This window comes from Microtus pennsylvanicus, chromosome 3 (genome assembly GCF_037038515.1).
Source record: "Microtus pennsylvanicus isolate mMicPen1 chromosome 3, mMicPen1.hap1, whole genome shotgun sequence".
In the NCBI taxonomy this organism is placed as follows: Eukaryota; Metazoa; Chordata; class Mammalia; order Rodentia; family Cricetidae; genus Microtus; species Microtus pennsylvanicus.
Genome location: NC_134581.1, coordinates 117,216,718 through 117,793,433, shown reverse-complemented (window position 1 = coordinate 117,793,433; position 576,716 = coordinate 117,216,718). Strand labels below are relative to the sequence as shown.

General features: G+C 41.4%; 6 protein-coding genes across 6 annotated transcripts; 3 read left to right on the top strand and 3 right to left on the bottom strand.

Moving 5' to 3' along the window:
• Positions 1-21,406: 21,406 nt before the first annotated feature.
• Positions 21,407-93,945, bottom strand: Lrrc69 (leucine rich repeat containing 69). The gene is made up of 8 exons (XM_075968030.1): positions 93,740-93,945; positions 83,916-84,042; positions 82,636-82,708; positions 69,554-69,749; positions 66,829-66,900; positions 47,633-47,734; positions 42,000-42,179; positions 21,407-21,517 (listed from the first exon to the last, which is right to left on the bottom strand). The coding sequence occupies exons 1-8, from the start codon at positions 93,920-93,922 to the stop codon at positions 21,407-21,409; spliced, it is 1,044 nt and encodes a 347-aa protein (XP_075824145.1). The 5' UTR covers positions 93,923-93,945.
• A 9,074-nt stretch (positions 93,946-103,019) lies between these two features.
• Positions 103,020-119,245, bottom strand: Otud6b (OTU deubiquitinase 6B). Its single transcript, XM_075966932.1, has 7 exons — positions 119,057-119,245; positions 118,347-118,498; positions 115,841-115,921; positions 110,573-110,885; positions 108,791-108,852; positions 105,922-106,028; positions 103,020-105,257 (listed from the first exon to the last, which is right to left on the bottom strand). Exons 1-7 carry the CDS (start codon positions 119,136-119,138, stop codon positions 105,173-105,175), a joined length of 882 nt encoding a protein of 293 aa, XP_075823047.1. The 5' UTR covers positions 119,139-119,245; the 3' UTR covers positions 103,020-105,172.
• A 19,388-nt stretch (positions 119,246-138,633) lies between these two features.
• Pip4p2 (phosphatidylinositol-4,5-bisphosphate 4-phosphatase 2) lies at positions 138,634-184,452 on the top strand. The gene is made up of 7 exons (XM_075966931.1): positions 138,634-139,051; positions 158,570-158,718; positions 164,615-164,721; positions 165,730-165,853; positions 176,739-176,791; positions 182,672-182,762; positions 184,079-184,452. The coding sequence occupies exons 1-7, from the start codon at positions 138,727-138,729 to the stop codon at positions 184,220-184,222; spliced, it is 993 nt and encodes a 330-aa protein (XP_075823046.1). The 5' UTR covers positions 138,634-138,726; the 3' UTR covers positions 184,223-184,452.
• A 10,003-nt stretch (positions 184,453-194,455) lies between these two features.
• C3H8orf88 (chromosome 3 C8orf88 homolog) lies at positions 194,456-221,300 on the top strand. The gene is made up of 6 exons (XM_075966929.1): positions 194,456-194,568; positions 200,091-200,189; positions 204,253-204,326; positions 207,706-207,781; positions 217,171-217,277; positions 221,213-221,300. The coding sequence occupies exons 2-6, from the start codon at positions 200,111-200,113 to the stop codon at positions 221,234-221,236; spliced, it is 360 nt and encodes a 119-aa protein (XP_075823044.1). The 5' UTR covers positions 194,456-194,568; positions 200,091-200,110; the 3' UTR covers positions 221,237-221,300.
• On the bottom strand, positions 220,873-371,215 carry Necab1 (N-terminal EF-hand calcium binding protein 1). Its single transcript, XM_075966928.1, has 13 exons — positions 370,745-371,215; positions 362,936-362,960; positions 343,658-343,766; positions 301,775-301,800; positions 297,143-297,240; positions 258,188-258,324; positions 247,010-247,131; positions 244,181-244,257; positions 238,749-238,802; positions 234,590-234,702; positions 228,361-228,438; positions 226,642-226,733; positions 220,873-223,310 (listed from the first exon to the last, which is right to left on the bottom strand). The coding sequence occupies exons 1-13, from the start codon at positions 370,841-370,843 to the stop codon at positions 223,282-223,284; spliced, it is 1,059 nt and encodes a 352-aa protein (XP_075823043.1). The 5' UTR covers positions 370,844-371,215; the 3' UTR covers positions 220,873-223,281.
• Positions 371,216-448,560: 77,345 nt separating this feature from the next.
• Tmem64 (transmembrane protein 64) lies at positions 448,561-468,438 on the top strand. Its single transcript, XM_075966927.1, has 3 exons — positions 448,561-449,562; positions 464,172-464,327; positions 466,315-468,438. Exons 1-3 carry the CDS (start codon positions 448,747-448,749, stop codon positions 466,504-466,506), a joined length of 1,164 nt encoding a protein of 387 aa, XP_075823042.1. The 5' UTR covers positions 448,561-448,746; the 3' UTR covers positions 466,507-468,438.
• Positions 468,439-576,716: the final 108,278 nt, after the last annotated feature.

Below are 576,716 nucleotides of genomic sequence, written 5' to 3'. Positions count from 1 at the left end.
CTGCTATCAGTCTTATTTGTAATCAGCAATGCCGAACAAAGAAAGCTTTATGCGGAATTTCTTCACACGCATGAAACCCTCAAAGTGATTTGGCCAGCCCCTAACGTTCGGTTAGACTAGTAACATTTATTTGAAAGTTCAGTGCCTAGGGTAATTAAGGTTCTGTCGTGTATACCACCTATAGGGCCATCTCTTCCCCGAATGTCCAGTGAGCACTGACAAACATTGAAAGATTCTCTGATTGTCTTCCTCTTCAGATATGGACCCAGGGGAAGCTTCTTCTTCCTGAAATATCATTTTGATCACATCACTGACATGTTGAAATTTCTGTCCTATCCAACATTAAACTCAAACTTATTAATGAAAGCAGCGTGAGTCTTCTGTTCCCCACTGCCCCCAACTACCTTAGCATAGACTCTAACTCAACAAGTTATGTCTGACACAATCACTGCAGAGGAGGAGAGGGGTGGAGAGAGGAGCTATTGTCTATACTTCAGGACTTAAAGAGATATTTAATGTAGGGGATAGGAAAAGGTATAACTAACATTCTCCCAGCCAAAAAAAAATATAGATAAATTAATAATGAAGTCACACAGGATGAGCTGTATGCTCAGGAATGGGGGGGTTCATTATCACTGGGGATAAATTCCTCCCATTCCATCCAGACCCTATTTTCCAGCAAGTAACAGTTCTCAGGCTACAACACACCGACTCCCTAGTCACGTGATCTTCTCCTTCACATCTTCAAACTATTTAATAAAAGCTACATCTTCCATGAACACTTTCCTGGACCCCTAGCAATCTGGTCATGCACTATGTTTAGTATTCGGGTAGCCTTCAGGTATAGACCTCGAGTCTTTCTCATGATATGTTTTTTTCTTCCCTCACATCTTTTCTACGTGATTTTCTTCTCTCTCACTCACATTAAATTCCTTATGAGTAGGGCTGATTCCTTTTCTCGCGATTTTGTAGGACACACTGTAGACATAGTGTCCACTAGATAAATACGCACACAGTCACTCTGTGGCTCAAGGATCACGCAGCCTGCTGCAGCATAACTGCCACTCTGTGCTCTAAGAGTGGGGACAGCATACGGAGAGAAAACAAGCAGAGGTAGTAGAGAGAAAATAGAGAGAGCATTTGTCTTCTCTTGCTCAGCTTCTCCATGCCCTTTCCAAACCTAAGAACTGTCCTTGTTTTTTAACAGAAGTCCTTTTCTTTATATGATAGGATCTGAACTATGGAGTGAGGAAACCCCAGATAGGATATGCAGAAAAGAGTGAGATACCGCAAGAGAGGTAGCCACCCTCCTGCTGGAGACTTCACAGAAGCACAGTGTTGGCCTTGAGCGTACTCAAGGTGATCATGAAGCACATGGGAACCAGGCCAGGCTTGAGTGAACTCGGAGTCTTTGGGAAGTCTGAAGCTGGTTATAGACAGGTTCGCATTTACCGGGTTTTGAGAGAGGCAAGTAAAAACTGGCATATGACTTTTGGTTTGGATGTGAGGCCTCACATGTGCAGGGACCAGGCACCTAAAGCATTGAAATGTATCCAAGTTGTACTGGAAATACAGACTCACAAGCCATGGGTAGCATCCTTTTCTAACTCATATCTACTACACAAAGTTGGTCTACAGCATTTCTAATGAAAAGACACTGCAGAAAAGCTCCATCTGAAGGGCAGAGGGGAAGCCAGGATGCAAGTTTTTCTCTGCTCACCAAACCACACAACAGGTATTGAGATGCATCCACAAAGAGGGGTCAGCCTTTCTTAAGTCATCTAAACATGGTACCATCTTCTAATCAAGGCAAATTTGTAGATAGACCAGCAGAGCCCTTAATCCAAATTCAGTTTTAGTTTTTCTAATGACTGAAGTTAACAAGCTTAGGAAAACAGCCCCTTCCAATTTCTGGACCTGATTATTAGAACATTCTTTCCTAATTGGTAAGCCAAGACCCACTATTTAATATTTCTACTCTGGTCTTCGCCCTAGCCTCTGTACTATATTACAGACTCTCAGCTTCCAGCCTAACTCATTCAGAGCTACAATTTCTGAAAATAGTTCTTTGTTTTCCCCGGAGCTGTTCATTTCCTAAATACCATTACACATGGAAGTCAATTGCAGTACTGAATTCCACAAGGTTGTCTCATAACAAGCCAGTCAGCCCAATGGTGAGCTCACCAACAGTGAGCGAGGTTGATATCAATAATGTGCTTAACTCCCTGCCTTTGATTAAACAGAGCTCTCCAGGCTCTTGCTTCGCCCTCGTTCTGTGATTTTTATACTATGAGATAATATGAACTGACAGCCCCAGCGCCGTAGTAAGGAATATACAGGAAGAACACTGGGGTTTTCTGACCACCGGCCTACTTTTAAGCCCGGGGGGAGACCCTGTAACACAGGACATGTGACATTCTCCTCCAGCCACTGCATGCGAAAAAAGACCATGCGGCGTATTCACTAGTACCAATACTATAGAATAAAATTTCCTTAGAAAGAATTGGGAATGGTCAAATATGATAGATTTTTTTATTGTGTCTAAAATGAATTTTAAGAATTCATATTAAGTCAAGGATACTGTCTTCATCAGTCATGAAATTTTGATTCAGAAAAAAGAAAAGAGAGTGAAATTGGTTCCCCAGTTTCATTGGTTCTACCTCTGGATATGTAGCCACCATTTTAGTGAATAACAATCATAAAAAATGAGAGATTATTTGGAACTTAATATTACTCAGAAAGGGAATCTCTAAAATACTCCATAAGCTTTGTGTTTTCACATAACGATCAGTCCCCAACAAAAAATTCCATCATATAAGAGTGTTTGACTTACTTTTAAGGAAAATTCAAAATCAATATGAACCTTGCCTCATTAGTACATGAACTTGAAATAGCACCTTGTGGCCACCCCTAATTAAAAGATTCAAACAGTGCAGAGTCATAGTTACAGCATTCTGGAAGGTGATCATTTAGGTTTTAATACAAAAGGTATAAAGCACTACTAACACCCAGGACTTGAAATTCTTTTAAAAGCCTTCCTTCCGATATGAGGTTTCATCAGAAGACAGAGAAGTACACAGAAAGGTGGCTTACAAAGTCTACACTGACCAAATCGTTCTCATATATGTCTAACACTAGGTCCCAGTATCAAAGGCAAAGCTCAAGGTGGGCCTGGTGGTATAGGCTTCTAACCAAAATCATGAAGACACTGAAACAGGAGGAATACTCCAAGTTCATATCCAGTCTGGACAACTTCTGGAGGCAGCCCCTCTCTGACAACAGAAAAGGGAAGAGAGCCAAGGATACAGCTGAGCAGTGGACTGTCGTTAGGATGTGAGGACCTGAATTGAGCCCCAGTACTGCAATCAATCAATCAATAAAAATGAAAATGGAAAGCTAACTTTCCTTTTTTGACTTTAAGTCTTCAAGCCTGTGTACTCTTTGGGTCAAGATAAATGGAAAAGCACAGAGGGCTGGTGTTTGGATAAGAATTTTGATAATTTTGCCAATATTTTTCATTTTTCCAGTAAGTCATCAAATTACTATTCTAAAATAGATTTTTGAAAGCACAGAAAAGTGTTTAATAAGCAAATATGTATACTCATACTGCTAGTTTCAATTTTTGCATTGATATCCCTATTTTTCTATGACATGTTTTACTTTGCACAGTTTAGGCATGATGGTCTATTGTGTGCATCTGCAGGAATATATGAGATTAACAACCCCCTCCTCAAAGGTGCAGCAAAGTGAGCAGGCTACACAAGCTTCGCTATCAAGGAATGGACGTGCTGGGTACCTCCAAGATTTTCATTACTACAAATAACACTGAGGAAACATCTTGGTGAGAGCTTTAAACCCATATTTCCAATTACTTCCTTATAAGTAAATAGAGTCCCAGTGCCGAAGAGCCATTCTTAATTGTGCCATTTTATTGGCAGCTATTTTTCCCATGATCCAAAGAGGGTTTTTTCTGGATCAAGTTTTACACAAGCCCAGGTCTACAATAAATCCATCTTGCAGTGCTGTCTGTTGACTTAACATTTCATGATGTCTAGCTTTCTGATCATTTAGCAAATAGCTCAAGTATTCATAGACTTTCCTGAGACCTTTAAGTCACAAACTATATTTTCGCTTTTGAGCTTATTTTTACTTGGCGGTATCTATTCCATGACTGACAACATAAATCAGACATGAGCTATAAGTAGTGCCCAATTCCCAAAACAATACTTAAAACAATAACCAGAAGTTCTCAGCACTCATACTTGTCTACGAAAGCCAAATTCGCTGTCAGTGAGATAAAAGTAATATAAAAAGAGAACATGAATGATTATAGTGGTTATTTAAATATGGACAAACAAAGAGAGAGACAGAGAGAGAGACAGACAGAGACAGACAGAGACAGAGAGAGACAGAGACAGAGACAGAGAGAGGCTGGAAAGATGGCTTCGCAGTTAAAAGAATATGCTGATCTTTTATTCCCTAGCACACACATGGAGCCTTTCATAATTGCCCTAACCCCACCCCCAAAGGACTCAATGCCCTTTCCTGACGTCCACAGGCAGCACCATGCATGTGGTGCAAACACCTTATATAAGCACATACACAGCTACATAAAATAAGAATGAGTGGATGAATAAATAATAAATAAATACACTTTAAAATATAGAAAAGTCCTCAAGCCATTTTAATTCAATAAAAATTCAGGACATTAAGGGACTTTTTTGGATCTTGAACAAAGAATTTCATTCAGTTCTGGAAACAGCAAACAGGCAAAGCACAGATATTTTATTTCCCTCACTAATTAGTGGCACAACCGAAATTTACCCTAGAAATTTCAACGTTTACACTGCATATGGACTGCAATATTCATTGCAATATCCTATATATTACTGGTAGTAAAAAAAATTCATCTGCTCAAGCAATAAATCAACCTGCAGGGAATATTGCTGTTTATTCATGTCAAAAGAAACATCTGAAGTGGTGCGCTGTGGAGCCAGACAACCAACGAGCACAACTTCGCCAAGCAAAGCTGAAACTAAATGCCAGCTTCTCAAGGTCTTTGAAAGGAACATTTAGATAAGTGGGCACCAAGGACAATGCTTGGCACACGGGAGAGGCACTGATAAATTCTAATTGTTAGCTCTCACAAATTTCCTTGACCATTTGCTAAGATAATTTGAACCATGTTTGAGACTTTCGACAGTTTTGAGCTGAGGTTTTGATATGCCTTTAAACATTAATATGTAAAGGTACAAAACCTTAAATGTCTCATTTCCCATTATTATTCAATTTGAATGAATTATTTTCTTCTCCTGAGGTGAACAATTGGACCGAGATTGTAATTTTCTGTAAATCTATCTACTTAGTCCCTGAGCTAATGACAACACAGATCTATTTCCATCTGAGTCAATGCAGATGAATTTGTTCTCAAACTGGAAAGCTGAAATATATGATGTCAAGATGAATACTAAAGCAATCAATCATTTCAGTAAAAAATTTGCATAAACCTATTAAAGGTGTGTGGCATAGGTATTAGTGGGAGTGCCCATGAGCGCGGTGTGAATTTATGGTGATTATTCTGGGAGTTTTAATTTAAACAAAGGCCTTAGCAGAAATATTTTCCCTCATTTGATCTATAAATCACGCCTAACAAATTGTGATTCTCTGTACAATCTGTGAAAATGACACTTTAGTATACTTTGAGACTAGTGTCAAAGTGAGAAAAAATTAATGTGTTCAGGAGCCTATTGTTCACAAACCTGTCAATCCTAGATACCAAAAAAAATTATTGAGTATGTACTAACATGTGCTCAAATGAATATTATTCTTAATATTTCCTATTCCATGATCATTCTTACTACCTTAACCCACTGCTCTGATAGGCTGCTTTATCAGTTTCCTGGATGATCAGAATGTTTTATAACACATCAGCTCTCCATGAACTTCTACAGACTAGACAAACCTACAAAAGCCCCAAGAATGAGGAGACGTTATAACTAGTAAATCTAACACAATTGAGATTTTAAGAGTCCTAAAACCAAGAGCTCAAAACATAAACCAACCCTCAAAGAATTGATGTCTGCATAATGCTTACTAGATTCTAGTCAGTACATTGAACAGAAAATGCTCCAAAATGAGAAAGAGAAAGAGCGACTATACCCCAATCCTCACTAACGCCCTCTGTCGACTATACCCCAATCCTCACTAACGCCCTCTGTGAACATGTGGACCCACTCTGCATATAAGGTAAGGAAAGCATTTCTTTCACGCATTCTCCATTCTCACAGGCACACCCCTGTTGGGAGCAATGAGACCCCAGATCCTGAATTTCTTGTAATCCCCTGATCTGAGTGCCTACAGCTGCTCTGAGCACGAGACCTTCAGGAGTTCCTGATGGCAGGAGAGTGGTTTCTGGTGGGTTTGGCTGGGGCGTGGCTATCTCTATATAATCTGCCCCTGAACACAATAAAGGGGGAATTCTTGGGGAATTCAAGGATGACCCGTGTCGCTGTCTGTCTGTGTGTGTCTGTATTTTAACCTCCAGCTCCCTTGCCTGAAGCTCGTGAACTGGGTGCCAGCGCACTGAGCGCAGACACGGGGGCGCGGTGCACGGCACAGCCCAATACCAATATGGTGATCAAAGTTTAGCAGATGAGTTGTAAATCCAAGAAGGAATGGCTAACCCCACAATGAAGATATACCTTTTTTTCTAGTCCCATGATGATCAATTCAAGAAACCGAGATAAGAAAATGGAATACAGTTCTTTTTCTATTTATCTCCAGGTCTCTGAAGAAATGTATTCCTTCGATTGATCAAACAATCAGATTGAAAACCAAAAGTAGAGAGATTGACAAACAGAGCAGAGACTGAATCACAGGACGAAACATTCGCAATCAAAGAATGTTAATGAGGACTGTTGCCCTGCGATTGGTTTTGATGATACTGTTATGAGAGAAATCAGAAATCGTGCAGTCACTACAAGAAGGGGATGACAATTCACGATAAACATCATCAAGAGAAACAATATGAGTAAGGGCTTTGATATGGAACACTTTTAAAAGGGAAGGATTAGGGAAGAGGAGATGTGTGATTGAAGCAGCATGGAATTTAACAGCTGAGAAGTTGCTAGGTGACCTTGGGGAAACCAGTTTTACTGTAGTAATGGGGAAAGAAAACAGACTGGTTTGGCTGGAGAGAAATGGGTGCTAAGAAACATAGTGACTATTTTTTCCGTAAGTGTAATGAAGCTGGAAGATCTTCAAGACAGAAATCTGGAATTGTTATTTCAGATGTGAGAGAGTTGACGGAGAAAAGAGTGAAAATGCTGAAGTGTGTGGGGGATGGGCAGAGCCAGCTGCAGAGCCAGAAAGAAGTGTAAAAGACAGAGCTACCGCAGCATCCTTTTGGACGCCAGGCAGTATGCCGACATGGGAAAGGAAGAGGGACTCTCTGGGACAGAAAAGAGAGAGAGGGAACTTTGTTAAACCTCCCAGATGACTTAGAAAACTGTTAAGGTGGTACTGTCAGATAATGTGAGATACATGCCTGGTAAAATTTGAAGAACATAAGGAACACGCTTGTGTCAGGAATGTCTAATAAAAGGTGGAGATGTATTTACACAAAAACCAAATGCACTCATTGCTTATCTGAAATTCAAATATTTGTACTGAACATGCGATTTTGAAGTCATTTATCTGAGACACAAATTTAAATGTGTATCCCCAGTATCATCATACAGTGAACTGAATCTGAGATACATTTACAAAGTACAGGTTTTTCTCCTGGCCACTAGTATGCTTTGTAACCAGATACCACTTCTCCCAGTGATGAGGCATAGTATCAATGATGGTTTGAATTCCAATTCTGCCACTTCTCGGCTCTGTGATCTTCAGCAAATGTGTCTGGAAGAACAAAATGAAACCTTTGAAAGGGTACTGGTGCTTCCAACACTAACTCTTGAAGCAACAGTGCCACCTAGTGGTCGTGAAGCCAATGAGGAGCAACCACGATCACCTGTGAAGGATGCTAGGCTTTATCCACAAAGAACTTGTTGAGTGTAGGTCAGTAGCGATCTCAACAGTGAGCAATCGCTCCCAACGCCTGTGGCATCCACTCATTTCATTGTCTCATCGAGGTAACTCATACCTTAGCAACACAGGGACACAACGCCTCCTGCATTACCTACTTCCCCCTTTCTGTCTAGCTTACTCTTGAATAAAACTACTTCTGCTACCTGGGAGATTTTAACTATGAAACTAGCCGCACGGACTTCAAATTTTTTTCCATTTTTACTAACTGTATTATTCTCTAAAAACTGGCAGAAAGGACGAGAGGCACGGGCAGAGCTGGAGACATGAAGCTTGAGGATTTTCTCAATTACTAACTTCAATTTTTCCCTTGTGTTTAGGTTAGCAGTTTCTATTTTCTTTCTCACACTGTCAAGAGAAGACTATGTGATTTGGAAGTGGGTGGAACCCAGAACCTAAATTAATATATAAATATTCCAGTAAAAATTTTGCTTCTGTGTTAATTTAAGACCAATGTCTACTCTCAGCATTATATTGTGACTTCTGTCCTGAAGGCATCTCAATGAAAACAGAAATTTTGTGTTTTCAGAAAGGAATGAATCGGGCAGAGTTTTTGCACTTCTAGAAATATAAATAGTGGTTAACGATGCCAAGGAGCCTCTGGGGAAAGTTGTGCTTAGGCTCAACTTAGATGGATTCCTTCCGTGAGAATATTCTAGTTGAGAATCCCGTGGGCTAGTAAACTTTGCATTGAAACTGGTAATATGTCAACTCTGATATGGCTTGGCTTGAGACTGATTAATCAATGACTGGCATAAGTATTTCCTGAGTTTTCTTTTGAGAAATATAAATATATCAAAAACGGGCAAGAAACATTCCTTTTAAAGGGCCAGTCTTTTTTTTTTAAGTAAGTTTCTAAATTCTCAGTGATTTTCAATTGCCACATATTTCTGTGTCTGACAGCCCTTGTGTGTTTTTATTTTCCATCACAGTCTTTCCTTCACCCAAACCTTTCATAAGTTTCCCACAGGTGACATTGTTTTTTAATGTCCCTAGGCTGCTGGGAATCCCAAGGTCCCTCCTGACAGGAAAGAATGAATAGCTGAACATGATAGCTTACTAGAAAAGGCACGTGAGCATTTAAATCAGACTTCCATATGAGCAAGGATATTCCTCCAAGAACACTTCTTTCCATCTCTTGAAGGCCTCTTTCCTCTGTGTCCATGTTTAAGGCTTGAGGAACTCCTGCAAGACTAGAGACAGGAAACATTGACACAGTCCCTCCATATGGAAGCCCCAGGCCCCTTGAATGAGCCAGTGTTCTTAGCGCCCATAGGAGCGGTGAGAAAGCAGGTCATGGGCGCATGCCGTGCCTACGTGCAAGGCATCAGTGAACACCATGAGAAGAACTCAGGCTTAAGAAGATGCAACACGAGGCAGCGCCTCTTGACCTTGTCCATGAATTAGCTGCTGAAAATAATGGCTCCATTAGAGTGAGCTTCAGGATGAATATATCTGGGGAAAGAATTGAGAAGCGACACGATGCTGCTTAGCAATGTCAGCAGGTCTAGTCACTGAGTGGAAGACTGCTTTCAAACATGATCATTTCCCAGCTGAGAAAGAAAAAACACACTTCTCATTCAGGTTTGGCTGTTTCCTTGAAGAGCATTCAACGTTTCAAAACTTAATTTCTCTGTTTCCTCGTGAGGCTTGAGAATGAGTGAGGTGTTTAACGAATCTGAAAAGGAGGTAGCGTGGGTGCCCATCACTGACAGATCTGTGCAGAACTTGCACAGAACACGACGGCAGGGTTACAGAATGTATGGACACACAAGGACACATGGACACAGAGAGGTCCCTAGCACAGAAGCCCATCAATCAGTGAAGCTTTTAAAAGTCCATCCTAAAAATAACAGGCTTGACACTTTGAGAAACCATTTCAGAGGAAAGATTGCCTCATAAGCAGCAGGTCTCGTTAACGCATATGAAGTCATGGAGTTCATGAGCTCCAAAGGAAAAGTCTGTGTGAGTTAGACGTCATTTTTTGGAAAGAACAATTATGAGAACTTTTGGAGAACTGCAGATTGCATTGAAGAACACAAAATTCAAGTAGGTTAAACAACCATGAAAGAAAATCCAAAATTTTTAGCAAATCGCCATTAAATCCATTCTCATTGTATGGTTTCTCATGTATTTAAATAAGAAGTTGTTTGTAAAAATGTGTTCTTGACTGATGGAAAAGGGAAGAGTTAGGATACAGGAGGGCAAGCTCTTTGGAAAGATTGGTGCTGTAACAGTACTTCTGAGACGACAATAATGGCTCAAAGAGCTGTAGTGCCCCGGGAACTAACTCATTACATCCCAGAACGCCAAATGGGAGGCTTCTGCTTTGCTACCAGCATGTGCTGCGATTCGGGGAAAGTGCTTTGCCTTTGAAATTCCAGGAACACATTAGCAGAAAGGGGAAAGACCAAGGGTTTCAGGGTGCTCAACCCCATGCCCCAAGGGGGAGCTGCCTACTATCCTTTCACACTCGCTCATCAACCGCCATTTCCCCTGGACGATCCCTGTTCTCCCTTCTGGGCTCATCCCGTGTTGAGTTATTGCAAGAAGCATTTGATGAATCCTAACGAGGCTGAAATGAATTAGCCTCTGTTTGATGGTTTCTTCTTCATTAGAGTCCCTCCAGGATAGCAAAAGAAGCATTTTTAATTAAATAAAACCAGGCCAGACTGAGGAAATAGCTTGCAAACCCCAGGTCCTCTCCACCAACTTGGACTCATTCACAATATACTTCAGTTCCTCCCTGAGAACACGAAGCAGCATTCTTGGCCTAGAACTGCCAAGCTGTAATTTGCTGGTAATGGCCGGTTTTCTTGGAATCACACAACTAAAGAGTCCCAGGAGATCACCTCGCTCAATTATCAGTATTCTCTAAATGATTTTTTTTTCCTTAAAAAAAACATGAGCATTTCATTCAGAATGAAGCTTCTCTGGGAGTCTTCTGGCACAGGAGTGCCTGCCTCTCTCATGTACTTCTTGGAGACACGTGCATGTCTCGTCAGCAGATGCATGCTTCTCAGGACAGGCCAAGGAAGCACAGCTGGCGGCGTCTTCACCAGCTCTTCCAGGTGCTTGCTTCCTCGAGCATGCCAGCTCTCTGTGCTCCTCCATTTCTCTTCTTTCCTTTCTTTCCTTCTTTCTTTCTTTTTATTTTATTTTTTGTTGTTTTTTTGGAGGGTGTTGTTTTGTTTTTTTTGTTCATTTGTTTTTGAGACAGGGTTCTTCAAGCATTTTGGTACCTGGAACTCGCTCTGTAGACCAGGCTGGCCCTGAACTCACTGAGATCTGCCGGCCTCTGCCTCCCAAGAGCTGGGATAAAAGGCGTGCGCCACCACCAGTGGCTCAGCTTATCTTGGTTTCTTGAATGATGCTCAGGATTAGTAAAATATGTTCAACCAAAATTAATGATCGCACGGCATTTGCCTAGAAAATTCAACACAGAAAGGATGGCATGACATCATGAAAAGGAACATTTGAAACAATGAATACCCCCTTTTATGAAAAAGTAGTTTTCAACCAATGTAAAGTACCTGTTGTCTATTTCATAACAAACTGAGTTGACATAAATAACTATGCCAAGAGTCAATGAACCATAATTCTTGCTCCTAATACAAACTGTCATATTCAAGAAACTAAAAAAGAACACGTTCTTTTGATTAGAATAATCAGCCCCTAAAATGCACATATTCAAAGCATTTGGTTCTATAAATATTTTCAACAGATAGGTGTCCGTCTGTTCATTGTCCAGCTTTTAAAATGCATTCAGAGAAACCAAATTAACTCGAGATCAGTTTATTTCTCCTAATGAGTAATTCTAGTCTGAAAATAATTTCTCAGCTTGGAAATCTTAGATAATTTTGTTATACTCTGTAACAAAATTATGCAACATAGTTGATGATGATTAAATATGCCTAATTTTGTAAAAGATGATACAAAGCCCCAATACTATATGACTAAGAAATTTTAATGAGATTTGAAAAGTCCGTGGTGCTGGGGATACCAGATGCTTTTCTGGTCTCCAGGTCCTGCCTAGCAGTGAAAAGGAAAGAATTAGGGTGCACTAGTGGATGTTTCCAACAATATCCTACTAGCATCCTTAATTTTTCATATCTAAAACTAACTCTACATGTCCCACCAAAGCCAATCTATTTCTGAACCCTGTACCAAACTATGTGGCACCCATGGTCAGTGATATGTTTTATTTCTCTTAGATAACCATTCATGCCCTTGCTTCTAAAATATGGCCCCTTGAATTTATCCCCCTGCTCATTTCCTACCAGTATCACCTCAACTCATGGAAATATTGCTAGGCTCTTTTCCTCTTTCCTTACATTCTCCCCTCTATTATCTCTCCCTGTGTTGCTGTTAAGATCAGTTTTCCTCTTCTTAGTATTCATTATAAATCAACTAGTATAAGCTTCTAGAAATCCAAGACACTCCCAGAGACAGGATCGTGTATCTATTACCTTAATCTTTACAATAACTATCTCAGAAAAGTTATACTGTGCCACAGATGTAGAGGTGACAGAGACAAGCCCAGAGAGGTTAGGGAAATGTTTATGGCCCATTACAGTAAGCAGAGAAAAGTATGTCAGAAATGAGCAGGAAGAAACAATGCTCCACTGAGCTCAAAGAACTCCAGTGAGCATTGTGTGGAAATTTCAGGACCCAAAAGGGATGGTGTGATTTGAATGGGAAATGTCCCATACAGGCTTATATGTCTTCCAACCCTTTGTTCCCCAAAAATGGTGGGTGCTCTTTGGTAGCTTGGAGCGTACTTAGGAGGTGAAGCCTTACTGAAGAAGTGGGGCAGACCTTCAAATGTCACAGCCCAGCTCCACTTCCTGTCCACTTTCTGCTTCCTGACCTCAGATGCTCATGGCTCTGCGCACTCCCTACTATGATGAACAGAATCTCTCCGAACTGTAAGCCAAGCTAACCAGTTCTCCCCTCGTACACTTCTTTTCATGGACTTAGCACAGAAATGCGACTGATGCAGAATGTGACTCCATAAATGGGGCCATGACGAAAGAGTGGCAGGAGGCAGACCAGAGATCTGCAAGGAAAGGCATATTAAGAAATTTAGACTTCAGATCAACCAAAATTTTGTTAGAATAATAAAAATCTATGCATCTGTACTTGTGGAAGGCATAAAGGGCGGTGAGAGACAATTCCAAGGTAGTGAAAATACTGCCCACCCAAATGAGAGCTTCAGACTTCGTCTGTGAAGGCCATGGAGGCTTAGGAGTGCAAGCACACAAATGTAAGGACAATGGAGAAAATCACTGAACTCTAGTTAGTGACACACTTGCTGAACTATGGAAAGGGAGTAAGGTAAAGCCTCAAAGTTACTTCCACAGGCATCAAAATAAGATTTATTGGAAAACCAATGATCAGTGGCAACCGTGCATAGAGAGCTGGAATCTCTGCAAATGGACTAGTTCAGGATCAGCTCTCCTGTGAAGTGGAGATGAGGGAAAACATTTCAGTGGCAAATTCAAATAGCAACCTAGCAGACTTCACAAGAAAGATTCTTAGAACTGATAAATAATTTAATCAAAGAAGCAAGATACAAAATCGACATTTACAACTCAATAGCTTTTCTAGATATCATTAGTCATATGTTAAATCAAGAAAACAATGCCATTCACAGCACCTTTTTAATTACCTTGGTATAATCTGTGTCAATGAAATCAAGGAATTCGATAATAAAAAAATCTTTAAAACTGTAAAAAAGAAACAAAAGAAGATACTAAGAATAATATTAATTTTGCAGATCCCACACTCATGAATATGCAGAATTAATAATATGGAAATGGTTTCATAACCAAAAGCAACTTTGAGAGGCAATGAAACTGCCATCAAACATGATCTTCTTCACAAAAAAAGCTTAAAATTTACATGCATACACACATATATACATGTACACAAATACACATACAAACACACATATATGCACATGCACACAAATACACATACAAACATGAGAACACATGCACACATACACACATATGTGCACACATGTACATAAATACATACACATATGCAAAAGCACACGCACACACAATACACCTTAAAGCTTGCTGCAGCGATGAACTCACAGTAGCTACAGTCCCCCGCAGAAGACATACACAGCCAGCAAAGGAGTGCGTGAGGAGCTCCTGAGGCTCCACACCTAGCCGAGCAGATACTGGAATGTAATGGCTACTGGGGAAAAGTGCAATCATCTTTCTTCATAGATGCAGGCTCACACAAACACTTAGACTCAGTGGGTGATAAAGGAAAACGTAGAAGGTGACATGAAGATATAGAGGACACTTGCTGAAAAAATCCTGTGTTGGGGTAAATAAGAAAAGGGGGTTGTGGGATAGATATGACCAAGCTTGGTCATTTTTTAAAATGTTAGAATCATTAACAGTGTATGAAAACGTCATAAGGAATTATTTTAAATTTACCAAAATTTCATATAAATATATGATGCTAAATATATAAATAGTTTCAATCAAGTTATGTTGCTTGGACTGACAAATTCCAGAGTGATGTAGATGAAGAAAAGGAATAGGGGAACAGAAGGGAAGGACTTCTGTGTTTGCAGGTGGGACCTATGGTTTTAACACGGAGGCTGGGAGGGCTTGCTGAACAATGTGGGGAAGCTGACTCAGCTGACATCAGTCCAGGCAGGGCATACCGCATTCCGAAACACGTACACCTGACAGGTGCGAGCCAAGGGAGACAGAGTGGGAGTCTTGGTTTTGAACAGAGAAAAGTTGTTCTGACTTAGTGCGAAGCACCTGCCAAGCAGGCAGCAGACCCCACCCACATCCTCGTTAGGGTAACATCTTCCCTATGGAGGTATCAATATATATTTCTTGGAGGTAGAATTGTTGGCACAAACTAGAAATACTTCAGAAGAGGATGTCCTTTAAATTCCTAAACCCAGTATTGCTTAATAAATATGTTGATCAAACAATTTTAATGTCTTGTAACACATTTTGTCTTCAATATACAGTGATAAAGTGAGCTAATTTCCTTGGTTATGCCCAAAGAAATGACAGCCTTTATTATAAGTACAGTGAGCAGAAGAAAGCTTTGCCCAACTTTACTAGAAGGTGGCTACAATTCGCTTTCACCACTCCCAAGTGCACTTCCTTTCTTCCTTTCCCTAAACATTTACCAGCCCACAGAAATAAAAGGGAACATCCCTTAAGATGTCCTTGTGAGCAGGTCTGTGCCTGCTCTGGCTGGAAACCCACAATTTGTCCTCTGCCCTTCACCTTGAGTCTACAGTGATGCTCAGAAGCCCTCTCTCCGTGTGCAACTCAAAGCGCTGCCTCTCCATGTGTTCTGATCCCTCAGCAGCCCTCCACCCATCCCTCTGTGGCAGGACCCTCAAGGTTTTTTTTTTATTTATTTCTTTGGGTGCATGTATGCACATGGGTATTTTGCCTACATTTAAGTCTGGGTGAGGGTGCTGGATCCCCTGTAACTACAATGAGTGTTGTGAGCTGCCATGGGTCTTTCACACTGAGAGTCCTGTGGCCTGAGAAGGCCCCCAGTGTTCCAGTGGTGGGTTTGAAGGGTAAACTACCCTGGGACTTTCTCTGAGCCAAGAAACGAAAGTTATTTAGCAAGACCAAATAACTTCTGGTCATCTATTTTTCTCACAGAAATATACCCTAGACAAGGTCCATCCAAAGAGGTATTTTAGCAAGACATACCAAGAATATTTGCAATTATTATTTTATAGCTTTTATAAGCTTTATCAAGAGGCAAAAAAATCTATCTTCATTAATGCTTCTTAGCTTAAAATGAAAACTCCAGCTTAATAAATATATTAGTACAAGACAGTGTTTATACATAAAAATTTCCATCTAATGTTGTAATATGAGCGGTGGGGCTGCGTCCCCAGCACCCTGGCCGCCTCACTAGCTTATGCCCGAAATAACAACACACAAACTGTATTCATTTAAACACTGCTTGGCCCATTTCTATCTAGCCTCTTCTAGGTTAATTCTCACATATTAATGTAGCCCATTTCTAATCATCTGTGTAACACACCAAGGTGCGCTTACTGGGAAGATTCTAACCTACGTCCATCCTGGGTGGGAGCTGAATCGCGTCTGCCCAGGAGAGGCGAGCATGGCATCTCTGAGCTCACTTCCTCTTCCTCCCAGCATTCTGTTCTGTTTACTCCTCCCACCTATGTTTTAACCTATCAGGGCCAAGCAGTTTCTTTATTGCTTAACCAATGAAATCAACAGATTGATATATGACACTCCCACATCAAGCTAATACCCTGAAAGGGTTATTGCTTTGATTATAGAAAAATAATACTTTCATCAAATTAATTGGGTCTTTGATCTCTGAATCATCGTATACTATTTTGTAAACATGTAGACATGCTGAACATAACCAGTAATTTGGGTCACCACACCTAAGGATGCTGAGGCAGGAGAGTCTTGAGTTAGGTTTGTTTGTTTCTGTGCACACAGGCTACCGAGAGCACATAAAGGTCACACTCACAGGATGGGGCTTGGCTGTAGGCATCAGCACACACTAAGCTGTCTCACTGGTCTGGGATCTTGAATGTGAAGTCATTCTAGACCACATAGTGAGACCCTGTCTCAAAGGAAGGAAAGATGAAAGGAAGGAGGAAGGGGAGAAGACAGAGGGCTAGTACAAAGAAGCAAAAAGACAGAAAGGACAGGATTGACCAGTTAAGTAGAGAAAATTCATGTCTAGTTATATATATATGCAAAATAGGAATCAGAGGTGGTATTGAATTCCTTCTTGTCACTAGAGAAATCGACAGAATTCATTAATGACTCTACACAATAGACTTCTGTTTGAAGCTACTTTCCCAAAACACAGGTGATAGGACTTACAACAAGCAATGAGAGAGACTTCCTTCTCATTTTGATTCTCCTTCTGAGGTAAATTCAAGTGAAAATGGAAATCCTAGAGATTATCCGTGAGAGATTTTATGGGACTGGATGTTTGTGTTCCTGCTTGGGATCGGAAGGAGAGTGCTCTCAGCGCTCCCCGCCTGCACCTGGGCAGCCGGCAGAATCAGGCTTAGGCAGGCGGAAGAGCACGGCTGAAGAGACGTGTTTTCAGACTGCGCAGTGCTCTGCGTGTCAGATTTGGTTGTAACTTGGATAAAAAGAGTTTCTGTGCTGCACGCTCAGTCTCAAAATTAAACTGCTGAGTGTGGCTCCAATGTGGACTTGCTGTGTGCCTGGAACTGTGTGCAGCACAGGGGCACCAAATGGATCTGAGGCAGGAGCGGCTGCTCCAAGCTGAACTGTGCTGACCTCAGGCAGGAACTGCCGTAATTACCATAACAGCGCAGTTAAGGTTTAGACTTGGCAGTAAACAGGCAGTACCGTATTACCCCTACATGGTGTAACTTAAGTTTTTAAGAACTGCTTAACATTTTAAGAAATGCTCCTGGATAGTAAAAAAAATGTTACAGATTCACAATAAAACAGATTCAGACATAAAAGACCACAGTGTTGGATGAGTGTATGTAGGCTTGAGAGAGAGAAGAAAAGAATGCAGAGAATAAAGTTAATGGTTTAAAAAAAAGGTAAAGTCTTTAAAGAGAGTACAGATAGTTGATTAAAAGAAATAAAGAAAAATAAGCCACGTAAAAAATGGAAAATTCACAGAGAGTCTGGATTATGTACATTGTGTTTTCTTTAAAATTTTTGACTGTGGAGGAGCTAAGTACAGAGAGACATTTCATTACATGGGCTGCCAAGCTAAACAAGAATGGATATAAGGATATTATGATTTCAAAATTTGGGTCTAAGAATATGATGCTTTGGAGAGGGTCTTCTTTTGTTTTCACAGAGGACCAGACCCTGTGGATTTCTTCTATCCCAATTTGGTATGATAGACCACGACCTCCCGAAAAGTTGCTGTGAACATCTTCAAAAAATAACTTCACTCAACTGCCAACTGAGATAAACCTGGCACACAGGTTACACCCTAAATGATCTGATTAACAGCGCTCCCATTCAGCAGGAAGCAGTTTGGAAAGAAAAAACTGCGCACATGTTCCCAAAATATTGTTTATAAATGTTCTTTTACATTTAAAGAGGGAAATGATATAGGTATAAATAATTTGCATTGGTATGGATTTTAAGGTCAATTTTGTTATATATATGTATGTATGTATGTATTTCTGATCTTGAATAAGGTGTTGTGATTGTGTAGTTCATTTTTAAAATGTAATGTATAATTAGGAAATATAGGTTGTTGATGGATAATCATAAATAATAATAATCAAGTTTGTAGTCATGTTACTTAGATTTTCTAGATATATAAAGATGAATTTCAGTTAAATAGGCATTCTTCATATCTTTCAAAGACTGCAGAATATGGCATTTTAAATGTTTTAATAACTTAGGGCTTTTCGTGACAATGAGACACGTCTGCTCCTGGCAGCACCAATCTACTTCGAGAGGAAGAAGGGCATCAAAGAGGATCCTTATGGGGCTTGATAACCATTTGGGCAAGAAACTGCTCTTGCCTGGACTGATGCATAAACTGGACACAAAGAACCCGCAGAGAGAGGACTGCCAAACTTGCCTAAAGGTGAGATGGTCTTTTGGGGTTCCTGACTCATGAAAGAGCCTGCAAGACATTCTGCAGGACACAGCAGAAAGTGACTGAACTGTCTTTGGAATTTCCTGCTTGATGAAAATGTCTGCTGGATACTATGGGCCTGAAGGCTGAAGATGGATGCCCCAACGGTACAAAAGAACTTTGGGTGACTGTCCAGATAGCGAGATGTCTCTGTCATTTCTAGAGTTTTCTTATTTCTTGTTTACTTAGGTAATATTATATCCTTCTGGAGTCTTTGATGGAGTTGAAGAATGAATAGATAGTTATAGTTTTCCTTAGTTATGATAAAAGATAAAATAGATATAAATATTGTAACTATAATTCTTGCTTGATAACTTTTTGTTATATGTAATTTTACTATGTTAAAGTTAAAGCCTTTCTTTTTTGTTTAAACAGAAAAAGGGGAAGTGATGTGGGAGTGTCATATATCAATCTGTTGATTTCATTGGTTAAGCAATAACGAAACTGCTTGGCCCTCATAGGTTAAAACATAGGTGGGTGGAATAAACAGAACAGAATGCTGGGAGAAAGAAGCTGAGTCAGGGAGTCGCCATGATTCTCCCATTCCAGGCAGACGCAGGTTAAGATCATTCCTGGTAAACCAGCTCATGGGCTACAGCAGATTATTAGAAATGGGCTAGTCCAAGTGCGAGAGCTAGCCTAGAAGAGTCTAGATAGAAATGGGCCAAGCGGTGTTTAAAAGAATACAGTTTCCATGTAATTATTTCGGGTAAAGCTAGCCGTGGGGGCGGCCGGGTGCCGGGGACGCAGCCCGCCACTCCTATTTCAACAAATATCCATTTAATCAATAAACAAATAGAAAAAGAACAGTCTGTATAGAAGAACTTCTGCTCTTCTTAGGTATGTTGGAACTAAAGGACTTGGAAATACAGGTCAAAGGTAAAGAGAAAGAGTCACTGACAGCCCTGTTGCGGTGAGCGAACGTAACTGATTGAGTAGGAGTGGGTGCTTGGAGAGAAGAGACTGAAACCTGACCAAGAGTTTCACAGAACACCTGTTTTTAATGAAAAGCACAGAAAATAATTTAATTAAATGAGTGGGGAAGAAGGATTAATTTAAGGCTGTAATTCCAGGGAGATAGGTGCTAAGTGGAGCCTAACTCTGCAGGAACAACAGCCTCTGAGAGAAGCAGGGGGACCAGAGGAAATCGGCACTGACCCAATAAGGACAGACGCTATGGAATGGTGAGGAGAGGCACGGCTGTAGTGACTTCACATATGAATTAAACACGACAGCAGGGGTAGAAAGGGTGAGCCCACGCCCTCCCGTGTGGCACCTGAACCTCAAGAAAATGCCTGAACTGTTTGTTGAATAAACAGTATAGATGGGTGGGTAGACAGAGTTTTCTATTCAGGACCAAGATGAAGAGTTATGGCTGAAGTCATAGGACTGGAATGATAAACAGACCATGTATAAACAGTCTAAACTGGGTAAAAAGTACTTCCCTAATCAAATACAGTTTGCTGAGTGATTTTTCTCTCAATAAGCATATATATTGTGTTTCTGGTGACTCGTGTTTAGTGAGCCCTGTGTTGTGCGCAGTTTATTTTTGTTTAAGGTACATTCCTATTTAATCGAGCATTTTCGATCTTACCTTGATATAACTTCATCTGTGTGGAACCTGGGACTTGTTCCTTGGATCTGAGAGCTTTTGCTGAGCTCCATGAATCTCACTTGCCAATTATACCAGAGGTGACTTGGATGCACAAAGGAAGGACAACCTCACAAGGAAGTGGCATAGGATAAGGATAAGAGCGGAAGAGGCTCCACTCTGCCCTCTGGCAGGTGAACCATCAAATAGGTACATAAAATAATGTGATTTTTAAGGGAATTTAAGCATAAAATTATGATTAGGTTTCCTATAAACTCCACTCATTTGTGGTTCTCAAAGTCAAAAACACAGACAGAAGGCGATGGCCACAGGAAAGACCTGGCCATCTTCACAGCTTCCGGTTCAGTGGTCTGAGAACAGCACCAGATAATTTGCTGGGTGGTGTTGAGTGAAAATCATACTTTAAGAACCACTGATCTAGGCAAAATGTAACATATATTTTCATAACTAGTTTTCCCTTTTTCCTCACAGGAAATGAACCAAATTCTCATTGCAGCAATTTTCCTTGCACAGATAAGTGTCTCCTGACCAAAAACTTACAAATAAAATAAAACTAAAAAAATCAAACTCTGTAGACAGTAATTGTGTTAGGAGTCACTAACCTTGACTTTCTATCCTTCTACTCATTTTTAAGGTGAACGAAGATTCTAGATCTTATCAACGATATTAGTGGCTCAAATGAAATTCTACAAATACAGTATAGCTACTTCACCGTAATGAGTACTTCTCTTTCAACCGCAAAAGGCTCATCAATGAAACAAGCTTCTCCATTAAATTCTCTCAGAATTTTCTAGAAAGGAGAAGTGGAACTCATAAAGGTATGGGAAAGGTCAACATTCAGGTGCCATGCAGATTAATTTTCCCCACTTTGAAATTTGTTCTAAGCCAATAGAAACATCTAGAAACAGAGCCATCCTAGAGGCCAACTGCAGTGTGAGTTTAACAACTCATCCTCCTTTGTTTAATGACTTGGAAGGGAGCAGAGTGAGAATGGCATTAGCAGTGGAACACGAGCTGCCCTTGAGGCTGTGAAGGAATATCTCAACTGCTCTACTCTTGAGCAATTCCAAAGAGATTAGGACCACGCTGGTCGAAGCATTGGTAGGAACAAAGCAATATCCGCAGAGGTATCAGATGTAGGTTTCTGCTTATCTTGCAGTTCTGAAAAGAAAGATGGACGGTCAAATTAAGATATTCCCAAGAAGTATGGTTAGGGGTGGGGTTATTTCGCTCAGTGTTTGAGAAAGATGAGTAATGCCCTTGCTCTCCTGGTTCTACTGCATCTACCTCCTAAATTCCAGAATTACAGGCCAGTATCAGAGAGCCTGGTTGGTCTACTATTTTTGAGTAAAATATTCATTTTATCAGAAGTTTCAAAACACTGACTTCTAAATGACATGCTGTTCTATTTACAGGAAACTGTTCTTCTATCACACATAAACAAGAGTAACCATCTGACAAAGGCATATTTAACCCTAAACAAAATCTAAATGATAAAACTTTATTTGTGCTTTTACCAAAACACTAATACATAATCTATAATCTGACCATACAGTGCTAGAGATGTCAATAAAACCTTACACCCTACATGAGAAAGAGTTTTAACCAGCAAGTATTTACTAAATAGCGTCTTGATTCTGCCTGTCTTGCATGCACTTGCTATATGAAAATTCTAAATTTATTTGTTCATTTTCTGTAATGTTCTTTAAGATAAGCATGGGCTAAGTTTTAATGAAGCTATTCAATACATGAATTAAGGGAGCTTCAAGTATTTCTCATCTTATTTCTCCATGCACAAAACAGGTAGTTAAAAACTGCCTGCCAACTTAGTGTACATATCTTAATCCCAGCCTCGACCTCTGCAAGGCCTCGTATGACCCCATCATCTTAATCCCAGCCACGACCACGGCAAGGCCTCAAATAACTCTATCATGACCAAAAAGGGAGAGAACAAATCCTCTAGACTCAACACAGCTCTCACTGAAGAAACCCAAAGCAGAGGTAAATGGCATAAGATTTAATTGGTTGATTCTACTCACTTTCATCATAAAATCCTCTGGCCAACATCATCCCAAACCACAGGAGAGATGAGATGGCTATTGTGTTCACTCTTTTACAGAATACATTGAAATCCTATTTAGATGTTTGAAAATTTACCATCCACTCTGAGAGTAACAGCCTTCTAATGCTGGCAATGTCTGGGTGGGAAACTGAACGCAAAGGTCATCCCATCGCCCAGCCTCACAGTGACTGGGAAGTGCTATCCTGCCCATATAGCATTCCGGATGCAGAAAGCTAAAGGTTTCCCACATGCTAATCAATGAGCAGGCATTCCGTGGACGCCCTGGTAAGCAGGCATTCCGTGGACGCCCTGGTAAGCATCTCTGTTTTGCCTTTCTGAGGCTTATTGCTCACATGGATAGAAAAGAACTCGTTTACTTCTTGGAACCATTTGTCCCTCCTTCTCCAACCTTGCAGCATCGACTGGGAGAGAGCCGTCCATTCCACTGGCTGGCTCAGTCACAGCTCAACCTTCTGATAATGTGATCAGTCTATAAGCACATAGCACAGAACTAGTCAGTAATACCAGAGAACGTCAACTCTGGGCTTTGGGACCACTGAAAAAATAGCACGCCCTCTTCCAAAGGGCACTGTTTAGAAAGTTCCTACATGATAACAAAGACAAGATGAAGAACAAGCAAAAGTAATAAAGGGACAGATAATAATCAATAGATGACAAATTTGGGGTCCTGATCTAGTCATAGGTAAATATTATATTCAGCCAGACCCACTCTTTGCTACTTGAATTAATATGTGAACTTTGTTTCTGTAACTTGCAACCAAGAATACAGATAAATTATAAGTAATCTAAAATTTACATGACACTAGGCACAGTGCCAGGAATATAAAAATGTGTAGGGAATAATCTCTGTCTCCAAGAATTTTCTTGGGAATTGGTTGGAAAGATAAGAAATAAAGAGACACAAAATAACTAGAAACATATGATGAAGCCAAGTAGTAAGTTCTATAAGAACATAGAGAAAGGAACAACCACAACAGGCTGCGTAATAAGCAAGAGTTTGCAGCCTAAAGGAAAGGTGATCTGGTTTCAGAAGAATTACTTAGTATGTGGTTACCTGCAGAGTAGACAAAGGACATATCTAAAACTTAAAATGTCCTTAGTGTATCTGAGAAACAAAACAAGGAAAGCAATAAATGAATCATAAAATATTGAATTATGTGCTATTGATACTAAATATACAAGATTAGAAATGAAAAGGATTCCTGTTGCGGCTTTTGTAATATTAGCTGTATAGAAGATTTTAGGTCTACTCTAGGATGAGATAATATCACTTTAGATCGTGTTAGCTAAATGATGAAATGATGGTGTGAAATCTAACGGCAAAAATCAAAACTAATGTGGCTTTCATAAACTAGATGAGCCTCTAGTCTAAAGAAAACAGTTATTTTCTGCTCCATTATGATATATTAAAAATAAACCATAACACATCTATTTTAATCAACACTTATTTGATATGCCAAAATAATTAAGAGATCCATAAACCAAGAGATTGTCGGAGAGACAACATAAATCAAGGAAGCTATACTGTGAGACTAACTAAAGTACTTTGTTCGACTTTCTCTGTGAAATAAAAAGTTTATAATAGAAACTCCTAATGGTATTTCCTATTCCACTGTGGTTTTTTGCCATGTCCCTCATGTCATTAAGAAACTGCCTGGGAAGAGTTTGGGTTGGCTTTTGCCAAAAGCAGGAATGCAAACTTTCTTTACCCCTTCTCGGGGGAATGATCATTTATTGTTTATTTATTTACAATAAAATGGATTGTTTACACATTCATGGTGAAAATGCCACTGTCAGTTATAATGTGAACTTCGCTGCTTATTATTCTTTGGTAATTTCTATTCGTGGCACAATACTTCTCAGGGATATGAACTGGTTTCTGGAAATTATATGAGAAAAATGAGTTGATATAATTTCTTGGTATTGCAATTTTTGTATAGAATCACCATCTTCTATACTGTTTTATGAAATATTGATGTGATCCACATGCTTCCAATGAATGCTCATCTAAATTCTTATCTCTATTTGCAGCATCCCAGCAGCTATTTCTACTGGTCTGACATACGCCATCTGAAGTGACCACATTACAGAAGAACAATGGCACTCCTTCCCAGAAAGCACCTCTCTTCACAAATGTAAATTAAGATACCTTGTGACTCTGTCAAAAATAATTATCACTCTGGTGGATAGCTGATAAAAATTAAAACACAAAATGTTACCATACAATGGAGATGATACTCCAACTAGATAACATATGCCACCAAGTAAAACCTCCAGTGGCAGGAATAGGTTACACATCTGTTGGGTCATCGGCTAAAGGGGTACCAGGATCCTGCAAATATCACAGGCTATTTCCAAGGATATTGTTTCCTTTCACAACCTGATGATAAGGCCCTATTACTGAAGCCAACACGTACTTATGTCATTGAAGAATTAGCTCTGGTGTCTAACTAGAAGATTCCCCTGCCCACTGCATAGCATTCATGGTGCTAGCAGTAATTCAGCATACTACCAGAGGACAAAGGTAGTCTTCCATTTTACCTTGTAAAACATGAGACCTACAACAGTGACCTGCCTAGAAGATATATTAGTATAACAGTAGAATGAATGTTTGGAGGGCAACCATACCTGACACTGCTGAAATGGTCAAGAACTTAAGACTAGATGGGCCTAGTGAAAATTCTATTATTGCACTAAACTGCTATTATTGCACTAAAGGAACATAGCAATAAAGTGATTCCTAATAACATATTGATATACCCGAATATCAGTGTTTCACTCAACCCTTTTCTGAGACACTGCAAGGAAACAATGTCTTCTAGAAACAACAGGATTTATGCACAGATGAACTCACAGAGACTATGAGAGCAAGCCTAAGACCTGTATGGGTTTAAGCTAGATGGATTACTAGAACTGACATGAGAAAAAGACACTGGTTCCTTCTGCTAACCAAGAACCTTATGTAATTGATACCCACTGGGAAAGAGAAAATCCATTTTCTCTAATGGAGTGTCACTGGGTGTATCAACCACAAACCAGGGAAGGCCCCATGCCCAAGAGTAGTTGGCCAACACAAAACAAATTCCATGGTTTCCTAGTGAAATTTTTGTTTCATTTTGTTTGTTTTGTTTTGAATTTTTTCTTAGTCGTCGTTTGGTTGTTTTGATTTTTGTTTGTTTGTTTGTATTTGAGAGAGAAAGAACATGAAGTTGAGTAGGGATGTGAAGAGGCTCCTGGAGGAGATGAAGGGAAAGATAAAACATCAAAATACATTGTATGAAAAATAATTTAAAAAATAAAACACAAAACAAAACAGTGTTTTGCCAAATCAAAATCAGAGAAAAGTTTATGATTAGACATGATTTTATTTTGAAAGGAAATCATTTTAGCAGAAGAGTGAAATGTTATAATGATATCTAGTGTTCCAGTTCTCAGTATATATAAGGGGAAGCATATTTCCTAAAGGAAATAAACACATTTATAACATCTTCCTGTTTTAGAAAAAGTTAGTTTTCCACTTAAGTTCTGTGTTCGTTAAGTGGTAGCGCTGGTTATACTTACCCTTTCAACATGGTTGGTGATAATCACTGCCACATTTAACTTTAGGAATTCCAAGCCTATTGACATATCCAATTATAAAATAAGTGCCAAGCTAAATGTGGGTTATTCAATCACAAGTGGCCAACTCTAAACACATGTACGTCTTAGTAGGTTTTGTGTGTGTTTGTGCTCACACACACATGAGCCCATGAGCTCATGTGGAAAGACAGACAATGATAGATAAATGAATAGATAGATGATAGATAGATAGATGATAGATAGATAGATAGATAGATAGATAGATAGATAGATAGATAGATAGATAGATATAGATGACAGATAAATCTAGCAATAATAATTAAGATATCATGAATTTGGGGAGTAGAGGAGATATGGGAAGAGATGGAGTTGAAGGGAGGCAAGAGAGAAGGTGCAAATGATGAAAATACAATACTACATATGAAATTCTTTAAAAAAAAATAAGTAGAAGAGGGATTCGGGAGATAAGGTCCAAATGATGTAATTTAAAATGAGAAGGTATACCAACATTGGCTTGAAGAGGAAGGAAGGGCCACGATCCAAGAAATGTGAAAATCCTCTAGAAGTTAAAAAGAGCAAAGCAGTAGACATTCTTCCTGAGTCACATAGCCTTTAGCTTTAGCTCAACAAGACCCATATTGTATTTCTAATATACTGGAATATAAAACAATCCATTTTGTTGTTAAGCTGCCAAGTTTGTGGTAAACTGATACAGAATAGAAACCAATAGTCTCATGTTCCAAATTAGCAGGACTTGCAAAATCATAAAGCCTCCCAACCCCCAGGGAATCCACATACTTTGAAGCTAGAAGATACTTTAATTGACTAGATGAGGAAAACAGACCATATAGAAGGCAAATGTTCTAAGAAAGGTTCCTTGCTTCTGACACAGGACTAGAATCCAAGATCACTAAGTCGTAGATTTGTTTTAGGCATAGTGTGTCTCCAAGCATCCTTCACTAACAAGGAATTTTGAACACCCATATAGTATAGTCTGATGGCATAAACAGTTGGAGAAATGTCCAGATGATAACTATTAAGATGCTGGTCCCAGCTTATGGGGAAGCACACTCACTCTAATCACTTGGCTCTCAACGTGTCTAAGATGAAACACATTCATTGGGATTCTGTAGGTATCACTTGAAACATGACCTATCTTTGCTCAGATTTGGGCTGTGCTTCCAGAATCGCTCCCCTCCAGATGTATCTTTCTTCTTTGTAACCCTCTCAGACATTTTCCAAGCTCAATGACTGACTTCTACCACCCTTTCTTCCCAGAATGCTGGAGACTATTATTCTCGGGTGTGTGACTTTTGTTTACCCTGCATTTCTTTAGCTCTGTGAAGCTGTGTTACTGTGCCTGTCTAAAGCACCCAATGGTCTAATAAAGAGGTGAATGGTCAATAGTGAGGCAGGAGCAAGGATAGGCAGGACTGGCAGGCAGAGTATAAATAGAAAAAGAAATGAGAGAAAGAGGAGCCAGAGAACAAGGAGAGGAAGACATCAGGGGTCAGTCATCCAGCTACAAAGCCAGTCATGGAAAAAGAAGTTAAGGAAGGCATACAGAAACAGAGAAAGGTAAAAGCCCAGAGGCAAAAGGTAGTCAGGATAATTTAAGAAGAGAAAAACTGGTGAGAAACAAGCCAAGTGAAGGCCAGGCATTCATAAGTAATAATAAGCCTCCATGTGATTTATTTCAGATCTGGGTAGCAGGCCCCTCAAAAAGTCAAAAGAGTAAAAGATCACCCCAATGTGGGGTGCCAATTGTCCTCTTTTTTAATGTTTGCTGCCTTTTAAGCAACAGCTATCCTGGTCAGCAACTGCAACTCCACCACTACCTAGGCCACAAGAGCCTGAAAAAATTCTGTTCCCTCAGGCACTGACTTTTTCAAGGCTACTAAGAGAACTTATCTAGATCTCTGTCCTGCTAAAGAACTCAAGATTCAAAGGTTGAGGTTCCCTGCACAAGATAATCAATAACTTTTTTAGCACCTCTCCTCTCCAGCTTCAACTAACCCACCACCAAAATGATCCTAAAACATACCTTATCTTTCACCACTGACTCCACCCACAGAGAGGACTACCCTTTGAGAGGTTTGTAGTATTTAGACAAATTCTTTACAATGTCTCCTCCTCCCAAATCTACAAATGAACCTTATTGCCTCACTCCTCGCTCCTCTATGCTGTTCTCTTGTCCTAACCCTGCCTTCTTGCTTCCTTAATCATGTATCTGAATTCTACCTATCTTAAGAACAAGCTTTCCGGACACTTCCTAGGACAGACAACAGGAGTGACCTTTTCACCCACATTAAAAGCTTCTACATGATTGATATCTACTCCTTGTGTAATACTTAACTTTCAGTTCTAGGACCTTATACATCTTTAGAGTTTAAGCTCAAATTTGAAACTATTTTCAATTTAGCAGTTCCCCTGCGAAGCTGCTTTACACGTACCATCAGGATCTTTAGGCTTAAAGAATGGTCTCACATATTTATGAAGTGATTAAAAATAATTTCTAAAATCCAAGATGTAGATTCAGAACAGCAAATCCTCAAAATCAGTACTGACAACACCAGCATTGTGTACTGTTCTCAAGTTAACCACCCCACCCTAGGACCATACACATACGCCAAGGACAGGTGAGCACATGCCAAGGACAGGTCAGCATAGTCAAGGACAGGTGAGCACAGTCAAGGACAGGTCAGCATAGTCAAGGACAGGTGAGCACAGTCAAGGACAGGTCAGCATAGTCAAGGAGAGGTGAGCACAGTCAAGGACAGGTCAGCATAGTCAAGGACAGGTGAGCACAGTCAAGGACAAGTCAGCATAGTCAAGGACAGGTCAGCATAGTCAAGGACAGGTGAGCACAGTCAAGGACAGGTGAGCACAGTCAAGGACAGGTCAGCATAGTCAAGGACAGGTGAGCACAGTCAAGGACAGGTGAGCATAGTCAAGGACAGGTCAGCATAGTCAAGGAGAGGTGAGCACAGTCAAGGACAGGTCAGCATAGTCAAGGACAGGTCAGCATAGTCAAGGACAGGTGAGCACAGTCAAGGACAGGTGAGCATAGTCAAGGGCAGGTGAGCATAGTCAAGGACAGGTCAGCATAGTCAAGGACAGGTGAGCACAGTCAAGGACAGGTCAGCATAGTCAAGGGCAGGTCAGCATAGTCAAGGACAGGTCAGCATAGTCAAGGACAGGTGAGCACAGTCAAGGACAGGTCAGCATAGTCAAGGACAGGTGAGCACAGTCAAGGACAGGTCAGCACAGTCAAGGACAGGTCAGCATAGTCAAGGACAGGTGAGCATAGTCAAGGAAAGGTGAGCACAGTCAAGGACAGGTCAGCATAGTCAAGGACAGGTGAGCACAGTCAAGGACAGGTCAGCACAGTCAAGGACAGGTGAGCACAGTCAAGGACAGGTCAGCATAGTCAAGGACAGGTGAGCACAGTCAAGGACAGGTCAGCATAGTCAAGGACAGGTCAGCATAGTCAAGGACAGGTCAGCATAGTCAAGGACAGGTGAGCATAGTCAAGGACAGGTGAGCACAGTCAAGGACAGGTCAGCATAGTCAAGGACAGGTGAGCACAGTCAAGGACAGGTCAGCATAGTCAAGGACAGGTGAGCACAGTCAAGGACAGGTCAGCATAGTCAAGGACAGGTCAGCACAGTCAAGGACAGGTGAGCACAGTCAAGGACAGGTGAGCACAGTCAAGGACAGGTGAGCACAGTCAAGGACAGGTGAGCACAGTCAAGGACAGGTCAGCATAGTCAAGGACAGGTCAGCATAGTCAAGGACAGGTGAGCACAGTCAAGGACAGGTGAGCACAGTCAAGGACAGGTGAGCACAGTCAAGGACAGGTGAGCATAGTCAAGGACAGGTCAGCATAGTCAAGGACAGGTGAGCACACATCAAGGACAGGTCAGCATAGTCAAGGACAGGTGAGCACAGTCAAGGACAGGTCAGCACAGTCAAGGACAGGTCAGCATAGTCAAGGACAGGTGAGCATAGTCAACGACAGGTGAGCACACACCAAGGACAGGTCAGCATAGTCAAGGACAGGTCAGCATAGTCAAGGACAGGTCAGCATAGTCAAGGACAGGTGAGCACACACCAAGGACAGGTCAGCATAGTCAAGGACAGGTGAGCACAGTCAAGGACAGGTCAGCACAGTCAAGGACAGGTGAGCATAGTCAAGGACAGGTGAGCATAGTCAAGGACAGGTCAGCATAGTCAAGGACAGGTGAGCACAGTCAAGGACAGGTAAGCACAGTCAAGGACAGGTGAGCACAGTCAAGGACAGGTGAGCACAGTCAAGGACAGGTCAGCACAGTCAAGGACAGGTCAGCATAGTCAAGGACAGGTCAGCATAGTCAAGGACAGGTGAGCATAGTCAAGGACAGGTGAGCACACACCAAGGACAGGTCAGCATAGTCAAGGACAGGTCAGCATAGTCAAGGACAGGTCAGCATAGTCAAGGACAGGTGAGCACACACCAAGGACAGGTCAGCATAGTCAAGGACAGGTGAGCACAGTCAAGGACAGGTCAGCACAGTCAAGGACAGGTGAGCATAGTCAAGGGCAGGTGAGCATAGTCAAGGACAGGTCAGCATAGTCAAGGACAGGTGAGCACAGTCAAGGACAGGTGAGCACACATCAAGGACAGGTCAGCATAGTCAAGGACAGGTCAGCATAGTCAAGGACAGGTGAGCACACACCAAGGGCAGGTGAGCATAGTCAAGGACAGGTCTGTCTTCCTGGTATTTTTCCAACTATTAACAATATTCATTTTTACTCTCAAAATAGTCTTTCTCTGAGGACATTCTTTATGCTTATACTTTAAGACATTTAGGACTGTTGTCGGGACAGAAAGTGGAAACGAAAACAAGAGTCAGCCATGTCTTCTCTTCATGACATTCTGATCCTGCCTTCCACCATTCTCCCCTGCATAAAAACAAGAGTCAGCCATGTCTTCTCTTCACGACATTCTGATCCTGCCTTCCACCACTCTCCCCTGCATAAAAACAAGAGTCAGCCTTGTCTTCTCTTCACGACATTCTGATCCTGCCTTCCACCATTCTCCCCTGCATAAAGTTTGGGGTGATGGAAAGTTTTGCATGAATAAACTAAGTTGACCACAACTTCAGACCTGTTACAAGAAACAAATCAATAATACAAATATAATTATAAGTCTGTGCTACCAGTTTAAAAGGAAAAGGGAGAAAGAAAGCTCTAGAAGGGAAAGGGGATTCGGAGTTCTCAGGAATGGGAGAGATCAAAGCACACTCTGAGGATTCACTTACACTGTGATTGTCTTTTGCTATTTGGTGACTAAAATAAAATATGCATTATCCTTTTAATTTTCCTGAGCAAAAAATATATATTACTTTCATGACCACTTAGAATTTGAAATGGATACATTCTGATCTTTTTGGTGCCTAATGAACATTAGATTTACTAACCTCTGCACAGATGTATTCGTTTCCACAGTTAACTAGTTGAAATGACCAGCTTCACAGAGGAATGTCAGTGGTATCTTAATAGTAATAACTTTTTAGAGCAGAGTAAGACTTTGCTCCATAAGTAATGAGCAAAGTTATTAAATGCAATTTTATATTATGCCTCATTACTGGTAAGTTGTCATAAAAAGGAATTAAGGTTTAAAAGTTTCATTTATTTTCGTAAAGTAGATGAACGTTTTCACTCATTTATGCTGAGAACCCCTCCTGCTAATCTCTTCTGAGGATAGTATAAATTACATTACATCATTCAATAGAGGGCTGAGAGTTCATATTCCAACCCATTCCTGCCCTAAACTGTTCAACTTTAAAAGAATCTGGGGAAACGTTAAGTCCAACTAACAAAACTGTACAAAATGAAAACCCTCATACTCATATTGTGGGCACAGGATCACTCAAGAGTTTGGGAAAACTTTACAGGAATATTTAGGTTACTTGATCAAATGTGGCCCAAATTAATAGTAACAAAAAGGCATTAAATTTTTGTTACTGGTTCAAAGATTGATGGTGTAAGAGCAATTAAGTTGAAATTTCTTTATTTCTAAGGGCTAACAATTCAGATGAATTACAACATTTTAAAAAGCATGAGATGAGTAAAGTTCAGTACTGAGGTCAAGGGACATTTTTCATCCATTATTTTCAGTTTGTCATCTCACAGTCTCACATGGCAAGCATGACGTAATTGTATGTTCACCTGAATAGAGGCCATTTCAATTTGGTATTTTGGGTTTGTCAGGGTTTCTTTTTCAGTTTTAAGAATAAAGACTCATCTTTCCATTCAATGTCCCCCTCCTTTGGACATAAACTCTGTTGGATACAGAACATTTGGTGTGCCATGACAGCTCCCAGATGCTGGCCTTAACAAATGGGCTCTCCAGTCTTCATGAAGTATTTACTGTAAAGCTCAGCACTCTCCAAGATTAGTTCCTGAGTAGTTAATTAAAGAACTGAATTTTAAACTGTGTGATAGTGGCACATTCTTTTAATTCCAGCACTCTCCAGGCAGAGGTAGACAGATTTGTTGTGAGTTCAAGGCCATCCTAGTCTACGAAGTTCCAGGACAGCCTGTCTCAAAAAAAAGCTTCTAGGCAAACTAGTTTATATAGATTATCATTTCACTAAGGTGGAAAAGCAGCATAAACCCAGAGGCTATTGCAAGCAAGTGTTCACTGTCTTAGTCGGTATTCTATTGCTGGAAAGAGACACCATGACCACGGCAACTCTTATAAAGAAAACATTTAATTGGGGCTCACTTACAGTTCAGAGGTTTAGTTCATTATCATTATGGTGGGAAACAGTGTCATCCAGGCAGACAAGGTGCTGGAAAAGCAACTGAGAGTCTACATCTAGATTGGCAGGTAGTAGGAAGAGAGACACTGGGACAACTTGTGCATTTGAAACCCTAAAGTCTCCTAAGTGACTCGCTTCCTCCAACAAGGCCACACCTCCTCATCCCTGCCAAGTGGTGCCCTAAGGACCAAGCATTCAAACACATGAGCTTATGTGGGCCATTCCTATGCAAACCACCACATTCACCAACATGGTTAATGTCATTATCACTCTGCAAACAAACATCAAGGCACTAATAATACTTGTTCTAATTGTCCAACCAGCCAGGAGCATTCAAATCCCAATTAGCTTTTTCAACTTTAATGCTAAATACCCTAAAAATTATTTATAATGATTAATTAGTTCATAATAAAGATGTTAACTTAACCCTCTATCATATACTTTTTCACTGTTATACACTTACTAAATATCATGAGTTTAATTTTTTGACATTTTATATGTCTTCTTTCTTTTGCTGTGATAGCTATTCAGATGACACACTAGGCAAGAGCTCCTTCACAAAGCTACATCATCAGCCAACTTCCTAATTTTTAATAGGATTAAAATGAATGGTTGTTTCATTGCAAAACAGTTTTCTTTTGCAATTTTTTTTTTCAAAACTTTCTGACAATCCTATGTCTTTTATTTATCAACTCATCTGGAGATCTACCTATATAACTCCAGAATTAGCTTAATGTGGGGATACGTTGAGTGGGTGAGGCAGAAGGATGGTAGGGGATTCCAGAACAGCCTGGTCCATGTGGCAAGTATAAGGTCAGCCATAGCTACACAGTGAGACCTTGTCTCAAACAAACAAAAGCCAATAGCAACAACACCATAGTTCTAGATTTTGAATTATTTTTCCATTTTGCTCTAAAAGCATCATTCCATATATGCCTTGGGATGTGTTACTGAGAAATCCTAGTTTATTGTCATTTCTTCATGATATTTTTATTTATAATAATCTCTTCTTATTTATCTCTGGTTATATATAATTTTACCAAAATATGATTATATATGGAACTGTACCCTTTTATTCTCCTAGGCACTCAGTATGAACACAATGTCTTTTTAAGTATTTGAATATTTTCTGCCATCAGCTAGAATCAGTCTCCAGTTTACTTTTTAATAATTATATGTTTGGGCTATACTATATTCCCATGCCTCTCTGTTATTACTGTTATAATATTTTATGATATCCTTAGGCATACTCAACTGGTGAAAATGAATTTGAAACATCTTTAAACTTTATTTTTCTTTTTTGGATTTTTTTCGAGACAGGGTTTCTCCATAGCTTTTTGGTTCCTGTCCTGGAACTAGCTCTTGTAGACCAGGCTGTCCTCGAACTCACAGAGATCCGCCTGCCTCTGCCTCCTGAGTGCTGGGATTAAAGGCGTACGCCACCACCGCCCAGCTAAACTTTTTAATAGAAATCTTAAAATCCTACAAAATTATCTGGTCTATTTGTCATGGATACCCATGGTCCTGTATTCTACTTCCCAAGTCCACAGAAATCCTTCTTTCAGGAGACAGGGCTGTTCCTCTGTGATAGCGATTGGGGGGGAGGGAGCAGACAGAGGCAGGCAGGCCTTCCCACTCTTTCACGTGATGCTCTTCTGTTTGTAGGAGAATCTGAGTTAAGGATTGTCTATATATGTTTGGCCAACAGGCATACCTGATTTTCTGGGTGGGAATGCTTGACATGGGAAGAGCCAATCCACTCAGGGTAACATCGAACCCTGGGCAGGTGTTCCTGGATTGTTTAAGGGAAATCTAGGTGAGCGGTCATCAAGTAAGCTATAAAATACGCATGCATTTGTTTCTCTCTGCTCTTAACTATGGACGTGATGCGCAAAGCAATTGAAATTCCTGCCCTGACTTTCCCAAGTGATGGATTATAACCTGGAATTGTAAGCCAAATAAGCCCCATCTCTCCTGTGTATTGATTTTTCCCATCTGAGCCTCTGTCACAGCAAGGGAAGCATAACTATGAGAGCATAGTAGAACAGACAGGAAAGAGCTGCTCAGTGCACACCTGTGCTTTGGAGCTGGGGACATGTGCTTCCCCAGCTAATCTGTCGCTGACTTTCCTCCCTCCCTCTTTCTAACTGCGCCCCACCTCAGCCCAGCCTATTACACGTTAAAAACAATGGCCGCGTGTCAAGCCTCCAACACATTGATCTCAGATTTTTAGCATCCAGCAATCTCAAAAAAGAAACTGCTGTTCACCAAGTCCCTAGGACTGCTGGGGAGCTTTCATTTTCTTTTATAGTAGTCATAGAAAACTAATACAATAGCTTGTGAAATTATTCGAACTTCATATGCAAGAGCCTGGTATTTCATGCTACTTCTCTACTGCATCTTCCACAGCTTCCCTTGTGAGCTCTCAGTACTCAGTGAGTTAACTCTTTGAACAATTTCACCACGGGCCGAGCAGTTGCCCACTGCTGCAATTCTAATGCCTCCTTTTCCTTCAACGCACATTTTCAAGTAGTGCACCTTAAGGTGAGTTTATCATCTTTATTATTATATTGATTCCCCATGTCCCAAACACTATGCTAGGCACCCAAATTGAAAACAATAACTCTAGTTGAGATGTCATCTTCTCGTAGGACTCTACACATTTACTAAATACAAGAATGCAACCAACCACCCTGTCTTGTCTTTCTCAGCCATTTACTATTGAATTCCATTACTATATACTTGCTATGCTAAGCAATACCTGCATAGCCCCTGAAGCCTCCTCCTCCATGGGCTGTGAGATGGGAGCTATTATTATTGCCACTTAACAAAGAGCTTTAAAGAGAAAATTAAGATGATTGATAGTAATCTTTGAGGCTCGTCATCAAATCTAGATTGTGAGTTCCTGATGTTCCTGGGAATACATGACTTCCTTCGGGACCAGGGTCCTACATTCCTGGCTGCTAATGGAAGATCTGGAATACCACAGAGAAAATTGAATTTGAGTGGATAAAGAAAGGATGAGCAAAGACACTTCAACATGAATGTCTTAAAGTCAGTTGAATAAACGAGGACTGGCTAGGTTGAACGAGCTAGTATCATGTCAGGTTGAACAATGGTTGACACACATGGTTTCCTCCCCCGGTCTCCAGTTGCAAGCTTTGAGAACTTGGCAAAGTTACCTAACTTTTGTAAGTTTAGGATTTCTCATCAGTGTCCTGGGGTGTTTTAGACATTAACTGTGGGATTCCAGGTGACAGCAAAGAGTTGGTTGTGGGTTTTTTTATTAGTTGGCAGTTTCTCCAAAAAGACCTGAAATGAAACTAGCAGTTCATCGGATGATTTTGCAAAGGAATCTGTCCAAGTGAAAAATGAACACGGCAAGTTGTCCCAGGTGTTCTGGATGTGGCCAAAGGAAAGCAGGCTTTTTTGGCAACTTTTGCTGAGGAATTTGGCAAGTTTTTCTCTTTATAGTTCTTTTGACAGCAGTTATCCATTCCAGACGATGCTGTGAACTCGTCCAAATAGGTCACAGACATGCTCAGGATTTTATTCCCATCTCAAGCAACAGGACACATTTCTATCCTTATTTTCCCAATTAGGATATCTTTTTTCCTCTCGGTGTCTGAAATGTTAGGCTACTTTGAGCTTCTATTTTTTTTCCTAGTAATTATTTCATTCAGTGTTCTTTTCTTGCCTATCTAAATTAGTACCAGGGTTACGATATTTTCAAAATCTTAAGCATATCCCTCATTGGCAGCAACTCAGGTATATTTCTCTCATGATACATTGGATGTAAATTCATTGATAACCAATCAAAAAGAATAAGAAGGATCAATATTCAAACCCAGACTTTGATTCAGTAAAAATAAAATAGGTAGACAGCACTGCGCTATACACTTTCTCCATAATAGTCAATAGAGAAAGCAGTTTGAATCCGTTGTGCTTACGTTTGGTCGTAGAAAGAGACAGCAAACATCAAGTAAATAAATAACTGCAAATTTTTTAAATGCCATGAAAACTCTAAAACTTTCTCGTACAAATGCTGACTTAACTGGACAAACTACAATGGTTGTTACCAATCACAGACTTGTGTGAACATGGATATTTTACAGGCATATTAGAGCACACTAGAAATGCAGATTGACTGAGAATCCATCTCTGAGTAAACATTTCCTTTTGTTTGTTTTTCTTAAGCACAAGTGGATGTATCTAGTACAAGTGGAATTTGTTCACAGATGGACCATAAAGGAAAATATTATCCAGTTTGCTTCAAATTACTCCTGAAAAGGCCTTTTAAACACTTTCTCGAAAACTTCATGATGGCAGTAGTATTTCTTAGAGACAATTTATGCAAGGAAAAAGATCGTCCTGAATTATGTGTCTTCGCACCTTTGTAGTATGATAAATGTTATCTGTGAAGAAACAAGTGACCATGTGTAACAATATCAAATATTTTCTGTCCAATACTGGCCAAAGATATGTGTGGTGGTTTGCACAAGAATGGGTCCTCATAGGTTCATATACCAGGGATTGGCACTATCTGAAAGGATTAGAAATACGAGGAGATGGGTGTGGTCTTGTTGGAGGAAGTGTGTCACTGGGGTGAGCTTTGAGGTCTCAAAAGCCCATGCATACTCCAGTGCTCACTGTCCCCCTCTACCTGTGGATCGGGATGCAGCTCTCGGCTACTGCTCCAGCACTTTCTTGCATGCTGCCATGCTGCCCACCATGATGATAATGGACTAAACATCTGAAACTATAAGCAAGCTACCTTAGTTAGGGTTTCTGTTGCTGTGAAGAGACATCATGACCACGGCTACTCTTATAACGGAAAACGTTTGATTGAGATGTCAGTTCAGTTCAGATGTTCATTCCAGTATCACCATGGCAACAGCATGGAGGAATTAAGGTAGACATGCTGCTGGCTACAACTTGACCAGAAGGCAAAAGGAAGCAGACTGTCTCACTGGGAGTAGCTTGAGCATTGGAGACCTCAAAGCCCACCCCAACAGTGACACACTTCCTCCAACAAGGCCACACCACCTAACAGTGCCACTCCCTTTGGGGGCCATTTTCTTTCAAACCACTATACAAGCCCCCGATTAAATGTTTTTTTCCTTAAGAGTTGCCTGGGTCATGGTATGTCTTTGAAGCAATAGAACAGTGACTAATTGACAACATGAGAAAATTTTAAGACATTCTACACCACAAGTATAGCTGGTTTATAGCACTGACTCATTGCTCTGTTGACGTTGGTAGCCTTCTCGATCAACACGTAGGCATGTCAGTATTGTGCAATTGCCAGTAACCATGCTCTGACTTCAGGTTACAGGGCTAAAAGAAACCAACTTAAAGGGACCAGGTGAAAGGCTGTGCTGGAGCATGAATAATAAAAACCCAAAGATGGAAATTGGGATTCAACCTGAAGGTCAGAAAAGCAAAACAGCCAGCCATGGACTCTTACTTCTACCTCAGACTGAAGTGGAGATCCTGCCTCCAGGAATCTCAGAGTGAGATTGAGAGCTGTCTCCTCCCACCTTATCTTCCTCTCCAGTGCTCAGATAAAGTGCCTGCACCACCACCGCCTGGTTTCTACGGCAAACTAATGTGGTTACTGGGATTAAAGGTGTGTGCCACCACAGCCTGGTCTGATCTGTAAGGCTGATCATGTGGCTGTTTTACTCTCTGAACTTCAGGCAAGCTTATTTATTAAAATACAAATGAAATATCACTACACTGCCTCCAAACATAAACAGAGAAATATCAGGAACTTCTTCAAGGTAAGTATATTTTAAATAACTATATTTTCTGAACAAGAAGTACTTTGCCATCTGTGGTTATCATAGATAAAAGCTGTTGCTGATTTAAAAAAAATGCAACAAACTGCATTTGTTGTTTTTTTTCCAGTTACTCAAATACTCACAATCACATGCCACCAAGCTAAATTCTAGGTTCTAGACTCCTCAGAATTCCTAACAAGCCAGGAGAGCATTCAGGAGCTTTGTGTTCCTGCTTCCCTACAGGAACAGCACAGTTACCCTGGCCGAACAGAACTCTATCTGCCCCCACAGAATGGTTTCTCCTGCAATCATCCCAATTGTAGAAAACAAAAAGCACCGTGTCATGATTTAAGTCAGAAAACTGGAAGTCTTTCTTCTTCCTCCAAACACATCTCAAATGCGTCAGTTTTCTCTGCAGTCACTGACATGAGCTTTCACCACCATTGTTCCTCACCTGATTCTGACAGAACAGCCACCTGGCTCGTTGCCTTACTTTTGTGACTCTCTCTAATCCAGTCCCCATTCAGAAGTGACCTTTTAAAATACAAACCAGGACATTTCTTTCCCTTAAAAGTCCAAATGGTGCCTCATCGTTCACTACCTAGAAACCAAACCCATTTACTAGGACTGTGTCATACATTGCAATCCAATTCCTGACGGCATCGGCCTTGCCTAGCAATGCGTACTGAAAACTGACCTGTTTTCCGTCCCTCAAATCATACGGGAATTCCCATTGGCCAAGTCTTAGCACGCTCTTCTTTAACCCTTCACCTGACCAGCTCCTTCTTGTCCTTAACCATTGGTCAGACACCCTTTTCTCAGGGAGGACCTCCGACACCTCAGATTTCTAAACAAGAGCTGTTGTGGGATATTATTGTTTTAACTATGTAAGGATGAGGATGTGTTACATTTGTTTACACTCTGGAATATTGTTTTAACTGTGTAAGGATGTGTTACATTTGTTTACGCTCTGGAATATTGTTTTAACTGTGTAAGGATGTGTTACATTTGTTTATGCTCTGGAATATTGTTTTAACTGTGTAAGGATGTGTTACATTTGTTTACGTTCTGGAATATTACTTTAACTATGTAAAGATGTGTTAAATTTGTTTATGCTCTGGAATATTTAACTGTGTAAAGGTGTGTTACATGTAGGTACGCTGTATTTGTATATGGGTGTAAAGATGTGTTACATTTGTTTGTGCGGTATTTGTTTAATTGTAAATGATGTGTTGCTATCAAGATTTGGGATGCTGGGTGGCGTATTAAAAATAAAAGCCTAGTACAATGATCTTTCCTGTTACTTTGTGGATTGAACTGCATCTCATCCAGATTCACATGAGAAAAGCTTCAGTACCTCCAAAAGAGGTCCTCTTTGGATAAAAGTGTTTGGTCAGTGATCAACTGAATATGAAGTCATTACTTTGGACCTTAACCTGGTTTGATGGTTCTGCTCAAAGGGGAGATTTGATTATAGATCCATAAGAAAGGAAGGCAACATGAAAGGATACAGCAAGATGGCTGTTGCCTTGGTTATCTTTATGATTGCTACAATAAAATTCCCAACAAAACCAGTTTAGGAGAGAATGGGTTTACTTTGACAGTCCATCACGGTGTGTGCTGGGGGTCACATCACATAGCACTCAGAGTCAGCCAGCAGAGAATGGTAATGCCTGTGCTCATCTAGATTCTTTTTTTTTTTGTATACGATATTTTATGACACCAGCCAAGGAAATGAGGGCACCCATTTCTAGAGTGTCTTCCAATCTCAATTAATCCAGTCAACATGACCCCCACAGGCATGGCCAGAGGCTAAAAAAAATTCCTCAAGGGTGTGTCAGAAAGTTTATCTTCTGGGTAATCCCAGCTCCAAACCAGTAATTAAAACTAAAAGGGCAACAGGACTGGAGTGGAACAGAATACACCACAATTCAGAAAAAGCCTGGTCCTGCCAGTAACTTGACATTGGAGCCCCAAGCTTCCCAAGCCACAAAAACAACAACAAAAAATCTGTTGTTTAAATTACTCAATAGTCACATAAGTCCCAACACACTAATGCGTCACCCTTTTACATCATAATATGCCATGATTTACAGTTACATGCGTGTTCATTGGGTTTGGGTTTTGCTTTGCTGCTTTAACCAGATGATCATCCGTAGACCAGCAGGGAATGCATCTGCCCTCTGCTTAACATGGTCAAGTATGATACTCTTTTTCCCAGGAACAGCCCACTGCTTACCAACCCTAGATAAGAAACGAGTGTGTCAAGAAGGAATTCTGGGTGGGCTAGAACAGATGTTCTTGCAAACTAAGGTTCCCCAGGCACTGCCTGTCCCACATCCTGTTCTCATAATATATGAGTTACAGATGCTTTAATATTTTTAAGTGGTTGAACAAAAGAAATACATCTCACAATCTGAGAACATTATGTGTTATTTAAACATAAGGTTCACACTCATTTACATGTTGCCTACAGAGGTCTTCCGGCTACACAACAGTTACACATGTGAGAGACAACAGCGAGTGCCTAACGCATTTGCTGTGTGGTCATCTGGAGTGAAAGAAGTCTTCGAAACCCTGTATAAAACTTGCTTCGTGAGCTATGTGAACTGCCCATTGACAACGGCCCCAGGTGACATGGTCCAAGAAAGGAATCATTCGAGGACAATTCTGAGTGCTTGTGAGAACACCCAACAAGACAAGAGTCCTGTGACCTCAGTTTCTTCAAAACAGACTTGTTCTTGGAACATGTTTTCGTGCTCCTACAAGGTGTAGCAGATGGTTGTTGGTTAAATTCAGATTACTCATTCTGCTTGCTGCTTTTAATCAATTAAATGTCTAAGCCATCCTTTCTAAGCCTCTATGGAAAAACATGTTTTTGCCATGTGCAGTTTGTCCTTGTGAATGTATATGGCTTGAACTCATGAGAACTTTATTCATGGGACCTTTCTTAACCCTCGGTATAAACAGTCTGAGGCAATGAATGAAGCCAGCTAAGGTCTGTAGCTTTAGTCTACCTTACTTATCGCCTTCATTACCCCTGGTCCCACTGCCTCTACAGTGGTGACCTTTAAGAATGGTAAGATTTCTAAAATCTCCATTGAAACGTAAACTTGAACATGTGGATTTTCAACCTATGATTCCCATGTGCTGAAGAAAAAGTATGTGTGACCATGCCCAGTATTCGTGGAATTTGGATGGAATGTATGTAACATGATAAAGACTTTAAATTCAAATGGAATAAGAAATGATTATTATAAGACAGTTATCTGAATTTGTTTATCATCAACACTATCAAAGAAGTCTATCTTTAGTACAAATATCATTAGTAAGGACAAAAATAGGTACTTTTATGCTCATATTCGTACAAAAAAAAAAACACTGTTTACCTTTGATGGGGAAACAAACTGGACACATTCCAGCCATTCGGATAAAAAGGGTTTTCTGCACAGTGCACACCGCCTTGCCTTGGAGAGTTTGTCTTCGGTCTCTGGATAACGCTCTATGGCATTCATAATCAAATCATTCTTTTCGTCTAACTGACTGAGGACAAATCTTGCTGCTATTTCCTGAATTGAAAAAAAAATTGTTCTTCAAATTAATTCAAAATTTATATATTAAAGTAATTCCTATTTAATTCAAAAATCATGTCTAATTCCTTATTGTTTATTAATCTAAGATTCGAAAACACATATACATTGCATGAGGCTGCCATTGTAAAAAAAATTTATCTTTCACAAATGTAGGATAAGTGGGTACCTTCCACCATATTTATATCCCTTACAAATAGGGCTCCAAGTCATAATAAATTTACATGATCTGTTTAATAAAATTAGCTGTCATTTTGCTCAGGTTTTGTACCTTTAATTATGCTAAACAGGGACTACACACATACGCAAACTGGACTCAGAAAGATTCAGTCATATTCACTAAGATATAAGTTCACAGCCCAGTCAACTCTGCATCCCTTAAGGAGCATTGGCATCTGTGAGCCAAGCCCTACTTTCAATCTGCATTAAACTTAGTCATGTTGATTCAGACTTTGTTCAACAAAATAATAAATAATACAAAAGCAAAGAAGGAAAAGAAGTTGCCTTTCACCAGTATCTTCAGCTTCATCATCTTAATATAAAACACAGAATATGATGATACAATTTAATCTTCAATGACCCAGCAAAGAAAACAAACATTTGCCTAATTCCCCCAAAGCACCAACATCCAGTATTGCCAGCATGGCATAAACAATGCTTATGATTATGAAGCAACATATGTTTATATAGCATGAAGTCCCTCCTACACAAACACTGATTGAAATTTAAATCATGGATGGGGACAGTTGACATGGGACTTATTTTCCTGCCCAAAATGAAGGTTTTCTAATAGTCCATATCAGGTTCTGATCGTCATTTAAATACATATGATTATGTATATAAAAATCTCTCCCTGGGGCTGGAGAGATGGCTCAGTGGTTAAGAGCTTTTCCAAAGGTCCTGAGTTCAATTCCCAGCAACCACATGGTGGCTGACAACCATCTGTAAAGAGGTCTGGCGCCCTCTTCTGGCCTCAGGCATACAGACAGAATATTGTATACATAATAAATAAATATTTTTAAAAAATCTCTCCCTAATTCATGCTACTTTAAGTCTTTAAAATTTTCAAGGAATTCCCATGAATTGGTGCGGGCCTGCTCCTTGCTGTGCCCATGCTTCTCAGTCAACGACCATCATTGCACAGCGAAGCACCTTGGGCGCACGCTCCTTGTGTGACTCATCCTTCACCAGACAGCCTTCTGAGTGAGGGGAAATATACCTGCTCAGCGCATGTTCACTGTGAGACTCATCCTTCACCAGACAGCCTTCTGAGTGAGGGGAAATATACCTGCTCAGCGCATGTTCACTGTGAGACTCATCCTTCACCAGACAGCCTTCTGAGTGAGGGGAAATATACCTGCTCAGCGCATGTTCACTGTGAGACTCATCCTTCATCAGACAGCCTTCTGAGTGAGGGGAAATATACCTGCTCAGCGCATGTTCACTGTGAGACTCATCCTTCACCAGACAGCCTTCTGAGTGGGAAAATATACCTGCTCAGCGCATGATCCTTGTGACACTCATCCTTCACCAGACAGCCTTCTGAGCGGGGAATGGCCCTGCTCAGCGCATGCTCCTTGTGAGACTCATCCTTCACCAGACAGCCTTCTGAGCGGGGAAATATACCTGCTCAGCGCATGCTCCTTGCGACACTCATCCTTCACCAGACAGCCTTCTGAGCGGGGAAATATACCTGCTCAGCGCATGCTCCTTGCGACACTCATCCTTCACCAGACAGCCTTCTGAGCGGGAAAATATACCTGCTCAGCGCATGATCCTTGTGACACTCATCCTTCACCAGACAGCCTTCTGAGCGGGGAAATATACCTGCTCAGCGCATGCTCCTTGTGACACTCATCCTTCACCAGACAGCCTTCTGAGCGGGGAATGGCCCTGCTCAGCGCATGCTCCTTGCGACACTCATCCTTCACCAGACAGCCTTCTGAGCGGGGCATGGCCCTGCTCAGCAGAAGGAAGAAGTCTGGAAGCACTATTGTGACTCCAACCATCAGATACTTAGTGTCACCTTTTCTCTGTTTTCACAGAACATGGTTTGTGATTCAAAACAAAATGCTTATTTTAGAGGTATATATTAGCTAATTAAACAAATTGGGAGGATAGTCTTAGTATGCTGAAAATACACAGACAAGGGTTCACTTTCCAAGCAGAAATGGAAGAATTTTCCTAAACATACAGACGTATAATTCATACAGACTACTTTTAACATTTATGATTTCTGGACCCATGAGTGTTGATTTCAATATATCACTTGACAGCTAATATATTAGTGATTATTTGTATTCTTTTTGAAGCAAAAATATTACTTTAGAAGAATAATATACGTTATTAAAACTTAAATTTTTTCTTGGAATGTAAATATTCACAAAGCAAGATAACTGTTGATGTAACCAATACTATCTTTTTTTTCTTTTTTAGTTTTCTTTTCTTCTGAGACAGAGTTTCTCTGTGTAGCCCTGGACATCCTGGAATTTGTTCTGTAGATCAGACTGGACTCAAACTCAGAGATCCACCTGCCTCTGCCTCTCAAGTAGTAAGATTAAAAGCACATGCCACCACCACCTGGTTAACAGTATCTTTTAGGACACCTCTTACAGAAAAATTGTGTGAATTTTCTGAAACTATACCAACTAAATATGAGATCATCCCAGTGTTATTTTAAATCTAAGAAATCTTTTACAAATAAGTAAGTTGTTTATTTTCAATCAGTTGTATGCTATTTTGTTAGAATATTTTATATAGGTCATGTGATATTCCTATTTCTAATCCACTATAAATTGAAAGCATATTCATGTGTATAAATTTTCTTACATACAGTCATTTGAACTATAATATTATATAACCACAAATTATAAACTATAAAAAGAAGTACAAATCCTTAGGAGGAAGGGTAGATTGGAAATAACGTGGAATGAGCTGCTATCGTGAGCACAGGAGGCAGGACACACAGCATCCAAAGCAAGGGCTCTGGCTCTGTTATTTGCAGAGTTTCACACACTGGCTCAATAAGGCATTTGCTACTTGGCCTTATTTGGACAAATTCTTAATTCACTTGGTCCCAAATATCTCATGTGCAAAATGAGAGCTTTTCCAGCACTGTGACAGATATGATAGAGCTATAATAGCAAAGCATTGAGCCTGCATCTGCTGATGCACTAAATTATCAGGATTGGGTTCTAGTTAGTGAATTTCTGAGGTGAGGAAGGTTCTCAAACCTTTTGTTGGTACTGCCAGCTAAAGTGCATGCCTAACCTTCACTTTACTTTTAATTCTAACATAGTCTCACTAAGTTATTCAAGCTTGCTTAGAAATCACTTGGTACCTCAGGCCTTGAACTTGGGATGCTTCTGCCCTTAGCCTTCCATGTAGCTAGGATTTCAGACCTAAACATCAATGTATCTTTTAGAAATTCTCTACTAAGGCAGATACAGTTTCAAAGCCCTATGAACCACTGAAACCCAAAGGAATTTAATTGCTAATAGTAACCAAATGTCTACTAGAAATGCCTTTGAGTCCAAATATATTGTCAGCTTGAGCCACCATTCTGAGAAAAAAAATCATAGCAGTACTTTCAAAACTGCCTAAATCATTTATATGAGCAAAACTAATAATTTCTACTGTGTAATCTATTATATATATATATATATATATATATACACACATATACATGCATATACTCATTATGAATATAGCATTAAATTAACTCTAAACTCTTGGACCTTACAGTTTAAAAATTAAAAGGAAATGTTCTAATCTTCTTATGATACCACATCAGATTAAATATTCTTGCAGCCTCCTCCACAACCAAGAATCTCTTGTGCTCCAGCCCAGGACAATAAGCTTACCTTTCTGCACCCCAGCTGTTAGCAACACTGTAAGGTGGGGTCTGGAGGCCAACTGAAGAAGTTGGCATCAAGCCCAGCATGAACTCTGCCACTATGAACAAGTTACCCTCTCCGGGTCTTCGTTTCTCTATCTATAAAAGGAGGTGCAATAAAGACACCTGCCTCTTGATGGTAATCAAACAGCTTGTGTTCATAAGCACAGTACCTGCCCATAGAAACCTTAAAATAAGTAGTAGCTAAAATTATTACTCTGATATGCTTGATGCAGGAGAAAAAAAAAACAAGTTATTGGGGCTTAAATGAGATACGGCAGTTTTAAATGTTTGATCAATTTAAGTTTCCCACACATGAGCAGGAAATAATGCCGCTTATGGAACAATCTCCAGTAGAAAATTTGAAAAGAGCTGACTTTCAAAGAAAGCAGTTCTTACACCCTACAATTTTATTCATTGAGATACCATGGACATGAGAGCAATTCTCTGTGACTACAATCGGTTTAGCCTCATTTGTAAAGACAAAATTGGGTGAGTATTAATGATCTAAACATCTAACAATGAGAAAACAGTTAAAACATTATGATGCAACAAAATGACATATATTACCTAAAAAGATATCTTAATGTTTTTAATCTGATTAAAAAGACATTCACAATAATTGGAGTAAAAACCCGAATCTCTAAGTAGCATATAAAGTATTAATTCATCTTAAATTTAAAATATATTCTAAATGTACAAGATAGTCAGAGTGGAGAGTAGTTTTTTGTTTTTGTTTTTGTTTTTTTTTTTTTTTTGGTCTTTTCGAGACAGGGTTTCTCTGTAGCTTTTGGAGCCTGTCCTGGAACTAGCTCTTGTAGACCAGGCTGGCCTCGAACTCTCAGAGATCCGCCTGCCTCTGCCTCCTGAGTGCTGGGATTAAAGGCGTGCGCCACCACCGCCCGGCTAGAGTGGAGAGTAGTGACACCTAATTAGATTTCTGTATTCTTTTCACCATCATTGGCTTCTTTCTATTCATGCATCTATATTGCTTTCATGATAAGAAAACGATTTTTAAAGCATTATAACTAAATCTATCTATGTTCTTGTATGTTCAGCCTTAGAGTCAAATGAGTCTGGTAAATCAAAATTTGTGATAGAGAATCATATTCAACTCTAGAGAACCTGTGGGTTTTATCTTGTCTGGCAGTAAAGGCATCTTTCAACATGTTTCCCTAGTACTTCTTTTGATATCATTAACTAGTTTCACCAAACTGAACTCTGTGAGTTCCGGATCACAACCATGCACAAGTAGAAATGAAACAGAAGCAGAAAAGAGCCCACTAGCAGCAAAAAGATGCTTAGAAGGCTAAAGTAAAAGTAAATTCCTCTTTTCTTTTCCTCCAATAAAAAACGTTCACTTCTCTGTGTCAAGTCAGTCTGAAAATCAGATTGCACTGAGTTCTGTGATCCAGTCAAAAAGGACATGAAGAATCCACATTCTTAATGGGCCAGTGCTACATATCCGCTGAAGTGTCAGGAATGCTTTCCGTCTTAAACCATGGGTTTAGTGTGACAGTTCACGCGTGTGAGTCACCCGTAGAGTCCAGACGTCTTTAGGTTGTGTGGCGTTGATTGGCCGCTTCAGGAAGAGTGGGTTTCCCTCACAGTAGAACTCCCTCAGTTTTAGATTCTGAAACTGCAAACAAAACAACAGACTTTACTTCTAAAGGCTGATTATAGTTTAGGATGTGCATCCTACGCTAGTATTTTAACAATAGTAGATATTCTACTTGTTCGGAGCATTACGAGGTTTACCGATGGCGTGAATAGCCATGATCTAAGAAGACACTGCTCATGACTCCCATACTGAATAGCTAAGGAAGCCTGTTTAGGGTCACAGAAAGAGTCAGCAGAAGAAGAAGCTTTACTAAGTCAAATTCAGGAAACATTTGTAAATCTGTGTTAGGAAAAACCAAGCATGATGAAAACATTCTAAAACATGCCATATTGAACATATCAATGACTTTCTGAAAGTCAATTCATGTTTAACAAAGATAAGAGAAGCACAGAAACCTCAACATCTCATTTTAAACTATTATAAACATGAAAAATGAAAATAAATGGCTGTGGCTATGTGTCAGTAGGACAGGATTGCATAGTACATGCAAAATCCTGAGACTAAGCAAAATAAAAGAAAACAGCATGAAGCAGTGGGAAAATGGACAGTTCGCAGTGATATTTAATCCATGATGAAAATCCAAATCCTACTAGAATCTGCCAGTTAAACAGCAAACAAGGAATACCACTGTCTTCATATTCTGCTTAGCATGCCTCTGCGGGACCTATAAAACTGCTGATACAGCTGAAATCACGTGAGGGGCTACTTCTCTGAGACTAAATTCTTGGTGGAAAAAAAGCAAGAAAACAAGAGCATAGCTTTCAGAGGTCTGCTAGAAAATATAAAGTCAACGAAGAGAGAGAAGGGAAGAGGGGCAGTGCTGAGCTTGGGGGAGAGTGGGGGGAACTGAGGGGAGAGAGCGATGATAATCATGTGTGTTAATTCTAAATATGGCTGATTCAATTCACTGACTGTGGAGTAATACAGATATGAAAAACCAGCTCTTGTGAGCCACAATAAGCTGACCTAGCCACACCACAGCATCTCACAGAAGTTATGCAGAACTAGAGATTTGCCATTTCAGCCAAGGATTTGAAAGAGCAATGATTAGTCTAAAAATAATTGACTTAAGACATACTTTGGGGCATTATGATATTAGATTTACAAATTTACAGTAAAGCTTATATAACATATATACAATTTTTAAATGAAGAACTCAAGGCTACTTTGAATTGTCCTCTTCCCTGACCCAGATACTCCCCACCTCAGCCTTGAAGATTATTAGAATAGTAATCTGGAATTAGTGCAAGTTTTTGTTCCTAAGCAAGTTTTTAAAATTAATATATGATTATAATGCAACCCTGGTTGAGATGTTAATGATTCCCTTTTATTCAGAATATATTCAAAAGTCCTAACATGTAATATTTGACTCCCTTCAGCCTTCTTCCCCAAGGTAACCTGGTGAGCACTCCTCACACCGAGGCTTTTAGACATTTCACACCAGCTCTGTCTTACTTGTTGTGACTCTCCAGTTGTGTGTTCCACCCGCCTAAGACTAAAACATCACCTATCTGTGTCCCCAGCCTTCACTCCATGTCCTTGCCCTGTGCATAAGTCAGCCCTATAAAGAGCAGGGACAGCCACTATAGAAAACTCCCCAGGCTTTGTTGCCTTTAAGAATGATGTCTTAAATAACAGCCTACTGCAGGCTCTAAAGGCGGTGTCAAATACACAGTAATTATTGATTACGTGGTAATTGATTACTGATACTCAGTAAACAACTGATATATAAATGAATAGCAAAGAAATACAGCTTTATCCAGGCTTTCAAGATTTGCAGTCCTTCCTCAGAGTTGGTAAATGAAGACAGGGACTCCCGCAAGCGACAAGCTGCAGCAGCACTGTCCATGTCCGCCAAGTCCTGCTGTCACTTCAGACTGGCCTGACGTTACTGGGGGCTCAGCAGGGACAGAGTGCAGAAACAGTTTTAACAAAAATGGGAGAAAAGAAGGCTGAGGCTTCACATGGACTCAAAGACAGAATTGATAAGCAATCTTAAATCACTATGAGCTCTTCAGACCATCTCAGCACTCCTGGGGCTACGTTGTAATAAGATCTAGGATTTCTTAATAGACTCAGGTTAGAGAGGGATAAAATTTTAAATACAGGAACTATGACATCCAAAAATTAGACCCAAGGAACAATTCTTTTTTAAAGAATGAGTAAGATTTAGCAGCTAATGGAAAATTAAACACAGAATAATATGCCTGATTTATATTATATATTATATATATTTGATTATATATATAATCAAAAGTGTAGGGTGATGTGGCTGATGACATCATTTATGCATAAGGAATCCCAGAAAAGTCTATACTGAAACCTCTCTCTCACACCTTCCATAAGTAGTAGAAGGAAAAACAGGCAGAGGGTAATGTAAAGTCTTAATTTTTCATATCTGCCAAATATATGCCCCAAGAGAGGATCCTGAGAGAGAGTAAAGGGAGGAGGCTAAGAGCCAAGGCTGGCAGAAAGGAAACATCTGCATTTTCACATAGGGAGGGCAGGGAGGAGACTTTCTTCAGACCACAGAGATGCTGCTCAAAGTGCCTAAGCCCAGTTTCTCCCTGGGCTTCAATATTGTGGGCCTTGAAGAGTACACAGTAATTTAATACAGTTTATCAGTTTTGTCTTTGAGACACCCCCATAGTGTTTTCAGCAATCTCTCTCAACATCACTGAAGCAGTAATTGCTACTGAAGGCCTTGCTTGCATCACTGCACAGGCCCCAATCACAGGCCTTCTTCAGACCCCACTTTAGCCCTTGAACTACCCGAGAACTAAGAGCTACTCCCTCTCTGCGCTATCAATGCGCTCACAAAGGTATTTAGATCACCATTCCTTCCTCAGAACTGTCTGGCAGCAACCCACGTCACTAGAAATCACTCATGGCCTTCTGGCTGTCACTATGTGTACCCTCAGCCCTTATGTACTGGGCTTTGCTTTTACTCTTTCTGTATTTCTTCTCCCTCCACTGTGCTAAGATTGGTTTTTTTCCTAAGCATTTCCCCCTTTTTGCGACACTTTGGCCCCAAAGTTATCCACTCCTTCAAGATAAGAATATATGGAATAAGGTCTTAATGCTTTGAAAGAGGAAACCTCTTTTTGTTCTCAAATGGAAAAACCAAACAAGTTCTCATTAATCTGGCAAAGAACAAGAGTGTCTTCTCCTATGGGCCTTAACCAAGGAAAATTATTCAAGAGATAGAGCAGCTGAAAGAGTTTGCATCGTAAGAACTGAATGTGTGCATTCTCTTTCCTGTCAAAATGCAAAGAACAAAGTTTAGAGCATCTACTGCCACAGTGAAAAAAAAAAAGATTAGGGAAACATCTTTGAAAAAATTAAGTGTCAGGGAAAAGCCTGAAAGTTCTTCCTGTGAGAGAATAGATCTTCCGGGAGCTCATCCAAAAGCAACACTGGGAATGAGAACAGATGTTTATGAGTAAAATGTACATCCCGGATTGAAAAGAGCATCTTCTACATGAACAATAGTATGGTCGCTTACATTGTGTGTCCAAATCCTCCTGTTCTCTTTCACTTCATCTGCCTCGAAAACTTAAGCCTGGGTCATCCAGGCTGCATCCTCGCCTGTCCCTGCACGCAACTGAGCAGGTGTCCTTTGCAGGGCTGCTCCTCAGAGCTCGCAGATTGTCCATAAATTCATCACCACCACCTTCCAGGTACACTTAGTGGTCTCTGGAAAGCTTGCAGCAGCCAACACTGACTTTCATTACTCAGGGTTCTTTTCCCAACTATGACCTAGTTCTCCTCAGAGTCACATCCTCTTTCCACTTGATCTTCACCCAGGGTAATTTCATCCACACCTAGGACTGTCTTGTAGAAATAACTATAGCTCCGCATCTTACAACCAACCGTACACTCAAACATCCACTAGGTTGAAGCACAATTAATAAAAACTCAGAGATAAAAATTTGGGCTCAACCTGAAGACCAGAAAAGCAAAGCAGCCAAACACTGGCTTTTACCTCCACCTCAATTCAAAAATGGCGATCCTGCCTCCAGGAATCTCAGAATGAAACCAAAGACTGAGAGCTGTCTCCTCCAGTTCTATAATCCTCTCTAATGCTGGGATTAAGGCTGGGCACCACTACTGCCTGGTTTCTATAGCAAAGTAGTATGGCTACTAGCATTAAAGGTGTGTGCCATTGCTGCCTGATCAGTAAGGCTGGTCTGTGTGGCTGTTTTACTTTTCTGGTCCTCCAGCAAGCTTTATTTATTAAAACACAAATAAAATGCCACTACATTAGTATGCATCAACTCCCCCGTTCCAGAGAGAAAATAGGGCCTTGTTGGTGTTGATCTTATGTTGCTTTCTATCTCAACTCAGGAATCTCACATCATGAGTTATATCGCTGTAGTTGTTTTAATGAGATGCCCTATAAGTCTCTGGCATCTGAATATTTGATAACCAGTTGGTAGAGGTTTGAGGAAGAAGGAAGAAATTTTATGAAGTACAAATCTATTACATCTCCTCTTATTTGAAACCCTTGAGAGTCCTGTTCTCCTTGAAGTAAAGATAAAAATACCCAGGATACCCTGAAGACTTTCCCACAGCTTCATCCCATCTGGGCATAACAAGATATGGAGCTCCATTTAGTGCCAGAAGATACCCGGTCCTCCCACCCAAAGGCCTTGCTAGTGTTTCCCCTCCTCAGAACAAATCTCAGCTTGTCTCACCACTTCTAGGAAGCCTTACCCAACCTGTCTAGACTGTACCTGACAGACCGGTGTCATCCACTGTGAATACACTGGTTTCAGGATATAAATCCACGGCACTAATTGTCTGGTATCTGTTTCATTACCACACTATAGCTCAGAGGGAGCAGAGACCCTGGCAGGCTTCTTTATCACTTTTCTTCTTTCCCAGTGCATGGCTTGGCATACAATGTTAGACGTGTGAAATAAAGAAGGTAGACTTGGGGGTCGGTTGCCTTGTGTAAATTCCAGTTCCATACTTAGTACCTAGGAGACCTTGTGCTGTTTCTCAATGGATAAATAAAAGAGCAATAATAATAGGCTATTTGTATGGTAAGCGTGGTTACTAGGTAATATAATCTATGTAAAGTGCTCAGAACAATTTCTGTGATCGAATAAATAAGCATAGAAAGCAGTGAGCAAACACTGTAACTATTAAAAATTTCAGCATGTATTATCCATTTTACAGTGTATTATACTAAAAGGTAGTAGATAGTTATGGTATATATCAATACTCTTTAGAATTCATTCAAAATTCAAGCTAATCAAATTAATGATGCTCACAAAAGATCACAAGAAAATCATGCTAAAATATTCAATAAGGGGAGCAATATGCAAAGTTATTTTTAAAGGGTCTATTTTAAAGGTATCTCATAAATATTAAAGCATAAATATGTTAAAATGTCAATTGTGACAGTGTGGTTTTCTAGTTGTTTGGTGTTTGTGTTAACTGGGGACTGAACTCGGGGCCACACACATGATAGGCAAGCATCATTAACTCTGGGTGGTGGCAGCAGCCCCATCGTTCCTCATACAATGTTACATTTTCCGAATTTTTAAATGTATAATTTTTATAACCTAAAGAAAGACTCCCTTCTTCATTTTCATGTTGGAAAGTAGACCAAAATTTGGCCTGCTGGTATGAGAAAATAAATAAGTAGAACTTCTCCTGTAGCCAGGTGACAGTGGCGCACGCCTTTAATCCCAGCACCCGGGAGGCAGAAGCATGCGGATCTCTGTGAGTTTGTGGCCAGCCTGGTCTACAAGAGCTAGTTCCAGGACAGGCTCCAAAGCTACAGAGAGATCCCGACTCGAAAAACAAAACAACAACAAAAACTTCCCCGTAAACTTCAACTTTCATTGTTTTGTTTTGTTTGCTTTTGGTTTTGGTTTTGGGGGCTAGAGGGCTGTTCGATTGCTTTGTACTTTCTGAAAAGCCGTCAGCATTCTCTACCTCTAAGTTAAAACTGGATCATTTTATAAATTAAAAAAAAAAGTAAAAAAAAAAATAAGAATTTGAGGATTGTAGTAATTATGAGTGAAGACCCATGCTATATGTGTATATAGATGACTTAGGAAGATCTTTTATGTTGAACAATTTAAAAGATACAGAAAAATAAGTATTTTCAAAATTAAAAAAAATAAGCACATGAAAAAAAAACTGGAGAGTAAAGCAAGACTCCCACTCAGGGCCTCCACAAACTCTCGTTAATGTCTGTATTCGGCCTTTCACACACTATCTGCATATTTTAATTTCCCTTCGTGATTACCCCAGCTAATTTTACATGAGGCTCCACTCACTGGCTTGATGAAATGTCTCTATGTGTTTATTCTAGAAGAGGGACTTCAGTAGTAAGAGAGGGAGAGAAATACCATTTCAGAGCTGTCTTCTTTGGTATTGAACATTCATATTCTACTTTTTAAAGGCTTCTTCTGTACATAACTTGATCAGTAATGACTTTTTAGTGATATACTTTATCCCTACAAACTATTTTTTCTGAATAGTTCATGTTAAAAACCTAGCAATTGTTTTTCTCTGGCTGTTTAGTCATGAATTACTCAGTCTGTAATCTTAACTCATTCTATTCCACACTTGAGCCCCTATTTAAAAAGGCCTCATAATAATCATATTCCCATATTATACTACTGAGAGTTTGAAAATGCTTCCTTTTCCCACTTCCTAATGAATTCACTGCATTCATAATTTGGCAGCCAATTGACTGGTTTCAAGGGTGGTCCTCAGGGGTATTTTCCTTTCTTTCCTTTTCTTGTCCTCCTGCTTTTTACACAAAGATCTTTAAAATATCATTTAATTTTTCTCTTTTCCTCTTTTTCCCTTCATTATTTTTCCGATATCACCCTCCAATATGAAACTCTTTGGTCTCTCCGATTACTAAGAACATCAGCACAAAACATCTGCAGGCTGTGGATGCTCTTACCTTACCCCAAACTCCGGCTTCTAAACTTCACACATCCCCCAATTCATACTGTTACCCTTTTCCTTACTTCCCATGCCTTTTTTGAAGTTGCTCTGTCAGTCTAGAAAGCTCACACAGCATGACGGAACACACTCTGTGCTGTCAGTGCATGGTGGAGAATGTATACGATATATCAATTCTTTTCGTTCCTACTTTAATGGATTCTAATCTAAGAGGGTCTAATTGTTCTCCCTTGATGACATGCTGGGCACCACGACTTGCTTCTAATGAATACAATATAGCACCAGCAATGTGTACAACTTCAGAGATTAAACCATTGCAATTCCTCCTCGTCTTCTCATTCTTAGATCACCTACTCTGAAGGAAGCTAGCTGCCATGAATCGAGGACACTTAGGCAGTACACATAGTAACAAACCTAGGTTTTGTGCCAAAAGCCTTTTGAAGGCACCATCTTGGAAACAGATTTTCCAGCCCCAGGCTGCAGTCCCAGATGACTTGATTCCAGCTCATGAGCAACAGAACACACAGCTGACTCCTTTCAACTCTGCAATCAGCAGACCTCATGTAAAATCGTCCACACGTGCTGACTTAAGCGACTGCATCTTCTGGGGCATCGTCATAATGATGCATGAATAATCAAAACTCAGAGGGAGAAGCTGGGGTTCAACCTGGAGATCTGGGGAAAGGAGGGGCCGTGTTTCAGCTTGCAGACAGAAATAACATAGGTCTCTAGTCCTGAGCTCTTTTCAACACATTTACTCCTCCATCCACTGTATTTCAACACTGTTTTGTTCTATCACAGAAATATCATGAATTCATGGAATGATAAAGGGGGATGAGAAGCAAAAAAATCTTTCATTCTAGAAGATGGCAAAGCCAACAATGTTTGCAAACAGGTGGGAATTCACAGAGAAAGCAACAGAGAATTTTAACCTGTGATTCTTCTGCTAGAAACTACACACCAATTCATTCTCACTTTAATTTCTCCCCATTCCTTCATTCTCTGATTTTATGAAGAAAACTTAAATACCACAGCCGGGTTGTTGATAAATTACATTATCAGACCAAGCAATGTTTCATAAACATGACTAATATGTCTGTGAACGACTCTAATGGCATTGACATCAAGAGCTATGCTTGCTTATTAAATTAAAATGGATTTAACAAGGTAAGTTTAAAAAACTTCAGTAATTGTCTGGAGATGACTTTTACTAACTGTATCTAGTTAACTACCTAGTTAACTCTAGCTTATGTCGATTTGACAAAAGAAAACTTATTCAGTATGCTTATTTTTAATCTAATAATAAAGAAATCATCCAGCCTCACAAACATAAAGTTTTTTGGTAATCCTGAGGCAATGAAACTTACAACTAACATTCCATTTGAATTAATAAGATGCCACATAGCTCTGCATAGGAAAAGTAAATGGAAATAAAGCTAAAACTTTACCTCATCTGAGACTTCTAGGCATGTTCAAAAATAATTATTCAAGCATAATTTTCAGTAAATAATCAAAGCTAATGAACCTTATAAGAAATGGTATGCTGAGTTGAATATCACTTTTGTAGCTAGCCATGACTAACAGGGGTGAATGAACCTGTACTAACAACAGAGAAGCCAAGTGTAACCAATATGTACCCCAAATATTCTCCTCCATTATTGCATTTATTAGGCTTAGACGTTAAAGTCTGCAATTGCCATGTTTAACAAGTAAAGCCCATTTAAAATGTAAATAGCAGCACAGTAGATTTGAAAAAGAACCAACAAGAAATTGCCTACTGAATAAAGTTGAGGGGGAACAAATAAACATTTAAAAATTTTAAATATAACTAAAAGTAAATTATACAATTATAAAAATGAGGATAATATAGAACAAAACACGAAGAGGAAAAGAATGAAACAGAAGGGGGCTAAGATCCAAAGTAGAGACAAGGAAAAGTTGTAAAATAGATGAAATTAAATTATAGTCAGAGAAAAGAGAAAAGTCTATGCTAGAAGGAAGAGGACTCCAAACTTATCTGAATAATGAAAAACATCATTTCCTAGTTGGGTTTCTATTGTTTTGGTACATGCCATGACCAAAAGGAACTGGGGTAGGAAAGGGCGCATTTGGCTGGCAGGTTATAGTCCGTCATCGAGAGAAGCCACAATAGGAGCCGTAAGACCTGGAGATGGTACGCTGCCTACTGGCTCCCTCTCCATGCCGCCCAGAGCCACCTGTCCAGGAATGGCGCTGCCTACAGTGTTTGGGGCCTCCTGTATCAATCAAGAAAAGGCCCCCACAGACTTGCCAATGGATCAATACGATGGAGGCAATTCCTCAACTGATTTTTGTATCAAGCTGATAAAATCTCACCAGCACAAAATTCATCCATGCGTTTAAGCAGCCTAATAAATTCCAGGCAGGGAGAACAAAATGAAATAAACATATAGAAACATCATAATTGAAATTAATAATAAAACTATGAGAAAAATCTTAGAAGTTGCCAGGAAAAGAAAAACAGATGTGTTTTTCTCCTGAGGAGAATCTTCGTGCCTGTGCTTTGAGCCTGGACCAGGCAAGCAGCCTCTGGGCCTTGCAGTGAAAGCTAGGAAACCCCAGAGAGACGTGAAACGCTGACATGGTGCAAGCCAGCATGCTAATTTGGATCCTACACACAGTAAAGGTTATTCCTCAAGAATAAATCTAGGATTGACGTTAAAGCTGAGACAATGTAAACTCGTTGCCAAGGAAAGACATGGAGGTGTTTGGAGCTGGAGGTAAACAGGATTCCTCTCTAAGACCAGAGATGGGGAGAAATAGTTGCAATGAAAAGGTTCAGTCCGAAGGCATCCCACCTTCGTGTAGAACAAAGGCGGAAAGCCTGGGAGGTACAGACGCAGTTAGGATTCCCAACAGAACATTCTGAAACAAGGGTGGGAAAACAAACTTGCGGACCTTACACTCCCCAGAAGTGTAAATTAATAATCCCCATAAAGCAAGGGAATTTTTAATGTGTAGTCAGTTATAACAGTAAAATTTTATAAAACTTTATTATTAAAATGGCCAAATGGAATTATAAAAATCTCCGTATTTTAAAAAGGAAAGAAAGAAAAGTGGGAAAGGAGCACAGAAGAAATAGAAATCCAGAATAAGATGCTGATTAAGCCCAGATTAATTCAGCAATACATCAAGATGAACTAAATGCTTGCTACTGCTTGAAGACAGAGCCTTTTACAATGGCTGCTTTAAAGTGAATCTCTATGCCTGTAGGGCTTCAGAAAGATGGGAAGGAATGAAAACCAGCATATCATGCAAACATGAACCCAGGGGAAACTGGTGTAGTGGTAGGAACAGCAGAAAAATTAAGCTTTATGTCTATATCTCAGAATATGTGAGCATGAGCCTGAGACATGAAAATTTAGCATCATCACTGATTATACCTCTGCACTCTGGAATCGATTTGACAATTATACAGTTTGTAATAAATAGATTTATTAATTTCTAGGATGAAAGTTTGGAAAACAGAAATGAAAATTAAATAACAAATCCCTTCAACCAGGACTTCTTAACCTCAACATGAACAGTCTAGTCAGATGACATTTTGGAGGACTGTCCCACATCCTACAAATGTTTGACAGTATCTCTGGCCTCCAGCCCAGGATACCAATGGTACCCATCCCTGTGTTCGTGCAAATAAAATTGTCTCCAGCCAGGTTTTATTGTCTACTGCGTGCCAGGGACTGAGTTCTAGGTGTTGGAAATACATCATTGAAAAGACAAAAAATGCTTGTAATCATTGAGTTTTCTTGAGGAGGTGCAGGCAGATGGGTAGAAAGGGTTCACCACCTAAGAAAGGGTAATAAGGTTTCGGGAGAGCCACTTACTGGATCTGACCAGAGCCTTTCTTTGCGGGATTTTGTTTCCTTATTTTACGCTGTCCTGGGGATCACACCCTGAGACATACAAATGTGAGGAAAGTGCTCTACATGTGAGCTAAACGCAGGCACGCTGGCCAGCTCGGGCATGGTGAGCACGGCTCTGGCAGGCCTTGCCCTTCTCCCTGCTTTTCTCCGCCTAGTTCACAACCATGACGACACATTCCTAGAGCTGGCCAGCAAGGTCTGCTCCCTTTAGCCAATAAATCCCTTCTCCTGAGGCTGATTACCAAAGTACAGCAATCAAAAGCCCCCTTTGACTCAACTAATTAACATGCCCAGTTAAAATTGAACACCTCATCCTAACACAGGGTTTTCCCAGTACCATCGTAAACTGCCCACTGTGCCGTTGTAAACCAACATTTTCCTACGTGCCACCTCTGCCTCCTCTCTATCCAGAGGCAGCCCTTTGTCCCTCCAGGATAAATACCCCTCCCTTGCTGTCTTCCCCTTCTCCCGCATCCTCTGTCTCCTGTCTTTGTCTTATTCCTCTGGGGCAAGTAAATCTCCCATGTGCTGAGCACCTGTTCTTGCAGGTTCTGAGCCTGTTCCTTTCATTTCACTACACCGGGTCCCAGAGCCTCTCTTTAAAAAGCTTTTTATTTATGATCAGGGTTGGTCTCCAAAGCATACTGACCCTGAATTTCAGTCACCAAACTTCACTTTTATGGCAAGGAGATAAGCGAGACATCATTTTACTCTTCTGAGTCAGATCATTACATCCTAGTGAGAAAACTCAAATTCTCAAGAGTTTAACTGATGGATAAACATGGCTTGTCAACCACCAGGTCCCACGAGGCAGGGTCGTTTCAGAGATTTCTATCTTACCGGCATCCAGTATCAGCCTGTCTTTAATGCCAATAAAATCGCATAGATATAAAAGGTCAGAATCCAGACTATTAAGTTCAGCCGAGCAGAGAAAAGTCAGCCACAGCACCAAACTTAATTGGGCACTCCGTGTTTCAACTTGAGTTCTCACAAAATGATCACTGCCTCCGGAGTGAGGTTTTATGAATTTTCTCTAATGCTTTCATCTCAGAAAGGCTATCTCATGAAACTTCAGAACTAGAGTAGTAAAAGCAGCAACAGCAAGTAACCGAGCGCACTTCTCGTCGCCGCCCCCACACCCACCCCCACACGAGGAGCAGCGGGGCATGAGCTCAGGCTCGTAAAAGCGGTGACAGGAAAAGTGTCCAGTCAGGCTTTGGAACTCACGAGTCCTACATCACTTAGCTAAGCTTACATCACTCGCATAAAGCCTGATCCCACGAGGGCTTTGCGTCAGTAAAGCGCTGGCTCATGTCCCGCTTCTTTAAAGGTCACAGATTTTAAATGTATATCTCCTAATAAATCCGGCCGTGGGAGATAGCGTTGGCAACTCGAGAAAAACACAATCACTTTCAAATCAAAGTCAAATTTTGGAAATGCGCTTAAAGAGATTCAAGGACAGGATACAGCTTTCTTTAGTATTCAAAAGGCAAAAATAAATAAGCAAATACTCTCAGCATGGAGGCCAAATACCAAATATATCCCTAGAGTCGCTGTTGCAGAGGCAGAACAGCTAAGGGACAAGGTACATGACGGGAGCCCCTCACAGCCCAGGACAAACTGGAGGCTCAGGCAAGCTACCACCTTATGGACATATCTGACTGTTCTTGATCACAGCTCTATGAATATATCCTTGTGTGTAGATTTTTATTTACCATGGCTATTTTTTATACTTTAAAAAAGTTTTTAAGCTTCAGATAGGAGTTTGGATATGAAGTAAACACTTCAATTTCATTCTCTGAATGAGTTTCTTTCCCATAACTCAGTTATACTTTCTTTCTTTCTTTTTTTTTGGATTTTTCAAGGCAGGGTTTCTCCATAGTTTTTGGTTCCTGTCCTGGAACTAGCTCTTGTAGACCAGGGTGGCCTCAAACTCACAGAGATCCGCCTGCCTCTGCCTCCCAAGTGCTGGGATTAAAGGCGTGTGCCACTACCGCCCAGCTTCAGTTATACTTTCTAGACTACTTTATGAGATGTTCGATCAAAGACATGGAAATATTTGTAATATAACAGCCATTCTCTGAGCACTTCAGTTCACAGTTCCTTATAGACTTATAAACTAAAACTAAATGGTCTTCCTAAGAATAAATGCGTGTACATATGTCTTTATAACTGGTCATATAAACTAAATTGCTCTATTGAAGGCACATGAGCTCATTTTGAAATGATAAGAGTTATTCAAAAATAAAATGGGGATGCGGTGTTGCAGATGGCTCAGCAGGTAAACAGCTTGTAAAACAAGGGTGAGAAGGATCCCCAGCACCACCTCTATGCCTCCCTGTAATGCCAGCATGGAGAAGGCAGAGACAGGGGCTCCTCAGAGCATGCTGGCTGGCTAGACTAGCCAAACTTGTGTGAGTTCCTGATGCAGATGACATACCTTGACTCAACACATAAGGTTGGAATCATAGACGAAGACATCTGACTTCAAGCTCTGGCCTCCACACACACGCATGCACAGATGTATAAACGCACATGTGTACACATACATACACAAATGCATTAGTTAAGAAGTCGGATTTCTTGACTTTGTATAAGCACAAAAGTATAAAGTGACTAAAGGTACAAATCGCAATCCCAGAGAACCTAGACAACAATGAGGACTCCAAGAGAGACATGCATGGATCTAATCTACATGGAAAATAGAAAAAGGCAAGATCTCCTGAGTAAATTGGGAGCATGGGGTCCTTGGGAGAGGGTTGAATGGGAGGGAAGAGGCAGGGAGGGGAGCAGAGAAAAATGTAGAGCTAGATAAAAATCAATTTAGAAAAAACAAAAAAGGAACGTGTTTAAGAAGACAGAGTCAGAGCTAACACACTTTCCCACAGCTGCAGCTGCGGCTTGTTTTCAGTTTCTAAGTCTTGACTTAGTGCTCAGCCAGATCTGGAGCTTCCAGAAGCAGTTTGTGTCAGAGTTAACAATTTTCAGAGTTAGTGCTTTCCTAAGGTTTTCAGGCACATGTTTTATTGTATGTGGGCAGGGGACGGGGAGGAAGGAAGGGAGGGAGGGAGGGAGGGAGGGAGGGAGGGAGGGAAGGAGGGAGGGAGGGAGGGAGGGAAATGCTGTAGGCTCTAGCACTGACATGAGAAAAATAATACTTGGACTATTTGTGGTTATGTATTGGTGGAGGAAGGTCATTGGTTAATTAATAAACTGCTTGGCCCTGAAAGGTTAGAACATAGGTGGGTGGAGTAAACAGAACAGAATGCTGGAAGGAAGAGGAAGTGAGGTAAGATGCCTCAGACAGACGCCATTTCCTCTCCTCTCTGGGGCAGACGTGATAAAGCTCCGACCCTTAATGGACGTAGGCTAGAATCTTCCTGGTAAGCACACCTCGTGGTGCTACACACATTAATAGAAATCGGCCAAGCAATGTTTATATAAATACAGTTTGTGTGTTGTTATTTCAGAGCATAAGCTAGCCAGGCGGCCGGGAGCTGGGTGGCAGGAAGTGGCCGGCAACTCCTTCAACAGTGTATTCTGCTGTATGTGTGCAGAGATGAACACACACAAGTACAGAAGCTCTCAGAGACCAGCAACATCAGACTTGTCTAATATGGGCCTGGGAACCTTCTGATGGTAGGAATTTCTTTAATAATCAAGAGCAACACTTGGGAGGAAGTGGCCAGAGAAGACATTCAACAAAGTTTAGCTGGACTGAACTCTCTTCACACAGGACAGTTAGATCTGTTACAGAACAATACTAAGTTTTACACTCTATAAAAGTATCCTGGGTTGAGAAGTAGCACCCACCTCAAAAAGTGTGTCTCAGAGTTGTGAAGATACAGTGAGCTAGGATGAAGTCACATTGAATCAGAGTGGATAAAAGTCCAAGGACTGTGCCCTTCTAAGAGGAAACAGCAGCAACATGTGACCTTTAGTTCACGCCATGGCGTGCACAGGGAACCACTATACCAACCATTACTGTGATTGCCAGTGTTCCACAGGTTGTCCATTGTGCATCACGGGTCACATTTTGGAGTCTCACTCCCTCAAAGAAAGATTAGCATAAAAGACACCCAGTTTCAGATAATCTTTAACCAGAGGCTTACTCATTCCGATCTATTCCAATAAATGAAAGTATATAAAAAAAAGACCCAATGATTAAAATCAAATATCTTAAATATAGTATTTGAAGGGACATATTCAAAATAACACATTCAATATTAAGTAAAAAGATACATCCTTTCATAAAGTATAATTTCAATTTTATTCATAAGTGAATATGTCAAAATTAGATACTGAAAGAAAACAACATATTGTCTCTGGAAGATAAAATTAAAGGCACCTTATACTTTGTAATTTACAATCTTATATACCTTTTTTAAATTATTTCTATTTTTGAGATTATAATATGATTACAACATTTTCCCCTTCTCCTGTCCTTCCTCCAAAGTCTCCCTTATTCCCTTGTTGCTCTCTTTCAAATGCACAGCCTCTGTTTTCATACAGATACGGATATACCTTTTATATGAGAAATGCTTCCATTATGTTTTACTTCTTGTTTTGTGTTTGTTTGACAATATCTCTTGCGTTCTAGGCTGGCCTAAGCTTGCTATGCAGCCAAGGATGATCTCAAATGTTTGATTGTCCTTGCCCCACTAGCATGATAGGTATGTGCCACTACACAAGCTTGGAAGTGCTGGGGATCAAACCGAGGCTTCGAGCCTGCTAGATGAGTACTCTACCAAGTGTACAACCTCCTCGGTCCTGAATTACTTCTATAACCGGAAAAATGCTAAGCAGATTATGACGACACACACTTGTCATAAGGTTTTCAGTTAACATTCTTATTTATATAATTCTTGATTTAGAATAAAAGCTTTGGGGTGTGAGGAACTAAAAGACAGATAAAAGCACTTGTTGTTAGAGGACACAGGATCGATTCCCAGCACCCACACGGTTGCTCACAGATGTTCATATCTCCAGTTCCAGGAGACCTGATGCCCTCTTCTGTCCTCCGCAGGCACCAGGTATGCACACAGGCCACACAGACAGACAAGCAGGTCAAACACTCACATACACAAATAGATAAATCTAACAAAGTCAGCTTCCAGGATTTAAAAGCTACCTCAATAAAGATCACACCCTACTGAAAACTAAGTATATTCTAAGTTGTGCCCCAAATTTTAGAACATGAAACAGCATAAAGCTCAAATAAAGACCATCTCTAAAAGAACAGCAGTAAAATAAACCGAGTCTATTCTACAGGATGCAGTTACAGTGTTGTGGGAGTTCACGGTGTGCTTAAAAATAACATGTATACAATTCTCACTTTTCTCTTCCATTGTTCATACTTTTCAACATCTTATAGTAAAATCCTGTTGTAAAACACACCCTTTAGAAACCGCTTCCTATTACTACCTGGAGATTGTGAATGATCACTATAATTGAGGTGACTCGCATTGCCAATCATTTCAATATTACCACGTATTTCACATATAATTCATTGTCAAAGTAATTTCTAGTCTTTTGACACTCCCTATAAAACAGTTGATAAACATTTACCAGCTTCGTACGCTCATGAGATTAGTGGTTTTAAACATCAACTCCAGAAACTTGTCTGAAATCATAGTTTTGTAAATAAGAATTTGGGGATTACGCTAATGTATAATGACTCCAAACAAGGTCTATATCCTTCATCCTTACACTGCTCAGTCTTCATTGTGGGTAATGTTCACGTGCCTTACTTTGAAACTGAACTCTATGACACTTAGGACCGTACTCCAGCCAGCAATTTATCTCTGCGTTTGTCATGTGTTCCATCAGTTTGCCCCATCTCTCAATCGTGGAAAACCAATCACACACCAATAATTTGTAGAAAATTATTACTGTCTTTGAAAATTCTGAAGCAAATAATTGGGAACAAAGATCAGATGGGTTTGTATATTATCTTATTTCAGAGGCTAATGGGAATGTCTGAAGCTGGATCTAGCATGTCAAAGGCATGCTAAAATCATTGGAAGCAACGGTGTTTAAACACAACAGCAGATACAGAATCTCTTTTTAGAAGAAACTGTGAATTAACAGCAATACCAAGGTGGATGTTGAGTGCTGTTGAAGAACATTATAGGTTTGTTCACTTAGTAAATATATTAAGTTGAAATTCAAGGTATGTCTGATGGGAAAGTTCACATTCTAGCATCAACACAGACTTGAAAGGGTTATTCCTTTACATAGTCTATGTTATAGTAGTAGAAGTGACATTGGAAGGGGTTTTGGGAGTTAGGGTTGTACCACACTGTGCACAGAGTTAAATCAATACCCACAATATGAATAAAATTATGGAGTCTTTGCTGAAAACATTTATTCTTTCCTATAATTTGAAACCATAAATTTTTAACAACACAGTAAATCTTTAAAAAATACAATGTGAGCTATGGTGGTTAATATTTATTGCTAATTTATTAGGCTGTAGAATCATCCAGAAGGCAAGCTTTAGATGTCTGTGTAGGGTCACTTAGACAAGGCTACTTTGTGGACATGTTGGGAGGGGTTACTTAGTCGAGAGAGGCGGAAAGTGCCACTCTGAAGACGGGCAGCCCCATTCCATGGGCTGGGTCCCAGAATGCATAAAAGAATGAGCACGAGAATTCAATTACGGACACATAAAATCAGACACTTCGCCCTCCTGATGCCATGACTTAGCCACCATGATGGACTATACCCTTGGCCTGTGAACCAACAATCCCTTCCTTCCGTAAGATGCTGTGTCACGGCAACAAGATAACATAGGAAAGGATGATCTAATTCAGTGATTCCATTTCTGAGTATGCATTCAGAGAAACTGAAGGTAAAAACTAAAACTTAGTGAACAAATCTTCTACAATAGTGGCAGCAGTCCTGCTCACAGCAAGCAAGAGACAGAAACATGCTCATGTGTTCATCCACGGAGAAACGGAGAAACGAACTGCATGCACACATGTGGTCTGAGAGGCTATGATTCAGCCTGGAATGAACAAGGAAAAACCAACTCTTTATAGAAGGGACAAACTTGAGTGACATTGTGCAAAATAAGCCAGTTACAAAAGGACAAGTGTGAGCTAATTCTATCTCTGTGGACTACACGAAGCAATCAAATTCATAGAGACAGAAAGTAGAAAGAAGGAGAAATGCCTCATTTTAAAATGCTGTGGTAGATGTCAATAAGAGATAAGAAATTATCTGATTGGGAATTTGTCTAAAGACATCATTTCAGTTGGTAAGGTAACTAAATAAGTTCTAGAGGTAGGTGGTGGTGATGGACCATATCAAAGTACTGTGTCAAGACTGCCCTATTAGAAGATAAGGCTTTCTGCCCTTTTCTGAAGAGAAAGAAGGAGGAGTGGATGGTGGAGACAGAGGAGGTTGTGGGGAGAGACTGGAAGGAGGGGAGGGATTGATAGAAAACTGTGATCAAGCTGGAAAATAATTAGCTAATTAAGTAATTAATTAATACTTAAAAGATAAGCCTTTATAATATATATTTTACCACAATCAGAGTATTGCACATAGTTTTCTAAGGCATATTTTAACTCCTTTCATATATTTTTCCTTTTCAACATAAAACACTGTTTTTCCTAGATTAAAATGTCTGAAAACTACATTTTGAATAAATCAGTAAGAAAAAAGTAATGGATCCACAGGTATTTGCTGGATTTTTCTGAATTAATGACTTGTAATTATTTATCTAAATGTTCCAGCATGTTCACTTGGATATAAAAATGCAATATAAAAACAGCTATTTCCTTTCCCAAAGTTAGAAACTGCCAAAATGAACTATCTCTATTGTTTGAAATAAAGTCAAAACTCACTTCCAAATTAAAAGAAAAGTACATTTTCACAGCTGATGACTTTAAAACAATTAACAAAAGGGTCACCTCTAGATTAATTATATGGAATAAAATCTTTTGTCCAGGAAAGTAGTCTCTTCAAAAAATCAGAGGTGACCAAAAGCAGTATGCAATAACCAAGGAATCTAATGCTAACTGATAGATTAAATACTTTGATAATCATCATAATTCATTTAGTTCATGCAAGTTCAGCAGACACAGAACACAAGAGAAAGGATGAGAAAGAATGGGTTTTGAAATTCTAGAGCAAAGATAAAAGTTGAGTCATTGTACAAGTCAAGGCTCGAATTACTACACTTTTTACTGGCTGCTACATTTCCTATTCCCAACAGTATAAACAGAATATTTTTTAATTAGAGTAAAAATTAACTATACTTACACCTGCTGGAAATATCTGAATAATGTTTCCAGCTATGTCCAGGATTCTTAGTTTTTTAAGACCACAAAGTCCCTGTGTCAGAAGACAAAAGAGAGTTTTGAATATAAAGCTGTAAGTGTTAGCTTTTACTTCAGGGTTGATAGAGGTGTCCCTCCATCAAGACAGACTTCCCCAGGGAAATCCCAATGGACTGTGAAATAACTGTGACCTCTTGTCCCCTGGGCGCTCCAGAGCGGCATATTCTGAGTTACCGTCTCCAGCTCTAAACCTGCTTCTCACTCTTACTAAGTGTAGTCATAAGCCAGTTCCGAAGCGTCTGTCTGTCTTTTAATTTCTCCACTTCTTCAGACAGAAATGATACGTGCATGGCATTGTTAAGTGGATTCACTGAGTTACCAAACTCACACAGCCTAATAGTCAATGAGAACTCTTAGACACTCTGTTATTAAAGTAGAACGCCTGTGAAGGAGAAAGCAGCTATAATCCTGAAATAGTCTCTGCAATGATAATTTCACCAGAACTTACAGTAAATCTAGCTTTTTATTAGTGCTTTGATGACCTTTCTTCATAAAAGAAATAAAACCCATGATTATATCTACGTGGTCAACACACTGTGCATCACCACAGTGACCACACAGTTGCCATGGTGCATCACCGCAGTGACCACACGGTTGCCATGGTGCATCACCGCAGTGACCACATGGTTGCCATGCTGCATCTTCTTTCTAGTATTTCTGTTAACCAGCACATGAAAACTAGGGCTTTAAAACCAACGTTTTAAATTGAAAATTGAGGGTATAATTTATTAAATGACATCAACTATGGTAAAAATGTATCTGCCACACTATCATTTTGGTGGCAGCTTCTCCCTAGGGAAATGGTATGTATGTAGCCATATCCATTAGTCTTCATCTTTTATTGTTTGCTAGCACAAGTTGCATTCTCTGGGAGAAGATGATGGGTCTGCAGTACTGAGTGTACTTTAGATTTCCATCTTTGTAAATGCCAGGTCAGGAAACAGACTTGGACAAAAACTCTTCCATGAAGGGAACACTGTGCCTGGGATAGAACTATAGAAGGAAAAGAGTTAAAACAACAGAAAATAACCAAAAAAAGACTGACAGAGGAGATGCCAGGTTACGAAAATTCTTTTAGATATATATGTGTGTATGTAAGTATATATATATATATATATATATATATATATATGTGTGTGTGTGTGTGTGTGTGTGTGTGTGTGAGAGAGAGAGAGAGAGAGAGAGAGAGAGAGAGAGAGAGAGTTTTGCTTGCAGGCATATAAACCATATGTGCATTCAGTGTCCACAGAGAGCATAAGAAGACATCAGGTCCCCTGTAACTGGAGTTATAGATAGTTGTGAACTACAATGCGTGTGCTGGGAATTGAACCCTGGTCCTCTGCAAGAACAGCAACCGCTCTGAACCCCTGAGCCATCTCTCCAGTCCCTAGATGTGCATCTTCACTTCCTGTTTTGCAGACAGAAAGACTATATCTATTCCCATATATCCATCAAACTTATCACAGGTACCTAGTTTAAAAGCCTTATGTTGATCCCTGGGCAAATGACTACATCCGGTGTGAAGGACTATTCTGATGCTCGATGAGCTGAGTAGTGGGACACGACAACACGAGGCAAACCTCAAGGACACACAGGGGAGGGAACTTACAAGGCTGTAACACAACCTCAGGAGGAAAACAAAAAGAAATAGGTTCTAGACACAGAAAAGCAAACACAGTCCAAACTACACAGAAGGAACAAAGCTAAAGACTGGCATTCCTTATGACTAAGGAGAGAACATGAATGACATTGAAATTTTAAACTGTATTTGTCCACTGTGACCAGGCAAATGTCAAGATATTGCGTCAGGAAATTCTAATTTTACAAAGTTAAGAAGCTTGACTTCAGGACCTGTCAGTACTTTTAATATGTGAATATATTTTGTAAAGTTCCAGAAGACATAAATTGGTCTTCTGTGATGGAAAACTACAAATTGTAGCTGGGTCGTGGTAGCACATGCCTTTAATCCCTGCACTCATGGAGGCAGAGACAGGCAGGCAGATCTCTGTGAGTTCGAGGCCAACCTGGTCTACAAGAGCTAATTCTAGGATAGCTAGGGCTTCACAGAGAACCCCTGTCTCAAAGAAAAGCAAAACAAAACAAAAACTCTAGACTGAAAATCTTACAAACAATAGAACGTAGAAGAATAAGGTCAGGATGCCAGCACGGTAGGGATATGATGGACTCTCTTCTCTGTAAACTCGAAGCTGTCTCATACTGTTTGTGTCCATTTGTCTGCTTATCCGTACACACACTCAGATCCAAAGAGACTATTTTTTGTCTTCAACTATCACAAAGGCAGTTAAAGTTTTATGCTACAACTATATTTCAAAAGTCCTAGGTCCATCTTTTACTCAAACGGCTCTTTTCATATACCCCAGACCTCTTCAGAGGAATTAAAATAGAGCCTAAGAGGAACATAACACAAATATAAACAGAAAATATACATTCATATGCATGTGTACATATACACGTAATTCAAATGTATTAGATAAGGATTCACACTTTTTCTTTAAATGAACTTTGAAGTGCTTTATCATTTATAACACAGGCTAAAAAGAACGATGATATGGTTTAGCTTATAACCGCTTCCCGTCATGTTAAACGAGTTCTTCTCCAACAAAAATGAGTGGAGCTTTTTTCTTTACCTCTGGCAAAGCTTCAATGTTGTTCCTGGCCAGAAAAAGCTGCTGAAGATTCCGCAAGAGCTTAATCTCTTCAGGGATGCCCATGAGCTGATTGTAGTTGAGGTGCAGTTCAGAAAGACTCTGAATGGAGCAAAGCTCTGTCGGGATCTCAGTGAGCTGGTTATGATTGATGCTTAGGTAGGTAAGATTCCTTAGCCTAAGACAGCAAACAAACAAGGCGTGTGACTGCAGCTCACCGGCCAGGAAAGCCCGCTGTGAAAATGTCACTCATGATTTTCATTTTCCATGGCGCCCCGCTGAATCTCATTAAGTCAAGTGTTTGCAACTACTGTAAAGGTCTTTAGTATGACTTAATTTTTAAAAATGATTTGGAGCTGGAGAGATGGCTCAGCGGTTAAGAGCATCGCCTGCTCTTCAAAGGTCCTGAGTTCAATTTCCAGCAACCACATGGTGGCTCACAACCATCTGTAATGAGGTCTGGTGCCCTCTTCTGGCCTGCAGGCATACATACAGACAGAATATTGTAAACATAGGCTGGAACACCGGGCGGCGGAACGCGGCCGGAACACCGGGCAGCGGAACGCGCCTGAGGACGCCCAGCGCAGCCGGCGGGGACCCACTGGGACCAGAGAGGCAGCAGAGGACACAGGCTGCTGGTGGCGGGAACCTTCCCAGCAGCAGAAGCAGGCTGCAGGGACCGTGCGCAACACCAAGAACAGATCGCCCCACTACAATTAAACCAAAGAGGTAGGCCTTCGGTTGGGGAGGTCCCTGGCAAAGGAGGAGCCGGGTCCTATTCCTGAAGACCTTTCTGAGGGGTGAGAGGGATCTTGGCCCCCGGCAGGAACCAGGAAACAGAGCAAGGGCATTTTGTAAGAGGAGCCCCTGGCCAGCAGGGGAACCTGAACCAGTTTTAAAAGACCCCTTAGATAGCATCGATAGGAGGAGATGGGCAGGCGCCAAGGAAAGAATTCACCCAATAATCTGAAAAACAACATGAAAACACCAGAACCCAACGATCTTACAACAGAAGGTCTCCAACACCATAACACAGAAGAAGTGGAAATAATTGACTTTATGAAAGCTGTAGAGTCCCTTAAACAACATGTGAAAAATGCCCTTATAGAAATGGATGAGAAGTATAACCAAAAATTTGAAGAAATGAGTAAATACGTACATAATACCCTGGGAAACCAAGAAAGAACGATCAAACAGGTAATGGAAACAGTTCAAGAATTGAAAACTGAAATGGAAGCAAGGAAGAAAACACAAACTGAGGACCAGCTGGATATGGAAAATCTAGGTCAACGAGCAGAGCCTACAGAAACAAGCATAATCAATAGAATACAAGAAATAGAAGAAAGAATCTCAGATGCTGAGGACACCATAGAGAAAATAAACGCTCTGATCAAAGAAAACTGCAAAGCCAACAAATTCTCATCACAAAACATTCAGGAAATATGGGACACAATAAAAAGACCAAACCTAAGAATAATAGGAATAGAAGAAGGAGAAGAGTGACAGCTCAAAGGCCCAGAAAAATATTTTGAACAAAATTATGGAAGAAAACTTTCCCAACATAAAGAAAGATATTCCTTTGAATATTCAAGAAGCATACAGAACACCAAACAGACTGGATCAAAGGAAAACATCCCCTTGCCATATAATAATCAAAACACAAAATATACAGGTTAAAGAAAGAATACTAAGAGCTGCAAAGGAAAAAGGCCAAGTAACTTATAAAGGTAAACCGATCAGACTTACACCTGATTTCTCTATGGAAACAATGAAAGCCAGAAGGTCCTGGATAGAAGTACTGCAGAAGCTAAGAGACCATGGATGCAAGCCCAGACTACTATACCCAGCCAAGCTTTCATTCACTATAAATGGAGAAATCAAGACATTCCAGGATAAAAACAAATTTAAACAATACGTAGCCACGAATCCAGCCCTACAGAAAGCAATAGAAGGAAAACCGCAACCCAAGGAATCCAACATTGCCAACACTGCTTACAATAACTCAGGCATCTAGCGACCTTTCACTAGCACAACTCAAAGAAGGGAGACACACAAATTCTACTTCCAAAAACAATAAGAATATCTGGCGTAAACAACCACTGGTCATTAATATCACTTAATATTAATGGTCTCAATTCACCTATAAAAAGGCACAGGCTAAGAGATTGGATACGAAAACAGGATCCAACATTCTGCTGTTTGCAAGAAACACATCTCAACCACAATGACAGGCATCTATTCAGAGTAAAAGGCTGGGAAAAGATCTTTCAAGCAAATGGTCCTAAGAAAAAAGCAGGTGTGGCCATATTAATTTCTAACAAAACTGACTTCAAACTAAAATCAATCAGAAGAGATCGAGATGGACACTTTATACTCATAACAGGAACAATTTGTCAGGATGAAGTCTCAATCCTGAATATTTACGCCCCTAATATAAAAGCACCCACGTATGTAAAAGAAATATTACTAAAACTCAAGGCAGACATCAAACCACACACACTAGTAGTAGGAGACTTCAATACACCTCTCTCAGCAATGGACAGGTCAATCAGACAGAAACCTAATAGAGAAGTAAGAGAACTACTGGAGGTAATGAAGCAAATGGACTTAACAGACATCTATAGAACATTCCACCCAAATAGGAAAGAATATACCTTCTTCTCTGCAGCCCATGGAACCTTCTCGAAAATTGACCACATACTCGGAAACAAAGGAAACCTCCACAGATGCAAAAAAATATCAGTGTCCACCTGTGTCTTATCAGATCACCACGGATTAAAGTTAGAATTCAACAACAATCCTACCTCCAGAAAGCCGACAAACTCATGGAAACTGAACAGTCAACTACTGAACCACACCTGGGTCAAGGAAGAAATCAAGAAAGAAATTAAAGTCTTCCTTGAATTTAATGAAAATAAAGGGACAACATACTCAAACCTATGGGACACTATGAAAGCAGTGCTAAGAGGAAAGTTCATAGCACTAAGTGCCCACTTAAAGAAAACAGAGAAAGCATACATCGGAGACTTAACAGCACACCTGAAAGCTTTAGAAAAAAAAGAAGCAGATGCGCCCAGGAGGAGTAGAAGACTGGAAATAATCAAACTGAGGGCAGAAATCAACAAAATAGAAACGCAGAAAACAGTCCAATGAAACAAAAAGTTGGTTATTGGAGAAAATCAACAAGATCAACAAACCCCTATCCAAACTAATTAAACAACAGAGAGAGAACACGCAAATAAATAAGATCAGAAATGAAAAGGGGGACATAACCACAGACACAGAGGAAATTCAGAGACTCATTAGATCTTACTACAAAAGCCTGTATGCCACAAAACTAGAAAATGCAAAAGAAATGGACATTTTTTTTTAGATAAGTACCACATACCAAAGCTAAACCAAGACCAGGTGAACGATCTAAATAGACCTGTTAGTCGCGAAGAGCTAGAAACCGTTATCAAAAATCTACCTTCCAAAAAAAGCCCAGGACCAGATGGTTTCAATGCAGAATTCTACCAGAACTTCCAAGAAGAGCTAATACCTATATTCCTTAATGTATTTCACAATATAGAAACAAAAGAGTCATTGCCAAATTCCTTTTATGAAGCTACAAGTTACCCTGATACCAAAACCACACAAAGACCCAACCAAGAAAGAAAATTACAGGCCGATCTAACTCATGAATATCGATGCAAAAATTCTCAATAAAATACTGGCAAACCGAATCCAAGAACACATTAGAAAAATTATCCATTATGATCAAGTAGGCTTCATCCCAGAGATGCAGGGCTGGTTCAACATATGCAAATCTATCAATGTAATCCACCATATAAATAAACTGAAAGAAAAAAACCATATGATCATTTCATTAGATGCTGAAAAAGCATTTGACAAAATTCAACATCCCTTTATGATAAAAGTCTTGGAGAGATTAGGGATACAAGGGTCATACCTAAATATAATAAAAGCTATTTACAGCAAGCCGTCAGCTAACATTAAATTAAATGGAGAAAAACTCAAAGCCATCCCACTAAAATCAGGAACACGACAAGGCTGTCCACTCTCTCCATACCTCTTCAATATAGTGCTTGAAGTTCTAGCAATAGCAATAAGACAACATAAAGGGATCAAGGGGATTCGTATTGGAAAAGAAGAAGTTAAGCTCTCGTTATTTGCAGATGATATGATAGTATACATAAGCGACCCCAAAAACTCTACCAAAGAACTCCTACAGCTGATAAACACCTTTAGTAATGTGGCAGGATACAAGATCAACTCCAAAAAATCAGTGGCCTTCCTATACACTAAGGATAAGGAAACAGAGAGGGAAATTAGAGAAGCATCACCTTTCACGATAGCCACAAATAGCATAAAATATCTTGGGGTAACTCTGACCAAGGATGTGAAAGATCTATTTGACAAGAACTTTAAGTCTTTGAAGAAAGAAATTGAAGAGGACACCAGAAAATGGAAAGATCTTCCTTGCTCCTGGATTGGGAGGATCAACATAGTAAAAATGGCAATTCTACCAAGAGCAATCTATAGATTCAACGCAATCCCCATCAAAATCCCATCAAAATTCTTCACAGATCTGGAGAAGACAATAATCAACTTTATATGGAAAAACAAAAAACCCAGGATAGCCAAAACAATCTTATACAACAAAGGAGCGTCTGGAGGCATTACCATCCCTGACTTCAAACTCTACTACAGAGCTACAGTATTGAAAACAGCTTGGTATTGGCATAAAAACAGAAAAGTCGACCAATGGAATCGAATAGAAGACCCTGACATTAACCCACAAACCTATGAACACCTGATTTTCGATAAAGGAGCTAAAAGTATACAATGGAAAAAAGAGAGCATCTTCAACAAATTGTGCTGGCAAAACTGGATGTCAACCTGTAGAAGAATGAAAATAGATCCATATCTATCACCGTGCACAAAACTCAAGTCCAAATGGATTAAAGACCTCAATATCAGTCTGAACACAGTGAACCTGATAGAAGAGAAAGTGGGAAGTACTCTACAACACATGGGCACAGGAGACCACTTCTTACGTATAACCCCAGCAGCACAGACATTAAAGACCTCATTGAATAAATGGGACCTCCTGAGACTGAGAAGCTTCTGTAAAGCAAAGGACACTGTCGCTAAGACACAAAGGCAACCCACCAACTGGGAGAAGATCTTCACCAACCCCGCAACTGACAAAGGTCTGATCTCCAAAATATATAAAGAACTCAAGAAACTAGACCGTAAAAGGCTAATCAACCCAATTATAAAATGGGGCATTGAGCTGAACAGAGAATTCTCAACAGAAGAACTTCAAATGGCCAAAAGACACTTAAGGTCATGCTCATCTTCCTTAGCGATCAGTGAAATGCAAATCAAGACAACTTTAAGATACCATCTTACACCGGTCAGAATGGCTAAAATCAAAAACACCAAGGATAGCCTTTGTTGGAGAGGTTGTGGAGAAAGGGGTACACTCATCCATTGCTGGTGAGAATGCAAACTTGTGCAACCACTTTGGAAGGCAGTATGGCGGTTTCTCAGGAAATTCGGGATCAACTTACCCCTGGACCCAGCAATACCACTCTTGGGAATATACCCAAGAGAGTCCTTATCATACAACAAAAGTATATGCTCTACAATGTTCATAGCAGCATTGTTTGTGATAGCCAGAACCTGGAAACAACCTAGATGCCCTTCAATGGAAGAATGGATGAAGAAAGTATGGAATTTATACATATTAGAGTACTACTCAGCAATAAAAAACAAGGTCTTCTTGAATTTTGCATACAAATGGATGGAAATAGAAAACACTATCCTGAGTGAGGTAAGCCAGACCCAAAAAGAGGAACATGGGATGTACTCACTCATATTTGGTTTCTAGCCATAAACCAAGGACATTGAGCTTATAATTAGTGATCCTAGAGAAGCTAAATAAGGAGAACCCAAAGAAAAACATATAGGCATCCTCCTGAATATTAACCTTCAGCAAGCGATGAAAGGAGACAGAGACAGAGACCCAAATTGGAGCACAGGACTGAAATCTCAAGGTCCAAATCAGGAGCAGAAGGAGAGAGAGCACGAGCATGGAACTCAGGACCGCGAGGGGTGCACCCACACACTGAGACAATGGGGATGTTCTATTGGGAACTCACCAAGGCCAGCTGGCCTGGGTCTGGAAAAGCCTGGGATAAAACCGGACTCTCTGAACATAGCGGACAATGAGGACTACTGAGAACTCAAGAACAATGGCAATGGGTTTCTGATCCTACTGCACGCACTGGCTTTGTGGGAGCCTAGGCAGTTTGGATGCTCAACTTACTAGACCTGGATGGAGGTGGGGGTTCCTTGGACTTCCCACAGGACAGGGAACCCTGATTGCTTTTCGGGCTGGGGGAGACTTAATTGGGGGAGGGGGAGGGAAATGGGAGGCGGTGGCGGGGAAGAGACAGAAATCTTTAATAAATAAATAAAAAAAACAGTAAGAACAAGCATGTATCTCTGCTTCATTTCTGACTGTGGATACCATGGAAGCATTTATCTAATTATTCTTTATCAATAAAAAAAAGAATATTGTAAACATAGTAAATAAATAAATTTAAAAAAATGATTTATAATCAGAAAGCTACGTAATATATAGTTTTAACCAAAAGAGAATTCAACCAGATGTGGTAGTGCAAGTCTGTATTCCCAACAACTCAGGAGGCAGAGGCACGTGGACTCTTCTTAGTTTGAGGCTAGCCTGGTCTACATGGTGAATTCCTGGCCAGCCAAGGCTACATTGTCAGCTCAACAACAACTACAAAGTAAAAGAAAAAAGAGAGAAAAAACAGCAACGGGCTTAATGCTTAATTGCTGCAGAAGATGAAAAGATGGGTGGACCACAGATTTGCACTCTTTGTAGGAGACCCTAGGTAGAGACCAAAAGTAAAGGCAAAGACTGTCCCTCGGGTGTAAAGGCATCTAGGAGGAGGGAGATATAGAAAACGTTGGGGGGAAAACAACAAAACTAAATTTTACTTGAAAAATTTCCATAATGAAATGTAATTCACTGTAAGATAATAACCATTAGGTTGTTTTCTATAAAAACATTAGCCACTTCAAGAATAAAACTACATTTTAAAACTTTTCAAGTAATAAATTAGTGAGAGAACATACAAAATCAGCATTTTTTAAATCTATTGTATTTCTATATGTAGCAATAAATAATTGGATGAAAAAGGCTTAATAAATGTCATTTATGATGACATAATAATAAAAAATATATAAAATAAGACATTTAACAAAAGACATGAGAGACCTAACTGCGAACATGTAAAAGGCTGTATTGAAAATAATTATACCATGCTCATGTGAAGAAAAAATATTTATAGTACCAATAGACAGGAGGATTCAAGAAGAAAACTTAATTTTTGTACAGGAGAAATCAATTTTAAAATGTACACAGATAGTTAAAGAATCAAACAGCCAAAAATTCTTACTAAAAAGAATAATATACTAAAAAAAAAGAAACTCACACTACTTGATTCAAATCTGACACAGGGACAATGGCTTGAGTTTGGAAAACTGGCAGTGCTAAGACTTGAAAGCCTGTGTCTGCCTGTCCATAAATGTATAAATGTATTAGATAGATTCTAACGACCAGTGTCTAAGCTATGAAACTGGGGCTGTAGGAGGTCATGTGGGTGGCATCTTCTTAAATGAGATCATCACCTTGATCAAAGAAGCCCCTTCATAACTATTCAATATAGTACTTGAGGTTCTAGAGAGAGCAATAAGACAACAAAAGGAGATCAGGGGGATACAAATTGGAAAAGAAGAAATCAAACTCACTATTTGCTGGTGATATGATAGTTTATGTAAGTGACCCCAAAAAATCTACCAAGGAACTCCTACAACTCATAAACACCTTCAGTAATGTAGCAGGATGCAAGTTTAACTTAGAAGCCAGCACCTTCATGTAGGAGCAGGCCGCAGTTAGAGAATATGTGCACGTGTTTGCAACAACAATGAATGGAAAAGAGGCCAGGAATTTGAGAGAGAATAAGAAGGGGTGTATGGGAAGACTTGAGAGGAAGAAAGGGAAGGGGGGAATGATGTAATTATACTTTAATCACAAAAATAAAACAAAACCAAAAATAGGGAGGAAATTAAGTTGCTGAAGAGTACAGTCAAAGGGGAATAACTAGACATTGAAAAGGAATGAAGAAGAGAGGAGTGGTCTGGATGGGGGCTGGAGAAGGTGGAACCAGGTTGAGGGAGGATGGCAGAAGAGAGTACTGCAAGAGACGACTGGTGTCTGGAGGCATCTCTGGGATGAGTTAAAAGCCTAGTGAAGGGGAAACTCCCAGGAATCGATGAGGGTGATCCTCGCTAACACTCCTGGCAATGCTACAGAGCCTGAGCCAGCCACCTCCTGTAACCAAGCAAGACTTTCAGTGGAGGCTTTGGGACCCCCAACCAAATCATAAGCCCTTTAACCTACAATTTGTCCTGCCTACAAGCTAAGCTGGGGTAAAGATGGCACAGAAATTGTGGAAGTGACCAACTAATGGCTGTCTCAGCTTGAGACCCATATCATGAGAGGGAGCTCACCTCTGTGGGCCAGGACACAGAGGCAAGATACCCCAGAGACCTACGATAGAAACAAACACAACTGGCAAAAGGTAAGTCAATGAAATGATTCCTAATGCTAATCTTCTACTCATAGATTGATTGGTGTCTAGCCCAACTGTCATTAAAAGGCTACACCCAGAAACTGGTAGAAATTGATGCAGAGACCCACAGCCAAACATTAGGTAGAGCTCAGGAATCCTGCTGAAGAGGGAAGACGGATTGGAAGAGCCAGAAGGGTCAAGGACATCACAAGAAAACCCACAGAACCAACTAACCTAAGCTCATAGGGGCTCATAAACACTGAACTAACAGCCAGGGAGCCTGCATGGGACTGACCTAGGCCCTCTGCATTTATGTTACAGTTGTGTAACTTAGTATTTTTGTGAGATGCCTAACAGTGAGAGCAGGGACTGTCTCTGACTCTGTGGCCTGCTTTTGCGACCCTTTCCTTCTGCTGGATTGTCTCATCCAGCCTTAATAGGGGAGGAGGTGCCTTGTCTCACTGCAACTTGATACCATGGCTGGTTGATGTCCATGGGAGGCTTGCCCATTTCTGAAGAGAAAAGAGGAGGAGTAGACGGTGGTGGGAAGGAGAGATGGAGAAAGGACTGGAAGGAGAGGAGGGAGAGGAAACTTTGTTTGGGATATAAAAACAAAAAAAAAAACAAATAAGGAATGAAAATGTATAGATACATCCTACAGCGAAAGACATGGAGCACCTTCCTCATTGTTCAGTTTCGGTCGCTGTTTCAGCTGAGCGCTTTGGCTTTCCTCTGCTATTGTTTTCCCCCAGTAACGTGCTCCGGACTTATTGCAAATGTGTCTGTTGTATGTTTAGGTGATCCAGGAGTCTAACACCCTTCTCCTTTCATGACAGCAAAAAGAGCACTTGGCAAAGTGAACCAGGAGAAGGGCTGCCCTTGCAGCTCCTCCTTGCTCTCCTCCTCCACAGAGTTGACAAAAAAACTTCACGAAGTAGCTTTGATGGGTGAAGCAGGGTGCTGCGCCATGCCCAGAAAGTCTAGTGTGTGGGATGCTGGAGCACAACTGAGCCGCCTGCAGCACAAGCTGCGTCACAAATAAAATTACTGAGGGGCGGGCTGCAGATGGAAGGATCCAAAAATTCTGGGCTGATCAAGTGGGATAAAGTGCACGTTTGCTGGAAAGGTGAGCACAATGAGAACCACAACCAACAAAAACCTTTATGGAATATTTCAGAAAAACTGAGTTCTGACTGGATATTTCAAGATGCTAAGGATGCTAAGATTCTGTTCTTTTCTGAGAAGGAAATGGAGGAGTAGATGTGGGGAAGAAAGGAGGTGGGGGGGACCTAGGAGGATTGGACGGAGGGGAATATATGGTTGTAATACATTGTATTAGAGAAGAATCTATTTCAATAAAAAAATTAAAAAGGAAAAAGTGGCTTTGCTGGGGGGCAAGTGAGAAGGGGGTCTTTGATCCCTTCCCCTCTCCCTCTATCCGTTTCAGAGAGTCTGTGTGCAGGAGGCTTCTGCGGTCTTCTTTGCAGCTGTGCAGTTGTGCAGCCATGCAGCTATGCAGCTGTGCATTGCCACTCACAACAGTAATCTGAACTCTAAGCCCATGGTCTGTGAAGTTGAAGATATCTTAACAAACAAACTCTTCTCTGCCCTCCTGGGTCAATGAACAGAAGCCAGGCATCAGCAGAGTTGACACACCCACTCCCTACCTCCCCTTCACTTAACTAAGCTTATTAACTCATAGCCTTTATTGATGAAGCAGGTGCTTAATTTCCAGACGGGCAAGAAGAGGATGCCACACTACACGGGCCTAATGCTCTTCCAAAATTCATAGAAAAGATAGTCAATCTTTCACCTCTGGGAAGAGTGGGAAAAACATACAATAAAAAGCAACTCATAATAATAATAGCAAAAATCTTATTGAGAAATTAATTTTTTAAACTTTTTCTCATTTTTCTTCTTTAAGATTGTTTTTATTTTTATTTGAGTAGTGTGTGTGTGTGTTTGTGTGTGTGTATGTTGCATGCAAGGGCGCACACATGCATACACTTGGCTGTATGCTTCTGTATCACATGCATTTGGCTACCCATAGAGGCCAGAAGAAGGCAAATCACCTGCTCTGAAGATACAGATTGCTGTGAGCTGCTGCATGTGGGTGCTGGGATAGGAACCCACATCTCTCTAGCTCCCAAGAACTTACTGAATCATACAAAGCCTTTGTAGATACTGTTCAACCACCAAACCTTATAAAGTATATACTATTATCACCTTCCTTGTGAAAATGGAGAGCTCTGAGGTATGGAAAGGCAAAGAGATTCTCCCACGGGATCCAGACAGATAGCTTGGCCGTTAAGACTCACAAACTGCTCTTGCAGGTGATCCAGATTGTGTACCCAGTCAGCATCATCAGGTGGCTCACAGATGCCTGTAACTCCAGCTCCAGAGAATCCCATACCATCTACTGGCTTCCCCAGGCAACACACGTGTCTCAATGCTGGCCTATGGTCTCTAAACATACTACTATACGCATGTGGATACACAATCTAAAAAGAAAATAAAACCTTTTAAATAAAAGGAACTTCTCCAGGATGAGCAAGTGAAATTCTACTTGAAAAGATAGCCAATTAGCTATCTTCAGCCTGCTCAAAACACAGATGGCCTAGAGCTTGCTATAAAAAACACACGGGGCCACAGGCCTGGGATCCACGTCGCTAATGCCTGCAGTGCTTTCATTTCCTTGTACATCACCTCTTGTCCACACACGTCTTTAAGGAGTGCACACCCCACGTCAAACACAGACAGCTTCTCAAACTGCGGTCATAACACCACTGCAAGGGCTCAGAAGTTCAGCTGTTAAAACTTCTCATATTACAGGGGGAGAACGTGAGATCTAGGGCAGTTAACTGACTAGTCCGAGGTCACAAGGCTAGATGTACAAAGATACATCCTGAACCTGAGTCGCCAGATCTCTTCAGCAGGTCTCATTTCTGTTCACTGTATCAACATCAGTACAAACAGCAATCGATGGGTAAGTTAGAACCTTGGAAGAGCAAGCAACTATTGGCATTTTAGTTATTGTGAAGTGTTTCACGATTGTTGATTTCTTTTCAAATCTTATTTATTTATATTTTAGGTAGGAGTGATCTGCATGTATACCTGCATGCCAGAAGAGGGAATCAGATCATATAATAGATAGTTGTGAGCCACCATGTGGGTGCTGGGAATTGAACTCAGATCCTCTGGAAGAGCAGCCAGTGTTCTTAACTCCTGAGCCATCTCTCCATTGCCCGTTCATCTTTTTTTTTTAATTCCACTTAAAGTACTGCCTCCTCTATAAAAGGATTTGGGAAGAAGTATAGACAAGTGAGTTGGAACACAGTAGACTCTGAAGACAGACAGACAGACAAGCCCTGTGCTGAGGTGAGGACTGCTCCCCTTGTCATATTCTCTGAAGCCTCTAGCTGCTCTCTGTAATGTGTATGTTTCTGTACAATATGCAATCAAGATCTCCCAAGTCAACCTGACCAGAGTTCTCTCCATCTGTCAGAGAAACAGCTCAAGAGTAGACACTGCCTCGGAAGGTCAGGGCTTCATCTGAGTCCAGAAACACTAGAATGATGGCCTGTCTGCACAGATGTGCTGGACAAGGGAAAACAACGTTTTGATTGTTGCTCATGATAATAAAATGTGCCAGGTTTTATTTAATGAAAATGACATCATAATTTTAAATCCTTTGCTTTTATACGACTTTTCCTCATCGAACTCAAAATGGTTTATGACAGCCATGAAATAAAATTTAATGTGCCCAACCTGCGTTTGAGCAAGCTCCAAGAACCGAGCTGGTTTATCAATAACATCACCTTAGGCCTCCTATTTTACACCCCAACTTTTACTCTTATGTCACCCACTATTTCTCATTTCTCTCATGTAACTTAAGAATTATTTGCTTAAACTTAGTGAGCAATGGATCTGTGGGTAAAATGCTGAGGACCTGAGTGTGGACCCCCTTCAGTCTGGCATGGTGGCACACGTCTGTAATCCCAGAGCTAGGGGTCAGAGACAGGCAGATTTCTGGTGCTTGCTGCCACACAGTTAAGCATAAAGGATGAGCTCCAAGTTCAGTGAGAAACCCTCTCTCAATAAATAAAGAGGAAAGAGACTGAGGAAGACATCCCAACGTCAGACTGTGGTCTCTACACATACGACCATAACACATGTGTACACACATGCATATGCCATACACACACAAAAGAGAAAGAAAGAGTCTGCAGTGCCTTGATTCACATTTCGGATCTCCCTGTGCTATTTGTAACCACCACCACCCCTACTCCTGACTACTGGGCGCTAGGCCTAAGACCTTCAAAGGAATGGGATGGAGTCTGGGCATGGAGGGGAATGTCATGTTTAACCAAGCTTCACTATAAATAAATTTACCTGCCAACTTCTTGAGGAAGACTCTTAAGTCGGTTGTTGTTTAGATTAAGCAGAACCAACTCTTGCAAGCCATCTGTCAGAAAACAATAGCCATTTTAGCCACTTGGCAAGAAATAAGTTTTCTACACATCTTTGAATTCCTCTTGGATTCTCGCCTTGGTTCCGGTTCTGTTGTTGCTGAAGACAGATACTCTCATAAGCTAGCTAAGGCAAAAAGAGGAAATGGGTCACATCGTTACAGACATAAGCCATGGCATCTGAGGACAAAGAATAGAACCAGGCTCACCACAAACTGGAGCTAAGAGCTAAAAGGCAGAACAATCGGGATGTAGCTCCCTTTCTTCTCAAGTCTCCCTCAGCTGTAACACACACAGCCTGTCTGTCTGTCTGTCTGTCTCTGTCTTGCCACAGCCTTTCTTTCTTTTGAACCAACTTTCTCTATATTCCACTCAAGTATAGTCACCTACACAACTCCTGCCATGTGACAGAGTCAATGGCAAATTCCTCCACTAATCATGATATCCCTAAGCTTCATCACTCAGGGCTACCACTGTGCAATCAGCTCCTAAAAAGGGTTAGCCTTTAAGGATGAAACTACATTTCACAGCCGGGCGGTGGTGGCGCACGCCTTTAATCCCAGCACTCGGGAGGCAGAGGCAGGTGGATCTCTGTGAGTTCGAGACCAGCCTGGTCTACAGAGCTAGTTCCAGGACAGGCTCCAAAGCCACAGAGAAACCCTGTCTCGAAAAACCAAAAAAAAAAAAAAAAGAAACTACATTTCACCTTAATCTCTATTTGAAACAGCAAATAACAGGGCCAGAGATCAGGACGTCTGCTTTCCAACACTCCAACTTGAGAATTATGACAGCCAACTCAAAACATTAAAAATACCAACAGAAAAAAAGCAGTTTATTCATGAACTAGATATCCTATGGGTAAAAAACAAATTAAACCATGTTAGTCTATAACAATCCTAAAAGAAGCTTACAGTTGACTTAGTTGTGGGATTGGCTGAATCTGCTCTGCTCAGTGGGGATATGGTTGTAAAACACAAGGGTTGGGGGAGAGAGCATGGAGGATGGATTTGATGAAATTATATTATATTCATGTATGGACTTTACAAAAAGTGTTGTAAAACAAAAAAGTTTTTTAAACACTGAAAAGTGTTGCTTCAGAAATTCCTTAATTTCTGCACAGTGGAATTCTTTTTTCATTTCTGTATCAAATTATTAAACTCTGGGGGTTAAATACAATGCTATAATGTTTCTTAACTAACTTACCAAAGACGCCAGTAGCAATACTACAAATCCTGTTCCCAAATAAATGAAGTTTCTTCAGGGAGGTAAGGTATTTCATCTCTTCAGGAATTTCTTCGAAAAGGTTGTTTCCCAGATTAAGTGATGTCAACTGTAAACACACAGAGATTTAAAGTATTTGCACAGTATCTCCCACCAAATTGGGAAAGCAGTAAGACTCTGCTGAGATCTATAGAACCTAAGAAAACATAAAGATATTATTTTTATCCAATTCCTTAAGTTAGCACACAAAGTAATTTCATTATGGCATTTTCATTCATGTACGTCATATTAATTAGTTCTTCCTCATCCCCCTTCCCCACATCCCTGCACCTTCCTCTCTCCTCTCACTCTCCTGCTATCTCAATGCTGGCACATCTTCCCTTCCCTTCTAGAAACATGCACTCTTCTACCTTATTCCAACCCCAGCAGCTCCTCCTTACAATTCTCTCTCTCTCTCTCTCTCTCTCTCTCTCTCTCTCTCTCTCTCACACACACACACACACACACACACACACACACACACACTGAAGCCTATATTCTGCAGGTGAAATAAAATGTGGTATGTCATTCATAGGACAACTCATTTCATTTAAATGACCTCTAGTTTCACTTACATCCCTGAAAATGTCGTGATTCCTTGTTTCTTTATGGTTAAATAAAACTGCATTGTGTATGCAACACATTTTCTTTATCCATTCATCCGTTGAGGACACCCAGGGCAGTTCCACTTTTTAAACTATGTTTACTAATGCAGCAGTCTCCGCGCATGTGCAGTTCCTCTGTGCAGTTCCTTCACAGGCCTGGCAGGTGGAGAGCACGCAGTGACAGAGCCGAGACATATGCTACTTATCTTTGCACTTCCTGGAAAACCCTCCATACTCATTTACATCAACGGCTACATTGTTTTATACTCCACCAACACTGAGTCGGTGCTCCTTACTCCCACACCTTTGCCAGCAGTTAGTCTTGTTCTCTTAGTGACAGCCATTCAGGGTGAGATAAGCTGAACTCAAAAAGCAGCCTTCATTTCCATACTTTTTGAAGACTTTCCAAATATCTATATTGATTGGTCATTTGGGCTTGTTCTTTTGAGAGGTGTCTGCTCAGTTCATTAGTCACTCACTGGTTAGATTAGCTGCTTCTGTGCTTCGTTTTACAGTTCTTTATACACGTTAGATGTCATCCTATGTTCGATGGAAGTAGTGAAGGGTTCTTCACAGTAGCTGTCTCTTCACTGATGAGTGATGAATTCCTTAACCGTAATTATCAGCTCCTACGAGGCTTCTGGAGGAGTCAGTTATGTCGTGAAAATAAGAAAACTTTGACTTCTTCCTTTGCTTCTGTTTCTATCTCATTGATTTCTTTCTCTTGTTTCACTGCTCTGTTAATATTCCAAGCACTGGGCCGAGAATGGTGGCCCTTTAATCCCAGCACTTGGGAAGCTGAGGCGTGGATCACTGTGAGTTTGAGGCCAGCCTAGTCTACATAGTGAGTTCCAGGCCAGTGAAATCCTGTGTCAATAATTCATTCCTGAATTTAGAAGAAATTCCATTTCTCTTTTCATAATATCAGGTATAATTTTTTGCCTATAACTCTTTGTTTTTGTTTTTTGTTTTGTTTTTTTTTTTTTTTTTTTTGTTTTTCGAGTCAGGGTTTCTCTGTGGTTTTGGAGCCTGTCCTGGAACTAGCTCTTGTAGACCAGGCTGGTCTCGAACTCACAGAGATCCGCCTGCCTCTGCCTCCCGAGTGCTGGGATTAAAGGTGTGCACCACCACCGCCCGGCTTGCCTATAACTCTTAATATGTTAAGATACGTTCCTTGTAGTCCTGAATTTTTCAGAGCATTTAACATGAAGGATGTTGAATTTTGTCAAAGGCCTTCCCTGCATCTACTGACATGGTCATGTGATTTCTGTGTTTATGTGTTGTGCTGTATTTACTGATTTGAATAATTTTTGAACCAATATTGCATTCCTAGGATAAAACCAACTTGGCCATGGTATATAATCTTTTGAATGTGTTCATGAATACAATGTGCAAAAGTATTATGGAAAATATTATTGCCATATTAGCAAACTTATTTTGAAGGTAGGGTTAAAATATAATAGCAATTTGAGGGAAATGATGTAATACAATTAATCCTATAGAGTGTTAGTTTTATATTACTAATGTAACTCATTGTCACCACATATCTTTGCCTGGACTCTTCCCTGCCTTAGCACCACATTCTCTCCATGTCTCTCTGTGTGTGTGAATTGTGTGTGTGCACGTATGTGCATGTATCTATAGGTGTGTGTGTGTGTGTGTGTATACACGGCTTTGGAAAGTGTGGGTGTATATCTGTACATATATACACATATACACACATATACACATCTATACACACACACACACACAATGCTTTCAAAAATACAGTGTCCCAGAATTCAGGAGGAAGGAAAATAAAAATTCTTCTAAAATGGAAGGTGTGAGTTAAACCGCAGGAGAAGGTTAAATGAAATCCAAGCACAAGAAATAACCCCTGGATTTAGCAACACAAACGTCATTAGTGACTGTGATAGTAGGGGGAGAATTGAGGAAGAAAGTCTGTAGGAGTGGCCTGTGGAGAAAGCAAAAGAGCAAAGACAATGACTAATCAACTTTTGAGACACTTTTGCGATTGCAAGAAACTAGCGCCAATAAGATGGTTCTGGAAAGGCACTTGCTGGAAAGCATGCCAAGCTGAGCTCAGCTTCCAAGACCACAGGGTGGTAGGGGAGAGGACTCCCGCAAGTTGCCTTCTACAATACATGGTGTACTCTGTGTGTGTGTGTGTGTGTGTGTGTGTGTGTGTGTGTGTGTGTGTGTGTGTGTAATAACAAAGAAAAAGAGGACAGGAAGCTAAGAGAGAGCAAGGGGGTAGTTGGTGGGGTTGAAGGGAGGAAAGAGAAAAAATAATTATGACCTCAAAAGTAGATTATTGTTTAAAAAGAAAGGTTTTTTTGTTTTGTTTTTGGAGACATTTCAATTCTGTAGCCCAGAGTGACCTATAAAAATGTAGACTAGGCTGGTCTCAAATTCATTGCAGCTGCTTCAGATGCCCACATCTAGAATTTCATGTGTGCGCCACCATGCCTGCCCAAAAGGATGACAGTAGTTGTTTTTAAATATGTAACCATCTCCTGAATGCCAGGTAGCAACAAACTCTGTCTCCATGAAAATATGCCAAGGTTTGGCATAAATTAGTAAAATTATGTATCAAATTCCAAAGACGAAGTCAAGGGTTGAATTATAGTTGAAAATTAACTCCTTGCCTAGATGTTTCATTAGTTCACTTGTATTTATTTTAGATTTTTACCTACTTGTCACTCTCTTAGAGGCTAGCAGTGACGTCATGAATAAGATAGCCAAGAACGTTGGAAAGCAGGACAGACAACAAGTTAAGAACTGATGTGGGAGTCCCCTCTGCGTGCTGTGATTACCATTAGTGAATAAAGAAACTGCTTTGGACCTATAGCAGGGCGGATCTTAGGTAGGCAAGGAAAGCTAGGCTGAATGCTGGGAGAAAGAAGGGCGGAGTCAGGGAGACACCATGGAGCCACTGCCAGAGATAGATGGAAACTTTGCTGGTAGGCCTCAACCTCGTGGTGAGGCACAGATTAATGGAGATGGGTTAAATTAATATGTAAGAGTTAGCCAATAAGAAGGTAGAGCTGATGGGCCAAGCAGTGATTTAAATAATATGGTTTCTGTGTGATTATTTGAGGTCTAAGCTAGCAGGGTGGCCGTGAAGAACAAGCGGCCTCCTTTCAAAAAAAACTAACTCATCTCTTTTGGTATAAGAAGAACACGGTAATGTAAAGGTGAATCTCTGGGAGTTGGATTAGAATCATTGTGGAGGTCTCTTTGTAAGGGAGTTGTCTGAGGTAAAAAATTGGGGGTTCCTTTTCAAAGCTGATCCTAGCAAGGGTTTCAGTAACACACCAGTTACACATGGTTCCTAAAGAAGCATTTTAGGCAAACAATTTTAAGTTCTTTGGCTTGCATTCCTTCAATAATTCTCTCCAGAAGGAAGTTCTGATCTGGGTCCAAACCCCAAGGGACAGCACTGCCAATTTCATATTTCTTGTTAGGACATTATGAAGAAATGAGTGCATCCAAGAATTAGAACTGTGTAAGCCACCTAGTCTCCCATACACGCAGGTGAGCATCATATACCTTCCTGATGAACACAACATGCAGCAGCGATCCCTGTCATTCATATCTCTCTTCCATCCATCGTTTGTAATTGTGTATTATATTTAATTAATCGGGGGAGGGTGCATACGCCACAGAGTCACTGTGGAAGTCATAGGGGAACTAGCTGGAGCTATTTCTCTCCTTCTACTACATGAATCCCTGAGGCCAAACTTAGGCCATCGACTTCCACAAGTTCCAATTCGTAGATGCACTAACTCCTATATGATGTGCTAACAAGAAATATGAAATTGGCAGTGCTGTCACTTGGGGCTTGGACCCAGGTGGGACTGCAGAGAGGATACCAGCGGAACTTCCTTCTGGAGAGAACTACTGAAGTAAGGCAAGCCGATGCAGCAGGCTTGGTGGCAGGCACCTTCACTCTCTGAACCATCACTGGCCCATCTGTTTTTGTTTTATGATTAAACTCTAGCTCTCTGCACCTCTCACCCAGTTCTGCCCACAGCAACCATAAACAATCGTCTTGTTCCCACTCCTCTTACATAATATTTAAATTTCTGGAGGAATTGTTATTGTTATTCTCTAAATTTGATCCATCTTTCCCTTAACCATTTATTTTCCTTGGGACATAGTTTTCAGACCCTTTGACCACAATGGCCACTTTCTAATCACAGAGAATGCTCCTCTCAGGAAACACAGTGCCTAGGTGACAAAGACAATTAATTCATAACACGAATGATGGGAATGGTAGAACCTCTGGGCAGATGAGTACACTTTCAATAATGTTGTCTAACACGTCACATATTCTCAGCAATGAGGCACATTACTTGTGCATAAACCACCCCCCATAGCCAAGAATAGCAACGGCAAGCCTATGTTAACTCTCAAGCACATAACCCACATCCTGGGCTTGTGCAATGAATTCTTTTCTTAACCCAAATGTAGGAATTTACATTTATCCATGTAAAAGCTCTATCTTTTTCGTTTGGGCTCCTAAGACATCTCCAGTGGATGTCTTAGATCAGATTTTAAAACTTGGTGATACCCATGTCCATCAAAAGCTATGTTTCCGAACACAGAGACCCAGAGGCAGGCATTATGCACAGAGTGACCTTGGAACACTCAGCCTGAAATGGGATGTCTCCATCAAATTTCTCCCCTCAGAGCTCAAGGAACCCCATGAAAGAGGAGATAGAAAGAGTAAGAGACAGAGGACATACCATAAAAAAAAAAAACACCAAAAACCTCTGAACCAGTATGAGCAAGGCTCATATGCACTCACAGAGATTGAGGTAGCGTGTAAAGGGATTGCACAGGTCTGCACCAGGTCCTCTGAGCTTATAGCATGCCTCCCATTCAGTGTTCTATGGGATTCCTGAGTCTGAGAACAAATGTGTCTCTGCTTCTTGACCCTTCTCTTGGACTCTTTGTAATCTAGGGCAAGTCACTCAAATTCCCAAGCCTCTCTTTCTTCTAAAATTGGAGATGATTATGTCCATTATTCATCTTGTGTTGTGTTCAAGGATTACAGATAGTACAGTGAGAGGCTTGGCAAACCAGAGCAATTATTTAACATTAACTATAATTTGTCAGGCTCAGAAAACAATGCATGGTATTAGAAAAGCAGCAGGCGATTAGTAAATATATACATACACGGTGACAGCTCAGTGACTCAGTTTTTAATCTTATTTATTGTCAACAATTTGTAACTCTAACTCATCTTTTCATGAATTTTTGCAGCCACAGTCACTCTTTTATAAGACATTGTGACACTGAGTTTAATTAGGTTAGAAGTATGATTAGATTACAAACATGTGTTCGTTGTCAGTGAAGGTGAGCATCAGGAGTCCTACGTATGAGGGCTCAGCCAGCAGCAGAACTCTCATGTCCAGCTCAACCACGCGCTCCAGGACACAGGCAGTCTTGAGGGTATTTGCACTCCACCATCAGCTTACTTGTGCCAACCCTAACCACAGAGACAGTAACTGGGACACGGTTAATAATAAAGCTGCTCTAGTTTCTCCTAAGGTTTGGCAAACTCACAAGTCACACTGTTCTATAAGTTTTAAAAAGGAAAATATCTGGTTGACACTAAGAGATACTTAAATTATTTTTGAAATGGACTACTTTAGAGCAGTGGTTCTCAACCTTCCTAGTGCTCCAATCCTTTAAAATAATTCTTCCTGTGTGGTGACCCCCAATCATAAAGCTATTTCAATGCTACTACACAACTGTAATTTTGCTACTGTTATGAGTCATAATGTAAATATCTGATATGCAACCCCCAAAGGGCCACTGCTTTAGAGGAACATTCTTGCATGCTTTAATCCTTATAAAGAAGTGGATTCCATCTACTGAATTATACCTAAAATTAAAGAATAAAAGTTGGATTTGGCTAACAGATACAATTTGTTTTTAACAGTGTCACTTGTGCCAGGCAGTGGTGGTGCACACCTTTAATCCCAGCACTTGGGAAGCAGGGGCAGGCGGATCTCTGTGAGTTCAAGGCTAGTCTGGTCTACCAGAGCTAGTTCCAGGACAGATTCTAAAGCTACAGAAAGCTTAAAAACAAACAAAAGAAAAATTGTCAGTTGTAACACTTTAAATACATAATTTTCATGGAACAACCATCCATTAGAGCCAGGTACTGTCTCGACTGACTCGATGGTCTCTATCAAGGATGTATAAACATATTCTCTCTCTCTCTCTCTCTCTCTCTCTCTCTCTCTCTCTCTCTCTCCCCCCCCCCTTTCTCTCTCCCCCCCTTTCTCTCTCGTCTCTCTGCTCTAAGAATGGCATTAGATCTGCTCGTAGGTTTCAAGTCTCTCCTCTCCCCCTCAATCTCTGCCCCGCTGCTTCCTTCCTGCCCTGCCTTCCCTTCCTTTCCCTCCACTCTCCTGTCCCTTCCTTGCTTCTCTCTTCTCTCCTCTCCCTCACTTTCATCTGCCCCTTCTATTAACAACTGTGAGATTGAGCAGTATTTTAAGAGAGCCATATATATATATATATATATATATATATATATATATATATATATATCCATTCCTTGGAAGTTTCCTGCACACTTTGCCTGCTTCTATCACTCCTCTTACAAAGGAGATATAGACTTTTGATAATTTCCTAACCTTGCACCTTTATATAAGAAACATTGCTACTTTATGAACAGGAAAATTACATAAAGCCATTAACCTAAAATACATAGAAAGCACTTAAAGACAGATCATAAGAACCTAGGATCAAGTCAGTTGACTTTAGAACAGTATGGTTTCTTCTTAAATAATACGCACTAAGCTAAGCTGGTTCCCGAGTGAAAGAAATTGAAGAAAGTAACAAAAGTCAAAACATAGTCTCTCCTAAAGAATAAGGCAAATATAAGAGCACTTCAAATGTAGTGACATCTTGTCATGGTCTCTGCTCTGGAGGTTTCTTTCCTGAGGAAGTATGTTTTGTAACATGTGACTTTCTATCAATGTTTTTGTTTTTATTGCGCTATACATTTTTCTCTGCTCCCCTTCCTTCCTCCCCCCTCCCATTCTAACATCTTCAGTGACCCCCATACTCCCAATTTACTCAAGAGAACTAGTGTTTTCATCCTTCCTATTAACATGTGACATTTCAGCTATACAATTACCACTCAAATATGAAGACATAATACAGATATTTGCAGAAATGCGAGGGACCTAAGTATTAATATAATATACTCAGACTAGGATGGCATAGGTGGAGAAGAATGATAACCTGCTGGTGATGCAGGCACATGGCTGTAATTCTAGCAGCCAGGGGTAGCAGCAGAGGCGGAGATAAAAAGGGAGAAAGAATGGTGAAGCGGGGGGGGGGGAGTGAACAGGAAAATATGGGTTACAGAAAACAGTGACTTCACTTCAGGATGACAATAAACGATGTCCTGGACTGACAGCACCCAGCGAAACCAGAGGACAGTCAGCTTTCCTGAAGGAAAATGCCACAGAGAACAGGAAAGGTGAAAATTATATAGCACCACTTTGAAATAAAATGAAGCCATGTTAGCGCAGACGCAAGAATTAAGGGATTAGATATGGAAGCATAAAAATAAAGGGGTCTGATTTTTTAAGTATAAAGAAAAAACCATGTGAAGGACCAAGTGGACAAAAACATACTAACCGATTCTCTCTCAATGACACTCATTAAGGGTGGACATTGTAGAATTCCCTGAGAGGTCGGGGCAATAACTAAACAAGTTGTAAATGCCATAAAGCTTATAAAGGTGGTGAGGCCACCAAAGCCAGGCCAGAGCGGACTGCACATGTCGGCTTACGCAGTGGGGAGCAAGGTGAGGCTGTGTAATCACACAAGTTAACAGGATAACTGCAGAGACTAAGCTTCTCATATACAAGCAATTGGTAGCTGAAGACTAGTAGTCAAAATGGACAACCCAAGAAAAAGAGCAAATTGAAAATAATTATATATGGAAATGAGGACTAGGACTAAAATTGTCACAAAAGATAGTTCAGTATAAGCTTCTAAACAATTGTTTTTTTTTAACAACATAAAACGTTATTTCAGTACAAAGAAGTTCAAGCAGGAAAACAAATCGGTTCATGATTTTTAGTGAAAGCTTGCATTCTTTTGAGCAGAAACTCATGTGTGCCATTAGAAGAGTGTGAGTCCTTGTCTTAGAGCCAAAACTACACCTTCTGAAGCAACTATTAACTAGTACTGCTACTAAATACTACTCCATTTCTCCACAGGGTATTGTTAAGTACTAAATACTCGTCCATTTCTCCACAGGGTATTATTAAGTACTAAATACTCGTCCATTTTTCCACAGGGTATTGTTAAGATCACAAGTGTAATTTATAAAGCGTAGAGGAGGCATGGAGATGATAATTTATACTAACTTTTAATAAGCTGCAATGGTAAGTTGTTGATAGGTTTTTCCAATGTTTATGGCTGTGAAGCCAACAGAAAGAAAACTGCATGGCTTGCCTTCTCTTAACCTCAAGATTTTTAGCAGCTGAAATCAGACATTACCAGGCAGAAATGTTTACAGTAAGCATCTGGGACCCATCCATGTCAGCTGCCTCTCTTTTAGATGGGTATTCTTTATTTTAAATATTAACCAACTTCTAAAGGCTGCTCTGTGGGGAGAGAGATTCCTTTCCTTCCTATTCCTATCAGTCCTGCACTTGAAGTTCCAGCCAGTTCTAGGAAATGAAAGAGTAATTCCCCCCCCCCCCAACATGCTAAATGTGTCCTAATTCCATATGTAAAGACTTCAGGATAGCGTGCCCAGGGGGGTGGGCACAGTCTTGCCTGGAACCTGAAAGCCTTCTTCCAGATGTGAGCCCCAAGGTAGACAGACTACCAGACCCAGCTTCCAACCTCTTTCCAGATGACAGCCTGAAGGAGGATGAGCATAGCAAAGATCTCATTCTGATTCCAGATGTGGGCCAAAGGGCACAGGAGTAAATTGCAACATCTTTCCTAGCACGTGTAATGCCCTAAGCAAGCCCGGCTACCCATGCTCCTCCAACAGCACTCCATACTGCCTCCAGAGAGCTAAGTCTCCGGAGATCAAAGTGCCATGGCTCCGACACTCACGGCTCTCATCTATTTTCCATCATCAACCCCAGCAAGAGCTGAGGTCCTCACCTTGGTCAAGGTTCTTAGCTCTGGGCACACTTTGTGGATGAGATTATTTTGAAGGTTCAGAATCCTCAGACCGGGCAGCTTTTCTAGTGCTGAGGGCATCCTTGTCATCCTCTTCCCGTTCAAAGTGATGATCTTCGTGTTACTGCCGCCCTTCAGTGCTGTTAACAACAACCTCTCAGACATGATTTTTTTGAAGAGGTGACCATGATGGAGGAGAGTTACTTATTATATATCTTTTGAACATCTAATTGCAGAATTGTTGTGTCATAAAAGCAAAACCTCTCCCCATTATGATGAAGGTAGGAGGTAGAAGATGACTTCCTAGGTAGAGAGGAAAACAGACGCAATACTGCAGGCTGGGCCAGAGAGCATACAAGACAGGGCTTGCGTATCTTACATCAGACACATGGAAATTAGCAAATACTGAAACCAGTCAGGAAGCAGGGCCAGCTTAAGGGGTCGTCTTCCACTAGTTTGAGTGACAAACGCCAAACATCCAGAGAGGAAAAAGTATCTTGAGTGAACTGAAACGTTTCCTTTGTAATAGCATTTTTAAAAAGAAAACGAAAACTCCTTAATCATACTTGGAGAGGGTGAGACATCGGCTCAGTCTGAAAACTAATAAAGGGGAAATGAGTCAAACATTAATTACATCATCCTAGTACAAACTGCATGTCAGCATATTCAAATAGCATCGTTTTCATTCATACAAAAATTGAAGCTAATAAATTATGAAAAAAATTAGAAAAGTCATCATTTCTCCAAGTTCTAATGAAATAAGAACCTATGCAAAAATTATATTTGGCTGCTAGGTGGATAGGAATGAGGTGGAGAACCCCATTAACCAGTTGTCCATTTACAACTGAAAACGCCATGTGGGATGAAAGCAGCTAAGGGGAGGCAGCGAAGAATCCTGATGACATACAACAAACCTGCATCTAACCATGGCTTTGTGGTGTAGCCAACACCTACAGACAAGTGAGGAAGGCAGAGCAAGCAGAAGGTACCCTCGGGGACTCATTTTGTCACACCAACAACATGGCAAGTCCTGAGTTTGCATTTGCATTAATTAACCAAAATTAACCTTGGGTCAGTAGGCTGAGTCAGCAACTAGTGACAGCAACTAGTTGACAGAAAGTAATCACGGAGCCACAGAGAGCATTTGGGAGAGATGGAAAGACGTAGCAAGTTATAGTATGGGGTTTGGAGTGGCACAGCTTTCTCTGGTTTGGGGAAGCAGAAGCAGGTGTCCTCCATGGACGCCAGCGAGGAGAAAGGTTAGGTAGTAGTTACTCAGCCTCTCTGAGCTCACTGTTTCCCCCAGTCTATCACTTGATGGCAAGTGAGAAAAATAAGAGTTGTCATATGTAGAAAATCAACCATAACCCAGCATAATCTATTTTTTCAATAAAGATTTGCTTGCTTTGAATACTATATACAGATAAGATCATATGACCAGCTTCAGAGGATAACATCAGCATAGCTCATCCATGTAAAAGCACACACCAATACTTAGCTGCTTTAGAATATTCTTTATTCTTAGAATATATAAAGAATATTCTTTAGAATATTCCATCCACCTACATATCACTTTTTACTCATCTGTGCATCGGCTTGAAGGGCATTTGGGCTGTTTGAGCTTTTTGGATCTTCTAGGTAGCTCGGATAGAAGCATTGACAATGCAGATGTTCCTTCTGCGAGGGTCTGTGCACTAGGAGTGGAATCAGCAGCTGCCACGCTGTAGTCCTCAGTAGCTGCACCAGTTTGACAACCCTGCCAACGGGACAGTAAGGCTTATCTTTTGCATTGTTTCATTTCTATCCAAACTGACACAAATACTTTTAAAAAAAACTTCAGAAGGCCTTTCAAAAGTTTACAATATACTCTGTCCAGCAAGAGCTACATCACACTTGCCTCTGGCACGGGCACTCTCTAGTTTTGACTTTCTGTAAAAAAAATTTTTTCAATTACATTTAGTAGGGGGATGAGGAGTGCCACAGCATACACGTGAGTGTCGGAGTCAACTCGTAGGAGCCAGTTCTCTCCCACTACGTGAGATGCAAGGACAACCCAGGCGACCGGATGGTGGCAACACCTTTACTTGCTGAGCCTCGCAGTCCTCTACCTTGGGTTTCCATGTGAAACTGCCATGGAACTCTACCTTGAAGATTCCCTATTTTGTTGGGATTGTTAATCGTCCTGCTGACACCAGATTCATCCTCACACGTCCTCTTGAGTTTCCCGTATATGCTCTCTCTGGAAGGCGGCTCGCACTTGGAGCATCCTGTACGATCTGGAACTAGTTGTATCAGAGTTCTCTACAGAAACAGAACAGACGGAATGACACATGGGATGTATTTGGGTGGCTCACACGCTGTCGCCTGACTATTCCAACAACGGCTGTCTCCAAAAAGGAAGGCCAAGAATCCAACAGTTGTTTGGTCGCTCCAGCATGAGGCTGGACGTCTTAGCTGCTCTCCCGTGTATGTGGGAATCCTTCGGAAGCAGACTCTACCACAAGTGAAGGAACATCCTTGACAGAAAGAGCTCAGGCGAGCAGGGGAAGAGCAAACACTTCTTCCCTACCTTTCATACAGGCTGCCACCGGGAGGTGAGGCACAGATTTAAGGTGGGGCTTCCTACCTCAAATGATCCTATCAAGAAATCCCTTACGGGTGTGCCCAGCAGCCTGGGCTTTAATTATCCCCAGATGGAGTCCATGTGACAACCAACCACAGCCGTCACACTAGGAGTGAAATGTTTTATTGTTCAACCTCTCAAAGTCAAGCTTCCGGGTATTTAGCATTTCTTCCTGCTCATCTCTCATCTTTTGCTATCATCCTGAAGGCATTTCTGACAGAATACTTAGAAAGGCCCTTAGCTAGAGCATCCAGGAGGTGACAGAGGTTCATTTCTCACTGTCAATGCAAGTAGCCTTACTAAACCCTCTGCGGCACAACAGACGTTACCTTTGTCTGAGCTTGACGTCTTCCTCACCTCTTTAACCCTCACCAATAGCCTCCTGGAATGACATGAGTCCTGCACACATGGCCTATTCTAGACTTCCTAACATACACCAAGGTCCACTTCGAAAACTCACTCAGGCGTTTTTGTTAAAGCAGCAAAAGAATTTAAATCAGAAAATGAGACAATATAGAGACAATAAGCATCATACAGAAAATGGGATTTGTTGTGTACACCTGAACTCATGTAATTTAGGAGCCATTGGGGGCTATTACTTGATGTCCAGTGCTGTATCTGTCCTGAGAGGCTGAAGGAGATCTGGGGGAAGTTACAGAGAATGCAAGCTCAGATGAACAGACTGCAGTGGGTAAGCCGGCCAAACTGCAAGTGATGCCCTGCCTTACCAGACAGGCTTCTCTAAAGACTCAAAACCAAGCAACTAGATATGAGTGTTACCAACAAGGATTTAATGGATTGGCTTACACATTAGGGACAAGGATTGTCTTCAAGATGAAGAGGCGGAGGCCAGGAGGCCACTCAGTTTATGGAAGAGGATGCCTCAGCTGTCCCAGGCTGGTAATGAAAGCCTGGAAGCTCCCAGGAGAGTTGCTGGTATCGAGTTCACACAGGAAGGTAAAACAGCTGGGATCTGACGGCTGCAGTGGTGGCAGTGACAGCAGCAATAGGCTCACCAAAGCAGGCAAGAGCTGCAAAGAAGACAGGCGCAGCTTTTCCCTGTGTCTTCACTCTCAGAAGATGCCACCCTCTTAGAGGACAAGGCCAGAAGCATGCATCTAAGGTAGTTCTGCAGCTAGTCAAGCTAACACTACAGATAAACCATAACACCCCTGCGAGAACTGTGCTGTTTCCTGAGCTGTAACTTTAGACTTCTAAATTTTGTGTGGAATGTCTTGTAGCCATAACTAGCCTAAAACTACACAGGATTCTGTGCTAATATCTTAGCCTTGCAGAGGTAATTCAGCACCTTATCAAGCCCTACCTGTCTACTTCTCCTCCTAGTGCTAACAACAGCAGGCCACATAACTTCTCTCCTGGGCTGCTTTATATTTGTGCTGCACGCTCTCTCTCACCCGTCTTCTTCCATTCTTTCTCTGGCTTCACACAGACTAGGCAAACACTCTACCATGAGTCTACATCCCCAGCAACAGCTACCTTTCTGTTATAAAACCGGCAGGTCTGCTGTAAAACCTCCCCACTAGCGTACGAAAGATGGCTCACTGTGACACCATGCGCATCACGGGGAAGGCAGGCCATTCCTTTCGCAGCCCTTTGGAAGCCACCAGCAAGGGCACACCTCCCCTACTCATGCTGTTCATTTTGCTTAGGAAGCCTCTGTACTAAGCAGAAGCATTTCCATAAAGCAGACTTAAAATTTCACCTAGCAGGTTATACCTTCTATTTTTTGTTCTCTTCCTATTTCCCCCTTGCCATTAAAAACTAAGCCACATTTGAATGACAGTCTCTAACAGCATACATAATGGACAGAGAACACACTCAACAGATGCTCATTAAGCTTAGGTGAACAGGCAGAGAGTGGCAGTGGGGGGGGGGGGGGGCACACGCCTTTTTAACCCCAGCTCTCAGAAGGCAGAGGCAGGGGAATCTCTGAGTTTGAAGCCAGCCTGATCCACAAAGGGAAGTTCCAGGACACAGAGAAACCCTATCTTGAAAACAAACAAACAAAAAAAAGTTTACATGAACAAAGAGAAATGAGGGTCCAGGGTCCACACATTTAAAGCATCCTGAGACCACCCAGGCATTGTTCAAAGCACAGAGCGCAATCTCCCGCTGTTGCTCCCAGCCCTCCGTGGGGGCTTCTGCACCATTCAGGAGACAAAAGGAGATGGAGATGAGAAGTTATGAATGTGGGTAAGACTGACCGCAACTGGTCTTTGGCAGGTACATCAGAAAACAAGGAGGGTATGAGGGAGAGTTCCGTAGCTGACAAGGTGGGACAGGTGTGGGAGTCCAGGTTTACAGACATGAGAAACCTAGGAAATGGAGGGGGAAGTGAGAGATGGAACAGATCATTATGGCAGTACCATATTTAAACCAGTAAACCCCTCAAAAAATCAATTAAGACTTCTAAAAGTCCATGAAAATTTGAGGTATCAGCTAAGAAAACAGAACAGCTGTAATTTTTACCTTGTATTACTCATCCTGACCACCTTCATTCCCCTGGCCTCTCAAAGTTACGATTTGTAAACTATCTTGAGTTTAGTTTTCCAAGAGATTACAGTTGTGCCTCCCTTCCCAATGATCAAAACACAAAAGTCGTTTTCATAAATATAAATCTCACAAAATATGCTAAAATGCTAGGTATATTACCTTCATCTTTTCTTTCCAGAAACGATAGTTTCCCAGGAAACCTTGAGGCTCTATGATCACTTATTTTAAAATTATGCAAATGTATGCACACCCATGTGAAAACATGAGGACAGCTGCTCTTTGAGGCCAGAAGAGGACCAAGACCCTTGAGCTGAGTTACAGGCAGTTAGGAGCTGGGAAGGAAACTTGGTCCTCTCCAAGAAGAGTGAGTTTGATTTTTTGTTGTTAATTTATTAGATTTTTTTTTTAAAAAAAATACCAATCTAAATCCCCACTCCCTCCCTTCCTCCTATCCCTCCACACATCCTCCCACCCCACCACCATCTAATCCTGAGAGAGGGTAAGGTCCATTGCTTAGTGGAAGGTCCAAGGCCCTCCCTACTATATCTAGGCTGAATAAGGTATCCATCCAAAGAGAATAGGATCCCAAAAAGCCAGTACGTGCAGTAGGGATAAATTTTGGTGCTACTGCCAGTGGCCCCTCAGTCTGCCCCAGCCATGCAACTGTCAACCACATTCAGAGGGACTAGTTGTGTCCTATGCTTGTTCCTTCCCAGTCCAACTGGAGTTGGTGAGCTCCCATTAGCTCAGGTAGACTGTTTCAGTGGGTGAACCCATCATGGTCATGACCTCTTTGTTCATATTTTCATTCCATCTTCAACTGGACTTTGGCAGCTCAGTCCAGTGCTCTGATGTGGGTCTCTGCCTCTGTTTCTATCAGTTGCTGGATGAAAGTTCTATGGTGATATTTAAGATATTCATCAGTCTGACTACAGGGCAAGTCAAGATGGGGCCCCCTCTCCTCTATTGCTTAGGGTCTTAGCTTTTTTTTAAAGATTTATTTATTATGTGTTGACTGTGGTTTTTGTCCTGCCTGGTTCCCACAGTTAAGTCCCAAAGAGGTCTACATTAGTTATAAACTGATTGGCCCATTAGCTCAGACTTATTAACCCTAACAACTTATATTAACCCATTATACTTTTCTATGTTAGCCCTGTGGCTCGGTACCTTTTTTGGCAAGGCAGTCACATCTTGCTTCTTCTGTGGCAGGGTCACGACTGCAGACTGTGTCCTCGTCCCAGAATTCTCCTGTTCTCATTGCCCTGATTTTACTTACAGCCTGGTTGCCCCGCCTATACTTCCTGCCTGGCTATTTATTGGCCAGTCAGTGTTTATTTAAAATATAATTGACAGGATACAGACCATTGTCCCACAGAAAGTAGGTATAGAACATTCTGCCTCCATATATTTCTGCATGCCAGAAGAGGGCACTAGATCTCATTATAGATAGTTGTGAGCCATCATGTGGTTGCTGGGAATTGAACTCAAAACCTCTGGAAGAGCAGCCAGTGCTCTTAACCTTTGAGCCATCTCTCTACCCACACTTAAGTTTTTACAGTTCTTGTGATAATGTCAACTTGACAAAATCCAGGATTACCCAGGAGACAAATCTTTGAGCACGCTTCTAGGGAAACTTCTAGAGTAACTGAGGTGGGGAAGCTACCTTAAGCAGGGGTGGCGCCATTCCACAGGTTAGGGGCTTCGAATCATAAACCAAGCTGGTCACAAGCCATCATCCTCTTCCTTACTGTAGAGCAATGTTACCCACTGCCCCATGCTCCAGTCACCCCAGTATCTTGCAGTTGCCAACGTCATGAAGAGCAAAAAAGTGGCTAAGTGCTCAACTTTTGTTCCAGATTCCCTTAGGTTTTACAATATCAATGGCAGCATTTGTGACAGAGTGTGTGACTCTGGGCAGGCAGAGATTTTGTTCCCAGTGAGAACGTTTTGGTTCTTACAACTCAAGAGAAGGTTCAATTAGTATTTGATGCCTAGAGGCCAGGCATGCTCATAAACACCCTAGTGCACAAGGGAACCCCTATAACAAAGAATTGGCCAGTTCAAACACCAAGAGGTCACTGCCAAGTATATAAATGCTTCCTAGTTTCTAGCAATGATCGAGGGGTACGGAATAAAGAACACAAATTGAAAAGCAACTAACCTCTTAACACGGTTGTTGTATTTCTTACAAACTCACACTCTGGAGTTCCTATTTATCCCCACAGTGGTATTGTGTTTGCGGGAACTACAAACAAGGGTGACACAGAAAAATCACAAGAGACCGACTGGTAAATGACCCTAATTTAGCACATTAGTAATCGGCCTTCCAGAAAGGCAATGATGTTCTTCAGCTGAAATAATTATTTTAAACTCGTGTGGCACACATGAAGCCAGAGGACAACCTGTGGAAATCCGTTTCTTCTTTCTACCATGTGAGATCAAACTCAACTCTTCAGACTTGTGGCAAGCACTGTGACCAATGAGCCAACTCACTGGCCTCTAATCTTTTCTATGTACAATCAAAAAAGCTTTAATAACTTAATATATTTGATCTGGACACTTTAAACTGTGAAGATTCATTAAAATCAGGCACTGTCTTCATTAGTAGAGTAATAGGTACGTGTTTCAGGTTGAGGCTTCTTTTGAAATTCTGGATATCAGGCTCTTCAGAACTATGCACTGTTGGCCTATACATAGTCGGCTTGAGAATGAGTCCTGTGTGCACGTATGAATTCACCTATGCTTCATATCTATCATACAGACCTTCTGTAGTCTTCAAGTTTGTGTGCATGAAACCTAAAGTGTAATGGGTAGCTTGTTCTACCTACGGCATCAATGCTCAAAGCTTTAAATTTTGGATTTTCAGGGTAGGGATACCTGAAAAAGGCAAATAGAAATTAAGTTGTTCCTTTTTCCCTTCCAAATGACCAAAAGACCAAAGAAAAATAAGGCAGAAAGCACTCTTTGTGAGCGAGCACAATTACACATTATCTCTACTCACAGCTAGTTCTCAGTGTGCAGGCACTAGGAGGAGTCAACATCAGACAACCTAGTAACTAGTTCTCAAGTGTGCAGGCACTAGAAAGTCAACATCAGTCAACCTAGTAAGTGGTTGTCAGTGTGCAGGCACTAGAAAGTCAACATCAGACAACCTAGCAACTAGTTCTCAGTGTGCAGGTACTAGGAGGAGTCAACATCAGTCAACCTAGTAACTAGTTCTCAGTGTGCAGGCACTAGGAGGAGTCAACATCAGACAACCTAGTAACTAGTTCTCAGTGTGCAGGCACTAGAAAGAGTCCACATCAGTCAACCTAGTAACTAGTTCTGTGTGCCCTCACTAGAGTCAACATCAGTCAACCTAGTCCTGGTGTGAGGTCTAGGAACATGGCCAAAGGAGGGTCCATGTAACTTAGGAAAGCAGGTGAAGCAGGTAGAGCATTCAGGGAAGTGAGAACAAGGTTATTGTTCAGTCAGGAGAAAACATGAGTGGATTCAAGGGAAAGAAACAATGCTACCGGAGTTTAAAGATGAAGAAAGAGGATTTTTAAATAAGATTTAAATCAGGACAGAATAAATGCATTAAACAAATAGAAAAAAACCACATTTGCTCAACTAATGGTAAAAACTCAAGTTAAAGTTATGAAACCATGAGTTACATTCCCAACAGTCAGCTGATCTGCCCTTGACTGGTTCATGCCAATCAGATCAATGTACTAGCAATTATGTGCAGGAACCAGTTTGCACAGACACCAGCCAGCACACAAGTGCCTCTTGCTGATTCCCATTCTTAGGAATTTTCTTATTAATTTGTTATGAATGAAAATCCCTTTTTAAAAAACACTCATGAATCTTCCAGTGTTCTTAGAAGCTACGACCCAAAGTACCCTCCATTGACCAGCGTGTCCTAAGCCCCCACACCTCTAACAGTTGCTCAGCTGGCCGTCACTCTCTTTACTTTAGGTAAAGTAATATGCTCATATATTTATAAAGCCCCTTAAATACAAAAATCTGATTGTATTACTCTCAGTATATAAAAATAAAGGCTGGGTAAAGATCTAAAACAGAATGAGTTTCATTCTAAATTTCAAAACTATTTAAAAAAATGACAATTTGAACATAGACAAGTTGATTCAACTCCTTTATCATTTATTCTTTTGGCAAATACCAGATAACATGAGCAAAGCTACCTTGCTCATAATAGTTACACATTCTTTGTTTTACTTTTCATAGGCTGTAAACATATGTAAGTGGACAAAACTCTTGGCTGAAGACAAATTCCAGAATTCTGACATACACGTTTCCAATGAGGACTACAGAAAGCTCGTGGGATTCCCGTTAGACCACCAGCAGCAGCAGACGTAATTCTCACATTGCTTTTACATTGGCATCTGCCATTCTTAAACGACTTTTTTTTTATTTAAAGCTACAATGGTAGAAGGTGGCCATACACTTTATTCATAAATACAATGGCCATTTTAAAATAAAACATATACACAAAAACCAGAAATACATAATTAAGTACATTTAAATTCTTGTCAAAACAACAAAACATTAATGAGTTATTTTAGACTATCTTTGTTGAAAATGGAATTTGCAATAACTAAGTTTCACAATATTTTGCTTTGTTAATTGTCAATGCTGATATTTTAGCATGAAGATAATATTATTTCAGATAAACTCAAAGCATCAATTTACAACTTCATTCTTTTGTAAATTTCAAAGGAAAAAAAACAGATCAGCAGTTACAAAGCAGGCACTGTGCAGGAGGCAGGCGATGTCTTGTCTGCTGGAGTGAACTCAAGAGTCCTGACTTGCCTGCTGCCCAGCCTGCTAGTGTTTCCTGCTTTTAACATCATAAGCCCATTTTATTTACTCAGACAGTATACACTGATTGATCAAATGCCCAAATATTATAAACGTGATGCTCAATCTTCTTATAGTTCTAACTGGGAAAAAAAAACAGATGAAACCAAAAAGTTTCATTTTCATAAATTTGTTTGTTGGTGCAAGAAATTGAGCCTTGAGCCTCATGCACTCTAAGCAAGGGCTCTACTGGAGCTATGCCCCAGGCCGTGGCGCTGGGCTACAGCACAGCAGACACACGTGTGTGGATACAACTCTCGCACAGAGAACTCTGTTAGAAGAGAGCTGCAATCCTAGTTACCTAAGTCAGTCCACAGAGAACTGCGCTGCACTGGTTTTCAGCTCGGCTCCTCAAGAGTGGCCTCAGCTTTACCTACACACACAATATAATAATCACACATTTGAGTGAAAAAAAGTGACACAACCTGGAGCAAGAAAACCTTCAGCCAAGGCTTTCTCTGAATCCTAGAGAGCGAGCACAGCGGAGATCTTGTTAGGACAACGGGAGGAGAATGTGACTGTGACCCTTCTGCACAGTGAGGAAGAGAGGCCACTGGGTACTTCCCAGTGGAAAAGGGCTCTAGGAAAAGCAGAGCCACTGAGAAGGAGAAAATGTAAAAATTACCAGTTGTGAAGAGAATAAAGATATGAATAACTCCAGCCTCAAGCTGGAAAAACAGCAATGTAGAAGTCATTGTTTTTAAAGCTATACACATAGCAAAGGAAAATCTCCTATTTGTTAAAAAGAAGTTCCAGAACAGGCTCCAAAGCTACAGAGAAACCCTGTCTCAAGAAAAAAAAAAAAAGATTGAAAATGGACACAGTGAACACCTATTTACAACTAATTTTCTTTAATCCCTTTGAACTCAACTGATTCTCATGTAAGGATTCAAAAATCCCTAAGTCGTTTCTCCTTAGCTGCAGAGATATGCTACGTAACAAGCTTCACCTTGCTGATCTAGGATACCAAAATTACTATGATCACGCTCATTCACAAGCATTAATAAACTTGCTGACATCACAATACAGTCCTACCATGACAGAAAAGGCATCTCCATACTTTAAGAAAAGTTATATCAAATACTCACTTTGGAAATATAAATATGTAGGGCCAAAATTTAAAAAAAATTTATTCAAAATCAGAATGTCCTGGATAACTAATACTCACTAGTGAGAAGGTTAACACCTTGTTCTATGATGTTCTCCACAATTTACTTTAAGTTCTAGGAATGCCACTAAGAGGGCACTGGTTAAAATCAATCCAACGGATTTCTAAAAAGCCTGTTAGCAAGCTTATTCACTCATAAAACTGACTTAAGGTAGCTGTGTTTTTCAGAGGCATTGCAACAATCTAGCACTTGATAGGAATATGCAGATTGGCACACTCTATAAAACATAATGTTACATTTTGTAAACTAGTTGCAATTTTCAGTAGCCGAGTTCACCAACCGTGTGACAGAATTATAATGTTCTCCTAAGCCATATGCATGTCTCATGTACCTAAAATGGGGAAAAAAAATGAGTCATTTTCAGGAGGTATTTACTACGTGCAAATGTATACAGCATACAGACATCCATAACTAAGCACCCTGAATGTCCCAATCCAAAGGTATCATTAGCTGATATATGAGCATAATCACTGAGCTCAACATCCTGTCCCAAGTGCTGCCAGTTAGCAAGTTGTCCAATCACCGAGCTGGCAGCTTGATGAGCTTAAAGTTTCACTGAAGTTGAAACCATTACTGCTAAGAATAGCAAATACACACACACACACACACGAAACTGGAGAAATAAACCCTCCATATTGAATGTGAGGAGCCAATTCTCGATCATACAAATACATTCACAACATGATCCCACACTTTGTGCTAATTAAAACGTAGTTGACATCAATCTGGGCAAACACACAAAACTAGTGCTGAAATTTTATAGCCTTTTGAAAGGACTTTATTTTTAGTGCATACAAAAATAGATAAATAGTATAAGCGATTATGTAAATTATACATTCTGATGCTTTCTAGTTCTGACTGCCTTTAACATAAGCAGATTTAATTTAGCTAATTATAGCATTTTGATTAGTCAGTATAGACAACCTAAAATCTTTTCACATCCCTTTTTGTCTTAGTTATGAAAAATACAGTAGTAAACTTTCCTAGGTACTTACACTAGTACTAAAGGATTCCTCGAATATTCTTCACCAACTACAATAGGAGGAGCGTCTGCTTGTAGTACCTCGATTGGCGTTTGTAGAATGTGAGACAGAGCTCTTAACTATAGGGGAAACAATGGATTAGTAAGGGAAACAGAACTGGAAGTACAAACAACACAGCAGACAGAGCGAGGGTGAGCTGCTCTGTTCACAACAGTACCAGGGCCTCGGGTGAGCGGGCACTTAGCATTTGCTGAAGTGATGAAAATCTAAAAGTAAATACATACATAAGTAAGAAAAAGATTATATCAAAGGCAGAAGTTTCTCAAGCCTGAGATACACAACAGTTCTGTAAAAACACCAATGTCAAACGTGGTGAAGCAGGTGAAGGGTGGACTGATTATTACACCATCTCTGGGTTTGAAAACATTCCATTTTCATCATGATACAATTTTTAAGTACTAGTGGCTAAGCATCAGACCAAACCATTACCAGCCAAAGGACAGGGAATAGGATCTGGAAAAACACAAGGTTCACTTTTCAAAGCTTCTCGGACGAGGCTGATGCGGTCAGCATCAAGAACAGCTGCTCTGGAACCTCAGCAGGAACAGGTGTGCATGAGAATGACGGTGGTGAGATCTCCTCTGGTCAGCATGCTGTACTGTCTTAATTTATAACCCACAATATAACCTTGAATTTAAAGTCTAATGAATAATAGCCACTAATAAAAATGCTAATGGCCATTGACACATTACGACTAAACACTACAATCATGCATATACTTTATGTGAATTAATTAATCTGGTCTTCATAGTAACTTCATGAAGCTGATACTAGTGAGTTGGTTTTGGTTTTGTTGCCGGGAGGGTGGGGGATGTTGTCTCTTGATGTTGCTCTGACAGGTCTCACCATGCAGCCCAGCTGGTTGATAATTTGCTATGTAAACCAGGCTGGCCTCTGCCGCTGGAGAACTAGTGTTACAGGTGTGAGCGGTCACACCCACAGCCCTTACTGTTACTTAACACCTGGAATCTGAAGTGAAAGGATTCTGAAAGACTTCTCTGGGCCGAACAGAACTCGTGGAGCTGAGGAAGCTGATTCCATCACTGCCAGCCTTCCAACGTGGACTCCTAATGTATGCATCTGCCCAATTACAAAGGCTACACCAAGAACACAGACCCTTTAGAAGGTTTCTAGCCAATGTTAAAAATCACTTCAGGAACATGAAAAGGATTCTGTTACATAAAAAAATAAAACAAAATCCCATATTCTTTTGAAAATATTCCTTTGAAAGACATTATCTTTAATTTTTTTAAACTAGCACAGAATAGTGCACAAAGCAATGTCTTCATAAAGCCATGCAACAGGGACAGCAAGAAGGCACCAGCCCGACAGCCTGAGTCTTCCTCTGACTGAAAAGCGGGGAGGTGGCATCATGTGCACACACTACAGTATTTTCTCTAGGCTTCGGTCAACAATATATATTTATCCCACTGTGAGAACAACGTGTACTTCAAAGGAATTCACAGGCAATGAATGAGAAAAGAGCCTTCCAAAGACATTTTTAAAAACTGTCAATTGAATTATCTCAATTTAACAAGTCTCCAATACCATCAAATTACTTCGTGAACCTTTTAAAGTAGTTCAAGTCTCTTTATTCCTGTCATCACAGAGTTGGTGCAACATTTGCAGAATGCCTAATCAGAAGAAGCGAATGGGGACAGTTCCCTCTGGTGGAGAGGTCCAACTACAGCACCATGTCTGTGTCTCGCCCTCAAATAGCAGCCGAGGGGTGACAACCAGTCACCTTCACACAACACTAACACTGCTGGCGTCACTCATCCGGCACCTTAGCTCACAAACTCTCGTGAATCATGTACTCCCTACCTTAATGTCACAGCATTCGACTAAGTACGAGGGCTCTTACTGAGTCGTTTAAAACCAGAGGTCAAGAAGCTGGGTGGCCCACCCAAGGCGCAAAGGAAAAGTGTGGCCATAAGCCCAGGACTGGCCTCCTCACCCTTTCTCTCCACCTCGGACTGGCGTCTCTACCAGGCCTAATTGCATGCTTTGTTGTAAAGCAAGGTTAATAGTAACTTCAAACATCAGATCTTAAGGAAGTCATATTAAGCTTCTATGTGTGTCTGAATATTTGTTTCCTTATACAACAATGTTAAAACATCAATTTACTGCCTTCAAGTAATATACTAACAAACAGAATTCAACAGATAATTTTAACAAATGTGTTACACTAAGTTTTATACAAAATAAAACTTTTACTTTGCATATCCCAGGCTGGTCTTAACTCTTCATCCTCTGGCCTCAGCCTCCCTAGTGATGGGATTCCAGGCACTTAATAAGCCTGACCCCCTGGTTCATTTCTATTTCTGTTGTAAAGAAGCTATTTTTCCAACATGATCTACTAGATTAAAATTCACTTTTATGGAATAAAATGTACAATTTTTGTTTTTGGTGAAACAGGATCTCTCTGCCCATGTAACTCAGGCTAGCATCTCAAGTGCTTGTATTACAGGTGTGTACCACCACATCAAGTAAGTCTGCATTTTAGTGTTTTCTTTTTTTTAAGATACAGGAAAATCAAACACGTTGGCTGTAGAAACATTTGAATAAAAACACTCAATGCAACATCAGCCTCCATAAGTCACACATCCCACACTGGGCTATGTAAGATGAAACAGAGCTTCACTTACTCAAAGTGCATGGTCTAATCTCACACACAAGAATGTCAGTAGAGAAATAGCAAATGTAGAAAGGAAAAGGCATCTTCAAATAGAAACTGGCTTTATTTGAAAGCCTGTGAAACCTACCGGTGGGGTTCACAAACAATTTAGCACCCACAAGCACTGTGACCATACGCACTTACCTCAAGCTGACCTCCCCACGCCGCTGTGTTCACAATGTCATCACAGTACTTTCCAAATTCCTCTGTAGAGAAGACATCAGAATATCACTATCATCTCCCTTCTGTATCCCCTCCTTTCAAAGTGAAATCTACTCCCCAGTAGTACATGAAATATACCACCCCAACTTCCCACCATCTTTCTATCCAAGAGTGAAACAGTTCTACTTCTCACCTCAACCTGGGACCCAGAGAAACACGTTCTTAACTGACTTCTCTCATCATCTAAAGCAAGGACTCCTCAGAGTCAGCCAATTCACTATTCTGACAAGCGTTCTAAAGCCAAAGTTGCATGCAAAATGCCATACAAGATTAAAACAAGAAGCCTTTCTATAACTAGGCTACCATAAGAGCCTACAGAGCGTGTAAGTCCAATCGAGTCCGACCTCCCGGGGTTTCTCAGCTTGTCGTCTTACATGTCTCTACATGATTTCTATCAGTGTCACTTTCAGCACAGGGAAGAGAGTTTTCTCAGTCTCTGAAAGAAGTAGAAGACCCAATCTCTGAGTTTACAAGAGGCACACTAGTGTGCACACCCACTTTTAAATGCAGCACAGTAAAACGGCTACATGAGGTGGAAAGACGGCTCAGGTGGCTCTCTTCCAGAGAACCTGAGGTTAAATTCCCAGCACCCATGAGAGAGCTCAATCTGCCTGTAATTCTAGTTACAAATGATCTGATACCTTATCTTCTGGTCTTAACTATGCCAAGGACATAAGGCTCACACAAGGGGCACAGACATACATGTAGGCAAAACATACATACACACAAAATTGGGCCAAGCATCCTTCCTGTCCAAGGAAGGGAACAAAAGCTTTGAGAACTAAAGGAAAAATATGCCCCATGTGATAATCTCTTGTTATTAAGTCTGCATTTTTAAAAAAACAAAAACCTAAATACCATGCCTTTCAGTAAAAATGTAATGAACATGAAGTCACCCTGGGGACCTAACTCCGGTCTCAGTCACCACAGACGGCCAGCTCCCCTGCCCATGCTCACCCGTCCATTCTGTCCGTTCTACTTTCCTCCGTGGAAGACAGACTCCCTTTAAAGGGAAGTCAGCCTGCACCACCCTCCTGGCCACAGCCACAGACAGAGCCACAACTATGATCTTCCTTACACTTCCGTATTAACAGCCCTGAGTCCCTTTCAGATTCTGACTTGTTCTCACCCTTGTTTGTAAACTGTGCTTTTTTTTTTTTTGGCAAGCTGTGAATTTTATTTACTTTATCTTAAAAAATTGTTTCTTAATTATCAATTTATTTTTTAAAAAGGAAATATTGTTCAAGCAGGGTTGTGAAATCAAATTTTCCTTAAGCAGTAACCTTCCTAGCTACAGCTTATTGAAAGCAACACGCTACTTCCCTGAGCATGACTGGGTTTTCCAGTCACTGTTTACTCATGGCCTTGAAGCCCTGAACCTGCGCTCACAAACACTGATCAAAACTCACCTCCCTCTAACTCTGTTAAACATGAATTAACACACCTTTCAGTAATGACTAATTCTACTCCTATTTTATTTTTTTAATGACTTACATATAGCAATTAACATATTTTAACTACAAAATTAAGTACTTAGGAGATAAAGTAAGATATAATTGCATCTACTCAAATTATAGAAAATAATTTTGCCTACATTTAAATGATCTTTATTCTTCACAAGAAAGGTCTTACATGCCACACCCAAGAAGCACTTGATTTGAAAACCAGAACCACAAGAAAATGTAAGGCAGAAAACTGAACTACCTGGAGTATACACGTTCCCGGTATTGGGGTTTGTTAAGAAGGGCAGGAAGTCTTCTGAATGGCTCTGCATGTACTCAGCAGTGCGCTTCCGGAGGGCAGCCACAGTCAGGGCACAGTCCTGCTCTCTCAGCTGATCCTCCAGCGCTCCGTACATGCAATGGCCGTCAGATGGAATATGCTTGATTTCCAATTCTCTGGCAGCCAGTATCTGAGCGAGTTTTTCACTCTCTACGTGCCTGGCTCCAGCTAGGTTCTCAATTTCAGCCTCAGCTATCCTTTCCTCCCGCTCCTTTTCCAGTGCAGCCTTTTTCTCCTAGGACAAGAATATAGGACAGTTAATTGATAATTATCAGGAATTCACATTTTGAAACATTTTGCCATTTTCTTTCTCCTACAGCATTGCCATTTTAATCATCTATTTGCAGAACTTTTTGACTACAACCATTAGAGGAAAAATCACCTCGTTCATTTGGCCCGTGTTTCCAGCACCTCATTCTATACCAGCACATAAAACAGCCCGTCTTAAGCCAGCTACAGTGGCACGGGTCTACAATTCCAACTAGAGAAGCTGATCAGAAGGATCACATGTTTGAGGACAGCTTGGACTGGCCTGCATGTGACAGACAGCCTGTCCCTCAAAACGAAAAAAAACGGGAGGGGGGAGCAAGGACCAGAGAAGCGACGAGGGGAAGGGAGAGAAAAGGAAAAAGCAAAAGGAGACCCTCTTATGGACTCTGCTTATCTTCTGTTCACTTATTTGAGGCACTGTCTTGCTATGGTAGCTGAGGCTAGGCTATACTCTCCATCATCCTATCTCAGTCTTCCAAGTGTTAGGATTACTGGCATTTGCATAAAGTCTATTTAAAAACATGTCAACATGAAAAAAAAAAAAAAACATGTCAACATGGGCTGAAGGGATGGCGCAGAGGTTAACAGCACTGCCTGCTTTTCCAGAGGATCTGGGTTCAATTCCCAGCACCCACATGGCGGCTCACAGCTGTCTGTAACTCCAGTTCCAGGACTTCTAACACCCTTGCACAGATATAAATGCACATTAAAAAAATAAAATAAAACATGTCAACAACTTGACTAGTTGATTTCAAATTACTATCTTAGGATTTAGTTATCCATTGAGTGTAACGGTGCATGTCCATGAGTTCAAGGCCTGCCTGGTCTACAGAGTGAGTTCTAGGACAGCCAGGGTTACCGAATAAAATCCTATCTCAAAAACATAAAAAGGTCCAACTGTTCTCAGCCTTAAAGTACAGAATCATATTTAAACCCAGAATAACCCAAGGTTGTATGACTCTGCCAACACTACTTTGATCTGTTTTCTTAAAGTAGATATAACACCCATACATAGAATTAATAAGCTCAAAGATCTTTTAAAAGTTTGCTTACATATAATTCAAGTACTACAGGTAGACTAAAATCCTCTAAATCCTAGCGCTCTTTAAAGTTCTGGGTACATATCATCCCAGATTATTCTTCTATGCACTGTAATAAACATAATACAATTACAGAAAATATGGCGTATCCTCTATAACAGAAATGACATTATCTTTTATACAGTATAATTTGCTTTCTTAAACAAAGAAATAGGAATTCTTGAGGTTTTCCCATGACTGAATATCTTGGCATGTTGTAGGGTTCAGCGACATCAACAAGATGTCTTAGAGAGTGCAATGGGAAATTGGGGGGAAGGAAAACACCCCAATAGTTGAACTAGTAAGAATCACAAGACAGAGAGCACCCATGTTTCACGGCGAAGAACAATTCACAGAACTAGGATATGAGAGAAAAGCATCAAGAGGTGAGACTGCTGGCTAGAGACAGGTCTGTCATTAACAAATACTGTGGGTGCTAAAACAGCACTAAAACTGAGATGCAATCACAGCATCTGTGCTTCCTTCTGCATGGGAGGACAGGGTGTCTGGAGGCTATCACTGTGCTTTTACTACGTCCTAATCTCAACCACGGGTGGATTTATGCACTTGGAGGAAAACTGTCCTTCAAGAGAAAAAAAAACTCACTAAATTTTTGCAATGTTTTTTTAATTTGCCTTATTGTATTGTATAGTTGTATAGTATCATACTTGTGCCCATGTATGTCTACACACCAAATGCATGTAGTTCCCAGAAACCAGAAGGGTTGGGGTGGTGTGTGTGTGTGTGTGTGTGTGTGTGTGTGAGAGAGAGAGAGAGAGAGAGAGAGAGAGAGAGAGAGAGAGAGAGAGAGAGAAAGAGAGAGAAAGAGAGAGAGAGAGAGAGAGAGAGAGAGAGAGAGAGAGAGAGAGAGAGATCCCTAGAACTAAAGTTACAGATGATTGATCCCTGGATTGGGAATCAAACCCAGGTCCTCAGGAAGAGCAGCTAGTGCTCTTGACCACTAAATCATCTTTCAAAACCCTAAAAAAAAATCTTAATTTGGTAAATTACAGAGGGGAAAAAAAATGGTAAAGCAATCTTAACAAAAGGTATGGACTTGCATGCTGTCTTCGATCCCCTGAGGCAGAACAGGAGCACAACTCCATAAACTGAATGACTGCCATGGTGTGCCAGCTAGTTCAAATAAAACAAGAGCAGTAACAGCTCACTAACAAAACATAAAGCAGCACGGTTTAAATATAACAAGAACAGCATGCTTACTGCAGCGTGCACCTGGGTATAAAAACTTAAACACAAGGGGGCACTGTCACTTTATAAAAGACTAAAACCAGTGTGGGGAGAGGAAGAACAAGCACCTTAGACATCATCTAATCCGAACCCCCCATTTTCCTCTTCTGAGGAAACAGCACACAGAAAGATTTCCAAAGGCCATACAGCTGCTCAGAGCACAGTGGGGGCGGGGGACAACACCTGCTACGCAGGCCCCTGAACCAGAATCAAGGTGGGAGCAGATGGCACCTGAGTCATTCACTTTTATTTACTGACAGAATGAAACTTCAACCTATCTTCCAAGTCTTAAGTCTCTGCAATACTAATTTCTATCATTATCTTCTCTTGCATAATGATCTGCTTCATAACTAAAAAGCAAATGGAAATCCATTGAATTCTTGTCTCTGTGGGAGTTTCCAACATTAGGTACTTTTCTACAAAGGCAGTACTTGAGACAGAATGGAAATAAAGTCTTAATTTAAAAAAAAAGAGAGATGGAAGACAAGAGCATGAAACTCAAGCACGCTGAGAAAAACTAGAGCCACGCTGATTTGGGCTCTAGCCCACCTTTGTATCATATTTCCCCTCTCACTGAGATAACCGAGGTCTGATCTTATTTGTAAAATAAAGAAACTAGATTTCATCCTACCTCTCAAACTATTTTGGAAACCAATTATTTTATTTCTACCTTTATTTTGGTTTTTTTTGGTGGCGGGGGGGTGATTTGGTGGGGGGGCAGTGATTTGGTGGGGGGGCAGTGATTTGGTGGGTGTGGAGGAGGCGGTGATTTGGTGTGGGGGAAGGCAGTGATCTGAAGCAGCTTCTCTACTTCCACCATGTGGGTTCCAGGGACTGAACTCACGTCCTCAGGGTAGTCAGCAAGCAACACTATCCGTCAGCCACAAATTCCTGAGTTTAATAAAATGCCCGTATGTTTCCCCAAATTAAAAGAGAGTACAAGAGTCTTAGGATAATCACCATAAAATTGCCGTGCTTTTCTTCCAGAATAGTCTCTCTACCAAAAAGGACCACCAGTGGTTAACTGGCACCTTTACCCTTGGTGCTTTGGCATAAGAACAATTCTAAATAACCCGATGTAAAGTTTGCCCATTCTGAACTCAGGGTCCTTTCCATTAAGCACTGTGAATGTGTAGAGCTCTCTGCTCCAAACGTCCACTGGATTAACAACGTAATAAACTGGGACAATTTTCTCTGCCAAGTGATAAAGCAGTAAACGATCAGTATTACTAAACTGCTCAGAGTATAACTGGAAAATGTACTAAGTTCAGACAGGAGAGACATAACCAATTTTTAAGGACAATAAATCTAGGTAGGGATAAACAGGTATTGACAAACAGAGGAGTTACAGCTTTGGCTTTTACAATTAAACAGGCTAATAAATGAAGCAATTAATAAATACAAATAATTTTTTAAAATTGTTCCTGGCACACAGAACACCTGTGTTGACATACAGCAGGAAAGTGCAGAAAGAACGGCTATCAGAAAGGAAGCTGACCTAGAGCAACCCTTCGAGACAGCACGTGCACTAAGACATTCCTCAAAAATCCACAACGGAAACATCAATCAAGAGTAAATTCCATACAAATATGATATGTTTGACTATTTGCAACATAGCTTTCATGATCGGGCCTAACTTTTTAAGACTATGATATACTTAAAATGGTAAACACACACACACACACACACAAAAGGTGAACACGCTACCATTTGCTAACATGAGTTCTCCAGGCCTTGTATTAATGGCCCTGGCCCCAAACTATTCCTTAACACCTATAACAGTTCCATAATGTAGGTACTATTTTCCCCTATGTACTATTGAAACTGAATGCAAAGTCATGAGAATAGGAGAAGTTTCCCTTCTCTGAATTTTTAGTATAATTAACCATTACATAAATAACAACATAATTCTCTGAGAACTCTGGGTATCTGCGTGTTTTATTGTATTTCTAAGTTCAAATTTTCACTTCACCCCGAGCACTAACTTTTTAAATATTTTTTAAGTTTATTTTTTAATTATGCGTATGTTGGGGTATGTGCATGTGAGTGCAAGTTCACATGGAGACCAGAGGCAGCAGTTCTCCCTGGAGCTGGAGTTAGAGATGGTTGTGGGCAGCCTCACAAAGAAGCTGGGAATGGAACTCAGGTTGCCTAAGAGTGGTCTGAGGCTTATCCATTGAGCCATCTGTCCAGCCCTCTGAGCACTAATTTTTAAAAAGGGTTGTGCATCAGTCATATGACCTCAGTCTCTTAAACATCTAAATTAAGCTCACAATAATGTATTTGTCTAAGAAAAAAAACAATCAATCCTCCCCTTCTAGAAGAACTACAAACTAGACATTCTTATTTTCACTGTCTTATACCTGTCTTCTTTAGAAGGCAAGGAAATGAAATCCGACCTCACAGGATTGTTGTCAGGACTAAATGAGATGTCAATATAAATAGCTTAGAAGCTGCTATATGACAAGCACTTATTAGACACTAGTTCAGGTCCCTAGACAAGGAACTCCCATGTTTTTCTAATCTTTTCTCATACACCATAGAAGAAAGTATTGATCACTAGCTTATGTACTTGGTGATACGACTTTCATACCCGTCTCTTTTGTGCTTTGGAAATCCGAGGTGGCTGGTTCTCAAGTACCAAGTCTGAAATGTTAACAGCGACAGAATCTATCTGAAGGAAAAAACATTGGAAAAAAAAAAAAGAAGAAAGATTAATAAAGAAAAGTTTAACTTATTTCAAGTGTTAGGCTATAAATTATTACTGAAAATTTAAAGTGGTCCCAATCCCTTACTTCCAGTTTGAGCAGCAACACTAGACACAGTATTAGATAGCATGGTTTTGTCATGTTTCTCCATTTCCACAGATGAATTTGTAAAATGGCCGAGATTCTTCATAGCTCTCCAAAGACAAAGCTATTCCTACATACCTCTGTCCTTCGTGAACCTACTCCCTTACTCTAAATACCTTACTCTCACTTCAGAGCACCTGTTATGAATGCTGACATATAAAATATAATTTGAGCTCATCACTACCCTTATGTTCTTAAAGGTGACTATAGAGTCACGTCCCCATGTCAGTTAGACAAAACATAATGAGCGCTAAATCTTGAGACTACACCTGGACAATTTCTAGCTATTTCTGGCTACAGACCGACAACATCATAAACAATTATACTCAACCCTAAAATTCAAATGCTAACATTGCTAAAGAAAAGGTCTTCTACTTGAATAACCACGAGTACTTCACTACTGGAAGTCAAGCTAGCTTCTAGTATGATAAATATCTAAAACTCAAAGCATCGGAAACAGATGCACAAGTCTCCAAAGACTATGCCCAAGTGATAAAATTATCAACATCTGATAAACTTCAAGTAGCTGAACAACTTCACTGACTCTATCCTTTCTTCACTAGTTTATTTTTGATTTGTTGATTCTGCCAAAATTCACACCATATTAACAAAAAACAGAATTTGGATTTGAGGAGACGAAACAAGTTTAAGTTAATGAAAAGGAGGGCAGTTAAGGCAGACTGAAGAATTTGTATCTTGGCAGGTAGTGATAATCAAGAATCAAACTTTTCTGTCTCTTTGGAAATCCTGGAATTGAAGGCCTAAGAGAGCACACAAAACACCCTGCTACTAGAAAGCACAGGGAGACAATCAGGAACAGCACAATGCTCCCGTGACTGAGCACTTAAAATAGCACGCTTGTTTTTAACACTTACTTGTGTGCGTATGTGCACCTAAGCCAAAACGGCATGTGGCTGTCAGAGGACAACCTATAGGAGTCGGTTTTCTTTCTTCCGTGTAGGGTGGGTTCTAGGAACAGAACTCAGATGATCCGGCCTAACAGCAAGCACCCCAACGCCCAACCTGGTGAGCTATACTGGCAGCCCCGACAAAAGTTTTCTTGTCATGTTCTGTTGCTGTTGATGGTTTTTGAGATAGGGGCCTTGCTGTGAGGCTGGCCTCAAACTCACAACCTCCTTGTTTCTGTGTACTGAGTGCTGGGACTATAGAAATGTATCACCATGCCAGGCTGGAGATAAAAGTATTTTAACAGTAAGGAATGCCAGGAACATGACTGGGTAACGCATTTAAAGACTTTGACACTGTACTTAATACCCTGTGTAAATGGACATACAGAAACTCCTCTCTATCAACGCAACAAAAATGAATGAAAACTTACACAAGATGAGATCGTACATAGAGCTGAGAAATTCCTGTAGAGCCTGCAGAATATATGACTCTTCATATTCAGAACCCACACAACAGATTACTATTATCACATAAAGTCTAAAAAGGGCCTGGTTTTGTTTGTATTCTCGAGAAAGGGTTTCCCTGTGTAGCCCTGGCTGTCCTGGTAACAATTAACAGTATACTGACATATACTGGGCGTAGGATGACAGGCACTGAAGAGATGCATGTTAGCATGCTCCCATTTACACAAGAAGCATCTGTAAAACTCCATTCCTTACAACTGGTTCATAAAGCACTTCTTATAACTTAAATATGACTTCCCATCTGTTGGCCCGTTTGGTTTCTATAGGAACCTGTAACCATATACAAAAGCATTTGTGTCACTGTGCCGTATGTGGAGAAATCTATTCTCAGGTTGAGTAAGTAACTTTTCAGAGGTTACAATCTTATCCAGCAGTGATCCTGGGCAGACAGTCTAGTCCTCCAGCTTTGACTCAAGAGAAACCGTCTCTAGCACACTTTATACATCACTGGGTTCAGTAAGTAGGTGCTTCTTTGCTGCTCTCCCTTAAAAAAATAAATAAACCAATCTGGTCACAAAATACTAAGAAAACAGAGCCAGCTGTGGTGGTGCATGCCTGTAATCCCAGGGCTTGTGAGGCCCAGCCAGTAGGAGCTGAAGTTCAAGGTTATCCTCCTCCTCTGCTGCAAAGCCAGATGGTCGGCAGCCTGAACTACACAACATTTTGTCTCAAAAACTAATAATGATGAACTGTGATGGGTGGGTGTGGCTGCATGTCTGGATTCCACCATCAGTCTTGTGGATGCACACAGTAAGCTGTTCGCCAAGTTCAGGCAGCTTTCCCAAGGCTCAGAGACAAGTGGCGTTCCCCATACCTTACTGTCCGCGAAAGCCAGTTTCAACTGCTCCAGCTCTTCCCTGTGTCTCTGCTCCATTTCTCTCTCCAACTTAGCTACATCTTCAACGAGCTGCTTGCGCCTCTTTTTGTCGTTTTTGGGAACAGCGTTCTTCATTCCCTGAATCTTGGCTAAAAAGTTACCAAAACCATAGTGTCAGAGTCCCGGGAAGGTAAAGAGGTGTCATTATAGAACGCAATGTAATTACAGAAGCAATCAGTCATGACACAACAATCAACCATAGAGAAAGGCCCGGATGCTGCTTGAGACCCAACACACACCTCATAAACACAACTCTGAATCGATTTCGTTTGACAGGACAAAATGAAGTTAAAAAAAAGATATTATTCATATTCAGCTGTAGATTATAAAATCTCCGCCTCTCTACTGTCTCTTCTGTGGCCGTCGGGACAAAGTGAAGCGATTCAGATCACATCACTGAGGCTAAGTGTCAGGAGTGGGAAGGGGACAGAGGAGGTCCAAGACCTCGGTCTCCGGGCGCATCACACAGCAGCACGAGCCCGGCACCGGCTCGGGGTCCGCTGCAGGCCGCCCAGGGGGCGCCTCCGAGGACCGCACACGGGGGCCCGAGCGAGGCGGGGAGAAGTCCGGGCTCCGTGCCGGCGGCCTCTCCGGGCGCACGAGGACCGACGCCAAGCTCCCTTTAGCTCCCGGCCCTCTCCCGTCACCTTGCAGCTCCTTCTTCTCCTTGCGATGCCGTCGCAGCAGCTGCTCCTCATCGTCCAGCTCCTCCGCAGAGATCTCCTCCATGACGACCGGGCGGCAGGGCACACGCGCAGCACCCAGCCGCGTACGGCAGGCGGCCCGGCACCTCCCACGCCTCCACCCTCACTCGGGGCGCCATTGGCCGCCGCCGAGGCCCAGCCCCGCCTCGGGGCGGCTCCGGATCCCGGGCTAAACCACTGAAACCAGGGAGAAGCCGGCTCGGCTCAGGGCGCCTGCGCGCGCTGAGCGCGCCGGAAGCCGCGCTGCCGCGACTAAGCCTGCGCCGAGCTCCGGGGTCGCGTTAGCGTCGAGCAGCGCGCCCGGTGATTGGCCCCGAGGAGAGGCGCGCGGAGATGGCGTCACGGGGTTTCGCCTCAGTTTTCAATTTGTGCTTTGAAACAAATGTTTGTACTCTTTGCGAAGACATTCTGAATTTTTTTTTTAAGTTTTTAATAAAAGCCTGAGGTGAGCTACGCCGTGGTGGCGCAGGCTTTTAATCCCAGCACTCGGGAGGCAGCGGCAGGGGGATCTCTGTGAGTTCCAGGTCTGCAGAGCGAGTTCCAGGACAGCCAGGGTTGTTACTCACAGAAACCCTGCCTCGAAAAAGCAAAATAAATAAAAGCGTGGATTGTTTTCAATAAGGGCTATTACGTTGCATCGATCGTACTGTAGAGAATTGAGGTTTTTGTTCGTTTGCAACGTCATAAAAAAGGGAAAAGCCGAGGAATTTAAGAAATGCCTACTGTTGAAACGGACAAATTGGTGGCCGAGAGATATAAAAATGATTAAGTGTTGTAAAATGCAGGGGCCACGTTTAATGATAAGACTTTAATTCATTGATTAAGGTCAGATGATGTGCAGATAAGCAGACACATTGCCAATGGAGTACAACTGTAGTAAGACAGTCAGGTTAATATGTTAATATTCTCTGGTGGTCTCTCCTGAAGATGATGCTACCTTTTATTAGCATGCACTCAATTGGGAAATAGGGCAGTGGTGGAGCACCCGTTAGTCCCAGCACTTAGGAGGCAGTAGCAGTGGATTAAAGCCAGCCTGGTCTACAGAGCAAGTTACAGGCCACCCAGGGCTACATATAGAAACCCTGTCTCAAAAAACCAAAAGAGGAATTTCTGTTGAAAGTCAACACCAACACCGTTTTTTGTGGTAGTAATTACTTCTTTTCTACAGCTTGTACAATAGTAAGGACGAGGCACTAACTAATATAATTTTATGTTGCGCTTTTATTACCTGTGTAGAGTGTCATGTGACACTCTAATTTCATTTTGCTGAAAAATAATTCAACTGAAATTGTAAAAATAATGTGATTGTTATACTGAGTTTTTGAAGCCTTAAGGGCCCTAATTAAGATACTTCACTCATAGCTTTTCACCCAGACTGAAACTGGGTCATTAGTGGTGTTTAGAGTAACATGGCAAATGGAGTAAAGAATGAAAGCTCTGGAGAAAGGGGGGGGGGGGCGGGGATGAAAACAACTTCAATTTTATTAAATTTATTTTATTTTACAAAAACAAGCAACAAATTTCCATATTTAATTGTAAAGATGATTTACAAATTACTGAACAGAAGAGTAAAGATTAAGTCACTTTAAACTATTAGTTTTATTTATAATCACTTGTCTAGTTAGTATTGTTCTTATTCGCTTTTTTCTTTAGACCATTTCTGTATTTTATCCTTGTATAGTAGCTATTCTAACTCTTTAATATTAAGATGTTTATCAAATACTACTTTGAGATTCCCTGGGAACCCACCAGCCACACTAGCCAGAGAAGGTGATAATTAGATAGAACTAGAAAAAAAATCATCTTGAGTGAGTTAACACAGACCCAGAAAGAGAAGTATGGTAAGTACTCAGTTACATGTGTGTGTTAGCTTTTAGGTCAATGATAACTAAGTTACAATGCATAGAATCATAGAGTAGTTATAGAATAAGGGACTAAGAGTGAACAGATAGATCCCCGAGGAAAGGGAAATAAATAGATAGTTACGGATGGGTGATTGGGGAGGGACTGGAATTGAAGGACCAGATAGGAAGAGGAAGGGAACAGAGGTTGAGGAGGAAAATACAAAGAATGACGATAAAATAAAGGACCATTTGAGAGGTTGTACGAAAAGCCAATATAGTAGAAACTTCTTAAAATATATACATATATGAAGGGAATCTAAATGAAATCTCCAAATAGCAAAGCCCCAACTGACATCTCGTCACCAAGTAAAGCTTCCAGTACTGGAATCAGGTTACATCTAATTGAGTTATTGGGCAAAAGGGTCCAATGGAAAGCCCCAAACAGCCCAGGCTGTTTTCAAGACCATATGTTGCTCTCCACAAACTGACAGCAAGTTCCCTATAGCTAATGGCAATACCTACACAATGAATTGACCATGGAGAAGTTGAGCTGGTGCCTCCCTAGAACCTTCATTCCTACAGGGCTCATGTTCTCGGTACCTGAAGGTACTCTGTGTACTACCAGAGGAGAAATGTAAAGACCAACAGCTACAAACCCTTCCATCTACAATGGTGACCTCCTTGCAAGATAAGCTAGTGCAATAGTGGTACAAAGCTTTGGGTGCAGCCAACCAATATCTGAGTCAGCTTAAGGTCCACTCCATGAAACACATATGCTGCTTTGTTTACCAAGAACCTGAGACCAGATAGTCGGGGGATGTAAAATAAAATCAAATAAGTCTGTTCTCCTACAGGAATGCAGGAAAAAGATGACCCCTAATGACATTCTTCTGTACTTACTGATTACCCAGTCATCATCAGAGAAGATGGGAACACAGAGAGACGTCCACAGACAATCAATAATCTGAAAATAGGAGACTCCTGAATACTCCACCCTAAATGGGATGTCTCCATCAAAGTCGTCTCCTCAAGGCTCAGACACCCTGAAGAAGAGGCAGGAAGAGTGTAAGAGCCGGAGTGGATAATGACACCGAGGAAACAGGCCTTCTAACACAACAGGACTAACACACGTGAACACACAGAGACAACACACACATGAACACACAGCCTTCACAGGGCCTGCATGGGTCTGGATGAGGTCGGGGTCCTGGAACTGAAAGGAGAAATGGACCCACATGCTCTCATCTGTAACTCAGAAGGTATCTCCAATTGACAAAACTTGCAAATGAAAATTAGGTTTCTCCAGGGAAGTCTCACTGGGGAAGTAAACGACTCTCAGGGGTAAGACTCATGCCCAGCCTTAGACAGCCAATGGAAAATGAACTCAACAGCATCTTCAGAGGCTCCTTGCCTCATGAAGTCATGTTAGGAATTTTTCCTTTTCTAATTTTTTAACTTTTAATTAATTCTCATTCATATTCTCTCTCTCTCTCTTTCTCTCTCTCCCTCCCTCTCTCCCTCCTTTTCTTCCTCTCTCCTTCCCCTACAGGTCCTTTGCATATATACTATGACTTCTAGTTTTGTGTTTCTATGGGATTCCTGGATATGAGAAAGAATGGGTCTCTGCATGTATAGCTCTTTCTTGTGCCTTTTCTTAAGCTGTTTTCCTTCTTGCTTTGGTAGTTTTGTCCTTTTCCAGTGTGTGTGTTTTTGTTTTTGCTGACTTCATTTTATTAGTACCCTTGGAAGCCAGTTTGTTTTCTACCGAGAGACAGAAAGGGAGTGAATCCATATGGGAGGAGAGTTGGGGAGAAACTTGGTGGAATCGAGGGAGGGGAACCCATAATTGGGATATATTATATGAAAAATAATCAATTTCTAACAAAGAAAAAATACTACATTGAAACTTCCATTGAATAGTACTTTTTAAAATAAGATCATTTGTAAATAAAGTTTGTATAGGTGGTTCACACTCTTTTTTTCTAATTTTAGTTCCAGACTGATCAGTACAAAACCACTTATAATTAATGTGTAGTAGAAATAGTAGCATTTTGATCTCACCAGCTCTATTTTTATATATTGGTTTGGCCTGCAAAAATAGAATGCTGAAAACTGGATGGTTTAAATGTAAAAAAAAGAAATGTATTATCTCATGATTATGAAGACCAAAGTCCAAAATCAAGGTTTTAGGAATACTGTGCTCCCTCTGAAAACACTAGGACTGAAATTTATTATTTACTTTCAGATTTTTTTTATTCCTTTATATCTAGTCTCTTAAAGTAGAAGCTGTGGGTATTGACTTAGGACATTTTTTTCTAATATATAATGTTTCGTGGGAATTTTTTCCCTAGAGTTGCTTAAACTATTCCAGAAATGATTCTATGTGTTTCATTTTGGGGCAAGGGAGTATGGTGCTTTATTTAGGATGAAGGTACTGTGAGGTCAGGGGGGAGGAAGGGAGAGATACAGAGAGACAGGGACAAATAGAGACAGAGAGGAGAGAGAAAGAGAGAAGGGGGCAGAGAGACAAGAGAGCTGCCTCTTCAGAAGAACAGTAAGGGGAGAGAGAGAAGAGAGGAGGCCGAGTCGAGCTTGCCTCAGCGGGATGTGTTTCATTTTAATTTCTATTCTACTTTTTCTTAAGGCCAAACAGATAAGCCCTAAGCACCCGAAAAAGGAAGGCTTGCAGATTCGGTCCAAGATGGCAGTGTGGCCACAGCTGAGAGCTTCCAGTACTCTGAATGGTAAGCCCAGCATTCCCTGGAAATCTTGTAAAGTGGGTTTCTGTGTCCAGGGAAAGCCATTACTTTCTTATACACTCCTATACTGCCACCCTCTGGAAAGGGCGTCTAGTTCTCTATTAACTCAGACAAACTTCCCGCAGACCACTGCCTGGTGCTGGTTCACAGGCTGCTGCAGCCGGTTTACCTTCCAGCCTCTACAACATAACTGGCAAAGCGCTCCCCTGCCCCACGTGTGCCATCATTCTCTCTGACCCCACGAGAGAGCCGCGAATTTCCCTAAATAAACCTGCCTTCTCACCCATGGAGTGGTCCAGTTCGATGGTCTCACTGAGCCCTCGCTTACATCTGGTGCTGAAACCTGAAAACAGGCAATGTTTGTTTAAAATTGGGTCTACTTAATAGATTAGATGATGGCCCTCAAACCCCTCAGAGAGCTGCTGGATATGGTATTTAAGGTGTTTAGAGAGAGAGGATGCCTTGATAGACATAAATATCAACTTCTGGCCACAGCCATCTCCAAAGAAGCTGTCCTGTGGCTATCTCCCAAGAAGGTGTGGCACCTGTGGACACCACCCAGAGATTGCTTCAGGTGTGGTAACACTGACTACTGGACAAAATCTTGCTTGCTGCCAGGGTTTTGCTCCAACTGTAGACGCTATTGGTTTGATTGCCCCATTTGCCACATCACGGGGTCAGTGTTAAGAATAAGAGCAGCTCCGCCGGCGCAAGATATCCAATTAGGTCAAATCAAAATGTTATGGATTTGCAGCTGGCTGGGGCAGCGGGTCCCAAGAGATTCTGACACCTCAAAGTCCACCCCCTAGTGGCACACCTCCTCCAACAGAGCCACAACTATTCCAACAAGGACATATTCCCTAATGGTGCCACTCCCTCTAGCCAAGCATTTAAACACATGAGACCATGGGGGGCATTCCTATTTAAACCACAAGTACTTTCATAGTTGTTAATCTATGCACCACTCACTGAAGAAAAGAGTTTTCTTGACCAAGGATGACAGCAAGAATAGTCTGTGAGCATAAGCAAGATTGCTAGAAGGTAAAGACAAACACGTCACACACGTGTAGCAAACAACCACAATGCTTACCCATTGGGACCTATGAGTTCCTATCCTCTTTATGCTGTGAATACCATTGGTTAATAAACTGTCCTGGCCTGTGATAGGGCAAAAGAGTAGAGCTAGAAGGAGAAAACTAAATTGAATGCTGGGAGAAGGAAGGCAGAGTTTGCAGAAGCCATGGAGCTGCTACCAGAGACAGATGTGCCAAAACTTTGCCAGTAAGGCACAGCCACATGGTGATACACACATTGTTAGTTAGGATATAAGAATGGTTAGTTTAGGATATAAGAGGTAGCCAGAAATACACTTACGCTACTGGCCAAACAGTGTTGCAAATAATATAGCTTCTGTGTGCTTATTTCGGGTCTGAGCAGTCGGGAACACACAAGCGTCCTTCCCACTACAGTCCAGTGTCATATCTATGAGATGAAACCATTCTGGGTGACAGTGAGGTGGTTTAGCAGACAAAAGCGTTTACCACACACGCCTGGTGACCTGTATTCAATCCCTAGAACACACTAAAAAGCCGGATGTGGTGATTTATGTCTGAAAGCCCAGGCCTCCATTGATTACCTGCCCTCTCAGAGGACCCTGGGCTAGGCAAACAATTTCCACATGCAGCCCACTTTCCTGCTAGAGAGAAATGTACACAGTTTCCTGTGTGGGGGAGGGGAAGAGGAGGGGAGGAGCTGAGCATCTCTGCCCGGCCCTGGAAGGCGCTTACTCTTTCCCATGCTCCGTGCTCTATGTTAGCACTTGCACCTTCGATAAAACTGGCTCAGGACTGAAGCCTTCCAGAGGCTGACATACTGAATTTGCTTTCTGCCAGCTTTTCCCTGAGAAAGTTGGAAGTGGTTCTGCCTTTGCTATCACGTGACCTACACAGGACATTTTATCTGCACTTTCTCATGCTTGCCACCTCCTGATGATGTTAGCACTTTATAAACTTGATTACATGCCAGTCTAATTGATTCAGCTCTATCAGAATCTCTCCTACCTCGTTAGGATCTTGTCACAGGCTGGGGCTCAGCTGTACCCCTTCTGAACTCAGAGCTAAAGCAATCTCTTTCCTAAGTCGCCTGTGGACGATTCTGTCTGGTGTAGGGAACTGGCCATCAGATGCCACCTCTTGCATGTCTGATTCTCTGTTCTTCCTCTAATATCAGCATTTTATATTCGTGGAGACTTTAGCCAGCAGTGACTGAGTGTCCCTTACAGCTTTTATGAGGCGGTCCATAAGGCACTCATTTCTCTCATATTGTTTCAGATTACTTGTCTTGGATTTAACAAGGGCTGGGAAGATCCTTCTGTTGAATTAGCTATGGGATCTGCTTTTGTTATTTAAAAATTTGTTCTATTTTCCATATTGTTATATTTAGAAAAAATAACTTTAATAGCTGTACCTGTTACATTTTAAAGAGTGCTCTGTGATTTATTGACCTAATTTCATAATGTTAGAAACTAGGACTATTTCAAATATTCTGCTATTAAGAGGTTGCAAGGATTATGTTGCAGTAATTATATAAAATGTAATTTGGGGTATATAATTTCTATTAAGAAAGTAAAATGTTGGGGCTGGAGAGATGACTCAGCAGTTAAGAGCAGTAGCTGCTATTCCAGAGCTCTGGGGTTCAATTCCCAGCACCCACATGGCAGCTTGCAACTGTCTGCAACTCCAGTTCCAGGGGATCTAACACAGTCACACAGACATGCATACAGGCAAAACACCAATGCACAGGAGCTGGAGAGATGACTCAGAGGTTAAGCACATTGACTGCTCTTCCAGAGGACCTGAGTTCAATTCTCAGCAACCACATGGGGGCACATCCATAATGAGATCGGATGCCCTTTTCTGCTATGCAGGCAAATATGCAGACAAAACACTACATATGTTATAAATAAATAAATCTTAAAAGAAAAATGCACATAAAATAAATAATTTTTTAAAAAAGTGCAATTTCTGGATCTAACTCTTATGTTTGTGGTACTCAGAAAATAAAACTCTTTAAAAGCTCTTCAAGAAATTATTTGTTTACTGTAGTCTGTGTCAAACAAATCAATAAGGTTTGTGTATATTTAATTTTACGTAAATTGGATGATTCTATCACGTTTTTCTGTATCATGTTTTTCCTAATTATTATGGAGGTTTTCAATATCGGCATATGATGGTCAGTGTCATTCTCTTTGGATCTGTCTCACATTCTATAAATATATTTAATATGTATGCCTCCAGTGTTGATACGTCAAGTCTTTTCATTGTCCAAATATTGAAATACAAAAATACAGAATTGTGTAATAATAGTGTAATAAAATGTTAATGGATTTGTGTGTGATTATATATGCCATATATATGCATATATATATATATGTCTCAAGGAGTTAAGGGAATTTTATTTTTAAAATCATATTGGGGCTAGGGATGGAGGTTATTGTTAGAATTGCCTAGAATACATAAGGTTTTGGGTTTGATCCCCAGGACGTGGAAAAAAATATTTGTAATGTTAATCTTACCTTTGAGTATTTGTTGTTTATTTTGAGCTGCCATAAAAAAAAATACGACACAATTCAGAGTGTAGAAAGTTCCAAGATAAAAGGCAGCAGGTTTGTGGGTAGGTAAAAGCTCTCCTCCTGACTTGAACGTGATCCCAGTTACATTACCTTGTCTTTAAGAGGCATTCCCCTGGCGCACTTGATGAGAGAGTAAGCTAATTAGTGTCCCCCGTGCCTCTTCTTAAAGATCGCTAATTCAAGGCCCAGCAGTTAAGACAGGAGGCTTGGAGGCTGAGGACCCGAGTTTGGTTCCTAAACCTCTCATGGTGGACAGAGAGAATTGATTCCTGAACAGTGCCCTCTTGTGTACCCACAAATAGGTAGATGTAACTAACTCTTCACCACACACACGCACACACACATACAAATACACACACACACACACACAAATTTTGTTCAATTAGGGCTCCAACTTATCAACTCATCAGCCTCACCACATCCTAAAGGTCCTTTTTTCTGAATATATGCACCATGGGGTTGAGGCAATTTGGAGGAGAAAGCATTATTCAGTCATAGCTACAGTAGCTCATTCTTTTTTTATACAAAATAAAACCTGTTTTTAATGGTGTCCAATGAAGTTTTAAAAAGCTTTCTTTGTTAGGTTTTCAACATCAGTCAACTCCATATGACAAGTGAAAATTCAAATCAAATTCTGCATTAACGTGAAGCGTATTATTACAGTCACTCGGATGGTATGCATGATGCAGTCAAGGTAAAGTACCAGTTTTCTGGGCTTTGTTGTTTCTGGCATTGGATTTTTGGTTGTTGACAGGGTCTCATATAACTCAACTGGCATTGGATTCTCTATGGGGCTAAGGATGACCTTAAACTCCTCATCTACCTCCCTCTGCCTCTCCAGTGCTGAGATTATAGGTACAGGACAGTATATGTTTTGTTTAATGTCAAAATAGTACAGGTTTTTAGTACTGTATTTGGGTGGGTTAAAAGTAAAGAAATGTATTTCTATCTCCTTGACTAGCATTGCACTTTTTCTTAGCTTAATTCCCAAGTATTTCTAAAGATTTTGAGAACACAATAAAGTAAACTAATACTCAACAAGAATGCTATTCAAATTGAAAGCATTTATTTGGTGACACTAACAAGAGGCCAAGTGGTTAACAAATAAACATCAAAAGCAATTTGAGAATAAGAAAAATCTACTGTTCAGAAAGTTAAATACTTCCATAAGTAAAAACATTTCTTCCTACCGATTCTTTTAAGATAGGTATGGTGGTTCATGTCTACAATCCTAGCATTTAACTATCAGAAACAGACACAGATATACCATGTACTAATTGGGATTCTCTAAAGAAACAGAAGCAATAGAAATAAAAAAGCAGTGAAATAAACCTCAAACAACAAACAACTTGAAACCTCAAACAAAAATCTCTTATAATTATAAAGCATAAACACAAATTTCTCAGAGAAACATATTTGAGAGGGAAATTGATAAAAATCCATGAAGCCAGAAAGAAAGAAAGAGAAAAAGAAAAAAAATACTTCAAGCCCAGAGTTATAGTCATAATACTTAATTACATATGAAACCGGTAGTTTAATTGCTTTTTGGTTTTGGTTTTTGACACAACATCCTATGATGCAGCCCAGGCTGGCCTTCAACTTACTGTACATCCACGGTAGACCTTGACCTCCTTAATTTTCTGTCTTCACCTCCCAAGCCCTGGAATTAGAAATGTATGCCACCATCCTGGACTAGCCCCTCGGGTTCTTGAAATGAGGTCCTTTTCTCTGAATTGTGGCTGCCTTTTAAGCCGTGGCTATCAGATCAGCAACTGCAGCTCTGCTGCTACCAGCATTGGTTATGCCACAAGGAATTCTGTTCCCTCAGGCACTGACTCTTTCAGAGCTACAAAGAGAACTTATCTCATTCTCTCTTCTAAAACACTAAAGATCCAAAGGTGAGGTGGAATCCTGCTCCTCAGAAGGGCTGAATAGCAAGTAGATCACCTGTCTCTCCAGAAACAATGCTTCTCCTCGACTCTCCTTGAAAAACCCTTCCCCAACTATTCCCCCCCCCCCCCCCCCCCCGTCAGCTAGCTGGTGACCTTCTGACTGCAGTTGAATGTTATTTAATCAAACACATCTTTGCATCATTAAACAAATGTTCCAGAGTGTAAACAAAAGTAATACACCTTAAAACAATATTCTACAACATTGAAACATCACTGTCAAGACACCATGGTGCTATTGTGTTGAAGATTTGTTCCTCATAAGAAAGCAAATAATTTTGTAACCTTAGCTCCTTATGGCTGTTGATCTTCTTGGAGTGACAAATATCTGGCAGAAGCAACCTAAGGGGAAAATGGTTTATTCCGACTCAAAGTTGGGGAGGCAGTCTCCCCAGCCTCTATTGCGACTATAGTGATCTCCATGATGAGAAGTGATTTGGTTTCAGTGTTGGCCTATGAATAGAAAGGTGAATATTGAGAAAGTGGTTTGACAGTGTCTCCTCTTTTAGCAAGATAATATAGTGTTAGGGCCTATGATCCCTCCCCTATCCACAGGATCTTAGTCAAGTTTTTACAGTATCAGGCATCCATTCCCTCTTGGGGTGTGAGCCTAGCAATCGACCAGAAAGCTTTGTTCATCCCATAATAATCAGGCCTCTACTAAGCCAATGGGCATATCTTGCCAAGCCAGTCACAGTAGCTCACAGGATTAACACTGCTCATGCCATTTCTCCCCCAGCTCTCTGCAAAACACCTTCTGCCACGGCGAGAGCTCATCACAGCCACCTCTTGAAGAAAACTGTATATAGCTTGGTGTCAAAAGTCCTCACAGTTTTCACAGTCCCAACACTATTTAAAATTCTATTCTCTTCTGAAATGCAAGACAATTTCTTAACTCTGATCCCCTTTAAGAAATTTACACATTTTCAACACACAATGAAACAGAACATACCTTATTGTTCCTAGAGGGAAGAACGGGCACAACAGTTAATCTGGATCATAACAAGACCAAAATCTAGCAGTGGAAAGACCAAATCCTGCACATTCTTGTCTGACATCTGGTGCTCATAAGACAATCATTTCAGTTTCAAAAGGCTTGGGTGGGTGGTCCTGCCTTTCCAACTCTGCTTCCAGAGGACACAAAGCTCCTCTTCTTGGGTTGCTTCCACGGCATGTTTAGAGCTCTCTTTAGGAGATAGACCATAATTCTAGTATCTTGAACATCTGTAGTCTCCAGTAAAGATTAAGAGTTCACTCCCAAGCCGGGCGGTGGTGGCGCACGCCTTTAATCCCAGCACTCGGGAGGCAGAGGCAGGCGGATCTCTGTGAGTTCGAGACCAGCCTGGTCTACAGAGCTAGTTCCAGGACAGGCTCCAAAACCACAGAGAAACCCTGTCTCGAAAAACCAAAAAAAAAAAAAAAAAAAGAAAAAGAAAAGAGTTCACTCCCAGTGTCACAAGGTGGCCTCTTCTGGCCTCAACCCCTTCAATATTGTATCATTGTATCTTTTATTCCTGCAGAACCTGAACCACACACACACAAAATCACCAAGTTCTTCTGCTACCTTAAGATGGAATCTGGTTCCATTGGGCCACGGTTTCATCAGCTTCTGTATGCTGATCCTGGGGAAACAATCCTCTAGGCAATTGCTTTCCAGAATCAGGAAACCTCACCTGCATTCTGAGTTTAGGGTCAAATAAATCTGCACATTTTAAATTTCTTTTTGTTGCCCATTTCCTGGATCTATAGCATTGAGCAATAACTATTCCACAGTTTGAAAGATGTCCTGCTTTGAGATTTCCTCTGCCATGCAACTCAGTCCAGTCCCTTCCTCCTGAACATCAGCCTCACTCCTGCTCTCGTGACACTGAAGAGGGATGGTCTATGTGACTTCCTGATCGAGTCTGTTCCTGCTCTACATTCATCCCTTGTGGCCTTCAGGTATAAACAGAAGGGGCACTTTCTCTTCCCAGCCACCCAATCCCGAAATAATCACACAGAAGCTTAATATGAATTATAAACTGTTTGACTGTTAGCTCAAGCCTATTACTAACTAGCTCTTACAACTTAAATTAACACATTTTTCTACTTATACTTTGTGGTGTGGCTCGTGGCTTGTTAGTTTACTTTTTACACATCTTGCTTGCTTGGCTGCTGGCTTGTGTCTCCTCAGACTCCATCCATCTCCTTACCACCATCCTTAGTCTGGTTGCCCCACCTATAATTCCTGCCTGGCTGCTGGCAGGAAATTGGTTTTATTAAACCAATTCGAGTGACAAATCTTTACAGTGTACAAGAGGATTATTCAACAGCATTCAGACCTTTCAAATTCCAATGATGACATCCCATTAAACTTAGCTGACAGCATTTTTCTTTTTTAGCAATAAGTTCAAAACTCTTCTACATTTCTCTCCAAAACTGGTTCTAAAACCCGAAGACCAGATATTTAGGTCTATGATCTAAATATCACAACAATGATCCAACTCTTGGTAACACTTTCTGTACTCGGCTACTTTTCTCATTAGTCTGACAAAAATGTCTGACAAGAAGCAGCTTAAGAGAGGGAGGGGTTACTTAGAGTGACAGTTCAAAGGGATGCAGTCTATCCGAACAGAGAAAGCATGCCAGCAGAGGCAGGAGGCTTCTAGTCATAAGGCATGGAAGTCAAAGGATGTGAACTTTGGGAGTCTGATGCCAGGCAGTTTATTGGCAGCATATTTAAATACAGTAAAATTTGGAGAAAAATTTCCTTACGTAATAGAATCCCTGGTGCTCAAGAAGATATAATTAAATTGAAACTCCACTCAGGGTATATTTTATGTCTTCCAAGAAGATGGGTTCTAAAGATAGAGTGCCTCTATTAGCTTAAGGTCCTAAGGAAGGATCTGGTGTGGTCTCAGTGATAAGATAGCACAGAGGTCATTTGGGCGATTAGTCCTGGTTGTGGGAGCTTGAGGACGTCACTGGCTATCCAGATAATGTAAGGTCATTTGGCTACTAGCCACCTCTGGTCCTGGTTGTGGGAGCTTGATATGGCCTGGCCCTACAGATAAAGCAGATTTCCAGGCAATTAATCACCCCCAATTCCCAGCCTTCTGGATGAAAAAAACCAGTTATACCTCTTTTTCTTTGAAAGGACAATCCTGCATACCTAACATTCCTGGTTTCCTTGGTGATCTGTGGGCCCAAGGACCTTCATGCACCCAACAGCAGGATGAACAGGAAGTAGGATAAGTTTATGAAATATCACGTTCTACCCCAAGTAACCCCCTTCCTTCAAGACAGCACCACCCCATAAATGTTCAGCAGCATTCTCCAAAAGCACCACCAGCTGGGGACCATGTTTGAACACATGAGCTTATAGAGGGTATTTCACATTCAACAGGGAATTATTTAAAGAGACAGTATCAAATAAAAACAGTCCTTTTTGAGTCCAATTCTCTTTTGGCAGTAGGCAGGCTGAAAAGTCCACTCAGTTGTCCACAGGGCATATCTTAAAGAAAAGAATGGATTCAGTGAGAGGCCAAGAGAGATGACGAGCAGTAGACAGAAAACAGAACAGCAGAGGTAGCAGAGTTGTGTGCTAATGAAGGTGATCCTGTTCTGATCCACACAAGTGACCAGGAACACGCTCCCCAGTACATTTCAGAATTCTGCTCTATCCCAAGGGGCTGAACATGCGGAATCATATCAAAGAGCTTTGTGCGAACCTAGACTTGACACAGGAGGCAAGATACATGAAGTTGATTTGGGTTATTTTCTTAGTTTATTTTCTGTTTCTATAACAGAATACCAAAGAATGAAACATTGGCAACAAACAAATAAACAAAAATAAATACCAAAACAAAACAAAACAAAGTTTATTTTGGCTCATGTTTCCGAGGCTGTAAAGTCCAAAGTTGAGGTTCGGTAAAGATAACCTTGCCTGTGGGAACTTACAGAGGCCTAAGCTAAACTGCTTCTATACTAGATCAAATCTGGGATGGCACTAACCTTTAATTCATAAGTGGATTCCTGCATAGGCTCATAAATATTGAACTCCTTATACCTCTCTACCTCACAATGGGGACTGATTAAATCGCCACATTAATTTCTGTAATGTCTTGCAAAACATAGTAGGGGTACAACAAAATTTTATAAGTTGGAATCTAGTTGCCTTTTCCTGAAGAGGATGTAAACCTTTGGAAAAGAGAACAAACTGCACAATGGCTTCAAACAATCCTGTTGTCTTATACTCCACACCCCTTTGCCATGTGGTTGCGGGTCCTCCCACGAAGAAACAGTGTCAATTCCTCCACAGGCCTTGTAGCTTCGAAGGCGAGGACAGACCTCCTGGTGTCCAACGGTAAGCCCAAGGCAAGCTGAGAAAGCAACCAATGGTGGAGGCATGTTACAGAAGCGACATTGTCTTGATTTTCCTTGCTCTTTGGCTTCCTCTTGGAATACCAGCAGGCACATGAGAAAGTCTGGGACAAGAGTTAAGTGGAGATTCCCAACAGCCTCAGAGAGCCCAGTGAAACCAGCCACCAGCAAACTGGCAGGCTTCACTCAGCTGTCTCGGTTCAAGCAAGTCTGACCAGATAACCACCAATGACACTACAGAAAGTCATGAAAACAAGTCCTGTTGTCTAAAGCCACCAGCTTTTGATACAGTTATTATGTAACAAATAATTAGGGTAGTAGCCTCACTCCATAACATCTCACATGTGGACAAAACCTTTTATCCTGACAGATAGATTAACTTTTCTTATGAACAAAGATAACACAAGTCATAAAAATGAAATACCATGAATTTGTGAGTTATTTAACCTTTGTTGAGTAACCATAAACCACAGTGTTATCTTGAAACCAGAATGAAGTGACACACATCTAAGAAATCTTTTGGTGTCTGATTTGGCATTACCGTAAATCCAACCTCTATGTATCTACTAACTTTTACAGTGTAAGAGTAACTGCCATTAGCTTCAAATGAGTTTAATGGGGAAACTGTATGACAAAATAAAGAAAGATAACCATTTCTATTGATTTATGATGAAGTAAAAGGGGAAACATTCTTCAGACATCACTCTTCTAGGTACAACTGTAGTTGTAGAGGCATATTGTAACAATAGAAAATATTTAATCAAATGGCAACACTGTCATCTTCATTAAAAAGCCATGAAGGATCTGCAAAGATAGCTCAGCACTTTAAGAGCCCATACTACTCTTGCAAAGGACCCAAGCTCCATTCCCTGACAGGCATATTGATAATATTGATAACTCCCACTCCAGGGGATCCGACGCTTCGGGACTTTTCCGGCACTTGCCTGCATGCACATATGCCCATGTAGATACAGAATTTTTTAAGTCATAAAATGAGCTGGGCACAGTGGTACACACATGTAGTTTCAGAACTTCAAAAGTTGAGTCAGGATATAGAAGGATTGCTGGATCCTAAGATCTCTCAACCACTTTTGCACAGGGGATGCCTCAACCCTTACCCTGAGACAGGATCTCATCACATAGTTCAGGTTGGCCTGCAACTTGTTACGTACTTGAGGCTGGCCTTGAACCTCCTAAGTGCTGGGATTACAGCCCTGTACAAATGCACCCAGTTTATGTGGTGCTGTGGATTGAACCCAGAGCTTTGCATACGGTGAGCGAGAACTCCACCAACTAAGCTACGTCCCCAGGTCTCTCTGTTCTTGACTCTTTCATGTTCAAGAATTCTATTAAGATTCTGGGATTATACAGTATTTGTTTATTCAATCATTTTCATATTTATTTGGTAAGAAACATATGCTAGTTTATGTGCAAGTCATTGTGTTGGTCATTGGAGATATATTGTGAATAAAAGATACATGGCTCGCTGAACATAGCGGACAATGAGGAATACTGAGAACTCAAAAACAATGGTAGTGGGTTTCTGATCCTACTGCACGTACTGGCTTTGTGGTAGCCTAGGCAGTTTGGATGCTCACCTTACTAGACCTGGATGGAGGTGGGTGGTCCTTCGACTTCCCATAGGGCAGGGAACCCTGATTGCTCCTTGAGCTGATAAGGGAGGGGAACTTGATTGGGGGAGGGAGAGGGAAATGGGAGGCGGTGGCGGGGAAGAGACAGAAATCTTTAATAAATAAATTAATTAAAAAAGATACACGGCTTCTTCCTCCTCAAGGACTAGCTTTCGTAGTACTAGGAGGTGCTCGCTATGCAAGCTGCCAAGTGGGGGAACAATCAATAGCAATCCCCAGAGAAGACATCTCGGACCTACAACAATGACCAGCATGGTTAGAAGTTTCAAGACTACAGTTGTAGTGCTCATATCTTGGTGGTAAGCAGTAGAAGTCTGACTGGACTTAAGGTACATTCAACAAGAGGGAAATAAGGCTTGGTACTGGAAACTACCCTACTACCTGAGGCTAGTGAGTTTCATGGACCTTAGTGGAAACCGTACATCTCCACTTTATTAGACCAGTATGATTTCACGCTTTGTTCTAAATAATAATCCTTATATACACATATGAAAGGGATTCTCAGTCCTCATCAAAGAAGCTTCCCTTGCAGCCTACAGAGACCAACCACCACAACAAACCACCAACGGTCACAATACAGAGAACTGATGGTGGGTGCCCAGCCCTGAGGGATACAACTACATAACTCCTGTACCCTGGGCTCAGGGAACATCTCAGAAGAGGAGGTAAGCAGACTGCAAGACCCAGAGGACCAGTGAGATTATATATCTTAGAAATGACAGAGAACCTACACCCATGATGCTTCAGCAATATGTCTGTCTAAACAAGATCCAATCAATGACACTAATAGATATATTAACATGGAAGGGTAAAACCCAGGGGGCCCTATTCCTAGACAAAGATCCACAGTCAATTCTGAGAGGGAGAATTAGTCTTCCCCAGGGATGAGCCACTAACTGACTATATAATACCAATTGGTTGGCCCCCAAATCATGTACATACAAATAGTAAACAGACTCAGCTAGTTGTATTTATAAGTTATGCATATATGCAGTAATAATAATAAAAGAAAAAAGGGCCATGGATTTGAGATGAAGAGACAGAGGGTATGGGAGGGACTTGAAGGAAGAAAGGAAAGAGAGAATGATGTCATTAGCATTTTAAAAAGATACATGTCTTCTGACTGCATTTGTCAGCTGGGGACAGAGGAGGAGGATAATACAAATGCGAATATACGATTAAAATGGAGTTTGAGGTGGGTGGAAGTGGTGCACGCCTTTATTCCCAGCTCTCAGGAGGCAGAGGCAAGGGGATCTCTGTGAGTTTGAGGCCAACCTGGTCTACAGAGTGAGTTCCAGGACAGCCAGAGCTGTTACAGAGAGAAACCCTGTTTCAAAAATCAAAACAAAACAAAAATGGTGTTTGTGGAACGACATGACAGAACATTAGACTTTTTGGTCATCTTTGTTTCACTGCAACCGAATTTCTGCGACAATTAACTTACAAAATACACTTAAGTGTATTTCGCTCATTCTGGAAATTCAAATACAAGGCATTAGTCGTCCTCTGGTGAAGGCTGCGGACGGTAGTAGAAAAACCCAGGTTGGGAGTAACTGTCTATCATCACACAGGAAGCAGAGTGTGGAGACCAGTAATTTATAACTCAGCAAGGCAATTTCTTTAAAGGGTACATGTAAAACTCCACCTCCCAATACTGCTACTGTGGAGAACCTGTCATTTACAAAGGAGCCTTAGTAGGACAATCCAAAGTAGGGTAAAGGTAGGGTCCTGTGGATTAGTTTTGTGATTTTCTTCAACTCAGTAGTCTTCAGACTCCAACTATGAAGTACTACCACTCATTGCATGGGATTTTTCTTTCAGGGAGTGCTACATCTTGAGTGTTCACATCCTAGGCTACTAGAGACCCATAGGGATCTTACCGTATGGGGATCCTTATATCGTATTGTATCTTCTTGTTATTGGCCATCCAAAGATGCTGCATGAAGAAAGCATCATTCTTTATCTTCCCTTCAGGTTTCCAGCAGGTACTCAATAGACTAAGCTAGAAAGAGTGCGTCTTCAGAGAGCAATCTGAGGATTGTGTGATTTGAGTAGTTTCAAGTGTCTGATAGCTGCTGCTTATACCCGCTCAGCTACCAGCCCTTTGCAGAGCTGTTTGACTGAGGAGCCTTTCAGCCACTTTGAACACAGAGACCACTGAGTAAGTGACTCTTCCCCAGTGACTCAGAACCATAGCAGGAAAGTTATCATCCCAGGATACAATTTTTTATTCCTCTTGAACTTTTATTTGGATGTGTTCTAAATATTGATTCGCTTTTTTGTATCCTAAATTTTGATGATTTGCCTTTTTTTTTTTTTGTAAAAGTAAACCACACTGGAATCATACGGCAAACCATCAAAAGAAGAAAAGAAGGTAACAAAAATGCAAATAGAAAATAGGACAATAAATTCACTGAGTATTTTTAAAAGATTATGATTCGGGTAGGTGAATCATACCAGGTCCCAGCACTTAGGAGGCAGAGGCAGGTGGATCTCTGGGAGTTTGAAGCCAGCCGGGTCTACAAAGTGAGTTTCAGGACAGCCAGAGCTGCTACACTGAGAAACACTGTCTCAACAGCCCTCCCCTCAGCGCCCAATTATGTGTGTTTGTGTGTGTGTGTGTGTGTGTTTGTGTGTGTGTGTGTGTGTGTGTGTAGGACATTGCATTCCGTGCGCTGGAGTTACAGGTGTTTGTGAGCCACTTCATGTGGGTGCTGAGAACTGGATTTTTGTTCTAAGCAAGACCAGTGGGCACCTTAACCATCGAGCCATGTCTTCGGCCCAATGGCTTTAAAAAAATTATCTTTCTTGAGAAAAAGATCGACTTGTCTTACATTATACATAAGCCTCATTATTGTAAAAACTAAAATCACAATCTATTTTGTAAAAGGAAGTTGCGAAAGTCAACACCGATGCTTAAAGTGCCAAAATCAAATGCCAGCACTCACACTGCTAAAAACTCATCAAGGAAAAGAGGAAATCCCAACGTGTGCGCACAAATCGTCCTTAGCCAACTGGACAGTTATTCATAACAAAGAAGAAACGTCCAAGGAGGAATTGGTACCCAAGAATAAACTTTCTTTACCCAACTGCAAAGTTTATCTGCAAAGTTAGGCCCTCCTCCTTCCCGGAGGAGCAGAACTTGATAGCTCTAATTTCCCTGTAATCAAGTACAGGCCTTTTCTTTTGAGGCCTTTCAAAGCTGCTCTTTATCCTTTCTCTTAGTTTAAAAGATTCCTCACTCTCTCTTGCCATTGGCCCCTCCTCGTGCTCACTTGACCTCTTCCCCTCCCCCATTTCCTAAACAGTCCTAATCTATTCCCCCTTTTCTCAGACTGGCTGGGTGCCCCTCCACCCCTTCCCTTCCTCCTCCTCCTCCTGGGCTCTTTCTCTCCTCTCCCCTCCCCTCCCCCAGCATGCTTCCCGGCGTGCTGCCCTTCCCCCCCCCCCCCCCACCCCGCCTCTCGGTCCCGCACCCTCCCCTCCCCCGCCTCCTGCCTTGTGACACATCCTGGGCCCTCCCGGAGGCCGTAGCCGCGGCTCGGCGGCGGCAGCGCCGGCCACCACCTCCTCCCGAGCCGCAGCCCAGCTCAACCTGCGGCGGCCCTGCTCTTGCTGCTGCAGCTGCTGCAGTCATGGCTGCTGACGGGGTGGACGAGCGTTCGCCTCTGCTGTCAGCATCCCACTCGGGAAATGTCACTCCCACAGCCCCGCCGTACTTGCAAGAAAGCAGCCCAAGAGGTAAGGCCCGCATTGAGCTTTCTGCTTCTCACGAAAATGTCTGGAAGGAGGAATGCCGGAGAGCCCTAGCGCCGAGGCGGAGGAGAGCCTCTCACTTGGGCCGGGGGGAGAAGGATGCTGCCTGCTGCCTTCCTAGGCGGTGCCTGCGTGCCCGAGAGCCCCTCTGCAGGGCTTCGCTACTGCTGCTGCTGCTGTGGAGAGTGTGTGTTTGAGCACTTCTTACCCGGGTTTAGGATCTGACGTGAATTTCCCAAGCTCTGTGCTGCTCTTTCCAAAGCAGCCCCTAAGTGTAGCTGGGCGGTGGTGCAGATCTTCAGTCATTCACAACTGCTTTGGGTGGCTGAAAAACCCGGGGTACTGCTCACCTTGGCATCCGTCCTTGAGAGGACTAGAGCACCAAACATCTTTGTCTCCTACACTCACCCCAGAGCCCAGTGCAAGCAGGGAAGTGCCTAACCAGGAGGGACAGAGTTAATCAATATTCGTAATATGTCTGAAATCCCTAAGCTTTGAGTAATAGTCCTGCCTCTAAGTGTTAGGAGTGTGTGTCGCAGCCTCAGTGCTGAATGAAGAACTTGCAGATAAAGGGGAGGTGGTATATTTTTAATGCATATGTGGCTGAGGTTGAAATTAACTTCCAAAAAGTTACCCAAGTTTATACTGTCTGTATTTTTATTTTTGTTTTCAGTGTAGAACAAACAATAATTTGGGTAAATGCTATGGTGAAGGAAAAGAAGTCTGTTTACCAAAGGGTTCGATTTTTTTTTCAAAGATCTGCCTTTGTTCAAAGCCTTTTGGGTGATTGCTACAGCAGTCTGGAAGGCAACCCTTGCAGAGGTCATCAAATATGGCACGTGCAAGCGTAGCTTACTTCCTCTTCCTCTTTTGGCTGAATGTGAATGAAGTCTAAAAACACAAGGAGGCAGAAGTTAACGCTTTTGAAAGCGTCAGCAGGTCATAGGTCTTGCCACACAACTTTCCCTAAGTTCACATCTGAAACTGGAGAGACACTGAGTAGTTTGGAGTTGTCTGGCGTTTCTGTTTAACACTTTATAACTAGAATATCAGCTGTGGGGGTCTCAGTCCACCGGTAAACAGAAGCAGGACAAAGGAAAACTATGGCTAGCTGGATGTGATTCATTGTGATTGACAGCTTGCTTGCAAGGAAGGTGGCGAAGTCCATCAGAACTTGTAATGACCTGTCCTGTGTTTGTGGTATGGAAATGTCTGCTTTACCACTACAGAACTCCCCACAGGAAACCTACGTGGTATACTTGTTGGTCAGAATTCACCAGACACCAATCTTGGGGGTTCCCTTAGTGGGCCAGCTCAGTATTAATATTGTACTATCCAACATTCATTCATTGGTTCCTTAATCAATGTTTTAATTTCATTAACTTAGTCGTTTAAGACAAAATATTTGACAGTTAGGGGGCTGAGTTTGGACTTAAATAACTAAGGGAGAACATGTTTTCACGCTCTTTCATGGAGTCAACTTTTCCTACTTTTAGTCAGTTCGTGGTTACAACAAACACAAGATTGATACTCATACGCACAGACCTGCATAGACCGTCATTGATTTCTATAGATTTCCTTCATTGATCAGTTTTCTAATACTTATAAATCAACCAATGAAAAGAAGTAATTTCACTCTGGAGAACTTTTTAACAACCACTTTTTAAAAAATTATTTATTTATTTTGGTTGTTCGAGACAGGGTTTCTCTGTAGCTTTGGAGCCTGTCCTAGAACTCTCTCTGTAGACCAGGCTGGCCTCTGCCTCCCGAGTGCTGGGATTAAAGGTGTGCACCACCAGCGCCTGGCCTTGACAAACACTTTTAAGGGTGTGTTTAATTAAAAAGCTCATTTGGCCTCATAGTAGAATAATGATTTTGGTGCTAATGAAGGAGACAGGTAGGATATTTAAAACACTAATTTCATATGTGTAATTCTTATGAAGCAAGGAACGTAAGTGAGAAATAAAGTCATTTTGTTTGCATCTTGACTGTATTTTTTGTTGATTAGTAACAAATAATTATTTGCACACATTCTAAATCTTGAACACCATCGGCATTCATTCATTCCACACCTTGATGGGGTACCACAGTGTGCTCCATGCTATACGGCTCTGAGTAAGGCTGACCCAGAGTGTGCCTTCATGGAGCTCATAGAGTGGGAGAAAGAATACATCAACTTCTGCCTGTGGCAGTTCAGAGTTTTAAGACTTCTGTTATCACCACATTCTGTTAAGAGTTGCAAACAGCAAAATTCTTAGTTGGAATCCAGAGAATAAAATTGAATGCACGTTTTGATGATTCACTTTATGATAGCATTTATAGTTATTCAGACTGCGCGTGTGTACGGTATGTGTTTGTGTAAGTGCCGCACGTCCACATCATGTGGTTCTGACACTCTGCTCGTCAGTTATGGAGACAGCTTTCACTGAGCCTGGAGCTCATTGGTTAAGCAAGACTAGACGGCTAACAAAGGCTGAGTCCTCTTGCCTCTGACTCCTCTTGACTGGGGTTACAGTGTGCACTCCTCCCCCCTGCTTTATGTGTGGGTCCTAGGGATCCAGTTTCAGGGCCTCATGCTTTCACAGCCAACTCTACCAGATTTACTGTCTTCCCACCCTAACTACTCAGCCGTGTAGTAGGCTAAGCAGAAGAAAAAGGAGGAGGAGGAGGAAGAAGAAAAATCTTTATAAGGATTTCTAATATTTTCTAATCCCTTGCTTTTTGTCACCTCCTTTTAAAGATTTATTTATTTTTGTTTTATGTGTACTTACGTGTATGTGTATGAGTGTATATGTACCATATCTGTGCAAGTGCTTGGCTGTAGACGGACACTGCTTGTTCATTTCCCAGCCACCCAGACCTGAATAGTAACACAGAAACTATATTAATTACAACACTGTTTGGCGAATGACTCAGGTGTATTTCTAGCTATCTCTTACATCTTAAATTCACCTTTATTCTATTAATTTGTTTATTGCCATGAGGCTATGTCCTACCAGTAAGGTTCCAGCATCCTTCTCCTTCAGCAGCTACGTGGTGTCTCCTTGACTCCACCTATTCTCTCTATATATCTTCCAGACTGGCTATATTCTGTCCTGCCATAGGCCAAAGTAGCTTTATTCATTAACCAATAAGCACATATACAGAAGGACCTCCCTCATCAGTTGACAATGCCAGAATAGAGTACTGGATGCCCTGGAACTGGAATTCCAGTTGATTGTGGGTAGAAGTAACCAAACTTGGGCCCTCTGCACGAACAGGATGTGCTCTTGGCCACTGGGCCATTTCTTCAGCTTTTCCTTTCATCACTTTCTTTCTTCCTCTTCTTCTTCCTCTTCTTTTTTTAAGATTTGTTTATTATGTATACAATGTTCTATCTGCCTGTAAGCCTGCATGACAGAAGAGAACATCAGATCTCATTACAGATGGTTGTGAGCCACCATGTGGTTGCTGGGAATTGTGCTCAGGACCTCTGGAAGAGCAGCCAGTGCTCTTGACCTTTGAGCCATCTCTCCAGCCCTTCCTCACTTTCTAAGGAACATATATTTTAGTTCCTATCTCAAAAAGTAGTGCATTTGGGATTGAAAATTTTGGTGTGTTTGTTTCTAGGTAGGCTATTGATAATGCAGAGGAAGGCATTTATCATTAGGTTAAATTAGGTTTTGCCCAAGAAGAAAAATCACATATAGTTCTTGAAACTATGCACCTGGGTTTCTGAGCAGAAAGCTGGTGGCCTCCACGGTCAGTACTGGATAGTCACAGAGTGTGACTCCTCTTCGGTCTACAATATTCCTTGTATATCAGCCAGCTTTTGTCCATGCATAGAAACTCAAGTCAAAGGCAACCTTAGTCTCGTTTGAAAGGACAGAAGGAAAAAAATACCACAAACTTGAATAGTTTGGATAGATTAATTGATTCTCCAGATCTAATATTTCAGACAGATAGATGGGGGAATGGAATAACGTTTACATTTGCATCCTAGTTTGCCTCTCTGTCGATGGAATAAAATACCACGACCGAAAGAAATTTGGGAGGAAAGGGTTATTTCTAGTTTACAAGGTACAGCTTGAGGTAGGAATCAGGAGGCAGAGTCTGAAGCAGAGGCCATGGAGGAATGTTGCTCATTGACTTATTTTTCATGGCTTGCTCAGCTTGCTTCCTTTTACAACCCAGAACCACCTGTCCAAAGGCGGCAATGCCTGCAGTGGGCTGGAGGCGGAGGCTGCTCGTTCGTTTCTCGGCTGCCCAGACCCGAAATAATTACACAGAAATTGAACTAATTACAACACTGTTTGGCCAATAGCTTAGGCTTCTTATGAACTAACCCATTTCAATTATTCTGTGTATCACCACAAGGCTTGTGGTTTACAGGATCTGTCTCCTTCTGTAGCTACATGGCATCTCTCTGACTGCCTTCTTTTCTCCTCTATCTCTGTTTGGAATTCCTGCCATTCTCTGTTCTGCGCTGCCATAGACCGAAGCAGCTTTTTTATTACCCAAAGGTAATAAAACATATTCACAGCAAAGGGAAATTCCACATTATTGGGCTGCTACTTCCCATATCAGTTATTAATTAGGAAAATGCCCAACAAACCTGGCCATAGGCCAGTCTTGGGGAGGCCTCAGCTGAGGTTCCCTCTGCCAGGTCAAGCTGGCAGAAATGAATCAGTTCACTTTGCAAAATCTGTGAAAATGTTTTGAATTCCAGGTTGTCGAGTTGTGCATGGTATGGACAATGGGAAGGTGACTTATGGCTTGAGGGTGGTTCAGAAAGGGAGGCGATTGTTGGTTCTGTACAGAGGGACAGGTTTAGTAGGTCTACTTCTTTCCTTTATTCCTGAACAAATCCTGCCATGTTAGCCAAGCTGTGGTAGGAAAGGGAAAATGGACTAGTTTCCTTTTCTCTTATGATGTGACGGAGGATAAATCGCACAATCGTTCACAGAAACACAAAATGCAACGGGGACATAGACCGTGTTAGAAACATGTCTAGGTCCTTGACCACATGTGTTGTGCTTTAGCCTGGTTAAGGGAGACTTGGAAAGGCTTTCCTGAACCTTGCTTAAGATCTAAAGGTGGAACAGAGGTAATCTAGATGAAAAGCAGAACTGGGAAGGGCAAATCCAAGTGGGGAAGGAAGTTCAGTGTTGGAAGTGGAGATAGATGAAGGGTACAAGCTGTAAAATGAGCTTAGAGAGGAAGGTGTGGTTGACATTTTTCATAGACTCTCTCTCCTCCCTTTAACTTTGTTTTCAAATATCCAAGCCCTGTGGAGTCTCTCTGCTTCACTGTGGACTGACCCTCTGACTTGTTTTTGACCTCCAGAATAAGGTAGAAGATTTGCTGAATGAGTTTAGATGTTAAATGAGAAGAGATTATACAGTTTTTGCTTTGGATATTACAGAAATATACCATGGGGAAAAGTAACTTGTCATGTAAGAAATGGGATGTCTAGAGACAGTCATGAGTAGAGAGAGCCGAAACCATGTAGAAAGGCTACATATGTCTGACCAGCCCTTAGACATGCCAGCGAGAATCTTGAATACGCCAAAGAGATGGGTCTTCAAATGACACCAACGCAAGCCAAACTATTGTTATATCTACCTAAGAGACAGTAAGAAACAACAAACCAGCTGATGCTGACCAAGTCACAGAATTGCTGGCACTAATCTTTTTTTGTTGTTATTTAAGATACTATAATTTTGAGTGATCTGTTTTTCTGCACCAAGGGACCTTACAAAGGATATGAGTTAATTTTAGGGCAATACAGGTCATGGGAAAGAAATTTTGTTTAAACCAAAAGCTACTGTGTCAATCATTATTATAAATCACTCTACAGAAGAAATGAACTAAATGATTGACCAGAGCACATAAGGATAACTGTCTTACTGAACTGCAGCAGTAATTCAGACAAATTTGATTTAGGTTATTATAGAGATAGAAAGCCCGGGGATGAGGTTTAGGAGGGAAGCTAGAGCCAAGCATTGGGGCACAGACTTGTTATCCCAGCCACTCAGGAGAATTGCAACATTGGGGCTACCCAAATCAGTTTAATCAAATTAGACTGATTTGTCTCAAAATATGTTGTCTCAAAAATATATTGTCTCAAAATAATTAAAAAAAATAGCAACAGTGAAAAAAGAGATGGAAATCAAGCCCAGTGGCAGAGCATTTGAGTAGGAGACAAAAGTCCATAGGTTTAATTCCCAGCCCTGTCAAAGGCCAAAGCAAATCAAAGACGATATTGAATTGAACTTGTTGATGGATTGCTCGTGGGGTGATGGCAAAGATTTCTAAGAATTCTGCTTCTACAACTCTATGTTTATTGCTTGCACTAAAACAGAGAACACCAGAGACCATGTTTTGGAGAAGACAGATCCCAAACTTGGCTTTAGATGTGAGGTATTTTGGATGCTTCCAATTATCTAAAAAGAGATGAGATGACTTTATCTATAGGATCTATGAACCTGGAACTAAGAGGCCTGATCTGGAAACCAAAGTGTGCCATTTGTGTATCGGTCAGAGCTAAATGGTTGAACCTCGATTCGGAGCTCCGCAGGGCTCTATGAGTGTGCCAGGGCATATGTGTGTATCCACGAAGATGTGCCATGTGAAAAAATTTCCCATTGCTTGAGTGTTTACAGCTCTAGTTGGTGGCATGTGGGGACCTAAATGAGGCATACAGAAGTCTCCAGCAATAGTCAGCTTTATCCAGAGAATCCAGCAGTACTCTGGGATGAAGGGCACTGGTGATGCTCGCCTTGATCTCTGCAATGGGGAGGCAAAGGCAGGAGGATCTCAGAGCCTGAGGCTAGCACGGTCTCCAGATTGAGTCCAGGACAGCAGGGCTCTTACAAAGAGAAACCCTGTATCAAAGAACAAACAAACAGAAAACAACAACAACAACAAAAATCACACAAGTAAAGCATTCAATGGCAAGGATAGCCCACACATGGCAAAATGTGCTTTTCTGTAGAGGCATATGAATAACAACAGCTGCAGTCAGCTCACTCCTATCTGATACCCTGGGAGGGGCCCAAAAGCACATTCCAAGAACTGAAGAAACTGAAATCACAAGACTCTTTTTTTTTTTCTCTTGGAGCTTCCTCACAAGCGCTCAGAAGTTCCCTCACAGGCGCCATTCCTGAGCTGAGGTCTGACAGTTGAGGCCACGGTTTCAGTGATACAATGGAAAGTTTATTAATCTCTCTAGCGAGAGTAAGACCACGACCACCATCTTGAGCCCAGTTTGAAGCGAGTTTTCATTAAACACTGACCAGGATGGTGGACTCTGGCCACATCCACTCCAGGGTTCCCAGAAAATGGCAAAAAGTCACTTTTCAGAGGCTCAGAAAGACAAGCACGTAAGGCATATATCTCCCACCAGATCCAATCGGCAAGCATATGCCTGTTATACTTCCTGCTGAATACCTCCTGTCCACATGTGATCAAGCACGCCCGGTGTAGTTGGGTCAAACAGGCTTGTTTAGGGGATTGAAAACATGTGATTGGTTATCTTGTGTAAAACAGCTTCCATCATCTCAGGAAGTCCCATCCTTGGGCAAGCTCACTGGTTAGAGACATTTTTGGTTTATGAGTCTTTAGCTCTCACAAGTTGTCATTTTTTATGTATTACTGTGATCTTTTGGAAATACCGCTTGGTTAGGAACTATGTCTTTAGTAACCCTCTTATGGCTTATCCTCAGAGACATCTGAATTTGGAGATTGTGCCTTAGTTAAAACTGGATGTGTAATCTTGGTCCTTTCTGCACTACATTTTTCTGTATTTCAGTAGACTGAGTGATCGTCTTTAGATGCTTTTGTCAGTCTTAGATTTCTGAATCTCCTTACATACTTGAAGAGCTGGGACTGGTTATGTGTTGGTAAGAAGAAATGATTTTGACACAAGGATCTTTTCTTCACACAACCCTGGTAAAGTTTATTTAAATGTCCATGTTATTAGCCAACGATTCTGAGACCCACCGGAAGTCACATTGTCATGGTGAGCAGGAGAGCTGCCAGGATGCTTCTTCAGTGTTCCGGCAGGGCACATACCTTCTGTGGTGCTGAACAGATAGAGTCTGGATGAACACGAAAACTTGATTTTAGTGTTAATATGATCGACTTACTCCATTTAAGGAATGTCTTCCATATTGTCCCTTAAGTCATACTTTGCTTCACTGAGGTCAAATCTTCTTTAAGGATGAAGTGTCTCTGCTTCTGTCACTCCAGTGGAATGCCAAGCCCACTTCCTGTTAGATTCCTTTCCCCTTGTTCTCTAAGCACTGGCCTTCAAGGTTCTTTTATTCTGTTTTTTATAATTCTCGCATTTCACTCAGGTTCTTTCCAGTATCTTTAAAATGTTAAATCATGGCCCCCTCCTGCTCCCGTCCATTCCGCCTTCCTTTCAAATATTTAAGTGCCTATTTTGCTATTCATATGCCGAAGAACTTCCATTCATTTGAGCTATGTACTGCAAGCCCTGTAATTTTAGAATAATAAGGAAGGAACAAAAGACGGAAAGTATTTCAGATGGGCGATCAGGAAAGACATTTCAGAGGTGACAATCAGAGTCCTGAAAAATGAGTCAGAATCAGCCCTTGAAATTTTAGGGTCGAGAAGAGTTTTCTATCCAGTGGGACAGCAAATGTAATAGCTGCAGTTTTGCAGAGCTGGGGATCCTATAGGTTAGAGTGTGGAGATTGGGGAAGAACAGTAGAAGAGATTACAGGTATAGGCTGAGAGAGACCAGGAGGCAGGAAACTGTGTGGGTTACCATCCAGAGAAGAATTACACAATGAAGCTAATGAGAGTAAAGGAGAGACCTAAAACTTTCACTTTTTAAGACTGTCCTGATTTGCATATGAAAAATGAGTACTTAGAGAAGATGAGAAGAAACTAATAAGATGTGTTTCTTGTGGAGTGGTGTTCTGAACTGCGGCGGGAGTGAGGAAAATTGAAAATACTGAAATGAGGTTGAATTCAGTATCCATCATTCACTCGTGTTTCGTTGGAGACAGGGTCTCACTAGATAGTGCAGGCTATCTTGGAGCTCGTGCTTTTCCTGCCTCAGCCTCCACACCTGTCTCAGGAGCTATGGGCACCAGGCGCTGGCACTTGGTGATGGTGCCGGGGGATGGAGCGGATAGAGAGCGGTGGTTCGGAAGAGAGCTAGCACAGTAGAAGGTCTTAACTGTCTTCCAGGGTAGTCGGTCCTGGGAAACGATCAGGAACTTCTCCAAATGAAAACTGTGATCCTACTCTGGGGGGTATATGCAATTCTGGAGAAGACTTGGGCTCAGCTCTTTTGCACTGTATTTTCATAATATAGACACTTTGCTAAGCTCAGCATAAATTGGATTTGCGACCAATCTCTAATGAGGACAAATGTCATAAAATCTCTAAGACATGCTTCAATATAGGATGCTCCAAGTGGAAGCCAGATAGTTTGTATGATTGAGTCCAAAAGTCAAATGATCGTCCTATCTGCCAACTTATTGTTGAAGCAATTATAAATCACCTGGATTCAAAGTGGAGGAGCTTCATCTTTTCATGCTAAGAGTGAAGGGTAACTCATAGCCTTGTTACCAAACCCCCATGACATACATGCAGAACGGTATGCTATGCAGCTGGAAAATGAAGAAGTTTTTGTTTTGTTTTTCAAGACAGGATTTCTCTGTCTAACAGCCCTCGCTGTCTTGGACCATGTTTTGTAGACCAGGCTGGCCTCAAACTCGGAGATCTGCCTGCCTCTGCCTTCTGTGCTGGGATCACCACACCTGGCTTGCAGCTGGACGTGTAAATGAGGCATGTGTATATACCATTAGAATACTAGTGGGGAAAGATTGCCAGAATATACTGTATGTCTTGTGTGTAAAAATATAGGGCAAATAAGAATATGCAGATGTGCATATTATATACAATAGCCTAGAGAAACAAGGGAAGGATTTAAGAGGTGTGGCCCCTGTGATCTCCATGAGAAGCTTCTCATATTAGTATAATAAATGACATTGATATGATTTCATACAGTACAGTTTTCTTTTTCTCAAAATAAAAGTTATGGCAATATAAAAATCATAAAAATATAAAAATTTTCATGGCAAGGAAAACCCGCCGTTACTTATAAGCACATAATAATACATGATAATACTGACTCTCAGCATCAGAGGGATACTTCATCACTGCAACTTAACAGACATTAATTTTAAGGTATTTGCACTATCCCCCCATAATTATGAATTATAACAAGTTCAGAAGTTCGTGAAGTTTTCCCTTCTCATCTTCTCCAGGTTGAGATTTACATTTTCCTTCCTGCAGATAGACAAATGGGAAGGCAACTTTGGAACTGTTAAAACTAAACCTGCAGCTGCCCAGGTTTCTGTTTTGTAAATACATGTTCAGAGGATACGTGTCCCCTCAGCAGTGTGCGTCCAGTTTGTATCATAACACGTGTGTGTGTGTGTGTGATCCTACAGAGACAAGGCGGGATGTAGGAGTCCTGTGTCTGCCATCTGCTGCATGTGACCTACATCTTCCCATCGAGACACTCAGCCACCAGTCTCCATCCCTAACGTGTATCGTCGTGTGAATAAATGGATGCTAGACTGAGGTGTTGTGTTGACACTGGCTTCTTTAGGGAAGTGAAGCTGCAGGGAGTGAGAGGAGTGTGAGAGCAAAAGACAGTGTACCCAGTGGAACCTGTGGTCACATTGGTTGCTTCCCCAGAAACGTCCACAGGGCCGAGGAAGGCACTCCGAGGCTGTCACTACTACCGTCAGTAGTGAAGAATTGCCACTTTAATTGCTTCATTTCTTTGGCAATTTTTATATTTGGAAATGAAATTTAGTTAATCCATTAGCTAAACATGGGATTTGCTCACTGATATGTTTTGGCAATTACCGTATGCCTAAACAATAAATATTGATCCTGAGGGTCTTATCAGCTCTCATGTGTCCATCTGATTTTTCTAAGATGCAGAGTCAATGTCTCAAATTCTAAAGTTATCTAATTATTGATTTTTTTTAAATCTAAAACTGGTTAACCATTGATTCACTTAAAATTCATGAAAGGTAATAATTCGTAATTAGAAAAATGCAGAGTAATATATTAATTTATATATTCATACTTTCTAATACCATGAGATCCTAATAGAATGCCATCTTTAAGCAAACAAAACCAGTTTGGCTGTTTCCTTTTCCTACATACTTACTTTATATCTCCCCTTCCCCATATCCTCTCTTGGTCTAACACGTCTGTAAACAAACCTAGGATAAGTAGACTTTACTAGTAGTGACTTATGAACACCTGTGGTTAGTTAATATATATATATATATGTATATATATATTTATTTATTTATACCTAATGTCGTAGGGTTTCTACTGCTGTGAAGAGACCATTCCCATGTTAGCTCTTATAAAGGAAAACATTTAATTGTGATGTCTTATAGTTTAGGCTTAGTCCATTATCATCATGGCAGGACACGATAGCTTGCAGGCAGACATGGTGCTGGAGAAGGAGCCGAGAGTTCTACATCTTGATCTGCAGGCAACAGGAAGTGGTCTGTCCACACTGGGTGTAGTTTGAGCCAAGGAGACCTTTGAGGTCTCCCACCCACACAGTGACAAATTCCCTACTCCAACAAGGCCACACCTTCTCAGAGTGCCACTCCCTTTGGGACCTGTTCTCTTTAGAACCACCTCATCCAGTTATATACAAAGGGCTGTCATAGTTTCTCTTGGAAAACGCAGTTTGTGATCTTCAGTGAAATGCAGTCGGTGAGAACAACAGCAGAGGAACCCTTCACCTGATTAGGCTGTAAGAGAAATTTCTTTTTGGTCACGGAAGCAATTATTTGTTCTGTACGATAAAGGAGCACCTTTGGATTTTTTTTGAGACCTGTATTCTGAAAGCAATATTACAAATGTCAAACTGAGAACAGAGCCATACAAATAATCAGTGTGATTTCGCATTAATCAATGCCAGAAAATTTTGTATCTGGAAATAGCAGCAAAGGAAATTATTGAAAAGTAAGATAAAAATAAACCATAAGCCATTACGCCCTTGGAGCAGTAGCAATGCCCAGGTGAAAGGCCTTACTCAGGGCAGGCCTTGCTGGCCTTACAAGGGAAGGAGAGGTCAGAGCAGAAGCCATTGTCCTCTAGGAGTTGGTCATTGCAGGTCATTAATGTTTCTTGCCAGGGTCTCCAATTATGTGGCCGTTCTTTGACATAGTCTGTATATCGGTCTGAGGCTCTATGTGAGACAGATGATGAGGGTTGATAGAGAAATTTCATATTCATTGTTGACTGATGGAAATACCTGGCTTGTTGGTGCCTCGTGGTCTACCCTGGCATCGTGTGAGCGCCTGTACGGAGGATTAAGCCCTGGGATGTAAACTGATGTTGGTCTCAAGATGATATTGCAGTCGCACATAAGATGTGGCTGTTTTTCTAGAGATGTTGATTGGAGGAAGACGTTGATGGTAAAATTATATGGAAGTGTTGCAGCAGTTAAAGAAATAAGTTTTGCTCAAAGATTGGACCCACATCCTTTTCCCCTTCATTATAACCCTGGCACACACTCTGTTTTCATCAGAGTTTTCTTTGTTAAAAATAATTATATTTCTGTTATCATACAAAGTAATGGTTGCCATTGTGGCGTTGTTAAACATATATAATCATGCTTTTCTCTTGTTTGTTCTCTTACTGCCTTCAGGCAGCCTTCCTTTCCCAAGTGCTTTAATGACACATATGTTCTATTAGCTTCTCTTGATCTCTTACCTTCTCCATTTAGATCTTCTCTACCTCTTCCATAGGCCTGTTTCTGTCCCCAGCTCATCTGTGTGTGTGTACATGTATGTGCATAGATACACATATATTTAAAAGCTAAATTCTGTAAATGAGAGAACATGACATTTGTCTTTCTGAATCTGCTTTATGTCACTCAACATAATGATCTCTAATACAACCCATCATTCTGCAAATGCCAGAATTTCATTTGCTTTATGGCTACAAAAAATTGTTTTGTACATGTGCATTTTCTTTATTCATTCTTCTATTCAAGGACAACTAGGCCGATTCTGTATCATATCCAGAATACTGTGAACAGTATAGCCGTAAACATGGATATCCAAGTACCTCTTTGGACTAAGCTGACTTAGGATCGTTCAGGTACATACCCAGGAGCTGAATAGCTGGGCCATATGGCCATTTTAGTTTTAGTTTTTAAGAACCAACTGATTTCCACAGTGGCTGCACCAGTTAATGATATTCCCACCAACAGTGAATGAGGTTTCTCTTTCTCCAGATCCTCACCAGCCATGCTGTTGTTTGCTTGCTTGCTTGCTTGCTTCTTTCCTTTCTCCCTCCCTCCCTTTCTCCCTCTCTCCCTCCCTTCCTTCTTTCCTTTCTTTCATATTTTTATTTCATCACCACCTCTTCAACTTTCAAGCCTACTGTAATGGCTTTCATGCCTATCTTACAAAAATGTGGTATTGCTTTCTGTGAAAATTCCAGAAATTTCCATTAAGCCTTCTTCATGAGCCAGAGAATAACGTTGACAATTAAGTGGTTGTCAAGATGTTTGATTAAATTTTGTTTTCAAGAATTAGTAAAATACCTTTAGAATGGGTCCCAAGATTGGAGCCCCTGTGAGCTGTGTCCAGTAAAGACTCCACTATCACTTGAAGGCCGTTCCTCTTCTCTGCACTGAGCCGTGTTGGAGAGAGTTGACACCGCAAGCAGATATCCCACAACAGCTGAGCTGACTTTAACCCACATTCTCCCAAGGACCGCGAGGAATGCTGGGGAGAATAGTGCAGGCCTTCCGGTCCGGCAGCTCCTTCTATAGTGGGATCCTAGCCCATCTCAGATTTTACTCTGATGTCATTTTTCTGTTAATGTTGCATTTTTGTCAGGGGCCTGGAGGGCTGGTTACAGCGAGCGTCTGAGTGAAGTCAGTGAGTTCGATGGACAGGCATTGAGGAGGCTTACAGAGGAGTGGTTGAGACGCCACAGGTCAGACAGCCGCAAGACAAAGCCAACCTTTAAAACGCAGAGAGATGAAGCTCTAAACAGAGAGTGCAGATTAATACACTGGGATGAATTAGCTGGCACAGAATCGATGAACGACGCTGACACCCGTGACGGGAAACTGTAATCTGATCACCCGTGGGTCTGCAGGGTGGTTCCGCTTCCTCCTGCCTGTTTCAGGAGCAGCACGATTCGTGTCTGTCCTTTGATCCCAGGAATCCCGGTTTTGCTATGAAGTTTTTATTACCATGAAATGATTGCTCCATACTGTTCGATTTTCAACAGCTCTTTCATCTTTTTCTTTATCCAGTGAAGCTCAGCTCTGATTCTTCAGAAGCCTTCACTCATAGGTTCTTGCCTGCTTCCATCATCCCCCTTGTCTTTACATCTTTTCCCCCACATACAGTCTTTGCCTATTGAACCGTGACTGTGTTCCGGGAGTGGCTGATCTCCAGATCCTGCAGTGGTCAGCATCTCTAGGCTTTGGCTTCTTTTAAGAGGAAACCTTAGACTTCATAGATTGATTTCAATTCTGATATGGCGTAGTCCTCAAGATTTGACAGGGCTGTCTAGAATTAAGGATACATACATAGCAAGAAATAATCTTTCATCTAATAGAACCCCACAGAGGAAATGCTCATTATTTAAGAGTCTACCAACACTCTTAAATACAAAGAGATTTTTTTTACTTAATAATAAGCGGCAATTCTGAGATCACTGTAGCTTTTGTCTAGAAATTTCCCTGAGCTACGAGTGGTTTCTTGGCTGTTTAAACAGTGATAATAGATGATGTGAGAAATCTAAATCATAATTATTATGGGAGTAACTGACTAAATTTCCAAAATTGCAGGTCTCTTACAGAGGAGATAGAACTGTGGGCGAAGTTTTCCTCGCTCGGGGTGGGGGTGGGGGGGTAAATTCTGAATGAGAGCCTCCAAGAGTACAAGAAGTGTTCTAAATGGCCTTAGGACATGAATGATGGGCAGACAATTGGAATGAAAGGCCGAGAAGTGGATGTAGGGTAGCTGTAGAATGAGCTAACAAGTTGGCTATAGCTTTGTGGGAGAATCTGGATACCTTTTATTGTTAAACTGACATTATAACTGCCCTAGCCATCAATACTATCAGATCCTAGAAGGATAAAGTGTATCTGAGTACAGACCAAGTAGTTTCTGAATCTATTAAAAATGAGCCCATATACAGTTAGTCATACCCAGCTCTCCATAGCATTGGAGGCAGAAATATTTAGAACAGCAGTCTTACTGTCTAAGCCAGGCCCATAAGGTGAATTTTTCATTTTCTGTGGAAGAGGGACATGGAAAAGACTGACCTTATTTTTTCTAGGAAAAAGTGGTAATAATTAAATAAATACATAAATAAATAAATAAATAAATAAATAAATAAATAAATAAATAGAAAAGTGGTACAGTCAATTCTCCAAGGTCCTGCTGCTTGTCCACAGTCTGGACCTGGTCCTGGCAGCAGGTGTTGCGCTGGGGCATCTCGCCCAGTGGTTAGCGCCTTCGTAATCCAGGTGGAGACATCATTGTGTCTCATAATCTTCTTTGGGGACCTTGGGTTACTGCTAGGATCTTGGAGTCTCTGTCTAATATAATAAGCTTTTAAATCATTATTTTAAATGCCATATTCTGCAGATCTCTGAAGTATGAGGGGTGTACAGATATGTCTGATTAGACAAACTTTGTTTCTCATTACTTGTTAAGTTTGACTTTGAAAACATATACAGGGAACTAAGTAAGGCTTATTCCTGTAACTAATTATATCAGTACTTTAAGGATGACTGACTTCTATTTCCTAACAGTCTATAATAAGTTATCAGCTTTCACAAGACTAGAACTTCATACTCTGTAATAATTTTGAATTAAAGCTAATAAAGAAACTGAATTAGTCGTTCTGAGGGTAAACATAGAACAAGTTTATATCTAGCTATGAATGCTGTCTCCTGCAAAGGCAAGGAATGGATCCCAGGGTGAAATGGGAACAGGAGGGAGTCTAAGAGCTAGCATTGCCCTAGGGCAAACTGAGACTCAGGTCTACCTTCCTGCTGATCTATAGAACCAACCCATCTTGGCAGGTGTGTACAAAGTTGCCCTGGGAAAACTGCCCTGGGCCCTACATTTTCCCCCTTCACAATTACCAATGACAGGACTCAATCAAGGGTCCTGTCTGTCCAGGGTCTCAATTGGGTGATACTGGAACCTCAACACCATCAGTCGAACAGTATTGACCCATTTTTAAACAAAAGCCATCAGTCTGTCAATAAGAAAAAAGCAAGATCATTAGGGGCCTGTTAGAGCTGAAAGTAAGGTTGTTAACCAAGGAGACCAGTTGAACAAGTTTTTATCCAGCTTTTGTTTGAGTGTTTTGTTTTCTATCTTTAGCAAGGCCACTGAATCTCTAATTACCCCAGAGTAATTGACACAGAAACAACATTCTTTCCCCAGAGGAGGAGGTCCAAAACTTAGCATCAATACAACAAGTATGACTCAGTTTATCCAAATAGCTCAAACCCAACAAAGTTATCAAAGACAAGGAGGCTAAACATACATTTTTAAGCCTGAATAGACCTTAAACAAGGAAATACACTTTTAAACAATTAGTTAACCAGGCTATTTTTGTCTCAGCTCTATGCTTGCAAGAAAACTTACATAGACTTTTCAACTTTTCAACAAAACAAGCATACTTAGTACGTGTGTGTTTAATGACATTGTTAAAAGTTTCTCAAGCCACGTACCGCGCCCCCGTATCTGCGCTCCGTGCGCTATTACCCAGTTCGTGAGCTTTGGGCAAAGGGCCTGGAGGTTAAAATACACAAACACACAGAGAGAGAGAGAAACACTGGTCATTCTTGAATTCCCCAAGAATGCTCCTTTATTGTGTTCAAGGACGGCTTACCTAGGGATAGCCACTCCCCAGCCAAACCTACCAGAAACCACTCTCCTGCCATCAGGAACTCCTGAAGGTCTCATGCTCAGAGCAGCTGTAGGCACTCAGATCAGAGAAAAACAAGTTGCTTACAAGAAATTCAGGATCTGGGGTTTCACTGCTCCCAACATCCTTAAATTTCTGTGTAGAAGGAGACCCGAGTTTATGGGAGAATTGCTTTCTGTAACTTTATAACTCAAGGGAAGGCAAAGGCAGAAATCTGCTTTTACTATTGCTTCTGTAATGCCCATTAAAACAGGCTGTGCATCTTGAATTTGTAGGGAAGTGTGTGTTCTTTTCCTCAGACCAATGTCTCCTTCCTTCAGATCTCACAAAACCACCTGTAAATTACAAGGCCTTAAGTATCTTCTACACTTACTGCCGCTTTACCCTGCTTTGTCTTCTTCAAGCTGGATGGGTTACTCGAGACCAACCTTAACATTCTTCCAAGGATTTCAAGCTATTTTTATGATTTAAGACATGTACAGTTCCCTTTCATGCTTAGTGTTGGCAATGCTCTCTTACAAGCTTCCCAGAAACGTAAGCAGTAGTGTCATTTCGAAATGGCCTCTTGTATAGAACCGTGGCTGCTTCAGGAATCCAGCTCATGAATCACTGGACTGCATGACACTTGCTGCTAAATGTCTGAAAAATTCAGAGTAATAAGGCTGTGTAATAAAGAGACCGTGTGTGGATTTTAAATGTGCCGACCGTGTTGTCCTCTTGAGACTTTGAAGAGTGTCACGTGATTCTGAATAGGAATTTCAGAACTATGTCATGATCAGCTGTCGTTGTGCATGCCAGTTCTCTTTGCTGGCACTCTGGTCATGTGTTGGGTGAATCTTTGTAGAAGTCCTAAGATAGTCCCTGACATCACAAGGGCTTTCGATCCTAGAGGAGAGTAACTCAGGGACAGAGTGCTGGCCTAGAGCAAAGCCTTGTGCAAGGCTTTGATCTCCAGCACTGTTAAAACGTAATTATGTAGTTAGAACCAATTTGATGGTATTGTAATCCCAGAATTTGAAAGGCTAAGGAAAGAGAGTCCTGAGTTCAAGGCCAACTTGGGCTAAATAATGAGTTGACTCTTGGGTCTAACAAACAGGCTAAGGCGCAACAGAAAACACACAGAATGGGGCCAGTTACTTCTTATGGAGCCCCTGTCTTAGAGTGCTGTGTCAGGACCCCTTCTGCACCTGATTTTTTAAAAGTGATGTATATTTCGATTGCTTTAAATTAAAATACAATTGTATTATTCTCCTTCCTCCCTTCAACTCCTTCCATATACACCCTCTAACTACCATCCTCTGTTCAAATTCATGACCTCTTTTCTTTTTTCTTTGTTACATATATTCATACACACACACACACACACACACACACATACATGGACTACTAAGTTCATTTAGTGTTGCTTGTATGTGTATGATTACAGGGCTGACCACTTGGAACAGGATGACCAATCAGGGCCTCCCTTTTCCTAGGGACGACTCTTTCTTATGTTCTCAGAAGCTCTCAGTTGCCGTTGTTCTTTGTCTAGGGGTGTGGTCCCGTGAGATTTATTTCTAGTATATCAGGTAATTCTAAAGTAAGCGTAACTCTTTACCCATTCAATCAAGTTGACTTTTCACAGAGCCAAACTAAACAGCAAGAATAAGCTATGTGTCTGCTTGTGTGTGTCTTTGAGGTATGTGGATCTTCAAAGCTTTTACTTTGGTGGGTACTTAGGTTTTTAAACCTGCTGCCTTCTTTCCTCTGTGTTTGGAAAGAAATTGGACAACAAAATTTGGTAAAGGGGAAGGGATGTGTTTACAGTTTGTCCATCGGTAGGTAGGGATGGCTAATTGCTTCCTTATCTCACCTTGAGCATCTTGCCATTTATAAGAAGCCTTGAGAAAATGGCAGATTTATCCATGAGATGGGCTCATCAGTTCCTGGAGGATGGGACCCAGACCCAAGACTCTCTCAGTTTTCTATTATGAGATCAGCTTTTAATTTAATCCAGGGTCAAAGAAAATAGGATCCTAAAGATGCTACATTTTGAGGAAGTAAAGAATCTAGGGCCTTTGGCGTTCATAAGATCCCTGTCTATTCCCAGAGCACCCATGTTTTTCAGCTTGGCAGAGTTCTTTGTCTTGTCCCTTCATTCCCCATGCCTCCATTCACATGGAGAAAAACAAAGAAACAAAGACAGGCGATGACTTTTGATAGCAGAAGGGAGGGGCACAGGTCTGTCTTTAGAGTGTCTTCTTCCCTGCCAAGACTTTCATGTAAGATCAAGCTTCAAAAAGTATGCATGACACATGTCATGTGCTCCTCTGTGTCATTCTGTCCATCAGCTGCCATTTGTCACCCACCCATTTCCCAACATTTCCCAACATTTACTCTCTGCAACTAGGACAAGCCAGCTAGTGTTAAATCTGAAATATGGAGCAAATGTTTTCAAAGTTTCTCCTCCATGTCTAATGCTTCTGTGCCCAGACAAAGCACAGTGATTCTGAAGACTGATTCAGTGTAAAATCTTTTCAGCTGAACTCCCGCCTCCGTACACCGCCATCGCCAGTCCAGGAGCCAGTGGTGTTCCTGTGATCAACTGTCGCGTGTGCCAATCGCTAATCAACTTGGACGGTAAACTTCACCAGCACGTGGTTAAGTGCACGGTTTGCAATGAAGCTACGGTAAGTTTCCCATTAAAAAGCAGAGCTCAGGGCTGGAGAGATGGCTCAGAGGTTAAGAGCACTGCCTGCTCTTCCAAAGGTCCTGAGTTCAATTCCCAGCAACCACATGGTGGCTCACAACCATCTGTAATGAGGTCTGGTGCCCTCTTCTGGCCTGCAGGCATACACACAGAATAATGTATACATAATAAATAAATAAATAAATAAATAAATATTTAAAAAAAAAGCAGAGCTCACTAATGGGGGTCTTGTTTCTAAAGGAAGTTCTTTAATGGTGTTATTAAGTGCCAATGTAGACTGTGTATGAATATGATGATTCTTTTCAATTTTTCTTCTGCCTATCTTTCTTTTATTATATAAGGATACCTCTACATGTCTAGAATAACCCCAATACAAATTTTTCTTGGTTAGCTTAACTATAATGTCCTTTTGTTCTTTACATATGGTAGGTATTTATATTTCTCTTTAGTATCTGTCCATTATTATTTTGCTGGACTTTACTGCAAATGTGGTCTTTATTATGTAGAAAACTATTTAATATCCATATAATGTCAGCATTCCTTTTCTTTGATTATAAATTTATTATTGCTTTCAAATAGCTTAGCATTTAATGTGCTTGTTAGATATTATACAATGAAAATTTTATTTTATTTTATACTTATTTTTATTTCAATTATTTCATGCCATATATTGTGATCATGTTCTTTCCTTTTATTTTAAGAATGATTAGACACAGGCCAGAAAAGTGTAGATAAAGCACTTGCTGTACAAAACTGAAGACCTGAGTCCAATCCCTGAATTCCCACCAATGACCCAGTTGTCCTCTGATCTCTGGAATCTATATACACACACACACAAACACACACACACACAATAATAATAACAATAATGCTTAGCCCCATATATATGAACTTGCAACTGTTGTTTAGAATGCAACTTTTAAAATGAAGAGAAAAAAATTATAACCAGGATAAATATCATAAAGTTTCAAGCTGCTTATTCTCAAATGGCTTAGCATTTAATATGCTTGTTAGATATTATGCAATGGAAATTTTAGATAGTTGAAGGGCACTTTTAATAAACTGATCTTTGGGAAGAATAACTAAATCTAAGCAAGATTTTCACAGTTTCAAATAATAGCTGTTAAGAAATGTACTGCTTAGTTGATATCTGTTCCTACTTGTATAGTTAGACTTTAAATTTTTTCAGTCCCTTTTGAAATCTACAGTTAAACATGAATCCAATATTGGTGTTTCTATTTTCTCTTGTTTTGGAAAATGGTAAAGAAATCTGATAGTGATCATTGCCTATAAGAACCACAAGTCATAGATACTGGGCTTCCTATGTCTGAGGGAGAGTTGTAAAATAAAACTCTAATTCATAAAGCAATTTTTTCCCCCACAAGGGATAGCCCATCATTTAGATAAGTCTGTCATGATGCACAGCCATAACTATGGATCTGGCTACCATGTAAGTTGATCAATGACTCATGATTTAATTAGGATCGTCTTCTATTGGGCTCTTTGTAGACAGTAAGGCATAAGTTCTGATTGTAAGAGGCAGAGCTTTGAAGCTTTCCTTGGATTTAATAATATCTTCTCCCATTCTGCTGTATCTATTCATGTATATTTGAGATGGTGTCTGCCTTAGTTTGGGTTTTTATTGTTGGGAAGAGACACCATGACCACAGCAACTCTTCAATTATTTAATTGGGGTGACTCACTTACTGTTTTGGAGATTCAGTCCATTATCATCATGATATGGAGCAAGCAGTCGTTCAGGCAGACGTGGTATTGGAGAAATAGAGTGTCCTACACTTTGCCGGCAACAGGAAGTTAATTGGTCATCATACTGAGGGAAGCTTGAGCAAAAGAGACCCCAGAGCCTGCCCCCACAGTGACGCACTTCCTCCAACCGGGCCACACCTCCTAATAGTGCCACTCCATTTGGGAGCTGTTTTCTTTCAAACCACCAGTGTCTTTGTGGGTGTGTAGTGGGGAGGGGGCACATGTACATGTGGAAGCCAGAGGGGGATTTAAGGTGTCTTCCTCTATTTCTCTTGGTCTTATTTCTTTAAGACAGTATCTCTCACTGAAGCAGAAGCTCAGCCTTTCAGCTAGGCTGACAGTCTAGAGAACCCTTTACCGCTGCTATCTGTCCCTACACCCCGCAATGCTGGGGTTACAGGTGTATGCAGTCATACCTATCTTTTGATGTAGATGTTGGGAATTTGAACTCAGGTTTGGATTCTTGCACTACAAGTACTTCCCATGAGCCATCTCCCCTGTCCCTTTAGGCACATCATCTTATTGCATACTCTAGGCTTCCCTCAAGGTCATGATTCTTCTGCCTCAGCTCCTGGGAATGCTGGGATTGCAAGATGTATCACCAAGCCTGGCTTTTGTTAATGAATAGGAACACACACACACACACATTTTTAGGCTTTGTGTTTACTCTTTGGAAGTATACAGAACAAAGTAGGTCATTTATGCTGAAACGAAGCTTCTGAAGTTCCAGCAAACAGGGTCAGTCAGTCAGTAGTTCATCTGTACAGGAAGGACCAGTGCAGTTTGCTGTAAGAAAACAACTTTGGGGCCTAAAGGAAACGATAGCTATTCTTTTCATGGTTCTTTTCCCCATAGAGTAAAGAAATGTAAATAATTATGGAGACATTAGACTAGCTGATAGCATTTACTCAGATTGCCTTGTATCCTAACTCTAACTTTACAAAGGAGGAAAGCCGTGAAAAGGAAATTTTGAGGAGTGTTGTGACATGTGACTTGATAATATCTCAGCTGTAAATTGATCACAAACTTAAGTGAATTGTTTTAAGGCACCTGGGTGACACAGCAGAGAATTCTAGGTTGAAAATGTTGGAGATAATGAATGGAATGGACTCAGTCCAACAGGGTGATTCCCTGCACCCACTGTCTCTGTCCCCTATGGTGATCCTGACATGGAGGCTCAGTGTCTGTTCTCCAGGGTAGCTGCTCCGGTAGGAACCTGGTCTGTCTGTCAATTAAATGGCCCAGAGCTGATTGTGGGCCTGAGATTCAGAGGTTGACAGACAGGGCTGTGAGTCCTTCTTTTCTCTTCAGTAACTGTATCTTGGGGGACTTCATATCTTAAACTGCGATTTCTTCGTGATAAAATAATACCAATTTATATAATTGTTATGGGAGACAGAAATAAAATACCCAGTGTAGTTATTGGCAAAGCAGCTTTTACTAATATTATTGTTGTTATTTGAGATAGAATCTCACTGTGTAGCTCTGGCTGTCCTGGAACTCATTGTGTTGACCAGGATGACCATAGAGATTCACCTGCTTCTGGCTTCTGAGTGCTAGGATTAGAGGCATGCATCACCCAGCTAGGCAACTTTGTTTTGCCAAATACTGATTTTAAAACATGTGCTTGGGCTGGAGAAATGGCTCAAAGGTTAAGAGCACTTGTTGCTTTAGCAGAGGACCTGGGCTCAGTTCCCAGCACCCGTTTGGCAGCTACTACCGCTCTATTGTAACTGCAGGTCCACGGGACCAATTGCTGTCTTCTGGCCGCAGGCACTGCCGACGTGTGGTGCACAGACAGACCCGCAGGCAAATGAGCCATATACATAAAATAAAAATGAATAGGTCTTAAAACAACACATAAAAAATAGGCTCCCGGGATCGTCTCTTCCCCTTTTCCCTTGCAGACCAAGCAGGACTTGAAGAGGGTAGCACCGAGGGGCGGTGCTCAGAATCTGGCTTAGTTGCCTGGTGTTCTGAGTGAAGGGACTGACATTTAGAAGTGAGAAAGGAATAAATGTGTGTGGAAGATCTTAGCCATTGTCAAACAGACATTTATTTCATGGTAAACTTTGAATAACATAAATCAGTAACAAATATAAATAAGGCCCAGTTCTGTTTTCCTGGGTGCTTTTTATACTATAGCTATATACCCTTGACGCTTGTGAATTTGAACATTCAGATTTAGTTACCTCCAATATAATTTGATAAATTATAGATTTTTTACTAACATTTATGTATTTCTATCAATATCTATAAATATTTAAGATATTTACTTAATATATTTGGAATTCTTTTTTGTCTTTTAAAGAATGTGTTAAAAAATTACGCATGGATGCTTCTCGATTTCCATGGGTTATGTAACGAAATGCTCTTAAGAAACATTTAGCGCACCTAGCGTACTGAGCATCCCAGGCAGCCAGCACAGTAGGCTCACTGTGCAGTGTAGCGCATTTCCCCTGCTGATCAAGGGGCTGAGAGCTGTGGCTTGCTGCTGATGCCCCAGAACTCCTTCAGAGACTTGCATACTTCATATTGCTAGCCCTGAAGAAGAAGAAAAAAACCCCAACATTCTAAGTATGCTTTCTGTTGAACACAGATGTCTTTCTTCTCATCACCCAGTAACTGAAAAACTGGAAGTGGGGCTATTGTAATTTAAAGACTCCCTGCAGATAAATATGAAGCATTCCCAAATGCCTGTCAGGCTTCCTCTACAAATGTTAATATAGATGCTTTCTTTTATAAATAAATTTTGCTAGTATAAATTTATCAAGTGCAGAAAGTTAATATCGACATCCTACTGATGTCTAATCTTTTTATTTTTTTGAATTTTATTTATTTACTTTTCTTTTTCTTTCTTCCTTATTTTTTTTAAAATGCGTGTGAGAGTTTTGCCTTCTTGGATCATATGTATAGTGCCTGTACAGGCTAAAAGCGGGAGTCAGATCCTCTAGAACTGGAGTTCTCTCCTTCTCTATTTCTCTTCTCTCTCTCTCTCTCTCCCACCCCCTGTCTGTCTGTCTGTCTGTCTCTCTCTCTTTGATTCTCTAGAACTGGAGTTCTCTCTCTTCCCCTCCCTCCTCTGAGAACTAGAGTTCTCTCTCTCTCTCTCTCTCTCTCTCTCTCTCTCTCTGGCACACACACACACACACACACTCACAGTTTTTTTGAAGAGTAGCTATTGCTCCTAAGTACTGAGCATCTCCCTCACCCCTGCGTCTAATCTTATGTCCAAATTCATGTTTCCCAACTGTCTCATTATTGTCTGTAGAAAAGAAAAACTTCAACTGCAGAAGTAAAGCCGGAATCACATGTTGCCTAAGGTTGCCAGACTGTTTTAACATTCTTTTATCTGTGATTTGCTCCTTTTTGTCTTTCTGTTGCTTTTATGTTCTGGTCAGTATATACAAGATATTTTGAAGACTGTCTCCCAGGTCAAGCTGTCTCCTGTTTCCCCATGCTTGGTCTCAAGTCACGTGTTTTAGAAGGAGTGCCACAGACGAGCTCTGTTCTTTTCAGTGTGACTATCTAGTTTGGCAGGCTTACATTCTCATATTGCAAGGAGTGTTATTTATTCTCATTTTAAATTTACTGTAAATTAAGAAATATATACTATTATTGTACGATTGCAAATGTTTAAGTTAGATATACCATTAAAATGAATCACTTCTATGTTATTGAGTAGTTGAAGGTAAAAGGAGCTCACTCTTCTCTAATGTTGCTTCTGTTGAGCTTGGGCCAGGTCTGAGAGTCCTGTGTATGCTTCTACATAAGTGGTCAGGTATATGACCTTATTTTGTGAACTTTAAGGAGAAAACAACGGGCATGCAATAACTATTCTCACCCTATGAAAGTACAAACGCACTTTGAAATGGGTTCTTTACTATCAAATCCTCACAGTCCCTGAAATTCCGAGTGCTCTCCAGTCAGCATCTTCAACCTTTGGAGCCATGTGTGTGCACTTGTGTGCACTCGTTCTCGGGCTGAACCTTGATAGCACGGTGGGGCCTTCCGGTTTCAACTCATCATTTCCTCCTTAAGCATAAACAATTTTTGACAATTTGTATTTTGGTTGACTTCCTGTGTTTGCATTTTCTTCTATTATCTAGCCAATCAAAACCCCCCCGACAGGGAAGAAATATGTTAGATGCCCTTGTAATTGTCTCCTCATATGTAAGGACACATCTCGGCGAATAGGATGCCCGAGACCCAACTGGTAAGACATGAAGATTCCTTCCTTCATTTATTTGTTCATTCAACAAGTGTTTATCAAGAATCATTGCGTGCTAGGCTTTGCTCCAGACAGTCTTTGTCCTCAGTCACTACAGAGCATAGATTTTCTTGTTATTGTTATTAAGCTTGTAGACTTAGAACTTGACAGTCAGGAGTTTTGGTAGATTTATAGAATATAATGTTTTTGAATGGACAATGGCAATTTTCTTTTTCTTATGGGGGGTATTTAATGAACTGTAATAAATCAGTGGTTAACTTACTTAAAAATAATTACTTAGGTTACCTTTGACTTAATTAATTTTAACCCAGGAGGCTTATTGTGAATCTCCTTGCGTGCTACACGAATATCTGTGTATTTATGATAATGCCTGGGGTTCTTTGCCCATACCAGATGCTATTATGCGTGTGCTGACATGCAAAGATATAAACACCTTTACTGTTTCCTTTTCCCTGCAACGTCTCCGGCTGTTTGACCATCAAATACATCATCTGATGATTGGCTGGAGAACAAAAAGGAAACATGGACCCTCCACTTTACTTTTGTTCCATTTCCGAGTGAACAATTATCAAGGAATACTAGGCTTTTAGAGAAATTCAGTTTCACCTCAGCACTTGGTACTTTCACGACAGACATATTTATTAGTGTGGAAAATATTTTGTGCATTCCAACTCCTACCAAATTCAAGTTGCCTGTATAGATTAAGAAAAGAAATGACCTTTGTGATTTGAAATTATAAAAATTTGGAAATGGCAGTTCAGTGGTTCCCAAGGTCACTGATCAGAACTGATGCCATAATATGAATTATATCTGAAAAACATACTTTTGGCTTTACCTTTGAATGATTACTGATACTTTCCGTGATTTGGGGTCCAGGGTTTGATGCTTGATTCAGTTCGTTGACCTTACTGTAGTCTGTTTCTGACCACGTGTTCCAGTTGGCTCTCAGTCTGCCTGTGGGTTCATGGGTTTGCTTGCCTTCTCTTTCCACAGTCGACGCATTATTAACCTTGGCCCAGTAATGCTCATTTGTGAGGAACAGCCGACTCAGCCTGCATTGCCAGTCCAGCCAGAAGGCACAAGGGTGGTGTGTGGGCACTGCGGAAACACATTCCTGGTAAGTAGCTCTGCTGTGGTCTTTGGACACTAATCTGTAAGTCTAGGTCATGATCTCATGGATTTGAGAACTGTTTGTAATTGTATAGTTTTAATCCAAGTGTACATTGGTTAAAATAGAGTCTTATTTGTGAAGCTTATGAGTTCAGTGTATAGCAGGGATATATAACATCCTTTGTACATTAGACAAAAGATGCACCCACTTTTAGCTCTGTGGGTATCGGTGAGCAAATAAATCTTAGCTCTCTCACCTTACTTAGTGGCAAAGTGCACATGTTCAAACCCAGTTTATGGCTTCTATATTTAAGAACAATTCATATTATGATTTATAAAAAATTTTCTGACCTTAAAAAGTATACTTGATGCCATGCAGTGATGGTGTACACCTTTAATCCCAGCAATTGGGAGGCAGAGGCAGGCAGATCTCTGTGGGTTTGAGACGAGCCTGGTCTACAGAGTGACAGCCACAGCTACACACAGAGAAACTCTATCTTGGAAAATAAAACAAAACAATATAATAACAATAAAAAGTATATTTGGAGTTAAGGAAATTAATTCTGATACCCATGATTAGGCAAACTGATAGTGAAAGTTTTCCCATCCAGCAACCTTTTTGCAAATAACCAACTCAGAGACTTAATATAAATTATGAATACTTGGCCAATAGCTCAGACTTATTACTAGCTAACTCTTACATTTCAATAAGCCCATATTTCTTGTCTATTCTCTGCCACATGGCTTGGTACCTTTTCTCAGTATAGTCTGTCCATCTTGCTTCTCCCTTCATCCCCATTCTACCTCTCTAAGTCTTCCCTTCCTCATCCCATCATCCTCAGTTTGGCTTTCCTGCCTAACCTCATCTCAATCAGCTATTGGCCTGTCAACTGGTTTGTTAAACCAATCATAGCAACATGTATTTGCACAGTATACAGAAAAAATTATTCCATAGCAACAAACCATTGGACAAAATCTAAAATAGAAGGATTCGACATGAACAAATCTATAGAAGTAGTTTTAATACTTCTGACTTCACCTCACAGTTGATTTTTAAAAAATTAATTTCATAAAGACCCACTCCATCTAGAAAAGTAAGAGAGGATTTCTATTGTTATTCAACACCTAGGAGAATACAGTTATTTTATGTCCTTAGTATTAGATACTTTCAGAGTCTTAGCAGAGTCAAGGACGTTTATGAATGCCGCCATGGCAGGAACAAGCTTTAGAAGTGTAATTGGCTCTTTGCCTTTGGTTTATTGAAGTAAAGCAATTTTATGCATATGTTCTAAATATCAAATCAGGCTTGGAACCTCCTCATCTACCTGATTACCAGCTAGTGTCCCTCAAATGCTTTAAACTCAGCCAACTACTTGACTGACTATGGATTTCTGTGTTCAAATTGTTTCATTGTTACATTATTCTGTAGTAGATGTAAGACACAACTTGAACATCTACACTCACACCTTCTTAGTATTTCCGCCCTCAATTCCTTTCCCTCTTCCTAGCGGACTTATTGTATAACTTAGTGTTTGATACTTTATAGGATTAGAGCAGTGGTGTTCATGGCTGAACTACGTGATGCAGTACATTTTCCTTACACGACTCTCAGCATTTTGTTTAATGTGTAAATATTTGCCCCTCTGCTTTGGTTTCTTTAGTTTTCTATGTATACATTCTCACTTCTTTACAGGGTGTTTTGAATCTATATGATTTCTATATCTAGTCAGTTGTGGCTAATTTCTCCTATTTGAGCTCTCTGCTCTGTAGCTGTCACCTTGGGACCTCCTTTACCACCATCCGAAAGGTGGTTTTTAGACTTCAGATTTGCATTTCAGGCTGCCTTTGAGACTGTGGACTTTGTCCTGAGAAGAGACAAGGAATAGCATTTATTTCTTAGGTGCTTTTTAATCTAACATTAAATTTGCATAATGATTTCTTAGATATTGAATTTGAAGTTTCCAATTGTTCTTTCAGAAAATTGCAGAGTTTTCCCATTGATGATGAGATGTTTACTGCTTTAATTCCAGGTCCTTCGTATTTGACCTATTCTTTTCTATTTCTCCTTGTTTTTCCTTCGTTTTTTTTATTGACTTTATTGAGCTATATATTTCTCTCCACTCCTCTTCCTCCCCCCTCTCCTTCTGCCCTCTCCCATGATCCCCATGCTCCCAATTTACTCAGGAGATCTTGTCTTTTTCTACTTCCCCTGTAGATTAGTGTTTTCCCTCCTTTTCTTTCATTTTCTTCATTGATCTGAAATTTCATGAGGACATGTCCCAGGGTATTTAATGGGCCTTTGGAGTTATTTCAGATGATCTAGGATTCTCTAACTTCAGAGCTTTTCAAATCCTGTTTCCTTTTGATTGTAATCTCTCCCCCATGACTTTGTCCAGAGAATGCTAATCACGGTTTCTATGAGGTGTTATTTTCTCAATGACTTCTTTCTGCTTCTTCTTCACTTTTCTTCGCGTTTCTTTCATCACAGAAATTTTACTCAAGTGTTTATTTAAGTCTTCTCCTCCCCCCATTAGACTCTACATATAGATAGAGGCTAGGTGATTTCTTTTCCATTTTCTCTGAAAACTTGTCCTTCATTAATACTTGTAAATCTTCTGAGGGGCCAGTTTCTCTGGAGGAAGACTCTCTGATCTCCTGCGGAAGCTGGATCTGGGCTCCACCAGTCTAGGCACTGATAGTAAGGTGTTCACCTCCTGTTCGGGCTTTAGACTGTAACTCCTTTCTTTTTAGAGCTTCATGGCTTTCCTAGGATTGACAGCTCAATGCCTTTTCAAAAGAATTCACTCAGCTCTTGCCTGTGGTGAGGGAGGAGTGCTTCTGGCTTTGTGGCATGGAGAGAGAGCTTACCAGAAACACTTGGGTATTTGGTTTTCAGCCTGTGGTATAAGTGACAAGAAAGCATATATTTAGTGTACACAATTACACACATGTGTACACTAAAATCATCACATTCAAACAAGTGAACTTGGTATATATCCCCCTGATTAGTATAAGTATCTTAAAAACAACACTTCAGCACTTCATATCTGCTTTCTTCATAATTTCAAGAAGACAGGAAAGTACCATTAGCTGTAGTTCCTTAGCAGACTGTTCCCAATTCTTGCTTGTCCCTCTTGAGCCACTGGAACAAGGCTTGTCTTCTCTACCTCCACAAGTTTCGCTGTTTTTGGTTCTGGACAGATACCATGCAGTGTTACTCTCTCTGCGTCTGGCTCGTGTTTAACATCCTACACGTTCACTTACGTTGTTATAATGTGCCGCAGTTGCCTTCCTTCTTAAGTCTGAATTATTCCATTTCATGTGTGTACCACCTTTTCTTGGTCTGTCAGTGAGTTGACGAGTGGCTTCTGCATTTTGGCTACGGTGACTTCAGCGAGCATGAAAGTGATGCTCCTTGCTTTTACCACACCCTCTAACATCTGACTTCGAAAGTAGTTCAAGTACCTGAGCTGAGAAAAGATTCTTCAGTGGGACCCCGCCTGCTTTCTCTGGCAATTCCCTCTTTCAGCATCTGGTTCACCAAGTCACTTGCTAAGACTTTGGTTTCTACTGTACACACATTGGAAGCCATTTTCCTTCTGCTTTTGTTGTTGTTATTTTCCTTTACAGTGTCTTGCATTTTTTAATACTAATTTTATTTTATGTACATTGGTGTGAGGGCTTCAGATCCCCTGGAACTGGAGTTACAGACAGTTGTGAACTGACATGTGGGTGCTGGGAATTGAACCCAGGTCCTGTAGGAGAGCAGCCAATGCTCTTAAGCGTTGAGAGAGAGACTGCTCTCCAGCCCCATGTATCTTACATCTGTAAATTTCACATACTGTTACAGAGTGATGGTTGGAGAAGAAAATAGAAATTTCTTCACTCATCTAATTATGTGTATTTCATCATAATCACTTGGATTTTTCTGATCTAGGATGAAATATAAATTTCTTTCTTTAAATTATATTTTATTAATAAGAACAATGCTTCCATAAATTATGGAATATTCTTGGCATAAGCCACAGATTTCTGTTTACAGTCACTTCATATTGACTTAGTACAGATTAGTATACTTTACAAATGTCAACAGATAAAGTAAATTGACTTGGCTAAATATATATTAAGCACATTTATTGCTCTTTGTCTCACATGAAGAAACTTGTTTGAATGTAATACATTTAAAACTGCAGAACAGACTTTGTTCCAACTTACTCAGGAATCTCCTTGCATTCTTTATATTTTATATTCCTACTCTTTCTATGAATTATCTTTGCAGCTACCCTACAAAAGAGTTAATGTGATTTTGTAACCCGAAGCCTCTCTCTGGCCCACCAGTTCCCAAATAATCACTTTCAGGCTTATATTAATTATAAATGTTTGAGCAGTGGCTCAGACTTATTAGTAACTAACTCTTACATTTATTAACCCATTTTTATTAATCTGTGTATCATCACGTGGCCCATGGCTTACTGGGTGCTCCTTCAGTGGCTGCTGGTGTCTCCTAGACTCTACCCTCCTCACTCTATATCCGTTTGACTTTTCTGCCCAGCCTTATTTTGCTTGACTATAGGCGAAATCGGCTTTATTCGTCAACTAATGAGAGCAACGCATATTCAATGTACTGAAAGACATCCCACAGTATAATTTATTTAACAATATTGAGAGCATGTGTACCAGGTACTGGGCAAATCCCCTGGAAATCTTGGCAAACAAGAAAGCCATCTCTATTTTCATAGAGTTTTCTAACATATTAGGAAGGGAAAGATAATTAAAAATCAAATGAAAAGTGGGGTGTGATGGTGTATGGCTTTAATCCCAGCACTTGGGAGGTAGAGGCAGGCAGATCTCTGTGACTTCAAGGCTACCCTTGTCCTCAAAGTGAGTACCAGGACAGCCATAGCTGTTACACAGAGAAACCCTGTCTGGGAGAAAAAGAAGAAAAAGGAAAGAAAAGAAAGAAAAAGTATCATGTGGCATAGAGCGTGGGAATGCATTGTTTGAGTGCAGAGGTGTACCTAGCCTAGAAGGCATGGCCCTACTCCAGGAGAAATGCAGAACTAGAGAATGCTTTCTGTCGGGTGACAAGGTGGCTGAGCAGGGAAGTGCATTTGCTGCTGCTAAGTCAGAAAACCCAGGTTCAATCTTAGGAAGCCACACAGTAGAAGGAAAGGATCGATTCCCACAAGTTGTCTTCTGACCTCTACAATATCATTGCACAGAAACACACGCACACACACACACACAGATACACACACACAGTGAAACAATTTTAAAAAATGTGAAATACTAATAAAACAAAGGTGCTTTACACTTTAAATCTATGGATGTCACGCATAGAGCAGGCTGTACAGGGGTGAACAGGTGTTCAACTTTCTTTATTCAGAAAGGTAACGATGTTGATTAGAAAAGTGTTAAGAATTTAAGTGTTAAGAATACATATATAGATATAGATATTTAAATTTAAATCATGATGTAATATGTTAGCTATCATTATAGCGTTTTCAAACAAAGTTTTTGTTTGAAAAACTTTGTGGTTCTTTCTGTCATCTCTCCATGTCCCTGTTACTCCTTCCCCTACCAGTGACTCCCCTCCCCCTAATCTTTATTCTTTTCCTTCTTAATGTCCTCGATTTAGCACTAAGGTGATCATCTGACAGTGAATTCTAGAGAAATGATCCAAATTGAGAATTTAAATAGATGTGTAGGAGGGGAGTTTTCATAATCTTAAAATATAATTTATGCATTTAGGTATTTGGCTATCATAGACACCATCTACGGCTAAATCTTCTCCTTAATATTTAGGCTAGGCACCTGCGTCAGATGACCAAACTAGCATATCTTGCACAATAACAATAATTAAAAACTTTAAGGTACAGAATGTAAAGATGATTTCAGAATTTCTGGAAAGTTATTTTTGGTAATATGGGAGGACATTATTGGCATTTACAGGATGGGAGTTGATTTTTATAGTTTCAGGTTAATAAGAGAAGCCAGGGGGCCGAGAGCTGAGAGACAATTTGTTATATTCCCTTACTGGGGCTTTCTGCAGTCGTGGGGCCTTGCCTGAAAGTTAGGAGCCTTGAGTTCCATCCCCAGCACGCCAGGGATTAGGGGAGGAAAGATGGCTCAACGTTCATAAGAGAACATGGACTTCCTAACTCTCCTTCCTGCTTGTGGCCTCAGCATTATTGTGCTAGACATGAATAATCTTGGCTCTTTTCTACTCATTCTTTGTCCTGAGTGGAGAAAATCAAGAGGAGAAAATGTGTCAGGCAAGTACGTGGAGTCATGTTTAGAAATAAAATTATGCAGATATTTAATCCTGAAGAGATGAAAAGCTAGGCTGAACTGTAGTTGAGTTTTCTAGAGACAAACAAAAGAAAAAGAAAAAATATTACCGTAGAAGAGAGCTATGACCTTTTAAGCCAATAGATAATAACAACATTGAAAAAAAAAAGGCTGTTTTTGGCCTCCTGAGGCCAGAGGGCCCATCCCTTTTGTGGATTAAATTTCGGTATGATGAATCTGTTAAACAGCATCCTTCTGTTTATAGTGCCATCTTTTAATAGGGTTATAATTCCTAGGTTAACTTGCTTAGGAGTTTACTGTTTGACACTGCTTCAAGACCTGCCTGAACTCATTGACACAGTTTAGGAAAATGAGAGTTGTGTTTGCAAAGTATATTTAATGCCATATTCATGTAATGGACCATCAGTTATTAGTCCATAAATACCTTTATGACTATAGGTTAGAAAAATTGGGCAGAAGTTTTTGTATTCTTTAGTGTATTCTTTAGTATGTTTCATGTGCATCGCTGTTAACATCTGAAATGGAGTTTTTATGTTGCATGTCCAAATATTGTTGGTCATCCAAACTATTTTGAGAGAATCCTGTGGTCAGAGAATAGTGATTATTTTGAGGAACATCTTCAGATAACAATTTCCTAGAAGAATAAAGTGAATAAGCAGGGTTAAACCAGTCGACCAGCCTGCTTGAATTCATTCTGAAGTCTGAAATTAGCTGTCTGTGTGAAAGACTGTCTTTGTGACTGAGAATTCTCCTATCTCAGTCTCAGTTATGAAAAGTATTCTAGTATTCATCAGAATTATACAGCAGAAGCAGAAGCTATCTTCCTGACCATCCACAGCTGTGTGTGTCCAGGAGATTGAATATATACATGTGATAAACTCACAAGCAGTAGGAAGAAACCATAAACAGCTCATAGGGAAGAAATGCAGTTCTTAGGGAAGAAATGAAGTGGCACATGGCAGAAATGACAGAGAACAAGCAGTTTCCACAGCCAGTAACTTCACGGACCTTGCCTAGTGGGCGTCCCCAGCAGAGACTTGCCCATCTGGTGGGTCGGCCTGTTGAACACTAGTTGTCACCTACTGTATACCCCCATGGCAGCTTTCAGCAGGAAATGATGGTTTCAATGTAAACCTATTTCCAGGTGCTTCTCATTGTCTATTGTATCCACTAAAATATATCCCAGCGGGGAAATAGTAAGTGATTGATTTTACACAATAAAGCCGTGTTTATGAGCTTTCTTAGAAAAACATACCATGGGGCCACTGTGTTTATCTGATCAGTAGAATGGGTTAGAAACAAATGCAATAATTAAAAGGTGTCTAAAAATGATGACGTTTTGGACTTGAATCCTGGGAAGAAATGCTATTAAATGGACTCTTCTATGCAGCACAAAAGAGAACAAATAAGCATCCCTTTATAGAGACGTTGGCTGTGTTGTTATCTTAGGATACAGTCAGGCCAGAGGAAGAAGCAAGGGCAGGGGACAGTCTGAGCATCTCTCAGGATTAACACAGAGCCTGTGGTTGCCATCACAAAGGCGATGACATCCAAAGAGGCATGGGCATGGACTGGCTAGGCTGCAAGTTTTTCTCAAGTGTTTAAGTTTGAGATTAAGGGCTGCTTAAAGTCCTTTCTTCTATTCCCTACATGTCACTTTTAGCTTCTAGATTGTGGATTGGGAGCTCCTGCTTGGGAGCCTATGCAGTTCCCTCATAATTTCATAATTCCCTCATCTTCCATCAGGCAGGGAGTGGAGCGTCTCTCTGTGCACGCCTGTGCCTACAGGATGCCAGACAGAGAGTTCTCTTGACCAGGTCCCTCGCCAGGCCGCGAACCTCGTCCACCAAATTGATGATCTCAAACTCTCACGAGAGCAGCACTTGAGAGCCCTCACAGAGTAGTATGATTGAGGTTGCAGGAGTTTGATCACAGATATAGATATGTTGCTATAGTGTTTTCTCCTTACAAATTGATTACATCAAACTTGGAGTCAAAGTCTACCACATGCCCTTTCCCATCCACCACTGGCAATGCTGGGACAGGGCACTATACAAGACACCCAGCACCATGGAGATGAGGATGATGGTAAAGGCTGTACCATGTGGACATAGGTGCCAAGCTGTAGCTTTTCTAAAGATGGAATCATGAATTCTAGCATGAGAACTGAGTGGTTGGGAATTCGAGGAACTGAGGATGAGCTTTGAGTAAGGCATTCCTTGATCCTGGTCCAGTTACCATACATCTTGTTTTAATTAATGAAGAAATAGCATCAAGCAAGCTTGTCTTCTGGCTTCTGTGCTGTGTTTTCCCAGCTCATGGATGGTACCCATGATGGTTTAGCTGCAGCAGTGCAGCATCTATAGGAAACCATGATGGTCGGCAGGCACACCAGACCTTGCTTCTTACCGTTGCACAAACACTATTCGTCATCAGGAAAGATGTGCTCTTCTCCACCTAGGAGCACTGAGGAGTCAGGTCAGAGCAGGGCTAGGTATTCATGAAGGAGGTAGACATGCTAGTTTTTAGATTCTGGGGTCTCTTGCAGGTGTCTTACCCTAACTAGGGAAGAAGTGGCCAAGATACTGGAACAAAAGTTTGCTTATTTGTTTGTTTTCTATCAGGACCTCAAGGTCTAGCCATTTGAAGAATACAGACTCAACATTTTAGATAGTGAAATTGCAGAAAGTCAAATTTTTGCAAAAAAAAAAATTAACACAAAATCAACCCCAGCTCTGAAGTCTTTTCTTGTTTGAATTTGCTGCATCTGAGAGACCGTACTCGGAGATAACACCTCTCATGTCAGGCTGTTGACCGTACAGTTTACGGTCTCAGCAAGTCTCGGGTGTTGGTTATAAATGAATTTGCCAAGGTTAATCTACACTGAAATGTACACTTTAAGATAATGATGCTGAGATAAATGATCCTCTTTGGCCCGTCACCTATAATTCATATCCTGCAATGTGTCAATCTCAAGTCGTGGGCTTGGCCTTGACGGGAGGGTTTTTAAATTGCCGTCTCAGGCCGCTGTCTTGTTTCATTTATAGAAATCACTTATGAAAAGCTGTTTATAAATAGCATCTGAAATGATATTGCAAGTTCAGCAGCTCATCTAACTTTGCTATGAAAATATAAAAGAACACTTAATTTTGTGTTCTGTTCTGGCTTCTGTGTAAATCTGTGTAAATGTCTGTTTGGCACATTAATACAGGAATCTTTTACAGATAAGAATAACGGAAATAAACTAACATGTGACAAAGTGTAAGAATTGAGGGGAAGTTGGTTGCTGCTTGAAAATGACGTGTTTGGTTGACGTTCTCAAACGTGGAAAATAATCTCTCCAAAAATCCTGAACATTCTTATGGCGTCATTCCGAGTTTATTTCCCTCGGGGCTGTGTGCCCTGTAGTAAGGGATGAGTATGTGGAGGTTCTGATAGGTTCGCAGGGCTTCATGAAGTTTGAGTTAAAATGAAGAAACACAGCACAGGAAATCCACACACCCCTTCACTCATTTCCTAAACCTAGGGATGAGAGAAAATGTAGAAAGGAAAACCCGTAAGATACTTCGTTAAAATTACCTTTTGTTCTCTGGAAAACATTGGAACATGCACAAGTTATTGAAAACACAACAATTAGAAATTGGATGCCTAGAATCCTAAACAAAAATTATTATTTTTTTATATGGGAAACTTGTTTGGGGACAAATTAGTGACATATTTATGTAAAACCATGAAAGAAATATACTGTCATCTTATTTACAGCGAGAGGAACCACTAGAAGCCTTTGTTGGGGTATCACAGAGAACCCCGGGCCCCACGCCTGTTCAGCATTCACAGAAAGCCAGAGCAACGGCCACACCCCTTGAGAAAGGCATCTGAAAAGACTTTCATGCAGCAAAGGTTTTAGCTTAAGTGTACGGGAACTTTCCTTGAAAGAGTTTGTCTTAAGATTTGTGTGCTATTTTGAATGTCTGAATGATGGTTTTATGAGAAAAGTTACACATTCTCTTACCCCATTTACCGGCGGATGGAGCAGAAAATTGTACCACTGTGTTTTTGTCACATTTCACACACAGGGAGGGAGGAGGGTAGTTTCCTTGCTGCATTTCTGTTAGGGGCTCCTCTGGTTAGGTTATTATGTATGCCATGGTCTCTCACACAATTAAAAAGAAAGGCGAAGGAAGTTATCAATCAAAATATCCAACTATTTACAAGTTGGTCCTCGGGGCTTAAAGGAAAATAAAGCTTGAAGGTACCCGATAGACTTCATCCGTGAGCCGAGAGCACAGAGGAAAAGAGCTGACGAGAGTACAAGATTGCCTTCTGTTTTCCTCGTGAGGCAGATCCAGCTGGCGTCAGAGCCTTGACAGAGTCATGGGAACCGGTTCAGATTGGGATCCCAAAATACGTTCTCAAGGGATGGGAAAACCGCTCGAGGTGAAAAACTGGAACCACGAGAAGGCAATTGATGGCTGCTGTCGTGATTCCTGCTGACATTTAGACTAAAATAAACATTCTCTCAGATTGGCTGGTTTTTAGTTGTTTTTCTTTTCAAATCCCTCTCTTTATTTATTTTACAGTGGATGGAACTGAGGTTCAACACTCTGGCAAAATGTCCACACTGCAAAAAAATGTAAGTTCTCTACTGCTGGAAATACCGTGGAGAAATCTACAGTTTGGAATCCTCACTTAAGTAGATTTGAATTTTAATATGTGCTATGAAGAGAGTGAATGCCTAATATATTTATCATTCTCAAGACAAAGCCAAGTCATCTTTAGGCTAATATAGTCGATTTCTAAACTAAAATGATTGGGCTTGATTGTCTTTAAAGGGAAGTCCATTTCTAGGAGAGTAAAGTTAATAGATTGTCAGTTACCTGGAGAGTTTTCCAGTGTTATAAAGGTTATAATCTCTTGCAGCTAATCTACAGTTTGTAAGAAATCTTGTAATCAAGGAGAAAAACCTATTGTTGGTGAGTCTGTAATTAGTTGATGGTTAGTTTTTCCACTCCCTTCCTAATGAGATTATTACTGTGACAAAGTTTATGGAACTCTCTGCTTTAACTGTAAAGTCTGTTTATTTATGTTTCTTACTGGTTTGCCTAGGGAAAGGGTAAAAAGCAATATGACCATGGGAAATCACAAAGATATTTTGATTAAAAAATATGTTCTACGGCTTACGTGTTGGGGGTTCTGAGGACCAAGATTCTGTCCCTAGGAGCATACTAGGAATCAGTGAGACTGCAGATAGGAGTGTATTCTAGCTGAGGAATATTAAATACTCAGCCAAGGGGGAAGACAAACGGGAGCAGACCTTGGAGACGTCAAGCAGAAGCTTCAAAGAGGCCTTTCCCTTGAGTCCTCGGTGAAAGAATTGTTAGTGCATCTGCAATGTGTGTCTGCCAAGGGCAGTCACTTGAGACTTGGTGGGGGATCATAGGCACCTATTGCCAGCACATACCCACATTCCAGGTGCCCAACAGGACAGTTCGTATTTGGTGTAACTGGTATCACTTACAGAGAGAATTGATACCCTTACACTCTTAGTACTTATGGAATGCTAGCAACGTTTTAAAAACCAGAGTGTCCAGACAGCAGCTGAGGACCAATCTCGTGAGAAGGGCTTTTTAATGAGAGTAGTCTTAGGTTGATGTGTTAGCCTTGCTGCACAACATTAACTTTGACAAGGAAAATTTAATTAAAAATAATCATCCACTTACATGTGTGAATTGTAATGTAAGCAAAGTCAACTGGACTGGAATGTTTTGACAACTTGATTTTTAAGACAGAAAATATGGATTCATACTTTATATGACTTTTTAGTGTGATCTAATTAACTTTGTCTGTTTTGAAAGTAGAAGAATCCCATGAATGGTTTCTCAGAGAAAATAATTAAAAAGTATCTGTAAAATTGAGACTACATAATGAAATGTCTCCATTCCTTACTGCTAAATGATTTCAATTAACTATAATCCAGGGATAATTTTCTTTATCATTCATTTTTAACTTTAAAAGAAGAGATACTTAAAATTCATGAAATAATTCACCTAAGCCCTTTGTTTTATTGAATTTGGTGGAAGTCCATGCATGGAGAAGGAAAGTAGACAACCCCAAATACATACATGGAAAAAAAGTCATGTTGGGGAGGCCACAACTCCTGAAACATGAATATGCATGCTCTCGATCCATGTCTGTGCATGTATCACAATATACACAAAATTATGTGGGACACACTTTTGCCAAGGACATCAAGTAGTATTAAAAAGCCACAGAAAACAAGAAGCAGAGGGTTAGATACTCTGAGCACAGCTAAGAGTGGTCTTGTAGACCCCAGTGCACGTTAGCCAGAGCTTTTGCAGGAACCTGAGAATGCAGAGATTGTTGGGATATTTTTACAAGTTAGAAACCGCTGCGAGGGGTAAGGGTTGTGCTTAAGGAACTTGTTTAACTACTTTAGAACATGGCTCTATTTTTCTGGTAAGAATGTCAAGTTTCTGATCATAAGGCTGTATTGATATTAGAAGGGAATGTTTGTATCAATACCTTAGGGAATAGTGTGCATAGAAGTTCACGTCGACGGAAGCAGCTTAACCATCGTTCTAAGAAGATGGTCTCTAGAACTGGAATCGTACGCTGAGTATGGGAGAGTCAGGGCGTTTGTTGCTTGTGGGCAGAAGCTGTCATCATATGGGCACCCATAGCTGCTTTCCAGATCTCTTTCGGCACATTTTTCTTCCTAGCAGCATGACGGGTCTCTTAGGAAGCTGAGACAGCATTTTATTTCATCAAACGTAACTATCCTAGAATTCCTTTTCGTTTATAGGAGTTATGACATCATTACTACAACACTTGTTTGCCGTGTGTTAATCTCACAAGCATTTGAGGACAGCTTTACCCGTGGCTCCCCAGTCAAGGAAATGTATTCCCCTATTCCGTTTCCTTGTTAATGCAGAAATGGGGGCTGTTGTAGCTGAAGATGTGTTTTCCTTTCCTTGCAGATGGTGGTTGCCACCCGGATGTTCAATTCTAGCATTCTGAAAGTACAGTTGGGGCTGTAGTCAACTGAGATGCTATGGTGGATCTATGACTAAGAGAGACATGGGCTTTTCATCTAAATTCTCATTGGATGTCAATTCGACATCACCAGGAACTCCTTGTGAATACCTTTCTACTGTTTTCAGTTATTACGGACTTTTCTTCTTGGCTGCCGCCCTTTAGATTCTCTGAGTTAGCCCTCTTACTTCAGCCAACACTCCGGTGTTACTGGGAACTTCAAAGATAAACGTCTTAACGGTGATGCCCAGTAGCTTGGTAGGCGGAAGGTGGGGAAGGAGCAAGAGAGAAAAGTACATTAAGACTTCTCAGTGCTACCATGGCAATGTGTGCTGTGCTTTGAAGGTTGGCGGGAAAGCGATCGTGAGAGGTGCCTTCAGGAGAGGGTGAATTGTGGTCGCAAAGAAGCCAGTGTGGTTCAGTGCAGAAGCAGTCACTTGTGTAGAGACCCTGGGGAGGCAAAGCATTGCCATGATGTCAGGACCCAACTGAGAGCACTGGGCATCGATGCAGGCAGGCCGGGGCCAATGATGACCGTCCTTCCTAGATGCTCTGGAGACTTTTAGGAGGAGCCTGGGATCTACACAACATGCAGCTGGAGGAGATAGTAATTCTAGCATCTAGATGACATCACATACACCTTAAACAACTTCCTGACCCCACTCCACACACCAGTATTCCTTATGGAGGATGCATATGTCAATGAGTCTTACCCCACCTCTCTCGTGCAGCCAGAATTCTGATTGTATCTTTTCTTTCTAATCCATATATGGGTGCTGATATTGTAACAATTATGTCCCTTGCCATTTTACTTTCCCTCCAAGTTCTTCCTATTTCACCTTCACTCCACCCATTCAGCATCCTGTGTTAGTGCTGTGATGGAGGCTTTCAAAATTTACCCTTTGGCCCCAGCCTTAAAGTTTTCAACTAGCTTCCTAGAAAAACAGGCCCATATGATTTTATAGTCTGACTTCAGGTCTTCTAGTGGTTCCCAGAGCATGCAAATACGAGAGTTACCTGCTGTGTGGCTCAAGAAGATGCCATGGCCCTTCTTCTCCTTTCTTCTTTTTCTTCTTCTTTTTCTTCTTCTTCTTCTTTTTCTTCTTCTTTTTCTTCTTCTTCTTCTTCTTCTTCTTCTTCTTCTTCTTCTTCTTCTTCTTCTTCTTCTTCTTCTTCTTCTTCTTCTTCTTCTTCTTCTTCTTCTTCTTCTTCTTCTTCTTCTTCTTCGAGACAGGGTTTCTCTTAACCACTAAGCTTACTAAGTTTGTAGGAAACTTTATATGGTCCCTAGATTTAAAACTCTACCTACGTTCTAGAGCTTTCATTGTTTCCTCCGGTAGCAACTCCTTTGTGCTACAACAACACATTCTTTACTTCTATAAGCACCCTGTACAGTTCCTTGATTCTTTCCTGTATCCTTGTGTGTGAGCCATGGGATGGCCTGTCTGCTTCACGTCCTCTCTCCTGGCTGCCTCAGACATACACAGTAAACCCCTCAAACTAGCTGAAATCTCTTTTGCTTCTCTTGTTTGCTTGTGCAAACTTCCTGTGGGAGAAGGGCTAGAGTATTGTTTTTCTCTCATTCTTGAGCCACACTTCTATTATAAACTAGAATGGCCCAGCCTATTTACATCTCCAATGCCTTCAAACCTCCCTGTATTGGTTCATTATATATTACAGTAATGAAATATTAAAGACTTCAGCATTTTAAAAAATTAAATAAGGCTTGTCACAGCTCCTATGATCCAGAAGCCTGTATGTGGCCTTCTTGCTGACCGGATTTTGAAGTGGTACAGAGTTTTACATAGCTAGTGACGAGGAATGTATAAACTCTCTCGTCTTTCTGCCTGCATAAGATTCACTCGTGGGGTATTGCCCTGGTGACCATATCTAGTCCGAATTACTTGGCAACAGCCACACATCTCTACACTCTTCCTGTTAAATCCCCATCCTCTTAAGACTTCACCGTGAAGATTGTACTCCAATGTGAGTTTCAGAGGGGAGAAGCAATGTTCAGACCATAGCTCTTCCATTCCCCCATTGCCTCTTCTGAAGTTATAAAGAACATTGCTTGGTTTCTCATGCATGGAAAGTCAGAAACCTCCAGATTGCTATACAGTTGGTAATGAGAAACAAGACCCAGCTGTGAGCTCTAAGCAGGACACCTATAACAGGTTATATAAGAGTTAAAACCAAGAAACAGAGGCAAAACAAAGTATTAAGGCATTGGACTACACATGTCCTAGAGACTGCCGACAGCCGTCTGCACAGTGGCACAATGCAGTGTCTATTGTTGTCCCCAACAAACCAGGATGTTTGTTAATGTTTAGTTCAGGAAAATCGATGTACCTATATTTGCAGCAAAATTCATTAACTCATGGGAAGATTTGGGCATTGAAGGAAATTATTATGCAGAATTAACCTCTTTAGGGTAGCATGCTTATAAATTATGTCTAATAAGTGGCCTGTTCCTCTCTTTCACTCATTCAGTAGACAGTCATTGAAAGAATCTACGTGCTCTCGATACTGGCCATGCTGAGGTGACACCTCTTTCTGTCATCTCACTAACGGTGCCTTGCATATGGTGTGTGTAATAAATATACACATATTAGCAAACGCTGCCTGCTGGCCTTGGGTTTCTTGTTCTCTGCTATACTTGCATCATTTAGAAAATTACCAGATTTGGAAGTGGAGAGAAGTAAATATCGGATTTTGGGTTTCACTTGAGAAACCAGTCACAGTATATGCTCTGATGAATTTCCTGCAGGCTTTCGACAGTGCTGAGAAACCTTAATACTTTAATCCCTACAGTGTCATACTTCTAATTCTAAAAAGCTTAAGACAAAGATGAGAAATAAGCACAGTGCTTTAAGTAACGCTTAGCTGCCAGTGTTTGGAATGATGAAAATCCTCAAGTGTGAATGAGGGGAGGTGGTTGAGTCTGTCGATTACGTCATCGAGCTCCATTTTGAGAATGCTTGATAACAGGGAAATATTCACGCTGCCTTTGGGTCAGGGTAAAGACTGGCAGGAGAGAGTAAGCGAGGGCCCTGGGAGACTTTCAGGGCAGGAGAATCACACGTGCTTTCTCTTTTCATTCATTTCTCCGTTTTCCAAATTTTTCACACAAAACATAAACCATAAGCAAGCCAAAGGCTGCTTTTAATCTGGTATTTCTCTTCTGGATAAGACCTGTGGATATGGACATCTGAAGGATGATCAAGGACCATAGCGATTTATTGTTGTTGTTATTATTTATTTATAAAGGTATATTGTCAGTGAGCAGGGCACCATTTACCTTTGTCATTTGTTGAAAAATGTCATTTATGCATACTGTTTGTCATCGTGAAGAAGCAAATGAAGCCAGTATGTTAGTGAAGGTGGACATAACAAGTCATGAAGATGTGATGAAAAGTCTTGACATAAATATTAATGTGTCCCTCTGCTCTGCCCCTTACAGCTCTTCGGTTGGTAGTGCACTTCCCCGGAGACGCTGCTGTGCCTATATCACCATCGGAATGATATGTATTTTCATTGGAGTTGGACTAACAGTGAGTACTGCCTTTGCTTGTTTCTTTGAAGGGTCTCACGTAGCAGAGGATGGCCTTTGAGCTTGTGATCCTCTTGTCTACTGTAATCCCAAACCCTGGGATTACAGGTGTACCCTACCACGCCAAGAGACTGAAAACTACTATTAGATGTTTTTTCTCCATCTTTAGTCTGTTGTGAGATTTGGGACAGTTATCAGAGATCCCCAAGAGGGTGACCACTCAGCATGACAGGTTCTAGAGCTTCTGAAGGACTATGGTAAATCAGATGTCCAAACCTTGGATATGTATTTTTTAAGTAGTTAATTTTTTAAATATCTTTAAAAAAACTTTTTAATTTTATTTTATGTGCACAGGTGTTTTGTCTGCATGCCTGTTTGTGCACTACTTGAATGGCTGATGCCCATGAAGGCCAGCAGGAGGTTCCAGAGAATTTGGAACTGGGGTTACAGATGGTTATGAGCCCTGGTGTGGGAGGTGGAAGTCTAATCTAGGTCCTCTGGATGAGCAGTCAGTGCTTCTAACCTCTGAGCCATTTCTTCAGCCCATTGAAAAAGATTTCATGACATTATATTAATTACATAAAATCAAGATTTCATTGTGCCTGAACTGTTTTTGATGGAGTCTGCCTACCCAGGAAAAGGCTGTGATTGTGCCACTCTGAAAGTCTTTAGCATTGAGAAATTCATTATTCGTTTTTCAAAAGCCTTTTTTACTTTTGTTGAGTGGGCAGAACCAACTTTGCATGATCATGGAGTATCTTATATCCAAATCAACACTTGCTCATTTATAGAGATTTGAAAAATCAATCTCTTTATCTATGCCAAGCAGAGATTTATGTTTGCTCTGAGGATGTGTTGATTTCAGAGAGGCTGAAGTTGAACGGTTGGCACTGGGATTAGGCCAGGAGAAGGGAGCAGGGAGTTGATCTGTTTTGCTTTCCGTGCTGTGTTCTTTGGTCAGTACACCTGGTCCCATCTTATGAGCAAAGTTTACAGTGCCATTAAGAGATAACAATGTGAATTTTCTTCTTCATTGTTACTTTTTTCCCTCTTTTGGTACTGGGCCCTAGGATGCACAGGTTCTCACCACTATGCTGGGCAGTGTACTTTTCTATTTACTTCATAAAATATGAAGTTAATGCAAGTACCATTGTTGTATGTTAATCAGTCAAGAGCCACGTGTAATCTTAGAAGGCCTAATTGGCTTCAGTTTGCGGACGTGTTTCATATAATCCCAAAGAGGGAGGGCCAACCCAAGTTTTCCCAGCAGACATTTCCTTAAAGTTTCTAATCTCTTGTTTTTGTTTTTTGTTTCAGGTTGGCACACAAGACTTTTCGAGGCGATTTCATGCAACCTACGTGTCTTGGGCAATTGCTTATCTCTTAGGTTTGATTTGCCTTATCCGAGCTTGTTACTGGGGTGCAATAAGAGTCAGTTATCCAGAACACAGTTTTGCTTAAATCTACCCCTGAATCGTTGACGCAGGTGAGAGTGTCCAGTAGCTCTTGATAAGCTCTTTTGGACGCCTTCAGATCATTTATCCTCGTGGATTCCATCCTGCTTTGTATAGTAGTTTCAAGACTTTGAGTCTTTTCTCAACAGATGCTCACTACAGTACAGTATATGCAAGTTCATTTTGCTGCTAGGTTATCAGACGTGGAAAAATAAAGTGCATCTTTGTTCTTTTAAATCATTTAGAGGTATTTTTGTGTTTGTCATCACATGTTACATCTAACACCAGTCTTTTATTATGTTTAAACCAGTAATGTCATTACTCGCTGATCTGTGGCTATTCCCAAGAAGTGTTTATAAATGTTTCTACAATAGGTTCACGTTTATACTTACATTTTCAACAGAATCGCTTGCTTTAAAATCTAAGCAATATGCATTTTTGCTTGAACTGCTTACTGTAATTTTAACCTAAGATTATAGTTACCTTATTCAGGAAAAAAAATTGAGTGTACTTTCAAAAACTTGACATTCTTGTCAGAGAAACATTTCTAGATATTATATGCTTGTTTTTTTGTTGTTTGTAGAAAGATACAATATTTTGGTAGTAAATTAAAATACTTAGGATGAACATGTTTGTCCACAGTTGGATATGTTGGATAAATGTCTTTTCTCTAAGATTACAGAACCTTTTGCCTTTTATTTTTGTCTTTTTATTTAGCATTTACAAAAATCTGGTTTATGGAACTTAGTGTTAGTCTGCTGGATGTATTCCGTTGTAGACTGGAGGAGGTATTACGGAAAACATGCTTTATAAGGCTTCATCATCTCATCACAGACACATTTACACTGGGCTGCTTTCCCTCTCCTTAGACCATGGCAAACTTTTCTTTGTGAGATCCCTGTGTGCCCGCTTCCCTGTGCAGAGAACCTATGGCATCTTGCCTTAGCTGAAACACTAAAGTTAAAGATTCTCTTACTGTCTCTCAGCTGACCAGATAAGGAATGAGTCAGCTTACTCCAGGAAATGGATCAGAGGTAACGAGCTTCACGGCTTTCTAAGATTCACCCGGGGGTCTGTGGAGTCAGCTCGTGCACTGCCCACATGTGCAGCCTCGATGTAATTATTTGAGAGTTAATGGCTTAAACTCTTTCAAATTCTTGATCAGACAATTGAGTGACCTGAGTAAATTAGTAGGTGGTTCCGAGGGACACGACTAATATTTTGAGTCATTTATGTTCCTGGTTAATATACAAATGCACTTAGCGCGAAGTTTGAAGTGAAATACATGTAAACCTCAAAGAGAAAATGATAAATGTATAAATGCAGTAGCTCAGGATTATATGTATCTTTGAAAATACACTAATAAAGATGATTATTCAAGAATGGCCTTGTTTAATTCATCTTAAAAAATAAGATTTAATTTCTAAAATTTACTTTGAGATCTTGCTCTGAAATACTCATATTAAAGAAGACATGTAACTTTTATAATGTTCTTTTATTGGTTTGTGCTATTTTTATAACTGTTTTCCAAGACTTCTTTTGCATGCCATGGTGTTGGTAGCACCCTTGACGTGCAGTATAAAATAATCTCCTTCGTCTTGCTTAGTGGCAGTTTTGTAGTAGCGCTGGTGGTGATTGTCCCCGTTGGTGGGACCTCTCACATGATGGCGCACGCCTGTAATCCCAGCACTCGGGAGGCAGAGGCGGGTGGATCTTTCTGAGTTCAAGGCCAGCCAGGTCTACGGAGAGTTCCAGGACAGCTAGGGCTGTGACACAGAGAAAATTAGTTTTGAAAATCCAAATAAATAAATAAAATTATCAAGTAAGTAAATAAAAATACAAAAGAGATGAAGCGAACTCAGTCACAAAGTAATGCCTGCATTTTGATCCCGTTTGGGGGAAAGTGTGTGTATGCACACCGACCACTAGGGGGAGCAACACAATGTTACCTGTGGACGGTGAGAGACAAAAGGTTCAAATATTTTTTAACTACATTAATAGTTGGAAATTTTGCTCTTGACAAATATGGCATGATCACACCAATATTTGTTACATTTTCACTGAGATTTTAATACATATTAATGCTTAGTCTTAAGTGAATTACCACAAGTTTACTATCAGTTTTACGTTTTGAGACTTCATGCAATACTTTTGTGTGTGCAGCAGCCAGTTCTCTGTGCCCTGCGTGTCGGTGGCTAGGTTTAGAAGTCCTCATCACAGTGACGAATCACAGCACAAAGAACTTGTCTCCTGGTGCCCAAACTGCTGAAAACTCCACTTGTGTTTCAGAGGGGAAATGAGCCTATGATTAGATACTTTCTCTTACAAAGTGTACAATGTAAGTTTCTCTTACATTGTTGTGTGTATGTTGTGTGTGTTTGTTAGTTCATGCGCCTTGATGTATATGGTGGATTCAGAGGATAACGTTTGGGAGTCGATTCTTGCCTTCATTATTCTGTGGATCGAGTCGGGTGATCTGGTTTCTGCAGCAAGCGTTTCTACCCACGGAGCCATCTCACCAGCCCTGATTGGGTATCTCTGACCATTGTTTGTGACTGTCCCTGTTATTTTGGAACAAAGGAATCTAACAACTCGGGCCAGGTGCTGTGCTAATGTCACAGAACATGTTGTGTGTTTACAGGCGCCAAGGAGGGGACCGAGCTTCTCTTTTACACAGAACAGGGGCATGCTCTTCCAGAGTCCTTCAGAGACGGATTTTGTCAGACAGTTCTGCATTCAAAAGAATCATTGCTAGGTAGTTCTGATATGTTTCCAGATTACTCTGTTTAAAATACTGTACACCAGATTGAACCTCCTCCCAATTTCCTAATAAGTAAAAACTTCTAATTGCATTTGAGTAACTAATATAATATTCTTAGTTTTGGCATGGCTGTTCTTGACTGCCTAGACCATCATGAAATGCTATGGCCATTTTCATAGTCATAATCCACATAATTGCTCCAAAAAAGTCGACATTTTCAGTTACTGTTTGTAAGCTCTGGCATGTGCATAGCTATATGTGTAAGAAGCAATAAAGGCCTAGTGCTGAGGGTTACATATGCATGTGTGTCTGTATGTGTCTGTATACACACATTAAATGCCCGCCATACCCATGACTCTGAAGGGGTTGAGTTGTTTAAGATAGCTAAGTGATAATCCCAGCTGGCTTTGGTCGGGCTGCTTTCAAAGCACACCTGTTTTCTACTGTAGATTTCTTTTTTTGTGGGGGTGGTCAGTGGGTTTCAACACATGGTTTCTCTGCAGAGCCTTAGCTGCCCTTGATCTCTCTCGTTAGACCAGGCTGGCCTCAAACTCAGACATCCGCCTGCCTCATCCCAAATGCTGGCATTAAAGGCGTGCGCTGCCATTGCCCAGTTACTGAATGTGATTTTTACTGTGCTTCTCTTTGTAGCTAAAGATGTTTGGGCTGTGTGCTTTTTATCACAATTAATAGGCATGTTTAACGGAAGTAGTTATTCCAGAATAATAATTAAAAATCTATGAATTTGAAATATACATCAATTTAAAATTATTTAATTTATAATATATTTTTATTTTAATAAATAATGGAAAGACTGAGTCGAAACCTGAGAAAACTGGTGTGGATTGAGCCTTAAATAATATAACTAAGTTTTATTCTTGTAATGCTAGCTAAAATGGTTATCGAATAGTACAAAATGCTTAAAAATGAGTCTGTAAAAGGTTTTCAATTTACATTTTATCCTTTATGTTTTGCTAAATGTGAATGACTTGAAGTGAAATACTCTTAAAAAATGTGCAAAAACAAAACCAAGTCTACTCTTGAAGGCTGCCTCTCTGTACTGTGTCGGACGCATCTGAAGACCATGAAGGTCAGGCAGCTCGCCTCCTGCAGCCAGCGGTTTCATTTCCTGGAACCTTGATTTGTCAAGGCTTACTGGGTAGCTTTCTAAACAGAATCTGCTTATGCTGAGGTTTTGAGCAATTCCTAGAGGTCTTTTGCTATTTGTGTGTTTGGATTTAAACTGTAGAAAGAAATCGAAGGAGTGCTTGGTGGTTAAGAGCGTTGTTTTGTGTTTTTGAGACAGGGTTTCTCTGTGTAACATTCTTGGCTCTCCTGGAACTCACTCTAGAGTAGGCTGGTGTTGAACTCAGATAGCCACCTGCCTCTGCCTCCCGAGTGCTGGGATTAAAGGTGCGCGCCACCACGCCTGACAATTATTAACTCTTAATGGCCTGGCATTCATTTTCCAGCACTCATGATTGCTAGCTCACCCAGGTTGAGCAACTCATAAGCACCTGTGGTTACAGCTAGAAGGAATCCAGCACCCCTTTCTGCCTTCTGAGGACACCCACATGCCTGTGTGAGCATGCATGTGCTAGTTAACACACACACACACAAATTTTAAAAAGTCTTAAAAATATTCAAAGTTTTCTAGTGTATCAATAAAATTTTCTTCATACCTTGGGATGTCTGGTATTTCCATATGTCTTTGGTATAAGGTTTTGGGCGTTTGAGCAATCCAGAGACTTTTCAGACTTAGGTCTGTAATAGTACACGTGTGGAGAACTCCTGAGGCTATGTAAGGCTTTTCTTCTGGTCTCTTCAGTCACACCCGCTTCCTCTCTGCCAACCACTTGCCATCCACAAGTCCGTTCACATCGTCATAGTTAGTAGAGAGTTCAAATGTGGCTTTCGCCCTTGTTACACGGCACCATGTCATCTGTGGGTGCTCTAGTCATCTGTGGGTGCTCTAGTCGTCTGTGGGTGCTCCAGTCATCTGTGGGTGCTCTAGTCGTCTGTGGGTGCTGTGGGTGCTCCAGTCATCTGTGGGTGCTGTGGGTGCTCCAGTCGTCTGTGGGTGCTCCAGTCGTCTGTGGGTGCTCCAGTCGTCTGTGAGTGCTCCAGTCATCTGTGGGTGCTCCAGTCGTCTGTGGGTGCTCCAGTCATCTGTGGGTGCTCCAGTCGTCTGTGGGTGCTCCAGTCGTCTGTGGGTGCTCCAATCGTCTGTGGGTGCTCCAGTCGTCTGTGGGTGCTCCAGTCTCTGTGGGTGCTCCAGTCGTCTGTGGGTGCTCCAGTCGTCTGTGGGTGCTCCAGTCGTCTGTGGGTGCTCCAATCGTCTGTGGGTGCTCCAGTCGTCTGTGGGTGCTCCAGTCGTCTGTGGGTGCTCTAGTCGTCTGTGGGTGCTCTAGTCGTGTGTGGGTGCTCTAGTCATCTGTGGGTGCTCCGGTCGTCTGTGGGTGCTCCGGTCGTCTGTGGGTGCTCCGGTCGTCTGTGGGTGCTCCGGTCGTCTGTGGGTGCTCCGGTCGTCTGTGGGTGCTCCGGTCATCTGTGGGTGCTCCGGTCGTCTGTGGGTGCTCCAGTTGTCTGTGGGTGCTCCGGTCGTCTGTGGGTGCTCCGGTGGTCTGTGGGTGCTCCAGTCGTCTGTGGGTGCTGTGGGTGCTCCAGTCGTCTGTGGGTGCTCTAGTTGTGTTGTGGTCTAGACCGGCGCCTCTCACAGTTTTCCACTCATGAATCCTTTTCTCCTGAGAGGCTTTCATGACACAATATATAGACATATAAAATAGACATACAAATAAAACAATAAAATATGAAAAGTTTGATTTTGGTGCGCATAAAAACTTACCATGTATTAATGAATAAATAAAGAAAATTTACATATGAATGAGATCGATGGGCTTATTTTTGCATAAAAAAACTTGGATATTTGTTAGTGCATGGCAGAGAACACTCAGGATTTCAGCTGATTTGACTCTATAATTGTCAATACTGATAGCAGAATGCTGCTTTCCCAAATATATGCTCCAGCATGGTGGAAGTATGTTTAGAGTCTTCTCAAATAATGTCAATTTTGTCCTAATATGAAGACAAAATGTTGATTTGTATGTGTGTGTGGTGTGCACGTATACAGGTGTGTGGACCCCTCTACACAGGAGAGAATGGTGTCCGGTGTCTTGCTCTCTCATTCCCCACCTTACCCTTTGAGAAAGGGCCTCCCACTGTATTTTTTGGTTAAGAGCCAGCTAGTGCCAGGCGTCTTCTACCCCACCACCACCCTGTGCAGAGGTTAAAGAGCCCTTGGCAACTCCTGGCTTCTATGTAACCGTAGTTTTTACCAAACATGAGCTTTTGACTACTAAGTCACCTCCCTAGTCTGTGAATAATCTATGCAACTTGACTCAGCAACTTAAAACTGAAAATCAGATATATAATGCAGTAGATTACAATATACGAATATGATACATGTTGAGGAATGGTAGTAGGAAAATATTAAAAAGTCTTTGTTTTCTGCAGTCCAACTATTGTTTACATAAGAACAGAAAACTTTAATATTACTTTTATGTGTATGTGTTTGTTTGTGTATAGACTTGTGCATATGAGTGCCAGAAGCGTCAGATACGGATCTGGAGACGCTGGCAACTGTGAATCGCTGCTGTGGGTGGTGGGTGATGGGAACTGAGCCGGGTCACCTGCAAAAGCAGAGCACATTAACTGCTGAACCGTCTCTCCAGCCCCCAAAGCCGGGAGCTTTTCCATATGTTAAAAGAATACAACTCAAAGCATACTACATGGACATGTGGCTTGAGGACATGCAGAGTGTGGCGTGCACTTGCTGTGTGTTCAGTGCTAAGGCTAACATAAAGTTACGTATTCAACATGGCCGAGTCCCAGCAGATATGCCTCAGGGTATGCTCCGTTAGAAGGGGTTTTTGGCCATGGTGCGTTAGAAAACCTTCCATTGCTGTCACTTGTTTTCAAGTCTGTGTGAGACTGTGTGGGTCCTCAGCCCATGGCTTAAGTCTCTGGCTCTAGACTCACAGGTCTTTGCTTCTGTTGGAACAGCAATCTTATTCCCTTCCATTCCCTTTATCATATGTATGCATATTTATCATTTGCAACAATATTCTGGTAACATTACTTTAATATGAACAAAATTTGATAGCCCTTGCAAACATTTTTTAAAAATTATTGAAATTTCATTTCAGTTCTACAGCTGTTTACTGTAATTTAATTTTTACTACTGCTACATTTGGTGAAACCTGTTGTGAGCTTTTTGAGCTCTGAGATTTCAGGGCAATGCAATTCTATGGTTTCTCTTGGAGACAGAATCTCACTTTGCAGCCCCAGCTGGGCTCAAACTCAGGGTCATCTTGCTTCAGCCTCTTAAATGTTCAGATTATAGGTCTGTGCCTCCGTACCTGGCTCGTTCAAACTCGGGACAAAACTGAACTTTGCTCATTTAGTTGGAGCCATCTGTTTATTGTCTAAGTTTCATGGTGGATATTTGAATGTTAGACTATAGATGTTTATCTCTCGTGCTGAAGCAATAAGGGTTTCTAAGGGTCCACAGCATTGCATGGCTCATTTTTATTAATTATAAAAAATTCAGGAGTCTCTTAGTGGAATTTAAAAATTAATCTTTCCATAAATTCCTGATCTTAGTTTTATGTGAAAATGGTTTCCCTTGTTCTCTTCTTCGTCTTGTTCCCTTGAGCCTAGATTTCTCCTACTTATTCTGACTGCCGGCCCTGCCTATCCTTTTTCTGCCTAGCCAGTGGCCATTCAGCTCTTTATTAGGCCAGTCTGGTGTCTTAGGCAAGCAAGGTAAAACAGCAATACATCTTTTCAACATCAAACAAATGCAGCATAAACAAATCTTATGCTGTTAAATAAATGCAGCATAAAAATGTAGCACATGTTTGCACAGTTAAAGTAATATTCCACAGCATAAACAAACGCAACACATCTTTACACAGTTAAATATTCCACAGCATAAACAACTGTAACACATCTTTACATAGTTAAATAGTCCACAGCATAAACTAATGTAACACATCTTTACATAGTTAAATAGTCCACAGCATAAACTAATGTAACACATCTATACATAGTTAAATAGTCCACAGCATAAACTAATGTTAACACATCTTTACATAGTTAAATTTCTAAAACAAGAGTTTTATGAGCAAAGGGGTCAAGACCATGATGGGGAACCCACAGAAACACCTGACCTGTGCTCGTGGGCGCTGACTCTGGACTGACAGCAGGAGAACCTGCATAGGTCCAAATTAGTCCCTGTAAATGTGGGTGACAGCTGTGTGGCTGGGGAGCCACTGGCAGAGGGGCCAGGATTTGTCCCTAGTATAAGCACTGTAGTTCAGATGGGAAAGTATTCTGGCAGTTGGGAGCTGGGGAATACTGAGTGTTACAGCTTGGGTGGAGTATTCTGGCAGTTGGGAGGCAGTAATCAGCACAGGTCACAGTAAGCATAGCAGCTTACAGCCCTCAAAGTCACAGCTCTGCTTGGTTCCCTACCGAAGTTGTTACAGTTCGACTCCAGGGCCCCAGGAACTCCGCTCTGCTAGGGGAAGATTTCCCCAGCCAAACTTACAGCCCCACTGGGCTCCAATCCTCTATCTCTGGCTTCCCCAACAAAGTTGTAACAACTCACATGGCTAGATTTCCCCAGAGGAAGTGTTTACAGCCCTGCACGACTCTGCTCTGTTCAGGCGAAAAAAGTTCTTCACACAAACCTCATTCGAGAGAGATTTATTGGGAGGGAAGAATCCAGGAGTGGCTGCCTCTCTCAGGGTGGAAGACAGCAGCAAACAGAACAGGCACAGGATTTATACAGGGCTTCTTAGGGGCAGAGTTTTTCCATGGAGTCTAAGAGGTTAGTTTAGTTGGTCAGGGGCAGAGATGGCTGATTTCAGGGCCAGATTGTGTTTCTTTCACTAGCCTGTTTTAGCTTTTTGGCTCTAGTTTTGGGAACAGGGCATATTCTTTTACTGTCTCGAATTCTCGAGCCAAAGTGGGTTTGGGGCTAAAATATTTCTTTCGCTGGCGGTGGTCTCAGAGCCAGGGTGGGTTTCTTTGGCAGGCCCTTTGCCCTACACCTAGTGTTTGAGCAGGCTTTTTGGAGCCCATTCCTATGAAGGGATACCTTTCTCAGCCTAGATGAAGTAGGGAGGGCCTTGGTCCTGCCTCAAAGCAATGTGCTAGACTTTATTGACTCCCCATGGGAAGCCTAATCCTCTCTGAGGAGTGGATGGGAGGTGGGGTAGGAGAAAAGTGGGGGGGGGAGAAGGGGAGGGAGAGGGAACTGGGACTGTCATGTAAAATGAGAAAAGCTTGTTTTTAAAAAGAAAGAAAGGTAGAAAAATAATATCCAAAACAGAAATGTCACAGATTTATCTTTTCAAATGGTAAGCCACGTATCACTGTAGAACTCGGGCGTCGCTCTCCTATACTCCGGACCTAACTATTCCAGGACTTAACCTGGCTCCTCTCAGGTGTTGCTTATGTCAAGTCCTGTGAGGGCGCGGACACACACACACACACACACACACACACACACACACACACACACACACACACACACACACTCACACTGTGTCCATCAGCGCAGGTCTATGGACAGCCTGAGACGACAGTGAGAAATATTTCACAAGAGAATGAAAACGAAGGTGGGAAATAATGGATTTGGAGTCAACAGTTTCCTGAACTAATCTTGATCTTTTACAGGACTGTAATCTGCTGAGGGTGATATTGTCAACTCTATTAGATCTACAATCGTCTAGGCAACAAACCTCACAGCACGCCGTGAGGGAATTTCTAGACTGGGTTGAGGTAGAAAAGGAGCTGTAAGCGCATTGGGCTTGTAGGACTTAATGGGTGGGGCGAAGAGCGCTGGGCACCGAAAGTCACCTCTGCCTTTGACAATAGATGGAATAGGAGCAGCTACCTCATGCTCCCGCCACGCTACCTCATGTCTTCACCATGACAGACTATACCCTCATGCTGGGAGTCCAAAGAGACCCGCCTTTTAGTTTTTGCCACTTTTGGGGGTCACGACAACAGAAAAGGAATACGGTGAGCATTTGTATTCCGGCTGGATGGACACGATCCTGGTGGATAGCTGGAATCCAGACCTACCAGGTCAGAAAAAAGGCTTTGGGTGCCGGCTGCAGAGCTCGGGTCACAGCCAGCTTGGCTGCAGGGGCGGCCTGGCTCCCACCCTGGGACTCCGCGCAGCGCAGACCGCGTCCCCGGGTGACCAAGCGGGCGCGCCCCGCCGGGGGCCTGCACCTGCTCGGGGTCGCCGCTCGCCCTGCGCGCATCGATCGCGCGCCGCCCCAGGGGCCTGGCCCGCCGCGTGCCGCCGGTTTAACGGTCCCGGCCCCGGGGCCCTGCCCGCCCGGACCCCGCCCCCGCCCCGCCCCGCCCCCCGCCCGCTGCGCCGCCGACTTAAGCCGCGAGGCGACGCGCGGCGGGAGCCGTTCTCCGACGGCAGCCGGGCGCTCGGCCGTGGCCGCCGTGTCTGGGCTGAGCGCCGCGACGCCGCGCCGGAAACCCTCCCGGGTCTTGAGGCGGTAGGTGAGGGGCGGCCGGCGCCGAGTGGGCGGCGGGCACTGCGGGGCGAGCGGGCAGGGCGAGCGGAGGCACCGAACCCCCTGGCGGCTCCGCGCTCGCCCGCTGGCCCGCTGGCCCGCTGGGGCTAGCTAGGGAGAAGGTCCAGACTGCTCGCCACCCACCTGTTGCCTGGGCAGCTTGTCTCAGCGAATCGTTAAACTGTGTCTTTTATCGAAAGATGTTAAAACAGATAAAACTAAAAAAAAAAACCCAACAACAACAAAAAACTCTTTCTAGGCCCCCACTCCCCGGAATTTTTAGTCAAGGTGAAAAAAATATGCTACGTGTTGATGCTGTTGGATATGTTTTTTGAGTTTTGAAAAACAGAACAGGCTAAGTAGATGTATGGAATATGAAATTCTTTTGACTACCTAGTAATAGACTATCTCCCGTTCGTATTTATTTTGTTACTTTTCGTTTATTATTCTTATCAGGACTGGTTGTCTTCTTAACAAGCAGCGTTTAATTTTAAGGAATACTTTGAAGTGTAGAATTTTGAAGCAGGAAGTTGAGTTTAAATCTTAACGAGTTTTCAAGTGGGAAATATACGGAAAGTAAATAAAAGTGATGTTGTTTTTTAAATTATACTAGAACTCCGCATCTGTATTTTGGCAGTGCTGAGAAGAGAACCGAAGACCTCACATATCCTAGGGTCGCGCTTTTCCACCGGGTTACATCCTTTGCCCCAAGAAGCCCAGAATTTAAAAGGGAGATTTTAATTTTAGTACTTAGTGTGTCTAGCCCTGGCTGACCTCTAATTCACTTAGAAGCCCAGGGTGGGCTTAAATTCCTGATCCCCAGTGCTGGGATTACAGGTGTGAGCCATCATACCAGGCTTTATGCAGGGCTGGGGACCAAACCCAGTGTTTCGTACGTGATGGGGCTACCTACCCAGCCCTATTTATCTTAAACACTGAATTATCATTACTATGAAAAAAGTATTCTAAATAATCTAAAAAAAATGTAAATTGAGGAAATGGAAAGTGTTAGCGTCTACAATCTATCCACCAAGGCATTATACATAAATGTGCCTTCTCCAGTTAAGGTTTTCATCAACACATAGAATACTTGCTTATGACAGTGGAGTCAGATGTCTGAACAAGTAAGCAAGTTTAGAGACGGATGAACTTTGTGGTCAAATTTACACTATGTAGATGGGGTTTCTGAACCCCATGTTTCCCACCTGTAAGGCGGGACTAATCATTTCAACAGTTAGTGTATAGCTCAATGTTAAATGAAGTAACATTTGTAAGGTGTTTAGGACGTCATAACATCTAAAGAAATGGTGTTCTAATTTAAACATCTATACAGATTGCATCCACATTTATCAGTTTATGTGTGTATCTATTATATTTTAGAAAATTCTAGTTAATTTGTAATTTCAGAATGAGAACAGCTTCAGCAAAACACACCGAGGATGTGTTTAGCCTCGGCACACGTGGAATAGTGGGATAGTAAGCTGCAGGTTCCTGACAGACGGCCCTGAGAGTAATTTACCCATTCATTCACCTGCCCTTGTCGTTCAGGATGATTGATACGTTTTCAAAACTTGAAACTTTGTTTAGCAAACTTTCTGAGGACTGTGTTAATAGAATGAATATTTTTAGGTATTATGCCAAATAAGATCTTGGTCATAAACTGTACATTTGCATTTTAAGAGAGAACTCTGCTATGGGCCTGCTCGGTGCTCCTCATTGATAGCAGTGAGGCCATTTCTTTGGCAGCTTCTGTCCTTTGTGAAAGTTGAGGAGTGCTCTGGGCGACACTGGCAGCGTCAGGGAAATGGTCAGGCTTTCCCATGACACAGGCATAAAAACTAACTAGTTCAGCTAACCTGTTATTTTAACTAAATGGAGATTTGGATTACAGTTTGATTAGCGTCTGTAGCTCAGGTCCTCTAGGAAATGATGGTGGTGTGAACTTTGCACCCTGATTTCTAACTCGTCCACTACCGTGTCAGGGTTTCTGTGCAAGCAGAGTTTGGTTTTAAAAGAAAACATAAAAAGTCTGTGGGTACCTGCATTGTCTAATTTCTTGACTGATGTGAATTTACAAATGGGAAGTCCTGGATACTCTCTTCCTCTGCCCACTGAAAGGGAGGTGGCCCCAAAAGAGCTTTCAGCTTCTGTTTATTGTTTTGCAAATGTAACTCCAACTCTTGGAATTGACCAGTGTGAATACTAGGGATTTGCCTTGCTCAGCAGCTGGAGGAGACCGTCCCTCAGTTTCAGCTGAGCAATGGAAAACAAGGAGCTGTGTGCCAAGGTCTTCTCTTCTTTTGTGTCCCAATTCACTAGTTTCATATGGAAACAGGGAGGACAGTTGCTGTATGGTATTGGGGTTCGCATCAAAAATTGTTAGGATAACCATTAAGTAAAGAAACATGTATTATAGTTAATTCATATTACACATTAGATGACTTTTCCTTTATTTTAAATATTCCATATGGAAAACAGTCAAATATTTGAGGGCTTTTTTTTTCTTCCTGGTATATCAGTGTTGTATCATGAACAAATGTAGCATTGGTTTGTTCAGAAAGCTCCTTGCTGTGTTAAGTCAGCACCAGTTAACATAAGGAAGCAAGGCAGGCACCGACACGGGTGCTGGTTGGCTCATCCCCACACGTCAGGAAAAATTAACTCTGAGGTGAGTTAGCATGGCTAACACAGAGGAAGTATACTTATTACTGTAATTCTGAAGTATCTCCAGACCTTTAAATAAGAGAAAGCATCTCTTAGAACAAAACGGTAATTGGTAATCATACTGAGGAAATATTACCATTTACTTATGATCACAATTAACTTTTGGTGCTTGGTATAAAGCTAAGCAAGGGCTGCACACAGGAATTTAGGAGCTGTGCACCATGAAGATGTCAGGAGACTTTAGTTACAATGAGGAAGCCTTTTTGGCTTACTTATTAAAACTAATTATGCTGTAGATAATAAGATGAGAAGATAATTGAATTCTAGTTTCTGTGGCCTCAGCCAATTAATGGTACATTCAAATTAGCATGTAATAATATATTTACATGCTATACTTTATAAAAAAGATGAAATCAGTGAGAACCAATGGAGAAGGTAAGGAAAGGAGATTGTTATGATTTTACTTCTGACGACTTAATGAAAACTGCTTTGCTTTAAGGTATGTTCTGAGACTTGAAGATATTCTGTAAGAAAATAGCAACACCTTGCCTTTGGCCCAGAAAGATGAATAACCATTTGGTTTAAGAGTAGCAGGTAGTGTGGAAAGTCTGAGACGTACTGTATTTCTCTCATGTGAAACAGTAGCGTTCATTCAGCAGCTTGGAGGATATCCACCATCACTGAGGGGCTGCTCACAGCAGAGGCGCTCCTGGAAGGAAAATTGGAACCTAGTAGTTGGTGGGGGACTAAGGAGTGGATGGGGAGTAGAGAGTTGATATGATCAAAGACCTTTAAACACTGATTAGTAGGTAGTTGCAATGTGTGTAATAAGTACTGGATTGGAAGAGATTGCAGAAGTGTTTTGTAAAAACAGTAAAAGGCTTCTTATTGATAACTGGAACAGTTTAGCCTAAGTGTCAGAAGGATACAAGGTTGTCCCCTGCATGGGTAAAGTCTAGCCATCACTTCCTGATCAGCTGAACTTTGGTGAACATTATCTTTCTATACCTGAAATATAAAATGAGAACACACATTAACTTCTACTGACTTATGTAACAGAAGTGTTCCTAGATGATTTATGTAAGTTATACAATTTGGTGTTTGCATCAAGCCTAGGAAGTAAGATGGCTGTTATCTACTGTCATGTAGGGTTCTACGAATGGTAAAGAGTTAGCTATAATAATAGTACATACATAAGCTGTTGGTTATGCCACGGGTGTAACCTGCTTCTATTATGATTAGTGCAGAAGATTTTGAACTGGTGGGCAGTATTTTTGTTTTGTTTTGATCATGTTGGGGGAATTAATCTTGATCCTTGCACATGGTAGGCAATATGTCTAACCTTGAGATATATTCCAAGGTATTTCTAACGTTTTTATTTTTCAGACAGGATCTTGTTAAGTAGCTTCGGCTGGCCTTCTGGCCTTGCAATTTTCCTGTAGTGATTATAGCCTTCAGGCCTGTACCGCTAGTCACATGTTTAAAGTTTAGGTGTATACAAAAGGAGCATGGTTCAAAAGATGACAGTATGTATCCAGTTGCTCAAGGAATGGTTTGCTTTATTCATATTTTATATTTTTCAGGAGATAGCAGTTGAATAAAGTTTTCTTCATTAAGAACCTGTTTTCCACTTTCGTCTAGTATAAAAAAAGTATAATGTCCTCTAAATGTCATAATGTAGACATATTCTTGGCATCACAGGGTCAGATGTAGGGATCATTTACATCTATTTCAAAGATGATCAGAGAGAGGAATTAAGATCTTCTGTGGATAGTGGTGGCGCACACCTTTAAGTCCCAGCACTCAGAAAGCAGAGGCAGTTTGAGGTCATTCTGGTCCACAGAGAGAGTTCAAGGATAGCCAGAGCTGTGAAGTTAAGAGAGTATTGGAGAGTAGGTGAAAATACATGAGGTATTGTTTGGCGGAAAAATAGACAGCAACCAGGGTGACTAAAGCCACCGAACTGAAGGTGTGTTTAGTAAAGGGGAGTTTTAAGAGAGTTGGTGATTAAAGAATTCGGGGGAAGAACATTTTTGATACCACAGCTCTTAACTCCATTTTTGGAGATGTTTAATTGACATCCAATGATAACGCAGAACTGGAAATAACAGTAGACAATAAGAGAAGTGGGGCTAGCACTTAGTACACAAAGGCTAAGTACACATTACATTGTATTTTCATGTGTCTGGATAGCTAGGCTAAGGTATACATTATATTTTCATGTGTCTGTGGATAGCTATGCTAACGTATACATTACATTGTATTTTCATGTGTCTGTGGATAGCTAGGCTAAGGTACACATTACATCATATTTTCATGTGTCTGGATAACTAGGCTAAGGTATACATTACATCGTATTTTCATGTGTCTGGGTAGCTAGGCTAAGGTATACATTACATTGTATTTTCATGTGTCTGGATAGCTAGGGTAACGTATACATTACATTGTATTTTCATGTGTCTGTGGATAGCTGTAGACATGAACATTGATGTGCTAGCTAAAAAGGACTAGAGCTAAAGTTAGTCATCCTGAAATTTGTAATTGAAGAACAGAAGAGGGATCAGTTAATGTAGTTAGAAGAGGCAGCCAAAGACACAGGAAACAATACACAATAATAGAGCCACATAAGCTGAAGGAGGAAAACTTCTGAAAGAAGCATTGTGTAACTGTGGTGAAGGCTATACAGAGGCCCAATCGTTGAATATTTTAAATGGGTTTCATGTGTGTCTTCACTTTAATGTTTTCAAATGAGTATTGTGGTTGTTTGCATACATAAAAAAGGTCTAAATGGTCTTTATTATTTTGTCTAAAAGATGAAAATGTGTTTTTACCCATTAAAGTATGGAACCTCAAGGTCTTTATGACAATGGAAACCAAGAAGTTGATTGGCAAACCGCTTCAACCAGCAAGACCTGTTCGTCATCTCTCTTCTCCTCCAGGTAAGTAATGGAGTTATTTAATTCTTTTAAGTAAATTTATTAATGGATAATTAGTACTTGGAAGATTTAATCATTTATAAAGTAATTACTTGAAGTGGATTTAAAAGAAGTAATAAAAATTAATGATCCCTTTTGTTGGTAGAGTTTACAAATGCTATCTAAAGGTAAAGAGACTTTCACGATCTACTGGCCCTGAGTCTTCCATATCAGTCAGGAAAAGGAGAATATGCCCTTTCCTCGAAAGTAGTTGTTATATTTTTGTTTATTTTTTGTGTTTTTTTAAAATGCCTCATTGTATAGTTAATTGATCTCTGGTCAGAAAGACACCCTCCATATAAATAATTTGTCCTTGTGATGATTGTCCGTGCAGAGTAGTCATGTTGTAGGATGTCTTTTACAAACCCATGAGAGAATGACCATTGTTGCAAACAGTGTGCATGTGATGCCAACAGGAGCTGGGGACATGCTTGAGCTATCAGGTATCTACATTTGGCAGTCAGACAACAATAAAGATGTCAAAGTAAGCCAGGCCTCATGGCTCAGGCATGTACTCCAACTATCCTAGTGGTTAAGGCAATAAGATAGCAAAGCCAAGGCTTATTTGGGCCACAGAGACATACAGGTCTGACTGGGCAGCTTAGTGATAACCTATTTCAAAATAAAAACACAGGGCTGCCAAATGGTGCAAAGGTCAAGGTGCTGCCCCCAAGCCTGAGTGCCCAGCTTTGGTCCTGGGCCCAACATGGCAGAAGGGAGAAGTGGCTCCTGCAAGTTGTTCTGACCTATACATGTGTACTGTGGCACATGCGTGTGGAAACACATGGAATAAATAAATGTATGTAATAAAAAATACAAAACTGGCTAGAGATACAACTCATTCTTAGAATGCTTGCCTGGAATATGCAAGGTCCTGGGTTTAATCCCTGGCAACCCCCCCATCTTAAATATTTTTCTTTCTGTCCATAAAAATGTTCTTTGGACACAGTTTTGAAACCTGTGCCTCCTTGCTGCTAGATTGGCTTCTGTGGTCTAAATTACGTGGCACATGTATAAACCACACCAACATTTCCTTAGTTGATTTTGTCCCACTGACTCCATGGATTGTTTAATAAAGGAAAGAATGCCCCCTTTATTTTGTATAAAAGTGAAGCAGGAGATGTAGACATGCAACAGACTGCTCCCATCCTTGGCTCCTCCAAGTCATGCTCCCTTTCAAGAGAGCTGTGCCTTAGCACAGACAGGTAACTGAGTGGATCTCCTGGAACATAGCACCAGAGTGTGGATCCCGTGTTCTCTGTTCTGGAAGCTGCTGGGTAGAGTAGATGTTCAATTCATCATAGAATGAGTGGCAGCTCTTCCTTCTGTGATCAGCTTTTTTTTTTTAATTATTTATTTTACATCCCGACTGCAGTTTTCCTTCCCTCCTCTCTCCCTCTCCCCACCCCCTCAATTCTCTTCTCCTGTGATCAGAAAGAGGCAGGCCTCCCATCGATGTTAACAAAGCATGGTATATCAAGTTGGAGTAAAACTAAGCACCTCCCCTTGTATTAAGGCTGTGTAAGGCAGCCCAGTATGAGGACTGGTTCCCACGAGCCGGCCAATGATTAGGGACAGCCCTGCTCCCATTGCCAGGGGTCCTACACAACTGTCACATATATGTAGAGGGTTTAGGTCTCTCCCTTGCAGGCTCCCTGGCTGTTGGTTCAGACTCTGAGTTCCTATGAGCCAGACTAGTTGTTGCTGTGGCTTTTTTTGTGATGTTCTTGAACCCCTCTGGCTCCTAAAATCCTTCCTCGCTCTCTTCTGCTGGATTCCCCAAGCTTGGCCTAATGCTTGTCCGTGGATCTCTCCACCTGTTTCCGTCGGTTACTGGATGAAAATTCTCTGGTGACTATTGGGGTAGTCACCAACCTAGTCACAGGAGATGGCTAGTTCAGGCTGTGTATCTACTATTGCTAGGAGTCTTAGCTGGGGTCATCTTTGTAGATTCCTGGGAGTTTCCCTTGCATGAAGTTTCTACCTGATGCCACATTGTCGCCCCCCCCACCGCTTCCATCATGACATCGCTTTTAGTATTCTTCCCCCCATCCACCCGCCAACCCAATCCTTCAAGTTCCCATTTCCACCTGTCCCCAGTGCACCCAGGAGATCTCTTCTATTTTTCTTCCCAGGGAAGTCCATGTGTTTTCCCCACCCCTACTCCTTTGAGCATCTTTATTACCTAGCCTCTCCAGGTCTGTGGATTGTAGCATGGTTATCTTTTACTTTATAGCTAATATCAGCTATATGATATAATCACATATATGTGGCAAATGTATATGATATATATGACACACAAATATGGTATATATTATTATATATATTACTTAGGATTGAGTACAGTTGTCTTTCTGGTCTGGGTTATCTCGCTCAGCATGATTTTTTCTAGTTCCACCCATTTGTCTTCAGATTTTCTGATATCATTGTTTTTAACAGCTGAGTAACGCTCCATTTTCTTTGTCAATTCTTTGATTGAGGGGCATCTAGCTTGCTTCACGTTCTGACTATTACAAATAAAGTTGCTATGAACATAGATGAACAAGTGTGCTTGTGTTATGATTGAGCATTTTTTAGGTATATGCCCAAGAGTGGTATGGCTGGGTCTTGAGTTAAATTTATTTCCTAATTTTCTAAGGAGCTGCCATATTGATTTCCAAAGTGATTGTACGAGTTTTCACTCCACCAGAAATGGAGGAGTGATCCCTTTGCTTCAAATCCTTTCCACCATGAGCTGTCATTTGTGTTTTTGATCTTAGCCATTCTGATAAGTGTAAGATGAAAACTTACAGTTGTTTTGGCTTACATTTCCCTGATGGCAAAGGATGTCAAACATTTCTTTACGTGATTATCTGTTATGAGATTCTTCTGCCATTTGAATAAGTACCCCATTTTAAATATTCTTATTTTTTTTATTTTTGATGTCTAGTTTCTTGAGTTCTTTATATATTTTGGAGATCATCCTTCTGTCAGATGTGGGGCTTTCCCCCACATCTTTTCCCATTCTGTAGGCTGCTGTTTTGTTCTATTAACTGTGTCCTTTGCCTTACATAAACTTTTCAGTTTCACGAGGTGCCGTTTATCAATTGTTGCCTTCAGTGTCTGTGCTACTCGTGTTCTGTTCAGGAAGCTGTGTCCTGTGCTCTTGCATTCAAGGCTATTCTCCACTTTCTCTATCAGATTCAGTGTAACTGGATTTATGTTGAGATCATTGACAGACTTGGTCTTGAGTTTTACGCAGGGTGATAGATATGGATCTATTTTTATTCTTCTATATGCCAACATTCAGCTATGCCAGCATCATTTGTTGAAGATGTTTTCTTTTTTCCATTATATAATTTTGGCTTCTTTGTCAACAATCGGATGTCCATAGGTGTGTGGGTTTACATCTGGGTCTTCGATTCTCATGCATTGACCTTGTCCCTGTGATTGGCTTTTGCCAGAACTCTTTCCCATCGCGATTCTGCAGGCCTTCCCTTTACGGCCGTGACATAGGTGGGTGGAAGGAATATTGGGTGATCCTGGTCTAACTGAAGTATAATACATTTAAGATACAGTGAAGTAGAGCTTGTTAGAGAGAACACCAAATTAAAATAAACATCAGTCTGGGGCTTTCTCAACACATTTCCAGTCTTGGCCAGCTCAAGGTCCTCAGAAGAATTTTCTTTTCCTTCAAATGCAGATTAAATTACTTCTTTTGTGAAGCCTTCCTGGTACCTTCAATCAACTATGGCAACCCCATGATTTCTCTCAAGCTCACAGTGAGAGAATAGTTTACTGTATATGAAATTATACGATTACTTATGAGCTTGTTTTTAGACTGTGACATCTTCTAGATGCTCGTTACCTACCCATCTCCTAACGAGCTATGGCGTCAGGGTGGAGCAAGTATTTGTTGGATAATTAACTTATCATAAATATTTTGTAACAATGCCAAAGATGTCACAGACATGCTTGCTTGTTAGACTATGGTATATCATTTATTGAACATGTGAATATTTAGAATAGTTTTTCCCTCTTCTTACAGGACCAGTGTTCCCTTTTAACTTTCAGAATGAATATCCATGTAACACTCAGTGCTTACAAAGTGGAGTTGGCAGAGTAAGTCATAATAACAGACGGGGCTGGGGAGTAGCTCAAGGCACAGCACATGCTTATCCAGGGTTTCTGTTAGCTTGTGTGTCTATGTAAGATGTATATACACATTATAGACTGTAAATGACATTGCTAAGTGGCTGTATGCTTTGTTTTTTTAAAATGTTAAGGTATATTTTATGATACATTAAAGACTGCATGCCACCTGTATTCTTCTCACTCAGCATTTTAAAATGTAAATTTTTTTCTATATTTGTTTAAAAAATTTAAAGTTAAAAGCTTGACAATTCAAAACCTTGTGTATATCTTTCTAAAATTAATTCTCTTTTCTTGCTGCCCTCCCAAGAACTAACTATCCTAGTTGTTATTTTTTCCTTGAATGTATTTTGAATTTTTGACATAATAGAATTATTTTAATTATTTTTAAATTTTTCTTTCCCATTAATGTTGATGTTAAAAAATACTTAGTGAAGGTTTTCTTCTGGCCCGAGTCCTTTCCCTGCTGGCCCCTTTCCTAGTAACATAAGTAGATATTCTGGTCAGATCTTCCGGAATCAAGCTGCGAGACACAAGCATTAACGTGACTGGAATACGAGGCAACTGATTAACAAATGGAGCAGCCCCATGGGTGCCGATGGAGACAGCACATAACAACGTAGCCGTGACTGTCCAGGGCACTTTTCACTTTTTCAAGATTGAAAGGCTTTCTGGGATAAAAACAACAAACAAACGACACCAGGATAGGAACTGCTGTGAACAACAATGTTCTTGCAGGCGGTTGGTGGTGCACATCTTTAACCCTAGCACTCGGGAGGCAGAGGCAGGTGGATCTCTGTGTTTGAGGTCAGCCTGGTGTTTCAGGACAGTCAGGGCTATGCAAAGAAACCCTATCTCAAAAAACAAAAAACAAATCAAAGCAAAGCTGAAAGCAATGTTCTCCCCCTCAGCTCTGTTGCTGCTCAGGTCACGCACTGAGGTGAGCTCTCTGAGTAGAGCGTGGGACTATGTGCCCCACCAAGGCCTTCCTTCCTTGTTATTATCAGGTGTCACATTAGTTTCTTACTAAGTAGTTGCAAATTTTTATGTTGCTTTTAGTTTTTGTTCTCTGTGGCTTGAGAATTGGTATCTTTCATGAGTTTAGTTAGATGTGGTTTTATATGTAGAGAAAGAATTGCCAATTCACACCATTGCCCATTTTCTCTTATGTTGTCCTCTTTTAAAAAAATATTCCTTTGAAATATATTTTGGGTTTTGGTTTTCTTATATACACAGCAAATATTTTAAGAATATGGTCTATGAGAGTTGCTTCTTCATATTTGGGAATTTGCAAGTTTCCAAGAAGAGATACATGTTTTTCTTTGTATTTCCAATTCAAACCACAGTACCCCTGTTTTATGGGTAACCCTGTGTTTCTTAAGTGGCCGTGTTCATTAGGGCTACTGCTAACTAACTAGTATCTTTGTTAGAATCAGAAGAAAACCAAAAATATTATTGAAAAATTACAGGTTTGTCATATTTTGTTCCTAAGCGTTAAAAGTCGACATCACTATGGCGAAGGCTCTCCGTTAGGTGCGCACTTTTCATGGCTCTTACAGCAGCAGCAAACCTCAAACCCAGCCCAGCCGGCTCTGCTCTGCACATTTGGCTTAGGCACAAAACTCTAGTCTGTACTCTGTAAACATGATGATCATGCTTACCTTTGCATGATTATGACAGTTAAGTCACAGAACATATAATCACTTTGCAAAACTTTTAGCATATTTTTTCTGTCATTATCATTTTTATTTAAAAACAATCTTTTCTCATTTTACATACCAATCCTAGTTCCCACTCCCTTCCTTCCTCCCGCTTCACCCACCTTTCCCTTAATCCCCCCGCCATTTACTCCTCAGGGTGATTTTTGCATGTATGAAATATTTTAGATAATGGTTATTTTAATATAACAAGGCATGAAAAAGTATAACTTTACCTTTGATGTTAGGCCTTGCTTTGAAGTAGCAGTTTTCGAGTTAATCATCTACTACAGTTTTAGATGTGAGAAATACACTTTTTACATGTATTTATTTGTGTAAAGTGTGTGTGTGTTTTACAACTCCGAGTGTGCTAGTGGGGTTGCTTAGTGGGTCATGAACACCGTACCAGTGTCTGCGCCTCTGAAGGAAAAGAACTCCTCTTCCAGCTCCTATTAATGCCAGCAGTCCCCATCTCTGCTTCCCATGTTAGAATGTTGAAGGGCTCAGTGGTGTGCAGGTCTTGGGCTGGTAACATTAGCCTCTGTGAGTTCAATGCCCATGCTGTATCCAGAAGAATTTCAGAGCAATCCTCCCTACCTTATATTCTTTCACCCCCACTTTGGGGCTATTCCCTGAGTTCAGAGGGGTGAGAGAGATACTGGTGTTCCATTTAGGGTTGAGAAGTCAACATTCACTTTGACCATTGTGAACCTTTGAATTAACTACCCCCCCATACTAACAGAATATGGCTAATTAACGGCATGACATACATGTCTCTGTTCCACTACTGGTCACACCTTGATTGGCAAGTTAGCACCACATAACACACGGGTTTTCATTTGTCACCAAGATAGAAGCAACACTCCTGTGACCAAGGATGGAGTGTAGGCATACATATTTAGAAAGCACGTAGACATATCCATTTAGCAAGGCAGCAGTAGTAAATCATTCTTAGAATTTATTACCTCACAATCCATGGGCTTTGGCCAGGTTTACAGCACCAGGCCTGAATTCCCTTCTGTGAAATGGGCTTGAATTCTCAGTAGAATGAGATTCCTTAGCTGTGTAGCATGCATGCCCCTGAGTCACTACTCGTCCCACCTTGAGTGGCAGGTACTATTGTGCAGCAAACAGCGTTTATCAATGGGTAAGATCATTGATGCTTTGCTCCACGGTGGCCTGTATAGCATCTTTTGGCACTATAAAAACCAGCCAGAAGGAGGAAATTTTCAGGTTAGTTCCAGTTTGATGTCTTGGTATCCTACAACCTTACCTTCTAGTCGCATTGGGTAACCAAGGGCAATGGCAATAACTATTTGGTTTTGGGGAATTCTGCCCCCAGCCCCCATGCAGCGCTCATAGGGAGTAGTGAGCTGAGATGGACTTGGAATGTTGTCTCCCTGTGTAGCCCAAGCTGACCTTGAATTCACAGCCCTCCCTACCCCTGTTGCCTGAGTGCTGGGGCAGTAATACAGCAGAATACCACTTTCTGCTGATCACTTTAAGAAGCAAACTTCTCAGGGTTTATCAGTTAGCTCCAAGTATTCCTTGATTAATATTTTAGACCTTATAAAAATACTTCTGAATGTTAAAAAAAAAGTTACATAGACATTTCAGATCCAAGTTTAAAAGTTTGTTTCCTTACTCAACAGTGCAAGACGAATGGAATGCAAGCCTTTTCTCAAGGTCTGACCGAGCAGCAGCAGCACCAGTCTCCAGTTAAGAAAGGTACTCAGTCATCACAGTAGCCCAGTACTCACAGGAGGGGGCTCCCTCTGTTGTTTGCCTCCAGGGTGATTTGTTTGTGTCAGTCATTATGCTGGTTTCTCTGCTCTCGTGGAGACACCAGAAGAACAATGATTTCAGTGAGATGGAAGGGTGAACATTTTATCAAATTTTCCATTGGGTTGTTTGATTGACTTGTACTGTACATACATACATACATCATAATACATGCATACATCATATATACTACATACTCATTCTTGTTCCCTCCCTCTGTCTCCTTCCCTGCCCTTCCCCTTCCTTTTCATTTTGGATATTTGACCCCTATCAGATACCAGATATCTGATGTTCCGTTGTTTGCCCCAATGCTGGGACACATGTGTTCTTTCAGTGCTCAGCATTTCAATTGGATGACTCTGGAATTGTGTGTTTCTCTTTTGTTGCTGTATTTTAGGGTTAGATGTAAAAAATGAGTGTCAGCTTTTATGAGTATTTGCCCTTGTTCCCTTCGGGGCTTCATACTTTTATAAAGTTTGGTCTTTTGATGCACTTTGAGTTAATTTATGGATATATTTGGAGATTTTGAGATGTACAGCTTTATTCTTTTATAATGTAGCTATTACTAAAGAAAGACACCTTTTCCTCATTGAAGGTCCTTGGAAGGTTTATTGGGAGTTGGGTGATGTGGACACTGGTATTTGTCTATGAACACTGAGTTCTAACCCTTTATGCTGACAACTGTAGCTTGTAGAAAGTATTGATATTTGGAAGCATAAACTCAAATGCTATTCACTTTCAAGATAGTTTAAGATATTTGGGGTTCATTGAAATTTCATATTTTTAGGATCAGATTTTCCATTTATGTAATAGAGGATATTAAAATTTTGATAGTTATGGCATTGAATCTATAGATTATTCGGGAGGAATATTACCATGTTAAAATATCATGTCTTGTAATCAGTGAACAGGCACATGCTTGTTGGAAATGCCTGCTCTTGTCCTGGGAGTGTTTGTCAGATTAAGCTTATATGAAATTATAGAGTTCAGAGAATGTTGATTCTTTCAGTTGTTCACCAGCTTGCCATTCTGATGGGGAAAAACTTCCAGGTCCCAACTTGGCTCTTTCCCACGACGTCACTCAGGCTCCTCCAGATGGTCACCTTGTCCTCACTCACTGCCTGTCTTTGCTCAAGCACAGTCTCCAGAAACTTAGGAAGAAGGATGTGGAATCAGTGACTTTTTCAAGTCTATCAGTTTGAAAATGGTATTCTTTCATGTTCCCACTTGACTGATAGTCTGGCCAGATAGAAAATTTCAGCTGAAGATGAGCTTTCCAAACATGCATGCTTTAAATAAGGAAGACACAAAACCTGAGCTATTTTAGGTTCTCATGTCCACGAAAGAGCTAGAAAGACAAGGCTGTAGATCAGACAGGCGACAGTGAGCTTCCTCAACACGAAGCTGTAGATCAGACAGACGACAGTGAGCTTCCTTCGGTGTGGAAAGCTTTTGTGCATTTCTTTGGTAGTTTTCTCTCCTTTATTTTTCTCTCTGTTCCTTTTCTAAAGCCCCTATTTGAGTCTGTTATTAAAAACATTGGCTCTCCCAAAGCCACAGAGAAACCCTGTCTCGAAAAACCAAAAAAAAAAAAAAAAAACATTGGCTCTCTAGTTTTTTATATTTCCATGGTCATTCTTTACCCTCTGAACAGCCTCTCACTCCTCTGTGTGCACGGGCTCATTTTGCTAATATCTTTTTTAAAAAATTTATCTATCTATCTATCTATCTATCTATCTATCTATCTATCTATCTATCCTGTTACAGCATGGTCCAATCTGAAGTTAGAAATCCTTAAGTTTTCAACCCTTCCCATCAGGGAGATTAGTCCATCTTATTAGCTGCTTCTTTCTACACAGCACTGTTTACAGCAGAAGCTGTCACTTTCTTCCTCTTTTCTCGGACAGGATAGATCTATTCCTTAGGAGTTTTATCGAGAGACACAATGTATTTATTACAGAGATCATCTTTGTGGGTCTGTGGCTTGTCTACTTGCTAAAATGCAGAATTGTGTGAGCATTGCTACATTTTCATCACAAAACACGCTCACTTCTTTCCCACTTGCCTATTCTTGCAATCAAGCAGTTAATCACTTTCTTGTGAATTACTTTTTTTTCTTGATAAGTGGTTGGTAGGAATTCCACTGTATGGTTATATACATTTTATTTATCCTTTTGCATTACAACTTTTGATTATGGTTAATATTGATTATTCATATAAGAAGTTATTGTTCGGATCTTTTTATTTCTCTGTAGTAGAAGTTGGATTGTTTTACCATAGATTAGGTAAATGTATGATTCCATCATACTGTTTTAGAGTAACCTTGTAGGTAGATGTATCTGTGAATCTACTTGTTTGATAGAACTTGGAATTCATAGTTCATCATTATTATTTAATTATAGTAATTCTATAGTATAGACTCTAATTTTCAAGTTGCCATATCAAAGAAATTCAAAATCTGTGTTCAAATATTTGTGTAGCCATTTCATCCATGTTGAATGTTGTCAAGAAGTTGCTCATTCTACCTTATTTTTATAACTAATGTCTGATAAGAACTCCACTATTCTTCCAGAGAATGGTCATTTGGGTTGTTTTGTGTTGATTAATCAATCTACTTAGATAATAGTAAATTTTGTTTTTATTCTTCAGAGAACCAGCTTTGTCTTTGTTTTGTCTTTGGTGATTGTAAATTCCTTTTTCTTACTTTGGGTTTAGTTTGCCGTCCAGCCCCAGCATTTTAGTATAGCTTATTCGGTCATTGCTTGTATATATTTATTTTATTATTCGTATGGTTCATGATAAGAGTCATATGATTTGTCTCCACAAACCTCTTGTTGATGCTTAATTCCCCCATTATAATGGCAGCAGTGGAGACTGAGTCTTTACACTAGGTTAAAGCCAGTCTCTAACGTGTTCATGCCTCCTGTGCTAAATGCGTCCTGGCATGTTAAGATGAAGTCAGGGTTCTTTACTTCCCAGATGCCGTGTTGTTTGGATTTTCCAGTCACCAGAATTATAAACTTTTCTTTCTATATTAGCTAGAATACTGTTCTAAGAACACAAACAGAACAACACATTTCCTTATATGCACATTTTATTAGTTGAGAATTTTTCACAGTGTGCTTCCATCGTGCATATCTTCCTTTCACAACTCCCTCCAGACCCCCGCTTCCCCACCAATCCAATTCTGTGTCTTTTTACTTTGTGAAATCCATCAAGACAAATTTCTGCTCCTCAGTTATTCCTAGATGTGTGGTGTTCCACTGGATTGTGGTCAATTATCAAGAGCTGTAATCTTGGAGAACACTGACCTTCCCTCTCCTAGCAGCTAACAGTTGCCAACAGCTCCTTTGCTAGTTAAGAGACTTCATGCACAAGTCCCCTCTCCATATTGCGATTTGTGTGACTGGGGCTTGTATTGGTTTTGTGTATGCTCTCATAGCCTCTGTGGGTTCATACAAGCCTCTGCCCTTCTGTGACAAGGAGACACTTTCCTAATAGCTAAACTTCTGGCTTTTACTCTTCTGTTACTTCTTCAATGATCTCTGAGCCTCTGGAGGAGGGGTGGAGTATGGCTGTTCCATTTAGGGTTGATAATTTGCAGTGCCTTATTTTCTGCACCATGGTCAGTTGTGACTCTCTTTGTTCATCATTTACTGAGAATGGAAGCTTCTTGGTTAAAAGTGAGAGATGCATTAATCTTAGTCATTAGCCGTCACTTTAATACTTTGTTTACTTAGCAGAGTAAAAGTAGTAACTTTTAGGGATGGCTACTTGGTTTCTCAGAACCAATTGAAATGTTCTTCTCTGAAAAGATGACTCCAGCTCTCAGCATGTTCTTTGTCTAGAGTCAAAGCCTTGTGTGCTTTCTTCTGCTAATGTAGCATGTCTCTGGGTATTTTCCTTCAAAACATTTTTTTTAAAAAGTAGTAACTTCTCCCCTGTAGCTCATGACTTGTGGAGCAAGTGTAGGTTTCATGTTGTGGAACTGATGGTGTCTGCTGTGTTTCTGAGGAACTGACGGTGTCTACTGTGTTTATGTGGAACTGACGGTGTCTGCTGTGTTTCTGTGGAACTGACGGTGTCTACTATGTTTATGTGGAACTGGCCTTAAATCCAAATCAAAGCAACTGACGGTATCTGCTGTGTTTATGGTACTACTGCTACAGTGGGCATGGCTTACCAGCCTAGTCATTGCTGTAACTCCCGAGGTTCGAGATTAGTGGGGTAAAAGTGATGGTTGCTTTTTTCCTCTGGTAGTGTTCTTAGCACCTACTGTAGTAAGGAGGTTGCTTGTTCATTTCCTGGTGGTTCAGACTCCCAGAATACCACACAGAAACTGTATTAATTAAATCATTGCTTGGCCAATTACTTAAGTGTATTGCTAGCTAGCTCTTACATCTAGAATTAACCCATCTCCCTTATTCTATATTTTACCATGAGGCTCAATGTGTCTGTCTCTGGCAGCCGCTCCATGGCTTCTTCCTGACTTTGCCTTCATTCTCCCAGCATTCAATTTAGTTTTTTCTGCCTAGTTCTGTTCTACCCTATCAGGCCAAACCAGTCATTTTTATTAACCAATAAAATTCACAGCATACAGAGGGGAATCCCACATCAAACTAGCCAGTGGGGAAAATCTTGCAGGTCAGCACCAGCTAGATTTCTCCATGGTCTATGACTCAAATATGTGATGTAATCAGCCATAGTGTTGCCCAAAACCTTTGATGAAATAAGAATTTGGTTGAAATGAAGCTACATTTCAGTAACATTTTACATATTTGAGAAACATTCATGTGTTTTAAATTTGTGTATGTGTATTTTGTGCCCCAAATATGTGCCTGATGCCTGTGGAGGCAAGAAGATGTGGACAGCCTTGTCTAATTCCTGATTTTAGTGGAATCGCTTTGAGTTTCTCTCCATTTAATTTGATGTTAGCTGTCGGCTTGCTGTATATTGTTTTATTATATTTAGATATAATCCTTGTATCCCTAATCTTTAAGACCTTTATCATGAAGGGGTGTTGGATTTTGTCAAATGCTTTTTCAGCATTTAATGAAATGATCATGCAGTTTTTTTCTTTCAGTTTATTTATATGATGGATTACATTAATAGATTTTCATATGTTGAACCAGCCCTCCATCTCTGCGATGAAGCCTACTTGATCATTATGGATGATTTTTTTTTTAATGTGTTCTTGGATTTGATTTGCCACTATTTTATTCAGAATTTTTACATCCATGTTCATGAGTGAGATTGGTCTGTAATTCTTTCTTGGTTGAGTCTTTGTGTGGTTTTTGTATCAGGGTAACTGTAGCCTCATAAAAGGAGTTTGTTTCTATTGTGTGGAACACTTTGAGGAGTATAGGTATTAGTTCTTGAAAGTTCTGGTAGAATTCTGCACTAAAATCATCCAGCCCTGGGCGTTTTTGTTTGGGAAGTTCTTGATGACAGCTTCTATTTCCTGGCAGTTTATAGGTCTATCTGAATTGTTCACCTAGTCTTGATTTAATTTTGGTATATGGTATCTACATAAAAAACTGTCCAATTCTTTTACATTTTCCAATTTTGTGGAGTACAGGTTTTTGTAGTAAGACCTAATGATTCTCTGAATTTCCTCAGTGTCTGTTATGTCCCCCTTTTCTGATTTTGTTAATTTGGATGTTCTCTCTCTGTATTTTGATTAGTTTGGATAAAGATTGTCAATCTTGTTGTTTTTTCTCAAAGAATCAGCTCTGTTTCATTGATTCTTTGTATTCTTTTCTGTGTTTCTATTTTGTTGATTTCAGCCCTCAATTTGATTATTTCCTCTCTTCTACTCCTCCTGGGTGAGTCTGCATCTTTTTTTTTCTAGAACTTTCAGGTGTGCTGTTAATTCGCTAATATGAGCTATCTCTGGGGGCTGGAGAAATGGCTAAGTGGTTAAGAGCATTGTCTGCTCTTCCAAAGGTCCTGAGTTCAATTCCCGGCAACCACATGGTGGCCCACAACCATCTGTAATGAGATCTGATGCCCTCTTCTGGCCTGCAGGCATACATGCAGACATAATATTGTATACATAATAAATAAATATTTTTTAAAAAGAGCTTTCTCTGATTTCTTTATGTGGGCTCTTAGTGCTATGAACTTTTTTCTTAGCACTGCTTTCATAGTGTCCCATAGGTTAGCTATGTTGTGCCTCCATTTTCATTAAATTCAAGGAAGACTTTAATTTCTTTCTTGACCCAGGTGTGGTTCAGTAGTTGACTGTTAAGTTTCCACAAGTTTGTAGGTTTTCTGGGAGTAGTATTGGTATTAAATTCTAACTACTCCATGGTGATTCGATTAGACACAGGGTTACTCCAATTTTTTTGTATCTGTTGATGTTTGCTTTGTTACTGAGTATGTGATCAATTTTAGGTTCCATGAGTGCTAAGAAAAAGGAATATTCTTTTTTTGTTTGGGTGGAATGTTCTATAGATGTCTGTTAAGTCTATTTGATTCATTCTATCTCTTAGTTCTCTTGTTTCTCTGTTAAGTTTCTGTCTTGTTGACCTGTCCATTGGCAAGAGAGGAGTGTTGAAATCTACTCTTAGTGTGTGGGGTTTGATGTGTGATTTAAGTTTTAGTAATGTTTCTTTTACATATGTGGGTGCTCTTGAATTCAGAATTGAGACTTTATCTTGATGAATTGTTCCTATCATGAGTATAAAGTGTCCTTCTCTATTTCTTCTGATTTAGTTTAAAATAAATTTTGTTAGATATTAGGATAGCCACACCCACTTGTTTCTTAGGTCCATTTGATTGGTAAACTTTTTCCCAACCTCTTACTCTGAGGGTAGTGTCTTTGAGGTTGAGGTATGTTTTTTGTAAACAGCAGGAGGTTGGATCCTGTTTTTGTATCCATTCTCCTAACCTGTGCCTTTTTATAGGTGAATTGAGTCCAGCGATATTAATGACCAGTGGTTGTTAACTGCGGTTATTTTTCTGGTGTCAGTTTGTGTGTTTTCCTTCTTTGAGTTGTGCTGGTGGAGGGTTGTCAGATGTTTGTGTTATTATGGGTGTTGTTGGCTTCCTTGGTTTGTGATTTTCCTTTTAGTATTTTCTGAAAGGTTGGGTTTGTTTAAACCCAACGTATTGTTTAAATCTGTTTTTGTCCTGGGATATCTTGTTTTCTCCATCGATGGTGAATGCAAGCTTTGCTGGGTATAGTAGTCTGGGCTTGCATTCATGATCTCTTAGTGTCTGTAGCACATCTATCCAAGACCTTCTGGCTTTCATGGTTTCCATTGAGAAGTCAGGTGTAATTCTGATAGGTTTACCTTTATGTTACTTGACCTTTTTCCTTTGCAGCTCTTAATATTCTTTCTTCTGTATGTTTTGTGTTTTATTATATGGTGAGGTTTTTTTGATCCAATCTATTTGGTATTCTGTATGCTTCTTGTACCTTCATAGGGATATACTTTAAGTTGAGAAAGTTTTCTTCTATAATTTTGTTGAATATATTTTCTGGGCCTTTGAGCTGTAATTCTTCTCCTTCTACCCCTATTATTCTCAAGTTTGATCTTTTCATGGTTTCCCAGATTTCCTGAATGTTTTAAGAATTTGTTAGATTTAATGTTTTCTTTGACCAATGAGTCTATTTCCTCTATAGTATTTTCAGTGCCTGAGATTCTTTTATCTCTTATATTCTGTGGGCTATACTTATTTCTGTAGTTCCTGTTCACTTACCCAGATTTTCCATATCTAGAATTCCCTCAGTTTGTTTTATTACCTCTATTTCAGTTTTCAAATCTTGAACCTGTTGCCTTCAACTGTTTTTTTCTTGGTTTTCTTTGAGGGATTTATTAATTTCTTCCAACTTTTTGTCTTCTCTTCCATTTCTTTAAGGGAGTTTTTTACTTCCTCTTTAAAGGTCTCCATCATTTTCATAAAGTTACATTTAAAGTCATTTTCTTTTACTTCTTCTGGGTTAGAATGATCAAGTCTTCCTTTTGTGTGTCCTCTGGGTTCTGGTGTTACCATGTTGCTTTTTAGGATGTTGGAGGAATTCTTGCATTGGCGCCTACCGAGCTCTTCCTTCAAATGAGGCCAGCAAATGTCTTGGCATCTTAGTCCAATCCTTGCTGTGGCTGTTTCTTAGGTGGTCTCAGTATTGGAGCAAGCTGTTATTCAGGGTTCCTCTGAGCTTGCAGGTGAACAGGTGGGGGTGGGGTAGGTTGGGGAATAGCTCAGCTACAGGAATACTCCCTGCTGGCTGTCTAGAAAAGCTGAGGGGGTTGTGGCAGGGCCCCTAGTTTTTGTCCCACTGGAGAGGTCCTAGAGAGTGGGGCATCCGACTGTTCAGCCCTGTGGCTGTTGACTTACCTCCCAGTTCCCCTCAGTATTGGAGCAATCTGTTTTCCTAGTATTGTACTATTTCAAGCCTATGCTGATGATACATTTCTGGGCTTATTTGCAGGCTACACTATACATCTATACCCTAGAAACATACCAGACCACATTGGAACTTTAGCTTTTAACAGTGACACACGTTTTGATACAATTTAGAAGAAAGAGCAGGAGTCTGCTATTCTTGGCCAGCTCTTTGATTTTGAAGAAGAAAGTTTTCATCTAGGGTCATTTCACTTCAACTTGAATGACCTCCTTTTAGCATTTCTTGTTCATTAGGTCTGATAGTGAGTTCTTTTAGCTTTCCTTTGAGAGAGTAGAAGTAGAATTCTTGTGGGGTTTTCTCCCCATACTGATAAGAAATTTGTCAGTTATTTTCTTTTAGTTCTTTTAGAATATTACGGCCATTGCTTTCAACATCAGCATATAGTCAGTATTGATGATAGTTTCTGGATGATTCCTGATGAGAAATTGGCAGATACCTGAATAGGTGGTTGCCTGAAGATAGGGACTCTATCTCGGAACTCCTTACAATCACCTCATGTAGTTCTTGATATACAACAGGCATATAATGTTTTTGAATTTGTTTGATTGTATTAAAATTACAGTACTGAGATTAGATAGGTCCACTGTGATTCCATTTTATTGTGATCTGAATATTACAATAGGTCTTAATATCTGTTGGCATAGTCAATATATATTGCTGCTGTTACACACTTTATAATGTTAGGTCATCTTGCTATACCCGAGTAAGCCCTGTATTACCCATTTTTTCATACAGTTCTTTTTTCCTTTCTTGTCTTCCTTTCCATGTGAAAGGAAGATTTGATGAGCTTCCCCCATCTTTTCAGCAGATAGTGCATGCCCATTCAAAATAATAGTGGGCAATTTAGAGACCTCCAAAGTAGAGTCAAAAAGCTATCTAGGATAGTATTTTTATAATTATGTTTAAATCTTACTATCTACAGAGAGAATTAAATACAGCAGAGATTTCTTGTTGAAGCTTTCAAGTGTTTCCATCTGCAGAAAAAAACCAGACTTTCTGCCTGATCATCCTATTGTACTTCAAAACCCAGTGAGTCATTTGCTGATCTTTTATTGCACAATTGTATTCAGGTGTTTTTAACATTTGATTTTTATAAATTAAGAATTTTAACATTCTGTATCATAAGGTAATGGTGGTACAAAGAGCACAAAATTCTAAATGTACTCATATAAACAATCATAAAATGATCATTATTCTACTTAAGAGTTAAAATAATTCCGATTTTCTGTATGCTAAAACCCTTCAGCCAAAAGATTATGAAAACACACTTCACCTTGCAGCCAAAAAGTCCTTAGTTTTCAACTACGTTCTATAATCTGCCTGAAATTTACTTTATAGCAATATGAAGTGGGAGTTGCTTTCATTTTTTTTCCTTGCGTGGATATCTAGTCATCCTAGCAATATCTAAAGAACGGATAATGCGCTGACACCTTGTGGTAATGTGTACCTGGCTTATTTGTAGGCTTATTCTGTTCAGTGTCTTTTATACAGACCACTCATGTTAATCTTTACTTTGCTACTTAGCCCCTTACATTTCCATACCAAACCACCAAATGTATGAAAATATACACAGTAGTGTGCGCTGCAGCCTGCTCAATGCTTACAGGAAAGGCCATGGGTTCCCTACTACACCTGTGATAGACACTTCAATTCCTGTTTCTCTCTGTATATTGCTAGTTCAAACTTGGGCACTAACTTACCTTGAAGCCCCCTTTTGCTTTGAAGATGAGGACTTCTGTGTGGGTAGGATGAGATAACATAAGAACACAAGTAACATGCCTTCCCATCAGTCACTTTGCATTCACTTTTTTCTGCTCTTTTTGGTCTCTACTTGACTTTTTTGTTTATTCTTAAACCACTATTTTATTTAGGTAAAAGTATTTCTTTTTTTAAAGTTTTTTTTTTCATATATTACATCCCAACTACAGTTTCCCTCCACCCACTCCTACCAATCCCCAGCAACTCTTCCCCTCCTCCACTTCCCTTACAAAAATAGAGCAGGCTCCCAGTAATACCAACCAAACATGGCATAACAAGTTACAATAAGTACAAACCCTCATATCAAGACTGGATGAGGGAACTAAATAGGAAGAAAAGGATCCCAAGTGCAGGCAAGAGTCAGAGACGCCCCCTTAGCTGGGCCACCAGAACACCAGGCAAGTGTCCTTGGAGGATGAAGAGTCCTTTTGGTATATGTATATCTGGGTCTTGAGGTGGATGGATTCAGTTTTCTGAGGAACCACAAAATTGATTTCCATGTAGTTTTACAAGTTTGTACTCCACCAGCAATGAGGAGTGTTCCCCATAAACCACATCTTCACCAGTATGAGCTGTCACTTGTGCTTTGGTCTTAGTATTTCTGACTGGTATAAGATGGGATCTCAGAGTTGTTTTGATTTGCATTTCCCTGATGGCTAAGGATGTTGAGCATTTTTTTTTAAAAAGCATTTATCAGCCACTTGAAATTCTTTTGTTGAGAAATCTTTAGATCTGCACCGTACCTTTTAATTGGTTTATTTGATTTATGTCTAGTTGACTTCTTTATATATTTTGGATATTAGCTGTCAGATGTGCTGGAATCCTTTCCCATTTTATAGGCTGCCATTTTGTCCAGTTGATGTTGTCCGTTGCCTTATGGGAGATTTTCAGTTTCATGATTGTTTCCTTAGTGTCTGCACGATTGGTGTTCTGTTCAGGAAGCTGTCTCCTGTGCACATTGAGGGCTATTCCCCACTTTCTCTTTTATTAGGTTCAGTGTATCTGGTTTTATGTTGAGGTCTTTGATCCACTTGGACTTCAGTTTTGTGCAGGGTGATGGATAAGGATCTACTTTCACTATTCTATGTGCTGGCAGCCAGTTAGACAGCACCATTTGCTGAAGATGTTTTCTTTTTTCCATTGTGTATTTATAGCTTCTTTATAAAAAGAATCTTAGGTGGATAGATTTGTGTGGCTTTTTTTTTATTCCACTGATGAGCCTGTTTTTATGCCGATACCGTGTGGTTTTTATTACTAAAGCTCTATAGTATAACTTTAAATAAGGGCTGGTGATACCTCTGTAAGTTCTATTTATTGTACAGGATTGTTTTAGCTATCCTGGGATTTTTTGTTTTTCCATATTGAGTATTGTCCTTCCAAGGTCTGTAAAGAATTGTTGGAATTTTAATTGGGTTTGTATTAGATCTGTAGATTGCTTTAGGTAAGATGGTCATTTTTACTATGTTAATGCTACTGATCCATGAACATGGGAGATCTAATATTTTCAATTTCTTTCATCAAAGATTTTAAGTTTTTGTCATACAAGTCTTTCACTTCTATGGGTAGAGCTACCCCAAGGTAGCTTATATTATTTGTGGCTTTTGTGAAGGGTGGTGTTTCTCTGGTTTCTTTCTTAGCCTGTTTGTTTGTATATAGGAGGGCTACTGATTGTTTTTTAAAAATTGTATCCAACCCACTCATGAAAATGTTTATCAGCTGTAGGAGTTCCCTGGTAGTTTTTGGGATCACTTATATACACTATCATGTCACCTTCAAATAGCGATATTTTGACTTTTCTAATTTGTATCCTCTTAATCCTTCAGATATCTTATAATTTTAAGATGAGACTCAGCAATCCTTCAGATATCTTATAATTTTAAGATGAGACTCAGCACTGTAAGTTTGCTGAGCAGAGCTCCACTATGATATAGAATATAATCTTCTTTTCCTTTTTTTTGGAATTTTAAGTTTTGAAAAATCTCTACAATTTCCACAGTCATGGGGCTGGAATAATGTTTCACTGGGCAGGAGCGCTGGGCACAGAGGTATAAGGACCTGAAGTTTGAATTTCCAGAACCCATATAAAAAGTTGGGTGTGGGTACTTACGGAAACAGGAGGGTCACTGGGGCTCTCTGACCGTCATCTGAGTTCCAAGTTCAACGACACACTCTATCTCAAGAGAATATGTGAAAGTCATAGAGCAAGAAATGTGACATTCCCACTTGGCCTCCATGAATGTGTTATCTGTGCTTCAGTTGGTGCACATATACATTATAAATAAAATATATTTCCTTGGTCAGATGTTAAAATTGTTTATATAAATACATTTCACAATTGAAGCTTCCTAACAACTTAGGTGCCTCCATCAGTTAGACACCTTTAGTAGGTTTTTATTTTGGCTGTTGTGTATGTATGTGTGCGTGCCTGACACTGCATATGTTCAGAAGTCACAGTAACTTTGCAGGAGTCACTATTCTCCCACCTCGGAGGTCCCAGGGATCACACCCAGGTTGTCAAGGTTAGCGGCAGGCCTTCACTAGCTCGGTAGCCATTTCTTTTTCAAATTAAATCAGGAATTTTTTTTTTTTTTTTTTTTTGGTTTTTCGAGACAGGGTTTCTCTGTGGCTTTGGAGCCTGTCCTGGAACTAGCTCTGTAGACCAGGCTGGTCTCGAACTCACGGAGATCCGCCTGCCTCCCGAGTGCTGGGATCAGGAAGTAAATTTTTAATAACACTTTTAATAAAGAAATATTTGATGAAAAAGGTATTAAATACTTGAATTTTCTCACTTGTTTGAAGAATTCTTGGTTTGTAAGAATACAAATTTTAGTTTTACATAAAACACAATCACTTTTTATTTCCAGGCTTAAATGATTCATTAACACTTTATTTTGTTAATAAAAGCCTGACAAACTTATTTTGGATAAATATACATGAAAATTGTATACTTTTGCTTTATGCATTAGCAACATTTATAAAACTAGGTACCACAGAAACGTAACAGATTTAGAATACAATTTACTATATTTAAAAATGGATTACATAGGTTTAGTGAAACAAATGTATTTGATAGTTTGTTACTTTAATAGTTTCTATAGTAACATGCATTTACATTTAAATAGGTTCATAGTATTTGGTTGATAAGCTAATTTGTGAAAACTATTTCGCTAGTCTAATTGATAAATTATCTTTCTTCTATATTACAGGAAAACAACCAAAGTTTTAAGTAGCATTTTAAGAACAGATGAATTTGAAGATAAAGAATTATTCATATTATATTTTGGACACCTGCAAATGAAGTGAACCTAGTAACAATAACTGATGGACTGTGACGATTCAATTTATTTTTACTTTTGATGGTTGGCTATTTGGCTTCTCATAAAATGAGGAAGAGATATTGTAAACTATAAAAGTGTTTCTAATCAATTTCAGCTTTGCAGGCAGTTCCTGCAGAAATCGGGAGGTGGCACTGGAAAGTGGGGATGCCATGGGTGAGGTGGGAAACGACTAATTTGCATGCTCCTTGCAGCTCTTGTTTTTCACCGCTTGTAATAATGGAATGGAAATGTAAGCTGTAAAGATTCTCAGATATAAACTATTTGCTACAATGTATTCATGGTGCATAATTTTGTTTTTCCTTAAAGTCAGTGTCACTTATTCTCTCTCCCAAAGATCTCCCACCAGCACTTGAACGGGTCACTGTGTCGTCTCCTGCAATGATTCAGGTGTTCAAAGCATTGATAGACATCTCAAACATGTGATTGATTCTACCTAGGTTGTTAATAATAACATGGTCTTAGACCCATAACTACGAGTAGAGATAAACATTTTGAAAACAGGGGTAGTAAAACCGAAGTGGAAAAGTAGCTGATACTTAATGTCGCTCATTAGACTGTATGACCCAGAGTCACAGTCGGAAAGTAAAATTGATATTGTTTCCAAAGGAGTACAAATTCAGGCATTAGCAGATAAACTGAGGTACCTTACGTTTCCGCTCTGTAATTTCTCATAATACGAATATATATGGATAAAGAACTGAGGATTAAACTTTTGATTCCTAGGAATTTAGTGCACTGAAGTGCATGTGATGTGTCAGAAAGGTGTGCACGAGCCCGCTCCAGGAGGAGCACAGCTTTGTTTCTCCTGAGCATGAGGGGCTAAACCGGCTTCTGCCACTGTAGATTTCCCAGCTTGGGCTCGGGACAAAGTACCTTTGTTTTCATTGCTTTTCACCTCAGAGTAAGGATTTTTTTTAAAAAAAAACTAGAAAGACAGAAACAAAACCCCAAACTCGTTCATTAAGCATAAATGTATTGCTTGTGTGTCACCTACGAGTTTCCTTTTTGTCATAGGATCCAGTCTGTATGTATGCATTTTCACACATTCTCTCTCACACCTAGGAAAGTCTATAAAATAGGTGTATTTAGTACTAAAGTTTTGTGCTTGTTTTAAATTTCTTTACTCTGTTGAGTTGAAATTTGATTTGAATTTGATTTAAAGTATGGATTTTTAAAATCTTTTAAATGCAAGTGTTCACTTTTCATAATAATGAGCTAATCAGCTATTTTGATTATATACCGAAGCCTTCTGCCATAAACTTTAATTTCCCCAAAGTTTGATCAGTAATGTTTAGCTTATATATAAGAATCATGATACTAACAAACAAAGGTGTCACATAAGTAAATGCCATAAGTTACTATGGAATGTTCACTCGCAAAATACCAGATTACAACATGACACATGGGCAGAGCTTCTACAGGCTACAGCCAAGTTTGTTTTCTGCATTTATGTTAATATTAAAGGGAATATTTGGAGGACCATGTGATGGACATGAACCTTACTGAGGAATGTCTCTCTCACAGAACAATGTGTTACTGAAAAAGTCATGAACCACGGATGTAGTGATTTAGAACATGTGACAGTGTACAAACCTGTCATGTTATGAAGCTCCAGTGTACAATCCTGCACATGCTACGATGCTCCGGAAGGTCTTGGCTAGATTTTACCATAGCTCTCACAGTTTCATGGCTTTATCTCTATACCATTTTTATCTATTAGGATTTTGCTATAATGACTGACAATGTAGCAAATCAATTAGCATCAATTACCAAGAGTAACAATAAACTTTGAAAATAGTTCCAGAATACACTTCAAAATAGCGTACTTACAGTAAACACATTGAACAAAAGTGAGCCAATTGTCAGCCACAGAGAACTTTCCAGTTTGCATTTTAGATTAGAACACTTGTACTTGGGACCGTAATGTGTAGAGACATCTAATTGTTGTTCAGGATCCACCATGAAGCTGAAAGAAGAAAAAACATAATGAAAATAAGTCCAAACTGTAAAGAGATCATTCCCTTCTTCAGTCTGCACAATTGCTTTTCTAGTTTTCAATTCTAGACTCTTTGGGATATTGACTTATTCCTGTGTAATTATACTGTAGGTTTTTGAACCTTGTCACTGAAGACTTTATAGATGAGTAACACTTGTCATAGGAAGGTTACCAACACCCCGATGAGCCATGTTGCTCATCATTTAGTGTTAACTGTATTAACACTAGCAGCTGTTAGGCACTGACATCAGGTACTACATACATGCCTCAGTCAGTTTCAGTCTGAATATATGTAATATAAGCAATGGTTTTAATACATTTATATTCCAGCACTAATGTGTTCCCCAATGAATATAAACCCCTAAACACAACCTATGACAAAGAAGTACGGCTGCTGGCATGCCGTGGTAAAGGTAGACGGGGTAGGCTCCGTTTAAAGCCATTATCTCGCTTGCCCTCAGACCTTACTTTCTTGTGCCGTCTTCCCTTTGTGGAAAGGATACTCTGGCTCCTGAGCTGAGTCCCCAGCTCCTGGTGTCTGCATGGTTTATGATTAGTGGGCCTGCATGGCTGTATTTCAGTATGCTTCGGTTGACTTTTGTATTTAATTTCTTATAGGGATATAACTTTGGTTTGTATACTTATGTCTAGATGTTGTTCAGCTTATTTGAGATGCATCGTCTTCTGTGTTTCTAAACATCATCGGTCCTGCTTTCAGTTTCTAGACTTAAATTTGTGCAGTGACTATGGTTTTGTTTTCATTTCTAATCTTCATTGTGGTATAAGATGCAAAATGCACAAATCTGGTCCAATGTTAAAACTCTAATGTCTAGGTTCCAGATTGCCATTCAGGGTTGTGTTCCTGCAACCACACCTGGGAAACTTTAAAATAGGTTGAGCTGTTCCAATGGACGAATGGATATTAAAATTTTATTTGAGGTAAGTTTCTCTCTGTCTGTCTCTCCTCTGTCTCTCTCTTGATAGGCTTTCTCTATGCAGTTTTGGAGCCTGTCCAGGAACTCGCTCTGTAGAGCAGGCTGGCTTCGAACTCAGATCTGAGTGCTGAGATTAAAGGAGCTCCCATTTGTGTTAGAAGCCAAGACTAACTTTTTCCTTATGTTAAGTTCTATTTATCATTGTCGAGATTAGGTGTGATATAGAAATGAAGGCAAAGCTTGACATAAATGAAACTGCACGAACTTCAGCCTCTGAGGAGGAGAGTTGATCCAGTTTTATTTGTGCCCAGTTTTCTTTGATTTAGGGACCACTGAGACAGTGGAGCGGAGTAATGCATGTATCAGTAATGGAAGAGTTCATGACATTACATCCAAAATAATGGTGATGCTGGATCAGAAAACTCATTAGGTTATTTTATGTTTACAGTGCTTACTATACCATTTCTCCTGCCCTTCTTGCTAACTCATGACCTTCCACTTACTGGGTCTATCCAGGCCAGAAAACCTATACGAACAAACAGTACTTTCACCCTTTTAAGCCAACAAGCTTAGTTTTGGGAGAATTGAAAATAGATCTGATGGCAAACACAAAAATATTAATATTAGCCCTTGGAGATCTGCATGTCTAATACCAGTGTTTGACTGTTTGTCGTATAGCACCAGTACAGCCTTAAAGAAAAGATGAGCAGATAAATGCTAGCCACGTTTTTGTGCATTCTATTGACAAAGGCTGTAGTCAGTCATATTTACATCATATTAGAACAGCAAGTTCAAGCTTGCTATAATAGTGAAGCTAGAACCTTGCTAGATAAAGAATGTGGCCTCCTCAGTCTCTTCCTCCATAGCCTGTCAAGCACACTTTTCTGGTACCTTGAGATACCAACCGAGTCAAACTGCAAATCCCATGAGCCCAGCCGTGTTCATGGCTTTTTGTTTTTTGTTTGAGGATTAAACCAGCTGTGCAGTGAGAGATTCTGAACTCGTGTCCCCAGAAGCTCTACTGGCACACCAAGCTCTGCCTTAGATTGTGGGTGTCAGTTAAACTGGAAGCTCTCTCCCCCAGCCGCCTGTCTTCTCCTCCAGCTGCAGCACCATCTCCCACCTGGTCCCCACCACTCCATTACGACTCTTCTCTTCAATGGTGGTCTTGTCAAAGTCAGTTTTCACTTCACCACGAATGAATGCCCCAAGGTGCGTGGCCTCCATGCATTCACTCTGATACTGTCTTATCCTGCCTGTCCTGGTTCTCCAGAGTAAACGAGGCTCTTGTTCCTCTCCAGATCTTTTACAGAAAGACATTTCCTCCCCGGCCTCTCACAGATGACCTGTCTTGTCTGCACATGTCCTCACTCAGAGTTGATCTCGCTGCTCTTGTGCAGCTGGAATCCCAACAGGCTCCTGGTGTAGGTCATTGTCCTGCTCGGTCAGTCTGAACTCATGCTGACTACTCTTGTCCACCCTGTCAGTTGATACTGATTGGACCATGTGGTCATCCATGTCATCAAAGTCTCTAAACTGTTGTTCATCTACCTAATTGAGATATTCTCCACCTTAACTTGAAGTAAGTCTACAAAGCCTGTGTTGTCTCCAGGGATAACTACTTGTGTGCCTTGATCTGTCTTTTGTTTTTATGTAAATGTGTGCCCTTTGTAAACAGCTTTCTGTCATACTGGGTGGACAGCACTTTACCCTTACTTAGAGACTCTTTATTTTGTACTTCAGTTAGCTCCTGGCAAAATACTTGATCGGAACAGACTCGCAGCCGGTGCAGGAAATGGCTAAAAGTATCCCAGGACTCCAGTGCCACACACACATTACTCAGTAAATATATGCACCAGTAATAACTGAGTACATGGGTAGAAAGCACCAGTAATAACTGAGTATATGGGCAGACAGCGAGTGGGTTTTCTCAGTAACATTAACCTTTCTTCAGACTTCTAATCCCAAATCTCTCTCCTCCTCCTGTTATTTCTCCAGCTATAAGAACTTTAGAAACTATTATAATGAACTTTTCTAACATTCTAACAACTATCTTGTGATCACTTATTTCACATTGCATTCAATGTACTAGTTGTAAAATAGTAAAGAACATGAATTTTTGAAAGTATATGAGTTGACTTAAATTTTCCTAAAATTGTGATAACCAAGCAACTACCAGTACTAGGTTTAATGCAGCTAGAAACAAATGTCATTAAGGACAGAAGACAATATTTATTCCACCCCCACCCCAAATTTTAAATAAGCTGTAAAGAATGCTCCATTGGTAGTGCGGGAGACCCTGCTGCCTTAAAGGAAAGTGTGGTAGAAAAGCATAGAGAAGCAAGGGCATGCACAAGAGTGCTTACCAGGAACGAGCATCGTAGAAGTGAGTTCCGGAGTTTCCAGGAAGTCCACATTGCTTCTTTGGAAGGTCTTGCTGTAATTTGTCTGGAGGTGGCTGTGAAGTGATTGTAGGTTAAAGCCATGCATCTTTGTTTCAAGCCTTCCCAAGTAGAGTACAGCAGAGACTAAATTCAACCAAGATGGCAAGATTTGGGGTGGTTTGAACTAAATGACCAGACACAGTCTGCTCTTAATGCTCATCTAACTTTAACACAACCTGAAGAGTAATAATTCTCAGAAATTTAGAAGAAAGGGCCATTTAAGATAAGCATACAAAACACACAACAACAGGAGGTATGCTGAGTTCCAGGAGAAATGACAGAATTTTAATATTTGCTTGAAGGACAGGCTAAGAACAGGAACTGTAAATCTTCTAACAGAGAATACAATTCTCATCCTTAAAACGGCCAATATGCTTGGAGCTAAGTTGCCTTCCAGACTCTGCCTGAAATAAATTTTTGCCATTGTGTCCTTATTATAGCACAAAGCACTTCAATTATTTATTACTGGACAAGCGCTCTGCCATTGGACTGCACACCAAGACTGCTTCTTGAAGCCACAAAAATAACAATTTGAGGTGAAATATGAATCAGTTCAATTTCCCAGCATTCTTTTGTTTCCATATTTAGCCCCCTAAAATACTGATTATTGGAGAGCTATATTTTCTGTGCTAACTAAAACCATCAGGAACTCTTTGTGATAGAACAAAAAGTTCCTTCATCACATATTTTATATTGTATATTTCTCCCCCAATTTTAAATAAACAGTAAAGCAGCTCCATTGATAGTGTGGTGATCATTTTGACTTTCAAAGCTGACTTGTAAGCTTTTCCAATGTCCTTCTTATATTTATAGTCTTTAAGGGCATTTTGAAAAGTGTATTGACCACTGTTTTAAATGTAAACACAATGATGTCCACAGAACTCATTTTATAAAATCTCACACCCACTCATCACTTCTTCCTGAGATACCTGTGACCCTGTCTAATTCTGCTTTACCAAGACAATCAGTAAAGTGCAAAAACTCAGAGTGGGATCATCATCCAAAGGTATGACATAAATTCCAAAGATGGCAGGATTCAGTGGAACAGGGTAGGCACAATTTAAGAGGAAGGAAATAAATACCTCAGATGTGGTGGCACAGGCCTGAATCCCAGATGCTCGAGGCTAAAGCAAAAGCATTTTAAATTCAAGGCCTACCTGGGCTACAGAGTAAGTGCAAGATCATTCTGGACAACTTTTCCACCTGATTTCACAGCATAAACTTAGAGAGAAACTGGGAGGCACCAGTGACAGAGTGCTTGCCGCGCATGCTCAGAGCCCTTGGTTCAGTCTGTAGCACCACAAAAATAAGCAAAAGCAACTGTGCCAACAGTGAAAATGTCTCCATGTGACTGCCACACCACGTTTAACAGTGAAAATGTCTCCATGTGACTGCCACACCCACGTTTAACAGTGAAAATGGACCGCCACACCCACTTTTAACAGTGAAAATGTCTCCATGTGACCGCCACACCCATGTTTAACAGTGAAAATGTCTCCATGTGACCGCCACACCCACGTTTAACAGTGAAAATGTCTCCATGTGACCGCCACACCCATGTTTAACAACAGTCTGGAAGTGTCTCCATGTGACCGCCACACCCACGTTTAATGAAACAAGTCATTTTTCCTTGCAACTTACCGGTTCCACACGCTGCTGTTCTCCCAGAACTCATAAATCATGTATCGAGATTCATTTGCAAGCTTCTGTATAGAAATACTGAAATAGAAAAGGCATGATTGGGCCCTGGAATTAAAGCAGCAAAGGAGGGGTGGGAGAAATGGCTCAGGCCAAGCAAAAATGACAAGTGTTCCAGTCCTCAGTGCTAAGTCTGCCTGCAGCTGTGTGCCTGTGCACACACATGGACACACATCCATAACCACCCTGAGTGCACACACGGACAAAAGTGAACCAAATTTTCTAATCTTTGTATGGAGCATGCAGCAATGTTACCTGTATGTATAGGAAACAAAGTAACTTAAGCCTGGCAGAATATCAAGTGCATTTATCAATAACTGAGTGGCCCACTGCATCAATTTTGTTATATAATTTTTAGGTTGATATTATTTTTGCACACTTTTATTTAAAAAGTTCTTAGCTTATTGTGTTTTGCTTGTATGTATATTTGTGTACCACTTACACGTCTTGTGCCATGGAGGCCAGAAAGAGTATCGTGGTCTCCTGAAATGGGCTGCAGTTGTGAGTCAAACCTGGGTCCTCTGGAAGACCAGCCAGTGCTCTTAACCACTGAGCCATCTCCCCAGTCCCCATTCAAAAGTTTTACTAAGCATCTTTTGTACCAAAATGTATTAAAATTGTTTTAATGTATTCTGCTCACAGCAGTGTGGAGCATAGTAAAGGACAGTTGTGTAAAACAGAGGGGAGAGTTGAACAAGTAACAGAACAGATGAGGAAGAGCCAACCCAACCCTGAGGCAGAACGGAGGGGCATGCTCGCGAAGCTCACGGGTTTATGCAAGAAAAGAAAGTGCAATACATCTAAAAATTGAATTCTTAAAGGATATCTTTTTAGTCTCATGTTTCATAATATATTTAAATTAGGAAGCAAAATGAAGGATCAAAAAATAAGGATTTATCAGTGAAATATTTGGGGTTTATCTATTGATGACCAGCAGGTGGCAGTAACTACACAAAGGAATTTTAATATATTTTTATTTTAAAAGATACTGCTTATGGCAGTGTGGAGCATGAATAAAGGACATTTTATTTTTGTAATATGGTATTTTCATAATTTTAAAAATATAATTTTTCTTCATTAGGTATGATGTACTAATATACTAGCTCAACTTAAAATTCTTCTCAGTATTAGCTGCATAATGATAATACAATCAGGGTTTTGTGTTCCTACCCCAGAAATTCCTGGGTAAGCTTTGTGACTTTCTCCACAATCCTCCAAAGTGACCTGCAAATTAATGTACAAATATACTTTTTCCTGGGAAGAGAATCTACAGCTGATTTAGTATCTTGAAGGTGTCACTAATGCTCAAATATATTGCAAATTTCAACTCTTCTTCTTAGAATAAAGATTAAACCACGCAGCCTAGCATTTCGGGCCCTCATTAATGGCTTCCTGCAGACGAGTTATTAATATTACTCAGCTATTGTACTGTGAGAACGTTACATTTTCTGGACTAGCACAGAAAGGCCTGTAAACCTATAACTCCAGCATTTGGAAGACAGATGCAGGAGGGTCTGGAGTTTGAGGCCAGCTTTAGCTGTGTGGTGGGATAGCCCTCAAGACATCAAGCATTGCAAATCAAGACAACTTTAAGATACCATCTTACACCTGTCAGGATGGCTAAAATAAAGAACACCAATGATAGCCTTTGCTGGAGAGGTTGTGGAGAAAGGGGTACACTCATCCATTGCTGGTGGGGATGCAAACTTGTGCAACCACTTTGGAAAGCAGTGTGGCGGTTTCTCAGGAAATTCGGGATCAACCTACCCCTGGACCCAGCAATACCACTCTTGGGAATATACCCAAGAGAGGCCCTATCATACAACAAAAGTATATGCTCAACTATGTTCATAGCAGCATTGTTTGTAATAGCCAGAACCTGGAAACAACCTAGATGCCCTTCAATGGAAGAATGGATGAAGAAAGTATGGAATATATACATATTAGAGTACTACTCAGCAGTAAAAAACAAGGACTTCTTGAATTTTGCATACAAATGGATGGAAATAGAAAACACTATCCTGAGTGAGGTAAGCCAGACCCAAAAAGAGGAACATGGGATGTACTCACTCATATTTGGTTTCTAGCCATAAATAAAGGACATTGAGCCTATAATTCGCGATCCTAGAGAAGCTAAATAAGAAGGTGAATCCAAAGACAAACATATACGCATCCTCCTGAATATTAACCTTTATCAGGTGATGAAAGGAGACAGAGACAGAGACCCACATTGGAGCACCGGACTGCAATCTCTAGGTCCAAATCAGGAGCAGAAGGAGAGAGAGCACAAGCAAGGAACTCAGGACCACGAGGGGTGCACCCACACACTGAGACAATGGGGATTTTCTATTGGGAACCCACTAAGGCCAGCTGGCCTGGGTCTGAAAAAGCATGGGATAAAACCAGACTTGCTGAACATAGCGGATAATGAGGAATACTGAGAACTCAAGAACAATGGCAGTGGGTTTTTGATCCAACTGCACGTACTGGCTTTGGGGGAGCCTAGGCCGTTTGGATGCTCACCTTACTAGACCTGGATGGAGGTGGGTGGTCCTTGGACTTCCCATAGGTCAGGGAACCCTGATTGCTCTTTGGGCTGATGAGGGACGGGGACTTGATCGGGGGAGGGGGAGGGAAGTGGGAGGCGGTGGCGGGGAGGAGGCAGAAATCTTTAATAAATAAATTAAAAAAAAAGACATCAAGCACTGGAGATATACTCATTGGTGGAGCACTTGTGTAGCGGGTGAGAGACCCTGCATGTGATCTCCAGCATTGCCCTCCCAATGAGACTCACCTGTCAGCACAACGCCCTAGCTCGAGAAAGACTGGTAGAGGATTAAAGAGGAAGGATGTTGTGGTGAGATGGGACAGTGGGCTAAAGGTCCTGATGGAACTGCCACTCGTTAAGGGGGCCCCTTTGGCCCATCACTCAACCTCAGTTTCCCCCTCTGTGAAATGGTTCTCTGAGGACTGTAGAGGACACCTGCTTACTCTGTTTGCTTTCTTCTCCTGAAGCCTGTTCTGCCTCGCCCACAGGGCCAAACCAATGAATAGATGAAACAGGAGGGATGTACTCCCCACGTTTCTCTTGGTTTGGCCACCATATTTTATCCATACAGATTGATGTTGATGCTCCAGTGCGCATCATTAATTCTTAAGGAAGTCTCAAGAGCGGTTTTTGCAATATAATTGAGTCACGTTTCCTGGGCCCTTGACATTGGAAATATGAACATATCAATTTCTAGAGTTTTGTAGCTGAGTAAGTAGCTTCAGAGATCACTTAGTTCTATTTAAAAACTGTAGAATTTTGGAATAAGAATATGATTGGAATTGCTTTCTACCTTTATGAGTAAGGATCCTGTTTCCAAAGTTAGATCTCAGGAAGTAGCTTCTGCCTTTGGTGATTCTGTCTGGTGTCAAGGCTGATTCTACGAGCACACTGCGTATGCCATTTACTCAACTGGTGATTCTCTCCCAGGAACTGGGGACTCACAATGGCAGAGAAAGTAATGAGCTGCATATATCATGATATATCCACTTGCATGAAAGATATATAAAGAGAGAGAAAGAGTGTGTGTGTGTGTGTGTGTGTGTGTGTGTGTGTGTGTGTGTGTGAAGTGTGTGTGAAGTGTGCACACCAGGGCGGGTATATGGAGGTCAGAGATAAGCAGTAGAAGCCAGTTCTCTCTAGCATGGAGAACTCAAAGATCAAACTGAGATCATTGGCCTTGGTGGCAAGCACCTTTACCTCCTCAGACATCTTGTCAGCCCTCCGTAAAGTCTTTAAACACCATTGACAGAATTCTATAACCAAACCTCTGTCAGTCCTCAAACTTCCAAATGTCTTAGTGAATACGCAGAGCAAAAGTTCTAATTCAGTTCTACCCCTACTTAGCCACAAAAAGTTCAGGATTAAGTCCAGACAAGGAAATTTAAAACACGGGCAAGTTTTTAACACACCGGAGCCTGCTTTTTTTCTAAGCTGGATGTAATATATGCCTGCAGCAATTCCCATGAAAACTAAATAAGAAAATGGATGAAAGTTGCTAGTCTTGTATCACTCATGGCAGCACTCTGTGTCTTGCATGGGGAGTCTAGCTAAGCATCATGGGAAACATATAAAACCTTTGCTAATTCATAGCTTCATCAGCCCAGCACTAGGCAGCTGTGGAAGGTACCCAGGAAGAGTGGCATTTGATGATTTGTCAACAAGGAGAGAGTTGGGACTGATTAACACATTAAAAACATTGAATGGAGATGGGAGATGTCTCTTGCACAGGGAGTTCCGCCTGTGTGGTCATTTTCTGATACTCCTTACATCTGGTAAGATCTACATTCTGACAGTTCCTGCCCTGGAAATGAGCTGAAGAATCAGCAGCAAGTGGATGAAGAGGCACTAAGAAACAGACCAGTGCTGCAGAGGAAAAGGCAAGACTTGGAGTTTCCCCCAGCAAATGGTCCTCTCCTCACCTCGGCTCCCATCACACATATTGCCTCTCTGACCTGCCACAGCATGCTCCTCTCCTCTCTGGGGCTATTTTGGTACCCAACATGGTTTCAGAAATTTAAAAACTTTTAACCAATATAAAACATCTAACAAATCCCCGGGAATTTGGCAGACTTTTCTTCTTTCTATCCTTGCTATTTCAAAAAGTTTACTGAGTTCAATGTTCTGCAATTGCACAGGTTCCTTTTGTGTTTTCCAAGTAGTTTTATTTTTAAATGAGTGGGTTTTTAGAAACTACATATGTCCCTGCCTCGGCAAATCTCTAATTCTTCCAAGGGTGAAAATGCTTTTATCTGTGCTCTTCTGATCCTCATATGAAGTAGAATGGCAGTCATGGAAGTGCAACATTTCCTAGGGTCTCTTACAAAGGCTGCACTGGGAGGTGAGGAGTTGCTGATACTCATACTGCAGAGATGCCAGGTCAGCCAAGGAGAAAGAATTGATGAATTTAGCTCAGATTTCATGGTCTTTGGTTCACACATAAACATTCCATAAGAGGGGCTGGAGAGATGGCTCAGTGGTTAAGAGCATTGCCTGCTCTTCCAAAGGTTCTGAGTTCAATTCCCAGCAACTACATGGTGGCTCACAACCATCTGTAATGAGGTCTGGTGCCCTCTTCTGGCCTGCAGACATACACACAGACAGAATATTCTTAATACTTTTCTGTGTTTGGGACAAGGTCCTCACTACCGTTCCCAGGCTGAACTTCAACTCATCTCTGAACTAGTTATCTTCCTACCTCATGAACGTTGAAAGAACATTAGGGATGCAGTAAAACAAGCTCACAGGTAGAGGGACATGGCTGTGGATGTTTTCTGAACATAGGTAAGTTTGTCTGTGCTGTGGACTTGTGGTATTGCGTGAGAGACTGCCTGGGTGTGTATCTATGGAAGAGCCTGGTCAGGTCTGAGGCACGGTAAGAAGGAACAGATAGTGCTCCTTGTAGATGGCTGTGCCTATGGCTTCTGTCTGAAGCCAGCAAACTCAAAGTCTAGGCAAATGCCCAGCATTCGACAGGATGCTCCTGGGAGAGGTACCACAGAGTCCTCGTGATATTTGGAACCCTACCACTGTTTGGGGACAGTTATTCTAGTACTGGCTTATTGGACGGGATGTACTGAAAAACTATGGATGAGGTGTAGCATGTTTTATGAGTCTTGACACAACAGTAGAGAGGAGGCCATGGAGTTTAGGGAGGAAAGAGATGCTGCCACTGCTTTTATGAAGCAATCAAGGTCTGAAATCTTCATTTTGGAGAGCCCCATTATTCTCATAATAGTGGAATGGTCATTAGTCCACAGGGTAATTGAGGTAAGACATCCACGAGTGGGATAGGAGTCTTGTCTACACAGATGATTTCTATTGGGTGCTGGTGGCCTTTGTGCAAATGGGGAGATTGCAATCTACTTGAAAACCTTCTTATTCGATGACTTTCCACTTTATTTCCCTTGGTATGCCTAATGTTTAAATCAACTCCGTTTCAGAGATCAAACAGAAAATACCTTGCTAAACTCTGCAAATGCCATACCCCAGAGGGCTGGACTGCTCTGCAGAATTGAACATGAGGATCTGGAGATGCCTGTGCTCTGGTACCCCCTGCGCCCTCACCTAAACTCCCACGCTCACCATCTGTGTAGATGTGGGGGCTGGTACGCAAGTACTTACCGCAGGCACCCGCTTTGGGCCGAGGCGCTCTCCACGTAGTGTTTCAGAGCAAGCTGGAACTCTTCCAGATCGTCTTCTGTCACGGACATCTGGCGCTGCACTAGCATGATGTGCTGCGGAAGAAAGGGAGCTTGCCGTCACACACACGACTGCCAGCCAGAAACCGGCCCGGAAAAGCTGTGACTATTCTATCACGCGAGAAACACAAAAGCCCAGAAATTTATAGCAGCAGAAGCTAAAGAAAGTGCCCTCTGCACTGAGACATTTCCTCTTTAAAATTAAGCAAGAGATGCAATTAGAATCATGGAGGAGCTTTCCAGAGAAAGTCTCAGTTGGCCGGAAGTGGCTGACCCAGGCACCGGCATCTTAAAAACTTCCCGAAGCGCCTCTGATGCACCACTGAGTCGTGGCCACCACCCTAGAGATACCAAGGTTTAAAGAGAAGTTCTATCGGAATCTGCATCGCTTCAGTTTCTTGGCTATTTTCTGATATCAGATACTGTGACAATCATTACAATCAAGTTTGCTTTTAAAAACGTGGGCTTACTGACGCATCTCCAATGCTGTGTCGATGACCAAAGGGCTATCATAGATGACCCATTTGCAACATGTGCTATTCAGAATGCCCTAACCCCGTGTGATGCTCCATACTGCCAACTGGGACAGATCGAGAATCATCTAAGGGACAAAGCTCTGGGTATGGTCTGTGAGGGAGGTTCTATTATCGGGCTCATTTAGCTGGTAAGATCCAGCTTAACTGGGGCGCTTCATTCCCTGAGCTGGGTGCTGGACTGAGTAAGGAAAGTGAAAGCTGGGCACCCGCCTTCATGTGTGTTTGCTTCTGGACTGTGGACATAATAGAGCCAGCTGCCTCCTGTTATTTCTCTGTCATGATGGAGTGTACCCTCAAAACATTAAGGTCAAATAAATAGTAAGACCCTCATTAAGTTGCTTTTGTACAATATTTTGCCATAAGTAACGAGAGAAAAGTTGCTACTATACCCGATTTAATGGCTCACAGTAGGTTGGCTACTGTTTTTCCTAAAAAATATTATTACAATTATAACAATTGTCATTTATACTCCCCAGAGAATTGCCTGGAGACCTGCCTGTGTAGTCTCACTATTAAGCCTATCTTTTTCTGCAAGGATTGAGGGAAAACTTTAAAAGTATGAAAATAAGCCTTATAAAAATGCAAGAGTAAATTTAAGACACACTCACAGGGATTGTATGGAACACAAACAAAACTTGCCCAGGATTGCTTGCCGGGTAGCATAGAGGCTATGGATAACCCTGAGCTTCTGTTCCCTGAGCTGTCCAGTTTCTCAGTGCTTGTTAAATAGCTGTTACTGTCAAACACGGATTGCATTGCAGGAACCACGAGAGGCACTAAACACATAAACACATACAGCTGTGGTGGTTTGAATACACATTGCCCTTGTAGGCTCATTTGGAGTCGCCAAGGGAGTGGCACCATTTGAAAGGAATAGAAGAACTAGGAAGTCTGTCATTGTTGAAGTAGGTGTGACCTTTTGGGTAGAAGTGTGTCACTGGTGGTAGGTAGGCTTTGAAGTTTCAAAGGTCCAAGCCAGACCCAGTCTGTCTCATCTTCCCTCTCTCCCGCTCTTCCTCCCCCTCTCTCTCCCCCCTGCCTCTTTCTCTGCCTGCAGATCAGGATATAGATTTCACTGCTTCAACACCATTTGTGCCACCATGCATGTGCCTGTGCTCGCTGTCATATGAAACTGTAAGCAAGCCTCCATTATCCCCATTAAATGCTTTCTTTTATAAAAGTTGGCTTGGTCATGGTGTCTATTCTTAGACAGACACCATGCCTTTTTATTTTGTCACAGTAAATACCACATGCAGGGCTCTGGGCATGCAGTGATAAAGACAGACCTCTAGGGCTGGGGATTGATTTCACTGGCAGAGCACCTGCCTAGCATACATGAGTCCTAGCTCAATTCCTAGGATTACATGCATGCACACACAAAGGTTCTTTGTTTTCAAAGGGCTTAGCAAAATCAGGCTAAAATCTGTGTCCAGGCAATGATATCAGCTCACACATGAAGCTGACTCTATGTAAGGATCAGTTTTCTGAGGAAACGGCATTGCGTTGCCACTGACATACAAAGCCCCATAACAAATTCCTCAGCCGTTCAGCCGTCAGAAGCATGTTTGTGTCCACACACGGGCACTCAGCAGGCTATGAATAGTGTATGATCTTCCCCCACTCCCCAGAAGGGGATACTCTTCAGTTGGCTTTTACAGACGATCACAGAGGTTAATGGACTAGGGAAAAAAATTTCACAAAAACAATTGGGTGGCAAGGCTCTTCCAAGAACCGAGACCCAGTGTCTAATCATTGAATTCCTAGCTGAAAATGTCTCTCAGCTTGAATTCATTGCTGTTATCAAGCACTGAGGGCTGCGTGTTTCTCGTCTACTCACCCCATTTATGCCTTACGGCCTAGCTTCATCACTGTGTTCTTTCTCGCGCGCTCTATCAGTTTATCTAAAATTCATGTTTTTCAGACCTCCAGAGACCAATTCATAACAAGTAGAATTTAGAAATATCCGTAGATCCCAGATTTTGAGCTAAAGCGGTCACTATAGAGAGTTTTGGGTGGTAGAGACCCCTTTTAGAGGGGTAGAGGGGTCTATGTGTGTTCTACAGGGGGTTCCTATGGGCATTAGATAGATGGTCAGACCCCACATTGTCATTCCTCATTTCCCAGGTACTCTTGGGACTCTCTTCCCTTGCATTTAGGCACAATCTCTTGATTTTTTTTAACAAAAATATTCAAACAGGAGCTCCAGATAACACATTTAAGCCTAATATGAAGGACACGAGCCATCGTATCTTTCTGTCTGTTTCTTTTCTGTTGGTAGGAGGAAGCCTATCTTGGGAATAAGAGAGATTCGAAAAGCGAGGACTATGTGCCCCTGAATCACTGTGTGGGCTTTTTACTGGAAAAAAAATAACATTTTAAAATAGTATTGGAAGCATTCTATAAATTTGACCCATTTATTTACATAAATAGCCACCTTGAGTTCAACAACCCAATTGACCCTTGCTTTATTTCCTCTCAGGGTCAGAGAGGAAGAATCAGATGATGCAAACCTGGGACTGGCTCCCAAGGCTGTGTGGTCTATCAGGTCTTTGTGGGATTCTCTCAGGAACTTGGTGCAGTACTGACAACCAAAGAGAACTGATTTCCTACATATATATGATATATGAGCCCTAGCCCTCTACACCTGTTTCTCTGTCACTGTCTCAGTTTGAAAGCAACACTTCCATGATTCAGGAAGATGAATACTGAAAAGGGCCAGAGGCCTTTACAACCCCACAAGAGACAGGTCCATTGGAATTTACCTTTTCTGTTCCTCCTACAAGGTCCCCATTTCTGTTTCCCTCACCTGGGACCTGGGTTAGCTTTCTAACAGGCTTCGAATCTCTGAATGCTGCAGAAGTGATCATGTGTATTTCCAATAATGGCCCAAGGGATTGTCAGTCCCCACCCTAACCCCACTTAGGTCCCCAAGATTGTCATGGGCATAAGACCTGATGGAGCAGAGTCAGCAAGGGGTTTCTGTAAACAGACAGCAGATAGGTCAGGCTTTGAGTGCTACTTGGTTCCCATAGCAACTCCTCAGCTATGTTACTGAGTGACCTCAGGTACTACATAAATGGAGGAGGGCCCAATTTCAATACAACTTTATGCAAAAAAATAGGTGGTAGAGTGTGAATTACTCCCACAAAGAGCAGTTTTGAGCTTCTAATATGTATGACAGGCTTGGCCAACACCAGCTAAGCTGATTCAGAGCTGGGCATAGACACCTTTAAACAAAGAGCAAAATAATTTGGAAAATTGATGAAATTGTGATTTTTTTTTAAATCTCTCTATATACTGTATTTCTGAGCTTATAAATTAATAACTTGTATGATGTACTTGCTTTTTTGCATGCCATGAAATTTTTATTGGTGTCGAAAGCAAGAAATACATATGATAACAAATGCCATTGTAAATCTAAATGAGTGAAATAAATTCATTCATTACTTAAATTTTTGACTTATCATTGGGGCACTAGATATTGAGGGCAGTGAGACTTGTCTTCAGAGTATGCATTTTTGAAATTTTGATATGGAAATCACTCACCGGTTTAGTACTCTCTTCAATAACTTCTTCTTCCAGGGGTTCAAGTTTCAGATCCTTCAGACAGAGGAAGTAAAGGCAGAGAAAAAGAAAAAATGCCAAGTTACATAACTAATCAACATAAACCCATACTGTAGTTTTGTTTTCATGGCTAATTTTGAATCCAAAGTACTTTATTGTACTTTATTGTTTGAAAGGAGATGAACCAATCCTCATTTTAAAAATTGATTTGTTTCAACAAAGAGATATTGTATCTTTAGTAAAAATCAATGTTAAGGCACTATTAAAGTACTGTTTACTTCACTGTAGCCCCCAGAGAGCAAAGGGGCGACTGGAAATGCAGTCACCGGGAAGCAGGCTGGGAGGACCAGACTCACAGGCAGATGCCTTTGTTCTCATGTCCTTCCTCCCGCCCTCAGCTCGTCTTAGATATCCGTCTGTTGTTACAATGTTTCTGTGCTCTAGCACCGAGTTTGCTTTACTAAAGCTAGTGAATTGAAAAAGGAAAATGACTACTAATATTTTTTTAAAACAAAACAAAGTTTTTTTTCAAATGTTTAGAACTGCTGTGTGTGTGTGTGTGTGTGTGTGTGTGTGTGTGTGTGTGTGTGTGTGTGTGTGTGTGTGTGTGTGTGTGTAGTTCAGATGAGAACCTCTGTCTGTCTTCATGAATGCAAGACTTTTATAAAGACCTTCAGGTCTTATCAGGGGTTAACACCAATGCACCCAGTAAAACCAAGTGAGTAAACCTTCAATACTTGTGAGGAAACACATATTCCAAGTGAGGAATACATGAAATATTTCCCTGAAATAACTAAGTAAAAATTAGCAGTTCTAGCTGTCCAGTTTATGCTGCACAGTGTGAAACTGGGCATGGCAGACCAGGTCTGCTCTGGCTCAGCTGCGTGTAGAACTCCAGGTAAGTTAGCTTTTTTATCATCTCTGAATGATCAAAACTTTCAGATCCCTTCTGCTGTAGATTTATTTCCCCGCAGACCTCCCTCTAGATGGCTCCTTTCTTGTCTTTCACGTCCAGTTTTAATCCAGCATCCTAACACAGTCTTCCAGCCCACTCCTCTTAAGCATGGAACCCTCCATCCACTCCCCCTGCCCAGCCCACTCCCCTTAAGCACGGAACCCTCCATCCACCCCCACTGCTGACTTTAGGAGCTCAGCTGTAGCTCATGATTTGATTTCATGTTTTTTCTTAGATTCTTTCCCATATTTTTGTCTGTCTTTGTAGAGACAAAATATTTTGCATCTTTTAAGTATGTCTACACGGCTATTACCAGAATGCTGCTAGGCACACAGACATTGCACAATCGGCGAGTGGCTGGATGAAGGTCCCACCAAACCATGGCTTTTCCATAAAGTAAAATTACGCAGTGAGTTAGAATGTGAGTGGAATATTAGCAACACAGTGCTGACTAGTGGTCTCTGTGTTTCTCTCACTCTTTGGTTCTACATTGTCTGACGGAAGGGAAGAAAAGCTTGAGGGTGACATCCTCAGTTATCCATCCTCTGGTGACCAGATAATACACCAGGGAATGGACGGTCTTTATCATTGTCTTTGTTTCATTTAACATTAAAGATTTTTCCTTTTTATTCCCATTCAATTTTTTTAAAAATGGTGTGTGTTGTGTGTGTGTACTGCAGTGTATGTGTGGAGGTCAGATGAAGGCCTTGAACATCAGGCTTCACATGTTCTATCTTCGTGAGCTGGAGTCTCTTTATTGCTTGCCACTTTACACAACAGGATAGACGGCTGTGAGCTTCTGAGAATCCTCTGCTCTCTACCTCCCATGTGTCTGCCCAGAGAAGCACAGGATTGTAGATGGGTGCTACTGCACCCAGCTTTTCTGTGACTCTGGGTATTAGAACTGAGGATCTCTTGCTTGCATGACAAACATTTCATACCTAGAGCCATCTCCCCAGCCCTGAAGGTGTTTTGTACGGACTCACTATAGCACGGTTATAACTTCAGTACACCCCTCCCTCATTACTACTCGTGGAGACTGGAAAGAACAGATCCCGAAAAACTCATAGGAATCCTGAATGTTCTTAACCACCAACCTCTTGAATGGAGTCATGTTTAGTTTACTGTCTAGGAAGGATTATCATAAATATTCAATAGACAAAAAAAACCAATCTATGTTCTGCCTCAAGTATACTTTCTTTTAATAGGGTGATCAAATCTAATAAAAACCATAGGGAACAAGAGAGTCAGCAGGGAAACGACATGCACCGAGCCACTGTTTGGCCATTGTGTCGTTTTCCTCTGGAAACCTAATTCAGCACAGCACAGTATAAGCCAGACAAGAAAACCTAGCCCACACTGTGCCTGCTCATCAGACAGCTCATGCTGAGCGCCACACTGCTGGAGCCCAGGCTGAACACCATCACCCTGTGCTTTCAGCAAGCCTCTCCGATGCTGCTCTCACAGTAAAACCGTCACACAGGAAGGGATGGAGACAAAAGTCCAGGAGAGAAAGGGATGTGACAGTACTTTAATTTAAAACAGGCTAGAGAGATGTTACTAAAGTTTAAGCCATTCCAGAAAAAAAGAACTATATGCATTTCATACACCAAGGGGAGACATTTTCCCTGGGAATGTCACAACCCCTTCACAAAGAGATATTTTGTTCTTTAAAAGAATCTAAACTTACTTATCACAGGAACCCTTATGTTTCCATTGGGTTTTCTTTTCAAAACAGGGGCTCGGATTCCCGGGGCTTTCAACATCAGAAAGCTAATTTTCATAGACACTGTTTTTCCTTTAGTCCCAGCTGAAATTCAGGTCTCAGGGAACAAAAAAGGGAAAGTTAATTTGCAACAATCTTACAGTTCTTGTGTTTGCTCCAGGAGGAGCAGACATCAATGAAGACGCCCTGGCTAAAGGGCTGGAGTTATCTAGGATTGCTTCCCTCTGACTTGACTCTGCTTGCACAGAGAGAATCTTGTCTTCAGCATCCTTGTCCATCTTCAGGCCTCAAGGTTTCACCTCAGTTGGTTTAGGTGTAAGACCCAGCCTGCCAGGCTGACCTCATTACTGACATTTAAAGGGGTACCTTTGCCCTATTGTACCCTGAAATTGATGAACCTTGAAAGCCTTCTTTTTTCATTGCACCTCAAAGTAGGCTACCACTTGTCTCCCCCACTTCTATGAGACAGTATGTACGGATTCTGATAGGCTCCTGGGTTCCCAGCATACCCATTTGGTGGTGGTGTTAGTTCTACTTCTAATCTTGGAAGCCTTTCATTTCCACTCACTTAGGATGGACCCATCTTGGGCTCTAGTATACAAACTGGAAATTGATGCCATCATTGGAGCTGGCTTCTTCAGCTTTCAGTCTAGTACTTCTATTTTATAATCTATTTTGATTTAATGCGATTTGTATATTACCACCTGATTTTCTATCAAAACATCTTATGCTTTTAATTACCTGTGTAGAAAAATAATAAATGTGTCTGATTGTTCCCAGGACCAAGTTCAAATCTCTTAATCTGTTACAAATGGCTTTATGATCAGGTAGCAATTCACCACGTAAGCCTAATCCTCAGTGCTTTCCTAAATAAAAGACAAAGCCACTCCACTTCCAGACATTCACTGTCCCCTTCAGTCAACTTTTTCTTTGTTTTCTAAAGCTTTACTTCTTCAGTGTGCTAGCTGGTCAGCATTTACTCCAACTTTCACGCCAACACGTTTTCTTTTCCATGAATTCTGCTTCTTGTTGCACTGCGGTGGTCTGAGATTTAGAATGTTCTCCTACTCTAAGAAGCCGGCATGCGGTGGTCTGAGACTGTTAGACGGTCCCCACTCTAAGAAACCAGCATGCGGTGGTCTGAGACTGTTAGATGGTCCCCCCTTTCTCTAAGAATCTAGCATGCGATGGTCTGAGACTGTTAGACGGCCCCCCACTCTAAGAAGCCAGCATGCAATGGTCTGAGACTGTTAGACGGCCCCCCACTCTAAGAAGCCAGCATGCAATGATCTGAGACTGTTAGACGGCCCCCCACTCTAAGAAGCCAGCATGCAATGGTCTGAGACTGTTAGACGGCCCCCACTCTAAGAAGCTAGCATGCAATGGTCTGAGACTGTTAGACGGCCCCCCACTCTAAGAAGCCAGCATGCGATGATCTGAGACTGTTAGACGGCCCCCCACTCTAAGAAGCCAGCATGCGATGGTCTGAGACTGTTAGACGGCCCCCCACTCTAAGAAGCCAGCATGCGATGATCTGAGACTGTTAGACGGCCCCCCACTCTAAGAAGCCAGCATGCGACCCTCACAACACCCCTCCTGGGAACAGGATGATGAATAGCACATAAACAGATCGGGAATTGTTTGAACTCATTAATTCTAGTGCACATAGCCCAAGAGACAACGGCTCTTGATAGCTAGACACCTGGAGTGACCGTATCCCCTGAGTTCCTGAATTCATGTCTTAGAAGGAATATCTGTTGATTTCATGAGCATTGCCATACCCTTCCAGAAAGTTCTCGGTTTTATTAAATCAGCAAGATGATTTCTATTGCTTGTAATCAAATTCTTAATTGACTTGGCATAAGTTTTAATAAAACTTACATACTTTCTGAATGTGAAATATTTCCAAGTATCCAGCTCATGGAGACCATTCCTCCAGGGAAATGTCTGCACAGTCCAACTTTGGGCACACGTCCAGACCTACTGATCATCAGCTATGAGTCCAGTTCTGACTACCAGTCATTTAAGCAACAAAAACCCTTCCCCTACCCCTCCCCGTTTATTTGTACAATTATACATGGGTTCTTCAAAAGTTAGGTTTTCTGTCAAGCAAAAATAGTCATTCTTTATTGTCCAGAAGTCACCAAAAACAAACTCTCTTACTGATTGACAAAGGTCACCTTTACATCCAAGCTGTATAAGCATAATGCCAGTATACCGTTAGAACACTTGAGACAAGCTCAATCACTCCTAAAAGGTATGATAATTAAGAACATATAATGTAGCTCCAAAGAAGTCTTCATCATATTCCTTCTCGTCTGCTTACTAGGCAGGTTTAACACTAAAATTATCAGTTAATATGCCAATCTCTAGAAGTTGAGCATAGAATAACCCTTTCCTCTAAATAAATTGGAAGATTCATAAGACCTTACTTGTATCTATCTCTCTGAGATGTCATTAACATCATTCAAGTAGAACCTACAAGTTCACTTAATTCTCAGCCCCCGGACCTTATTTTAAATGTAACTTTGAGCTTTTGTATTTGCTTTAACAAACAACAAACAATCAGAAAACATGCTCTTGAAACTACCAACCAGCCATTCGGAGAGCTACATGAATGTTGAGCATCATTCTGTTCACAGGGCAGCCATGGATGGACATCCAGGCAGTGAGGAAGCTGAGGCAGAAGGCCTTGCAAAGGAGGAGGGAGAGAAAAGGAAAGGGAGTACCTACCTTCTTTTCCAGTCTATCAATTAATTTCTGGAGCCTGTTTATCTGGGTCATCCACTGGTTGTCTTCTTCTAACAGTGCTTGGGAAGAAACCACAAAGACAGAATATTAGATTTTTAGCAGTGCAGAATGCTCAGATATCTCTCCTTCCACCCTGAAGGGAGAATCCAGTGTTGCTGGCTTTTAAACAGATTCCTAAAAATGTATCCATGACTGACATCTAAGTAGCCAATTCACAGAGATGTCTGCACCACTGACTTTTTTCACAAGCCTGTTTTCTTCTTCCTTTTTTTTTTTAAATAGTATTTTCTGCACTGGCCTGTGAAGCTCGAGAGAACACATCCTGCTGAGCCAGTTTTTCTTTCCTATAAGATAGTTTTCTTTTGAAACAAAAAAAGCACTGATTCTTAGCTTGCTTATGAGGCAGGGGCAGGAATGGATAAAACCAGATCCTTGGTCTGGAGCTGTGATAGGAGACAAGTGTAAGGTAAGGTAGCTGTGCTGTCTTTCCCACTGACTAGCCTGGAACTATGAACCCCTTAGCCATGGCTTAGAGGTAGAGTGTGCACACTGGAGCCTGCTGCACTGTATCCACGCATATGAAATACACTCATGTATGTATGTGGATGTAGCAGATACTACATGTTGATACATGTGTAAATGTGTGTAGCTATGCACACACATATTGAACATTTATTATTTACTGCATATCTGGTATCATGTAATATGAATGTCAATGCAAATGCCTTGCGCTGTCTTAGCTCCGTGGAAGCTGACTTTAGAAGGAGGACTGCCCTCCTTCCTCATTTCAGACCCAAGCGTGTTTGTTTTCAAGTGTCCTCCAAAGCTCCTTATCTCTCTAACTCTACAGCAGGGAGGGGTAGACCAGCAGGACAACTCAAGAGTCAACACATTATGCCACCAAGAGGAGTGAGCATGTAAACTATTTCCAACAAGTGTTACTACTGTTTTCGCATGGAATAAGACTGTCCATAGCTGGGGAGAGAAGCGGGAATTTCAGACTCAGGGAGCTTATCCATGAAGAGAAAGCTCAATTGTAAATTCCATTTGACTGCCTCAGCTTCCCAACTTGATGATGTCATCTTTAGGTGTTGCTATTTATTCATTTATTTGGAAGCCTTGGCAAAGTGGGGAAGGGTACTCTTCTGGGACTATCCATGAAGAAATGTACCAACAAATTATAAAGTCAACACAAACATTAACACTACAACAAATAAGTGCTATCAGAAATGAGTGTTCAAAGAAAATACTTTAAATGTAGAAAACAATATTCATTTTCAATGTTTAATTTACAAATTAGGCAACCTATTTCTAAGCTTGGTTGTTCCCTACAAGGATCTGAGAAAAATTGAAGTCCTTGGGAACTGTAGTTTTGGCTATGTCTTCCCATCAAAGTACGAGTCAGGCCTCCTTCTACTTCACTTCTAGGGTCAAGTCTGATGGGTATGTTCAGGGTAGCATGACTGAAACCGACTATTTTCTATATTTCCCCCCATATGTATCACATTTATATTTTATTTATTGTGTGTGCACATATATGTTTGTGCATGTGCATGTGTGCACACTCATGCATTCCAAGGCATGTGTGTAACACTCAGCTGACAACCTGTGGAAGTTGGCTCAGTCATGGAGTCTGATTTTCTACCATGTGGGTTCTGGGGGTCAAGTTTGGGTTGCCAGGTTTGGCAGCAAGTTCCTTTACTTGTGGGGATATCTCCCTGGCTCTGTGTTTTCTAAATGGTTAAACTGGAAATCTAAGCTTGGCCTTGGGAACCCGGCACTGCTGTTTTTCAGGCATGAGAGCAGTTTGTAGTTTGCTTGCCGATTCCTTGCTCTTCCTATAGTTCCATTGGAAGACCCCCTGGGTGGTGGAGGAGGACTTTATAGCCTCTTGCTACAGTGAGGGACACAATGCCTTTCTCCCAGACTGGTAGGCTTGACATGTGATTTATTTGGCAAATGAGAGTTAGGTGGCAAGAATAACATTATAGTTTCAATCTATTTTATGATTTTGGCCTGGCTGCTTATGCTTCTGACACTTAACAGGAGGCAAAAATGTTCTTTCTGGCTGTCATTTATTCTGGAGGAAGCTACCAGGAGCAGAGAACTCAGCCAATAGCTAGAGCCACATCTGGCTGACACTGTCCAAACCTCCACCAACCACAAACAATGATTTGTAGTTGTAATTGTAGAAAGTTTCGGTTTCCTTGAAATGGACCAGTAGTTCAGATGACCTTACACAATTATTTCATATTCTGAGTGAGCTAGAATATGGGGAAACACATATCCACTGTGTAAAAATCTGGGGTACGATAAGATAGCCATGGCTAACCCTCAGATTCTCCTGGATGAATTTCAGGGGACCTGGAGAGGGAGAAGGTATTGGGTGGAGGAGCAGTTTCAGAGCTAGAGTACTGGCACAGGGTCCATTTCTTGGGAACTGACTGCTGGAATGTTTTTGTTTGCATCCATCCCCCTCTGAGTTGTCCAGACACAATCCTAGGATCTGATGGGCCTGGCAGTTGGTCGATCACCTCCTCACTTCCTAACACTCTGACTGCTTCCGTTCCACTTGCATTTGGTACAAGGATAGTGTTCCAGGCGGCTGTTTGAGACAGGGTTTCTCTGTGTAACAGCCCTAACTGTCCTGGAACTAGCTCTTGGAGACCAAGCAGTCCTCGAAATCACAGAGCTCAGCCTGCCTCTGCCTCCCGAGTGCTGGGTTTAAAGGTGTGCACCACCACCGCCTGGCACAGGCCACTGTTTTTAAATCCTCCATGGGATGAAGCAGAGCATCGAAGTCTGCCTTACCTGGACTGCTGACGTTGAACTGTGGGCTGTTGGGGGAGAAGCTGTTGTGCCTCTGGACTCGGCGGCTAGATCGCTTTCCGGGCCACTGGATAGACAGAACCTCTGGTTTGGCGGGGCCTTGCCTGAAACAAGAACCAACACGGAACTTTTCTGTCAGACCTTCGGTGGGTTGCTTTTAGGATCAGATGCTAAGGGATCAGCCATCAGGGGTTTCTGGAGTATTTAGTGGAGACACTGGGGAAATACTGCGTGCAAACATGTTCTGGAGAGCCGATCTGATTGTTACTACACTGTACAGATGCAGGGGTGGGAATGTTCTGGACTTTCATTATTCTCAAAATCAAGACCAAGTAAAATTTAATTTGTAATCGAATCCTTCTTTCTATCATTGGCCAAGTCTTTAATAAAAACAAAATTCATGTGTGTGATCTGTTGTGTTTTGCTTAATTTGAGAACAACCATGGAATTTTCTTCGCTTACTGTTTTACATTTTTGTTCCAATCTACCAACATTTCATATATTTTAAAAGGCCAAGTAATCCTAAAGTTCTTACTTCAGCAAACTGAAGCTCCCCTCCCATGCCTGATGTGCCTCTGCAGTGGATCACAGGGATCTGCCCCTCGAAACGTCCTTCCCCAGACTCTTGGCTTTATCGCCTTCAGGCTCTCCCTGGGAACCCACAGGCCACTCAGGCCATCCAAACAGTTAGGCTAACTGCTAAGCTTCACCTCTCCCTCCCTTTTCCAAGTCCAGTCCCCCAGTCTCACTCCCAGTTCTATAGCAAACCACCGGAGGCAGCCTGTCCTCCCTCTCTGGCTCGTTACTAAGGCACTAAGCAGATCCTGGTGGAGAAACCTGCTTTTCTCCTTCTGTAGATACCCTCAGCCCCCCCCCCCCGCCCATCCCAACTCTGTTCCTAAGAGTCAGCTCTCAATGCTTAGAAACACATTTTACATGGAATCCTCAGGGGTCACATCTATCAGAATCCCAGATGAAGAGGATCCCGCAATACTCTTCAAAGCACCAGAGAGATCAATCAAAACCAAGGAACAAAACACTTATCCAACAAAGACCAGACCAGATATCAGGACCAAGAATTACAATCTTTCCAATCCCAGATGCAGAGACACCAGCACAAAACTCAGTAACAACCAGGACACTGTCTCTACTACAACCCAGCAATCTCACAGCAGGCTCTGAGCTTTGCAAAATCACTTAAACACAAGGAAAAGGCATTAAAATAGCCTTTATGAAAATAATAGAGGTCTGTAAAGAAGAAATGAATAAATTCCCCAAAGAAATCTATGAAAACACAAACAAACAGTGGAAGGAAATAAATAAAACAGTTGAAAACCTGAGAATGGAAACAGAATCCACAAAGAAAATTCAAATGGAAGGAAATCTGGAAGAGAAAAATTTAGGAACTCAAACAGGAACCTCAGAGACAAGTCTCTGCAGCAGAATACAAGAGAAAAAAGAGAGATTCTGACGCACTGAAGACACAATGGAAGAAATGGATGCTTCTATCAAATAAAACGTTAAATTTAAAATATTTCTGGCACAAAACATACAGAAAATCTTGGACACCATGAAGAGAAAAATCTAAGAATAATTGGAATAGAGGAAGAAGAAACCAAGGCTGTAGGCCCAGAAATTATTTTCAACAAAATCATAAAATTTTTTTCTAAACAAAGGAATGTGACACCCATCAAGGCACAAGAAGCACACAGAACACCAAATGAACTGAACCAGAAAGGACAGTCCACATGACACATGATAATCAAAACACTAAACATACAGTGCAGCGCACCACGCCTGTCTGCGCTCTATGCGCTACCATACAGTTCGCGAGCTTCGGGCAAGGGGCTGGAGGTTGAAACACACAAAGACACACAGACAGAGAGACAGAGACACGGACCTCTAGTCACTGGTAAGAAGCCCTCTATTCAATAGCACCATGGAGGCTTATATACCCAATAGTCAGGTGGGCCAACAGGTGAAAACCTTATCCTCTGATCCTCAAGGCCAAGGCAACACGTGCTCGTGAAGCAGAGCTGGTAAACAACTTTGACACAGCTTTCAGTAACTCAAATCAGAAGGAAAGTAAAGATCTCTAGCAGGGAAGAACAGCTGGAGGCCAGGACTCCAAATGGTCCCAACAATTCAGAGCAAAGGAAAAAATTAAAAACTGGAAAGGACCATGTAACATACAAAGGCAGATGTATTAGAATAACACCTGACTTTTTAATAGAGACTTTAAAAGCCAGAAGGGCCTGGAAAGATATGCTATAAACTCTAAAAGACCACATATTCTAGTCCAGACTACTATATTCAACGAAACTTTCAATAACCATAGATGGAGAAAAAAATAAAAGACATTCTATGATAAAACCAAATTTAAGCACTATCTACTACTCCAGCCCTCCAGAAGGTGCTAGAAGGTAAATTCCAACCTAAAGAGGCTAATCACACCCAAGAAAAAAAGCACAAACAATCCCAGACCACCAAATCAAAAGAAGGGACACAGACACACACAACTGCAAAATAACAGGAATCACCAAACACTGGTCACTGATATTTCTCAACATCACTAGTTTCAATTTTCCAATAAAAAGACACAGACTAACGGAATGGATGCCAAACCAGGATCCATCCTTCTGCAGCAACCAAGAAACACACCTTAAAATCAAGGATGGACACCATCTCTGGGTAAGAGAATGGGAAAAGATATTCCAAGCAAACAGACCTAAGAAGCAAGCTGGTATAAACTTTTATCTATCTATCTATCTATCTATCTATCTATCTATCTATCTATCTATCTATCTATCTATCTACCTATCTACCTATCTATCTATCTATCTATCTATCTATCTATCTAAACATTTATAGGACATTCTGTTTTATTGTTGCATTAACAATATAAGACCAATAAAATTCCAATATCGTTCTGCACAAAAATTAAAAAATACCCAAAATGTGCATGTTTAATCAAAAACCTCTAGTACTTTTTTTTTCGAGACAAGGTTTCTCTGTAGCTATGGTGTCTGTCCTGGAATTTGGTCTGTAGACCAGACTGACCTCGAACTCACAGAGATCCACCTGCCTCTGCCTCATGAGTGCTGGGATTAAGAGCGTGTGCCACCACTGGGAAAAGATATTCCAAGCAAACGGACCTAAGAAGCAAGCTGGTGTAACCATATTAATATCCAGCAAAACAGAATCCAACCAAAACCAGCTGAAAGAGATAGGAAAGGAGATTACATACCCTCCAAAGGAAAAATCCAGCAAGAGAACATTTCAAATTTTAACATCTATGCCCTAAATGCAAGGGGCACTCAAGTTAGTAAAAGAAACACTACTGCAGCTAAAATCACATACTGACCCTCACACACTGACTTGGGTAACTCCATACCTAACTCACCAACAGACAGGTCATGCAGACAAAACTAAACAGAGAGATGACAGAGTTAGCTGACTTATAAACCAAATAGACCTATCCGATATTTATAGAACATTCCACCCTAGCAAAAAGAATATACCTCCTTCTCAGCACATCATGGAACTCTCTCCAAAATTGATGACATACTTGGGCACAAAGCACATTTCAACATGCGCAGGAAATGCATTAAAACTGGGTATACACAAAACAGAAGCAACAGAAAGCTTACGAACTCATGGAAACTGAACAACTCAATATTGAATGATAAATGGGTTAGACAGATAATTAAGAAATTAAAGATTTTCTAAAATTAAATAAAAAAATATACATCAAACCCAAATTTATGAGACATAATGAAGTTTCCAAGAGGAAACTTCATGCCATGAAAAGCACACATAAAAAATTGCAGATATCTTTTATGGTAACTTAGCAGCACACCTGAAAGCTCTAGAACAAAAGGAAAAAAAATCACAACCAAAAGGAGTAGATGGCAAGGAATAATAAAACTCAGGGTTAAAATAAACTGGAAGCAAGCCACAAACAGAAAAACCCAAAGAATCAGTGAAACAGAGTTGGTTCTCTGAGAAAATCAGGAAGATTGGTATCCTGTGTTGTCCTTTTGAGGGGACCCGCCACCCAGCTCCCAAATAAATCACACATGGAGGCTTATTCTTAGATGTAAACTTGCTCCCTCAGCTCTGCTTATTTCTAGCCAGCTTTTCTTAAATTATCCCACCTACCTTTTCCCTCTGGGCTTTTGTCTTTCTTACTTCTGTATATCTTACTTCTTACTCCTTGGCTGGCTGTGTAGCTGAGTTGTTGGCCCTTGACGTCCCCCTCGTTCATTTGTTCCTCTTTCTCCTCCTCCCAGATTTCTCCTGATTATTCTCTCTGCCTGCCAGACCCACCTATCTTTGCTCCTGCCTTGCTATTGGCTATTCAGCTCATCAGGTGTTTTAGACAGGCATAGAAACACAGCTTCATAGAGTTTAACAAATACAGCATAAACAAAAGTCACACACCTGAAAATAATATTCCCCCCAAAGATTAACAAAGCCCTATCCAAATTAACTGAGAGGTAAAAAGAGACTACGCAAATTAACAAAATCAAAAATGAAAAAGGGGACATAATAGTAGTCACTAGAAAAATTCAGAGAATCATAAGGACATACTTTAAAAAACTGTACTTCACAAAATTGAAAAATCTGAAAGAAGTTGATAATTTTCTTGATAGGAATAGGAATATATTATGGCTTCCAGTTTAGTGTTTTTATGGGATTCCTGAAGGTACAAAGAAGTGATCTCTGTTTCTAGTGCCTTCTGTTAGGCTCTTCCCTTTTTTTTTTAACTTTTTTATGTGTTTTATTTTATAGGCAAGTAGTAGTATTTACATTTTTTTTAAATTTTTTTTATTGATAAAAGAAGAATAAAGGAAAAAAAAACAAATTTCCACCTCCTCCCAGCCTCCCATTTCCCTCCTCCTCCTCCCACTCTTCTCCCCCTCCTCCCACTCTTTTCCCCCTCCTCCCACCCCTCTCCCCTTTCCCCCACTCCTCTCCCCCTCCCTCTCCAGTCCAAAGAGGCTCTTCCCTTTTGTCCAATGTGCTAGTTTTTGTTTTATTTTATTTTAGTGTGTGTGTATGAGAGAGAGAGAGAGAGAGAGAGAGAGAGAGAGAGAGAGAGAAACAGACAGACACAGAGAGAGACAGAAACAGAGATGCAGAGAGAGACTGAGAAAGAGAGACAAGAGGGGGCAGAAGATTTCTTTCTTTCCAGTTCCCAGAGTCCTTTGTCCTTTCCAGATGTCCTGGCTTCTCCCATGTTATAATTGCATGCCTTAGTGTTAGATAAAAAAAAAACATTATAGTGAGTTCTTAGTCTAAGCTATCAGGCTGAGAACTCATACTCTTGTTCTGAAAGCTTTTCTTGAATTATTCTTTTGGTAGTTATTCTCCCTTGTTCTTTTTCTGGGATTTCTATTTCACAAAAGTAGATCGTTTAGGCTTGTTCTCTAGTTTTCTTCTTATGTTTTTCCTTTCTTGCTACTTTGTAGACATTTTGATGCAATTTTGTATTAAAATATTCCTCAAAGAATTTCACTTTTATAATAACATGTTTGGGCATATGAGACAAGAGCTCTCTTGTCGGCTGTGGATTCTTTTTCTTTCAGCATCATCTTTACCTTCTGATGGTTTTGGTTCTTGAGATATATTTTTCTGCTCTCTGAATCATTTTGTGATAGCTAAAGAAAACCCATTTTGTGTGAGGGATTCATCTTGGTACTAAGAGCTCTTTGTCTCTGACTCCTTGACCCCCTTACAAAAACGTAAGGTCATGATGACCTGCTTGCTATGAAATGACTAACTGCTTGGTTTGGATTCTGTAACTTAGCTTATGTGGTTGTTCCAGGACTATTTTGAGGCCCCCTTCAGCATCTAACCGTTCAGAGCAAAGCAGTTCCCGTGGTTTTGCTTTCAAACTCCTTCCTTTACATCAGGTAGTGATGACACACACCTTTAATCTCAGCACTCAGCAGGCGGCAGAGGCAGGTGGTTCTTCAAATTCCAGACCAGCCTGGCCTACAGAGTGAGTTTCAGGACAGTCAGGGCTTCACAGAGAAACCCCATCTTGAGGTCCTTCATTCTCCTGCCTCTGCTCTGCTTGTTTCTCGCTGCTTTGGATTAGAGACTGTGCGGCCCTGCTAGCCGTTTTCATAAGCCTGGCTCGTTGTAGTCTGAATTGAGTCTGATGGTCTTTCTCCGGGGCTCTCGCATCCACAACAATCCTTGTTTCTTTTGCTTTTGTATGGTGTTTGCTTTGCTCTTTCTGTCGCGCCTCCCCTCCCTTTCCATTCCAGCCGGAGGACACACAAGGCAGGTTGGCATTTTTTTGTGTGTGTGTGCTCTGTACATTAGCCAAGTCACACCTTCCCATCGGAGTCTTTAAGCCTTTCTTAGGTTTGATGAGGACTCTCTCTTAGGTTAACCAGATCTTTCACTCCAGTGTCCCGTAACTGGACCCTTCGAGCCCTGAGGTCAGTGATCTGGAAACACCGGACCCTAAAGGGGTCAGGATGAGTGCGTCAGGATGAAGGCCTCTGTCTGGCGTCTCATCTTCAGCTTTGTGCCCTGTCCCCATTGTACTTCTAAGATTCTCCAGACTGGGAAGAGTCAGACCCTGAAAGCCCATGGTGGGGATTTCCACAACGCGTCAGGCTCCCTTTGACCCCACCGTCAGTTCCACACGGCTCTGACAACTCTTTAGCACTCCAAGGTTCTTCGGGCTCTTTGCTGTGAACACATCTTCCTCTCGCACAGCCTGTGTGAGCTGCTTCCCTGGAGCATTGAAATCACTCACCATTCTTCTTTTCAGATTTCCAATTTCTAGTTTGGGGCTTGGCTTTAGGGCACGCTCTTTCTTTTTTACTGTTTCTGTGTTAATGGCTATTTTATCCAGGCATTTTTAATGTCGATTTTGAAAGTTTAGGCAAAGAACAACAAAAACAAAAATTCACATATATCTAGTCTCCAAAATTCACATATATCTAGTCTTGAATTTCCCCTACGGATCTCCACACAGCAGGAGCCCCGTGCTTTGGTGACACAGGCAATCACAAGCCACGCAAGGATTTGTAATCACTTGTCAGTGAAATTAAAGCCTTTTCTTTCTTCTATAACAGACAACTTTCAAAAGGCAAAAGAATGACTTCCAAACCCAGGAGGACTCATTTGTATCCCTGCCTATAGAAGAAATTTGGGAAACAGTTCAAACTTAGAGATTCCATTACACAAAGGAAATCCACGTCTAATTGAACTGTGTTCTGGCAATGCAGCTCGTGAAGAGGAGGGTTTATGCCTCAGAACAGGGGTCCCCTTGAGGGGAGCTTCCACATCACATAGTGATCATTCTTGCCACTGGCTATTAGGTTCTTTCAACAGGCAGGGAATTAAAGTGACTCCCACTTAGCCAGTTAGCCAGGGCAGACACAAAGATGGCATGAAATGCCATCTGAGGATCTCACCTCTGTGACATTCCAGCTGTGCATATCCCCTTCTCTGAAATTGCCGTTTTCACATGAATGGGCACAGACATTATGCCCAGCCCAGCACATCTGACTCATTATTGCAGGATGAGTGATGCTCTGTGATTCTGCCTGGGGCTGCCAGGAGGAGATGTTCTCTCTGGATTTCCTCCTTCCCAACCAGTCTGTGTCCCTTGGTTTCACGACTATTAAATCCTAAAGTAATGTTGATGCTGAAGGGGAAGAGAGTTGTTATGACCCAGGGAATGTTAATGAAAATGAAGCATACAACCCTTGACTTTGTAAAGCATCATGGAACCCTCATTTGTGATATTAAAAACTGAGGAGTTTTATAATTTTTTTGCTTCTCCTCACTCTTCTCTTCATCAAATATGTACTATACAGAGTTGCAAGATGAATTTTTCTCTGTGGTTTCTTTAGATTGCTCTTTTGTAATCACTAACAGCAAACTATTATAGAATTAACTTATAATGCACTTGCCTAGCTTTTAGGATCTTCCAGGTAGCAATGGATTGTCCTCCTTGCTGTCCCTAATGTGCTGCTCTTCTCAAAGGCTCGCTCTCATTCATTCAGTTCCCACTCACTCAACCTGTAGATGGGAGAAATGCAAAGACCCCACGCCCTGGAAATGCAAAGATGGACGGAGAGGATGAGGATGTACAAGGCTGAGTTAAGTGAGAAAACGCGGCACAACTAGAGTGCTTGATATAGGATGTGGAGATGGGAGAGCCTGTTCGGCATGAGGCTTTATGGAAAGAGAAATGTGGAGGGAGAAAGCAAACTTAGGAAAGCTAGCCGGATGACAGGTTATCCAGCTTGCGGTGGGTCAGAGCACAGGAGAGAATATCAACCTGCCTGTTGAAGTCTTTCCACTGATCCAGTTCAAGGATGCTCAACCTAGGAAGCTTTCCCAAGGCTGTTTTAATTGATAGTTTGGAACAGGACAGCCTTTGTCTTACTGTCAGTCACTGGTTTTGGTCCTGGGGGGTCTCTGTTCATGCTGGCCTTTGTAGCAACAGGTAGGAAAGGAGATGCAACCTTCCAGGTTAGGGCTAATGAATGCTTCCTTCTGAGTCACCAGAAACTTCATAATGGGTATAGCGGACACAAGCCGATAGTGGTGTAATTTTCTACTTATTTTAAAAATTAATGTGTTCAGAAACCCCTGAGAGTATGGTTTAGTCACATTCCATATCACAACAACAAAAGACCCGTGGTAGTTCCCATTATTCAAGCCGTTTTGGGCGCTGTAAATCTAGAAGTAAAAGGTTCATTAATCTTTGCTGTCTCCGATTTTTTCTTAAACTCTGAATTACTTTGTTCCTTCTCATTAAACACAGCTGCTTTGCAACTTCTGGTTGCAAGCACAAGTTGAAAGCAAGCCTAAACACCACACAATTGTTCGTTAAACATTTGCTCTGTGTGTGTGTATATTGCTATGTGTGTCCTGTGTTTGTAGGCAATAACTATAAGAGGGGATGGAAATAGAACCCAAAGAATGGAGGCGAAGAGGCTGTGCTGAGGCCTTTCTAAGTCTCTTCAGGTGGCAAATGACTGGTTCTAAGAGGAATGACTTTGAATCCACATGATCCAAACCAAAGAAACAATAAGGATCATCATTTTCTCACCAAGAACATGGGATCAGCTTTATTGTGTCTTAGTACATTCCTTTATCTTCTCGCACTGGAGGAGGTGGTGTGCTGACTTCCTGAAGTGAATTTCTATGCCTTGCTATTTGGTGTGGAATCACTCAACATAGTGAGAAGAAAGTGTGAGTGTGAAGAGAGACCCAGCAAAGGATGCATTCCAACGTTCATCTGCTGTACCCCAAGTCTTTCATCTATCGGCACAGGCTCACTGTATTCTGAAGTTATGATGTGGGAGTCCCCTCTGTGTTCTGTGATTATCATTAATAAATAAAGAAACTGCCTTGGCCTGTTAATAGGGCAGAACTTAGGTAGGTAGGGAAGACAGAACTGAATGCTGGGCAAAAGAAGGGCAGAGTCAGAGAGACACTATGGAGCTGCCAGAGTCAGACATGCCAGAACTTTGCTGGTAGGCCAAAACCTCGTGGTGATATATAGATTAATAGAAATGAGTTAAATTAAGATGTAAGAGTTAGCCAATAAGAAGCTAGAGCTAATAGGCCTAGCAGTGATTTAATTAATACAATTTCTGTGTGGTTATTTCGGGGCTAAGCTAGCTGGGCGGCCGGAAAGAACCCGCGGCCAGCCTCCTGAAACAAAGTTATAGGCTTTCTTTTGCTGGACCTTGGCAGTGCTCATTCATCCATTGATACTACGGAGATGTCTTGATAATCATACACCCATTAATTTGCTTACAGAAAAATTGGTCTTACAGAATGAGTTATTGCCACCTAGTGCTAAAACCTTACTGCATGGTCCCAAGATGTGCATGTTAGAGAAGTCGTATTGAGAGGCTTAAAGTTATGTGTTAACCAGTGTATGTCAGAAGAACGAGAGTTTGCCCTTGTACATTTTGCAAGGCACCCACAATGTTAATTCAGTAACAAACCCAATGGCTTGAATCATTCTGACACCACGTCACAGACAGGCTCCTTGTCAGCACTACTGTCTTCACCATGTTGTTACTTTTCTTATTAGTGGTGCAAACTGGTAGCGTCAGCTTTTAAGTTGTTCACTATTCTGCATCTTAAAAATAATCCAACCTGTTTAATGAATGCCCACTCATTCCAACATAACCAAGATCACGTGATCTAGTAAGGCCTTTCTTACTGGCACCCTGTTTCCAGGCTATACTGATTTTGAAGGCCAGACCATGGCTTTGAATTCCACTCTGCCATATTTAATATTTCACTGTTCAGAAACTCATTCACAAGCTATTTTCTTTCTCTGCATTTATCTTATTGTGCCTTACAGTTTAGTTTTAGTAACCATGTTTTATGTATGTAATAGGCTTTAGCCCCTTCAGGGGTAATATTTTGTTAAACATATATTAATATCATCTATATTGCCTTTTAAAATCTTCTCTAGTTACTAAATTCTAAATTCACATTTGTTGACAACACAATAAAAAGTGATTTTTTTTCTAAAGCAGGTTCACTAGAGAGGTCCCTGGCATTGCTTTAAAACCTGTTAGTTCATGTGATTAGCTTTCTCTAGAATAAGCAGAATAACCCTCAACTGCCTTACCAGAAGGATAGCATCCAAACACTAGGTGAAGCCAGACTAATCATGCAGAAGAGGGGAGGACAGAGGTTATTGTGAACATGGTTCACAGAAGTAACTCAGCAGGTCTCATAGGGGACGCACAGAGGCTGGAAAGACTAGAGGGAGCTTGCACAGGTCTGCACTAGGACCTTTGCATGTGTCATGGTTGTGTAGCTTGGTGTTCTTGTGGGACTCCTGACAATGGGTGTGGGGATGTCTCTGACTCATTTGCCTGCTCTTGGGATCCATTTCCATCTACTGGGTTGCCTTGTCCAGCTTTGATATGAGGGTTTGTTCCTATTTTTATTGTGTCTTGCTATGCTATGTTTAGCTGATATCCATGGGAGACCTGCTCTTTTTTATTCTTATTTTTGAAGAGAAAGGAGGAGTGAATTTGGGGGAGGGGGAGGAATACTGGGAGGAGTGAAGGGAGAGGAGGCTGCAGTCAAGATGTGATAGATGAGAGAATAATAATAAAGTATAACAATAAAGAAAACACTAGTTGCCTTTCTTGACGGGTTTGCTCCTCAGTCGTTTCCATGGCACATTCCAGAGAGTTCTGGAGAGACTGCAGCTGGTTTAAGGTCTCCTTCAGCAAAAACCGAGTGACAAATTGTTCCAAGTTGGAGGCTTCCTGGTAGTCCTGTGGGTTACAAAACAAACATAATTAGAAATTCAGTAGTGATAAACGCTCAGGAACAGATTTTTTTCCCAAGTACCCACTTTGAGACTAATCCTCGGAAGTGGAGCAGAGAAAGAAAAGAGGCGTTGTGTGGAAGGATTGAACTGGCCAGAGACTGAATTTGATTACGGACTCCAATATATCAGTTCTCATTGCACGCATCATTATGACATGAGAAGCTTCTGCCAGACACTCACTGTGCCGTGGACTTGCTTCTTGACTGTCTTCCCTTCTCTGTCATGAGCCAAAATAAATCCCCCCCTTTCATCATCTCTGTCGGACATTTTGATCACTGTGACATAGAAGTGACTGACTCGGTGAGAAGGGTATTGCTCAGTTCAATCAATGAAAAGATTTACTTGCTTCTATCCCTCGACAAAATGGTATTTCCATGATGGTAAATACAGAACCAGAGGAAATGTCAGTGCTGAGAAGCCATCATGAACCATGGCATTCTGGGAAATGAGAAGATGCAGCTGCAAATCAAAGCAGATGAAATAGAGCTAACCTTCGGGGACCTCACTCTTCTCACGTGCAAATCAGGCTGAGTAACCCTGGCACACACTGCAAACTAAGAAACTCTCTGCTTCTATCAGTTCTAAATTGTAAAGTATTTGCCGGTGTCCTTCTGATAGAGTTTTTTTTTTCCCTGTCCACAGAATAACATCATAGAAAATTTCATTTAGCAAAATTTTCAGACATCGGCCTTTAGAAAAGTTCATTCCTTAGAGTTGAAAACCCAGGAAATTTTCTTAGCCACAAGCCTAGCAACTTTACCTAAGAATTCAAAACTGTCCTTAAACTTTACTTAAAAATATTAACCATAAAATACAAAGTCCCATGCTTATGTTAGATATAAGAACCTTGGATTAAGTTGAACTGAGTTAAAACACACAAAATCCTTTGCTTGATCTCAGCGGTTAATAATTTCTGGCAGCCAAAGCTTCCCAGAATTATTTCTCAGTATTTTCTTTACAACCAAAGACAGCTTTTATCGAGCTTGAGTGTGTTGACAGAACAAAGGCTGCGTTTGATTCTTACCCTGCAGTTGTCCCCATTTTACCAGCACGTTTTAAAAATGAAATTTATTAAGATGAACACAAGGCACAATTGCACAGCCAGAAATTTTGCCAGCTCATCTGCATCCCAGGATAAACTATGACTAATCCCAAACAGGAGGGTAACTCCTGGGCCCGCTTGCAGACGGCATTGAACAGCGAGCAGACAATGCACTCAGTGAGCAATGACTACAGTGTTGGCTTTAGGTTTTTCCCATTTAAATGGTAAATATTTGTTACTATTATGTCAGACTAGAAAGGGGATTTTTCCATTGCTTTTTTGATGATGACTTTGCAGATACATGGAATGACACATTACATATACATATATGTAAATGTATATGACCACGTTAAATATTCATTTGATATTTAAGCGCCTTGTTTTACAGATAAATGTCTATCCTCAACATTTTATCATGTTGATATTGTGTTTCTATATGTAAAGACTTTAGCCAACTTAAATACTTTAAAAATAATTAATTTTATTTGATAATTTCATACATCTATAATGCATCTTTGTCAGTTCCAATTTTCCTCACTTATCTGCCGGGCACGCCATTTGGACCAACGAATCTGCTTTCTACTTTCGTGCCTTTAAAACACTCCATTGAGTTTAACTGAGCTGGCTTTTGTGTGCAGAGGTATGGGGTTTTTGTTGAATCATGGTCAACTTGTCAGCGGCTGTTGACTTTGAAGAAAAGTGACTCCCTCTCCTCTATCAAACATTCACTGCTAACAGATTGTCTCTTCCATTAGGGATGGGGCCTTGCATGCTCCTCCCCCACCAAGCAGAATGCAGACACACTGGGTCATGCAGGCACGCACAGTGATGATGAATCATGAACGCAATGGCCATGCTGTGCTGAGAAGATAAAGCTTCAGAGACATTCTTCCGATTCCCCAGTTCTTACAGTCTTTCTGCCCATCTTCCAGGATGTTCCCTGACCCTTGGGCAGACAGTGCAATATGGATATCCTGTCTAAAGCTGACCATGAAGTGAGACATTCAAGGAAAATTAAAATCAGCCTGGTTCTTCTGTCTTGGTTCCCCCATGGCAACACAGGCGTTATCTTATTCTCACTCCTCTAGGCATTCTGGAGGGTTTGTGATAACGTTGATGAAATGCTCTGCCCAGCTGAAAGAGAATATTGAACAGGAATATTGAGAGCTTGACATTGACAAAGATGGAAAGATGGGAAGTGAGATGAGGCTTTAGGACACTAAGAGTTTTTAATCAGTTCCTAAGGGTTGCTGTCAAGTGCTGCTCATAGGTATGAGGAGAATAAATAACTTTTCTTCTTCTTCTTTTTCTTCTTCTTCTTCTTCTTCTTCTTCTTCTTCTTCTTCTTCTTCTTCTTCTTCTTCTTCTTCTTCTTCTTCTTCTTCTTCTTCTTCTTCTTCTTCTTCTTCTTCTTCTAAATGTTTTCTTTATTATTTATTATCTATACAGTATTCTGCCTGCATGTACACCTGCCGACCAGAAGAGGGCATCAGATCTCATTATAGATGGTTGTGAGCCACCATATGGTTGCTGAGAATTGAACTCAGGACCTTTGGAAGAGCAGTCAGTGATCTTAACCTCTGAGCCATTTTTCCAGCCCATAACTTTTCTTCTTTAAAACAAAATTTAAACTATTTTTGTTAGCATACAAAGTAATGCATTTCATGATGGCATTTTCAGATTCCATCTCCCGCTGCTATCTCCCCTCAGTACCCTCCCTTCTGATTTCATGTCACATAGAATTCTATTATCCTCTCTTTTCCACCTTCTCAGTCGCTTGATATTCCACTCTCTCCTCCATGGTTCCCTTTCTAGTCTCTCTCTCTCTCTCTCTCTCTCTCTCTCTCTCTCTCACACACACACACACACACACACACACAGAGCTAAATCCCATATGCTCTGCACGGGGATAGAAATGCAGTTATTTGACTTAAAATAGGACCACCTGTGACCACTCCTGGGCTTCTACCCAAGTGATCCTGAGTCCTGACACGATGCTGCGCTATCGACAATAGTCAGAAAACAAGACGGGTTGAGGTGCTCATTGAAAGATGAATGTGTAGAGAATGCAATATACACACACACTGGGATTTCATACAGCCACGAGAAATAAATGGAATTATAGATGCAGCAGGAGATCATTACTCCACTTGAAAGAAGACTGGATTCTCACATTCCCGTTTATTCTTCCAGACTGACTTCAGGGCGCAGACTTCTCAACCCTTACTGACCTGAAACCATCTTTTATTTCCACACAGCCCCTTTCCTTCTCTGTGTTCCTGGAACATCTTTTCTCTACTTGGGGAAGAGGATTTGGCATTTTACACTGTAATCTTGGGTCACATCCGTAGGTGTCAAGATTGTATCTTTTCATCTCTGTTTCCTGAGTGTTCAGAATAGCTCCTGGCCCACACCAGCTGCCCTCAAAGTGATTAAAGAGTGTGTGAGGAACAGGACACCACATAAAGACATGGGGGCCAGGAGTCTGAGCCCTGGGTGCTCGCGATGCGTGCAGTCACCCGCTGCCCCCTGTGTGTAGCTCTTGTAGGCTGTGCATGCCGCTGCCTGCTTTGCCTGGTTGTGCGGTTCTGTTGCAAAGGGGACAGAGCTTTGCTCTCAGCAGACTGTTTGTCCTCATTTCATTTTTCTGGACCATTTGTTAGTCTTCTCTCCTTTCTTCCCACCAGATCCGTGCTCTGAGATGGCAGACCCAGGTGGCACAGATCCAGCCTCCTTCCCTGCTCCCCCCCCCCACGCAGATGTTCCTTTGGAAGGCAATGGCAGAGAAGCAGATGGAAAATTAAATAGATAGCAAGCTGGGAAATGTCAAAGCCTGGCCCTTTCATCCTCAACAAATGAATTGATGGAGAAATACAAAGAGCGATCTTGCGTTCCCGTCTCCCTGGAACGCTGCTGTGTTGGTATTTGACACATGCTCATTTGAGCAAAGCCCAGTGCTTAGGAACATGTAGGGAAGAACTTCCTAGAATCTAGAAAGCATTGGGTAGCAAATGCATGGATGGTGCTGGGTGTTTCGGTTCTTCTTATTCAGACATTGTTCAGTCTTCCTGTCTCTTAGGAAGGTGATGGAGAAACAAGAGCTGGCACTATTTCTCAGACCCAAATGATGTTTACTCAACTCATTGGTATTCGAACCATTAGGTGGAAATTATTAGCCATATGCCCTTAATATTTTCATTTTTTACTTTGGAAAGTCAAAATGTCAGCATCTCAGTCTCAACTCTAGGTATTTTTTTGTTGTTGTTTTTTTAAATTTTGTTTTATTTATTTATGTATTTATTTATTTATTATTTTGTGAATCTAAAACAGGGCTTGCATTCATTCAAGTAAAAAAGTCCCACACTTGATGCTAACTTGAAAATTGTGCTTCTCAGGGACTGCCTGTTCATCTTAATTGCATTTCTCCGCAAGTGAGCACAGCACATCTGCATGTTAGAAGAGTAGAGAACTTGGCTATTAACCCAGTATGAGTCATCTCAGTTAATCAGGACATTAGAGCATCAGGCTTGCTTGTTCGTCTTTGCCGTATGGAAGGTGTAATCAAGTCAGTGAAACCCAGTCACAACGTCTCCTTGCTGGGGACATCAGATGCTGTCACAGTTGAGTTGGCAGGGCTACTGCTTCTGTCTGCCTGAAACTTTCTCTGGTGTGAGACGTCATTCCAAATATTATTCAATCTTCCTGTCTATTAGAAAGGTAAGAAGAAATGAAACCTGACACTGTTTCTCAGATCCAAATAATGCTTACCAAAGTCATTGATAAAGGACACATACATTGAATTATGAAGCAGAAATTGCTAGCCATCCATATGCCTTTGGAGGGAGAAAAGGGAAGCGAGAGATGATGTCATTATATTATAACCTCAAAAATAAAATTAAAAATTCAGAAAAAGTCTCTGAAGGCGTCTACATGACTGTTCTTCTGTGCTTGGGCCATTTGACAGCTGTAAGAACTTGCAACATTCTCATAACTCTTAAGGAGAGTTATCACCAAGTTGCTTCAAGGGCCAAATGAAGAAAGTCATGTGAATGCATAGTACGTTTTCTAACTCAGAGATTTTGATAAATGTTTGTTATCTCTAGGAATGTCATGAGGGAGGATGTCATGAATTATAATCAGTATCTCAAAATAAAAAAGACCTAAATTTATCTGCCACAATAATACAATATACCAGAATATATTTACCCAAGATAAATGAACAGTTGGCATTTGATGGGCAGTGGGTTCCCTACATAAATTACATTTTTAGAATTATTTATGCCCGTATTTTCATTTTAAAAGTTTTATTTTCAAAAATCTTTTGAGATATAATTATTTCATTTCCTCCTCCCCTCTCCTCCCTCCCAAACCGTGCATTTATCCCTCTTGCTTTCTTTCAAATTCATGGCCTTTTTCAATTGATTGTTGTTGCACACACACATGCATGCACACACACATGCATGCACACACACGTTAAATAAAGCCTCTTCAGTTTGCATAATATTAGTTTACCGTCTCTTGCACATATGTTTTCAGGGCTGCACACATGTATTTCTTTACTGTGTGCCTGCTACCTTGCTTTCTCTAAGATACAGGCCTTTCATGTATAGTTGTGGTGCTGTATTTAAGTTATGATTCATGTAATTGTCTTGAGGCGTATGAAGCTCAAAATGCAGCACTCTGCAACAGGGCCAAAGTCTTTACACCCTCGATTTGCTTCTCACTAAGGATGGGGCACAATTCATCATTCTAGCCATTCTTCTAGTATTTACTTTTGCTCCCTCTGAACATCACCTTCCCTCCTTCCAACCAATGCCTCATCATCCAGGATCTTTCTACAAATTCCTTTCTGTCTCTGAAGTTACTGTTTTCTTCATTTCTTTCCAGATTGTTAGATGTGCAGTTAAACTTTTTTTTCCTGTCTTGTTAAGCCTGTGTGGGCCTAACTCTCAGCATCTAGGCTGTCACCTGCTCAGTATCACAGGAATGTAGACAGCAGAGCAATGACTGTGAGAACTGGGGACAAAGGCGAATCTAAGTTAGGAGAAATAAAAACAAATAACGGTATGTAATACCTGGATATGAAAGAGGGAAAGAGAAATACTTGAGCAATGAGAAGTAGCCAAGAAAAGGAACAAAGGGTTAGGAGCAGAAGAGACGAATAAGGAAGGCAGAGCATAGTCAGCCTACTGACAATGTAATTCAGAAGAAGGAAGTCTGAATCTTCCAGAAGAATGGAGCACCATGATCTAGTATTTAAGACTGCATCCCTGAAATAAAAGAGATTTCCTATTAAATACCTGCATGCTTCAAGTAAGGGCTATCAGTTTAGGACAGCACAGTATTTGACTTGAAAGGACAAAGCAAAAATCAGGTGTGGAGGTGCATACCATTGAGGCTGAGGCAGGAGGATAGTGGGCCACATAGCAAGAGCCTGTACTCTGCCCTCCAAAGAGGAGTAAAATTTCTTCCTGTACACAGAGGCAACTTAAGAGGTAAACTGAATATCAAACAAAACATCATGGCTTTGAAAAAGCCATACTTTTATGTTACAACAATAAAGCTAAAAATTTGTTTTTAAAATAAAATGATCGAAGAATTTCAGAAAAATTTGACTTCTGTGAATGAAGTCTTCCTGTGTCCCATGGCCCAACAAATTGTCAAGGTTTGAGAACTGTGGTATAAGGATATTGCTGTGACCCTTTCTCAGGAATCTACAGATCACACCTATAGACAGCCAGAATGAACAGAGATCTCTAAACAGTGCTGACTCGGGTTCCAAGTCTAGGCAAACTGGGGGTAGCTGTAAGCATAGGTTTTAGGCAGTGTGGATTTTATACTCTGGGAACAAGGAGTCATGTTTCCTGCTACTGGAATATGCAAGCATTCATAGGACCTTTTCAAATGAGAAGTCTGGCTGTGTTCATAGACCACATAAAAAGAGTAGTTGGCAGAATCTGGCCAGGCCTGGACCTTGCTCACCCTGATTCGGGCATTTGGTGTAAAGGTTGTCACTACTAAAACTCTGTCTGTGAGTGTCAATGAAAAGGTGCTTTAAAGCCCAGTCTTACCAAGTTGACGCTGAACTCAGCCGAGAATTTGAAGTAAACACTGAGCTAGTTCTGAGGACCTTGCCACCACAGGCAGGTAAACCGTGATGCCTGAGCTGCGGGCACAGTTAGCTGCTCTGCTGTAGATACATTGAAAAGTAAGTAAAGAAAGCAGACTTGGGCAACCTGCAATGTAAAAGTGAGGTAACAGAAAATTCAGCATGGTTCTGGGTTCTCGGACTGAACACCGGCGTGATAAAGCCACAGGGAAAGGCAAGGTAGAGAGGACTGTGGCAAGCCGCTTGCTGATTATGCTCAGGGAAGGCGGGACCACGGCTCCGCCAGAGCCCGCATGTCAAAAGGTGCCCGGGTCACTGGTTGCTTTTCGTTTATTGATCCGGGGAAGGGAGGGGCGATTGCTGGAGTGTTTGTGTTGAAATCACCGGGCTCTCCACTTATTAGTGCTGTTTCCCTCTTATTGCTTCATTCCACAATAAAAAGGTCAAGGCGTGCGTAAGAACCAGTCTGGTAGAGATAAGCTATCTTCATATATTTGAACAGCTGTGGGAATAGACAGATATAGGCTGTAAAACATGGAACTCCTTGGCAGGCAGTAGGGCCAGAAAAAGGGGTAAACACTTGCCAACGGGTGATTTCTATCACCCTCAATCGCTATCCCTTCAACGGCTAGCCTGCACCGCTTTGAAGTGTAAGGCAGTACCAAATGGTGCATTTTTTCAGTGCGAAGACTGCTGGCCTGCATTCATACATAAATTATGCTCAACTTACAGTTGTTGATTATAAAATATTACCATTTCTTTTCTGGTAAATACAGTGCTTTATACCTTACTGCTCACACATTTTTTTGTATCATTTTAAGCTCACAGAACAAGCTTGAGACAGTGCTGAAGCAAACACAACCCCAAGGGCGACAACCTCTTATTTGACGCCGGCTAATCGGCCCTCTGTCAGATGGATACTGCTATTTTAATCATGCTGCTACAATGTCTCCAGTTAGCATCTCCAAGTCACTGAATTCCCAGGCAGAAATGCGTTTTCAAAACACCATATTTAAGTTTTGTGCCTTCGACATAAATTGTCCTTCTCTTTGATTTGAACAAATTTTGAGACTGAACAAATAATTGAATATTAAAACGGTGTGGACATTCTCCAACACCATGGTGTATGGGGAGGAGTGGATACATTTTGATCATGTAAGCACCTGCCAAGTTTTGAAATCCATTTGCCCCTATAGCCCATCTCTGGCTACAATACTCATGTATTCCACTAAGTTTTATTCACAAAATTAACAGCCCCAAGAATGATTAGCGTCTTCAAATGAAAAAAGAATTTGGCCCAGTGGAACTTTGTAGAAAACAAAATGCTGCAATACCCTAAATACAAAGCAACCTTAGTTCTAAGGTGCAGTGTTACTTTGGTCTGTTTAGATAGTGGTAGTATACAGTCTGTTGAAATGGAAGACAAGATTTCAAATCAGAAAGTGGAAGTCTTCATATTCCACTGGTAACCAGCCCGAGAGAACTACATACAAACCCTTCATTTCCCAGGCGACGCGCACACAGATGGAAGACACTTGCTCGGGACAGGAGTGCATGGGCACGCCTTCTGTTGCCTACTTTCACAGGGCCTTTAAAACACAGCAGCTTAGTGAACGTTTCGCAGACTCCAGTCTCAGGAGTCAATGCAAGCCAAAGGGTCTTGATCACCACAGCACCAGCAAGGGCATCCCTGCAAGAAAGGCTTTTGAGGGCTGTAAGCAAGCAATTAAAATGGAAGGGAAGCATTTTCTAGACTGCAGTGGAACTTTGATTTAAGCAGAGGGGTGCGAGAAGGCAGCATCATTTTCCAAACACATTGCTCTTCTGTAGTGGGACTTAAGTCATAGCAGTCTCGGAGTTTTTTTTTTCTTAGAAATCATAGATTTAGGCAAGGGTTTATCAGAGTCTGTCCTATGATAAGTGTTTCCAGGCCTTCATGCATTTGTTGAATAATTTTACTTCCTAGTTTCGTATTTGATGCAGACTTTCTGTGTTGAAGCAAGCAACCGAAAACCTTATTGCTAAAGGCAAACCTCAGACTCTAAAAGAGGCAAATGCAATGCTTGCCACTCTTGCCTCCAAGTATGTTTTCCACCACAGAAATCAAACTTTAAAATTATTGAGAATTATTAAAGCACATTTGTACTATTGGAAAACTTCAGGAAACTGATGATACATAATTAATTCAGTTATTATATAAGCAACAAAAACCACATTTCAAGTTTGTACATTGAGGTCCAGGCTCAGAGAATAAAGGATAGGAAAGATTGTGAGACAATGAGGAAACCTCATGGGTAGCTTGACTGTTTCTCACAAAATTACTCATTTTAATGAGAGGCTTACATCTGCCTCTTTTACCATGGCAACAGGTAGAGCACCTGTACCCAGAAGGTTACAGTATAATCTTCCTTTTGCGCAGAAGAGGCCCTGATGCACCTTAGTGACTGGGCTGCAATGAACTAATTTGAGTGTTTTTTACTCAGCCCTGAATAACATTTTCTGACATTAATGGGGGATAGAATATCAAGCTGGGTGACACACTTGACCATTGGTTTCTCAAATCTATGAAATGGGAACGTCTGGCTTGGTTATTTATTTATTTATTTATTTATTTATTTATTAACCAGAATGAGTTCCCCTATATCTGAGTAGGAAAACGGGAATCATTTCTCTTTTCATCCCACACCACAATGTACTTGTCTTTGTCCAGTCTATTTTCTTTTGTTATAAGCCCTCAACAGATCAGCAAAAGGTATGTATCCCATAGGGTGTGGCACACTGCCATTTTACATGAGTCTGAATCTTATTTCCATGTTTGAGGAACTACTCATGTGCTTAATGAAATGAAGATAATAATTCTAATAATGAAAATGTAGCAATGCCAAACAAACTCCTAGAGAAAGACAGGTAAAAAGTTTAATTAAGGTGCTCAGAGAGGAAGATGGCTTCAGAACATCATGATAAACACCACCCAACATCCCTGAATCTTCAGAGTATTTTTAGCAACACTTTGTGTATGTGCTTGTATGTTCTTAAGTGTATATGTGTACATGTTTGTGTGCAGGCATACATGTATGTGTATGTATGTACATAGATACGCTTGAATGTGAAGAAGGCCAGAGGGTGATGTTGAGTGTTTTCCTCAATTGCTTTTCTATTTTTTTTAGGGTAGGGAGAGGTCTTTCACTAAGCCTATAGCTCACTGATTTGGCTAGACTGGATAGCCAGAAAGCCCTAGGGATCCTTCTGCCTCTGCTGCCCCTGAGCTGGAATTACAGGCATAGGCCTTTGCGTTCAGCTTTCTTTGTGGATGTTGGGACTCTGAACCCATGTCTTTGTGCTTCTGTGGCAATACCGACTGGCCTATACCTCCAGGGTTTAGCAATGTTTGCTGTCATACTCGGGGTGTATCTGATTTACATGTCGTCATACTCGGGGTGAATCTGACTTCCCTGCCGTCATACTCGGGGTGTATCTGATTTACATGTCGTCATACTCGGGGTGAATCTGACTTCCCTGCTGTCATACTTGGGGTGTATCTGATTTACATGCCGTCATACTCGGGGTGTATCTGACTTACATGATGTCATACTCGGGGTGTATCTGAATTACATGCTTTCCATCATTGGCTCAAGAATACTTCTAGAACTTTTTGAGGGTACTCACATTTAGCCTTAGCACAATATTGGTATTGAGCATAAAAACTGACTTGAATTGTGAGTTGACTTGATGAGGAAAGGGACTTTCTGCGTCATAGCAGGGCACAAGACAAGGGTATGTAGAAGTCAAACATCTCAATAAGATTATAAACATCAAGGATAAGACTTGAGACTCTCCGGCCACAGAGGCCCACATCTTGGTTTTGGTTTGGGTCTAACTCTGTCCCTTTCTGTGCCCCTTTCTGTCTCAGCATTTCTTACCTTCCTCCAATTCAGTTTAATCCCATGTTCCCATACTTAGCAAGCTTCCCTCCACCTCCTGTGACATGCTAGCAGTGAATTCCCCAGAGGCTCATATGTTGGGAATTTTATTTCCAGAGCCTTATGTCAGTGGACTTGGAGGTGTGGACTTTGGAAGGAACAGGATTAAAGGGATTACAGGGGTCAGACCTTCATGACGACATTAGTGACTTTGGAGGAAATGCAAGCCATGTATTTGGTTCCCTCTGCCAGGTTATGGTATAGCCAGAAGGCCCTTCCTTGTCAGGCACAGAGCATCATGCTCTTGGCTGCCCTGGTCTTCAGAAGAACATGCCAAACAATGTTCTGTTCTTAAAAGTTATTCAGATGTGGGTACGTTGTCATAAAAAAAAAAAACAAAGAATATGACAAATCATTCTATAACTAGTACTTCAGTTATTTTTCTTTTGGGGGTTATTTATTTCCTTAAGTACTTGAAGAAGAGAGTATCAGGGTCTAAAAAAATCTTTAGAGGAAATGAAATGAGTCTATAAAGGTGAGTTCCCAAAATTCTCGAGTCTTTCTTATGCTCCCTGTGATGGCTAAGCTTGGCTGTCAGTTTGATCGGATTTAGACTCCCAGGAAATTCTTTACTGGGTCAGTAAGGTTGGGAGGAACCATCCTGAACATGAGTACCACCTGTCCATGGTCCAGCACCAAATTAAAAGGAGAGAGGGAGAGAGATCCGAATTCCAGCATCTCTCACTCTCTGCCCCTCAATCGTGTATTTCATGTGAGCTGTTGCCTCAACTTCCTCCTGGCTTAGTGCTCTGTACTCTCAAGCCACTATCTAAAATAAACTTGTTCTTTTCCTTAAGTTACTTTTGTAAGGTATTTTATCACAGCAACAAGATAACTAATTCTCCTCTCAAACCACGTTCTGGTACGTCACAGGCACTGCGCAGCCGTCCACGTACTTCAAGAGACGTCAGAAGCGTTCTCAGAGCTAGCTCTTCCCAGTAGCTGAGGTGTGGTGGAGGCTTCCGCCCAGGGTCACTGCTGCCTGGCTTGGGCTCCTCTTGTGGTCTGGGCGGATTTCCCTGAGGCTCTTCCTCCCTGCACAGCCCATCCCTGTTCCACTCTCAGGTGGCAGGCTTGCACTCCAGTTTGCATCCTCTGCCCTGCCCACGGTTCCCGGTTCCTCTCCTTTTCCTTCCCAAAGGAGTTCAGGAGTTTCTTTCTGCAAATCTCACACATTCATAACTCTATCTTAGATTCACCTTCCCACAAGATTGGGGCAGACCAGGTACTCCATGCGCGTTGCTCCATGAGCTGAAGACATCACAGTTACGATGAGAGGAATGAAATGCTGTGCAGGTGACCAGAGAGAGCTGAGGAAACTAGGCTGTACCCAGTCCTTGAGGAGGAAGTGACTTGGCAGGGTTGGGTTGACGTGTGTTAAACACTCAGTTAATTACAGCTATTTTATGGAGTACATTTGATTATGTGTACTGAGGCATGAGGTATGGAAGGTCACAGCAGAGGCAAAGAATAAGGCAAGAAGAGAGATCAGGAGTTTGGGACCAGGGGGCATGGTCCACTCATCCTGCTCAGTCAGGAACTCTCTGGGAGCTGCCATTTCTTTTGAAGTTATAGGACTTCTGGGGACTTTCAGTCCTACGTGGTGTCAAATGTTGAATTTGTTTATCTTTTTAGGCTCTGTGGTTTTACAGATATTTAAGTGGTTAATATAATTTCAGTGAAATTGAAGAATATTGATAACTATCCATCTTCATCTTTAACAATAGGCTCTGCTTTTCACTTGTATATGGGGCTTAAGTGAGGGCGGATTAAGACGGGTGGCAAGAGTCATCAGGGCTGTACCTTGTGGAGTGGTACCTTGAGTTCCCTCCAATTTAAAGTTATTCTCACAGAGAAAAAAATCGGCTAGGCAGTTAGCTTTCCCATGTAGTGAGTCGTGATTATGAGAGTCCCTTCATTAGATGAGAAACTCTCTGTACAGAGCACACATTGTTTACCTGCCAAGAAGAAACAGGCTAGAACTAGGAAATTTACAGAGGATCAGGAATTTAATGATACGAGATGAAAAGCTAGGAGTGGGCTGCACGCCTCTAATTCCAGCACTTGGGAGGTAGAGGCAGGTATATCTCTGAGTTCAAGGCTAGCCTGGTCTACAGTGAGTTCCAGGACAGCCGTGGGTACACAGAGAAACCCTGTCTTGAAAAAACCAAACCAAATCAAATCAAACCAAACCAAACGAAGACCCCCCAAAATTGTAATGGGATGACAACAAACAAACCAAACAAAAGACCCCCCCCCCAAATTGCAATGGGATGCTGATATCCAACACCAAACGTAAAATAAATTATTCTTTAAACTATCTGGTTATCTGCAAAGCTGTCCGAATGACCTATCACACATTACTTCTGGGAAGCAACTACTGATTTCTCTTGGTGCACTAAGTCAGCGAATGGAAGCATTCCTAATCCATTACCTGTCAGTGTGTCAGTAAGCCTAGCAGAAACATAATTGGTTGTTTCCTAAGGGTGCCATTTTTGAAAGGTCAGTGAACCCATCCACATTTCCCCCAGAGCTGTAGGGGAATTTTATCTTGACTGTACGGACATAATGTAATTCTGATGCTCTTTGAAATGCGGTACAATTCCCAAAGAATCAATAGTTTTCTTTTATTTGTTTTACTTTTTAAACATCAGACAGTACGCCTTTCTATACCACTGAGTAACATAATCTGATAGCTAAAAATTTTATTAGAAGACCTATTACTGCACCATATATAATGAGATGGCCATTAACAAAACCCCACTGGGTCCAAGTGTATGTCAAAGTTCAGAACCTTTCATATTCTGCAGAGGCAATACCTAAAGCATATCATGTGATCTGTAATACAAGATGTGGAGACTCACCATGTAAGTACAATATAGATATTTTCCCCACCGAAATTCTCTACATTAATATAGGTTTTGTCTCCAGATGGATTTGGAGTCTATGTTTATCAAGCATCAGCCAAATTAAAGCTTTCTGTTTTTAGCAGTCCTGGACAGGGAGTGTTGGGACTGGAGTGAATGCTATTCTAAATACACTCTTGAGGAGCCCCTACTAAGATAATGAGGGGATAGAGAAGCAGACAATATAGCCTGGAATCACAGCTGGGGGCTCTCAGTGCTGCTTTCTATCTGTGTGTTACATATGTGGATGAAACCATCTACAAAGTATCTCTCAAGCTCTAGAAATGTGAAACCATCTACAAAGTATCTCTCAAGCTCTAGAAACCTGAAGCCATCTACAAAGTATCTCTCAAGCTCTAGAAACCTGAAACCATCTACAAAGTATCTCTCAAGCTCTAGAAACGTGAAACCATCTACAAAGTATCTCTCAAGCTCTAGAAACCTGAAGCCATCTACAAAGTATCTCTCAAGCTCTAGAAACGTGAAACCATCTACAAAGTATCTCTCAAGCTCTAGAAACCTGAAGCCATCTACAAAGTATCTCTCAAGCTCTAGAAACCTGAAACCATCTACAAAGTATCTCTCAAGCTCTAGAAATGTGAAACCATCTACAAAGTATCTCTCAAGCTCTAGAAATGTGAAACCATCTACAAAGTATCTCTCAAGCTCTAGAAACCTGAAGCCATCTACAAAGTATCTCTCAAGCTCTAGAAACCTGAAGTCATCTACAAAGTATCTCTCAAGCTCTAGAAACCTGAAGCCATCTACAAAGTATCTCTCAGGCTCTAAAAGCTAGAACGGAGAGAGCTTTGTTTAAAATGAGCAGTGGGGGAATCTCCCTCCCACTAGAGAGCGATTAGCTCACAGAGATCTAATTGTGTGTCTGATTTGAAGGAGCCAAATACACCTGGAGTGGAGAATATGAATCAGAGGAAGAAAACAGCTCCTTTCCATCATGCTACATTCTTATTCCTCACAGACCTGCCCTTTAAAATGGCAATATTGCATCAGCTCTTATAGGGCCGCTGAGGGCCCCCATAAGCTCCAACTCCAATTTCTTTTTATCAAATCAGTAATCGATTGTTATATCAGCTGAAACAATTCTGCTACAAATGATGAAGACAGGGGTATTTAAAGTACATTTGTTATCATAGACGCTTGATTAGAAAATAGGTTTGTTTACTGTTACATTGATGGCTAGCATCAGGCACTATCTAGAACATGAAGATTTCCCTTGTGAGCTAAACAGTTTGGGTTAAGGAAGTTCCCAGTCACCACACACAAGATACTCAGTTGTTTGATTATTGCTCTTCAGAAGTCATCTGTGCTTCCTCCAAGTTGAGTCTGGTTTGGCTGGGGTTTTTTTTTTTTTTTGAATTTGGAGGCATAGGGTTCTGCTTAAGGAGCTCTGTATAGCTTGGGTATCTGGGTCCCACCTACTGCCTCTGTGCTTCCGAGCGCTCTGTGGGAGTGCATGTTCTGTCATTCAGATGATCTGTTTTGATCCCCTTAATAAGAAAGTGGCTGCCTAGCAGTTGTGCTTTCATCAAAATTTCCCTATATTTTTGTGAATTAATTTCTGTTGAGTTTGATAATTTTGTTATTGATAGACATCTGTGCCTCCACACAATTCTTTTATCTCTGCCTGTAGATAATGGCTTGGTCCATCATTTAGGGAAAATCCTCAGTCTTTATCAGAGAGGCTTCCATTTGCATTAGATGGTGATTAATACAGAGACCCATAACTGGTCAACGTGCCTAGAATAAGGGACTGTGGGGTGCTCCTTCCAACGCTGCACCTTTTCCTCCCAAGACTGAGGGCTCGCTGCAGAAGAAGGAGTCGGAGTACCATAAGAGTCAGAGGTGTGGGTGACTATAACAACAATCTCTCCTAGACACAGCAGGATCACACATGACCTGACTGGGGTTGTGGCTGAATGCACAGACCGACACATGGTCAAGCTGGACAGAATTCTAGCATGAAAGGGTGGAAGGACAGGAAGTCTAACTCCAAGCTGAGGGGCAGGACAAATGATGGCTGAGTAGGGGAAGGCAGTTTTCTTCCTGGACGAGGTTCCTGAGCTACTCATTGTACTGTGGATGACCCTACACCATGCCCACGCTAGTGGCACCAAATGGGTTCCATGAGCTTTAAGAAAAGAGAAGACTGAAAGGGGATGGAGTAGTGGTGGTGGGGATGGAGGAAGAATGGGAAGGGAGGGAATGAGGGGCGGACTTGACTGAGGCATATTATAAACCTATATGAGATTCCCAGTTAATAAAAAAGATATACACCATCTTTATAAAACACCAACTGTTTTCAGTAGTGAAACTTGGAAGCTGGAAATTATCTTAACATTAAAAAGATAATCTGTGTTGGGTCTAATATGGGATGCATGCAGTCCTACACGTCATATATATATATATATATATATATATATATATATATATATATATAGTCTCCTTTTATTTTCCCTGTATCTCTGAGAAGGAAGTAGAATTGTCCAGATGTAGTAAAAAAAAAGAAATGGAGGATAGGAATTAAACATAGGTGTAGCTTAACAAGCATTGGACCTAGGAATCAAATCAAGTTTTTTTTTTAAATGTAGAATATTTTTAAATGTTTTTCCTGGAGGCATGACTACACGTGTGTTCTGTATACTATTTCTATAGATGGTTTGGAAATATTTTTCCATATGTTGCTGTACAGGAATAGGAAGCTATGTGGAACTCAAAGGATGAACAGAGGACTGCATAATGACACACATTTCCTCACACACGAAAAGAGCTAGGCTCTGTTTAGCATCATCATTATCAGAAACTTCATTGGGGAAAAAAGACAAAACTCTGAAGAATATATAACTAAGCACACGGCACGATTTGATGCCACACATGCTTCTGTTGTTTCGCTTTCACTCTTTGGGTGATCAGCATGAGAATGCGGAGTCTAAAAATATTGTTCACCTGCACCTACCATAATCTGCCACATTACAATCTTAGCTACAGCTCTCAAAATGTCAGAACAGAAGATCATAAACTGTCAGAGTCAAAATCTGCTCAAAGTCAAGTTCAACATAATGGACTAAGGGAAAAAAATCCAACTGTGAGAAAACTTGATCGTGACCTACAATTTTTAAAAATAGCATCCTTTAGAAAAATACTAAATTGTATGAGCACTATGATTAAAATGGCAAAGCCAAATTTGTTTCCCAGCTCCTCGAAGCTCTCTGCAAAATTCACCTCATCTCTTCCTTGCAGGTGTACTGTGGGCCCTGCCCAGTGGAATCCAGACAGATGGCAACGAACACAGTTTTTATTTCTTGAATTGTTAAATTCAGAAAGAGTAATTTGTTGCTTCAGGAGAACAATCATTCCAAAGATTTCAAGCAGTCATGGATGAAAATTCTTGACTCTGTTCCCTTTTCACCAGTTTCTTGGAATTCATACCCCTTTGGCTCCCCAGACTTCCCAGAATTGGAATATGATCACGGAACCCTTCTTTTTCCTTCCAAATTATTTATAACCAGCAGTGAGCTGCAACGCATCCTTTTTACTTGTAGGAGCCAACACATGTTTTTAAGATTACAGACCACCTTACCAGCCCTAGCAATAATTGTCAATGAGATATGACAGTTTGTATTAGTCACATAATACACACCTGAGATAATCAGCCAATAAGTAGAAAAAGTTAATTTTGCCTTATAGTTTTAGAGGCCCTGTCTGATTGGGCAGATGCTTTCAGATCTCTCTCTAGGGGAGGGGGATATCATGGCAGGAGCACCCCGAAGAACAAAGCCAGCAAATTGGTGGCTGGAGACAAAAGACAGGAAGACACAGGGGCTGGGATCCCACTGTTACCTGAAAGTCATACCCCAAAGACGTAAAGACCTTTCATAAGGTTCACTACATTCTAGTAGGCTGGGTACCAAACCTTTACTGTCTAGGCATATAGGGGGTCATTCCAAGTCTAAATTACAGTACACTTCAATTGAAAGGACAGAGATTAAGAAACAATAGTGAAAATATGAGGAACTTCAAGAATAAACACTCTTCCTTCAGAAGATAAGAAATATTCCCCAGATGTTCTGGATAGTCTTAGTTGTCGATTCGACTACAGCTGGGACCAACTAAAACCTAAGTGGCTGGATATGACTGGGAGGGATGTTTTCTTCATTAGGAGATTGGAAGTGAGAAGACCTACTTTTAGCCTGGATCTTTTGAGGTGGGAAGAGTGCCTTTAATCTGCCTACACCTTCTGGTGGTCGCCTACATAGAGAACATGGAAGAAGGAAGTTTTAGCTCCTTGCCAGCTTGTTCTGACTGTCACTGCCAAATCCATTTCTTCCCTAGCATTAGAGCCTACTTCTTTGGGATCCCTGCATATTCTGATCACCAGCTGAGACATCTAGCCTCAAGGACTGAACAACTCTTAAATTCTTGCACTTTCCTTTTGTAGACAGCCATTGTTGAACTAACTGGACCACAGCCTGTAAACCCCTGTAATGCATCAGATGCACGCGTGTGTACACACACACACACACACACACACGTATGCTTGCATGTATGTATGTATGTATACATCTTCCATTCTATCAATTCTCCTCCTTTATAGAACCTTGGATAATGTACCCGGGGAATCAATATTTATATTATTTCATAGTATTGCCAAGACTATTACAGGACCAGGTGGAAGAGAAGCAAGTGGAATCGTGAGGAAGGTTCTGAGGAAGGCAAAGGAGTGCCATCCACAAAGAAGGATCATTGAGGTACAAAGGAACTGAAGCTATTTCAGTGGAACGGATTGGCCAGAGTGGGGGCCGACGTGTAAGCCGGGGTCAGACATCAATGGAAGGGCTCACGACTGAGTGTCCCTCCTGTGCTCTAAGAAAAGAATCTCCCCGGAGAGTGCTGGAGAACCATTGCAGGCCTGAGAGAGATGAACATAAACCCTACTCTTGGAAGGATTTCTTGCTCCAATGGTATACGCACAGCACCGGAAGAAAAGTAACATACTAATGTCTGTGCAAGGAATCTAATGACAGTTGGGCTGTTCTGTGAAACACAGCCTGTGTAGCATGTCAAGAGGACAGAGGATGGAGAGGAGTGTTTTTTAAAAAGACTCACCCATTAATTCTGAATGGTTGATCCAACATCAAGAAAGAAACAAATATGACAAAGACCCGAAGTGAACGCAAGCACGGAAACAGCCCTTTTATTAGAGTGCTGTTCATGAGTTATTTCTAGAATTGAAGTAATTCTGTATTATAAAGTCATCCATAATAGATTGTGAAGAAAAATTTGGTAGGTGGGCTATTTATTGGCTGAATGTTTCTAATAAGATAGAAATTATAATCTCAAATATTTATTCTTGATAGTTATTACTGCCCATAGTTGAATCCAAAGGTGCTTAGTTAGATTTTGCATTGGTATGACCAAAATCCCCAAGACAAACAGCCAAAGAGAGAAAGAGTTTCAGTTCATCATGACAGGGAAGGTACGGCATAGTATACAGTCTATATCACAGTGGACCAGAAAGGGGTATGGGTGGAATAGAGGGAGGGAGGGAGGAGGGAGGGAGGGAGGGGAGGAGGGAGAGAGAGCGAGGGAGGAAGAGAAACAGAGAGACTATATATTCCACCCCCCACCCCCCACCCCCAGTGACTTACTTTCTCCAGCTCTGCTGTACTTCCATTTTCCAGAACCACCTTAAATAGTTTTTCCAGCTGGGAACTAAGCACTCAGAATTGAGCCTGTGGTGGACATTCATACTTAGATCGTAATAGTCTGCCCTTAGCCCCAGAGAGCCTTAACCTAGTTTACCTTCAAAAGTCCCCCAAAGTCTTATTAGTTTCAACATCATTTAAACTTCTAAATTCAAAGTTTCCTCTGAGACTCAAGGTAAACTATTTGATGGAAGCACGATGAGATTAACAGAAATAGTTACATATTTCTAAGGTACAATGGCACATACATTGCAAAAGTGAGGAATGGAGGCAAATAAAGGAGACACATAATAAAAAATAAGTTGACCTGAGAGCAGCAAACACTGAATTGTGCAGCTCCATCCTGGTGCCCAGAGCATGCAGTGGTATAGTGTGACTTCTGCATTTAAACAACCCTGTCCCCATGACTTTACTGTTGTTACGACAGCCTCTCTCTTAGGAGACAGAGAAAACAAAATATTCCATGACAAAACCAGACTTAAACAATTCTTATGCACAAATCCAGCTCTACAAAAAGTAATAGAAGTAAAACTCCAATCCAAGGAAGTTAGCTGCATCCACCAAAACACAGGCAGCAAATAACCTCACGCCAGCAAATCCCAAAGAAAGGAAACATACAGACACTATCACCACCACCAACAAAACAAAAAAATAACAGGAATTAACAACCACTGGTCATTAATATCTCTTAATATCAATAGTCTCAATTTTCCTATAAAAAGAGACAGGCTATCGCAATGGATACAAAAACAGGACCCATCCTTCTGCTGCATACAAGTAGTACACCTCAACTTCAAAGACAGAGTAAAGGGTTGGGAATAAATTTCCCAATAGAATGGACCTAAGAAACAAGTAAGGGTAGCTTTCCTAACATCTAACAAAGTAGACTTCAAATCAAAATTGATCAAAAGAGACAGAGAAAGACATTTCATATTCATCGCAGGGAAAAACCATCAAAAGGAAGTCTCAATTGTAAACATCTAGGCCCCAAACACAAGGGAAACCACATTTGTAAAAGAAACATTACTAAAGCTTAAAGTAGATATCAAACCCAACACACTAATAGTGGGAGGCTTCAACACCCCACTCTCTCCAATGGACAGGTCTGCCAGACAGAAATTTAACAGAGAAACAAGGGAATCGGCATGTTATGACTCAAATGGACGTAATAGACATCTACAGAACATTCTACCCAAACACAAAAGAATACACCTTCTTTCAGCAACTCATGCAACCCACATACTTGGTAACAAAGCAAATCTCAATAGATAAAAAAAAAAATCAGAGTAACTCCCTGTGTCTTATCAGATCACCATGGCCTAAAGTTAGAATTCAACAACAGCACTAATTGTAGAAAGCCTATGAACTCATGGAAACTGAACAATGCTCAACTGAACCTTCACTGAGACAAGGAATAAATAAAAAAAGAAATTAAAGATTACCCAGAATTCAGTGAAAATGAAAGCATAACATATCCAAACTTATGGAACACTATGAAAGCAGTACTAAGAGGAAAGTTCATAGTACTAAGTGCCTACATAAAGAACATGGAGAAATCTCACATTAGCAACTTAATGGCACAACTGAAGGGTCTAGAACAAAAAGAAGCAAACTCACTCAACAGGAGTAGATGACAGTAAATAACCAAATCAAGGGCTGAAATCAATAAAATAGAAACAAATAGAACAATATAAAGAATCAATTAAACAAAGAGTTGGTTCTTTGAGAAAAATCAACAAAATAGACAAACCATTATCCAAACTAGCCAAAAGACAGAGAGAGAATATCCAAATTAACAAAATCAGAAATGAATTTTTTGATATTTTTATACTTTTGATATTTTTGATATTTTTAATACTTTTAAATATATTTAAAGGATTTAAAAAAGTATTTAAAATGCTTTTCATCCTGAAGCCTCTAAGGGGAAGGGTCTGGACAGCCTCCTCAAAGGCAGCTTCCCTATTATTTCAGTGTAAAGTGCTAGGATTTTTTTTTACAGAGTTCATTTATAACAACCACATGCTCTTTTACCTTATTCACCCATTGCATATTTTTCATGCCCTTCTCCTCTGAACCTTGCTCCCTGCAGTGTTCACTGCAACCCTAGATAAAAGCCATCAGTAATCACCACACACAGCCTGAATGCTATGCTGCCTTGAAACACGCTGGACCTTCTGAATTAGCCCAGTGCTTTCTAATTCAACCTCATTTAAATTCTCAGGCGGTGGGCAAGAGGCAGATAGTCTGTTTGACAGAATGTAAGGTGAAGGAAGGACCCATACCTATTTTAAACACAGTATTTATTCCTATCAGAAACCTCAAACATGCGTTACTATCAGTATTCTAGTCTTTGGAGCACCCATCAAAATCATCTATTAAGCTGGGCATACAGAATTCTAAAACTTCTTTGACTTACATCTCCAAACTCCCTCAGGTTTCCTCCATAACCCAATTCTAAAGTCCTAAGAATCACATAGCCAGGTTTAGTCACAGCAATGACTTTATTTCTCTGCTGCTAATTCTGTATATTAGTTAGCTTGTGCGCCGCTCTGGTAAAAATACACGCCAGAGAACTCCAAAAAAGAAAATGGCTCATGAGTTTCCGTATATCATGGTGGGGATGGCATGGCCAAGTAGAGCAGTTCACATCACAGGATGGAAGCTTAAAGAATGTCCCAAGAAGGAATAGATACCACCCAAGACCCCCTGACCTTCTCCCTCTAGATTCTTTATCCAAAGATTCTAGAATTTGTCAACATAGCAACACCAGCTGGGCCCTTAGGAATATTTCAGAGTCAAATCACAGCAGAAGGTAGCATGTTTCTCTAAAACAACAGAGAAAACACACGTGCACTAACCCTCCCTCCCAGCTAAATTCCCTGCAGACAAAATATCAGCAGCCAAAATAATACAGAAGAGCACATGATGACATGAGAAAAAGGATAGAGAAAATATTTTAGCTGATGTTCCTGAATAAACAAAGAAAGGTCTTTCCACAAACATTCTCTAAGCATGTAATGAAATTGCGTCTGTTTGTTTACAGCAAGTGTTCTTGGGTTTTATCTATATGCTGAGCCTGGATCATGGGTTTTATCTACACGCTGAGCCTGGATCGTGTGAGAACACACTCTAAGAGGGAAACAGTCTTGCAGCCTTGGCTTCACGCTTCTTGATTTACTCAGGGTTCTAATAACTTGAAATAAATCATATTAAGAGTAATAGTTTTCATTAAAGTTTTTCTACAAACCTCTCTAGTATTCATAGTACCACCTAGACTAACACATCCATAAACATAAGGGTATGCTATATCATGCTAATAAGTCTTCCTGAGAAGAAAGGGATTACGGCTGATGTCAACACCCTCACTTTTAGATATGACAGGAAACAAATAAGGACCTGTGAGAGGAGCAGAAATGTGCCTACTTATGTACACACACACACACTGAGTAAATAAATAGTTTTCTAAAATTAATAAAGCATATCTTTCTTGTAACAATAATTGACGCCTGTCAAGTCTGAGAAATACAGCGCTGAGCAATGTTGAATCTCTCTCCGTACTTTTCCTCTTCAGGCAAAATAAACGAGTCACATTAAATGTGACTATTGTGACAGGGGAATGGTATGTTTTGTTGTGTGGTCCCATGACAGGTCTGTTCACTTTTTATTCAAAGATCAGTTCTGTAGAAAAAAGAATTCACTCCAGTAACTGTAGGTCCGAACTATAGCCTCAGGCAAAATTAGCCAGATTGTATATTAAAACCACGTCTTTGCACACATCACCTTACTGAGCAACAAATTCACTCACTGTCTATTAATAGCATGTGTTCTAGTTAGTGGTTTAGGATAGATACAGTTTTAAAAAACCCACATAAAAGAAATCATTATTCAAAAACTGTAAGTACATGATATAAAATAAAATTTTTTTTAGTTTCCTGTTACTGACTGAGGTTGAGGGAGGAAGCAAAAGGTTGGGAAATCTGGGGAGACTGTCAACAAATAGAATGCAATCACAAAACATAATTAATGGGGTCCCCTGCTTCAGTGGGGCTTCTCTCACAGTTCTAGCAATTGGTTAACCATTTGTTTCTCTTTGTCCTTTACAGGCTAGGGACTGCTCTTTGGACTGGAGAGGGAGGGGGAGAGGAGTGGGGGGAGGGGGAGAAGGGTGGGAGGAGGGGGAGAAGGGTGGGAGGAGGGGGAGGGAAATGGGAGGCTGGGAGGAGGCGGAAACTTGTTTTTTTTTTTTTTCCTTTTCTCAATAAAAAAAAAAAAGTGAATGCTAGAAAGCTCTGCCACTGAGCTGTACCGGTGAGGACTCTTGAATTATTCTAAATCATTTCAACTTAAGATGACTTGCAAGCTCACCGCTTGCCTGTTATATACTCATTGAAGAAACAGTAAATAGAACCGAACTTGGTAAATTGCACCTTTGTGTGCTTTGATTCCATCCACTCAAAGTGACAACTTTTCTGTTCACAAGAGAGTGCTTCTAGCAGAACCAGCCTTGAGAAGTGTCTCTTCAAAAGGTCAAAGAAATGTCATCACTGACTGGCTCTTCTAGCCTTTCTTGATTAAAATTCTACACCTCCTTAGGTTCTTATGCCAGACTTACTCATTCATGACCACTCGGGCGACTCTGATCTCTCCCTTTATTTAACAGCAACTATATTTATTGTTTGTGTAGATTATTACTAATTAGTTTAATTCATGTTTTTATTTTGTTCATGTTTTCTTATTTTGTATATTTTGAATTAAAGTATATAAAGGATCCACTGAAGTTTTAAACATGTGTGGATATGTAATATTTTGTAGCTTAACTTAAAACTATACCTGGCTTGTACAACATTCTAAGAGAGAGAGAGAGAGAGAGAGAGAGAGAGAGAGAGAGAGAGAGAGAAATTGATTGCCTCCTTCTGGCACTGGCACTGAAGTAGGATTGACACCTTATAGAATAACAATGATGTAAACTTGCAAGTTTCTGATTAGAAACATGGGGGAAGATGTGAGAAGAAGTGAAGACCATGATTTGTGGAAGATTTGTCAGTTTTCCTGAAAGATGCACAAGATTTATAGTGGCAACAGATGTCAGGGCTAAAGCCCACATCACTAGCTACTCCACAGAGTGGCTGGTGGAGCTAGGCACATCTGTTGCAATCAGTCACTTCCCAATATCACAGCAGTGCTAAGCTGTAAAGATGGAGAAAAACACCATTTATAACAGAGACCAAAACATAAAATCAATACAGGTCTGAACCTGTATTAAGTATTATAAAAAAACTTACTAAGAGATAAAAGGAAGATTGACTAAATAAAAAATAATGTGTGTACCTTAAAGACAAGGGGAATAAACTCTACATAGTTCTTTCAAAATTTAATAAAAATGTAACGATGTTAATGAAATGTATTTGTAGAGAGTAAAAAAACCCGGAAAATTTATATAAAAATGGCATAACAGAGGGGAAAATCTTAGGAATAGAAAATCAATGGGGGGTCCTCAGTCTACATTTCAGAATGTGCTACGTATCTGGAAATGAGAATATTGTTCTGTAATTTTAGGAGATGCAGGTTTGTCAGGGAACAATACTGTCACTTCTGACACAAAGCCAGTGGAGTACAAACATCCACTGATCCACACACATGCAGCACCACACATATGTGCCCACACCCCTACACAACAATATTCACACAAACAAACAAATGTAAAAAACGTATATTAAAAAGTAAATGAAAATTTCCTGGTTTAAATGTACCCCTTTGGGCTCAATAAACCTATTAAAAATCAAGTGACTTCTATGAGGTTCAGTGTGCTTGGTTTTATGTTGAGGTCTTTGTTCCATTTGGACTTGAGTTTTGTACATGGCAATAGATAGGGATCTGTTTTCATTCTTCTACATGTTGGTATTTAGTTATGCCAGCAACATTTGTTGAAGATGCTTTTTTTGTCATTTTATATTTTTTGCTTTTTTGTCAAAAATCAGGTGTTCGTAGGAGTGTGGATTGATGTTTGGGTTTTTGATTTGGTTCCATTGGTCCTCCTATTTGTTTTTATGACAATACCAGGCTGTTTTCAGTATTGTAGCTTTGTAGTAGAGGTTGAAGTCAGGGTTTGTGATGCCTCCAGAAGTTGCTTTATTCTATATTTATTTATAGTATTTATATGTATTTATAATACAGTATCATTTTGGATATCCTAAGTTTTTTGCCTTTCCATATGAAGCTGAGTATAGTTCTTTCAAGGTTTGTGAAGAATTTTGACAGGCAGTGCATTGAATTTGTAGATTGTTTTTGGTAAGATTGCCATTTTTACTATGTTAATTAGACCTATTCCAAAGTATGGGAGATCTTTCCATTTTCTGGTGTCTTTTTCAATTTCTTTCTTCAAAGATTTAAAGTTCTTGTTATACAGGTCTTCCACTTGTTTGGCTAGAGTTACTCCAAGACATTTTATGTTATTTGTGGCTATTTTGAGGGGTGATGTTTCATACACTTAAACACACTGGCACAGAAGACTACTTCCTAAATATAACCCCAGTAGCACAGACACTGAGAGCAATGATTAGTAAATGGGACCTCCTGAAACTAAGAAGCTTCTGTAAAACAAAGGACACAGTCAACAAGACAAAATGGCAGCCTATCCACATTGGACAGAGGGCTCATCTCCAAAATATACAAAGAACTCAAGAAATTGGTCATCAAAAGAACGAATAATCCAATAAAAAATGGGGTACAGACCTAAACAGAGAACTTTCAACAGATGGCTGAAAGGCACTTAAGGAAATGCTCAACATCCTTAGACATCAGAGAAATGCAAATCAAAACAGCTCAGATTCCATCTTACACCTGTAAGAATGGCCAAGATCAAAAATACTGATGTCAACTTATTTTGGAGAGAATGTGGGATAAAGGGAACACTCCTCCACTGCTGGTGGGAATGCAAACTCATACAATCACATTGGAAACCAGTATTGTGATTTCTCTGAAAATTAGGAAACATCTTAGCTCAAGACCCAACAATACCACATTTGGGTATATATCCAAAGGGTGCTCAATCATACCACAAGGACATTTGCTTGACTATATTCACAGAAGCATTATTTATAACAGCCAGAACCTGGAAACAGCCTAAATGCCTCTTGACCCAAAAATGAATAAAGAAAACGTGGTATATTTACACAATGGAGTACTACTCAGCAGAAAAATAATGACATCTTAAAATTTGCAGGCAAATGGATGGATCTAGAAAACACCATATTGAGTGAGGTAACTCAGACATAGAAAGATAAATATAATATGTGCTCATCCATAAATGGCTTTTAAACATAAAGCAAAGAAATACAAACCTACAGTCCACAACCCCAAACAACCTAGACGACAAAGTACCCTAAGAGAGACATACATGGATCAATCTCCATGGGAAGTAAAAAAAGATAGCATCTTCTGAGTAATTGGGAGAGGGAAGAATGGGAGGGGGAAGGCAGGAGAGTAGAAAAAAATACATAGCTCAATAAAAACAAACAACAAATACGTGCCCGTTTCTGCATTCCTGAAATGGGAATATTACCACTTGTGTAGCGTGCCTCACTAAGAGAGAACCAAGAACAACTAAAACTTGTAAGGAAGGTGGGGGAACAGAAGTTACTTCCAAGTGATAGGGTTAAAGAGAGTCAGTAAAAAAAGAAGGGCCTCATTTCCATGAGAAAGTCTCCAGAAACCCACAAAGGCAGTGAAAAGTGTTGAGAGAGGACAGGTTAGGTTACCTGATATGGGAGGTCCTTCTGTATATGCGTTGCTTTTATTGGTAAATGAATAAAGAAGCTGCTTGGGCCTATAACAGGGTAGAATAGAATTAGAAGAGAAAACTAAACTGAATGCTGGGAGAAATAAGGTGGAGTAAGAGAGTCGCCATGTATCTGCCACAGGAGACAGATATGCTTGATGGAAACTTACTGGTAGGTCACAGCCACGTGGTGATACACAGATCAATACATGTACACAGATTGTACATTAAGATGTAAGAGCTAGCTAGAAATATGCATAAACTAATAGGCCAAACGGTGTTGTAATTAGTACAATTTCTTTGTGATTATTTCAGGTCTGGGTGGTTGGGAACAAACAAGCAGCCTCTATCTACAGCGACCCACTGAAGGAAGACAACCAATCCAAACATGGCTCTAGACCCATGGTTGCCCAGTGGAAAAGATGGAGTAGGAACCGTATCCAAAGCTGCAGACGATGGAGAGAAAACAATGAACAGTGGAGAGGATCTCTCTGTGGGATTGCAGGGCAGTGGCTGCATGCTATGCTTAGAAAGAATCTGTTGTTATAAACTGTGCTCTAGAGGGGACCAGAAATGTGGAAGGATCTTGCGTTACAGAGTCTGACCTTTCCCTGCTGCAGTCCCAGGATAAGGCAGAAGTCAAGGAGACAGTTGAAAGCACCTGTGGTAGGAAGCTAGGCTGAGGCAACAAGGGGAATTCTTTCTTGAATTCAGACCTCAACAACTGAGACAAACTCTGGGTTTGATAGGCCTGAATTTGCTGTCAGTGGAGTGATAGGCTCCTGGGCCAACTGTCCCTCACTACTGCAGTCTGAAACCTTTGCAGCTCCAGTGGAGAACTGGACACTCACCGCTGCATCCCTCCGCTAGGAAGACCAACAGTTAGCAGACACAGAAGTAAAAACTAATCCTTTCACCTGTATAGTTTGTGGTGCTTGTTTTTTCCTACTTCCAATGCACCTGGAAGACACTTCCCAGTTAGAATACCAGCCACTCAATGGGGGTACAATCTGGAGTTATAGGAAGGTGGAGAAATCATAGGCTTCAAACTAAGTGAAGACAGCAAGGCCCTTGGTTTGCACAGGAGGTAATCACTGAAGTGGAGAGAGCTCAGGCAGGCAGTGGAGAGGTGTCCAATCTGGGCTCAATATCAGCATAAACCACAGGAAAAGATAAGCCACCGCCATCAGGCTGTCCTGCCCCCATCTGACCTGACAATCTCTTTCTCTGTTTCCAGCCCCATCCGCCACCCAGGCTTCCATTCTTGTTCTTTCTTTTGCTGCATTAAAGTAGCATTTTAACCTTATTATAATTTAACCACAGAAACTTTTGCTTTAATATTTCACCCCTCCTTATATATACATCTAATTTTTCTTATGCCTTTCCAACTATTGTGTAATCTTTCTTCTCTTCTATTTTTTTCATCCCATGTGTTTTCAGTTTATAAATTTTTGGTCATGTTTTTCATAGTATTGACTTTATTTGTGATTATTCATTTAACAGATGCTCTTGTTTTTATGTTTTATTCATTTTACATATATCTAATTTTATTTTTGACATTTCTTAGTACTGGAAGGTTCTAGAGAATTTTCTATCCAACAAACTCAGAATCCCCTGGAAGATTTTTAAACCATGCCATATTCTTGACCGTAGAGGAAGATTAATGTTCTACAAAAGCATTAAAACACTTGTTGTATCTTCTCAGATCACCCTGCACAAAAATCAATTCAAAATAGGTCAATGACTTTAATATAAGACCTGAGACCTTGAAACTGGAAAAATACTTCAAGACATATGTATAACCACAGTCTTTTTGGAAAGGACTGCAGTAGCTTAGGAAACAACATGAGAATTGACAAATAGGATCCTGTGACATTAGAATCTTCTGTACCACAAAAGAAACATTCGTTATAGCAAAGAAATAATCTTAAAGAATGGAAAATAATCCTTCTAACTAACTGTATATCAGACATATTACTATGTAAACTACATAAAGAATCTCAATAGTCAGTAAATGTCCAATCAAAGAATAAGGAACTACCTAGGCATCTTTTAAAAGAAGATTTGCAAATGGCCAATGAATATTTAAAAAGATATTATTATCCTTAGCCATCAGGAAAATGTAAATTAAAATGGCTTTGAGATCCTGTCTTATCCAGTTTGGAAGGCCTTACATCAAGACATTGAATGATAAGAATGCCAACAAATGTTGGCGAGGATGTGGGGGAAGAGGAACCATTTATTCATTGCTGGTGGCAATGTAAACTTGTACAGTCACCATAGAAATCCTTGTGGAGGTTTCTAAGAAACCTAAAGATAGAAATACCATATGACCAAGTCTATACCACTCTTGGTATACAAGTAAAGGTACTCTAAGTCCATATTACTTGTGGATCTCCTTTAATTATGTTACATTCTGGCACCCAAAGGAAAACAGTCATAGATTAAAGGAGTAAGATAATAGAACAAATATTAAAAAGTAATAGAGTGAAAAAATAAGTCACATAAAGATGGAATATACATGCAGCGTCTAGATTATATATACTATTGTGTTTTCTTTGAATTTTTTCACTGTGAATGAGTTATCTGCTGAAAAACACTTGATTCTGGGGGCTGCTAGGCAAAAACCAACATATTTTAAGGATATGTTGCTTTGAAAAAGAAGATCTGCTTTTGTTTCCACAGAAGATGAGAACCTGTGGATTCCTTCCAGGTTAATGTGATCTAATGGAACTTGACCTTGCAAACAGTCTCTGTGAACCCTAAAAATCTTTGCCCAATAAACAGCAGGACACAATTTAGAGAAACAATACAAAAATTCCTAAAATGACTGTTTATAAATGTTTATTTTCATTTAAACGGGGTTGATTTTAAGTGGTTGATGGTCACAGTCAATCTCTTTCTAAATAAGGGGAGAAATATGATATAGAAATGAATATTTTACATTGGTATGGATCTTGGTCTATTGATACAAATTTAAGGTCAATTTTGTTTTATGTATATTTCTATTCTTGTTTAAGGTATTATGTTTATACAGTTTATTTAGAAATGTAATGTAAAATTAAAATTAAAGATTAACAGATAAGTATTTATAATAGTCAAACTTATAGTCCTATTAGCTATTCTAGATATACAGAGATATATTTCAGTTAGAGAGATACTCTTCAATACTTCAAAGACCTACAAAATATGGCATTTAAAGAATTTTAAAAACTTAGATTTTTCTTGACAGTGAGACATGTCTGCTGCTGTCAGCACCAATTACTTCAGAAAGGTTGATGGGTACTAAAGAATCTCGTTATGCAATTTGCCTTCAATTTACAAGGCTAGCCATTTGGGCAAGAAACTGCTTTTGCCTGTACTGCTTGATGGTATACTGTATGAATTGGACATGCAGGACCCACAGAAAAATGGCTGCTAAATTTGCTTAAAGAAGATGAGACAGTCCTTCAGGGTTCCTGCTTCATCAAAGAGTCTGCCAGACATTCTGCAGGACAAAGAAGAAAGTGACTGACAAACTGCCAATATAGTTGAAATAGTCTTTCAAATTTCCTGCTTCATGAAAAAGTCTGCCAGCTACTATGGGCCTGTAGGCTGAAGAAGGATAATCCAACATTACAGAAGAACTTAGGGTGACTGTCAGGGCAGCAAGTTGTCTTTATCAATTCTAGGGTTTTGGAAGTTTCTTACAATGTATTTCCTGTTTTCTTAGGTAATATTATATCCTTCTGGGGTCTTTGATGAAGTTAAAGACAGATAGTTACAGTTTTCCATGGTTATAATAAAAGATAGATATAAAATTTAAGACTCAAAAAGATAAAATAGATGATACTTTAATTTTGCCAGACACAGATAGACTAAATATTGTAACTGTGATTTGTAGTTGTATATCATTTGTATTTTAATAAATAAAGCTTGCCTGAAGATCAGAGAGTAAAACAGCCCCACTGGTCACAGACCAGGCAGTGGTGACACACACCTTTAATCCCAGGAGTCACACTAGTTTGTCATAGAAACTGGGTGGGAGTGGTGTACAACTTTAAACACAGCCCTAGAAAGGAATATTAGGTGGGAGGAGATAGTTCTCAAGTACAGTCTCATTCTGGGATTTCTGTAGGCAGGATCACCATTTCAGACAAAGGTAGAGTTAAGAGCCAGTGGCTGGCAGTTTTGCTTTTCTGGCCTTCAAGTTGAACCCCAATATCTGTTTCTGTGTTTTTACTAATTGTGTTATAGTAATTCTTGTTTGATCCATGTTTTGTTGTATGTAATTATGCAATGTTAAAGTTAAAGCCTTCCTTTTTATTTAGACAGAAAATGGGAGATGATGTGAGATTTCCTTCTGTATGGTATGATTTTTTTATTACCCCTGGTTAATAAAGAAGCTGCTTTGACCTATGGCAGGGCAGAATATAGGTAGGCAGGAAAACTAAACTGAATGCAAGGAGAAAGAAGAAACTATGTAGCCACCAAAGAAGAAAGATACCAGAACATTACCCTTAAGTCACAGCCTCATGTCAATATATAGATTAATAGAAAGATTAATAGAAATGGGATAATTTAATATATAAGAGCTAGCTAGAAATACACCTAAGCCATTGGCCAAACAGTGTTGTAATTAATATAGTTTCTGTGTGATTATTCAGGTCTGGGTGGCAGGGAAACAAACGTGCAGTCTCCATTTACTTGTGGTGAGGATGGAGATCATCAAGACCAGGACAGGAATGATGAGGAAGGCACGGATGAATGAATGAAAGATAGAGCATAATACAATACATATATAAAAATCATTACTTTTATGCTAACAAAATATTAATTATAAAGAAGAGAAAACAAATTAATGCACATTAAAGAATACTAAAAACTCCTAATACTTATGTAAATGATAACTGGTATAGACCACTATTCCTAAACTCCGTTTTTTCTAGACTTTATTCCTTATCTTAGTTTCTAAGTATATTAAAGTGTGTGCAGGTACAACTGCTTGTTTGTGTACTGCCTCTGTAAAGATGCCTGTGGAGACCAGAAGAGGTTGCTGGGACCCCTGGTACTAGAGTGACAGGCATTTGTGAGCTGCCTCACTTGGGTGCTGTGAGCTGAACCTGGGTCCTCGGCAGGAGTTGTGAGTGCTCTTAGCCTTGGAGTCATCTCTCCAGCACCCTCATTGCCCTTTTCTCGCAGGTTCTCAAGCACTGTGCTGGCAACAAAGAAGAGCATGTGGCCTTCATCTGGTAACTTGGTGTAGGAAGTCACAGCAGCCACCAGGAGTAAGGTGGGCTTTGGCAATGGCAAGAAAGCCCCGGTGCCAGGGTTGTCAAAGGAGAAGCAATCCAAGTCCTGAGTCAGCCTAGCCTTTACAGTGAGGTCTGCTCTCGATCCCTTCAGCCAACACCTTGCTGATGATCCTTGCATGAATTAATACCCACATCACCTCATGAATAATATCAGTAAACCCAATGCTCTTCTCACCTTTACATCACCTTAAAAGTCACATTCACTGGTTGCTCCCATGGGTTCTGTCCCTCTTTGCCCAGGCAGAGGCAGTGGGGTCTTCTGCCTCGGACAGCTTAGTTTCTGAGTCAGCAGTATGTGGAGCTTTTTGCAAGGGCCTTCAAGGAGAGGACTGTGCTCTGCTTTAATTCAGTGATCTCTCGGAGCCTAGTGTTTCCCTTTGCCAAGTACTGGGCAGAAGTCTGCATAGAAGGTTCTAAAGCTAGGACCTGGGTCAGAGCTTCTCTCCTGCTGGTCTATGTCTGTGGTCTCAAGACCCTCCATGTTAACAGTGGCCTCCTCATTACACACACACACACACACACACGCACACCCCATGTCTGTGCTGTCCATAGCCTCACTATACAAACTAGCGTTTCCCATGTGTGTGCTATCTGTGGCCCCAGCACTACACACATTTCCCAGGCCTGTGCTATCTGTATCCCCTCAATGCACGCATTTCCCAAGTCTGTGCTGTCTGTATCCCCTCAATACACACATTTCCCAGGCCTGTGCCTGGCCTCCTCAATACACACACCTACTTAGAAGTGCCATGGAACAAACTGAATAGCAGATAAGCTGTTTGGAAACTATTTTATCAAAAGTGGATTTCCATCTTATTTTAGAGAACATGTAAAAGATAATTATGAAACAAGAAGGATGAAATGCCTGTCTTCTGTAAGCCTAAACGGGCGCTTCAGTATCTGACACATCACTTTACTGCTCACACTTTGAGTGAAAGAGGGATATTTTTCTTTCATGAGAAATCCTAGCACCACTGTAGTAATTATCATATATTCCTCATACTGAAAAAAGAATCATGAATATTTATTAACTTTGTATTAATAATAAAACTTAGAAACTACTGTATTATTAAAATAGTGCAAGAAATACAGGCCTCAGAAGCTTAGATGCTAAGTACTAGGAAAATGGAGATACTGAGATACAGAAAGTTTGAGACGAAGGGGTCTAGAGTTGCCAGAGAAAAAGGCAGCAGTGACCCCAAAGGCAGGTAGAACTAAGAATGACAGCTGTCCCACAGCTCTAGAAAATGACCATTTTTCATAAACACTGAAGATGTACCTAAGATGTTCTTGCTTAAAGGTATATTCTAGATTAAATACTCTAGAAGCATATTTTAAATTTGGGAATTCCCATAGAAACATTCAATATGATAACTGCCACATTCCAAATATCACTTCAAAACCACTATTCTTCATTTTAGTTTATGATAATCTACTAAGCTTTAATAATCAGCAAGCAGGAATATCACATATTTGCATAACAACAGCTAATAAGCTTTGGCTGCATAAGAATTCTACATTTTCATTTTAGAGTTACACTCATACTACAAATTGATGTTATAAGGTAGCTTATCACTTTCTCTATCAAAAGAAAAAAAATGAATTGACCAAGTTTGTCAAGATTGGATGAGGGTTCTAGTTTTCCCTACCTTGACACCTATCAATGATCGTGTAGGGTTTTACCTTATTTCTTCTGTCCCAGATAAGGAAGCACAGGGGAAGAAGAGAAAAGGGGCACTATCCACACTACACTGTAACTGTCCAGAGTCATTTCCTGGGGTCTGAGTTAAACAGGTAGAATCCACTTTATCTCGCTCTGATATGGGAAACAGATATGCTGCCAGTCAAGATATCACACATAGCCTGAATGTCAGCCCTGCCGACTGAGAAGTACTTTCCATCTGGATAAAAATACACCAAGTTTCTCAAAGAGAAATGCTGGCTGCCTGTCAGTAGGCTTCTTCCTGCCGGCGGCACACAGAGGATAACAGGTCACCAGCGGCTTAAAAGGTGTCGGGACCCTGAATTTCATCTGTCTTTAAGCTGCCATAATAAGATATAGCTTCTAAATTTATTTTCTACTGTTTCATTTTTTCTTTTATAAAAAAATGCTTTCATAGATTAAGCTGTATTACATAAATCAAACACATTCTAAGAGTCAATGCCAAGAAAAAAATGCAACTTAATAAAAATAAAAGGTTGGCCATGGTTTAAATGTCACAAAGTTTCATTGTATTGGCACAGGGGAAAAACAGGATTCTAGTGTATATTTGTATGAACATACAAAGATTATGTATCTGGTTTACCTTCCTAGTCAACGAAACTTGAAAGCTTCTAGAATTTAGAAGATTTTTTTTCTCAAAGGAATTAAATTTTTTTCATTTTTAGTGTACAAATGCTCATTTAACCAAAACATTTATTTAATACAGCAATAAAATTTAAATAATAAGGATCTGTTCAGGGCTTAAGGTAAGTGTGACAGGTAAAATAAGTAAATAAAATAAATGCATTGCTTTTATTTCCTACAGAAACATTCTGTCATCACATAGTTTCTGCTAACTACTTCACTGAGTTAGTCAATAGCAACAAACAAGTAATTTTGTAACAGTTGAGACTTTGTAGACAGAGCAGCAGGACAAGCTCTGTGTGAGGCCATTAAAGATAAGACCTAAAGAATGAAGAGGAGAGCCATGTTGTGCTAGCTGATTTTCTCTTTGCTGTTTCCACCTACATAACATGGAGCAACGTAAGAAGGGATGGATCTGTCTTGGCTCACAGTTTGAAGTGACATAGTCTGCCATGCAGGAAAAGGCACAGTGGTGCTTGATGTCATGGTGACAGAAGTGGGCTGAGGGACCCTTGGCTCTTGGCAGAACAGACATAAAGAGCAGGTAGGAAGAGGAACAGCGCTATAAAACCTCAGGGTGTTCACCTGGTGACCAACATCTCCAGGGAGGCTTTACCTCCTAAAAGTTCAACAACTTCCCAAAGCAGGGAAGCCAGCTGTGAATCACATGCTAAAACACATAACTCTGTAGGGTACATTTCACATCAAAATCAACTCACCAAGCAGATTTTTTAAAGTAATTATTTATTGATTATGTATACAATATTCTGTGTGTATGTCTGCAGGCCAGAAGATGGCACCAGACCTCATTACAGATGGTTGTGAGCCACCATGTGGTTGCCAGGAATTGAACTCAGTACCTTTGGAAGAGCAGGCAATGCTCTTAACCACTGAGCCATCTCTCCAGCCCACCAAGCAGATTTTTATTTGTTTAATGGTAATACTGGGAATTGAACTTGAATACTAAGGAAGTACTCTAGAGATATACTCTAACTATTGCCTTTTTATTCTTTCTTGTTTTAGTTTTCATGAGACAGAGTCTTGCTATGTTGCTCAAGCTGGCATAGTGTGTACCCCAGGCAAGCATCAATCTTGCCAACTGCTTGTTACTACCTTTCAAGTAGCCCACACTATGGGTTCAACATAGCTTTTTAAATGACCACTTCTGGAGAGAAATGACCGAGAGCTAAAGTTGGTTGCAGCTCTCAGTCTCTCAAGGAAGGCAAGTTAAAATGCTTTAGGTTCCACCTCTGTCCTCTTTGTGTCTTGGCCTTCTGTACCATTTGTTATAGGTAAAAACATCATTGGGTGATACTTAAAATTTCTACTTTGCTTTGCATTTGGGGAGACTTTCTAAACTTTTTCTAAAAAAATCTCCTAATATTATTTCTGCTCTCTTAATTCACTTTCTTGCTTTGGGTTGTCTGTTATTTCTTCATAAGTGTAGAATTGTCTACTCTTTTTATAAGGAGGTTAAAGATAATATTTTTGAAATTTCATTTTTATGTTTAATTTCCATGTTAACTCTTTTCTGTCTCCAAGTGCTCTTCTTTTCTTTCCCTCCTATGTGTATCTCTGCCCTCTAGATAAGAAGCCTAGTGATTCTACTTGACAGATTGCACATTTAGTATCTAGTAGGTTAGGGACATGTTGACCAGTATTAGAGAAGAGTCTTTAGTTTTGTCATTGTGTACTGTCGGGATTTTCAAAAGAAGAGTCTCCCTATCTGCCCTTGAGGGTATATTGCCAAAATTCCCCGAGTTTAGTGAGAAGAAAACTGGATGCCTTTCACTTACCATGCAAATGTTTACTTAATCCCTCACTTACGTCTAATACTGCCTCAGACCAGAGATAGCATCTGAACCTTGAAATAGCTACAGTTTTCAGTCTCTGTAGACAAGAAGTCATTGCTGCGCAGAGGCTGTGATCTGAGAACCAAGTGCTTCTTACATGAATTCCCTACAGCTGGCTGCCTCGGTCCTGCCATGAATCACCCTCCCCGCTGTGGTGGCAACTACTGCAGCAGATCCTTTAGTCTCTCTTTACCTATGTAAACCTAAGGCTCTCTTTCCCAGTGGGTCAAGTAGAGCAGTGTCTGTCCTGCCAGCACCTTGTCCTCATGTCCATCTACTGCGCTGTTTCCAAATTGTGTTGCTGTAAACGTGGCCATTTTAAAAGATCTCATTTCAGTGTTGTTCATATGACATCAGGATTCGCTATAGATTTGTTGGTATAGATTTGTTGTGGATTTGTTGTCTTTACCCAGGAATTCCATATGTGCTTCATAAACATTTTACCTGTCAAGCATCTTAAATGTTAAGGTGCCACTTGATTCACTGAATGAGAAATTTAATTCTAGCCTCTGAACTTCTACATAGCAATCAACATTGAACCACCCTCCACACCTTCAAATACTCTTTCTAACTTGTGGGTACTGTGTGCTCCTACTCAGTCCCCCATCCTGGATCATTCTCTTCCTAACACCATCAGGAGCTGTAATGTCTGACTGAACATTCTCACCTCATTTTAGTTATTCCCTTCTGTCTCGATGACATCGCTCAGGTTCTTTATTGCAACCCAAGCTCTAGATGGCATTTATGTTCAATTGTTCAGTGTTCAATTGTATCCTTCTAGACACTACTAAAGCAGTTTAGAGTCAATAAAAGCTTATGTTCTTACATCCTCACACCTGGTCCTCTTTCAACATTTTGTCTAGGTAAAGTCACTACCCAGGTATCCAAGCCAAAGATTCGATTTATCCTGAATACACCCTCATTTTATCCCCTGGATTCACACTTCTCCAAATTCCACAATCACTGTGCCAAACCCAAGTGCACTTCATTTTTTTTTCCCTCCAAAGTTCTTACCAATTGGTTCTCCTCATACCATTATCTCTCACCAGAACTGGTTAACTAGCCTCCTTATCCATCTTCCTAATTCTATTCTTACCTCAACCTCAGCCTAGTTTTCTCACATGCTCTTCCTGAAGGATTGCCTATCTCTACTTGAAATACTGTTTACTTGTATTTCGTGTGTCGGCTTATGTTCTTAGCTTTGGTGGCAATCACAAAAGATGCAGCCCTTCCCTAATTCGGCTTCATCTCATGTTGTGTGAATCCCTCCTGTTCCCGAACCTTAGTCTTACTATTCATTTCTATGTCCTCGAGTGCCCTGGGTCCTTCCTGATACAGAATTTCTGTAGTGCTGTTTCCTTTCCTTTGTCTAATGACTATTATCTTAATTGCTATATGTTCAGGTGTTACGTCCTTCAGTGAGAATTAAGTATTCCACCTTGGAGTCCTCTGTTACATAACAACGCATTTGTTTACATATCTTGTACTTCCACCATATTAAGAATTGCTGGAATAGCTAGGGTATCTTTGTATTCTCAGTACAAAATAGTCTCTGGTTCCTAATGGATGCTTGCAATTGTCCTGTGAGCTAATAATACAGTCAATATAAAAAAAATCATCACTGATAAAAAGCAATCTGTATTTTCAATTTACACTGAGAAATGCATATGATTTAAAAATATTTTTCAAGGAAGATATTGTTCTGGAGAGCAATCACTGACATGTCCTTACTTTCTTGGTTTTGCCCATTGCCTTCAGGATGGAGAGATTCAGGTCTTCAAGTGCGGCCAGTACATTCTCGTATTCTCCCAGGTGCTGAGAAAAATATTCTGTAAAGTAAAAGCATTAAAATCAATTTATGTTGGAGTCTAGATAATCATAAGACAAAAGTCTCAGTTGATAATCTACTTTATAAGTTCAGCAAGCAAAATGTTGGCTATAAATGAAAAACAGAAATCTTTCAGACGAGATTACAGTAGCAGCATACTAATTTCATTAGAAAGGTAAAACAGAAGAAGAAAAATAGCCTAGCTGGTCATAATTATCCACAAAAGTGTTCTTTCTCACATTAAAAAAAAAACCCTCAGGGAAACATGAATCTGGGCGTGATGACAAGGTTGATTCAGTAAAACGCTATTCTCAATAGTATATTATTAAAGATCACAATAGGACAGCAATTTGAGAAAAAATGTAAAAATGTTATTGCTCCTTCTAGGAAAAGTTTCTGAAGGACAGCTTTCCCTAAACGCTTGGTTCCGCCAACCACAGGGAGGTCTGCTGTGGCTCTACTCATGGATACGCTTCTGCCAGGAGGGGCTTTTGATAATTTCAGCGGAGCAATGTTTATCATATTGTTCCATTGCTAGGAATAAGTAATGCCTCAAAAACCATGATTAAACTGAAAACATGGAACAGAAAATAATTTCAAATCAGTTGAGATGTAATACAGATACGAACTACTATTTATTACTTTATTTCTGTAATGTATCATATTTAAAAATTACAGTAAAATGCTATAAACTCACATGCAGACTTAATTCTTTGCTATATTGTAATGTGTTTGATAAAAACTGATTTGTTAATCTATTTAATTCTATAGATAGAACATTTGCTGACATTGGTATTAACAAAAGTGGAGCTGGAGATGTTAATGAGTTGGCTAGTACACTTGTTCAAAATGCACAAAGCCCTGGGTTTCATTCACAGTACCACATAAGCCCTGTGTCGTGGTGCACGTCTGTAATCCCAGCACTCAGAGTTGGAAACAGTAGGATTAGAGAGTCAAGGTCATCTCCAGGTACTTAGGAAGTCCAAGTCATGCCTGGAATACTTGTGACTTTGTTCAAAAATACTGGACAGTTGACTGATATCATACCCAATGTATAAGTTTTTCTGAGAATAAAAAACAATGAACTATAATCATTCTTGATTCTTGCCAAAAGGCAGCCTATACATACAAAGATAAACAAATAAAATATTTTTCCTAAAATCAAAATACTCATTGATTCCCCTGTCTCTAACACTATAGAAATCCTTTTAGGGAAGGATCAGTGAAATAAGAAAGGAGGAAATGCTATTTTAAGTCTTGGTTATGCATTTTCCTCTTACACATTTGTTCATCTCAGCTCCCCACGTAGTTAGAGAGAGAGCAACCACTCTGTTGTTGACCAATTCTGAGAATGAAGGGAACTATAACGCCGTCCCTGAAGAACAGCTTGAGCTAAGTGAGATGGTGAAGTTCAGGGTCCTGCAACCATTGGTGAGAGAGGAGGCTGGGCAAGCCAAAAACATCCCTCCGGTAGTGTTCCGCCTTCCATTCTGAAGTTTAGGTTAGTGTACTTGACTGTGTCAGAGTCTGCTAGAGCCTCACTGGTTTTGCTTCTCAGTGGACCGGCAGCTGGAACTTGTTACAACACACCATCTCAGGCCCATGGGACTGTCAATTCACAAATATATTTTAAATAGGACACAAGATGATTTACGGGTACATTTGAGTTTGGGAAGCATCAATTTAGGGAACTTGCTACAAGTTCAGATTATTATTAAAGCCTCATCTGCTAAAACAAAATCTTGGGGTTATGGTTCAGTGTCGTGGTATTTCAGTTGTATTTAAGTAAATAAAGACTGCCTGAAGATCAGAGAGTAAAACAGTCCCACTGCTTAGCATTACAGACTGGGTTATGGAAACACACCTTTAATCCCAGTAGCCACAATGACACGCACCATGCTTCCAGGAAGCACGGTGTCTTCCTGTGCATATTTACAATACCTTCACTAATACAATGCCAACAAGGGGCTGGTTTCTCTCTTCCCCACTGCACAGAATTAGTAGTGTTGGACTTGGTATTTTATTCTGCAAGTCAATCTTCCAAATTGAACTTTCAGGTCTGGCTTACGAACACCAAGTCAGAACAAAAGAACCCCCAGCCAGGTAGGAAATAATCCCAGGAAGTGTTCTCATAAATCTAAATGACTTCCTCAGCATGTAAACAAGACAGAAAAAAAAAACCCCTAAGTGAAAGACAGAGCTTTATCCCCTGTAGTCTGAACAACATAGTCAGATAGAAATTTCTGCTGAAGATTTTTCTAAGGGGGTTGATAAGTGTGGGCGATCAGCCCAGAAAAACTTTAACAGGAAAAATACACCATGAAGAACCTTACATAATCAAAATTTCCTTGTCCATTGTGGCGGTTCTACCCACACTCTCCAATCCTGCTTCAGTTTATATCCTCAGACGATAAAACATCATTAGTTAAAATATTATTTATATGTTACTCTCATTAGTTAGATTGCAAAGGTATTTTAAAGTAATATTTTAATAAATTTTGAGTTTAGGTCCATAATTAAATTAATTGATGAATTAAGCAAAGGTTTAATGAAGCTAAGATCTAGATGCTTAGAATCTGCAATTGGTTTCTAGGAGAAAGTGCACGAAACCTCTGTTCTATGTCAATCAAACCCCACCCCCCCAACACCCACAGGGAACTTGTATGAGATGTGATTCCTCATAATTCTCTTGCTGGCACTGAAACCCTGGCTCTCATTAAAATTCAACTTAAATATTTATTTTAAATTCAAAAGGTAATGTGAAATGAAGCTGCAATCTAGAAATAAAGTGCGTATTCTACAGCAGAGAAAAGGATTCTAAGAAGATTGGGAATATAATCACTGGATTTCAAAAATAGGAAGAAATTCTGTTGAATTAAAATCCAATCAGTTTTCTTGCTGAAACTATGGGGGACGGGGAAGCGTTCAAATCCTCCAGCATATACAGAGTAGATGATTAATCATGTTTCATTATTATAGAGAAAGGCAAACAAAATTCCATGTGGGTGATTGAGTGGAGAATCACAGTTATGTTTTAACATGTAGTAGCTTTAGGAGAAGACAGATTTGCGAGATACTCCTTAAGGACAGACAGACAACAGAGCAGACAGACAATAGCCACTAAATGTTTTCACTCGTAAAGATATTAATAATTTCATTTTTCAATGAGCTCTTCTTATGCAGACAAGTTGGTTGAGTATAAAAGGAATTTTGTGAACAATTGGAGAGAATCGTAGGTTGGCCTGCCGTACCTAGACGTCTAAGAGAAACAGGTCTCCAGTGTCTCACTCCTTCCCTTTCTCATCCCTCTCTGACGGGGTTGTGTACCCATGAGAATGGACCACAACATGGATGACCTTCATGGGCTTTGCTGCTCGTCACATGTCCTGGTGTCATGGTCTTGTGAACGCTTTTGTCTGTTCAGCACAGCAATTCTCATGTGTAGCTGAAGCTACCATGACTGTGTAGGGTTTCCCCATATCTCCCGAAACCTAGCTCCCTGTGCTATGAGAATGCCTGGCTTCTGCACCACATATTGTTTCTTCAGCTGGATTCTTGTCCCTGAACTGGGAGGGAAATTGTGCAGGTGTTATGCAGGAAGCCAACGGCCACTGAAATATCTGAAAGCTCTGGCCAGTGATTATCATTTGTTTGGTTCAGTTGCTGCCTTGAAACTGCACTGTGATACATTATCCTGGTGAAGCCTCTCAGTGATGATCTGTCAGATTTCTGAACGGTTACCAATCTTTAATGACAGAAAATGTCCATTTGGATGATTGTGGTGAGTGCTAAAATTGTAAAATGTCTAGAGTATCTAGGAAATATCTGTGATTTCAATGAGAAGTTTCCAAAACCTTTCTTCTAGCTACTTAAATGTTTCAGGCTGCCTAGACAGTAAAACCATTCTTGAGCAAAAGCATTATTTGACACATTTATCTTAAAATATAAAACATTCCCACATGTAGAGACATATATATCTGTTTCAAGTCTGGTCATTTCTGTTCCATTTTCGTAACAAAGAATAATTTTCAGATTCTTTACTTTTCCCATTTTTAATCTATGACCTCAGTTCCCAGTCACAAAGACAACAGAAATAAATGAAGAAGCAGGTAGACTATGCATTTGAAAATACTTCTCTCTCCCCACTTGTATATTCTTAATAAAGGCATTTAAGTTTCTAGAATAGCTGCAGAGATATGGACCTAAGCTACTTTTATATGTCAAGGGCACAGCATTGGAGAGGCTGTGTGGTGACTAGGAGGCAAACAGAGGCTGCAGCTGGCACACACAGAATTTGTTTCCCTGAAACTGCTGTACAGCCCAGTTCTCTTGTCTCGAGCAAACGAACCAGGCCCAAGTGTTTAAGTAACATGCACACCGGGGACAAATTCCAAGACAAGAAAACCCCAGACCACTCTGCCCAATGGTTTGCTTTCCTTCCAGGCTTTTAACCCCAATGTGTGATAAGTTTATCACCTTACAGCCTCTTTCTGAATGAAAGTTACAGCAGTTTGGTTGGTCTTGAAGATACTCACCACACAGTTCTTCTGTGTCAAGATTGCTGAAAGAGAGAAAGAAAGATGTTATTTCCTTGGTAATGTTCTGTTTGTTTATTTGTTTATCTTTTATTCTTCCAGGGCTGAGGACTGGTAAATTTAAAATACTGGGATAAAATGTTAATAAATATAATACAGTACTGTCAAAGGAATAATGCCAAGGACCCTGCGGTACAGAAATTGAAAAGATACTTCAGTATTAGTCAATTAACCTCACACGTTATGCAAATGTTCTTCCACGGTTACATCCGTAGCCCTTCATTTAAGTTTCTAAACATTTAAATACAGTTACTCTCCAATCCACATAATTGTTTAATAAATGTGTGTGGTTAGGATAGTTCTTCAGCCATTCTACATTGTTGAGTGCTTGCACATCAGCAACCATTATTGCATCAGAGTCCGTCGTGAACAAATAATTCCATATTGGTGTTTTTCCTTTCAACTGTCTAGAAAAATAACACACAGTAGCAAAGGGCATGAGCTCTGGGGCCGGAATGCTGAGTCCAAATCTTAACTCCACCATTTACTGTCTCTGTGATCTTAGATACTTCGCCTCACTGGGTCTTAGCGGCTCTGTCTCAGTACTGTTTCAGTGTTAAGTGAGTGGCTGGGCACAGAGACCTTTGGGTCACTAGTGCAATGTAGTCATCTAATAAAGCATCATGACTGCTGACCTAGCAGAACTAGAGCTGACATACCTGTGAGACAAATGTGATTTGATGCTTATTTCAAGTGATCTCCAAGATGTTATTGTTACATGGCTCAAAATTCAGAGGTAAGCAATAGAAAATCATTACAATTGTGAAGATAAATTCAAAATACTGGGGTGAAATGCTAATAAGTATATGTTTTTTTTTTTCCAGAAGAATAATGCCATGGCATGGGCCCAGAAGGGTATGGTATAGGAATAAAAATAGACTTCAGTACTAGTCAACAAATCATTATAACTAATCACATTATGACGGAAAGAAGAAGCATAAAATATTAGCAAAGGTAAATAAGCATTTAACAATAATTTCAATTATAATTTCTACTTTTCAAAATTAAGATACAAGGACTAGAAACATACCTCCTAAAGATCTAAAGTATATGAGGATCTGCAAGGAACATGAGTTTGAAAAATCTTAGAATATGCACTTGTCACATGCCAGAGTTCAATGACACCTTTCTAGACGAGTCTTCCTTTAGTCACAGGAGAGACACTGCTGTAGCCTTCTATCACCAGCCCTGTCATTCTCTGTTATGCAATCAAACTCAAAATGTCATTATATAACACTGGATATTCTTTCTGGTATCTGAATATTTTGATACTTCGATGCATGGTTTTGTCACTAGACAGAATATGTAAGGTCTGTTGTATTGGTTTTGGTGTGTGTTCCTCAGTATTCATCTGTTTATTCCACATACATGTATTGCTACATATCATACATGATTCTAAAAGCCATTGATACCTGAGGCTGCAATAGATATCAAAACGAATATACTAGATTTCTAGTCTCTTGGAGCTTAGTTCAAAAGTAGACTCAGAGGTCAGACATGGTGGCACATACCTTTAACTCCAACACTCAAAAGGCACAGGCAGGCAGATCTCTGTGCATTCAAGGTCAGCCTGGTCTACATAGAGAGTTCTAGGACAGTCAGAGCTACACAGTGATACCTTGTCTCAAACATACAGAAAAAGACTCGTATAGCCAATAAATGAGAATAAACCAGTTGATGTAGGAGAACTGGTGAGCTTTTCTGAGGTGTCAAAGAGTGTATCTCAGGGTAATACAGCTAAGCTAAAGTCCAAAGGTTAAATACAAATAGAAAAAGTAAATGAACAATGGATATTCTATTAAAAATAATTTTTGCAATAAAAATTAAAAGTGTGACTAGGAATTCCTTCAATTTCAGGGAACAAGGCTATTCCTTTGATTGGAATGTGCATCATCCAACACGGCAGGAAGTTCCTCCTTGCTCTCTTGTCAGTTTGGAATCACAGAACAATCTGAAGGTAAGTAGCTTGACTCAATTAGATTGACAGTGGTGGGAGGAAAGCGAGGCACAGAGCCTCATTTCCAGGCTACTGAAGTAGCCGGGGGCTTGCGGATCTGGGTGGAGCACACAACCCAGTCGGTAGGCAGTCTGCATGGGGTGGGGAAGAGGATAGCCTTGTTTTTACATTTAATACCAACCTTTACTTTGGATATATTTGTTTAACATATAAAAATATTCTATAAATCTACATTTAGTTTATAATCTAGCAGCACAGTATTCTTTAAGATGCATTTCTCCACTCTCCAGTTTTCTGCTTTCCCTGCATAAACTAATAAGTGAGTGTGGTCAGCAGCATTCAGTCCGCTAGTGAGAGACAGAGAGGAGGAGATGGGCAGGAAGAAACTGACTTGTGAAAAGTTTTGAAGAGAAACCAACAGAATGTTTTTAAGCATATAGGATTCAGGGTTAGCTAGCTCAGGCATTTTGTTGTACCACTGTAAGATGTAAGATTTTTTTTTTCTGAGTCTTACTGATTTTATAGAACTTCAGGCTTGAAAGGGACATTAAAGGGCACAGGTTGTGTACTTATTTTCTGCAATGGTTCATAGTTCATAATGAGACTTACTTTGAATTTCCAAAAGAATAAACAGCTCCAGTCTGCTATTGAAAGTGAAATGACTTGAATATAGCATGAAATAGAACAGTTAGGAATGATGAACACAGGAGCCCTGCTTGTTGGCTACTACAAATGATGCCTGTCAAGAGCTGCAGTGTTCGTGGCTCCTGTGCTCAGTGGTTTTTGTGCCATGCTGTTGGTAGTGGGCAGGAAGCCATAGTTCTCTTTACAGAAGACTCCCCTGGATAAGTTACAGTAGGACTCATTTCATGCTGTGATCTATCACATCCTGTAGCAGTGCAAGATTTTACAGGACACATAAACCACAGAAGAGACTAAAGTGTTTCTGATAACGTAGGATTTTCCTGCTTTTTCCCATATTTATAGCAGCATATTAAAATGAGGAAAAGAAAGGGAAAGGGGAAGAGAGAGAAAGCCAAGTGAAGAGAATAAATGCTGGTAAACAGCTCACATTCCTACAAAAACAGAATGAGAGAGGTGTTAAAAAAAGAACCCCTTCTCATCTTGCTGCCAGAAAGGGGTAGAAACCAAACACAAAGCTGTTCATAGCTACCTGACTGGCAATAATGGAAATAAAGACAAAGAATACAAACGTGAAGTAGACGTGTTGCTGTGTGAACTGCGTGCTATCATGGACCACTGAATGTATCTGAAGAGTTCTCGTTATCATGGGAGAAATGCATATTCAAAAATAACACAAATGTCAAACCAGAGGTAGATTGGCTATATATATTTGTATTGGCCAAAGGTTTGGAAGCAGCGGATGAATACACACTAGTGAGCTCAAATGGCTCTTGGGTGTCAGGATGTAAGGAAGGTTTGCTTCTTCCTTTCTAAGACATCTCTGTCTATGATCATTACATTGCCCCTTGAATGGAAATAATGAATTTTGTAGTTGGACTGACAGAAATCAGTAAAAGCAAGAAATTGAGGTTAACAGGAGAGGCTCATGGTTTCTCTGGATATACTGTGCAATGTGAGATTGTTTAGTAGAGATTGCATTCAGTCTGTCCATTTGAACCTGACACTCTATTTTGCAAACTCCACCATTTGACATTCTGTGTATAAGAAAGAGTAAAGAGTGAATATTTAACAGCATTCACATCCAACCATGAAGGTACTGGAAGTTGTATTCTATGTGTTGTGTTGGGCTCCCTAAACTCTGAGGAAATCTATCTTCTGTCTTGAGAAGTATGTTTGCTATTCAGCCCAAGAGAGAACACCAGAGTTCTATGGTCTGGGAACTCAAGATCCCCAGCTGTCAGCTTAGCTTGCACCTCAGAGCAATTTTATATTCAACCTCTTATCTCTCTTAGGTTTTTTCCTACAGATTTACCTGCATTTCAGCTCAAAAATACTAACAAAGGATTGTGCCTTTCTCATTGAAAGACCACCATTCTAAACTCTTCCTTTGCTGCTTCTGTTTATATTCATTTCATCTCCTTTTCAAAACTACAACTTTCACATTCTAGGTATCTTTGTTGCAATCATTAAACCTTAGCTTCATTCAAGAATCTGAACTCTCCTAATATTGAGGCAAATTAAAATTAGATTGTTTTTCACACATAAACATGTTTCCTATAATTTGTAAATCACAATTTTCTTGAGCTACAAGTTATTGATTTACTCAGCCATGATATCCTAATTATTTCCTCTGGGCCTTGCAGTGAGCTGCTTTGTGTACTCAAAATATTGATGTCTTAGACTCTGCATGAGAAATAATGTCTTTGTAGATATAAGGAAATTAAAATGGAGGTAATGTTGCATTAGTGTGTATGCTAAATGATTTCCTCTTCAGATGAGAAAAGGAAGGAAATTTTGGGTATTGAGACACAGACGGAAGAGTAGGGAAGCATAGGCAGAAACTGGAACTCTTCTTCCACAATCCAAGAAATCCTAGAATTTGCCAGCTACCATGGGAAGCTGGAGGAAATGAAGAAAGGTTCCCCACTTAAGACTCGAGAGTGTAAGGTCTTGCTGAGCCTGTATACTGGACTTCCAGTCTCCAGAACTGTGAAAGACTAAATTCCTGTTGCTTTCAGCCACTCGGTTTATGACATTTTCCAGAGGAGTTCTAGGATATGGTTAAACCTGCTCTAACATCCTGTGTGAGGCTCAAGTAGGCATGTACACCAAATAGCATCATGGTTGGGTCTCTGTGTCACTTCACGGTCCTTTGAGCACTCTCTAAACTCAAGAGCTAGCTTCAAAATCAGGAGTTACCACACTGCATTATGATGAAAACTGTAAACAGATAGAGCTGGCTAACCACAGCTAACCTGCAGGGAGTGTTGAGCGTGAACTGGACACCCACTGAGCATCTCCTGAAGCATTCCACTCCATGTAAGGACTCTACTACTTACTTATCACTTTCTCACTGTACAAATACCCATCGTATTCATTAGTTAGGGGTGGGGCCCAGCTTCAAACCCAGGCACATCTAACTTGAGAGTCTTGTCTTCTCATGCAGGAATCTAGACTCCACGATAGAGTCAGCTGCATATAGAGTAGTCAGTTTACAGGAAGGAAAGGTGAGGATCCCAGGAGCTCTTTGAGAATATGCGCTGAGATGCTTCATGCCAATGTAGCAGTTTTCAGACTTCCCAAGGAGAGGCTGGGGAGTCCTCCACTTTTATCTTCCTTGTGGGACTCTATGCTACTCCACAGCAAGGACTAGGCACCATTCACTGAATATACAAATACTGAGCAGAGTAATTTCCACTATGCAGACTCTTATTGCTCTGTAACTCTACAGAGATCTAAACGATGGTTTCTGGGTGGAATCCATCATTTTAGAACAAATGGAGGGAGAGGGATTGCAAAGGAACAGGATGGTTGGAAGAACAGCCAGGAGGAACCAATGGTTCAGAAGACAAGGAGTGGAGAGTAACTAAACTCTGACACAAAAGAGAAAGTATAGGAAGATATGGAGAGGGCCAATTCTCAATTCACATTTAGAACTTTTGGCAATGGTCAGAACCAAAGTTTTAGTCCTTCTCTGAAATCTGGAGCCTTAGAAATAAGAGAACTACAATCCTGAGAAATGAGGCATGAGAGTGTTACCAATGAACACAGTACAGTGTCTTTGTGTCCAGAGGAGCACAGAGCCCAAACAAGCACATAGATAACACAGAAGAGTGGAGTGAGGAAAGATGGGTGCCAGGCTTCTCTCCAAACAAAGGGAACACAAGGATTTGTTTTTTAGGGCTGCTATACTCACACATGTAGTATAGTTTGCGATTGTTCAGTTTAAAGTCATCATTTTAAAGAGAGAGATAGCAGGCACAATTCGGGACACAATTAGCTCATGAATATTCATGGAATTCATCTTGCAATGATCCACATACTGGACAGGCATGTTTCCAGGTGTACTCAGCTTGCAACATAAAGTTCATCTGAAAATAAGGAGGGTACTTCGCTGTTACTCTAATAAAGTTTGCCCTGAAAGGTGCCTGCATTTGGAAGGAGACTGGGGAGGAGGGGCCATAGGAAAGACAGGAGTTATATTTGCAAAAGCCTGGAACTGTAACCTGAAAAATGAGAAAAGATGAGGCAACCGGAGGGGAGAGGCCACAGCAGAGATCAAAGAACGGGAGGAGCAGAGGCGGAGATCTGGTTTGGGAGAGTGGGAAGCATTTTTCTTTCTGACTTTGTTTTTCTTAGGGCAGATATCTAATTGGCTTATGCACCAGTCTCAATCTGACTGAACTGAGGAACTGCCTGAGGAATTTTCAGAAATACAGATTTCCAGACCAGGCCCCCAGACAATGGGCTTCAGGGACTTATGCACAGGGACGCAGCCTGTCAAAGTAATGTTTTAGCACCAGCCTTCACCTCTCAAAACTCTCCCAAGGTAAATGAAGCATTTGCCAACCTTTGAACATAATCTGCAAAGAATACTCCTTGCTGTAGAAAATCCTACAGCAAGTAGCCTTTAAGTTACCCGCCCACTTGGGTATGATCTCTTATACTATTTATGCCAATGAAAAGCCTGCACCCAGGCCCTCTTTTCTGGCTGTGGGATTCGGTTGCTCTTCCATTCTAGCAGAGGATTCTGATTTGTGGGTCTACCCCTAAATAAATAACCTTCTATTATTTTCAATTCTGAGCTAGTGTGTGATTTCTTTTAAGCATCCTTCTTCAATTCCTTGCTCTGCAAGCAGGGCTTAAGTTTATTATAATTATATACTCTGTTAATCTAAGTCCAATAATTATAGACACAGCAATACAGTCTGTCACTCTTTGTTTGGAGCCACAGAGAACTCAATTATGTCCAGCAGGGTGAGAGACCTGCTTGTTTAAAGGGTCGCCCTACATGTCAACAGGCCATTTGGCATTGCTGTCTCTTAAACAGATCTCTGTGCCTAACAGAGAAACCTGGCTTTCCTGGATATTGGAGGACTAAGGACGTTAAGGTCCCTCCCTCCACATCTTTTTTTTTTGTGTGTGTGTAGGGCTCTTATTATCTTCATTTCCTCAGGTGTCATTGCTAGTAATAACTTACTTCCTTGGCCTGGGATTCTGTTTTCTCACTCAGACTCTGGCTTTGTTTGTGTAGCCAGCCAGCCACCTTCTGGGCCTTTCCACTTGAATATTCTACTGCTACACATACCCCTGCTTCTCAAACTTCAGTGAATGCTTGTCAGTCTAAGAGCTTATCAGTTAAGAGCTCGATGCCCAGAACTTCCCTACGGGGAAGTTGATCTCAAGCTTCCCACAATTGTGCGGCTGATCCTGGAATCACAATTTAAGCAGCAGCGATCGATGTCAATAGGTGTGTTTGAGCTCAGCATCTCCTTCACTTGGTCCAAGAAGGATGCTCTAAAAAGTCAGGCACTCTGAACCACAAGTGCCACCTCTCAGACTGCATTGTCTCCGTGTCACTAACTTATTCTCAGCATGTGAGCAACTATTCTCAACTTATTCAATTATTCACAAACAGACCGACTTTAGACCCTACCTCTAAAACATCAGAAAAGAACTCAAGACTCTTTTCTTTAAGACTATGAACAGACTCCTAGGCACAATGTTAAAAGCTGCGTCTCGACTGTCATTTAAAAATTGTGGATGGGTATGGTATAATGGGCCTGGAAATTGATGATTTCTTCTGTAGTATTATCCCACAATCAGAAACCCATATAGAAAACAGTCTGAATTTACAATTGTACAATAAGTTAACAAAAAAATGGAGAGGAAGCCAAGAGAAAGAGACAAGAAAAAACTTGCCAGGCATTAGTTTTACTAAAATGTGCTGTCCAAGTGCCAAAACATACACTAACTGACAAGCTAAGGCTCACCACTGGACTCTTAAGGGCTTGAGGAGGCTTGAGCTCTAATTGGCTGATTGACAGTTATTGCCTTCCAGGCTGACAAAGCTGTCCCTGGCTGATGTCTTCAGAGCACACAGACATGCAGCTCCCCACCCACTCTCCACTTCTCTTCTGTTTTGTTTCACTGCTTTTTCGATGGCACTCACCGCCTCCCACATCCACCCTGCATCAGCTTCCAGACTCTCCGGGGACCTCAGCTCCGCTTTCTGACTTTCCATTTCCCGACTGTCTCCTTTATTATCTCTTCTACCTCCTGCCACTTCCAATACGTCATTGTTTTCAGTGGGGAAGATCCATCTGTAAGCTGCAGCAAACATCTCTTACTACTTCTACTTTCCCCCATTTATTCTGAAACACACTTTCCCTGTCTTTGTTGGGGGGAAGACTTACGCTCATCTGTATATTCCTGAAGGGGCTTCTTGTCTTAGAACCCTGACTTAGCTAACTTTTTTTGCTACTGTGACAGACAGGATGTCTGATATAAGCAACTTGCAAAAAGGGAATATCTTGACCCCTTTGCTTGTAATAATACTCCTCCCTTTCTATGGCTGGACTCCAGAAGTTCTGCCCAGTGATTAGCTGTGGATCTCTGCATCTGCTTCCATCAGATACTGGATGAAGGTTCTACAATGACAATTAAGGTAGTCATCAATCCGGTCATAGAGAGGGAGGAGTGATATTAATAGTAAAAGAGCCAAGACCATGATGGGGAAACACACAGAAACAGCTGACCCGAGCTATTGGGATTGACAGCTGAGGAACCGGCAAAAGATCAAACTAGGCCCTCTGAATGTGGGTGATAGTTGTGTGGCTTGGGCATTTTGTGGGGCCACTAGCAATGGAACCAGTATTTATCCCTAGTGCATGACCTGGCTCTTTGGATCCCAATCCCTATGGAGGGATACCTCGCTCAGCCTAGAAACAGGTGGAGGATCTTGGTCCTGCCTCAGTGATGTGACAGACTGTTTGACTCCCCATGGAGGCCTTACCCTCTTTGAGGAGTGGATGGGGTGTCGGGTGGGAAGAAGATAGAGGAAATGGAAGGATGGGAGGGAGAGGGAACTGGAAAATAAGATTCTTTTAAAAATAAAATTAAAAGAAGAAAAAAAGAGGGAAGATTTGTATTGCTCAGAGATTTCAACCCATCACTGTGGGATAGAGTGTGTCTTAGTCACTTTGCTTGTTGAAAAATAAGAAAATACCTGGCAATAAGTAACTTAAAGGATGAAAGGCTTACTTTGTCTTACAGTGCAGAAGGATACAGTCCATTACTGCATCAATACAGTGCAGAAGGATACAGTCCACCACTGCATCAATACAGTGTGGAAGGATACAGTCCATCACTGCATCAGTATAGTGTGGAAGGATACAGTCCACCACTGCATCAATACAGTGCAGAAGGATACAGTCCACCACTGCATCAATACAGTGTGGAAGGATACAGTCCATCACTGCATTAGTATAGTGTGGAAGGATACAATCCATCACTGCATCAGTACGGTGTGGAAGGATACAGTCCACCACTGCATCAGTACAGTGTGGAAGGATACAGTCCATCACTGCATCAGTATAGTGTGGAAGGATACAGTCCACCACTGCATCAATACAGTGTGGAAGGATATAGTCCATCACTGCATCAATACAGTGTGGAAGGATATAGTCCACCACTGCATCAATACAGTGTGGAAGGATATAGTCCACCACTGCATCAATACAGTGTGGAAGGATACAGTCCACCACTGCATCAATACAGTGTGGAAGGATACAGTCCATCACTGCATCAATACAGTGTGGAAGGATACAGTCCATCACTGCATTAGTACAGTGTGGAAGGATACAATCCATCACTGCATCAGTACGGTGTGGAAGGATACAGTCCACCACTGCATCAGTACGGTGTGGAAGGATACAGTCTAGCCTGTCATCAATATGGTGTGGAAGGATACAGTCCACCCCAGCACCAAGACATGGAGGTAGGTAGAAAAGCACGGGAATGAAAGTGAGGGGTTGACTGGTCATTGCTCATCTACAGCCAGGAAGCAGAGAGTGAAGAAGAGTATGGGCTGTATGTTAAAAACTCAGGATATGTTCCAGTATTTCTACTGGGTGTGATAAATGGTCCCAGACTGCACAGTACTAGCCCACTGATTACTCCTTTAGTATTTTATGTATGACTGTCAGAGGAGAATCATTAAAGTAGCTAAGGGAGGATATAACTGCACACTGAATAAAACCAATCTCCCTCTGCTCCACATGGCACAGCCCTCTTTGTGGGTGAGTAGAGCGATCCTAAGCCATGTGAGAGCTGAGATAAGGAGGGGGTCCAGTATAAATAGATACATAAGAAAGGCGACACAGTGACTCCCAGTTCATTGACTGTCTTTGATTAGCTTCACATTAAAAGCGTTGAGTCCAGGGAGTCATTTCCCACCATCCTTCACGCATACCTCTCTGTCCTATCCAAGCTATTCTGAGTTGGGCTTCTGTCTTCTGTATCTAAAAGAAGACTAAACTGAAAATTCTTAATCACTGGGGACAACAAAAAGTTAATCTTTCCTAGGAATGTGAGTTTGAGGTCTTCTGTTTGTTTAGCTTTATCTGTGGCTTGGTGTTTAAGTTCTGTCTGTCTCCCTTCTCTCTTTCTTCACCCCCCCCCCCCCACAGAGTATCTACTACTACCCTCTCACCCTGGAGTCTTCAGCAGCCGCACACAGCATCAGAGGAGAGCTGCCCATGCTCCCTGGTGAGGTGTGGGAGGCTCACGTTTCCAGTTCCTGCCAGACTGACATCTTTGTAGGAAACTATACAAATGAACGACTAGATCATGCATTTGGACATGAGAGCGACAAACTGCTACAAGACGCCGGCAGAACTCTTAGACTGTCTGCTTGCGGACAAATAACAGTCAGCGAATTGGCATCAGCCCATGGCTTCTGCCTTGGGTGGCATCCGCTCGAGGAGCTGCAGCAGTTCAGCTGGATTTGAATACTGTTCTAAATTATGTTTAAGAAAGTGGTTTGTATTAGCACACTGTGGAATAAAAATCTGTTCCTGTTTGGGGGACTGTCATGAATAAGTCGCTTCTCCCTTGCTTAATTTCCTAAACTAAATAAATACTTAAGATGTCCAATTTTGACAAAAAAAATGAAAAGCATATAACTCTAGGTCTTAAAGACCAAAGAAACAATCAGGAAAGTATTTATCGTATTAATAATATTCATTTCTTTGTACCATTCATAAATTATTGCACAGTATCATCAGTATTGATGTCATGGAATGTTGCACTAATAAGAAGGTTCAACAAAATGGGTGAGTCTAAGAATTAAATGTCAGGAAACTCATACACAGCTCTGTGAATATACACAAAGCTTGAGAAAATTGTCCTCATTTGCTGTCACTGGGAATGTTCAAAGCTTTTCAAAAATTAAAAAGAACTACATAATTCTGAGCCTGGCATACCTCATAAAATGCTTGATTATTTTTATTGTTCCTAATAGTTCAAAAATCTAATTTTCTGGGCTTATTGCAAAATGCCAGTTTCCTTTTGAGTATGTAGTCTTTGTCATCAGGCAGACACTACAAGAAAGTCAAGTAGAAATCTTCCAGGAAAAAAAACAAAAACTGTTTAGCATGATTGAGAAAGACAGGATAAGGAGTAAGAAATGAATTTCCCCTTTCAATCTTTCATAAAACTGGCAACAAGTTTGTATCAAATTTCATTCAAGATTTTGATGAAGACACAAGGGGGTTGAAATTTTATATAAACTTTGATGTTATTAATAAAGGTCAAAGTGACCAATTTGAAACACAAAGTTAAGCTAAAAAGCACAAAATGTCATTTATAAATTAATGGGAGGGAAGTTATCACAGGGAACCAAGATATGTTGCTTCTGTTTTCTCATGGGCTAATTAGCCAATTTTCAGATAACTGGGTTTTGTACATGGGATGAGAGAGAAGGGCTGAAGAAAATTCCACATTGAGACTTTATGTTTATCTTTATAATTCTAAATAGAATTTTACTTTACCAATTAATTTATCTGCTTAAGATACTTTGGATTGTAATTTTATATTAAAAGTTCTTCCTCAAAGAAAAACAGAAGTAATTATGTCTGTATACATATGCTAAACAATATGTTCCTTCAACAACCTATGCACTATTAACTTATGAGGGATCTGACTCACTGGTTTGCCCTCAGTCCTATGTTACTGAGATTTCTAAGTCTATTACTTAAAGTTTCTGCTCTCTATTGCCATTTCTGTCTCTGTTCATCATGCAGTTGGCCTGACTGTCAGAACAGATAGTAGGTGTGCAGGGCATGATATCCACGCAACAAAGTCACCTTCAGTGGAAAGAATGCTTCTCCACTTTCTCTACCCTGGGTGGAGTAGAGAAAGCTGTTTTCCAAGGGATACATAGAAAATTATACCTTAACTGTCATAGAAGGTGAGGCTTCTCAGTCAATTGTCATGTGGCAGCCTTGTCTTTACTCTTAACCCTATGGAACAGCTACCTCTCATCAGGAGGGGCTGGTATGGCAGGGCCTACGCCATTCTATTTCTAACTGGTAATTTATACATATGACAGGAAAGACGATAAAAGTATGAGCTGATTATAGTCATTATATCTTTATCCAGCCTCGCAAAAATTCTCCAAGTTTTCCCCTTTCCAGGGAGCTCAAGTAGAAGATGGAGTTGTTTGTCACTGTGTTCACAAGGTTGCTTACCTAAAGGGCCAGGGGCTGCTTCTTACAGAGCATCCCAGTAGAGCGACCTTGCCGTGCTTTCCCCCCTAGACTAGCTAAGCTATTTGTGGTGAGTGTTTCTGACTTCAGAAACAGCTCTGACAAAAACTTTATATCCCCCAAATCTAGGAAGATGATAGAAATGAAATATGACTGTTATTGTATGTTATAACTTAAACCAAACTAAAGGAATCTGGAGAAACACCTCCAGATGGACGAGTGACATATTCTAAGAATACCAAACATGCCACCTACTAGCTTATAAGAGCAATGTGTAATTATTCTGAGACTGGGAAGGAAGAAACATTTCCCTCTGATGGCCAGTGAAAGAGTGTTTTCCAAGGAAGCCAGCTCTATGGTGCCTACCTATATATATTACCTGCATTTGGGGAGGGCGCGGGACAGTTGGTCATCAAGAGTTTGAACCCATTCCGGCTACAGCATAAGTTTGAGGCCGGAGTAGGCTACGTGAGACCCTATCTTAAATTAACAAGACAACCTCCTTGAAAGCCTAAAGGGTAAACGCTTTTCCTTAATGCTAGTGGGCTTCTTTTTACCTCCCAAACTTAGCTCCTACTCTACTCTGGTCCTCTCTCCTCTTCACTGCTTCCCAGGAACTTTTCTCCCATACAGTAATTCTCCAACAGTCTGGATACACCTGGACTTCTGCAGTTTAGCTATGGCTCCATGAGACGCTAGGGTGAATCCATGAAATAAGGACACAATGCCAATGAATGTCTTTACTTCAGGTACCAATTATAAGGTGTCTGCCTTTATCCCCACGTGTTCACCAATCTGGAAGTTCTCTTTATGTGTTTTTTTGGGGGGGGTCACCTTTAAGCATGTCTTGGAGCCCACAGACCTTGACTAAAGGTCAGAGAGTTCAGGCCTATTCTTGTTCCTTCAGGGTTATTGACAGGACGTTTGACCCAGGCTGTGGCTGCTAAGAGGATGTTTTGACCTAGGGTGTGGTTACTTGGTGTCTTCCCCCTCCTCTTTGGACTCTTTAAAACTTAGAAGTAAACATGAGTGGATTCAGAATTCACTGGGTTGCCCTCCAAACTCTATCCTGTGTCTCTGTCTTTTCTTTAGGGTCTCTGTTTTTTCTGCCTACCATTTCTAACCCACATGACAGATGATGTCATTGATCACTAGTTATTAATCCAACATACAGTCCTTTCCCCTACCAGGATGAAGAGTCTCAGAGTTAAAAGTTCTAATCTCATCACAGGGTGGTTCTTTCACTATCTGGTCCCCATTTACTGAGAATTATTCTTTTGAATAATTACTAGTATGGTAGAAAGGGGCTTATTATGAATAACAGAAGACAGGAGTCTGGAGACTACCTCTCAGGACATTTAGGAGCTCTGGGACAGGAACCACAGAAATTGAACACATACAGATTTCTTGTTTTTCTACAATATCACATGAGTTCAGTGGACACACAGAGAGGAGATTTGAAACCACTAATTAGAAAGAGGCCACGTTTCCCCCCTCCTCTTCCCAGTGCAGTGTTTCCCTTCCAGCTGTCAGCAGAGCGTGTTCTCTGTGTTTTCCCTGGATGATGCCTCTCATCTCTACCAGGTTCTACAGAGATGGAAGCAGCTTCTTCGATTTGCCTGCTTCTCCCCAGGCTTTGCTATCTGTTTTAGATTGTTTGTTCCTTGGGTCTCTTTCTATTATGTGATAGCTCTTCTATGCCAAATCTTTCTGTTCACCACTAATTTTACTGTTTCTTTATACAAAATGCCAGTGAAAAAATACAGTGCCTATGACCATTTCTAAGCTGTGGAATTGGACACTAAGGGTAAGGGAAATTCCTACCAAGAAGGCAATTTTTTCCCTCCATGTAGAGCGACTTCACTGATCCTATTGAATTACTCGATATTCAAGAGATAATACATTAAAATCAAGCCATTGTCTTTTCCAGTGAACACACAGACACGAGGAGGGGGGATAAGGAAAGAGAGGGGGAGAAGGAGAGAGAGAGAGGGAGAGAGAGAGAGACAGACAGACAGACTCTACCTAATTTCATTTACCACATCTCTATCTTTATTTTCTTCCCTCTGCTTCATGAAGAGAACTAGAGGTTTAAGTGTTTTCAAAAGTTAATTGGCAACCATTCTGACAGGTAATATTTAGTTATTCTTGCCTCTGTTAATATTGGCGCATTAAGTTAATGCTGTTCCACTGTCCTTCCCTTTCTAACTTGGAGAGTCCAGGTACAAAAGCAAATTCATGTAGTATAGAAACAGAAAAGATAACTCAACATAATCATCAACCATAGTGATGTCATTGGTAATTCTGCTAAAAGTAATTCTGGAAATTTTCAAGATAAAAGTATATGTATTTTAAAATCTTCTATTATTTCAATGCTAAATTAGAGAAATAATTTAAACAGTGCTATATCTTCACTCTTGGTCTGTCATTTTCTCTACCGTCTGGCATCTTAGAGAAAAATGAGTAAAAACAGCAAAAACTAACAAAATAAATAAAAAAAATAACCCATATGACTTGTTTCTTACCCATGGTGCAGGCCTATTTCAAAAACATTTGAAGCTAACCTCCCTTTCTTGACAAAGAGTAGATTTCAAAATCTCTACTGAGGCAGTTTTCGAGGCCGGTAGAACTATTGAATTTTAATAAAACAAGAGATCAAGTTGAGTTCACAGATTGAAACTATTATGACATAAGTGCTTCACTTTCCATTTTGATGACACAGCCAAGTCTGGTACCTTTTGTCTCCTCCTGGAGGAATGAGTTTAAGGGCAGTCTCTGGGGAACGGTGGCTCCTGCCATTGCAATATTAAGAGCAGCTGTGCTGGAACATCAGGCCAGGGAAGACACTACATGTCAGCAGTCAAAACACACACAGCTACACTGAGAGCCCAGGAGTCTGAAAGATCCCCATCCGAGCGCAGGCTGACAAGTTTGGGGCAGTCTGTCATCCCAGCGCTGAGAGGTTGGCTTATGTAACCCACTTGAAAATCAAACGCCATCTCCCTGGTCCGCGGTACGGTAAAGCTGGCAGGAAAGCAATTAGGCCCCATTCTGTGGTAATTAAGGATCTGCCACTTTATTCACTTAGCCCAGCTTGCTCTATGCTTGACAAAATTTAGGATGGACCAGGTGGCATTCTGTTCTGGAAAAGCCCCGTGGTATCGCAGCAACTCAAAGAAAGATGCAAGTGTTGCTTTGCTTGCTTGCAAAAACTACTTAAAGAAAAACCCACTTCAAAATTTCAGAAAACAGATGATACTCAGGAAACAGAAACATCCAGCTGTTCACAGAATCCCACTGCTCACTTAAGAAACTTTTCACTGGATTAAGGAGCGGTTACTTTTGTACAAAGACAAAAAATTTTAAGAAAAAAAGTTTTTTAATGTTTGTAAGAACCATTAATAAAAAGAGAGGTCTTGGATTTGAGAGAGAGCTGGTGAGGTATATTTTGAGGCTTGGGGGAATGAAGAGAATAGACAAATTATGTAATTATATTATACTAATAAAAAAGGACAATTTTCAGTGGGTGGGTGCACCCCTCGCGGTCCTGACTTCTCTGCTCATGTTCTCCCTCCTTCTGCTCCTCATTGGGACCTTGGGAGCTCAGTCCAGTGCTCCAGTGTGGATCTCTGTCTCTATCTCCATCCATCACCAGATGAAGATTCTATGGTGATATGCAAGATATTCGTCAGTATTGCTATAGGATAGGGTCATTTCAGGTTCCCTATCCTCAGCTGCCCAAGGAACTAACTGGGGACCTCGGATTGGGCTCCTGGGAGCCACTCTAGGTTCAAGTCGCTTGCCAACCCCAGGGTGGCTCCCTTAACTAAGAATTGTGCTTCTGTGCTCCCCTATCCAACCTTCCTTTATCCCAATCATCCTTTTTCCCCAAGTTCCCCCCATCCTCCCCTTCTCCCTTTTCTCTCCCCTTCTCCCCTTACCCCCATCCCACCCCACCCCCAAGATCCCAATTTCCTCCCCGGCAATTTTGTCTGCTTCCCATAGCCAAGAGGATAACTATATGTTTTTCCTTGGGTTCACCTTCTTACTCAGCTTCTTTAGGTTCACCAAATTGAAGACTCCGTGACCCTTATTTATGGCTAGAAACCAATTATGAGTGAGTACATCCCATGTTCATCTTTTTGGGTCTGGGTTACCTCACTCAGGGCCGGACTCTCTGAACATGGCGAACAATGAGGGCTGCTGAGAAGCCAAGGACAATGGCACGGGGTTTTGATCCTACTTAATGTGCTGGCTTTGTGGGAGCCTAGCCAGTTTGGATGTTCACCTTCCTAGATATGGACGGAGGGGGGAGGACCTAGGACTTACCACAGGGCAGGGAACCCTGACTGCTCTTTGGACTGGGAGGGAGGGGGAGAGTAGTGGGGGGAGGGGGAGAAGGGTGGGAGGAGGGGGAGGGAAATGGGAGGCTGGGAGGAGAGGGAAACTTGTTTTTTTTTCCTTTTCTCAATTAAAAAAAAGAAAAAAAGTAGAATACTAAGAATATTAAGAATAAAAAAAAGTGGAAAAAAAAAGGACAATTTTTTGAAAATCCAGTTCTCTGAATATAGCTATGGTATGATTACTTGGTGACCAATGTCTTCTTGGCACGTGGTGTTTAGCTTTAATTGCCAACTAGAAGCAATCTAGAATCACCTATGAAGAACCACAATGAATGATTGTCTAGCTCAGATGGACCTGTGGGTTTGTCTGTTGGGGATTCTCTTGATCACATTGACTGGAGAGGGAAGACTCCCTGGGTGGCATTGTTTCCTGGGCAGAGAATCCTGACTGTATAATGCATGAATTTGTTAATTCCCTGCTCTCTGCTCTTGATGGCCATATCCTGTTCTTCCACGGTTCTGCTAAGGTGACTTTCCTGACACAATAGACTATCACCTGGAACTGTGATCTGAAAAAAAAAAAAATTTCTCCTCCGAAGTGGCTTTTCAGGGTTTTCTACTACAGAAAACAGGAAATAAAACTAAGTGTCAAATGCTCCTTTCGGGTTATATGGCTTTGACTTAGATATGTAGCGTTGCATCTTCTGGTCTAAAAATCAACCTTTTCAGTTAAAAGAATGTGTGGTCTAATTGTACAGAATAATGCAATCTGTGAAGCATGAACCAATGCCTTCTTGAGGACACACACACACAACTGCACTGTATATAGGAAGTAGTTTAAAAGTATGATTTATATACCCCAGACTTATACAAAACCCCCAAGGGAGAATGAGAGTGACCCTGAATTGACTGGTAATAAATTTGCACTCCCCGGTTAGAATGAAAGCTCAAAACAAAAACAAGCTAAATTGTAGAAGGAAAATGTTCTATTTAAACCCAAGTGCTGTGATCTGCTCTACACTCTGCTGTAAAGCAGTACAGTGTACAGAGTCAGAAGACACAGTTTCTCAACAACGCTCGGTCAATCATGATTATCAGAAATCACCTAACCCCTTCAAACTCAGCTTATTTAATATAGCGGAGAAGAGCTGGAATGAAAATCCCCTTCCCAAGCACGGCTCTTTCCTTAGTGACCTCGGTCAGTGTCCTGCTCTGCTTCTCTGATGCTGTGATGGGCATCTGGTCCTTCCTAGCTCAAAGCTGATGCCAGGGTTAAACAGACACTTGCTGAAGTGAAATGAAGCCAATTCCAGAGCTCAGTGTGGACTCTGTCCCTGTGGCTGGGCCAGCACCCCACACCCCAGCATAGTGTGGATGCACGAAGTAGCCCATTCTCTAACACATAAAACAGCCTGTGAGAACTCATCCAACAAGTTTCTATGCCACATGATAAGCAATATTGAAAATCTCTTGTTTGTGGTCTTGCTCATCAGAGTTGTTTGGGGACTTAAAGAGGACAGAAGGAGAAAGTATGAAGAGACCCCCCCCCACCTCTTTGCTAAGGAAAGTGTTTATCCACAACCCTGTTGCATATCAATAGGAAAGGGATTGATAATCCCATCTATCAAAGAAATGCTACTGGAGGGACACTGAACATCAGGGCACACTTTCCGCGAATGCTGACCCTTTCCCCACAGCCAAGGCTACTTTTCTGTATCTGCCATCTATATCAACTTTAATAAAACTCACACTGGAAACACTTGATTAAAAAAATAGATAATGTCCCAAGATCTATCAAGAAAGACAATGAAAAGTCCTCTGGCCATCTAAATGGCAGCCTTGTCTTTGCGCTGTTTGGTGTTATGGAAAATGCGCTGTGTCAGAGAAGCCTCTAGGTATGGTTAAAAAGTAGCGACAGTCCACAGAGAAGAGAAAGCCCAGAACTTAACTTGATGAACAAAAAGCTCTAAAAGACAAGCTGTTCCAGCCCCCAGAAAACCAACGGGGAACAGCCACCAATAAGCCCTCCCACACAGTCTCTTGAGGCCTGTTGAGAGTTTTCCTCTATTTTCCATGATGTTAAGGTGTAGCTAAACCAATCCACCCTTCTGTCCTACACTTGCCTCTTAGTGTAGGTTCAGGAAGGTCATCATCACATTGATTTGTTACACGTATAGATTTTGTCTTCGATACCACTTCAAGGCTCAGGACAAAGTTATCCTTTGAAGTTGGAGCTAAATAAACCTCTTCGTGGGTTGGAATCAGCTTGTAGAACTCCAAGTGTAGCTCTAGGGAAGCCACAGGCACTGCTGGCTGCACAGTCCGTCAACTGCCTGCTCAGGATGGCAGTGGATTCAGACCTCCCTGTTCCCCACTACCAACCAGGAAGTGAAGGCGTAAGTCACAAACAATGCCAATTTGGGATTATGATTAATAGGGTGATATTTATTTAAAGGGGAAAAAACTTACAGATCACTTTCAGCCCTCTGCGTAACCAGGAAGGAAGTCAAGTCACCGGCGGAGCAGGAAGTGAAGAGAGAGAGGAGAGGGAAGTGGCTGCTTTTTTAAAGGGAGAGAGACCACGCCCCAAGGGGCTGGTATCTCAGCGACGATAGGCTGGAGGAGTGGGAGGACCTCCCGCAACACCTCCCCCTTCTGTTTAAATAAGAGAGTTCTAAACCTACTATGAAATTATATACAATAAGTACAAATATGCTATTCTAACTAGCTTAGGTCTTGTATAATAAATAACTTGGCCAAGTCATGAGAGAAAGTAACTACATTTATATAGTCTTCAACCCCATCAAAGATCTGAGAAGGGAAATAATGTTACCTGGGTAATTAGGAAGTTCAGTAAAACAACTTCCAAAACATGCAACAAATCACAGAGACAACTAGCTACCTAGGCAATCACCCAAAGTCACATTAGCAGCGTTGAAGCAACCAACTTTGGCTAAGGCCTAACATAACTGACACACCATTTTCAAAGGCAAGCAACTTTCAAAACTATCTTACCCTGTCTTGGCAGGATAAGACAGCCCTGTTTTATCCATTGATGCATGCTCTGTATCTTTGTCAGTGGTTGAGGTATGGGCATTTCTTTGCCCCAAGGCCAGTTCTGCCAAAAAGAAATGCTCCAGGTGGAGTGTCTTTGGTGCTCAACATTCTCTCGGGAATAGAGTGGTGTTGCCAGGAGCAATTGTGTCTCACTACCACAAAACTCTGAGTTAGATTAAAGGCCATTTTCTACAGCTCTTTGAAGAAGTTGAAGATTATCTATCTATACTGAGTATAATCTCTATATATCTAAAGAACCTGATTAGTCTAATTATAAATGACAAACTTAGATGACTATTAGTCTATATAATTCTCAATATCTATCTAACTTAAAGACTAAGACAATAAACGACTGTGAAACAAATGAGGACAATGACCTCCAAATATAAACAATGTACAAATATACATTGCAGTGGGTAAATATATACCAATACACGAACATTATATAAGTATCTTAATCAGAGGTAGAAATGTACACTGCAATATGATAAATATATACAATATATATATGTCAATACATAAAAAATGTTTTAAACAGAGGTAGAAACATGAATGCATACAATAGTCAATACAATTTAACTTTGTATCAATATACAAGAATCTATATCAATATATTTGTCTAACAACAGTAACTCACAATTACAAATCTATTATCCCATCATCCCTCTTTTTTTTTTTTTTCAAAATGATCCCTGAGCTTATAAAATTCCTCCCCCAACCCTCAATCGTATACTAATTATAATCAACCCCTAAATGATGTCCCTAAACCCAAGGGCAAACTTTACTGGGAGAGGGGACGTCGTCCTCTAAAATTACTTCCAGCTGTCATAGGGGCGACGTTCTTTCTGGGGGATCCTGTGAAAGTAAAATGATGGTTAAATTTCAAGATCAATGTCTTTTAAAATTGCAAATAGTCTCTGAGTATTTTGTGGAGGTCTGGCCAGAATGTTGTACAAGATGTGCACCATTTCAGCTAACCAAGTTGGAACTGTCTTGTGCAGCTGGTACCCAAAGCAGGTCTTGTTGTAGCGCTATCAGTATCTGACGTCATATCAACCAGGTGGAGTTGTTGTTATGGGGCCCCATCTTCTGCCTGGAAACTTCAAATGTCACTTCAGGAAAAACTCATTGTTCATTATGAAAAACTTAAGCATTAATCATATAGACATATATAGACATATATATATTCAATGAAAGACATGATAGATATATTCAATGAAAAGTATGATAGATATGAAGAAAAGCAAAGATGTTTTCTAAACTCATATTTCTTTCTGTCCCACATCATGGCTCTTGACATGAGACAGAAACTCCAGAAACTCTGGGTTTTTCTCTTACTAACAGGCTTGGAATTGGAGAGGGACTGAGCCAGAGTCCAACTTCAAAACCAGCTTTATAAATTTAGAAATATGGTTTAATATTACTTACACAACCCATTCAGTTTTCTTGATATTTCCTATCGGGCAGGTATTTTTCCATCTGTCAGTATCCAAACATCCAGGGTCCCTTGAATTTCTCAAAGATGAGTGTTTTCCTGTGGAGATAAGAACAGAACCCTGCCCCCATTCTATATGTTTTTCTTACCACCTGTATGAATATCATCATTGTGGATAAGTTGTCATTTCTCCTTTCCAAGAGGTTTCTCCTCTTCAAATCGAAACTTTATTAATTTTGATGGTATCCACAATTTTTCTTCTCCTGTGGAAACAAGAGCAAAACCCCTTCCCCAACGTAGCACATCTCCTGGCTTCCACTGAGAGGTCAGCACATCTTTGAAATAAATCGGTTGATTTAGTTCAGCAGACTTTTCCATTATCCAATGTCTTTCTGCTGCTGTCGTTCCTTTCTCATTAGCGTTAAGAAAATTCAAGGTTAATAAAGCATTATGTAATCTATTTCTGGGGGTATTTTCGGTCCCTTTCTGTTTGTTCAGCATATCCTTTATAGTACGATTTGATCTTTCTATAACTGCCTGACCTGTAGGATTATTTGGTATACCTGTAATGTGTTTTATATTATAATAATCAAAAAAGCGTTTCATTTTCTTAGATACATATGCTGGACCATTGTCTGTCTTTATTTGTGCAGGTATACCCATGATGGCCATAACTTCCAATAAATGTGTGATTACTGAATCAGCCTTTTCTGAGCTCAGGGCAGTAGCCCATTGAAAACCTGAATACGTGTCTATGGTGTGGTGTACATATTTTAATTTACCAAATTCCATAAAGTGGAACACATCCATCTGCCAGATTTCATTTCTCTTAGTGCCCTTTGGGTTACTCCCTGCAGGCAACGGTGTTTGATTATAGAAAGAACAAGTAGGACATCTCTTTATAATGTCCTTAGCTTGTTGCCAAGTAATGGAAAATTCTTTCTTTAGGCCTTTACTATTGACATGATGCTTCTTATGAAATTCTGAGGCCTGCAACACACTTCCAATCAATAATTGATCAATCTCAGCATTGCCTTGGGCTAGAGGACCAGGCAGACCTGTATGGGAACGGATGTGTGTTATGTACATCGGACAAAGCCTGTTCCTGATTATGTCTTGTACCTGGATAAACAATGAAGTCAACTCTGTGTCATCTGGTATAAATTCAGCGGTTTCAATATGCAAGATAACTCTTTCTGCATATTGTGAATCTGTAACTATATTAAGAGGTTCTTTAAAATCCCTTAGCACCATAAGAATGGCATATAATTCTGCCTTCTGGACAGAATTATAAGGGCTTTGTTCCACCTTACTCAATTCATCTGACTTGTAACCTGCTTTCCCTGATTTATTTGCATCAGTATAGAACGTACGGGCTCCAGTTATTGGAGCATCACGTACAATTCTAGGAAGAATCCAAGAAGTTCTTTTTATGAGGTTAAGTCTACCACTTTTGGGATAGTTGCTATTAATTTCTCCCAAAAAATTAGCACAAGCTCTTTGCCACGGTTCATTGTCTTCCCATAACTTTTTTATTTCTTCAGTAGTAAAAGGCACTATAATTTCTGCTGGGTCTATACCTGCTAGTTGACGAAGTCTCAGCTTACCTTTTATAATTAATTCAGAGACTTTTTCCACATAAGTTTTTAATTTTTTACTTGGTTTATTAGGTATAAATATCCACTCTAAAATAATATCTTCCCTCTGCATTAGAATCCCTGTAGGAGAAATTCTGGAAGGCAATATGACTAGGATGCAGCTAAGATTTGGGTTCACCCTATCCACATGTGCCTCCTGTAATTTTTCCTCAATCATTGTCAGTTCCTTTTCTGCTTCAGCTGTCAGTTCTCTTGGACTATTCAAATCTTTATCACCATCTAAGGTTTTGTTTAAATGAACTATTAGATCAGGTGTTATCCCAACAGCTGGTCGTAGACTGGAAATGTCTCCTAACAATCTTTGGAAGTCATTAAGAGTCTTTAAGCGGTCTCTCCTAATTTGTGCCTTTTGCGTTTTAATTTTCTCTAACCCTATTCTGTAACCTAGGTAATTAATAGAGTTTCCTCTTTGAATCTTTTCAGGGGCAATTTGTAATCCCCACCTAGGCAAGACTTTCTTTACTTCTTCAAACATCCTTTCTAAAGTATCTTTATTTGAATCAGATAACAAGATGTCATCCATGTAATGATAAATAATGGACTTGGGGAATTGTTTACGAATTATTTCCAATGGCTTACTTACAAAATATTGGCACAGTGTAGGACTATTGAGCATACCCTGTGGGAGGACAGTCCATTGATATCTCCTATTGGGCTGAGAATTATTATAAGTAGGCACTGTAAAGGCAAATTTTTCTCTATCCTTTTCTTGTAACGGTATAGTGAAAAAACAATCTTTCAAATCAATAACTATAAGAGGCCATCCTTTTGGTAACAGAGAAGGCAAAGGAATTCCAGATTGTAGTGAGCCCATAGGTTGAATTACTTTGTTGACAGCTCTTAGATCTGTCACCATTCTCCATTTACCAGATTTCTTTTTTACAACAAACACAGGAGAATTCCAAGGGCTGGTTGATTCTTCAATGTGGTGAGCATTTAGTTGCTCCTGCACCAGCTGTTCCAATGCCTGTAGTTTATCTTCAGCTAGAGGCCACTGTTTGATCCATATTGGCTTCTCAGTTAGCCATTTTAAAGGTAGGGCTGTTGGTACCTCTAAAGGTTTGGTATTTGCTGTATGTTCTTGTACAGCCTGAATGGCTAGTGACCTTTTTCCATAATACCTCATCATATCTTTCCCAGAATTATGAGTTCCTGGAACTACAGGAATGTTAATCTGGGTATTCCATTGCTGTAGCAGGTCACGGCCCCATAAATTTATGGCAATATTGGCTATATATGGCCTTAGTCTTCCTATTTGCCCTTCGGGCCCTATGCATTCAACCCATCTTGTGCTTTGTTTTACACGAGATAGGGTTCCAATTCCCAGGAACTGAACATCTACCTCTTGAAGAGGCCAATTCGGATGCCAAGATTCTGGGGTAATGATACTTACATCCGCACCTGTGTCTAATAAGCCTTCAATAAAAGTGCCATTTATACAGACTCTTAGCTTTGGTCTTTGATCATTAATAGAAGTCTGCCAAAATATACGTTTACTCTGTCCAACTGGGTTTTTTGACTCATCCTCCACATGGATTTCATCATTTAGACCAGTATTACTTTTTGCAGCAGAAATTGGAGCTTTTAATTTTCTTGGTGAGGCACGTTCTCCACTGTGACTGGGAATGACTGGGCCACTGTTGGCTTGGGGGCCTGCGAGAGGCCCCTCAAGGAGTTTCCCGACGGTATCGGGTTGCCTTGTTTGTCTGTTGTTGACCTGCATTCATTGGACCAATGTCGGCCTTTACCGCATCTCCTACATATACCTGAAGGCCTAGGTCTCCTATCTTTGTCATTCCCAGAGGAGATAATATTCCTAGAAATTCTGTGCCTGCAATCCCTTTTCAGATGTCCTAATTTACCACAATTAAAACACCTGGCAGTTTGATGTCTCCTCATTGCTGTGGAAATCGCTTCTCCTACCCAAGATTCATCGTTATAGCTAAACGTCTCAACATTCATCGTATGCTGAATCCATTCATCCATAGGTGCTGATCTAGACTTTAAAGGCCCAATTATCTTTTTGCATTCTATGTTTGCATTCTCAAAAGCTAGAGATTCAAGAAGTATTCGTCTAGCTTCTGGGTCTGTTACCCCTATGTCCAGAGCCTTAATTAATCTTTGCAAAAAGTCAATAAAGGGTTCTCTCTGTCCCTGCCTAATTCTGGTATATGATTCAACCCTTTTTGCTGGATCTTGTATCCTATTCCAAGCATTTAAAGCTGCTTGGTGACATAGACACAGTACTTCATCATCATAAAGAGCTTGGACCTGTGGATCAGCATATTCTCCTGCACCAAGAATTTGATCTTGGGAAACCTCAATACCTTTTGCTCTTCCTTGCTGTTCCATATGTTTGGATTCTTCTCTGAAATAAATTCCAAACATCAAGGAAGGTCCATTATCTAAAACTGCAGACACTAACTGATGGAAATCATGGGGGGTAGCTCTAGCATTAGAAGCCCAAGTCCTTATCATTTCCTTTACGTATGCAGAGTGCAAGCCAAAATTAACAATAGCTTGCTTAATTTCTTTTAGATCATTCATTGCTATTGGCGTCCATCTAGCTTCTCTGACTCCCTTTGAGCCTTTAGAAGTTGACGCTTTGTCAGAATTAAGTATAGGGTATGCTGCTAAAACCTTTGGTAAGCCAGTTCTAATAGCTGGTGTTGGCATTGTATTCTGTCCTTGTGCCTTATTACTCTGTTCACCAGCTCCAATCATTTCTTCAATCATTTCAAGTCTTTTTATTATTGTCTCTTTTGAATCCTTAATCTCCTGACCTGCATGAGTTTCTAGTAAAGATTGTATGGTTCTTAGGAGTGCCATGATCTTCCTAAATGATAGAATATGCAAAAAAATACTGAAACCTAGTAACCAGTAAATTAAGTTATCCCCATAGTCATATAAACCTTGCATGATATAACCCATTGTATTGGTAACCAGAACAGTAAAATTCGCGTTGGAAACGGGAACTGCCATATTACCTATTATCCAGCAGGTGGCGCTGTTGCCAAGTCTCGACGAAAACACGGTCCTGTTTCAAAGTCCGCCTAGTATTTGTTAAAAACTGGAAAATGTAAGTTGCTCAACAAAGTAAATGTAATTAAATCAATTCCAGAGATGGAACCAGAAACCAGAATCCAGGGGTAGGGAAGAGCAACCTGGAAGCCGCTTATGCCTCCACGTGACAGAGTCACCCTGAGGGGTTGCAGCTTTCAGCAACCACGTGCTCTGGTTCGCGCCACTTAAGAGCTGTGCTTGCAAGGGAGATTTGAAAACGACTCAGAAAAGAGCAAATCACGCGGGCAGAGACTTCGCGGGCCTGTGGAGTTTAAATCCACAGGCAGCGGCTGAGGAAGCAACTGCTCCCGCCAAGCTGAACAAGCGCCCGCCAAGCCGAACTTGCGGCCGCCAAGCCGAACTTCCGGCCGCCAAGCCGAACTCGCGGCTGCGAGCCGGGAGAGGTTCTAAAACCAAACGTTGGGCGCCAAATGAAGGCGTAAGTCACAAACAATGCCAATTTGGGATTATGATTAATAGGGTGATATTTATTTAAAGGGGAAAAAACTTACAGATCACTTTCAGCCCTCTGCGTAACCAGGAAGGAAGTCAAGTCACCGGCGGAGCAGGAAGTGAAGAGAGAGAGGAGAGGGAAGTGGCTGCTTTTTTAAAGGGAGAGAGACCACGCCCCAAGGGGCTGGTATCTCAGCGACGATAGGCTGGAGGAGTGGGAGGACCTCCCGCAACAAGGAAGGATCTTTCCTTCCACGCCTGAAAGCCAGCTTGCTCAGCTCCTTTCCTTCCTTGATGTCCTTGGAAATAAGTCTCAGGCTGCTGTCACTGTTGCCCAACCAAACCCTAGGAGTGGACAGGGAATCTCAAACAGGAAAACCAGCTCTTAGCTCCCCTATCAGAGGAGTTCCGTGAGATAGTTTCAGTCTTCTCCCTCTCTACTGTGCGAATCTACGCCCTGGAAGAAAGCCCATTTTACAAGGTGTTGTTGCATCTAGAAGACATAATGGGGGGGGGGGGTAGAGTCAGTTTCTGTCAACGGCTTCTCATTTGTAAAGGTCTTTAGAAAAGAAGAGATTAATCCTGCAGGACTCTCTGCCTAAACTAGGCTATTGGTCTCTTTTTGTTGTCCTTTATAGCACCTCTTGAAACAAAACATTTCTATTGATTGGGCATAGCTGTGAACTCCAAAATATCAGTCAAGGGCTTGAGTTCACAGTCACCACACTTTCCCCTGCCGAACCCAAGAGGCAGCAGCAAGCAATTAATTAATCCTCATACCGCGTGGCTCTGTATTCACAAGTACTACCGACTCTAGTTAAACAAACTCCATCTATTTATGTGGCACCTTCTTGGCTGCTAGAACAAACTGCTTAACATTGTCTCCGAGCTTTCACAATCTCCCTTCCAGCACATATCATTAGCTCCACTTAATATTCACAGAGAGTAAAGCACCGCAAAGTCTTCTTGGCCAGAAACAGAATGAAGATTGCTCTTCCAGACAACACGGCAGTGTACAAGGCAAAATCACTGAGTACAAGGCAGTGGGGCAGGATATGATGCGACTTTGGGACAGTTCTCCACTTCATTGTGACTCAGTCTCCTCATGTGCAAAGTGGAATCTACCTGGAGTGTGCTTTCAAGAATGAATTAATTTTTTTTTTTTGATACAGGTTCTCGCCATGTTTCTCTGGCTGGCCTGAAGGTCCAAATGTGTAGAGCAGACTGGCCTTGAACTCACAGAGATCTGCCTGCCTCTGCCTCCCACGTGCTGAGATTAAAGGTATGAATGAATCACACCATACCTGACTCTCAAGATTGAACAAATTAACGACTAAAATATGCTTAGACCTGAACATAGTAAACAGTTCATAAATGCTGACCATTAGTAGTTTTACACACCCCGGGGTAATTATCAAGATCGTTCTAGATCAGAAATGTTTAAACTGACTCAGGAAGACAAGGGGTACAGACCTACAAGAGGGTGCTACAGACGGCATTTGGTCAAGAACAGCTGTAGGAACCTCGTAATTGGCACGCTACCCCTAGGCTTGTCACCTGCTGTCAATTCTCTTCAGTTTGTGTTTCTGCTCTTCACTCCAGCCAGCATCAGGTTTGAGACTCGCCTGTCTCTGCCCTGAACAAAGGGTAGAACTCTGAAAGCCACGCTGGTTCCTAAGCTTGTCCACAGCCAAGGCTCGCCTGGCAAGCATCTCCTCTTAGTTTCAGCTAGAGGGTTCAGGCATGCAGCCTGTCTGAGTCCAACATGCTGCGTTCTCTCACCTAAGGGTGTTCACAAATGCCCTTCTATCTGATTGAGCCCTCCTCTCCTCTCCTCTCCTCTCCTCTCCTCTCCTCTCCTCTCCTCTCCTCTCCTCTCCTCTCCTCTCCTCTCCTCTCCTCTCCTCTCCTCTCCTCTCCTCTCCTCTCCTTTCCCCACTCCCCTCCCCTCCCCTCCCCTTCCCTCCTCTCCTCTTCCCTTCCCTCCTCTCCTCTTTTCCTTCCCTACCATATCTATTTCTTTGCCTTTCTTTATTAATATGCCATGAAAACTCAACCATCAGCCTGAGATTTTGAGGAGCTCTTTAGACCAGGTCAGTGTGCCAACTCCCTCCAAAACACTGCATTTCCCTGTTATAAGAAACCATTTTTTGCTTTGTTTTTATAAAAATATTTTCATACAATATATTCTGGTTGTGTTCTTTGCCCTCTCCAGCTCCTCCCACACACCCCTACCTTTCTATTCACCCAAATTCAAGTTCTCCCTCCCTCTCTCTTTCTCAAACAAAAACGAAAGTAAAACCAACAAAAGCTAATAAGACAAAAATACTAAATCAAACCAAAACAAGCAATGCAGGAAAACAACAACAACAACATGGAGTCCACTTTGTGTTGGCCAACTGTTCCTTGGCACAGGGCTTTCCCTGAGGTGTGGTTGATAAACTAAAACTGATTTTTTTCTTTCCCAGCAGGAATCATTTACAAATAGTTTCTAGGTTAGCAATGGTACTTTGTGTCCACTTTCCCTTCTCCAAGCTTGGAGAAACCACACTGTGTGCCTGCTTTCTCTACTAAAGGATAAAATTCTAGTTCACGGATACACCCCCAGGACCAAACAAAATATCCAGCACTTAGTAAATGCTCAGTAACTCCTTGCTGAAAGACGTTTGGATGGGCAAGACAGAACCGAGTTCATGATTGTGTCTCATACAACAATTTAACCATTCTTTTTTCAGCTCCCGTCAAATGAAAACTGCAATATTTATTATATTTTATCTTAGATTTCAAGGATCAATGTTGCTCAGGTTAAAATTTTGTTTGTTTTATTTGTCTAAATGACGTAAAATCATAAATCGGGCAAACATTTCCTGTGTGGTCTGTTCCTGTAGAAAGGATATTCCTGTCACAAGCTTTAAAATTAAGATAGCCCTTTTCACTTCACAGGGGAAAAAATTACAATTCAATGAAGATGAATCCCAGAAAAAATAAATTAAAAGCATAACCTGATATCTGAGTCACAGCTTCTCCTGAGGCCCAGAAACCATCACGGAAGATAAAGACTGTAGTGGCACAGTGTTTCCGAGACACAGCGTGGTGTTTGCACATGTGAGTTCTCAGGGGCTGTGGCAGCACAAGACCAGGGAAAGATCAAGCCAGCCAAAACGCTAGAGGAGAGAAATGAGCTCAAAGTCCCAAAGCTACAGACAACTGATGACTCACAGGAGAGGGAGGCTCAATTTCTTTTCTGAGACTCTATCCATGCTCCAATAGACAGTCCTACATTCCTACAAGCATGGGTAATGATAAGTGGACTTGTGTTTGTTCAGGGAAGTGGGGGCAGCATACCCTAGTTCTTTCATTGGAATATATATATCTCTGGAGATATCTTTTTAAACACATTATTTCTATAATGATGAGTGGGCTTGTGTTTGTTCAGGGAAGGTGGGGGCGGCATACCCTAGTTTTTTTCATTGGAATATATATCTCTGGAGATATCTTTTTAAATACATTATTTCTATGCATTTTCATGAATCATCCAAGGTATAAATACAATTAATGGACAATAGAAAACAATGAAATTTAAAATATATTGGCCTAAAATCCAATATGGAGAATGCAGAATACAGGTAGGAAATCATAGTAATTAGATAAAATAACAAGCAACAAATTTGATTTTGGATACTGCTTTTCAGTTTTTCTCATTTAAACAAATCCAGTAGACATATAATTTCTTTCCATGAAGTTGGAAAAGGTTGGATGTGTTACAAAAGATAATTTAATATACCAGGCACAGTTTTAAGATTATTATTTATTGTTTCTGAAAAATATAAAATGATAATAAGTAGTAATTCTCTCTGTTTATTTCCTAATCCACAGAAAAGAGTTTGATAATTTTCAAGTAATGGTATTCTATTTCCCTGTCCCTAGTCTTTTCTTCAACAAATGACCTTTGGACACAGTAAGGCAGGAGACCTCCCTGAGATCAATGCATTATACAAGCATCTCTGGCTGCCTAGAAACATTCCTTAACAGTTAGCTGCCTGTAAATAACTTCCAGACATAATGTTGTTTAAAGGATAGTTTATTTGAACATAGCAATTATTTATAATAAAGTAATTCGCAGACATGATAAATTATATTTTATCATCAAAGTTAAACACTGTGAAGATTGTGGGTTACAGTCAAATACGGATGGGAATATCAAGAGGTGAGGGTCTTGCCTTACTTCTCAGTCATGGGGAGTAGAAGACATCACGTATATTGGAACAAAAGTTTGTTTCTATAAGTTATTTGGAAAACAATTTCCTATCCATGAATATGTCAGCTTTTCTTGAATATAAAGTAACTATTCATATCTAAGAGACAGCATGTGTTCCATCTGTTGCAGGTGACGAATGAGCACTTAATGGAGAAATAACCGAATATGTAGGGAATAAATGACTGATTTCATGAGATCTGCGAACTCAGCCAGAATAATCGTTATCAAAATTGACTGGATTTTCACAGTGAAAAAAAACCTCAGCAAAAAGAAATTCTTCACTGTGGTTTCAAGTGAGCCTTTATGCTTTTCAACCCCATGCAACCAGGATGGGAGGATAGAGAAAATCAGTTGTGCAAATCCTCAGCCCTATGGTCTAATAGAGGTAGGTTTCTAATCATTCTGAACCACTCTGCTTAATCTGAAGTTGATTAAAAATAGAATCCTTGAAAATCATAAAAACAAAATGAAACCCCTAAAGCCATTAGTGAATGAGACAAGAACACCAATGTTCTCTCGAGGCTGGTGCTCAGCCTCACCCTATTAGATTTTGGGATAAGTGCTAAATGCCTTTGTTATTTAGTCTATCTTCTTCTTACTGAGAAACCTTTTAAGGCTAGAGAAGAGCATAATATTCTATGTAGTTAGTTAGCACTTCTTCCTAAGCAATAGAAACCATTTTACATATAAATGAAGAACTATTAATATTGGGAAAAATAAATTACTCATTTGTACCTATCTGTGTCTGTTAAAATAGGGAATTAATTCACATTTATACTTTAAATTACATTTTAAAGGTTTTGGTTCACAAGAATAAAGTATTATTTTAAAAGAAATATCCTTTGATACTAATTTGCATTCAGTCTTAAACCAAATTAAGCATCTACTGGGTTCCAAATAAAAGAGCCAATTAAAGAATTTATATGATAGATCCTGTCAGTGGCGTTACTTCTTCTCTGCAACCTATAGGGTCTTAAGTTGTTATAAATATACCTCTGCAAAAATACCTTACATCTAATCAATATACCGTATCTATGTGTCAACCAATTAGTTAACTATTTAAAGTTTAGTACAGTGATCTCAAGTAAACAATGGTTCTTGTTTCAGAAATTATAATTAGATCTGGAGACAAGATTAACAAGATAATAAAACAACTATTTAAAATGACATTATATAATTAGATGGTGCTTTAAGAAGGCATAGATTATGATTACAACACCTAAAAGAAAGATGATCAAGAGAAGCTGGAAAGGTTAATGAATACATCTTAATCATCTTTGTTTTGTTCTTGTTTGGGGCAGCTATTTACATACTGTTGGTAAGTTTTGTAAAAATGGGCTATTCTATTGGTTTCCTTCTTTTAGCAAAGAAATGAAGATCCAATGCAGAGAATAATCTCAATGTGACTATGAAGCGATTCAAGGTCGAGGCTGCCGAATTTGTGAGTCTTACACATACATTGCGGCATTCCTGCATAGTGACTTTGATAAACTTTCATGACTGGCAACTTTACCACACATGGGAGCAAGGATATTCAAGAAAAGAGCACAGCAGGAGGTACAAAAGAGGAGGAATGTGTTTTTCTTCTCATCTCAAATATTTATTAAGCTCACGATATGGGCTGGATATAATGGTAGAAAAAAATCAATGAAAAACAAAGTAGTCAGGATGTCTGCCTGCATGGAGTTCATACTTGGGGGGGGGGAGAGCTTCAAACAATGAGTGCCATAGATCTACAACTGCGATTGATATAGTTACTGCAGAGAAAAGTTTATGTTCCCAAGAAAATGCAGAAAATGCAATCTAATAACAAAACTTAGAAATGGGTGTATGTAATAAAACACATAACACACATTGTTGAGCAATACACATGAAGCCATATTTCAGGTGGTAAAGATTGGCTACAGAGTAGAATAAGGGTAAATAGTAGAAGAAAAGAAAGACAAAAGAAAACAGTTTTCCATCATCAAACTAGAATATATAAATAGAAGCCATTTTAAGCAGACACTCCTGTGATTATGTCAAAGTGACAGGGATCCAGGTGTTCTATGCTCTGACCTGGGAATTTCTGCATTATTTCAGTTCATTTTACAACAACCATGCTATTTTTATTCTCTTATTCATGGGTGACTTAATCTCTCTCAGCGATCTAAAAGAATATTTTGGGCTGAGTAATTAATAAATGACAAAAATTTTATTATCCTAGTTCTTGAGGCTTTGATGGTCAAGATCAATAAGCCAGTGGCTTGGAAGGGGTAACAAGCTCCCAAGAATGTATTCTATAAACGTCCTCATCCCACTGAAGAGGACTCCCAACTGAACCACCTCTCCAGGCCCTCACTGCCTCAAGACATTGCCTGGGAGATTTGAACGCAGGGAGACACAGACAGCTGGGGAAACGTTTTCAGAGGAGTTGTTTTTGAAAATCCTTCACTTTAAAAATTATGATTTCAGGTTTTTGGAATAACTCCTGCCTTAATAACATTTTTTTAAAGAATAATGTGGTTTTAAAAATAGAAACTTTGTACTGAGATAGTTGTGGTGGTAATTTCCTAAGAGCAAATTTTGCTGGTGCGTTGGGTGTGCGGAAAGAAACAGTCTGAGAGGTGAGTACCGTGTGCTTTAGAGAGATGGTTGTTCCACTTTTACTGATTTATTTCATTCATTTGGTTAATAATAGTAAAGTTAGAAAGAAGACAATACTTATGGATAAATAATTTACCCTATGAAGTTTTATTTTGAGTAGCGGTTTATTGCACTACACCTTTAGCAATGCCCATGGCTTCTCATGCTTTCAGTGTTCACGTTCTTCATGGAGACGAATGGATTGCAACCCAAAGGTAGCATCATACTGAAAATGTTTGAACTGCAGCCTCTAATATAGATGATTTAAGAAAACAGTGAAGCTCGGAGGCTTCCGAAGAACAGTGAGAAAATAAAGCGAAGTGAGCGAAGGCGGCCGTGAGAGGGCTAAAAGTAGAAGCTGCCTTCCAGGTATGAAGGAGGAAAACGGGAGAAGAATGGAATTAATGTCCACAGAAAAAAAGAATAGCTTTTCTACAATGTAGCAACTCCCACTTTAAGAACCGAACACAATAGATATAAAAAGAGAGGAGATAAAGGCAGCAATTAAAATAATTGCCTCTCTACTGTACGTCCAAATATATCCTATGGCTGCGGAGCCAGCCATCTTTTCATCAGAATAAGACACTTGAATGTGACTTTTAAGAAAGGCCTTGAAATATTTTGATTTTTGGTATATAAAACAGCTAAAAATATGAAACGTTCTTGAGACAGCATGACAATGAAGGGAGTTTAGATGTTTTTTAACTAGACCTTGGGAAATCCTATACCTCTGCACAAGCTATGCGAGCAACTTCAGCACATCGGTTGACCGGCACTGATGAACTGCGGGCTGTGAATTTGTAATGCATTCTTACAAAGTCTCTGTGAAGATTACACAAAGTGATACAAATAAATGCCCAGACTGTAGCTGTCTAATCACTGAGTCTCTCTATTAGGTTATTAATTGCACATTTCCCTTAGAAATTAAATTTTTTGGAAAAATTTATGTGATACAAAATTTTTGCTTCACTGCTATCTTTATCAGAAAAAATTAGAACCAATTTATTTCTTAAATTATAACTAAGGATAAATCATTTCCCCATAAAATTATCTCTGTTGTACAATTATCTCTGTAGCTCCCAAGGTATGATAATCTTTTTGATTGTAAAGTTGAATTTGGCTTATTAATTTTCTACTCTTCCATGTGGGTTGAGGATACCTCTGTCCCTATCCACACTAGAGGTTGTGGAGCGACTTGATTTAGGAAAAAATCAAGATGCTGTTGACAAAATTCCTTCATGAGAAAGAACAGAGCTTCAAACCAATACTCAAAAATGCATATATTTATTTTTCTTCATTTCTTTGTTAGAGAAAATGATGTTCCAAGTAAGTAATTAGGCTTATCTAATTACTGAAGTGAAAACACATCTTAAAAATAGACGAATAATAAAAAAAGTTCTGTGGTCCTGGGTTAGCTCTAGGACAAATAGAACAAATAACTGGAGATTTGCTAGTAAATTAAAGTGAGTCAGGGCTTTTCAGCTTCTGTGGGCAAAACTATACCTGCAAAGGATAAAGGATGTGATGATGAAGGATTTCTTTCATGAGTTTCTTTCTTTCTTTCTTTCTTTCTTTCTTTCTTTCTTTCTTTCTTTCTTTCTTTCTCTCTCTCTCTCTCTCTCTCTCTCTCTCTCTCTCTCTCTCTCTCAACCTCCCTCCCTCTCACCCTCCCTCCCTCCCTTCCTTCCTTCTTTTCTTTCTTTTTTTGAGACAGGGTTTCTCTGTGTAGCTTTGGTGTCCTTTCTGGAACTCGCTCTGTAGACCAGGCTGGCCTCAAACTCACAGAGGTCTTCCTGCTCTGGCTTCTGAGTGCTGGGATTAAAGGCATACAACACCACCTCCCAGCTGACACAAGTCTTCCTATTCTCTAAATTCTCAAGGAGTTAAACTGGTATGAAATCAACACTTTAATATCTATAGGAGGTGGGATTGTGAAGGAGTAAGTGAATAAATACCAGATGTTACTACATCCAAATGTTGGCAATCATCCTAAATACACAAAGGACACAGGATGGACCCCAAGGCTCAAAGGAGTGGTGTGACAAGCATGGTTCTAGAAGACTGTAGAGAGGAAGGGACTGGTCAGACAAATGGATGGGTAAGTCAAGGGCAAAGGGGCTAATGGGAAGGGGAGGACCATGATACCTTAGTGAGACCAGGATGCCTGTTAGAGCGCAGAGATTTTCCTGACTTTCAGGATTTCTCACTATAAGTAACTTCAGGTTTTTCTGCTGACCCTATTATTAGAATTTTAGCTTCTCTGAGTCTTTTGTTCTTCAAAAGGGGATGGTTATATTTCTTTAAATTATGAGATGATAAAGATTTTTGAGGCAGAGTAAGAAATCCTTTAAACTGTGAGAAATTCAAGTTGTGTCTGCCCAGAATCCATACTTCTCTATTCAGATGCAGCATCCTGGTTTCAGTTCAAACTCTCCTTCTTCCCCTGGAAAAGGGATAAATTGTTCACGTGTGCTCATAATACCAAAGTAGGGCAATGATTCAAAGCCAGGCGTTTGCTTTAGTGGTGCTAAAGAACAGCAGTCTCTCTTATAGTTTTCTGGGCTGTCTTCCAGCCATCCTGACCTCTCAGTCCCTCTGAAATAAGAACTGATAGAGCTGCAGGAACAGGTAAACAAAAACAGGGAAGAGTCTGAGCACCAGCATTCCAGTGCCTGCTGTGCACACACCCTTAAAAGTCGCCTATGGGTTCATCTAGCACGTGATCAAGGTTATAATTTCTTTAAGTTGTCCTTAATTTAGGCTTATGCCACTCACAAAGAAGTCCATCTTTTTATAGTATCATTTTCCTTATTGTGACCTTTTACCAAGTTGAGCAAGGGAGAGAATTGTAGGGTTAAGCCAGCCCCTTAGGGGGCGGGCTTGCCTCAGGCGAATGTTTACTTATAAATTGGGCGCCTGCTTCCTGTTCTCTGCGGGAACCATGGTACTGTAAGTCTAATTTCCCCATTAAACTGTGTATATATTTTACAATCTGTTTTGCATTCATTTACACCGCTACATTTTTGGTGCCCAACGTGGGGGTAGATTAGGCTACCAGAGCTCAGGAAGCGCGCTTTCAATCGCGTAGCCTGCTAGCTAACACAGCACGCTCCCGGGTGCCGCTTTTTAGTTCGTGACTCATGACTCGGGCCCCAGTGCCGAGTCTAAGATACATTCCACACATGCCCAAAGAATGAGGAATATCTGTTCAAAAACTGATTCTCCCTAGCTCTACAGCATTGAGAATCATCCTTCATCCAAATCATACTAAATACCATGTCTCTTAAAAGCAGTTTCCATATGCGGCTGTCTCAAAACTGGAGCCTTTGGGTTTGGACAAAGGATCAACAAACCCTTTACCTAGTTTCTACAGGTAAACTTTAGTCATGCATCAAAACAGACTGTGTTTGATGCTGACTTCTGTTGGCCAGTTTGAGTTGCAAGTACCTTTCTGCCAGGGCTCCTCATCTTAACTATCAAAACTCAACCCTGGCTTGCCCAGGCTGACTACTCTGTTATGAACTTTTCTGGTCATTTGTTCCTTTGGCCTATAGCTCTATCACTTCCCACTTTCTGTATTCTTACTTATGTACTTTTAGCCACTCCATATTTGTAACTGACATCTGGGATTGTGGACTACTCTACTTTTCCAGGTACTAAATTTGTGGTTTTACTTCCCATATCCTCAGTGCCAGTTGAAGGAGATCTGTCTCACTCATGGTTAGAATGGCAATGAGCTTTCTAATCACAATGCCATGCACAACTATACTGCACACCCTCTCAGAGAGCCCCAGTGTTTACATCTCCCCTTAAGCAGTGTGATGAATAACTCAAGGAAGGCAGTAGCATTATCAACCAACTCATCATACTTTAGGAATTAACGGTCATGCATAAATGTAGGCTAAAACCCTTTTTCTCTTTCAGATGAAGCATATCTCTGCCATTTGAAACAAAGCCTTTGATGTAATTACTCTCTAATTATTATGGGATTCTAATCTCATCATTTGTGCATAAAAACTGCTTTCAAATGTTGGAGAGACATGAAATAAAATATTCATATTCCAGATGACCCCAAGGAGCAGACTAAGTAGAAATGAGAGAGAGAGAGAGAGAGAGACAGAGACAGAGAGAGAGAGAGAGAGAGAGAGGAGAGAGAGGGAGAGAGAGAGGGGAGAGGGGGAGGGAGGGAGAGAGAGAGAGAGAGAGAGAGAGAGGGAGGGAGGGAGGGAGAGAGAGAGAGGGAGAGAAGGAGAGAGAAAGAATCAGTTTAGTATAAGAAAGAATATTTTCAATTCCAGAACTAACTCGTTTTAGTAGTCAGTGATATTTCTGTCACTCTGGTGAGCGTCAGTGAGTCAACAAGCACAAGGTTGAAATATCAGTGCTCAGTATCCAAAAAAACCTATTTTAGTCTGGAACAAAGAATCTTCTGTTTGAACGTATGAGTCTCTAGTCATGAGCCCCTCTGTGAGAGTTTGGAATGCTTTTCTTTATGTTCACTTTCTGCATCATGAGCAAAACTTCCATCTGGTCTACCATTTGGTCTAGCCCGACAATCTGGAGCTCCTAAGTGCAGCTCACTGGCAGAATTGCTTTAGGTCTCTAGGGAGATTTTCCCCTGCTTCTGCTATGACTAATACCATAAGGATTTTTGCTAAATTTTCTTATTTTCATCTAACTGATTGCAAAATGTAGCTATGCTGGCTTTCTAGGGAGAGAAAGTACTTTCTGTGTGCTGTGACAGTTTCTCCCCGACCTAACAATTTTACCTCTATTCTTGACTTTTTCCAGGGTGCTGGCCCTCATTTATGAACATCTAGCTATAAATTTAGTTTTTTTTTCTAGTATTATTTTCCCAAAATTTAAATATTCATAGCATTGTGAGTATTCTTTTCTGAATAGGTTTTATTTTCTTTGTTGGGAAGACAAATATGTGTCTAGGAGACATACTCTGCGGCTGGGAGGATTGCAATAAAGAAGGCTAACTGAAATCGTTGGGAGGCTAACGTTTTTTCTCTTTTTAAAAAAGAAAAAATAGGCATGTTTCCCTAGAAAGAAGACAATTAATACGGATACTAAAGCTATAAAGTGTTAATAAGACGAAGGGGAAATTTTCAATTTATTTTGAAATATTAGCTTGTTCACAGTTACTAAATTTAAGTTAGTCTTTAATAATGCCATTCTTCGTGAACAATGTCTTTAATTTCACAATTTTGTCTTCATCAGACCATCTAATTCAAGTATCATATTGTTACAGAAAAACTTTCTGAGTGCTCCTGCCTAATGAATAAAGCCCCTATCAATTAAAATATTAATTTAAAAAGATGATAGAGAGTTGAACAAATGATGCCTTCAAATTTCTCTCCTTCCACTGAGGGGTCTTTTCATTTTTAAAAACTCTGCATTGAGCAAAATGTTGGGGTTAGATGTGTGGGGAATGCAAGTTCTGAGAAACCGTTCGCCACACTCAAAGAGTAACACAGCATCCAGCACAGCATCGAGCAAGAGATGCTGCGGGGATTCACCTTAGGGCGAGATTTCTCAGCACTGAGCTCGAGCTCCTGCTGCATCATGGACGGTGACTGTGAGATGCTTTTGTTAAAAACAAGGGGCAGTGTTCATAGGCTGGCTTGGAAATGAATGAAAAAGTTATCTCAACCAGGGCATCCCTTTTTGTAAGAAATAATTTGCCTAGCTTTGATACATAATGTACATGAAGTTTACTGCATTGTAGATACAAGCCATAATTAAACTTCTCTAAAAGACTGATTTTATGGCCAAGTAAATATTCCACCACCAGACATTGGGAGGGACAAGGACCAGGGAGTTGAGAAAAGTGAAGAGAGAGTTAATTGGTGTGGTTCCACCTCACCAATGTTAATTGGCTTCTGGTGGGCCAGGCTGTACTCATGGCTACATTAGAGCACTTTGGTTGTTGGGTAGCATCAGTATTTGAGAGGATAGCATATGTCCTGAGAAAGTGAGTAGAAAAAAGAGAAATAATTGGCATATAGAGCACAAACTTGGCTCATGCAAGATGAAAGTTGTTTTTTTATAAGCTTAAAATAAAGCTCTGGGATTTCTATGCTGAAGACTGAATTAATGTTTGTAAGAGATCAAAGCTTGACACTGACAACCCATTCTAAGGATGAATTTCATGAATATAATTCAGAGGTCCCCAACTAATATTTTTAATTTTAAATTGATTAAAATTATGCCAGAAAACATGGTTGTTGCTAATGCATATAAGAACAAGCAATAAAAATATACACTTCTTTAGGCTTGTATAAATCATTACTCATCTCAGTTTTTGGTACTCAGTAATCTTAAATGTATGCAAAGTAATGCAAACTATTAAAAACATAAATAAAAGTCAAAATCAAACAAGCAAAACCAAGTGAAAACTTTCTCCTTAAATTGAGTAAATATGCAATAGAAAGATATTCGTGACACCAAATTCTAAAGCCAGAAGCCTCAATAAATGCTCCAAATCCAGATACTTTTAAAACTTGACACATTAAGGAGGAAACCACCAGCATCCTGATGGAGTGTGAGCGTACCAACTTCCAACAGGATTCGGATTCCTAAGACAAAAATGGAGCCTTTGCCTCCTCTGAATCCCTTTCTCCTGATGGCTTCCTTCCATGCACGAATGTTCTATTTCCTCAGAATCCATCCAAGGTTTACCTAAGAGCTATTGTCTTCTTCCATCCCGATCATTTTAGCTGGGTCCTCACTGGAACCACAGTGACTTATAAGACGTTGCTAGACTTCTTGACTAGGTCACCTTCGCCTTGCATAAAGTTGAAGTACTTTTAAAAACTCAGAATATATTATTTCTCATCCAGCCCATCTTTACTCTGTTCCTTCCCTTCCTTTTAGATATATAAATGACACTTTAAGAATCAGAACGAACTCTTCCTCATCTCATGCACCCAGAACTTTATCCATGCCCTTTTTTTTATTTTGTGAACATCTATTTTATTTCTAACATATTATTTTTATTTGTTATTTAGAATTTCACACAATGGAATTACCTGTGGAGTTTTTTTTGTTTTTTTATTCATTATTTGGGAATTTCATCCCAAACTCAACAGCTTCCCAGTCCTCCCAGGCCCACTCCATCAACTCTTGTGTCCTCCCTTCCCTGACCAAAAAAAACCCCACATCAAGTCCATTATGGATTTCCCAGATGCTTATTGGATCATGCCTTCTCTTGACTGAAATGTTCTCTCCACTTTCCTATACTTCTATGCCTAAGTTTCTACTTTCTCTTATCTCAGTTTCTGAGCCACACTGACCTATCCCTTCCTTGGGATTCGCAAATGTCCTGCTACAACATCCTGCGAATACACCAATCGCAGCAGTTTCGATAGTACACTGAAGTTATCAGTTCCTAAATCTAATCCTATTTCTGACAATGAAAGACTTAAGGCATTGCCAATTTAAATTAAAATCTCATTGGAGTCTAGATATTTATTCTTTTAAAAATATTCAACCACTTGAATAAAGGGAATTTAATTTTTAATTTTTTAAATGATTTGCCTCAAGAAAAATGTCTGTTCATAGGTAAAGAGCTCCGGAGCATTGTCTCAGCAGACTGGCTTACTGCCTGGAACCAAGTCAGGGCTTTGCCTACAGCAAAATGAGATCGTTCAGGCAGTAGGCATCGTGGCACGTCTCCAGGCACATTTGAGTCCATGCTCTTTCCTGTTAGATTTGTTTAATTGTTACTGTGAAAAATAATATGATTTGGCTCAGTAATATTAAACAAGCAGTACATTTCTGCTGCTATATTCCTAAAGTCCTCATTATCTCAGCTTGGGGGGACACAAACAGAATCTTCCTAATCCAAAAGAGGGGTCCCCATGGCCCCCCTCATGCACCAACTCTCCAGAGCTATCCTGTGCCTGACATTGCCTGTAGCACTCAAGGAGCAGTCATTTCATCTCAGCATGCCAGTGTAATGCCCAGAAGACAATTTTCAAACAAGGAAGTTTAGATTATACCAAAGATGAACAGATGGATTTTTCTTATCTATTAATGATGGACTATATTTATCATGCCCTCTTTGTTTTGTATTCTATAAAGAGGATGCAATCTAAAATTAATACATAGGAATTATTTGAAAGGTTCTGAAGGGTTTTAGAGCATTTGCATTTTTAGGAAAGGCTATTTCAGAGTCGAACACTACAGAATGTACCCTCGACGTGTCTGAGTGACTCATTCATACCCTCTCCACCTCATTTACGGAGTCCGCCGATAGGAAATATTTCTTACTTGGTGTTGTGTGTGTCAATGGTGTGGAAGAGATCATGTAGTTCTTCTCCACTGAGAACTCCATCTGCAAAATATGCTTTAAATTCCTCAAAGGAAAGTTTCCCGTCATCTGAAATAAGAACACACAGAAAAGAAGCAAATCACTTCAACCTCATGTGCTGGTCTACTCATGGATTTCAAACTTAGTCCAAGTGTCCATTCTTGTTTATCTATGTATGGCACACATAATACACACACACACATATACATACATACATATATACACACATACATATATACACATACACATGTATGCACACCTAGAAGGAAGGAAGGAAGGAAGGAAGGAAGGAAGGAAGGAAGGAAGGAAGGAAGGAAGGAAAAAGAGCTTGAAGTATTAAAAGGAAAAAAATGAACATCCTTCACTGGACAAAGCACACCGATGAATGCATTGATGTATGTCTTTTCCTTTTTGAGTCTTCTTGGTTGGTTTATTGCTATCACAAACATTTAACCTTTAGGAGGACATTTGCCTAACCATAGATAATGATATCCACACAGCAGCATGAAGGGCCAAGCAGACATTTTACTTTCATGACACCAAGCCTACACAGACTCTAGCAGACCACAGGTTAGGTACCGAATGCTTAACAAGTAAATGATTGAACATTTACAAAAGATATGAGTTAACACAATTTTAAAAAACTCTGTTCATCGCTGTACTCATTAAACTAGTGAGTTCTTTTAAAGCCAAACACATATTTCTTATCTGGGACACAACAGCAAAACACAATCAGAATCTAATGGAAGATAAAATGTACAGACATAAGCATAAGTATTTCTGCACAGCTGGAAACAGTGAATTCAATAAGAGACAGACACACTTTAAATATATGGGAATTCGGGTGATGGGTGCCTTTCATTTCTAAGAAGGGGCAGGGTTAGTACCATTTACACCTGACTTCGAATAAAATCTCTAGACAAGCATAGATGGAAAACCCCACATTACCAACGTGCAAAATATCCGTGCAGGACACAGAAACAAATGAAGGAATGAAGAGTGCCCAAGGGAGGGGGAGCATCCTTCCTATGTGGTCATTTCTCAGATTTTTCAGAGAGGCTGCCAAACGACTCTAAGCAATGGAATAAGCCTTTGCATTTATAGCAGGAACTCAGACCAGAGAAACAAGTTGCCCAGAATCACAAAACTCCTCACTGAGACAAACCAACAATCCTGCAATGAACAAAATAGAGTCCTATCATTAAATAAAGAGTCTGATTTCACAGGACCAGACCATCAAGAGTATTTGGAGCACTTTCCCAACAGATGGCCCCAGACTGCCTGAAGTACTATCTAAATGCTGGCTCCTGAGTGCTGTTCAAGCATCAGAATCTCCCAAAGAGCTCAGAGTGTAGGTCAGCAAGATGGATAGTTTGTAACAGCCTGGACAGCCTCTCCTTGCATCACACCCAGGAAACAGCAGGCTGGAATTACTTAATTCTTCAGTAAAGACCTATCGGATGGGGTATTTTTAAGATCCTGGTTTGTGAGACACAGATCCTTGAGATATTTTAATTTCATTTTGTTTTTTCATTTAACAGGCACAACATACAAAGCTTGCTAAGAGCAGAGCAGATGTGGTCATCCCGGTGATAAGAATCTATGTCTGGATCCAGCTTACAAAGCATCCTTGACCTGAGTGACCACCTGGCCCAGTCAGCCCCATGCAGCCGCAGAGTAGCTCAGCGCACTGGCTTCCCTATTGTCCAATCCATGCTTATTTCTAAGTGAGTTATGGGAATTTAGCCCCATACAGACTAGTGTATACCTGCATGTGCATCTTTTTATTTTGACAAAGAAATAAATAAGCCAGTAGAAGGAGAAACTGTTCATAAACTAGATCTAGAGCCAGCTGCGGAAGTTCACACCTGAAATGCTAGCACTCAGGAGGTTAAGGCAGGAAAACCTAGATCCCAATGCTACAAAGTAAGGCCTTGGTATAAGCAAACACACTAATTAGTCAAGAAGATAAGGAACACTAGAGTGAACATGCCATTTTCTCTGTTGTTGCTGTGCTGTGCAGAAATATGACCTTGTAAACTGACTGTGGGATATTTCCTATGGTGACCCTTTAATAGTTCTTGGGCAGGTTGAGTCAGGTGCACCAGTTCAATTAGAACTGGGGTTTCCTGTGCTTCCCATGGGTGAGGCCGGCCTCTAAGGTATGCTTAGAACTAGGGGGAAAGATTTCAAGCAGTAATGCATGTTCTATAAAATAAAAGCTTTGGCTAGCAAGTGCCCTGATGAGAGAGAGAGAGAGAGAGAGAGAGAGAGAGAGAGAGAGAGAGAGAGAGAGAGAGAGAATCTCCTGTTGGCAAATAGGATATATAGAATAAGAGAATGTAAGCATTAAATTGCAGCCCTGGCTCGAGGAGTGGAAAGTGTGTGTTGAAAGCTGTTTTTATCACATGCAGGATTCTTGAAAGTCCTCATGACAGGCTGCCACACTGTAAAACAAGCAATTGCGAAGAATCCCTTTCGAGTAGTTCTAGACTAGTACTAAAACGTTAAACGAAAGCTTAATAGAAAGGGTGAAAAATCCCCTGTGTGATTCAGTATTAATAAGGCAATTATATTTTATTAATATATTTTATTTCAACTTCAGTATTTCTGCTGAAATCTTCTTTTGAAGTGGAGCAAAACAGTAAGAACTTGGCTCCAATTAGCTTGGCTCACGAAATAGGCATGCCTTCAGAGGCCACCTTCCTCCAGTGACAAGGCTTCACTTTTACCACCAGGGCACACAGCCTTCTCAACTTTGCTTTTAGAATTATGTTCTTTATCTCATCTTGTCCTGAACATTTTGACCTTCTCGGCTTCATTTATTTTAATTTTTAATTGAATTTGTTCTTTGGCATCTTTACACGTGCATATAGTGAATTCTGATTTTTCTCATTCCAACTGTCTCCCATCTTTTCTCTTCCCTACCAAACTCCCTCTTCCTGGGTACTTTCTTTCTGACATTTATGTCTTCTCATTTTGTTCATGTCCCCCTGGGTTTTGCCAGGGCCATCTGTGTAACTTTGGGATTGGAACTATCCAATGGAGTCTGGTGAGTACACCGTGGTCACACAATGGAAGACAGTGGCTACCAGTGGCCCACAATTCAGCAGTAAAAAGTACGGGCCCTGGAAGCTCCTCCCCATGACATGACTGACAGCTGAGAATTGCCTTGTGCAGGCCCAGAGCAGGTGATCTCAACTGCTGGGAGTTAGGACCACACTGTGAGTGCTGTGTCTAGAGGATGGGACTTTGCTTCCCTCCGGCTATCTTTTCGCCTCTTATGTTCTTTTCATCCCCTCTTCTGCCCTGTTCCAGGAGCCTTGCAAGAATTAGGATAAATGGCATGCTTGGGGCCAAGCCCTGTTTCTATTCTCAGCATCTTGGGCAGCCCGAAGTCTATGCATTCACTGCCATTCCCTGCATAGAAAAGCTTCTCTTATTAGACTTGGGAGTATAAACAGACATTTTGAAGGCACATTGACACTTTGTCTATTTAGCTAACTGTCAGTAGTACTTTCCTTCATATGATCTATGAACTTCTAAGACATGGGCTTTCCTTATTTATTAGCATGTCTCATACAATCTATTTTGATCATACTTTCTCCTCCCCCAACTCGTCTCAGATGCTCCCTACCCCTACCTACTTGCAAGACTTCGTTCTCTCACAAAAACCCAGAAAAAAGTGAAAATTAAAAACAAACAAAAATGCCAAACAATAACAAAAAGTTCACAAAAATGTAGAGGTTTTCATTGTTGTTGTTTGTTGGGTGTTGTTGTTGATGTTGTGTGTGTGTGTGTGTGTGTGTGTGTGTGTGTGTGTGTGTGTGTGTTGACCAGCTGTTGGGGACCATCTCAGCGATACTGCATTGGAAAAAACTCATTTTGCCTCTGTCAGTGGCTATCACTTGCAAATAGCTACTTGGTTAGGGGAAGGACCCTATGTCTACCTCCCCCTTGGTGCTGGGACCCCATCTGACTCGTGTCCATGTTCTTGTGTATGCTACCACAGTGCTGTGAGCTCATACGTGTAGCCTTGTTCTGGAATACACTCATTTACTGGAGCCACCCATCGGGTCTGATAGCTACAGTCTTTGCCGCCCAACATGTGCGGATCTTCCTCCCCTCCACAAGATTCTTTATATCATAGCCAGTTAATGCATTTAAAATTTCAAGGTACCAATACTATGTAGAAAGTTCCCATGTACCCAGCACCCCAACTTCTGATACTATTACTATCTTGCATTACTATGATATGTTTGTTTCAATTAATGAACCAGCATTAATACATTAATTTTAGCTAAAGGCTGTACTTCATTCTGACTTCTTTAGTTTCTTTCTAATGTTTTCTTCCTACCCCAGGGTTCCACCCAAGGTAAACTATTCCATTCTGACATCCTTAAGCTTCACTTAGCTGGAAATGTGTCATACTTTCCTTGATACTGACAATCTTTTTCATTCCATTTATTTATTACATGCCAATTCCCATTCCCCCTGTGTCCTCTCCTCCCACTCCACATTGGTAATCCTAACAGCTTAGGGAACACCAGGTCTGCTACTTTGGAGAAAACCCTCCCTTGGGGTTATTCTGATGTTCTCCCATGACTGGATGAGGAGTGTTTGTTTGGGGTAAGAGGACCACGTGGTACAATACCATCATGTCATTTCAAGATTTTATTATATGCTGTAAATTATAATACAAAGACACTCAATTTATTTCATTGCCATTTTATTTAAATTACTCTATTTTATTCATTGGCTCCTTTGTGCTGTATTTTTTGTTGTTGTTCTTTCTCACCTTTTATGCATTTTGTAGTCTTAATCAGTATTTTGTATAATTTTATAGATTTCTATTTAATATCTTCCTTTAACAAATCTATTGTGCTGTATTCTTTTTCTCACAATTTTATTGAGACTATAAATATTTTATAATATTTACTCATGTAAGTTTGCAATATGTGTTTCTGTTTATTTTTGAACTCTTGGGGCTGTGTCTGGCTCTCCAGCTCAGGCTGGCCTCCAGCTTCCTGTGTAGCTAATGTTGGCCTTGTCTTCCATTGCCTGAACCCTTTGAATCCGGCATTAGAGTTTCGCCACACCACATATAGCTTACCATTTATATTATAGTTTTTCACTGAGAGTGTTCTTTTGTTTCCTGTTTTCTTTTTTAAATCGTTCTTTGATAAGGTCATACAATGTATTGTTGTCATCTTCACCACCTCCCTCAACTTCTCCCTGATCCATCCCCCTTCCCTACTCACCCATCCACATTTGTCTAATTCTTTTCTCCTTTTAGTCCATCTTTTCTGTTTTGTACTTCCCATGTATTCTTGGACTTATGGATTAAGCCCAGCCCCTTAGGGGGCGTGTTCGCCTCGGGCGAATGTTCACTTATAAATCGGGCAAGCGGGAGCTCGCGAGCCCCTTCTGCTTTCCTGGTCTCTGCAGGAACGGTGGTTCTGTAAGTCTATTTCCCCATTGAAGCTGTATATATTTTTACAATCTGTCTGCATTCATTTACGCCATTACATGGATTTCCATGGGAGCATGGAACCACACAGGAACCATTTTTTAAAAAAAAATGGACGTTCCCTGTCCTAGCAGCTTTCGGTTGTCTGCAGCTTTTTGTCTAGGAGTGGGATTCATGCCCATCTCTCCTCACCACCTGAGATTTCTGTCTGGCTTGAACTTGTGCAGATCTTGTGGATGCTGTCACAACTGCTTTGGGTTCATCTCTGCAACTGCCCTGCTGTTTGGGGAAAGCCTGCTTTACTGCAGGCATCCACCACCTCTAGCTCTACAGTCTTTCTGCTGGTCCTGTACAACCGTCTGTGAGTGTTGGCCCGAGGGAATGTGATACAGACATCCCATTTAGAGAAAAGCATTCTGAAATCTCCTATTCTCTGCTACTTGACCAGTGTAGCTTTCTGTGACAATCTCTATCCTGGTTAGTTTTATGTCAGCTTGACACAAACTAAAGTAATGGTTCTCAACTTGTTGATAGTTCTATCAGCAGAGCTATCTCCTAGCCTCAAGAATTTTTACTACATATTTTATTGACTGTACTCATTATAATACTTCATAGAATAGTTATTCCTTTGTATTCTTTTCAGGAAGAAGAAAAAGAACCCAGAAAACATAAGGAGGTAAAATGGCTGACATGAGGTCAGGACACATCTGGGATACACTCCTGGAAGCCAGTCATTAAAGCTGAGAAGTCAGAGGGCCCATGCACCTCTGTCTACAGAACCTGCTTCTTCCCTGAATGGCCAATATACTGACTGGTTTTTATTGACCACTTGTGTGTCCTCTGAGCTGAGGGAACCTCAACCAAGAAATTGCTTCCATCAGATTAGCCTGTGGGCATGTCTGCGGGAATTGTCTTGATGGATGACTGATGTGGGAAGGACCAGTCCACTGTGGGTGGTACCATCCCTAAGCAGGTAGGCCTGGGCTATACGAGAAGGTAGCAGAGACCAAGAAAGGAAGTGAGCTAGTCAGCCGTATTCCTCCATGGTTCTTGTCTCTGTTCCTGCTTGAGTTCCTATCTGGCTTTCCTCAAAGGTAGACTATAACCTGAAAAGTGTGAGATAAAATAAACTCTTTCCTTCCCAAGTTGCTTTTGGTTTTTTATCATAGTAACAGAGAGCAAATTAGGAAAGCTACCAAATATTTAGACACTTACCAGGAAATAGATCTGTTATATAAGAATATTTTTATTATGCTAGGATTGTGCTGGGAATATTCAAGAAACACTGAGAGAATGAGTGCATATTACTGAAAAATTAAGAAGACTTTTAATGTCACTTCTGTTGAGAACTAACAATAACATTTTATGTGGGATTAGAAGTTAAAGAAACCAAATACACCCCCAGTTCCTGAGGCTTTCAGATAATGACAGATAAAGCCTTTGTTAGAGGAACATTTAATCATTCGTAGACGACATAGATTCGAAATTAACAGCATAAAGCACACTCCATTTATCTACAGATTTCACAAGTGAAAAACAAATTTCATACAACCATAAGAGAGGAGAGTTCAACCCCCAGTTGGCTTGCTTCTCTTTCCCTTCCTCCTCACAGGCATTCCTAGTTGATCGTCTCCACTTTTTCTCCAAGAGAAGTAAAGCTGTCTGTTTTCTCCTGGGAGATCAATAGTCCTTCTCTCACTAGAATGTAGCTTTATACATCCCACTCCATCCTCTGTCTCTGTCTCTGCCTCTGTCTCTGTCTCTCTGTCTGTCTCTGTCTCTCTCTCTCTCTCTCTCCAGTGCTGGTGGAGGCACATGTGGTCATGTGACTAGCTGGTCAATCAGGGAAAACTTCCAGATTTTTACCGAATCATCCCGGGGGAAAGTCCTCTCCTTTTTGTCCTACTGAGCTGGTGGCACCCGGTTCAGGAGCTAGCTTGCCACTGCTGGTAAGAAAGCCTGCCTACCAGAAGACCAGCGAGAGGAAAACCACAACTGCGAAGCAGAGATAATGATACAGAACAGTTTCTGAAGATTTGGATATGGCTGAGCCTGAGGTCATACCAGCTCCTGGGTGTTTCCATGTTAAAAACTGGCAATTTCCTAACTTCAGTTAAACTATTTTTTTTTTAAACTGAATTGGTCCTCACTGGAGATCCATTCTTGTTTTCCTAACCTCTACCCTTCTCAGAGAATTAATGCAGAACAATTATTACATAAGCCTTCTTAGGCCACTCTGTGCCTGGGGACCTTTCTTCTCTGATGGTTTCTACAGTCACAGGCTTATTAGTCACTTGGTTCTGGATGTCTTTGCATCATTGAAGACAAAGTTCTTCAGTCTTCTGCAGGCTTATGACTCACTCACCCATGAGACACTGAGTTCCCACAGGGAACATCAACCCTCAGTCAGCCCTTCTCACATCATTAAAGGTTTATTATTGATTAGCTCCATTTTCTCAAATCCATGCAGAAAATTAAAGAGGAATCCGTTGCACTGCACAGATACATAGTGTGCCCTATGAATATGAAGTTTAGCAGGAGTTCCGTGTTGGTACAATCCACCTTTCATGGTGAAACTACAGCTGAAGAATCGTATCTTTAGGACATACCTACAGGGAATTAATGAAGGAAGCTGACATATTTTGATTATTCATAATATTAAGCACCATTCATGGGGATTTATCTTTCTTATTCTTCCCAATTACTGCAAATTTTCTATCCTTACTTAAAAGCAGGGAAATAAGCTCAGGGAGATTAATTCTCCAACAATATCACAGCCTCATAAATGAATCCTAAAATATCCTTTCCTCTTTGTATCCTCAAACACTAGGATGCTCTCTGGCACACAAAGGATGAATCAAAATATCTGGTGTATATGAAAATGAAAAAAAAAATAGAAAACCCAAGGCTGGCGTTTGACCTCTGTGGTTCCAGATCTCCATCATACTGTGCATCTTCAAACATGATCATAGAATAATTCCACATTTCCTTTCTTTTGTTCTCAAACTGCTTTGACTATGTCAGTATTGTTTTTTTATTATAGAAAAACAATAGAAATAAAGATGAGTAGAATCTCTGAGCAGAGCAACACTCTGCAGAGCTGTACCAAATGAGGTGCCCTAGTTAGGTGCTGAGCCCCTTAGTTAGAAGGGACTCTAGATACACACTCTAGTTACAACCTCTGTGCTCTTGAGTTTTGTCTTAGGTTACTCGAGGATAAGTACAATGGATGGAACAAAGATGCCATCCTGTCTGTTGTTTTACAGTATTGTTGTTTACTAAGTTAGTTAGTTCTATTAGGTACAACAATACTGTGGGACAATGGTCTTGTTCCCTGTACAGATTTATCATTTGTGTTGCTTTAATAAAATGCTGACTGGCCAGCAGCCAGGCAGGAAATATAGGTGGGGGCGACCAGTCAAGAGAATTCTGGGAAGAGGAAAGACTCAGTCTGCAGTCATCACCCAGACACAGAGGACTCAAGATGAAAATGCCTTGCTGATAAAAGTACCAAGCCAAGTGGCTAGCACAGACAAGAATTATGGACTAATATAAGATGTAATAATTAGTTAATGAGAAAGCCTGAGCTAATAGGCCAACTAGTTTATAATTAATATAGACCTCTGTGTATTTCTTTGGGACTAAATGTCTGTAGAACTAGGTGGGACAGAAACCTCCGTCAACATGACAATTTCATTTCATGCATAAACTAATACCCTCAAGATTATATAAAACTTGGTAATTTGCAGATTATCATATTTCAGAGGTTTATAAAATTATTCATGTGTGATATAGAATGTCATAAGAAACATGGAAACATTACAGACGTTTGTAGCAACTTACATAAATAAAAGTGATACAAGCATTGCAAAGAATGAAGCTCTTACTATGTGGCTTTTGCTAGTTTTTTTTTTCTTTTTGCTAGGCTTTCTCAGAAGTCAGGCCACGAACTCAAGCAGGACTGGAACTTGGAGGCAAGAGCTGATGTAGAGGCCATGGAGAGGAGCTGCTTACTGGTTTGTTCCCATGGCTTGATCAGCCTGCTTTGTTATAGAACCCAGGACCACCTGCCGAGGGATGGCAACACCCACCATGGGCTGGACCCCCCCCCCCATCAACCACTAATTAAGAAAATACCCTACAGCTGGATCTTATGGAGGCATTTTCTCAATGGAGATTCCCTCCTTTCACATGACCCTAGCTTGTATCAAGTTGACATAAAACTAGCCAGCATATTCTCCCACATAGAATTCAGAGATGTCTGAATGGGAGGGACCAACTTTACTGGAAACCCATGGCTTGAAAGTTGTTTCAAGCAGACAGAGCTCTGCTTATTCATATACAGAGAGATGGGTGATCTGGAGCTGAGTGTCCTACAGACACAAATGGAGGGAGGTTAGGTAGGGAGGTAGGGAGGGAGTAGGTAGTAGGTAGGTAGGTAGATAGGTAGGTAAGCTTTGTAAAAGAGCCTGTGCTTTATCCTGAGGACAACAAGTAGCAAACACAGGTTTTTGAACAACACACAAACAGGAAGATTACTCCAGGATAGCCCCCATTGAAGACTTCTATCATGGCATTCCTTACAATGTAGAATTAATATCTAATTCAAATTTACTTCCATCTCAAAAACACGAACTTTAACTATGCAATCAGCTGTTTGTCACCCCAGACCCTTGCCTAGGGATCAAATGACTGGAGAAGTCAATTGAAGATGTTGTCTCATTGGCCACGCCTTTCCAGCAGCAGAAGCCTCTGCCCATGGGTCAGGTGTAACGTCCAACGGGAGTGAACACTATGGGCCAAGTCTGAGTAAAACCCAGAGTCTGTTTGCTGAAACCATGATAAAATATAAAGATCTAATTAACAATGTAAAGGAGAAATACATACAATCCCTCCAGATTTGTTTGTTTGTCTGTTTGTTTTTTCTAGGCTTGCCTAGCAAAGTCTCAGGGACAGCACTTGGTAAATAATTTCCCCAAACCTGTGAGTTTGACAAGTGGGTACCTCGCTGGAAAGGCGTCCTCGGAGGATGCACACTGTCATCAAATGGCCATCTTAATGTCCTGTATCTTTGTCATCTGCTAAATGTTATCACGGTCTCTTATGACCCTCCTCTGAGTTGCTCAAACTGCTACCCTTTCTCCCTCAACTCTTGGCCAGATTGACTCACTAGCAGCAGTTGGGGTGACTTCTGGGCAGCATGGGGGTGAGGAACTAGGAGTTAGATTTTCTGATAGGCAGACAGACAGGGAGAGTGGATGTAACTAGGTAATAAAGGCAGTGAATTTACAAGATGGCTGACTTCTTCCCCAACCTTCTAAGCTGAGGATTTAAAGCAAAGAGCTGTGGGCTTCATCTCCTGCCAGGACTGGCTCAGCAAGTTCAAGGCTGGATCCTGTTTCAACTGGCTTGTTTACATAACAGTTGGGAGCCATCCTTTCTTTCTCCAAAAGTAGCCAACCCTAAATTAGGGAAGAACCACCCCTCAGAAACTTTAAAAGCTCCAGACCCCAGGGAGAAGTTGAGCTCAGCTCCCCAAGTGTCTTCCCACCCAGCAGAAAGTCTTTTCTTTCCTTTCTTTCTGCTTACCTGATGTATGTGTGTGACTCCTCAGTCATTACTGGCAAAACAAACAAACACACCAAAAACAAAATAGAACAAAACAAAAATCTGCTCTGTTCCCTGATGTTTCTCTGTCTCTCTCACTCTCCTTCCCCCCATGTGTATGAGGGAGAGAGAGAGAGAGAGAGGAGAAAGAGGAGAGAGAGAGAGAGAGAGAGAGAGAGAGAGAGAGAGAGAGAGAGAAAGAGAAAGAGAGACTTTTATTTAGTGCCTTTATAGGGTGGCACACAAGATCAAGAGAAACCCTGTCTCAAAAAACAAAAAATAAAATAAAATAAAATTTGCATGACATAAATTTTTAATGAAAAGTCTTACACACATGACACATCCCATATTCCTTTAATTCTTTCAAAAGCTACAAATAAAGGTCAATTCAATTTCTTTAGTTTTCAACATGGAACAGCGACAGTAACACAAAATCCGAAAGACTGCTTTGTCATGTGTGAAGCACCAATGCCAAGCGTGCATAATGTAAACTAGGGTTGTCGTCAGGTCATCTTGGACGACCCTCTGGGTGCTGTGCTGGTAACTGCCCCCATCAGATGGAGGGGGGTAAGGTGTCGAGAGGGACAGGCTCACAACTAAGAGGGAGTAGGACAAAGAATAATAACACTTGACAATATTTCCTAAGGACTTCCCAAGGGTCAGCCACCATCCTGACCAGCTTCTGTGCGTTATCTCAGTCTCTCACGGGCACATAGCAGAGCCACAACCTTTCCTCCATTTTACGGATAAAGAAGCTAAGCAAGCTATGCAGGTCACATAAGACAATGGAACAAGGATAGGAATTCAGTTCATTTGACTGCAGGTCATGAGCTTAACACCATGCCGCCTTCCTCTGGGCTCTAGAAGGAAGAAAGCCAACAGCTAACGTGACTTTCACATGCATATAAGGTTGGGTTCAGGTTTCAGGGTAAATGCTATGCCTGGAGTACTCCAGGGTCTGATGTCATAGCCAGGACGGACTGCTGAGCAGTTAGTGGCCATTTATTGGGTTCGGAAGTTTGAATCTGGATTTCCTTCTGTGATACCCATTAAGCCCTGCTAATGTAAAAATCAGAATCTTCATGATTTTCTACTTCTGCAAGAAAAGTAACACATTTGTGAGTGTGAAACTGCTTTACATATCAGAAAGAAAGTACTAAAGAAATAGAAAATGTGTTTTCCCTTGTTTTGTTAAAAATAAGTCATTAGAGTCAGAATCTGTACTAGAGTTCTTCTCACACTCTCTGGATGGTGAGCCGCTCCTAACAGGGTCCTTCTTCGGGCACAGACTAAATGACTCATTGCTCATAGATCTGGCTTCCAGGGTGGCAGGTGTCTATCTGACTTTTCATCAAACCTAAGAAAAATCGCAGCACGGGCTACTTGAGAGTCCTTCAAACTGTCTTACTCTGCTCCATGTCCATTTGAAGAAACAAGTAAGAAATTATGAAATAAATATCAACCTTATACCAATTATATCAATTTCCGGGCGTACATCTCAATCTCTCCATTTTATTTGGGGCCACATCCTTGATTACAAGTAGGAAGGGTTTGCAGGCTCCTTAGGGTTGAAGGATAACTGTCAGGGAAGCTCACACCTCTCTGAAGACATAGACCTCTCTCAGGTTCTGAGGGCGGTATGCGAACACCTCACCTCTCTGTAAAGAAGCCCCACCTACTGAACCCTTGAACACCTTTAGTCTCTACCTAGCTTATTTTCATGAGAGGATCAAATGAACCAAGCTTTGGAGGATAAACTTGAAAGGCTATTTATTTTTTAATCAATTTTCATACAGTTAATTCCATATTACTACAACCCAATGCAGTCATCAGAATATACAAATAGTATGTGAACCGTTGCCCAGGATTTTCTTAGCCAATGCTGTTTTCTGGAGATTTGCTAGCCATACATTTATACCTTTTTCAGCTTTCCTATAAAATACTTAACACATTAAATAAATGTAACGATCATGTATTGCAACAACAGAACACGAGACTTCTGTAGATTGGTGTTACAACTACAACTAAGAGTCATGCATTTGCACACTAGGATTTATACAAACACGTGTGTATGTAGACCAGAAGAAGTCAATTTAGAGTAAGAAAAGTCTTGATTTACTATGCTGGTTCTGCTAATCACATAAGATACAACTCAAAGACAGTTGCCTAATGCTTCTAGCTTCATTTGGTCCATTAAAAATGAAACGATGGCTACAAATACACGCTATTATTACCTAGATTGAAATTAATGCGGCACTGCTGGGGGAGGATTGACATCAATAATAACAGCATACTTACTAAGCTGTGGACCTTGCATGAAACCATACTGAGATAGGCAAAATGAGCTGATTGGTCAAACAGTGGCAAGTCTATCACAGAGGTCACCTATCACTTTCTGATTGGGTTTGGATTGGGTTTCACACACGGTACGATAGATATGATCGGTAGCCCATGGCTGGGACAGGGAGTCACAGACCTTAGTAAGGAAGCTACTGCTGCTGTTTTGCTGTAGAGATGCGGTATGTCTATCAAATTACCTTCTAAATAACAATGTCAGACACACAGAAGAGTTCTGCCATCAACTGTGGTCAAGGAAGCATCTTTGTCTTTTGTCAGCAGTGACTGAATAGGTCAAAGTATGGAGAATAAATGACTTTTGCAGCCCACTCCTAAGTGAGACATCCATATTTTGCTCCTCCTCCACTTTGCTCCTTCCCAAGGCTCAGGGAACATTAGTGAGCAAGTGGAAAGAAAAAGAATGAGAAGAATTAGAGGAAGATGGGGGAGGGACAACACTGAACTCTGACTGTTGAGAGTTGCATGTCTAACTCTACTCCTGACCTCGCAGCTGGTGTGGCGATACCCATAAGGTCTGCACAAGATTGGACCTGCCAATACCTTGCTGCGGAACTGGGAAGGCAGGGCTTTGCTTTTCCTTGAGAATGTGTAGGCAGTTAATAATTGATGGAGGAAAAACATTTTCTTCATGAATGCTCCTGTGAGCAATCCTAATGAAACTCATTATGTCACCAAAGGTAAGGAAAAGGGTGCAAAAGAAGAAGAGGGGGAAACTGGGAAGAGGGAAAGAAAGGTTGAGTGAGGGAGAAGAGGTTGTGTGTGTGTGAATATGAAATTCAATATAATGAAATCCATTACTGTGTATACATAATGTGTAATGATAAAAGTAAAATGCTTCAAAAGCATAATCTCATTTAGTTCTCAAGGCAACTTGGTGACAGAATGCTATCATTCACCCATCTCACAGACGAGGAAACACAGGGAGCGTGAGTGCCTTGTTCAATATCGTGCGGCGAGAGTAGGAAACAAGGGACTGAATCTCTATTTCTCAAATTCTCGTTTTCCTACGACTTTAAACAGCCTATGGTGGACTTTCAGACTGATTTAAGACAATGTATATGAAGAACTTAGGGCTGGTCCTAGGCTGTAATAGTCAACCATACATTTTAGTCACTATTAATAATTGGTAAAAAAAAAAAAGCTATAAGCAGGGGGAATCTTGATTAAATAAATCCATATGATTCCATTTCTTATTCAGGCTTCAAGGTCAAATTGTTGATGACGCCCTTCTCACAATTCTTCATAGGTTTACTGAGCACCTATGTCACAGCAGGCACTTTGCTCAGACTCTTGGACCTCAGACAGCTCTGCCCTCACAGACTAGAATAACTAGAAGCCAGAGAACGACAGGGCTGTTCGGTGGGAGGCAGGCATCACACTGGGTCACAAATGCTGTTTATCTACCCTATTAGCTGACGGGCACAGTCGTGGATCTTGCGTTTCCCCAAAAGAGGAACTGGATGTCACCTCTCACCACTAGGAGCCTTTTTACTTTGCCTTTTACTAAGCTAAAGAAAATCTCTTGGCCCAGACACAAAGCAGTAAACACCGTATGATCTTAGTTATATGTAGAATCTGAGAAATGTCAAACCCATAGAGACAGAGAGTAGAGTGGCAATTGCCAGCTGCTGGGTGTAGGAGAAATGGGGTGATGTTCTTAGAAGGATACAAGCTTCCTGTCATAAAACCAGCAAGTTCTGGGGACCTGCTGTGTGACGAATGTGTTGATCAGTTTGTGGTAACTATTGCACAATGAATGCATACAGCCCAACATCATGTTATATACCATTAATACACACAACCAACTATTTTGTTAATTAAATATCATTAAGTAAAAATTAGATGTAAAATAATTTTTACAAGATTGAAAAATGTCAGTATACTGTTTCCATTTTCTTTCCGGCCGTGGGTGAGGAAGCTCCTCCAGAGTTCCGCATTTCCGAGTTTAATTTTGGGCTTTAGCGATCAAAGCCCTGGTGTCTCCCCTAAGCAACACTACTTTCAAGTCTATCTCTCTGCTTAGGCTCCTAGCCTGTGATTTCAAAACAACAACCAGACCAAAAACTCTCTCTCCAAGACACCATCATTACAGCTAATCCCTAATCATGTACTTTCTCCCATTTACCCAGCAACTTCTCTTTTATGTCAGAAGGCGTCCAAATGCTAATTCTGTCCTCTGGCAGCTGACTCATTCTGCTTACTGCTTCTCATTCCTTTCATTATCTCAGCACCAATTAAGCTGTCCACAAGGGTCTCCATCACAAGAGTCTGTTACCAAGAGAGTAGATACACAGAATAAATAGCTGCTGATTTCCAATGAGAGATCTTATGATACAAAAAGATGGCTATTTTTTTTCTTTTTTTTTTTATTGAGAAAAGGAAAAAAAAAAAACAAGTTTCCACCTCCTCCCAGCCTCCCATTTCCCTCCCCCTCCTCCCACCCTTCTCCTCCTCCCCCTACTCCTCTCCCCCTCCCTCTCCAGTCCAAAGAGCAGTCAGGGTTCCCTGCCCTGTGGTAAGTCCAAGGTCCTCCCCCCTCCGTCCATATCTAGGAAGGTGAACATCCAAACTGGCTAGGCTCCCACAAAGCCAGCACATTAAGTAGGATCAAAACCCCGTGCCATTGTCCTTGGCTTCTCATCAGTCCTCATTGTTCGCCATGTTCAGAGAGTCCAGTTTTATCCCATGCTTTTTCAGTCATAGTCCAGCTGGCCTTGGTGAGCTCCCAATAGATCAGCCCCACTGTCTCAGTGGGTGGGTGCACCCCTCGTGGTCCCGACTTCTTTGCTCATGTTCTCCCTCCTTCTGCTCCTCATTGGGACCAAAGATGGCTATTTTTTTATCTCCTTATTTACACCAGACCCCCCCCCTTTCTTTTCTTTTTCAATTCTGCATGACTGGTAAAGAGCCTTATGTTGCCTCCCCACCAAGTCCTGCTACAGGAGACAATACTGCAATGTCACCAGTTGCTTCATATGGCCAAAGCATCGCGACACAACAGAGCTCACAACTTGGAAACTGAGTTGCTACTGTGTATGAGGCACACCCCCAGAGGTTTGACATTGTCTCATGTGCTATTGACAGTGATTCCTGGCATCCATGGAGTCATGAGGTAGGATAACTGTGATTTAGGCCCAGAACTGCTAGACTCCAGGCATGCCCCGACTTTATACCAAGAGTCAGGGTGAAGAATAAGGTAGAGAGAAGGCAGAGAGGAGTGGACAGATCAAAGCAGTGTATCCTGGCAGAGTATCTTCACTAGTAACTTATCAAACAAATACCAACTAGTGTAAAGGTGAGTGCTAGGCATAGTGTTGATGCAGAAGACCGAGTTTTGCCCTAGAGAAGCAAGTTTGGCTAAGCAAACTGGAATCTTGATCAACTTTAGCCCTCCTCTAAAATGATCTATATATGCAGAAGCGTTAGGAACTCAGAGAGAGGGTGAGGCCCTGCAGCATAGGGAAGAGTTAGGAACTCAGAGAGAGGGTGGGGTCCTGCAGTGTAGGGAAGAGTTAGGAACTCAGAGAGAGGGTGGGGTCTGGCATCATAGGGAAGAGTAAGGAACTCAGAGAGAGGGTGGGGTCCTGCAGCATAGTGAAAAGTTAGGAACTCAGAGAGAGGGTGGGGTCCTGCAGCATAGGAAAGAGTTAGGAACTCAGAGAGAGGGTGGGGTCCTGCAGCATAGGGAAGAGTTAGGAACTCAGAGAGAGGGTGGGGTCCTGCAGCATAGGAAAGAGTTAGGAACTCAGAGAGAGGGTGGGGTCCTGCAGCATAGGGAAGAGTTAGGAACTCAGAGAGAGGGTGGGGTCCTGCAGCATAGGGAAGAGTTAGGAACTCAGAGAGAGGGTGGGGTCCTGCAGCATAGTGAAAAGTTAGGAACTCAGAGAGAGGGTGGGGTCCTGCAGCATAGGGAAGAGTTAGGAACTCAGAGAGAGGGTGGGGTCCTGCAGCATAGGGAAGAGTTAGGAACTCAGAGAGAGGGTGGGGTCCTGCAGCATAGGAAAGAGTTAGGAACTCAGAGAGAGGGTGGGGTCCTGCAGCATAGGGAAGAGTTAGGAACTCAGAGAGAGGGTGGGGTCCTGCAGTGTAGGAAAGAGTTAGATAGGAGGCCTTTTGTGCAAGACCGTGTGCAAGACGTGGACATTCTCAAGGTCCCTGGAGTGGAAAGTCGTAGTAACCATGATTACTCAGGCCTGTGTCATGGAGCTGTGAGTAAGGAGAAACACTCAGGAAACTGTATATTTCAGAGGACTGCAGGATAAACGCAGTCTTTGCCTGCGAGAGATAAGATCAGGGAGAAGAAGGTTTCATCACATGGTAAAAGCAGACATGAGAAAGGAGTAGGGAACAGAAAGGAATCATGTTAGTGGGAGGAACTTGTGGGAGTAAGGGATGGGTGGAACAGGTGACTTCTCTGTGTACCATAAAATATGGGGGCACCATCAGCCTCTAAATTCATTCATGTGAATTGATTTGTCGGATGGTTTATGTCATGAATATGAGTTGTGGTAACTGGGTTTTACCATGATTGTGGAGTATGATAGTTTTGATAGAGAGTGGGAAGATGGATACAAAGGTAAAATTACCAGGCCTTACCAGAATCTGGAGATCCAAGAAAACAAAGGCACAACCTGAGAGAGAAGGGGCTTCAGGTGAGAGGGGCCAGGTGTATCTGTCAGAACAGCAGGCCGGTGCTGAACTACACAGCAGCCGCATAGACGAGTGTGCTACCTGACCCCGGGACCCCGGCAGAGGGTTAAAGAGTCAGATAAGAAAGCCTCCTCACTTCCATGCTCAAGAGTAATGAGATCGCACAAGTGAATAAAGATGCCCTGAACTGGTGATATAACAATCGCTGTAACATCGCTTGAATAAAGTGATTTATGCTCTCAGACTTGGGGTGATTCCCCAGAGCTCCCTGGATGGACCATTAGGTGCTGAGGACTAAGGTGCACAGTGTCAGAAACGCTCTTCTGGGTCTGGATGCTTAAAGGAGATCTATATAACATGATTTAATGGTCAGGTCTGTCAGCGCTCTTTTCTTGGAGATAAGAAGTGAGATTCCCAGAAAGCGAAAGAAGCCTTTGTACTCTAAAACCATCAAGCCACTCTTACCAGTAATGTAACTCCAGTGAAGTACTTCCTTAGAACAAACTTAACAAGCTCTGCTTCTGTGGAAGGAGACTTCTAGTGAAATCAAGGAGTGAAATCTACCTATGAGCTCATAGTTGAACTTAGCAGAGCCGCCTCTAGATTTTCAGGGCAGACTTTTATATCTGGTTTGCCATCTCTTCCTTCTCTCTCTCTGTGGATGAGAGTTTCCCATGCCTCCGATACAGGAGTAAGCTGTACTGTTTCCAGGCAGCCGTCCCACAGTGCCCTTGGAACGCCTTAGGCCACAGAGAGATTAGTGCGCCTAGATGCTGGTACCAAGCAGATTTATGTTCAAGTTCTCTAGCTTAGAACTCTTAAGACACAACAGACAAAGCACACAGCTCAGTACACTCAGTCAATCAATGCGATTATTGCTTTATTTCCTCCCCAAGCATTACAGGGGAAAAATCCTAGCCCATATATGACAGGACTCCTTACTTCAAGAGCATAAATCCCATCTTGTTGTCAAATGTGAATTCACCTGCCTCTTCTCATGAGTATCTGGAGCCATAACTTGATGAAAATGATAACTATTGATGAATTATATTTTATAGGTCAATTTCAAGGACTTTCAACATCTTTGTTCTTTATAAGATAGTCTAAAATATAATGAATTAATTAAATAGAAATTGTATAAATTTGGTCTTACCATTTTTGTCTGCTCTCCTCAGTATCTGGAAAGAAAAGAAGAAAACATTTATTATCTTTTTTCCCCTATGCTGGGACTCTAACTCAGTGGTAAAGTACTTGCCTAGCATAAGTGAGGCCCTAGATTCAATCCCCAGGATTGGCAGGGGGAAGAAAGAACATCTTTAGTTCCTAAATAATGAAATGCATGCTATATTCACACACAATTAATCTATCACTAAGCAAATGAAACTCTAATGTTAATGAATATTTTCCAACTGAGATTTTCATTTTTAAATATTCCCCTACCTGAAAGCAGCTCAAATGTCCATCTGTAGGTAAACTGATGAACCAAAATATATGATCAGCACAAAAAAAGAGCTAGTGGGCAATTTAAAAAGAATCCGCTAACAAAAATATCTTGCATGTAAAAATGTGGATGAATCTCAAAGTAATTATGTTGAATAGAAAACCGAGACACAAAAAATGCCTGGGTATAAGTCCAGTTTTAAAATGAATGATATTACTTAGCGACATAAAGTAGATCGAAAGCTGTCTAACAGTAGTCAAGGCCGAGAGCTATGGATTATCAAAGTATGTGAGAAAACCATTGAGGATACAAATATTAAATTATCTCAAATGTGATTGTTTCATTGCAGAGAGCAGGAGTGCTCACACATAAGCACTAGAGAAACCAGGAATGTTAATCAGGTTGTTTCCTCAATGGAGGAAAGGTCTACCTGTTTTCCACCCAGAAGATTGGGAGTGGATGTCATTAATGACCTGGTGATCTTTGCTACCTGTGGAGCCAGACCTCACCCAAATCCCCAGACTGTTTATCACAGTCTCTCCCTCCCTAGACCTCTATATTTGGCTTAGTTTCTTAGTCAAGGGAACCCATAGTTAGAGGAGATATCACCTGTTCTTCTCAGGCTGCTCACCACTGATGCTATGTCTGTCGGAGACCACACCAGATCCTAAGCCCTTAGGCTATATATAGGTCTCCATGGGAGAGGTCACAAGTGCTTTGCAAAGATGTAGTCACGTCTTAAGCTTTATTGTATACGTGGGATTGGAATATTGTTACCAGGAAATGTTTATCCAAAATTGTGCTGCACTTAAATATCTCTAAAATAAACTGCCCTGATGAGCTCTGGAAGTTCAAACCAGCTTGGCTAAATCACGTTGAACCGAGTTTTCATTCTTGCCTCTCTGCAGAACATTTTGCTGCCAACCGTGATGCTCGCAGGGACTCACAGGGACTCACACGTTTCATTGTTAAAGCTCAACACACCTATATCTTAAATGTATACACATTAATGTCAGTTAATTGTTATCTCAATAAAATGGGACATAAAACCAGAAAAGTAACAAGTGGTTGGCAAATAGGAGCCCCACATATCTATACTGATTCTTACTTGGATATAGTGATAGTGTTATCTTATACCCTCTCTAAAGTGTTTTGATGCACTGCAATTGTTTGGCCATCTGGTATCCAATACTCAATGGTAAAGATTTCTAATTATTCCCTGAGAAACTAGTCTTTCCTCTACTCTTGGTGTCTGTGTTTAAGGGCTGGGTAGAGTGTGCAGGCCTGAATATATCTCTCTGCCAATGCCATTTGATAGGTGCGGAGCACCTTAGGGCTAAACAATAGTACATGCATGGGCAGTTAGGAGAAAGATACTCTTTAGTTGCTTTTGGATTTAAACCTGGAAAGATACAGGCAAGGTGCTGCCCTTGGACAGTGTGTCATCAAACACGCTGCGGCTTGAACTGTCTTCTCCTGAAAACAGGTGTTGAAGTTCTAGCTTCTTAGTGCCTGTGAATGTGACCTTATTTGGAATTGGGTCCTTCATGAGGCATGGGCCCTGATGGATGACCTTATAAAGAGACAGAGATTCAGAGACACAGACGTGGAAGAGGGCTCATGACAGCGAGGTCCTGGATTCTAGATGATGGGAGCCCACAGCTGCCATCAAAAGCTAACAGAGTGGCACAGAAGATCTGCACTCTGCAGCCTGGGGAGGAGCCACTTCCTGCCGCACCTTCTCTATACCCTACTGGGCCTCACAACCCTGAGGTCTTAGGAGTTCTTACGTGCGAGCCACCCCATCTGTGGGAGTTGCTATGGCCCCCTTTTGAAATGAATATAATTTATAACTTGAAATGAATCAACACTCCAGAAAGTTGTGTTGTGAGGTTCAGAAAAACCAGTGGCACTCTCTGTACCCCTGGCTAGACCCTAAGGAGATAAGCCCAGCTACATTGTAAGAGATCAACACACTAAACATTAAACATTAAAACCCGAAACAGGTGTTGTTTCCCTCTATTAGGAGCAATTAAATGAGCCCCATGTGATGTAGATACCTGCAGAAAACCAACTGGAAGACATAATTTACTTCATACACAGCTGCAGAAAATGACCATCTATGGTATTGCAAATGCAAAGTTTAATTATATGGAAAGAGCCCTTGAGGATCTTGTTTTTCCTGAGTAAGCTTAAATTATTGTTAAATGACTGGAGCTACCCTTAGTTTTAGATGGGCACTTCTTAGCGAGCAGTTTAAGAACACAAGCTCCTGTTTACCACTGCTGTGTGCACACTATTAAACTTGCCCTCATCCGATTGTAGGAAAAGCATCGTCCCTTCATTCTTCCCAGCTCACAGAAGTGAGGTATGGCTAAACCTAATCTTTACTAAGATGGTTTCTACTATAAAATGCCAACGTTACTTCTCACGAGTCTCTCTCATGAAACTTTCCCAGCAACAGATGGTCAGATGCCACTCTACCCTTCAGACAGAAACTGCTCCTCCATTTAGTAAACTTCATGACTAAAAGAAGATGACTTCATGGCAAGAAGTAAAACCGACCTAGGCATATTCTTTTTACTGCTTGGAGTAGTTGCTGGTGGAGACTTTAATGATCAACTCTTCCAGTGGACAGCGTCTTCCTGTCTTCCAAAATTGAAAAGCTACAGCCAAGCACATCCCGTCTCTTAACTATGATTGGCTCTAATGTTTGACTTTTGAATCTTATTGTGTCCACAAGAATGGGAAATGACGGGAATAGAATCAACCGCATGCCAAGGAGTTGGACTCGGGAATTCCATCATTTCATTGCATAAATAACAACCAGAGGTGGCACTTGGGTGAGATGAAATTAAGACAGTAGCTCATGGTATAAAATTCTTGTAATTAAGTATGGATAGAACCGCCTCTTCTGCAAATTTTGCCTCAGAGCTCACAAAGTAATGAGTAAAAAATGCTCTGCCGATGAGAACGGAGTTCAGTCAGCTACTCTGAGCAGCTGCCCGCACTAGAGGCATGGTAAATAAATTTAAATATGCTCAGGCTTGAATACGAGGGATAAATACAGGCTTAAATACAAGAGATACTGGACTTTGCTACTTAAGGATTATTGTACAGAGTCTTCTTTTTATTTAACCTCCAAAGATACTCTTTGGCACCTATACCTGGAATTCCTTATTTCTTACTTTAAGTTATTGGGGACAGACTTTAAACATAATGTTATCTTGCAAGCACAGAGAAGTCACCATTTACTGAACTAACAAGTGCCTCAGACCAGGATGCATGTTAAGATTCAAGATAAGATGGGCTCTCAGTCTCTGGGCAGGATCCAGGGAAACTGGGATGTTAAGCAGGAGACTAGCGCTCATACAGAGCATAGGCTGATGTATAGGGAAGAGCTAGGGGATGAGTAGCAATGCACGGGCCTGGGCACTCAGTTGTGTTCGGTACTACAGCACTGGTTGCCCTCAGGCTGCAGGGAAGTTGACCGTGGAAAACAGGTCTAAAATGTAATTATTACATCTTACTCCATTCTTCTCAGCTTTGTCAAGGTAAATCCTTTGTGGAAAAAAATATAGCTAAAGCCGGTATTGTCTAGTCTTTCACTTTCGGCATTTCCCAAATTGGACAATCTCCAAGTAATTCGGTGTGGTGTGCACAGGAGACAGGAAAAGACAGGAGATGTGTGACTATAGCAGGATTCAATCCTAGAATCGTGGTGTCAGAAAACCTTGACTGCTCTGACCGCCCCCCCCCCCCCGACACACACACACATTTCACCTCTCACACGAACAAGTACTTGCCAAGCATCAGATAAAACAGTGTTTAGAGGGGGAAGCTGGTGCTAATTTTTCACCAAGTTCTGACCTTCCAGGCCATGTCCCTTGCATGAATTTATACACCAAGATGGAGGGGAAACAATGGAGAGCCGTAACTCTTTTCTGACTTTCTAGCTTCAATCCCACTTCGCCAGTAAAATGAAGAAGGCCCTCTTACTTCTCAATTAAAAGCAAGGAAAGGCTAGAGTTGTGCTTCAGAGGTAGAACACCTGCCTAACACACACAAGGCCCAGCTCTGAACGAAAGAAGAATCAAGGGGAATCCATCTGTTTGAAGAGGACAACACCACTGGATGAGTGGAGATGCAGCTCATTTCTTTTGGAATTTCTCCCGTGTCAGGAGCAGCGCTGGAGGTTCTCCCGCTGCACAGAAGCAGAGTAGATTAACCAAAAGAGCACCTCACTGCTTCAGGGACTCACATCTTAAATAGGGCTTTATTCTCCATTATCTGGAATGAGGAAACGTGGGGACGTGCGGTACAGCAGTAGAAAAGAAAAGTAATTGTCAGCCTTCTGATTCTCCTGTGTTTCATATACTGGGGTCAGTTCTGGTCCTGTCCCACGACTGGCAGGCATGCACTGTGTCAATGTGCCCAGCCGTAGCCTGCCAGCCTGTCTGGGTGCTGGCACTTCTAATTTGCCCTCAGTAGGTATTCACAAGTAGTTACGATAAAGTGATCTGTAATTCTGCCACATTGGGGAAACAATGTGGATTATACTTATGTAGTTCCTGTATTAGTTTGTGAATTTAGCTATAACTGTTTATTAATTTAACATGAAACCTTGACATATCACAATACTTCAAATGTGTGTTGTATGTGTTCTCTTTACCCCTTTGTTTCTAGACCACACCCATAATGACAACAATCTTAAGTAGTGTCAGACTCATGGCTACTTCTGTGTATGAGATAAGAAAATTCAATGAAAGGCAATGACTTATGAAATCTGATTTTCATGTTCACGTCAACCATTTATCTCTTGGTTCTAACCAGCTGGCTGACTCTAATCATGTCATCAACAGGATTCTCAAATGACGTGAAAGTAACTTCTCGAAGAAGTCTAAAGACTGACCGTTCACTGACACTTGAGTGCAAATGCTAGGATTCGGTTCTCCCCAGATTTGCAAATTAGTCTGTGAGGCGGCTTCATGCCTTTGCTGCCCTAGCACAGGTAATGGCCACCACATTTTCCTTGTGCAGGCAGCAACCATTCCTAGCAATGCTACTAGAATATACTGAATCTAATCAAATCGAGTGATGTATTTATGTTTCACATTTTGTTTTTGCTAAAAGCAACACGATCCAGAGATGAATAATTCAGAGATCCCTAAATAACCAATCCTTTTTCATGTCACACCATTCACCAGAGTGTTAGATTTTTTCACAAAATAACTCAGAAATGTGTAAACAACATATTTTCTATCCAAGAAAAAAAAATTCAACTGCAGTGAAACTTTTTTTTTTTGAGACTACATTTCACTGAAAAACAAGCTTGTTCACACGTCTCCTGTGGAATCAGGTGGGGCTTTTTCTTTTTTTCTTCAATTCTAGAAACAGACTTAAGAAGCCAGGGGAGCTCTGTCCGAAGATGAAAGTTTCTTCAGGGCAGAGCCCTTGCACCATTTGTAGAACTGGGGAGCAGCCGTGCATATGTAATAAATGAGCTTTATTTATTCATTTATTTACTTACTTATTTTTAGAAAACTCAAGTTAACTTCAGCTGAGAATGGTCTGGTCTGTCTGCCTGCCTCTCCCCTTATGTAGTTTTGATATGTCCCTCACCAGAGCAGAGTATCACCAGGACTTGTTAGATGCATAGGATAAAAATCACAAGGTAGCACTCTGTATCCTTGGAGGGCAGAGCAGAAGTCAGGCCCAGACTGATGTGGGTCCCACTTGCCCTCAGAATGCATGCCTTACATAAGTAAGTGTCCTTCCCCCTCCTCCCGCTCTGGATGAGTAAGGCCCTGACTTCCTCCTGGTCTGGAGGTTAAGGAGGGGTGGAGTGGTGGGGGGCGGTGATTGGCTTCCCATGTCTTCTCTTTACACACTCTGTTTAGTCCCTCAAGGGCTATGTCCTGAATTGCAAAACATGAAGAAATAATACTATCTGTCTTCTCTTTACACACTCTGTTTAGTCCCTCAAGGGCTATGTCCTGAATTGCAAAACATGAAGAAATAATACTATCTAATGAAAGCATCGACTGAACCCGTGTAAAGACCGTTTTTCCCCCCTCCCAAGAAAAATAAACTATAACAATTTGGTGCTGCCAAAAGTGAAAATCAGAGATTTGTGTTTTTGAGGGAGGAAAATGTCTGGCCCCCATACCCCAAATCTTGCGTTAGAACTGCACGGTGATAAAGGGAGGTTTCCAGGAACTGGGACTGAACCTTCAATCAAGTGTCTTATACAAGATTTAATTATTGTTATGTATTGTTATGTATTTCTAGATTATTCAAGACAAAGTGAGGACTCCTTGCTTCCCTGACTCCCCCCCCCCCCCCCCCCATTATCGTCAAAATCTCTGCCTGGCCATTATGATACTAGTATTTGATTTCCCCATATTTTCATTTTTTTTTCAAAATCAAGTGCATTTGGCTTCTGGCCCACCTCCTACTTGCTTGGACTGTAATAAGAAATTATGGTTTGGAGAGGGGACGCGCAGGGACCAACAGGGCTCCTGGGCGGCGAGCTATGCCCGTTTTCCAGCATGCTCACCAGAAGCTGGATCTGCCCCCACTGAGCCTGACACTACTACCTGCTGGAACAGAGTGAATCTGACAAGTGAGCTGCCGTGGGGAGAGCCAGAGCCCAGAAGGCGTGTGACCCCCGGGGAACAGGAGAGCCAGGGAAGCTAACAAGGCGGGGGGGGGGGGGTGAGAAACACAGAGAACTGAACCAGCAAAGGACACATCGGAGCAGAATCCAGGAGCAAATAAGATCTAAAATTGCCATAGAGAGAGAAATCACAGCGCAAGGGTAGAAAAACAGCACAGAAAGAAAAGAATGGTCTTGTTAGAGACTCGGAAGACAGAAGTCAATTCCCCAGCAAGTGGGACCAAAGGGGAAACAGTCCAAAGCCAGAAGAGAGGGCATTGAGAACCATTACAATTTAGACTCTCAGGGGAAGAGAATGATGGGGAAGGGAGGGGGCATCAAAAGGAAAACAATCATCACATAAAAGAGACCTTGGCTACCGTTGTAAAACGAAAAACAAATATGTTCAATGAATTTGTTTTTGGAAGCAGCTGGGAGAGGCGGGGGGCGGGGGGGTGGTGAGTACAACACAATTTCTAAGGCTTCCATCAGCGCTCGCTAGCACAAACGGAGGTGCCTATTAGCAAACCGGAATGAGCCAGGAATCAAGTCCTATACCGACCAATGCAGATTCCTGTTCCCCCTCCATCCCTGGCAGAAGCCCAGGCTGCTGGGACATTGAACTTTTTGGTCTCCTGAAGGCTTGTAATCAAAGCCGCAAGCCTGGGACAGCTCTTTTTGCAAGTTGGGCGGCAGTCTTTTCTCTGACATTAGCCTAGGGTCCCCTGGGGGACAACGGACAGGAGATAGTTTGGGTGGAGGTCTGAGCGCACAACACCAGCAGCCAGTGGCTGCGCCCGACCCTCCCTCTCTCCCAGGGGTGATGTCCAAGGCGCCCACCTAACTGCTTCATCTATACTTACGTCGAGGAAGATGGACATGCCCTTGGACAGCTGCAGGGCAGAGCTGAGCTCTTCGGAGGAGTTGTTGGAGGACGGCGAGGTCTCCCGGGAATCCTCCATCCTCTGGAGCCCCGAAGTGGACTGGCAGAGACCAACGGGGCGGGATGCAGCGGCTCCGACCTGGCGCTGTCTCAGCTGCTGCCTCCCCGCGCTCGGACGCGAGTGGGTGTTCGCTCCGCGTGCCCCGCCTTCCGCTCAGCAGGGACTCCCCTCCCTCTCCCGCCCCTAGGCTTCAGCACACTGGCTCTCGCCGCCCCCTTCCCACGGGCTGACTGCGCCTCACTGGGGATCCGACTCATCCCTGCACTTAGCAACGATGCAGCTCCCCTTGCCTGGGAGCATTTCCTGGCTCTGGCACGCCCTTAGCCTCATGCCAAAGGGACCATGGCACCACAAGACACCTTACAGGACAGACCAGTCAAGGCTTTGTCCGCACAGGCAAGGGGCGAGGTCAGAAGCTGGGGCGGGGAGCACAAGTAGAAAGAAGGAATCTTAAGTGGTGAAAGCAGAATTCTGCTTGAACACCCCCCAATCCCCACCTGCCACCCCAGTTCCTAGATTCCTCATAGGAAGGAATTAATAGTTCAGTTTGGAATGAAAGCGCTGGGTTTGGCGATCTGCCCAAGACTGCTTAGTTGCTTTGTTATCTTGTGACCTAGTGAGTGGCTAAACCTTCAAACATTAGTTTTCCTAAGCGGTAAAATGATCCTCCTGGTGGTACTTAGCTCATAGTTCTGGTGCTTACACACGGTGGCACTATCAGATGTACGGTGAGGCAAGCCAGAAACATCCCAGACAAAATGTAGGAAGATTGCCCAGCTCCAGCCCTGCTCTGTCTCTAGTGCTTACAAAGAATGAGTTTGGTTGGTCTCAGCTCCAGCTACAGGTTGTATATGTCAGGATATGTCAACTTCAAAATGTCACCACAGGTGAACTGTCATTTTTCTTTCAGGTTTTCTTTATTCCTGGACCTCAAAGATTGTGTTTCCTTAGGCCCGGTGCAGAAAAGGTCTTACAGCGGCGCCTTTCCAAAGGTGTTTATTTGTTCAGGAGTTAGGAGCTTCTACAGAGGAAGCTTGGTGATCTTGGGCTACCATCCTCTAAGAAAGCCCATATTATACTGAAAGGGATGAGTAAAGACGTGTCTGACTGAGGTCCAATTGAGCAGGGCCCTGACATCAACCCAGTCTAATTATTAATATCAGAATGGTCAGGAAGAACTCCACCAGATGACTACAGCCCCCAGTTCCTTGAGACACCCCTAGCAGTCTCAGCTCAAACCCCAGATATCACAGATATCCAGAAGAATTCCAAGACAGTAAGTGCCATTCCTTACAGAACTTGGAAGCATGATAAACTATTTACTACAGGTTGCAAATAAGTTTTGGAATCAGTCTGGAGCAGGTAGCCCAAATAATAAAGTACCCCCCCTCCCACAAAATTAACAAATATATATAAAGGCCTATACTTCATGTTCAGATTCAAGTTCAGCTAGCATGTGGTTATAAATCTATATATAGTATATATAGTATATATATATATATATACACACACACACACATACACACCATATATATGTAAAGTGTGTGTGGGTGTATGGGTGTGGAGAGAAAAGGAGAGACAGAGAGAGAGAGAGACTGATTTAAAGCCTCTCATGCAATCCCGAAGAACCCGAAAGAGAGAGAGAGAGAGAGAGAGAGAGAGAGAGAGAGAGAGAGAGACAGACAGACAGATTTAAAGCCTCTTATGTAATTCCGATGAGCTCCAGATTAATAAGCACCTAAAGAAAGAAGAGCTGTAGAAACCAGGCAGATGCAGTGAACTCAGACCTGTGAAGTCCAGGGATTGAGTCCTGAACTTCATTAAGTCTAAGGCAAGAAGCATGAGACTTGATTAGGGGAGGTATTGATTGGAGCTGTGCTTTGCTGACTGTTAATATTGCATCTTTCTGTATTTATACCTTATGAACTGTGAATTTCCTTATCTGAACAACTGAAATAGAGTCTTTCCTTTGACAGTTGCATATCAAAAAGATATTGAAAATCATTAGAAAGTTTAGCCAACCCTTCAAAGAACTCCTGGTCTTTGAAATCTCACAGCAGCAAGCGAGGTGCTGGAGATGAATAATACTGAGTTTACAAAAAAATTGTCCTATTTGTGCTCCGTATTGACGGAGGAATATATTCTTTTGTCAGTAAGTACAGCCTAAGACTGGTCTCTCTCGTGTGGGTCTCTCTGCCCTCATATTCGGCCCTGTGAGTATAATATGCTTATGCTAATCCTATGGGAACAAGTATGGGTGATAAAGAATTTCTTTAGATTATAAATGAAAACAGGAAAGTAATCCAACACTATTGTTGGAAACTAGAACGATCTGTACCACTTGAGTAAAAGCATCCCTGCCCCTTTACTATCAAGACATGCATTTTATGTACCAGTGGCTCTCCTTATTTTGTCTAAGGGGTTATCAAAAGGGAACACAGGCAGGCTGGAGTGATGACTGAGTGGCCAAGAGCCCTGACTGCTCTTGAGAGGACCTGGGTTAAGTTCCCAGCATCCACAAGCTGACTCATAACTGCACATAACTCCAGTCCCTACATGATGCACATGCATGCGTTCAGACAGAACACTCATACACATAAAATAACAATAAATAAAAAGTATAGGGAATGTAGGGCTGATGATGTGGTTCTTCCAGTAAAGGGACCGCATGAAATCCTGGCTGAGTTTAATCAGAAAACCCATGTAAAGGTGGAGGAAAGAATGGATTCCACAACTGGCCTCTGACATCTACAGGGTGTTCACAGCACACATGCCTGAACATAAACCACACACGCACACACACACGCACACGTGGACACACACACACACACACGCACACACACTCTTGTACACACATAATTTTAAAAGATGACATGTAAATTATTAAACAAGCTGCAGGTCTGTGTTTCTTTTAATGATTTCCACATGAATTATATTATGCTATCGATGACTTATTTTCATGACAGTGTAATGTTCAAGGAAGGCTCCACTAGAAACATGACAATTAGGTACTCATTCAAAGCCAGTAAACCAAACACATTTTTAGCTTTCTTTTTATCTAGACAGCGAGCATTTTGAAAACTGTTTCCCACATTGTATTCCTGCAACACAGGCTCTGTGCCACTGTGCGTAGCGTCAGGTTGCAGACAGCTGAAGGGAGGGAGGAGATGTATTTTCCTTCCAACTTATCTGTAGTGAAGGCCAGGAAGAGAGAAAGCAAAGGGGAAAGTAATGTAATTTTAGATGCTAGCGCTCAGACTTGCTGCAAAACTGACATGAAGGTATTTGGAGCATTTCAGCAGCTGATGGCCACGTGGGAGAGTATTGAATTCCAATCCATCTCTGCCCTATGGAGGAACTATTATCTAAACCATTTTAGAATGCCAGGGATCTGTTTTATTTATACGTTAAATGCGATCCTTCAGAGCAATGACTCAAGATCCTTCCAGTCTGGTTAATGGACATTCTGTTGCTTTGGCAACCTCAGATCCAAACCCACTTTTTAATCTGGAGACCTGAGCCCAGGGTGTGGGTTCCGAAAACAGGCAGGGCTCATATCTTCTGCTTAATGGAAGATGATTCCACTGATAGAATCTAGAGAAGGGATTGAAATGTAGGCTTGGCTTTATCCTTATATAATATAGGAGGAGACATTTGTTGATTGCAATGGGTACATAGATGTGAGTGTGGAGGGATCATAATGGTGGAACAACCCTATAGACAATCAATTTAAAGAAGGAATTTCATGGATGAGATTTTCCCCCTGATTTATTTCCTGGAAATTGAGTTACCGGTAGTTAGAAAACCCACAGGTCTTACTGCGCTGATTTAGTATCCACCAACATAAAATTAAACATCTTCTGTACAAAAAAGGAAGTAGTCATGAGAGTGAAGAGGCAGCCTTCAGAATAAGTAAAAAACTTTCATAGCTGTACAACAAACAGGGGATTAATCTTCATTGTAACTACTGAAAAATTAAATACCAGAATAAACCATGCAGCCAGTGAACATACTGATGAGCTGAAGAGATGGATATCAAGAAGAGAGATGCAAAAGAGATGTGGGATTCCTCTCTGTATCCTGTGAATATGTTTTATTACCATTGATTAGTAAAGAAGCTGCTTCAGGCCTATGGCAGCACATAATAGAGCAAGGTGGGAATTCCAAGCAGAAATAGAGGAGAAAAGAAGGCAGAGTCAGGGAGATGCCATGTAGCTGCCAAAGGAGACAGACACCCCAGAACCTTATTGGTAAAGCACTAGCCTCATGGCAATACATAGAAAATAGAAATAGGTTAATGTAAGATGTAAGGGTTAGTTCATAAGAAGTCTAAGCTATTGGCCAAGCAGCATTGTAATTTATACAATTTCTGTGTGACTATTTCAAATCTGGGTGGCCAGGAAATGAACAAACAGCCTCTGTCTATACAAATGGCAAAGGAATGTTCTTTAAAAGTGTTCAACTGCCTTAACAGAGAAATAAATTAAAACTACTGTAAGATCCTACCTCACCCCAATAGAGTATGGCAAAGACAAGAGATAAGGGGTGCTTGTGGGGGTGTGGGGAATGAACCTATTCACTGCTGGAGAGAATACAAACTCATGCATCCAATGTTGAAACAGCTATGGTGGTTTCCAAAAGGCTAAACAAGAGAATTGCAATGTGAATCCAGTCTTTAGTACGTATCTGAAAAAAAATCTGAGCCAACATGCCAGGGATGTTGCACAGTCAAGCTTATTGATGCACTATTCAAATAACTAAGAAACAGGATTTTTATCAATCAATAATAGGATAAAGAAAATGTGGTGCATATAAATACGCAATGGAATTTAATTCAGCTGTGAAGAAAAATTGAATCTTGATACTTGCAGCAAGATGCATGTAACTCGAGATCATATGTGGAGCAAAATAAAGCAGACTCTGAAAGGCTAATGCTACATCCTTTCTCTCTACAAGTCTGGATTCATGTGTGTGGTGTGTGAGTGTGTGTGGTATGCATGATGTTTTTATGTGTGAATGTGTGTGGTGTGTGAGTGTGTGTATGTGGTGTGTGAATTCATGTGTGTGTGTATGATGTGTGATTGGTGTGATGTGTGAGCGTGTGTATGGGTGTTGTGTGTGTGGTATGTGTGAGTGTATGTGGTGTGTGTGTGCACACACATGAATGTGAATATTGTCAAGAATATGAGAGGGAAGGCAGAGTTCTATTAAGGGAGATGGGAAGAGGAAAACAGAGAGTAATGGACTATTTGCGGCATGGATGGAGAAAAGAGGACCACATACAGGGGAGGAGCACCCCGTACAGGGGAGGAGCACCCCGTACAGAGGAGGAGCACCATGTACAGGGAAGGAGGATCACCATGTACAGGGAAGGAGGATCATGTACAGGGGGAGGACCAAGTACAGGAGAGGAGCACCATGTACAGGGGAGACGAGGACCACGTACAGGGGAGGAGCACCACGTATGGGGGAGGATCATGTACGGGAGAGGAGCATCACATACAGGGGAGGAACACCATGTACAGGGGAGGAGGGCCAGATACAGGGGGGAGGACCATGTACAGGAGAGGAACACCATGTACAGAGAAGAAGGAACTCCAACAGAAAGGCAGAGCGGCTGGAGGACTGGAAGGAAGAGGAGTACAAATTATAACAAAGGATAATGATGCATATGCAAGAAAATGCATGGCGAAACCCAGTGCTTTATGTTCTAACTTAAAAAATAATTCAAAGAAGTTGTTCATGTAAGTTATAAGGAGAGAATAGGAAAGATGAAGTCAGCAGCCTGGTCTCTAAGCAATCCTTCCTACAGCCTTCCTGACAAAACTAAGCTCTTTTCTAAACTTTCTTTTCATTTGACTTTTGTTTCTTAGTTTTTTAAAAAAATAACGATAGCTTGAATTTTGCAGGAAAATGGATGGAGCTAGAAAACATTATTTTGAGTGAGGTAACCCAGTCACAGAAAGACAATTATCACATGTACTCACTCAGAGGTGGTTTTTAAACATAAAGCAAAGAAAGCCAGCCTACAAACCATAATCCCAGAGAACTTAAACAACAATGAGGACACTAAGAAAGGCATACATAGATATAATCTACATGGGAAGAAGAAAGTATAAAAAGACAAGATCTCCTGAGTAAATTGGGATCAGGGGAACCTTGGGAGAGAGTTGAAGGGGAGAGAAAAGGCAGGGAGGAGAGCAGAGAAAAATGTAGAGCTCAATAAATATCAATAAAAAATGTAAAAAACGAGAATTCAGTTGCATGTACGTATATGTAGGGTACACACGAGCACAGTGCCTGTGGAGACCATGGAAGGTGCTGACTCCCTGGCTCTGGAGTTACAGGTAATTGGGAGTCTCCTGATATGGATGTTGGAAATCATATTTTACTCCTCTGCAAAAAGCAGTTCATGCTCTTAAACTCCGAGGCCTCTCTCCAACCCCTCAGGTATTCTTTTTGCAACCTTTTTACCGGAGCACATTAATTCTGCAAAATGAAAGATTTCTGGGCTACAGAGATGACTCAGTAGGGGGCCTGTTACACAAGCAGGAGGACCGTGCTCAGGTCCCCAGAATTCACGTAATGAAGCTGCGCACAGCAGCATGTCTGTGATCCCAGCTTCAAGGGGGAACAGAGATAGGCGATCCCTGGAGTTCCCTGGCTGCTAACCAGCTTAGCCAAATGCATGAACTCCAGGTTCAGTGAGGGAACCTGCCTCAAACAAAACCAAGGCAGAGAGTGAATAAGGAAGACATGTAAAATTAACCTCTGGTCTTTACACATATAGACATATTTACACCCCTACGTGAACATGTACATGTACACAAAATGGATGGATGTAATTAGAAGTTTCATTGTGATATTTTCGTACATGCTTTGGGGATATTTAATTGGTCATTTAGTATTTTTTCTTTTAAACTCTAAATAATAAACTCTGTTTCAATTTTTCCTGCTAAAGTGAGCCACAGCTTACACTACAAATTGGAAAAAAAAAATGCTTTGGGAAACGAGTTCTCTCTGAATACACATTGATGCTCATTTCCTTCCAGGCAGCTGACAGCTATGGATGAAGAATGGCGGAAAAACGATCCTTATCGAAGCCCACAAGTTAGGGAGACACCTTTGAGTAGACAGTTGCAATGCACTATATAGGAATACTGCCGAAGGGCTGTGGGAAGGGCAGAGAGAGGACCAGAGAAGGCACTTCCTCCCACGGGGGTCTGTGCAGACATCCACCTGGATGCAAACAGCAGGAGCAGGACTAGGGAGCTGCAAGTGCCTGGGGCTTTTAAACCATTAACCACTGATGGCTACTATGTTATAAGCCATTTCGTGCTGGGGATACAATTTTTCTTTTTCTGCCACTTTGTGCATAAATTAAGCTCACATTTTATTGATTTATTTGGTTTGGGCTTCTACCTTAGTAAAATCATGGGACCCTAAGCATTGATTCTATGTTGCAAGTTAGAACACTCTTGTCTTCATTCAGCTCATCTATGGGTATTGCAGTTTGAGCCTGAAATGCCGCCCCCCCCCCCCCCCCCCCCCCCCCCCCCCCGTCAAATCTTGTTGCTCTGAATGGTCAGTCCCCAGCTGGCGGGGCTATTCTGATGGTCTTGGAACCTTTAGGAGGGAGTAGGTCACCAGAAGCAGACTTTGACTGTTAAACTGTCCCTGATTCTAGCCTGCTCCCCTGGTTTTCACCACCATGTGGGCATCTGCTGCCATCCACTTGGTCCAGCATGAACTGAGTTGCTCTGCCATGCCACAGAACTGCCACATGGTGAGACTTCTGAAATCAAAACAAACCTTTCCCTACCTTATGCTGGGAGGTGTTTTGTTACAGGGGTGAGGAGGCAGCGATAGAATGGGCAAGCTTCCCTGTTTGTAAAAATGGTAATGAGGTATTATGTGTACAAGGTTCAGACAAAAGGAATGTGCTCCACAAAGACCATCATTGCCAGCCCCAACGACCTTGAAAGGACCATTAATCTTCACACGAAATTAGCAGTGCAGTGTTTGCACACTGGGGTCAGGAAGCAGTGGTGGTCACCACTAGTGGACAGCGCTGTTTGTTGTTCTGGGCACTACTGGTTGCTCCCTCGTTCTTGAACTCTGAGCCAGCCTGTGTTTCTAAATTACAATGCCGTTTTTCTCAGCCTTCTTCACAGAATTCTCTAGTTATTCTCGCCTTCTAAATGCCGTTCTCTGAATGATGACCCTGGTTCACCTCTCATTATCACTCTTTCCCATATGCTAATATTATCCATATGTGGCATTATTTAATGCCACAATTTCTATGGGTCTGCAGGCTGATGACTATAGATTTTTATTTTCATCTGGCTGCTTCACATCTTCTTGTGAATATTTTTTAGATATTTTGAGTTGAGAACATTTGGAAATAGCATCATTTTCCTGTTGAAGGAGATTTATTTGTGTTGCCACTCAAAGATTGACAATGGCGTCGGGCCTTGGTGCCTAGGGCAGAGTCCACACTAAGCTAGCTGGAATGAACCGTAGAGTTGTCTGATATACTCAGAGGAAGCTAGGAGTGCACACAGGAGGAGTGAGGAGGGCCCCAAATATTGGGTAGAAAGGAGAAGGTGGATTCCAAAGAAAATGCTTGGAACTGATTATGGGTAAAAATGGGGCAGAGGAAGGGTAGAGGAAAAAGTCTAAGATGAGTCCTGGCTTTTTCCTTTGGACAAATTGGGAAGAATGACAATATTTGGGTAGGTTGGGATTAGAACAGGAGGAATCAGGCAGGGGTGATGGTAGAGGGACAAACTACTGGGAGAGAAGACTGGAACTGGGGAGCATTTGGGGATCAATGGAGAAACCTAGTGCAGGAAAACTCCCTAGAATCTTTGAGAGTGTCCCTAGCAAAGACTTCTAGTAATCAGGAATACGGAGCCTAAACTGGCCATCTTCTATAACCAGGCAAGACTTCCAGCAGTGGGGCTGGGACACCAATCCAGCCACAAAACCTTTAACCTGCAACCTGTCTTGCCTCCAAGATGTGCTGGGGTAAAGGAAGTGCAGAACTTGTGGGAGTGACCAAGCAATGATTGGTTCAACTTGAGGTCCAACATCCTGAGAGAGAGCACACTTGACACTTTCTGATTGTCAAGGAACCAGAGGCTGGACAGCCCAGAGACCCAAAATAGAACCAAACAAAACTTGGAAATAATTATATTTTGCTATACTCATAGATCTGTGCCTAGCCCAAATATCATCAGAGAAGTGTCACCAGAAACCAGCAACTGATACGGAGACCCACAGCCGAACATCAAGTGGAGTCAGGGCAACCCCATGGAAGAACAGGCACATCTGTAGGCATGCCCAACAAGCTGAGGCACATCTGTAGACATGCCTGACAAGCTGAAGCACATAAATAGGCATGCCCAACAAGCTGAGGCACATCTGTAGACATGCCCGACAAGCTGAGGCAGATCTGTAAACATGCCCAACAAGCTGAGGCACATCTGTAGACATGCCCGACAAGCTGAGGCACATCTATAGACATGCCCGACAAGCTGAAGCAGATCTGTAAACATGCCCAACAAGCTGAGGCACATCTGTAGACATGCCTGACAAGCTGAGGCACATCTGTAGGCAAGTCAAACAAGTTAGGGCACATCTGTAGACATGCCCAACAAGCTGAGGCACATCTGTAGACATGCCTGACAAGCTGAGGCACATCTGTAGGCATGTCCAACAAGCTGAGGCACATCTGTGGACAAGCTCAACAGCTGAGGAACATCTGTAGGTATGTACACAAGGTGAGGCACATCTATAGACATGCCCAACAAGCTGAAGCACAACTGTAGGCATGCCCAACAAGCTGACACATCTGTAGGCATGCCCAACAAGCTGAAGCACATCTGTAGATGCCCAGCAAGCTGAAGCACATCTGTAGGCATGCCCAACAAGCTGAGACACATCTGTAGGCATGCCCAACAAGCTGAAGCACATCTGTAGATTCCCAGCAAGCTGAGGCACATCTGTAGGCATGCCCACCATTACCCACAGAGCCAGACCTTTGACTATGTTCCAGATCAGTTAGTAGAGACCCCTCACATCATCCCTGTCCTCTCCCTCTCTGGCTTTCTCCCTGCATCCATTCACCGGTGTGTCTAATTGCTCCCTCCCTCTCTGTATCCACTCAGAGTTTGCATCACCATCATCATGTCTCCAGCTCACACATCAGTCCTCCCAGAAAGCCTTGCCAGACCTAGGAACCCACTTTGCAACTTTCTGTGTATGATTCTTAAAATTCCTTGGCCTTGTCAATATTTCAATAAAATTCATATCATTAAATATTGTCAGTAATCCTAAAGAAAATTTTATGTTCCTACACAAAACCTCAATAATTATATGTGCAGTCTGAAATCTTCAAACTTACAATTTCTGTGACAGGAATAAATCATGTTTAAAATGATACTTATTTGTAGATGAAGATAGTTATACAATAAAAGTAGACTTCGAAGCACCAGAATTAAAGAAATAGAAGGACAGAGGTTTTGAAGACAGACTCAGATGCCATTTGGGGTTACTTTCCTGTCACTGTGAGCAAATACAGAGAAAACCTGCTGGCTCACAGGTTCAGAGATCCCGTTCCCTGCTCAGTTGTTCCCGTTGCCTCTGGCTGCACAGGGCTCTGTGGCAGATCTGTGAGTGGAAGAATCGCCTCCTGACAGCCAAGAAGCACAGTGAGAGGAAGAAGAGGCCAGGGTCATTCCCTCCTCCAGAGATTCCCTCCAGGACATGCTCCCTGTGGCGGAGTCTCTCCACTAGACCTCGCCTTTGGAAAGACCCCCAGTTTGTGCAATGTATAAAAGGCTTGATCTCAGCCAGATGACCCCAGCCACGTGATTCTGTCTGTGGAGTCAGTGGAGGTTGCTGCTCTCCCCAGAGGCCTACACCATGTCAGAAGCACAATAGTTTGACCGTGAGGACTGTTGCCACAGCACTGCGTGTGCCCATTGGAAGAATTGGCAAATTCTCCTACATTCAATTTGTCAGTTTTTTCCAGACAGCACCTTAAAACTTCTGTTCAGTGCACCCACATCCCTCCTTTGCAGGCTTCTCAGTCATCCCTACAGAGATTGACTCATAAATTCTGCTGCAATATCAGCCAATCATTGACCATGGGGCCAAAGGACAGGAAATACAGTCCCGTGCTTTCCTGTGGCTTTGGTAATCCTCTGAGAGGAAAGAAAGCCAGCACCAACTCTCACTGCAGCTGGAAATGAGTAACACAGCTTGGTCAAGGGGACCTGATGTCCCAGCCAATCTCCTGCTTCCAGAACTGTGTGTAAATGGATGTGAGTCTGAGTTTAATAACCTGCCCAAGGAAATTAGGATGTTACACAACACATAACAGAGCTTGAATGCTGCTTCCTAATGAGGCGAGATGATAAAGCACTAAAGGAGACCAGACCGATCAGACTGCAGAAGATTCAGAGCAATGAATATGTCATCTATGTAACCAGCAGGACACACACACACACACACACACACACACACACACACACACAGCCACAAATTGAAAACAAGCCCAGTTCTCATACCTAATATGATTCTCACATTCATTAATTAAAAGAGAGGGTAAATCTCCTAGAATAAAGAATTCAACTATACCATAGAAAATCGTAGTTTCCAATCATTCCCCCAAGGAGACCATCAGATACTTACATCATAAAAGAGAAAGCTCAAGCTGGGCGGTGGTGGCACACGCCTTTAATCCCAGCACTTGGGAGGCAGAGGCAGGCGGATCTCTGTGAGTTCGAGGCCAGGCTGGTCTTCAAGAGCTAGTTCCTAGGACTGTTACACAGAGAAACTTTGTCTGGAAAAACAAAACAAAACAAACAAACACAGGGAGACTCTACACACACTCATGTTTCCTCCACTGACCCTGTACAAGCAATGAATGGTGGTCAGAAAATACGCAGAGAACTGTCTTGCAGTCATGGTTGAGCCAGTGGCTTTACAGACTCGCACACTGCTCATCTTTCCAACTCTGGAGAATAAAATAGGAAGAGCATATTTCGTGGCTGAAAGAATCTTCACAGATTTTCTGCTTTGCCTAGCGAAGAAGTGTTACTAGGACAGAAAAGGCTACATGGAATTCCTGACCACTTTCCTCTTAGATTCAAAACACATCACTTGGGTAATTATGCACCCCCATGCTCCAAACCATAGAGTATCTAACAAACCCCACAGTTAGACTCAGGAAACATTGTTTTGAGCCCCTGACCCATAAATTATGATTGAATACAGGCCAGAAGGAGCTGTGCATGTCTTGGAAACAGCATAAGAAGCAAGTGCATTTGCGTGGTGCAAGGGGGGCTGTAGAAGTCTTGATTCTGTCCCTAGATGCCCCTTGCCATGCCACTGTACCAGGCTCTGGGCACTGGAGTTGCTGGCTGCTGATAAACTCTGCCAATGAGAGAAACCTAAGCCCCACCCAGAGATGCCTTGTTGTGGACATGGTCTCTCATTGGAAAGTCTCTCATAAGTCAAGTCCAAGAATCGACATATGTGGACATATAATAGGTAACATCTATGCCATAGGCTGTATATAAATCTTTCCAATAAAAACTCATATGCTGCAATTTTGGTTTCTAGATAGTAAATTTAATTGCTGAGGCCTGATTGGATCACGACGGCTCTAATGCTACCAATGGATGATCTACCAATGGATGATCTACCAATGGACTCATAATTTGATGGGTTTATGGTTAGGTGATAGAAAATTGGAGGTGAAAAAAAAGATTTAGGATCAGGATTTCAGAAATACAATTTTTAAACGTAAAATACAAATTTTGTCTAGATGTGAGGTAATTTTTTATCTTTATATGTGACTGGAACGTTTTCAGATTCAGTCTGGCTTTACAGCTTCCTTCCATTCATTAATCAACAGGGAAGAGTCAGCATTAACTGGGGACCATGAACTTATGATTTAGGAGGTCTTCCCCAGTCTTAGCTTCTTGCTGTTGTTATTTAGTTTGTGGTGAGATCAATGCATTGATCAAAAATTGAGGTACTAAAATTCAGGTTTTTATATTACTGTTGGCTAAGTTACTAAATGTGAAAGAATATTATCATACTCTTTAAATTCTAAAGAAAATCAAAAGTTAGTAGTAAAAACCTCTCAGAACATCTAAAATAAGAAAGAAATTAAAGGTGGGGATTATTTGGAGCAAGTATACCACTGATGCATGCCCATTGGGCATATGTCTTGTTCCCAGACCCTTCCTGTGTCTGTTTTTGTGTGGTGGTTACCATGAAGTAATGAGATGACCCTAGACTGAAATCACCAGAGCATTCCCTTTGTAAGTCATTAGCACAAATGTCCCCTTGAAGACTCTGTGCCTAGGTAACGTCAGCAAAGATAAGGCACAATCACGGTTTTCAACAAATCATTAGGACTCTGGTACCAGAAAACTTTTCAGAGTCTGGGTGAGATGTTTCATTCTTTGCTGAGACTGGAACAGGACTGAAGGCGAATGGGAGCTTTACAATGGGCAGTGTCACAAGCTCTGAAGACCACAGGACTGCAAACACTCAGGGCTACACAACTTCAAGGCAGCCAAGTGTCTCCTTGTACTTGGAGAAACAGCATTATAAGACAAATTGTATATTTGGATAAAGGAGTCAACAAGGATTAGTAGTCCTTCCTAAAGACCTCTCTGCTTATCCACTCCACTGCCTTCAATCAGGAAGAGGCAGGCTCTTCTCCTGGGGCATCAGCTCCATGATTATAGATTTTCAGTAATGACACTAAATAAACATTTGCACAATGCATGAGTGAATTTTAATATCCCCGATGTCAGCTAGTATCTGAAGTGCCTGGAGCCTGCTTATCACCATATATAATATTCATAAAGCATTTAGAATCCCTTGACAGAAGCTCTCTGCAGAAAGGATACACTTATCTCTCTCTAAAGGATATGGTGAAGATTAATTAGCTAATTTCTTAAAAAGCTTCAGGGATGAAATTCTTTGCTCTAGCTAATTATAAATATCACAATGTGTTCGTGCTATAAAGTCATACCTCTGGAGTTGAATAGAACTTGTTTTTTATTTATATGAGAACTACTTAGATATGCCATTACTATTTTGTGCAGTAAGATTACTTTGCAGTTCAAATGTAGACTTGTGGAGGATGTTAGATCATTGAGGCGATTTGAATCTGGTTATGCAGTCAGACAATTTGCACAAACGTCTCACTTGGGGCCCATTCAACAACTCAGACATAGTCTATTATCATTTAAAACATATTGAATGTAGAAGTTAATATCCTTGCTTATATACCTGCTAGGAATCTTTGCAAAAAATATCATTTAACAAATAATAGGACCCAGCTCATGAAATTAAATCATATCCTGCACAAGTAGGCTTCGCAAAGCACCTGCCTTCCTGTTGGTACTCAGTACTTGTTTACATACCCGAGTTGAACATGAATGATCAGAAACTTGAAGCTAAAATAGGTTATATTTGTCTCCAACTATTCCACTCCACTTTATTCATTGGAGGCATGCCTTACTGTCCTGCACAAAACTCCTAACAAGTCTCCAAACTTCTCATCTCATCTGCTCTTGAGTTATTTTGATCACAATGTTGTCTCAATGCGGCAACTCAAACTGATCTGCAAGTTCCAGCAATGAACTTGGAGATAAATCATTTCTTCCACCTCAAGCATAAGTGTAGTTGCTCTTCTTGTTTCTGGACAATAGACCTGGTCTTTATATTATAAAACAAGACAACCTGGCCATCAGCTACCCTCAGGTTTGGAAAGGGATTTCCATTCATAGGAAACTGGTTTTTGAGCCATGGAATCTGACCCTGTAGGCATTAAATGAGGCCCTCCCTTACTAAACAGAAAAGCTGGCCCCGCAAATTTTGATTCTGTGAATAAAGAATTTCAACTGCCAATATGGAATACCACTCTAAAGAAATGGAACCTGGCCCACCAAACACAAAATCTGTTTTTCCAGAGATTGACTTATTCTGCAAAGGCTGCCATGATCTCATGTATATCACAAGAAAGAGAAATTATTTTTCTCATAGTTCCAGTTCAAAAGTCCAAGATAAAGGTATTAGTAAGTTCAGTATCTGGGGTGCTTTCTCCCCATCTCACAATGGGAATGGAACCTAGAGTCAGGCGTGCATTACACAATTGTTCTACCACGAGCTCCATCTTCAGAGCTTTTCTCTTTGAGACAAGGTCCCCTACCTATTCAGGCTTGTTTTGAACTTGATCTTTGCTGTCTAATAGACCATGTAAGGACTCTAAGAAGTCTCCAAGCATTTATTTAAGTCATAAAGTTGGCTTTCCCAGACATAAAAACTGATCAAGTTGGGATTCCATGGTATGTATGCCTTGAACCATGAAAACATCACACAGCATTGGATACTAAGCCAAGAATAAACATGGTCTTAAAGGTCTCTGACTTTGATAGCAAAAAAAAAAACAAATCCTAAATGTATGATGTATTAACTACATTTCTCATCACCGTGACAAAATCCCTTACCAAAAACAGCATAAGTGAGGGGTATTTATTTTGGCTTACAGTATGAGGACACCCAGTCCATTGTGGCAGGAAGGCAGGGTAGCAGGTGTCTCCATGGCTACAGGAATACAAAGAGATTTGCTCACCTCTCAGTGCACAAGACAGATTCCTCTGGTACAGGGGCTGAACTATAACCCATATGACTCACCCTCTGGTGAGCCTCCTCTTCCAGCCAGACCCCTCTTCCTGAAGACTTCCCAAGGCATCAACACAAGGTGGGGACTAAATGTTAAAACACTTGGGTTTGTGTTTACATCCAAACTCTAATGCATGAACAATTTCTTTCTGTAGAGGAACGTTCTCAGAGAGATCAATAAATCAGTAAGCATAAGTAGGCAAAATTATGTGAGAATTTTTAGAAAAATGCTCTAGTCTTGTGACTAGGAGCAAAATGTAATAGACATACATGTATGCAAATGTAATGATGAAGGCTATCATTTTCCATGATCACTTTAAAATGAATATAAGAGTTTTAAAGTAGAAACTTGAATTAAGTTAGTTTTTATCATGCCTTTGGAACGAGTCTGGTTTAGGCTAATCACTTAGAAAGGACTGGATGATGAAGCTATTATCATTGATGAATTTAGCACATGTGGTCAGGACACTAGCACACATTTGCTGTTTTATTTCACAAAATCCTCATCAACTATTCTAAACACACTTTCTAATGACCTTTAGTAAGAATTCTCTTTGCCAATTTTGTGTCTACCCATAAAGATAAGAACTGTGTAATGAACTTCTTAGCAGATTATATTTTAGAAATTGTTATCAGGGTGCTGGAGGAGGCCGCTTGTTGGTCCTCAGCTCACTAAAAGTGCTGCCCCAGAGCTCAGAACAGTCGTTAATTCAGGTAAGACCACGTTGTCATGGGAGTGAAGCCTACTCCTGACTCTCTCCTGCTTCCTGCTGGGTGGTGTGCTGTGGGCTCTCATCTGTGCTCTGGCCATCAGCCAAGAGGCCCTCATCAGGATCAAGAGACAACTGTCTCCCAAATCATGAGCTAATGAATCCACTTTCCCTTACAGAGTTAGTTTACACAGGAGTTTTATTACGCTAGTTAAAAAATGGGCTAATATCCAGGGTACAGCGAAAATTGTAAGGCTGATACGGAAGTTGAGAGGGTGGGGCCTTTGTGTACTAATGAAAGAAACTAAAGTCTTCATGGAGGGACATTTGATAATAAATCAAAGTCATTTCAAAACTCCAATTTTTAAACCCCTGTTTCTAGAATAAATCCCAGAAAATTTATATAAGGAAGATGAAAAATGTAGGTGAACAGATATATATGTTATTTTAAGAACTCTGTAGCCCAGTAAAGCATTGGACACAATTTACTTATCTATCAGGAAGAGAGTAATGAAGTAAATTATACTACATATTACAAAGGAGCTCTTCTCTGCCACTCAGTGGGTATATGAAACCATTTTAAGACAAAACGCCCATTACGCATTGCTAAAGAAGATGGGCAGCTGGCATATAGCAGTTCATGGTTGATCCTACTAGATAAAGTATGGAGCTATATGCACCATTATATTTCTTCAGTTGTGCCTATACCTCAAGATTTGAATAGATTAGCATTTTGTTTTGTACGAGGCTATTACATTTTTGGCTATCATTGTGTAATTTTAAATGAAGAAAAAAAATCTTAACTAATATTCTTCAATACATTCTTATTTTTCTCAGACTAAAAGAGAATTGTGTCTAAGAATGTAGATCCTGGTGTACAATATGATCCTTTATGGAAGTTCACAGCCATTGTGAATAATCTCCCATTACTATAACTCTTATGCCATCTTCTGGTCTAAATATAATTCACCTAGCTGCAGCTGCCGAGCATCGCCTGTGTGTGCTTTCATGCAATTTCCTCCAGCTTCCTCTTTCTCTCTATGATCCCAGTGCTTCTTTGCGTATCAAACGCAGTGTAAAACATAAACTGGAACTGTACACTTTATGATCATGTAAAAACAAATACAACTCAACAAGATAGAGCACTGGCAAATCTTCCAAAATGGAAGCTTGGAGAAAATCCTTTAATGAACAAGTCATAATTCTAGCAGATAATATTAATATAGTTTTAAATACTGATTTAGGGACCTCATAGAAAGGCAAAGGACTGGGAATCGAAGTCTCGATTTGAATGCCAGGTCAGTGACCTACTCACTCTGTGGTCTTCCCTAGGCAGTTTATCTTCTCATTCACCTTTTATTATCTCTACTCAATGAAAAGTAGGATTTCCACCTTTATTAGCTACCTCCAAACTCTCTCCTCTCCTTGGTTACTTTTAATTAAAATCCTATATCGTTATGCATCATTGGCCATGCGTGAAGGGTATAAGGAAATATTTCAGTTGAGGAAAAGATAAGCTTATATTCTTTCTAAGAAAGAAAATAAAATAGCTGTTTGGAGTCCTTTGAAAATTTAAAGTCCATATTCTGCAAATAAACAAAACATATGACTTCTCTACATACACTGTGACATACAGGATGAGAGTTGGCAGCAACAGTGTCTTATCCGGTGCACATGGAAAGGCAGCACAGGCTTGTGAAGCACAGTGCTTCGGAAGTGGCAAGACTGCGAGAGTTTAAGAAGGTAAAATTCTGAAGGTTAGATTTTCTGATAATCAGAACAAAGGATGCTGTTTCCTGGTGATAGTGGTTTTTTTTTTTATCAAAGCCTATGGGCACACAGGCAACTCCTCATCGTTTTTTCTGTGCCTCAAAACCTAGAAACCTGCTCAGTCATTCATCTCCCTTGGTACCTAGATCCTGACTCCCCAAAACGCTGAAATAGTTTACACCTGTGACTAGCTGATGAAATACTGGTCATTCTACACTGACTTTGGAATGTATTTTCCAATAAATTAATATTTTATCATCAGCTTAAACACCATCAGCTCTCCTTAGTATCAGAGCAGACTCCAAATTTTGGCTAGGACCTCAGTGCATATAACACGCTATGCCCTCAGCTAACAGTCTGAATCAGTGACGTAATGAATAAAAAGAGTGAAGTGAAACAGAGGTTATGTAGATTTGAGTGAAACAAGTGTCTAAACCCATTTTAGTTATCATATAGAATATCTAGGTGGAGTGCTTAGATAGAATAGATTTAATTAGTTCATTGTTCTGGAGACCTCAAGTCCCCAAGCAGCAGAGGTCTCTGGAAGGAGCGCTTAGGCTGTGTTCCTTCTTGGAGGACAGCATCTTGGAGTGTGATGAAGAGATTACATGGATGAAAGGAAACTGGGATGGGAGAGACCAATATTGCTATCTCACATTTCACCCTACTACAAGGCCTGGGAGCAAGCTGTGATGCTACCCCATGCATGAGCACTCAGAGGACACACTCAGATCATGGGCAAGCCATAGCAACAGCAAAGGCAATGGACCCCCCTACATTTTATCCATAGGAGCCTTGACACTACCAATGTCTTGTTGTACTCTTCTTTTGTTACAAAAAAAATAGGAGTCATTTTAAACAAAAATCCTTCATAGGGGAATATTAAGATATAAGCAGTATTTAACAAATATAACACTGTCACTCTGAAAAATAATGTTCCAAATATTTTTCCTCATCCCTACTATGTTCCATACCCATATGCTTATACAGTAATACTGTATAAGCATGCCATTCCTTTCAAGTATCATAGAAATACATAATTATTAAAATAACATGCCCAAAATTTAAGAAGAAATACTTTACATCTATAAAGCCCGTTGATAACACAGTCACCAATATTCTGCTTCAGCTCCAGCAGAGAAGAGAAGAGCCAGGACCTTCCCGTACAGTCATGGTGAGAGCACTCAATCAGAAAAGGGTTTGTGATCTCTGTTCTGCCTCCTCTGAGAAAAAAGCTATAGAGAACTTTATATAAGAAAGTATGTGAGGATGATCACACTTAACCTCCCTTATGGGAAAGGTGATCTGGGAGAGATTCTCAACTGTACCAGGTAGAAGGTGGCATGAAATACAGGTCCATGGATCATGTGGGCTCAGAAGAAAGATTGCCCATGCTCTCTTGCTTTCATTCACTACCAGCAAGATTTTTACTCTTCTCCGTAGGACCTAGTTCTTCTGAGGTTTTTTATTTTTTTTTTTTTTATTGAGAAAAGGAAAAAAAAAGTTCCCCCTCCTTCCAGCCTCCCATTTCCCTCCCCCTCCTCCCACCTTTCTCCCCCTCCCCGAACCCTCACTGATTCATCATCTTTAAAATAGTTCCAGGCACATTGTTAGCACTTAATAAATATTGTCCTTTCTAGTGGAGAAAGGCAGTGTCCTTTAGTCTTTGTGACACTACAGTCGTGAACGTCTAATCCAGGATATTGAGGAAGTAGACTTCTCCAGCTGTGGATGTCTATCGGTATTTGAGGAGAAGGCACAGAGTAAATAAAAATTTTTAAAATGTGTTATTTACCTCATTCTTGGTTGCCTAATTGAATCATTATGGATTCATTATGGCCTATTTTATACCCCTCATCTTCTGCTAGATGTTTTCTTCCTCACTCTTTTTCATTTTGTTCCTAAGTTTAAAAGCTGCTTTCTCCTGTTTATAATGTTTGGGGGACCCTCCCTGTTTCAGCTCTGTAATGCCCATCCCTCAGGGTACTACATCCATCCACCAGCTCCAATCAACTCGCAGTTTTACCTTGTTAACAGTGCACAGCTTCAGGTTGATGGTTCCAAATATGAGCCCTGTCAGCATTGAAAAAATTCAAAAGATTCACTAGATAGTAGTTGTTCTCCCAGTATTCCAGAGAAAATAATGATACTCATTAATAAGTAAACCCATAAAGCTCTGTAAATAGTTATGTTGTACTTCAGAGTCCTGGGACTTTTGGTTGGAAAAGGATGCAAACCCATTATTTATTTATCTTTATATCGTTTTTCTGTGAAAATATAATTTTTCAACTGTATCGTATTTTCATAAACTAAATACTTTGAACTACCTTAAAATTTATATTTCAAGTACAGCATTGATGCTAATTAATTATTTGCTGAACAGGGAAATAAATGACTTAATTGAACTGAGGTTTTGATATCTCTTTTAACTAATTAGGAAAAGAAATAAGACGAGTGTGCGTGTGCTCTGTGTGTGTGTGTGTGTGTGTGTGTGTGTGTGTGTACACGCGTGTGTGCAAATTCAATCACAATAATGATGTCTGAGACTTTTTCTGGGAAAATCTGAATAAATGTTTATTCATCCCAGACACAGAACCAATGACAATGTTCCAAGGAAGTACAACTTGAAGAGTCAGTCGATGAATTGGGCTTTTCTTAAAGGGTTGCAGTTTCTGACAAGGGCCTGGGCAACTCAAATGCAGGTGCATAATGAAAACTATTACCCCAGGACGAGTCACTACTCATGAAACATGAAGCTCTCCAGTCCTGAACCTTCTGCAGAATGTACAGGCAGGTCAACATGCTGGAGAGTCTCCTCCCTGAAGCTTGGCTGATTGGAATGACTTCCTATCACCTACCCACTGCTTGTTTACTTGCTGAGTCTTATGATGCTGCCTCTTCTCTCTGGTTCAGCTCTATGGATGCTGGACGCTTCTTTAGTATCGTTGCTGCTCATATCTGTCATTACTTTACTCACATCATATAGCTTAGGAGCACGCAGCAGGGAGAGGAAGCTCTCTCATCTGCATTCACACAACATGCTGTGGTTTATTCTGTGCCCTCTACTTAGCATTCCATGTTGACATTTTCTGCTAATTATACATTTCTTCACAAATGTACTATAATATGGCATATTATTCCATGCTACAAAAGGACTACAATTATTTTGTAATTGGCCTCAGATAAATACGTGGTCACTGGAGTTTTTTTTTTTAAGAAACAAAACAAGTCAAATATATTACTCTTATCTTGATTATCTGTAGTTTTTGGAGCCTTTAGCAAATAATCAAATAAATCAAGAAAAAATTTTAACTTTGTGGAACATTTTTCAATAAAAAAATCCACACAATGGATTAAAAAACAAATTTATTTCCCTAGCCATTGTCTTCCATATCTCTTCTACCACTAGCTGACTGTTTTATATTGACTAACCATAATCCATTTTTTAGCCTTCTACACTCTTTTCCAGTCCAGGTTCATCTAGTCACTAGTGAAACTCCGTGGTAATGGTTCCTAGCTCTTTGGTCCAGAATGTTAGGTCTCACACCTAGGACAAGTAGTTAACTGAGGTGTCCATTCACGTATCAAAGTGGACTTTGACCACCTAGTTCTCCAGGCATCCCTCAGTACCTGTTGGAGTCAGCCTATCTGGCACTCCCAGCTCCCTACCCTGAAGTCTCCAACCCAGGGCCTGGGCTGTCATCCTCCCAGCTTCTCTTCTTCCTATGTAACCCAGTCGTTTCGGCCACCCTGGTCCTTTTTGGTCTCTTTGCCTTTGGCTGCTGCTTTTGGCTCCTGACTATCTATCTCTTCTCCCTTCTTGCCTCTTCTCACATGGCCTGGCTCAGTTTACCCGTCATGTTTACTCTGGACTTTTCCAGATGTCTCTGCCTCTGCCTGGGCTCTCCCTTACATCTGCGATAAAAACCAAGAGAGGTCATGCCCTCCTTTTATTTCCTTTTTAAATTCATGTATCACCTTGTTGCATCCTGGCCTTTATATGCCCGCTAGGCAGTCCTGTCTTCAGATACCTTATTCACAGCAGATAAAACACGCTCAACTGCTGAAAAAATGGGTTTCCATAACCTCCAGTGTGACCAGTGAATCCTTCCTGACAGTTTTTCATAACTTTTGTATGCTTCACATTTGGTACCTAATTAATCATTAAGTTTTTACAAAGGATTCCTAAATCTTTCTAAATTTAATCTTTTTTTTTCTTCAAATACTTTAACCCAGACACCAATCATTTGTTTCCTGGGCTTCTAGATGCCCTTGTCAATGGTTTATCTACTTTGGGGGTTAACAATTTTTAATCCAACTTCCTACAGTGGTCTTTCTAAATTCCCAGTAATTTTATCACCAGCTTCCTGTCAGTCATGGAACAGCTCCCGATAGCTTATGTTGACATCTAAGTGGGACATCATTTTGTCTTGGTCATTCTCTGGAGTCTCAGCCCCGATTCCTTTCCGATCTATGTTTCCTCATCTCGTTTTTGATAGACTTCCTTTCTCTTGTGTTCAATCCTATGACATCCTGGGAAACGTCAAACGCTAAGACTGCTTAATTTTTACATTTTCTAGGGAGAAGAGCTGGGCTCTTACTGACACATGATTCCATCTGTGCAATTCTGTTAGGACGTCACACTACTATAAGATCACTTGTGCATTTCTCACCAGACCAGAAATACTTAGCTTCATGTGCTGCCTGGCACAATAAAGACCTCAAAAATAGTCAGCTGCTTGTTTGCAGGGTCCATTTTAGCAGCTATTTTCTGTACCACATGTATCTTACATCTATGTAAGTGACTTCTGAATAGGGCCCCGAACCAGGTATTTTTTTCCCCATTTTAACATCTCCTAAACCATTGATTTGTTGCTGAATGAAAAATAATTGTTTATGGTACTGTCAATTTTGAAACTGATTTTACTTTGCTCTTTGCTTCTACATTAAAGAAATTCCATGTCTAATACATGAGTGCCTCTAGAAAGCTGTCAAAAACTGACATCAAGGATTTCATATGTGAATCTGATCATTTCCTTTGTCTTTTATCAGATATTCTAATCAATTTATCATTTCTATATGATGTGTTTTAAAACATATATGAATATATTAATTAATATTTACCTCTCAAATACCTCAAAATGGTTCATGTTTTAGTATGCAAACTACCTTATCTTAGTTCTTGTGGGGGCATGTTTTGAATAATATAATCACTTTTTTCATTCCTTTGAATTATTCATAGTATATGCTTACTTTAAGTCTTGATCAGTTAATTTCTGAATATTCTTATTTGCTGTCTTCTAAAAAGATTTGTACTATACTTGGAATCACTAAATTTCTTGGGATAAATGTCGTATAACTTCTTTGTATGCAACACTAATAGCCTTCAGTTTCTGTGTGTCTACCATGGAAATTAAGAGTTCTATATTCAACTGGACAATAAAAATCATTGTTGAGAATATCAATAAAATTTTAAATAGGACATTTTTCTTAAAATTCTTTATCTTATTAATAATTGTATTGAATAGTCAATATGTAATAATTGTTGAGTCTTTATCATTGTTTTCTGTCTTTGTGATAAAACACCACAACCAAAAGCGACTTGGAAGATAAAGATTTGTTTTATCTCTTTTCCTCTTTTTTTTTTTTTTTTTGAGGCAGGATTTCTCTGTGTAACTGCCCTGGCTAATTCACTCTGTAGACCAGGTTGACCTTGAACTCATTGAGGTCCTCCTCCCGACTCCCAAGAGCTGAGATTAATGGCACTCACTGTGCCACTGTGTGAAATATTTCATCTTAATCTCCACTAAACAGTTCATCACTGAGGGAACTCAGGCAAAAATGTGGAGGCAGGAACTGAAGCAGAGACCCTAGGGACGCTGCATTCAGGTCTGCTCATGTTCAGCTACCTCGTTTATGCACCCTAGGTGTGGCACTGCCCACAGCACCTGGCCACTCTCACATCACACTTAGTCAAGAAAATACCACCACTGCCTTGCCTACAGGGCAGTATAGTAGTGGCTTTTTCTCATTTGAGATTTCTCTTCCCTGGTAACTCCAGTTGTGTCAAATTGACAAAAGACACAACAGAAAACTCATCAGGACACCATCTATGTATGACTTTTACAAATGCATCATATTTCAAAACTAAAAAAAATTAAACTAAACTCTATAAGTCTAGGTAGATATAAAATTAATTAGAAATATAACCTAGGGAGATATATAAGCCAATTTTAAATGATGAAAATACGTACTTTGCTTTGTCAGGTTATTTGAGCTAACTTTACAGCTGAGAACACCTAGGAAATCTTTGTAAACTATTGCTTTAAAAGGTGCAAGCAGAGAACTATGACAAGAAAGAATTCCCTAGACAAAGTTCCTGTCAATGAAAGTCCAAAAGAGCAAACTGAATTTTGTTTCCTTCAAGGAACATTAGCTAATCAGCAATGGTTCAGTGGCTGAGGAAGTTAAGTGAGCTGCCAGCAACAACTTAAGTTTAAGATGATAAACATTGTATACAGAGTCGTCCATGGAGAGGTGTCTCCTACCTCAGGCTTTATACTGAAGCCCCCAATGGCTGGACTTGAAAAGGTGGTTGGACAGAAAATCCTAGGCCTTAGCAGGCCTGAGGATCCTTCTTAACTCCCCTCAACCCTTGATTGGATTAAGGTTAGCTAATGGTGCTTTTGCCTCAGCTATCTGGCAGACACAAATGTAAATTTTATTTTGGAAAGAGATAACTTTGTTTTAGACCTCAAACTGCCACGGTAATTTTTCAAATGCAGCAACTGGCACTGAATTTAAAAGATTAGGTACACAGACAGACAAAACAATGCTATAAAACCCAGGAAGAAACAGCAGGCAATACAACATATAACCCCAACATGCAGCCAGTGATATTTTAGACACAGGCTATCTAAGCATAAAAAATAACGGTGCTATATACAATCTTATAACATGTAGAAGTTAAAAATACAATAATTTCACAAAATGCAGCATGTTTGGAAAATTCTCACAGTGTAAGTCAGTGCTTTAATTCTCATTTAAAACAGACACTAGGAGTTAAGGGAGCTTATAATAAAGGAACTTATAATAATAAAGCAGAATAAAAACCAAAACGAAATTCAAAGAAGGAGAAAAATTGGAGTACAAAAATATGGTAGTCAGAAAAGAGCTAGAAAAACAACAGTGGGACCTCTAAATCAAGACAAACCCGAAATAAGAAACAAGATGAGTGTCTTGAAACCAACAATGATGATCGTGATCTGAGAGGTAAATGAAACAGACTCTCCAGCAAACAAGTAGAGATTGTTGGAAAAGAATAAGAACAGTGACTAAATACATGGTTGTTGCATGGAAACAGCTTAACTATAAAAACATAGATATTAAATTCAAGAGTCTGGGGGAAATATGAAGTCTAAGAAAGACATATTAATATGATAAAACAGATAAACAGTATACTAAAGCTATCTTTCTATATTGATAAAGATTATTTTCATCCAGAAAGCCTATAAAGTTTATCAAGACCCAAATGTAAAATTTGAGTTTGCTTTTCTTTTAACAGTTCTTCTAGGGCTGTATTACATTGTATCTACCCCTCCTTCTCCCTCCTCCACTTTGTCTATGCTTTCTGATACTGTGGAATCCTTTTGCACACTGTGCCTGTGAAGAAGTGTCTGATTGGTCTAATAAAAAGGTGAACAGCCAATAGCTGGGCAGGATTTCCAGGTGCAGAGGATGCTGGGTGTAGGGATAAGCCCAGTCCATTAGGGGGCATGTTCACCTTGGGCTAATGTTTACTTATAAATCTAGCGAGCGTGAACCCGCCATGCTCTCTGCTTCCCTGTTCTCTGTGGGAACCGGTGGTTCTGTAAGTCTATTTCCCCATTAAAACTGTATATATTATTACAATCTGTCTGAATTCATTTACGCCGTTACATTTTGGCACACAACGAGGATCTCTGTGAGTTTGAGACCAGCCTGCCTCTGCCTCCCAAGTGCTGGGATTAAAGGCGTGCGCCACCATTGCCTGGCTAGCTCAGTCAGTAGAGCATGAGACTCTTAATCTCAGGGTCATGGGTTCGTGTCCCACGTTGGGTGCCACTCTGTTGTAGTAGCGGCAGAGCTGTGCCCCGCCACCCAGCTAGCTTTGCCCGAAATAATTACATGGAAATTGTATTCTTTTAAACACTGCCTGGCCCATTAGTTCAAGCCTCTTATTGGCTAGCTCTTATATATTGATCTAACCCATTTCTAATAATCTGTGTGGCCCACGAGCTGGCTTACCAGGGCAGATCTTAACCTGCATCTGTCTGGAGTGGGAGAATCATGGCGACTCACTGATTCAGCTTCTTTCTCCCAGCATTCTGTTCTGTTTACTCCGCCTACCTAAGGGTTGGCCTATCAAATGGGCCTAGGCAGTTTCTTTATTAATAAGAAATCATTCCCACATAAGCTGGGAAGATGGGTAGATCACAAAGAGATGCAGAAGAAACATGACATGTAGGAGATGAGGTAACAAGCCATGACCTCATGTAGCATATAAATTAATAGAAATGAGTTGATTTATGTTATAAGAGCTCGTTAGAAATAAGCCTAAAGTACAGGCCAAACTTTCATAACTAGTAAGAAGTCCCTGTGTCATGATTTGGGAGCTGGTTGGCAGGACAGGGAAAGGACTCCCAATAATGAGGAGCCTAACAAGCTTCACAACTGTCTGGGGACAACTCACATGAGGTGAAGAAAGAAACTTGAGGCAGTACCATCTTTGAAGGCACTGGGTCAAAAAACATTCAGAGTCTGACCTCATGGTTTATTCTTCTTACACATTCAAACACAGTAGAACTTTGGGAAAGGGTTTCCACGTGACAGTTATCCAAACACAGCTTTAGGCAAAGCTATGCAGGAACTCCCTAGTAATATCCCTGTGACCTTTGCAGTAAGACTACATTATGGATAGCTGATAAACAGAGTTCAGGGCTAGGGCCCAGAGGAAAGATGTGTAATAAGCCTAACGATAGATTCTATTGACAGGGGATACAAAGTACAGGGGATCTCTCTCAGGGATGAGGTCTATTTACTGAGAGTCAAAACTCAGGATTCGGGCCTCCACAATGTTCAGGATGTTGGGGGATTCAGGTGGGGATTGGCTCCTAATAGAACAGCAAAGGATCATGTGGTTGTTTGACCACTTTCACTGGCATTTGGGCGACCAGGCATTATTCATTTTCTTCCTTTGAAGAAAAATAAGCCTGTGACTGACATCCTGGTTCTCCAGTGTTTACTCTAAACTGTGCTTCCTACATCATGCCTCTCCCAATCCCTCTCAAATTCATAACTTTTTAAAAGTTAACTTGTATTGACTCTTTTCTGATTTCACAACACGTATCCCAACTGCACCATTCTCCCCCTCCCCTGCATCTGCTCTCCACCCTTGCAACTTCCCCTCCAAGGAAAACAAAATTTAAAAGGATAAAATGAAAATCAAAACAAACATAACAAAATGAAATAAAATAAAAAAGAAGGGGAAGGAAGAGAAGGAGAAGAAGAAGAAGAAAAAGGAAGAAGGGGAGAGGAGGAGGGGGAGGAGGAGGAGGAGGAGGAGGAGGAGGAGGAGGAGGAGGAGGAGGAGGAGGAGGAGGAGGAGGAGGAATCATGGAAGCTGTGGTGTGGCCCAGTGAGTCTCATATCTTACCCTTCACTCATTTTGTCTTTGCTTGTGAGTGTTCACTGACAGGAGTCATTGGTCTGGTGTGAGGTGTCTGTCTCTGCCACACCACTGACAATGGGCTCTCACAGCGGGTCCCCCAGAACATCCACTGTTGTCCTGTGTCTTGGGTACTTTGCAGTTTGGGATCTATAGGTTCGCCACTTTTCCAACCTCTAACAGTTCATTGATGAGATGGATGTTGGGCACCCACTCACAGTCTCAGTCCTGAGATGGGTGACAGCTGGACTGGTCAACCCACAAGCTTTCCCCCATTGTTACCACCCAGCCTCACTCTCCAGGACTGCCTCGGCCAGCCTACCCAAAGCAGCCTGCAACAAGGAGTGGGGCTAGTTCTCCCATTCCCAGGTCCTCTGGTCTGGCTCCCTCACACTCAGATCATCAGGGTCAGCTCCATGGACTTGCTCAGGTGAGGTGAGGACGTTCTCTCCCGATTGCTGGAGGGGGCATACAGGAGTGTGGTTGGGTGAGATGGAGGGTCAGCTCTCCTGTTCTCATGCCCTCAGGACTGACTTGCCTGCACCCCTGACAACAGGGTCAGTTCTAGTGTGCTGCCCAGGTGAGATTCAAGCCCATGGTGAGGGGTGGGGCCATCATTACTGTGTGTGGGGTCTAGCTCTCCTGCTGCAGTACCCAGCAACCAGCAGGGTCAGGGAGAGGTATGGCCAGCATGGCCCTTGGATTTCAATACATGTGGTTCTTATGATCCCTTTGGTAATACAGGCCATGGACACCAACACTGGCTCCAGCTGCAATAGACCGTGGACCCAGACCTTCAACAGCAACACGGGCTGGAGTCTCCATGGCCCCAGAAGACAGACAGGTTCCCCAGATTAGTATAACCTTAGCAGCAACATGGCCCTCAGACAGCAACTTGGTCTCAGGCGACTGACCACACCCTAGATTTCTGCACAAGCTTTGGTGCCAACAGGAGCCATCAACATCAACTCAGATCCTGACTGCTGACCTACAGATCCCCCATGGCCCTCAGCAACAGTCCTGACTCACATGATACCATAGCTCTCGATGACAGTGCAAGCCATTCAGATCAGGTTGGCTCTCACAATGGCATGGCCCTCAGGCACCCACATGGCCATAGGTTGGCCACATCCCTGGCATCTGTGTGGTTTTTGGGTCATGGACATCAACATAAACCCCAGTTGTGGTAGGGCCATGGACTCAGACATGGTCCTAGGAAGCAGTCTGGGGTCAGATGGGATGTCACCCAGGTGAGAGTGCTAGCCACTCGGATTGGTATGGCCCCATGGCAGTGGGTCCCTTGGATAGCAACATTGCGCCAGGTAGCGGTCCAGAGCCCCAGCATTAGCATGGCCTCGATGGCATCAGGAGCCATGGACATCAACTCAGATCCTGGCTGCAGCAGGACCATGGACTCAGACATGTCTTTTGGCAGCATCCCTGGCCCGGATGGTGCCATGGCTCCAGGTGACAGTGCTGGGCACTTAAATTGGCACAGTCCTCAGACACCAAAATGATCTCAGATTGCAGTCTAGACCCTGGGCATCCTATGGCCATTGGTGGCAACATGGGCCACTGGATATTAACAGACCCCAGCTGTGGTAGAATCACTGACCTAGATCCTTGGCGGTAGCCCGGACGTCGATATCATCATGGCCCAGCTGGCAGTGCAAGTCACTCAGAGCAGCATGGCCCCATGGCAGTGAGGCCCTTGGACGCCAACGTGGCTCCAGGTGATGGGCGGCACCACAGACCTCTACTTATCCCTCAGTGGTGATAGGGACCATAGATTTCCTCTCAGGCCCCCTTGACTGCTTCTTATCCTCGGATCAAGACTTGGCTCATGGCCCAGACATCATCTTGGCCTTGGGAGGCAGGGGGGCCATTCATGGTGGCTTATTCTTAGCATTCTCACTTCTTCAGACTCATCTCTCCCCAGTTCAGGAACTATTGCACGCCACGATCTTCCATCTCTGGACCCTGCATGTGCTCAACACAATGGATCCCGTTTAGTAAGAAATACCACACCTGGATTCCCCTGCTTCTTGGTGATAACCCTGTGACATGGACATGTGACATGTGACATACATGGAAGCTCAAAAAGTGCCTCTCTGTTAGCCAATGTCTGGAAGTCGTGATGCAGTGAGAAAAGACAAGAGCCCTGACTGCATGTCTCCCTGCTAGTCACTCCATATCCACACACTGCAGCTACAGAAGTTTAAATAAATAAAAGGTTTGGTATACAAATATGAAGAGCAAGTTTCAAGGAAGAAGAAGTCTAAGAATATGGATATAAAATTTCAGGGACTTTAACTCCAGCCCTCTGGGAAGCAGAGACAAACAGATCTCTGTGTTGGTGGCCATAATGAGGTTTTTATAATGAAGTTTTCATAATGAGATCCAGAGCAGCCAGGGCTACATAGTGAGACCTTGTCTCAACACACAAGCAAATAAACAAAAATCTGGGGCCTGGAGAGATGGATAAGCAGCTCAAAACACACAGTGCTTTTACAGAGAACCCAAAGTCCACACCAAATAGCTCTCAACTGCCAAATTTCCTCCAGCAAAGAAATGAGTCCATTACTTTCAAATGTTGTTTCAGGAAACGGGCAGTAAACAGCCAGATAGATTCTTTGCCAAAATAGCAGGAATGGTCTACAGCTCAGCTGCTGTTGAGGTCCTTGTTTTCCTCTGAAACCTCGTTTGGTGCCCTTCTACAGTCTGTTTCTCCCTCCTACCACTCAACATTACTTTCCTCCAGGTCTCTACAAGGACAGCCTACTAAGTGTGAAGGCCCAAAAAGGCCAAAGGTCAGAGAGTTGGGCTTGTTTCTAGTTCCTGCAAGGTTATGGTGCTTCTACCTCAGACAAAATTGTGGTACAGAGAGTTCTGTTCTCTCAAGGTTATTGTCAACAGGTGGGGCTAATAGCCAGGTCTTGTGCTTCAGGAATAGAGAAGTAGTTTGTTCCTACCTCAAACAAGAGTCTAAGGATCCAACTAAGCTCCAGTTCCCTTTACAGAAATAAATTGGGACTCCACCCAGGGAGAGGTTTACCAACAGTTTTGGTCTAGGGTGTAAGTGTGACTTGTTTTGTCCTAGCAACTATGAATGTGGCCCATGACCTTCAATTGGTCTGTTCATTTCCTTGTATCATGTTAATGCAGTCTTTTGTCTTACTCCTACCTTTTGGTGTCAGGGGTATTTTAGGCAGTTGAAAATTAAACAAGGGCAAATTTTCTGTACTCACTGAAAAATTCCTTCCCGATGCTATCCTATATGTTTCTCCGTTTTATTATTTTCATTCGCGTCTTCATATTCTTTACTATATTTCTAATCCCCAAGCCCTTCCCGTGGAGAGAGGTATTTTTGCAGAGGCTGGCCCCCAACAACTAAGCCGTGCACATGCATTCAATCACTGATTTTTCTAGTTCAAGCTTTGCCTTCTACATTCCTGCAAAGCAACCAACATGGTCAAGTTCCTTACAGCAACAACCTACTTTGTAGTACCTGCTTCAGTATTACTTTTCTGTTGGTGGGATTAAGCACCATGACCAGGGAACAGTTTATATAGGCTTACTGTGCCAGGAGGATGAGTGTGTCACGGCATGTAGACTTCCTGTCTCAGGAGGATGAGTGTGTCACGGCATGTAGACTTACTGTCTCAGGAGGATGAGTGTGTCATGGCATGTAGACTTCCTGTCTCAGGAGGATGAGTGTGTCACGGCCTGTAGACTTACTGTCTCAGGAGGATGAGTGTGTCACGGCATGTAGACTTACTGTGCCAGGAGGATGAGTGTGTCACGGCATGTAGACTTACTGTCTCAGGAGGATGAGTGTGTCACGGCCTGTAGACTTACTGTCTCAGGAGGATGAGTGTGTCACGGCATGTAGACTTACTGTCTCAGGAGGATGAGTGTGTCACGGCCTGTAGACTTACTGTCTCAGGAGGATGAGTGTGTCACGGCATGTAGACTTACTGTCTCAGGAGGATGAGTGTGTCACGGCCTGTAGACTTACTGTCTCAGGAGGATGAGTGTGTCACGGCATGTAGACTTACTGTCTCAGGAGGATGAGTGTGTCACGGCATGTAGACTTACTGTCCCAGGAGGATGAGTGTGTCACTGCATGTAGACTTACTGTCTCAGGAGGATGAGTGTGTCACTGCATGTAGACTTACTGTGCCAGGAGGATGAGTGTGTCACGGCATGTAGACTTCCTGTCTCAGGAGGATGAGTGTGTCACGGCATGTAGACTTACTGTCTCAGGAGGATGAGTGTGTCACTGCATGTAGACTTACTGTGCCAGGAGGATGAGTGTGTCACGGCATGTAGACTTCCTGTCTCAGGAGGATGAGTGTGTCACGGCATGTAGACTTCCTGTCTCAGGAGGATGAGTGTGTCACGGCATGTAGACTTACTGTCTCAGGAGGATGAGTGTGTCACGGCCTGTAGACTTACTGTGCCAGGAGGATGAGTGTGTCACGGCATGTAGACTTCCTGTCTCAGGAGGATGAGTGTGTCACGGCCTGTAGACTTACTGTCTCAGGAGGATGAGTGTGTCACGGCATGTAGACTTACTGTCTCAGGAGGATGAGTGTGTCACGGCATGTAGACTTCCTGTCTCAGGAGGATGAGTGTGTCACGGCCTGTAGACTTACTGTCTCAGGAGGATGTGTGCCACGGCATGTAGACTTACTGTCTCAGGAGGATGAGTGTGCCACGGCATGTAGACTTCCTGTCCCAGGAGAATGAGTGTGTCACGGCATGGCGGCAAGCACACAAAGCTAAGACTTTACACCTTCAAAAGCAAGCTTGAAGTGGGAGGGGGAATAGGAGTGGAATGAGGCCATTTAAATCGCCAAGCCTCTTTCAGTGATGTGCTTCCTCTGGCAAGACTGGACCACCCAAACCTCTCCAGACAGTTCCACCCACTGGGAACAAGAGTGCTGAACCCAAACCTACTATCGATGTTCCTCATTACACACCTATAACACCACCCCGTTTTTCACTGTCCCATTGCTTTGTGGCTCTGATGCTCTTCCAGGATTTCTTTCTTTGAAGTGCACTCTGTTACCCTGCCTCCCCAATTCACTGAATCACGCAGAGGCAACTCCCTATCCTTCATTTACCTACAGAAAGGAGCTGGCTTCTGGTGGAGAAACTGCAAGAAAGTTGTAAGCAAAAATCTGTGGTAAATTATTTAGCCTTGGATTCAGGCTAAATTCTACACTTAGGAATTTAAACTAAGAAACTAAATCCTTGAAGTTGGATGTCAATAGCCCCGTTGTATAATAATAGGGGTAAATGAATAAACAGAACATTCAATAGAGATGGATTTTTACATTAACTGCAGCATATGTAAACACTAGATATAATGTAGCAAAAATGTTATCACTTATTTGACTGATAACACCATTTATTTTAGAGATAAGGAAAAGTTGTATTAGTAAAGTATCTTAGTGAGTCTATACCTAAATGCAAATGCAGTTTATAGATATATAGATAGCCTTTGTTTCTTTTTATTTAGATGGTATTTGCCATTTTTTTTATAGTGGATATGCAGTAGTAATATAAAAGATGATCCCAATTTAAAAAAGCAAATCAGCAACGTACTTTGATTATGCCTATGCTTCAGAGCCATGGAAGACATTTGCTTCTGTGCTCAGATTTATGAGAGTAAGGCAAACTTAACAGTGATATTTAAATTAATGTGAAAATAAAAATTTCTTTAAGTGCTTGGCATAATACAAAGCTCATTTACATTTTAATGTCAGGACTTGAGATAGTAATGAAATTTTATTTAATGGATATATCTTTTCGCTATTCCTAAATTTTATGGTACTATAATAGGAACATATTAGCAACAGGCACATAATTAGAAGAGACTTGAAAGGAATATAAAATGGTTAAAATAGGAAAATAAGGAAAAGTTCATGGTTTGAGAACAGCATCCATTGAACTGTGTCAAGGAACTACAATGGACTTTGTCTCAATACTGTAAAGTTAGTGTGCTGCAAATACTTCCTCTTTTAATCTTTATGACTGACTGCTAGCATGGGGGGTGGTTTTATCTACGTCATGACAAGGACAGAATGAAGATCAAAGAGGATGGTTGTCTGGGGAAATTTTAGAGACCTACTCTACCTGACTTCAGCTTTTGCTGTTTCCTCAAATTTCTGATTTTTTCATAGACTCAATGAAAAAAATAAGAGGATTTTTTCCCTTTCTGAACAAGAGTTAAAGCTTCTATATTAATAACTAGAAACTTTTTAAATTAAATATGCACTGGTCGATAAATTGTATCATATCAGTATCCCTTATCTATTCAGGGTCCACTTGTAATTTGAGTATCATTTTATCTATAATAAAGGGAATCAATCCTAGGTCATATGTCAAATTTAGAATATTGTATCTCACCCAACCACGACTTTATTTTCACTGTACTCTAAGATTATACTAGCAAAGTTATAGCATCAAGAGTTAAGAGCACAGGAAAGAGAGTAGAATTCAGGATTAATATCTATTCTTTTGGCAAAAGTAGCTTTAATATTAAGTAAAGCCTCAGGCCCAAAATATGACTTCAGCAAATTATCATTTCCTCACTGAGGTACCACATTTCTTAGAAACAGCATTTTTGTGCGTAACATGTGTTAATAAGTGATATCCTGTTTTATACTCATAAGCTTAGATTGAATACAAGATGTAACATTTTATATACATATAATTAAAGTACATCTTTGGTCATTGAAGGATAATAAAATCTAGCAGTAAGCAAACTAGGTTGTTTGCTGCTATGGGAATTCTGGGACTGAACTTCAGCATTTGTTCTAATTTTGTCTCAGAGCTGCCTTCAGATATGGGAGGACAATCCCACTGTGCCTGCATCCCACGTCAAAGAATCAGGGGCCTCTTGTTTCTTATTACTGGATCTGAGTGACACATGTATCATAGTGATAGAACTCTTAATAACTGTGTTATGAAGGCACCACACCTACGGATAAACAAATGTTCTACAGCCTACAGTCTGCTTTACGAGAGCAGAAAGCTTCTTGGGTCATCTGTAATGTCACTCTAGGTTTAATGCCAAGATTCTAAGATTAGCATTCTTTATGAAGAATTCAAGGAGAATACCCTGATGTGATCACCATATTCAATGCTACTAAGAAGTTATCATTCAAATGTCTGTGCCTTTAGGGAATAAAAAAAAATATGTAAACCCATTTAATGTTTACTTAAAAACCAAAACATAAAGAATGTTCTAAGAACAACAAAGAATATTTCTTTTTTCACCCAAAGGGAAAAAATTAATCAAAATGTGACGAATGATTCCTTGCTGTGGTGCTTCTTTCATAGATGGACCCATAATCTCTTTCCTGACGTGCTCAGACCAACGTCCCCCCATGAGCCCAACGCACAATGAGAGCCCCATTCTCCAATGAAGTAGGGGGCTAATGAGAGCCTGTGGACTCTGCTCCTCTCCGATGAGAGCTTGGAGACACTGGCTCCTCTCTGATGAGAGCCTGGAGATACCGCTCCTCTCCTAGCCTGTGGACTCTGCTCCTCTCTGATGAGAGCCTGGAGACACTGCTCCTCTCTTCCACACTTTCTATTCTCACAGTTCAGTGCTCCAAAAAATCCTCAAACACCGTAAGTTTGCAGTTTCCCCAAATCCAAGATGTCTGACTGGGATTTGGGTTTTATGGTGCAGCATTTGCCACTAGACTTCTCCTCTCAGTAACATGGTTGCTTAAGTTAGGCTGGTCAGTTAAAAGTTCTCTAAATGAGGTATGTATGAATACCTTACCTTTAATTATACAAAAATTCTGAAATAGATCGACACATTTCAATTTTTTTCCCTACTAATCAAGAGTCATCAAAATATGATTCACAGGCTAAATCCATCCAGTCACTTGCCTGATTTGTCAAGGTTCCTTTGGACAGAGGCCCCATTATTCATTTCCTGTCGTTTACAACTGCTATTAGCGGTGCAATGATGTAGTTGAATGGTTGTGAAAGATGTGGGATGATTTACAAAGCCTCAACTATTTCTATCCGGTTCTTTACCATTGTTGTTTGATGGATATCAAAGCCCCACTTGTTTCTAAACCCGGAGCTCTCATCATTTCTTTTACAAAGAGGCTCAATTGTCCCTCACTAAGAAGGTGGTGTCTGTAACCTGCTAAGGTCATTCACACCCATCTCTGTATATCTACTTTTACAAAACGGCTTGTGAAATTCAAGGACATGGCAGCTGTCACCCAGAGGGCAAAACATGCTCTGGACTGCAGATGTTCACCTGTGTGAACTCAGTGGCCAAGAGCAGAGACCGAAATCACCTGGAGGTGATGCTCAGAGTAGCCACCCACCCGTCACTAACATGCTGGCTTTGCTTCCTCTTTTCTCAGTTTTAAGATTTCCACAGCAAGTCTAGCCAATCCACTGGCCGCTTTGTACCAGTCAGCCTTTGTCGGGTTGTTCCCAAACGGAAAGCGTCTCCCACAACATAGCGCTGCAGCAACAAAGCCTCGCTTCACATTTAGGTTCCAATCAGTCATGGAGAATTTCCAAGGGCTGCACCTAGAACCGAGCCGGAGTGCACTTCCTCCTTGGTATCTGTTGCTTTGTAAGCAAGTTAAAATGAGACGATGCTCTTAAATCTCAGTCTTTCTCTAATAACAGACACCTGTCACTGGACTCGCCCTGATAAACGTGGAAAGGGGGAGGTGTGCCCTCCCCTGGAGAAAGCCTGGCAGAAGGCGCTCATAGGGGAGAGGATTATAATCTTACAGGGAGCATGATGAAACTTTTGGGATGGTAGCACAGCTTATGGCATGAGCTTGTTTATGCTCTTTCCGCTCCTCCCTATGTCTTCTTGTGGGGGCTAGGAACTTAATTTGGCCTCCGTCACCCTTCAATCCCTGAATCTGATTTGAACACAGCCTGTACTAATAGATGTGGCCTGGGGCCTTGCACCTGTGAGGCCAGTGTTTACCCACTGTGTCTACTTCTCTATCCGTATCTCTCCCGGGAGCCAAATGAATTCTGAAGCTACGCAAAGTTAGTGTTCCCTGCCTGCCCAGGTACTGCAAGTTCCTGTTCCGAATCACAACCCCAAGTAGAAGAACATCGTTGGTTTTGCTTTTGATGATTTTCAAAGATATGTTTTTGTAAACTAGACAACTGTTCCAAGTACTGATGAAAAATTAGAAAACCCTATTCTCATCTCTATACCCACTTTGTGGAGCTTTTTGTATTATTGATGGATTTTAAGCAAATAGCTTTTCTTAAAGCATTCTGGGATTTAGAGACAGGTTTCTTGACACTGATGAAAAATAAATATCACCATTGTGTATAACTTGGGCAGTATTTCTATCTGGACATTAATTCCATAGGTGCATGTAAAGCTTAGAACTATACTCAGTCCACACATGCCGGCGTGGGTGGGAAACATGGCTGGGACATACAATGTATTGAACGTGGTGTTTAGTAGCTGAAGCCAAACATATTGAAAGGCCCGAAGGAAACAAGGAGGATGGAATATTAGAAATGGAAGGTGGCCTAACCTAACCAACCACTCGGCTGACTTCAGGCCTCACAATAAGTTTCTGCTAACACCTGGCTTCAGCCATGCGTCAGTCATCATAAGCCGTGGTCAGAACACCCGACCAGGGGAAGTTCCCAGAGAAACAGCGGACCTTATCCAATGCCTACTTCTTAGGATTTCCTGTAAAATTAACCATTCCTTGAATAACTCTCTATTTGTATATCACCAGACAACTCCTGGAATTTAGAAAAGTGGTCCAAATCCAAATGGCTATTTTCTTCAATATTTTAGAAAGTATATTTCTAGCATAAATTGAGAGAAGACCATATGATGAAAACAATTCTCTAGGATGAAATTAGGGAGCTTTGCTAGTTGGTGTTGTGTTAGATAAACATGTGTAGGACCTTATTCTCAAAGGAGCAAGAAGAAATTTCCTAGCAGCATGTTTTCCCAGGAAGACAGTGGCCTTCCCCCCTCCCACCCAGGAGATACGGAGCACAAGGTCACTTAGCCCAGCCAGCCACCTGGTGACAACAAGAAAACAAGGACAAAGCTGACTTAGCAGGATGAGAGGGAGCAAAAGTCCTTGTAGCTGTGCCAAGGCAGCTTAAAAAAGCCTCTTTGTAGTTATGCCTTTAAAAGCTTACCCCACAGAGGAGATACAACTCCTCTCTCTACCTCGCTGTGACAGGGTTTTGGAGACAGGGATTCCAAACGTGTTTGTATTATGCTGATTAAACCTTGCTTATTACAGTCTGGGCCTCTCTGGTGGTCTCTCTCTGGGGGTTGTAATCTGGGCACAACACATGGCGTACGGTATTATCTGAATGGGTAGATTTTCAGCGGTAATATCTGAATGGCTTCAGAGTTGACTATTTGTTCTAAACAAAAGTGTGTTTTTGTTTTACCCTCAAAGCAGAGTAAACAATCCTCTGAAGGCAGACAAGATGCATCATTGGGAAAGACTGAGAAATAACTCAAATGTACAGGACAAAGCGCAGCCAGGAAACTGTGAGGGGGTTTTCGTAGCTGGTAGCTGACAGCTGACAACTTACTTCCTCATTCCCAGCATCAAGTGAGTTTGGCCTCCACCTGAATGTGAAAGCTTGGTCTCTCTCTGGCATTCATCTCTCAAATGGGTAAACCCGTGGGTGCTGGGAGGAGTGGAAACTTCCCATGGCTTCTCCATTGCCTGGAAACCTACTAGATGTTCTCAAAAAATTTCCAAAACGTAAGTCTTCCCTCTACAGCAGCATCTCTTTGAGTATGATCTAAGGACGGCCTTCACCAGTCATTCTATTTTTTTCACGGACAAAGCCATGGCCTCTAACCCATATCTACTAAAAGCAGGATATTGGAGGGTGGATCCTGGGAATTTCTTAATAGGCAGGCTGAGTGGTTGTTATCCACACAAATATTTGAGCAGCACAACTGGGTAATTTAAGCAAATTACTCCCCAAGTGTGACAAGTTATAAATAGATTCATTTTTCTAGGAAAGCTTTGAACTCCTCTATCTGTTCTGCAACATGATGCCCAAGTCTCAGAAAATTGCAGAACGTCGTTACAATCTAGCAGAACTGAATGTCCTTCATTAAAGTAATTTGTGGTCTAATTTCGATTCTCCAAAGACCAGAAAATAAAAGCCAGAATCAATCTTAACAGGCAAGTTAATTAGCTGCATTGTTATCTTTTCCAGCAGAGGGAAAAGTTGTGTATGAAGTTAAAAAGAGAGGAGTCACTGAGGATAAACAACAACCAAGGTTAATGCTGAAAAACGGGTACAGAAATCCTGCTGTCAGCTACAATATATATGAGACGAAATTCGAGCTTACTTTTAAGGTACTAGAAAAAAAGAGAAAAAGTATAAGCACCATTATAAGACAAACTCCCCATTTTTTCTGTTCTCTGAGTGTTTCTCTCTAGGCTCTTTACTGTCAGCTGCTGGTGTACTGGAGTAATAAACACCTTTAATTAAATGAATACCCATGATGGGCCATCATATTGATGACAAAACTGCACCAGGTAAAACTCCCTCCTTGACTGATGGGAGGACAGGAAGCAGTTTCTGGTTGCAGTATTTTCAAGTTGAAATCAAACTGAGCCCCAAGTTTGGGCTCTCAAAGGCCCTGGTCAGTGCTCAGATTCTGGCAGGAGTAGGAGAGCTTGGCAGTTAGTCTCCACATACATGAGGCTGCACCCTCTCCTTCCATGAGGCTGCACCCTCTCCTTCCGTAGGCAGAGGGAATGTGACCCTCGTATGTGGCCTGCTCACACGGCTTCTACTTTGAGCTTCCGAGAAGATAGGCGTCTTCAGGTGGAGATCGGTGCAGAGAGGAGGAAGGAGCCAAATGCCCAGACTCTTGCTCGGTCCCCAGCGCAGCATTTCCACTTCGGTGAGAGCATCTCGGGACTCTTCCGGGGATATCGTTTACAGGATGAATCCTGCAGTGAGCTCTAGCTCAGAGTGGGAAGGAGCTGGAAAGAGAAGGGACTCATGAGTCTAGAGTGTTGCTATTTCTAATTCCTATGCGTCTCTTCTTTTTACCATCTTTTTAAAAACAATAGCTTTCTGGGGACTCATTCTACTGCTTTCTATACTCAGCACCTGCTCGCCGCTGGAGAAGCATCCAGCCATATTGTCCTTCTCTAGGCTGTAACTGCAACTGTTGTGTATCTGTGAGCAGTCCAGGAAACTCCGCACGGAGAACTGAGATTAACTCAGATCACCTGTTCAAGGTCACCTTCAGAGCCCGTGAGAGGCTGAACTGCTTGCAAAGCCACTTCAGCTCAAGGCTCTAACTTCGTGCACCTGTTGCCTGGATTCTTTTCCATGTCAAATTATTATCTGTTTGTAGATAACTTTGGACTGTAAAATCCTGACATTCCATCAAACTGACATTTCTACAAGTGTTTTCTTCAGGAAGGAAAAACTTTCAATTTTATATTTGTACTCTGGAGTGCCTCCCCCCCTTTTTTTGGTCTCCAAACTTAAGTTGAAAAGAAACAAGTCCAATACAAACGCTGCCAACTCCGATCTTGGTCTACAGCAGCGACTCTCAACCTTCCTAATGCTGTGACCCTCACGTTGTGATGACCCCTAGCCATGATGATTTCACTGCTACACCATAACTGTAGTTCTGCTTCTGTTACTGCAGGTATCTGACATGCAGGGTATCGGATATGCAACCCAAAGTGGTCAAGACCAACAGGAGGAGAAAGTACTCTAGAAGATGACTGCCTTCTGTCTCTGCGATCACTTTCATTCTGAAGCTGCTCCATGTCTGGGTTACAGTGATCCTCATCACTGTCTCCCAACCCTGACAAGCTTTCCTAGAACACAGATTCATGGATCCCACCCCTCCACAGCTGCTCTCCTCACCCAGGGCCAACCTCCCTGTATGTGTCAAAAAAGTTCATTGCTTTTCTAAACTGCAATCTTGAGAATGTGTGTGCAAGGGTAGAGATGGGAGCTGAGGACAGAAAAGTGGTTGTTAAATTTATTTGGAGAGAAGGCAAGCCAGACTGGACCTTGATATTTTGTACAAAACAGGCGTGGGTCCAGGAACTCCCATAAACAAAATAATATGAAGGAAGTCAATAAAACACAGCTGATGTTGTATTTTAAAACCCTCTGTAAATAAGTCATACAAATAGAGGTTGAATTATTTAACAAATGAAATTATTAAATTTGGGGCATTCCCTAGAATTCACTCATGGGACCCCTATAATGGAGCCTCCATAAAAACACAGTGCAAGCCACAGAGAGCTGTGAAGTTATGAACTCTGGCACAATTGTGCAGACCCTGAGTCAGAGTCTGAAGCAGGTCCCTTCTGCCTCGGGGACACAGACTCCATCTTAACACTGATAGATTCCATACCAATTATACAGAAAAACGAACTCATGTTGTTTAATTTATCCACAGAAATAAGACTAGGAAGAAGACAACCAGAATGTTCTTGGTGAGAAAAAGCTTTAATATAGAACACAAAGGAATCATTTTCAGTTAAATGCTATTTTAAGAATGTGTGGGTGTCATGGGATAATTTTAAATTTTTTAATCCAGCACTTAATCGTGTAAGGGACAGTGTCTGCCCTTTCCTAGAAGAGCACTGTCCCCTACAGCAGCAGCCACAGCATCTCCTCATTGTTTCCAAACACGAGACCTATCCCTGCCTGCCATCATGGTTCTGTCTTTCATCTCACTCTTACCGTGTTCATGTTTCAGTGCCCAGTCTTGGCTTCCTTCCCATGCAGCATCTTCCAAACTCTTTAGGACAGGACCTTTCTTCCCCCTCCAGTTTTTACACTGTGTCCAGATTATTTACTTTTATTTTACCTTCTGCTGTGCTTGAAAGAGCAAATGTTACCTATTCCTCTCAACCTAACCCAACTGTTCTCACTTCATTCTTTGTTCACAATGTTCTTATTAAATGTGCTTGTCACGAGGGAGGTAAAAAGATCAACCTTGAAGTCGCACAGGGCAGTAAAAAGATCAACCCTTGAAGTCACACTATTCTGGGCAGAGCTAAGTTTGAATTCATGGACTCCATTCTCCTCTGTTAGAATAATTATATTCTTCTTTAATAATTATATTCTCTAAGATGAGGTGAAATGTGAAATTCATGTAAGTGGTATAAATTACAGTTTTGTCTCTCATAAAAGAAGGAACTCGATAAATTGTAGCTGCTTGTCACCACCATCATCGTCATCATGAATTTACATAGTCCTTCAGATCAGGGGTCACAGCTGCCATTAGCTCTACATTACTTATTCATAAAGTACTTGTCGTAAGCCTGCTGCATGCCAGGCATGGCATGCTGTTGAACACAGAAGGTAAATTCTTGTCTTCTGTGTCTACAGTTTCCTGGGAACTGGTCTTCCTAGAATCAAATCTTAAACAATCCGGGCAAGAAAATTCTTTTCCCAAACTAACAATGTTAATTAAATCATAGTTTTCTGTTATGAAAATAATGCATTTTAACTTTTAGGTGATTCAAATTTTATTGTTTAGCTGATTTACTTATTTGCAGAGAAGTCATGAACAACTTCACATTTGTACATGGCTACTAACCTTGACTGAACTGTTTTGTATGTGACATGACCTCAAGTCATTTTTATCATACCTCTGTGCTCGTAATCTAATGATAGAATCAGTTGTGACATCAGAGAGGAAGAATGCTGGTGTGTGGGCTCTCCTTCACATTGCCCCACACTGGGCCCACGCACTGTCCACAGCATTTTAGTGGTGTTTGGTGGATCGGGTAACTGGCACCACCGTGAAACGAAATGACTTCCTTTTCTTTCATTTCCAAAACCCCTACACACCAAAGCTCATTCCAGAATAGCCCACGTGGCTGTTAACAGCTGTTGCTGAAGTGTCTCCTGACTACCAGCTGAGTAAACATTTCAATATTACAATAAAAAGTCCGTCAAACACTGGTTAAACTTGTTCTTGGGGCTATGTCCTATGAATCTAAGGTCTCTTTTTCCATAGCACCTGTTAGCCTCTTGGGTAACCAGTCAGCTCGTAGACTAATATTTTCCATACAAATCAGTGTTGTGAATAGCCTGGTATGTGACCTTCTGCGCAGCCCTGAAGGACAAGTCGTGAGAGTGAAATGAAGATGGCCAGGAAGGGAAGAGCGGTCACAGAATGGGAAAAGGACAAGGGAGAGGGATCCTTCTTCTTGTCCCTTATACCTGGGGGAAGAAAAGAACATTTTCATTGCATTTGCTTGTTGTTTGCCCATTCTAATCATGACAAATAGGACCTCTGCCATGTCTCAATCCAGGGAGAGTGAGTGGCTGTGGATTTGCCTGGGTGCCCCTTTGGTTTTGTCCAGCTCTTTGTGAGACGTTGACATATTTGAAATCTTATATAAAGAAGTTATGGGGGAGAGGGGCAGGAATTTTATTGACACAGCTGGGGGAAGTTTTCTGGAAGAGGAGAGTTATTTGATAGCTTTCATAGGAGTAGAATCTTGGAGCAAGAGAGAGACATTGAGATAGTTCTCGGGGAGTTTTGCTAAGTGTTGTGGGACTGAACTCTAGTCTCTCAGTTCTTCCCAGGGAGCTCTTCAGAGCCCTCACTGTGTGAAGGGGGAATGAGGCCTCTGCTGGCTGAGAAAGAGCAGCAGGAGAACTGCGTTGCTTAAAGGGGAATTACGACATTCTTCCACCTAAGATCTACTTCATTTTCCTTTGGCATAAAGGACTCCTAAGATGCTAACAAAAAACCTTGGAGTACCTTATCATCTCAAACCAATTTCCTAAACACACGGCTCACCTCAATGTAAGAATACACTATCGAGCAAACAGCTCACTGTTACAATATTAAATGTAATATCGATCTGTGTCATTTTCCGTATTTGTGCCTCTTTATTTTCTGAAATCAAAGTATCTAGTGGTCGTTGTACATAAAGTAAAATTCATGACAGAACTCCGAGTTTTAAAAGTTCTTTCTTATACGCATTATTGCAAGGCATCCAGTTCTTGAGTTCAGGAAACATTTTAAAGTCTCTTTTGGTTTCTCTTTACAAGCTCTGTATTTGAAAAATCACTCCTCAGCCCGTCTTGGCAACCTGCTCTGAGCTCTGTGAAAACGTGTGCGTCGCTGGGAATCTTTTCACGACGACATCACAGAGTCCTGTACACTGATGTGCACCAACACACTAAATAAAGTTTTAAAGTTTGAAAACCAAGACATTGGACTTTCTCTTATTTCCTCTGAGGCTGCATGAATATCCGAGACTCCATCATAGTCACATTTAAAATGACTTTGGCCTCATACTTATCTGAGAAGAATTAATATCTAATCCTGACTAGTAATAAAAAGAAGGAACCTAAAATGAAAGTGGAGAGTCCTAAAAGCCAGGAAGAGAAGCTAATTACCCGTCTGTTCTTTTCATATCCTCCATGGTTTCTGAATGAGAAGGCAGCCTTCCCTCCCTGGGTTTGTCTCTCTGTGAATCTCCTACTCGGTGCTGAGGTCAGTCCTTCCTCCAGACTGTGGGTTAGGAAAACCTCCTTGGTTCCCACTTCCTGCTTTTTGGTTTTCGCAACATCTTGATCAGGGCAAAAAACTGTATGTAGCTAAATAATAATAATAAAAGGTTCAACAAGCCTTTCACTGTTGCTTAAAAAAGGCTACCCCTGCCCACTGACCCCTCAGTGCTTTCGGCACCACACATACAGAACCTCCCTGAACAGGTGTGAAACCCTTTTCTTCTGCCTCTGCATTTTCTATTCAGAGCCGTCTTCAGGACCTTTCATTTCCTTGTCTCCGTCAATATATTTATATATTTTATATTTATATGTATAATCTCTTCCTCTTACAACCTTTCAATCGGTTTTTAAAGTTCCACTCCAAAACTAAAAATTTCTCTTAAAATGTATTTCTGTTTCTACAAGCGGCTTATCCTGAATACCCTAGTCAATTTCAGCACATGCAAACCCTGCCCTCTTTGACTCCCAGGAAATGTTTTGTTCATTCACAATTTGTCCATTCATCTATTCATTAAAATCTTTATTATGTAGCCAAAATTAGAAACAAACATGAATGCCAAAATGATCCAAATTATGGGCTTGGGTCTGGACCCTAGAGCTCTTCCCTTTGCCAAATGTGTGACTGGTAAATTACTAACCCTCCCATCCCTCAGTCTTCTCATGAGCCACATAGACAAGAAAATACTAACCCCCTAATTCATTATGAAGATCAAAAAAATAATCTATGCAGAGTACTGTAGCCTGTTTGTAATGATCTAAAGATAGTGTCACACTGGTCAGCATGAGCTGGACATACTTTTATTCTAATTTCTGTGCTCATACTTCAAGTTCATTCTTCGGAGTGAGGGCAACATATCTGGGCTCTCCTCTCCTTCTGAGTCTTCAGGGTAATGAACCCAAAGGGAGACATGTCAACAGTTCTTATGTAGTAGACGCATGAGCTTCTCAGAAGCAGGTCCATTCTGACGGAAGGATCCTAAGTCTGGGGATGCGATCACGAAGGGAGAAGGGGCTCTAAGGCACAAAAGGATTCTAGAGAGGTTGTGTTAACTTCTGTGAAGAAACTGCCTTGACTAGCGGTGTGCTTAGATAGAATCCCACCTTTTAGACACAAAGTGCCTACTGAACGGAACTGCTCATACTTAAGAAATCACATACAATGGCAGGCATTGTCCCTAAGCATGGTTATGGTGGCCTAAAGGACACCCACCTGTCACGATGTTCTACACTGAGCCAGAAGAATGGAAACTCGAAAGTAGGGCTGCTGGCCTTTCCCTTTCTTACCCACAATGCCTTTGCTAGGCAGATCTGTGGGTAGAGGGAGGCAGGGATTTGATTGGCTCTTTCCTCTTTGCACTAAGAAGCCCTCTAGGCTACTCAGAGTCCATTATGACCATGTCAACTTAGAAAATTAATAGTACATACACTTTGAATATGTATTACACAGAGCAAGCTGCCACAACACTTAAATAGACACTCTCAAAGAGAGGAAAGAGAAGAGATTCCTGGTAATAGTTAAAATCAGAGATTCGTTTGAGGGGGCAGAAAGACAGACAAAAACCGCAGCAGGAATCAAATTTATCTCCTTCTTTGCTTAGTTGTTGCCTGATGAGAACTTTCTTGCTGTTCAAATTGAAACGAAAGGTTGTTTACAAATGTCATTTCAGAGTTAATTAAATGTGGGAAGTGGGTGCAAAGCAACTACCTCTGACCCTTTCATTCAAAAGCAATGCAGATAAATTTTAATGAAATAATTACATAGAAGTAAAAGATTATATAATTAATTCTATTCTGACTGCCTTCTCCACCAAAGAAAGGGGAAAAAGAATTTGAATGTTTGACATTACATAGTGATTTTAATCAATTATAACATAATACAACCAAAAAATATTATGTAGGTTTTTACTCTAAAAGCATAACTGCATGAATACTGGGAACTCATAAGTACATGGAGGGTAGTGAAATAGCAAATATAGTCAACAGGCACAAACACATAAAAGAAAGTGCGTATGTAGGGTAGGAACCTTAGAAGAGAAAGACGCGTCCCTTACCTGCACACAGAACCAGCCGTCTTATAGTTTACACTTACAAAATAAGTGTGTTTTAAAAAAAGTTTGTCAAGTTAAAGAAATAAAAAGCACATGGAACCCTTCTCAGCCTAAACATGCTGGCCAGGACCAGTTCCCATACATCAGGACTCGACTCCTGCAGACCCTGGCCCCCTTTAGGCTTCCTTTTGAAAACAGAGAACAGCAATCTGAAGGTACGGAGGAGAGAGCTGTCTTTGCTTCGATATATATCTATATCTATCCTGTGTTATTTGCTCCAGAATTGCTTCTGTGTTCCATCCTATTTATTCCCTGCTGAATTAAGGTTCGCTGCTCTCAGTTAAACAGAAGCTGGTCTCCCACTTGCTCAACTGTGTTCATAGCAGCATTATTTGTCATAGCCAGAACCTGGAAACAACGTAGATGGCCCTCAACTGAAAAGGGAATAAGGAAAATGTGGTATAATTACACAATGGAGTATTACTCAGTAGTAAAAAACAAAACAATGACATCAAGAAACTAGCAGGCAAATGGATGAAACTAGGAAAAAAAAATCATCCTGAGTGAGGGAACCCAGACCCAGAAAGACAAACACAAACACAGTATGTACTTGCTTATAAGTGGATATTAGCTGTAAAGCAAAGGATAATCAGGCTGCAATTCACAGCTTCAGAGAAGCTAGGTAACAAGGAGAACCCTAAGAGAGAGAGACAGAGACAGAGAGAAACAAATCCCCCTGGGAAGGGGAAATAGATAGAATCTCCTGGGTAAACTGTGGGGGGGAGGGGGCGGGACAGGAAGGAGTACAAGAACATGAGGGAGCAGGAAGGTTGAGGTGGGGGAGGGACGGAAAGGGAGGGCTATGAGAAAGATATCTTGACAGAGGAAGCCATTATGGGGTTAGGGAGAAATCTGGGGCTAGGGAAATACCCAGAAACCCACAAGGATGACCCCAGCTAAGACTCCTAGCAATAGTGGAGAGGATGCCTAAAGTGGCCTTCTCCTGTAATCAGACTAGTGACTACCCTAAATGACATCATAGAACCTTCATCCAGTAACTGATGGAAGCAGATGCAGAGGCCCACAGCCAGCCAAACCCTGGGCTAAGACAGGGAGGAGGGATTATATGAGCATGGCGGGGCGGGGTCAAGATCATGATGGGGAAACCCACAGAGACAACTGACCCGAGCTAGTGGGAGCTCATGATCTCTGGACTGACAACTGGGGAGCCCTCTGAATGTGGGTGGCAGTTGTATGGCTTGGTCTTTCTGTGGGTGCCCTGGCGGTGTGGCAGGATCTATCCCTTCGCATTTGCTGGCTTTGTGGAGCCCTTTCCCTATGGTGGGAGGACAAGGTCAGATTTGATGCAGGGCTAGAGGCTTGGTCCTGACTCAACTTGATATACCAGGCTTAGCTGACCCCCCCCCCAACATGAAAGGCCTTACCCTCTCTGAGGAGTAGATGTGAGGGGGGAGGAGGAAGGGCAAGAGGGGAGGGAGAGGGGACTATGCTTGGTATATAAAATGAATAAAAATTTAAAGAAAAGCTTGTCTCCAATAGAGGCCGAAGCCATGCTCTCCCACGCTACCTCTTCTCTTATTGCTTTTATAAGTGGAAGTAAAAATCTAGCCACCAGCAATGTACAGAAATAAATAAAAATTTAGTTATTTTAAAATGAAACCTTTAGGAGTTTTATTATTTTCCTCTCTCACTGGTTTTACTAGAGAGCTTCCATTCTGACACATTCGTGTTCCTCATGAATAACATCGTAAAATTGTTCGTGTAGCATACTTACAGAGAGGGAGACATTCTGAATTGTAAATTCTTGTCCCTGTGCTTTGGAAACTACGATTCATAACTTATTACAGAGTTCGTTTGTGAGCTGAGTTGATTTCCTTGGTTCACTATTTCCCTTTATCTCCTTTTGGGGAAGAGCAAAGTCAAGGATGCTTATTCTTGTTTACATGTTAAACAGACATAAAAATAAAAGAACATAATGAACAAAGGTTTTAAATACTCCTTCAAAGACTGTCCTTGTCACACGGCTACTGTCCTTTCGGGTTTTGGCTGACTTTTTGTCCTTTCTAGAAAGGGGCGGATTCTGAGAACAAAGTGGTGGCTGATAGTGAATTGGCTGTTTTGATGGATGCTGTAGTTTGCAGCAGTATAATGTTTGGATTTGGTGAAGGTTGAAAAAAACTACAAGTTGAGACTCAGTATTTTATGAAAATAAAAAAAAATCAGTTTTTTTTCTTTCTGATTTTCTTGAAAGGGAGAAATAGGGTCTCACTCACTCTAAATTCAGATTTTAGGACAGAGTGACCTCAATTCTGTGATTTCTCCACTCTTACGTCTTACTCTGTTTGAAACTCCCTTTTCCTCCTCTGCACAGTGCCTGCATCAGGCCTTCCTGCTACCTCACACTCATCCGTCCCCACACAGTACTGTTTGCATAACACAGAACCTGGCATCACCTAAATCTGGCAGGTGAAGAGGACATTTAGAGTCAACCTAATAGTGATGACCCCAAACATCGGCAAGAAAGTAACCCAAGAAGTACCTCTTTTCTGTCTTCCCTTAATTATTCATGGAACAGATCCCATAACCTCACCTGGCATCCTAGTTCCCATGGGCAGGAAACACTGGGTATATAGCCTAAGATTTTTCCACTTCTCATGCATGGCTACCACCTTGTGAAGCAGGGTGTAGTCGGAATAGGTGGCTGCTCATCTCTTTCTCCTAGCGTCTTTATGACATACTAAAGCAGGCATTAATGATGCCTAAAATGCTTGGAGGTTATTATTGCCAGATGATCCAGTAACTGCATTCCTTGATGACCCAAAGGTGCTGAAGTATGTTCATACAGAAACCTGCACCCTGATGTATATAGCAACTTTGTTCACAACTGCCAAAATCTAGAGCAACAAAGATGTCCTTTGCAGGCAAATGGATAAATGGTGATGTATACAGATAGTTGTTGTAGGAGGACACTTGTTTGTTCCCCGGCTACCCAGACTCCAGAAACAACCACACAGAAACTGTATTAATTAAATCACTGCTTGGCCCATTAGCTGTAGCTTTTTATTGGTTAACTCTTACATCTTAATTTAGCCCATTTCTATTAATCTGTGTATTACCATGAGGCTGTGGCTTACCAGGTAACATTCTAGTGTCTCTCTCTGTGGGACTACATGGCTTCTCTCTGACTCTGCCTTCCTTCTCCCAGCATTCAGTTTAATTTTCCCCACCTAGCTCTGTTCTGCCCTGCTCTGCTATAGGCTCAAAACAGTTTCTTTATTAACCAATGGTGTTCATAGCATACAGAGGGGAATCCCACATCAGGTAATGGAATATTTTGAGTGCTAAAATGATATGAAGTATCAACCTCTGAAAAGAACATGAAGAGAACTTAAACATAGGTTACTAAGTGAGAAAATCCAACCTGAAGTGAAGAGACTCCATACTGCAGGAATGACTTTTGAGAGTGACATTTTAGAAAAGGCAAAACTATGGGGATGGTGAAAGATCAGGGACAGAGCAAAGGAAGGATAGAATATTTGAGGGACAGTAAAAATTACACATACTGACAGATATGTGCCATTATGTGCCTATAGAACACATATGTGCCTATAGCACACACAGCACATAGTGTAGGTCCAACCATAGACCATGAACAGTGGGTACTGTCTGCGTATGGTGGCCAGTGAACTATCACAGAGACACTCACACAGTAAGTGAGTGCTCATGGCAGGTTGTAAACATCTGGACATAGGAGGGCTCCCCGTACTGCAAATTTGTTATTAGGACAAAACTGTTCTAAAAAACAATCAAGTCTTAAATAATTTCACGGACTTACTAATGTGAAGTCTCCTGTTGGTTTCTTCTTTTTTCCAAACCTAGGACATTCCTTTGATTTTTATTTAATGTCTCTGTGACAACCAATAGACTTTGCCTTGTCCTGATTAACAACTCAAAATCTTATGTCTCACCTTAATTATAAGCACCGGTATTATAAACTTCTAATTTAGTGTTTTCCTTGCTGCGCCATTTGATAGTAGCAGTACAAATTCACAATTTATACTGTGTAGGAGTTAGGGCTGTGTGCTGACATGTTATGTGTGAGCAATAAAAGGTTGTTGGGAAGACCATCATTGTGACTCCTATCTCATTCCTATGTCCCTAAATTATCTGTTAAAGATGCTGTCTATAGTAATGAGATTTGTGTCTTAAATGTCTCCAAAGGCCATATGAAGAGGGCTTGATCACTCTGACAGCGCTGTTAGGTGGTGGCTGAACATCTAGGAGATAGGCTTCTTGGTGGTTTGATGGAGATAGGCCCCAGTAGACTCCTACATTTGAATGCTTGGTCCTCGGTTAGTGGAAGTATTTGAGAAAGATTAGCAGATATGGCCTTGTTTAGGAAGGTTTGTCCTGTGGGTGTCTTTGGAGTTTCAAAAAACCATGAAGACCATGGCAGGCCCAGTTAGTTCTCTTTGCCTGCTTCTGGATTAGATGTAAACTCTTAGCTACTGCTTCTGTGCCATGCCTGTCTTCCTGCTGCCATATTTGTCCCATGATAATCATGTACCTATTTAAAGCCCTCAATGAACTCTTCTATAAGTTTTCTTGGTCATGGTGTCTCTTTGTAGCAATAGAAAAGGAACGGAGACAGGGCCTAATAATAGAATTATTATGGAATTATTATTACATGAATAATAATGGAAATACATTAAATTATTGAAGGCTTACTGGACCCTTCCTTCCTGTACATCTTGGCACCATGGAGAAGCAGCTTTTCTTCATCACACACTTTCTGCCACTACCTTTTGCTTTACCCTAGACCAGAGTAAGAAGACTAAGTAACCGTGAACTGAAAACCTTGGAACCCTGAGCCAAAATTGATCTTTCCTCTTGATAAGTTGATGTTCTCAGCCTTTGCCACAGTGGTTGAAATTTAACACAATAATCTTTAACAACACAATTTTTGTTGGTAATATTAATATAATAATTATGTGTGGGAGAAAAGGTCTGCAGTTATAACATATATTATGGGGAGTAAGTATCCGGTGGGTCACTCAGATTATGTGTGATTCTGAGGTATGGAACATCTCGCATGCTGGGAGATCGGATGAGTTGATGCTTGTAAGAATGTCTAAGCACAGCAACTGCCAAATGGCAAGCTTTTGTCAGTTCGGAGGATCGGAGACATTTTCTGACTTATAAACAAATCAGAAGAGCCTTCAGATAGATCACATCTTGCGTCTTGACTAGAAGAGAATGCATATCCAGGCGACTGTTCCTTCCCTAATACCAGGCCCTCCTGCTCGCTCTCGCTTCACCTGTCCTTTGGAACCATGACGTCAGTGAGGAAGCCTACAGATACCTGTAATTCTCTGATCTCATCTCCCTGATGCCCAGTCTAAGCCGCTTTGTCTGTAGCTAGGAACGTACAGATACCAGTGAACTCTGTCATTGTTACCTCACAGTCTTGGAGAGCCATAATCCTTCAGTTCCTTACTCTGGGAAGGTGTGAAGGCAGGGCTGACTCCACCAGAGGCAGGGAGTGCTCATGGCAGAGAAGATAAGAGACAGAGGTGGGTATAGCATCCCAAGTCCTACCCCTACTCACCTACTGTGACCATCCAGCCTCAGTCTTTAAAATAGGGTCACTAGTAGGAACAAAGAATTCAAAACAGTCTGTGAGGAACTCTTCAGGTTGAAACCATGGCAACAAACACCTACTTTCTCTTGCCTTATTAAAGAAGACTGCAGGATGCTGTGGGAGAAAGTTAAAAAAAAACAGCATAGATCATAACAGTGTGTTCTTGTATTTGCTCTTGTCACCTGGGCGCCTGAGGCCTTTCAGTAATTCACGTTTAGTAAACTGTCTCTTCAGTTCTACACAGAATCATCTCAGCTACACACTTGTTTTCCACAACCCTGGCATTCCTTTACTGTCCTCATTTGTAACTGATAACTAACTTTGCTTCCAAGGAAGTGTGAACATGTACTCACACACACACACACAGACAGACAGACACACAAACTGCCATAGTTCTATTATATGTAGACCTTTCCATCTGAGCCTGTCAGAACACGGCGGTAAGACTGTTCCTTGGTGGTCCACCCCTGATACTGCTGCAACATCGTGCAGCAGGGAGGGGTGACATCCCTAAAGAAACCAGCCAACGTGCTCGGAAGCTACAACGGGTAAAAAGAGGAGATTAAAACTATGGGGGAAACCATTAGCTCTCAGTGTAGGGATCCTCTCTTAGGGCATCTTCCACCTGCTCCAGTGTCTCATCTACTCTTCTTTCCTTGCTGGTCACTTGTCAGTTTCTCTATCTCCTTCCTTCCAGCGCACTGGATCAACAAACAAGATGCTCTCTCATGTGTGAGCTGGCGGTATCCTCACGACCAGATGTCTTGTGAGGACCACGCAGCTGCCGACGTCTCTGTCCAAACAACTGAGAACCCTGGCTGGGGTTTGCAGCAACTTTGAAAGCGCTGATCCAAGGTTGGCGGCCGGCGTTTGATTTGACTGACTAAAACCCAGATATTCGTTTTGCTGACTGAGTTCCCACGGGCCAGCAGATGTGCTTGCGGCCCCTGTTCTGGGTGGTTGAGCTGAGAGACAAAAGGCCCACTTCCTAAGAACAAAGGTGTGCCGGACAGCCAGGGGTAGTATCAGCACTGGAGAGAGAAGTATTCTGGCTGATGCGGTCCAGATGAAAGAAAAATCTTTGATGTTTTAATGTGTTCTTTTAGTTTCAGCGAATATGTTTATTTTTGCTGCTGATTAGGGGGCCTGTTTTCGAAATCCCCAAATTGTTCAAAAGGACTGAGTCCCTCCCTGTGTGATTCGCTGCCTTTGTCAGGGATCTTACGCCACACTGCCTTCCTGTCTTTGTGCTTCCATTTTGGTGTGGGAGAGCATTGCCAAAAGGCAACATTATTTATGTCATTCATGCTTGAAGGTTGTCTGTCATCTCTGGAATAAAGTCCAAAATTCCAACTCAGATTCACCAGAATTTATCTCATCTGTTGCCCTCTCTCCAAGTTCACTTCCCACGCCACCTCCTCACCCCACAGTGCACCGGGCACAGTGTTCTCCTTAATCCAAACATTCCAATTGCACTATGACTTTAGGGCCTTTATGGTCTTTCCTCCTGAAAAGCCTGAAAAACTTGCTCAGTTAAGCTTTCCCAGTGTATTTGATAACTGCTTGGTTCACATGATCAGGATTGTGGCAAGACTTTATTTATTTAGCACTCCTGAGCCTGTCTTGCTTACCACCCTTGGAACGAACTGATACATATGCCTATGGTTGTCATATTTTATATTACAAATGGCACCATGCATTTCTCTAAGAATTTCTATAGAAATAGTGTATTACCTATACCCTATAAGTCTAGTGTTTAAGTTGAAAAGTTTTCTGTCAGGTGCAGCACTGGTAGCCCTGGGGTCCCTGACTTCTCTATCGGGACTTTCAATAATTCAAATTCCATGGGTATTTTTGCTCTAGAAACCCTGAATAGTCCTCCTTTGCATAGCCAACCTAGCCTGCAGCCTATATATATATATATATATATATATATATATATATATATATAAATCTTATACACAGGAGAAACAGAGAGAGAGCAGCTGATTCTAAGCCAGGGCACTGGAATTTTCACTCATGACTTGTGGTCATTTTCTTGGCTCAGTGAGGCTAACAAATTATCTCTGTATATTCATCAATGCCTGTGGAAATTGGGGGATGCACTGTAAATCTTCCATGTCCATGGAATCAATGCTATATTCGAACAAATAATTAATTGATAAGCAAGATGACATTTTCCTCTCTCATCCTGTATGGATCTAATGGAGAAACAAAAGAATGTCAGAATTATAGCTCAATAATACCAACTTTCAGAATAAGACAGAGATAATCAAATTCACAGCAGCATTGGACCGAAGTGACCCTTTCCATGTGGGTGGACAGAGTGTGCTCTTGGAGGGACAGAATGCTTGTTCTGTGCAGGCAGATCGTTCCCAAAAGGAGGGTAGCTGAGACTCAGCTAGCTGGGTTCAGATATTCTAATCGCATTTACAAAACATGCCATTTGCTCCCTATCTCCCGAGGTAACGTGTGTGAAGGAGGGGAGAGAGCCTGACACAGGCTCCGTCCTAAGAGCAAGGATGAGGTCATCGTCGTTGACTGGAATGGAGACAGCAGATGCCAGCGCATCTCTACACCCCAATTCTCCAGCAGCCCTTCCACTGGGTCCGATGAGGATCATTCTGTTTCTCTTCTTGTACTAATTTCAATGGCTTTCATTTTCCTCATTTCCTTACCTTTAAGGTTTTTCTCTATTGATTTCCACAGATAAACATAGCTGCATCTTTCCACCTTAGAGAGTCTCACTGCCTTTGGACTTGACTACTTTCTACAGGCCCAGTTCTTGTTTGGGAGACATAGGAATCCATGTCTTCATCCTCTATTCTTCAGCCCACTGAAACTGACTTCTGCCATCTCCATTACTGGAAAATGCTCTTATTATTCAAAAATTAAGCAAATATTTGTTAGTCCATTTCTTTCCCCACCCCTCAGCAGTGATTACTACTCATGCCTACTCTCTATATGTTTTAAATCTTCTCTCCTTGGAGTTTCTATGACAACCCTCTCTGGTTTATGTCCTTAAGAAGGGTCTTCACTCCTTAAGGAAGCATTTAAATTACCAATACATGATAATTTTGAAATTACAACTTGACAAATGTTTACCTGAGTATGATATTTGCCTAGATATATAATCTGTATATTTATATAGATGTACCCATTAAGGTCTATTGATAACTAAGTTGGCCATCTTCCACCTCTAATGAGGACATCAATATGCCCAGTTGCGATGATCTGGGCACTGGAAATCATCTTTTATTTTCTCTATCTCCTCAAACCTCTCATTCAGTTCTAAATAAAAGTTATATTCAAACCAATCCCTTTTGGAGCTTGCCCATCTGTAGCTCCGTCCACTGTCCTCACTCAGCTCTGATAGGGTCGGCGTCTCTCATGTTGCTGACAGGATGGGTGTTCTGAACTTAGCACATTGGGCCAGGTGAACCTGAACACCGGATATTAGTGAGGAGCCATTCAGTGACTGCTCTGTAAGACTTTTGTTCTGCTGTTTGCTTCGGGTTCTTCTAGGGACGTTGTTGTACCAAAAGCCAATCTTTACCAAAGTCTCTGCTCTGCTCTGTAACCACTCAGGGCTCCTGAGGAAGAATCATGCTGTGTGTGGCCTTCCGAATTCATAGCCTAACTCTGAGTCCTTCCTTGTCTTCACCTGTCACCGAGAGAATTCACCTGGAACATTTGGTACCGTGTTTCGGCACAGTGTTCTTGCAAGGAAGCAGACAGGAAATGTGAAGAAGGGGCCAGACAAAATATAACCTTCAGGGCACACACCCCACTTAGTGACCCACTTCCTTAGCCCTAACCCTACCTCCAAAAATTTGTGTTAACTTTTATTAGCCAGTTACACTATACATTCATCAATATGTCAGTCTGTGGATGAGGTTGGCATCCCAGTGGTCCAAATACCTCCCAGAGGTATCTCTAAACACTACTGTATTGGAAATGAAGACTTGAGGTGGGGCACACGTCATATACAAACTGTAAACATACTTAGACATCAGGATCCATTTCCAAGTCTCTACCAGACTGAGAATTACAAACTGTACAGAGAACAATTCTGTTCACCACAAAATCTGATTTTCTTTATATGACATAAAATATACTTTACGATTGGCTCCAGGCTCTCTTCCTCTCTCAGGGTGTTCACCTCTGATTATCTGCCAAATTGAAACCATAAGTGAGATCTCGTGGAGTGGTCTTGGCATAGACTCTTTGCTCAGCTGAAGTCCTAACTTACCTCACAGTGATACGAAGCTTTTGAAGTATCCAGAACTTTGGACCCAAAGTAGTCACCGTGTGATCATCTGCACAAGCAGAGGCACCTGCGTGGTATTTGGTGCTGCGGTTACCTTCAGCAACACTGCTCTGTTCTTCATGGGCTTCATGCACTACTCCAGGCTCCAAAATTCTCAAGGGCACATCATGGAAGTCACTACCTAACTACATTCTAAAGCCAGAACTTAAATTTCAAACTCACTGCTTCCCATCCTCCAACATTTGCTCTAACATACACGCTATAAAATGTTAACTCTGGTTGAGGTCACTCTGTCCAAACATTCAGAGTTTTCCTAAATTTGGATTTAGTATGAGTGAGACCCTTTTTCTCCCTTTCAAGAAAATCAGAAAGAACTGGATCTTTTTTTTTTTTAATCTTCACAAAATACTGAGCCTCAACTTGTAATTTTTTTTCAACCTTCACTAAATCCAAACATTACACTACTGCAAACTACAACATCCCTCGAAACAGCCATGGAACTATATGTCTGTAGTAAACTCTGTGTTCCCTGAAGGGAAGTAGTCATCTCTGCATCTCTAATACGGAAAGTTTGAGTCCCATGAATAATGAATAAATGAAAGTAATTAGCACTTCGAAAGTCATGGGCTAAGAATCTGGAAACAACCTAGGTGCTTCCCAACCAAACAATGGGTAAAGAAAATGTGGTACATTTACATAATGGAGTACTACTCAGCTGTAAATAACAACAACATCATGAAATTTACAGGCAAATGGACAGAACTAGAAAAAAAATCACCCTGACTGAGGGAACCCAGACCCAGAAAGACGAACACAGTATGTACTCATTCATAAGTGGATATTAGATGTAAAGCAAGGGATAATCAGGCTCCAATCCACAGCCTTAGAGAAGCTAGGTAACAAGGAGGACCCTAACAGGGTCATACATTGATCACCCTAGAAGGGGAAACAGCTAAGAGCGCTTAAACTGGGAGTAGGGTGGGGAGAGGATGGGAGATGAGACCATGAGGGAACAGAATGGTTGAATTGGGGGAGGGACAGAGGGATGATAGAGAAACCTGGTGATAGAGAAATTCCTAGGCATCCACAAGGATGACCCCAGCTCAAGACTCCTAGCAATAGTGGAGAGGGTACCTGAACTGGCCTTCTCCTGTATTCAGATTGGTGACTACCCTAATTGACATCATAGAACCTTCATCCAGTACCTGATGAAATCAGATGTAGAGATTCACAGTCAAGCACTGGGTTAAACTCCTATAGTCCAGCTGAAGAGAGGGAAAAATGATTATAAGAACAGGGGGGCAGGGTCGAGATCATGATGGGGAAACCCATAGAGACAACTGACCTGAGCTAGTGGGTGCTCATGGACCCTGGACTGACAGCTGGGGAGCCTGCATGGGACCCCTGAATGTGGGTAACAGTTCTGTGACTTGAGCAATCTGTGGGGCCCCTGGCAGTGGGACCAAGATCTATCCCTGGTATATGAACTGGCTTTTTGAAGTCAATTCCCTGTGGAAGAATACCCTGCTTACCCCTGACGCAGGGGGCAGGGACTTGGCCTGCCTCAACTTGATATGCCAGGCTTAGTTGACTCCCCATGGGAATGAGGCCTTACCCTTTCAGGCGTGGATGGGAGGTGGCGGAGAAGTGGCAGGAAAGCAGGAGGAGGGGGAACTATGGTTGGTGTGTAAAATGAATAAAAAATTTAAAATAAAAAAATGAAAATCAAAGAAAGAAGGAAGGAAGGAAGGGAAGGAAGGAAGGAAGGAAGGAAGGAAGGAAGGAAGGAAGGAAGGAAGAAGGAAGGAAGGAAGGATGAAAAAAAAGAAAGTCATTCATGGGTACATACTGTTGCCCAACTGACTAAAACAGTGTAGCAAGAATGTTTCACTGGTCAGGCAGTGGTGGCACATACCTTTAATCCCAGGACTCGGGAGGCAGAGGCAGGTGGATCTCTGTGAGTTCAAGGCCAGCCTGGTCTACAAGAGCTAGTTCCAGGACAGGAACCAAAAAAGCTACGGAGAAACCCTGTCTCGAAAATAAAATAAATAAATAAATAAATAAATAAATAAATAAATAAAATATTTCATTCATACCTCGGTTTTTCACCTTCCGTCTCTAATTCTTTGTAAATTGCACTAATTTGGGTCTGATGTTTCCATTTTCCCTCCACAGGTCAGCCATCCTCCATGCAAGTGAGCTATCAGGAACATAATAAACTCTGCTTAGATGCTTATGGAAAAAGTTGAAGTTTAATTCTGTATTATATTAATAAGATTTTCTCAAAACAACTTCAAGTTTGGATTGCTTTGACTTCCAAAGAACCTATTAATATGATACAGTTTATTGAACAACATGGAAAGGGGGAACTTTTTAAAAAGAGATCCTTAAGTTGAGTTTTAATGCATTTTTGTGTTCTTTCCAGTTTCCCAGGAAAAGAGAGTTCCATATCACTCAGAAGGACTAGCAAATAAAACTGAATATTTCTAGAGTTAATTCTGCCTAAAAACCACACTTTAGGAGAACTGAAAAAGCTCTGCCTAAGAAATCCCCCTTTCCCCACTGGTGTTTTTAATGAAGGTTCCAGTCCCAGGGTATGATGAAATGTCATCCAGGTAGAAAAACCTACCGAGTTAAGTCCTAAACAAGACAGGCATGCTTTGGGCTTTGCAGAGCTACCAATCTAGGAAGGAGCAGCTGCTGAAGAGTAAAAGGCTATGTGTGTCTAAGAGGAGAAACCCAGAGTGCCTAGGAAGGCCCTAGAGAAGAGACCTGGTGGGTGAGCCATTGACCTTAGCACCAGACAGTCCACAGTGCTGACTCTGGCACTGTTGAGTTGCTTCACAAGAATCTTGATTGGGCTGTACTTTGTCTCATCACGTGTCTTCTGTATTGAAATGCTCCCCATGTCCCCGACAAACTTAAGTCAAATGTCCTAAGGCCGCAACACATGTCAATTCTAAGCCTAGAAGAGGATATAGTTTTTGTTAATCCTGTCAAAATCTGATCCATCTCCATTCCAGTCTACACGAAAGCAACGAGAGCCTAAAACACAAACACCTGAAGGCCAGGCTAAGGAAGAGGAGTCAAGAGGTCTGCTTTCTTTTCATCTAGGCTTTGGGCCAAGGACAGAGAAGGAGCCTTGGAGAGCGGCATGAGTCAGCTGTTCTCACTGGGCCCTGCTTTTGAGCCAGGGGCCTGCTGAGAGGAATGTCTGTGCAGGCCAATCTTGCAGTGGTCCCAAGAAAGCAAAAGATGGACTGCTTTTCCAGGACTCAGAGGTCTCAGAAAAGCTTTCTTCTCACCGAGCTCTTAAGAAATCAGACACATAACAGAAAGAAAGCAGGCCCTGCATTTCCCTTTGGGAGATGCACTCCACTATTTGAAGTGTTTTTTACCTGCTGTTTTAGATGTGGGCGTCCACAGTCACACTTCCCATCCTTCGGACGGTGCTTGGGTTATTCTGTCAGCATCATGGGTCAAGGCCAAGCTGTACCCGATCCTGTCCTTCCACATTCCCCAGAACAGAGTTTTAGCAGCTGAGCCTTGCTTCAGGAGACTGCATTTTAAAGTCATTTTTTGCTTTCATTTTCAGAGACAAGGCTGACTGCAACTCTTGGGTTCACTATCTGCCAAGTACACGATCATTAACTGTTGAGAACTGAGACTGTAGGGCACGTCAGTATGCTCAAATCAGAGAAACCATGGCCAAGAACCTGGAAATGATGTGGCGCCCTTGCCTGGACCCCAGAAAATAATGGACACCTAATACAGCCATGACACAGCCTCCCACCAACCTATCGTCTGAAAGTTGGTTTAGACAGGGAGGGTTGAGAATCCTGGACTGAGGGTAGGTCCCCTGCTACTGATGCAGCCCATTCAACTGCCTCTCTGTCCACCTGTTTCACGTGTCTATACCTGTCCCTCGTCCAGCTCTGACTGGTTCCAGCCTTTTCACAACACAGCTGAATTCTACAGCTTTGCTCTCAAGCTCACTCCCACAGCTCCTCCGATAGCAACACCACCAAGAGTTCCCCGCCAGCCGGGGCTGGCTCAGTTCCTTATCTACACAGACGCTCTCAGGCGACTTCTGAAACCTTGCCACATACCTTTAAAGCTTGTAGTCAGCGTTCTAGGCCCAGGCGTGGATAGCTACCTGTATTTACTGTGTGCTAAGTGAAATGTGGTGTGAGAATATTTGTAAATAAGATTGGAATGAAGAACTTGTGTTTGCCTTTCCCAAGGTGCCGAGGTATGCAGATTTTAGAGCAAAGGGCTAAACTTGTAAATTTGTTGTTATTCAATAAATTCTGGACATTGTGGAAAGGCATGCTGCGTTCATGCATGTTTCTGGCATAGCATGGTCATGCCGTCACAGGGGTTAATTGGGCTACCTTTCCTAGGGTCAAAGCTGTATCTGGGTCGAAGAGTAGGTCACCACAGCCTTGCTTCCTTCCCTGCTTCCCAGCAACCAGCTGGCAGGATGGTATGGGGGTAGAGCCTGGGGCCAAAGGCTGAGCTTCCTTTTTTCCCACCCCCTTGCTGAGTTTGTAGCACAGCCTTGGAGTCTTCATCCAAACACAGGCAAACTAAAGAAGCGTCCCCTGATGGGGAAAAGGCTTTGAATTTCTTAAGGGTCTTATTGGAGTCCTAGGGGGAAATTAAATAAAGGGTGACAGAGGGACCCTAAAAGCAAGCCCTCCAGTCTGAGACTGCTCGGGCCAATAGGCTCAGCGTAAGAAGAAACCCTTTCACATGCTCAGTCATTTTAACCAGAGCTCTGGACTGTGGCCAGAAGCCTAGTCCCAGCTAATACGATTTTTACTGTCATTCTTTTATTTTCTCCCTTGCTCAGTTGCTTATGAGACTGGACCTCTCAGAGAAAATAGGAGCTTGTAGAAATTAGAGCGATATTCTTAAAACTCCTGGGAAAAAAGCATTGTTCAATGGTGTTTTAGATGAGATCTGATGTGATCTTCTGTAAACAGGCAAGGCTCCCAGTGGTAGGACTGGGACACTAACCCAACCACAAAACCTATGACCCATACCTCTCCTGCCTGCAAGCAAGACTAGACGCACTGGGGCAATGTTGGCTCAGAGCTTGTGGGAGTGGCCAAACAATGATTGGTCTAACTTGAAGCTCATAACACAAGAGCCCATACCTGACACTGCCTGGATGGCCAGGACCTGGAATCTGGATGACTCAGCATCCTAGGGAAGAACCAATCATGCCCCATAAAAGGCCAAAATGATATTCTGCTATACTCAGAGATCAGTGCCTAGACCAAGCATCAGAGAAGCTTCCTCTAGCAACTGATGGGAACAGATGCAGAGACCACAGCCAAACATTAGGCAGAGCCCAGGGAACCCCTGCAGAAGAGGGGGAGGAAAGATTTTAGGAGCTTGTAGGAGCCAAAGGATTCAAGGACGCTAGGAGAACACAGCCGGGCTTCACAGATACTGAAGCAGCAACCACAGCGCCTGCATTGGTCTGCCTCAGGCCCTCTACCTACAGGTTGTTAATGCTTTAGCTGGGGGATTTTGTGGGATCCTTACAGTAGGCAGGGTGCTGCCCCTGACCCTTTGCCTGCTTTGGGAACCCTTTTCCTCCTTCTGGGTTGCCTCATCCTTGATGTGAGAGCTACTGCCTTGTCTTATTGCATAGCATTGGGCCACAGTCAGTTGCTATCCCACAGGGGCTAGTTCTTTCTAAGGGAAAGAGAGGAATGGCAGATGGCAGGGAACTAAAAGAAGGGGGAGAGAGGGGAGACTGAGGTCAGTATGTATCATATGAGAGAAGAATAAAGACAGAGAGAAGAAATAGTATTTTAGTCTTTACAAATTTACTTAAAAATATCTGATCCTACCTGTGGTGGTGTAAAAAACAAAACAAAACAAAAACAAAAACAAAAAAAACCTCCGCCAAACAGAGGGGCGCTATTAGGAGGTGTGACCTTGTTGGAGTAGGTGTGGTCTTGTTGGAAGAAGTGTGTCACTGTGTGGTGGGCTCTGAGGTCTTTTTCTCAAGCCTCACTCACTGCGACAGTCAGCTTCCTGCTGCCTTCTGGTCAAGAAGTAGCCTACTCCATGTCTGGCTGCATGCTGCCATGTTCCCCATTATAATGAAAAAGGACTGAACCTCGAAACTATACGAAAGTCTCCTCAATTAAATGTTTGCTTTGTTACCCTGCTCATGCTGTCTCTTCAAAGCAATAGAAGCCCCAACTAAGACACTGCCGATATTCACTTGTCTCAGTGTTTAGTCTTCTGTGATTGGAAACCTAGTAGGCCAGAGGAGCAGCAGCAGGACCAGGGGGACCATTTGTTAAAGGGGTCAGTCTCTGGTTCATGGTCACGGTGTTTTTGTCCTCCACAACTCTTTTTGTAAGCACCTGGTTCTGCTGTATGCTGTACTGTATACAGTGAAGGCCAGGGTTTTCCCTGATGCCTATATTAGTATCACAGATTCTACAACAAAATAGCATTTTTGCTTTAAGCATTTTAGTATGTGTGTGCACGTGTGTGTGTGTATGTGCTCGTGTGTGCATGCGCACATGTGTGTATGTATGTGTGTGTGTGAAAGGACAGCCTTCAGTGTTGTTTCTCAGCTGCTACCTTTGTTCTTGATACTACACCCCTCACTGGCCTGCAGCTCACCAATCAGGCTAGGCTGACTAATTGGCCCTTGATATTTGACTGTCTCTGCTTCTTCAGTGCTAGGATTATGAGTGCAAGCCACCATGCCCGGCTTTTTCGCAGGTCCCGGGGCATCAGACTCAGGTCTGTGTGCTTGCAAAGCAAACACTGAACAATGGAGTCACACGTTCAACCTTTCTAATCCTTTAATACTAAACTTTCAGGCTTTTTTAAAGTAAATTTGTAAAGACTAAAATACTATTTCTTCTCTCTGTCTTTATTCTTCTCTCATATGATACATACTGACCTCAGCCTCCCCTCTCTCCCCCTTCTTTTAGTCCCTGCCATCTGCCGTTCCTCTCTTTCCCTTAGAAAGAACTAGCCCCCATGGGATAGCAACTGACTGTGGCCCAATGCTATGCAATAAGACAAGGCAGTAGCTTTCACATCAAGGATGAGGCAACCCAGAAGGAGGAAAAGGGTTCCCAAAGCAGGCAAAGGGTCAGGGGCAGCACCCTGCCGTGAATCACAGTGTAGTCAAGGCTCTCAAGCTGTGCCATGAAAGGTAACGTACCAGAAGGTAATAAGCATAAAGACTTCCCAATGCACAGGGTAACATGTATTATCTCTTCCTAGCAACAGTGTCATATAAATTCCCATTTTCTGAGTCTCAGAGATCTCCACCTAGAAAGCTTTTTCGGCAAGGTGGGTGGACCAGCGGTGGATCTTCCCTTCACAGAGTTCACACGGTCAACCGGGGCCCTTTATTCTTCTTTAGAGGTTTACATGCATGGTACTTTAAAGTGCACATGAGAGTTTCCAGCACAGCCTCATGGTGCTCAACATCTGGGCTACTCTGCAGTGTTAGATAACTCAGCCTGTCTGCAGCATAGTGTCCTTGAAGAAATCTAGATGATGTACAGGTGGTATAACACTCCATGTGACCTCTTGACAAGATCAGGAGATACAATGTAAGGAATGAGAGGATGTGTATTGTTGGCATGGGCAGAGTCGTGTCAGGAACCCCAGTGGCTCAGGCCCACAGGAAAAGCAAAGCCTTTGCCAGTTGAGGCTCCAAAGAATGTGAATTCTTGACAGTGTGTAAGGAAAATGTTCACCCTTGCTTTTGTTTTTCCCAGATGCTTACAGACTAAAGTCTGCTCCCCTAGAGAGCCTGTTCCGGATGAGATTAGCCAAGTCCTTGTTCAGTTGTATACAACAAACTGAACTGTGAACTGTATCTAATAGCCTCACCTCCATGTTCAAATGAGTGTACGACACCTGAGTTCCTGGGATGCTGCACTTCTCCATCAGAGAGCTCGGACCACGGTTAAACCTCTTCTGTGTCTGTGTGTCTGTCTGTGCTTCCTACACTTATTCACCTTGAATCAGGGTTCCTGGACCCACACTGTGCAAGGAAATGGCAATGCAGGAAATGCTCCAAACTGCTTCGCAGAAAACTCTTATTAGCAGAAGGAACAGATGATAAGACGATGATTCAATAGCACAGCACGGTAAGTATAGCAGCTGGGAACGTTGTTGTTTATTATTACCAGTTGTCATGTACTGTACATAATAGTATGTGCTCCACTTGTATAACTGGCCACGCGGTAGCTGTGTTGACACAACATCACCACAGACACGTGAATCATCAGGTGTTCAATACAGTCACCTGGGGACAAAAGTGTGTCTGCTGCACTATAATCTTGGGGAGCCACTGTTGTGTGGGTGGCCCACTATTGACAAAACCAGTATGCTGCACATGACTTTAACTTGAAAACAAAGCCATTTTTTTATTATTATTTTTAGCTTTGGATCAGGACTTCTCACATTTCTCTCATGGTGATGCGTTTTCATCTGAGAAACATTTATAGAACCTTGGGAGTAAACATATATAAACAAGGTGTATAAATCAAGTATTTACTGATAAAAACATAGAGTTTTATTTTAAAGCATTTTTGATATATACATATCAAAATTACTAATCATTTGCAATAAAAGAATATTTGCATATTAGTAAATGATGTTCTTATTAATTTTGCATAAATAATAAAACCTTGCCAGAATATTTTATATTGCAGGAAAGTAGATCTTTCCTTAACAGTTCTCAGAGTTTTTATGATGTCATCATCAGTGTAAGAATATAAGCTTGCTTTGCAAAATATCACAGTTATGTTTAGGAAAATTTCAGAAATTGACTTAATTCTAAACAACAATCATTTAATACTTTTTTATGATGCCCAATTCAGCAACTCGACCAGCAAGCTTTAAAATAAAATATTCTAGCATAATACAATCCAAAGATATAGTTATTTAATATATGCCAGGGATGGTGGTAGAAAAATATTGTCTTTTTTTCTCCCATAATTAAAGCACTATGTTTCTCAAAAACTACAAAAGCTTTGTATGTACAAGAATGTGCAATAGTCTTATACCTAAGACTGGTTCCAGCTGGTGTTCGTTGGCGTTGTAGGGACTGAGGGCTGTGCAGGGTGAAGGTATGTATTTTATGTTCAGAACCAAGGATACAAGGGTCACACAGTGTAGCACAGACAAGCACTCACAGGAATGCCTTGGGGGAGATGGAGGAGGGAGGGAGGAAAGGGAGAGACAAACACAGAGCGGGAGGGGCACAGTGAAGAGCAGATGTTAAAGTTTTCCACAGGGAGGGGAAGGTCTTGAGTTTGTTCACAGGAGGTCGCCTGTGGAGCAAAGAGCAGCAGGGATCACACCAAGGTCCTTGTGTGTGCTGGGCATTACCCCGGAGCTATAGTCCCAGCATGTGTTCTTTGCTCCCTAGCAAATCTCATCTGCTTCCATGGATTAATGAAGCATTAAATCACTCGCACCCTCAAAACTAGATCTCTAGGCTGAACTTCTCTCCCACTTTCTGAGTGATATATTGGCTTGCTTAGGAACTCCCTGAAAAATACCCCGGCTCAACTTGCCCCATGCAGCATGAATGGGGCTGCTGCTGCAATAGGGAGTTTCCTCAGCCACATCTATAGATAGACAGGCTAAAAAGAAGGCAGGCTATGCAGGGACCAAAGGCAGATGGGCATCCTCAAGTCTGAAGTGTTAAAACCACTTCCTTCTCTGCTCTAGAACACATTTTCTGTGTCTGTGGAATGTTAACACATTTCATTTTAAATAATTTCAAATAATTTTTGTTCTTCAACAACCACCCAAAGTCTGTCAAAAAAAAAAGAAAGAAAGAAAGAAAAACAAAACCACTGGTCTGATTCCAGCAGACAAGCATGAGGTACAAGTGGGTTGATCTATGATCATTCCACAGTTGCAATGTCTGTATCAGTCAAACAGAATTAGGGCTTATCTGGGAATCTGCTGCTCTGCAAATGTTTACACAATATTTGTAAGGCAGAGTTGTAAGAGCAAACATTACCTGATAATCTTACAACAGAAATAGCAATCACCCTGATTTTTACAAAAATGAGTCACAAAAAACATAAGTCGGAGGATAAGTAGAACATGGGAACAGGAATTCCCTACCAAAAGCAACCTGTAGATTCAATGCAATCCCCATCAAAATTCCAACACAGTTCTTCACAGATCTTGAAAGTACCATTTCCAGCTCACAAGGAAGGGGAAGTAGAACACAGTATCATGGGGAGATAAAGGGGAAAACTGGTATAGGAGGATAAATAGGGAGGGAGATGGGAGAAGAGGGTAAAAGAGGGAATATGGGGAGCGGCAATTAAGGCTAAAGGCCTTAAAGTTATATGGAAACTTACCACTGTAGACGCTTCCTGAGTTTTTACATGCATAAAAGGCATCTAAAAGGAGTCACCCCAAAATGGGAGAGACAATGCCTCAACTTGGCACCTTAAACCACTCCATAAAACCTCCAGTGCCAGGAACGAGTTCCATGTTGTTGAGTCATCAGCCAAAGGTGTCCTACAGAACCCCCCAAACATCACAGGCCTTTGTTAAGGCTCTCAGTTGCTCTCCACAACTTGATGATGAGGTCCTATTGATAAAGACAACACTGTTTATGCCAATGAACACAGAGAAACTTCATCCTTACTGACCAGCATCCAGGTTACTGGACGGCACCCTGCACGCCACCGTAGAAGAAAGGTCATCTCCAATATCATCACCCAGCTACACACCCTGTGAAAGACAACATCAGCCTGCTTGTAAGACACACTGATGCGATAGTGGCACGAATGGATGGGAGAAACAAACCATTTTTTTGAAATCGGACTTAAGACCTTCCTTCTGAGATGGAACCCCTATCTGTCATTGCCTAGAGGAAAAACACTACTATTATTATTTTGCTAAGGGAAATGACTCCTAATGACATGTTGCTGTCTTCCAGACACAACAGGAACTGACACACACGTGAACTTCCAGAGACTGTGTGTGGCAGCAAGCATAAAATCTGCACCAGGTCAAGCCAGACAGGTTCCTAACACTAGAAGGCGGGGGTGGGGGGTGGGAGTGAACACAATGTCTCACTCCTAACCAAGAAGCTATTTGCAATGTGTACCCACTGGCAAAACTAAAATCAGTTTTCACCAATGGAGTGTCACTGGGCTTATCTACCACACTTCAGGGTTGGCCCCATGTCTAGGAGGAGCTGACCAACACAAAATGTACCCAGAATTATTTTTGTGAAGTTTTTGTTTTCTTTTGCTTTGTTTTGGAGTTTCTTAACTTATTGGGGTTTTTTGCATATTTATTTTGGGGGGGCTGTTTTGTTTTTCTGTGAAGAAGAGCGAGAGTCAGAGACAGAGGGACAGAGAGAGAGGGGGGGGGATTGAGAGAGGACATAAAGTTGGGTGGGCAGAGATGTAAGAAGTTCCAGGAAGAGTTGGAGGGGGAGTAAAGCAAGATAAAATATAAAATAAATAAAAATAATAAAATAAAACATAAGATAAGAAGTCAACTTTATGTGAGCAATCACTAAAGATGCCCGTTTTGGTAGAAATGCAGATGTGTATAATCCCACACACTTAACATCCAACATCTTTGTATAAATTTGGCAGAAATATTTTTACAGAGGAAAGAATGTTTTCCAGGATTATTTGGGAGGGCATTTGAAGAATTAAGCTTTTCTTTAGCATTTTTTTATCTTATCTATTTATGTATATATCACACAATAGCAAACATTATTTCACTAAGGAGGAAATGTATTCACTTGTCAAAAAGTATGAATATATTTATTAAAGGGTAAGTCTTAAAACACAGTGAGTACAATACTAGCATCCTGAATGAGTTGTTCCTCTCTCATCTTACAGCCTAGTTGTGCTAGGCTGCTAGACCGGCTTTGTCAAGTCAGTATCCCAGCTTAGCGGAGAGAAAGACAGCAGAGAAGGAGATGGTTCTTTTTCAGCATGCTGGGTTGGAGTTGCACACATCACTTCTGCAGCTTCAGTTTATTGGTGAGAGCACATTTGCATAGATTCCTTAGCTATGGGTGGGGCTGGGCAGTAGCATTTCTAGCTAGGTGAATACAGCTTCAGATGCTACTAGTATGCCAGAAAAAAAAGACTGATTGGAGGACAAAGAAGAGTAAAGGGTAACTTCCTAAGGCTTGAGTTCTCCCTTAACAGCTTTGGATGATTAAACACAGTTTAGGCAAAGGCAATATCAATTATACATTTGATTACAGCACCACTTATCTTCATAGCCTACAAAAACACTCAGGGCTGCGATGGTATTCACTACCTTTAAAGGTAGCAGCTCTTTTTCTGTACTACCTTAGTCCAGCTCAACACTGCAGGGATGAAACATCTTCATGAAAAGTAAGGTTGGGAGAAAGGGGTTTATTTGGCTTACATGTCCTGACTCTCAGTCCCCTGAGCGAAGACAAGTCTAGTTTTATTTTTCCTCAAATGATGCAGATCCATCTACTTTTTCTCCTGGACTTGAGGAATAATTCACTAGGCAGTTTCCTTCTCTGAGTCTCCTCATTAGTGTCTAGTAAATTTTCTAAATTCAAACCTATTCAATTATTTCTTGAATTTCAAAATTTGCATGTAGCACCATAAGACAGCATCCAAAAACTGAGGAGTGTTTCTTAAAATGTACTTCAAAGGTCAGCTGCACCTGGCGATCTGTAAGCAATGCAAATTCATACCCACCCTCCTCAGTCACAGACCTGCAAAATCAAGGTCTCTGGGGATGAGGTCCAGTGGAGTGTGCTTTTCAAAGCTCCCCAGGGAAACATGATGCACACTCAGGTTTGAAACACTACTGCAAGGCCAGTGTCCACTGGTGCTGGTCCCGTCCTGTGCTGCAGGCTCATTTTCAGAATATCTCATCCCATCTCAACCCTGTCTTGCCCTTTGTGTATACATCACTTGGCTTGGCACTTTTTAGGACTTAAAGATTTACCCTACTCTTCTATGGCGTGGGCTGATCCCATAGGCGACCTTAAATCTTCACATAGGATATAACACAATAGAAAACGGACACCTGAGGTCTGCCCTGGGATCTTAGTATTTCATTTGTTACTTTTGCTCATTTTCACTCTTTTCCCTTTTTTTTTCCACTGAGATAAATCACCTTCCAGAGAAGATTCCTCTTCAACTAAGGGCATAATTTGACTATTAGTTATCAATCACATTAAACCTAAAGGCCAGCAGCAGCTATTAAGTCTCAAATTCATAACTAACAAACTGGCAATTTTGAAACAAACCTAGTTCAAATCCCTAAACTTCTTTTTACTCTTAGATTTATTTGTTACTTTATAAAAGAGTTTAAAATTTATGTATTTTTGAACTGTTAGAAAATGTGTAATTCCCTTTCTGTAAGTGAGGCGAACAAGTGACTGAGTGGCCTGCTGAGAGGGTTCAGTGAGGAAAGATACTCGCCCAGAGACTGACGATCTGCTTCCATCCTTGAAACCCACGTAAAAGTGGAAGGAGAACATAAATTCCAGGTAGTCTGCTGACTTCCACGCTCTGCCACAGCATGCACGTGCTGGTACACACACATCATGCACACAAAATACAGATTGAAAGTATTTATTCTGTCACTTCTGCATAAATGGCAGATCAGAAGTTGTACCCATGTGGCCTGGTAGAAGAAGAAAGTTCGAATAAAAATAGGACTCTATTTCTGTGGGAAACAAATGAATAATTAATAAGTTTATCTCAGTGAAATGTACCAATTTTCTCTATGGATCAGAATCCAGGAGAAACTGCCCATTGTCCCCCAGGACAATCATGCCTGTGCTACCGAGCTAGGTCAGGAGTGAATGTGAAGGTGATATGACTCTCTATTAATGTGAGCACTAAAGAAAGAGAGACCAGAGAAGACAGACATGGATAGACATGCCATCCCGTGGGTGGAGGCGTGGCCAGAGAAGATAGACACGGATGGACATGGCATCCCATGGGTGGAGGCGTGGCCAGAGAAGACAGACACGGATGGACATGGCATCCCGTAGGTGGAGGCGTGGCCAGAGAAGACAGACACGGATGGACATGCATTCCATGGGTGGAGGCGTGGCCAGAGAAGACAGACACGGATGGACATGGCATCCCATGGGTGGAGGCGTGGCCAGAGAAGACAGACACGGATGGACATGGCATCCCATGGGTGGAGGCGTGGCCAGAGAAGACAGACACGGATGGACATGGCATCCCGTAGGTGGAGGCGTGGCCAGAGAAGACAGACACGGATGGACATGGCATCCCATGGGTGGAGGCGTGGCCAGAGAAGCTCTGCCTTGAAGACTATAGCTGAAGTGCGGCTTGGGAACATGAAGGTGAGTATCTAGAAGTGGGTCCAGACTGAATTTTAAGAATATGCCACCTTTGACAATGCCTACGTGAGTGAAAAGAAAATCAGAAATGAGGCCAGGAAGAGAATGCAGGTATTATCGGCCCTGATACTAAACCTGGATAAAGATACACAACTAAAGAAAAGTACACTAATTTCCCTTATATAGATGCCAGGTGTAAGGAAACATCAAACAGCTGACATATTAAGATGAACTTGGCTGTATCCTAGGTATACAAGACTGATTCAACATAGGCAAATTAAAAATGTAATATAAAACATAGTTTAAAGGAAGAAACCATATGATTAGCACAATAGAGAAAATCCAACATCCTTTCATGATGAATAATCAGAAGAAACTCAAATATAAGGGGTATATTTCAGGTCAATAAAGGGTCTATACAACAAACCTATAGCCAATATGATACTAATTGGAGAAAAATTGAAGCATCTGCTCAAACTTGGAAAGAGACAAGAGTGCTCACTTTCTCCACCTTTATTTATGGTAGTGTCTGAAGTCTTAGCTGCGGCAACAAATCAAGAGAAAGAAATAAAGGGAATACAAATATGAAAGGAAGAAGTCAAATATCACAATTTGTCATTAGCATTGATCCTCTACTTAAAGATTCTATAATAAAAAAGATCTGATAAACACTTTAAGAAAGTAGAATACAAAATCAATATATAAAGGTCTGTAACCTTTCCATATGCCAATAAAAAACACTTACTAGAGAAAAATATCCTATTTGACTTAACAAAACAAAACAAGAAAATGCTAGAACTAAGCCCAAAGTGATGGTTGTTAGTATTGATTGTCAGCCTGACAGATAGTAGACAGGGGTCCATGATCATCATATCTGTGAAGGGTTATCTGGAGCACATTCATTAGGGGGAGAATACCTGTGTCCCGGCTAGGACTCTGGACTCTGTAAGAGGAGAGGAGGAGCTGAGCAGCAGCTGGCATTCATTCACTGCTCTCTGCTTTCTGGTTGTGGACGTCATGTGATTAGCTGTTTCAAGCTCCTGCGGATACACTGTGAGAAAGAATAAATCCCTTCTCCCCGAGTTACTTTTGTCAAGGGTATTTTATCTTAACGGGAAGGCAAACAGATACCTAACCAAGGATGTAAAAGATACATCCTACAAAAACTTTAAAACATTAAAAACAGCAATGGGAAAAAAATATTAGGGATAGAATCTCATTGCTTGTGGTTTGGCAGAATTAATATTTTGAAAAGGCTACAGCAAAAATGATCTATAGATTCAATGCTATTCTTAGCAAAATTCCAAAGATGTTCTTCATAGAACCAGAAAAAAATTTTAGTTCACAGGAAAGCACAAAAGGCTCTCATATAGCCAAAGCAGCCTTCAACAGAAAGAATAATAGACATATTTCCACACAAGACCTAGGAAAGCTTAAAAAAAAAACAAAAAGGTTTCAAACACACACACACACACACACAACACACACAGAACTGAAGGCAGCTTCCTAGTCTTGCAATCTCTCATGTGGGCTGCAGTACATAAGTTGTGTGGTGGTTTAAGTTTTGCTCATGGAAACAGAAAACGTTACAGATACACAGTAACGCAGGTTCAGACAGAAAAAATCTTCTAAACAGGTTACACTGTGTTTAAAAAAGAAAAGAAAATGGGTATAGACAGTCATAGAAAAAATAGTTTATAAATAATAAGATAAAGTCTTTAAAGAGAAAATAAAATAATATCAAAAGGACAAGTAGAGATGAGAACTACACAGGGAATCTGGATGCTGTGTGGTGTTGCATTGACTTTAAATGTTTTGATTGTTGATGAGTGAACAATAGCTGCTGAGGGACATTGGATTATGGAAACTACTAAATTAAACCAACACACACACACACACACACACACACACACACACACACACATATTAAAATGTCTTAATTTCAAAATAAAACTGAAAAATCATGTTGAGTTGGGGAAGAGGTTATGTTTTTGTTTCCACAGACAATGAAAGGCTGTGTATTTATTCAAGGTTGATGGAGATCAAATTTGATTGGCAGACACCCCCTGAAAATCCTGGCTATAGACATAAACAAATAAACCTAGAAAAAACACAAGACAGGTGATGCATATTTTAATTGCTCCAACATAAAACGAAAAAATCATCTTTGGCTGGTTTATATACAATATAGAGTCCAGACTTGTATTAATACATATATGTACATTACCTTTAAAACCTTGTGTGTTTTGCTCTCATTTGAGGCCAGATCTTATAAACTTATCAATCAAGGAAATAAAGCTAGGCTTACATAGGGCTAATGTGATATATAATCTTATATTCATAGAAGCAAATGATGCCTCTCATAAATCCACCTTGTTTACTGACAGTGCTTCTTTGCCCTTTAATTTTACTACAGATTATACGCTCAGGGGAAGGCTAGAAAGTGGGGTGTTTTCTCTAACAATCTTTGGGGAAGTAACTAAAGAGTCACCCAAGCCCCATATAATCTGTTGTTTTTCCATTGTCTTATCGGCTGCACCTTGACCTACGGATACTGTAACTACTGTCTGCAGCTCTGAGGACCCACATAGCACCTCACCGTTCAGACCACAGCCTGGCAGGACGTCTGGTTCTGCTAGCACCAATTCTGCCACTGTGTGCCTTCCGTTTTGGCCAGAGACCCAGCAAGAGACTGGCTCTCCAGCTGGCCCAAGTCAAAAAAGCCTGCGAAACCCCAAGACCCTCCCCATTCCTTTTCGTATGTGTCTCTGTTTTCTTAGCTCTTCTGTACTCTCTATGGCTAATTCCTGTCAACGAGTTGCTGGCTCCACCATCTGATCCAAGGCTTATTTTATTAACACAATCTTAGGTTTCACCTGGTGATCAAATATCCCATAACACATACCCATTGTATTGAAGCCCAATTGTGACTTTTTCTCAGAGAAACCCATACTTTTCCTATTTGGGTGTGCTTACTCCTTCCCTCTTGGAGAATCTTTCTATTCTTAATAATTCCAATTTTGCTTCATATTTTTGTTGCCTTGAAAATTGTTTCTTTATAGAACAACCAATCCAAGCTTTTCATGGGTAGAGGTCTTTTGAAGAGAACTTTTAAAATAGTTGCTACTGTGGTGTGGAGATGTGCTCCATTTGCCAGTGAGGGCATCACAATATCTAATGTGCCAAATTATGATGCAGACATTGTGGCAATTAGAACTCAACAGCACGGTACATGGGCACTCCTGTGCTGTGTGTGCGTGCGCACACACATACACACACACACACACACACACACACACACACACACCACATATTCAGGAAAAAAGACCAGAATGGAGGACCTATAAGCAAACACACACACAAACACAGCTATATCCACCTAGTTTTTAATAGAAGTGCCAAGAACACACATTGGAAAATGACAACCTCTTCAATAAACGGTGCCAAGAAAAACTGGATATGAAATTAAATCCATGTTTCTCACCCTGCAGAAAAATCTATTCAAAATGGATCAAAGATCTTCACATCAGATCAGAGACTTTGAAACTGTCAGGGGAAAACATCTGACTATGTGAGCATAGTCAAGAGCTCTCTGGAAAGGACCCTAGAGCACAGGAAATAACTCTAAGGCCTGACAAGTGGGACTGTGCAAAACATAAGGAGCTTCTACAGAGAGAACGAACAGAAATCCTATAGAATAGGGGGAAATATCATTGCCAACTGGGTGCCACTCAAAGCTTAATCTCTGGAGCATACCAAGGTTTAATAAACAGTCCCAAATCTTCTGATCAATAAGTGAAGTAATGATTTGAATGGACAGTTCCCTAAGGAAGAACTGTCAGTGGCCAATAAATTGCTTTGCCATTCGTGAAATGTAAATTAGAATCATTCTGAGATTCTCCCTCCAGTCAGAAAGGTGACCATGAAGAAAGGAGAGCCAGCCAGCGCTAGCGAGGACATGGGGAAGAGAAACCCCTACGGAATCCTTACTGCTGGGGTGACAGCTACTAGCGTACTGCCAGCCACTATGGAAATCAGAATGCAGGGTTCTCCAAAAATAAAAAAAAAAAAAACGAAACACAACAAAAACCAACCAAAATCAAAACAAAAGACTGAACCAAGCAAACAAAAACCTCTATACCATAAACAAAAAAACCAAAGAAACTCCTGGGTGTATATACCCGAAGGGCCCTGAGGTACTTGCGTATTCATGTTTATGGCTGCTAAGAAATGGAACCACCCTGGAAAATACCTGGATTAAAAAAAAAGTGATAACGTGTGATACGTATTCATAGGGAATTTTACTCAGATCTAACAGAATCTGAAGTTATGACATTGTAGAATAAGAAAGATGGAACACACTGTATAACGTTAAATAAGCCAGACTCAAGGACAAATTCTGCATGTGCTGACCGATGCAAAACAAGTGTGTGTGTGTGTGTGTGTGTGTGTGTGTATGTGCGCACGCGCGCGTGTGCCCGTGTAATGAAACTAGAGAGTGAGAGGCTCAGGAAAGTGGGGAGGGATGAAAGAGAGATGATTATTGGATACATGAATTGTACCATGAATGCAGAAGGGAATTATTGAGGGGTGGCAGGGAAGGAGACTGTTAAAAATGGGTCAGGGGGGCAGAGAAAGACATTAGGAGAGGTGGAAAATTAAGAACTAATTATTAAAATTCCACAATGAATTTCATTCCTTTGGCTCTTAACTATTAACGGCAATAAACTAAGTAAGTTAAAGACAAAAACCTTATCAGGTATCCTAGAAGGCTAGGTTATTGGGGTTCACAAGACAGTAAAAACGATCTTCACAGTGTCTTCACTTGAGGGACAGGCAACGAAGGGCAAACACACAAGGCAATGCCAGGTGGGGATTGTGCTACCAGGAAGGCAGGGAGCACCCCACTCTTTGGTAGGCAAAGTCATCAGGAATGCCACCTCTGAGTGAGGCCTGCAGAGCTTAACATGAGTAAAAAAAAAAAATAAATAAAAGGGGGCAGGGCTGGGCTTTCTAAGTGACAAGGGTGGCTTCTTCACCCAAAAAAGATCTGCAAGAATAGAACGTGAACAATTTTAAGTAGGAAACGTGCCCATGCAGGAGAGGAGGAGGCCAGTGGGCCAGTGGGTGAAAGGGCAAGGATGAGGTAGGAATGGCAGTGGACGGTGATGTCATAAGCACCTTTGTAGGTCAGGGAAAGATTTTTATATTTTCCTATGAGGGGTTTAGGCTGATCATTATGGGCTGCTGTGTATGGATCAAGGCATGCCTTATCTCCTCTTGTGAAGTTTTCACAATGCTATGAAAAAATTATGGCCAGGGAAGAGTGGAAACACTCCATTACTTCGGTGGCCAAAGCACTATGTTCCACGGCCACAGATAATAGCTTGGGTAGGCACGGCCCTGTGTAGATAAGGACTCATGATCCAAGACTGGCACATCCAGGTCTGCCAGCAGCCCGCGAGCTGGCTGAGAACCAAGGGCTCTGCATCTGGATTATAGTCTCCTGTAAAATGTGAACTGGAGACTAACTCAAGGCTTACTTATGGAGTTGGTGTCATGGTAGTAAACCATGGCTAGAGAACACAGTGGAAAATAATCCTGGGTTCCCAACAACAACAATAACAATAATAGTAACAATAATAATAATATAGAGGCAGTCTTTCAGATTCTTCTCACAAGAGTCTAAGCAGCACAATACTGTCTCAGTTTTCATTTCTTAGAACTATTCTCACATCGCTGAGAAGTGAAAAAGACCTGCCCTGGTAATAACACTCTCATGTCGGTTGTTTTCCTTCCCACTCACAAAGTAATTGAAATTCTTATTCCTCAGTATCTTTCTTCTGAAGATGAAGAACCGTAGGGCTCACGGTCTGGAACACTGATAGTTGACATGCCATAGAGGGAAAGTATTTTGGAAAGTCTTTGCATCCGCATCTAGAAGCTAGTCACAATTCACTGGCAAATTATGTCGTGAAGATGGACCCAGACACAAGGCCTGGACAGACAAGCCAGCCTACCACGCACTGAGAACAGGGAGTGTTTGGTGCACCTATCACCAATTACTTGCCCATAACCGTGGTTTTAACTGCTGTCTGTACCCCAATGCCAACTTTACTAGGAGTGATAGATAACTCGTGTCAATGCCTTATTCGTATTTTCAACCATCTACTGGAATGCCACATTTTGGATGGTATTTTGGGCATCTCAACTCTTATGCGTCCACCTCATTTTTTTTTGCATAGTTATATTTTCCTTTGGTCAATGGCTCCTTATCTACTACCTCAAATAAGAACTCTAAATAGAATCCTTGGCTCCTCACCCTGCTATAGCTGCGTCAGACATCAACCAGTTTACAGCCAATGAAAAGGGGTTCCCTGGTAAGAGGAGCCCTTAACAGAGGTCTTCCAAGGATCTTTTCCTCTGTCGCCAGCACAGAGCCTGACACTCAGCAAAGGACTAGGGACTGAGAAGACACATTCTCAGTCAATTCTCACAACCAGTGCCCTGGGGTCCTAAAAGGCAGAGTTGTGGAGCAACACTGGGAGGGACCTGGCTTTTTGGAAAGGCACGTCTGCCCTTTTCTCAAGTCGCCAGACAGCCTCGGGTGTGAGCGACAGCAGGAGAGTTCACTTCGGTAACCGCTAGGCAGGCGCCAGGAAAGAGGGCCAGCCGCTGTGGCCAAGGGTCTGTGACACGCAGGCACGGGCGCGCCCGGGGGAGCGGGGAGCGCGCAGCCCGGGGTCCCCCTTTCCGCTTCCCGTGGCTTCCCCTCCGCCCCATCCTCCGCCCCGGCAGCTCGCAGAGGCCTCCGTTGCCCTAGAGACCCAGGCCGGGCGTCACGGAGGCGTGGCCAGCAGCCCAGAGATGGCCCCGCCCATAAATGGCCCCGCCCCTCATCCCGCCCCGCCCCCTCGGGCCAACGGGGCGGGCTCTGCTGGCCGCCCAGTCCAGACTCGACCGACTCCCGGCGGGATCGCGTCTTCGCCACCGCGGTCCGTTCCCTCCTCGCCAGCGGACGCAGGCAGCCGAGGCCGGGCGTGCGGGGTTGCCATGGAAGGCCGCCGAGCGGCGGACGCGGCGGGAGCGGAGACCCTGGCCGGCTGAGGCCCAGGCATGCGGAGTCCCGGCGGGAGCCTGCTCCACTCGCTGCCCCGGGCCTTGCAGCACGCCGGTCGGCTGGGCGGCGCGGAGCAGCCGGGCCGCCGGGCACCGGAACGGACGGTGGGCGGGGACCGCCCTGAGGACCGCCTTCCCCGCGGGGGCGGGGCCAGCGCGGCGGCGGCAGCAGTAGCGGCGGCGGCGGCTTCGGGCGCCCTGCTCGGCGCCTATCTGGAGCGCCACGGTCCGCCCGCGGCCTCGGGCTTGCCGGCGCCTGCCGGGGCGTTGGCGGGCGGCCCCGGGAGCAGCGGCGGCAGCGGCGGCGGCGGCGTGGTGATCGGGGTGGCCGAGGTGAGAAACTGGCGGTGCTGCTGCTTCGGCAGCACCTGTTGGTGCCGGAGCCTCGTGCTGGTGTGCGTGCTGGCCGCCCTGTGCTTCGCTTCCCTGGCCCTGGTCCGCCGCTACCTGCAGCACCTCCTGCTCTGGGTGGAGAGCCTCGACTCGCTGCTCGGGGTCCTGCTCTTCGTCGTGGGTTTCATCGTGGTCTCCTTCCCCTGCGGCTGGGGCTACATCGTGCTCAATGTGGCGGCCGGCTACCTGTACGGCTTCGTGCTAGGCATGGGGCTCATGGTGGTGGGCGTCCTCATCGGCACCTTCATCGCTCATGTGGTTTGCAAGAGGCTGCTCACCGCCTGGGTGGCCGCCAGGATCCAGAGCAGCGACAAGCTGAGCGCCGTTATCCGCGTCGTGGAGGGAGGAAGCGGCCTGAAGGTGGTGGCGCTGGCCCGGTTGACTCCCATACCTTTTGGGCTTCAGAATGCAGTGTTTTCGGTAAGTGGGGACCCCCTCGCCGGCCTCTCTCCCCAGATCTGTCTTTTAGCGGCCTTGTGGCCACCCTGGGAGGCCCTCCATCAGATAGATACCCAGCAGAGGAGTCATTGACATTTTCATGGTACCCTGAGAAATGTATCCTATAAATGCATATAACACAGCCCCTCAGAAGACCTGATAAAGAACTGTTTTTCTGGGTGCGTGTGTTTGTGTATGAGTTTGATAGAAAATGAAGTATCCTTTTCACTTGGGCCAGGGGAGGCGGGCAAAGGTAAGTGTCCCGTTGCCGTTGCGTGTCTGAAGCAGCTTTGGCAGCTCTTGGGCACTTGACCGCCCAAGCTTACTCTCTGCCCTGCGTAAAGGCATCCAGGTTTTGATTCAAGTATCTGATTACATGGGGCTGAGGGCCGCTTTTGTTTTAACAGTGCAGGAGACAGCAGTAGACTCCAGTTTTTGGAGTTTCCTAGATTTGTTATTCTTAAAAGTAATTTGCTGTAACGCTATGTAAAAGCTAAGAGTTCTGTTTTGAAATCAGTCGGGCGGGTTAATAAAATGAGCTTCTACTTTTCTTACACCATCTTAAGACTCCCTCTTGCCCTGTTTACATACGTTCTGCTTATTCTGTGTAGATCTCTGTAGTAGCTAGCGTGCACCCGATTTCAGGTAGAAACACGGCTGGTGAGGTCGGGACTAATAGATGGGAAACTTTATGGCTTTAGGACAAATTATTAAACCTATCTGACCTTGTTTTGTCTTAAGACAGGGTGTAACTCTAGCCCAGGCTGTCTTAGAGAACTCACTGTGTAGCTCAGGCTGGCCTCAGACTGGCAGTGATTCTCCTGCCTCAGCTTCCTTAGTTGAGGAGAGCTGATTAAAAGCTTTGACTTCACTTTTATAGTAAAGGGACTAGATGACCGAGTTTCCAGTTTGGTGATTCTAAGCTAGAGTTCACATGCGAGATTCCCAGGTATTCAGCCCCCAACTAAAAGGGAACCGCATGAAGTATTGAGAGTCAGCAGTAATTTGGCCTCGCCTTTCAACTTTTACCTTTTTGCATTGTGAAATATGACCATAGATTTCTGTCAACCTTAGACTACTGTTTAGTTTCCTTGTGATAGTGTGCTCTGTCTCTAGCACAGCCTGCATCTCCCCTCATCCCCACAGAAAGTGCTAACTGCCCTTCTAGGCTCTTTTCAGCCAGTAGCAGTGACTGTACACATCTGAAAGTTGTTGCCTGCAGCCAGTGAGAGAGCACCGGGCTGTCTAAGTGTCTGCTGACCTCCGTTTGTGTGTAAATGAGGGAAGTATTGGACCGTGTTTGATAGAATACCAGGATTACATAAGATACATGTATGCAGCAGAGGCTGGCTTGCAGACCCAAGTTGCATTTTGTCTGCTGTGTGCTCCTGCTATTACTGTCTGTGGTCACCTGGAATAAGTGGTGGAGCCAGACTTTGAACTCTGGCCTAGATAGAGCCTCAACCTATGGCCCTCTCTGTTTCTTCATGGAATATTTTTCAATTGTTCAATAAATCCATACACATTGAGGAAGATATTTATTGATTTACAGCGTTACTTTTTTCTGTCACAGTGTTAAATTTGTAAGAAGTACTTTACTACTAGAAATAGTTTAAGATTATTCAGTATGAGTTTTGGCATTCCTGGATCAGGAGAAAAAGACGACTTTGCTATTGAAAAGGGTAAGAGGGTTTTTATTACCACAGAAAGAAAGAAAGGAAGCCGCTCTTACCCTGGAACTTGTAGAGTCACCTGCAGAGGCAGGGCTTTGGTTCAAACACGCCACCAGCTGCTGTGGTGTGTGCTGCCATAAAATTCTCACACACAAATGCGCAGGATGGCATAGGAAGCCACTAGACAAGGTCTGGTCATTAGCATCATCTAAGCTGGCTTATGGCAGGGGAGGCCTTTTGTTGTGTTTACTCAGGAGTATGAAGGATAGGGTAATGTTGCCTTTAACCTGATTTTCCCCTTTGCCTTCTAGAACTTCATTCTCAGCTTCATACCTACCCAGGCATACTTCTTTTGTTTTCTACTCTTCTCCTTATTGACTTTTGAAAGCACCCCATTCCTCCCCCAAGTTGAAGCTGTTTTCTCATTTACTCGATGGGTAAAATATTTAGCTCAAAGAGGAAGTTAGGTTTAAAGGCTGTGCAAAGCACAGGTTTTGAAAATATCTTTGCTTGGTTCCTGCTGTGTGAACTCCTTGCTTCCTCAAACACACTGTGGAGTCATGTGTGTTTATTAGGTAACGAGCTGAAGGCATTATTTACCTGACCAAGCCAGTCATAAAAGTTGAGTATACTGAACACGGAAAAGGGCTCTCTTTGCTTCTAGATCTTAACCAAATTCTCTAATTATCCTCGTGTGCTAGAAAGAGATTAGCAAGCTGACACACAACATTTGAAACTCTCAAACTAGAAAATAGCACTTTATAGAATCGGTACTTAAGCTTTAAGAAATATAATTCTCCAAGTCTGTATTTACATTTTTCTGTTCCATCATTTTTTCTTGCAAACCGCGAAGCGTCTCCCTCCTCACAGCCTCTTTGGTGAGATCTTGTATAGGCAGGTCTTGCTGCCCATCGCTGTGGATCTCTGACCTTAGAGTTTGCGTGTTGCTAAGTACGGTTCCTGCCCAGACACACACCTGAGATGACTGCTCTTCTTACTGGATTGTCGATGGCAGGCTAAACTAGGCAGCGGTGACAGCCTCCATTTCTTTGTAGGCTAAAAGCAAAGGTTCACTTATTCTGCGTTATGCAGGTATAGGTCGAACTTTGTTTTGGGGAGGGACCCACAGCTTTATGTTGTTTTGACTCTGAGGTTTGATCTGGCAGAGCCGTTACCTTGCACTTGGTGCTGTGAACATGGAACTGTGTTGTGTACTTTCAAGCGTCCCTAGTAGTGATCTCACTCCCCCCCCCCCCCCCCCGCCCTTAGCAAGTTGCCTGCTTCATTGCTTGAGTCCCCTTACCCAGCGTTGACTGCACTCTGAAAGGGACTGGATGGCTGTTCCCCACGTTTAATGATTCTAAGCTAGAATTTGCACTGAGATTTCCAGGTTCTCAGCCCTTCGACTCTTACCATTTCACAGTGTGAACTGTGAGCATAAATTCTGACCAGCCTTGGGACAGCTGTGCCAGGGCTTTGAAAGAGGACTAGATCCAAATACAAGTTACATTGCCTTGCACGTGGTTGCTGAGAACAGTGAATTAATTCTGGACTCTGACGTCTCTTGCAGTGCTTCTCCCTTTTTGCTGGGTCCAAGTTGCCTGGTTGTAACTAACCTCACAGGAGCGGTGGATATGGTGGCAGGAGAGGGGTGGAGCACCTAGTGAAGTCTCAGTACTTCTGGTACTTGGCACACCTTCCCCATGCCAGGCAGGCATTGTTGTCCCTGTCCTGTGGGGGTTTGCGTCCTCACACTTCAGTCCAGCCCATTGCCTCTGCTCTGTCCAGGAACCTCTACCTCAGACCAGCTGTCCCTGCCTTTCACACTCTCCTATCTTTGTCTAAAAAATCACTGCAGCCCAAATGTGATCTGGTTAACACCATCTCTGAATTCCCTCACCCTGAGGATGACTTCATCTACCTTTGGGTTATTTCCTCTCTTATCCTCTATAGTTAAGAGTTGCTATATCTATAGTTGCTGTGCACCTTTTGATGTCATTATTTAACCCCCAGCACCCTTAGAAGCAGACACTATTTAAATTTAGCAAATGAAATCCCTCCTCTCCTAGAAACCTGAGGTCTCACTTTCCTCAGTCTAGTTAAAAAGGACTCAGATCAATAAGGAGGGATTGTTGGTAGTAGGAATAGGAACAAAATTCTTAGAGTGAAATCAGAAGAAATGCTTGGAGAAGTCTGTTCAGACTGCCTCCCCTTCTAATAAACATTGAGCTGGCCTTGTAATAGCCACTCTGCGAGACCCCCCTTGGAGACCTGCATTTTAAAGTTACTTCCAGTAAATGGTGTTCTTGATCCCAGAAGACTCCATGATTGTGGGTTGTATGAGTAGTGAAATTCATAATAATATTTCCACACCAAGTGGCTCTGATGTAAAACTGTGCCACGGGAGTTCCTAAACATCTTTTCTGCTTTAGTCGAAGAAAAAAATAATACGATGTCAAAAACTATATATTCTGTCTTGCAAACAAGTGTACATGGGAAATTTATTTTCACTAACCTTAAATATTTGAAACATATCCATTAACCTTAAATATTATAAGAACCGTCAATGGTAGCGTACATGCCTGATGTAGTTTTCCATCACAGCAGTGGAGACACATTGGTCTTAGGAGGTGGTGTTTCCTGAAGGACAAATGTCACAGACTTGAACCAGACTTGGCCCCAGCGTCTGCTTAGTCATCCAGGGAACTTAGAGTTACTCTTTCGAGATAGACTTTGTGTTGTAAATCATGTTTAGTAATATCTACTACAAAACTGTGATATGTTATGTTTGCTTATTATTTACTATTTCTTTCTGCTCTCTGCAGCCCCGAAATAGGACAAGAAGCTTATTTGTAAACGTTTAACTCTGTCTGCACTGTCTGTAAGGAACACTGGGCACCAGTCTCTCAAGTACACATTACTTATTCAATACTCACACCTACCTTCATTTTAGAGTTGAGGCAGTTGAAGCACAGAGTGATAAAATAACTTGCCCTTAGCTAATGCCTGTTTCAGTTCCATGCAAGAAGCACTGGCTTTCTCAGAGGTTGCTGTCCTTAGCAACCCTGGGCATCAAGAAGCACTGGCTTTCTCAGAGGTTGCTGTCCTTAGCAACCCTGGGCATCAAGCATCTTCCTCCTGCTGTCAGGTGTTGTACAGGATTCTGCAGAGCTGATTACGTTGTCAGACCAAACTCCACCACAGGGTGATTTCATGCGCATGAGCGTTCTGTGAGACTGAGATTCGGGCATCTGTATGTCATGTCTGTTCTTTGCACCCCTCCCTCCCTCCCTCCCTCCCTCCCTTCGTTCCTCCCTCCGGACTCTCTCTCTCTTTCTCTCTCTTTTGTTGAGCAAAGACAACAGTTGTTGAGTCGACCCTATGCCTGCACAGTTAAATCTTTCCGACCTCACACTTGGTGGAAAGACTTTAGCCACGGCTGCTCTATATTCAGAGCAATAAAAGGCCCACCAAGCCTCAGCTACTCTGCTGCAGTGGGAGAGAGGCCTGTGAGTTTTCAAGTCCATCCCATCTTTTCAAGACAGAACTATTTAAGCAGAAGTAGTATGTCTTGTGTGTAAACAAAGTAAAACAAAGTAAAGGAAGCAAATGTAAAAACACCAAGCGTCCGCCGTCACGCAGTTTTCATCATGGAGTGTCTCCACGGGGCACCTTCAAGGGTTGACGCTGCCAACTCTTCATTACTCCAGCTGCTAGCATGGAGTCTCAGACAGTCAGAAGCAGCCACTGAGAGACTCTGCTTCTTTATTTGATTTATTCTGAGTGAGAGACCAGAGAGCCTGTACTGACGGAACACTGACGGCCAAAGATGTCATTATAACTTAAAGCAGGCATAACGACCCTTGAGTATATTCCCCCGGAATTTGATTTATCAAGATGAGTTTCTTTTAGTAATTTTATTCACAGTTGAACTTTCATTTATTACAATTAGTTTATTAAAAATATGTTGGCAAGTTTGTCTAAAGCCATAAATGTGGTCATGTCATAGCCTGGGGACTCTAGGGACTTGTAGTTCTGTGCCAGCTACTGTGTGGCCATGACGAAGTCACTGAGTACGTCTGGACTCCAGTTCTCTTGCTGGTAAATGGTTAAGAGTAGGCACGATCTCCGAGTTTGATTCTTTAAAAGCAGGTATTTTAAGCAGTGGTATAACTTTTTCTAAAGGAATTTATTGGGAGCATGATTTATAAAAAATGTGTTTTCATTTCCTTATGCATAAAGTCATAGACGAGTAAAGATTATGATACTGGTCCTGAGGTAATGTACCACATTATCGTTTATTTCCTGTGAAAATACACTGATTTGCTGCATGTGCGTTGTAGGCCAGAATAGGCGATGGTCCACTTTGGGAGAGTTGGTATCTGCTCTGAAGGGCTGGATAGGGCGAGCAGATTGACACACTGATAGTATCTTAGCCACATCCTCCCCCTTCCTGTCTCTCTGTAGACAGCAGCTGGCTGTTGATGGTTTCCTGGAAGCTCGTCTCTTTTGATGCTCAGCAGTTATCTAACCTACCCTCTGGTGTCTGTCATACACAGGCTTGAGTCCCAGGCATCTCCATCTGTAGCTCAGAGCAGTATGAGGGTTAATAACCTTCCCGGAGTGAAGACGGACGAAAGTCAAAGTAGAGAGATATGAAGGCTGTTTTCACGTGGGTTTTCCCTTTACAAAGTGTGTTTGTTACTGAGAGCCTAAAATGGACAAATCAAGAAAACAGTGCTTAGCATTTTTGTGCTTACTTTGCTTTGTAGTTACTGCTCTGTTTTTCTAACGCGAGTTAGTGTTGTAAATGGTTTTTGTGACCTTCTTTTGCTCAGTGTGCTGCGATGTGACTTTTTGACCATACAGCTGGACCTTACACATAAACGTGTTGGACCAGTTTTTGTTGAATGCATAGGAAAAGTCATCAAACTATGTAAAGAATTTTCAGCTTGTGTCCTAGAGGTTATATTTAATAAGGTTGCACCCCCCCCAAGAGCAGGTGCTATGTGTTAATCAGGCTCTCAAATGGCCATTGTTCTCCCCATCTCAGAAAGAGCCAGCGCTATGTGTTAATCAGCTCTCAAAAGCCCATTGTTCTCCAGATTGCTTGGGAGCCATTAGGAGCACTTCCCACTTTAGGTATGATTAGATTGTGATCAGAAGACCAAGCCATTTCTGTCAGTAGGATCCATTTGTCCTATCTGATAGAATGGGCTCCCCGGGAGTCCTACCTTTTTCTAGTAACAAGATTTTTCTCAGGAATATCAAGGTTGACACTTAATAGAGTATCTCAGTTTTGACGCAGAAGTTGCTGGAAATACTTTGTTTCCATTCAGTATCCATCCAGCATGCAATTAGTAGGCACCGACTATGTGCTCGCTGCTGCTCTCGATGCTGCCCATGAATGACTGTAAGTCAAAGCCTAACGACCCGAGGTGTGAACATGGAAGACACACATTCTAGTCATGTGTGTAAATTCTGCTGGTGGTGAGTTTCTAGGCAAAATGCTTTCTGTTGCTAGGGCAATGGTTTATTACAGTGATATTTCCAATAGTTTATTACAAGTAAACTTTTCTTTTTAAAAACTCCTCAGGCTGTTTGTAGATATCAACCTTTACTGTTTCGATATTTGTAAACAAACCAGTTTTGAGATTGATACAACTAGCCTCCAGTCAGTGTATGTTTGTTTATTAGATATTTACATCCTAGTCTAGGAGAATAAAGAAAACCAGATAGATGGCTTTCTTCACTCAGATTAGTCTGGGCCAGGGACACACACATTGTGATACCTCAAGTTGCTTCTGGTGTGAAGGGCGAGGACTGTCCACACCTGCTGGGAGCACTTCTTAGTCTTCCAGTGTGAGGGGCAAGGACTGTCCATCCCACCTGCTGGGAGCACTTCTTAGTGCTGTGTTTGGGTGTCAGAATTCCTTCAAGGAATCTTTGACTGTGCAGCAAATGACGGTTGCCCTTGTCAAGGGAGTGGGAAGCTCCTGAGGAAGGAGCATGGGATGTTCTAGGAGCTAAGAGCATTTAGGTATGGCTGGAGCCAGGAGACCTGAAGCAGCTGATGGCCAAAGGCTAGCCTGTCGAGATGAGATGGAGATGACACTAAGGAATCTGTCCCTTCGGAGACCACAGGCCAGAACTGACTGAGGATTAGCTTTGCCTGTAAGGACCTTTCTGCGGGATTCAGTCCTCACTGTAGAGGAAGACACTGAGTGGGGGAATTTACATTCAGAAGATGATTTAACAAGTCGTAGTAAATAGGAAAGGAGTGAAGAAGAGGGGTGACACCTAGGGTGTGTTTGCTTTCAGTGGGTTTTGTTTTGTTGTTTTGAGACAGGATCTCCTATATCAGTCTTGAATTCCTCGGTAGTGGAAGATGGCCCTGACTTCCTGAGAGCCTCAGGCCTCCACCTCTCTCTCTCTCTCTCTCTCCTCTCTCTCGCTCTCTCTCTCTCTCTCTCTCTCTCTCTCTCTCTCTCTCTCTCTCTCTCGCTCTCTCTCTCTCTCTCTCGCTCTCTCTCTTCTCTCTCTCTCTCTCTCTCTCTCTCTCTCTCTCTCTCTCACACACACACACACACACACACGCCTGCACCCCGTGGACGCCTCTGTGTGGATGATTCCAGAGCTCCATGCATACTGTGCGAGCATCTAGCTGACGGAGCTACACCCCAGTCCCTAGCCAGTTGGAATAGTTTTCTTTTTCCTGAGTGAAAACCACCTACTGCCTTTGAACTCTTTCTCCCTCTTCTCTGACCTTTCTGAAAAAGCGCCAGTGAGAATTGGGGGTTGTCTGAGGAAGAACACATGCTATGTCAGGAACTTCACGAAAAGTAGGAGCTATAGTCCTTGCACTTCTTTGGTCTTTGTAGAGATTCATGATTCCCTGTGTAGTACTGAGTATGTTGGACTTAGAATTCTTGCAATGCCTTAGTCGTAGCTGACAGTGAGCAGCAGTGCAGATGCACCATGCACTGCACCGAGCCCAGCCAGTGTTGACTACAGAGTTACGGATGAAACTTGAGGCCTCTGAGCTCATTGCTGTATGCTCTTCAGTAATTCCATGTCGAGCTATTCTATGCAAAAATGAGAGTTTGTAAAACCCTGTGTGAGAATGGTAATCTTATAAAATGTTCTTATTTCTAGAGCAGAATTCTCAGGACTTATATTCTATAAGAATTCTTCTATTCTGAGAAGAATGCAGGGTCTCAGTTGCTCTCCAGGTGAGTCACAGAAACTCTGACGATGAGAAGACAAACGGCACTTGCTGCTCTTACAAAGGTCCTGGTTCCCAGTACCCAGGTGGGACTCCAGTTTAAACCTGATAGGCTTAGCCAGGCGATGGTGGCGCATGCCTTTAATCCCAGCACTCGGGAGGCAGAGGCAGGCAGATCTCTCTGAGTTTGAGACCAGCCTGGTCTACAGAGCTAGTTCCAGGACAGTCTCCAAAGCCACAGAGAAACCCTCGAAAAACCAAAAAAAAAAAAAACCTGATAGGCTTTTCTGGCCTCTTCAGGTACCTGAGTACTTGTACGTCACAGCCATACACATACACATAAATAAAATGAATATTTTTGCAGTATGTATTTTTTTTATGTCATATGCATATATGTGTCTATCCGGTAGCACTCAGACTCTGAAAAATCTCAATAGATAGTTTCCGTCTCTGACCATAGCAACTCTCCAGCTCACACTGAGGTTGTGGGCTGACATTCCCGTGGGCTGTTTGGACTTGGAGGATCCCTTGGCAGCTGAGACCCCAGGGTACTCTAGAAGGCAATCCCAGTGGCATTGAGCTCGGTGGATTCCTATCTCTGAAAATGAGGCAAGAGGACAGACACTTAACTTCAGTGTGGAGAACGTTAGGGGAGGTCTTTGTAGGAAACCGTGTTTGTTAGAGACTGGGGAAAGTGCAGGATCTGACTAGGGTTTGTCTACATTAAATAAGGGGGAATCTTATCTTCAGTAATGTTATTAATAGCTTAGAAACGGATTGTGTTGTGTTCCCTCTGACAGAGCTGTTCGGCTGAGTGTCTGGTTCGCCATTTGCTTCTCTGAGATAACTCTATAGAAACACTACATGGAAGTGGCAGCACTTTGCCATGATGAGGGTTCATCCTGACATTTTGATAAACTTGGACTTGCTCATGGGCAGTAGTCGTGTTAGGGTTGAGGGTCCGAGTCTGTTCCAATTGCTGAAATCCGTTTAAATTCTTATTTGGATGTTTTTGATGCCCTTTGAATAGCAATTATGGCTTCTGTTCAGAGACAATCCATTCCATTGAAGACTGGTCTGAAAGTTTATATTAGAACATTTTGGAATGTAGCATCAGTATTTTTTAGATTTTTAACCTTTTAAATTATGTGAGTGTGTGTGTAAACTGGTATTTACACCTGAGTCCCCATACCTCTGGAGGACCAGAGAGGACTTTGGGTTCCTGAGCTGCCCAGTGTGGGTGATGGAAACCAAACTAGGGCCTTCTGCACCAGCAGTAATACTCTAAACCACTGGTCTCTCTCTCCACACCCCCTTGTTGGAGGGAGAGGTGCTGCTTGTTTGTTTCTCAGCTGCCCAGACTTCTGAAATAATCACAAAGAAACTGTATTAATTAAATCACTGCTTGGCCCATTAGCCCTAACTTCTTATTGGCCAACTCTTACATCTTAACTTAACCCATTTCTATTAATCTATGTATTACCATGTGGCTGTGGCTTACCAGGAAAAGTTCCTGTGTAGATGGCTATATGGCTTCTTTCTGGCTCCGTCTTCCTTTCTCCCAGCATTCAGTTTAGTTTTCCCCGCCTAGCTCTGTTCTCCTATAGCTCTGCTATAGGCCCAAAGCAGTTCCTTTATTAACCAATGGTATTCACAGCATACAGAGGGTAATCCCACATCCTCCCTCCAATTGTTATGTTTCCATGTGTGTATGTGTATATGCTAAGCATGTATGTGTATGTGTATGTCATGGGGGGGCAGAAGAGGGCATTGGATTCCCAGAAACTGGAGCTACTGGAGTCACAGGCTTCCTCTCCAGCCCCCTCATATTTATTTTAAATATAATTTTGATTAATTTTATGTAAACCATTGAATAGGATTTTTATCACTCATTTTTGTCGTGTTTTTTCATTGTACACATTTAACACATTTATTCTAAAGAAGGACCCTCTTCTATGAATAAACTCCCTGGTTCTTTTTGCGTGTGTGTCTTGGTCCTCTTTGCTAAGTCTGCTAACAGGTTTCATCTTAGTGACTCTTAGCATCCTTAGTGCTCACAATTCTCTGGCATGTGTCTAAACAATCCAGAATGTCCTGCCAACTGCATTAATGTGTCTGTACTTTGCCTCCCACGCTGTCTGTGTTCAGACTTTTCCCAGAACACCTGCCTCCCTCATGGTACCCAAGTTTGCTTCTCATCCCATGCAGATTTTTGTGTCCATCCCTACTGCTGCATTTTCCGCAGAGTTGTCCCTTGGCCTAGACTCTCATACTGATTCTGATTCCTCTGTGCACTTCAGTGTTCTGCACTTAGTCTGTCTCAAGGCTCCTGTCCTGTCTGCGTCTGAGGTAGTCGTGTGTTATGTGTGTTTCCTTTAAGGATAATTGCTGTGTCTTACTCTGTATCTTTCAGCAAGTATCAGGGCATCTTGTGTGGACAGTTACAGGCTCAGTGATAGATGAAATGAATTAACAACTTGTCGCAGTAATGTTCTGTCCAACCGTTCAACCCAGTGCTGCATCTCCTGTTCGTTTATGACCTCACAATTATTGTATGTGTTTATGATAGTCATAAAGCAACTGTCTATACGTAGCTAAACTACTAGAGCTTAAAAATAGTTTTAAAAAGCCTAATATTTAAATAGGGGTATGATGATGTTACTCTCAAAATATAGGCGATTAGAATTAGACTAATAAATACATGACACATGGATTAATTAGCCAAACTTCAATAAAACATATTAAAGATGTGAGCACTTGTTTAAAAAATTCTGGATAAGGATAGGGAATATGTAGATCTTCCATCAATATCCAGATTTATTGTAAAATTTAATTTAGTTCTTTCAATAGCAGGATGATCAGTAAGAATAAGCAGTGAGAATGGATGTAAATAAAGTGAGTAGTGTTGACAGGAACAGGACATTTGTAGAGAAGTCTTGGTGGGCCAGTGTGTAACGCTAGCAAAATTAGTCACCGGGAAGAGAAAGGAATACATCCACACATTACCTTTAATGTGAATATATTCCAAAATTACATAATGGTGAATATTAAAAAGGAAAACTAATAAGAAAACAATTAAGAATACAAGCAAAAAACTCCATAAAAGTAACAGAAATAGTGTTTTCCCACAGTGGTGTTTGGTTATACGTTTATGTTTCTCTAAGATGAACATGAACCAGGTACTGTGGTGCCAACTGCTTGGAAAAGTCTGGGACGGGAGGAAAGCTGGAGCCCAGCATTTGAGTCTGCCTGAACAACATCGTGAGACCTCGTCTCAGAATTTAGGGTCTGGGGACAGCACCGTAAGAACGTGTGACACATAGGATACATGGAAGCAGGTCCTCTCTGTGTAAAGGACACTATGAAGAAAAAAAATTCTGAGAACAAGGGGCAAGTACAAACAAATAAAACCATCAAAGAACATTAAAAATAGTCAGTATAAAAAACCCACAGTGCAGATGGTGTCAAGGTAAGATATAAGTTTTCCTTATCTCCAAGATTGTCATTTATTACAGTTAATGAGCGTGAAGGACACATTGTGACACACATTATTACTTGCAGTGAATATGTAAACCTCTGTGATTGATATGCATCGGTAGGTGCTTTCCTCGTGATCTACCCTGAGGTAGCTGAGATGCGTATTTCTTTCTGTTTAACAGATCACTTCAGAACTTAGTAGTGTTGTCAGGGGGTGAGGGCTTTGCAGATTTGCTCTCCCATAGTTCTACAGCTGGTGTGAGCCAGGCCTATAACCATCTTGAGACTGAGAGCCCACTTCGGGCTGGACCTTTGCTAGCTCTGGCTACAGATCCCCATTCCTTTTACACAGAGCTGCTTCTGCACTACAGCAGCTGGCCTGCTGAGGTGTGACAGGTGGAGACCTTCTCTTCATTTTATCTTAGAAGTGATTTCTCATTTTGTCTGCTAAAGTCTGTTTGCTAAGAAGTGAGCAGGAGGCAGCCCATATTTGAGGAAAGAATTGCCCAGGCCATAAACACTGGAAATTAGATTCTTTTTTTTTCTAAACTTTTATTCAAAAATTGTGAACATTAGGGTTAAAATTCTCAGCACCCACAACCAGGAAACTGGCCCCCTCAGACCAGAAGCCTGGAGGCTCCCACTGCAGACTTCAGGGAGGGGGGGGGTGGCACTGAAGGGTGCTCACAGGGGTAGATTCTTTTTCTTTTTTCCCCGAGACAGGGTTTCTCTGTGAAACAGTCCTTGACTGTTCTGGAACTCAAGCTGTAGACCAGGCTGGCCTCGAGCTCACAGATCTGCCTGCCTCCACCTCCCAAATCCTGACATTAAAGGTGTGCACCACCGCTGCCCAGCTGGGAATTAGATTCTTGGGAGTGTGCTGACTTCCACTTGTTAATATGCACATGCATTCACTGTGGCTTTGTGTAATAGGCTCCCAAACCAGGACATGGAGACTTTGTATTAGTTATAAAGGCTCAGCCTTATCTTAGCTCTTATTTTAATCTTTATCTACATTTTGTCACGGGGCTTTTTAGTCGGAGACTGCTTGTTCATTTCTCAGCCTCGAATAATAACACAGAAAGTATATTAATTACAATATTGCTTGGCCAATAGCTTAGGTATATTTCTAGCTAACTCTTACATTTTAAATTAACCCATTTCTATTAATCTATGAATCACCACGAGGCTGTGGTGCTTACAGGTAAGATTCTGACTGGCTGCTGGTGGCTTTGTCCTTCAGCATCTACATGATGTCTCCCTGACTCCACGTACTTTCTATATCTCTGTTCAGATTTCCTGCTTGGCCTTACTCTACTAAGCCATTGTCTAAAAAGCTTCTTTAATAACCAATGGTAATGAAACATATTCATAACATACAGAGGGGAATCCCACATCAGGGATCCTTCCTCCCTCCCTCCCCCATCCCTTTCTCCCTCCTTCCCTCCCTCCCTTCCTTCTGTCTCACTTTCCTGCTTCTTGTGCCTGGTTGACTGACAGCTGCTTGGCCTCTGGTCCCAGTGTGTCCTTTTCTCTTTTCTCTCCTTTCGCCTAGATTTCTCCTCCTACTTAACTCTCTGCCCACCAGCACCACCTGTCCGTCCTGCCTAGCTACTGGCTGATCAGCTTTTTATTCGACAATCAGGTACCTTAGGCAGGCGAGGTAAAACAAATGCACCACATCTTTACATAACTAAACAAATGTAACACCCTTACGTAGTTAAAGTAATATTCTGCAACATAAACAAATGTGACCCATCTTTGCCTAGCTAAACAAATATTCCACAACAGCTTTGTGGATTTATTTTTTAATAGCAAGAAAGCAGAAATTATCACCGACACCAAGGAATACACACTGCTGCTGTTTCTGCATTGAGAATGACGGAGACAGTAGCGACTCCTTGAGTTCTCAGCCCCGCATTAGACTGTTCCAGCGTTCCTTGGCTTCAGAATATGGTAACTCCATTGCCACTTACTAACTCCATTGATGCTTACTTACTAAGACAAGACGGACTCAGAGAAGTTTAGTGATCTGTGTGTGGATTTTATTTATAGGTAAGAAAAATGGGTTACTAAATGCTCTCTTTTAATAGTAGTAGAATAGAACAGCGAATCTTTGTTTATCGTAAGTTTGGATGCTTCATCCATGCTCAGCTCTCCCCTGATAGAGACTTGGAGAGGCCATGCTGTGACTTTGTACTTGGATCTGCTTCTAGATTGCTGATCTTTCCTTACCCAACTATCTGATGGCGTCTTCACTTGGACTGCTTCCAACCCAGCTTCTCAACTCGTACCTGGGCACCACCCTGCGCACAATGGAAGACGTCATTGCAGAACAAAGTGTTAGTGGATATTTTGTCTTTTGTTTACAGGTGAGTCTAAGGCCAGGGGTTGCCCGGCTCTCCCCTCTGCATTGATGATTTAAGCCTGGTGTTTCCTCACCACCACTGAAGGATTGTTTCATTGTAGATAGTTTGATATTTGGATAATAGTTCCAATTTGTGGACTCCTAGAAGTACATAGATTTGGACAGATGTATTGGATATTTCAAAATGAGAAAAAAATCATAAAAATAAGATTTTTTTTTACAAAGATTGTTTTTAAAATCACTGCAAGTCAAATGCTGTATCATGACTTTGTATGAAAGCTTTGCCTTCAAAAATTTTTGTAATATTTGACATTTAAGAGTTGGTTTTTATCTAAGTTTAGAAATTTTGTTTTGCTTGCTTTATTTACATGGATAAGAATGCTAATCACATAATGTTAAATTTTGTGTGTGTCATGCCTACAGTGTATTATGTGTAGTTTATTCATTTCAAAGTACAGTGAAGATTCTGGCATATAGTGCATTTTCAAGGTTCCTTAAGATAAATTAAGTATGTATCTTGTCGTCTTTCCTAGAAATTAGAAATATGTCTAAAATATTTTAAAAATTCCGTGTTAGAGTAAAATTCCTCACTAGTTTGCACACTTTCATTATTGAATTTTATATTTTTATGCTGTCTTTGTAGATTACTCAACTGCAATCATTAGTGCTTCCTAAAACTATAGAACCTCTCTTTCCCATAATTTGTTAACCCCTTTGAGTGGGCTTATTGAAGCATAAAGTACATTACAGAAAGGAAAAGGCACGCAGTTCTTAGCTCAGGCATTTATAAAGACCACAGCAATGCTGTGGCTTGGCCTTGGTCTCAGCTGCAGCTCAGGTTGTTTCAGCAAAGATTTCATGGGGAGCGGGGAGTGGTCATGGTGGTGCCATTGGCAAGGGAAAGGTGAAGCTTAGGGTACAATTAATAGAGCAAGTAAGCTTGACAGATTCTCTCCGTGCTAGAAATGAGCCACAAATAATTTGCTTTCTGGGTTTTACAGCCAACAGCCCGAGGAGAGCCAGCTCATTGCAAAACTGAAACATTCTCTATTCCTGTTCTTGTCTAGACTTCCAGCATCTCTCCCTTCTTGCTCATGTTATGTTTCTAGTCTCTCTTTCCAGAACTCCACTCCCACAGAAGTCCACGTTTGAATTGTTTTGTATGTGTTAATGTATGGTCAGAGGTACCACAAGCAGATGGCTAACACGGCTTCTCCCGTGTCCAGCCCCCTACACCTGAGCTGCTCCTTGTCAGCTTCCTCCTCTCACGTGTCCTCTCCCGACCTCTTCTCTGTCCTCAGTAGACCGCCTCTTCTTCCTGAGGGTCAGGAGCCTCCAGGAGAGCTGTTTCTCCTTAATCTTCTCCCATACCCAGCCTGCTTTCCTATCAGTGACGGAAGAGGCGCTTGTGTTTGTGCAGAAGTCTTGTTCCTCTGCCCCCTTTCATTTAAAAAGAGAAACTTCAGAGAACTTTTATATCCTGTTTGTTTCTTTCCTTTTTTCTTTTCTACTCCATGAGGCAAAGAAAGTGCATGCCTGCTGAGAAAGCCAGTGTCCCCTGCCCTGCACATTGGCCATTTCCTGTAGCTCCTGAGTCTGTTACTTAGCACAAATTCAGTGTGCCTTAAACAGATTTAGCATCTTACACAGCCTGTAACACAGATTCCGCTAACATTGTCTCCATTTCTTTACATGGCATTATAATCTACTAAAAGGTCTCAAAACTTTTAGTTTTGCAAAAATATATGATATTTTTTTAGGAGAAATAAAACAATTACAGTATTTAGAAACCTACTTTTCTAATGCCCAAATTAGCATTTTATTGAACAGTGGCTGCTCAGTGTTTGGCAAATAGCTATTTAAAACGTGGCTTGCTACCTCCCCCTCTTACTGACCGGCTCTGTGAAGCTCTGTTCATGCCACTATTTATTGAATCCATGGCCTTTACTTCTGTGCCTTGTCGGTAACGGCTGCTCTGTTTCTCCTTACAGATTGTTATAAGCATAGGCCTCATGTTTTATGTGGTCCATCGAGCTCAAGTGGAACTGAACGCAGCTATCGTAGCTTGTGAGATGGAACTGAAAACCTCTCTGGTTAAAAGCAGTCAGCCCGATGTCAGTGGCTCTTCCTTCTACAGCAAGAGGACACTCACGTTTTCTGGAGGTGGAACCAATGTTGTATGAGTCTTACAAACTGTGGTTGTCAAGAGCCAGTGTGCTGTCCAGGCCTAGCGGTCACGTCCCTAGTGCGGGCACAGTGCTGCTTGCTTATTGTGGCACAAACAAAACTGACTAGTTTTTAAATTGCACAATTTTCTAAAAGCAAGAATCATTTTCTGGGTCTGTCAATGTAGAAGCCGCTCCGGCTGCCCCTTGTTAGGCCTGTAATGCCTATAGTGTGCACTTTAGTGTTGTCGAATTGCATTATTGCTGGGACTTAGGGACAGAAATAACCAAGATAGTTCTTTCTGTTTAGTATCTTTATTTATAAAGCCCATGGATAGTTTTCTGCATCCGTCTTCAAAGGAGTAAAGTCTGCAGTCCTGCACAGATCATTGCTGGATGCTCTTGGCTTAGGTGGTCTTTCCAGAAGGAGGAAACTGATGTTTCTGTTTTTGTTTTATTTCTGTTGTTGTTTTAAGCAGGACAACTTTACTTCATTTTCTTTGCTTATGAGAAAATAAGTGTATTTCAGTTGAATGTATATTATCAAGCATTATATCATTGTGGGTCTTTACACCTTTTCATATAAGCTTAAATCCTACATTGTGGGACTGAAGTGCTCTTAAGATTCCTTTTTGTTTCCACTGTGTTATATGCAAAGCAAAAGGGAACTGATTTAGTGGGTGGTGGCTCGAAAGGAGAACCCACATGCTTATTTCTTTATGTTGTTCTCACCCGTTAGACCTCATCAAAGGGCTGTGTGATTAGCACTCTTACTAAACCATTTTCCCTTTTTATATTAATAATTAGGCTTTGAAATAAAAATTATCCCTACAAAATGATGGGCTTACCATCTCTGAAGTTGTTGTTCTGGTGGCCTTGTTTAGTCAAAACTCCTTGTTAGAAAGAAACGAGCTTTAAAATCATGTATATAGTTCCATTAAAGTTCTTATATATTTGTCCCCATAGTCTTCAGCTTTAAAACTATAAACATAATTTTATCACAATGCCCATGTTTGTGTTCTCTGCTGCATTATTGCTGTTTGATTTGGGGCTTTGGTATTCCTTTTCCCTGATACGACTCAGGAATTCTGAAATGTGAAATTCTCTGTTCTTTTTCTCGTAGCATGTGTGTTTACTGACAGCACTTAGGACTGTAGAACACAACAATCCACCATGGATTCGTATGGCGTGCATTCACTATTCAGCCTCATTTGAAAATAGTTTAATTATGAACTCAACCATTGGTTGATTTGGTTACGAATGAGATTGTAGAGATACAGGAACATTTTCTGTTAAGTATTTCATTTTTCTGACTTTTCCAGCTCTCAGAGCTCTCTCCTCTGCCTTTTCTTTGCAGTAAAACCTTTGCCCTGTTTTCTGCTGACCTACAGAGTAATCCTTTGTAAGCAGATTTTTGTAGTCTTATGCTAGAGATGAATTTGATCATGTTGATGTACAAGATTTTACCCTCTTCAAGTTGTTTTCTCCCCTTACTTATGCCTCTGAGGAGCGAGTGGCCTTGTTGGGAAGCACTGGTCTATGGCTCCCGACTGGTAGAAAAATAACTCTGTATACTTTGAGTCCCTGTTGCCCATTTTGGTTTTAAATTTTGTTTTAGTTTGACCATCCCAGTAAAGAAAATATTTAATTTATTCTTTTAGGGAAGACTTAGCAACATTGTGTTTACCATTAGTTATTTTTGTGTTAGAGGAATCTTTGTTTAAGATCGCTGTTTCCTACTGTGTTACTGTTCATGTATTTTGAAGTGCATTCTATTGACTTAGCGTCTGTGACTTGAACAACTTCACCAAATGAGTGTCCTTTGGTAATGAGTTCTTCCAGATGTTAACACTTTCCTTGGACTTTGTATTAAATATGTAAAGGTTAAAAATACTTTTCTGTATTCTGCCAATCATAACTTTATATAATAAATCATCAACTTTTATAATACTATGGACTGACGGTTTCTAAGCTACCACGCTAACTGTACTTTCCCGGGGTCCCAGTACTGCCCTGTCATTGTGACATGTGCAGCACAGCTCTGCCGTGGTCACTCTGTCCCTGACCTTTCCTGTTGGGTGCCTACCCCCCGCCGTATGTCTGTGTGCAGTGCGTGTTCACAGGAAATGGAATGCTGCAGTCTGGAGTTGCTCTCTATTCATCTGGAGTCCACCTAGTTTTCAAACTGGTGAGAGTTTTGTTCTCTTTTCCCTGAGATTGCCACTTTGACAAATTTGCATTACCTCTTTCTAAAACCAAGTTTATACTTACTGTGATTTTTATGTCATTTTTATTTGATCCTCTGATTTGTGAATTATTGAAATCTGTACTCTTGATGGAAAGTCCCACCATCAAGTCTGCCGTTAGAATGCTCATTTCGAGTTTGTGTTTGGAAGTGGCTGGATTTGCAGAGTCAGCCGTACTCACTCGGATGCTCCGCAGCCATCTGCTCACGGCCACGGTGGCATCCCCCTTGTGTGTGACTGCCAACAGTTTCCTCCTGCAAAGCTGTGAAGGTCAGTGTTTGTTTGCCCTCACTGTGAAGGAACTCAATGGTTGAGGTGCACACTCGTCCCCAGCATCGTCTGTATTTACCTGTGGTGGCGATTTGGACCCTTCCTGGGGAAGTTACTAGGACTTAAATTTGTTGTTTGCAAGACTATATTTCCGGTTCTTGAAAGCCATTTGGCGTGTGCCACGTTGGTGCAATTAAATCCTTACTGTGTGGCAGATGCCGCACACAGAGAAGGAACATTTGAGGAGAAGAGGTTTATTGTGAAGCTGGACAACTGTAACTGGTTGACGGCCTTGGTGCTGAGATTTTGTTCCAGCTGAAGGTTACTCCCAGGCTCTGAACAATACTCCATGAAATTCTGTCCAGCTTCTCAGATTAGACTTTTCTGGTTTCTCTTATAATAAGATATTTAGTTTAGATATTTTTAAAGGTCATTACTTCAAGCTGAAAAGTTGAAGTGGGGAGAGGAATTATTTTCATAGGATATTTACAACTCAGGAGTTAAATAAACTACTCACACATTGAGCAGACACTGTTGACTTTGCAACTGAATAATAACCTGGTACAAAGCCGTTCTCCAAGGTGGTCGGGATTTACAGCAGAGAGTTCTAACAGTGACGTAGTACAATGTCTTGAAAGTTGGTATCCCACATCACTTGTGTGCTTAAGAAAATAAAAGGAAATATATTTTTTCTCTCTTCTCTTTCTTTCTCATGGTCGTACAGACATATTTGTGGGAGGGAGCAATTCTGGGAGGCGGGGATCCACCCTGCACCGGCTAAACTGATGATCAGGCTCATGACCTCACGTTGGGAGTTAGGGTTGTAGGAAAGAAGCTGTGGATAAGTGATCCTGATTTCTCGTGTCGGCCTCGGCTCTTCAGCTCCTGTCATAAAATGCCATCTGTATTAGTTCCTTGATGCTTTTTCATAAAGACTTGTCCTAATTTAATTATCTGTTGATTTGTGCCAAGTTTCTCTGACAGGTCCCTGGACAGCACATTGCAGCCACCATGATGATCTTGATGGCATCCAAAGTCTTGCCTGTGTTTCCTGTTACCTGATCCAATGCTGGTTTCATGTTTTGCTGTTAAAACTGCCTGCTGAAATAGAAAATAAAAGGTCCTCAAGGGAAGCCAAGTATGATGATGTATGCCTATAAAGTCAACACTCCTAAAAAGCTGAGACAGGAGGATTGAGGCAGTGAGTTCAAGGACAACCTGGGTCACGTGCGTGATCTTGTCTCAAAATCAAACAAAAAAAAATATCAAAATACAGAAGCCACAGGGAAATAATCACATATTGCAGAGGCTCAAGACTGGGTGTCACATCAGTATCCACATCAGATAAGCACCTGGCATTGGTGGTGCTTGTCACCCAAGTCTGTGCACCTCCAGACTGGCTCCTCTCGTGGTTGATACTAGAATATGTCCTAAGCTTAGAAAAATGTGTGTTTGCAGGGTATGTACCGAACTGAGTTAAATATGAAGGCTTAGCATTGTGTCTGATATATTGATTCACCTGACAGGCTCAAACAAACATAGTTATCCAGGTTTAGTAATAACCAGATAATACTACTGCTTTAAAATGACTCAGAATTCCTCAAGGTAATATGCTTGATAGGAAACTTGAAAACTCACAAAATATGCAGGAAAATTGAATAGGGACAGTGTGCGGCATATGGATAAGACCAAAAATAAACACTGTGAAAATCTTTTTGATTTCTCTGTGTAGCTTTGGTGCCTGGCCTGGAACTTACTCTGTAGACGAGGCTGGCCTCAAACTCACAGAGATCTGCCTGCCTCCCGAGTGCTGGAATTAAAGGCCTGTGCCACCACCGCCCAGCTTGAGTTCTTATAGAATGGAACACTTTGAGCATTTCACATGCATCAAGTTGGTGGCCAACATGAATGCTTGGAGCATGGTCTGTTGTATATATCTGCAGTCTTCTCCAAAACCTTCCTTGGCAAGGGAGGTAGGGTACTAACTTGTTTTCCACTCAAATTTTCAGTTTGTTACTTTGATTTCAAATTAATTATCTGGTTCTGCAGCGTCACGTTCCTGCTGTGAGCATGCAACCGCATGGCTTAGTGTGCAGCCAGTGTCTCCGTGGGCTGCAAGAGAGTGCCCGTTTGTTAGATAGGCGCCAGCCGGGTCTAGGAACACTGACTCTCAGGCCCACCGTTTCTCTCTTCCGCCCCTGGCTGCTGGCCGAAGATGAGCCTTTCTTAGTGGACATCTCAACAGAGAAACCAGGGCAGGGCTTTCTCTGGTCCTTGCTTAGACCGTGACAGTGGGTGGAAAGACAAGAGTCAGAGGTCCTGGGAACATACTTGCTTTCAAATCTGCGAGCTTTTGCAAGGAAGTTTGATATTGCGCTGCCTTTTGGGTAGAACCATCCTCTGTCACACCCAGCTAGTGACAAAGGAGCTGCTGGGCCTGGGTGTCCCCTGCTATATAAGCAGGAGAAGATTCCGGAAGAGTAGGTGGAGAGAAGTTTCTCCCCAGGAACCCCACATCGGTCCGCTTTCCATCCCCCCACTGGCATGCCTGACAGCGTGTTAATGGGATCATTGTTCCTGTGGTATCTGGAGGTGCAGCGAGCACAGCACCCAGGGATTGATACAGCCCATAGAGGAGATTTGGCATCGCTCAGACAGGCTCAACTAGCTGTGATACAGCCAATCTAGGAGATTTAGCATCGCTCAGACAGGCTCAACTAGCCAATGCCAGCCAGCGAGAGGGAGGTCGAGAAAGTTACTTCAGAAAGACGCAAGATGACACACCTGTAAGAACAACCAACGCATCTTGCTCCGAAGTCCCGTGGGTTTGTAATCACCCGAGGGCGCAATATCCACATCAGCCCGTGGGATGAAATGTAGTCGTGAAACCGCAGAAGGGCACTTTCTAGTTAATAATTTGGGTTCCTTAACTGATAGTGGAAAGTAGGGGCTGGCATCCCAGGAGCGAATGAAGAACAGTGAAGACAAAGCTGAAAATGAAAGGGAGGAAGTCATACATGAAAAAAAAAAAATGGTCTGGCAGAAGTTATCCTGAAGTTAAAACGTGCCCATCATGGGGTTTTCTGCCCGAGCCCTTGTGGTGATGCAGAACTTTGCTCAAGAGCGAACATACTCCAGGCCCACTACCAGCTCCTGAGTGCACGTTCTCGAGAAGTTGTGAAGTCTTTCACTACCTGGTTGGTAACAGTCAACCTTCTGGTCTTTGGGAAAGTAAGAGGCCTCGTGGAGAGAGAACTAAGCTTCAGAATCAGTGCCCAGAACTGTTGCTGCCAAACCTCCCTCCTTCAGAGCTGAGAGAACCCGCCAGTGTGTGGCTGTAAAGACTAAAGATGGCCCAGCCATTTATGAGCAAGAGCAGTGGAGTTGACAAAGTTCCTACCAGGAAGTCACAGGCACGACATGGAAAACAAACCCTGCATGGTTCATACAGCACAGAAGAGCATGAACACCCATTGGCACGGCATGCGTAATTAAGGAAAGAGATGCTTAGACAAGTCACTGCGTTGGGTGATGTTGGAGCTTCTATACTGTTTTTGGCAAGACAAGGGAGCCTCTAGCTGAAAAGATAAGAAGGTGAAAGTCCTCGAGAGGGAAAAACATCTTTTTGTTGTTTTGTTTTATGGAGTGATGAGTTTCCAAGTCAGAACTTCTTTCCCAGATAACCGCTGCCTCCACCTGCAGCTTTGTAGATGAGAATTTGTTACAGCTTTTGAGTTACACACTCTTCACGAGGCTACTGAGTTCATTCATTCTTGTTTATGGTGCCAGTCTGCCTTTTGTATCATGTCATTGTAGTTCTGTGAGTGATGAAAAGAAAATTTAAATTCTCTGATTTTGCATTTCAGCCAGTCCCTTTTTTTTTCTGTAGAAAGAAAAAATTGGATAGATATTTGCTTGACCAGGGCTTACAGCGGTTAGAGTAATAAGAGCTGAACTCTATATGACCAGAGTTTATGGAGGTTAGAGTAATAGGAGCTGAACTCGCTCTATATGAGGGAGGTGGGGAGGGCAAACTGGCCTCGTAGCTGGGACAGGAGAGAGATGCGCCAGAATTAGAAGACAGACCGGAGTTCGGGATCATTGAATTGATGTCTGAAGGATGAATGCAGATTGTTAGGAAAAGCGGAGGGATCTGGCAGTCCAGAGTGTAGGAAAGTATCATAAATGTTTAAGAACAGCAAGAACATGAAGGTCAGGAAGCAAAGTTTTAAACCAGCGCTGGAGTAATGCATACGCTGTTCCTGCTGTAAATGCAGAAACGGAGGCATATGTCGTACAGGAAGCATAGGTGTTATATTTATGGACCAGGAAAGCAATGAAGGAGAAAGAGTGAACTTTCAGTCTCACACAGTAGTTCAGGGAAATAGAAGAAGCCAGAACGATTAATCCAAAGATTTATCACATGAGATGTAAAGACCAGAAAGCAGACATGACGGTAAATATAGAATTTGTCAAGTGTAGGATGCAGATCGGCATCTGGGGACGGAACTGGGATGACTCACACTTTCTGCAGTGGATGGTGGCATAAATTAAATAAGAACAGTTTAAGGCCAGATAACTAAAAGAGGAGGGTGGTGGTTGAAGTGCTTCTAGGGTATGGCGGAGATCTGAAACTTAAGGCTTGGGAATCTACACAGAACATGTAACTGTAGAGGTAGCTTTGGTACCAAGTGAGGACAACAGTGAGCAAGGAGAGAACCAGAAATGAGGAGTGTAAGCCTGGTAGTGCAGCCTCGAGAGCCACCAGCAGTGTGACAGGGAAGGTCCCAGAAAGGACTCAGTGGACTACTTCAGAAAGCACTTAAATGTGTCCATTGAGCTTAACCGTTGAGAAGATGTTGGTATCTTGGTGACAGTACATGGAGGCAGGAGACATGAAGTCTGAAGGTGTGTGTTGTGTGACCTGGAGATGAGGAAATGGGTGCTGAGTAACTATGGCAACTGAAGGAATAACAAAAACCCTAAGTTAAGGGAGACCTGCTTTTCAGAGACATGTGCATTGCCTACCGCCTTTCTCCAAGTTGTGTTTTCTTCTCCATGTGGTAGTGAGACTGACACCCTGCGCACTAGGTAAGTCCTCTCCCAGTCAGAGATACTTAGTTTCTCTCTGTGAGACCAGAGGCTAGCTAAATTGCTCAGACTGGCCTCTTACTTGAGATCACACTGCTTCAGCCTCCTAGGATTATAAGCATGTACTCTCGGGCCTGTCTTTCTTTCCTCTGACTTCATGTGTCTTTTCAATTAACTGACAGTGTAAATTTCCAAAACAGACCGAATAGGAAGAGAAAGCACAGTCAGGGAGTAGGGAAAAGCTGAGTTAGGACTAGGATTCCTCCATGTTGAAGACACCTGGGAACCCAAAGCACTTGCCACACCTGGCCCTTCTCACCTTTTAGTTCTGATATCTGTGAGCAGGACCTAGGTGTGGAAACCTTTGAAGAGCCCAGCCAATTCTGGTGCTCACTGCTGAGGAAACCACTGTTGAGATGGAAGGACTGGAGGGTGTTGAAACGGTGGGATAAATTGCTATCCATAATTTATGTTAATAGATTAACTCAGTGGATTATGCCCTTAGTTTATTTATCTCACAAGATAGCAACATAGACTGACTAGAGCACTGGCCTGGAAGCTGTGGCGTAATTTGCCTATTTCTGACTGTTGCCAATTAACTACATAATGCAGACTGTCGCCACAGCACACAGCTCTTTATCTGATGGAGTCGTTGATGTGTTTTATTCTTTCCATTTAGCTAATGTTTCCAAGATCACCTGCTGTAGTGGTTGAAAATATGCCCAACAATTGTTTGAACTAGCAAAATTGACTTAAAATTCTCTTCTTGCAAAGGAGCGTGATCTAGAATAAGTAGCCTAGTTGTTTCTGTGGTTAAATTTAATGCCAGCTTTACTTGACCTTACAATGGCTTTCAAGTATTCTTTTTCTTCCATCTCTAAAATGAGGATATCAAAAGACTCACAGAAGCAGGCAGATCCAAGATCATCCTCACTAAAATTATCCTAAAGATTTCCTCTACTCAGTGTTTATAGTCCAGTGGCGTTTATTATGTTAACATGTGTGAAATAAGGACAGAAACGGGAAAACAAATACCACGTCTTCCCACTATAGTTTGGAAACTAAAAAGTTGATCTCAGAGAATAACCCAGGTGAATTGTAGTTAGAGCTAACCACTATTAGACTAGAGGAGGGTGGAGAGATGGGTGGAAGGAAGTTAATCAAGAGCTCTAAAATATCAGGAGGAACTGATTCACTCTCTCTGTAACAGGATTCGGTTACGCCACTCCATGGTCTACTTTGGAGTAACTAGAAGACTACGTAGTTCCCAACACATAAAAAATGAGCTGTGTTTAAAGGCGTGGAAATGTTCTTAGCCTGACTTGATCACTAGACACTGTACACATGTATCTAGTTGGTATAACACACCCCATGAGAATGTGTAAACGTCATGTCACCATAAAAACGAGTTGAAAAACTTTTATTAAAAATTTGGTTAGTTTTAGGGAACTGTCTTTAAGGCAGAATGCTGTTCAGATTTCTCACGTCAGGAGGGGCGGTTGTTTTCTTAAGATTGGAAAGTGGTTGGCAGAGTATCCTCTTGCCCTGTCGAGCTTTCCACAGTACATCAGACCTGGAGCATCACTGAGAGCTTGCCCCCTGAGTTATCCACAGCAGGGATGTTACCTTCAATTAGTGACATTAATCCCCTGCACTTCACTCTAGATACTGATTCTCTGAATATATCAAGTCCTATGAACCATAGAGTAATTATAAAGACTTTTGACACATTTTTTTTTTAGTTTCAAATTTATGAGATGAAGGAAAATGATTTGGGACTGGGGAGATGGATGAGTTGGTAAAGTGGGCAAGGCTAGCTGGTCACCAGAAAACATGTGAAAAAAATCCACAGAGCTGAAGACAGAGATCCCTGGGGCTCACTGTCTCGCCATCCTAAGCCTATGGGGCGAGATCTATGCCAGCAAGAAGTTGTGTCTCCAAAAAGAGTGGGCAGCATATGTGTGGTGGCGCACATCTTTAATCCCAGCATGTGGGAGGCAAAGGCAGGCATATCTTTGTGAGTTCAAGGCCAGCCTGGTCTACATAGCAAGTTCTAGGACAGCCAACACTAAGTGAGAACCTGCCTCAAAAATATTTCAAAAAAGAAAAGAGTAGTGTAGTGATATGGAGCGGTGGGGCTGCGTCCCCAACACCCCAGCCGCCTGCTCGGCTAGCTTATGCCCGAAATAACAGCACACAAACTGTATTCATTTAATCACTGCTTGGCCCTTTAGCCCTAACCCTTACTGGCTAATTCTGATATCCCGATCAACCCATCTCTAACAATCTGTGAGCACCGGTCTTACCAGGAAGATTCTAGTTCAGAGCTTCATCGCGTGTGTCTGCCCAGGAGCTGGGAGCATGACGTCTCTCGTGAGGCGTCTGCTCCCGAGAAGAGAGCTGTCGAGTCTGAGCTCACTTCCTCTTCCTCCCAGCGTTCTGTGCTGTTTACTCCTCCCACCTATCTCCTAACCAATGAGAGCCAAGCAGTTTCTTTTTATTTAACCAATGACCTTCCTCCATCAGAGTAGAAAGGTGGATAGTACCTGAGGAACAACACCCAAGGTTGTTATTCAGTTAGCCTACACCTAGCGAGAGATGGGGGAGAGGAGGGGCTAGCCCACACCTAGAGAGAGATGGGGGAGAGGAGTGGTTAGCCCACACCTAGAGAGAAATGGGGGAGAGGAGGGGCTAGCCTACACCTAGAGAGAGATGGGGGAGGAGGAGCTAGCCCACACCTAGAGAGAGATGGGGGAGAGGAGGGGTTAGCCCACACCTAGAGAGAGATGGGAGAGAAGGGGTTAGCCCACACCTAGAGAGAGATGGGGGGAGAGGAGGGGTTAGCCCACACCTAGAGAGAGATGGGAGAGAAGGGGTTAGCCCACACCTAGAGAGAGATGGGGGAAGAGGAGGGGTTAGCCCACACCTAGAGAGAGATGGGGGAAGAGGAGGGGTTAGCCCACACCTAGAGAGAGATGGGAGAGAGAAGGGGTTAGCCCACACCTAGAGAGAGATGGGGGGAGAGGATGGGGAGAGGAGAAGTGATTTTTGTAGCACATAGTTAAGACAAAGGCAAAGTTATCTCAAAATAGGATTTTTTTCACTGCAAAAAAAGAAAAGCAAAATCTGTGCAGATGCAGGGACATTTATAAGAACTGAAATTGCGGGGATTGCTTATACGTTGTAGTTGCAAGCATTTTCTTCCCTCCCAGCCTTGTATGTGTGGCCTATGGTCAGACAGGGGCCAGACTTGAACTAAGAAGTGACAATGAATGTTCTGCTGCCCGTCATGATCCTGACATATATATGCAGGGAAGAGAAGAAGAGAGGGGAGAAGGAGGAGGGTGGGAGAGGAGAGAAGGAGGAGGGTGGGAGAGGAGAGAAGGAGGAGGGTGGGAGAGGAGAGAAAGAGGAGGGTGGGAGAGGAGAGAAGGAGGGTGGGAGAGGAGAGAAGGAGGAGGGTGGGAGGGGAAGGGGAGAAGGGAATAGGAGGGTGGGAGGGGAGAGGAGAGAAGGAGGAGGATAGAGGGAGAGGAGAGGAGGAGGGTGGGAGGGGAGAAGGAGGAGGGTGGGAGAGGAGAGAAGGAGGAGGGTGGGAGGGGAGAAGGAGGAGGGTGGGAGGGGAGAGGAGAGAAGGAGGAGGATAGGGGGAGAGGAGAGGAGAGGAGGAAGGTGGGAGGGGAGAAAAAGGAGGGTGGGAGGGGAAGGGGAGAAGGGTGGAAAGGGAGAAGGAGGAGGGTGGGAGGGGAAAGGAAGAGAGAATGTGCTTTGAATACTCAGGAGCAGATTCATAATTAGGTGTTCTCTTAGCTGGAAGACCTATTGAGCATGTTTGTTTGCTAGAGTCAGAACCAAAATGGGATTTTCTTTCCCCAAACATCCAAAGTGCCTATTTTCCTATTATACCTTATTTGTAATTCTACAGAAAGATTATGGTGTTTTAGAAACTGTCTCAGCAGTTAAGGTAGCTCTGAGCTGCAGATGGGAGGAATGCCTGGTAAGGTTTCTCATGTGTCTTTTAGTTGCGTTCTTCCCGAGAGGCTGTGCAATGGTCGTAACTTCTGCAAGGTGTAAACCATGACAGACATGTGGAGTGGGCGTTCTTCCTCACTGCCCCTCTTCATTTACCAGATTACCAGTTATCAGATTCATTACCAGTTCTGCAGAGCACAATGGAAAAGAATGAGGCTCAGTATGTTCACTCAGGCTTGGCAACAAATTATTCGCAATCATGTTCCTGTTGAGTGTTTAGTGTCGGTGACTTGTCAGTCGGTCTGTTGAGGTGTAGGTGTTGCCATATAGCAACACTGTAGCCTGTGGTGGACTGGGCTTCTCTGATGCTAACAACAAATGAGCCCCACATTAACGTTAATGTAAAGTCCCGAGGTTAACATCAGGTTTAACTGCATTACAGTTGCCTTTTCCCTTACGATTTCCTCTTTCACGTTCCTCCTCAGGATTAAACAATGTTGAAATTATTAATTTGTAATAATGAAAGTATATACTTGCTAAGGATCATGGAGGGGTTTTACTGTTTTTTTTTTTACTTTTATTCTTTTTCATTTTTTACATGTGAGTGTGTGGTGTGTATGCATGTTTGGAGGACAGGTGTGAGGGAGTCATATGTAATTTTGTGCGCATACATGTAAAGGTTTGAGGTAGATGCTGAATATCGTCTTTACTGATCTTCCATTGCATGCATTCGGTCACGGTCTCTCAATCAAACCCAGAGCTCATCAATATGGCTTGATCTTGTTCTGGGGGATCCCCTGTCTCGGTCACCTAGACTTGACGTGGTTTCTGGGGATCCAAACTGTGGTCCACATCTGTGCAGCATGTTCTTTAACCCCTGACCCACTTCTCCAGCCCCTGGTTAAGTAGTGAGAAATGCTCGCAGGGTCTTGGGCAGTGCTCTGTGTTCTTGTACTCTTCATTAGCCAAATGATAAACATTTTTTCTCATTGGTTTGTTTTATCCTGTCTAGTAATTAGTCATCCTTGTGTTTCTCTGAATATTTGTAATTGCTAGTTTCCATCGGTAATTATATAGATTCTAGTTGTAGAGTTGTTGTTCATCTTGCAGTTTGGCAGCTCTTTTCTAACGTGTATTTTCTTGAAAGTTTCATATGATATATTTTGATCATATTCTTTTCCCTCCCCCAACTCAGCTCCTCTCCCATCCTTGATCCCATTGATAGAGTTTCCCTGACAAGTCTAGACATTTTTACAAGCATATGCTTCAGCACTAAATGTTACATATGTAAAATGCTTTTGTTTAACTTGACCTACTTAACAGCTACACTGAGCATAGACATCACCAGCTACAGACTCTTACAGCAATCTTCAATTTTAAGATCCTTGTCAATTTGCTGTGGTTGTAATAAGCAATGCAGAGAGACAGCATGTTCCCCAACAGGATCATCCTCCTGCACTTCTGGACTGTAGCCCAGCCAGCATGCTGACCTTGATACAGTAGAGGACATTTGCATAACAACAAGGAAAGACCCCCTTCTAAGCTCTGTGACAGCTGTGTCCACTCCTTTCTCCCACCTCTCCTCTATCCCTGGCAGTTGGGAATGCACTCTCTAACTCTGCAATTTGTTACTTTAAAAGTATTAATGTTAGGATATAGTATGCAATCTTGGGGGAATGGTTTTTATTTACTAAATGTGGTTCTTTAGATATTCACTAAAATTGTTATATGTATCAATAGTTTATTACATTTTCCCCTAAAAGTCTATATAGTTTTATGGCCCATCCTTGACATTTAGTAATAGCCACAAAATGCTTTTTGATCTCTTATTGTGCTGTGGGGATCTCTCTCTCTCTCTCTCTCTCTCTCTCTCTGTGTGTGTGTGTGTGTGTGTGTGTGTGTGTGTTTTGAGACAAGTTCTCACTATGTATTGTAATAAGCTGCTTGTTGGTTCCTGGCTAGTCCATCTAGAAAATCTAACTAACATGACTACAAGCTTGATGATTACAGATGATTTTCTATTTACCTATATTTCTTAATTATACATACACTGAAAATCTTGTCTAGCGTCAATCTGGTTGACTGTGGAGAATGGACGGATTACCAGGACACAAGAAGAAATGTCTGGCCACCAGTTGAAAGGCTATTTTCAGTGTCTAGACAAGAGAGCAAAGGCCAGCAGTCTAAGTAAGCAAAGAGAAATCCCAAAGTGCACAGATCCCAGTGAAACAGTGCCCAGAAATCTTTAACAAGCCGGATATGGCATTTTGGGAAAGGCGATTGCAGATAATGTTTGCCTTTGTTCTTGACTTGAGCAACTGAGTGGGTGGGTGTTCACAATTTAGTGAGGGAGACCGGAATGAATTTGGGAGAATAGTGAACAGCTCTGCTTTGGATGGGTTAGAGGGGAAAAGTTTGTTAGACGTCCAAGATGAAACCGCCTGGACGGAAAGCCTGCCCATCAGACTCTGGCGACCTCCAACATTTACAGGTCACTTGGAAGTGGGACAGCAGAGACTCTGATGGGACAAATTTAAAGAATTATCATCCACCCTGGGCTTCTAACGTGCTGGGAGAGTAGAACTGCATCCTGGGAGAGGAACGGGCAGAGCTGGTTTGCTGGCTCCTCTGAGTCCTGCAGGGGCCCTCAGTGAGGGCTCCATCCTGGTCTCCATTCCCGAATTATTCTGCTGTAAGGCAGCTGGAAGAACGAAGATACACTGAGCAGGTTTTAAATGTGCACATAAATAGGCTCAGACCTTAAAGAAGCTTTGGGCATTAACTGTTTCTCAGGAGACTCATTAGAGGCTTCCTGGAGTTACAAACAGGCAACCATTTGCTTTATTACCTTCCTAAAGAGAGGCACGGTGTTCCTACACTCACCTCCTACCAACCGTCCGGGTAATCATGAATGGCTGTGGAAATTTTCGTAAGGGCACAACACGTATGAGGCCACTTAGGTTCTCTTTCACAAAATTCTTATTGTAAGTGGTCTTGAAAACGCAAAACAGTTGCATTGTTTTCAACTATTTTATGCTTGTCATTCCACAAAGTTTTCTTACCTTTCATGAGAGAAACTGTGGGCCTCCGCTAGTGCTCCACAGAGACATATACGTGGAAGTAAAAACATGTTCGGGGCATCTTAAGAGATACCTCCCAACGCATACTCAATCCATTTACATCCTACCTTGCTCTCTCTGAAGCTTTTCTCTCTTGTCTTGCTTATCACTGTATGACTAGTTCCTAGTGGGTACATTAGAAAAATGATTGACCTACTGAAGTAAATTTAATATCGCCTTCTATAAGTAGCATATGATTTAGTAAACATTCAGAAATGTTCACATTAAATCATGTCCACTTTTTATTTGTGGTGAAAATATCAGGAGCTCTCAATGAATGCTTAAAAGTATGCCGCACTAAGGGATTTGCTTTTTCTGCATTATTAAAAGCAAAACCCTTCACTTTCTTTTGAATGTATTAGAAGCTGATACTTTTAATGAACTCAACAAGGAATCTTAGAATTAAGTATAATGAATGTACTCGCTAGGGTTTAGAAATGAACTTTAAATGTGAAAGTCTAGTTTTATTTCATGTGTGTGAGTGTTTTGCATATCTGTGTAAGTGCACCCAGTGCATGCCTGGCATCTTCAGAGGTCAGAAGAGGGTGTGGGGTCTCCTAGAGCTGGAGTTACAAAGGGTCATGCGTGAGTGTTGGCAACCAAACCTCAGCTTTCTGCAAGAGCGCCAAGGGCTCTTAACCACTTTCCACCTGTTACATCTTTCTACTAGTGAAAATTAATCTTTTGAGGGAGCTGTGGAGATAGCTCAGTGGTTAAACGCTTGCCGTGCAAGCAAGAGCACTGGAGTTCTTTCCCCCCATTCCCAACATAAATGCAGGGTAGAATGGAGGCCTGCCTGTAATTCCAGCTACGGAAGGCAGAGTCGGGATCCCTGGAGCAAGCTTGCCAATGAGATAGCCGTATCAATAGCTCTGGATTTGATTAAGATACCCTGCCTCAGAGCATAAGGTAGAAGAATAGTAGATGATTCTGCACATCAACTTCAGATCAATTTCAGACATCTACACACACACACACACACCCCACACACACCCCACACACGTACCCACACACATGAACACACATGAAAATGCATATACACGCACATGACATCATACACATGAAAAACAAAAATGTGCTTGTATTTTTTAGTTTAAATGCTTATTTTCAAAAATTGATTTTTCATGCCAGACATTGTTATAGTTCACGAACAAAAGATTTCTATCAGATATGTGGAGAGATTTTCAAAATGAAGAGAAAATTACCACTTACCATAAAATCATATCTCACCAAGCAGTGTTTTAAAACTTGGGCATTTTTGAGGGAACTGGAAGCTTACATCACTTTAATGATTTTTAAATTTGTACAAATAACATACATAATTGATACTGAATATGTTAGTGCTTTTTTTTTCTTTCTTTGTGAATTAACCTTGGATCCCATACCAACTAGGGAAATCCTGAGCTCCTAATAATTTATACATTGTGTGTTGGTTCTAGTATTAAAGTAAGAAATATTTCACTTGCTGTTTCTTTTCTCTGCTAAAAGAATTCAGAAAAAAATGTTTAAAATTAGATTTTGGTCCCCCCCCATTTGATTTCTGCATATGTAAAATGTTCCTCTTTAATTTTTAAGACTTTGACATGTATGTATGCATGTATGTATGTAGGGAGGAGATTATGCGGTGGGGTAAACACCACTGTTAAAATGTACAGCTTTGATTTTTACTAACCTGAAGTCACTGCTGTAGGAGCACTCCGGCTTGCTGTCCTTGTGATTAAGATGACAACAGCCTGTTAATGTTCCCAGATGAAAGTGGACCAGCGAGCTGAATATCGTCTCATATGTGTAGAGGAAACCACTCCAGTGTTTATCATTCAGTCAAAGCAGATTTGAATAAATCCCACTAAACGTCACTATCTCCTTCTCCAAGTCTATGAATTTACTTCTACCTTTCATTATAAGTAACGACAGCACGGGGGGGGGGGCAATGGGGACAGGAGGAGAGGTGGGGAAGTGGAAGGAAGGAGAAGCATAAAAACACACCTTGTCAGAAAGGTTGTAATAGTACCTTTAAAAAAGCAAAAATTTTAAAAAGAAATGTTGATTGCCAATGTATTTTTAAAACATTTTTGGTTAAGTACCTTTATAAGTTATTCTTTAAAAAAACGTCATTTGAATCCTCTTTTGTATTTCTTGAGTTCTATATTATTGTAGAGTAGAATTACAATGAAATCACTTTGTGGCAAATTCCTTTTTGAAAATATTGTAAGCTCAAATCACAATAGAATTCATCTATCAGATATATGTTTCAGTTTTCTTTAGTAGGAAGTCATTTTCTAATTCAGCTTGTTGACTAAATATTGTTGGTTATATCATAAATGCCTAGACAGTCAAGCTCCCACTAATACTAATGTAGATATTAAGCATTCTGTTTAATCTGTAAGTAAAATTCATACCTAACCTAATTAAATTCACATTAAAATATTACCAACTTTTCATTTTTTTTGCTATTGTAATGCAAATCCCATGTTAGTGTTCTGGTGATGGAAAATACTGATATGGCCAAAATAATCATGAAAATGGCAGTTTGAATATAGAAAATGGCGTCATTTCTGGAATAAACATCTGTGTAAGTTGGATGCTATGTACCTATTGGAATTTTGTTTTATTTCTAGATTTACATTTGAAAAAAAAATGTCTGAGTGGAGCTGAGAAGCCGCTTTTAGCCACAGAACATGGGCGTTTCCATTGTAACAGTTGGAGGTTTTTCTAGTGACAGCTGCCCCCCATCTCCTGGGAAAAGGAATTCCTCCTTCCACTGCAGCCGATCAGGAGTTTGAAGACAGTGTAAAGTCTAACGTGTCTTGTGCTCCCACTGTGGTTCAGGCAGAACTGCGAACACTTTCCAGGAATGGCACAATGCATCACGGCTAGGAGGGCTTTGAAAGACGGCTCTAAGCTGAGTTTAGGACCTCAGTGCTTTCCCGCTTCCCAGCCAGAGCGTCCTGACCCTGAGTGGGCTGTAAACACATCTCCAAGCGCAGCCCCTCAGCTTCTCTTCTGGGAGAAGCTGGAGGCCGGTACTTTAGGCCTGTGAGCAACATCACACGTTTAAATGCTGCTTCAGGTGCCTGAGCCACAACACAGAAGGGTCCAGATGTTCAGATCCAGGCATCCTCTTACAAGGGATGTCTTTCATTCTTACTGCATTCTTTGTTTTGCCTCTTGTCCAAGTGTTACCTATGGAAAATACATATGTACATTACATGTGGCTCAAGAGCTGAGAGATCATTTCTTCACTGGTTTCTTATTATGCTGCATGCCGGTCATTCTTAACTGATAGTCAGGATATTGATTATCTTACACACAGACACACACACACACACCCCATAGCTAGATTTCAACTAGAGTCTTTTTATCATGAAAACTGGGATTATATATGCATATATATTATTATTATTGTGAACAAATGCTTCCCAGTTGATCAGAACTGGCAAGTGTTCAGGTTTGAGTCCTGGGGATTGCAGGAGTGCATGAGGGAATGCTCTATAAAGAAGCAGTACCGGCATGCATAGTAAGAAGAATCATATGAGAAATGAATTGGATTGCTTCAGAGTCTTTGAGTAGCTAAGGAAGAGAAGTTAGGGACCTCACATCACACTAGTACCTGGGGTGGAAGACAGAATAGTGTGCAGTCCCTGGGCACTAGAGGAACAGCCCACAGGAACCCAGCTGAAAATCTCGAGTGGTTTAAGCAAACGCGGAGTGACGCACAAACATTTTCCTCTGCTGGTTTTTGTTGTGATTAAAAAAAAATGATTTACTTGCAATGCAGAAACTGCTGAAGCTCATCTGGAAGCATGGTTTGTGGCTCTCCAGATTTTGACCTTAACAGAAGCTTCCTAATAAGAGGAGAGCACATTGTAGATAAGTCCGAGGCAATAAATAATTAAATAAATAAATTTAAAAGTTGTCATAATAGACTTACTTTATCAGACAGAATGCTGTTCACTGAAACATGCCCAAGCTAGCGTCTTCCCCTGGCATGCAGCACCTCTGAGTGTTGGTCATTTTATATGCCGCCCAGAGCACTGCCTCAGTACTCTAGAAGGTAAAACGAACTTGTTGCTGAGGTTGTGAGCCTCGAGGTCTTGCTAACCAGGAGCTATGGTGAAAGAGAGCACCAGGGAAAGGAGCTGAAAGGGTGTGTTACAGAAGGGGAGCTTAAGTTAATGCTTTGCTGATGTGTGCATCTGTAAGAGGCAAGAGACAACTGGTTAACCTGATGATCTCCGACACACCCACTGCCCCCTCCCCCGGAACTTCCCTTCACAGCACCTCTGGACCATTGTGGTTTCTGTCTTGAGCACTGCTTATGGCAGTACTGCGCTGGCACTATTTTTCAGGCCCTTGGGTCATTTGCTGCAGAATACCCGCTGGATGAACAAAAAGTGGAACATGAAGATGTGAATAGGAGTCTCTGACAGTAATCGAGTTCCGATAAATTGGTGGGGACATGGCATTTCAAGAAAAATATCACTAGACACCAGGCTTCCTGTGTGCTAGGACTTCTCGGAACAAAGACCAATGTTCTTAAGGTCAGAGGCGCTGTCTGTGTCCAGGAACTGGAATCCCATTCAAGTGAGCTTTCCCTCCGTGGCAAGAGAGCTGATCCCCATGCTTCTAGAGTGATTCTGTCCCTGGAACTGCTCCTGCTTATCACGGGAGTAGAACCCTGACGGAATCACTTGAGAGAACAGTCCACAGTTTCAGAACAAGGGCAAACCCAAAACTGTTACGGAAGGTCAATCAAAAAGTCACTAAATGCCACCAGGAGCTTAAAGGGGCAGCCATCTAGCCCACATCAGGTGACCACAGGGAAAGAGAATAAATTTACTCCTCGCTCCCTGGATTTGTTGTATTTTTATATTTGTTTGTTTTTGTGTGTGGCTGTGTGTGAGGGCAGGCACGCACGTGCTAACGTGTGCGGAGTCACAGGACAACTTCCCACAGTCAGTCCTGGGGGCCTCACTTGCTCAGCTCTCTGCAAGGCAAGCCCCTCCCTCGATGAGTCAGCCCCCAGCCCGACGTCAGAGGAGCATAGACAATCAGAAAATCTTCCTGAAAGACAATTTAAATTCCGCGATGCTTGCACTGAGGATGAAGACAGCCTTTCCCCATCCGAGCACAGCAGCCTCCTCTACTTAGCCTCTCTTCTGCTCTCCCAAAGTGCCAGAAATCTTGCGGCCAGGAAGCAAACAGAATAGCTGCCGACGAGGCACAAACGTTTCGTGTCTGCTATGAAAGCGAAATCAAGCGATCGAACTGATTATTTGGAAAAGGCTCCATTTAGAGTGCGCTTCTATCTGATGCATAATAATATCATAATGTTTCTTTCTTTCGCGCGTCTGAGTTCAGAGAGTTGCTTCCCTGAACGTTCCTTTTCGGTGCCACACGGTGCCGGTGCCGTCAGGTCCTGGAAGGAAGCCAGGCTTGCGGTCAGACAGCATCCAGTACCTCCTAGAGGAACTTGTTTGTGTGGTAATGGATCACCTGCAAAGCACCTCAGGGGTTCCACTCTTTTATCCCAATGAGCTTTCAGCTGAAGCAGGGCTCTATGGGTCAGGTGGAGCACACGGGCCACTTTAAATCCTAAGGTCAGACGCTCCCCTTAGCTCACCCTCTTGGCACCTCCTCTTTTCCATGCCCAGGACTCAGGTTGTGATAATTCTCCACTCATAAAAAAGTTTCGTTATCTGGTGTTTCTTTAAACAGTCTTAGATACGCAGCTTCTGACCTCTGAACCTTGAGGGCTTTATCTCTAAAACAGGAGGCTAAGGGGAGGTGGTGGAAAGGGCCTCACCGTGGGTGGCCTGCAGGAAAGCTGGACCAGCAGCAACAGCCCTGAGTTCAGCAAAGCGGAGTGTGAGTGGTCACGTGCCTTTTTCTCCCACCTTATCCCCCTTCAGGCTGTTCTTTTCTTTCACTGCTTCTTGGTTCTGCACCAGGAAACTGATCTTTCCTCCTGATACAACCCACTTGCAGCTTGTAAGACCGGGCCAGACTCAGGCACACTGCCTGGCTTAAGCAAAACCTTTTGGTAGAAACCACTACCTCGCAATTCATGGATGCATTTTTAGCCTCCTTCTTGCCCCTTGGGATTCTGCCTACTGCTGCAGGGCGGGGTTGATGACATTTTTACTAGCTTTGACTCTGAGAAATGACAATGGCTCTTCAAAAAGACCATGAAAGGGAACTAGTCAGCAAGGAAGACAAACATCCTATAGTATCTACAGCAAAAGAAAAAAAAAAACCAACCAACCAACCAAACAAACAAAATAGCACTCTAAGTTAGTCTTCTGCAACAAAATGTGATATTAAGGTCCTGCAGTCTTCGAGTCCACTATTCCCTTGAGTATTTATGATGGTTTCATCTATACTGTCATTGTAGAAGCACCGAAATCTGAATCTAATACATTATATTTAATTTAATACATTATATTTAAATGTACTTATAATATTTAAATATTAAAATATGTGCTTTTTTCGATACAGGGTTTCTCTGTAGCTTTGGAGCCTGTCCTGGCACTAGCTCTTGTAGACCAGGTTGGCCTCGAACTCACAGAGATCCGCCTGCCTCAGCCTCCCAGTGCTGGGATTAATGGCGTGTACCACCACCACCTGGCTATGCATCTCTAACTTGCCCAGGAATCCTAGACTGTCGATGCTGATCTTAAGCATTTTATAAAGGACAAAAAATCAAGTTGAGTAATTGCCTAACATCGTCCAGTAAGCGATAGAGCTAAGTCAAAACCCGTCCAATCTGACATCCACACTCCTCCTTCCACTCAAGATCAAGTGGTCTGTGCAGGTGCAATTACCGAGTCTGGGAAAGATGATAGCTTGCGGTCCCTTTCCATGACGGTTATCTTTGTTGTAGATTTCAACCTCTTAACCTTTTAATACTGCTTTCACTAGAGCCCTTGGGTTAGTTTCTAAGATACTAACCTACCTATTCTTCTGTGTTCCTTGCAGCAAGAAGCATAAGGCTTCGAGAAAGCCACAGCACTGTACACGTTTGAAAGCCTTGGGAAGGACACAGCAGCATAACCTGTTGAATCCACTCAGGAATAAATGGTGACTCAGTGAATCACGTGCTTGGGAGTTTTCTTTTGTGGTCTAAATAGTAAAGACATTTGGTTAACTCTGTATGATGATGTTCCTATAGAGAGAGATAAGGAACTGGCTGCATAATTCAATGATGGACTTCATGCATGAGGCCCTCACTTACATTCTCAGCACCATACACAGAAAACAGCCAGTGTTTATTTCTCCATATCAGAAGTGAAATGGCTCCTCTCTGGAGCTTGTTCCTGAAATAGAGAATCAATAGGAATCACTTATATAAGATACCGTGAGTCTCTTCACTATGGTCCCAAGAGTCAACACACAATGCACCTTTCAAGGAGTTGCTGAGCCAATCAGTGGTGCACGCCCTTAATGCTAGGGCTCAGGAGGCAGAGGCAGGTGGATCTCTGTGAGTTCGAGGCCAGCCAGATGTACAGAGCGAGTTCCAAAGCTACGCAGAGAAACCCTGTGTTGAAAAACAACAACAAGAAAACATAAAGAACATAATTAAATACTTGTTTTATTATCACATTGTATGAGTGTTTGGCCAGCATGTAAGTCTGTGTAATACACATGTTCCTGGTGCCCGTGAAAGCCAGAAGAGGAAATTAGGTCATCTGGAACTGGAGTTACAAACTTTATGAGTTGCCATGTGGGTGCTGGGAATCAAACCCATGTCTCCTGGAAGAGTAGCCAGTGCTCTTAGGTACTGAGCCTTCTCCATGGCCCTCAAGATAATTGATTCATTACTATTATTTGGTATATGGCAAATATTCATTGTACATTGGTCACTGACCATAGTGACCCTTCCAGGATGCCCACCCCGCTCCTCTTTGTCCTTCTCTAGAGGTGCTTCAGACTCGAATTGTCAGTCTTGCATGGCGGACTCCTGCACCCACAGAGGTAGCTCCCCATATCTCTTCCCCCTAGCTTCTAAACTTTTCCCACCCACCTAAGCCAGAAAATGTATTCCTCTGTCTTTGCATTCTTTCCAGAGAAAGGCTGGAGACATCCTTCTATCAACAGGATATTTGATTATAAATGCAAAAGTACTACTGAGTTTTGTTTATGCCTTAATTCAAATACGGTCCTGATTTGATTTAATTGCAACAGGTCATGTACTATAACCAGTCTTTGTCCATTTTTCTATGTCACAAACTCATATTTGCATTTTATTCCAGGTAGTTGATTCAAGGCCTACTTGGATATGTCTGAATCTCTTGTAGCTCTGTAATGTAGACTTGCTGGGACTCTCTGCCCATACAGACTTAAACAGACATTCTTAAAACAGGCACCGTCTTCAAGATTTGTTTTTATAATCATTTTCGGTTGTCTCTAGTGCTCTTATTGTCTTTAAAGTCTTCTTAAGAATGCGCCTTGCCAAAAAAAATATTTCTTACTAAACAGAACATTAGGTTTAGCAACTTCTTAGCATTCAGATATTTATTTTAGATTTGCAATAAATAGGAAAATTCTGACTGGAAATCAAAGTGTGATTTTTTTTATGTATATTGGTGTCTTGCCTGCATATATGTCTGTGTGAGGATGCCACATCCCCTGAACTGGATTTACAGACAGTTGTGAACGACCATGTGGGTGCTGGGAATTGAAGCCGGATCTTGTCAGAGAGTGGCCAGAGTGGCCAGCGCTCTCAACCGTGGAACCATCTATCTAGCCCAAAATGTGGAATTCTTATTTAAAGGTATCAGTTGCCCTTTAAGGGTTTCTAAGTGAAGAAGTAAGCACCCCACTGGTTATGTTTCTAGAAATGTTGATAACTGATTTTAATTGGGGTACAAATGATTGCCTGGGGAACAGACGCAGAAGCATCTTTTGTTTGTCTACCATTCCTTGCTTACATTCAGCTGTGCAGGAGTGCTACCTGTCCACCAGCCCGAGTGCTTTGAAGCAGAGACTTCAACTTTGTGTTCTAGACGTGGGCGGAGAGGAGGTGATCCGTGTATTCCTGACCACGGAAGGATGCTGAGGTTTCAGCGGCCTCGAGCTCTCCTTCTGATAGTTTGCTCAGAATAGGCTAATATTTTATGTGACCTATGACTGCTCCACAACAGAGAAACAAGGTGGGTTCCCAATACTCTTGGATGCTCTGGGAAACTCTTAGGACCAGGAAGTATTGGTAACACATTTTAAAGTAAATTAAGCACTAATTGAAAGCAAAGTAGGAAGTGGCATTGCATTCTCAAAGGGCCAGCAGTGCCCGATTCAAAGCCGTGAAGAAAACTGAATTTATGCTTTTTGGTAAGGAAACTGAGGTTCAGCAAAACTCTTCCCCATAGTACCGCACCCACTGCCCCTTAGCTCTCATTACCAGGGCCTTCAGAAGACAAATAATCAGTCCTTCTTGCCACCTGCTATAAAATGCCCTCCCAAACGTTACCTGTCATCTCAAGATGATTGCTTCTGTCCCCAGTGTGACCCAGTGGGTGACACCCTTTTCAAACCCTGGAAACTAGAATCACAACCACTTGTCCGATTTAAACTCTGACAGTGCTTGGCTCACACCATGAAAAGTGATGGAACAGAGTGAGCTTCAGCGTTAGGGAGAGGCGTGAATTTAGCCACCACGCTGTTCCTTCTTTGTTTTGGGTTACATTGTGGGTTTTAAATCACATGGCTGCATTGACAGCACTGTAGAGCTACAACCGTGGCTATAGCATGATTGGTGTCTTGAAGGCACTGCCACAACTGTTTCAAACCAGCGTGCACAAAAGTTCGTTGCCATCATAGTCTCCCAGGCCAAAGGGGAAGTCCTTGCTCTCGTCGCCTAGCAACGGGGCTGTGCTTTGCAGAGCCAAAGAAGTCATGCCTTCATTGGTGTGAATGTCATATGAAGGTCTGCAGCGTTTGGCTTGAATACCCCTTTTGTGGTTGTGTTTGAGGAGGCCACCCTGTGAATGACAGACAGGCAGAGTGCCAGAAGCAGAGGAGCCATCATCACTGGCAACGGTGGCAATGGCAGAGACAGAGCAAAGCCTCAGAGCAAGCAAGGGTCAGTGGGACAGCCGAGATAACAGCCACAGCATCAACAAAGGGTCTGGAAGAGCCATAGAGGCCTCAGAGCAAGCAAGGGTCAGCAGGACAGCCAAGATAGCAGCCACAGCATCAACAAAGGGTCTGGAAGAGCTATAGAGGCCTCAGAGCAAGCAAGGGTCAATGGGACAGCCAAGGTAGCAGCCACAGCATCAACAAAGGGTCTGGAAGAGCCATAGAGGCCTCAGAGCAAGCAAGGGTCAGTGGGACAGCCGAGATAACAGCCACAGCATCGACAAAGGGTGTGGAAGAGCAGTGGCCTCAGTGTCAAAGGTCTGAAGACATCCTTGGACCTGGGGCTATAACATTCTTTTTCATCTCAGTCCTGGAAACTTCGACCAACTGTGAACGTACTGTCCAGAGCTGGGGAATTCTAAATTCTAAATAGGCAGAGCTCCTGCTGCATCCTTGATTTATACCCTGGTAGAAGAAAGGACACCAGTTACCCGACTGCTGATGCTTTTAGTAAAACAACGAGTTCATGTGACTCACAGACTGTGACTCTTGTTTCCTTAGCCGAGGATCGTGTTTTTAAGAAATGCCAAGAAAAGTGTTTGAGAGGCTTTGGGGTAGCGCCCCCCCCTTCCTGAGACCATTCATGCCGAGAAATAGGCTGCAGGCTAGAAAATTCTTTGTGGAGAATTTGTGTTATTCCCTTCTGTACAGCAGGTCAGTATTAATTTCTCATTTCTAGGATCTGGGTCAAATTTTAGGACTGGAAAATTGTCAAATGCCTCTGTCACAGGATGCAGCCAATCAAAGGCTATCAAATAGTACCCATAAGAGGTATGTATGCATTATAAGTAGTCTTTTGTGTTTATTAGGGAAACCAGTTAGAATATTGCTACTGTCTCTTGTCCTCCTCTGTGCTTACCTGAGTGTATATTTGAAGCATTTCTCAGACTTCAGGAAAGACCTTTTATATTCAGCTATTTCTTTCCCAGTTTCATTCTCAAGAGAGAGCAGCTGGTGACTGCAGATCAGTTTGGAGATGTCGGAAAGGTTCTCAGGCTGATGGCCCAGTTCTGCTTCTGCTCAGATTTCTGGATCCTATTTGGATCTCTGCCAGTGTCACTTCAAAGCCACCTTGCACTCTGCCGTGGTGATTCCAGGGCCTGACGGTGCTGGCTCACTCCAGCGGGCTGCCTTGCATTCACACAGGCTCTCCCGAAAGAAGCGCAAGTGCTTTTCAAGGCTCAGATAAAAGGCCTAAGTCAAGATAGCACTTTGGTTTTTAGGGGATTTTATTTTTTTGAGTGTATGGCACTGAGAATCGAACTCAGAGTTTTGCACGTTGTAATGAATTGACCTACTGCTGATCTAGATGCCCAAGCATCCCGTTTTAACACGTCGTTTATTGTAATTCAAAAATTAATGATGTGATATATGAAAGTTTGTGGTAAGGGTTCTGGGGCAATCTACTTTCACCTCAAAATTTCTACTAGAAACATCTGAGACAAATGGAACGTTGACTATATTTGAGTCTGCTATCAGCTAAAGCTTTAATAATCCTATACGCCAAGAAATTGTTTTCATATCTCAATGTGAAAAACAGTTTTGGCCAGGTGTGTTGGTATCTGCACTTGGCAGACAAGGGTAAAATGGCGAGAGCAGACAAGTCTCAGTTCCACAGAGAGATCCGTCTTAACCAAAATAAACTAACACCCAAACAGCCGTTTTTTACAATGGAGCTGAAGTCACATCTTACGAGTAAGTGGAAAATCCTCTTCATGATTCTTTGGATGCACTCCAAGGCTCAGGAGACGTCTAGATGCATGAAGGAGTAAAAGGAAAACAAGAGACCTGGCCAGTGGCCATGGTGTTTGCGTGAGGTTAGCTGGGCTGGAGGAGGCGCGGACTTGGAAGAAGTGCTCAACTCAGAGAAGAAATGGGATGGACAAGGAATGGAGCAGGATAGCATCTTAGTTACTGCTCTGTTGTTGTGAAGAGGCACCGTGACAAAGGCGACTTACAAAACATTTAACTGCAGGGCTTGCTTACAGTTTGGAGCGAGTTCCTGATTATTTTGAAGAGCATGGCTGCAGACAAGCATGGGGCTGGATCAGTAGCTAAGAGCTCACATCTGATCCACAAGTTGAAGGCAGAGAGGGACCTGGCAAGGGCTTTTGGAACCTTGAAGCCTACCCTCAGGGGCACACCTCCTCCAGCAAGGCCACAGCTCCTAATTTGTCCCCAAATAGTTACATCCACTAGGAACCAACCCTTCCAATCTGTGAACCCATGGGACCATTCTCATCCAAACTAACAAAGACACTGAGAGACACAAGAGAGGTGTGAGCTACAACTCTGAAGTGGATATTTGGAATCACAAGAGAAAAGGGAAAGGTGAAAATAAGAAGTTTCACTTTTGTGCTAAATGTTGAGATGGAAGTGTAGAAATACCAGATGCTATCTATTCAGTAAATAAAATAACAGCAAGATTAGAGTTGGAATATTCAGTGTACGGCACTGTTTGTGAACAGTATGATAAGAAAGCATATGTAAGATGAAGAAGATCACTGAGGAGAACAAGAACACATATGCTAAGGTCGCAGATCACACATCTGTAGTCATAGAGAACAAGGCCAAGCTTCATACAATCAGGTATTAGCACCCTGGGCTCCATGCCCAGCAGGCACATAACAGTTCCCTCTGGTATCAATTTTATTTAATCCTTATAGTGAAATTTAAATTGTTTCACCGAATACTTTAAAGTTTATTGTAACAGAGAGCAGAATAAAAGTCTTGGTAAATTCTTCCAACAGCGTCGTTGGTGAGTTGATTATAATGCCCTGTCCATCCATAGGTATCTGTTGAATCCTTCAGTCGTGATGGAACATCTGTGGACAAGTTTGAGAAGTTAGAATGCTGATCTGTCCAATGTGTCGATGGCCCGGGCAGTAGAAGAAAAGAAATGGAGAAGTGGCCATGACCAGAGAGTTTAGACATTCCAGGATATTCCTATAAACACCGAAAGCGTTCTTCCCTCCACCCCCAGTATGCCTTGATTCTCACAGTCCTTCATATTTAGACATGGTATGGCTGCTGTTTCAGATCTGGAGAATAGGCCAGATCCGCAGACCATGTGAGTGCTATCAGCACAGGGACCAGGCACAGCTAGAATCATCAGGGCGTGGAGGACTTGGAGGCATTCAATGCAGGCTCACCATGAGGCAGAGTTTGGCCGGCACAGAGGGGAGCAAAGGGAGGTGCCACTGTTTATTGATTGTTTGATACTGAAGTGATTGTGTGGATTTTGTATAAAGTGTGATCAACACTGCTCCAAGGTGTGAGCGCTGGGAAGTAGAGGCCAGGACACCTCCTGGTCCTTCCCCCTCAAGTTGGTGGGTGCCCTACTTTAAATCTAAAGCAGTAGATCTCCACCTTCACTAAGCAGCTGACCTTTCTTGTAAATTTGTTCTAAATTTATACTCCATCAGCCTTACACTGGAGACTCAAGGTAGGGTTATAATAGCAACTGTTTAACATTTGTTAATCTCTGGCATTCAGAAAGAGAGGCTGCCTCCCTTGAGCAATTTGCCATCTAGAAAGGAGAAGGAAAAGTTAAATGGGAATGATATTTCAACATTTATACTAAAAAAAAAATTCTAAATGATATCATTTAACCGTGCTGGATAGGGGAGGCAGGTGAGAGCCAATCCTCCTGGCTCTGCACCAGACTCCCCCCCAAGGCTCTTTAGAGGGGCTCACCTCCCAAGGTGTCCTACTGCGTGAATTTGCAGATGGGAGCCTGAGCTTCAAGGGCAAGTGTCTTGCTCAGTGACCTCCAGCTGAAGAAGTGTGGAACCTGGTGAAGCTCAGGCCTGTGTATGCACCGCTCACCTGCTTGTCAGCACCCACCACCTGCTTGTCATTCAGTTTAAAGGTAGGGGAGGGGAGAGAATGATTGTAAAAAAAAAATGGAACAAAGATATCTAGGAAGCCAAGACAAAGTCCAGGAATGGAGACACAGGGTTGGGGGGCTGAGGAAACAAAGAGGAAGTAAAGGAGAAATAGGCAAGGGCAGGGAGAAGGCCACAGCCCAGGGCCCAGGACAGTAGGGAGCTTGCTGAGCTCCATTCCCTCTTCCTGCTCACTTCCTCACAGGCAGCCCTTCACCTGGTTTCAAACCCTTCATTTCTTCATTTGTAAAACCAGCAGTAAAGATTAAAACACTATATTAAAACTTCTCAAACACACTCATAAGGGTGTGGTTAGAAGGAAAATCATTCTTATATGAAAAAGGGAGTCTTGGTGCTGGTGTTTTTAAGACTTAGAACACTAAGCCTGAGCAGAAATGCTCCGTGGGTCACATATTATTTTAATTCCTGCCTCTCTCTTCTTTCCCTTCTTTTCCTTAGATCTTCCTTCCTAGCCCCAAAATTCCGGGGACAAATTGGGACCTAAGTTAATGTTTTCAACCCTTTTCATGTCTAACACTAAGGATCTGGCTCTGGCACCCCTCCTTTGATCCTTTTGTCCACAGCAAACCCGTTGGATATTTTAGCTTTAAGCATAGACAATGCTGACACTGCTTTTTTCCACAAAGGAAATATGGAAACAGACAGAAGTTCCAAGCTGCCCATGCCTTCCAGTGGGAAGCTTTACTTCACTGACACCAGGATCCAATCCTTCTGTTTGGTCTGTTACACAAAACTCAGGGAGGATTTTTGATGGAAATGAAATGGAAGATGTCCAAAACGTCAGTGGGAAGATGAACTTCACCAAAAGGCAAACATCAGAAGGAAGAAGGCAGAGAGGCTCTAGGTGAACACAAAGTCATATATTCTGTGAGTGAATAGAAATGGCAGCCCAGTCTTGGCCCAATGTTGAAGCAAATAATATTCTGAGCTAAAGCTTAAATTGTCTTAATTTGCCAATTAAGTTCCTGAGCAAGATGTGGAAATGAACATTTTAATGTGTTGTGGCTGCCTTAAAACTGGGTGAGAGCAAACTAACTGGCTCCCGGGATGTTTCCAAAGATCCAGTGTTTGATGTCTGCCTGCTGGGAACAAACGCTAGGTCGGAAACTGAGCTGTTGTTTCTGCATCAGTGAAGGCGATTGGATGAAGATCGCGGTTACCTGGCTGGTGGCATTGCCCACTGGAGGTGACCGCAGTGTTCTTTCTTAATTGCTTTCCGCCGAGGGCAGCTTTCTGCTAGTCTTGAAGAAGATGAAAGGAGACAAAGGGACTAAATACATTTGGGAATAAACATTTGGGTGCCCTTGCCTTTTATGTGCACGCTGCTGGGGTCTAATGAAGGGTCTGAGGCCCACACGCTGTCTACATCACAATACAAACTTGCCGTCTGCCTGAGTACCACCAGCTCAGGCTGTGGGTGTGGGCAGAAGGTTGGGACAAAAGGCTCTGTACCTTGTGACTTCAGAGTTCAGGAGTTACCCGTCCTTTTCCTGATCCTTCTCACCATTTCAAATAACATATCAAAGTCACAGGAAGTTCAGTGCTGTTGGGTTTTTTTACTCTGGTCTTTGGCACTGGGCACCCAGTTTTCAAATAATCACAGAGCCGTATGCTTTCTTGTGAATACCAGGCCTTAGCTTGGCTTGTTTCCAGCCAGCTTTTCTTAAATTATACCATTTATCTTTTGCCTCTGGGCTTTCACCTTTCTATATTTCTGCATATCTTTTTGTTCCTTCTTATTCTGTGTCTGGCTGTGTGGCTGTGTGGCTGGCCCCTGGCATTCTCCTCTTATTTTCCTTTTCTCAATACCCAATCTTCTCTGTTCTTCCATTTATCCCCCCTGCCTGCCAGCTCTGCCTATTTCTCTCCCATGCCTAGCTATTGGCTGTTCAGCTCGTTATTAGATCTTTATTAGCTCTTTATTAGATGCCTTAGACAGGAAAAGTAACACAGTTTCACAGAGCTAAAAGTAAATAAGTAAATAAAATTTAAAAAATGCAACACATCTTTGCATCATTAAACAAATATTCCACAGCGTAAATGAATGTAACACATCTTGAAATAATATTTCACAACAAACAGTGCTTATAATATTGAACTGGATTTCCTTTCTGTTGGTCTAACGTTTGCATTCATTCAACTAAAAAATATTTAGGTTAGTTGTCATTACTGGAATTTAATGACTGTAGAACTGTCTGACAATAATTTAAAATATCAAAGCATCTACACATACTTATACACATACAGCTATATACAGCACTTTTGCCTTTCGGGAGTCCTCACACTTTGGAATACTTAAGGGGAAATTTTAAATGTCAGAATACTGTAGTACCACTGATGACCACTGAGTGGCAGGATGTTAACATTTTTGATTTGCAGTTTTTCTAAGGCCTGTACTCCCGTTGGAGATCATCTTCACAATCCTTTAGCCTTTTCTTCTTTGGTGAGGTGGGTGTTTAAAAAAAAAAAATGGCAATCATGTGTGCATCATAAGTGGGTAAATGTGAGGTCAGTCAACCAAATATTTCAGTTGCAGAAATGTATTCTTACTGGACTTGACTCAATAATCTACCTACCTAATAATTATTATGCATATCAAGGCCCAAAAGATCTTTATTCTAAAAATCTACAGTTTAGACTACTGGGAATTATTTGCAAGTCAGTTAATTGTGGGTGAATATTGCTGCCTTCATCTGCAAAGGTAGATGAAGAAGCCTGCCTGCTCATTACCCCGAACCTCAGAGCTTCCTGGGGGAAGAAATGGAGGAAGAGCTCTGATTTCATTTCCAAAGGTGTTTGCAGAAGCACAGTGGAATCCACGCTACCAAGCTGACTGGACTCTGGAAAATAAGACGCGTGGGTTTCAGAAATAAATCTCAGCTGAGCTTTCTGAAGCTCAGGATTAAAAAGCATCAATGAGCTCAACTTTAAATAGGATTTGAGGCAATCCTGGGTGAGAGTAGGGTCCTGTTTCTGTAGATCTCCACAACTATCCCTTGTGCATCTGGTTAGAGTAGTTTCTAAGTTTATGTTAGTTCTAAGATTTTAGGAATAGCTACTTGAAATGAGAGAATTTAGAAAAAGATGTTTAGAAAAAAAGTATGAAGATCAAAGTTAGTTATCTGGTAACCGGTAAAATTCTAAGGCTTTTTATCATCACTTTTCCTTAAAAGATTTTTATTATTTTTGTTTCAAATATTATTTTTTGCTTTTAGAATTCTTTAGATATATAAATACCCTTTAAAATACAATGTTTGCTATCAATCCCAGGCTTTGAATTATAGTACTCAAATTTGCAGACTGCTCAGGAGCTGGGGATGCCTTGCCTGTTAGTACCAGAAGCTAGGCGAGCCAGGGAAGTTTGGGCAGGGGGCTCAGGGTCCAGGGTTCTCTCACTTGTCAGCATGCAGAGCTGAGACAATGAGGAAATTCAAGAGGGAGAATCACTTTTGTTTGGGAGGTGACTGATTCCACACCAATGCCAGTATGGCACCACTAATTGGACTCCATGAGTTACTGTGTGTGTGTGTGTGTGTGTGTGTGTGTGTGTGTGTGTGTGTGAGAGAGAGAGAGAGAGAGAGAGAGAGAGAGAGAGAGAGAGACATACAGAGAGAATATGAAGTTGGGAAAAGGATGTGGTTGAGGGAGGGAGGGGCCCAGAGGGAGTTGAGAACAGGATTGGAGTAGATATGACCAAGATACATTGTAAGCAATTGTAGTGGTTTGAATAAGAATGTCCCCCACAGGCTCATATATTTGATTGCTTCTTCACCAGGGAGTGAACTTGCTGGAAAAAGTGTCTGCATACTGCCGTGTCTGAATGATGATAAAGGACTAAGCCTCTGAAGTTGTAAGCCACCCCCCAGTTAAATGCTTTCTTCTATAAGAGTTGTCGTAGTCATGGTGTCTCTTCCCAGCAATAGAACAGTGTCTAAGATGACTAAGGTAACAAGTATGTAGATTTCAAAGAATGAAGAAGAAGTCAAGGTTTTGCCAAGAGGTAACACCTCCTTCAGCCCATGCAGGTCAATGTTGAATTATTTCAATACTTTGTTTTCTCTCTGAAGGATGCACGTGCATGAACATTAATATACTAATCTAATCTATTTATAGGGTCTTATAAAAATACAGGATTTTCAATAGAATTTCAGTATTTGATCACATCTTTAATTTTTCTAGAAATAGTCAGCAAAGTTCTCAAGCAGAGAAGGAAGCTAAAGAATCCGGGTCCCTGCATGAGCTGGAATGAGTGATCTTCTAAGAGTCTGTCAGTAGACTTTACATTTGCACATTTGCACAGTTGTTCATGTCTGATATAATAAACCTATGGTTTGACAGTGTCTGCATTGGGGTTAGAAGTTATCATAGGGAGTCAGAAGTTTCTTTTCATACAACCAAAGACAATGGTGTTTCACCATGAAAACAAAGACAAGATCTAGAAGGTAATACTTCACTTCTGCAAATATTAATATGGCATTTTGAAGATACTATATTTAAAAGCTGCAGAGCTCTTCTGTCTTACAACTGTCTTTGATTGTTGACCTACAGAGCAGAGTTTGTCCTTAGTCACATGACAGACACCACACATCATTTGCAGTGATCTGAAAATAGAAAGTACTTTTTTTCTATTTCCTGATTCTGTCTCTAGTTTTGCATATTTTCTGTGGTTATCTGAGTGTAGAGAAGAGATTTTGCAAAAGTGGGAAAAGAGTAACTGTTTACCAGTCATGACCTCAGACACTCATCACACTCTGTGGTCAGACATTCAGCCCTGTGGTCTGTCTTCCCTTTTACTTAGCTATGAATTGTCTAAGACCAAAACCCCAGAACCGTATCTATTTAGTTTACAGTTATATTGCCAGTGTCCAGTTTTATTAATCCCCTGGAGCTTAATAATAGACTCCAAAATATTTGTTCCATACATTGGCTAAGATGGAGTCAACATAATTCATTTGTAAAACCTGGAGGCATAAACACCACCCCCACCCAGCCCTCTCCCTCATACCACAGACTCCACCCTTGCAGGCTGTTCCAGGAGAAGATGGGGAGGTAGTCTTTTCAATAACAAAAATCCAAGAAGTAAGTGTTGCCCAGGGAATGAAAATCACATGGTCTCTGGACTAGAGGTCTCGTTCACCTCGTTCACTGCTGATTCATCACCATGGTTTAGAATGCCCAAACATTCCTTCATGCTCAGCAGCACTTGTGACCCAATGATTACACAGTAGGAGACAAGGTGGGATCCATGGATTAAGTGCTGTTAATTCTGCAGCAGCCCTAGAGGGAAGGTGTTAATATCCACAGTGGTCAATATCTTCAGGGTTTCTCAGGCTGGGGAGATAGCTCCATCAGTAAAGTGTTTGCCACAAAAGACTTGAGCCTGATGCTCAGAAAACACATTTGTAAAGACTTAGGTATGGTAGTCCTGAGCTTGTAGCTCTAACACAGGGGAAGTGGAGGTGGACAGATTCCAGGGGCTCCTTGTTTGGTCAGATGAACGTATCTGGTGACTCTCTGGGCCTGTAAGAGACCCTGTCCCCAAAACAAAGGTGGACAGTGCCTCCAGTACAGACACCCGAGCTTGGCTTCCATGTGTGCGTGCACACACCTGTAAACACACGAATGTGCATACACACAAACATACCAAAAGGAAAAGGATGTTTATAAAATTTCTTCTTCCCCTTGGATCAGGTGGGGACTGAGTGTTGGTGGATTGTGATTGGTTGAATATCTTCAAGGGGACTGCCAGGGATCTTTGTGGTCCTGTCCTTCCATGCTCAATGGAGTAGAATGCCTTCAGTTCAAAGAGTAGGACATTCCCAGGATTCTCTGGGAGATCTACAATAACATTGTAAGACAGAATACACTCTAACTGGAGAACTAAGTGGGGGTGTGGATAAGTGAGAACATTTTCTTGTTTTCCTTTTTGATTTTTATTTTCAAGACAGCACTTGCACTGTAGCCCTCACTAGCCTTGAACTCATGATCCTTCCGCCTCAGCCTCCAGACTGCTACGATTGCTTGTATGCAGCACATTGTGGGAAGCAGCATTCTGGTTGCTAAGGAAACCTGGAATCTGAGAGAATGGAAGGATCGTGCTGGCAAAAAGCAAGAAACGAGACTGTGTGTGTGTGTGTGTTTGTGTGTGTGTGTCGGTCTCTTTGTCTCTCTGCCTCTGTGTGAGTCTATTTGTGTTGTGGTTTTATACTATAGTGGAGGCAGAGTGTCAGCTGCATCCTACCTGCTTAGTGTCTTAGTTGAGTGTGGGGATTAAATTGACACAGATAATGGTAAACGAATGGGAAGAAGAAATACAAATTGAATACAAATTTCACATGACAGGGGAACTGTCATATGGAAAGGAAAGCCAAATGCTTGTGTTAGATTTGGCCAAAAGAGGCAGTATGGGGATATAAATTGTGTGAGGAGGGCAAGAGAATACAAGGAGTGTTTTAGCCAGGTTTGGCTGTGTAGAACTCTCCACACGGAGATTTTCAGTCACAGAATGTTTCCACGCAAAATGTCCAGGAGGCATCCTTTTCACCGGAGTGCGTCTTTGCAAGTTTTAGGGGGAAAGGGGCAGGTTAGAATGTTCTATTTTCATCCACTGTTCTCAGCTGCCTTTCTCACAAAGTGACCCCTGTGTCAGCGGGATGTTTTCTACCATTTCAGTAGCATCGCTCAAGGACTGAGTCAGAACACTGTACAGTGTTTGGAGGGCTCTCAGCCAGCACTTCTCAGAGAACCCTAACACGTTTAGCAAAAGAGAAAAAGTCTTTTCTAGTTTTCTGGGTTCTCCACCCAGCCTAACTTGTAAAGAACTAAGAATTTCCATATGAATTTTGGAAAGCAGAGTGGCTTCCGTCAGATCAGTGAGAGTAGGTGTGTTTTCTAGATCCTTAAGAGGGATGGGAGCCGCCAGGGTCAGGTCCTGGAGAATGTCTGACTCTTTCAAACCTGCCATCCCTAGGTCCCCAAATGGGCTGACTTACAATCTCAACAAGTCAAGATACTTGCCAACTAACCTGTCTGAGCAAAAGTGGTTCAGGTGAAAGGTCAAATACAAATGCTAAACAATGACCATGGTGTTTATCCCAGGCCTTGCCTACTACTGTTCTCTAGACGTACTTCACATGAAGAGTGAACAACCATGAGCCCATGATGCCATGGCATACTGTATGGAAAATTTACCATCGACAGAACCATACCTGAGCTTGTGAAATATGACGGAGCGTGGCTGTCAATGCCAGGAAGAGCAAAGGCTTCTGACAGGAACGAGGTGGCATCAGTTGGCTCTTTTCAAATTACTTATGGTAAAACATAGTTGGTCAGTACATCCAAACACTGAGTTTATTCCTCCTTTGTTGAGGAATGTGATTTTAGGGCATTAAGAGATGTGGTGAAGGCAGTAAAGTGGCTGCTACAAGCTGCAGCATGATACAGTAATTGCTCAGCCGTATTTTCATGAGCGACTTATCAGAACCAAGGGATCTGGTTAAGGCTAAACCAAAAGGCAAGACTTTTTGCGTTACTGCTTTGTGCATAAAATGCCAGTCCTTTGCTGTAGATTTTTCACTGTAGCTAACTCCCTTTCTGTTACATATCTGGAAATTAATTCCCACAGTTCAGAACTGTTTTGTGAGAAGAGTTTCCCACTCCCAGGCCTTGTTCCTCTCTCCTATCTATCTTCCTGCAGGTCAGAAGACAAATTTCCAGAGTTGAGTTTCTCCTCCCACCATGTGGGACCCAAGGATTGAACTCAGCTTGTCAGACGTCAGACTTGGCAGCAAGTGCCTCTGCCTCCTATGCTATTCCGCTGCTCCGGGATACAGATTTCTGTAAGAGCACAGATGCCTTGCAATGTCTGAGAAGAGAATGAAGAGGAGGATCAGCACAGTGGTCAGACTTTGCTAGAAGCAATTTGATAGAACATTTTTGTCAATGAACTTGAAGCTGTTGAATTCAACCAACTTAATTTTACACCTCAGAGATCTTTGTGACACACTTCAGGTCAAACCCTCAAACTTCATGAAAGTAGATGATATGTCTTTGCTTTTCTCAGCGAGTTGGAAATCTGGAGCCTATATGAAACCCCACTAAAGATAACCTGGGAATGGGATTGAGGAGACCGCTCATTCGACAAAATGCTTAGCTATGAACATTGACCTGAGTTTAACCCCAGGACCCCAATTTTCAAAAAAAGCCAGGCATGGTGGAATCTGCTTGACTCCTGTTTCTGGGGAGCTGGAGACTGGATGATCTCTGGACATCACCGGTCAACAAGTCTAGCCCATGTGGTGAGTTCCAGGTGAGTGAGAGACCCTGTCTTGTAGTAAAAGGGGGATGTCACCTATGGAACAACATCCAAGGTTGTATTCCAGTATGCACTCAGACCCTCCCCCACCTGCACACACAAACACACACACACACACACACACACACACACACACACACATCCTGGCTGTTGAGAGGGAACTCTGAATACAGAGTTGCTGTAAAGAAAGTTGTTTTTTTCATGTTCAGCTCACTAAGGAAATCCCACCATTTGGTATCAACCGTCATGAATACATCCCTGGCAGTTTTGAAGAAACCAAAGTTAGAACCTTTGTATCAGCAGCCCGCATGCTGATGCTACTGTTCTCTAAACCCATTCTCTAAAGCAGTATGGTTCTCAACCTCCCCAAGGCTGCAGCCCTTTAATACATTTTCTTTTGTTGCGGTGACCTCCAACCATGAAATTATTTTCTTTGCTACCCCATCACTGTAATTTTGAAACTGTTATGAATATTAATATAGATATCTGTGCTTTCTAATGGTCTTAGATGACCCTGTGACAGGCTCATTTGATCCTCCCGAAGGACTGCAACGTCACAGGTTGAGAGCCACTGCTGTAAAGATCCCTAGACTGTTTCTCCCTGACATTTGCATTCAATTCAGGAGTTTCTGTTCAGACCCCACTTCTCCTTTTACAGAAGCCTGTTTGTAACTTGCTGCTTCCACCCTGTGGTGCATTTGCAGACCCTTCCAGGTTACTCACTGTCTAGCTTCTCCTTGCTCTGTCCCCCCACTGCTTAGTCTTCTGATCTATTCTATCCAGCGTCCTCCCCTCTCCTCCGTGCTCCTTCGTAGCCATTTCTCGAAAGCAGCAGAGTAATGAGTGCTCTAAGTAACTGCTCACAAACCATGTGTTGTCCACATTTTAAACAGTGGAAGTAAGTAGTGCCTTAGACAACACCCTAGGCTGTGCCAAGTAACAGATGGAAGCAGGGCTAGCTGGACTGAGAGCATCTGTCAGTGTGACTAACCAGACCTCACAGCACCTGTGCAGGGGAGGGGTCGTAAATCCTTGCTGAGGCACTTGAACAAAACAATGGGCCAACACAGCTGAAACCAGAAACAAGATCCTTTGAAGCATTCCTATGTTCCTTTTAAGTAAGTGCTGCAGGAAGCTTCTGTCAGCTACTAGAACACAAGTTTTAAAGGTTTCCCACAAGCCTTGGTTCCCTCACCACAGGAAAAAAAATCTTCAAAACGTTTCAGAGGAATAAAGGCAAATGGTCTGTGAAGAAAGATTAAAAAAACAAAACAAAACAGAACTGAAGGAATCAGGTTTGCTGTGCTGACGGGGAGAGCAGAAGACATAGGAAGAGTGAACTTGGGAAGCAGAGCAGAAATCGATGTGAACAAGCAGAGGGAAGCTCACAGAAGTTGAGTGCTGAGGGACAATGGTCTTTTATCCTGTCACTTGTATTATCTTCAATAAAACGCTGATTGGCCAGTAGCCAGGCAGGAAGAAGTATAGGCGGGGCAACAAGAACAAGAGGATTCTGGGAAGAGGAAACAGTCAATCCGCAGTCGTGACCCAGTTTTAGAGGAAAGAAAATGTGATTGCCTTGCCAAAAAAGGTACCAAGTTACTTGGCTAACACAGACAAGAATTATGGGCTAATATAGGTTATAAGAGTTAATAAGAAGTCTGAGATACTAGGCCAATGTAGACCTCTGTGTGTTCCTTTGGGACTGAGTGACTGAAGGACTGGGTGGGACAGAAACTTCAGCCAAAACCTTAAAACATGGTCGCATTGGCGCGGGAAGACTAGCGAGCAGAGGACAAGGAGGAGGCCATCAGAGAGCGGGCAGGGAAGAACTGAAGACCCTGTTTACACAGTCTTCAATTTCTGTTTCTCATAAATGTTTGCACTACAGTAAGCCATTCTTAGGGTTTGACTGGGCTCAGCTGGGGCGTCCTTTTAGATTTCTGTGAAAATCTGTACCGGTCCCTGACTTACAACCCTTCTGTGAAACCTTGTACCCTGAATCAGAAGGCTACCTCATGACACTTGTGGGGGTCTTCAGACTGTGTCTCATTTGGCTCAGCTCTCTCCTTCTGAGGAACAGTAGTAGCCCCTCCAGGAGGCCACTTCCTTGTCATGTGTCACCTGCAGCAAGGTGTTTAGCATTTCCAGGTCCGAGTAGTATGTGTCAGATGTGGCTTCTATATGTTATAGCGAACATAAAAAGGATCACTCTTGGGCTGACGAGGGAGGGGGACTTGACTGGGGGAGGGGAAGGGAAATAGGAGGCGGTGGCAGGGAAGAGACAGAAATCTTTAATAAATAAATAAAAATGGTAGTTTAGAATAAATAAATAAATAAATAAATGAAAAAAATGGATCACTCTCTCAGCCTTAAACATCATTCTAGGGGAGCGTGTCTATTCGTCTAGGATCAGTGATCTCAAGATGGAGTGTTCCTATAGCTCTGATAATAAAACTAATGTCAAGGGCAGACCTCTTGGCATTTTTAAGTGCGGGTAAGAACAGTCATCTTTACAATGACTGCTGTCCTCTGGGAATTTATTACATGCCAAGTGAGCTTCAGCTGTGCTGTTTTATCTGGTCCTCCATGCAGTAGGTATCAGTTGCTGCAGGGAGACCCATTTGATGGAAAGACTTAAACATGCCCAAGGCTGCTCAGGATTACCTTGGTGACCCTGACAGACACCTCTAAGGTCATGACTTTTCTGTGGCTCTCTGCTCCTCTTCCTCAATTACTTAACCCAGAGAAGCTGAGATTTCTGTTCACTGGCCACAGCATTCAACAGTAACAGCTACATAGAGTAACACTTGGGATATCGGATCTGTAGTTTCTGTACACTTTGTGGTGGTGGTGGGGTTGATGTAAGAGAACTGGGTGGTAAGGATACCAGGAAACCAAGCAGGATGGTTAGGAGGCCTCTGTGGCTTATCAGAAAGGAAAGATAATTCAGATGGAAATGCTGGGATCAAAGTAACACGCAGTGCTTTGGATATGAGCTGTGTCCTCTTTTGACTTCCCAAGGCACCAAGAATGCATGTTGTCCACATTCATACATGAAGGCAAAAATTCTTACATGAAATAAAGTATGTGAATAAAATACAAAGTATTTAACCATTTTTCTTTTCAAATGTGCATTGATGTCTCTCTGTTGTGATGTATGGGGAGCTATGACCCTTGTGATACAGGAGTTCACCGACAGATAGACCTTACTGAAGGATGACCAGGTACAGATCCTCCTCATTGTAGGGCTTTCTCAGCCTCAGCACTAAGGACACTTGGGATCAGGTGATTCTCTGTTGCATGGGGATATCTGTTGAACACTAGTATTATGGGATTGAAATATTACCCCAGAAAGGAGGAAAGAGGCTCGTGAGACTCAGGAAGTAAACAAATGTTGCTTATTTGAGAAATCCAAAGGGCCCCCTCCCTAAGGCGGTAGAAGCAGAGCTGGTTAGGAGACTAGAAAGAAAGAACTGCAGAGAAGCATTCTCTACTTTGTAGGATGTGTAAGGACTGCAGAGCCTGCAGGTGCAGCTTCCGTGGGTCATAGCCCATGCTGCAGTGGGTTTGACCCTGGTGGACGTGCATGCGAGTTGTCCTTGCTCCTGTAAGCACACCTGGGGCTCACCAAATTGCCCGTCCGTAGAGCCATTTCTTTGTCGTCGGTGCCCTGTCTGGGGTGGGTAGACATTCGTCCAGCAGCTTCCCAGGAAAAGCCTCTCACAGTGCTGTCCGGTTATGATAAGATGGTCAGCAGCACCGCTGGCCTCTGCCCACTAGATGCCACTCTCACCACTCAGTCCTGAAAACCATCGTTAGAGGTAAAAGTGCCCCTGGGATGAGTTTTGAGCCAGATGCTTGGGTATCACAGAGGGGAGCTGACTTTCTGAAGTCTTGACTATACAAGGGGGCCAGTGTTCAATGCAAACTATTGACATGCCACGTGTCTTTGATGACTGAATGATTCTGCTTAAGACTGGAGAAATACTGAGGAAATTATCCTAAAAAAGTTACAGGTTAAATATAAAATGCTCCCGTAGGCTCAAGCATTTGGATACTTGGTACCCAGTGGGTGTCACTGTTTAGGAAGGTTCTGGAACCTTACGGAGGATGAGCCTAGCTGAAAGAGGTGAATTTCTTGGTGGGGAGAGGATGGGGTTTGTAAGATTTGGTTCAACTTCTATTCTGGTAAGAGTTCTCTGTTTTCTGGTAAGTGGGGCTGTGAACAAGCCATGCTACGCTAAGCTACTCCCAGTGCCACGCCTTCCCACTGTGGTGGACTGTATCCCCTCAAATCATAAGCCACAATAAATCCTTCCTCCCTTAAGTTGTTCTGGTCAAATCTTCTCACAGAGCAAAAGGAAAAACAGCTAACCTAGGAGGCAATGTTTGGATTGTAGGACGAGAAAATGAGAATAAGCCATTCTAGGTGAAGGGGTGGGGTAGGCACAGGGCAGAAGTAGGAATGTAGAACTCTCAGAGGGCATAGATCATCCTAATTGCTTACTCTTCTCAGGCCATCAGGGACACTCCGAAATGAGGTATAAAACAGAAGGATGCTTGGGGCTAGATTTTAAAGATTTTTTTTTATATCACCCATGTTTAGTAGGCACAAAGGCCAAATAGAAGAAGCAAAACTACATTCAACCTGGACTAAGGAGTTTCAGCACTGGGGCAAGATGAGTTTCTTATTCCTTAATCTTTCATTAAGCATTCTTATTATATAAGGGACAAGGGAGATTGCTCAGTGGGTATAGGACTTGATGCACAGACAGGGCAACATGAGTCTGGACCCCAGCATCTCATGGTCATGCATCTTTATTTGTCCATATCCCACATCCATTTGAACTTCAGTTTTACATCAAGAAACAGAGGCTGGATATTAGGGAAATGGACTCTGGACCTTGAAGAAGATATGGTCTGAGTGTGGATGAAGGTCACTAGTCCCTAGACTTCCAGAAATTCCTTCACACTCAGTGCACACAGCATGGTTCAACTAAGCATGCCGTTAAGGAAACAAAAACTGATATACCATGCAAGAATTCAAATAAGTGGTAGACTCTTTCTGGTTGGACTGGATGTGGAGTTGGCAGGACACTCACACAGCCTTGTTAGCCTTTGAGATTCTGCTTGATAACAGTGGACAGGAAAGATGTGGAAACCATCACTACCCCTTTGCCCTGCGCAGTCTATACATAGAGAAATGTTGAACAAAACACATTAAAACTAGGAATGAATTAGAAGTGTGACAAGAGAAAACAGCACCGTGTGGTAAGTGGAGCTTGAAGCCCGGTGGTCATGGGCTGCACGTGGTATGGTCTGCTCACACCTATAAGGTATGGAAAGTTGACCCAACTCCCTAAATACTGGATCTCTGAAGATATTGTCCAATGTATGAATTATGACGTTAGTCTGTCCACCAGTAGCAGCACTTAGCTAGGCATAGTTTGATGCCAAGTCACTGTAGTGGGTGAATAAAAAAAAAAGCTTGCTCAGCTGAAGAAGGCTAAACAGTATGAATACAACTGTATTCAAGTACACAGAATTGGCTAAGAAACCAAAAAAGAATAAACATAGCTCACAAATTCACAATAGACAGGATGCCACACTGCCTTATCTCTAACTCAAAATGCTGGAAATATTTCAGTCAGAAGTGACCTCGGTTAAAACATTTTGAAACAGCAAAATTTATCACCAGTAGAAGTTTGAACATAAAACAACTCAACTGTTAAAAGCCAAAATATGAAGACTATAGAGTTAAAGAGATCCTTAAAATATGTTTATAATAACCAGAGACATATGAGAAATTATGGAATGTGTGAAAACATTCAGCACACTAGAGAAAAGGGAAATCAGATTCATACAGAGAAAAAGAGTCACTGGCATTGAAGGTAGTTAATAGTGAAGCTATAGAGCAGATGAAGGAAGTGTCTGTGAAGGAAGTCAATCTGAAACTGATTCGGCATCTAATGCAGTGGGGAGGAGAGATGGAAAATAAAAGGAACAGGTTGTAGCCCAGAGAAGGTAATCAAACATTAGCATTAGTAGGAATTCCAAAGGTGAACATGAGGAGTGAATGGTCCAGACAATGGTGAAGGAGGTAGGGGTACGGTGCTCTACAAAAGAAAGGAAATTGGAAGCAAGGTGAAAGCCCCATCCAGGACTCACTTGCTGAGGACCCCAACTTGTCTGGGAGGACCCCAACAGTGGCTTGACTGCACTTAGTTTTTGGTTTTAAAGTTCTTGGGGATCAAGTGGACTTCACATTTAGTATGCGTATAGATTGCCAGTTATATAAATAGCACATTATTGGAGCTTGTATGTGGGGGAAACAACAAAACAGAAGGTAGAAGAAGGGGAAAAGGGTAATGGAAATAGGGGGGGAAGGTGGGAAGGAGAAGGCATAGACTGAAAGGAAAGAAACAGAGTCAGGGGTAACACATGGTCCTGGGAAATCTATGTATAAGTGTATGTATATGTGTACGTAGGGTACACACATATATGTGTAAGGATATCTTGCTCTTAAACACAATCACACATATGCAATGTATTACATAATCAAACTACTTTACACATAACCTAATAATTGATACATAAAGTTTTTAAAGCAATTTCCCAAGTTGGAAAGAGTATGTGCGCATCACCTTTTCAAGGTTTAGTTATGATGAATAACCAACTGAATAAAATCAAGTAGAAAACCTAGGCACTTAGCGCTCAGTTGGAACCGACACAGTCTGACTTCTGAGTGCATCATGTTGATTCAGGTGAATGAGGAACTTTAACTTATTTAAAATCTAAGCAGCCTGCATCTGCATGCTATTTAAAAGCTGGCTGACACATTCTACCCTAGAGACTGATTTTTTAGCAGCAGTTGATGTGATAAAGGCTGATGTTCGATTTATGTAATAATTTTGTGCTCTTTAGATGAGAAATAAGAACTATAAAACTCTTGAGAGAATGTTTCTGAAGTAATTTAAGCATTTGATATTAGAAATACTTTATCCTTTCAAAAAGATATGACAGACTTCCTAGAAGTCTTGGAGAAATATCTTCCTTCTGTTGGAGGTCTTTGTAAGGTGCTCTCTAATTGAAATTATCAGACATTATATCCTTTATTCTCTATCTCTCCTTCTTAGAGGAGGAAAAGGCCAGGATGGACTTGTCTAAGGTCACGTTAGCAAAAGGAACAGTTGACATGGCTCTTGCTGTGTCCAAATCCCTTCCTCTACCAAGTGTAGGTGTTTTCAAAGATGACCGCCATTGAGTTTATAGTGCATGTGAGTGACCTTCCTTACATCTGATTTATTGGCCCCAAGACCAGGAGGAAATTATGCATTTTTAAGTATTACATCGTTAGTTTAAACCCCAAATTAGGAGTTCTATCCTGAGCTCGCCAAAGAGTTGAAACCAGCGTTCTCAGCCCTGTTTGGAGAATAAGATGAGAACGAGCTGTAGATAGTGGTGGCCATGGGAGTGAGGGGCAGACTGGATCCTTCATCAGATCTGTTGTGGAACTTATCTCAGGCAACCAGGCAGTGATACAGAGAGATCCCTCACACAGACAGGACTGTGCTCATGGGCAGTAGGCATCAGGACAGTGGGATGCCCAGAGCCCCTTCGGGACGAACTGAAGTCGGGTTCAACATTCAGCACTGCCTAGCTGCTTTGCTCATTTGGGTCCTGAATAGTTAAGATAACCAGATAGAATGGTATCATAGCAAACGTTCTGGTTCTAAAAATCTTGGGCTCTCTCAAAATAACAGACACAGCAGTCTAGAGGCTGATCGTATCAGAAGACTATTTCCAGTTTGGAAATATTTTCACATTTTCCTTACAAGGAAAAATGATGCATGCAAGTGAAATACCATTCACTTGGTGTTTCTATGAGTTAATGTGCTCAACACTTAGAGGAATTCATTTACTGTGTCTCACAACTTGTGAGACAGAAGCTGTTAAAATTCTTTGTGATTTCAGAAAATTGGGATTCAGAGAGATTAACTTTTTAAAACAGCTGTCAAATGGGGGGACAGACATTTCATCTGTTATTCATTCGGGTTTGTAACATGAACATTTAATCACTTTGTACTTGGATATATTAATGAGCAAAATGATTGTCAAAAATGTATAAACCCATGTAGTATAAAGGGAAGGGAGCTAGCTATAGGTCTGCTCATTGGGATAACTGAGCAGAAAAAGTTCTGTTAGTTCAGTGAGACAGTGACTTTAGGGAAGCCACATAAGTGCTCAGTGTTCCAGAATACAAAATCTCAGACAGTTAGCCAATCAAAGATTACATCTAAATGAACAAGGGGCCTACTTATTTAAGTTCAGTGTGGTAGGTGTCTTAACCAATAACTCGGAAACTGAAGAGCATCAGTTCAAACTGTCACCCTCATACTATAACATTGTTTAAAAGGTGAGATTGAATTGTGGGCTGACATTCTGTTCTCAGAAAGGTCTTCAAAGGTAATAAAGATGTTACGCTTTTGTAATGTTCACACATTTGTAGCCCGTGGAGAAAGATTACTTATGAGGTGTATTTGCAGCCTTATAACTGGCTTCTAAGAACCTTACCAGCTAGTCTACTGGATTGATTAGGGTTCTGAAGGGAATACATGATACTGCTCAGAAGGACACTCTAGTGAACTGACTTTTCTCATGGAGGACAGGTCTTTGATTGGTCAAAGGGAAGCTAATAGAAAGCACCAAACATTGTAATATTAGAAAGTACAGGAAGTCAGCATCACCAGCAGAAGGAGGAACAATTAAAGAGACTACAGAGAAACTGGAAGCTTAGAGGTCACCCTACCATACCAGTGTCCTTGTGAAGAGAGGTAAGTGACCTCAGGGGACTCCCAGGGAGGAAGCCAAATAGAAAAAGGAGCAGAACAGCCCCTTCTGATGATTATTTGTGCAGCCATAACCAAATCCTGTCACAATAATGTTAGTTCCACGAGCACATAGGAAGGAAGGAAGAGCGGGGAATGGGTCTGGAGAGGCAAATGGAAGGATTGCAGTGACGTTTTGAATGTGGCCACTTAATATTTCTATTTCATCACATAACAGTAAATTGTGAGAAAAGTAAAGAGTAAAAGCTCTTCATTCTCTTTCTGATATAAAATTCAGGTCATTTCTAATAAAAATATAGAAGAGGGGCAGGTAATAGTTTCTAGGGAAGTGAGAACACACAAAGATGAACGACAAGCAGGAAGGTGTTTGCTGTGGGCAGAAGATAACTCTCCTTGGGACTGCTGACATGTAGCTTAATGACCTGTGGAGTCGTCAGTGCTCACCAGGCTGTGACATTCACCAGCAGCCTCTGCCCAGGGGGAAGCAACGGAAGTGGAAATTTGTTTTCAGTGGCTGCTCGTATCATTTATTTAGGTCCTCTGTGGATCGCACACAATGTTCTCATGCTATACCAACTATTCATGATCCTCAAAGTGGCACCATAGCATATGCCTGTACTTATTAAATAACCTGTGATCGAATGTGTTCTTAAATTTGAGATTTCATTCCTTCCTAAACACTTTCCCCGTGACCCATTTTAATACAACAGTTAGAGTGGGCATTATCACATGTATACACAAATGCTGAGAAACTGGTTCAACCGGGCTGTGTTTCACAATCAATAGGTTTTCCATACAGGGTTCATTATACTAACAAAGGGATGAGAAACAACTGAACACAAACCAATGTGTGCAGTGGGGGGGGGGGGTCTGCTCACACATGTCAAATCACTATGGAAACCATCTTGACTGTTCAATGGTAAAAAGTCAGGGCTGTTTAATGTCCTTAACAGCTATTCCTTTACCCCGAGAAGCTTTTGTTCTTAGTCTGCTTTGTGCCACTGTTAGGTATGTTGAAAACAAACCATTTGTCCTTGAGAAAGATACAATGAAGATATTCTGTGTCAAAGTGATACACGAGATGAGTGTGTTGTGCGGTAGAACAAGGAAGACTGTCTAAAACAACAGATTATATTTCCCTGCACTTTTATATACATTAAACCCTTAAGAATAAATTCATATGAGGGAAAATGGGAGCATTATAAGGGAACAAGTTACATACCCAGGGGATGCAGTTCCTTTGAATGTAGCATCTCAATAATAAAAAAAATAGATACTATCTTTCACAGTGAGGAGCATTTTTAAAAATCAATTTCAATGTATTTTCTGCAGAAACTTTTGGAAGCAGAAAATACCAATCTGGCATTGTTACATTGATGCATTGCTACATTGTTATTTATACAGATAAATATAAAGAAATAGAGAGATAGGTAATGTTGATGAAAGTGATTCTGTTATTTCTTATGAAATTGATGAAGTTTGAATGGAAACATTGAAAACAAAGGATAATGGTTAATACCAGGAAGATGGAATGTGTGAAGCAGAGGAGTGGGTATCAAGTCGGTTGGGAAGGACAGGCCTTTGTAGATTAGCTGTGAGGAAATGGGGGAGGGGTAAGTGAATAGAGGAAGAAATGTTTTCTTTGTTCCAACCAAAGGACATGGCAGCATAGCAGAACATCTGGAGAATAGTAGCACAGAGGCAAGAAATGCCTGAGAGAAACCACAAAGGCTGAAAGTGGACAATGAAGCAGGGGCAAAGTCTTAACATTGTAATAGATCCAGGACTTTGAACTAAAGACAGTTAGGCGAGAGTCTCCTGTTTCCAAAACCCAACAATCACACATAAGTTGTCTGTCAAATATTTGAGCAAATATTTGAATTACAAGACAAAAACATGTGGTAGAGACAATGCTAACCACCACATCTGCCTTTCATTTTTTGGTTTGTCATAGCCAGAACCTGGAAACAACATAAATGCCCTTTGACCGAAGAATGGATAAGGAAAATGTGGTACATTTACACAATGGAGTACTACACAGCAGAAAATATAACAACATCTTGAATTTTTTAGGCAAATGGATGGAGCTAGAAAACATCACTTTGAGTGAGGTAACCAAGACCCAGAAAGACAATTATCACATGTATTCACTCATAAGTGGGTTTTAAACATAAAGCAAAGAAAACCAGTCCACAAATCACAGAGAACCTAGATAAAAATGATGACCCTAAGCGAAACATACATAGATCTTATCTACATGGAAATAGAGAAAGACAAGATCTCCAGAGTAAATTGGGAGCATGGGGACCATGGGAGAGGGTTGAAGGGGAGGGGAGAGACAGGGAGGGGAGCAGAGAAAAATGTAGAGCTCAATAAAAATCAATAAAAAAGTAAAAAAAAGTAAGCGTTTAGATCATGTGTGACATCCAGCTTAAGTCACACGATTTTTTCTCACCAGTTAAATACATGCCAAGGGTGGGTCAAGCCCCTAAAATGTCTGGTATACCTCATAGTCTTTTAATTGATCTGTCTAGGGGAGCATTCTAAGGAAGCTTCAGAAGTCACACTGCTATGTGATAGAGAGGTGCTGTTACTTGAAGAGGAACTTCTGGGAAGAGTGGATCCTGGACGATGGCATAAATGATGGCAAAGGAATCAACCTTTGGCATGGCCAGTTGCTGGGAACTGGTAACAGCCAGTTAGCATGAATAAGAGCAGATAGCATGAATTGCTCTCAGCAATACAAGCGAGTTCACTGGATGCTCAGCGGAGGAGCGATAGAATGAAGGGGTTATGCTAGCAAGATCCTCTAGCAGCTATCAGAAGATAAAGTAGGGCTGGCAGCCAGGAGGCCAGTCACATGACCAGTGCAATAATTGGAGCAGGAAATGAAGGTATCCTGGGTTACAGAGCAGCAATGAAGATGAAAGGATTTGCTCTTGCTGGTGTTAACAGGCTGGGGCCACAAAGCTGGGTTTAGCTTTATGGAACGAGATCAGTGATTCCTGAAACCTGACTGCATCCTAAAATCTGTTGAAGAACTCTAAGTACGGCTGAGATCCAGGCTGTGATTGGGATCAATTAGGGCAGAATGTACAGTGTGTGTGTGTGTGTGTGTGTGTGTGTGTGTACAAATTCAGAATCTTTTATCTCAGAACAGAATCCTTTGCTTTTGGTTTCACACTGGTTGGAGGTACCCATGTTGGCTGTTATACTCTTCAAGATTCAAAATAAAAACCTGTGTTAACTTTTTCTAAGGGTGTTCTCTTAGGGTTTGGTTGTACTGTATTAACTGCTTGCCTGGGCACGAAGCCCAGTTAGAATTAGAATTAACTTGCGTCTTTTTTTTTAAACAGTGCCTGAAACTTAATATATGTGTGGTCAATTTACAAATTATTATTACTAATAATTATTAATCTAAATTTCTGTTTTTTAAATTAAACATACATAAAAACAATTTCATGCTATCACACACCTGGCGGTCATGCCTACAGATTCTGCATTCAGATGCCTGGGACCACATCCTGGCTTTGTTAATCACTGGCTCAGTGATTTTAATTATTCTGTAACTCAGTTTCTTCATTTGTAAAATAAAGAGGATGTGCATAATGCCTAGAATTTTTAAACCAAAATAAGCAAGAATATTCGCCACAGATTGTTAACCTGTCTAAGCAAGAAGCGCACATGGACTGCCCAGGATCACTGATGGTATCATGATCTCATTTGGGATAAGATACCTTACCCTTGACAGCATTTTTCCGTACAGAAAGAGTTAACCTGACCAGACAATGTTGTGTCTCTTGTGTGATATTAAAAGTCCATGACACAGTGGGAGAGGTACACTTGAGGGACTGCTGAGTCCTAAGTAATGGAAATGGAAATGGACACAAGGAAAGCCTAAAATTTGCCCTCCGAGGGAACTGTCCCATTCCCATGGTGATGCATCTTTGGAACTTTAAGGTTTCAGTTTCTTCGGTGGCCTATAATTATATGATTTTGACAATAGTTTAAATTAAGGAGTATTTTTCTCAAAATGTGAAAACCGGGCTGGTGAGATGACTCAGGGCATAAGATGTTTTCTGTATAAGACCGAGGGCATGAATTTTATCCTCAGAACTCAAGTGAGCATGGAAGGAAAGAACCAATACCACAAAATTATCCTTTGATCTCTCTTTATGCTGTGGCATGCTGCCTCTTATATCATACACATATAATCAATAAAAAATAAAGTTAAAAATATGGAAACGTATATAGGGGATGTAGAGAATTATCTTAAAAGAATTTCATACATGCGAGCTCAATTTTACTGTTTTTTTTCCATCAGTATATTAGGAAAAATGTACATTTATATCTAAACATTTTAGTTCTAAATAACAATTCTGTATGTTTAAGAGACACAATATAATATTTTTAGAATTATTAAATAAAATGAATTAACAAATTTATTAATTCATATGCATTTTGGGAAAACATATTTTTAATTATATTTTATTAGCAGTAGTCAACATTGTACTGATGGTTCACTAAATACTTTTTTTGCCTTGCTCACTGAAACTTCATGAGCTTTGACCAGCATCTTTTCTCATCTGTTCACCTTCCCACCATAGGCCATGGTTGCCCCTGTTCTACACACCATTTTTTTGAATTTGATTTTCTGAAATTCTGTATATGCATGCAATTCTTGCTGTGTTCGTCCTTCCAGCTCATTCCACTTGTCATAGTGACCGCCATGTCCTTCCACGGTGTCACCTTCTGAAAGGCTGACGTTTCGCATTGCCCTTGCATGGAGTTTATGGAAATTCTGGGTGTGTAAGTGGACATGGTAGAATGAAGAATACATCATTTTGGAACATGAAGCACTCATGGGGAAAACCAATTTCAAAAGTTTACTTAGGGGAGACATGGAGATTGGGGAGAGCAGTGATCCAAGAGAAGACTGTGCGAGACAAGGAAAGAAGTGTTAAAATCGCAACTTCTCTTGGTTTCAGGAACTTTTCCTTGTAGAACCATGTTTATACAGTAAGGAGAAGAGAACTTTATGCCTTTGTCTTTTGTTCTTTCATTGATGTATGGAAAGAACTCGCCAAACAGTTCGAGAATGCTAAAGATGACTTAGAAGCAATTCACAGACAGGGAGTAAGAAAAAGTGCACTTGGTGACACCCATTAAAGATGTCGCTAAGTGACTGTTGTCACCAGAACTGTGTCAATCGAGGGAGACAGACATGCGGCACGGCAGAATAAAATAATCAGGAGCAGAATCTCTCTAGCCCTTAGGCTTCATGAGGCCAAGGCTGAGTCTGACTGTGACCATATCACATAGTCCAGTCAGGGGCTGATGAATGAGAGAATTTGACTTTAGAACCCAAATCCTGTCAGTAGTCTGATTAGTTTCCTTTTCTCATCTTCCCGATTCCCCTTCTCTTCCTTCTTCTTGGCTGATCTCTAGTTTCTCCTTGCCTGCTTTTTGCTTTCCGGGGTAGATTATTCCAATGAAGGAGCAGCTGAATAACTGAATAACTGGAAGACTTTCCTATATTTTAGCTTGGCATTTTGCTTGCAATTGTTTTCTTTTTAGTCTTTTCTTGGACCCTAGACAGTCAGTGTTTAAAGTCCCTGGATTAGGCTCACACCTCTGTGTACAGGGTACAGGAAGATAGTCTTCTAGGCTGAGGTGTTTCCATGTTAGATTGTCATGGGGATGCTGTATTAGTTTCTAGAGTTTCTGTAGCAGAGGATCCATACCATGGACGCTTATAGAAGAGACGTACCAATTTCTCACATTTCTGAAAGCTAGAAGTCTAGGATTGAGGTGTCAGCAGTTGGTTAGTGGCAATCTGGCTCAGACCAAGGATGGTGGCTCCTGGGGATGGCCAAGAACTGCTCCAGATGCCTCTTGGCCTGGAGATGGCTTCTCTCCACATCTTCATATCATCTTCCCTCTGTGCTTGTTTATGTTCAAACTTCCTTTTTTCTATGAAGACACTATTCATGCTGGGTTAGAGAGTATGCTGTTGAGCTCTTTTCACATCTAATGATGGCTGTGGAGAACACCCTGCAACGCTACAGAGGAGGATGTGCACATGTGGATTTGGAAGAGAGCACAGAGAGTGCACGTTAGCTCACAGCAGACACGTTCTTTAAAACATCGATGGAAACTAACTCTATATGGATGCTCAGATAACAAAGAGCAGAGAACATCAGACTTAGGCTTGCTATCTCATTTTAAAATGAAAATGTTTATTTTTCAAAACATTTGTCAGAGCAATTGGAGAAAACTTTTTCCTAAAAAAAACCCATAGAATTCTTTTTATTATTCTTGACATTTTAAGAGAGATTTAAAATTACCCCCAAAGTGATGTGAGAAGTCATCTGTACCCCTGATAATTTTTTGAGGTAAGTGTTGCATATGAGATATATTAATTATTCCAGACAATACTAGCCTTTGATATTTAAGACAATGCAAAGCAAATCAGCATAAAATCCCGCTTAGAAGGCATACAAATTAAATTCATGCTCAGTTGTTAATTATTCATCATCCTCTGGGCAGGAGGAGAAGACACCAGAGTCAAAACAATGGGAACAAGCAGGAGAGGTGGGGACCCTAGTGTGGAGCTGTGCATGAGACAGCAGGCTCGGAATGAATATGCATCGCCAATAGTCACTGCTGTGGCCTTTGAGTCCTGCTAGGCAACAGCAGCCCCCATCTGCGGAGTCACAGACCTCATAAACTATGCATCTGCACTGCAAGGGGGACAGAGATGAAAAGGGCATGAAGTAAAGAGCCGGGTGGAAAGGCTCAGCACTGAGAGGCTGCCTGAGCATCCCAAGTTGATGGGGGAATAATAAAACTGGATGCCTGCAGAAGGCCAAGTGGGTCCACCACGTGCTCGGAAGATCTTAGTGCAGGGATGCTTTAATTTCAGAAGCCAGAAAGCTGCCCCAAGGCACGGTCGTTGCTGTGTGTACATGTATCTCACCACCCACATCTATATTAAATGCTGTTTAGTTTACGTTAAGAGAAGAATGGTTTCTACATAATAGCAAAGCCGCGCCTGTGGCATCAGCTAGGTGGAGCGGGTGGTAAAGCTGGCACCACCCTCCTGTTTTAGTTTAGCCATGACAAGTACCCACTAACAGAGTTAGCGTGGAAGCCCAACAGTCGCCCTCTGCTGTAGTAAAGCAACATGCTTTCGATAAGGCTTACTGTGTTTTTCTGGGGGAAGCAAAGAGCCAGTAGACTTTTCTTCCCCCTGGCATTATGGCACTAAAATTTCCTAAATCCCATCATCTCTTTTAAATCATATGAAAATATCTCAATGTATCTGTGCTGAAGTTTGGAGATTCCAAAGAAAAGAGAGTTAGGAAGTTCTGGGAGCAGAAGCAGTGTTGTATCAATATGCAGGCAGTGTAACAAAGCTCGTTTCTCAGTGAAGGTGTAGGAGGAAGAGGGCAGTTTATTTAATGATTGCCTAGTAGTGAGAGTTTGTTCCAAGAGTATGAATTTCCCCATGAAACTCAAAACCACTCTCTGAAATGTGTGACCGTGGTGGCAGAACAGGGATGTCACTATTGTTTTGATATTCCCTCTGCTTTGATTTTCCTTGCTACATAGGGAAGATGAGTGTATATATTTTCGGCTCTTTCCACCCCACCCCATCCTGGATTTGGGGATCACAGATTTCCAGTCCTTAATGAAAAAAAATGAGATTTGTTGTTGCTTGATTTTCCTCGTCAAATGAGTTAATTAGGAAATAAAAACAGAGATTTCCCAAGGAAGTTGAACCATTGGAAGAGGAGGGAGGAATAAGAGTCCCATGATCTACTGACCTCTGAAGTAAAATAGAGACGTCCTTCATTGGATGGGATGGGGAGGTCTGAGGTACAAAGGGTTGGTACTGTCTCTGGGCAGCACCATTCAGGAAACACAACTATGACAGAAAGGAGGAGTCAGGAGAGGACTCAGATTGGAGGGGCCTTGACAAACACACCACCCTGGGCAGGATGTCTCTACTGCTCCAGCTTTCATGAACTTGAAACTAGTTACTTGGCTGTTTAAAGGTTCCTCCATCTTATAAGTGTATTTACTTTAGGGCTTAGTCATTGCAAATCCTTCCCTGTCCCCTTTTGAAGTGTTCACTTAGCCTCTTGACAGTTAGAGGTTTTTAAGAGGCCAATGTGGTCTTCCTTCCTTCCTTCCTTCCTTCCTTCCTTCCTTCCTTCCTTTCTTCCTTCCTTCCTTCCTTCCTTCCTTTCTAAACCTTTTATTACTTTATAAATAATACCACTCAAAATTTCCACTTCCTCCCCTCCTCCAGTGCTAAGCAGCATGAAACACCCATGCCGCTCCAACTGAGTGGAGCATCTTTTGATGTTACCAGGACCTATTATGGGATTCCTGGTGCTTCTCAGTGTCAGAGGCCATTTCTTCTGTGGTCTCAATTGCGAAGTAACTCTTTAACAGCAATCAGACCGAATGAGGAAGTGCCAGAGCTGAATCACATGATTCAGGCATGAAATCTGTAGGGATGAGCATTCCAGGCAGAGGGAATGGAACGAGCAAAACCATGGAGAAAAAAGAGAGGATGTGCCATGTTCCAAATGGCCTGGGTCTTGGAACCTCTGGCTAGGGGTGACGAGGGAATGAAGAAAGAACAGCTATGTAGACAAGTCAATAGTGAAACAGGATCAGGAGAGATTCCACCAAGGCTCCCACTATAACCAGAGCCTTTGCATGTTTACTGTGTACAGCACAAGGGGAGGGGCTACTTAGTCTTCATAGGAGGCCTCTGTAGGCCGTCAGTCTCAGGCTGTAAAGGGAGGAAGCCACAGTTGCTAGTCTTTGCACACACTGAGTAATCATTTATAGACATTCATACTGGGACTCCCAATGGAAAGATTCCATTCTTCAGGAACCTAGCCCATATGAGTAACAACTTTGTCCAATTGTCCTATAGAACCTTGCTGTTCTCAACACAGTGTGAGAACTGTGTGTGCCCAAGCCCCGATACCATTCATTCAGGAGCCCCATCCCTGTAGCGGGATACTGTGCTCAGCCTTGATGGGGAGTGGGGTGGAGGGTCTTGGTCCTGCCTCAAGTTGGCATCCCAGACCTTGCTGACTCTCCAAGGAAGAAGGCCTTACTCCTTCTGAGGAATGGGTGGGGGATGAGAAGTGGGAGAAGGGGAGGGAGGGGCAACTGGGGTTGGTATGCAAAATGAAAAAGAAATTTTTTTTTAATAAGAAAAGGAAAACCATTGTAGATGTAGACCTTGAAATAGCCTCACTGACTGAATTCCCTCTTCAAAAGACTTTTCTTCAGCCCCCATGCTGTATCCTCATTCAGTTTTCAGCTTAGTCTGTTCCCAGGTTAGTCTTCTTAACAAGCCTCGGAGCCATTCACTACTTTTTGATCAATACACTTTTCTGTTTCTGAAATTTCTTATTTATCATTTGCATGACTTTTTAAAAATTATTTTAACCCTCAAATTTTATGCAAGTGCATATGGTTTGCTTCTTATATTTTGAATTTTTTTTGACACCAGAGTAGGAGCTAGCACCTTGATCCAGGTCAAGTAAGGTTCTAATGAAGCATTGTGATTGTGCTAAACAACTCATGCTGTGGTACCCTTGTAGCATATCTCTATTCATGGACTTTACAGATATCCATGATGCCAAACCTTCCCCTTAGGATCAAGACTAATTCTCACTGGCTCTTGCAAAAAACTAGTTTCATTTCTTAGCCAGTCCTCTCCTGACCCTTTCTGCATGTTTATGTGTTCATAACTGTCACCCAAATTCAAAATGTCTTGAGCCCTTTGGTTGGAAAGGTTTTGATCATGTTGAAAATGATGATACTTTATTCCCATGTCTTCTGGTTCCTGAGATCTAAAATTTAATTTCCAGGAAATCCTTCCTGACTTCCACTTTGTCTATCAGGAACAGCTGTGAATCTGAGACTTCTGTACTAGACATCTCTGTGTTTTCAGATCTTAACATGACAATACTTATCTGAGTTTTAGCAATTGGATGCCTGATGGCTTCTCACACTGTCTTTGCTTTCATACAAGAGAAGACTGCTGGGAATTAGTGTTCAGGCTGCTGGCTTAGGAGTGTACCCAACATTGTTACCCCAAGTTTCCTTATAGGTGCAAACCTTTGACTCACGATTGGAGCTTTTGATGGCTGCTTTCTCTTTACTTTCCAGTTTCTGCTTCCCACTGAACATTTTTTTGCTCTCCCAAATGAATTATTTCCACCTACTCCACTGTGTTAAACTAAATGGAACCAAGGGAGTATTCCATCACACTTTTCACAGTTGGCTGGAGTGCTTGCTCTGGACAGTGAGACTTGCATTTTCTGTCTGTGCCTCACACCTCCAGGAGAGCGCTTTACCTAGTGAACATGAGAAAGCCTTCACCAAATCAGCAAGCAGTGCTTAACAGATGCTTGCTGAGCTATGCTAGCAAATCAGACTTCTCTATCTAAGAAGGAAAGGTGCAGGATGTCTCACAAAGCTTAGCTCTGGGATGCTTTCTTGTTCTTCCTTTTCATGTTCAGAGCTGCTATTTAGTAGTGAATGGGTATTTTGAAATTTGTCTCAGATATCATGTTCTTTTATTGGGCAACTATGTGATTTCTGTGAAATAATATTTTTTGTATTCACTAGAATTTTGGTTATTGCTATGTCAACCTGTTTAGAAAAAGGCAGTATTATATAGCCATGGCACAGATAACACTAATGAATTATAATTGAAATCACATAGTAGATTTTAAGTGTTCTTACCACAAAATATTAGTTCAATTGAAATACTCCACAATATATACTTAAAGAGAATCACCATGTTATACATGATAAGCGTACATAGTTTTTATTCTTTTGAAAATAATATTTTTTAATTAACACTTTCTTACTATGGCAATTTTTTTGTACTTTATTCTTTTTATGTTAGCAGTTTGTAGGCATAGCTTTTCCATTTATCTATGACCTTGACATAGCTTCTCATAAAAATAAGTCTAACAACTTAAATTCTAAAAAATGCTTTTCCTAAAGATTGTCCACTGGAGCAGGAATTCTTTTAAAATGCCCTGTCTGCTCCTTAGGTGATAAGCTCGGGCTGCACTCTGCGAAGATTGCACCTGCCCCTGCTGGGACAGGATGGGCTGTCTGATCCTGTTCTTTCTCTTTTTCTTTCTCTGGAGCTCTGGTCTTTGCTTATATCAAAGGTTTACCTATGTATATTATATATAGTTCACATAATTACATATTACATATAAATACATACATACATATGTATTGTCACATAGAAAACATTCTCACACCTCAAAGTGAAACAATTTTTAGTATTCTTAGTCTATCTGCTAACTTTGAAATGGTTTTTCAGGACATCGTCATCAATTTGTTTTCGCTTCTCAGAGTACAAACAGCAAACAGTCTTGTTCTATTGATATTCTTGACTATATGCCTTGTATTGGGAAGAGAATGAATGTGGTTGCTTTATGCTCACATATAAGGGTCACAGCTTCACAGTTTGGCCTTTTAGGTGTCTTAATTAGGGTTTCTATTGCTGGGAAAAGAAACCATGACCTCACTCAACTCTTATAAAGGAAAACATTTAACTGAGGTAGCAGCTTACAGAGTCAGAGGTTTGGTCCACTATCATCATGATGGTGTGCAGGAAGACATGGTGCTGGAGAAAGAGCTGCCCCATGTTGGTAGGCAGGCACCAGGAAATAGACTGAGACACTGGGCAGTATCTTGAGCAGGAGACCTCAAACCCACCCTCACAGTGACACACTTGCTCTGACAAGGCCACACCCACTCTAACAAAGCCACACCTCCTAATATTGCCACTCCCTTTGGGAACCATTTTCTTCCAAACTACCAAAGTAGAACTCTTTCATTTCTTCAGAAATGTGGAAGCTCAGGGATGGGTGCCTTTCAGCATGGATCCCAGAAGGGTGACAAAGGAAGCCAGCATAATATAACAGCCTTAGTCACTTTTCTATGACAAAACACCATGCCCAAGACAAATTTAAAAGAAAAGCATTTAATTTGGGACTTGTGATTTCAGAAGATTAGAGTCCATGGCCATGATGTCGGGGAGCATGGTGGCAGGAAGGAAGGCCAAACAATTTTTACCAGAGAATCACAGTTCAATATGCTATCCCTTTAGTTGTTTTTTAAAGAGCACTGGCAAGTTAAGATAATTTGGGCACTTGTGTGTTAGTGTAGGAGACACGCTGCAGGAGGAGGCAGAATATTCACCTTTCCTTGTCTTCCTTGCATTTGCACTTTGACTGACACATGGCAGGTGATTTAATAGCATGTGATTAAGTTTAGCTACAGCTTCATGATGCCATTCTCTCTGTGGTTAACAACCAGAAGAGTCAGTACTTCAAGACGGCAACCATATTTCCACCATTCCTTCCTTGTCGTCTCTTGAAAATCTTTGTTCACATCTTACGTATTCATAAATCCAAGCAGGCAAGTGTGGGTCTTCAGGGTGGCTTGTGCATCTATGTCCCACCCCTGACAGATGTCACAGCCGTGATCCCATCCAATAGAAATGTGCATGTGAGCAGCAAGAACGGTAAGGTACATTTTGTTACAGAGCACAGCGAGCAAAGCTGCTTGTTTGTTTTTGTTTTTCTTCAATGAGAGGGGAATCAATAGCATAGCAATTATGCTCATCAGAGGAAAGAAGAAATTCAACACAGAGCCTGATTCTTTCTAAGCTAATTATGAAGATAATTTCCTTGACCACCCATCCCCATTTTTATCTTCTAGCAATGGTGCCAGTAATCTTAACATCTGCTTGAAGAAAGGATATGAAAAAGTTTTATGAAATTATGAGATATTGAGCACATTTTACCAAGAAATTAGAATTGGGAATAGAGGCCTGTGGGATCTTGTTCTCTAAATGAAGAACACAGCGTTGTGCTAGCTTTAGGTCTTACAGTTGGTTTAATCATGAAAGCAATCCTTTCTAAAGCTAATTAACTATGATCAAACCTTACATTTTATGTTGCTAGAAAGGCTTTATATTGAACAGTAGCATGACTGAAGCCCCGCCAACTCTCAGAGGAAACCATCCCACTAGAACCTACTGTGTTCCAGAGATCAGCAAACTATGGCCTGCTGGACAAAGGCAGCCACTCTGTGTTGGGTAAATAAGGTTGATTGGAACATGGCCACACTCTTTAGTTTGTGTACTGCCCACAGCACAGAAAGAATGGCTAGAAATGCCTAACATTGATTCTGTGGGATCATTTACAGAAAAGGTTTACTAGTAAATTTTGTTTACTGATTATCTATCACTTTTCTGTATTATTACCCTGCCCACATCTAATTGACTCGAGCACTGTCAATTTTCCATTGGATCTAAATTGGTGTATTTCTCACTTTCTGTTGCTATCACAAAATATCTGAGAAAATCAGGATAAGATTAGGGACAATTATTTCAGCTCCAACTTTTGGAAGGCTATAGTTTCTGGTGGGCTTCCATCATTGGTCTGGGTTTCATAGCATCAGGAATGTGGAAGAGGGACCTCCTCAAAAACTTTAAAATGACAGGAAGACCCAGGGGCAAGGATGCCTTCCAAGGCTCACTTCCAGAGGCCTACTTCCCCCACCTCTCAGTAATAGCATCAGATTATGAGTCCAATTAATGCATTGATGGAGCCAAATCTCTCATGAGTCAATTGCTTTGGAAAATTCTGTCAGTTGGTGACCAAGCCTTTAGCACCTTTGGGGACTTTTCAGATTCAGACCACAATAATTGGAAACAGATTGGAATAAAGTAAAATGTTGTATTTGAGACACATTTTTGTGAATGGCCTAAAGGACATTAGCCACATTGTTTTATTTCATCGCTCCATTAAACAAGAGGCTTGAAGGGCTGTGTTTCCACTTTGAGAATATCTTGATGGGCAATGCTTGGTAGCTAGCACTTAAGTGCTGAGCCATCACACCAGGCTTCAGATAGCCTCCTTTTTTTCCAAATTATTTTCTATTGATTATTTGTAGATTTCACATTGTGCATCTCAATGCCATTCATCTCCCCCATCTCCCTCACCCATGCGCCTTCTACCCATGCAGCCCTCTCCAAACAAAACAGTTTAAAAGACGAGAAAAATCACACTGAGGAAGCTATGGTATGACACAATGAGTCACACAGTGTTCCTTTTAGTCCATATGTCTTTATTTTGTATGTGTTTAATGCAATGAGTCCTTGGCGGGGTTCAAGACCTCTAGTTTCTGCTACTCTATCAATACTGGGCCCTCATTAGGATTCCTCTTGTATATCCTACTGTTTTTCTGTGTCATGGAGATCTTGCAGATTTGGGTCTGCAGCACCAGCCCGTTCAGGTGCTGCAGCAGATCATACATAGAGTGGATGTTGAGACTCAAAGCCGTGGTTCTGGTTGGGCTGGTTAGCTCATCAGCTCTCCCTCACACTCACTACCAGGTGAGCGCCCCAGCATCACCCAGCCTAGCTTATATGCAGTAAGCAGCAAGGGGTAGGGGCAGTTCTTTCACTCTGCTGGTCTCACAATCAACTTTCTTACCTGCCACTGGAAACAAGGGATAGGGAGGTGGTTTCCTCTCATTTGCCCATACCACCATGTGTCAGATGAGCGGCAGGTACAGATCTTACACACACATTCTCAAGGCCAGCTCACCTGACTCCCACTCCCATCAATGGTCAGTTCCATTGCTCTGTCCAGGGCAGGTGCAGGATGTACTCTGTCCAGGGCTGCAGCTGGTGAGGGGGCAGGTCAGTTCTGCCTACCAAAGGTGGTGAGGGGTGGGACCATGGGTGGGAAAGGGCATTTTCCCCTCACTCATATTACCACGCTGCAGACAAAGGGGGTGTGGAATCAGTTCTCCCACCTGCAAGCTCTCAGGGCTGGCCTACCAGCACCTCCCCAGACAACAGAGCCAGCTTGGCCGTCATGCTGCCCAGATGAGGGAAGGAGCCACTCTCTCCAGCGCTGTACACCCTATTGTTTCAGCCTGTGAGGGCGGTGTCAACTCTGTGCATCCCTATTGTCTCTGTCTTTGGTGATAACAGGAGCCATGGAAATCAATACATACGGAAGCTGTGGCAGGGCCAAGGGCTCAGACATGTTCCTTGGGAGTAGCCAGGCCACCCAACTCAGCCAACTCCTCACTGTCTTCACCTCTTCAGATCTGCCTCTCTCTATAGGACACGAACCATTCTCTCTCTCTCTCTCTCTCTCTCTCTCTCTCTCTCTCTCCTCTCTCCGATATATTCGCTCATCATAATAACACTGCAAGGTACCATGCAGACCAATGTTTTCTGCTCCATGCCCAGGGTGGAGAGCCCTGGCTAGGGGTGTGGATTTTCTTTCACTCAGTCTTAATGGTCCTCATATTCTTTTTAAAGTGGAAGGAGATTGAATTCCTTTTTAAAATCTGCAGTCCATGGGCTGGAGAGAGATGTCTCAGCAGTTAAAGTGTTTGCCACAGGAACAAGAGTGTCAGAGTTAGGATCCCTCTAGGACCTCATGGAAATTCTCTAAGTGGCTATAGAGACATTAATTCCAGCCTGGGAACATAAAGACATTCATGATACTCAATTTGAACGAAAGAGCAAGAATGATTTTTTTTAAAAAAAATTATTCTTTGCTCACATTCTAGTGTATAGTCACGGCAATGATTACTCAACAGATCTACAAAGCAAGCCACATCTGTTGGTTTGGGGCAGGCACAGCTGGGACTTCCTCAGCTTCTGTACTGAACTTTTTTATGTGGGTGTGATTTTTAGTTGCCTATTCTGTCTATATTTATGCAAATCGCAGTGTTATTTATAAGCAAGTGAAGGATCATTTTAAAGGCAACATCTGCACTTCTGTCTGAACGTCAGACACCTGCAAAGTCAGTTCACTTCAAATGGAAGACCATGTTCTGCTCGGATCCGACCCGTAGCTTGAAATAAATTTCAATCGCTTGCAGGCCTCTTAATCTCAACTCTCACTGAAGAACTTCATTTATTAGTGACAAATCTTAGATATACTGCTTACTGCAAAAACATTTTTAAGTCTTCCAAATTAAAAATCTCTGAAAGTATGAGCGGTGAAGAGAAATACAAAATTTAATTCTATACTCTCCCAAGTCATGTGCCAGCTACACGAGCCCGTGACTGCTCTTTAACCTTACTTTTTCCTCCTTCATCTGCTCGGGGACAACGCTGCTTTCCCAAACCCTGCTGAGGATGAGGTGAGAGCAGGCACCCCAGCCGCTGTCCACTCTCAGGACACAGTGATCACTGTTCTCTTTCCTCAGATGAGTTTTACTCTGATCCTTCTGAGAGCCTGTCTATCTCCACTCTAGTCCCTTTCCGTCTCAAAATGAATGGAAATGGTTGCAGGAGGACTCTAGAGGCAGCGAAAGGCAATCTGGAGAGACACTAAGTAATGCCCTGGAGTATGTTGGCTGATTATTATTTTTCTCACAATGGTTTACTTTGGGAAACTTTAAGAATTAAACAGAAAGACACCAGGGTAGAAGTTATTTGCCAATATGTGAATATCTTAGATACAAGGAAGGAGTTATTTTCAAAAACCATTTCTATAAAAAACTGCAATACTGTATCATGTATCTGAAGACTGTCAGATGCTGAACATATTAGGAATCATATGGATTGTATACTACCTCTAGTACTAGTATCTCTGCCAATAAAGCATGTCCACAAACATATATATGTAGTGTCAAAAGACTAAGACTATATGATAAAAGTTTTCTCTGTCCGTATCTGTACCATCGAATGAGACCGGTTTTATTAATCTATTTCCTGCATTCATAGCTACCAGCCAATTACAACAAAATCATTAGTGCTTGTTTTCCTAACCATCCTATTGATCATCCTTCTAGCAGTGGGGCTCCCACATCCACTCCATTTATTAATTTGCTTCTCTCTAGTCAATGCTGCTCTCCCTTCATTAGGGATGACATTTGTCGACTTTAAAGCAAAAGAGCTGGTTTTCATCTTCCTTCTACCTCTAATTAGCCCCATAACTCTAGAGAAACCACTTCTTTATTCCTAAACCTCCCAATTCCCTATTTTATGGGCCTCTGAATCCACAGAGCTGTGGCTCTTTTTAAAGAAATACTGGATCAAACATCAGTAGAGTTGAAGTCTAGCTTTGTATAGTCCTTGGGCAATTTCATCAACCTTGCTGGGACTCCAATTTCTGCCATTGTAAACCAGGGGAATCTAATGGGTTCATAGACCTTGTAGTAGAAAACAGCAATGATAATATGGCTAAATGTTGTTAAAGGTTCATAGGTCATAAACATAGTCATAGAATAAACAATAACTTCTACTCCTCTTGGTGAAAAGAGGAGAATCCGAATATTTGAAGCAGCAGTTTCCATCTCTTGCCTTCTCTCTCAGTGTTCTGGGAAAGGAGTTCTGGTTAAAGAGAGACGCTGTGGTCAGTGGTTACAGAGGTCCAGAAATTAGATATCTTCCAGCCATAGCGACATCCTCAGGTAATTTCTGCACCATTAGACATGGGATCTCTAGTTTCAGGTGGACGGCTCTAAGGATAAAACATAATTACACCCGTCTTCTCTGAATTCTATTTGTCTTAGGAGATCTGATATTCTTAGTTCACTGACTTCTATAGAGTGAATTAGAACATAGTGCAGGGGCGGGCAGAACCGTCTGAGTCAGCTGAGATTTGGAATCAAGGCTCACTCAACTGCTAGGAGATAAAAACCATTTCATTGGTTTTATGAGCAAATCATCCTTTCTGGAAAGAAGACTCCAAAGTGCAATGCTACAGTCTCAAGTGTGTGCTGGCTATTTCTTCACTTGTTCAATTCCAGGGCATTGACTTATGCTAACTACATTTCTTTTTTATGTATGGTAAGCCTGGGCTTAAAAAAGTTAAATTTATGGTGTTAAGTTAAAAAAAAAAAGTCCTCAAAGACAGAAGCAAGAATAGATTCCAGGTCTCCTTGTTTCATTAATTTTTCACTGTTTATCCAACTGTTTCACTCCAACTCGGAGGAAACCTGTTATAGAGAAGCAGAGGAAACACATACTTACTGTGGCTAGAGAGCCGACACTCCAGAAAGTTGTGCAGTAGAAGACAAAAAGAATCTTTAGACGTTCAGTGTTCGCTGGGTAGAAAAGAGTCAAACCTAGAACAAAGTTCCAGGCAGGAGACTCTGCAGCAATTTGTGAGCTCATCTCTCTCGGGGGTATGTTGGAATATGTTTTATCCACGGGAGTGTAACATTCTCTGCTTCCGTTAAACAGTTGCAGAAATCCTAGCCCGTGTTATACAGGACAAGGCTGGGTAGCAATCGGGTTAACTCCTCCCCCATCTCTTCCTCTTTTCTCTTTGTACTAAGAATGTTGTCTGTCCTCATGGCCTCAGGAAGAAACTGAAGATAATTTTTCTTTTTGAGACAGGGTTTCTTTGGGTAGCCCTGGCTATCCTAGAACTAACTCTAGACTAGGCCAGCCTCAAACTCACAGAGATCTGTCTGCCTCTGCCTCTCAAGTGCTGGGATTAAAGATGCGCAGCACCACTGCCCGGCCTGAGTATGAATGTTTATAAGATAGATCCCTACGCTTAACCACAGGGGTTCTGAGTCAGTTAATTTAGGAAAAACATTGGCTTTTCTCTACCTTAGAGAAATGAAGTCTTAGGGTTTGATATGATTTATCTCGATCGTGTGACTCATATGTAAAGATAACTATGGAAAGTAAGTTATCTCTGGCCTCAATGAACAAAGATTACTCTTGAAGGACTTAAAGCTTCTATAAGAGAAAAAGTAGACAGATTAAGGTTAAAAAGGCAATCTAGTGTGTTTTCATTGTCATTACAGCGCTGTCGTATACAGTGATCGACTCACAGGAAGCAGGTGGCGATGCCCTCACTGGCAAAGGTCCATTCCTTTATGAAAGGTTATCTTTCATTTGGTCTTTTTATTCCGGGCTTTAGAATTCTGGTTTCCAGTCATCTCTATCAATTCTTTGCAATAACAAATATGGAAAAACACAAAGAAGATTCAAAGAGTCACGGAAATAAGAATTGCGTGCGGTTGTTACACATGAATATAGAGATAGATAAGCAATGGATTGAGTGCAGGCAAACCCTTCCATTAATTTCCCAAGCTGCTCCGCAGAGAGGACTCCACCTCTCAGCAGGTGGAGCTGTGGTGTGACTTCGGCTCTGGTCTGCAGGTATGTCTTCTGTTTGTCCATTGCCCCCTTTACTGCTTTTAACTTCCCCTGTGTTAGTCTATGCTATGATGCTACTCATATGGACTAAATTCCCGGCTATAGTGATAAAGAATTCCTCATTCTCTGCCACTGCTCAGCGGCTAAATTGGAATAAGAAATTGCTTATAAAATGAGCCATTGAAGATGCTTACTTTAAAAGAGGCTTGTTTCTGTATAGATACTACACACGGCTGTATTTCTGAACATTCTGGAGGGGCTTTCTGCTCTGTCCGTGTATCTCTAACTGTGCAGCAGGATCTAGGAAGGACCCATCGCACCTCAATTTAGTGGGGAGGCAGTTTGTTCAGCAAAGCCTGCATTCACTCTCCCGTTGGCAGACTGACTACCAATGGTCAGTTTTAAGAAACTTCCTCTGCCAGCACAGCCTGCAAATGTAGTATATCTACATTTGTTCTGCTATCACGTAATTACGATATCGTTTTTAAAATAGTTAATTTTCATGTATTTAGAGGCTGTCATAGCTGGCTTCAGAAGTCAACTTGAAATCCTTAAGAAGAAGGACACTTAGGTGAGGTATCACCTCTATTCCATTGGCCTGGGTCTGTTTACAGGGCATTTTCTTTTTCTTTCTTTCTTTCTTTCTTTTTTTTTGGTTGTTGGTATCTTTCTTCCCTCCTTTTTAAAATTTATTCTTTGTGTTTTTCACATCATGCATCCCCCATTCATCTCCCTGATTCTTCATATCCACCCTTTGCCCTTGCAACCCCCCCCCAATAAAAAAAACAAAATTTAAGATGAAAAAGAAAAAAGAAAGCAAGAAGGAAAAAAAATCTTGTCATGGAAGCTGCAGTGTGGCACAGTGAGTCACGCAGTAAACCCTTTTATCCAAATATTTACGTGTAAATGTTCATTGCAGAGAGTCACTGGTCTCCTTCGAAGGCTCTGGTTTCTATTACACCATCGATGCTGGGCCCTCGCTGGGACTCCTCTTGGTTATCCTGCTCTTTCCCTGTACTGCACCAATGCACCTAACACCTAAACTTGCAAAGTTGCAGGTTTGTTAAAGCCACTATAGCTCCTGTGCTTTTCAAACAGGAACCTATGATTCAAAGGTGGGACTCACTTCAGGCAAGTTGTGAGTTTGTTCCATCCCTGATATTCATCCAGGCCTTCATGATTCCAACAGTTTTTCGGCATATTATAATCTGAAGCAGAATTGTCTTACATACATGAAAACATCTTCCCCGGCTCTGTGTACTCTCTAAACTTAGGAGTGAGGCAGAGTTGAGGAAATTTAAAGGAAGAATGGAAGGCGAGGCAGAGAGGGAGGCGATTTCCTGTTTGCTGCAGCATATTTAAAGTGATGACAAATAGGGGCCATTAGGTAAGGAAATCTACGTGTCTGTAAGAATCTGGCATGCAAGAAATGGTATGTAATTACCATTTTGTATGAATATATACTCTTATTTAAAATAAGACTAAGAATGAAAATCCATTCTTTGATTAATTATTTCATTCCATTGCTTTTCCCCAGCAATTTCCCAAGAGTTTTAGCTTTGATCTCCCCTGTCTGTTGCTTAGATACTTAGTGAGTACTGTGTGATGATTTGAACAAATTTACAAAGGGCTAATAATGTCAATAAACACACTACCATTCCATACTTCAAAGTATACCTGGGAGAAATTATCCTTCAAAGGAATCACACTACCCTTAAAACTTGCCTAATAGGATCTGCCATTAAAAGCACCTGCTGATAAAGTACTTTTGATTTTTTTCAGGACTAATCTTGTCACTGCAGCGTTATGCACACCTGATGAACAATTCATCAATAATTAATCTATAAAAAGACTCCTGGTTGATGGATTCAAACTGAATTTCTCTCTCTAATTAATTCACTGTAGAAATGGGTATTTCCTACTGTCGTTATATCGTCCTGAATATGCATGAAAGGCTCTGATGAAAATTACATGACTTGCTTAGATGGCTTAACAATACTGAATGGTGCTAATTGGGCTAAATTCTCTCAGCCTGGATTCCTTCAATGAAGTCTTTCCTGCGTCTGGGAAATAAGACTCAGTTTCCGAGGCTCATGAACACGCTATTAAGCAGCTCATGCCTCAAGTATCTTTACTTAAAGACTGAGCCATATTTGCAAGAGTAAAAAGTTGATTAATTAATACATGTAGAGTATTTTATTTTAAGAGCTATACATATTTTTAATTTACCTGTATTAGTCAGGCTTCTCGAGAGGAACAGAAGTGATAGAACATCCTACAGTATATTCAGTACATGTCAGGATCCCAGAGAAGTAGGCTCTGATTCCAGTGAAGTAAAGAGCTCGTCAGTGAGGGTGGGGCCAAGCAGGCAAAGAGCAAGCACTCTCTTCTTTCTTGTCTTTTATATAAGCTGCCACCAAAGGGTGTGGCCCAGATTAAAGGCTGGTCTTTGCACCTAAAAAGATCCAGACTATTGCGGGGACTTCCCACTTCAAATGATTTAATTAAGAAACATCCCTCACAGGTGTACCCAGCTGCTTGTGTTTTAGGTAATTTGAGATACAGTCAAGTTGGCAACCAAGAATAACCATCGCCCTACCAAATGATATATATGTGTGTAAATATGTATGTATGCATTATATTAAAAACATATATGAATACGCTATACAGTTATAATCAATAGATTCAGTCATGGACGTTTATGCATTATTTTCTGTAAGACTTATAAGACATTCTGCTCAGTGGTTGGTGCCTTGGGGCTCTCCTGCTAGATCCAGGTGTGGTTATGACCTGACAAGATTTGCTCTTCTTGTTTCTCCACATTGATCACAGTGCCTGTCTCTGTTTCCAACCCTCCTTCCACACTCTGACCATCTCACAATTCCTGCCATTCTTGTAAAGTGATGCCTACCTGTGTGACTTGGTGTGAATTTGTTGACTAAGGTGCCTACCCCTGATCCAAACTGCTTAATATAGGGAAAGAGAACTGCAGAATATTAGCAGGAATGCTAGGGCATGCCCTGAGCAGTAGTGGGCAACTCCCAGGGAAGGAGAAACTCAAGTGCTCAGTCTAAGCTGCCCACAGAAAAGCAACAATTTCTTACCTCCCTGGAATCAGCTGCAGCAACCATTCTAGGTGAAGAAGGCGCCCTCAGCGTCTACTCAGATGGCAGCTGTGCCACAGATAACAAAGATGGGTGTTATGATGAATAGCAGATTGTCTGCATTACATCTGAAATAAAACTTCAAGTTTCCATGAAAGAAAGGGTTTGCCTATCTAGGAACAACTTCTCTCTCTCTCTCTCTCTCTCTCTCTCTCTCTCTCTCTCTCTCTCTCTCTCTCTCTCTGCCAAGGAGCAACTACTTGAACTTTTAAGGCGAATTATCTATGACTGAGCTATAGCTCCCAACTATTTACCCTTTGAACCCGAGACTAGATTTAGGTCATGGACCTAGGGGAAAACCAAACACTACTGTTCTGCCTCCCAGTTAAATTAAGCTATATTCATAGGTCAGTACCTTGTCCAACCATCATCAGAGAAGCTTTTTCCTACAGTCGATGGGAACAAATACATAGATTTAAAATGGGAAAATGTGCAAAAAGTGAGGGACTTTGGAACACTTGGCCCTAACTTGGATTTCTCCATCAAATCCCTCCCCCTCAGGGCTCAGGGAACCATATGGAAGAGGAGGCAGAAATAGTGGTAGCCAAATGGGAATGGAAGGCACCCAAAACTAGATACAATAGGGCTTCTAGATGCTACAGTACTGACACACACATAAACTCACAGAGAATGTGAGAGATACAAAGGGCATAGAGAGATCTGGGCCAGATAGAGTTCCAGCCTGATAGAAGTGGACACACGTCTTCTTCCCTAACTCAAAAGCCATCTCCAAATGACAGCAGCTCACAAAGAAAAAAAGGTAGTTTTCTCCAACTAAGTCTCATTGGGTATACAAACCACACCTATGAACCCAAGCCCAGCAGCCACTGGTTAACATAAAACCGTCTCAATGGTTTTTTTTTTTGTTTTTTTTTTTTTTTACTTTTGGAGATTTTTTTTCTCATAATGCTTTTTTTCCCCTTACAGGTCTTTTACTTGTATATAATTGTTTCCAGATCTGTGTTTTCATGGGATTTCTGTGTGTGCCAATGTGTATTTTTCTAGATCAATAAGTTTTTCTTTGGTTATTTTTCTTTCTATTTGCTTAATTCCATTATGGTTTGTTTTTTTTATAATGGTTTGTTTGTTTTAATGATGATAAAAAATTATCAGTATTACTTTTTTTTGAATTCTTATTTGTTTTCTAATGAGAGAGAGAGCAAGAAAAAATATAGATTTGAGAGGGTGGGAAGGTGGGGAGGATCTCGGAGGAGTTGGTGGAGGAGAAATCATAATCAGGATATACTGTATGAAAAAAAAATCAATTTCCAATTTAAAAAGCAGTTCCTTACCTAGAAGATTGTCTCCTCAGATACCCCATAGCTCCCTCTTTCATATCCTCCATGTCTCACTGCAAATGCAAAAACAATTCTTAGATAAATTATACCTTCTCCCCTTGGATCACCTTTCTCCCTCAGCTTCCTTAAGCTTTTTATTTTTTCCTGGCTGGCTTGATAAACTTACTTGGTATTTGTTTACTGTGGGTATCCACATATTCCACCAAGCTCCACAGGGCAAGAACAGCATCAGTTTTATTAGCTGCTCTGTTCCCTGCGCGTAAAACAATGCTGGTATCTCGAGGTGCTAATATTGTGGGATGAATGGACTGTTTAAAGTTGAGCTGGGCAATAATCTACAACGAGCTTAATTTCCTCTGTAATGGTCTGCTTTGCGTTCCCACTGCTTGGCTTATTAGATTGTTTTTCTGTATATTTAATCAGCTTAGCCTAAGTTATGCTAATGCTATGAAAAACCAGTCGAATCAATACAAGCCTCCTTTTCGTTCTGTTCTCTGTGTTAGGGTGGAAACTCATGTCCTCTGGTGTCCTCTGTCTAGGGCCCAGGATGAATGAGCAGTCTTTGGCTGTGACCTACTGAACTCAGGAAAGAGAGAAAAGAAAGAATTGGAAAACCCTGTGATGGTTGCTAAGCCTTTCTGTACTTTGACTGAGCTACATTTGCTCTCATCCCACTGGGAGCAACAGATTGCACAGCATTGCTTATGTCAGTGTTTCCAGACATACACTTTCTTCCTAAAAATGTCGGGAAAGAAGTAAGTATATTGGAGTAGGCAGAATAATTTGTTAAAAAATTATTTACTATGTCTCTCTTATCCTTTGTGTCTTGTTTTGCTTCTTATTATGATAAAACACCATGTATGTGGAAATTTGAATGTAACTGGCCCCCATATCTCATAGGGAGTGGCACGATGAGGAGGTCTGGTCTTGTTGGAGTGGGTGTGGCCTTGTTGGAGGTAGTGTGTCCCTATGGGGGTGGGCTTTGTGGTTCTTGTGTCAAGAAAACTTCCTGTTGTCAGTTGGCTTCCTGTTGCCTGCAAGAGGTAGGACTCTCAGCTGCCTCTCCAGCACCATGTCTGCCTGCACAGCCCCCACCACGATGATAATGGACAAAACTCTGAACTGTAGGTGAACCACTTCAATTAAATGTTTCCCTTAAAGGAGTTGCCATGGTCATGGTATCTCTTCTCTGAGGTAGAAACCCTAAGACAGATAGTTTCCGTCTTAGTCATTTCTCCTGTTCCTGTGGTAAAATGCCCTGGCAAAGCAACTTAAGGGAGAAAGTTTATTTTAGCTCCCATTTCAAAGCTCCATCCACATGGTGAGGCAGCCAAAGCCGCAGAAGCAGGAGGCATCCAGTCACATGGAATTCATGGTCAAGAAGCCGAGACTGATGCTTGGGTACTCCTGGTGCATCCTTTTCCCATGGAAGTCCTAGACTTTAAGCTCTGACTCCTAAGGTACCTTATGACTTTGTTGTCAGGAAGAGAAGTTTCTTTCTCATTTTCTACACTTGATTTTGGCTTCTAGCCATCTCTTTGTTGGAGTTGTCTTTAGCCTTGGAGAGACCTATTTTCTTCTTTCTGAAGAAAACAGTCCTTCATAGTAATTCATATTTGGGGAGTTTTATTTGGTTAATTTTTTAAATCTATAAATCTGATTAAATACTTATAGATTGTTTATGATTTTACCTTTAAGTAAGAATTATAATTTCTAGATTAGAAATCATTTTGCATTATTTCACTTACAAGGGTGTCAAGCACTAAATACTTAAGGACATTCTGATATTAATATTTTGGATGCTTTCTTCTCACTATCCCACAAGCTTATGAGTTTTTCTTTATCAACTTTTTCTCATATAGAACTCTAGACCTACATAGATATAGAGAGATAGATATATAAGCATTTTCTCAAGCAGGGAGACTTTTAATGTAGTGAGTGCTAAGTTTGTGCAACCCTGGAATACTGGGGCATGAAGCTACATACCGGACCCTCTAAGGCTGCAGAGAGTTTATCTCAGCCTCCTGTAGCAGCACAGTGGGTGATCCTCATGAATGAGCTTAAACCGACAAACTCCACGTTTGTCACTGCGGGTGAGTCTCTCCACAGCTGCTGCTGACCAGTAATTGGGTTTCTTTTTCTTCTGCATTCTGAATCTCTTATGCTTCTTATTTGTAAAAGGAATTGAAAAGTAACTGAAAGCCTGAGGAAAGAAGTATAGAAAATGCAGTTCCCAGCTTTTATGCCCACAGTGCAGGAATGAGCCCAGGCAAGCAGGACATCTGGTTCTGTGTAGACACACGTGCTTGCTGAAGTCTTCCCTCTGCATACACGTGGACATGTCCAGTCTTGAAAATTGTATGAGAAGAAACCCGATATTAATTTTCTTGGTTATCTCCTGGACATTGCTTCAATCTATTACTGACATCATTAACATGTTTTTTATTTAACCTTAAGCATGCTCCTCTCTTCACCCTACATTTAAACCCTATTTTATTTTCTAAGATTTCTGTTAAATTTCTTGAATTTTCACTCTACTGAATTTTCATATTTTCTTGGGATATATTTAACTTCTTTTCATATAATATATTTAATATGCATTTTAAGATGCAAATAATTATTTATTATTCATAGAATTTATATTTGTAAGATAAGTAGAAATTTGGCAATATAAATACATTATGAGACATGTATTTGATTATATAATATATAAATCATTATATAACATATAAATCAATTGAAAATTGTACCTAATTTTCAAAAATTGTCTTCTTTTAGACATTATCTTTTTCCTTTAAAAATAAAAATGAGTCCTATTCTAAAAGAAGTTTGCAAACAGGCTTCTGTATTTTCCATCCTTTTAAAATAAGAAATAGAGTTGAAAGCACAGAAGGTGGTCTTGTGTCTATAGTCAACAGAGACAGCAGACTCAGGGTAAGGAAGGTATTCTGTTAAGCTTAAAACCTAGAAATGATTAATGCTCATAGATATCCTTTCTTCTAAATAACATTCACTTTTTACATTGCATACACAACATCTACTTTTATTTCTATTTCTTTAGAAATGAAGGGTTTTACTATATTGCCAATGATTGCCCTGAACCCTCAGGGTCAATGATCCTCCTGCCTCATCTTCCCAAGCAGCTATACTACAGATGTGAGTGACTTGGCCTGGCACTCTTTTGCATGTATGTTCTGTGTGTCTGTGTGTGTACATGTGCACAAACATGAACACATATATGTGCATATGTGTATTCATGTGTAAAAGGCTGTCTGGTATATTTCCCAATGCTTGGCACCGTTTCTGTTTTTTTTGTTGTTGTTGCTGTTGTCGTTGTTTGTTTGCTTGCTCATTTATCTTTGAGACGGAGTCTCTCACTCCCCCTGGAGCTTGCTGAACTCGCTATATTAGTTGACCATGGGGCTCCAGGGATTCTCCAGTCTTCACCTCTCTGGTGCTGGGATCACAGATGCATAGCCCCGTTTCCAGCCTTTCTACTTGCATGGCAAGCATTGTACCAGCTGATCTAATGCTCCAGCCTCAAAACAATATTTTTATACCTATCTAATAATGCTGTAGCTTTTCTTAAAGATTTGTGTTCTCTGTATTATCTATGTTTGTTTTTCAGGTGTTAGTCTTACCTTACAAGTATTTCTGCTTTTCTGGGTATATGCTCTAGAGACTGGATACCCTTTGCCTTCATGGGCACCTACATGCATGTGGTGCACATAAAAATGTGTGTCCAGCCGGGCAGTGGTGGCGCACGCCTCTAATCCCAGCACTTGGGGGGCAGAGGCAGGCGGACCTCCGTGAGTTCGAGACTAGCCTGGTCTACAAGAGCTAGTTCCAGGACAGGCTCCAAAACCACAGAGAAACCCTGTCTCGAAAAACCAAAAAAATAAAAAAGAAAGAAAAAGAAAAAAAATGAAACAAAACCAAAAAAAATGTGTGTCCATACTTATATACATAAGTACCTGATAATATGATGTCTTAGGCTCTTCATTGTTGAATGCAGGCATGTGACCACACTCAAGCTAATCGTAGGGAATAGATGGGGCCTATCTCTTTCAGGCTAGAGAATTTAAGGCCCCTCTCTGGTCTCGCCAGAAAATTTTCTCTCACGTCCTGACATGGTGACTATTCAGTTACATAGGATGGCTACCTTTACCTTACCCATGTAGGTCGTCACATCACTATGAGTAATACTGTGGGATCTCCCTGGCTATCTTTGGTAAGCATGTAGAAGGAAGTTACAAAATGATTGCTATTTTATACCCCTACAATCTTGAAGTTGTTTGCTTTACAGCAAATCCAACCTGATCTTCTGCAACCAGGCTTTCAGCTGGTTTACTTAAGCCTGCCTTAGGTTATAGAAATCTCTCAAACAGTTTTGCTCATTGGCTCTCGTTTTATATTCGATTAATGCTCTGAAAGGGAATTCACATACTGAGTGGACATAGCCAAGCTTTCACTAGAAGGGCCACATGGAGAAGTGACTGCCCGTGCTGACCTTCAACTCCTGGTTTGATAGTAAATCTTGAGGAAACTCAGGTTATGATATCAACAAAGGAAACATCAACATCAACAACAGGAAAGACTGAGTGAGCAAAAGGACAATAATCTTCCTTCTGCCATGCCCCCTCGTGTCTGGGCTCTTACCAGAAGGTACGGCCCAGCTTTGGGATGAGTCTTTCCATATTACTTAAGGAAATTTAGACAATACCTCAGTTCAGGTACCTACTTTTCAAAAATGTAGCAAGTTGACATTAAAACCAACTCTCACACCAATCAAGAGACAGTAAGTTCCTATCATGTTTCTGACTGTATTTTTAAGGCCTAATTTATTAGTTAAATTTCTCTATTCAATTCTGTCAGGCAAAAATCACCTTCATTGTATTTTTAGGTTTATGTTGAACTCTTTCTGATTCCTTACATTTGTGTCATTTGTGGTGGTTTGAAAAAAAAAATGGCCCCCAAAGAGAGGACCTGGGAGGTTTGGCCCTGTTGGAGTAGGTGTGGCCGCATGGGAGGAAGTGTGTTACTGTGGGGTGGAATTCCAGCTCTCTTTTTTCAAGCTTCCCTCAGTGTGACTAGCGGTGATTTCCTGTTGCCAGGAAGCTGTAGCGCTCTCAGCTTCAGCCCTACATCTGCCTACATGCCACCATGCTTAACCTTCATACAGGACTGAACCTCTAAAACTCTAAGTGACCACCTTCAATTAAATATTCTTCTTTATAAGAGTTGCCATGATCATGGTGTCTCTTCACAGCGATAAAAACCCTAAGACCTCATTGCATTTGATTCAAATGGATGTGATAAGAATTTCATTCTGGCACTAAGAAAAGCAAGTATATTCAAATTATAGAAAAAGGTAAAGCAGGCAAAAACTGTTCAATGGGGTCTCACGGCTCTGTTCTCTCCATCCCCGGAGGACCATAGGCCAGGTATCCTGTACTCTTTCAAGGAACCCATCTAAAACCATGCTGAGATTAAAGAGATTTGATTCTGCTACAGAAGTTTGGAGTGTGGACTGAAAGGTTTCTGAATATAATATTTATCATCTTTCCTCTGGTGATATCTGTTCATATTTTATGGATAATCCTCTGATATTACCTTCTGGAAGTTTTATTTCAAAAGCCCCATGTCCATTTGTTAGCCCGAGTTATTGAGGAAAAAGCTCATAATCCCAATGCTCATGTGAGCTGTGCTCAATTTCCTGAACATATTGCAGCCATGGAAACAGGAATTAGAAGTACCAATGCTGTATTCCCTGTACCTAATCTACAACCTGATTTCTCATTGGAAAGCTATTTATGCCATCACTATTACAAAAAAATGCCCACTAGGGAGAAGTCTACGATCTCTACGATGAGAAGCACTCCCGTTATCTTTACCAAAGTGAATGACAAGGGTAAATGTAATCAGTGAAAACGGATGATCGTCTGCCTTAAGAAAACAACAAGAACTGAATTGATTGATGTGGGACAGTGACTGCTTTATTGTGATCCCTGAGCCAGCAGTGTCTGCATTATCAAGAATAGAAGTCTAAGTTCATTTCAAGGCTTAGCATTCAAAAGGATAGAAGTAGAACACAGCAATCTGATTCAACTATCTCTCCTGACTGCTCATTCTGATATTTGCTACCATTTTAGGTATCTTCTAGAATGAAAAGATAACATTTATGAGATCATCAGATAGAGGCTATAATATATTCAGTTTCTTTGGAATACTATCTGATAATATCACGATACCAGCCTGGATATAAAATCCAGTTGGTCCCAGCTTTTGCATGAAGCCAGGAGGATGTCTAAACAAAAGGTAGTAAATGTCTGTTTTCTTACCGATGTGAAGTATGTACAAAGGCTGTTCATTGTTCCCATCTCCACCTTACACTATGTATTTTGTAAAGCAGAGAAGCCTGATAGGATCATTTATAACTGAAGAAACTATAGACTTGAGACAAATTCAGAGCAAAGCAACAGTGCTAACATGACTGTTGACTGTTGTATCTCATGTTGTAGAGTCAATAACTTATATCTGCTGCAATACCTTATATGTTAATTTATTCTTTTGTAGAACAATCATCACATCGGTCTGAAAATATTTCAAATGGGAGTGTCGGGACAAATGGCCCTCATTTTAGTGACTGGTGAAGTCAAACGTTGATTAAAAAACTAAGCAGTCACCAAGAGGCAATCGAAACTGCCAATCATGCCGGCGCTGCGTTGTTTGTGTTAAAGTATACTCACAAAGGCATTTCAAACACATGTAGAAAATATGTGATGAATAAATTGCTTATAAAGTATTTGTAGCCATTATTAATATTTGTCCATAAAAGCCCCAGCTTTTCTTAATCCTTGCTTGATACCATCACATGGTATGAGACCATAGACATAAACCATACTTTACAGCCTGTGATAGTTAATCTTAATTGTCAACCTAAGAAGAAGAATCACACTGAAGATGTGTCCTGGTAGGGAGTTGTCTTGCTAGGGCTAATTGAGGGGAGGAGACACCACTGAGGGTGGTGCCATTCCCTGTGATGGTGCCATGGATGCAATAAAAAGCAGAAAGGGAGCAGAGCACAAACATTATCATCCTCTGCCCCTGGGTGAGTGATAATGTCATGTGACCAGTCACTTATGCCTCCTCCTGACTTTCCATCAGGAACTGTTGCACTGTGAGACTGTATGCTACAATAAACTCCTTCTTTGAGCTGCTTTTCTCTGGGTGTTTTATCACAGCAAGAGACCAGGTATCTACACTTAAACATTTACAGTTTGTTGGAGAATGAGAACTATTTGATTTTTCATTCATTGTTTTCGTTCTTCATCCTCTTCTTTCTTACATATTTGCTATTGCATAGAACTTTTTACTCAATATCTTGGCCTATGTCTGAAATTCTGCGGTCACTTAGTATATCTTTTCTTTGATGGTGACGTTTATACGTCTCTTAGATAATGCTCCAATACTACCTTCATTGAGTTTTGTTTAAAACACTTCAAAATGTTAGATACATTATCAAAACTAGCATTACTAGGCTTCAGACAGAGACTATTCTAACACATCTCCCTGGTTGTTCGTGGCTGTGTTGATTCAAAGCTCATCAGGTGTCACTAAAAGCCTTTCCCTTCATCGGCTTTCACCAAGTATGATTTTGCCTCATTTTTAACTACAAAGAAAATAGTCTATTTACAATTTTGTTAACTTCCTACGAACTTTAAAAAAAGTTCGGATAAGTGTATGTTCAGATAATTATTCTCTGCTTATACTTGCTTTCCTAAGAAATCTTTCCATAGTCATGTCTATTTGTTTATTCACAGTTGAGTGTTTCTTACTGGCTTGGAGAAATGCTTTCTTAAGGATTTTTTTCCTACAAGATATTGAAATTTGAATCTCTGTTAAATAGCCCTAATACAAAATAAGGAAAATCAAGTATACGCCTAGGGAGAATTCAATACAAGGCCTTGCTTGGGGCACACATCTTTCCCAGACTGCTCATCCGAGTTCCCTCCCTGTATGCTGTGCTCAGATCAATACAGGTCTTCAACTGTGAAGCCCCGGCCCACCTCTTCTATAAATCTCCATCAAGACTGTTCCTATTGGGTCAATCACTTGCATCCCTCTATTCTAATCCATTGTTTGCCATTAGTATCAGCCCTGAGTTGGGCTTTGGAGTAAGCATAAAGAATTTCAGTCTCTGCCTGCAATTGATGGAAGTCTATGCCACTGAAGAAAAGTCACTTCCCTAACAGGTCTTCCTGGTTTATGTGCCCTCAGATAGGGGTGGGGGCCCATATATCATTCACGACTGATTCCTGATTCCTCCCTCCATTCCATGAAGGAGTGTTAATAAAGTTGATCTTATGTAGGTATATCTGTCCTGATTTTAAGATAGCAATATCTGTGTCATAGCTAGAGGACAGGGTTTTAACACACTCTTCCTCATGTATTATAATAAACTTACCTATAGGTCTCCTAGTCTCCTGGGAAATTCAAGGTCTGACTTATTGTTTCTTCCTCCCTGATTTAGTCTCAAGCCCCTTTCTTCCCTCCACTTAACACAATTCATTTTTCTCAGTTTTCTCCTCAGTTCCCCCAGTGTTTCCTCTCATACTTCTGTGAAGGCCTCTGCTGCTTCCCTTCTGAGTGAAATTAGAAGTCTTTATGTCTTTACAGGTCTCCAGAGACCCACCTTCATACAGAGGAACTGCTTGAGCTGCTCTCCAATCTCTGCTCTCTCTCTCTCTTGGGAGAGGCTCTTTCCCCAGCAAACCCCCTGCCTCTGCTACCATCCACGAGTCTTTCCAATTTCTAGTCCCAGGATTCCACAACCTGGAACTTCTCCAAATGGGTCCAACAAATCCTGATATCTGCTGATATCAATACATAAGGAAAATTGTTGAGCAAAAAGTAATCTATCATATTTCATTTCTATCTCCAGAGAAAAACTCTGTCGACAGTCTCTAAGCATACACAGAGCTTTGATTTCAACATGAATCGATGAGTTTGAATGTTTTAAATTTCATTAACACAGAATTTTCTTAAAAATAAAATACTGTTACTATCATTGCATTTCTGTTTTATCTTTAATCCCTACCTCATGCTGAGCCCTGAGCATCAAGGACCAAGGACAACATGTAAATCTTCCTGGGCTGATGCTACCACGGACGAACCCCTGGTCATACACAAGGGCAGGATACGAAAGAAGACATTCAGAGCAAGGCTTCTAAATAGGCCTCAGCATTGTTGAGACTTGAGCCATAATTAAGTGAAATCAAAGAAGTGTCTGGAATATATCATATGAGATTATGAGCTAGATCAATTTCTAAATATCTATAATTTAAGAAATCTAATCAAGGATAATTAAAAAGGAATTGTAAAAGTGATAAGTCACTTCTATATATATAAAATGGCAGTGGTTTTCTTGTCTCTGAATTTTAACACAACAAGTATGTGTGATTTAGTGACTTGATAAGTATGTCATTATGTCTTACATGGGATTGTTCATCTGTAATCCTTCCTTACCAGTTCTTTTGCATAATCAGGTTACTAATTACTTGGTAGTGTTAGTGTATTTTTGTGGCTTGACTTAATAGACAATGTATACACAATGCATAATAATTAATACAATTAGGGAATATAATACTATTTCTAGATCCCTGTCATCCAAGTTTACAAGCACATCTTCCGGGAAAATAATAATACATTTTAACTGCAATTAACCTTGACAGGTAAATTTGGCCCATTTTTTCCCCAGATGACAAGGGAATTGTAATATTTGACAGCTCTTCTCTCTGACAAAGTTAGTTTAATGTCTGTTCAATTTGCTAATACTATCTGGAAAGAAGGATAAAATAAAATGTTTCCTTTATTTGCACGGGGAGGAAAAGTGGTAAAAAGGGTTTCAGACAGGCAAAAGCAGCTGATACCTCAGATCCACGTGGGTATTAGCTCGGTGCCAGAGGTGGACAGTACAGCCAATGTCAAACAAACTCACCCGTTCCTCACATATGCCAAAACCTTGCCCGGTGCCACCCTCTTTGCCTTCCAGACTTTGTCTTTCTCAGATTCTTCTTTAACATTGGTTTCAACCCCTCAGTATTTTCCTCTCTGCCTCCTGTTTGCTCTTGGTGATAGTCACGTTCAGCAAATACTTCCTTTCAGTGGGGAAAACACAAGTATTTATTTTTGTGCAGAGCAACATTTACAAAACCCATTTCATTAGAACTGTGTGAAACTTAATTTGGTTTAAGAAAAATAACCATTGTACTCTTGTGGCAGGTGGGGTTGGTTTAGTGTTAACTAGAAAAGCTCTGTTTCGTTTCATAAAACTTCTGGGCATCCGATTCTGGACTCTGGCCACATTAAGGCAATGTGCCTGAAGAAAAATAAAGCTGAAAAAGCCCAGGCTTCTTTGGAGTTGAAAGCCCAGGCTTTCTTGGAGACCTCTAGAGTCAATTAGTCAATTGGATATCAGTGTCTTACATTTGGTATCACCTGAACTGCTTAGAATGGTTGAAAGAGCAGAATGCTCCCCACTCCTGATGTCCTGCTTCACCTGCCTCACTGTCTCTCAATTCTCCTGCCTCTGCTCTGCTGACCCTTAAACTCTTGCAAGCAGATCTTGGTGAGGTCTTGCACAACAGGTGACTCTGGGCACTCATGGGAGGGTCATCTCTTTGGCTCTCAGTGCTTGTCTGTGTTCTTTTTCTGTTTTTCTATTGTGTCCCAGGTGCTCCATGGAGGATGCAGAGTTCTTTGAACTATGCAAGTTAGGGGCATAGTTAGTGTTTCAGAATCTAACAGAGATGGAGATCTCACTGCTCTTTCTGATTGCAATATTTCTCTGGTCTACTAAATTACATTTTAATAATTGCTTTGAAAGTAGATTTTAAACTGGGGTCTAGAATTTCATACTTTGGCTTAGTCTCTTAAATCATGTATTTTACAGACTTACTACTTATCCAGCTAGAATACTTTTTCTCTTATATTCTCACTTGTGCTGAAATTGCTTTTCTCTAAGGCAACCAATCTCTACAGTTTAAAGATGTGCAATGTGGGTGGCATTAGCAAATAATTCTATTTTTGATATACATATTTTTACTTTATAGGAGTTAATTCGTTTTAGGTGGGGCATGATGTCTGACAGGCTGTGAGTCTATGTGCTAATGCCTGATTAGAGGTAAAGAACTTACTGTGGAGGAGCCCAAAAGTCAAGTAGACAAGTGTCCTTTTGAAAATAGGAAAAAGAACTGAGCTTTAGTGTGGTTCCTAGAATCTCAGAAAGACAACCTCTGTTCCCCAGATAATTGTTATTTACTTTTTGTGTGTGGTTTACAGATGCATTATGGGGAGGGGGTAATGCAAGACTGTGTTTTCACGTGTGTGTGTGTTCACGTGTGTGTGTGTTCACGTGTGTGTGTTCACGTGTGTGTGTGGGTGCACGCATACTTGTGTATTTGTGCAATGGAAGCCAGTGGTCTGCTTCAGATATTTTCCTCAGTCATTCTTTACCTTGTTTTTTGAGACTAGGTCTGTGCACTAGAACTTGGGCTCACCAATTCAGCCAGGGTTGGTGGAACAAGCCACAGATATTCTCCTGCCTCTGTCCGCCAGCACTGGGGTAGCTGGTGCATATCACCATGACCAGTTTGGGGTGCTCAGCATTGAATCCAGGTCCTCATGCACATTACTGACTGAGCTTTCTCCCCAGCCTGTCATGAATATATAAACGTTTCATGAGTTACTTCACATGTATCCAGAGTTGAAAACTTCGTAGTTTAAGGTAATGTAAGGTGTTTTATAAGAAGCAACTTGCTCTTGCTGTGTCCGGAGAATGAGGTAACACGAAGGAGATGTACTCACGGCACATGGATTCCAGGACTAGCATCAGGTCTTGTGACGGCAACAATGGGTATTGTCAGTTCTGATCATTTGTATTGTAGCCTGAAAGCGTCTGGACTTTCCACTAACCTTTCACTTTTGTCCTCGTTGCCCAACCTATACTTCCTGACTGGCTGCCCCACCTATACTTCATTCCTGGATACTGGCCAATCAGTGTTTATTTAAAATTCAAGTGACAGTGTACAGACCATTGTCTCACAGCAATCATTAAAGGACATCAGGGCAGGAACCTGGAGGCAGGAGCTGATGCAGAGGCTCTGGAGGGGTGCTGCTTACTGGCTTGTTTCTCATGGTTTGCTCATCTGATTGAAGCCAGGACCACCAGCCCAGGGTTATCCCTGCTCACAGTGGCCTGGGCCCTCCCTTATCAATCACTAATTAAGAAAATGCCCTACCAGCTTGCCTACAGCCCGATCTTATGGAGGCATTTTATCAGTTGAGGTTCCCTCCTCAGATGACTCTAGCTTGTGTCAAGTTGACATAAAATAGCATCCCCCCCCCCCACCAAAGACTGGCTTTGAAACCTTATAAATATTTTAAAGGCATCATTTGGGCATTGAAAATGTATCTCTCCAAAATTCTTATGTTAAAAGCCCAATTCTCGGTGTGTTAATATTTAACAAGTGGGGACATTGAAAAGCACAAGATTTTGAGTAGAATTAGTAAGTGAGATTAGTGCCCTCCATATAGAAGAGACAAGCTGCTCATTCTATCTCTCACTCTCTACCCCTCCCTCCCCTCCTCACTTCCATGCACGGCCTTCTGAAAACCTGGAAGTGACCACCCACCAGAACTGGGGTTTACAGTTTGTAAACACCCATCTGAGACTTCCCAGCTGAAGAACTTAAAAGGAAGTATTTGGTGTGCTTCATTCCAGGAAATTTGTGACAGCAACTCTAAATAACTCACAGTTTTTGGAATAATTATAAAATGCGAATAGAATCATGCTCTCAGAAAACTGATCTCTGCTGCTTAAAATTGAATATTTAACATGTAACGCACTAATTATTTTTTAAATTAACTTAATTTTTAATATATTTTATTTTATTTTTTAAAGAAAGCAAACTATCTTTTTTCATTTTATATACCAATCCCAGTTCCCACTCCCTCCCCTCCCATCCCTCCCACCTACCCCCATTCCACCCCCTATCCACTCCTCAGAGAGGATGAGGCATATTGCTTTTGGGAAGGTCCAAGGCCCTTCCTACTATATTTAGGCTGAGCAAAGTATCCATCCAAAGAGAATGGGTTTCCAAAAGTCCAGTACAAGCAGTAGGGATAAAACCTGGTGTCACTCACTGGTAATGGCACTACAGTCTGCCCAGCCATACAACTGTCACCCACATTCAGAGGGTCTAGTTTGGTCCTATGCTGGTTCCTTCTCTGTCTGTCTGGAGTTGGTGAACTCTTATTAGCTCAGGTAAACTGTTTCATTGGTGTCCCCATCATGATCTTAACCTCTTTGCTCATATTCTCACTCCTTCCACTCTTCAACTAGACTTTGGAAGCTCAACCCAGTGCTCCACTGTGGGTCTCTGTCTCTGTTTCCATCAGTTGCTAGATGAAGGTTCAATGGTGATATTTAAGATATTCATCAATCTGACTACAAGGCAAGGCCAGTTCGAGCACCCTCTCCTCTATTGCTTAGGGTCTTATCTGGGGTCATCCTTGTGGATACCTGGGAATTTCTCTAGAGCCATGTTTCTTGCTGGCCCCATTATGGCTTCCTCAATCAAGATATCTCTTTCCTTGCTCTCACCTCTGTCCTTTCTCCACCTCGTCCATCCCATTCCCTCAAGTTCTCCACTCCCTCCCTTTCTCCCCTCCTCTTCCCCTTCAACCCTCCTTTCTCCTCCCACCTCCATGCTCCCAATTTTGTCAGGAAATCTTATCTATGTCCCCTTTCCAGGAGAATCTATATATGTTTTTCTTAGGGTTCACTTTGTTACTTGGCTTCTCTAAGATCATGGACTATAGGTTCATTATCCTTTGCTTTACAGCTAGTATCCACTTATGAGTGAGTCCATGCCATGTTCATGTTTCTAGGTCTGGGTTACCTCACTCAGAATGTATTTTTCTAATTCTATCCATTTGCATGCAAATTTCAAGATGTCATTTTTTTCTACTGAGTAGTACTCCATTGTGTACATTTTATCACATTTTTTTTATCCATTCTTCAGTTGAGGGGCTTTTAGGTTGTTTCCAGCTTCTGGATATTATGAATAATGCTGCTATGAACATAGTTGAACAAATGTCCTTGTAGTATGATTGATCAGCCTTTGGGTATATGCCCAAGAGTGGTATTGCTGGGTCCTGAGGTAGGCTGATTCCCAATTTTCTGAGAAACTGCCATACTGATTTTCAGTTGGCTGTACGAATTTGCTTTCCCACCAGCAATGGAAGACTGTTCCCCTTACTCTGTATCCTCTTCAGTGTAGCTGTCATTGATGTTTTTGATCTTTGCCATTCTGACTAGTGGAAGTTGGTATCTCAGAGTTGTTTTGATTTGCACTTCCCTGGCTAAGAATTCTGAACATTTCTTTAAGTGTCTTTTGGCCATTTGAGATTCTTCTGTTGGGAATTTTAGTTCTGTACCCTATTTTTTAATTGGATAATTTGGAATTTTGATGTCTAACTTTTTGAGTTCTTTATATATTTTGGAGATCAGTCCTCTGTCTGATGTGGGGTTGGTGAAGATCTTTTCCCATTCAGTAGGCTGACTTTTTGTCTTATTGACTGTGTCCTTAAGTTTTTTTTTAAAAAGATTTATTTATTGTGTATACAGTGTTCTGCCTACATGTAGGCCTGCAGATCAGAAGAGGGTATCAGATCTTATTACAGATGGTTGTGTGTGGCGGACTTCTAGACCGGCGAGGAAGAATGACCACCACATCAGGATTCTACTCAGAACACGCTTTACTGGAGTGCCCTTGATTGATGGGGAGCAGGAAACGAGAGGGCAGGAAAACGAGAGGGCAGGAAAACGAGGGGCAGGAAGCGGAGGGGCAGGGAGCGAAGGGGAGAGACAACAGGAAGCGAAGGGAAGGAGGGCACTTAGGCAGCCACTTAAATGGGAATTGGCACACGGGTCGCCCTGTGATTGGCTGCCACCAACAGCTGACACCAGACCGCATTGGGATAGGCTCAAGGATCCTCATCCACTGCGCATGCGGGGAAGCGGGGACGGACGGGCAGCTCTCAAAGGCATAGCCAAATATGGAGTTGTTTATTTCCAACAAGACAGGATGTCGGCGCCATCTTGTAATGGCGATCCTGTCCGGCTCACTACAGTTGTGAGCCACCATGTGGTTGCTGGGAATTGAACTCAGAACCTCTGGAAGGGCAATCAGTGCTCTTAACATCTGAGCCATCTCTCCAGCTCTTAAGTTTAAAATGTATGTGCTGTGCTGTGCTGTGTGTGTGTGTGTGTGTGTGTGTGTGTGTGAGAGAGAGAGAGAGAGAGAGAGAGAGAGAGAGAGAGAGAGAGAGAGAGAGAGAGAAAGGGAGAGAGAATGTCGATGTGTGATGGATGCCTCACTCTCAGAGGCCAGAGGATGGGGTCAGATCCCTTACTGGAAGTTGTGAGCCTCCTGATATAGGTGCCAGGAAATAAACTTGGGTCCTTTGCAAAAGCGATAAGCATTCAACCACGGAGCTGTCGTCTAGCCCGCCATATTGATTCCTGAGGTACTTATAGAAAAAATAGAAAGAAGCTCTTGCTTTTGCCAACTCTGTCACCAAAAGTTACATGCCCCTGCACTTGTCCTTTGCAATGAAGGACAATCCAAGAAATTCCTGGGAGAGGGGATGAATGTCCTTCTAATCCTCTCTCTCTCTCTCTCTCTCTCTCTCTCTCTCTCTATATATATATATATATATATATATATATATATATATATATATATATATATATATATATATCTGTCTTCCCTTTATTATTTCTTTATCTATCTTCTATTATCACCTATCAATCATTTATCCATGCATGTACATGCCAAATAATTTAATATTATTTGATATATATATAATATATTTTTATATATGCTAATGGCATTTATGCAGTGAAAAATATAAATGTATTTAATAATTACAGAAATTATAAGTTATTCTAAGGACAAACAGCCATAGCTGAAAAGAATTGCTTACATTTCTACTGTGGAAAATATGGTGACTACGGAATATAAAAATGAAAATCATTTGTCACAGGAGGTCTGGAGAAGGAAAGTAAATAGACAACACAAATAACTAGAGACCTGACGAGAATTCATAGTGGGCTTATTGACCCAGGGCTGAGGAGACCTGTCCAGTGTGGGATCACTCTGGGTCCCTATGTCTCCATGGCAATGAGAAGGGAGAATGGAAAATGGTGGGCAGTAAGACATACATTGAAGATGCTAACACCGACAGGAACAATGCATGCATTTGAGCGAGATGGCTGATGGAGGAAGGTCATTGGTTAAAATAAAAGAAGCTGCTTGGCTCTCATTGGTTAGGAGATAGGTGGGAGGAGTAAACAGAACAGAATGCCGGGAGGAAGAGGAAGTGAGGTCAGACTCGACAGCTCTGCTCTCGGGAGCAGACACCTCAGAGAGAGACGCCATGCTACCTGCTCCAGGGAAGACACACGCTATGAAGCTCCTACCCAGGATGGACTTAGGCTAGAATCTTCCCGGTAAGACCAGTGCTATATAGATGATAAGAAATGGGCTAGTCCAGGTGTGAGAGTTAGCCTAGAAGAGGCCGGGTAGAAGTGAGCCAAGCGGTGTTTAAATGAATACAGTTTGTGTGTAATTATTTCGGGGCAAAAGCTAGCCGGGCAGGCAGCCGGGTGGCGGGGACACAGCCCCGCCGCCCCCCTATTACTACAGATGGCTCAGCAGGTAAAAGCCTGCCTGATATAAGAGTGATCCCTGGAATTCACACAGTGGAGGGACAAAGACTCCTTCCTGCATGTTGGTCTCTGACCTCCCCATCCATGCCCTGTACACTCCCTCATCACATACATGCACAGAAGAAGGATAAAAATAAAATATTCTAAAAATGCCAAATTGCTGGGGTGCTTAAAACAAGTAATAGGGTGCATGTAAAATGTGCTTGCTGGTGGAAATGGACCACAATGCTGAAAATTGCTGCCACCTCCTGGGATTGATTTTGCAACTGCATGTTGCCATGGTCACTTTTATTCTATGGGATAGATGTTTCCAGTAACAGTGAGGAAAAAACAAGGCCGATTTTGCCGAGCTTGCAGACTGCCGTGACAGAGAAGATGTGGTTCTTCCTACAATCAGATAATAGATGTCAGCTATTTTTCACCACAGTATGTCAGCCACACAGTAAATATCTCATTAACTGGGGAAGAAAAACAGAATATGTTCATAGCAAGGTTATTTAGAACAGGATTCAACTAAAGATAAATTGTAAAAGTAAGACAAATAATAGTTAAATAAGCGTTATTGATAAAATGTTTAAAATTAGGTTGCAAATTGGTTTAAAGCCGAATAGTTAAGAAAAACAATTATAAAAACTTTGATGTTTTTGCTAGTTTCATGAAATTTTTTGGAAAAAGAACGATTATAACAAACTCCTCGCATTGAAGCAGTAGTTAAAAAGCCTCTCCTCCATTGAGTTATGCAATTCAACTTTCATCCGAATTACAGCACAGAAGCCGGGCTGAGGACTGTAGCTCTTCAGTAACGACACATGAAGGAACTGGAGGACTCACACATGGAGGAGACTAGTGTGAAATCAGCCAGGAAAGATTTTTTTTCCAAGAAAACCTAAGTGCCTACTCAGAGAAAGGCTGGGACCTTGTTGATGAAGTATGGGGTGGCCGTGGGGGGATGCATATATGTGTGTGTGTGTGTATGTGTGTGTGTGTGTGTGTGTGTGTGTGTGTGCAGGTTCCATTGTAGAAATAAAAGCAGAAGGCTTCTATCTGAACATTTGTGATTATTAAGTGTCCCTATTAAATACCTAAATATGCTCCTGCAACCACCCTGCCCAGCGGAGATGGCTCCGTGTGTGTGATTTGCCCTTACCTTCCCCTGCCTTCCCCAGGCTCATGTTCACAAAACCCTCGGCCTTTTGAGGGGAAAGGTACTCTTGAGAAAAGAAAAGTCACACATTTTCTTTATGCTTTCTTGCTTTGAAAGAGCGAGAAATCTTCAGTGGGATGGTCAGCATGCTGTCTAGTCATGATCACCGGTTTACAGGCAGCAGATTACCAGTGCTCCCTCCTGGGCCCATTCTGTGATGCTGTCTCCACCGAGAATTAACTACAAGGGAAGACTCTCTCTAAAGCTGGGAGGCATCCTTACATTTACTCTTATCCAAATGTCATTAAAGGGGAGCGGAAGGAGAAGGGGAACATGACATGTTATATTCTTCATGTACGAAGGTTTTATTTTTCAATTATATGCCAATAAAACCATAAGGAAAAAAAACTATGCTGAAGATTTGTACCAGTGATCTTAGCATTGTGAAATAAAAGGTGTTATTTTCAGCGTACTAGGATTTCTGGGAAATGCGGTCCAGGCACTGAAAAGAAAGATGTGTTCATAACAAGGACATCACATTTGAGGAAATCCATGGCCTTCAGCTCCAAGTCAGCTGGGTGACTGCAGAAACAAGGACTCCATTGTGTGGAGAACAGTGAATTTCCCTGTGGCATTTTGGGCCGCTTCTCACCACCCAGCTCCCCAACTAGTTTACCCCCGAAATAATTACATGGAAACTGTATTCATTTAAACACTGTCTGGCCCATTAGCTCCATCCTCTTACTGGCTAACCTTCACATCTTAATTAACCCATTTCTATTAAATCTGTGTATCACCACATGACTGTGGCTTATTGGAATGAGTCTAACCTACGTCCATCTCGAAGAGGAGAGCCATGTCAACTGCCTGACTCTGCTTTCTTTCTCCCAGCATTCTGTTGGGTCTACTCCTCCTATCTAAGTGTTGTCCTATCAAAAGGCCAAGACAGTTTTTTTTATTAACCAATGTAAGTAACACATAGACAGATGACCCTCCTACACCACTGCTGTGACATGAGCTTTGAAAAGATGAGACCCTAGGAAAATAAATGTGACTGATGCCTGAATCCCATAGATGCTACATGGAAAGAAAAGGTCAACAGTTATGACAAAGCCTGTGCTGTGACCAAATACCTGAGACCGGAATCAGGGAGAGGAAGTGAAGAAGGGCTCAAGGTGCTATACAGCCCCTAGGGATGTGTTTCAACTATCCCATTCTCTCCAGCTAGACCCACCTCCCAACAATGCCAGCCTCTCTTGATCCCTCATGGGATTATTTCATATATTAGGCCAGACTCTTTTTTTTAAATATTTATTTATTTATTATGTATACAATATTCTGTCTGCAGGCCAGGAGAGGGCACCAGACCTCACCACAGATGGTTGTGAGCCACCATGTGGTTGCTGGGATTTGAACTCAGGACCTTTGGAAGAACAAGCAATGCTCTTTTTTTTTTAACATTTTTTTATTGATAAAAGAAGAATAAAGAAAAAAAAAACAAATTTCCACCTTCTCCCAGCCTCCCCTTTCCCTCCCCCTCCTCCCACTCTTCTCCCTCTCCTCCCACTCTTCTCCCCCTCCTCCCACCCCTCTCCCCTTCCCCCCACTCCTCTCCCCCTCTCTCTCCAATCCAAAGAGCAGTCAGGGTTCCCTGCCCTGTGGTAAGTCCTAGGTCCTCCCCCCTCCGTCCATATCTAGGAAGGTGAACATCCAGACTGGCTAGGCTCCCACCAAGCCAGCAGATTGCGTAGGATCAAAACTGCGTGCCATTGTCCTTGGCGTCTCATCAGCCCTCATTGTTCGTCATGATCAGAGAGTTCAGTTTTATCCCATACAAGCAATGCTCTTAACCACTGAGCCATCTCTCCAGCCCCTAGGCCAGACTCTTAATTGTCTGTTTACCTCTGGAAATGATCTCAAAGACAGACCCAGGGGTGTCTTTTATTAATTTGCTAAGTGTCACTAAATGAAATCAAGTTGATCATCAAAATTAATTCTGTGCGTCAGGGTCCTGCAGGTGGGACAGATAATTTTGACAGTTATGCTAGAGCCTACAGTTGGTGAATCTGCGCTCCAGGCTGAGGAAGTTGGATGGATCTTATGACTGCAGGTGGAACAGATAATTCTGACAGTTATGCTAGAGCCTACAGTTGGTGAAGCTGAGCTCCAGGCTGAGGAAGTTGGATGGATCTTATGACTGCAGGTGGAACAGATAATTTTGACAGTTATGCTAGAGCCTACAGTTGGTGAAGCTGAGCTCCAGGCTGAGGAAGTTGGATGGATCTTATGACTGCAGGTGGGGAGTAACTCAGGCCTCAACTACACAGTGGCACTGGCAGTGGGAGGAGAAAAGAACAAAGGAAGGCAAACAAGAATTTGGTGCTCTGAATTTTTGAAAAGTTAGTTTAGTCTTCCATTCTGGAACTGTTACTCATTTGCAATCCCACAAGGAAAATAAGAATTCATGCCTGGTACTACTAAGAGGGTCAACAATCCATGGCTCAATATGCAATAGGGCCTATGGCAGAACCTGCTTCTATAACTCTTCTAAATGGACATAGTAATAAATGTCCCTCTAAGTTTGTATCTATACACTCAGAACATGCTTATTTCTCAACTCTCATTAGAGAAGTTTCTATTTATAGCTTATGTTTATTAATACAGAGAGACTCAACTGGCCAGCTTGCAGAGAATAAAAGACTCTGGAGTGCCCAGTACTAAATGGATCAGCTAGTTCATATCCCTTCCCCACAACATTCAGAGTATCAGTGCAAAAGAGTATGCAGAAAGACTAGCCCAGTCAGAAATAGAGGACATGAACAGTGGAATTTTATTTACTGGACTCTATAACAGAGTCATCTCCCAAACAAACCCACAACAGATAAGAATGTTTGAATAAAGGTCTGCACAAGATGAAGTGAGCCAAATCCTAACTGGATGTGGGGGAGACTCGGGATGTCTCACCCATGGTTGAGATGATATTGTCAGTTGATAACTGCTGGTAACTCAGTTGTCTCCAAGGATGCAGCCTCTGAGAAGCTACCCATGCCCCAGCTGATGGTGGTCACACCCAAGCTCATACAGGCAACAATAAAACTCACTGAGTTTAGAAATAAATCAAGAAAGGAATGCATACCGTGATATTGTAATACATTTAGGATTTGTCACAAAGTATCATTTCAGCAACAAACTAGGCAACTCAAGAAACAGACCCAATTTTATTATAGTTGAGAGAAATTAAGAATACCCATTTGCTTTCACTGTGTTTGTGTGCAACACACAATGACAGTTATGACCAGAAACCAATCATTACAGACCAAACGAGTTTCTTGCCCAAGGTCTTTGCCCATCGTCGCAGCAGCCAATACCATCTGCTGCCTGTTTGCAAAGGAAGCCTGTGGTACACAGAGTGAGCTGCAGGCACAGGGCATGAGGGGCACTGTGGTGTGAAAAGCAGCATTTTGTAGGTGTCAGTCTCATCTTTACAACCAAGTCACTGGATAGCTTTGAGTTATGCTGAAGGATTGGTTGTACTCAACATATTTAACAAGTAGGAGATCTCAGCCCAATCAGAATGAATGTTGGCTATTATGTTACAATAGAGAAAATAGCATCAGGTCTTCTGATGATCCTGGAAAGGCTTGGATTTCTCTGTCTCAGCAGCATTGATGCTTTGGATTGTATAGTTCTTTGGTGAAAGCTGTTCTGGGCATAAATGGATTGCTTAGCAGTATGCTACATCCCCCATCCTTAACCTCTAGTTAGTACATGCTGGTACTACAGTCTGTTTCTCTCACAAACACAGACAAAGGAGCTATGCACACCAACATTTGTACATATTTACAACTACCCCCCAGCAAAGGTACAGAGTTCCTCAGGATTTAATATCACTGAGGTAGATGTATTTAACCAATGAACTATTCCACTGACCAGCTGCTCTCTTCTTCCTCTGTGTCTTTCTCTCTACCCTTAAGCCTAAGTACTTTTTCCACTAACTTCAGCATAGATTATAACCTTCTGTTAAAACATAGTGAATTGGCATTTACTTGTGTCATTCTATAAAGAGGTTGATGTAGATATTTCTGTAAAGCTTATGATCAATTTTTAATAATAAGTTTCAGTGACTAAGATTTTATATAACATTTCTATTTACCAGTTTAAGAAAGTAGAAGACTTCGTTCTTACAAAATTAAAATGTTATTCATACTTACTTGATATCACAGGCAGGATATCATCTTGAAATTGAAAAATTGTACTCTTTTCTGTTTAGAAAGTAAATAATTTAATCTGATATTGCCATATGAACCAGTATCTGTTGTGTCTGGGTTCTGCTATCAATTAACAACTGTTGAATTGTAAAGCACAATTTAAAACATCTTAAATTTTTCCATTATTGACATCATGATCATCATTACTTATGGTAGGGATTGAATTAAAGGGTGGCACATGCTAGGTACATGCTCTACAGCTGGGTTATGCGGGTAAACTCTCTTTGAACTTGTTTTAATAGTTAGAGAGAGCACAGAATAGTAAGCAGCTATTGTTGAATGGGAAACATCAGTAGTGACTACCATTTAAGCCTGGACATGGATACATTGACATGAGTAATTTATCTGCTTCCATGTAGTCAACTAGGAACACATTCACACAACAAATGCTTGTTTGTTGTACACTATGCTAAGACTGCTCAGAACAGAGCAGTGGACTAAGGCGAAAATGGAAAAAGAAAAATACTATTAAAGTCAAGATTAAATTACATCAGCAGAATGAAGCAGGAGAGAGGAACGCAGTAATGTTGGTGGGTAGAGTATTGTTGGTTTTCAAGGTGTTAATGAAGAAAAGTCTTTAAATGTTGACATTGGATCAGAGCATGAAGGTTTTGAAGTGTCCTCTTTTCGATCAAAGAGCTTTCTTGTTGGAGAAGTAGCAAGTATTGTGAAGGAAGGATTTTCTGGCAAACGCAAAGAAAATCAAGATGCCCAGTATGACAAGGATGGGCACAGCAAGAGAGGAAGTTGCAGGGATAACTCAACTGTCACAACAGATCTGTCAGCGAGACTATGGAGGATCCTGCCTTTCTTTAATATTTATACTGAAAATATTCTTTTCTTGCCTATGTAGGGGGAACGTATGCATGCATATATGTATATATGAGGAGTATATGTTTATGTGTTTGTATTGAGGTGTATATATGGATGTGCGTATCAAACGAATGTATATATATACACATTATATATAATATATACTATATATATATATATATAACTGTATTCCTCTATGTATAAACTTGGGAAGGCCAAAGTTTGACTTCGTGAATCTTCCTCTATCATTTGTCTACCATAGTTTTTGAGCAAATATCGAATCTGTAGCTTGTTGTTTGGGTGGGACTGACCGGCCAGGAGGCCTCAGGGACCTGCCTGTCTCTGCCTCTCATTCCAGAACTATGGTTGCAAATGAGTGCCACTTCATACATTTTTACATGGGTTCACATTTTACACACTAAGCCATTTTTCTATGCCCCATTTAAAATTTTCTGTTACTTGTATGCTTTGGCAATAAATGAAAAAAAAATCACATGTATTTGCATGTATATATAGCACATATAGGCTTTAATATAAACATTCTAATATAAAATATGCTTATGTATTTCTGTAGTGAGTCTGGTTTCTTAGAATGCAGGATATAATTCATATTTTAATATTCATGTGAGTATTTTAATCTAAGGTATAATATGAGCTAATTAAGAATCATTTAAAAACTTAAATTTATAAAAGAAAGACACATGTCATAATCATTTACTTGAATTTTTACTCTAAAACTTTTGCTTTTTCTTCATAGAGTTTTTCAAAACAAAGATTATTGTTTTACCAAAAAATATGTGCTTCAGAAAAGCTGCATCTAGCATATTCTGGTTCATGAATTATAGCATTTCTTTGAGTTTCTTCCAACCTTACACATCTATGATTCTGTAAGCATTCTGCTGGTGAGAACACAAGGTCAACGAGAACAATACTATAGATTTGACACTCTCTAGACATAAGCACAGAACGGCTCCATGCATTATTTAGGATTCAGAGAAAGCAGTTCTAATGGCTGTTGACTAGGAAGCTGAGTGCTGTCGCAATTAAAGAATTACAAAGATTGTACCATTCCATTTCCTTCACAGCGTTCTTGCTCTCCTAAACAGATCCTTTTAAGCATTTTAACGTATCCCACACATTTGAACAGTAGCACTCCAGTGGTGTATAAGAAGTGACATCATAGCAACACTGGCCATTAACTCACCATTACGGGTGTCTTACATCGTCTATAGAAACCTGCCGCTGGTGCACCAGCTCTGGGGTTGGCCCCTTCAGCACCATGTGATTAGGACTTGTAACTTTCTTCCTGAACTATTCTTCCTTGGACACTTCAGAGTGCCTTAGAGTTCACTGTGGCCCTGTCTTGACTTTTGCTATGTCTGCTTGACTCTCACAGTGCATGTAATTCTCCTGCCTGCAGTGTTTACTAAAGTAAGCATTTCTCTTGATCTGACGCTAACGAAACTTTACATAAACTCGAGAGTGAAAATAAATGTCACATAAGCAATTTAATGGTAAGCTGTGAAGCTTCCAGGGCATGCAGTTTGGCCACAGGTCACAACCATGCTAAAAGCTGGGGTAACTCTGTCTTGGGTGCTGAGCCTTTAATGGCTGAGCCATCCTCCAGTCCTCTGGAGTCACTCTACGTGGATATGTTGAAAAGTGCTTTGAGCAGTGATCTTTGGAAAAGCAAGCAGGTCTGTAACATGAGCAAGTCAGGTGGCTTGCTCTATATGCTGACTTACAAAGCAAGCATGAAAGGTCGTGGAGAAAGATATTAGCATTTTATAGAGTGGACCTTTAAAGGTTAGTGCTTCATCTATTGGGATCTTAGTCTTCTGATCATTCTCAAAAGAAAGAGAGTCAGAGTGTGTTAGAAGTTAAGATGGAAGAAAGAGAAGTGCAAAAGACCAAGGCTAGAGGAGACTCTTCTGCACGGATACCATGGAAACACAGGGAGGTTGATTTTCTAAGGTAGGATGCTCTTTTTCTAACAAACTGGAAGAAAAATGAATTCAGAGCTTACTGTAATGGCAAGCTTGACTTTTGTGTTATTTTGAAAACACAAAATCTTTTGTTAATTTGAAAAGTATCAAAAGTTCTTCAGTTTGGTCCTAGCCTTAAATACCTATTGTTGATACCAAGGTACTGCCTTGTATCATTGGCACTGCTGATACCAATAGCTGCACTTTCTTATGTATAAACTTTAGTAAATATCAAACATAATTGAAAGTGTTCAGAAACTGTTTAAAAACCAAATATAAGTTCTAGAAAAATGTGGAGATAAAACTCCTTCATAAAATGAATTTTACATGAATAAAATGCCCAGTTGATCTCATCATAGCCAAGGATCCAGTACGTGAAATTTTTAATCCCAGCAGTTGGCAGACAGTGGCAGGCAGATCTCTGGGAGTTCAAGGCCAGCCTGGTCTACAAAGCAAGTACTAGGATAGTCAAGGCTGTCACATAGAGAAACCCCGTCTTGAAAAACTAAAGTAAACTAAACATGAATACAGCTGGATCCTAAAAGGTAAACTTCTTCTAAGATCAAGAGAACAGCATTTCAGTAGGTTTAAGAAAAACTTGGCCCTGACACCAAACAAATCTTCTTTTATAAATAAAGACATTGCGGTTATTTCAAGAATGCACTCTGACCACTTCTATTAACGTTAATGATTTAAACCACAGCGCAAGACCACAAAAGAGAGAAGACCAGCATGGGAGAGTATTAATTCTCAGATACATCCTGGCACTCTCTGAAGTGTGCTTATCAGTTGGGTTCTCAAGAACAACATATGAGGCATGTGCGGTTAAAGTGGGTGGAGTTTAAGAAAAGAGAGAGTTAATTGGGAGGCCAGCAGTTCCTGGCAGGAGGAACTGTGATGAAGACGAAAGAATGCTCATGTTCTTAGTTTTTCTGGAATGCTCTTGTCTGTGGTTTTGCTTATGTGTGTGCTCAGGATGGAGCCCACCGGTCACATTTGCATGTCCTCCACCACTGAGACGCACCCACAATTCTACCTTCTCATCTGATGTAAATGCCTGCTGGAAATCACCTCCTCCCTGACGTCTTCCCTGAAGCCCTTCAAATGCCCTGTTCCTGACACCCCTACCCACACCAAACACACACGGGACCCTCAGATTTCTAGCCTGTGTTCAGTATACTCATATGTCTTCTGTGTCATGCTGCAGCATGGTTACTGGTGAGGCGGTTGACCCTCCTACATGACCAAATACTCCCTGACCAAAAGCCTCTGGTTTATGCATCTTTCTATTTCCACAGCGCCCAGCACATTGGAGACACGTTTAGTTGCTTACCCTAAGTGAGCTAGGAGAACTCTGTAAGAATACTGGGTGATGAGTATAAAACAGTAAACTGGATTGAGTCAGATAGAGGGAGTAAAAACACAAACGCAGAAGTTTGAACTGTACTACAGGCAATAAATTCATTTTAACTTTCAAAGATGGAAAGAGGTCTCAAATTTATGTTATCAACGCACCCTGGCCATTACTGCTGTTTGATCAAAATGTTTGCAAACTCAAAAGGTAAGATTTTATCTAGCATGCTTCCTATTCTACACATATCATAGAGAAGGAATAGTAATTTCTCTTGCATTTGCTTCCCAGTTAAGGATTTGTGGTTTTCACACGTTCACGACAGAAGCAGAACAAACATCAGGGTTCCCAGTCTGCACATGAGGAAGCAACTGTCTCTGTTCAGAGTAAGCTGGAGGAGGATACCTTTGCACTCCCGACAGCAAGTGAGGTGTTCAGCATGAAGCTAAGTGCTCAATAAATATTGGTTTTGGTGGTGTGAATGAACAAGAAAAAAAATTCCACGTGACTCCTGAATAAGACAACTCAAAACCTGATTTGAGAAAAAGATGTAAATTAAATGCAGCATATGGTGCTATTTAGAAAACATCGTGAAGTTTTCTTCACAGTGAACTTAAAAAAAATACTGTACCGTTAAAATAGATTTTTTTATGCCTTTCAAAACATAAATAACATGTTTATTTCCAAAAATGAAAGTGCAAACATCTGGCAGCAAAAGCCAAGCTCTTGCCCTTGGAAACGATTCCTTATTTGAAGATGTATCCTCCGGTGTTGCCATGACTACTGGCCGTGATGTGAGACTGCTGTGTAACACCCTCTATCCCCCATAGTGAGTGTATCTGAAACCAGCAGTAATTTCTGGTAATTAGATGAGACAGCCTCAAAGGTGGACTTGACGAAGTCTTCAAACACTGTGTTAAAGTCTTCTCCTGGGGTTTGGGTTACTGGTTGTTCGTTTACGTGGCTCATTAGTATGGACAGGATAATTTAATAGGGAACTGGATATCTGGCCTAGCAGAAATACTTTTGCCACATTTGAAACTGTCAAATTATTCAAAAAGGAGAGAGAGAAAAAGCCCAATTCAACAGTAATTGGATGGACAGGAGATAAATCTGTGTATTCGGTAGCTAACTGCCAGTTTTCTTTGAGTGTGAAAGCCACACACTTCCCGTGGGAATTTTTAGTAGCAGCAATAGGATGGCAGGCCATGTTCCCCAAGGAGGAGAGGACGCAGCCGGGTGTGTCCATACCGACAACACCTGGTATTTGTTCTTTCATCACTGTTAGGGTGATTGGCATTATTTTTGCATAAGACAACAAGCTATGTAAGCCATGTAGGAGAAATTTCATCTTGCTTTAATAGCATTAGGTCTCTCTTAACTGCATTCTTCTGGGAGGCAGATAGATGGCTGCCTTCTCCTGGTGTGACTCAGGCTGACTCTGGGAAGGAAGACGATGCTGACACTGGCTGCAGTCTGCTCCTCACTGCCAGAGACTTTCTGTCATGTTCAATTCAGAGTTAAGAGCCGCGCACATTTTCCAAGGCTAGCTGTGTTTTCTCCTTCAAGAAATACTGCTGACAGTAGCTGTTAGCACAGTTGTTTTAGCTGAGCTACTACGTTCCGTGAGATCCGTGGTGCTCAGCCTCCCCAACGCTGAGACCCTTTAATACGTTTCCTCATGTTGTGGTGATTCCCTGCCGCAAGTTATTTTTGTTGCTGCTTCTTAGCTGTACTTTTGCTACTGTTATGAATCAAAATGTAAATAACCGTGTTTTCCGATGATCCTAGGTGACCCCTGTGAAAGGGTCCATCAACCTCCTAGGTGGTTGAGACTCACAGATTGAGAACAGCGGGGGTGGGTGACGAATGGGTGAGACAAAGAACGCACTTTCAATCTCCAGGTGCACAGCAGAAATGGATGTGAAAGAGAACGCAAAGAAACAGAGATGAGAACAGAAAGCAATACCATGTTGGACTTTTTCTCTTAAACTTAAAATTCTGATTTGGTATTTTGGCAGTAAACAAGAGTAAAATATCTATAAAATATACTATATATACAAACATATATAAATTCATATATATATATCTTTAATCCTGAAGAATTATTCTTTGGTTTCATACTTCTGTCTACACTTAATGCTTGTTACTCATAAATTTGAGGGAGAGAGAGAGAACAGACAGACAGACCCAGAGAGAGATGTTCTGAGAAAGAGCCCTCCTGCACTGTCAGGGAAAAGTACTGAGGTGAGGCTTCTTTCGGAGCTATAGCCTGAAACACACTTATGCTAGGTAACACACAGGACTTATGGATGTCTGTGTGGGATGATGTTTTCTGATTGACAGCCTGATCTGCTCCCTAGCTAAAGTGTATTACAGAGTCTGTCCCAGCTGGAACTCATTCTGGCCCAGTCCTGGTTGTTTCCGTAGGATCTGTGGTTAGCATGGGCTGAAGACCACACTCCTTATACCAGATGCCAGAGTCCCTTAGGCCATCTCATATTGATTCACGCCACTGGGAAATGCATGTTTGGGAAGAGAAGGTACCATATTGTGTCTAGCTGGTACAATGTAGTTTTTAGTTTTCTATACAAGAAAAGGTCAAAAATCTTTCTGTTAGGATTTCAAAGACCAAGTCATATGACACCCTCTGATAATGATTTTGCTTAATGCATCAGCAGTTCACTGCGATTACCTGACACTATTGTATAGGAATATGAACTTAGCCTTCATCACTCAAAGGACAACCTGGTGCTTTTTCTTAGCAGGGACATGGTTATTGTCCGCTAGTTTTCCACAAAGGCTTGTGATTTGAAGACCAGTCATCAGAAACCTCATTTTGGTTCTAATTTCTGTAAGGAGACTGGTTCCCAAACTTAGTTTTCCTGAAGCAGGCCCTTACTTCTTGCTTATGCTGAATTGTGGGGGAGCATAAGCCCTATAGAAGATTGAGACACAAAGGAGACAGAAATGATCCAGTTGGAGCTTTCAGAGATGGGCATCAGCTGAAGACGAAACCACAGTGGAAGCCATGGAAGCATTCAGAACTATGCAAGGCAAGCTGATGAAAACTCACATAGCCTCTTGTGATAAGCAAACACGGTACTGCTGGAGGACAAGTGCCCAGCCCTACAGTTGTAGCTAACATTTATTTCTCCTCATTAAAACTCATAAGTTGGTGCTTGATGACTGGCAAGGATGAAATCTGTATAAGAAAACACTCTTCTTTCTCCCTCCCCCCAAAGCAAAGTCAATCATCATTTTAAACAGGCACATTAATAACACTGGAAATAATGAATTGGGGCAGATAGCAAATGGCTTAACAGAGAAAAAGGCATATTATGATCACTCCTTGGAAATTTATTGTTGTAAGAGGCTGCTAGTTAGTTCCCAGCTGCTTAGTCCTGAAATAATCATACAGAAACTTTATTATTTAAATCACTGATTGGCCCATTAGCTCTAGCTTCTTCTTAGCTAGCTCTTACACATTAAGTTAACTTATTTCTATTAATCTGTGTATCTCCACGTGGCTTATTGGGTAAAGTTCTGGCATCTGTCTTCGGAGGGGCTACTTGGCTTCTCTCTGACTCTATCTCCTTTCTCCCAGAATTCAGCTTAGTTTTTCCCACCTACCTCTATTCCCTGTGTAGGTCCAAGACAGTTTTCTTTATTAACAATGGTATTTACAGCATACAGAGGGAAACCCCACATCAATTTATTTTTCATAATCAGACATGTGTAAGGTGTGTGTGTGTGTGTGTGTGTGTGTGTGTGTGTGTGTGTGTGTGTCTACAGCCATAAATAATCTGAGTACAAATTACTTTAGGTAAATGCTTTTATTGAACAAATTAGACATTAGTGCTCCAGAATAACTATGAAAAACAAATGACTGTAATCACCATGACAATGGGACTTAATTGGCTGAGTTACAGACAGAATAATATAAACCAGACAGTGCCCTGTACTTTAGTGCTGAATTCTCCTGTTCTGCCAGGGTAACTGATTGGGCATTTAGGAAGAGACTTTCTTTATCCCAGAACACAGGCATCGCTATTTCACTTGTGATACAATAAATTACTTTTACTTAAGATTTCCATCCAAATTGTCATTCATATTGGAGAAGAACTCTTTCTCCCTCACTAACATCTTCCATATTTTCTGAATTGCTACTTTGAAGAGTTTAACAAACTTAACAAACTCTTTTCTGATTGAGGTTCTTGTCAAAATTATTCCTCTTCCCAAAAGCAATCTAGTATAAATATCAAAATTAAGTAGTTGCTAAATTCTGCCCAAAACAACTCACTTCTGTCCTCGGGATACAAGAATAAAGTGATGAAGCAAATGTGGTACAAACTCACCAGAGTAAGAGTGAAGTGTTGCATAAACTGGCCAGAAGGGTTTGAACATAATCTAAATTCTTTGTTTAACTCTCTCAAAGTAGAAAATGGGAATATTGTTGCTGGATATAATAACTGCTTATCTTTTCAAATTCACCCTTTGGATGCTCATTTCAATTCCTATTCATGTCTTTAAATTAACATGTATTTGTATGTATTTACATGGTAAAACATGGAATTTTGATTCATTTGTATATTGAGTAATAATCAACTCAGGGTAATTAGTCTATATGCCATCCTAAACTCGCTTTTGGTGGTTTCTACATGATGAACACATTAACATTAATAGAGATGTATAAGCTTAACTTACAACCATCAGTGGGCCATCTGATGGCTTATCTTAGTAGCCCATGGACTCTTCTAATTCTTTTATGTATCTTGAGACATAAAATGCATTGCTAATAATTTTATTCTGCCTATATTGTCATAAACACCAGAACATATTTCTCCTATCTAGCAACATATAGCACTTTACCTATTGCTTGGACTTTCTGTCAATACTTTTTCCTTGACATAAAGACCTCGAAAAGACTTAGTTCTGTTGCCTGATGGTAGATATAATGTGAGCAGCTACCTCAGGCTCTGCCACAGTGACTTCCCTGCTATGACGGAGAGTTTCCATAGAGCTCATCAACCCAGGCTGGCCCTGAATTTGCTAGGCAATTGAGAATTGTCTTGAACTTGGTATTCCCCTGCCTTCTCTGCCACTTGCTAGCATTATAGGTGTGTGGCATTATGTTTGGCTTTTTAAAAAAAATTTATATTGCTTCAATTTAAAAAAAAATCTGTGAATGTCCCCATCATGGTCTTGATCTCTTTGCTCATATTCTCACTCCTCCCACTCTTCAACTGGACTTTGTGAGCTCAGCCCAGTGCTCTGCTGTGGGCCTCTGCCTCTGCTTCCATCAGTTGTTGGATAAAGGTCCTATGACAACATTTAAGATATTTGTCAATCTGACTACAGGGCATGATCAGTTTGGATGCCCTCTCCTCTATTGCTAAGAGCTGCGGTCATCGTTGTGGATTTCTGGGAATTTCTTTAGTGCCAGGTTTCTTGCTAATCCCATATGGCTCCTTCAATCAAAATATCTCTTCCCTTGTTCTCTCATTTCTGTCCTTTCTCCATTTCTGCTATCCTGTTCCCTCAAGTTCTCCCCTTCGCCTTCTCTCCTCCTCTTCCCCTTCCACCCTCCCTTCTTCCCCCACCCCCATGCTCCCAATTCTGTCAGGGAAACAGTTTACCTGAGCTAATGGGAGCTCACTAACTTAAGTTGGACAAAGAAGGAACCAGCATATGTCCAAACTAGACCTTTTGAATGTGGCTACCAGTTTTTTGACTGAGGCAGATTGTGGGGCCACTGGCAGTGGCACCAAGACTTATTGGTACTGCTTGTACTGGCTTTTTTGGGAACCTATTGTCTTTGGATGGATACCTTGCTCAGCCTAAATATAATAGGGAGGGCCTTGGACCTTCCTCATAGCAGTGTGCCTTACCCTCTCTGAGGAGTGGAGGGGGACTGGGGGGGGGGACTAGGTAGAGGGGATGGGAGAATGTAATGAGAGGAAACTGGAATTGAAATGCTGATTGGCCAGTAGCCAGGCAGTAACTATAGGCCGGGAAACCAGACAGGAAGTAGAGATAGGGCAACGAGAATTCTGGGAAGAGGAAAGTTTTAGTCTGTAGTTGTCACCCAGACAGAGAGGCAGACACAGAGCAAGCAAGATGTGACTGCCTTGCTGAAAAAGGTACCAAGCCATGTGGCTAACAAAGACAAGTATTATGGGCTAATATAAGTTATAAGAGTTAGTAAGAAGCCTGAACTAATAGGCCAATCAGTTTATAGTTAATGTAGACATCTGTGTGACTTCTTTGGGACTTAATGACTGCAGGAACTGGGCAGGACAGAAACCTCAGTCAACAAATCTGTGAATAAGACCTCTACAAATGCTTCCACTTAAAAAGAGTATCATATAAAGTACCCAAAGCATAATTGAATATTTATATTGCAATTCACATATATCACTGGATAATTCATGGGAAGTGTCATTATTAGGAAAATTTTAATGAAAAGCAGTTGATAGAACACATGAGAAGATTGCTCCCCCGTGGGAATAGCCACTTCTGGATAGTTCTCTTTAGAAATATGGAAAACCTCTAAGACTTGATTCCTTGTCATTTTTGCTGGAAGTATTGCTCTAACATCCTGACTATTCCCCTCCATCCCTGCAGACATCCCTTTCCAGAACTTTCCCTATAGTTCTGGGGGTGTCTCCTTTCAAATATTGTTGAATCACATTCCTACATGAAACTTTCCGAAGGACTGGCAGCTGTAGTGTGACTGACCAAAATCTTCAGCCTGATCCGCGAAGTTGCATCTTTTGGATGGATTTTGTCAATGTGTCAAAAGCCTAGACCTATCTTGGAAGACTGAATCTTACCTGAGCAAGTATTGCTATTAGATTGGACTGTAAGCAAGTTAATGGGGTTATTGTCTTGATTAATGACTGAGGTGGGAGGGTCCAGCTCACTCTTGGTGGTGCTGGGCAGAGGGCCCCGAGCTGTATAAGAAAGCAGGTCGAGCAAGCTATGAGAGCAAGTCAGCAAGCATCATTCCTCCATGGCCTCTAAATCAGTTCCTGCCTATAGGTTTCTGCATTGAATTTCTGCCCTGACTTCCTCAGAGATGGACTGTGACCTAGAATGTGTAAGGCTGAAAAAGGCCCTTTCTTCCCCCGCGTTGTTTTTGGTTATGGTGTTCTAACACAGCAACAGAAGCCCTAACTACGAGTCTCTGTGTGGTTGGAAACATACTTAATTCTCAAGCTCCATCTCAATATCATCAACTTCCTCTTGTTACTGAAGCTTTTTCTGGGTTACTTTTCTTTACCAAATCTTCTTGACTTCCTCATCTCATTGTCTTTGCAAATGTCTCTTCCACTATTGAATCATCAGCTCTTCTCCTCTATCTGCGTGTTCACCATTCAATCGGTTCCCCAGATGGGCTCTGACGTTCCCCTGACATTTCTTAAGAGCCTTTTCCCAAGCTCGATTATAATTACTCAGTCTTTCTATTATATAAAATGTGATTTCCTAGAGCAGAGATTGGAGCCTGTCCATTTTCATGAATAATTCATTAGTCTTCAGTTGAGGCAACACCAACTACTAGAGAAATGCATAGGTATCGGAGCCCAAGTGCCTGGGTTCCTGGTCTTAGCTGGATGGCCCAGAGCAAGTTCATCAACTTCTCTGTGCTTCAGGGAGTTCATAGAGCTAAAGCGCTCAGAGCATGGCTGACCCCTAAATGAGTGTTTGTTGTCCTTCTAGAGTTATCATCACCAGTGACTGTCTTATAGTTCTTGACTCATGAAATATTATTGCAAATATCAGGGAACAATCAGATATCAAATGTAATGAGTTATCATGGCTGAAACTGTGGCTCAGAAGGAGAGAGAGGGGGAGGTAAGAGAGAGGAGAGAGACTGATTAAGAGATTACCTAGTGAGACATGAGTCCCTGGGTTTAATTTCTAGAAAGGAAAAAATAAAGATATCTAATAATTTTCAATTATTCCATTTTTATTATCTTATTTTCCACCCTTTATTGTTAATAATTGTCCCATTTGTTTAGTAAGAATTTATTTTCTGTTCTGATAGAACTAAGATATGTTGAAAATACCTACTTCAATTTGTAAAGGACTTTGAAAGAAATGCAGCCATGATAAAAATGATAGAATCAGGCCGAGACTCATTCTCTCGAGTGCTCATGACAACAGCCTCCAGTTAAGGTTAAAGTGGGAGCTCTCTGGGGTCTTCCCCATACAGAAGAAAATGATTGCAGTTTCCCTTATCTATGTTTTTCATTTCCAATTTGTGTGAGCTTTTAAACTTCTTTCAGCATCTCACCTATTATGCAATCAAGATCAAAAGCAACTTCGTAAAAAAAGAAAATGAAGTGAAGCCACTAGAGCTAGCTATTACATAAAACTGTGCCTGAAAAGCAATCCCTATGAAAGAACTGACCGAGAGAACAGGTTCAGAAATGACAAGAGAGCTTACAGAAACTGTGGTGATATTCACATTTATTCAAAAGAATCAGACATTGTCGAATGTTCGTATACTCAACCTTTCCCCAGAGCAAATCTATTTTCATGTCCTTCCATGATGCTGTCTTCACATTTTGGGTGCTTTCTCTTATGTCTTTCATCCTTTCTCCAGGGAAGTAGGCCCTGGAAACATCAAGGGAGAATGATCTATATCCTCTGTGGGCTGTGAGGATGGTGAGACCTTTCTTTGTCATGAAAACGAAGCACAATTAATAAAATCTTAGAGAGAGATTTAGGTGTTCACCCTAAACACCCAAAAAGCAAAACAGTCAGCCAACCTCAGTCTGAAATGGCAATCCTGCCTCCAGGAATCTCAGGAGGAGACTGTGTCTGAGAGCTGTCTCCCTTTGTCTTACATTCCTTTCTAGGCATGGATAATCCCATGCACCACTGGGATTAAAGGTATGCATCACCTGGTTTCTATAGCAACTAGTGTGGCTACTAGGATTAAAGGTGTGTGTTACCATAACCTGGTCTGTAAGGCTGACCAGTGGGACTGTTTTACTCTCAGATGTTCAGGCAGTCTTTATTTATTAAGACACAATGAAAATGTCACTACAGACAAAGCACAAGCATATCAACCTCCATGTGTCTCTTTTCATTCATCTCTTCTGGTTCCACAAAATTATTTGATTCCTTTGATGTTTCATCTTATATCTATGGTGGTAATAATATAGGTCCATGGTTACTTTTCTCTCACTGGTTGTTTTAGGCTTTCTGTTGCTTCAATCAAACACCATGGCCAAAGACACTTGAGCAGGAAAGGGATTATTTCATCTACTATTTATTAGACCACAACCCATAACTGAGAGAAGTAAAGGAAGAAACTCAAGGATGGGACCTGGAGGGAGGCCCTGATGCAGAGAAGTACTGCTTGCTGGCTTGTTTCTCACAGCTGGCTCGGCCTGCTTTCCTATAGAATCCAGGACCATCAGCCCAGGGATGGCATTGCTCACAGTTGTCTGAACCATCCCACTGCAGTCAAAAGAGCACCCTAAAGACTCACCACCAGTCAATCTAAAGGAAGCATTTCCTCAATTAAGATTCCCTTTTCTCAACTGTGTCTAGGTTTGTGTCAAGTTGGCAAAATCCAACCAGCAAAATGGTTACCAAGGTTTAACATAGTTTAGGCTGGCCCTAGACTCAGGTAAAGTATCAGGTGATAGGTAGAGTTTGGTTGTAGGCATAGAATGTCCCACTGGGTCTTCTGCATTTAAGCCAAATGAAGAGCCCATTGTATAGAACAGGGATTGTGCTTATGGCTCCACACCCAGAGACAAGAGGAAGTGTAGCCTGGCCCTCTATATATAGCTCAGTCACTTCAGATTAGTTAATCCACTCTCTGAGCTTATACCTGTTTTTCAGGGATTTTATATTGCATGTAAAGATCTTCTAAATGTCCAACGAATTAAACTCTAATAAGTCTGTTTTACGTAGCTGTTGTTCAAAACGTACACTCATTACTTTGGGAGAGGAGAAGAGAGGGGAAGAGGAAATCATCCTATCTTCAAAGAGCCTAATGTTTGTTGAGATTTTAGGGGAAGGACAAGAGTCCCTAAAGCTCACTTATTGTGTTTGATACCAAGAAATGGTGCAAACCATGGCTCTTCAGTTCTTCTGTTTTCTTAGCTTTATTATTTGATCCAAGAGTAAATGGTTAGGATCAAAAGCGCCACTTTGGATAATAATCCTGTGCAAGCCATTCCCCAATGTCTAGAAAAATCCTAATTTCGTGCAAGCAATTCCCCCATGTGTAGGGAGTGAGAAAGCCTCTACTGGTAAAGTAAATCACTCAGAAAAGAATGTCGTCAATAAGCTGTAACCCGAAGACAGAGAAGGCTGGGGCCTCCAGAGTCAAAGTCCGTGCATACAGCATAGGGAGACATGCTTAGAGAATTCTCTCCTTTGGGGAGGTGTGGAGAAGAGGCCTTAGAGTATGTGCTGTGCTGGCCTTTCTTGCAACCAGTACGAATGTAAATACCAGTGGGAAGCCCAACACAATATCACTTTTCATCCAGCAATGTTCTGTGTGTTGATAGTCCAGGAGAACTTTGAGAAACCATGAACCAGTAAACTCCTATGTTCTCACCCTTAGTGAACCTGTTGGCCAGCGAGGGACCAATGGTCCACAGGTAAGAAAAAAATCATTGCAGCCTAGTATGTGTATGGCTGGGATAATTTTCCATGTGTAGATGGTCTCAGTGCTACACACCGTAGTTACTGCGGTTTCCACTGACTTTGCCTCCATATGGGACTGTGGGAGTTTCCACACCTGGTTCTTCTCTCAGAGATTTGGCCTCCCTAAAACCTGCTCCAGTGGAAACACATGGGGGCAGGAGAGCCAGAAAGAGATCCTCTGTTAGAGAAGGACAGCTGGGAGATTAATGCACAACCTTCCAGAGTTTAGATAAAGAATTTTGGGATAAATTCTAAATGACTCCTTAGTGAATCCCCAGCAGGAAGACACACTGCCACAGAGGTGAATATTTCTGGCTTGTCATTCCCTTGTGTTCAGGCTCTGCTTTCTTATCTACTACATTATGGAATTACAACTTTATCCAGACCTCAGTATAGGCTCTTATTTGGGGGAACTCAATCCAAGACCTTGGAAAGAGAATGCAATCCTGTGCAAAAGCACGAGAAGGATGAAAAGGTGGGTGGGTACCAGGCTGTGCATGCGCAGACCCCAGGAACTGGAAGGAGTGAGTGAGGACTGAAAGGCAGCTCGTAGGTCTGGGGAGCAAATCTGGAGTAGCCGCAAGGGCATTGGAGAGGGCAGCAGAACGAGAAACTTACTGAGGTGCTAAAAGCAGGGCTGAGTCATCTTGTTACCATCCTGCTAGAGGATGTAATCAAAGATTGGACAGATAAGCATGGTGAATTTATTTTATTTTTATTTTTGCCAAATAGCCTCATGATTTTCCTAACCCAGAGTCGTTATTGCTGCAGATGGATATTTGGGTATGTTAAGGACAAAACCTCTGTTTCTTGTCAGAGGACCTTTGCTGACTTGCCTAATGATCCTGCTATGAAATGATTTTAGCTACTGTTCTACTGCTATCAAGAGACGCCATGACAAAGGCAACTCTTATGAAAGAAAACATTTAACTGGGCGCTGACTTATAGCTTCAGAGGGTTAGTCCATGATCACCATGGTAGGAAGCAGACATGCATGGTGCTGGAGTAAGAGATGAAAGCTTTACATTCTGATCTGCAGGGAAGAAGGAGAGAGAAAGACAGAGAGAGAGAGAGAGAGACAGAGAGAGAGAGAGAGAGACAGAGACAGAGACAGAGACAGACAGAGAGACAGACAGAGAGACAGAGAGAGCAGCCTATCCCCACTGACATACCTCTTCTAACAAGGCCACACCTTCTAATCCTTCCCAAACACTATACTACTAATTGGGGACCAGGAATTTGAACAAATGAGCCTAAGAGGGGGTCATTCAACCCTTTTTCTCAGGCTTGGATTTGAATCTCATTTCTATAAGCTATAGTTACAGAGATGACCTCAGGCAGGCTGTGTAAATTCTCTTTCCTCTTTTCGTTATCTAAAAGAAAGAATGACTGCATGCATTATATAGATTTTTTTTTGAGGAACAGAAACCACAGAATGCAGGTAGACATTGAGAAAGGGATTTATTGGATAGGTTCACACAGCAGGGCCCTGGGAATCCAACAGAAAGGTTGTTTACATACATCCTGGAGTGACAGTGGTCTAAGTTTCCAGTCTAGGAGTCAGGGTGCTCATCAGACTCAAACCCATACTGAGAAGCTTGTAGCTACCTGGACAGCACACAGTGTCAGCAATGAGAGATGAAAACACAGGAAGAAAGAACTTGCCTGCAATTATACGCTGACTCTCTGTGCTGCCAACTCTTTAGAAGACACTGTCCAGTGCGGAGTGAATCTTTTTCCCCCATTAGTTTCATATGTCACTCCTCTCTAGAAAAGCCTCTGCAACAGACAGATTTTTTTCACGATCTTAGTCATCTCAGTGCATCAAATTGGCAACCAACACCACCCATCCCATTCCATCATAACACTTTCAGAGTTGCTATTCAAGATTTATGAACCATACTTAACTTACTATTTGATCCTCAGTAGCAACTCAACTGATGATAATTTTAAGCAACAAAGCAGTATACTTAGTTTAAAAATTCCTTCACTCAGGACAGATATAGGAGCAGGGAAGAAGATATCTTAATTAAGGGAGGCATTGTGGCGTTGGCAAGAGGCTTGACTCTAAAGGGGTTCCCAGATGTCCACAGGGATGTCCCCAGCTAGGACTTTGGGCAGTGGAGGAGAGGGTGCCAGAACTGGCCTTGTCCTGTAGTCAGACTGATGAATATCTTGAATATCACCATAGAATCTTCATCTGGCGACAGATGGAGATAGAGACAGAGACCCACATGGGAGCACTGGACTGAGCTCCCAAAGCCCAGTGGAAGAGTAGAGGGAGGGAGAATATGAGCAAAAAAGTCAGGACCACGAGGGGTTGGTCCACCCACTGAGACAGTGTGCCTGAACTAATGGGAGCTCACCAAATCTAGCTGGATTGGGACTGAACGAGCATGGGATCAAACTGGACCCTCTGAATGTGGCTCACAATTGAGGCAGACTGAGAATTGAGGCCAATGATAATGGTACTGGGATTTGTCTCTACTGCATGTACTGGCTTTTTGGGACCCTAGTCTGTTTGGATGCACACCTTCCTAGATCTGGTTGGAGGGGGGAGGGCCTTGGACTTCCTACAGGACTGGAGGGGGAGGGAAGGAAGGGAAGTGGGGGAGCGGGAAAAAAGTGGGAGGAGGGGAGGCAGTGGAGATTTTGATTCCTATTATTTATAAAATAATAAAAAATTATCAGAGAGGAAAAAATTTCTTCGCTCTAGTCAATTTGACAAATCCAAGTGTCCTATAAAGTCACTGTGTTCCAAACATACACCAAGTGAATCTTTGGAACTAATGAAGGATGGAAGAAACAGGGCATTTCATGTAGCGGTCCAACTTGCTGGTTTTTTGAATTCAGACTTTGGCTCCAATATGCAGACATAAGTACAGCTGTTCAACTTTCTGATGGCGAACAAACACTCAAATTTGGCAAAGTTCTCATTAGTCAAGTGCTGCCATTGTTTGGGTTTAATAGAAGCTCCCTGGAGCTGTGTAGTCTGGTCTGGCTCTGTTCACTTCCAGGCTATCCATGTGTGTTCTCAGAAGTTCTTCCTCCAGATTGAGATTCTCCCTGAACCCAAATAAACAACAAAGGTAACATCCTTTCGGGGCTTTAATCAAGACGCTTTAGTTCCGATTTTCCAACTTGCTAGTGTACTCTCCACTGTATATTGCTTGTTCACTGAGCATTTGGTATTTTTATGACTAGGACACATTTAGTGGGGTTAATAGAGCTCCTTGAAATGGAAATTACCCAAATGAGAAAGAGAAGTGAAATGACAAGGGCAATCAATTCTTCTGTCTTATGAGCTTCTTGTCTTAAAAAAAAGAACCTATCATTTGTTTGTCACATATTTGAGTCATCGTGTAAGCAAGCATGCTGAAGAAGGAAGTGACTGATAGAAACGCTCTGTTTTCATGAGTCATATATAGAGAAATCTTGAAACATTATTAGAAAATATTCACCAACTGGTGCCCTTTCCGAAAAAAAAAATCATAGCCGTAATATCTGGTTTTTGAACAAGACAGAGCAGTAAAAATGAACATTCAAATATTAGTTATTAATCATTTGCTTCCATATGGAACCTACAGTTTGTCTCC

What these genes read in the sequence shown, in the direction of transcription:
- Otud6b (XM_075966932.1), bottom strand. Translation starts at nt 119,138, where the DNA reads ATGGAGGAGATCTCTGCGGAGGAGCTGGACGATGAGGAGCAGCTGCTG. An exon ending in CCAAAGCACAAAAGAGACGG is followed by an intron (nt 110,886 to 115,840) that starts GTATGAAAGTCG and finishes TTCTTGTCCTAG; the next exon opens with GAGAAAAAGGCTGCACTGGA. An exon ending in CGTGGGGAGGTCAGCTTGAG is followed by an intron (nt 106,029 to 108,790) that starts GTAAGTGCGTAT and finishes TTTCCCCTATAG; the next exon opens with TTAAGAGCTCTGTCTCACAT.
- C3H8orf88 (XM_075966929.1), top strand. Translation starts at nt 200,111, where the DNA reads ATGACAATGGAAACCAAGAAGTTGATTGGCAAACCGCTTCAACCAGCA. An exon ending in TACAAAGTGGAGTTGGCAGA is followed by an intron (nt 204,327 to 207,705) that starts GTAAGTCATAAT and finishes CTTACTCAACAG; the next exon opens with TGCAAGACGAATGGAATGCA. An exon ending in CTATTGTACTTCAAAACCCA is followed by an intron (nt 217,278 to 221,212) that starts GTGAGTCATTTG and finishes TCTATATTACAG; the next exon opens with GAAAACAACCAAAGTTTTAA.
- Tmem64 (XM_075966927.1), top strand. Translation starts at nt 448,747, where the DNA reads ATGCGGAGTCCCGGCGGGAGCCTGCTCCACTCGCTGCCCCGGGCCTTG. An exon ending in TTCAGAATGCAGTGTTTTCG is followed by an intron (nt 449,563 to 464,171) that starts GTAAGTGGGGAC and finishes ATCTGCTTCTAG; the next exon opens with ATTGCTGATCTTTCCTTACC. An exon ending in ATTTTGTCTTTTGTTTACAG is followed by an intron (nt 464,328 to 466,314) that starts GTGAGTCTAAGG and finishes TTCTCCTTACAG; the next exon opens with ATTGTTATAAGCATAGGCCT.
- Pip4p2 (XM_075966931.1), top strand. Translation starts at nt 138,727, where the DNA reads ATGCTTCCCGGCGTGCTGCCCTTCCCCCCCCCCCCCCCACCCCGCCTC. An exon ending in GCAAGAAAGCAGCCCAAGAG is followed by an intron (nt 139,052 to 158,569) that starts GTAAGGCCCGCA and finishes AAATCTTTTCAG; the next exon opens with CTGAACTCCCGCCTCCGTAC. An exon ending in TCATTGGAGTTGGACTAACA is followed by an intron (nt 182,763 to 184,078) that starts GTGAGTACTGCC and finishes TTTTTGTTTCAG; the next exon opens with GTTGGCACACAAGACTTTTC.
- Necab1 (XM_075966928.1), bottom strand. Translation starts at nt 370,843, where the DNA reads ATGGAGGATTCCCGGGAGACCTCGCCGTCCTCCAACAACTCCTCCGAA. An exon ending in GAGCAAACCCGTCAAGAAAG is followed by an intron (nt 247,132 to 258,187) that starts GCAACTAGTGTT and finishes TTCTTGTTTCAG; the next exon opens with GCAAGGCCCCGCCAAACCAG. An exon ending in GTTCAACGTCAGCAGTCCAG is followed by an intron (nt 244,258 to 247,009) that starts GTAAGGCAGACT and finishes TTTCTTCCCAAG; the next exon opens with CACTGTTAGAAGAAGACAAC.
- Lrrc69 (XM_075968030.1), bottom strand. Translation starts at nt 93,922, where the DNA reads ATGTCTGAGAGGTTGTTGTTAACAGCACTGAAGGGCGGCAGTAACACG. An exon ending in CTTCCTCAAGAAGTTGGCAG is followed by an intron (nt 69,750 to 82,635) that starts GTAAATTTATTT and finishes TTGCTGTCTTAG; the next exon opens with GCTAAGGAATCTTACCTACC. An exon ending in TTCAGATATTTCCAGCAGGT is followed by an intron (nt 47,735 to 66,828) that starts GTAAGTATAGTT and finishes TTTTGTTTGCAG; the next exon opens with TTTCAGAATCTAAAACTGAG.